The 576,716-nt window shown below is 42.3% G+C and overlaps 1 protein-coding gene across 8 annotated transcripts; it reads left to right on the top strand.

Moving 5' to 3' along the window:
• Positions 1-106,797: 106,797 nt before the first annotated feature.
• On the top strand, positions 106,798-559,262 carry arhgap24 (Rho GTPase activating protein 24). Of its 8 annotated transcripts, none has more exons than XM_060826012.1 (10): positions 106,798-107,368; positions 211,936-212,135; positions 328,499-328,586; positions 467,685-467,807; positions 496,349-496,556; positions 529,385-529,517; positions 531,145-531,218; positions 534,010-534,131; positions 543,587-544,676; positions 558,453-559,262. In XM_060826012.1, the coding sequence occupies exons 2-10, from the start codon at positions 211,956-211,958 to the stop codon at positions 558,694-558,696; spliced, it is 2,262 nt and encodes a 753-aa protein (XP_060681995.1). In that variant the 5' UTR covers positions 106,798-107,368; positions 211,936-211,955; the 3' UTR covers positions 558,697-559,262. The 8 variants fall into 8 exon arrangements, with proteins under 8 accessions (XP_060681995.1, XP_060682014.1, XP_060682004.1 ...); XM_060826031.1 differs by lacking the exon at positions 106,798-107,368 and adding an exon at positions 146,837-146,855; XM_060826021.1 differs by lacking the exon at positions 106,798-107,368 and adding an exon at positions 158,427-158,445.
• Positions 559,263-576,716: the final 17,454 nt, after the last annotated feature.

The raw sequence follows: 576,716 nt of genomic DNA, 5'->3' as shown, positions 1-576,716 counted from the left end.
GAGGTGTTCTACATGAAGGAATATGGATTCACCAGCTAAGGAAGAACAGCAGGTACAGGTGGTCTTCTTGCTCATGGTTGACTATGCCAAGAGACCTCATGCACTCCACAGTCAATGTTCTAGATTCCCAGGGCCACTCCCTGCTGCCTGTGTGCCACTGTGTTGCCACTTTTGTTCTGTTGTCCTGTCTTATGGGACAGGCCATAGCCAGGAATGTTGGTGGATCATTGTCTGGAAGGTATGATTCTGTAAAAATGACTGGACCAGGTCCTCTCTTGTCTAGTCTGTTTGGAACTTAGCCCCAACAGAGAGCACTTCCAAACCAATAATCGTGACAAACCAGGAAGAGATGAACCAAAAAAACAGGAATTGCTAGAAAGAGTGAGCAGGTCTGCCAGCATTTGTGGAGAGATTCCTGGTGACTAGGTTGGTGACTGATCATCTGCACTGCTTTTAGTTTTATTCCATTTTATTTGTGCACCTTTGTAGAAAGGAGTGGCTTTCTTGTTCACTTTGGATTGCAGTTAAGAGCGACATATCTGTAAATCTGAAATCAGATATAGAGTGGAAAAGATTAATGATGCGAATCTCCTTGCTTAAATAACACTAGGGATTCAAGTAGGTTTTTATGACAATTTGAGCATGGTCAAGATATTTTAATTCCAGATTTATTTCAATTGCTGATTTTTAATTTCCCCACCTGTTGTGGTAGAGGCTTGATCTCATCTCTGCATTATTGGTTCAATCGCTAAATTATTCGTTCAGGAACAATAAGCACCAGGCTGTTGTGCCAAATTATATTTCCTGCACACTAAACAATATCATTTCATTCCAGCATGTATTTCGCAGAACCCATTAAAATTCCAGCATGAAACCAACAGGGAAGAATCATACTAAAGACAGTGTTTGCCCCAAGTTCCCAGTTCAGGAATATAGTCATTAACAATGGTTAATTATTGTGTAATTGTGCACATTATGTCATGCACTGAAGGACAACAATCCCCTTCCTAAATAACACAATACAGCAGTTAGGAATTGTTTACAAGGCTTCTTCCACTGGTGTGGACCATCAAACCTCTCCCACTGATTAGATTTGTCACAAGAAATATCATTTATTCACTTTTGATGTCTGCTGTTTCATTCCATCTGTTACTTGAACTGAATTGTTACATGCCTTTCGTGAAATCCATTAAACTTCATTTCTTCCTGAACAAAACAAAAATCAAGGAACTGAGGAGACCTGAAATCAGAACCAAAAACTGAAATTGGTGGAAGGAGTCAGCAGGTCTGGCAGCATCTGTGGAGAGAAAGCACCAGCTTTTAGGTCCAGTGACCCTTGAACTTCAGTCTCGTTTTGAAGAAGGGTCACTGGATCCAAAATGTTAAGGAGAAAGTGAGGACTGCAGATGCTGGAGATCAGAGCTGAAAATGTGTTGCTGGAAAAGCGCAGCAGGTCAGGCAGCATCCAAGAAGCAGAAGAATCGACGGAATGACGAGAGTGTGCCAAGCAGGCTAAGATAAAAGGTAGGGAGGAGGGACTTGGGGGAGGGGCGATAGGTGGAAGGAGGTCAAGGTGAGGGTGATAGACCAGAGTGGGGGGTGGGGGCGGAGAGGTCAGGAAGAAGATTGCAGGTTAGGAAGGCGGTGCTGAGTTCGAGGGATTTGACTGAGACAAGGTGGGGGGAGGGGAAATGAGGAAACTGGAGAAATCTAAGTTCATCCCTTGTGATTGGAGGGTTCCTAGGCGGAAGATGAGGCACTCTTCCTCCAGCCGTCGTGTTGCTATGGTCTGGCGATGGAGGACGCCAAAATGTTAACCCTGCTTTCTCTCCACAGATGCTGCCAAACCTGCTCACTCTTTCCAACAATTTCTGTTTTTGGTTCAACTCTTCCTGGTTTGTCAATATTAGAGAGTGAACAGAATCAAGAAGGTGAAGACAGATTATTGGTTTGGTGGTGTTCTCTATTGGGGTTAAGTTCCAAACTTCACTCTGCGGCATTCCCAGTCTCAGCTGTCTCCTCACAGAGCCTGGAAAGGAGGGATAGTGCTAAATTGGTATATTTGTTGAGACAACATCTCCTTGCAGCAAGAAGGTACGTCACTGCCTGCAGATGGCTTGTTTGACCGTGGGGATATTTTAACCATAGAACTGGATTTCCCTGACATCTGACAGGGTGCTTACCAGGAGGGTGGGGGTTTGGGGGTGAGGAGGAGTAGTGATGGGCAGAGAGGCTGCAGCAGCTTCCAAAGACCTTCCACAACGATGATAGCAACACTTTAATTAGAATTCGCTCCTTTTTAAGGCAGAAGCTTTTGGGATTCATGCCCCACATCAGGAACACAGGATTAGTTTGGAGAAAAGCGTTTGTACATAGTGTTCGAGCTGACTTGCAGTAGTCAGGTGACCGCTACCTCTGCTGTAAGTGATTTGACTTCAGTTTGAGGTTGCCAATTAAGCACATTAGAAGGAATGCAAAGGCAGAAAGCTGAAACTGGAATTGATTGAATTTTCAGAGCTCAGAGGCAGCAACTATAAAAAAAAATCAAAAAATAAAACTGCACATTAGTACAGATCTCACCCGTGACTATGCCAGTCTTTCCATTATAGTATAAGGGTGCAAAGTTAAAAAAAATTCAGAGTGTTTTGAAAATGATCTTATATCATAAATCCCTTTTGACTTGCTGTTTTTTGTTAAGGCAGAGCTACTGTAAAATGGCCGATAGCTTCGGAATGATGTACTGTCCAGCTTTTTTCCCAATGAATTCACTGTAGCATCATGTTTGATGGAGTAAAATGTGGCAGGGCAGTTCCCATATTAACTTAATGTTGACAGCTGGAGATTGTTTAACAGAAACCAGATCCCTACTGGCGCCAGTGGTGAACCTGACCCATAGAGATCAGGCATTACCTTGACTGATTGACACAGAGTGAAGGAGTGACAAAACCTGTGTGTGTTTAGCTGTGCACTTATATACCTATCGGTACTTAATCTGGACTGTTGAGTGCAGGAAGATTCCATCCTGGATGAAGAATGGTGCTATTATGTTTGGCTAAACCACATAATGTTTCAAGTATACAGGGGGCATTCTCCCGATAAGGAGTTGCAGCTTCTAGTTCGATGAGAGTGGTGAACAGTTTTAAGACATTTTCCAAGCAAGTTTATGTTTCTCGGAGGGGTTATGGCCACAAGGCCTGGTGAGTCCTCTCGCTGTATCTTATCAAACCTGCTTCAATGACTACCTACCGCACCCCTATTTGCAGAATTATATTTGAAAATACGTTCTCTTTTGCTCAAAAAAAATACATAATCTGCAGGCAGTCAATGCAGGCAGTCAATCCATGTAACATTTTGTAAATTCCACTTTGGAAATAGAACCAGTCTGACTCAAGATTGAGATGCAGACAGACTCTGACCTCACACTTACAATGCATTGTCTGAGCTGAGATGTCACTTTTTTTGTAAAACCTTAAGTTATCTCGAGATGGTGACGTAGAGTCATAGAGTCATAGAACTTGGAAACAGACCCTTCAGTCCAACCCATCCATGCTGACCAGAAAGCCCAACCCAATCTAGTCCCACCTGCCAGCACCCGGCCCATATCCGTCCAAACCCTTCCTATTCATATACCCGTCCAAATGCCTCTTAAATGTTGCAATTGTACCAGCCTCCACCACTTCGTCTGGCAGCTCATTCCATACACATACAACCCTCTGTGTGAAAAAGTTGCCCCTTAAGTCTCTTTTATATCTTTCCCCTCTCACTTTAAACCTATGCCCTCTAGTTATGGACTCCCCGCCCCCAGGGAAAAGACTTTGTCTATTTACCCTATCCATGACCCTCATAATTTTTAAACTCCATAAGGTCACCCCTCAACCTCCGACACTCCAGGGAAAACAGCCCCAGCCTGTTCAGCCTCTCCATATAGCTCAAATCCTCCAACCCTGGCAACATCCTTGTAAATCCTTTCTGAACCCTTTCAATTTTCACAACATCCTTCCAATAGGAAGGAGACCAGAATTGCATTCAATATTTCAACAGTGGCCTAACCAATGTCCTGTACAGTCACAACATGACCTCCCAACTCCTGTATTCAATACTTTGACCAATAAAGGAAAGCATACCAAATGCCTTCTTCACTATCCTATCTACCTGCGACTCCACTTTCAAGGAGCTATGAACCTGCACTCCAAGGTCTCTATGTTCAGCAACACTCCCTAGGACCTCACCATTAAGTATATAAGTCCTGCTAAGATTTGCTTTCCCAAACTGCAGCACCTTGCATTTATCTGAATTAAACTCCTTCTGCCACTTCTCAGCCCACTGGTCCATCTGGTCAAGATCTAGTGGAAGTCTGAGGTAACCTTCTTCATTGTCCACTACACCTCCAATTTTGGTGTCATCTGCAAACTTACTAACTGTACCTCTTATGTTCGCATCCAAATCATTTATGTAAATGACAAAAAGTAGAGGAACCAGCACAGATCCTTGTGGCACTCCACTGGTCACAGGCCTCCAGTCTGAAAAACAACCCTCCACCATCACCCTCTGTCTTCTACCTTTGAGCCAGTTCTGTATCCAAATGTCTAGTTCTCCCTGTATTCCATGAGATCTAACCTTGCTAACCATGGGAACCTTGTCGAACGTCTTACTGAAGTCCATATAGATCACATCTACTGCTCTGCCCTCATCAATCCTCTTTGTTATTTCAAAAAACTTAATCAAGTTTGTGAGATATGATTTCCCACACACAAAGCCATGTTGACTATCCCGAATCAGTCCTTGCCTTTCCAAATACATGTATATCCTGTCCCTCAGGATTCACTCCACCAACTTGCCCACCACCAACGTCAGGCTCACCAGTCTATAGTTCCCTGGCTTATCCTTGCCACCCATCTTAAACAGTGGCACCATGTTAGCCAATCTCCAGTCTTCCAACACCTCACCTGTGACTATCGATGATACAAATATCTCAGCAAGAGGCCCAGCAATCACTTCTTGAGCCTCCCATAGGGTTCCAGGGTACACCTGATCAGGTCCTGGGCACTTATCCAGCTTTATGTGTTTCGAGACATCCAGCATTTCCTCCTCTGTAATATGGACATTTTCCAATGTGTCACCATCTATTTCTCTACATTCTATATCTTCCATATTCCTTTCCACAGTAAATACTCCCCCATTTTCTGTGACTCCACACAAAGGCCATCTTGCTGATCTTGGACGGGCCCTATTCTCTCCCTACTTATCCTTTTAAAGAAGAAAGAACAAGGAAAATTTACAACCCAGAAACAGGCCCTTTGGCCCTCTAAGCCTGAGCCGATCCAAATGTACTTTTTAAACCTGTCGAGGTCAATTCCTAAGCATCTGTATCCCTCTACTCCCCACCTACTCATGCATTTATTCATACGCATCTTAAATTAATCTACTGTGCCTGCCTCTACCACCTCTGCTAGCAACGCGCTCCAAACGCCCACCACCCTCTGTGTGAAGTACTTGCCACGTGTATCCCCCTTAAACTTTCCACCTCTCACCTTGAAAGTGTGACCTCTCATTACTGAATCCTTCACCCTGGGAAAAAGCTTGTCTCTATCCATCCTGTCTATACCCTTCATGATTTTATAAACCTCAATCAGGTCCCCCCTCAAACTCCTTTTTCCTACTCAACCTCCCTTCAGAGCTAGCACCTTCCATACCAGGCAACATTCTCGTAAACCTTCTCTGCACCCTCTCCAGGGCATCCACATCCTTTTGGTAATGTGGCAACCAGAACTGTACACAGTATTCTAAATGCGGCTGAACCAATGTCTTGTACAATGTTAACGTGACTTGCCAGCTCTTATACTCAATACCTCGTCCAATGAAGGCAAGCATACCATATGCCTTCTTGACCACTTTATCCACTTGTGCAGCAACCTTCAGGGTAAAATGGACCTGCACTCCCAGATCTCTCTGCCCATCAACTTTTCCCAAGGCTCTTCCATTCATTGTATAATTCACTCCAGAATTAGTCTTGCCTAAATGTATCACTTCACATCTTTCTGGATTGAACTCCATCTGCCACTCCTCCGCCCAACTCTCCAGTCTATCTATATCCTCCTGTATTCTCTGACAGTCCCTTATGCTTTCTGCTACTCCACCAATCCTCGTGACATTTGCAAACTTACTGATCAGACTAACAATGCCCTTTTCCAGATCATTTATATACATCACAAACAACAGTGGCCCCAGCACTGATCCCGGTGGAACACCACTGGTCACCTTTCTCCACTTCTAGAAACTCCCTTCAACTACTACTCTCTGTCTCCTGTTGCTCAACCAGTTCTTTATCCACCTAGCTAGAACACCCTGAACACCATATGCTTTACTTTCTCCCTTAGTCTACCATGGGGAACTGTACCAAATGCCTTCCTAAAGTCCATGTATATGACATCAACAACCCTTCCTTCATCTATCAACTTGATCACTTCCTTGAAGAACTCTATTAAGTTGATAAGGCATGATCTCCCCCGCGCAAAGCCATGTTGCCTCTCCCTGCTAAGCCCATTCTTTTCTATATATAAATAGATCCTATCCCTCAGTACCTTCTCCAGAAACTTTCCCACCACTGACGTCAGGCTCACTGGACTGTAGTTACCCGGAATATCCCTACTACCCTTCTTGTACAGGGGGACAACATGAGCAACCTTCCAGTCCTCCGGCACCTTACCTGTAGTTAAGGATGAGACAAAGATATCTGTCAGGGCCCCAGCTATTTCCTCTCTCACTTCCCTCAGCAACCTGGAGTAGATCCCATCCAGTCCTGGGAATTTGTCCACCTTAATAACCTCTAGCATACCCAACACATCTTCCCTACTTATGCCACAGTGATCCAGACTAATCAAACTTCTATCTCTAATCTCAACATTCATCATGTTCCTCTCCTCAGTGAACACAGATGCAAAGTAATCATTCAAAATCTCACCCATTCTCTCAGGTTCGACACACAGCCTTCCTTCGTTATCCTTTAGTGGACCAATCCTTTCTCTAGTTACCCACTTGCTTCTTATATAAAAATAAAATGCTTTGGGATTTTCCTTAATTCTGTTTGCTAAAGCTATTTCATGACCCCTTTTTAACCCGCTTGATCCCTCATTTAGCACTTGTCCCACTCTTCCGATATTTCTCCAGGGCCCATTCTGTTCTTGGCTGCCTAGACATTATGTATGCTTTCCTTTTCCTCTTGGTTAGTCGTTCAATTTCTCCTGTCATCCATGGTTCACAAATCTTGCCATTCCTATCCTTTTCCTTCAACAGGACATGCTTATCCTGCGCAATCTTTAACCTATCTTTGAAAGCCTCCCAAATATCAAATGTGGACTTCCCTTCAAATAGCTGCGTCCAATCCACATTTTCAAGCTCTTTCCTAATTTTGATATAATTGGCCTTGGTCCAGTTTAGTACTCTTCCCTTAGGACCACTCTCTTCTTTATCTATGAGTATTCTAAAACTTACAGAATTGTGGTCACTGTTCCCAAAGAAATCCCCCACTGCAACTCTACCACCGTCCTGGCTCATTCTCCAGTACCAAGTCCAATGGGGTCCTTTCCCTCGTTGGACTACTGTCATATTGCTCTAGAAAACTCTCCTGGATGCTTCTTACAAATTCTACCCCATCCAGACATCTGATGTTAAGCATATCCCAGTCAATGTTGGGAAAATTAAAATCTCCCATCACCACTACCCTATTGCTTCTACATCTTCCCATAATCTGTTTACCTATTTGTTCTTCTATCTCACACTCACTGTTGGGAGGCCTGTAATACAGCCCCAACAATGTAACTGCACCCTTCTTATTCCTCTGCTCCATCCATAATACCTTACTACTCAAGCCCTCCATAATGTCCTCCTTTAGCACAGCCGTGATATCATCCCTGACCAGCAATGCAACTCCTACCCCCCTTTTACTTCCCTCCCTGCCCTGTCTGAAGAACATTTAGTTGCCAATCACCATGCCCTTCCTTCAACCAAATCTCTGTGATTGCAATAACATCATATTCCCAGGCACCAATCCAAGCCCTAAGTTCATCTGCCTTACACACTATACTCCTTGCATTAAAGTAGATGCATTTCATACCACCATTTTTTTTTGCGCTCATCTGCTCTCTGCTTACTCTTCCCTTTACTTATACTATCTTCATAATTCTTACAGTCTCCAGTCTCCACCTCACTGCCTACTTGTTTTCTCATCTGGTTCCCAGCCCCCTGCCACATTAGTGTAAAACCTCTCCAACAATAGTAGCAAAAACTGCCCCAAGGACATTGGTTCTGGTCTAGTTCAGATGTTGACTGTCCATTTTGTAATAGTCCCACCTTCCCCAGAACTGCTCCCAATACCCAACAAATCTGAACCCCTCCCTCCTACACTATCTCTCAAGCCATATGTTCATCCTGCCTATTCTTTCATTTCTACGCTGGCTAGCACGTGACACTGGTAGTAATCCTGAGATCACTACCTTTGAGGTCCTTCTCTTTATCTTCTCGCCTAGCTCCCTGAATTCTTCTTTCAGGACCTCATCTCATTTCCTATTTATATCATTGGTGCCTATAAGCGCCAAGACAACTGGCTGTTCACCCTCCCACTGGCTGATCACCCTCCCCTTTTACAATGCTGTGCAGCTGATCGGTGACATCCCTGACCCGAGCATCTGGGAGGCAACATACCATCTGGGAGTACCATTTTCGGCCACAGAACCGCCTATCTACTCCCCTCACAATAGAATCCCCTCTAACTATGGCCCTATGAATCTTTTTCCCGCGGTGTCATGATCCTGGCAACTGCTGCCCTCCCCTGGTGAGCCATCTCCCCCAACAGTACCTAAAACAGTATACCCGTTTTGGAGGGAGATGACCACAGGGGACACCTGCGCTGCCTTCCTACTCTTTTTCTGTCTTTTGGTCACCCATTCACTGTCTCCCTCAGCAACTCTAACCTGTGGTGTGACCAATTCATTAAACGAGCTATCCACGACCTCCTCAGCATCATGGATGCTCCACAGTGAGTCCATCCGTAGCTCCAGAGCCGTCATGCGGTCAAACAAGAGCTGCAGCTGGACACACTTCTTGCAAGTGTAAGAGTCAGGACATCAGCCACGTCCCTGAGCTCCCACATCAAGCAAGGAGCACATGCCAGGGGTCTGAGGTCCCCTGCCATTGTAAGCTTAGCTTTATATGAACTAACTAAACCCAAACAATGCACTTAAATATATAAAAAAGAAAGATAAAGAAAAAATAAAAGCCTTACCTTACTGAGGTAAGGTAACCTTACCTTTCTTCCAGTTAGAGGAGGGGGGCGCGAGGGAGTTACTACATGTGTAGTGTCTCGGGTTTAGCCAACTGCCCAAGTATAAATTAAGCCCTGGCAGCCCTCGTATCACTCCACCTTCTCTCCTCGCCACTCTGTCAAAATGGAGGCCAGACTCCTGAGCTAAGTCCCTTTTCTAAGTGGGAAAACCGTATCCTTCCCAGCAGCCTTCACTTCACTCCACCTTCTCTCCTCGTCACTCTGTCAAAATGTCCTTAATGTATTTGTAAAAACCCTTTGGATTCTCTTTAATTCTATTTGCCAAAAGCTATCTCATGTCCTCTTTTTGCCCTCCTGATTTCCCTTTTAAGTATACTCCTACTTCCTTTATAATCTTCTAAGGATTCACTCGATCTATCCTGTCTATACCTTACATATGCTTACTTCTTTTTTTTAACCAAACCCTCAATTTCTTTAGTTATCCAGCATCCCCTATACCTACCAGCCTTTCCTTTCACCCTGACAGGAATATACTTTCTCTGGATTCTTGTTATCTCATTTCTGAAGGCTTTCCATTTTCCAGCCGTCCCTTTGCCTGCGAACATCTGCCCCCAGTCAGCTTTTGAAAGTTCTTGTCTAATACGGTCAAAATTGGCCTTTCTCTAATTTAGAACTTCAACTTTTAGATCTGGTCTATCCTTTCCCATCACTATTTTAAATCTAATGGAATTATGGTCGCTAGCCCCAAAGTGCTCCCCAACTGACACCTCAGTCACCTGCCCTGCCTTATTTCCCAAGAGAATGTTAAGTTTTGCACCTTCTCTAGTAGGTACATCCACATACTGAATCAGAAAATTTTCTAGTACACACTTAACAAATTCCTCTCCATCTAATCCCTTAAAACTATGGCAGTTCCAATAATCCCAATAAGGTGATCATCTCTTTCTTAGTTCTCAGTTCCATGCAAATAACTTCCCTGGATGTATTTCCGGGAATATCCTCCCTCAGCACAGCTGTCATGCTGTCCCTTATCAAAAATGCCACTCCCCCTCCTCTCTTGCCTCCCCTTCTAACATTCCTGTAGCATTTGTATCCTGGACCATGAAGCTGCCAGTCCTGCCCATCTCTGAGCCATGTTCCTGTAATTGCTGATATCCCAGTCCCATGTTCCTAACCATTCCCTGAGTTCATCTGCCTTCCCTGTTAGGCCCCTTGCATTGAAGTAAATGCAGTTTTATTTATTAGTCCTACCTTGTCCCTGCCTGCCCTGACTGTTTGACTCACTTCTGTTCTCAGCTATACCCGTCTCAGATTGATCTCTTTCCTCACTATCTCCCTGGGTCCCACCCCCCACCTTACTGGTTTAAATCCTCCTGAGCAGTTCTCGCAAATCTCCCTGCCAGTATATTAGTCCCCTTCCAATTTAGGTGCAATCCGTCCTTCTTGTACAGGTCACTTCTACCCCAAAAGAGATTCCAGTGATCCAAAAATGTGAATCTTTCTCCCATACACTAGCTCCTCAGCCATGCATTCATCTGCTCTATCCTCCTATTCCTGCCCTCACTAGCTCATAGCACTGGGAGTAATCCAGATATTACTATTCTCAAGGACCTCCTTTTTAAATTCCTGCCTAACTCTCTGTAATCTCCCTTCAGAATCTCAAACTTTTCACTTCCTATGTCTTTGGTTCCAATGTGGACAATGACCTCTTGCTGGCACCTCTCCCCCGTGAGAACATTCTGCACCCTCTCTGAGACATCCTTGATCCTGGCATCAGAGAAGCAACACACCATTCTGCTTTTTCTCTGCTGGCCACAGAAACGTCTGTCTGTACCTCGGACTAGAGAATCCCTGAACACAATTGATCTCTTGGAACCTGACATACCCCTTGTTGCATTAGAACCAGTCTCAATACCAGAAACTTGGCTGTTCGTGCTACGTTCCCCTGAGAATCCATCACCCCTTACATTTTCCAAAAAAGCATACTTGTTTTAAATGCGTATAATCACAGAACACACTTGCACAAGGTGCCTCCCTCTCTTACCTTTCCTGGAGTTAACTCATCTATGTGACTGTATCTGAGACTTTCCCCCCTTCCAATAACTGCCATCCATCACATGCTGTTGCAAATTCCTCATCGCTTCTAACTGTCTCTCCAACTGATCCATTCGATCTGATAGGATTCGCATCCAACAGCGTTTATGGCAGATATAATCCACAGTAACCCTTAAACTCTCTTTAAACTCCCACATATGTCAAGAAACACATATCACTGTACTAAATGCCATTTTTGCTCCTTCACAATCTACAGACCTAGAAAATAACACCATTGTATTCCTCTACAAGACACTGCCCCAGGTTAGATTAATAGTTATGGCTTATATTTACAGTTTAATCAAGACACATATCTTAAAAAACATATAATCAAGAAAGAACCCACTCTACTCACTACTGCAAGTTCTGGGATTTACATATTAATGAACTGAAATCTGCAACCCATTCTGAAAAATGAAAGAGTTAACAACAATCCAGGTGTGTTCCAGAAATCATTTCAGTTGTATGACACTGTAATCTTTTGCTTTAAATTTTGTGTCTTATGGTCTTATTCTTCACAACCACCTGATGAAGGAGCAGTGCTCCGAAAGCTAGTCCTTCCAAATAAACCTGTTGGCCTATAAGCTGGTGTTGTGTGAATTCTAACTTTGTTTGCTCCAGTCCAATACCGGATCCTCCACATCACCCCAATGGTGACTCTCCTGCCTGATCCTCGCCCCACCATTGAAAGTTTGCTATGGACCCAGTGGGAACCAGCTGCCTTGATCAGTGACAGATGGATGATGTCGGAGAAAGGGGAAACGGTACCACAGTTGCCCCATCCGGTTTCTGGTGGTCTCGGTGGATGGTGTTGTGCAGATGAAGGGTTCCAATAGAGGAGACCATGACACCAGTTCCTGACAGCCTGCTTTGAGGTCACCTCCTAGGTTGGTGTGGTCTCCATAGCTCAAAGAAAGAGCCAATCAGATCACTTGAAGTCAATGACCACTCCAACCAGGTGAGTGTTACACTTCCGTCTGCTACCTCACACCCTCAATCTCTCACCTTCCACTGTCATTATTGCCTTCAACATCTTCCCTCATTCATTCTTGTTTCACCCCAAACTTACACACTGCTAACCCCGCATGGCCTCAGTGCTGTCTACCCACTTCCCCAGGGCACCTCAAATCTGTTCAACTGCCTGCACCAGCACTAACAGCCACACCACCCACCTTCATTTCATTCAATCCCTCCAGGAACAGAAAGCCCTCAATGGGGTAGAAAGCTCCCCAACAGTTGGAGGCAAAAACAGAAGTTGCTGGAAACAGGTCTGGAAGCATTTGTGAAGAGAAATCAGAGTTAGCATTTTGGGTGCAGTAACCCTTCCACAGAACTGATGGTAGCAAGGAAAACGTCAGTTTATATGTAGAAGGATAGGGTGGGGGGAGGGGTAAGGAGTAAACAATAGGTGGGGATGGAGTCCAAAGATAGAGAAGAACAGACAAAGGAGTCAATAACAATCTGGCTGGGAAGGTAAAAAGCTGTTCATGGAGGCTTCTTAGTGACTAACAATGTGTAGTGTGTAATAGCAGACAGTGATAACAAGGCCTGGTGTGTGGGGCAGGGAGCTAAGACATGGGGGAGTTCAGGCCCAAAAATTATTGATTACGATATTGAGTCCCAGTCTATGCTTCATTTCCCCCATGTAGAGGAGACCACTTTGTGAGCAGTGAATGCTGTAGACTCGACTGTGAGAAGTGCAGGTAAAATGCTGCTTCACCAAGAAGATATGTTTGGGCCCTTGGATACTGAGGAGGAAGGAGGTAAATGGGCGGGTGCTATACCTTTGGTGGTTACAGGGAAAGGTGCCATGAGGTTGTGAATGGGTGTTGGGAGTGAAGAAAGAGTGGACCAGTGTGCCCCAGAGGGAATGGTCCCTGCGGATAAGGGAGGGGAAGAGAATATGCCTGATGGTGGCATCTTGCTGGAAATGGTGAAAATGCTGGCTGATGATCTTCTGGATGTAGATGCTGGTAGGATGGTAGGTAAGGACAAGGGTAACTCTACTGCTGTTGAAGGAGGGAAGTGAGGGTGTGAGGGCAGAAGTGCAGGAGATGGGTTGGACCTTATTGATGATGGGGAAATCCTCAGTTGGGGAAGAAAGCGATATTTCAGAGATTCCCTTGTCAAAGTTGGCCTCACCGGAGCAAATGCAACAGAGACAGAGGAACTGGGAGAATGGAATAGAGTTTTTATAGGAAGCAGGGTGCTAGGATGTATAGTGAGGTAGTCGTGGGAGTCAGTAGGTTTATAGTGAATATTAGTGGCCAGTCTATCCCCAGAAATGGAAACAGAGATGTCGAGGAAGTGGAGGGAGGAATCAGAGAAAGACCAGGTGAAAGTGAAGGCAGGTTGGAAATTGGAAGCAAAATCAATTAACTTTTCCAATTCTGGATGAGAGAGGGAAGCAGCACTGATGATATCATTGATATATTGGAGAAAGAGTTGTGGGTGGAGGCTGGAATAGGACTGGAACAAGAAAGTTGTTCATGCGGGTACTCATGGCCGCCTCTCTGACCTGAAGAAAGTGAGAGGAGTTAAAAGCTGAGTTGTTTAGGGTGAGGATGAAGTCAAACAGGCTGAGGAGGGTGGTGGTGGGTGGGGATTGTTTACACCTTTGTGCTAGAAAGAAGTAGAAAGCTCTGAGACCATCTTGATGAGGGATGGACGTGTGAAGGGATTGCATGCCCACAGTGAAGAGGAGGCAGCTGGAGTCTGCAGACTGGACATTCGGAAACTGCCGTAAAGCCTCAGAGTGTAAGTGGGCAGGGACAGAACCAGGGGAGAGAAGACTGAGTCAAGGCAGGAACATGCAGAAACGGGTGTGCCTGGAGGAGTTTTGGATGGAGGTGGAACTGACCTGTGTGAGGTTGAGATACTATCAGCTTGGAGACAGTGGTGGGGGAAGATTGCCAGATGAAATGAGGTTAGTGATGGTAGTTGAAACAATGGCTTGATGTTCCATGGTGGAGTCATGGTCCGGGGTGATAGGAGGAGGTACCTGAGAGCTGGCACTGCCTCCGCAAGTAGAGGTCAGTCCACCAGACTCCATCAGCACCACCCCTATTGGCAGGCTTAGCAACAACGTCAGAGTTGGATGTAAGCAGACGGAGTGCTGTCAGTTCGGAGGGACTGGGATTGGGATGGATTGGGTGAGAGAGGTTGGTGCAGAGAAATTGAGGTGACCAGTGTCATGTTCTCAATGAACAGGTTGAGTGCAGGTAAAGGCCAGAGGGAGAGGTCCAGGTGGAGGGTAAGTGTTGAAGCCGGACAAAGGGGTCTGTGGGAGAGGGAGAGGACTCTTGTCCAAAGAAACAGGTACAGAGGCAAAGACAACAAAACAAGAGTTTGATATTAGGTCATGCCTGAAATTCATCAAGGTGGGGACGCAGAGGTATAAAGCTGAAACCTTTGCTGAGTATAGAACATGTAGCATCAGGAAAGCAGAAGGTTGGCAGGGATGGTGAATACCCGACAAGAGGTGGGGTTAGGGGAGGGGATGGAATCAGAGGGAAGAGGTGGGGGAGGAAGTTTCCAGAGGCCATGGGAATCTCTGAGTTGTTGCATCTTGTGGCTCTTGAAAAGAAAAGGTTTCTTGTCAGCTAACAGCTGGAGGGGTGCCTGATATTAGGCTCCTCATCCTTTATAATGAGAAATCCTGTCCCTTGCAGGAGAAGTGGGAGGTACGGTGGCACAGTGGTTAGCACTGCTGCCTCACAGCGCCAGACACCCGGGTTCAATTCCCGACTCAGGCGACTGACTGTGTGGAGTTTGCCCATTCTCCTCGTGTCTGCGTGGGTTTCCTCCGGGTGCTCCGGTTTCCTCCCACAGTCCCAAAATGTGCAGATTAGATGAATTGGCCATACTAAATTGCCCTGCATATGAACACACAAGTGTTGTCTGCGTATCACAGATTGATGACAGAAGTTGGGATGGTCTTAACTCTGCACTGGAAGTGACACAAGTTCCAAATCATCTTGTACAGTAACTCCATTGTGGCAGGGAGATTCATGGAGATGAACAGAGTAAAGCAGCAAAGAAAGTTGATGTGATGCCGCAGTTTTAGATTAGATTAGATTCTGTAGAGTGTGGAAACAGGCCCTTTGGTCCAACTAGTCCACACCGACCCTCCAAACAGTACCCACCCAGACTCATTTCCCTCCACTAATGCACCTAACACAATGGGCAATTTAGCATGGCCAACTCACCTAACCTGCACATCTTTGGGCTATGGGAGGGAACCCACGCAGACACGGGAAGAATGTGCAAACTCCATATAGTCGCCCAAGGCTGGAATCAAATCCAGGTGCATGGCACTGTGAGGCAGCAGTGCTGACCCACTAAGCAACCGTGCCGTCCAAGTTTTGCTTGACCCCAATTTATTTTTGTATTGGGTCTGTGTTGGATCAGATGACGAGAATCATGGTTGACATGTGATTATGCAGGTAAAAACAATGACTGCAGATGCTGGAAACCAGATTCTGGATTAGAGGTGCTGGAAAAGCACAGCAGTTCAGGCAGCTCCCTGATGAAGGGCTTTTGCCCGAAACATCGATTTTACTGCTCCTCGAATGCTGTCTGAACTGCTGCCCTTTTCCAGCACCTCTAATTCAGAGTATAATTATGCAGGAAATGCAAGATTATGAAAAATTTCTACTGGCAGCCATATTTGACAAGGCTCTCACTAATCCTTTCCAGTTGACAAAGTGAGCGAACGCAAAAAGAGGTTGCTGCAGTTTTCTTGAACTTATCTTGCTGTGAAGGACATGTTCACTGTGCTTCCTGATGGACAGAAGCTGCATATTAACTCGAGCAGGAGATCTTCAAAAAGTGGAAGGAATTGATTAAGGAGAACCTTATCTCGTAGACAGGACAGAGACCCCTCCGTTGTTATAGCCATCAATCTTGTCTCTGTTTTTGAAGATAGTTACAATTACAGCACCTCAGAGATCCCCTGGTATGCTTTCCTCCTCAGGCAAGTGAAGCCATGTATTCATTCCAAGACAAATTCTCCAGTATTTTGGCATGGATTGTGTCTGTGTTGGCAGCATTGTTAGATCTCAGCTATCAGGTGGCCTCTGATATCTGCTTAGAGAAAGTTCCCAGGTGACCAAGAGCAATCATGGACAGACATGATTGTGTCATCCATTTTTCTGGATCCTTTCAGCGCCCTGACAACTCCAATTGTGCCTGTAGTGGCGTTGGAACAGAGCAGAGAAGGTTCACTGGGCTAACAGCGCCAATGGAGGGACTGTCTTACAAGGAGAGGTTGAGTAGGTTGGGCATGTACTATTTGGTATTTAGAAGTATGAGTGATGACTTTATTGATATATACACGATTCTTCAGGGGAGTCGATGGCCTATGGTTTATTGCTAGACAATTAATCCAGAAACTCAGCAAATGTTTTAGTGGCACAGGTTCAAATCTCACCACTGCGGATGGTGGCATTTGAATTAAATAAAATATCTGGAATGAAGAGTCGATTGATGACCATGAAACCAACTGTTGGAAAAACACATTGGGTTCACTAATGCCCTTCAGGGAAGGAAATCTCACCTAGTTGTGACTCCAGACCAACAGCAATGTGGCTGTCTCTCTATTGCTCTCTGGATTGGCCTAGCAGGCCTTTCAGTTGTAACAATCACCACAAAGTCTTAAATGAAGCCAGAGACACTGCCTGGCAGCAGCATAGGCCCTGGAAATGACTCCGGCAGAAACAGCCCTGTTGACTGTGCAATATGTTCCTGAGTAACATCTGGAGGCTAGTGCAAAAATTGGGAAAGCTGTTTCATATCTTGCAGCCAATCTTTGATTGAGACCATAACTCATAATTTAAATTAAATCCCCTACAGTATGGAAACAGGCCCTTCAGCCCAACAAGTCCACACCGTGCCTTGAGTAACCCACCCACTATATTTACCACTGCTAATGCACCTAACACTTTGGGCAATTTAGCATGGCCAATTCACCTGATCTGCACATCTTTGGACTGTGGGAGGAAACCGGAGCACCCGGAGGAAACCCACACAGACACAGGGAAAATGTGCAAACTCCACACAGCCAGTCGCCTGAGGCTGGAATCAAACCCAGGTCCCTGGCGCTGTGAGGCAGCAGTGCTAACCACTGAGCCACCATGCTGCCCACAAGCTTCTGACTCAGAGATTGAAGGCTACCTCTGAGTCAAACTGCCAATTCTGTACCTGCATTTTAACACTTTGATCTTGGCCCTCCTCAATCATTTCCTTTCAAACAAAAAATGTTAAGTTCAGATTCTTTCCTCATAAGTTAAATTCTAAATCCAAGGTTTACTCTCGTCACTTAGCATTGAATGTTCTCCAGACATTGCCATTTATCCAATGATCAAAACAGCACGTGATGTTCCAAACATGATACAAGCAACCATCCACATTATTCAAACAATAATTGACAAAAAGTTTTTGTTTATATTCAAATCATTTAAATGCCTTTATTTGTGAATTGCTCTAATACAAAGTCTAACAGTACCCTCAGATCAAGTAGCTATGTGGTTGATATTTTAATGAAAAGTTTCGATTGAGTAACTCATTCTTTTCTCACTGATGGAGTCTTGGAAATTCTTCAAAACTTCATCCATAACGATTTACCTAGATATCAAATTCATATGTATTTTTAAACAATTTACATCAATTTACCATGCCTCATTTAAGGCTATGACAACTTGCAAGGACCATCTCAAATTCAGGATTTAGATTCTGCCAACACATTAAAATGGCAGATACTCCCTCTCAGTGCCTCCAGTAAAATAACTTCAACGTAGGAAAATCTTCTCCTTGTGAATAATTCTTTGAATTTCACGGTTTTGCTGGAGGAGTCCAAACATGAAGGAAAACAAGAAACAAAAGCAAATCAGTTAGCATTGATTTACCTAATGTGCTTCAGAATCTGTGACCTCGGTTACATTAGAGAATAAAGGTGATTGGAAGACCACTATCTGTAAAGCCCCATCCTAGCCACTTACCAACCTGTCTTGGTATGAATGACTGTTCTGACACTGGGATTCGGTCAAAACATGACACATATAGGACTTATAGGCACGTATAGGCACATGTAGGCACATATAGGACTTGGTCTGCAGTGACTCACCAAGGTGACTCAACACCACCTTCTCAAGGGCAAGTAGTATAGGCAACACATGCTGGCAAGCACAGCTCCTCTGAAAGAATCAGAAAGAGCGATTTAGCTAATGCTTAGCTTTACAGGCCAGCTGAAAGGCCTTTATCCAGTTTCAGTTAAATTGCTGTTTCATTTTCTTTTGACTTCATTGAAGAGAAAGATGCTTCATTTTTTATACCTGCAGTACAGGAATGACAAGGGGTTTTCTCAGCCATGACCTGTATAGGGCACACCTTCATCCACACAGGATTGAAACTGGCTTTTAAACTTGCTCTTATGTAATTTTTCAATGAGACAAGGACAAACACATCTGCGTGGTACGGTGGCTCAGTGGTTAGCACTGCTATCTCACAGTGCCAGAGACCCAGGTTCGATCCTAATCTAGAGCGACTGTTTGTGTGGAGTTTGCACCTTCACCTCGTACCTGCGTGGTTTCCTCCGGGTGCTCCGGTTTGCATCCACAATCCAAAGATGTGCAGGTCAGGTGAGTTGGCCATGCTAAATTGCCCATAGTGTTAGATGCATTAGTCAGGGATAAACATAGAGTAGAGGAATAGGTCTGGGTGGGTTACTCTTTGGAGAGTCAGTATGCACTTGTTGGGCCGAAGGGCCTGTTTCCAAACTGTAGGGAATCTAATCTAATATATCTCTCATCCAACTACTCACTTTGCTTCCATCATGTTCACAGTCTGAGCTAAGTCACAGGGGATGTCAGTTCAGTTTCCATCAAATTCCTCCCCTTTGTAACCATTCTCTCCGAAGCACCTTTGACACCCATGAGGTATAACATTCTGGAATGTTTCCCAAGGCTGAGAATGATCCATACGTGCCTTCCAGATAGTCAACTAATCACACTGCTCAGCACTTAAATTCTCCGTCATATTATTTGTATGTCCTTCATCATCAGTATAAAAAAGACTGTAATTAAAATTTCAATTTCTCCACAGGAAATTTGATATGACCATCCATGGTCATAACAATGGTGACCCCAAGATATTGATGATGTAAAGTTGCCATAGTCTTATTAGACCACAGGGCTACTTCCACAATAGAGAGAAATGATTGCGGTGTTTTAACTTGAGGGCCACCAAGCCTCAGATGAGGGAAGAGGTTGAGAATAACAGACCTTCAAGGTAATGGAGGACTCATTGTGGTAATGCTATTGAATACCAAAGAGAGGTAATTGCATTTTCCCTTCTTGGAGGTGGTCATAGTCTGTTTATTATATGGAGCAATTTTTTCCTGCCATTTATCAGCCCAGTGTTGTCCAAGTCTTACTGCACATTGTTAGGGACTACTTCACTATCTTTGGAGTCATGAAATGTGTGGTCATTAGCAAAACTCCTGACTTCTGACCTTATGGTTATAGAGAGATCATTGATGAAGTACCTGAGGATGTTTGGGTCGAGTACATGACCCTGACGACGTCCTGAGGCTGTGATCCTTGGCCTCCAAGAGGCATGTGTTAGGCACTGCTCTAAACAGTGAAAAGTCTTTCCACAATTGACCCCAGTTTTGCTTAGGGCTCCTTGATGCTACACTCAAATCAAATACAACTTTAGTACCAATTGCAATCACTCTCATCTCATCCTTTAAATTCAATGATTTTTTTTCCGAGTGTTGGGACCAAGGCTGTAATGAGATTAGGTGCTGGGTGTCCCTGCAAGAACCTGAGCTGTACATCAATGGCTTTGTCGCTTGTATTAATGCAATTCCTTATCTCAGTCCCTTTTTTGTCTAATTATGATTGAATGAAGTTCTTTGTGATGTTTTACTTTATTGAAGGAGCTACATAAAAGCAAGTTGATGTTTGTTTTGCTTGGCAAGACATTTAATATAAGAGAAACGTATTGAATTATGTGTGTTATTGTATTTGGTAAGGTCTCTCAATGTAAGATTCTGACAGAAGTGATGCAATTAGAACTTCTACCTGCTTTGAGATTATCATGTTTACCTTGCAGTGAATTGCAAATTTGAAGAAATTAAATAAGCAGAACCACAGACACCTTACCATGTCAGCAAAATATTTATCAGCATGAATTTCTCAATGGCTTGGCTTGTTGATCTTTAAAAATAGGAGTCAATTTCTTCATGGGCTATGCACCCTCATGCCATAAAAGAATTAAGACTCACATTTTTAAAAATCCAATCTACTGTTTCATCTGAGTAATGTGGGCCTGTTATGGGCCAGAATAATCCTCCAGTATTTACAAAGGATCCAGCGATCCATTTGTAATGATTTTTTGAGCAATCACAATTTCTATTTGATGAGACTTTATTTTTGATTTCACCCCAGCACAGATCATGGCTTTCACTGAGTGAGGTTGAGGTTGTCATCTGGATCAGTGAATGTAATGGGCATAGGTGCAGAGCACAAAGCTGGGCCCAACCCTGTTTTGATTCACATCCACAAAGTCATAGCATTTTGCTGTGGCTGATGAGGTGAAGGATCCTGGTAAGTTCTGTCCTTCCTCAGTGGGGCTCTGGGATCAACTGTACTGTGCTGGGGTCAAGTACTGTAGCCTATGAACATTTTAGTGGCAAAGGGGAAATTAATAAATCATGTTAACACACTAAGAGTACTGGGGTCAATGTTAACATCTTGTGAACAATACGGCTGACCACAAATCTATCACAGAGCAGAAATTACCGCTTGCTGATCTGCCTGGCTCAGACTCCCCAGGTAGTCTCTTTATCAGGGAGGCGGAGATAGTGCTGGAAAAGCATAACAGGTCAGGCAGCAACCAAGGAACAGGGAAATCAACGTTTCGGGCAATTCATCAGGAATTTATCAACCAAAGCTGTAAGGTAGCATTGGAATAATAATCCAGAAAATAGCGATAAACACTCCACAGAAGAATAAGAATACCTGGGGTTAAAACTGATTTGTTCATTGAGAAGCTATGGCAGACATTTATTTTCCATTGATCATGCCATCTGAAGAGTAAATAAACAGGACTGGTTTTGTTGAAGGTGGTGAAATGTGCAAATAGAAAGAACCCCTATGTAGGCGGCCAGCTGCAGCAGTCTCACTGAATGGTTTGTGGCTAAACGCATTAGTTCTGTGTGTGATGTTAGCCTAGCGACTCTCTTGAGAGAACTCCTTAACTACAGGAGCAGAACATTAGTGACACCAGCATTTAGGAATGGCCTGGTACTTTCTCACCCCTTGTGGGGGATATGGAGCAGTGAGTTGTTTTGAAAAATGACAGTCCAATACTGAGATGTTACTTGGAAAAAGACATTGATTTTTGATGTACGTTGCTGTTCAAGTTGAGTTTGGGGGCTGAATCTGGACAGCAAAAATGATTTATTTTTGTTCTCAGCAAGGCAGGGAAAAATGTTTGTTCACACGCAATCAGCCTGGCTCCTTATGCACTGGTTTAACAACAACAACAACATTGAACAACTGCTGCATGGGATAAGAAATATTGTTTTTATTTTAATCGCTGCTTCACTAGGCTACTGACCCAGAGCTGATTTAAATAGAAAATCACAGCGATGTATTTGTGGTCTGAGCCTAATGCTGCAGTTCCAATTTTAACTCATTGTGTTGGCACATTGTAGCAAGTCATCATGATGTGAGGACTGAAGACCTGAGAGGTTTTAACTCTCCAAACAAGTGCCTGTCCAAAACTGGATGATTGGAATTGGGTAGTGGGGTAAGGTGGGATAGAGTTGTGACAGTGGACGTTGGGAGAGTCAGAAGGCTACTTCCGGGATCAAAGGAAGATTTCCAGCTACTCACTTAGTCTTTTTGGGAGGGCGATGAGTCTGCCTCATAGTGGTTGGACCCAGTGAAGATATTTAAAGCTCATTGGTACATTAACCATCGGGCCATGTCTGTTCTTCCTGTATGAAACTAATTGACAAAGAGCAGGGAGCCAAATTTATGTCTGAATATAATAGCACATTTTCTTTGATAAAATCCAATTTTCCTCCACATTCCTGATCCTGCGTCATGTTCTTCTGTTTTTTTTTGTTGGGAAATATATAGTGTGCAAAACGTACATTCATCCCTGCTGAGGTCGCATTCTCCATTTTAAAAAAGAGCAAAATTCCTTCAGTGTGCCATTTTGATATGGTGGAGCAGGGCTTTAGAAGTCCATTAAAAGAATATCAGGTTTGAGAGTTTACGAATCAATGGAAAACCTGCTGATGACCCGGGAGCATTCTGAAAAGTAGATGTAAAATATTTTGACACCTTCAAATATCACTGCTATGTTTTAATGTACATGCAGGGATTATCATTTTAACAAAACATGATTTAGCCAGTATGGTATGTGTTCAGAAAGTACTAAAATCTATTAAAAATGTAAAACAAGTGTCTGCTGCTGTCATTTTTGATTTTGTGCTCTGCTTTTATTGGACAGGCAGATTTGGATGTCTTTTAAAAAAAGGTTCTGTAACTGATTCTCCCTTCATTGGCTTTAGATATTCCTGCTTCGAAATGAATATGTTTCAGTGGATCCCAAAGCTTTTGTTATGACAATTGCTCCATTATGAATGTTTGGCTGGATTTTAAACACTTCAGCTCAGCAGGTGCCTTATTGACCCAATATGTACTTAAACTTTGATGAGCCTGTAACAACAGATGATGTATTTTAAGCTATCTCTCTATCTCCAAACCAAACACAAACATAAAGGATGATAAATCTTTCTTTCCTAGAGCTTTTCCTTTGGTCCAGTATCAATGGTAGTGCGTTTAAATTCAGTGTTTACTCAGATTGTTGGAAATTTAATGATTTTACAGGAGTTCTTGAGGCTTTCCTCAACATTTATGTCCAAAATCTGGACCCATGTCTGGGGTAAAGTATGGAGGTGGGAAGCATTTGCAAGGGTAAGTAAAAAATGCTTTTGAAAGCTTAAATGGCTTAAACCCTTGACGTTAAAATCTGAACAGCACACAACAGCTAATTGGGTCAACCAGTAGTAAGAACCTTGCTAGGTCTGGGGCTCAACACGTTCTGGGTATTAGAGAGTGGGCAAGACCATTTGTACAGTACCAGAGCATGCAGAGGGCAACAGGTGGAAATGGGTGCTGTGCCCTTCGAAATCAAGGCCGTTGTTCAGCTTGCACAGTAAAGGCAGGTTGTAGGGCATCAAGATGCTAGATGAGAGGAATGAGGGATGAAGAGTGACATAGTTGAAAAATTAGAGCCATACATTTCAGGAGCAAAGTTAAGAAATGCTTATGCATTCAAGAGATGGTAGCTCTCTTCCATAAAAGCCAATTGTTGCGAGTTAATTTTGTTAACAACGAATCTAAGATTAATGATTTTCCGTTATCCTCAATGTAGTTAAAAACACGGTTACTGAACTAAGTTCTGTATCAACCATAATATCATGGTGTGGCAGGGGCAGAACAGCTCAAGGGGCTGAATGGCATACACCTATTTTGATGTGACTATGTTAAAAGTTTCATATTCCAGGGTTGAGGGCAAGGTTGGCAGTGGATTGCTGAGGTACCTGAGATATGCCTCTTGTGGCATGGTGCCTGCTGGCTCCATGTGAATGAAATGTCATTCTGCCAGCCCCTTGTACTCCAATGGGATCAGTGCTGTGTTGTTCATGATGTCCACCCCAATGTAAATGATGGATTCATGGCCAGTGGATTTTCACCCTCACACCATTTACAGACTCCTATCAGTGTGGAGCAAAATAATACGTGGCAATAGTTTCAAGCAAATTACATATGGCAGGCTTGTAACCAAGGATTAGTTTGTTATTATGGGAGGCGGAAGGCCTTATTTCAATTATATCTTATACAAGTAGTGCACAAACAAAATTGAATGATACTGCACATTCTCATAAGTGTAGTCAAAGTCACTTGATGGTTATATTGGTATTCTAGTCTGTGCTCAATTAAACTTTACTAACTGCAATGTGGAAACTTAAAACTTGCAATTATGACAAAACAATTACTATGAAAATGACTATACTGCTGTACCTAATAGGCTCTAGCACTGCAATTCCCAAGATGGAATGGTTTTGAAGAGTAACATTTAATACAAGGAATATTATGTGATCTATTAAATCAAAACTGAAAAGTGTATAGAAGTTACAAAGTTTACTCTTACTACAAAATTCAGGTTTGACCTTTCAAAGCTAAAATAGAGTTGCTTTGCTATGATTAGAAATTAGCGGGGCTTGTTTTTCCTTCTTCTTATTCTATACTCAAATTGCAATATTCCTTTTCCAATTACCCACTTGTCAGTTTTGATAACATTTCATTAATTCAAACTCCACCAGGCTATCATTTTATGTACTCAGGGTTAATTTAGAAGGTATTTCTTTCAAGAAAAACACAAATCCTCATGTGGTCACATTGCTAACTGCCGATACCAAGAACCTACTTTGTGCTTCAGTTATTTCCAAAACTGCTGATTTCACAACATGTATTTACATCTACAGTGCTAATTTTCCACAGAGATGACATTTAGACCAGTTGCGTTATGAAAATATAGTTTTTGGAGAATTAGCGGGAGACTAAGTGAAGAAGGAAATTAGTTCTACCTCCTGCACCAGAATAAATTATACACATGAGAAGGGATATTGAGGTACTAAAGTTGAAGCAATTGACTATACTCCCACGTGCATATTGCTACTCTGAAGCATGGGCAACATTCCAGGTGTTTTAACTTAAATGCCGTTGAATTCTTGAAAGTATGCATTGAAGCACAATAGGATTTAGCTTTGAGCAAGCTAAGGATTAATGCAGAAGTGTTGGGAGAAATAATCTGCAGAATACAAGAATATGAGAAAATGTAAAGCAAGAAAAGAGTACTTGGGCCCAACAGATTTGCCCCTTCCACATACTGCACCAAGTAGAACCTGCTCTACAATGGATAGGGGAGTAGGTTTAAAAGGCCAAATAATCTAATCATGCTCCTATTTCTTATGCCCTTTTGTTCTTGTTGCCCGTAACCCATTTAGATTAAACTGCTGGGAGACATGATCTAAGTAATGTCAGAAAGCTAAATTTCTCATCTAGCTCCTAAAATAATCTAAAGGCATCCAAGTTATGAATTTAATCATATGAACCATGTCTTTCAATTCTGGCAGGTATTATTCCACAAATAGCATTTCCCTGTCCCCAGGAGTACAAGGTTCGAAATATTCTTTAAAGTATTTGATTATATATGTACCAATGTGGATTTTTGTAATCTTCAACCACATTCTTGACAATATATCAATCTAACATTATTTTTAAAGAGGTTTATCGACACTGTTTTAGCTCCTTTTAGTTGGAATCTGTGAAGTGCCTGTCTTCTAACTGAATATCTTGTTTGCACTGTAATTCTTTAATCCTGTGAGCACAGGATTAAAGTGAGCACAGCCCAAGTTAATTAACCTGTTTACACAGTAGCATAATTTATGCCTCCCAAAATTTAAAAATCCCACATCGTTCTCAACATTTTTCTCCAGCAAGTTTGAGTCTCTCCATATTTTAAGAGTTTAAAGTTTCAAAATCATCTTTTGTCACTTTTATTGACCCTCTCTGATTCCTTAATATTTTTTGAATGTACAGTATCGAAGCTGGTCAAAACAATTATCAACATGTTCTTGCCAATCTGATCCAAGTGTTATGAAGACTTGTTTCTGTGCGGACTTCTGAGGGATCCTGGCACTGACCTGTGACTTGGACTGGTTAAGGTAATCCAGTAGTATTATTCATTTGGGGAAACAAGCAGAATGTTATCTTGGAAGAAATTAGGACTGAACAGTGAAGAATTGGGGTGGAGGTTCTGCTCAATAATTGTTATGTCTGTAGTTGGGTGTGTGTTGCAGAGAGTGGGTTAGCTGACTGAGAGATGGAAACTACAGGGGCAGTCTGAGGTGGACTATGGAACTGAGAGGACAGACAATTAAGTATTCTCCATCCAGTTCACCCTCTGTCTACCTCCTACTCGATCTCTGGTTCTATTGAACCACAAATACAATAGCTGATGACAAGATTGGGATTCAGGCCACAATGTGTGTGCGAACGCTGTTTTTTTTGTTGGAAGAAAGGATGTCACCCGGACATTGAAAAGGCGTGGCATCATGGAGGTAATGTCGAGGAAAGAGATCGTGAGGGGACTCAGGCTGCGATTGATACCAGGGAAGAATAGTACGCAGTGGGGAGCAGGCTAACAGTTGAAGAGGAGAGTGCTGTCCTGGGGTTTACTGAATTCATCTCTGACAGCGGTTGCGAAGGGACTCAGACTGTGGGCAATGCCAGGGTAGAGCAGTACATCAGCACAGTCAGTGAAGGAGCGACCAACACAGGGAGCATTGACCCAGGGTACTTGGTCTGTGAGTGGCTACTCGAGTCGAGTGATGGGAAAATTCCTGCCGGCAGGAAAACAAAATGGTGGGCAATTTGAGGTGATAGGACCATTTGATGAAGAGACATGATGTTGGATGCTCTACACTGAGCACTTTGATGTGTATTTAAAGGCAAATGAAATGGCTGAAGACATAATTGCACTGGTTTACTTGTGTACCATTAGAAGCAATGATTTGGAGATGCCGGTGTTGGACTGGGGTGGACAAAGTTAAAAATCACACAACACCAGGTTATAGTCCAACAGGTTTAATTGGAAGCACACTAGCTTTCGGAGCAATGCTCCTTCATCAGGTGATTGTGGAGGGCTCGATCGTAACACAGAATTTAGAGCAAACATTAGCAGTGTGATGTAACTGAAATTATACATTGAAAAATTGACTGTCTGTTGAGCCTTTCATCTGTTAGAATACAGTGATAGTTTCATTCTATCATGTGTAAATCACAAAATCTTTTTTTAAAACTTGCATTCTCGGGTTAGGTGTTAACAATGGTGATAGCTAGACAATATGTTAAAGGTGTTAGCCCCCTGTGTTCTCTGTCTATGACCTGATGTTTAGATTGATTCTAAAGAGTTACATTGCACTTTGCTGAAAAACTGCATACATTCATGTAGAACTCTGAGCTTAACAACTGCAGGAATTTATGTAAAACTCTGTTATCTCACTTTTTAGATTAGAATCAATCTAAACATCAGGAAATAGACAGAGAACACAGGGGGCTAACACCTTCAACATATTGTCTAGCTATCACCATTGTTAACAGCTAACCCGAGATTGCAACTTTTAAAAAAAGGGTTTACACATGAAAGAAGTGAAACTATCACTGTATTCTAACAGATGAAAGGCTTAACAGACAATCAATTTTTCAATGTACAATTTCAGTTACATCACACTGCAATTTTTTGACATAAATTCTGTGTGTTAGGATTGGCCCTCCACCTGATGAAAGAGTGACGCTCCGAAAGCTAGTGTGTTTCCAATTAAACCTGTTGGACTATAACGTGGTGTTGTGTGATTTTTAATTTTGTACACCCCAGTCCAGCACCGGCATCTCCAAATCATGACGTCATGATTCTAAGGAGCCTGGTGCAGCCAGAGAAGCCATGGAACAGACATGTCATTCCTCCACACCATGAACATGACACTGACCGGGATGGCGCCTTGGCACCAGGCTGGCAGGATCAGGTTGTGGTGTCCTCTGGCAGTCCAGGGGGGAAGAGGACAACCCTCCTCTCTAAAACCTCACCCAACGTGACCTCCAGGGTTCTGTCTGAAAATGGGGGAGCTACATTACCTCCTTCGACCCTTCCTCGAACTCTGAGAGCAGCTCCTCACTTGCAATGTTTAAACTGGCCTGCCACTGGGCCTTAAATATAACAGCTGTAGTGTCAGTCCTGGAAGGTTCCTGTACCCCACTGTTGCTGACTGTAAGGTAGCATGAGACCAGCACTGTGGAGGCAAGGCATGCTGCATGCTTCATAAGCTGAGGGCTGCAAAACTATGTGAGGAAAATCATCCACGCTCACAGAGAAACCCTCCATGAAAACCCCTGAAATCACTAGTGGGCCACATTCTGGGTAAGTCAGTCCTACAAGGGTTGCTATCCCTGAGCTCAGCTGATTCGCTATGACGTGATCCTGTCTTCTATTACCCCACCGTGATTGTGTGTTCACATCAAGACCTAATGTTCAGCCCTATTTGGCAGCTCCATCCCCCCCTTGTCTCCTTGCAGGCATCAGCAGCATTGGCACAGGCTTGTAGACAGCAGCTCCTCCTTTACTTAGACTCAGAGTCATAGAGATGTACAGCACGGAAACAGACCCTTCGGTCCAACCCGTCCATGCCTACCAGATACCCCAACCCAATCTGGTCCCACCTGGCCAATATCCCTCCAAACACTTCCTATTCATATACCCATCCAACTGCCTTTTAAATGTTGCAATTGTACCAGCCTCCACCACTTCCTCTGGCAGCTCAGTCCATACACTCACCACCCTCTGTGTGAAAAAGTTGCCCCTTAGGTCTCTTTTATATCTTTCCCCTCTCACTCTAACTTCTGAGGGAGGAGCCTCCTGCACCCTCTGAGGCTCAGAGACAAACACCTTGGTGGGGACATCAGCCAGAGTAAGGTCAGGAGTTTAGCTTGCTGGGTAGATTACTGACACATGCTGGCCGGAGTACAAATACTCCAGTTTCAGGCACTCAGTGAGGTGGGGGGAGGGGTTGCTGGTGACCAGGCACTTGCTCAGCCACCAGGCAGGGGAGGACCCAGCGGTGACAATCAGTCAAACCTTCATTCACATGCACAGGCAGACATAGGCCAGCTGCTAGACAGTCAGTGTCTGCTAGATATACACACAGGCATGCACTCCATTGCTCCAGTCAGTGGCACTCAGTACAAACGACAAGGTGAGGGGGGAATGAGGGACCTTCTCCTTACTCCCGGTCTTGGAGAAAGCCCCAGTGGAGGAACAATGTACTTGCCTTCGGATATCTTCCACCAGCACACCTTAGCGGTGCTAGTTCCCTTCACTTCCACCCAGCTTGTATCCCCAACCGTCTGGGGAGGAGGGTAAACAGGGCACTCTCAGCACAAATAAAATCCGAAAGAACTCCAGATGCTGGAAATCAGGAACAAAAACAGAAATTGCTGGAAAGGCTCAGCGGATCTGGCAGCATCTGTGAAGAAAAATCAGAGTTAATGCTTCGAGTTGGGTGATCCTTCCTCAGAACAAGTGTTTGGGCACTTTGGCACAAATGCCCATGGAGTTGCCTTCCCAAATCCCCAAGGATCACTATCAATCAGACTCCATCCACTCCGGCTGCTGGACTGTATGACTATATCTAAAGGAAAAAAAACAACTTCTAAGGACTCTTAGGTGGCACAAGTGACGCTTCACTGAAAACTACATTCTCCTATTTGTAAATATATCTTCACTTCCCATTATTGGCTGCGTGAGCACGTGTTGTTTTAACTCCAGCTACAGGAATGATGGTAGAGAAGTTGCTCATCTTTAACAACATATGATGTTCTAACCCTTTCTGAACAATAGCTATCCTTCTCAATTAGTCCATACTGGTATGGAACTATGAGAGAGTACAGAATTCATGAGGGTTTTCAATAGTTTGTAACTAAAAGTTATATTAATGAAATGCATAAAATGATCAAAGTAGTGACTACAGTTTCAGTGACATTACACATACAATGTTGGTCCTTACAGCATCAAACATTTACACTCAGCACAGACATTTCCCAGCTCCTGAGTGATGTTGGCAACAATGAGTCAGCCAGTAAAGTATGACCAGAATGGATTTTTGACATTAAGAGAAAATATTCTGTTTTCCACCCAAGGCTTTTTGGCAGTGCCAGAATCTTCCTGAGTGGCAAGGGGTATTTGTCTGCATTATGTCCCATGATTTCCTAATCTTGCCCCATTTGTATTCAGTTTACTATTTTCCCAGACGATGGAGTGAAAGTAGTTGGTGACAATTTTCAACATGAAGTCTGAGTGGCTGCAGCTTACTGGCTTCTTCTCTGGCTATCCTTCTTGGTCAGCATTCCTAACATCTCAAGGTTATGCTCCATGTGGAATCCCCATCTACCCACCAAAGTTAGCATTGGCAAAGCACCTGCCTCGACACATCATCAGGGCATATTTTGGACTCACTTTTAATGCTGAACTGTACCTCAATACTGTACTTTGAAACTCATCGAAACTCTAAATTGCAATGGTGCTGCTTTGCAAACAAAGACAGTTAGATATCTGACGTATCAAAAGAATGCATCTAAGGGCATTAAGCTTACTTTGTGAGCACTCGCTTACTTTAGATACTTCCAGAATCTCTGTCTTTCCTTGCATTGCCTTTTAGGCACAGACAGATAACTTGGCAGTTTGTTATCTTTGTCAGTGATGAGCATTCTAGAGGGTCTGGGATGTCCTGAGTCAGTTGGTAGGAAGTGCATTGGGCAGGAAGAGTTGGTAGTTTGGAAGGTTAAGGTGTGTGAGACTCTCTGAAGCACGCAATTGCTGAGTACAATAATGTAGACCATGCGCCTTGGTGGATGGTGGGTGCAATGGCTGAGTTAGTACGTGGGAAGTAGTAACCAGAAAATAATGAAACTTAACTTTCTGGACTGCAGAGGATTCTTAACTCTCTAGCAGCCACGCTGCGTGTTTCTCTGAACCATAGACACAGCACTGACCTGGGTGGATGCTTCAGGCCAGGCTTACAGCATTTTGACGTGGGTGCAGCTGGGGTTTAAATATGGGACCAACGGCATGAACACCAGAAGGTTTCTGCACTGATCAGCATTTTGTCAGTTCTTCCAGCCTCTGGTTGATGGTGGGTCTTCGAGTCTCTATGGTCATTATTCTACTCCAGGGGTCCTGATTCCAAGAAAGTCTGGCTGGTGGCCTCGCCACTGCCTGCTTGGGTTGTGATGTGGTGGGCTTCCCTGAAAGGTTGCAGCACGTGTCTCTCACCAGTGCCAGTCAAGTCCTGTGATGTCACAAGATCCCACCCACTGTTTATAAAAGACTCTTTTCTTTTTCTTTCTGCAGATCTCGCAGTGGGCATATACCACCCACTAACAACATCAAGTGTTCTGTTTGTATGGATGTGGTGAACTGGGTTTTCCACTGAGTCATGCCAATGATCGATTGTAATCTCTCACACTTCCCACTAGAGTTTGGTACTGACTCCGAGGATTTGCTTCAGAGTTAGTTAATGTTCACATTAAGTGTCAGATTCCTATTCAGCACATATTAACCAGAGAATGAGGACATAAAATATGAACTATTCATCTTTGGCGGGATCAAAATATTGGTGTAACTTAGGCACAGGAATCACTCAAATCATGCAACTCAGCTAAATTTCATGAAACCAACTTTGAATTAAACAAAAAGAAAATCAGAGTGGAATTTAACATTTTCCCAAAGGATTAAATCAGTCAATCAGACCCCATGGGAGTTGTGTAAAAGTCATCAATTCCTATGTAATGTATATCACAACAAGAAATATTCAGAAGCTGGAGATGAAATATTGACTGGAGCCAATCATCTCTTCAGACACAGAATGACAACTAACTTGCATTTCAACGTTTTGGTAGACTAGGAGGAGATGGAAGTAAGAAAGCAGAACTGAACACAGACTCAGAAAGCTCTATCTCACACACACACTTTGTCACAAAGCTAGTCCCTTTTTTTTTTATTCCTTGGCTCAAGGATACTCTATCCTTGATTTTTTTCAGAGGGGTAATAAACCATACTGGGCTCCGATCAGTCTGAATTGGTACAGAGATGAAAAGGGTTTTGAGAGGCCTTTTGCTATATATGTAAACAGATGAGACTTCAGGCCAAAGTGGTCATGTTTTAGAAATGGCCTGTATAATGAAAGGGGAGTGATCAGCTCTCTAGCTAAGCAGTTTAGTTCAGTCCTGAACTGGTCAGGAGTCCAACAGTGAGCTGTGTGGAAACTCTTTCTCTCTTTCTGCCCTTTAACTTCAACCTGTAAGCATGCGTTCCATTTATACTGGGTTTTAAAGGGGGCTTGCTTATTGGGGCTGTTGTGTATATTCGGAACAGCATAATTAAGTCTAGTTTGGATAGACTGAGTTCTGTAGAGGTTCTTTATTCTGTTCTTTGTGTTTCATTGTGTAATCGTGTGAATAAATCTTTGTCTGTTTTTAAAACCTAGTAGTCAACCGAGTTAACTAGCTCTGGATAATTTTCACGGAACATTACTGAAACAAATTGCAAAGTTATGGTCTGGGCTGTCTGCTCGAGACTGCTTTGAGTGGTCTGGCCTAGTCCACAACACACTTCAAGAAGTGAAATAACTATTTTGACAGCACTGACTGGAAGGATGAATCAAGTCCCAAGGTGACTGCATGAAGGCTGTATACTGGATGTCGAGGCTTTATTTTTGATGGGAGTAAAATTGCTCTTTCTTTCACTCAAACATGCCATGTAATTGGCTTCTTATTGATTAATGTAAAAAAGGTTAATGATATTTTAATTGGAAAAAAGTATAAGGCTGTGGTTAAAAGAAGCTTGAACCTCTGTAATGATTAACTGAAGGGGTCAGAAAGAGGGGAGTGGGTTTATGCTTCTTCAGCTGGCTGCAACAACTGTGAAGGATATTGTGTCCAGTCATTGCTATCAATTCTCAATCCACTTAGTATGTGTTGACTTTGAATTATGAAACATACAGAATATAACAACAAGTTGGGAGGCATTGTCGGAGAGGGTTTAAAAACATATTTAAAAAGGGACCGAGAGTATATTATTTTGCAATAAGGTAATAACTCTCCTCCTTTCCCATAGTAGTGCTGTGGCTTTGAGTTGTCTTAATATCTAAAATTCTGTAATCTTTGTTGTAAATATGCTTAACTACTGAGCATTCTCAACTTTATGGGGTAGTACACTGCAAAGATTCACAAACCGATGAGTGAAGAGTTTTCTCCTTATACCAATCTGAAATAGCTTACCCCATCTTCTAAATCAATACCCCTTACTCTGGATTCTCAAGCTACAGAAAATCTTTTCTTGTTAGCTACCCTGTCAAGCCCCTGAATAATTTTATGTGTTTCAATTAGATTATCCACTATTGATCCATACTTCAGGGAAAGTACAATTATTAATGATCGAAGAACAAATAAAGGTTATAGTTTAAGTCACCTTTCTTAAACTATGTTCTTAGTTATTTGTCCCTAAATGATTCAATGCATTAATATAACTTTTGGATTTGGTTCCAATAAGATTGGCATTTATTAAAACAGGAGTGAAAGGGAAATGCAAACAAAATCAATTAGTTTGCTTTGCCTTACAGAAAATGAATTGCAATTTCTGTCATAGATTTGAACTTGAATTCTATCCAGACAGGTAAAATAAGCATTTGATGATTAATTATGTGTTTTTTTGAGAAGGGAATTAAAAATTTCATTGATTAAAGCATGGGTCAATTATTTATCACATGTATTGAATAATTAGGAATGTTAATGATTGATTGATCTAATGGTGCGAAGAAATGTAATCTTGGCAGATGATAAATTACTGTGTAGCCCATTATGTTGTATATTGTGAGTTAATTGTGTGTTTACTGATTTTTGTTATTCTTTGGATTGAGTTTATTTAACTAAATTACAGCTGAACTCCCAATGCACAGTTGAATTGAATTGAATTGAATTTATTGTCACAAGTACCGAGGCACAGTGAAAAGTTTTGTCTTGCGAGCAATACAGGCAGATCACAGAGTTAAGTAACAAAGATAGTAAATATAGGTAAACAGCAGCAAAAATAAAACACAGGTACAGGTGAATATTAAGAGTTTGTGAGTCCATTCAGTATTCTAACAACAGTACAGTAGAAACTGTTTCAAATCCAGCTGGGACATGTGTTCAGGTTTCTGTACCTTCTCCCCGATGGTAGAGGTTGTAGAAAAACATTGCCAGGGTGGGATGGATCTTTGAGAATGCTGGCAGCCATTCCTTGATACCGGTAGATGGATTCTATAGATGGGAGGTTGGCCTTTGTAATTGTCTGGGTTGAGTTCACCACTCTCTGTAACCATCTCCGATCTTGAATGGTACAGTTGCCATACCAGGTAGTGATACATCCAGACAGAATGCTTTCGATGGCGCACCTATAAAAGTTGGCAAGGGTATTCACCATCATGCCAAATTTCCTCAGCTGCCTGAGGAAGAAGAAACGTTGTTGGGCCTTTGTAACCAATGCGTCCACATGAAGAGTCCAAGAAAGCTTGTTGTGGATGACCACACCCAGGAGCTTGATACTCTCCACTTATTCCACCTCTGTGCTGTTAATGTGTCGGGGGCATAAGGCACATCCCGCTGAAAGTCAGTAATGAGTTCCATGGTTTTGCCAGCATTGAGAGCTAGGTTGTTCTCAGTGCACCTTTTTTCCAGGTCTTCCACTTCCCGTCTGTAGTCAGTTTTGTTGCCATCTGAGATTTGACTGACTATAGTGGTGTCATCAGTGAACCTGTAAATGCATTAGTCTAGTATTTGGCGACGCCATCATGGCTATACAATTAGTACAGTAGGGGACTGAGTGCACACCCTGGGGGGTTCCAGTGTTGAGTGTTAGTGAGGATGAAATATTGCCCCCAATCTTCACTGATTGTGGCCTGTGGGTCAGGAAACTAAGGATTCAGCTGCAGAGAGTGGGGCATAGTCCAAGATCACTAAGTTTAGTAATCAGTCTCACAGTGATAATAGTTCCATTCATTTAAGAATCAACTTGATTAAAAATAGTATTTGAAAGACTGACTAGAAGAGCTGAAGTCACTTATGTCCAGTCAAGTAACTTAATCATGAATTTTAATGGAACTGTCTTCACCTTGACAAGCATTTGTAAACAAATAACATAGCCTGCTGCTTGTTCCTCAAGGAATATTCTCTTCTGCCATCTAAGAGTTGGGTCAGCTATATGATCATTCAATTTTTAATCACAAAGGTATGACAAACAAGCACAGAAGGAGCCGTTGTTTCCATCATGCCCGCAGGATATTTTACAATGTACTGATGTAATTATATCATTTGACTTAAAATATATTGTAATTGGCAAATGTCTATAACAGACCTCATTAATTCAATGCTACATTCTCACAACAATGATACTAAAGTTTTAACTAACTTAAACGAACTGTTAGGGTTTATTTGCTCCTATGTTTGAAGTTTTTTGGGTTAAGTAAAATCCTGATCCATGATAAGTTCCAATGCTGACATGGAGTTTGATTTTTTTGGAATTCAGTCAGAAAATTGGCATTAAAGTATTCTTGATTCACTCCACTTTGAAATCTTTAGTGCCAAAACTTATAAAAGCTTTGGGAGCCTTTTTAGGTGAGAGGCCCAGTGGTTCATGCAATTTATAGAGTCAGAGCTTATAGCACAGAAACAGATCCTTCGGTCCAACTTGTCCAGGCCAGGTTTCCCAAACTAAATTCGTCCCATTTGCATCCTTTTGGCCCATATTCCTCTAGACCTTTCCTAGTCAGGTATCTGTCCAAATGTCACTTAAATGTTGCAACTGTACCTGCATCTACCACTTCCCCTGATAGTTCATTCCATATACGAACCACCCTCTGTGTGAAAATGTTGCCCCTCGGATCCCTTTTAAATCTTTCTTCTCTCACCTTAAAATTATGCCTCCTGGTTTTGAACTCCCCTACCCGAGGGAAAAGACCTTTGCTATTCACTTTATCTATGCCTGTCATGATTTTAAAATCTATATAAAGTCATCCCTCAACCTTGTATATTCCATTTAAAAAAGGCCCAGCCTATCCAACCTCCAACTCTTCAGTGCCAGTAACATCCTTGTAAATCTTTTCTGCACATTATCAAGGTAATTATCAACAATTTATGATAAAAAATCAACAATTGCAGCTTTTGGAGATCCGCAATCCTTTGGATTTACCTGCCCATTTGAAACAGGTGCATTGTGGGTTGGTTGCTCTGAACTTAGAGATTTGGCTTCTTAATGCTCGATGTTTAGTAGCTTCTTTTACTTTGCTTCTTTAATTTATTTTTATAGTGTTTATTTTTCAGCACATGTTTCCTGCTACTGATTTGGAATAATTTGAGATAATATTTTGAAGGATTGAAAATTACTTAAAATCTGTAAACAGATAATCTAGCCAGTGAGAATACCAGACAGTTGTCAAGCTCATGCTCGTTCCTACCAAATAAGGAGGGAGCACACATACATTTAATCTGCAATTTTCCTTCACACAACAATCCTACCCTTAGCTGTTTTAATTTTGAGAAAGAAAAGAACTCAGCATGTAAAATTTGCCAGCAATTTAATTGCTTGATTATGACAGTGTAGTGGAATTCACGAGGAGGCAAGAAACGCAGGTACTGATACATCTGAAGGACTTTCAGTACATCTTCTCTATCCTCAGGATTCAAGTCTGGACAGAATGACTTGGCACAGGTCAGAGGGCAGTAATTCTATCTCTTTCTTGGGAAATAGTATTTTTATGTTTTGCTGTGTTCATTTCCAAAAACTGTTGAGCTACCTTTTAATATAATGCTACCTTCTAATATATATTACAGATCATATTGCAGTCTGTAAATCATCTGTTGAACGCAAAAAAAGTCTGATGGACCAAGTTCCTTTCCAGCAGGGATACTTAACTGATCAGTGCAAAGTAGCATTTAAGAAAGTCATGGATATTGATTTATAGAGAACAAATGGCGGAATTTAACTAAGGGAAAGCGGTGATCAAACTTGATACAGCTTTGGACAAAACATGCCACAAACTCTCGAAGAACCATGAGTCTGAGCCCTATTCTCAGCATCTGCGTTATGAAGTAAAGGCAAGTGAAACTACGATTTTTAAAAGTATTTAAAAGGTAATACGGAATATTAGTTTTAAATGCATATGGGCATAGAACCAGAGCTCCAGCAGGATTATACAAGTTGGTATTAGTTGCCAGAAATGGTCTTGCTGCACGAGGAAGGAATGATCGAATCATTTTTCAAAAACTCATCCTAACTCATGATTCACAAAATTTTTCAGTAGGTCGCTAAACAGCTGCTGTGATTTCCCTGTCCCTTGGAATTTGAACTTTCCAAGACTTTCTCCTGGGTGGGTTTTAACCAAAGTTAAAGAATCTCAAGAATCCAAGCCAATCCTCAAGTTTACTCACAATAATCAGTTCTACCACGCTATTGGAGTAAGACCATTGGGGCTACAGTTCGCTGTGTTGAACTTGCTACCATTTTTGAATGTTATCAACAGGATAATCTGTTTTCAATCAATTGATACCTATTGATCATAGTGTCAACAAGTCACTGCCCTATAGTGCTTCTCAGCATAAGATAGTTCCATCTATCAAAGAGAATTAGAACATAGACCAATACTGCACAAAATTAGCCCTTTGGCCCTCGATGTTGCCCTGACATATGAAGTATTCGAAGCTCACCCCCCCCTACACTATCCCATCATCATCCATGTTTATCCAAGGATTGTTTAAATCTCCCAAATGTGTCTGAGTTAACTACATTGGCAGGGAGAGCATTCCACGCCCTTACCACTCTCTGCGTAAAGAACTTGCCTCTGATATCTGTCTTAAATTTATCACCCTCAATTTGTAGTTATGCCCCCTCGTACAAGCTGATGTCATCATCCTAGGAGAAAGACTTTCACTGACTACGCTATCTAATCCTCTGATCGTCTTCGCTGTCTCTATCAAATCCCTTATTAGCCTTCTTCTTTCCAATGAGAACAGGTCCAAGTCTCTCAGCCTTTCCTCATAAGAGATTCCCTCCAGACCAGGCAACATCCTGGTAAATCTCCTCTGCACCTACTCCAATGCTTCCACATCCTTCCTATAATTGGGTGACCAGAACTGTACACAATATTCCAAGTGCGGTCATACTAGCGTTTTGTATAGTTGCAGCATGACATCACGACTCCAGAACTCAATCCCTCTACAAATGAAATCTAACACACTGTATGCCTTCTTAACAGCATTATCAACCTGGCTGGCAACTTTCAAGGATCTATGTACATGGGCTCCAAGATCCCTCTGCAAATCCACGCTACCAAGAATCTTTCCATTGACCCAGTACTCTACCCAAAGTGAATCACCTCACATTTAGCTGCATTGAACTCCATTTGCCACCTCTCAGCCCAATCCTGCAATTTATCCAAGTCCCCCGCAACCTGTAACATTCTTCCACACTGTCCACTACTCCATCGACTTTTGTGTCAGCTGCAAACTTGTAACCCATCCACCTCTAACTGCGTCTAAGTAAGTTATAAAAATGACAAACAGCAGTGGTCCCAAAACAGATCCTTTTAGCACACCACTAGTAACCAGACTCCAGGCTGAATATTTTCCATCAACTACCACTCGATGCCTTCTTTCAGAAAGCCAGTTTCTAATCCAAACTGCTAAATCACCCTCAATCCCAAGATTCTGCATTTTCTCCAACAGCCTATCTTATCAAAGACTTTACTGAAGTCCATGTATACCATGTCAACTGCCTGACCCTCATTTACATGCTTGATCATTTTCTCAAAAATCTCAATGACGTTTGTGAGCCATGTCCTGCCCTTGATGAAACCAATTGAATTGTTTCTTTCTAGATGATTATAAATCCTGTCTCTTATAATCCTTTCCAAAACCTTTCCTCCAACAGGTGTAAGGCTCACCAGTCTATAATTACTTGGGACATCTCTACTACCGTTCTTGAACAAGGGCAAAACATTTTCAATCCTCCAGTCCTCTGGTACTAAACCTGTAGACAATGACAATTCAAATATCAAAGCCAAAAGGCTCTGCTATCTCCTCCCTAGCTTCCTAGAGAATGCTCGGATAAATCCCATCCAGCCCAGGGGACTTGTCTACTTTCACTCCTTCTAGAATTGATTACACCTCTTCGTAACTAACCTTGATCCTTTCTAGTCTGATAGCCTGTATCTCGGTCTTCTCCTCCAGAATAGTCTCCTTTTCCTGACTGAAAATCAGAGAAATATTCGTTTAGCACCTCTCCGATCTCCACAGGATCCACACACAACTTCCCACTTTTGTCTTTGACTGGCCATATTCCTACCCTAGTCATCCTTTTATTCTTCACATACCTAAAGAAAGCTTTAGGGTTCTCCTTCATTCTACCTGCTAAAGATTGCTCGTGTCCTCCCTTTGCTCTTCTTAACTCTCTCTTTAAATCCTTCCTTGCTAATCTGTGACTGTCCATGGCCTCATCTGAACCATCTTGTTTCATCAACACATTAGCCTCCTTCTTCCGCTAACAAGAGACACAAATTCTGTAATAAACCACGGTTCCCTTACCTTATCACTTCCTCCCTGCCTGATAGGGGCATACCTCTCAAGGACATGCAATATCTGTTTCTTAAACCAGCTCCACATTTCCATTGTCCCCATCCCCTGCATTTTGCTACCCATTCTATGCATCCTAAGTCGTACCTAATCACATTAAAATTGCCCTTGTCCCATCAATAACTCTTGACCTGTGGCATGTACCTATCCCTTTCCATCGCTAAACTAAACGCAACTGAATTATGATCACTCTCTCCAAAGTGCTCACCTACAACTAAATCAAACACCTGGCCTGGTTCATTACCAAGCATCAGATCCAGTGTGGCCTCCCCTCTTGTGGATCCTTCGATATACTGTGTCAGGAAACCCTTCTGTTACACATTGGACAAAAACTGATCATCTGTGGTACTAGAGTTATAGCATTTCCAGTCAATGTTGGGGAAATTAAAGTCCCCCATAGTGAGCACCCTGTTCCTTTCACTTCCACCCAGAATAATTTTGCTAACCCTCACCCATACCTCCCTGGAACTCTGCGGAGGCTTATAAAAAAACTCCAAGCTGTGTGATCTCTCCTCTCCTGTTTTTAACTTCAGCCCACACTACCTCAGTAGACAAGTCCTCATCAAAAGTTCTTTCAGCCACCATTATACTATCTTTGACTAACAAGGCCACACTTCCCCCTCTTTTACCACCTTGCCTCTTCTTAATGATAGATCTAAACCCTGGGACCGGCAACATCCATTCCTCAACCAGCTCTGTCCATGTCTCCGAAATGGCCACAACATCGAAATCCCAGGTAACTGCCCTGCTACAAGCTCACCCACCTTATTTTGGATATTCTAGCCTCGAAGTAGACACACTTTAAACCAGATTGCTGTCTGCCAGCACACTCCTGTGACCTGGAAGTCCTCCCTACTCTCATCCTCCTGTGCACTGCCATTACACCTCAGGTTCCCATCCCCCTGCTGAGCTAATTTAAAATGCCTAGGACCTCCATCTTATTTATGACAAAATTATTCATTTCACTGGGGTATCTTTGTCCAGGGTGGACATTTTACTCATCAGTTTCCTTGTGAATATGAGGAGGGATCATTCAGCCAGAAAGGTTCCTATCTTGTGATCCTCTGCACTTGTGTTTTATTGCATTTGCTGGCCACACTTGTTATTTTACAATTCAGTGTTGTTCATTTAAGAAAGAAAATATTGGAGATATTCTTCAACTAAAACTATATTTTCTGTTTCCACAGATTTAAACAAAGATTATAATACTATACCTGTACTTAATTTACAATATTGACGGGGACAAGTTATATTCATTGAAATGAGGGTATTACCTTAGTTGGAAGCTGAACTGGGTTTATCCTGTCATTGCCTGTGTGCAGTTGCTGATGCTGGGCAAGGAGTATAAGGGCATGAATCTGGTAAATCATTGTAAATTAATCACCTGCTGACTTAATACATTGCTCAAAATCTAATACCTGAACTATTGAGATAATACATACATTATAATGTTCTACATTAAGGGGGATCTGCAGATAACAATGTGTTTAGAGAAAAATAAGGGATATTCACGACTATCTTTTCTTAATAAGTGCTACTTATGTATATGTTGCTAAAACTGGCTCACTTAACTTATTAACAAAACTGTAAACATACATTTTCATAGTCTATAACTCTGCCTTGAAGAGAAGAGAATCTTTTCATCACAATCTATTGGGATAGATGCAGCATCATTATGCCATGTTTGAAAGGGTAAAACACAATATATCTAACACAACAACTGCCTGTGCCTAGTTCATTTACCCCCAGTTCATTTTCCAACAATAATGGCTACACTTCATTGACTATCAATTGCTTTGGGAGGTATAGTGTTAATGTAACATTCCATACAAATACTTTCTTTTCTTTCATTTGAATATTCAAACTGTCACTTTACTTATCAAGGCCTTTTTGAGACGATTATGTCATCACCTTGAAATTAGGTGACCAAAGGGATGATCAGAGGTCTTTAAAGAAACTAGCAACTGCCAATTTCTTTAAGGTGCAGGAATAGAGTTGCTCTGAGCTAGTTGGCCCATAAGATCACAAGGCAGTGAACATCGGTACAGGTGTCTCCGTTCGGCTACTCGAGCCTGCTCTGTCATTCGACCGGATCCTGCCCTTTCCCAGTAACCCTCGATTTCCACGACTGATCAAGAATCTATCAATGTCAGCCTTAAATGCACAAGGACTATTGCCTCACAGCTCTTTGTGTTGCTGGTTAAAGCACAGCAGGTTAGGCAGCATCCAAGGAACAGGAAATTCGACGTTTCGGGCCAGAGCCCTTCATCAGGAATGAGGAGAGGGTGCCAGGCAGGCTAAGATAAAAGGTAGGGAGGAGGGACTTGGGGGAGGGGAGATGGAGATGTGATAGGTGGAAGGAGGTCAAGGTGAGGGTGATAGGCCGGAGTGGGGTGGGGGCGGAGAGGTCAGGAAGAGGATTGCAGGTTAGGAGGGCGGTGCTGAGTTCAAGGGAATCGACTGAGACAAGGTGGGGGGAGGGGAAATGAGGAAACTGGAGAAATCCGAGTTCATCCCTTGTGGCTGGAGGGTTCCCAGGCGGAAGATGAGGTGCTCTTCCTCCAACCGTCGTGTTGTTATGGTCTGGCGATGGAGGAGTCCAAGGACCTGCATGTCTTTGGTGGAGTGGGAGGGAGAGTTAAAGTGTTGAGCCACGGGGTGGTTGGGTTGGTTGGTTCGGGCATCCCAGAGGTGTTCCCTGAAGCGTTCTGCAAGTAGGCGGCCTGTCTCCCCAATATAGAGGAGGCCACATCGGGTGCAGCGGATGCAATAGATGATGTGAGTGGAGGTGCAGGTGAATTTGTGGCGGATATGGAAGGATCCCTTGGGCCTTGGAGAGAAGTAAGGGAGGAGGTGTGGGCGCAAGTTTTGCATTTCCTGCAGTTGCAGGGGATGGTGCCGGGAGTGGAGGTTGGGTTGGGGGGGGTGTGGACCTGACGAGGGAGTCACGAAGGGAGTGGTCTTTGCGGAACGCTGATAGGGGAGGGGTGGGAAATATATCCCTGGTGGTGCGGTCCGTTTGGAGTTGGTGGAAATGACGGCGGATGATGCGCTGTATATGGAGGTTGGTGGGGTGGTAGGTGAGAACCAGTGGGGTTCTGTCTTGGTGGCGGTTGGAGGGGCGGGGCTCAAGGGCGGAGGAGCGGGAAGTGGAGGAGATGCGGTGGAGGGCATCATCGATCATGTCTGGGGGGAATCTGCGGTCCTTGAAGAAGGAGGCCATCTGGGCTGTACCCCCACACCCCCCACCAACCCAACCTCCACTCCCGGCACCTTCCCCTGCAACCTCAGGAAATGCAAAACTTGCGCCCACACCTCCTCCCTTACTTCTCTCCAAGGCCCCAAGGGATCCTTCCATATCTGCCACAAATTCACCTGCACCTCCACACACATCATCTATTGCATCTGTTGCACCCGATGTGGCCTCCTCTATATTGGAGAGACAGCCGCCTACTTGCAGAACGTTTCAGGGAACACCTCTGGGACGCCCGAACCAACCAACCCAACCACCCCGTGGCTCAACACTTTAACTCTCCCTCCCACTCCACCGAGGACATGCAGGTCCTTGGACTCCTCCATCGCCAGAACATAACAACACGACGGTTGGAGGAAGAGCACCTCATCTTCCGCCTGGGAACCCTCCAGCCACAAGGGATGAACTCGGATTGCTCCAGTTTCCTCATTTCCCCTCCCCCCACCTTGTCTCAGTCGATTCCCTTGAACTCAGCACCGCCCTCCTAACCTGCAATCCTCTTCCTGACCTCTCCAGCCCCACCCCACTCCGGCCTATCACCCTCACCTTGACCTCCTTCCACCTATCACATCTCCATCGGTCCTCCCCCAAGTCCCTCCTCCCTACCTTTTATCTTAGCCTGCCTGGCACCCTCTCCTCATTCCTGATGAAGGGCTCTGGCCCGAAACGTCGAATTTCCTGTTCCTTGGATGCTGCCTGACCTGCTGTGCTTTACCAGCAACACATTTTCAGCTCTGATCTCCAGCATCTGCAGACCTCACTTTTTACTCACAGCTCTTTGTGGCAAGGAGCTCCAAAGACTCATTCCCTCCAAAGGAAGAAATTCCTACTCATCTCAATCTTCTACGGCTATCATCTGAGACAACTAAAGGTTGAAGGACTGGGAATTGTCACCTGTAAAATGTGGAATTATTTCATTCAGGACTGACCTTGAGCTTCTGTTTTGCAGCAACCTAATCTCTCAAAATAGGGCGCATTGTATTTAGAACCCAGTGAAATTTGGCATGTAAATGTCAGAACATGAAAGTTACATTATCAATGATCCAAAACACAAATGAATAGATTTCCTACTTGCTGGCTGGACATAAAGTTGATGTTCCAGATTGTCCATTTCATACAGAAGGCAGCTAATTTTCATTGAAATCAATGGAGATTAATTCTGATGGCTGTTATAATGGAGTTCAATCCCCGAGAAAATCTCATTTCTGAACAGCCAGTTGAAAACTTATCACCAGATATAAAAAAACCAATAAAATTGATAAGCACACACACAGCATATGTTCTTTGGTGTGAAAATGATAAACAGCAATAAGATTGCAAATATTGGCCACAATAACCTTCGCAAACAGGCTTGAGAATTGTTTACTATATTTAATCTTCATCAATTGATTCCGATGCAACCATCTTGCAAACTTCATGCTGCATTCTCATTTAAATGATTGTAGTTTGTAGCTGGTGCTGATATATTAGTGGAAGTGGGACATACTTGAGCAACGGGCGTCAATCATAAGGGATCAGCCTGCATTAATTTACCAGCATTAATTTCTTAAAGTCAATGTACAGCTGTTAAAGGTAAGGGTTGCTCTGGCTGAAGCTGTTAGTAGAAATCAGTCTAAAAATGATTCTAACCAGGTAAGACACCCTCAAAATATTTTAAGAAGGTAGCCTAGGCCCTAACTTTCTGTTATTTTAAAGGTAGATGTGAAGTGGGTGTTCCAGATGTGATGCAACTGGTCAAACCACTTGACGTTAAGCAAAACACAATGGATAAAATATAAACAAAACAAGGAATTTAGAATTAATTAACAATTGAAACACTTAGCCAAATAATAGATACAGTACAAATTACTAATTAACTGTTCCAATATAGTAACTTCATGTAAGCATACCCCTTGGCAAAAAGGTAAATTCAGACCCAGCTTTTTCCATGCAGTTCTCCAGTTCAAGAGGAAGCAACATTAAGAGAGATTTCAGAGATAGTCAGAGTTAGGAATCATTTACTGAAGTCCCAACTCTTCTGGAATCCAGTTTCTGACTGCTCTAGCTAAAACAAATACCATAAAGCCTGATCTGGGAGGACGGTTACTCTCCTTCCAACATTCCATCTGTTTTTACAAAATAAAACTTAAAGGCGTCTTAAAATTATTGACTTCGGCTGGCTCCAGTAGACACTTTGGCTTTTATATCCTCTCTTCAAAAAACCCAAGACAAAATAAAGTGACAGCATCATCACCAGGGCGGTACTCAGTAAAGCTATAACATGGCAGAGAACAAATTCCAGAGTGATCTGGTGCTTCATATGAAACCTTGGTATACAAAGTAGAGACATTTAGGCATATCATCTATCCTCAAGGAGCTGCAAGGCCCTAGTGACAATCCTTAAGAAGATAGTGGGACTAGATACCCATGAAGTCAAGATTAGAGTGGTGCTGGAAAAGCACAGCAGGTCAGGCAGCATCCGAGGAGCAGAAAAATCGAGGCCTCATTCCTGATGAAGGGATTTTGCCCGAATCGTCGATTTTCCTGCTTCTCGGATGCTGCCTGACCTGCTGTGCTTTTCCAGCACCACTCTAATCTTGACTCTGATCTCCAGCATCTGCAGTCCTCACTTTTGCCTAGATACCCATGAAGCTGAATGCCAGGAATCTAGTCCTGAGGACCTGGATGCAATACCACAAGAGTTTAATAACTTTATAACATTGATCAAGGTCAGTAAATGCATTCTGAAATACCATATCCTTCCAACTGTACCATGAGCCTCACATACTGTTCAAAACACAAAACATAGTCATTTACTGACAACTATCATTATCAATCATGACTTAAACCTAAAGTTCATGATCTAATCTCATCCTTCTTGTTTATTTGGTCATGTGGTTGGCACTAGCTAGGCCAGCATTTATTGCCTGTGCCACATTATCCAGGAGAAGGTAGTGTTGAGCTGTCTTCTTGAGACTTTGCAGTTCATGGCACTTAAATAAACCACTGAACTGTTAAGAAAAGAGTTCCACCATTTTGACCCAATGGCATTGAAGGAATGGCGATATAGTGTAAAGTCAGGCTGGTGCGTGATCTGGAGGAGATATTGCAGGTGGCGGTCTTCCCACGCATTTTCTCTCTTTATCTTTCTGGGTGGCAGAAGTCATGGTTTGGGAAAGGGCTTTCAGAGGAGACTTGATGAGTTTCTGCAGTAGATCTTGCTGCATTATTGGTGAAGGGAGTGAATGCTGAAGGTAGTGGATCGGTGCCAATGAAATGGGCCTACTTGTCTTGGATGGTACAAATCTGCTTGGTGTAGGAGCTTCATTCATCCAGACAAGTGGGGAGTATTCCACCTCACTCCTGACTTACACCTTGTTGATGAGGGACAGGCTTTGGGGAGTCAGGAAGTAAGTAAATCACTGCAGAATTTGGACCCTCTGACCTAGTTTTGGGTATTCACAGAATTTATATGACTCTGTGCAGTTATTGGATGTTAACTCTTGGATAATGAAGCCAGGTGATTCAGCAATGTCAAAGCCATTGAATATCAAGAGGTGATAGCTGGTTGTCACTTGTTGGAGATAGTCTTTTGACCAGCAGTTGTCTGGCACAAAGTGTGACACCAGATCTCAGGTCAGGTTCCCAATCATTATGGTTACAGACATGATCTACCAAGTTGTGAAGTTCTTGCATGTTGTTGGATGAACTGACTTATCTTTTTTAATCACTAAGCCCCTCAGTTGGTTGCAAAAATGTTAATATACAAATGACTTCTCCTTTATGAATAGGTTTTCCTAAATAAAATGAATTTTATTTTCAAAGGAGATTTTTTTGGTAACAAGGAAGTGAAATTTTTTAGTTTCTTAGCAAGCAAAGACATATTTATGCAATACATATACACAGCGATTAGAAATTAGAAAAGTCTGAAAAGGAACAACAGATAAAAGATATATGATTCAATCTCAAGTATAATTTGTAAAGTGTAGCTAACAGTCATTGTAGCCATTACATAGTATTGGCAATAGTAGCTGATTTTGAGATTTTTTGCCTTTACAAGTTGTTCTTCTCAGCAGTTGTTTCCTGGCAGTTTCAGAGTGAGAAAGTCTTTCCCCTTTCTTGACCATCAATGAAAGAGTGTTGAGTGCTTTCAGTTTCTGCTATTGGTAATTTATATGTCAGGCTGATGGATACTTTTGCAGGACTATAATAAAAACTGTCATTTTTCAAAATACTATGAATGAATTATTATTTCTTTTTTTTTCACATATGACTGGGTTACATATGATTCATTAGTTCTGTAGTTTTTTTTTTCATTTATGGAATCTAGGCATCAATAGCACTTGTCACTGATCCTGATTGCCTGTGATCTGAAGAATGCTGGGTGAATGGACATGTCCATGCCTTAGATTGGAATGCACCATTGCATATGAAGGCAGACACATTTGCCATGGGGCCATAAAGGGCCAAGGAGATGGTTGAAATGGCATGAGGATTTTTTCAAACTTACCTTTCAGAAGATTTTCTTGTCTGCACTATGGTTCATGTCAGCTCTGAAGGGCTGTAAATATGGTTGCACGAGGAGCTGGTTCAACAGCACAAAAATTGCAAAGGGCTAGGACAAGCCACTCCCCACAATGGAGCTAGACAGATTCAATTGTGCAAAGTGACTGCATAGCTCTGGGAACCTTGGAATTGGGTCCTGGAGTCATCCTGATTGAATAGAAATTCAGTTTCATGTTTCAGGCTGTTTGTCCTTTTCTAGAACTCAAAAGAGAAGCCGATAGCAATGAAAAATTCCAATTACCCTGTGTCACACAGAAATGCCTTCATCAAGTTAATTTTCTCTGCTTTCCACTGTCATCATAATATTAAATAACCTTTATCAAGGTTTCCAAATATAGTTTTCCAACACATGCCAAAATTCAATTTTCATGTTATGAATGTAAATTAGAAGGGCTGAGATTGGAAACAACTAACACATATGTTATTCAGAATCTGTATTGCAGCAATTATAAAATGGCAGCAAGAATCAGGTTATGAATGGAGGATGTTCATTGCTTTTAAAGAACATTCCTTCATGTGAAAGTGCTTGATGAGTCTCCTTATTTGTAAATGAAGAAAATCAAAAGAGCCATCATATTCATTACACTGATAATCAAATTCCTTTTTGCTGCTATAATGTGGCTATTTCCAGAACTCAATGTGCAAGAAATGAGCTTACTCCATGTTGTAAATTTAACACTTTAAACCCCTCCGCATTTCATCTCAGCTCACCATATCTAGACCAACCAGTCATAACGCTGCATTCAACTTCTGATTCACTCATTTGTTGGTGCAATTGTTGGATTGTTTATCTGATCATAATCTGTACCAGACAATATTTAGAAAGACATTGAATTTCTGCACTTTTGGTATATGAAATGAACATTATTTTGACTTACAGAACTTGTGATTTATCAGACAAGTGGTGAAATAGACCTGGTCTGGAGTTTGGCTAACTGAAAATAATTGTTCAACTGCTTAACCATTATTCATCTCATATTCTATTCCAAGAAATAGATTTGATGTATTCTGAAACAATATTGTTGACAATGTCAGTATTTATGATTGTCTAATGTGGTTACAAATAACTGTATTGAAAGGTTATAATCAGGATTCCCTATTTGTACTAAAGATTTTTGTATTGGTGTATTGTCTAGCACTAAACAGTCCAAATTTGGATCACACCAATCAATTTTATGAATTCATAATTTACCTCAAAAATAGTCAGGCTGCAAGACAGACCCAGAGCTATAACTTGCTTGGCATTTTATGGTGTGAATTTTATTTTCTACTTACCATTCCAATCCTGACTGTTATTCAGGTTTATCTGGGGGAGACAGGCTTGGGCCCAGGAAGCTACACAAGATACAATAGCAATTCAGCTCATTCAGTAAATTGTTCAAGATAAGTTACAAGTTCAATTGAGAGTTTCCAACTGGCCTTCTGATTCCCAATGAAATTAGGTTTGGCAATTCCCAGTGATAGGAAGTAGATCAATTGGCATCAGGCAAGAATTTAGTGGCATTCCAGGAAAAAGGGCAGGCCTTTTCTAGCTGCCTGGAAGTGGCATGGGCATGATCGAAGACAATCTGTAGAGCAGCTTCCCCACACTGACTGCCAACCCAGCTGCTTTTTCAAATTCACTGTTAAAGATTTTAAAATGTTATTTGAGACTGTATCTTCTTGTTGAAGCACCGACTCAGTTCCAGACTCTGGACTGCAGTTGGGTGCTTCGCAGAAGCTGCAAGGAATTTCATTGGCTCTCCTGTTTTGAGAGCCCATCCATCACCTTAATTGGCCAAGAAACCTGCTTTCATGCCAGTTCATCACTTAGCCATTTTAAAATATTAGTTTTAGTCAGCTTCCTCTGGAGGTATGTTTCTGATGCAATATAAACCTATAAGGTTGGTGTGGCATTCTTGAGACATGAGAACGGCGACAATCAGACCAGAATTTAATGATGTATGAGAAAAAACATTATGTATCCTTTATTAATATATTTTCTCCATATTTTCTGTTTCTTTGCATAGCACTGCTGTTCTCTAAAGTAGTTTTAAAAGAAAACTACATAAAGCTTGGCAATTTTAATAACAGTATACCATAACAATACCCAGGCCCTGTTTCTAGTATTCATGATGCAAGTTCAGTTCTGTATATCTGCATGTTACTTTGTGAGTGCAGAATCGTCCTTCCAATGTCATCTTATGAATAAAGAACATGGGGTAGCATTGTTAGTAAAGGAATGAAATCAATTCACAAGCAGCTCAAAATGCCATGTTATTGAATCTGTTTGGGTGGTGATCAGAAATAACAAGGGGCAAAAAAATTTGGTGGGGACTGTCTATTGGCTCCCAAACAGTAGTGGAGATGTATGGGAAGCTTTTAAATAGGAAATCTGAAATACATGCAATAAGGGTACAACTATAATCATGAGTGACTTCAGTTTACATATAGATTGGGCAAACCAAAGTAACAATAGTATTGTGGAATGGATTTCCTGAAATGTGTACACATGTTTTATTAGACCAACACAGGGAACAGACTTTTCTGGACTGGGTACGTGTATGAACAATCTTATTGTGCAGGGTTCCTTGGGGAAGAGTGACCATGATATGATAGACTTCATTAAAGTGGAGAGTTCAGTAGTGGAATCCAAAACTAGCATCCTGAATTTAGATTAAAGAAAGTGCAAGAGTACCAGGCACAAATTGGCAAAGATGGATTGGGGAACCTTACTAAAATGATTGATGGGGAATAGGTGATGGTTCATAGTTAAAGAATGTGTTCATGGTTTACAACAATTATCATGCCCTTCATTGCAAGGGTACTTGAGTTCAGAAGTATGACTGACATATTGCAATTTTAGAGGCTTGGTGAGACGAGACCTCGAGTATTACCTGCAACTTTGGTCTCTTTACCTGAGAAAAGAAATAGTTGGCATAAAGTGGTTGCTGCAGAGACTGACACAGGTAATGGCAGGACTGTTCTATGAGGATAGATTGGCTTAATGGGAGCTGTATTCACTAGCATTTAACAGAATGAGAAGGGATCTGATTGAAACATATACACTTTTAACAAACTTGGACAAACTAAATACAAGGAGGATGTTTTCCCTGGTTGGGACATGTAGAACCAGGGAACGCAGTCTCAGGATACTAACAGACCAGTTAGGACTGAGATGAGGAAATATTTCCTCATTCATATTGTAATGAACCTGTGGAATTCTCACCACAGAAGGTCGTGGAGGCCAGGTCACTGAATGTATTCTAGAAAGAAATAGGTAGATTTTTAGATGTTAAAGACATCAAGGGGTAGGGGGAAAGAAGGAAAATGGCATTGAGATAGAGGATCACATCACCATGATTATATTGAATGGCAGAACAGGTCGAAAGGCTGCTCCTAGTTTCTATGTGTCCATCATGTTTAGGATGGCTGCTACAATAGTAGGATCTGTCCCTGTGATCTGGCCAATATCCTTACGCAAGACTGACAAAAATAAGACATTAACTCATCACTTACTCTTTGAGATCTCATTGTGTCTGTGAAGCAATGTGCTTATTTTCAAAGACATTCAAGCAATAATTCATTACACAAGAATCTTTTGTAGATGTTTATCTGAGGATCAGCGAGATGCTATACAGCTGCATTTTATCTCAAGGGGATGTTGTAGAATAGCAGTCCTATAACAAAGCTGCACAGAGGATAGGATGTTGCTAGTATTCTGAAATGTCCAGACAAGGATTGCACATCAAGAAAAACATTATCAATTTCTCCTTGTGGCTAAGACAAATGAGTTTTATATTCTCCTATCATCATTGAGGGGGAGAAGTTCAGAGATTGTTCCACTTCTTTGCCATTGTACTTTGTAGATAAATGAGAACAGTTAGAGAATGAAATTTATTCTCAACATTACCTAGAATTGTAAAAGATCTCTTTGCAGCAGGTGCGTTGCCTTCAATTTTTTGACATACAAATGCCACTGGCAAAACGAAGGCTTAAACAGTTCCTGGTTAAAAGGGTAAAAAGGTTGGAAGATTACCATTGCAATTGATTTTAGCTAAAAATCAACTCTACAATGAAATTGAGATGCAATCAATTTCCTTACCTACTTTCATTACGTGACACCTCTGTGTAGTGCGATCAGGTGTAATTCAGTTTATTAGTTGCTGTTTGCTTTAGTTCAAATCGTGTCAATGTTGCAGAAGACCTTAACACTATGCATCCATTCTCGGGTAAGGGATTGAAGATCCACCTTAGTAAAGTAACTCACTTTATGATCACACAAGTATCCTGATGTTACTAAAACACTCAGCAGGCTCCCACCATCTCTACCCCCAAAGTGGGTTTGCTTGTGGTGTTGAACATTCTGCTAACCCATTATACTTACAATATAAGTTTTGCTCATTAAATCCAGCAGCATAACCTCTTACAACATGCAGAAAGAGTCCTGTTTTTTATTGGATTAGCCGCATACTCATGGTGGCTGGAAATTGGGCAGAGTCAGAAAAAAAATGAATTGAACTCCATTTTTCAAATAAATGGCTCTAGCTTTGTCTTCCAACTTTGCGTCAACTTAACTCTTTCAAAATTATTGCAGCTTTTAATATGCTTTATCTACAATAAATTTAAATGTTTTGTAAATGTATCAAAAATAATATTATTTTGAACATAGAGTTCTGAACCATATCCTCAAGACATTGGTTTCACTGAATGGATATTTTGATAATGCTATTTCCCTTTTTGACATGAGAGACTTAGACCACTGTATTGTCTTATACTTGAATATTAATTTTATCTATAGTCCTAAAAGTAGCTCTTAGCTCTATGTCAGTTCAAAGAAAACCTTACAATGATGTACTTTATCTCTTTACCCACAAATGTCAATGCTTTTATACTCTCAATGCAATATCCCTACTCTTTTACCATAGCGCTAGATCTCTCTTTTTTATATATATATCCAATTCCATTCTGAAACTCACTAATGAATCTGTTTCATTCATGTCTCTCATTCCAGAGTAAAATTATTTCTCCTCATTTCTGGCCAAATGGCCAATTATCTACATTTCCCATATCAATTCACCTGCCAGTGGAAACATCCCTTCTGCATCCACTCTCCAAACTTCCTATTGGCTGGATGGGCAATTTGTGCATGTGAAGGCATAGATACCCGAAGAATTGGGTTAATACTAGCATTATTTTGATTTAATTTTAAGAATGCAATGAGTTTACTTTCTCGTGTGCTAAAAGCTGAAGACTTTTTAACTAAAACAGTAAATAATGTCTTTTATGTCAACCCATTTTATAGCATTTAGTATCTTTAAAACATGATGGATGGACTTAAATTTTAAAATGGATGGCAGTGAGCAGGCACGTGACTTTGTAAACTGTCTGTTTTCATCGGAATCAATCTGGAACAAAGAAAACGCTTGCAAGCAAACTTCTAGATCACCCTGAAGTTCTAAATACTGGTAAGCAATCTTCTGTTTAACTGAGATCATAGCAAGTATCACTCTAATTCTATTATAGGGGGCACCTAGGGATGCAGTTGGATAATTATTCTTCCAAATCCTCCCCAGCTCAATCACAGAGAAACTGTAGACAACTACATCATATCCTCCATCAAAGCCTTCCATCAAGCATAAACAACAATTTGAATTTATATAATATTCCAATGTACTTGGTACTATGACAAGGTACTTTACAAGAGCGCTAACAATGCCATCTTGGCACGTAGACACCAATGGCTTGTTCAATAGGGCAGCTTTTAAGGCACATCTTAACAGTTAGATATGTGGACAGGAGAGTTTGAGAGAGAATTCTTCCCAATGGTGGACCAAAAAAAGAATGTGCACAAGCAAAGTATTTGAGGAGCATGAAGATTTCGGAGGTTCAGGGCTAGAGACAGTTAAAAGAGTAATCCAAGTCATGGTGGGAATTTAAAACAAGAATGAAAATGTTTAAATCAAGGAGTTCCTGGACTGGAAGCATTCGTAGGTGAGTGAATAGGTTGCTGAATAGAACTTGGTGTGGCAGAGTTTTTGATGCATTTGACTTTATGAAGCAAAGTTATGGGAACAAAAGCAGCTGGCCTCAGCGATGAAGGGGATGTCGAGTGAAAAACTCAGCTGAGGGTCAAATAGGGCCTCAGATAAGTTCAGCCTCAGACAATCTATATTTTGTCATTCCAAGATTGACACGTTGATGATATTTCACCACAACTTCAAGTCTAAATTAAAAATGATCACACATGAACTTACAATGATAACCAATTTAGAAGAGAAGTAGTTTGTACGTTTGTGGGAGTTTGAACTACTGCTAAATAAATTTCATGCTGTGGCAACTCCTTGAGTTGTACCAAGCCTCTGTTGCAAGCTGAAATTAATACGGCTCCTATAGATGATCTACGCTGAAGTACCTGATTAGCATTCTACACCCCATCTGATGGGAACCTGTGAATAAGTTTAGCTCGGTTCTCAGGCCTCTATTCTGTCAGGAACTTGCCGGGTACAGAGTGCTAACAAATTTATATCTCTTTAACTTTGATAAGTATTTGCTAGATGAAAGCCAATAGTTTGCAAAGTAGAAATGTGACCGACTAGCTGGCACCTCTGACAAAGAGAAATTCAATGCAAACTGATCATATGAGAACTGTGGCCATGTGAGGAAGATCTTTTCTCGTTACAACAGCGCTCAGAGATGGATCGAGAGCCAAGAGAGTCTTTCAGAGACTTTGTAGGGCAAATTTGAATGGAATTCAAGCAGTGTTTAAGGTGCTGATTTGTTTGAATTTGATTTTACTCCTGAAAAGGTTACTGAGTTGTCAGTGGATGAAAACAGAGGTTCTATATAAATTGCATGCATGAATGTTAATGTGGAAATAGTCCTGGCTAGGAGGCAGGTAAGATCTTGCCTTGAAGCTGTGACCAGACAGTACTAAAAGACTGAGTTATGCAAGACTCTACCATAAGGTTTAGTAGTTTGGGAGTATGGGATTGTTGCTAATGATGAGACCACAGATGAGATATCTGTACGTCACGAAGTCAGCACCTGGAAATTCTTGAATAAAGCTAAAATGTTGCAGATGGTGGAAATCTGAAATAAAAACAAAAAAAAAATGTCTTGGAAATATTCAGCAAGTTCAGGCTGCCTTTGTGGAGAGCAAAACAAAGTTAACATTTCAGGTCAATGACTTTTCTGATTAAAACAAGGTCTGAAATGTTCACTGCGCTGCACTTGTTAGAGAAGGTGTTTGGTGTTGAGTTGTTTCAGTTTTAAATTCTGGATAATCGTGGCCACTTAGAGTCATAGAGCCAGCACTTGGCCCATATCCCTCTAAACCCTTGCTATTCATATACCCATCCAGATGCCTTTTCAATGTTGCAATTATACCACTTCTTCTGGCAGCTCATTCCATACATGCACCACCCTCTGCATGAAAAGTTGCCTCTTAGGTCTCTTTTAAATCTTTTCCCTCTCACCCTAAACCTATGCCCTCTAGTTCTGGACTCCCCTACCCTGGGAAAGAGATCTTGGCCATTCACCCTATCCAGGCCCCTCTATAAGATCACTTCTCAGCCTCCGATGCTCCAGGGAAAACAGCCCCAGCCTCTCCCTATGGCTCGAACCCTTCAATCCCAGCAACATCCTGATAGATCTTTTCTGCACCCTTTCAAGTTTAACAGCATCTTTCCTGGAGCTGGGGGATCGGAATCGAGCACAGTATTCCAAAGTTAGCCTAACCAATGTCCTGTACAGCTGCATCATGACCTCCCAACTCCTACACTCAGTGCATGGACCAATATAGGCAAGCATACCAACCACCTTCTTCACCACCTGGTCTCCTTAAGGAACTATGAACCTCCACCACTTATTTCAGATCTAATTTCAAATTTACACATGTTGCTGGAAAAAATTATGAGAGACATCCAGAACAATGCAGTGAAGAATTGTAGGCATGGACAGAGGCCATTCAGTCCAGCATGTTTATGCCAGCTCAACGCTGGAGAATTTCAAACCCATTCCCCATTGTCCCATGCAGCTTACTACCACCATCTCAAGGGCAGCTGGGGTTAGGTGGTAAATGCCGATGCAGACAGCAAAGCCCACATACATCGAATTAATAAAACAAACTCCCCCATAACCATACATCAACGTGTTGGTGTTTCAACACACTCAATGTTTATCAGACTGACAGCTGTACCTGGAGGATTGTGTCTACACTGATCCTTCACCTGGTAGGAATACCAAAGCCATGGCAGGGTTCAGAGAAGGTCTACCAGAATCTTACCCAGTCTTAGGGCTTTCAGTCATTATGCCTAATTCAGGAACTGGAGAGTTATAGATTTGGACTAATATAATTGAGTTCTTTAAAATATTAAAAGAAATGGATACTCTTGGGAGACTAGACTATCTCATTTGAATAGAGAGGAACAGGCAAAGGAGCAATCACCCACAAATGCTCAAACCGGGGGTTCAATCCTCCCATCCCTCGAGGTGCTGAATAGGGCAAATTATTGGACGGGCTGACCCTGGAAAGGTTTATCATCCTTTCATCCCATCTCAGCCATTAAGCAGTGGGTGAGAAGCTGAAGTATGTGAATAGATTTGGGTGCCTTATTTAAGGAAAGTTGCAATGGCATTGGAGGCAGTTCCTCCTGTTTTATGAGGAGAGGTTGGGTAGGTTGGGCCTGTACTCATTGGTGTTCAGAAGAATGAGATGTAACCTGTTGAAACAGACAAGATTCTTAGGGGCTCCTCAGCGTAAATGCAGTAAGGTTGTTTCCTCTTGTGGGAGAATATGGACCAGGAGCAAAATCCGAGACTTTGGGAATATTAGGCCACATGTTTAAGACCGAGATGAGGAGGATTTTCTTCTCTCAGAGGATAGTGACTCTGAGGAATTCTTTCCAGCAGAGGGCTGGGTCATTAAGCATAGTCATAGTTAACGTAGAGGAATTTTTAATCAGTAAGGAAATCAAACGTTATTGTGAAAAATCAGGAAAGTGGAGCTGAGGGTTATCAAATCATCCATAATCTCATTGAATGGTGGAGCAGACTCGATGGACTGAATGGCCTACTTCTGCTCCTATGTCTTCTGGACTTAAAGTGCACTGAGGACATTCTTGTTCCTCTGCCTTCGCCTCCATGCCTACTTCTTCAACTAGGATTCTCGCTCACCCTCTGACGACTGCTTCTCCCGCCTCCAACACACCCCATCCACCTGGACACCCTGTGCTGGCCTCTTACCCGCCCTCGATCTCTTCATAGCCAACTGCCGCCACGACATCAACCGCCTCAACCTCTCCACCCCTCTCACCCACTCCAACCTCTCACCCTCGGAACGTGCAGCCCTCCACTCCCTCTGTTCCAACCCCAACCTCACTATCAAACCAGCAGACAAGGGAGGCGCAGTAGTAGTTTGGCACACCGACCTTTACACCGCTGAGGCTAAACGCCAGCTCGCGGACACCTCCTCCTACAGCCGCCTTGACCATGAACCCACCTCCCACCACCAAACCATCATCTCCCAGACCATCCATAAACTCATCACCTCAGGAATCTCCCATCCACCGCCTCCAACCTCATAGTCCCACAACCCCACACCGCCCGTTTCTACCTCCTGCCCAAACTCCACAAACCTGACTGCCCCGACCGACCCATTCTCTCAGCCTGCTCCTGCCCCACCGAACTCATCTCCGCATACCTCGACATGGTCCTGTCCCCCTTAGTCCAAGAACTCCCCACCTACATTCAGGACACCATCCACGCCCTCCACCTCCTCCATGATTTTTGCTTCCCTGGTCCCCAACGTCTTATCTTTACGATGGACATCCAGTCCCTGTACATCTCCATCCCCCATCATGAAGGACTCAAAGCCCTCCGCTTCTTCCTTTCCCGCTGTACCAACCAGTACCCTTCCACTGACACCCTCCTTCGACTGACTGAACTGGTCCTCACCCTGAAAAACTTCTTTTTCCAATCCTCCCATTTCCTCCAAACCAAAGGAGTTGCCATGGGCACCGCATGGGCCCCAGGTATGCCTGCCTCTTCATAGGATATGTGGAACAGTCCATCTTCCGCAGCTACACTGGCACCACCCCCCACCTTTTCCTCCGCTACATCGATGACTGTATCGGTGCTGCCTCGTGCTCCCACAAGGAGGTTGAACAGTTCATCCACTTTACCAACACCTTCCACCCCGACTTCAAATTTACCTGGACCATCTCAGGCTCCTCCCTCCCCTTCCTAGACCTTTCCATTTCCATCTCGGGCGACCGAATCAACACTGACATTTACTACAAACCGACCGACTCCCACAGCTACCTAGACTACACCTCCTCCCACCCTGCCCCCTGTGAAAACGCCATCCCATATTCCCAATTCCTTCGGCTCCACCGCATCTGCTCCCAGGAGGACCAGTTCCAATACCGTACAACCCAAATGGCCTCCTTCTTCAAAGACCGCAATTTCCCCCCAGACATGATCGACGATGCCCTCCACCGCATCTCCTCCACTTCCCGCTCCTCTGCCCTTGAGCCCCGCCCCTCCAATCGCCACCAGGACAGAACCCCACTGGTCCTCACCTACCACCCCACCAACCTCCACATACATCGTATCATCCGTCGTCATTTCCGCCACCTCAAACGGACCCCACCACCAGAGATATATTTCCCTCCCCTCCCCTATCAGTGTTCCGAAAAGACCACTCCCTCCGTGACTCCCTTGTCAGGTCCACACCCCCCACCAACCCAACCTCCACTCCCGGCACCTTCCCCTGCAACCGCAAAAAATGCAAAACTTGCGCCCACACCTCCTCCCTTACTTCCCTCCAAGGACCCAAGGGATCCTTCCATATCTTCCGCAAATTCATCTACACCTCCACACACATCATTTACTGCATCCGCTGCACCTGATGTGGCCTCCTCTATATTGGGGAGACAGGCTGCCTACTTGCGGAACATTTCAGGGAACACCTCTGGGACACCCGGACCAGCCAACCCAACCACCCCGTGGCTCAACACTTTAACTCCCCCTCCCACTCTGCCACGGACATGCAGGTCCTTGGACTCCTCCATCACCAGACCATAGCAACATGATGGCTGGAGGAAGAGCGCCTCATCTTCCGTCTAGGAACCCTCCAACCACAAGGGATGAACTCAGATTTCTCCAGTTTCCTCATTTCCCCTCCCCCCACCTTGTCTCAGTCAAATCCCTCGAACTCAGCACAGCCTTCCTAACCTGCAATCTTCTTCCTGACCTCTCCGCCCCCATCCCCACTCTGGCCTATCACCCTCACCTTGACCTCCTTCCACCTATCGCATTTCCAACGCCCATTCCCCAAGTCCCTCTTCCCTACCTTTTATGTTAGCCTGCTGGACACACTTTCCTCATTCCTGAAGAAGGGTTCATGTCCGAAACGTCGATTCTCCTGTTCTTTGGATGCTGCCTGACCTGCTGCGCTTTTCCAGCAACACATTTTCAGCAAGCTACAATCATAGTCCATTAGGTGCACCATTAACAGCCACATAACAGCCTTAGCTTGCCACTGGAACAATTCCCTGCCTTGCCAGCAAATATGAAAAGTGATTGGTCTTCCAACTGGGCTGTGGAGGCGGTGCCTACTGAGGGCAGATATTGGGGAAAGGGGTGAAAGCCACACTCCTGCCCTTGTTTCCAGCCCAATTGAACCCTCCTTTCCCCATGCCCCCGAGAGAAGAAAATCCTCCTCATCTCGGTCTTAAACGTGTGGCCTAATATTCCCAAAGTCTGGGATTTTACTCCTGGTCCATATTCTCCCACAAGAGGAAACAATCTTTCTGCATTTACTCTGAGGAGCCCCTAAGAATCTTGTCTGTTTCAACAGGTCACATCTCATTCTTCCGAACACCAATGAGTACAGGCCCAACCTACCCAACGTCTCCTCATAAAACAGTCCCTCCAATCTATTGAAATCTTGGATTTACATGTTAAAGAACCTGAACCACCATATCCGATTCTAAAAGATGAAAGACTTAATCTAAATTTGTTTAAGAACTATGACCTGGAGTGGTGTGATTTTTAACTTTACCTAGGGAGTGGTTCTTGTGTGAGATGAACTTCCAGAGGAAGTGGTGGATGTGGGGACAGTTACAACATTTAAAAGATATTTGGATAAGTACATGAATAAGAAATGTTTGAAAGGATATGGGCCAAGCGCAGGCTGGTGGGACTAGTTTAGCTTGGGGGTCTGGTCAGCATGGACTGGTTGGACCAAAGGGTCTGTTTCCATGCGGGATCACGCTGTGACTCTGTAATTGTTTTCCCTTTTCCCTCGCCTGTTCCCAGGAGGTGGTATGGCTGAAAGGGAAAGTGCGATTGATTGTGGTTCTAAACTGCACCACATTTGGATGTGATGGGCCAGATTGACCAGTTGGCCTTTTATTTTTTCACCTGCTTACATGTGCTGTGGCACCGCCAGAGCATTTCATCTGCGTTTTCTTACATTTGAAGTACAAACCAGCAAATGAGGTTTGCGGGCCGAACGAAACATGTTTGGGAGCAGCAGCTGTCGTTGCAATGAGGGCATGTTTGACATTTTGTTGTCTGGAATGTAGCTTGTTGCAAGTGTACAACTATTTCCGAACTATGGCGAACAGCTGTTCGGGGAATAAGAGTTTATCCCAGTGCTTGCCACAAAACAGAGGCAGTAATGTCCAATACTGCTAAAGCTCAATTTTAATCTTGCACATATTTACTTTGTTAATTTGAAGCTGATTTAGTGTAGTCTCCAAAGAGATTTGCATCATTGTTATGTATCTTACTGACAACAATGAAAACTTGAACTGTTTCTCTTTAAGAGGCTCTCGATGACAGCATTCTAATGTTTGTGCGTGTGCAACGATCACATGTTACATTTGTGACTCAGGGGCCGGGGCTATATTACAATGGCCAGCCGAGTCTAACAGCTGCAGAATGTGAAGTACAGCCAGCAGCACCTGAATTAAACTGCACTCTGACCAACATAGCAAGGCAAGAGGCTTTCACAAGAATACTTGCAACCTCAAAACATTACAGATTTTGTGTGAAGTTTACACATTGCATGGGAATTCTGACTATCAGACCCAGCTCGCCTCAATTAATGTGCATTCCAAGCTCGAGCTGTTCAGATAACCTTTCTCAAGCCATCCCCATGGCACTCAGCATTGAATACATGCTGAAGTCAGGTTGGAGTGTGCTCCTTCTTCTTATCTGCCATATATATCAAAATGATGAATGGTAGATAACTGTGGCTTGTGGCTGTGATGTACATTTGAAATCTATAAGCAATTCACATAGGGCTCAACTTCTTACCTTCCCTCACAATGATAGGATTCTAGAATGGGAGAGTAAAAACCCAATTGTAAGTTCTAATAAGGCTTTGCGATTCATTTCACTTCATATAGGGAGTGTTTCAGTCACCACAGCTAGTGCTGAAATGCTAAAAGCCAGGTTTGCTGGTTGAAAATTGACGAATTTCTAATTTCACTCACTCCAATGCTCCAACGCGACTTACAGATCTATAAAGATATCCATTCGGACAAAACGATGTATTGGTTATCCAATAGAACCTAGTTTTTTCACAATCCACACACTTCCTTTGAAAAAAGGATTCTGTGAATATTTGTTTAATCCGTTCTCAGGATGTGGTTAGCAAGGCGACATTATCTCCCAGTTACAGCTAAGAACGCCACTTTGTATAGGTTTACAGTTACATGTTGATTAGGCCCGATAGTAGATTTCCGTTCCTGTGGAACATGTTTATGGCCATATTATTCCTGAATGTATTCATTTTACTTTTATAACGTGCCATGATAGATTTGAATTTCCTAGCTCTGAGTTCCTATTCGAGTATCATTATTGACACGTTACCACTGTATATTTAAGGTTGTTGAACCTGTGTTTTGTCCATACTGATCCTGTATGCTGCACACATTACTACTCTCTTGACAACCAAATGACACAAGTGATTTGTGTTCAGAAGAAAGGTCACTGGACCCAAAACGTTATCTCTGATTTCTCTGCACAGATGCTGCCAGACCTGCTGAGCTTTTCCAGCAATTTTTGTTTTTGTTTCTGATGTATCTGTAGATTCTTTATCAAATTTGGCCCAGATGCAGGGGATGAATATCATATCCAAGAGATTTATTAACTTGATTCCCTGGACTGAATTTTCAGGACCTGCCCCGGGCGGTGGTAGACAGTGCCTGAAAATCACAACGCCTGTCAGCTTCCCAGATTTTTTGAAAACTGCAATGGGTGTCTTGGTGGAGGAGAAAGAGAGAAGAGACATAAGCTATGTACAGGACCAAGGAGGCTTTTCAGACAAACGTTGTGGAGGCAGTGGGTTTGGATAGGTGTGGTGGTCAGTGTTGTCAAGCCCTCAGGTGCAGTGTCACAAAAATATTATGAGCTCACAAGATTGCTATATTGCACCAAGTGTAGTACCAGCTACACACTCTGCTCACTGCACCACACTCTGGTCTATCACCCACTCATCTCCACCAATTACAACTCACGTCTCTTTATCTTAGCTACACCTCATGCTGAAAAGCTAAGCATTACTGCAAACCCCACCACCACATCTCCCAGCTTGAATATACTGCCAGCTGTTCTACCGTAACACCCAAACACATTGCACAAAGTGATTGCCACAGTTGTTTCATTCTTGCAGGACAAAATGCCGCATTACAGGAATCAGCAACAGCGACCTGGCAGGAAACAAACGAAGGGAGGAGACAATGCTTGTTATCATTGGAAGCAGCCACTGCTCTGGCCATGATTTAGACGGGGCTGAAAGCAATGAAGATGGTGGTATGTTCGTCCAGAATCCGACTTTTCACATCGTTTTGCCTCATCCAACAGTCTCTCTTGCATCAGAAGATGAAGGCATACACCTGGGTCTTTCCTTAGGGCAATCTTTCCCACAATCCTAGTTGAAATCCTTATATGAATTTCAACTTGGCCAGGCACTGGAAGACAGCATGAAAAGGAATGCTGATATTAGATTTATCCTCGAGCTCAGATATTGACAATGCACATTCTTCAGAAGATTGTTTAGAGCTGGGATCTGCATTTGGTGAGGTACAGCACACAAATGGGTTCCAAACAGGTTCGTGGCCAAGTGTAGTATAGGTATCAGCTTGCTGGAGTGCAGTGTCATACAGGATCCTGTTGTAAAGAGTTCAGACAAAAGCTTTGATGAGGCAGCCTCGAGAAGAAGGCTGATGGGAATGCATACAACTGTCTGGTGCTTTGACAGGTCCACCACAAAGCAAGATTCAATGTCAAGGATCATGGGACAGGATTCTGCACAATGGCTGGATCCCATATGTATTCTTTTTTATTACAAGAGTTCTTCTGTACTTTCTATGCTCAGCAGGGCTTTCTGCTCAACTGTGCACCTTACAATGTCTTAAGCTTTCTTTTTCTACTTAATCATCTTGGTATCATTTGGGATATTGAACTTTGCAGGCCATTCTGTTATTCCCCATGTGAACATGCACATTTTGTACTTGGATCATCTCAGTATTCCCCAGATCTCCCATTCTCCATGCTCCCCCTTCACACATACACACACATGCGCACGAACACACACACAGACAGACACACATACACACACATGCACACGAACACACACACGCACACACACAAACACATAAACACACTCACACACACACACACACAAATATGTAATGGATGTTGGTACCATGTAATGTTAGTGGAGTGTCAAAATACTAATGCTCTGGAAATTTGGGTCAAAACCAATCTGGCAGTTTTTCTTCTTAATACATTTATGCACTGTATATTTTGCTTGTTGGGCCAATGTTGATTGTCCATCCCAAATTGCCCTTGAAGAGGCAGTGATGAGTTGCCTTCTTTATACATTGTGCAGATCCACCAACAATGCCACGAGCATGTTCTAGGATTTCAATCCAATGGAAAAATGGTGATATCATTCCAAGTCAGGATGGTGTGTGTCTTGAAGGGAAATTACAGTTTATGGTGCTCAAAAGTATCTGTTACTCTTGTCCTTTTGGGGTAGAGATGTGGGGTTGGAAAGTGTCGATAGGTTTCTTCAGCTCATCATCCTGATGGTACTCATTGCTGCATTATGTGTCAGTAATAGAGGGAGTGAATAATGATTTCAGTGGGTACCCGATGCTGGTAAGGAGGACTTTGCAAGATCTATAGGAGCGTGTGCGTCATTTGGGTGGCACAGTGGTTAGCACTGCTGCCTCACAGCACCAGCCACCTAGGTTTGATTCCAACCTTGGGTGACTATGTGGAATTTGCATGTTCTCCTTGTGTCTGTCTGAGTTTCCTCCAGGTGTTCTGGTTTCCTGTCACAGTCCAAAGATGTACAGGTTAGGTGAATTGGCCATGCTAAATTGCCTATAGTGTGCAAGCTAGATGGGGATTAGTGATGGGAAATGCAGGGTTATGGGGATGGAGTGGGTCTAGGTTGGATGTTATTTGGTGGGTCAGAGCAGATGCAATGGGCCAAAAGGACTTTGCACTTAGGTATCCTATGATTGCTGTTCCTGCTGCTTTAGTCAATGTAGCTGCTTTCATTTTACTATCAGACTTCAGTAACTGTTAGAGTGACAACTGAGTGACTGGCTTGGCCATTTCAGAGGACAGTATGGGGTCAGCTATTTTGCTGTGGCTTTGAACCAACATCCAGACTGGACCAGGTGAAGACGGGAGATTTTCCTTCCGAATGAGTATCAGGGAACCAGATGGGTTTTTGTGATAATTGAAAATGATTTTACGGTCGCTGTTGGACTAACTTTAATTCCAGTCTTATTAATAATATCCACTGCTGAGGTGAGATCTCAAACCCATGTCCTCAGAGCATTAGCCTGGGCCTCTGGATTACTACAATAACCACCTCCCCTTAAGACTAGGGAAACATAAACTCAGTTAATCCTGATATCAGTTGATATCAGTTATGGTAACCATGCTGCTTGTAAAAACCCATGTGCTATGTGAATGCCCCTTAAGGAAGGAGATCTGCCATCTGAAACTGGTGTGGTCTACATGAGAACTCAGCTGAAACTGTGTTGCTGGTCAAAGCACAGCAGGCCAGGCAGCATCTCAGGAATAGAGAATTCGATGTTTCGAGCATAAGCCCTTCATCAGGAAGACTTCAGTCCCACAGCAATGTTGATGACATTTACCTGCTGTCTGGAATAGCTGAGGAAGCCATCAAGATGCACCAGATCATTCCAAAAAGTCAAATTAGACAGAGTGCAGTTGTTCAAGAAGGTGGCCCATCTCCCCCCTTCTCAAGAAATGCCCATGAGAAAATAAAACAAAACTCCGCTGACTTCACTTTGTTCTTGCACTGTCTGTCCATTCCAACCCTGCCAGCTCGTTACCCAATTCTCCCAAACTCTCTGTAGCTGCAGCTCCTGCACTTCCTGCAGTGTGCAATCCTGCAGATTCTCTGCCTACTGTGCACCGGGTAGTGATCAAGTTGCAAGTTTGCTCGCTGGGCCGGTAGATTAGGTGAGATAGTCTCACCTCCCGGTACATCGACATACAGACCAACAAGGAAATTGCAATGCAAACTGAAACACCTAGTAGAAGATTCAAGCCACTCCATCCACTTCTCCCAGAAATTCCTGAACATTATCAAAGACATAAAAGGTAGAGGATGATGAGGTCATCGTTTCCTTCAACGTGACGACCCTATTCACATCAATAAACATCAGCCTGACCAAAGAAACACTGGCCTCACCTCTAGATGAACCAAGGACACAACACCAGACAGCACCAACTCCATCAGCAAAGGCAGCATCCTCAAGCTTGTAGACCTGTGCCTCACAATCCACTTCACCTTCAAAGACAAGTCCTATAAACAAACCAATGGGATGCCTATGGGATCACTAATATCAGCAGTTATGCAGAGGTTAGAATGAATGGCCCTTCTCATGAACCAGCCCAATCTTCGGGTCTGCAATGTGGACGACACCTTTGTTATCACAAAATGCGACAAATTAGAAGGAACCACAAACATGTAAACAACATTCTTACCGGTATAAAGTTCACCAAACAGGAAGAGAACAACAGACTCCCCTTCCTAGATATCACAGTAGAACACAAAGCCAATGGAGAGCTGCAGACCAGCATCTACAGGAAAGTAACATACACAGACTCGATACTCAACTGCAGGAGCAATCTCCACACCCACAAATGGAGCTGCATCAGGACATTATTTAAATGAGCCACAACACACTGCAGCATCCAGGAACTAGGAGAAGCCAAGGAAAAACACCTATGCAATGTATTCAGGAACAACGGGCATCCGATAAGCGCAGTCTGCCAATTCCTACACAGCAGATCTAAACAAGAAGACACAACCAGCCCAGAAAGTCTAGCCATCCTGCCATACATCAAAGACATCTCAGAGATGACGAGCAGACTACTCCAGCCCCTCAGCATCATGGTACCCCACAAACCTGCCACCACATTGAAACAGCTCCTAATCAATTAAAGGACCAACAAAGGACCGTATCGACAGCCAGCAGAATGAATGTCATATACAAAATACCTTGCAAGGACTGCAACAAACATTACATTGGACAGACGGACAGGAAATTAGCCACCAGGATACATGAGCACCAGCTGGCCACCCAAAAGCCATGACCAACTATTACTATTATCCATACACACAGACGAAGAGGGACAGATGTTCAACTGGGGACATTACATCCTGGGACAGACCAAACAAGGACAGGCACAGGAATTCCTAAAGGCCTGGCATTAAACCAGAACTCCATTAACAAACATATCGATTTGGACCGAGACTGTGGTGCTGGAAAAACACAGCAAGTCAGGCAGCACCCGGGGAGCAAGAGAATTGATGTTTTGGGCATAAGCCCTTCATCAGGAATGGGGCTTGTGGGTTGGGGCTAAGAGATAAATGGGGGAGGTGGGGGGGAGGTCAAGGGGAAAGTAGCTCAGAAAGCGATAGGTGGATGAAAATGAGGAAGAAGGTGATAGGTCAGAGGGAAGAGTGATGGACAGGTCCAGAGGGCAGTGCTGAATTGGAGGCTTGGGACTGGGATAATGTGGGGAAATCCGCATTTATCCTGTGTGGTTGCAGGGCCCCAAGGTGAAATATGAGGCGTTCCTCCTCCAGGTGTCGGGTGGTAACGGTTTGGTGGTGGAGGAGGCCCAGGACCTGCATGTCCTTGATGGAGTGGGAGGGGGGGGGGGCGGTGGGGTTGGTGGGTGCGTGTGTCCCAGAGATGTTCTCTGAAATGATCCACAAAAGGGTGTCCTGTCTCCCCAATGTAGAGGAGACCACACCCGGGTGCAACGGATGCAGTAGATGACATTGGTAGAGGTACAGGTGAATTTCTGACAGATGTGGAAGGATCTCTTGGGGCCTTGGATGGAGGTGAGGGGAGTGGTGTGGGCGCAGGTTTTGCATTTCCTGCGGAGTGTGGCCTGGTGAATTGATAGCGGGGAGATTGTAGACCTGCCGAGGGAGTAGCAGAGGGATGGTGTTTTTGGAATGCTGATAGGATTGGGAAGGAAAATATGTCTGTGGTGGTGGGGTCCATGTGGAGGTGGCCGAAGTGGCAGAGGATGATGCGTTGTATGCGGAGGTTTGTCTGAGAACAAATCTACCAGCTCAGCGAGCAAATTTACAATGTGATTCACAACCTGAGCTACAAATCTACTCCAAAACTGCAAACCAGGTAGTGACTCCAGCACATTCTGAAGCTCAGAAACCCAGAGCTACATTTCAAGCTGCTGAGGCATTTCCCACACATGGGTTTATTCTGGACATGTGAAGAGTTCAGCAGTGTCCACATGATACAAGGACTTGAAACATTGAATTTCAACTCACCCGTCACTTTGCTTAAATTTCTCTTGAATTATATATTTTTAGTTTAATATTCTTTCACTCATAGTTATGATGAAATTATTTACAAATACCAGATTTTATTTACTGCAATTTAATCATTTTACCATTGGCACCCTCTACTTAGTTAAATTTATGTTTAAATAATGTCTTTCATAACTACTGGATGTTTCAAAGCATTTTATAATCAATGCAGTAATTTGAAATAGCCTGGCTGTTGTGTAGGAAAGCCAGCAGCCAATTTGGATACATGCAGCTGCCATAAATAGTAAGGTAAAGTCACCGCGCTGTCCTGTCCTACTGTACTATAGGGCTGTTCTCTCATTACAGAGAGACAACTGGTGGTGGTTTAACCTGAGGGCACCATACCTTAGGTAAGGGGAAAGATTGAGACGGGGAATCTCTCATAGTAATCTCAGCTGGTGTAGAAATTGAACCCACACGGTTGACATCACTCTGCAACACAAACCAGCTGTCCAATTAACTGAGAGAACTAACCGTGGGGGGGCACGGTGGCTCAGTGGTTAACACTGCTGCCTCATGAGTCACTCCAGCCTTGGGTGACTGCCTATGTGGAGTTTTCATATTCTCCCTGTGTGTGGGTTTCCTCCCATAATCCAAAGAGGTGAATTGACCATGCTAAATTGCCCATTAGTCAGGGCTCAATATAGGGTAGGGGAATGGGTCTGGGGGGATTACTGCTTGGAGGGTCAGTGTGGACTTGTTGGACTAAATAACCTGTCCCCATACTGTGGGGAATCTAAACTATCAACTCCCGTCCCTCAATAAACCATACCTGTTAATGACCAGATAATCTCTTTCTGAAATATTGATGACGGAATTTATACCAGACAGGACACCAGGGAAAACTTGCCCATTCTTCTTCAACATTGTGCGGTGGGATCTTGTACATCCTCCTGAGAGGACAGATGGAGCCTTGGTTTAACATGTCGTCTGAAAGACAGGATAGCACTTCCTGGAGTGTCAGCATTGCTTTTCGTTTGCTTAAGTCCTGCAACGTGACTTAAACCCACAGTCTTCTGGTTCAGAAGTGCAATTGCTCCCAACCGAGACTTAGCTGACACGAGCACCTCGGACCTAATTAATTACTCCCATTATTTTTATGCATTGTCACAAGGCTGGACGCTTGTTTCTAAAAGCTGTTCCTTTTCACAAGGATCAGGTGTTGCTGATTTTTTTTTAAAAGGGGTCATAAAACTCTCCCGGTTCCAGTTAGACTGGTTTGGTACAGAGATTAAAGGATATTGAAAGGCCTTTTTGTTTATATGTAAACTGATGAAACATCAGGCCAAAGTGGTCATATTTTAGAAGTGACCTGTATAATAAAAGGGGAGTTGTAAGCTCTCTAGCTGAGCAGTTCAGTCCAGAACCAGTTAGAAGTTCAGCTGTGGCCTGTGTGAATAGGCTTTCTCTCCTTCTGCCAGAACAGCATAATTAAGTCTAGTTTGGATTGAGTTCTGTAGGTGTTCTATATTCTGTTCTTTGTGTTTCATTGTGTAACTTTGTGAATAAATTTCTGTCTGTTTTTAAGACTTAGTAGTCAACCTAGCTAATTTACTCCGGGTAATTTTCACTGTATACTTACCGAAACAAATTGCAAAACTATGGTCTGGGCTGCCTGCTTAAGAATGTTTTGAGTGGTCTGGCCTAGTCCATAACAGATTGGAGGCTTTTTGCGGGATTTCAAACAGTGAGTGGTAGGTGCTAGTGTCTCTGTGTCAGATGTTGGGTTGGTTGTGTAGACAAAGCTTGGGATAGTAAGGGCTCTTTCAGTCACCAAAAGGTTTCAGGAAGTGGACGCGGTGATTCTGGAAGTTTTGAAAAAGGTGAACAAAACCAAGCTGCAGGAATGAGAAATAATTACAGCAGGAGCTCAGTGTTTAAACTTGCAGAGAAACCATCAGAATCTATAGAGATGGCAATAATCCAATTGTAAATGAAGTGGCTTGAGTTAGAGATGTGAGATAAGGCAAGGACAGCAGAAATGAAACAGTCGGAGTTAAGATTAAACGCAGAAGAGAGGGAAAAAGAGAGAGCGTTTGAACTTCAAAAACTGACACTTAAAAAGGACAGTCAGCTTTAAAGGCTGGAGATAAAGGCTGAAGGTAGACTTATTGAGGAAGAGAGTGCGGATGACCAAGCCTTTGGTAGTCAGAAGCCTAATGAGAATCACATGCGGAGATATGAGTTAACAAACTGGGAAGTACTAACCTAATTGTACATGATGTGGAGATAGGAGATGCTGTTCTGATTCAGCAACATCCTTATAGGCATAACCCTTTAAAGTTGGCAAGGATTCAGAAGGAGATAGAGCGCATGCTCCAAGATGGCATAATCAAAGTGAGTTACAGTGACTGGAGCTCACCCATAATCATGGTGCCAAAGCCAGATGGTACCCAACAGTTATGAGTGGACTATGGCAAAGTCAATGCTGTTACAAAGACTGATGCATATCGAATTCCATGGCTGAGGACTGCATCAAGAAAGTGAGACAAGAAACTTACATTTCTAAGTTGGACTGGCTCAGAGGCTACTGGCAAGTACCTCTCTCAGAGAGAGCAAAGGCAATTTCAGCTTTCGTAACACCAAATGGACTATATCGGTTCAAAGTCGTGCCATTTGGTATGAAAAACTCTCCAGCCACATTTCAGAGACTGACTAATAAGGTCATTGCCGGGTTACCCAACTGTGTGGTGTATACTGGTGACCTGGTCATTTTTAGTCTCTCATGGAAGGAACATTTACAACATTTATCAGATTTGTTCGATCAACTTTGGGACACAGGCTTGCTGGTAAACCGAGCTAAACGTGAATTTGCCGAAGTCCAAGTGACCTTCCTGGACCATGTTATTGGATGTGGACAAATGGCCCCATGAGATGCGAAAACAAAAATAATTGTGGAATCACCCACTCCGTCGACAAAAAAAGCAGTACTATGGTTCCTGGGATTTGAGTTGATTTTACCGAAAGTTTGTGCTGAACTTTAGCTGTGTGGCTGCTCCACTCACTGAATTGTTAAAAAAAGGGCATGAAGTTTCAGTGGACAGCAGACTGTCAAAAGGCATTTGACAGCCTAAACACTGTGTTAATCACTGCCCCAGTATTAGCCACACTGGATTACATGAAGCCTTTCAAGGTGGCTATTGATGCTGGTGAAGTGGGTGTCAGTGCGGTGTTCCTGCAGGAGGATGACAAGGGAATACAAAGATCCATCAGGTATTTTTCCAGGAGGTTGAACATTCATCAACAGAAGTATTCAATGGTGGAGAAATAGACTTTGAGCTTGATGTTGGCATGACAACATTTCCGTGTTTATACAAACAACAATGCACCTGAGACAATTGTATACACTGATCACAACCCATTGACATTTGTGGAAAAAAATTAAGGACAAAAATGTCAGACTGTTTAGATGGAGCTTGTTGTTGCAGCCATTTAGTTTGACAATTGTGCATGTGGCAGGTCGCGAAAATGGGATTGCAGATGCATTATTGAGACTCGAATGAGATACGGGGGGTGTTCGGTAGCGGGTGTGCCATGGACTGAATTTGCATGTGGTTGTGCATGTTTGCATGTGTATAGTTAGTATAGTGTATTTGTGTGTTTTAGACTACTCACCAGTTTGTTTTTGAAAGGTTTTAAAAATGAAGCCATCTGTTGATGATTCATTTCTTTAAAGGGGAGAGGTGTCACAAAGCTGGTCCCTTTTTTTCTAAAAGCTGTTCCTTTTTTCAAGGATACTGTGTCTTTAATTTTTTTCAGAGGGGTCATAAACATCTCCCAGTTCCAATTAGACTGGTTTGGTACAGAGATTAAAGGGTATTGAGAGGCCTTTTTGTTTACATGTAAACAGATGAAACTTCAGGCCAAAGTGGTCATGTTTTAGAAGTGTCCTGTATAATGAAGGGGAAGTGGTCAGCTTTCTAGCGGAGCAGTTCAGTCCAGAGCCAGTTAGAAGTTCAGCAGTGGACTGTGTGAACAGCTTTCTCTCCTGCCCTGCTAACTTCAGCCTGTAAGCATTTTTACTGTTCTTTAAAGGGGTTTGCTTTTTGGGACAGCTGTGTGTATTTGGAACAGCATAATTAAGTCTAGTTTGGATAGACTGAGTTCTGTAGGTGTTCTTTATTCTGTTCTTTGTGTTTTGTTGTGTAAATTTGTAAATAACTTTCTGTCTGTTTTTAAACCTAGTAATCAACCTAGCTAACTTACTCCAGGTAATTGTCAACTGTACACTTAACCAAAACAAATTTCAAAGCTACGGTCTGGGTTGCTGCTCAAGACTGTTTCGAGTGATCTGGCCTAGTCCACAACAGCACATTTATTCAGTGTTCCTTCTTAATTTGAAGTACTTAACAACTCTTCCTCCTCTGCCCTAAATTTCCATTGCAAGCTGACTTAACCATTCTCTAACTCTGTGCAATGCCTTCTGAATTTCCATTCAATGTGGGAGTCTGTATATATCCAAGAGTACTGAATCACCAGGAATAAGAGATGAATGATTATTAGATATCTTGGTTGAGAATTCCCTGAGTATTACCCGTAAGTTCAAAAATAGTGGTGTGCAAAATATTTGAAAAGATTATGGGCATCAAGGACCTTGTTTGTTTCATTGATATTTACAGCAGAGAAAGTTGCCAAATTTATGATGCAATAAATAACAGTGCATTGAATAGTGTGGTTGTATGTAACCCAATTTTACTGAATAGAATCCAAAGTATTTAACTATTTCATTGCATGAATATTTCAAATGTTCTAACTAATTCAGTCACCCAATAAAAATAGATTCTCTTTTTGTATGTATGTATACATGGTGATCGATACATCCTAATGTGCTTTTTTTTAATATAGGAAAAGCTAATCCACAATAAATAAACATATTGAATCTCCTTGAGTAGCTACAGGTACATGGTACTTTTCACACCAAGTGGGGAGGAGAAAGATAAAGCACTTGCTAAAATCTGGAGATGGTAAACTCCAGCTCTTCTTGTTGTCCAGCGTTGGAATCTCTTCTTCCAGGTCTCTGTTCTCTGCTATCAGGGTTTCTGGCAGCACAACATCCCATGTCAAGCAAACAGGCCCCATAATTATCTTTTAATTTATGGGCAAGTCCATTCCATTAGCCATATTAGGCTTTTCTGAGATGCAGAACACTCAACAGAAATCATGTCTAATACAGTTGGCACCCCACAGAATGTTAGATGGGTCAGGGAAAGGACACAGTAATATAATGATAAGTCTATCTTAGTCATTTCTCAACAGTTCCAATGCGCCTTTGTGTCGGCTATTCTAAATTATTCATTGTTCGGTCTTCATCTGCTTTTTGGCACCAGTATGTTCGCAAATGTTAATCCTCATATCCAAGATGCTTGGAAGAAGAGGAGGGAGGGAGGCGCCTCCTCTGTCGGCATGTGAGATACTTGGCGGAATGTAAAGTGCGCCTCCCAATGGTGAGACCAGAAATAGACATCCCTTCCACTCACGATGAGACCTGCAACATACATAATCATGATGCAAATGGGAAGGGGCAGACGGTAAAAAAGCTGCCTCTGCAATCATTCAGTGTCTGTAGGCAGGGGAAAACAGACAACATGTTTGCAGGAAAGCCCTCCAGTTGCGGTGCCATTAAACAGGTTTTTTTTGTGACTCAACCCCCATCCTCCTTGGAAGTAAAACCCACCTCCTCCCCTTGCATCTGTTGAAACATGTTCTTGGATTCCCATCATTGCACCTTCCCCCCACCGTGTCCCCCCACCCGAGCCAACTCCCTCCTGTCCAAATACACCCATGTCTGCTACATACAAAGTACAGTCCCATGGTTTAGGGATGCCATCCTGTGCTCCAGACTGTCTGTGGGGTGGGGTGGCCCTGTTGGTAAGGGATGATATTCAGTCCCTTGCACGGGGGGACCTAGAATCAGGGGATGTAGAGTCAGTGTGGATAGAGCTGAGAAATTCTAAGGGTAGAAAGACCCTCTTGGGAGTTATCTACAGGCCCCCAAACAGTAGTCTGGATGTAGGATGTAAGTTCAATCAGGAGCTGAAATTGGCCTGTCGCAAAGATGTTACTACAGTTGTTATGGGGGATTTCAACATGCAGGTAGACTGGGAGAATCAGGATGGTATTGGACCTCAAGACAGAGACTTTGTGGAGTGCCTTCAAGATGGATTCTTAGAATAGCTGGTGCTGGAGCCTACCAGGGAGAAGGCAATTCTGGGTCTGGTATTGTGCAACGAACCAGAATTGATCAGGGACCTCGAAGTGAAGGAGCCATTGGGAAGTAGTGACCATAATATAATTAGCTTCAATCTGCAATTTGAAAGGGAGAGGGTACAATCAGTAGTGACAATATTTCAGTTGAATAAAGGGAACTACGGAGCTATGAGGGAGGAGCTGGCCAAAGTTCAATGGTGCAATACCTTAGCAGGGATGACAGTGGAGGAATAATGGTGGATATTTCTGGGTATAATGCAAAAGATGCAGGATCAGTCCATTCCAAAAAGGAAGAAAGATCCTATGAGGAGGCAGGGGTGGCTATGGCTGACGAGGGAAGTTAAGAAGCATATAAAGTCAAAACAGAAAAAGCATAACATAGCAAAGATAAGTGGGAAAATGGAGGACTGGGAAGCTTTTAAAGAACAACAGAGGATTACTAAGAAGGAAATACACAGAGAAAAAATGAGGTACGAAGGTAAACTAGCCAGAAATATGAAGGAGGATAGTGAAAGCTTTTTTAGGTACGTGAAAGGCAAAAAAATGGTTAAGACTAAAATTGGGCCCTTGAAGACAGAAAAAAGGGAATATATTACAGGGAACAAAGAAATGCAAAAAAGTTGAATTGGTACTTCAGATCTGTGTTCACTGGGGAAGACACAAGCATCTCCCAGAGGTAACAGTGGCTGAAGGACCTGAACTGAAGGGAATTTATATTTGCCAGGAATTGGTGTTGGAGAGACTGTTAGGTCTGAAGGCTGATAAGTCCCTGGGGCCTGATGGTCTACATCCCAGGGTACTGAAGGAGGTGGCTTGAGAAATCGTGGATGCATTGGTGATTATTTTCCAGAGTTCGATAGATTCGGGGTCAGTTCCTGAGGATTGGAGGGTGGCTAATGTTGTACCATTTTGTAAGAAAGGAGCGAGAGAGAAAGCAGGAAATTATAGACCAGTTAGTCTGACCTCAGTGGTGGGAAAGATGCTGGAGTCTATTATAAAGGATGAAATTACGACACATCTGGACAGCAGTAACAGGATAGGTCAGAGTCAGCATGGATTTATGAAGGGGAAATCATGCTTGACTAATCTTCAGGAATTTCTTTGAGGATGTATCTCTGAAGATGGACAAGAGAGATCTGGTGGATGTAGTGTACCTTTACTTTCAGAAAGCCTTTGATAAAGTCCCACATAGGAAGTTAGTGAGCAAAATTAGGGCGCATGGTATTGAGGGCAAAGTACTGACTTGGATTGAAAGCTGGTTGGCTGATAGGAAACAAAGAGTAGTGATAAACGGCTCCATTTCGGAATGGCAGACGGTGACCAGTGGGGTACCACAGGGATCAGTGCTGGGACCGCAGCTTTTTACAATATATATGAATGATATAGAAGATGGTATTAATAGTAACATTAGCAAATTTGCTGATGATACAAAGCTGGGTGGCTGGGTGAAATGTGAGGAGGATGTTAGGAGATTACAGGGTGACCTGGACAGGTTAGGTGAGTGGACAACGCATGGCAGATGCAGTTTAATGTGAATAAATGTATGGTTATCTACTTTGGTGACAAGAACAGGAAGGCAGATTCCTACCTGAATGGAGTCAAGTTAGATAAAGGGGCAGTACAATGAGATCTGGGTGTTCTTGTACACCAGTCAATGAAGGCAAGCATGCAGGTACAGCAGGTAGTGAAGAAAGCTAACAGCATGCTGGCCTTCATAACAAGAGGGATTGAGTATAGAAGCAAAGAGGTTCTTCTGCAGCTGTACAGGGCCCTGGTGAGTCCGCACCTGGAATATTGTGTACAGTTCTGGTCTCCAAATTTGAGGAACGACGTTCTGGCTATTGAAGGAGTGCAGCGTAGGTTCACGAGGTCAATTCCTGGAATGGCGGGTCTATCTTATGTTGAAAGATTGGAGCGACTGGGCTTGTACACCCTTGAGTTTAGAAGACTGAGAGGGGATCTGATTGATACATATAAGATTATTAAAGGATTGGACACTCTGGAGGCAGGAAACATGTTTCCACTGATGGGCGAGTCCCGAACCAGAGGACACATTTTAAAAATAAGGGGTAGGCCATTTAGGACAGAGATGAGGAGAAACTTCTTCACCCAGAGAGTGGCAGGTGTGTGGAATGCTCTGCCCCAGAAGGCAGTGGAGGCCCAGTCTCTGGATTCATTTAAGAAAGGGTTGGATAAAGCTCTCAAGGATAGTGGAATCAAGGGTTAGGGAGATATGGCAGGAACTGGATACTGATTGAGGATGATCAGCCATGATCATAATGAATGGTGGTGCAGGCTCGAAGGGCAGAATGGCCTACTCCTGCACCTATTATCTATTGTCTGTGAACAGTGGGTTGCTCTTCTGCAGCGAGAGTAGGTCACCGAGGAGATGTGCAGCTGTGTGGTTGAGATATCAATACAGGAAAGGTGTTCCTGATGGCAGAGAGTCTAGAACCAGAGGGCCACAGTTTAAGGATATGGGGTAAGCCTTTTAGCACATTGATACGGTGAAATTTGTTCACCCAGAGAGTGGTGAGGCTGTGGAATTCTTGCTACAGAATGTGGTTGAGGCCAAAACATGGAATAGTTTTAAGAAGCAGTTGGATGTTGTCTTCATGACTAATGGGATCAAAGGGTTTGAGGAGAAAGCAGAATAAGGGGACTGGACTGAATGATCACACATGATCAGATTGAACAGCAGAGCAGCCTGAATGGGTTGAATGGCTTGCTTGGGATTCTATTTTCTCTGTTTCCAACTCATTGGCATAAGAGAAAGCTTGAGAAAGCACAATGGCAGCATGGGTATTAGGACAACTGTAAACATACAGACATGTACATGCAAATACATTTCTCATTATATTTTGTTCACTTGATTATTGTGTTCTTCGGGACTCCCTGCTGTCAGGAACATTTTTCCTGCATTTATCCTGTTCGAATTTTCTACGTTTCTATGAGATCTCCCTTTATTCTTCAAAACTCCAGTAAAGGCAGTCCTGACTAATCCAATTTCCTTTCATATGTCAGTCCTACCATCCTGGGAGTGAGTCCTTGGTGTACCCTCTGGCATGAGCAGATGATGTGGAGGAATTAATACTTTGTACATGATGTATATTTTTTGAGATTTTCCCATCCAGAGGGCATATTACATCGGCATGCTTCATGATCAGTTGTCGCCGCTGAATAGGGGGCACTGAGGGATCTCTCCCAAATTTAAACAGCAATGTGCTGATGTCCTGGTAGTCAGTCTTTATTGGATGGTCATTTGTGTGACATAATGTGAATCCTCGGTGGCTGGGCATGTACCATCTGCTGGCCTTCCCATGAATGATCTGTGAACAAGATTGGCCAAGGTTTAAATGAGGTAAAAAGTGACGTGCTGCTTGCGTACTCATGTCCTGTTGATGCAGGCAGGGAGCAGAAAGATGTCTCATAAAACCATAGAAAAGATACAGCATAACAAGAAGCAATTGTTGTTACTGGTGTACAGAGTGGATGTAATGCCAAGGAACGTTATCCTGTATGGTGTCAAGCTTCTTGAGAGTTGCTGGAGTGGCATTCATCCAGGCATATGTACATTGTAGCTGCTTGACAGGCTTTGGGGAGTCAGGAGGTGAGTTACTTGCTGCAGTATTCCTAGCCTCTGATCTGCTCTTGGAGCCAGTGTATCTATATGCTGAATTCTGTTGAGTTTCTGGTCAATGGTAATGCCCAGGATATTGGTGGAGTAGGATTCAGAGATAGTAATGCCATTGAATGCCAAGGGACAGTGGTTAGATTGTCTGTTGTTGGAGATGGTCATTGTCTGACGTGAATGTTATTTGCCACTTCTCAGCCCAAAACCTGGATATTGAATAGGTCTTGCTGCATTTGAGCATGAACTGCTTCAGTTATCTGAGGAGTCTCAAATGGTGCTGAACATTAGTGCATTCATCAGCAAATGTCCCTACTTCCAACCCTGTGATGGAAGGAAGGGCATTGATAAAACAGCTGAAGATAGTTGGGCCAAGAGCAGGAAAGTGCTTCATTCCCAGTCAAAACAATTGAAGATCAGATTGCCTCTGAGAGTCCTGGTACTTCTCAGCAGGGTTCTCGCACCTTTGGGAGATGCAACAAAACTTTTATTTCTTTAAAAGCAAATTACTGCGGATTCCTCACTGTCACCATCATCTGAAAGTTCATCCACAGCGTTGCATGGTAATCCCTCTCCCCTTTACATTGTAACTTTGTGTAATGCACAGCAGACAATGACAAACCTGGAGACACACTATGGGGAGTGTTGCATTGCTCTGCTGGTCAAGTCAAGACACTGCAAGCACATTTTCAATAAGTCAATGGTCTATGCTCTGGTTAGCTTGGTCAATCCATAAGCTGCATTGTAATAGCCCTCTGCTGCACTGTGTGGGTGTTGTGAAACACAGCCTCAGGGAATAGCCATTGTCACCCAGGATCCCACCCTGCACTTGGACAGAGACCTCCACCAACTGTGGTAACTGGCAACTGCATCAAATATATAGTCTAGGAGAGCTCCCTGGGAAATATAACCCTATAGAATTCTTTTCCAGAGGCACAGGCTGGGTTAACATTGAGGAAGTGAAAATTCTTTCAACTGACAAATGTAGATGGCTTTTTCCAGGGAGCTGAATGAGTCCACTATAGCCTGCGCCTGTGGGAACAATGTGATGGCCCTGAGACCAACTACTGTTGCCGCCTAGCTCTCAGCACCTGTTGTGAATCGGATAAACTTGATAGCCCTTTTGAACAAGCCATTAGTTACTTCCCTAACTATCTATGTATTGAGGAAATGCCATGTGTGCCCCCTGGGGAGCCCTGGAATGAGGGTGTACAAATTCACAGCCACTGCTGCCTGGATGGTGACTAGCATCAGCTCCCTTCCCATGCCACAGCACTGCAGATCATGATGAATTAACACACACAGGCCAGTCACTGCCCCCTGGCAAAGTTTCAGCCATCTCTAACCTGGCCTCAGAACGTCTCAAGGCAGTTGGTGCCAGTTCTGAACGTGCACTGATGTGCCAATGGTCTTCCATTACAATGACTGACCTCACCCTGTCAGCTGGAGCCATTGAAGCCTTCTTCCCCACCTGCCCTCATATAATCCAGTGCCGTGCTGTATTGACATCTGAGTACCCATTTGCACCATCAGCAGATCCAAACGCTGCTACCTTCTCTCCTCCTTGCTGCTACTGGACGGTCCAGTTCCTCCTTTTCACTCTCTGCTGTTGACAAATAATCACCCCAGATCCAAAGGAGCTTTAATCTGCTAGGGAGGAAGAGGCACTAGTTTCTCAAATGTCACAGACTTAATCTTGAAGGCAGGATTTAATTTGGTGCAGTTGCCATTTGATGGTATTCAGTATATTCAAGTGGATGGTAAACAGGTCTGCACAGTGAGATGCCCACTCCTCCAATGGTGTGCTGCTACATTCAGATTTCAAACTCAACATGTCATTAAGAAACCAAGAAGACGGGCAGAAACAGAACTTTGATGAAGGACCACTGGACTTGAAATGTTAATTCTGCTTCTTTCGCTATAGGTGCTGCCAGACCTGTTAAATTTCTCCAGCATTTTCTGTCTGTGTTTCAGATTTCCAGCATTCAAAGTTCTTTGTTTTTAGTTTAGGAAACTATGATTCAACTCCCATCTAATTAAGTTGCCGACCTCATTTCCCACTCCTGACCGCCTCATTTTAAATTCTGCCCACCCTCTGGACAGTTGCTTGTGGTTGGGACCCATAGCTGCAAACAGATGTGCATGTAGCACTTTGACAGATGTTGCATGTAAGCTCTTAGTCCTGAAGAAAACTTGGATGAGCGCACTGAATGGCCCTACAAGGATATTATTCAAAACAAGACATATTCCTGCACTGATCCCAAAGGCAGATTAACAGTGATTAAATCAATGCTTTTTTGTGGGATCTTGCTTTTCAAACCGGTGGCTGTAGTTGCCTACAAATTCCAGCAGCCACCTTCTGGTTCTAGCGTCTCTGCCATTGGGAACCTCGTTCCTTGACCATATGTCTGCACATCTGCCTCTCTAGTCTTAGCAAATGCCACTGCTGGATGGAGATATGTTTTGAAGCACTCTCGTCTGTAAAATCTGATCATCATCATCATTATCACTGGCTATCCCTCAGTTTGATGCTGATTCCTATCAGGGGGATGAGTCTTTTCTGTGGGTCTTCATATGACTAAATGGACTGATTTTCAGCTGGTAGACCTTTGCAAACATGCTAAGGGGCCATTCTATGAGGTATTGGTGACCAAGCACTTCCATGCACTTGCCTTTGTGCGTAGCTCTTGACTAGAGACTCCTAAGTTCACAACCTAGTCTCTGTTTACAAGTCACCATTACTGCAACATTTATCAATTGGAGCCTTCTTTAAAATTCTCTTGTACAGAGTTTTCTGCTTCCCTTGCTATTTTGAACGCTTCATCTACCCAAAGCTGCACCCAATATTATGCTGATAGGATAATTGGTGAAAAAAAAATTCTATTTGAAATGCTTAAAACCTGCCGATCAACAATTTGATGTAAACTGTGCCAAAGCTAGAACATTTATGCTATCACCTCTAATAAAAAGAATGGTAATGCAAATCAGTAAAATTGTATCAGATCTCTGCATCCATAGTCCGTGCCATTGTCCATAGATTAGGTGAATTTGATCATCTGTTTATATATATGATCAAATCTATATACATTCAAACATACACATTGTGACAGTCCAGTTCAGAATGCTTCATTCTAAGAAGTATAGTTCAAATTTTGTATTTAGAAGTATTTTCCTCAATTTGAACAATCATTCCTGTTTTTCAGTAGAAGGACAGGTATTGCCTGTGTCAGTCATTATACTTCCCCAGCGTTCAATTTCTCAGCACATACACACACACAGGCACATTAACTTGGCAACTTGTCTCTTGTTATTTTGTTATATTAATAATGTTTTCCTTGGTCCCTTGATTTATCTTCAAATGAAAGATGCAGTGGAGATCACAAGTCACTTGTCATTGGTAATTCATTCTAAGGAAGAGGCTCAGTATTTTAGTTTTTACAGTGATTTAATTAATTAATTTTTCAGCGTTATCTTGTATCTACTCCAATGAGTTGGCACAATATTAAATTCCAGCGAGATTTCTCCTTTTCCAGGCTTTGTCTCCAGTCAGCTTTAAGGGGAGATTAGCTTGATTAGGTGAATCTTAAGACTTGTACTTCTCAGAATAATGATTAGATTTTGAGTGATACTTTGAGGATTAATTCTTTAACTATTGAATGAATGCAGTGCCATTGAACTAAAGCATGCCTTAAAAATTTACAGATGTGACTTTCTTTTATGAAGTCTGAACTTGCTATAATTAATATAGAGTATTACAGGAACCTCTTGAGATAAGAAAGTTGTAATTCCCAAGGTAAATCATTGTTATAATTTTTGAATATGCCAGGTGGATCAGGAGTTACAGGTATTGAAGTCCATCACTAGCGGTTGTATTATTACATAGATTTCAGAAAAGCACTATATATTTAAGCCAGCTAGGTAACATCATGACATGTAATACTTTTATATAAAACGTTTCTATCAGTTAGTCAGTTGGTAGTTAGTCTGTTAACATACAAGGTTAGTCCATCTGTCTATATGTATGATCAATAGTAATATAAGGAAGCAGTGCAGTGTTAGTGACCTATTTTGAGATCTGTGTTCAAGTCACACCTGCTCCAAAGGTGTGTTATATCATAACTGAACTGAATGATTAAAATATATTTTTATAGCCTGTACTGTGTAAGTCTAAGATGTGATATTAGCAAACACAGTTAGTTGCTGATAAGCTTCCAGAACTCTGATTCAATGCAAATTTGACTCTCTGTGATATACGTCACATGAGCTAACATGTAGTGAAACATACCAAGCTGGCAGCAAGGATGACATCACTGAGAAGAAACACACCTTACCCCAGTTCCAGCCTTCCAGCTCAGCACCGTCCCCATGACCTGTCCTACCTGCCAATCTCCCTTCCCACCTATCCACTCCACCCTCCCCTCTGACCTATCACCTTCATCCCCACCCCCATTCACCTATTGTACTCTTTGCTACCTTCCCCCACCCTCTTCTCTGACCTATCACGTCCATCCCCACCCACAACCATCTATTGTACTCTTTGATACCTTCTCCCCAGCCCCACCCCCCCCCTCCCATTTATCTCTCCATCCTGGAGGCTCTCTGCCTTCAGTCCTGATGAAGGGCTTTTGCCTGAAACGACTCCTCGGATGCTGCCTGACCTGCTGTACTTTTCCAGCACCACTCTAGTCTAGGCACCATCATCATACTCTAGACAAGACAGGCTGCTTTCTACTCTTTAATTGAGCAGCAACATTAATAAGATTGCACCTAAGTAATACAAAGCAAGTGGCTTGTAATTTAGAGCTTTATACAATTTAACATGAAGTTACCATCTTAAATTTATGAAGACAATAACTAACAAGTTGTGCTAGGACCAATCCATTATGAGACCTGTGCTTGCATGTCTGTTTTATTTGTTTTTGTTCTAATCCATTGCAACAACTACAGCATTTATTTTGCTTTCGTTTTATTTGTCTCAAGCTCTGTTCTTTTTAATGATCCTGCTTTATCTTAAGAGTCCTGCCACCTATATGATTCCAACAGAGTCTCTGCTCCGATATTCCAACACTGCAGGAGCTGTCAGTGTCACTTTGCACAGTTTGAACTGCAATGGTTGAGAATCAATATTATTAAATTGCATTGCCTTCACTCTGGTAAAATTTCAAGCCTCCCTCATCAGCGTCATCCTTTGAGAATTGACAGCTGAAAAGAATTTTAATGCCCCCTTGTGTTTTCCTCTCCATTTTAAGTGACTTTAGAAGTATAATTGTTTAAGTACTTATGACGTTTAATAGAGAAACAGATTTGGAGATGCAACAGTGTGAGGGAGAGAAATCAAATCATTTGAATCATTATCCATAGCTTTGATTTTTCACTTGCCTGTCATTCATACAAATGATTTAGATGAGAATATAGAAGGTATGGTTAGTAACTGTGCAGATTACACCAAACTTGGTGGTACAGTGGAGAGTGAAGATTATCCAAGATTACAAAGAGAGCTTAATGCGTTGGGTCAATGGGCTGAGGAGTGGCAAATAGAGATTAATTTGGATAAATGTGAGGTTTTGCATTTTGGTCAAACAAGCAAGGGCAAGATTTATAGAAGTAATGGTAGGGCCCGGAATGGTGTTGTAGAAAAGGGAGACTGCAGGGTTCAGGTACATAATCTGCCACACAGGTAGACAGGGTGGTTAAGATTTCGGCCTACTTGCCTTCATATTCAGATTTCGCTGCTCGTTGGATGCTGCCTGAACTGCTGTGCTCTTCCAGCCCCACTGATCCAGAATTTGGTTTCCAGCATCTGCAGTCATTGTTTTTACCTAGTTGATTTCATACTCAGACCTTTGAGTATAGAGGTGGGACGACATGTTGATGATTGTTGGTGAAGCCATTTCTGGAATATTGCGTATAGTTCTCGCTGCCCTGTCATTAAACTGAAGAGATTACTGAAAAGATTTACTGGAATGTTGCCAAATGTCAACCTAACCAGACCCAGAGTTCAAAATGCCAGGCCAAGTGGTCTCCCCACCAGGTTGGGAGGTCAACATACCAGGCTGGGAGGTCGACACGCCAGGCCGGGTGGTCGCCACGCCAGGCTGGGGGTCACCACACCAGGCTGGGAGGTCAACACACCAGGCCCAGAGGTCACCCCACCAGGCTGGGGGTCACCACACAAGGCCAGGAGGTCACCCCACTCGGCTGGGAGGTCACCACGCCAGGTCTGTGCAGAGTTTGAGGTTGGGAGTCTGTGGCCAACAGAAAAAAGAAGCAAGAAGGGAAAAGAAAACAACAAGTCGAAGAAAAATGTAAAAAAAAAGGAAATGGACAGAGTGGACGAGCTGAGTCTGAAGCATCCTACTCCACCGCCATCTTGGATTAATCAGGGATGTTGACAGATTGACAGTGAAGGAATGATAATGTACAGTCATCGCACATCAGGATTGTTTGTGACTTGGAGAAGAACTGCAAGTGGATGTCCCTGCTGTCTGTTCCTTCTACGTGGTAGCTATTATGAGTTTGGGTGTGCTGTTGAAGAGGCCTTGACAAGTCGCTGCTGTGTGTCTTGTAGATGGTACTGCCACCATTGCTGGTTGAAGGAATGAACATTCATACAGAGTAGGGTGCTGATCGACTGCTTATCTTGTCCCAAATGGTGTCAGACTTCTAGAGTGTTGTTCAAACTGCACAGATCCAAGCGAGTGGAAAATATTTCATTCCGCTCCTAATCTATGTGGACTGTGGAAAACCTTTGAGGACTTAGGAGGTATGCCATTCAACAGAGGATGACTTGTTCTTATAGCCGTAGAGTTTATGTGATTAAGTTGCTGGCCAGTGGTGACCTCCAGAAATCAGATGGTGAGAATTTGATGACAATACCGTTAAATGTTAAGGAAAGACAGACCTTTTGTTTGGAACTGATTATTTTCTCACACTTGGCATGATTATTATTTGAATGTTGCCCACGTCTTATTGCGTATGGGCATGGACAGCTTCAGTGTCTGAATAACTGTAGCTGGAACTAAGCACTGTGCAATCAGCAATGAGCCTTCTTACTTCTAACCATTAGATAAAGGGAAAATCATTGATGAAATGCTGAAGATGCTTCAGCCTAGGACATTTTCCTGGGTCTGAGATAAGTGGCCTCCAATGGCTGGTTTCCCTTGTGCTAAGTAACTTATAAATAGGTAAGCAGAATAATTAATTACATTTCAGGAGACAGAACTAAATTGAATTAAGTCGGGGATACTATTAAAGGGATTTGAAATGCATGGGTTAAAATTGTAGTACATATAAATAACAAAAGAAAGTAAGAGAATATCAGGCAAAGACAATAATATGCATAAAAAGACTAATTAAAAACACATAGAATCCCTACAGTGTGGAAATAGGCCATTCGGTCCATCGAATCCACTTGATGGTAGCACCCTGCCCACTTCCCTACCTTATCTCTGTAATCCTGCATTCTCATGGCTAATCCACTCAGCCTGCACATCCCTGGACAATCTAGCATGGCTAATCCACCTAACATGCGCATCTTTGGACTATGGGAAGAAACCAGAGCATCCAACAGAAACCCACATAAACACAGGGAGAATGTGCAAACTCCACATAGTAAACTCCACTCCTAGCCCAAGGCTAGGTTTAAATCTGGGTTCCTGGTACTGTGAGAGAGCAGTGCTAACCACTGAGCCATCGTGCTGCCCTGCAATAGGACTTGAAATTAATGCAAATATATTGATTAAATATCATTCTGATCTCAAATAATTATTTTCAGAGTCGGAGTATGACTTCATTTATTCATTCATTCATTCATTCATTCCTTGCTCCCGTCCTCATGCTCTGCCTGAAGGCAGGTTCCTTGCTCATCATTGATAGCTTTATCTTGAGCTGTGTTTCTTGGCAGTTTTTGTCAGTGGTAGTTTGCCATTGCTTCCACTTTCAGAGGCAAGATGAAGGGGCAAAGTGTAAGGTAATTGGGGGGATAGGGTAGGGTGGCAGGCAACTGAATGAAGTGTTAGCTTCTCAGGTGGGTAAGGGGGTATGGTGCCAGGCAGGTTGGGAGTAGAGACCAGGTGAATCAAGGGGTATGGACCAGATGGTTGAAACAGTAGTGATTTATGTAGGTAAAGGCCCAGTTCGGACTTTTTTATGGTTCCTCAGCATTTTTCCAACAGAGGGGCGACCACTGTTTATTATTACTCAGAGCTCAGACAGGTACTACATCTTTAAGACAATTGGATGACACCATGACACCTGATACTCTGGTGTACTCCCTGTATATTCAGTTATTAGCTAACCTACTAGTCAGTTAGTCAGCTATTTGACAATTACATAATATAATGGTAATCTGAGTAAGTATATAACCCTCATAGGGTATGTAAGTTTGAGATGTCATATTAGTTTACATTGCAAGTCATTCATAAACTTCTAGATACCTGACTCCATGAGAACCTGAAGCTCTGGGGTGTATATTGTGTGAATTAACATATAGAAAACCAGACAGCACATCAACTCTAGCCCGGCTGCATGGGATTGCTTAGAGCTAAGTGAAATGGCCTCCTTTGCCACAGGCCATTGGACCATATGCCATGTCAGAAATAAGGAGCAACAGGCAAAGAATTCCTCAGCAGAAGCCATAAGATTGCTGCAGAGGGATTTGCCCTCACACTCTCGGCCCATTGAGATTATTCTCAATTTTCTTTGAGGAACCACCTCTCCCAAGGACATTGCTAATAGCCCAGGGCTGCTGGTCCTGTGAATGGGTCAGTATCATTAAGACCTTGTGAGCCAAGTTTTAATTGTAGAGTGGGCCAAAACGTACCTAATAGGAGGCTACCTGTAATAGCATCACTGAGTAGGTCTTATTGCTAGCAAGTGCAGTCCAAGACCCTCAGTTGGACTATAACCTGGTGTTGTGTGACTTTTAACTTTGTACCACCCAGTCCAACACCGGCATCTCCAAATCATTGAAAATCTTAGATGACTTGAGGCAAGTGGTAAAGTATATCAATTACCGACCAGTGATTGGTCAATTCCAACCTACCAATGGTCTTCCACCAGCATTGAAAGAGGCCAAGGGCACATGGAAGATGACAAGTAAAGGTGGCAGTTTCCCAGTGGAGATGGGAGAGCGAATGGTCCCAAATTTATTGCTGCTCCATGGCCCAGGGGGTGGGGAGGGTGGGGCGGTGGTGGTGGCCATGGTCATTCCTGCAATTTCACTCTTGGGAAGTTTAACCAACTGTACACCAGAGTCTGCCTTCCTAGCTCTGACATGTTAATGGAAAAACCTACCAGGATGTCAAGGGTGCCTCAGGATGGAGCCCCCAGTCACTTTTTTCCTGCAGCCTCAACACCGGTATCACAGTGGTTGCTGAGCTAAGCAGCCTCTGATTGGGTCAACAGCCCTGGGAAGTGGGCCATCATCCTCAATCAGAAAGTTGTCCTGATGGTGGTTACTCCTAGTCATTTACTGCCCTGGCTCCTGAGACGCCTTAGTCCTCCTTTTCACTTCCTGCAGCCACACTTCTTCTCGAAAAGTTCAAGCCAAATTGAATTTCTTGAGTAGAATTCGAGACAGTTTTCTGGAATGGTCTACTCTGATAAGAACAGTAGCATTAGTAAGGACTTCGTAATGAGCCAGACTTAGTAAATAAATTAGCGCAAAGCAACAATTATTTACGTGATATCCTAATATCAAGTTATATGTTAAGCTTGAAGAGATCAACTGTAACACAGTTACTCAGATTGCAGATTTTGGTGGGCTAACATTAACAGAGTGAGTAAAACTAAAAATGACAGCAAACCTGTTAAAACTGTTACGGATGATTAATGGGATGTTCAAGGAACAATATAGGACCAGTTGTAACTCTAAGGGAAAACAGCTCTATCCATCAGGTAAAATACCCAAAGTTATTAAAAGAGCTGGCAGGTATGATAGAAGATGAAAATTCAAAGATAGTGGAAACCACAAATTATGGGAATTGGCAAGGTTTGCTTGGAGAGCAACAGGATAAATAGGTTCATAGACTCCATTTAGAATTTTTTTGAAACAAGAACAATCAATTCTTGGAAATCTCTAATGACACAAAGTTCAGTCATGATCTCACAGTGAAAGATTATCTAGAGGAGAGTGATCTTCACATGGTATGATGTCACAATCAATTTGTGTGAGAGACTTGAGTTCGACACTCGTGTTAAACTTAACTTATAACAATAACAAAAGCATAAAGATTGAGATCCCTGAAGTGCTTTGGGAAAATAGTTTAACAGGAATGATAGTAGATGAGCAGTGACAGACATTAAATATTTTATAACCCTTAACAAAGGCATATTCTATTGACAAAGACCAGTCTACAAGACAGGAGAGCATGGCTGGCTAAGGCATGGCTAGTAAGGCATCGAATTGAGAGAAATGCTGTGAAGGTTAGTGCTTGAGACAAAGAATGGAGAGGTTTTAGAAATCAGCAAAAGAGCATTTTACTTTGACCCAGTTAAGAGCTCTTAAGAGGACACTGTGTCCTCCATTAGCTAGTGAAGTAATTTTGTTTATCTTGACAGATTTAGGAGCTTTATGAAGACTTTGATGCATTATTTAGGGCTGATTTGGAGGTTATTTAGGGCTCTACGTCTTCCTTGCAACAGTCTCAATTCCAGACTAACCTGAGCACTGCTAAATGAAAGAGCATTGCTAGGTAGGAAATGGGATCATGATGTTGGGTATCTCCAGACTCTTGGTCCCCATCTCAGAAATAAAAAAGTTGGCTCATAGAGTCTTCTAAGGGATTTAGATAGGTCAAATTCGTAGGAAACCAATGGAGTATGATGTGGGCAAACTACAGACTGGAGAGAGACTGCAGAATTCTGCAAGACACGAGGAATTGTGGTCCTACAACATGAATCACAGAAAGGTAGCAAGGAGGTACTGTGGTAATTAGGAAGACAAGTGGAATGTTGACCTTCATTGCAAGGGGGCTGGGGAATAAAAGTAGGGAGGTCTGGCCACAGCTGCACTCAAACCATGTCTGGCAAACTGTGTGGGGGTTTCTCCATATTTACGGAGGAATTTATTTACATTGGAGTCATTCATCTGGTTCATTTCTGAGATGGAGGAGTTGACTTATGGGGAAAGTTTGGCTGATTTGCTAAAACAATAATTAGAGTCAGAAAGAGCAACAAATGATCTCATTGAAAGATTGACAGTTCTGAGGGGGCTTGAAAGGACTGTTGTTTGTTGGAATTCACTGACACACAGATTAGTTCATTGAATATATTTGAGGCTGATTTAGACACATGCTTGACCTATAAGGAAGTAAGGATGGGGACAGGACAGGACAGTCAAGGCCATAATCAGATCAGCTATGATCTTTTGTATGTCAAAAAAAATGTGAAAGCTTGACTGTCCTACATTTGCCCTGTTTCTCACATACTTATCTCTTTATGGATGGGAATGCATGTAAAGAACAGCAATGGAAGACAAAAATACTCCAAATTGCAAAAAGGAGTGTAAAAATAATGTTTTGAGCCATATCATGGCCAATTCATTTTTAACATTTAAATTGGAAGAACAAGGGGAATTTCTTTTGAAATAAATGCCAATGGTATTGCAAATGAGAATAAGGAAATGACAGATGTGTTGAATAATTACTTTGTGACAGTTCTTACATTAGAAGAAGAGAATAAAATAACTGACCTTCCAGGAAAATGAATAATGATTTAAGGATTGGAATTCAGGCAAAGGTACCACAGCAAGAAAGCAATATCTGAGAAATGATTGAGGACTACAGACTGACAATCTCTTCAGCCAGGCCTGATGGTTTCCCTGAAGAGATGAGAAAAGAAATCTTGAAGCGCATCCATGAAAACCATCAAGGAATTGAATCTAGAATGAGCAAGGTAAGAGAAGTGCTCTACTAGCCAAACGTGAACAACGAAGTTAAGGATCATGTCATTGCAGTAACAAATACCAAGCTAACCGAGTTAAAGAACCACTCATGACACATGGCTCTCCCAGACCAATCATAGATGAATTAGATTTCCTCCTCTCACAAGAACTGACCATCATGTCACCATCAACTATTGTTTGATTTCTGGGTGTTAGACAGTTTTAAATGGACTGAGGCCGGTAACAGGGGTGAAAACATGGAAAGGATCAAGAAAGGGGAGAATTAAAGGAGAGAAAAATAAATTCACTACAAGAAATAAACAAACAATACACATTAAAAAAAAACCAAGACGTGCAAAGAGAAATGAAAGGCAAACATTTAACTTTATGAATTGGGCAGTTACATCTTTACTCAACTCTAAGTTATGAAATAATGTTTGCACTTGTATTTTAAAGAACAAGTGATAGATGATGCTGAGAAAAACACTCTGAAAATGCTCTTGCTATCAACAATGGGGATATGTTTGCAGCATTAATACGAGTTGCCTTCTCATCAACAATCAGTACAATTCAGAAAAGATGTGGAATGTTCTCAAAGACCAGCTCAAGGTAAGAATAATTTTCAGGATTAACAGACTCCAACTACTGGGGGGGGGAAAGGAGAGCAACCAGATGTCGTGGTACTTATTGGTACCAATAAAATAGGTAGGGAAAGGGAGGAGGACCTGAGAAGAGATTATAGGGAGTTAGGTTGGAAGCTAGAAGGCAGGACAAGCAGGGTAGCAATCTCAGGATTGCCACTGGTATCATGGACTAATGAGGCTAGGAATACAGAGCAAGTGCAGATGAACACATGGTTGCAGGGTTTGTGTAGGAGGGAGGGCTTCAGATATCTAGATCATTGGGATACCTTCTGGGGAAGGTGGGACCTGTAAAGAAGGATGGGTTGCACCTGAATTGAAGGGGCACCAATAGCCGGGGCAGGACATTTGCTAGAGCTCTTCGGGAGAGTTTAAATTAGATTGGCAGGGGGTTGGAAACTTGAGCTACAGATTAGATGATGGAGTAGTTTGTGAACAGACAGATACAGCAGGCAGAGTCTGTGAGAAGGTATAGGCACTTGATAGGGCAAAGATGTAGCCAATGTGATGGGTTGAAGTGTACCTATTTTAATGCAAGAAGTATCAGGAGTAAGGGTGACTAATTTAGAGCATGGAGAAGTATGTGCAACTATGATGTTGTAGCCATTATGGAGACTATGATATCACAGGGACAGGAATGGTTGCTGGATGTTCCAGGGTTTCAATGTTTCAAAAGGAGTAGGGGGGGAGGTAACAGAGGTGGAAGAGTGGCATTGCTGATCAGGGATACTATCACAGCTGTAGAAAGGGAGATTGTCGAGGGAGCTTTGTCTACAGAGTCAGTATGGGTGGAAGTCAGAAACAGGAAAGGAACAGTCACTTTATTGGGAGCTTTCTATAGGCCTCCCCCCTCCCCATAGCAACAGCGACACTGAAGAACAGATTGGGAGGCAGATTTTGGAAATGTGTAGAAGTAATTGGGTTGTTGTCATGGGTGACTTTATCGTCCCTAATATTGATTGGAACGTCCTTAGTTCAAATAGTTTGGATGGAGCAGTTTTTGTCAGATGTGTCCAGGAAGGATTCCCGACTCAATATGTAGATAGGCTGACTAGAGGGGAGGCTATGTTGGATTGGTGCTTGGCAATGAACCAGGCCCAGCATCAGATCTCTCGGTGAGAGAGCATTTCTATGATAGTGATCACAACTCTATGACCTTTACTATACTCATGGAGTGGGATATGAACAGATGATATTGGAAAGTACTTAATTGAGGGAGGGGGAATTACAATCCTATTAGGCAGAAACTGGGGAGCCTAGTTTGGGAACAGATGTTCTCAGGAAAATGCACAAACAAAATCTGGAGGTTGTTTAGGAAGCATCTGCTGATAGTGCTGGACAGGTTTGTCCCACTGAGGCAAGGAAGGGATGGTAGGTTGAAAGAACCATGGGTGATGAGGGATGCAGAACATTTAATCAAGAGGAAGAAGGAAGCTTACTTGAGGTTGAGAAAGCAAGTATCAGACAGGGCTGTAGAGGGTTACAAGGTAGCCAGGAAGAAACTAAAGAATGGACTTAGAAGAGCTAGGGCATGAAAAAGTTTTAGCGAGTAAGATTAAGGAAAACGCTAAGGCATTCTACACTTATGTGAGATACAAGAGGATGGCCAGAGTGCAGGTAGGGTCAATCAGGGATTGTGGAGGGAACTTGCACCTGGAGTCGGAGGAGGTAGGGGAGGTCCTTAATGAATACTTTGCTTCAGTATTCACTAGTGAGAGGGACATTGACCTTCTGAGGACAGAGTGGAAAGACTGATATGCTAAAACAGGTTGATGTTGGGAAGCATCTGCTGGAAATTTTGAAAAACATAAGGATAGATAATTCCCCTGCGCCTGACAAGATATATCCTTGGTTTCTGCAGAAAGCGAAAGAGATTGCTGCACCTTTGGTGATGATCTTTGTGTCCTAACTGTCCAATGGAGTAGTACCAAATGATTGGAGGTTGGCAAATATTATTCCCTTGTTCAAGATAGGGAATAGGGATAATCCTGGGAATTACAGAGAAGTCAGTTTTATGTCTGTGGTGTGCAAAGAATTGGAGAAGATTCTGAGAGACAGGATTTATGATTATTTGGAAAACTGTAGTTTGATTTGAGACAGTCAGCATAGCTTTGTGAGGGTTAGGTCATGCCTCACAAACCTTACTGAATTTTTTTGAGAATTTGATAAAAAACATTGACGAAGGTGGAGCAGTGGATATGGGGTAAATGGGTTTTAGCAAGGCGTTTGATAAGGTTCCCCATGATGGGCTCATTCAGAAAGTAAGGAGGCATGGGATACAGGGAAACCTGTCTGTCTGGATACAGATTTAGCTGGCCCAGAGGGTGGTAGTAGATGGAAAGTATTCAGCCTGATGCTCAGTGACCAGTGGTGTTCGTCAGGGATTGGTTCTGGGGCCTCTGCTCTTTGTGACTTTTATATATGACTTAGGATGAGGAAGTGGAATGGTAAGTTTGCCGATGACACGAAGGTTGGTGGAGTTGTGCATAGTGTAGGTTGTTGTAGGTTGCAATGAGACATTGACAGGATGCAGAACTGGGTTGATAAGTGACAGATGGAGTTCAACCTGAAAAAGTGTGAAGTTATGCACTTTGGAATGTCGAATTTGAATGCAGAATACAGGAATACAGGCAGGATTCTTGGTAGTATGGAGGAACAGAGGGATCTTGGGGTCCATGTCCATAGATCCTTCAAAGTTGCCACCCAGGTTGATAGGGTTGTTGAGAAGGGATATGGTGTATTGGCTTTCATTAGCAGGGGGATTAAGTTTAAGAGCTGCAAGGTTATGCTGCAGCTCTTTTGAGTCCTGGTTAGACTACATTTGGAATATTGCGTTCAGTTCTGTCACCTCATTATAGGAAAGATGTGGAGGGTGCAGAGGAGATTTACCAGGATGCTGCCTAGCTGGAGGGCATATCTTATGAAGAAGATTTGAAGAGCTTGGGCTTTTCTTATTGGTGCAAAGAAAGATGAGAGGTGACTTGATAGAGGTGTTGAGAGGCATAGATAGAGTGGATAGCCAGAGACTCTTTCCCAGGATAGAAATGTCTACCACAAGGAGGCATAATTTTAAGGTGATTGGAGGAAGGTTGAGGGGAGATGTCAGAAGTAGGTTCTTTATTCAGAGAGTAGTGGGTGCTTAGAATGCACTGCCAGTGGTGGTAGTAGAGTGAGATACATTTGGGACATTTAAACAATTCTTGGATACGCACATGAAGTTAGTACAATGAAGGGTATGTAGGTTAGTCTGAATTTAGAGTAGGATAGAAGGCTAGCACAATTTCGAGGGCTGAAGGGCCTGTACTTTATTGTACTGTTCTATGTTCTAGGTTAATTTATGTCATACAGAGAGCAACCCTCAGAACCTATTGACACGTTTTTTGGAAGATGTTGCAGCAAATGATCTTTCTGAAGAGGAACTATCAGAGACTCTTCGAGTTAGTCATCACCTCCCCACCTTTGGGAAGGACTTTTTGAGTAAAGAAAATGCCATACCATTGACGCTTTATTCAAGGATGGAAGCAACTATGAAACTAATGTAGCAGACAACAACAAGTATATTATTTAAGAGCAGCTAACACACTTGCTACTGTCACCAAAGTGCAACAAACCAACAAAATCTATAACAGAAGCAATTTGTCACAGTTATCCAAATGCTGTTCAGCTTTTCTGGCTATCTATAAAACATACGGCACCATGAACCATAGAGTACATGTATTGAGGAAATTTGGTATCTGTTATGGACCAGACCAAATCCCTTAACTTTTTATCTGATGTAAAGGCAAACATAGGCTGCTGTGTTGCAGATGTGCTTCAATTGGTCCACTACTCGGCTTTAAGCAAAACACACTTGATTCTTACAACAGAGTTAAAACACAAACAAAAAGAATGGGCATAACTTTAATTCTATTGCAATACTTACTAAAATAATATGTTCTGTAACTGCTAATCACCAACTGTTCCATATAACAGCATCCTATAAACACACCTTTGGCAATGGCAAATTCAGCACAACAGTTTTTCCTCACATTTTATCTCCCTTCCAGTCCAGGAGAAAAGAACACTGAAAGAAACAATCTTGCAGCAGAGAGAGAACTCAAGTTACTTGCTGTAGCAGAGAGTGACAGAGGGAGAATCTCAACAGCCAGCTCCAAACTCCAAGTGAAAGGAAAACTAAAATCCTGGGGCTGTGTGAGCCAGACTCCATCCACTCATAGTTCCTTTGTCTACCGGTAATTAAGAAAAAAACACTCAGGAGCTGTTTTACCGATTGCTTCTGAAGCAGACATCCCAGTGCCACTGTGGCAACACCTCTCTGCAAGAGAAACAGCACAGAACAAATTTCTTAAAGGCACAGTACCATCATAAAGTCAGAACAAAATGCAGATGGCCAACAAGATGGTACAACACCACAATTCAGGAAGCAAGTGCACAAACACATGAGTGAGGTTCAGAGTCATCCAAGTAAATGTCAAATTTCAGAAGATGGTCAAGCTTTCCTTATTGTTAACCTCACATGCGTATGTCACTGATATAAGATTATCAGATGTTTTACAACCATTAACATCATCTATCTTGAAAAGGCAGGGCAACACACACTAAAACCTAAAACTGATACAGGGACTAGTGCCAACCTTTTATCATACAGCATCCTGAAGGACTTTAGCACATAGCACTTTATCGTGCAACATTCGAGAGACCATCTCACAGTAGATAACCAATCATGCATATTGGGATCACACTGTATCAGTGCTAATTCATAAACTCATTTTGGCTTTCTATACACTTTTACCTCATAGATACCAACAGTGGCAGGAATATCAGTGAAGGCAAATATCAGGATAGTCACAATTCATGGATTCAGTCTGCACCCACTGTGGTAGAACAGACCAATCATGTTGCAATCGAACTAGTCTGTTCCTTTATTCAGATGCATTCAATGCAATGAACAATTTTCAAGGTGATGCCAAAGTGCACAACCCATTTTTTCGATTCTCCAAGCAAGTGCAGTATTTACATTCAGAAGAAGCTTCCAGTGAAACTGAACAAGATGGAGAAAAATATATAATTTGAAAGATTGGTATATCACCTGTGTTTTATATAATGATGGCAGCATAAGATATGCCTAGCTCCAATGTGCCACAACCTTTCACTTAAAATGACTTGATCTAGAAAAATCATGTTGGGTGAAGTCAATCCTGAATTTTGCAGAGTGATACTCCTTTCCAAGCTAAATGCGATGTAGGAATACTGGTCTGCCTATTTATCAGAAGAATCTCAGGAGCTCACAACATTTAGGAACACTGTTTGGATAGTGCCAATTTGGACAGTTACCATTTCAGTTATTCAAGACCTATTCTAGCAGCACACAGATAGGATCATTGAGAATTGACCTGGTTCTACTTACATAGCTGATCATCTAATGGTACTGGGGATAATAAAAGCAAACCATGGTCATAAACATCATCTGCTGGTGACAACAGCACCATGACAAGGATTAATATTTAATAGTCTGAAGTGTCAGATTGATGACAGACAAATCAACATCTTTTGGTTCCATTTAATCCAGTGATCCAAGTAAGGTTGAGGATGTTTTTAAAAAGTGCTGACCTCACCAAATTAACAGGATCTGTGATATTGACTCAACTTCTGTAATATTTTCAACTTCCCAGACACAGTCTCCCCACTCAGCTGGGAAATTCTCAATGTGTGGTAAGACAACTATTAATACATCTTCTATTCTCTCAAGCAGGTTCTAGAGGCAAAATTTTGTCCATTGCAATTCTACAACTGCAGAAAAGAAACAATTCTCAAAGAAAATGCATCATAAACAGGCTTATGTAATTAAAATCTGAAAGAACTGTGGATGCTCAAAATTAGAAATGAAAAGAGAAATTGCTGGAAAAGCTCCGCAGGTCTGGCAGAATCCGTGAAGAGAATGTTTCGGGTCCAGTGACCCCCTCCTCAGAACTCAGGAACAGAACTCACAACAAAAATGGTCAACTCCCACATGCCACGAGTTTGAAACCTAAACTCTCAAAATGTGAAATTAGCTTTAGACATTAGATATTATCATGCACTTTCAGCACAATGCATTTATGCACTCCACGATGTTGACGATGTTCTCAACAGTTATCGGCTACACTTTAAGAGACAATGTGAACAATTGCATTTAGCAACTGCTGAAATTGAGCAACTGCAGGAGCTGCAAAAGGTAATCGTCTAGGCATGGCCTTACAGCATGGAAGAAGTATCTAAGAAACTCTGGCCATTTTTCCTATGCAGCAACAAACTTAGTAAATCATGATAAGTCATTTTACGGGGCAAACAAGTCTTCAGACAAAAAGCATTTCACAAAGACACCATGTCTACGTTAACAGGGGACACACAGTTATTGAATGCACAAATTCCTAATGCATGAATCTGTGTATTGGCCAGGGATGAATCAGAATATTTACTGTCACGTATATGTATGTGAGGCACGTCAAACATATCAACCCCAGCAATAGAGAGAGACTCAACATCCACAAGACTATGTTTATCTACTTTGGGTAAGTTATTATATTTGGGAAATGGAGGTGTTGTGTTATGTTCAACTAGGAAAAAGTGAGGACTGCAGATGCTGGAGATCAGAGCTAAAAAATGTGTTGTTGGGAAAGCGCAGCAGGTCAGGCAGCTTCAAAGAAGCAGGAGAATTGACGTCTCCTTGGCCTCCTCCATCGTCAGACCATGGCAACATGACGCTTGGAGGAAGAGTCTCATCTTCCGCTTAGGAACCCTCCAACCACCTTTCTCCACCTTCCTCATTTCCCCTCCCCCCACTTTTTCTAATCCCGTCCCTCGGACTGAGTGCCACCTTCTTGACCTGCAATCTTCTTCCCGACCTCTCCGCCCTCAACCCCTCTTCAGCCTATCACCCTCACCTTAACCTCCTTCCATCTATCGCATTCCCAATGCCCCTCCCCCAAGTCCCTCCTCCCTACCTTTTGTCTTAGCCTGCTTGGCACACCCTCCTCATTCCTGAAGAAGGGCTTATGCCCGAAACGTCAATTCTCCTGCTCCTTTGATGCTGCATGACCTGCTGCGCTTTTCCAGCAACACATTTTTCAGTGTTGTGTTATGTGTCATGATCAGCATGTCAATATCATAGCATTTGACCTGAGTGTATTAAGAGCACAATCTCCATCTTAACTCACATTACCTGAAGCATGATGCATTACTAGAAGCATACACGCTTTGTAACCTTATACATAAGTATCAGACCAAGCAGTCAGATATCTAAGAAATGTACTGTTTGTTCATAATAGCTAACTGTAGGAAGGATATTATCAAGCTGGAGAGGGTTCAGAAGGGAATTAACAGGATGTTGCCAGGTAGGGAAGGTCTGAGATATAAAGAAAGGCTGGATAGACTGGTACTTTTTTCACTGGAGAATAATAGGTTGGGAGGAGACCTTATAGAAGTTCATAAGATAATGTGAGATATAGATAGAGTTGATGGTGGTTGCCTTTTCCTAAGATGGGGAATGTCAATACTAGGGGCCACATTTTTAAGGAAAGAGATTTTAAAAAGACATAAAAAGCAAATTTCTTACACAGAGGGTGGTCCAAGTGTAGAATGAACTTCCTGAGGAAGTGGTGGATGCGAGTACAATTACAATGTTTGGATGGATATGGGCCAGGAGCAGGCATGTGGAACTAGTTTAGTTTGGGATTATGGTTGGCATGGACTGGTTGGGTCGAAGGATCTGTTTCTGTGCTGTATGGCTGTACGGCCTTATGATTCTGCAATAAATTTCTGGTGGATGTTTCAATATCTATTCCTAGTTTCTTGTTATGAGGCAAAACAAGAAGGCAGCTAAGAAGATATGTGGACATTGCCTTTATAAGTCACGGTATAGATTATTATAAGAGCAGGAAGATTATGTTGGAGCTGTCCAGAACTTTAGTTCATACTGTATGCAGTTCTGGTCACTGCACTATAGGAAGGATGTGATTGCACTGAAAGGGGTGCAGAGGCGATTCACTGGGATGTTGCCTGCAGTGAAGAGAGGTGGGATAAGCTCAGGTTGTTTTCTCTGCAACAGATAAGGCTGAAGGGGCCAGACAGAGCTGCATAAGATTACAAGGGGCATGGGTGGGGTGAATAGAAAGCAGCTGTTCCGTTTAGTTAAAAAGTCAATAATAAGGGAGTGTAATTTTAAGGTGAAAGGCAGGAGAATTAGAGCAGATTTAAGGAAATGTTTTCACCCAGAGAGTGGTGGGAATCTGGAATGCACTATCTGGGAGGGTAGTTGAGGTGGGAAAGCACATTACCTTTAAAAGATACATGGATGAGCGCTAGCAGTTTCATAATATTCAAGGCTATGGACCTAATATGAGAAAGTGTCACTAGTGCAGATTTAGTGTATTTTTGGCAGAACCAACTCGATGGGCTCTCTTCTCTACTGTATGTTTCTGTGACTTGAGAACATGGTCATTGCCACATCTTGCTGGGGGCAAAACCCACCTCGACAAACATCTGCAATATTTTGCACATGAGTGTAAAAAACAAGTGGACAATGAAACAGAAGAGGATACATTAGAAAATGGGAAAGAACCTGATATTTACAAGATTTACACATCTTTACATTTTTTGCCAGAGTAATACAATGTGAGATTAAAGAGTTTACAGTGCAATTATTTTGATTAGGTTGTATGGAAGTGGCTGTTATTTCGATGCAGAGTGTCTGAAGGCTACACTGATGATCAAGCAATTTTCAGATCAAGCTGCTGACAGTGAAAATGTCAAGCAGAGAAACCCAAATGGTCAAAGATGAATAATGTATGTTATCAGCTTAAATAGAGATTCTAGGCCTTGGTTTCCTTGCCTCTGGGAAATAGAGAGTAACTTTATTGTTTCTTCCCTCAAAAAATGAAATGAATTGGCCAAAATCATGATGAGACAAATGACACTTTACTTATGGATGAATCAGAATAGATTGAGTAAATTCATTGCTTTCCAGTTGACTTATAGACTTGAGAAAATAACATATAAAGGACAGATTGAACTTGGACAACACTTGCTTTCAAAATTGCTGTGATGTAATTTTTAAACAAGGTAGTTTAAAAAGACAATTGCAAATTGTGCCGCAGCAGCACCACATATTGCCAAGGCTACCTCATAAGATGGAGTTATGGCAATGAGATTTTCCAGGGAGGCTATTGCATCCTGATCTGAGCTGATTTGAAATCTCTGCCTGGTGATGCCACAGAGGAGTTGATTTTCTCATGACTCTATTTAGATGAGCTTTGGGTGAGGCATGCAATTCTCAGTGCACGTAATGTGGAGGTTCCAGTAAGTTATTACCTTTCAGATTCAAGACCCTCATCACAATGTGATCAGTGAGCCAACATCGTGAAGCATGCTCTAGTGTAAGCAGTTCATTCATCGAAAGGATGTGAAGTGGACTTGGAAAAAGTGAAATGCCAACGATGCATTTTAGGGGAGAGAAGGTAGAATATTAATGTGAAAAGCAACATCAATTGAACATTAGAAGTTACATTTCATATTGAAACTTCTATATCAACCTCAAGCAGTTAAGGCTTAAAGCACACAAGTGACTCCCACAAAAAATGAATCCCAAAACTTCCTTAGTTTTCTTCAAAGTTGTTTCGGGATTCACACTACCCAGAGCTGAATCCTGACTTGCACAGCCTCCCCTTTGTTGGACCGGTGCAGGAACAGACAGCAACAATGCTGGCAGAGACAAAACTACACTTGATGAGCATGAACTCTGCTATTTTAGCTGTCAGACATTTCTCTAAATCAAGAGCTCCCAAACAATCAGAAAGGTTATAGCACTTTCATTTCATGTGATGACTTTGCTTTTACCTGTTTTCTAGGGAAGGTCTAGTGATACAGAACTTTACCCTTCGGGGTAGTTGAAAGGACGTTCCCACTCTACCATGTCAAAGCAGAACATTTTGGAGACACTCAGCAGGTCTGGCAGTGTCTGTAGAGACAGAAACAAAGTTAATAGTTTGAATGTGAAAAGAATCTTCTTTATAACCAAATTCAGAATACAACGATTTCATACGTACCTGTTTGGTAAACATTTACAGAACAAGCTTAATTATCTGAACAAGATGGGCGGGGAGTATTTTGTTCAGGTAACTGATTGTTTTGATAACTGATCTGATTACAAACAAAGGAAGCCATACTGGGACCTTGAGATCTTGTTCGGATAATCCGAAATTCAGATAATTGATGTTGGAATAACCGAGATTGTTCTGTAATTGTTTATAAACCTTTGGAAATGACCTGGCAAGTGCAACTCCATGACTATAACATCTACTTGCAAAGATCCAAGAGTATGACTTTGACACAGGGTCCAAAAAAGGCTCACTGTTGACTATTCTTAATATTCTTAGTTGACTTCCAAATCTTGCTGGAAACAAATCTATTCCTCCAGAGCTACAAATGAATATTATTGAATCTGACTGGGAAGTTTGACTCCACATCAAACTCATTTATTTTAGTTGCAGCCAAGGTGAGCAACTTCAGCAAAGCTATGCTTGGTAATGTCCAGTGGCAACAGCTTCATCACTGGGTGGCTCAGATTTATTCAACACATCTCTGAGCTAGCTGCTTCTTCAGAGTGAATTAGATCTCTTTAGGTATGTAATGTTCAAAGATAAACAAGTGATTATTGCACAAGCTCTACATTGGGATGTACTTGCCTATATGCACCTGTGTTATTATCTAGTAGGGTTTGTCAGAGATATATGAGGTCAAATGGAATTAGGAAATGGGTGATGGTTACATGTCAGTCGAAGGTAATTTGGTGAGTATTTGATTGGGTGTATATATGTTGGAAACAAGATAGAACTCTGACCAGAATATATATGGACATTGTCCAACCAACCTTTGGTCTTTGGGGTCAAAATTAGAGTGTGCTGGAAAAGCCAACATCCAAGGAGCAGGAAAATTGATGTCCCGGGCAAAAGCCCTTCATCAGGAATGAGGCTAGAAGCCTCAGGGGTGGAGAGATAAATGGGAGGGGGATGGGGCTGGGAAGAAGGTAGCTGAGAGTGCAATAGGTGGATGGAGGTGGGGGTAAAGGTGATAGGTCAGACAGGAGGTTGGAGTGGATAGGTGGAAAGGAAGATTGACAGGTGGGACCAGTCGTGAGGATGGTGCTGAGCTGGGAAGTTGGAACTGGGGTAAGGTGGGGGAGGGGAAATGAGGAAATTGGTGAAGTCCACATTGATGCCATGAGGTTGATGGGTCCCAAGGTGGAAGATGAGGCATCGGGTGGTGAGGGAGTGGCGGCGGAGGAGGCCCAGGACCTGCATGTCCTTAGTGGAGTGGGAGGGGGAGTTGAAATGTTCGGCCACAGGGTGGTGGGGTTGATTGGTGCGGGTGTCCCAGAGATGTTCTCTGAAGCGCTCTGTGAGAAGGCGTCAGATCTCCCCAGTGTAGAGGAGACCACATCGGGAGCAACAGGTACAATAAATGATGTGTGGAAGTGCAGATGAAACTGTGGGGGATGTGGAAGGCTCCTTTGGGGCCTTGGATGGAGGTGAGGGGGGAGGTGTGGGTGCAGGCTTTACAATTCCTGTCTTTGGTGTCTGTTAGTAATAATAAAGGATGGTCAGCTGTTTGTAACTCAAAGAATGAAAATGTAAGCATTATTTTAAACAAACAGTAATTTAGAGAAAACTTCAGAGAAAATGGCCGAATATAGTATCAGGATATGATTACATACTATTGTTTTTGAATGTGAACCTTGTAGCCAATGGAAGGATGAATTAACCATGTGGACCCATATTACTTATTTACCAAAGGAAAAACAAGGCAGAAGCCTGCTGTTTCACTATCATACAAGAACAGGATAGAAAGTAAGTCATTTTCAGGACAGATGATTTGGATATGGGTGAAGGTTTGGTCAAATTATTCACTTTGATGAACAAACTTTGTCCAAAAGATAATTTACTGACTGCTTATGTGATGTGGTCAGATTTAGACAAATTAGAAAAAAAGAATGGTGATTGTCTCAAAGAAAACTAAATAACGGAATTCAGTAGATTACATAAAAGATTGCAAAAAATCCATCTAGAAATTCCCTAAGCTGTGCTGGCATTTAAGTTATTAGATTGTGCCATAGGGATCTGGTATTTTTGTATATCGGTCAATAGAAGTAGACAGGCCATTACAGCAAGCAATTAGGAAGGCAAGCACATGTATATTAGTCTTCATTGCATGAGGATTTGAGTTCAGAAATAAGAATGTCTTACTGCAGCCTGGGTGAGACCATCTCTGGATTATTACGTCCAGTCTCTCTAAATGAGAAAGGTTATACTTGTCATGGAGGAAGTGCACTTGTGGGTTTCATAGAATACTGGGCATGGCAGGAGAGGAGAGATTGATTCAGCTCGGCCTATACATACTAGAGTTTGGAAGGATGAGAGAGGATCTGATTGAAATGTGTACAATTCTAATAGGACTGGACTGGTTAGACGCAGAGAGAATTTTTCCCTGAATAAAGAGTCTAGAACCAGTGAAAATAGACTCAGGATATGGGGTACACCATTTAGAACCGAGATGAGGAAATGTTTTTTCACTCAAAAGATAACAAACTCGTGAAATGCTTTACCACCAAACACTGTCACTGCATATATTCAAGAAAGAGAGAGATCATTTTTAAATGTTAAAGGCAATGTGAGTTATGAGGAGTAAGTGAAAGAATGGCATTAAGATGGAAAATCAGCCATGATCATATTGAATTGTATAACAGGGTTAAAAGGCCAAATGGTCTATTCCTGCTCCCAGTTTCTGAGTTACCAAATTTAGACATGCTGCTAGTTTTGACAAGCGTTAAACACACAGCCAAGCACACACTACTAGAAACATTAAAATAATTCATAGGAAAGCGTTTCTTGTGATCCAAACAAGGCAATTAGTCTTAAGACAGAAAATGGAGGATAGAATGTTAACAGACTGCTGTGACCACCGAGAAACAGGATGCAGATGATATTAGTTAATGCTTTGACAAATTTGTGATTTGCAATAAAAGAATAAACCCCAGAAATTCCCAGGCTATAATTAATTGACATTTAGGATGTGGTTTAAAATACCATTATGTCATAAACTCTCCATAAAGTTATAATAGAGTATTCAAAAACAAAGATGAAACTGAAAATACATAAGAAGATGTAGTTATAGATCAAACAGAAGGCATTGTATTGATCACAAGGAGTTTCAACCTAGTGATGAATGTGTTGGTGGTAGAATCTTTCAATTGTGTCGAATAAGACAGCGGATGAACAGCAATACATTTGGGAGGTAGTTCACAAATTGAATCTGAACTGTATGAATTTTCATGGTATCAGCTTAAATATGCTATTGGGAATCTGTTGATTACCACCCAGTGTATCTCACCCCCAGCCAGCTGATGAATTGGTACTCCTCTAATTGAAACTCAATGTGATGAAGAAAATAGTGAGTACAGAATGGGTGGGGGTGGTGGTGGTGGTGTTGGTGGGGGCCCTCAATGTCTGTCACTAAGACTGGCTCAATAGCATCACCACTGACCATGCTGACCGAGTCAAAAACATACCTGATTGCTGGACTTCATCTACAGCAGACATTGAGGGAACCAATAAGACAGAAGAACCTATTTGATATTGTCCTCACCAATCTACTTGGTAACGATGCATCAGCCCATGAAAATGTACCTATGAGTGACAATCATACACTTCTTGTAAAGTTGCCCTTTCATACTGAGGATGAGCTCCTTTTTTTTCGCCACACTACTGTGCTAAATTGCATAAATTCAAAACAGATCCAGCAACTCAGAATTGAGCATTCATGAAGCGCTATGGGCCATCAGCAGCTACAGAGTTGGATTGAGCCGCAAGCTGGAACCTCATGGCCTGGCACATCCACCACTATGACATTACCATCAAGAGATCACTCCTTGTTCAATGAAGAACGCCAGAGATCATCTCAGGACAGCACCAGGCATACCTAAAAATCAGGTGTCAATCCAGTCAGGCTCAAACACAGAGCTCGTTGCCTGACAAATAGCAGAATCCACAAAAGCTAAAATATTCATAACCAAAGGTTCAGGTCTAAGCTCTGCAATAGGGTTAGGGTTAGGCCCTGCAATATTGAATTGTGAATGGGGGTGTACAATTAAACAAATATCCCAAAGGAGAAGGCTGCACAAATATCTCCATCCTGAATATAAACCCAGTACATCATTACAAAAGACAAGTCTGCAGCATTTCTGCAATCTTTAACCAGGAGTGCTGAGTGGATGATCGATCTCCCCAGGATCACAGATGCCAGACTTCAGTGAATGCAAATCACACCATGTGATACCAAGAAACAGCTGAAAGCACTGTAAGCAACAAAGGCTATGGATCTTGACAATGGCCCAACAATGTTATTGAAGAATTCTGTTCCCCTTACCAAGATGTTCTAGTGCAACTACAACACTGACTTTCCCCCCAATAATGGGAGGAAATATCCAGATATGCCTTGTACACAAACACCGGTTATATCTGACTAATTATTGCCCATCAAACATGAGCAAAGTGATGGAAAGGGATTGTCAGTGAGCTATCAGGAGACATATACATTCCAATAACTTGCTTAATGATGCTCATTTTGGATTTTGCCAATGTTACTCAGCTCCTGACCTCTTTACAGCCTTGATTCAAAACATGGGATTCAAAAAGGAAAATGTGAATAATTGTCATTGCAATAAGGCAACATTTGACTATTGGATTTAAGAGCCCTAGCAAAATTTAAGTCAATAAGAATCAGGGAGAAAATCTCCATCACGTGGAGCCACGTCTAGAACAAATGAAGATGGTTGTAGTTATTGAAGGTAAGAGGTCCTCAGGGGTAGGAGTTCCTCAGGATAGTGTCCTAGGCCCAACCATCAGCTGCTTCATTAGTAATCTTCTCTACCTGACAAGATCAGAAACAAGGATGTATGCTGATTATTGCACAACCTTCAGCAGCATTTGCTGAAGCAGTCCCTATGCAAATGCAGAAAGACCTGAATAACATTCATGATTGTTTTACATAAAAGATGTAGGGAATAACCTGAGAAGAATCCTTCACCAGCATTTTTCAAATCCATTACCATCAACTTCCAGCAGATGTAAAGGAATGCCACTAATTTGCTATCAAACCATGCACTGTCCTTAATTGGAACCATATCATTATTGATGAATCAGAAACCTGGACCATCCCATCTAACAGCATTGAGTACAGGAGTTGGGAGGTCATGTTGCGGCTGTACAGGACATTCGTTAGGCCACTGTTGGAATATCGCGTGCAATTCTGGTCTCCTTTTATTGGAAAGATGTTGTAAAACTTGAAAGGGTTCAGAAAAGATTTACAAGGATGTTGCCAGGGTTGGAGGATCTGAGCAACAGGAAGAGGCTGAACAGGCTGGGGCTGTTTTCCCTGGAGTATTGAAAGCTGAAGGGTGACCTTATAGAGGTTTACAAAGTTATGAAGGGCATGGATAGGATAAATAAACAAAGTCTTTTCCCTGGGGTCGGGGAGTCCAGAACTAGAGGGCGTAGGTTTAGGGTGAGAGGGGAAAGATATAAAAGAGACCTAAGGGGCAACCTTTTCATGCAGAGGGTGGTACGTGTATGCAATGAGCTGCCAGAGGAAGTGGTGGAGGCTGGTACAATTGTAACATTTAAGAGGCATTTAGATGGGTATATGAACAGGAAGGGTTTGGTGAGATATGGGCCGGGTTCTGGCAGGTGGGACTAGTTTGCGTTGGGATATTTGGTCGGCATGGACGGGTTCCATGCTGTACATCTCTATGACTCTATGACACTGTTGGTGCACTGACACCCCATGGATTGCAATGGTTCAATAAGGTAGCAGGCCAATACTTTCTCAAGAGCATTTATAGATAGATGATAAGTCTGGCCCAGTGAGTTGTACAGTCAAAACAAAATGAAAGGGGACTTTGATGTACTGAAAGCAGCATTTTAAAAAAAGTATAATTTGATCCAAAGTCAAATCATTTGTGTCAGGTCAGACTGGGATGTTTGTGATCAAGGAGTATTGATTGGCTCTTTTGCCCATTGATGTGTTTCCCTGTTTCTTGACAAACTGGTTAACGATGTATGCTTTAAGGAAGGACAGTTCCTTCGATTTCTGCGGGTTGATGGAAATAATGTTGCTGGGTGATGTCCATGCAGTTCTGGTTACAGTATTATTCCAATTGATTATCCATGGACCAGGTGCCACTACCTTGTGATCAGTGTCTCAATACCACACAACAAAGATCTGAATCCGAACTGAAGGAATTTAGGACAACTAAAATTATCGTAATTTTAAAAATAAATGTATATAGTTTTATTTGCAAAGTGCGAAAAAAACGTTTGACATTGAGTTCCAGGCCCATACTGTCCTGGTCTGGAAATGAAGATATAGATGTGAACAGAAAGTATGATTGTTTTCGGAGTCTAATGTTTAAGGAAGATGTAACAATGCTTATTCCCTTTACAATTCCCTTTCTAAAGAAAAAGTACAAAATGCTACGGGTCGATGTTGGAACGTCTGAAATTAGCTTGAAAATGCTGGAGGTATACATCAAACTGAGGAAGTACAGACAAGATTGTGTCCAAGCTACAATTACATACCAAACCAGAGAGAAAAACTTCAGAGCAAATAGCTGTCATAACTAAATATTTTTGCCTGGTTTGCCCATTAAAAATAAACTGTTTTAAAACAGCAAGAGCATTCTTAACCACTCTCAACATTTATTTTGCAAAAGTTTTAAACCTGATGTCAAAGCTGTGACGGCAGCACCTAGCCTGTGCTGGAGAGCAGCATTTCTGCGGAAGCACAGTGTGCTTGTTAGAATAGCCATTCCTTCATGCAACAACTCCAATCCCCTGGACAGCTGGAAACGCCTGAGCTGTTTTCTCAGGAAGAGCTCACTACAGCTGACGCCAGCCTCTGGGGTCGTGAAACAGTTAAACAGCACTGGAAAGTGGCTGCAAGGACCAGCGCGGGGGATCTTGAGAATGTCTGAGCAGTGAGTTAGTCTAACAGAAGCGGTTTCCCCATAGCACCGGCTGGATTGGTGCTGCCTGTGAAATCTGAAACCTGGAGCAGAGCTTGAAGGCTGTCAGTACAGGACTATTGAGGTCTCGTCTAGCACACACACACACACACACACACAGATCATCTAAGAGACAAACACACTTCATCTGTCTCTCTCTCTCTCCAGTTAAACAGCAAAACGCTGTTACTTTCCAATTGGATGCCACTGAACTCTAGAACTGTAAATAAGGTAGCGGCTCCCCAACCCCCTTCACCCCCCCCCGGGACATTGTCGATACAGATGGTCTGAACAGTCAAAAGAGAAGAAGAGGGGGGAAAAACTTTTCTGTGAAGTGACAGCTTATTTTAAATCTACTTCCTCCCTGGGCTGGTGGTTGTGCTGCAGGGTTTATGGCTCTGAATTGTTCGGGTGTGTGAGCAGTTCCTCTCCGCTTGTGCCTCCACTCCTCAGCCAGGTTCCACACTCTTCGACCGTCCCACGGTAGGTGTCTTTTTAAAATGCCAATTGTTCGTGGTAGGCTGTAGAAGTCGAATCGGGTCAGATGAAAGGCTTTGCTGCAAACCAGGAAGCAGCTGGTGCGTGGCGATGCTGATGTGTTGTGTTCGATGCCAATGTGGTCGTTCCTGTACTTTAGTAATTGATCAGGTCAGATTGGTTCAGTAGTTTCTGGCATGACTGAGCTGTCCGCCCAATGGTTACTCCTGGCATCAAGCATTCATTACCCGGTCTTCTGTTCTGTGGGAATAAAAATCTTCCTGGCTCTCTGTAAATTGTCCTTGATTTGATATCCTTTCATCTGTGTGCCTGCAAATGGGTGTTGGCATCTACTAATCAGACATTCACTGTAGTCTTGATGGCAAGAATCCAGCTCAGAGTACAGTGTCTAACTTCTTTCGTGCAACGTAGGTGTCACCAATGTGGCCTGGTGTCACTGGCACCTATGGGAAGCAGTCCCTGCTGTCTCCTTTGCTGTCAGAACATGATATGTGAAACTTCAGGTTCCACAACATGTTAAGAGTCTCCATCTAGGGTCAATGGAACTGTTAAGGAATGTGGCTGATGGGATATAATTAACAATAATCGCTGGAGCACACAAGTTGACTACCCCCCCTGAGAAATATTAAAGCAATATTATTTAAAGTCAGCTTGAGCAATGTTTGTCCCAAAATGTTACTGTTTCTGGAATGTCTCATCAATTGAGTTTTTATTTTAAATCTGTGATTTGAACTCTGTGATGTAAGTAAGCAGATGGATTGCAGTCTGGTTACAATATTTATTATGGTCTCAACTGCTGGCAGATTCATTGATATTTTGACATCCATGATACATTGGAAAATAAATAGTTGAAAAAATGAGTTGTGGTGCAGTATAAGTGGCTTTATTACGAACAAGATCTAATCAGAGTGTAAGTAATAAGATCTTTCTATCTATTGGAGGCACTCTACATCTGCATGATGGAAATTTTGTGAAAACGTTTTGAAATAATGACAATGAAGATATAAAGCCTAAAATAAGTTTAATGTGACTTCCTTTGTTGACGGTTTCACATCATTAGTAACTTTATTTTTTAAAAGCTGATTTATCCATTATATATTGCAGTGATTGGCAATATTGTGCTTAGTGACCATTGCACAGTAAAATAAGACTTTTTCCCCTTCCTTTTCCAAAAGTGGCCTAGTTTTATGTATGGACATAGGTGCATATCACTTTTCCTTAATCTGATGACCCAGTGACATGGGTTCCCACCTCCTCCCTCAGCGTATTTCTCAGGCAGAGGTCTGTCAGTGTTGGTACTCGGAGGAATGGAATGTTCACTGTCTCCTGAAACGCAAGCTGGAGCTGCTGTTTCAACATCCTGCAATGATGGCTTCCTTTAAAAGGAACACTGTCCTGTTCCCTACAACAGTCCCTCAAAAAGACATCACCACTGGGCCAAGTCCTGTTCTCACCTGGCATCCACACTTTTGCATTTGCCAGCAGGGATCATTAAATCCTAGTCTCGAGCAGAAAGTCTTGGTTTTACCCTGAAGCACAGAAATGTTGAAGAATGCTGCCACTGCCACAGATGGACCAGATTCACTGGTAACTCTCCAAAGGGAATCAAATGTGTGTGTGTGTGTGTGTGTGTGTGTGTGTGTGTGTGTGTGTGTGTGATGAAATGACAGTATTGCAAGGCTATGGGGAAGTACTAGTGGAATGGAACTTTTTTCACAACTTGCAATGATGGACAAGGTGGCCTCCTTCTGTGCTGCAAAGGTTTTATGTAGTCAGCTGAGTTAATATAGATCAGAGTGTAAACCTGGACCCTTTCTGGTGTTTTTGACTCAACAACCATAACATAGGCACCTGGAAATTCTAATTAATTTTGCCTGTGACTGGAGGAGATCCCATCCCCCACTCTCCTCTCCTCCCGGCACCAGGTTAATAGCATCAGTGGTTAAAAAGTGCATTTTTCTGACTGTTCTCCTATTAAGAGGATAGTAGGATAGTGGGTCAACAGTTTGGAATGCCAGTGTTATGGTCTGTTTGCTCAATAGGTCATCAGAAAAGAATTACGGAGTGCCATGTCTTAATTGATAGGGGAATGCTACACAATCAACGCCTTGCTAACTGCAGATATATTACTTTTAGTCCAATTCAAGTACCAACCCTGTTGCTCCACCTGGAATACCATTTAAATTGTGGGATGGGATATGAGGGAGGGAGGTGGGGAACTTGCAAGATTCAGTCTCTGTATTCCCTTCATTTCATGTTTTCAACTGCAGTCTGCCACTGAGTCTGATATGGAAGCAGGCAAGACCAACTCAATTAAAAGGGTAAAAATGAAGAAAGTATATATTTATTTAAAAAGATACAGGCCTATGTTTTGTTGAATCGCAGGTTGAACAATTATTGAAAGGCAAATTAGGTGAATAAAACCAATCTATATTTCAACGATTTTGCAGCCAATTAATCTCATTTAGAATGTTGCTATTTGAAACTTAAATAGGTTAGCTGCTTTGTGTTAAGAGTGAAGTTTGTGATAAAAATGAACCACTCTGTTGCTTGCACAATTAGAAGGGAAAATTGTCTTATTGGGGACCATTAGTTCAATTGGAAACAGAGATAGACACAGTACTGTGAAACTAATCCTGAATTTACTGAAAGCAGAGTTCTTAAGAAAGTTAGAGAATTTTGAAAATGAAAGGACCAAATTAGAAGTCTAAGGGGCAGTCTATTACCTAGTAAAAAATGAGGTCTGCAGATGCTGGAGATCACAGCTGAAAATGTGTTGCTGGTCAAAGCACAGCAGGCCAGGCAGCATCTCAGGAATAGGGAATTCGACGTTTCGAGCATAAGTCCTTCATCAGGAATGAGAGAGAGTAGCCAAGCAGGCTAAGATAAAAGGTAGGGAGGAGGGACTTGGGGGACGGGCGATGGAGGTGGGATAGGTGGAAGGAGGTCAAGGTGAGGGTGATAGGCCGGAGTGGGGTGGGGGCGGAGAGGTCAGGAAGGAGATTGCAGGTTAGGAGGGCGGTGCTGAGTTGAGGGAACCCACTGAGACAAGGTGGGGGGAGGGGAAATGATGAAACTGGAGAAATCTGAATTCATACCTTGTGGTTGGAGGGTTCCCAGGTGGAAGATGAGGCGCTCCTCCTCCAGCCGTCGTGTTGTTATGTTCTGCCGGTGGAGGAGTCCAAGGACCTGCATGTCCTCGGTGGAGTGGGAGGGAGAGTTAAAGTGTTGAGCCACGGGGTGGTTGGGTTGGTTGGTCCGGGCGGCCCAGAGGTGTTCTCTGAAGCGTTCCGCAAGTAAGCGGCCTGTCTCCCCAATACAGAGGAGGCCACATCGGGTGCAGCGGATGCAATAGATGATGTGTGTGGAGGTACAGGTGAACTTGTGGTGGATATGGAAGGATCCCTTGGGGCCTTGGAGGGAAGTGAGTGTGGAGGTGTGGGCGCAAGTTTTACATTTCCTGCGGTTGCAGGGGAAGGTGCCGGGGGTGGAGGTTGGGTTGGTGGGGGGTGTGGATCTGACGAGGGAGTCACGAAGGGAGTGGTCCTTGCGGAACGCTGATAGGGGAGGGGAGGGAAATATATCCTTGGTGGTGGGGTCCGTTTGGAGGTGGCGGAAATGACGGCGGATGATACGTTGTATGCGGAGGTTGGTGGGGTGGTAGGTGAGAACCAGTGGGGTTCTGTCTTGGTGGCGGTTGGAGGGGTGGGGCTCAAGGGCGGAGGAGCGGGAAGTGGAGGAGATGCGGTGGAGGGCATCGTCGATCACGTCTGGGGGTAATCTGCGATCCTTGAAGAAGGAGGCCATCTGGGCTGTGGGGTGTTGGAACTGGTCCTCCTTGGAGCAGATGCGGCGGAGACGAAGGAATTGGGAATATGGGGTGGAGTTTTTGCAGGGGGCAGGGTGGGAGGAGGTGTAGTCCAGGTAGCTGTGGGAGTCAGTCGGTTTATAGTAGATGTCTGTGTTACCTACCCACACATTATTCTAAATTTACCCAAGATGCTACAAGGGAGAAAGAATTACCATGCATTTTACAACGAAAACAAATTGCAGTAAACTGCAAAAAATAAGAGAAAACAACTAATAACTGCCCACATACTAAGAAAATGCCTATACAAGCATGCACTGTTTTGAACTCTACCTAATCTCATTTGGTCTGACCTGTAAATCTCTACATTGGACTTGTTGTCGATTGTTCAATCAATATTTTCCACAATTTCTTCTTCAATTCTCTTCTCTGGGCCCCTCAAACCCAACTGCATTATATACTGACACCAACTGGAATCTGATAGGGGCCTGAATGGTGTGGGCTATAGTGAGACTTGTAGCAGAATTGGGCAAGAACTCTGGCAAGGTTTAGCTCAATGTCGCTGTAACTGTTATGCATGTATCGAGAGCTTCTTGCTAGATTGCAGCCAGTTACCCAACAAAGAGGATTACAGCTTGATAAATGCCTTATTAAAGGCACATCTAATCTTATCAATATTCAGTTTCCTAACTTAATAAGTGTGCCAAGAAGGTAGACATTGAGAATTCTTAACATGGGAGATAGAGTAAGTGCCAGTGACTCAACGTTTGCTCCAAAAAAACCCAGCATCTCAGATGGCACTATGAATCTCATGTTCATGGACATTGGTATCAACATGTGCCAGCCTCTAAGAATGCTCACAGCACATCTCTGGCCCATGTAGTGTATGCTTCTGTGCTTTCAGGTGCCATTGGGCTACAGTGCATTGTAATGTTGCAGCATGGACACTGCACTCAGACACAAACCCAGCTCATAGCCTGGGCAAGGTTACATCTCTGGTCTATCCACTTGCTGTTATAGCATTCAGTCACACTGAGTCAATCTGGATGAACACAACATCCCAGCCTTACATTTCCTTTTTTTGACTCTTTTGTGTGATGTGGGTATCACTGGCTGGGCCAGCATTTATTGCTTATCCTAGTTACCCTCGAAGGTGGTGGTGAGCTGTCTTCTTGAACTCCTGTAGTCCACATGCTTTCTTCACTTGGCTTTTCATACTTTGTCCCCTCAGCCAGAGATATCAGGCTTATATAAACCTCTGTCTGGCCTTACTGTTTAACACAGGCACAATGCTTGTCACGGTTCGGAGCAGTCCACAATCAAATCGAGAGTAAGAGTCAAGAGATCCCAGCACAGTAAGTATAGAGCAGCCTCCTATACCAGTCCAGCGGCTTGAACATCAGGCAGCTGCTCGGGATAGTCAGAGTCAGAACGTTCTTTACAAAAACGTGGTATTGACTTTGTGTCCAATTCTGGACTGTTTCCCTCCTGGAATGAAACAGGCAGCTAGGTATTGAGGGAAATGAAAGTGGGTGGCACAGTTGTTACCTCTGATGCAAGCAGGGAGATGTCCCAAGCGAGTGAGCATGCAGTGCTGAGGGCATACAAGGTGGGTGCTGTCAGGGATGGGCTGGGTAAGAGCATGCGAGGGAAGACGTGACAGGCAATAGTTAGACTGGTAAAGTATGAGCCTTTTTACACACAAAGAGTTGTGGTCAAGGTTCAGAACTCTGTTCTGAAAATGGCAGTGGATGCAGAACCAGTTGTTAATTTTAAATCTGAGATGGATTACTTTTTAAGCAAAGGTGTTATAGGATAGGAGTCAAAGGCAGGTATGTGGAGTTAGACACAGATCAGCCATGCTCTTCTTGAATGATGAAACAGGCTCGAGGGGCTGAATGGCCTACTCCTGTTATGGGTTGTGGGAGAAGGTTACAGTACCTGAGACAGAGTGAGAGAAGCTGGTGACATTTACACTGGAGAACGTGATTGGCCTTTCTCCTACATTGATGGTGCAGTAGAACACTGCGAGGTCTGAATGGAATGGACATAGAGAAGATGTTTGCACTGATAGGAGAGACTAGGAGCTGACGGCGTGGCCTCAGACTGAATAGGCGACCCTTTGGAACTGACACGAGGAGGAATTTCTTCCGCCGAAGGTGGTGAATCTTTGGAACTTGTTGCCATAGAGGGTTGTGGAGGTCAAATCTTTGAGGCTCTTTAAGACAGAGAGGTTTTTGAGGAGCAAGGGGAGAGAAGGCCTCCTCTGCTGATGCCAGGAGGGGGACGTGCACCATCCTGTCCAGCAGGACCTCCAGGTCCCTGCCTGCAAGGTGAGGCACCAAATTTCCCTGGTTTGCCATATCAGGCAGAAGTGTCAGAAATCATGCAGGGCAGCTCTGAACTGACAGTGCTTGCCTGGTCTCTCCAAGGAGCTTTTAAAGATGACATGAGTGCAAGAGATGCAGCTCAATTCCAGAATACTCTAGCAGTGACGAGTCGTTCCGGGAATGATGCACAGTAATTGGATGTGGAGGGTGCTGTAGGGGTGAGGCAAGTAGCTAATCCCACAAATCTGGCAAGATATGGTGAGAAATCTGGCTGGGTGTAATTAGGAAATCTAGCCATAAAATAAACCGAAAACTCAGCCCAAGCTGTCCCTCCTTCAGGCATTTATAATTACCGGCATGGACGCTGTCACCTGGAGAAGTCAAAATATGACTCAGAGTTAGAGTTTGACATCCTTCTGTGTGTGCAAAAAGTGCAGGCTTTGCATTTCTTTTTTGGACTCATTTTGAGTTAACAACCTGGGTTAAAATAGTACATTTGGGAATTTTATAAAAGCATGTAAAGCTAATTCACAGCTCAATTTCAACCCCCAGATTTCAGTTAAATTCATCTGATCGATAGCTTTGGTGAGACAGGAGTCTCACTGCTTGGGAAATTGAAGATACAGGAAGCCATCCCACTGCTGTAGTACAGTGCAGTGACATGACAAGACACTACATAGGGTGCCTGTGTTTAGAAGCATTGTTGAAACCAAAACATGGTGTGTCTGGACTGATGTTACACACAACCTTTCAAATACAATATACAGAAGATCCATTTCACAGGGGATTCAATGTAAATGGGGTTACTAGAAAACTTTCAACCTTTTTTTGTGTCCAGAAAAAAATCAATTTGGAGTTTCCCCCTTTTTTTGGCTCCTGTGCATCTACCATTGCTCTTGATGAACATTCTTAATGAATAAGGGCATCCAAGTTATTGTCACTATCTTATTGAAGGACAGTGCAGACTTTAGGGTCAGAATGGCCTCTATGTCCAAATGTGCACACGTGCTCATTATAAGCACATTAGCGTCAAATTAACATTTCACGTCCAACCTGAAATCTTCAACTTGTTAGATATTACTATTTGTGCTGAAGAAGAATGGCTTGCCCCTTTAAGTGTTGGAAAGGGGAAAATGAGAAATCTTTAATTTTGCTTCATTTCTTTTCCCTAGACCATTAACGGAATATCCACATGTACCGGAGACAAACAAAGGTATTGTAAACCCCATGACAATGCCCCTGAAGCAAACGCCTCACCTTCCGGATCTAAAACACCTGGTTCGAAATGACAGCATTTTATTCTAAAACTAAACTGCACGTTCCAGAAAGTTCTACTCTGCAATGACTTCAGTCAGAGCTAGTTAGAGTAAGAAGCGGGTAATAAATCAGACAGAATTGTCCATTCAGATCACTGCCTAACAACCACTGCAGAAAAGTACATATTTACAGATAGGAGATAGAACATTCCAGTGCAGTACAGGCTCTGCAGCCCTCAGATGTCACCTTAAGAGAGAACATGATAGAAATACAAAATTAGTGCAGATGTTGGAAACTTGAAAAATAAATCAGAAAATGCTAGATATACATAGCAGGTCAGGCAGTGACACTGGGGAGAGAAACAGTTAACACTTCAGTTTGATAGCTTTCCGTCATGTGCTGTCAAAGGGTCATTAACACAAAATATGGCAACTTTTATAAAGTCAGATATTTTCTCTTTGTGCCCTCCTTTTAGTTTTGCATTCAGTTTTCTTCCTTTATTATTTGACCGTTAGTTCAGCCAGATAGTTGTTCTTTTATCGTTGAAACTAAGGTTTTTCTCTGTGGCAGATGAGACTTTTTGTTGCCTGACTGACCTTGTCCTGCCCTCAGTGATCTCGGTCTAATTCAGATAGGAAGTATTCGAGGTGTTGTCAATATTTCCAACAGAAGTCTAGGAAAGTGCAAGAGTTTCATTTGCTGCAGGAGTGAAGTATTTATGGCATCTTAAAGGATAAGGCATCAGCTCTCCGCATCTTGCTTTGTTGATGAGGTGTGAAAATCTTTAGGGAATGGTACAGTGGTCAGCTGGAGGTTACAAAGGCTCTGTGCTACTGGAGGCTCTCACTAAGTATGTTCTTAGCACAAGTAAAGCTGAAGTTCTGGAGAAGGGTCATTGGACCCGAAACATTAACTCTGATTTCTCTCCTCAGGGGCTGCCAGACCTGCTGATTTTGCAGCAGTTTCTGTTTGTTTTTAAAGCTGAGGGCTGATGTTTGCCAGGTTCAGAGAGAGAGAAAGGCCACCTAAAGGTGATGCTAATGGATTAGCGAGAACAGAGCCACTTTTCATGAGCATTCTCTCAGCGTTGCAAGGGGTTTAATGATTAGATCGAGCAAATCTAAGAGGAGTTATTTACAATATTCCAAAATAGACTGTATTAATCACATTGGCCACCTTTCCTTCACTGTGTTAAAGTGTTCCAAGAGCATTGCATTAATATCAAGAAAGCTTTTAAGCCCTCAGCCTTCACCTGGGAATAGTCTGTCACTCAATACCTGACCTACAGGAGGGGAAGCTTGCCTGGGCGAATGGCCAGACATATTGCATTGCCTGAGCATAGCAAATATTGGAACAACATGTGGTTCAAAAGGTACATCTGCAAAAGAGTCTACCTGGTTTCTCTTGACCTTCTATACACTTGCCACAGAACTAATTTTTAAAAAAAGTATCTATTATTCGCATGTTCTGGTAGCATTTACGCTTTAATATATTTCATGACAGCAAAACGTCATTCTCGTATATTCCATGATGTTCCAAGGAAGTCAATGGCATAAACATTGGCCAAAGTTGGAGGATCTCTGTCTCTTATGTCCCATAAGGAGGAACCATTGGAACATATCAGGGCAGGGAAATCAATGGGTCAATGCCAGCTGCAGGTTCATTGTAATTCTTTGTTTCTGATCTTATGTGTGTTGAGGGACCGTGTAAAATACAAGTAAACTAGCTTCCAAAACCTGTGTACCACTCCATCCAAACTCTGATCTTCAGCTACTCCCATCTCCTTCTCTAAAGAGCAATATAGAAAGCGTGATTAAAAGGTCTACATTGGGATATTGAACTAGGTTAATAGGTAATACAAAAGGAAATAATAAGGACTTTTATAGGTGTAGTAAGAGTTACATGATGATTACAAAATGATTACATGAAAATAAAGGGAGATCGAATTAATGGAGGATGAAAATAAACAGACATTATATCAATGTTTTGCATACTTTTTACAAAGGATGGTGTGAATGAGAATGTCTGTATACATAAAACACATCAACTGGGGAGTACTTCTAGATTGTGAAATAAGGCACTGCAGCATCAAACACAACAGCTGTGGAATGCAGAAACTGCAGAAATGTTTGCCTTTTATCATGTGTCCATGTTGCAGTTAGAAAGAATGTGGTTTATATGGGTTTTCACAATATCTTTAATAATGTATCATGTCAAATGTTTGTTAAAAATGCAGGCTTGTGATAAGAAGCAATGTAACATGGGAAGAAAGTTGGTTAACAAAAAAGAAACAAGGGCAAAATAGATATTGCTTGGGTTGGAAAATAGTTAGAAATGGTGCTGGGTCTGCTTTTGTCCTCAATGCAGGTAGATGATTAGATTTGGGTGTAACAAGCACAATATTAAACTCAGCTAATGCTGTTAAAGTAGACAGTTTGCTCAGTTTTGAAGGGGAATGTAGAGAATATCGGGAGGATATAGCAAGGTCAGCTGAATGGGTGGATAGATAACACACTGTTTACTGGGGGGTCTGTGAGATAATATAGAAAAGAAAAACAAGAAATGACTAAGTCAATGAAAAGATCTATGGAGTTCAAATTCATAATTCTGTGCAAATGTATGATTGCATTCAAGTTGTTGTATACAGTCCATGAACTTGGCAAAATTAAAGAGAATTTGTAGTGAAATGATTGATAGCTGCCGTAAGTTAGGTAGTCATAGAGATATGCAGCACAGAAGCACATCCTGTGGCCCAATCGTCCATGCCAACCAGATATCCCAACCCAATCTATGCCCATTTGCCAGCACTTGGCACAAACATTTCCTATTCATATACCCATCCAGATGCCTTTTAAATGTTGCAATTATACCAGTCTCCACCACATCCTCTGGCAGCTCATTCCATACACGTACCACCCTCTGCGTGAAAAGGTTGCCCCTTAGGTCTCTTATATCTTTCCCCTCTCACCCTAAACCTATGCCCTCTAGTTCTGGACTCCCCGCCCCCAGGAAAAGACTTTGTCTATTTATCCTATCCATACCCCTCATAATTTTATAAACCTCTATAAGGTCACCCCTCAGCCTCCGACGCTCCAAGGAAAACAGCCCCAGCCTGTTTAGCCTCTCCCTATAGCTCAAATCCTCCAACCCTGGCAATATCCTTATAAATCTTTTCTGAACCCTTTCAAGTTTCACAACATCTTTCCGATAGGAAGGAGACCAGAATTGCATTCAATATTCCAACAGTGGCCTAACGAATGTCCTGTACAGCTGCAACATGACCTCCCAACTTCTGTACTCAATACTCTGACCAATAAAGGAAAGCATACCAAAGGTCTTCTTCACTATCCTATCTATCTGCGACTCTACTTTCAAGGAGCTTTGAACCTGCACTCCAAGGTCTCTTTGTTCAGCAACACTCCCTAGGACCTTACCATTAGGTGTATAAGTCCTGCTAATATTTGCTTTCCCAATATGCAGTACGTTGCATTTATCTGAATTAAACTCCATCTGCCACTTCTCGGCCCATTGGCCCATCTGGTCCAGATCCTGTTATCATCTGATGTAACCCTCTTCGCTGTCCACTACATCTCCAATTTTGGTGTCATCTGCAAACTTACTGACTGTACCATTTATGCTCGCATCCAAATCATTTATGTAAATGAAAAAAAAGTAGAGGGCCCAGCACCGATCCTTGTGGCACTCCACTGGTCCAGTCTGGAAAACAACCCTCCGCCATCACCCTCTGTCTTCTACCTAACTGCCTCCAATCAGCTTTTGAAAGTTCTTGCCTAATACCGTCAAAATTGGCCTTTCTCCAATTTAGAACTTCAACTTTTAGATCTGGCCTATCCTTTTCCATCACGATTTTAAAATGAATAGAATTATGGTCGCTGGCCCCAAAGTGCTCCCCCACTGACACCTCAGTCACCTGCCCTGCCTTATTTCCCAAGAGTAGGTCAAGTTTTGCACCTTCTGTAGTAGGTACATCCACATACTGAATCAGAAAATTGTCTTGTACATACTTAAGAAATTCCTCTCCATCTCAACCTTTAACACTATGGTAGTCCAGTCGATGTTTGGAAAGTTAAAAATCCCCTACCATAACTACCCTATTATTCTTACAGATGGCTGAGATTTTCTGACAAGTTTGTTTCTCAATTTCCCTCTGATGATTGGGGGTCTATAATACAATCCCAATAAGGTGATCATCCCTTTCTTATTTCTCAATTCTCAATTCCCAAATAACTTCTCTGGATGTATTTCCATGAATATCCTCCCTCAGCACAGCTGTAATGCTATCCCTTATCAACAATGCCACTCCCCCTCCTCTCTTGCCTCCCTTTCTATCCTTTCTTAGATGACAACTGGTCAATAATTGCACTTTTTCCACCATTATCCAACATTTAACCCTCAGACTGTGTTAGATCTGTGTTGCTATATAGTTCAAAGAATTCTCAAATGAATCACAACCTCTAATGGCTTCAATGAAGTATTTTTATTGTGCTGTAAATGTCATTGCTAAGCCACTTATTAACACAATAAAGTGAAAAGCATGGAAGCTCAGCTAGATTGTAAATAATTTCAGATGATAAACTGCTATTTCCAGTGAATCCAAATATTATTCATAATAGGTTATGCATAAGTGAGACAGGTTTCTGTATTTTCTGCCAACGTCATGGTAATTAGATCCAAAATGAAGTGTGCTCTGCCTTTTGTCAAATCACAGCTGATTTATATGCGAAGTGAGCATGCAGGGACAATAAACAATTAGGAAAGCAAATGACTTTGGTGAAGGCTACTTGAACGTAATGCTGGCGTCCACCTCTCCTTGCACTGGAATGGTGCAGTGTCCTGGGATGAGAAGGTTGACCCATGATGAGAGTCTGATTAAATTAGGATTTTGAGAATGAAAGATGATCTCTTTGAAACATTCAAGATTCTGAGATTGTTTCACTTAGCCAAAGAATCTAGAACACAGAGCAGAGTTTCAGGATAAGGGAACAACCATGGGTGACAGAAATGAAGTGAAATTTCTTTCCTTAAGTGATTAGGAATCTTTGCAATACTCTAATTCAGGGATTTGTGGATGTGTCATTATTGAATATGTTTAAGACTGATATTTTTGGCCTCTTGAAGAATCAGCAATAGAGGGAGTGGGTAGGAAAATGGAGCTGAAAGTTAAGATTATCCATGATCAAATTGAATAGCAGAGCAGGCTCAATAGACTGAATTGTTTACTGTTGCATCTTTTTCCTATGTCTTTAAATTACATGATGAACATCACTATGTTTAACCCAAGTAATAGAAGAGGAACAGAGCTGGAAGTCCAGCTTTGGGAGGTCCTCACTGTCAGGTGGCAAGAGGGGAACTGAGTGAAAGCCTACTGGGGACTGCAGTAATGCAACTTGCAGTAAAACTAGAGCTGATGTAAAAATTGTAATTCATTTCTCATCTTGATTCCTTCCTCCTACGTTTGAAGATTAATAGAGATATCATACAGAATGCTCATGATCAAATAGAGGGTAACCAGTTACTTTTGTTGTTATATTCCTATTATACTCCAGTTTCCCAGATGGCACTTCACACCTAGCAGTCAATATTTTCCTCCAAGGAAGTATTGGAAAGACAGAAGCCATTGTTTTCAATTCCTGCTCTAAATTCTGTTCATGAGCTATAAATTCCACCTCTTTCCCTAGCTGAGAGTAAACTGAGATCAAGTCAGTCTGTTCACAACCTTGGGTTCACATATGACTCTGATATAAGCTTCCAAACTGATATTCATTGCCCGTCACCAACACAGCCCACCTCCACCTCCAAACTCTGCTGCCTTTGTCTTAACTTACTTGATTTTAAAGATCACATCTTAGTAAACCTCTTTTTGCTCTTTGACCAACTCTGTATCCCTTCTATCCTCACAGTCCCCCCAAGATATCTGTGCTCCTTTATTTCTTGCCATGTCTGCATTTCTGATTTTAATCATTCTGCCATTATTGGCCGTGTCTTCAGGTGGCCAGGTCCCACGTTCTGGAATTTCTCTCTCCCACCCCTGTCCAGCTCCCCAAAGCATTGCTTAAAATGCAAATTATTGGGCAAGCTTTTCGTCATTTGTGCTAATAATTGCTTATGTAGTCAGGCATCATACTTGCCTTTCTGGTGCTGCTACCAAGTGCCTTGGAACGTTATGTTAAAGGTTCTATGTAAATGTAAATTGTTGTTTTAAAAAATGAACAAAAACAGCTGATTCAGAAAGGGTGGGCAGACAGACTGTTCCTCAAATTATCAACTACGTAAATTCAGTCCTTTGCAAACAAGCTCTAAGAGGCAGGATTGTAAAAGCTAGCCCAGGATGAGGATGGTCCATAACTGACTTTGCTCTGTGAAATATTAAGGTCAGCTCTGAGTGTTCGCAGCCTGACACCAGGTTTAAGTGTAATATTTTGTGTGAACATAGGAAATGCAGCTGTTGAACTCACGAATTGGGACACAACATATAACATTGAAAGCCACAGCCATTTGTGATCCACTTTAGCAGGTCTGTCTAGTGCTAAATCATAAATCGTTTGGTTAATGTGAAGCTTAGAGTCCATGCAATGTTATTGTGACAGTAGACATTCTGGGAGTTCAGGCAGTTTAAATTCATGCAGAAACCAAAAAGTGACCATTTTGGCAGAGCACAAAAATGTCACAGGAAGGTTCTCACCTGGATCCATCAAAGCTTTACTAACTTCCTAATATTACTTGTATTCAGAAACAATTTTTAAGTGTCAGTTCACAAACTTACATTCATAATCAGGGAAGCAGTGATGTTCCTTTCACATGCTGCTGAGTTTTCGAGAGATGTACATCATTAATGCAGAGGGTGAACTTGTTTGAATGTCTGCAAACACCAGCTCCTTCTGCATTTATGACAGCCCCAGGTCCCACGCATGCCAGGGCATTTTAATATAATTACTCATGCGTTGTGGGAGTTGCTGGCATGACCAGCATTAATACCTTATCCTTAGCTGATTGAATATGCTGATTATAGGCCTTCTTCTTGAATGGTTACATTTTGAGCATGCTTCCACATTGTTGCCAGGTAGGAAGTTAAGGACCATCAGAAACAATGATTTATACATATTGAAGTTAGCAAGGTGTTCGACTCGGCGGGAATCTTGGAGGTGATGGTAGGCTCATGCCCTCTTCCTTCTAGGTAATAGAGCCTATCCATTATTCACTATCCAAGGCTCCTTTGATGGCTTCTTCCAAATCCATAATTTCTATCACCTCTGCCAGCAGACATACAGGAACCTACAACCCTACAGTTTCTCCAGGTTATACACCATCTTGACTTGGGTCGATATTGCTACTCTTTCACTAATGCTAGGTCACCTGGAACTTTTCCCTGTAATAACCTGGATAACCTACAACAAACGGAGCGCAGAGGTTCAAGAAGGTGGTAACTCACCTGCTCAAGGTTAAATAGGGATGGCCAATTGTGGCAAGGAAGCTATAGTGATTGTAATATCAGCCAGGTGGACAAGATGGCGGCAGAGTAGGAGGCTCCAGCGGGAGCTCATTGGCTCCATCCATTCTTTTTCTTTCTCTTCTCTTTTTATGTTCTCTTTTTTTCTTCTTCCTCTCTTTCTGATGATTCCCAGCCTCAGCACAGACACGACAAAAGCGTGGCGACCTCCTGGCCTGCGGTAGTGGAGTTTCAGCAGTATGCAATGGTTTCTGGGCCTGGCATGGTCTCCTGGTTTTGAGGTGGTTCCAGAGGGAACTTTGAGGTGAAGCCCAGCGCGATCTGGAGCCAAGGCCCACTGGAGGCTAGGTGCTAGTGATAACTGGGTTGGAAGACAACAGTTCTCAACTTTTATTTATGCAATGTTGGACTTTTTATTTCTTCATTTTCTAAGATCTTGTAACTGAAGAAGCTTTGCCTAGGTACCTTTGTACCTAAGATGGTACTTTAAGTGGTGACTTCTAAACTTTTCACTGTACTCATTTGAGTATCTGTGACAATAAAACTAATTCTAATTCTTATAGAATGAGTTCCCTGACTGGGGCTGTTAATCTGGTCCAATCAGGGAGCCCTTGTTGACATATGAACAGGAGTGTCAGAGGTTCTAGTCATTCTCAGAGCTCTCTGTGGGAGCTGGATCACTGTGAAGGGCTCTGCACATGGAAATAAAGGGTGACTTGGTGGTCGGATACCGGCCTGTGGAATTATTTCAAAGCAATAGTAATTAAGGTATCTTAAAATGGGAGTGGGTACCATTTGTTAAAAAAAATTGTGTGTAACTGATTTAAACTGAACTAAAATGTGGTGTTATAAAAGTTAAGAGGAATAGCACATTGCCAGGAAGAATGCCAAGAGATAACATGCTAAGCTGCAGCTTGATCCTGTAATTATGTGGTAACAATAGGAGCAACAATAGCAAATCAAAATAAAACTAGTGATGCTATCACTGCATTAGTGGAGTGAATATTGGAATGAAATTTTGTTGAGGTATCTGTGGACTTGCCTGCTGACTGGAGAGCCAATGAGAGCACAATGCTGGCTGGTTTTGAAAGGATCTGCTGAAGCATAAGCCAATCAGGTACTTCCTTCCCATAATGCTTCCTGATGGCAAATCCTTCAATCTGCAAGTGACAAACTGGACGCACAGCTAGTGGATGGACAAGCTAAAAATCAAACAATTTAAAGATCAGATATGATGAGTTGGGATTACAATATAATTACAAAAGACTAACACTGACTCTAATTCTGTGCGTAAACTACACAGTCTGCATCGAGAATGATGGGGTCACTTTTGAACTTCTAACTGTAGTGTCTGGTTACACTGTCATCTCACACCTGGACATCATGCAGATGGAGTACACACAATGTGCTTCCCACCTTAATAACCTGCACACATCAGTCGTTCTGCATTCTGTTTACTATGCTATCTCTGACATGTCCAAGTTCAAGTTTAGATTAGATTAGATTAGATTACTTACATTGTGGAAACAGGCCCTTCGGCCCAACAAGTCCACACCGACCCGCCGAAGCGAAACCCACCCATATCCCTACCCTTACATTTGCCCCTTACCTAACACTATGGGCAATTTAGCATGGCCAATTCACCTGACCTGCACATCTTTGGACTGGGGGAGGAAACCGGAGCACCCGGAGGAAACCCACGCAGACACGGGGAGAACATGCAAACTCCACACAGTCAGTCGCCTGAGGCGGGAATTGAACCCCGGTCACTGGCGATGTGAGGCAGCAGTGCTAACCACTGTGCCACCGTGCCGCCCACTGGGAAGGAAAATGATATGTGACCAAACAAGAATATGAGATTAACTTGGGACCAAAAATGGACACATTCAGTGAGAGGTCTCAACTTATTGTCCCTTTTGTCCAATGAATGGTCTCTGCTCTTGTGCTTCTCTTTCTGTTGTGTAAAGTTAGCTATACACGCAACTTCTGATCTTTCTGGAAAAATGTCAATAAGAGAAAAAGGCAATAATATTTTTAAAAGAAAGCTGTGTTGGTGGAGAAGTGAAGCTACAAAGTGTATTTTTTTCAAAGACTAGGTTTCAGTGGAGAGGCAGAAATTATATTTTTGTAAGTGAGGCGGTTTGAGTGGAGAGGTTGCATTATCACAGTGAATCTTGCACAATGAAGCAGTTGATGTGAAGCTTTGTTTGGTGGGAGTGTGGACCAGAGAGAGTTAAGTATAGGGGTCAACTTGCCCAAGGTGATTATAATGAATTGGCTAAATCAGGAGCCCTGTGGATTGCTGGCTTGCCCTCTGGCCTTAATTCAGTGTTTCACTGTTAGACATTGCTGCAAAAGTAGGAGCACAGCTTGACAGAATTCAACTTCTAGTTTTGAAAAAAAATTAATGTCTTACAGGTTAATGTCCCAGAGCCAATTTGTGAGGAAGATTTGGTCCTAGTCAGATTAGATTTCTTGTTTATTTGCAATGGTTTCACACCTAGATCAAAGGTAGCACACAGTGAAATGCTGCATTGCTGCTCTACCAGAAAACAAATCATTAAAATGCCACATGGTATAGCAACCCCTGTGACTGAAGCAAACTGGGGACTGTTGTGGTGCAGTGGTAATGTCCCTATCTCTGGGCCAGACAACCTGGGTCCAAGTTCCGCTGGCAATAACATCGCTTTGAAAATTGATGTATTTTCAGAAAAAAAAATTAGTCAAATGTTCGCATCATAAATTTGGTGGGCTTAAGACATTCCCTCTTGAAATAGTTTTTGGATCTTTTTCATAAAACATTATTCATTCTGGTTAGTTTCAGATACTTTTGTTTTAGCAGTTTATAATTCATTTCTTTTTTAGATTAAAGTATAATTTGGATTTTTGGCAGGATTTCATTCCCCCTCATGTATTATTTCAATAGTCACAAAGCCACATTTGACTGCCCTCATGCAAAAACACACTCTGCTGTTGCAGAGACATTGTCACTGACCCCCCAACACCCTACCCTTTCAGAGACATTCCATTCTCCCAATTCATACTTTCCTGTCCTCAATTTAACTTGGCTTTCTTCATCGCCTTCCAATTACCAATGCAGACCAATCCCCTCTCTCCATTGTCTCTCTCTCTGCTACCTAACTATGCACTGAACTATGCTCTGTTACTTCAGAGCCGTTTCTAGCATTCATTCCGGAGACTGTGGCAGGCATCATTACTTTTCAATGAAACCTAAAAATACTCATTGGACATGCTTTCACATCATATGTTCTAATCTGCACATTTCTTCCACTAGATGTGCACTCTTCATCTTTCTCCTAGTTTATGCTTGGAGTTGTACTCATCATTTCCTCTTGGTCATTTGTACAACTCTCACCATTTAGGATTTCTGGCAGTGATTACATCTATTCTTTGCAGTTTCAACCCATGACTTGTCCCCGGCTCTAGTTATTAGTTGTCCAACACATCCACCTGTCAGATGCACTGCCCTCCTGCGTTAATGGGAAGTAAAAGGATACATCACCAATTGAATGATGCTCAGCTGTTAGTCAAACTGCCTCCCATTCTGCTTTCAATTCTATGTCTGATAAGAGAAATGTTCAGAGAAAATGACAGGAAAACAAAATCTGTTTAATATTCCCACAGTTTCTACAGAGGGTTGGACACAACAGTGTCCTGCAGATGGATATTCAATTGTGGGAGAACCCAGGCCATTCTATGAGGGGTAACCCCAGAGTCATGTTCATCTTCCATTTACTGTCACAGCCCCAACCCCAGCTGAGCATAAATCCCAGATCAGAAGTCCTTCTCTACCCTTTCATTCTCCCCTTCATGCTCCTCTTCATGTCATCCATTTGTCTCCAGTTGTTACCAATTGGTCATTGTTTCCTTTTCAGTCATGCTCTTTATCTGACTTTATCCACCAATACACTGGGCTGCATTATTTCATCCTTAAAGGGAATATGAGAAAGAGTTTTGAGAACAGTAAGTGACCTGGGGGAGTGGAGACAGTGAATTATATTAAAAGGGAATCAGTTGGGAATAAAAATCTGCAGGACTGGGGAAATAGAGCTGTGGTGTGAGATTGGTTGTTGTACAGAGAGCTAACAAGCTCCGAATGGGCTGAACTGCCTCTTTCTCGTCTGTAAGGGCATGAGGGCCTGGCAACAAGGATGAACGTAGAGATGGTAGGTGACATTGAGTGGATGCCCTCTCTGATGCCTGCCCTGACCTGTTTGAAATTAGCTTTGTGTGGTTTGCCCACTCTAGGGTCTATGGAGGCCCAGGCGAAGCTAATTAATGGAGTCATTCCAACCCCATTGTCAGAGAGGCCCACAAGTATGCCGAGTGCCTGGAAGATGTAGCATTGCGTGTTGGTGGTGGACATGGTGGAGCGACCTCCTTTGCAGGACCCTTGGTACTGGTCGAGGCAACACACATGAAGTTTTTCAGACCTTTAACACCTCTCAAAGCACTTTGAACCTCACCTCCCAACCCTCTTGCTGAAACCGCAAATTGGCCATTTTTCTTTAATGTGCTCATGGAATATAGGTGAGACTGGCAATGCCCCTCTTATTGCCTGTCGCTAACTGGAGAAGGTATTTGTGAGCTAACTTCTCACTAACCACTGCTATTGTTGGGTATTAGGACAGTATTGTCAGGAAGGGATTGCCAGTATTTTAACCCAGTGAAACAGAAGGATTAGCAATATAAGTTCCAAACAGGATGGTGTGTGGCTTGGACAGGAACCTGCAGGATGGGGGTGTCACTGTGTACCTGCTGCCCTTGTTTTTTGAGGTGGCAGATTTGGAAGGAGACATGGGGGATCTCTGCATTTGTAGATAGTACCATGAGTGCCTGTGGTGGAAGGCCTCAATCTTTGTGAATGTGGTACCAATCAAGTCAGCTGCTATCTTCTGGATGATGTCAAGCTTCATGAGTGTTGTTCAGCTACACTCATCCAGGCAAGTGGGGAAGTATTCTATCACACTCCTGATTTCAGACTTGTAGATGGTAGACAGACAGGGAGTTAAGAAGTGAGTTACTCGCTGCAGTATGAAAAAACTTTAGCAAATAGTATTAAGAAAAAAATCAAAGGCATTCTACACTTATGAGGATCAAGAGGATGGCCAGAGTGCAGGTAGGGCCGATCAGGGAAAGCGCAGGGAACTTGTGCCTGGAGTTGGAGGAGGTAGGGGAGGCCCTTAATGAATACTTTATTTCAGTATTCACCACTGAGAGGAACCTTGTTGTTTTAGAGGACAGAGTGAAACAACCTGAAATGCTCGAACAGGTTGATGTTGAGAAGGAGGATGTGCTGAAAATTTTGAAAAACATAAGGATAGCTAAGTCCCCTGAGCTAGAAAGGATATACCCAAGTGTACTACAGGATGTCAGGAAAGAGGTTGCACTGCGTGTGCCCTCACTGTCCACTGGAGCAGTGCCAGTTGATTGGAGGGTGGCGAATATTATTCCCTTGTTCAAGAACGGGAATAGGGATAATCCTGGAAATTACAGACCAATCGGTCTTACATCTGAGATGGGCAAATTATTGGAGAGGATTCTGATAGACAGGATTTATGATTACTTGGAAAACTACATTTTGATTAGAGACAATCAGCAAGGCTTTGTGAGGGGAAGGTCATGCCTCACAAGCATTAGTGAATTCTTTGAGGATGTGACAAAATACACTGATAATGTAGGGCAGTGGATGTGCTGTACATGGGTTGTAGCAAGGCTTTTGACTAGACTCCCTACAGTGTGGAAACAGGCCCTTCAGCCCAACTAGTCCACACCAACCCTCCAAAAAGTAACCCATCCCCCTCTGACTAATGCACCTAACACTGTGGGCAATTCACCAACAGTGAGGGCAGAGATCTTGTGAAGCTTCCTTCAACTATTCGTTATTTAATTAGCCACCATCGTTTACAACTGGATGTGGAAAGGACTACAGAAATTAGAGCTGACCCATTAGTTATGGGATTGCTTGTGCCTGTTGCATGCTGCTGCCACAGTTAGATACAAATAGACCTGTGTTGTACCTTCACAAGGTTGGCACCTCATTTGCGCAATGATACTCCTGACATACTCTCCTCACTCTTCATTGAACCAAGGCTTGGTGGTAATGCTAGGGTGGGGATTGTGCCAGGCCATGATTTGTGTCATTAGAATAATAGAATCAGGAAATAGGCCATTTGGCCCAATAAGTCCACACTGATTCTGTGAAGAGTAACCCACCCAGACCCATTCCCCTACTCTACATTCTACCTCCCTCCACATCCCTGAACACTATGGGCAACTTAACCTTAACCTGTTAGTTCACCTAACCTGCACATCTTTGGATTGTGAGAAGAAACTAGAGCACGCAGAGGAAACCCACGCAGACACAGGGGAATGTCCATACTCCATGCAGACAGTCACCCAAGGCTGGAATTGAACTCAGGTCCCTGGTGCTGTGAGGCAGCAGTGCTAACCACTGAGCCACCATGCTGCCCAGTAAGGTTATAAATTGTGGTTAAATACAGATCTACAGCTGCAGATGCCTCACATCAGCTGAAGGATGTCCAGGTTTGAATTGTTAGATCTGTACTCTGATCTGTCTAGCTCTGAGGCTGTGTCCTTCCAATGGGACAGAACATATTCAGTGATGGTGGTATCTGGGACATTGTGAGGTACAACTCTGTCTGACAATGTCAGTCTGTTGTGTGAGGTGTCGGTGAGACCAGTCTTTCTCAAGGGCAGTTAGGGATAGGCAACAAATGCTGGTCACCCAGAGACACACACAATCCCACAAGGAAATATTTAAAAATAAAGCTCTTCCAATTGGGCACAAGATTCCAGATGTTAGTATGTTGGTTCTTAGCTAGGCCCCTCTGCTGCCTGTAGCCCTGAAACTGTTGAGCTGTTAGACTTCTGAACAACTGACAGCCTTCCAAGGTGGAACTTCACCTGGAGAGAGGACCAGGGGTCACACAGTGTTAAATTTCTGTGGTACATTACTGAGGGTCAAGGGCAAATCTCTCCCTGACTTTTTCATTGGAAAACTGAGGACTGTGATGCCTGGCAAAATCCAGTCTTATTAGTCTATGGGTGGAACCCTGGTTTTTGCCACCTACATTAGGAGGTGGTGCATGGAAAAGTCGGAATGCCTCACCAGACTGGATAGGGGCTTGATAGTCTGAATTTGTCCGGCCATCATGTATTGTTCAGTTCATTACAGATGTATGCTGGGTAAAACGGTGAGACACATGATTGGTCAGGTGGGACATAACTGGCTCCCCCACGCACTCACCGGGTTAAAGTTTCCAGGGCCTCCCAAGGACAATGCCAGGTGTGTCCCTGACAGTGCATGATCCTCCCAAGCTTCAGAACACCAGAGGATGCCCACCAGGTAATCTCAAACTAACTGGGCATCGCAATGTGCAGGCCACCTCCACCTTAATCTTATGTCAGGGCTGCACCAAGGCAGAGTAACAAAGTGTAGAGAGTTTTGAAAGTGTGCCATAAATGTACATTCAATGTCAATATGTGAAGTATTTCATCGGGCATTGACCAAACTTTAATGTTGTGTTCCTGTGTTTGGTTGGGCTGTAATTTGGTGCCAGTATAACATTTATTAAAAGGTACTACACACCCTGAATGGTCACACCTGCTTCGTGTTCACTTGACTTCACTGTGTGACTCATTGTGTGACATTATTTGGATGCCTTCTCAGATGGATTTCCTCTGTGCAAGCTCAGCCTTGGGCAACAGTTGTGAATTTGAGGTCTCAGCAAGCATCTGATCAGGCCCTGCTTTCTGACTAAATGCTGCAGTATCTCCAGATGTTGATGCAGAGACATTATAAATATAACCATTCAACTGACGACTGCTATTCAGGCAAGCCACAGCCAGTAGAACTGCTGGGTTCATTTCCTGCAACATGCAGCACTGTGGTGTCTATGTGCAAACTTCTCAATGATTAAGCAGCAAGGATCTTTCTCAAAATTGCCCCTTGGGCCCACAGCATTTGCTGACCTTGATGAGGGCTGTCCCTCACTATGGTCAAAGCTGCGATTGCCCACACTATGCAGTGGTCAGAGCCATCGTGGGGGTCAGAGATTAGTTCTGAACTTCATTCTGCAGACAAATGCTTGGCAATGGGAACCTTGAGCCATACAGTGGATACCAAGGCCCTCGCTCAGTTTCAATGTGACCGCCTTCATCCCTGAACCATCAGCCTTGGAGACTTTCCTTCAGATCACACAGGATCCATCCAACCTATTAGCAGTCAGGACACTCACCAGGGACAGCAGAGGAGCCAGGGCAGCTCTCTGCGCACAGCACCCCCTGTTGGTGGGAGCTGTCTGTGAGCACATATTTAAATACAGCACCCAATCTTGGTGGGATTATGGCATTTTGAGAGCCAGGAAAGTTGGGGGGAGAAAGGGGTTGGGGACTGATGTTCTTGAGGATTTTACACAGAGAGCAATGCACACAAGAGCAGCATTTTCAACTCATTGCCATTGAGGGTTTCACTTATTCTGACTTTGACTACATCCTGCCAGAAGTGACCATCCTCCCCTTGTGTCTTTTCAGTCACGGTGAGGGACTGTGTTGTGAGATTGAACCTGGGTCCCTGGCGCTGTGAGGCAACAGTGCTAACCTCTGAGCCACCGTGCCGCCCATGTTTGGACATTTTATGGAAATGATCGTAGGTGCCCTCCTGTCTCCAATGTCCCATCTAATCAAACATGTGCATGTGATTGATGCTCCACTATTTCCTCCCACCATCTCCCCCGTCCATCACCAACAGGCTTTCCTCTGTTACCCTCCACAATCCAAGTGTCACTCACCCCCTCCATCACTTTTAAGCCTGCTGTCCTTACCTTGGATCCAATGAAAATACCCACCTACATGCCTGGCCTCCCCCAGCAGCCCATGTGCACTGACATTCCCCACCCCCAACCCTGATTCCTGAATCTTGTGTTATCCTGAGGCTAATAGCTCCTCCTCCACCCTCTCCGATCCTTCTCATGCCACCATTAATCTCAGTTCTGTGACTCTGGAAGTCCCATCCTTCCTTCATTGTTAGGAAACCTTACAGTATGCACAGTCTGATACCGGGGTATCCTCCATTAACATCACTGATACATATTGACAGATTCAAGCTCACTGAGCCTTGAGCTTTGCCTCCTACTCCATAATTCCAGCCCCTCCCTCAGCCTAAATCACTTTTAAATGATGTCCTTAGTGCCTTGGTGTGTATCACCCTCTCCGTGACCATTACCAACTATAAGATTCCCTGCAGTGTGGATACAGGCACTTTGGCCCAACAAGTCCACACCGATCCTCTGAAGAGCAAACCACCCAGACCTATTCACCTCTGACTAATGCACCTAACACTACGGGCAATTTAGCATGGCCAATTCACCTAACCTGCACATCTTTGGACTGTGGGAGGAAACCGGAACACCCGGAGGTAACCCACGCAGACACGGGGAGAATGTGCAAACTCCACACAGACAGTTGCCCAAGGCAGCGATTGAACCTGGGTCCCTGGCGCTGTGAGGCAACAGTGCTAACCTCTGAGCCACCGTGCCGCCCATGTTTGGACATTTTATGGAAATGATCGTAGGTGCCCTCCTGTCTCCAATGTCCCATCTAATCAAACACCTTTTTTTTTAACTATCTCTATTATAAACACAAGCATTTAAGGGATGGGTTGAAAAGACACCTTTCTGCTAAGCAGCCCTCTGTTTTTGTTTTTTGTTTTGTTTGTGACCTTACTTTGCTCAGTTCTCCTTATTGCCTGCAGATGCCAGGTCATTTCCTGGGGAATGGTGAACTCTACACTTCCCTCATGCCTTTTTCTGCTCACTCTGCACTGCACCACAGATAAACTAAGCCCCTGGGCCAGACTCCTTGCTGGGAAATGTACCATGTCCCTTCCCCAGCGAGTCTGACAATGGTCTGATGTGCCGTGCTCCACAAAAAGGTAAAAGTATCAAACAACCAGGTAGATGATGACTTCAAATAAAAACAGACGGTTGCAGAAACTCAGCAGGTCTGGTAGCATCTGTGCAGAGAAAGCAGAGCAGGCATTTTGAGTCCGGTGATGCTTCTTCAAATCCCTCATCCTGCTGAATGAGATCACTAAAGTCAAAGAAAATTTCCAGATTGAAAAGCACAGATGTTCTAAAACCCCACCAAGACCTTGCCCCCTCTAACTCTGTAGGGTCTCCAGTCCCTCAAATCCCCAGTCCAGGCCTCCTGCACATCTCTGATTTATCATTCCACCATGAGCAGCCATTTCAAATCCAAAGAAATGGAATTCCCTTCTTAACTTTCTACCCTTGTCCGTCTCTCTTAACTTCTTTAAGATATTCCTCAAAATCTCCCTCATTGGTCGATGTTTTGATAATCTGCTATTGTCAATGCATATGTGGCTCAGTGTTAGATCTCACTTGATAAGACTCCAGTGAATATGTTACTAAGTTAAAGGTAATTGCATGTTGTTTTTATTGTTGTTGGGGTTAAAATATGTCCTGCCATTCATTTAAATGAAGCAACAATGAGTAATCGATACTTTTTCACTCCACCACTGCCACAGACATTGTAAGCGCTTCAGATTGGTTATCTCTGCTGCATTTGCACGACATGACAGAGATCAGACAAAATAAGGAGAGAGAATTGGCAGCCAGCCTATTGTTAACAATCTAATTGACAGACTGTGCTACAAACTCCCCAGCAGTTAACAACTTAATAAATAGCAAACATTAGAACTTTAAATAACTTTTAGTCAAACATAATACTAAAAAGATGCAATATCCCAACACATCTGATGTTACTTGCTGTTTGTAAAAAAAAATCTATTAATTTCCAAGGTCTCAAGTGATTTTATTCTGGTGGGGGGTGCAACAAGCAGCCAGCAATCAAGGAGCTGATCATCCCTGGGCCACATGAGCCATTCTGCTCCCCTTTCACTTTGAAGGCTTTCCAAAAGTGCCCAGGAGCTGGCTGAGGAAAGATAGTCAAACCTCGGGAGGTCAGTGGCCGCCTGAATGCAGCCTCGAAATTCTCATTGGAACATATGATTCCTCTTTTTTTACCCTTCTGCTTTTCCAGTCACCTTGATTCAAACCATCTGCAGCTCCAGAGAAAGTGACCGGATTGTATCTGCGAGACATCGGTTGGAAAATGCAAAATGCTGTCCTCAACAGAGGAATAAGGGTATTGCTGAGTTGCATGTGAATTATTTTTGAGGTCTAATTTGGGTTTTCTAACATTCCGAAGTAAATTGATCCATTCATAGACTCCCAGTTTGTGCTCCTCATTGATTAAATCCTTCCGGTCCCACAGCAGGAGGAATGAAGGAGAAACTGGGAGCAAAACCGAGCATTAGTTTGTTGAGTGGTAGCACAGTGCTTTCCCATCTTTGGTCGATCAAGTCAGAGGCTTTTGAACAAATGAAACAGCTCTTGCCTAGCAGCACCAGGTCATCACTCAGGCTGCCTGAGTGACAAATGTGGGTGATGGGGTAATAATATTAGAGTGGACTCTTGCTGAGCTGGCGAGATCACCCAATAGGTGATCCTGAATAGTGAAGGTGCATCTCCTTTGGAAGCCCACACCGTCCATTGATGCACCACCTCCATTGGTCGTTCTGTCCCAACCCAACCCTCTCACCTGGCTTCTTGAAGCTGGCCCCACATCCTCCCCAACTTACTCCGTTACTGGTTCTCCATTCCTGGATTTAGCTGTCTGCTGGGCTTCTCTGCTTTGACACTGCTTTAGTCCGAGAAATGGTCACTGCTCCAGTGGCATTGCTGAGGATACAGAGCTGCTAGCCAGTCCAAAAGGCCTGCAGCTCTCTGGAGTGGGACTTTCTCCTGAAAGGGGAAACACACACACACATCTACACACACCAACTAACACAGACATGCACATCTACCCATGCCCACTGACACAGATATACACCCACTGACATAAACACATACATACACGCACAGACACACACAAGCGCACAGAGACATAGACACAAGCACATACACACTGACACAAACACTCAGAGACACAAAAACACACACGTTAACACACACAGGCACACACATGTACACACACACACGTATACACACATACACACACTAGCAAACACTTATACACAGTAACACATAAACACATGCATGGACACAACACAGACACCAACAAACACGCAAGCACACAGATACACAGACTCTGACACACACCCAGACACAAACATACACACAAATACATTCACACCAACACAGGCACACTCATAGACACAAAAACATGCATAGTAACACACAAACACACAGACATGCACACACACACAGACACCAACACACACAAACACACTCAAACATACAGACACACACACACAAACACCCCCACACACAGACACAAACACCCACCCACACAAATGCGCACACATGCTAAAGTCCAGCCCCCCACTGTATTTGAAATTCCACTGTTACTTAAAGAATATTCCAACAGCATTATGCTGAAGTTTTCCAATGTTAAGTTAATGAATTGTGCCTGTGTTTAATACTCATTCATGATTTTGGAGCTAGTGGGTTGGACCTTTATTTACCACAGCTCCAGTGACAAAGCAGTAGCACACATCCTTCGGGTCCCTTGCGAGTGAAATCCTTCACAGAAAACGTCGGCTTCCCAGAAGTAAGTTTCCGGTGAACAGTTCTTTTCAATCTAGAACTGATGGAAGCACATTAATCAGCACAGTGGCTTACCAAAGAGCATCCACTCCATAGCATCTGCATAGTTTACTCATGACTCTGCTACCTGTGGGTTATACAATTGAGCGAGTCACTCTGTTCATTATCTGCAGTAGTGAATGACAGTGCCATTCTGGGGTAAATCCAGAGACTGCATTTCCTTGGGTTGGATTACATTGGCAGGTTCCTGCTTCTGTGTTTCTGTCCATTCTGCCAGGTAAGATTTGAGATTTACTTTGTTGATGCCTCAGATAATGCTTTCCAGCGAAGCCAGTTAATGCTGTGCTTTACGGTTCTAAAAAAAGAACATGATTTAGTTACAGAATTGTGGGCTATACAAGAATAATCATGAATGGAATGCACTGGCTGAAAGGGGAGTGGAAACAGTTTCAATCGTAACATTTAAAAGAGAACAGGATATTAATTTGAAAGGAAAAAATGACCGAAGAGAAAGAGCTGAGAGAAGGACTATTTGGATCGTGTTTTTTTTCACTGGGCCAAAGGGACACTTACTGCACTGTAGAGATTTTCTGGCCCTAACTAGGGAGGAGTCGGGGGATCTGTGATTTAACGTTAATCTCACTCGAAAAATAATAGGTTCAAATTCCACTACAGCAGCTGGCAGAAGTTGAATTCAGTTAAAAACAAAAACATCTGCAATGTAAAGCTAGGCTCAGTTGTAGTTACCATGGAAGTATCACCAATGTTATAAAAGCCTACTCGGTTTACCAGTGTGATTTTGGAAAGGAAGGACATTCGCTTTCCTTTCCCAGTCTGGCCTGTTCAGCCACAGCAAGGTGATTGGTGCTTATCGACGCTCTGAAATGGCCTGGAAAGCCATTCGGTTCAAGGGCAGTCGGGGTTCAGCAAAACATGTTGGCTTTGCCAGCAATGGCCACATCCCCTAAGAGAATAAACAGATGATCGAATGTTGGGTCGACATGGAAGCACACAATTGCCTTGAAAAGGAGGATAATCGGCCAAAGTTAAATAATGTAAGGTAGAGATTTCCTCGGAGTTTGTTGTGATTTTTTTAAGGAAACTTTGATTTCATGTCATCTTGAGTGCAGGAAAAGCACAGAGAATCATTTTGGTGTGAATGCAGAACTTTATTCTTCAACTAAGAACATACGGTTCCTGGGACTTGATGAAACCTATTGCTGACATGGGAAGCATGTTCTGTTTGAGAGAAATGGGCCAAAAATGATACAGAACAGCTTTTCCGCTCCAATCCCAACATCACTGTGACTGCCATGGCAGTCCTCTAAATTTTCTATTAAGAAAAGAAACAAGCATTTCTCTTTCATACACGTTCACTCAATATTACTTAGGAGGCCAATTGAAGAGGAGTTGACCGGAAAGTTTGTGTTTAAGTTTGAGGCCAGGAGAGGCAGGAATATTCCACAAACCTGCACCACTCCAGGTCTTATGAGCTCACTGTCCACAGATGTACTGGGCAGAATCTTGGGCATTGCTGAGAAAGTTGAGAACATTTGGTGAGGAAAGCGTTCAGTGAGTTTGGCCAAGAGTACAAGATTACATTTTCTAACCAAGTGCTCAACAGTGAGATGAGATTCTCACTAATGAAAGTTGAGGGGCTTACTTGCATGCATTAGCATCGTCTTTAGTACATTACCTCACCTCATTGGCTTGTTTTTTTCCCTTCTCTCACCTGCTGGATAGAAATACCTGACAGGAAAGTCGGAGAGGTTACCTGGTTACTCCAGCTCACCACTTGCTCTCCTGGACCTCCATCTTGGAATCTCAGGGGACACTCCGTGGCCAGTGACCATCCAAAAGCCGTGTCTACCAGGCCTTCAAGACACCATCTGCAAAACAGGATGCCAATTTCCCTCTGTCCAACATGTCTGGCGCAATTGGTAGAAATGTATAGGAGAGCAGTGGACTGCTCGTTCTTAGCCGGGTGCACAACTGGGACCTGAAGATGCATTCATTTCAGGAATCCCAGGTGGCCTGGCAGCAGCCAATGCCTGTCCCTGTAGTTAGAGAGAGAATACAATGAGTTGAGAGAGATAGGGCCTGTTAAATAGGTAATGAGCCAAGCTTGAGAAGAGAGCGTGTGAAACCTCACTCGACCTGGTGGATAGAAACCCCTCCATGAAACTCAGCAGAATTGGTTCAATTTCTGGTAAAATTGAACAAATATGTTTTCTTCTTACTATTCAACTACAGAATGTGTGTGTCACGGGCTGGGCCAGCATTTATTGCCCATCCCTAATTGCCCTGAGGGCAGTTAACAGTCAACCACATTGCTGTAGGTCTAGAGTGCCATGCAGTCCAGTTCGGGTAAGGATTGCAGATTTCCTTTCCTAAAGGACATAAGTGAACCAGATGGGTTTTTCCAATAATCAACAATAGATTCACGATCATCATTAGACTCTTATTTCCAGTTTATTATTGAATTCAAATTCCACTGGGGAATTCCAAAAGTCTCCGAGAACATTGCCTGTTTCTCTGGGTAACAGTCCAGCAATAACACCACTATGCCATCGCCTCCATGAAACTCACCAGGTGGCACGGTGGTTCATTGGTTAGCATTGCTGCCTCACAGCTCTAGGGTCCCAGGTTCAATTCCTGCCTCGGGTTACTGTCTGTGTGGTGTTTGCATATTCTCCCCCTGTCTGCGTGGGTTTCCTCCCACAGTCCAAAGATGTGCAGGTTAGGCCGATTGCCTGTGCTAAATAGTGTGCAGGCTCGGTGCGGTTGGCCATGGGGAATACAGGGGTAGAGGGTAGGTCGAGGTAGGATAATGTTAGGAGGGTCAGTGTGGACTTGATGGGCTGAATGGTAACACTGTAAGAATTCTCAACAGAACTAGCCAATTTCTGATCAAATAGAACCAACATCTTCCTGTTGGGAAGTTGGCTGCCTGCACCAACCACTTTGCTTTCACTTCCAGCTCACTAGCTAGATGCTAAGTTCATAAGATATAGGAGCAGAAATATAGAGCTATTTGGCCCATTGAGTCTGCTCCACTATTCAATCATGACTGTGCTCCTCACCTCCATTCTCCTGCCTTCTCCCCATAACCTTTCAACCCATTTCCAATTAAAAATCTGTCTGACTCATTATCCCAGCATCCACCACACTTTGTGGTGACCCTGGTCCCTCAAGCCTGGTCCTCCCATTGGGATTTCAGGCAGTGCTGCATTGCGGTCCAATGACCAACCCTTTTAAGTTTGTCCAGGGTGGAAAAGAAAATCAACCTGATTTAATTTGGCCCAGATCAGGTTACATGGACATACCATCAGTACAGGGCTCTAAAATAACTGTTTTTTTCCAGATTATTGGGCCTTTCTGGCACATGAATTAGGTTCTGGTGACCTAAAGGATTCTGATTACCATTTTAGGGTGGAACTGGTCAGTCAGTGCAATCTCTGACAGCTTTTAATGATGCTAAGAGGCAAACATACCTGGGAAACGTACTTCTAAATTACTTTTGTGGCGGAGGCAGAAGTAGCTGCTTCTGCAGGCTCAGCTCATGTCATTTGAGTCAATGGTATCTAGCTCCTCCATGATATGACGCCTTCAGGCATACCTTGCTGCCATCTTGCATAGTACTGGCATGAATCCAGCAACCCTACTACTAGCTGCTTAACTGAGGCCTCCGACTGGAAATGGCCCTGATCTTGTTTTGATGGGTTGGTCACCGAAATATCGAAATTTGCCCGTTTACACATAAAAGGGACTGCGACACATAGGGATGATTTGAATTCCACGGGGGCAGGAAGGCAATTAAAGTGAGTCAGGTCGGAGTCCTATCCACTGATGTGCCTAACTGCTGCAAAGGTCTTGAATTTTGACCTGCTCTGCCAAGCAGATAACAAAGACACTGTCTGGGGAATCATAGTATTCTTCATGTATGCGGTCTACTGATATCACATCAGCCTGACCGCCATTTTAACTGATCACCTGAGCGGAGAATCCGTCAGAAGTTGGCTGCTGCTGTGGGACATATTAACATTCGCCAGAGTGAGACGAAAGAGAGTTTTGCCTCCCCACCCCGTCTCTGGACTCTCCTCCCATCTTCTCAATTGTGAGATGCTTTTGGACACCTCTCTAGCCTCCTGCTGGCCAAGGTTCTGTCCCAGGGAATTGCTAGCAGTGCTAAAGGGAAGAATGGTTTTCAATCTTTCAGCTGGTAGTCACATGCTAAAACATGAATGTCGCCTGTAGAAATAAGCACCAGATTTCTGCTGCAACTGATTCCAGCCCAAAATATGATGAAAATTGCATTTAATTTAAAAGTGTTTTCTTTTTCCTCCACTTAAACCTATTTGCTGGTTGATTATTGCCAAATCTGTCATAATTCATCACAATTAGGAGCTTATTCCTGTAAAATTATCTCGAAAGGTATTTAAGAGTGTTAACTTAGTAAAATTTGATTCTATTCAGCTGAAGTTGGAATCTACCTCACACACACATGAAAAATTGTCAATTCAGCCTGATTAATAATCCAATTGTAAATGATTGAAAGTGACTTGTTAAAACTGTTAAGATTGGAGTGGAGTAGTGAGTTCTTTAGTACAGGTAAAAGAAAAATCATCTAAACCATTTCAAAATGTATTTGGCACATATATGCATGTGCCCAAAAATATCAACAAAATTTTCCAAAGCTTCCTCAATGGCCTGGAAATGAATACATTTAACTAAAATTCCCAACAGTGATTCCCTCATTCAGGAGATGAACCCAATTTTAAGGACCACGTCAATGCTTAAGAGATTTTTTTTTTCTAAATCAACACAAAGGATCACAAAACTCACGTTGGGCTGAAAAAAAATTTGCTCTTTAACATTCTTCTGCACGGTTATGCTGATGTTGGATGGAGCACACAGCGTAATCAAAAGAGAATTCCAAGCTCAGACTTTGTTCCTATGTCATGGTGCTGATCCCATTGTGCCTGTCTCTAAGTGGAACTTATTTACCTGAATTACATTCCTTGAACATGGCATCTCAAATAAATGTCATGAAAGAATGAGATTGTCGCATAAAAATTTTAGGTAACATGAGGTAAACAAAATTCAATCTTAGACCGAGAATTGCTAGTGAAGAACAAAAGAGGGAAATGTCGACAGAAAAATTGTGCACTGGTCCAGAATTAATGCAGCATTGTGTGTTATACATGGTCTGTGGCTGAAATCCCAAGCTGAGCTCAAAATGAGGTTAGGTTTATTCGAGATATAAAAGGCAATTTGAAAGTAACAATACTTGAACTTTTTCAAACCTAGCTTCATTTCCTATGCACCTTAAGGAGCCAAGGAGGAACAATTACAGAAAATAGGATCGCCTTGAATCATATCCCCGGTAGAACACAGTGAATGAGCAGTCTCTACTGTATATGTGGCCACATCAGATGATACCACAAAGATTTGTGAGAGGCTATTTATCTACAGAATGTTTTCCAACAAGATATTTCTGACCCATTTCAATGCATTCTTGCTACCTTTTTGTTAAGGTTGTATACAGAGACAAGGTCACATAAATGGCAGAGTAGATGCTAGGCTTAAAATTGTTTCATAAACTCTGAACCAAGAGAAAAGAGCAAATATAGGCAGTTTAAATAAAGAAAAATAGGTTACTACATGCTCTGCATGCCCATTAGCTCCTGTCAATGGCCATGAACTGAAAAGTAGATCGACTAATTAGCAGGCACTTCAGTGGAAAAGAGAATGGGCTGTAAAATATTCCTTGTGTTGTGCACACTATATCGGTGCCCACAGAGGGGCCCAATCCACCTCCCTCATCCCCAGTGTCCCACCCCAGAATGCAACTGCATCGAGAATTTCTGTTTTTGCACAGATGTTACTGTTTGCTTCACCCATAGTGTTGCTTTGGTGCTACATTTAAAAATAGGGGGGGATGAAAGGAAGGAGAAATGAAGAAATTGCAGAGCATGCAAAGCTGCCAGATGAAGAAAGAGGAGATTAATGAATTAGAGTGAAAAGGAAGCCAAAGTGACTTCAAGGAGCATGTGTATGTCAACATTACTGAGGAGCTATCTATTAAATGCTGTCAAGTTGCCGAGGAAGTTATCACTGATATATGTCATGGCAGTACTGCCGATAGATATCAAGATCATTGCCTCCCTCAACTTGTATACTTAGACTTCTTCCAGCCTCAAATAATTGGCATTGGCAGCATCTTGAGATTGTAGACTTTTGTTTCAGAGGTAAGAATGCCTCCATGCACCAGGGGAAACAGTTGTATCACCTTCCCTATTGACAATATAAAACAGAACAAAACACACCAATGTTGCACCCATCTTGAAGAGTGCTACGATGCAAGCTGTCATTAATGACCTGCATACTACTATGGATGCTCCTGATCACCAGTCAGGTATCTAATCAATTCCCTGTACACACTGTGATCACCAGCACCACATCATCTAGCTCTGTGCCTGCAATCCCAGCAGCAACCATGAGTCTCTCAGATCAAATCTCTATGCTGTCTTTGTTCCAACCAAGCCACCAAGTTAAAGTTGGCCTTTGGATGACAGGGAGCAACCACCTTTGAAATGCTAATATTTCTAGTCAGGAACTATTGCAGCCATAGATGCTGTACCCCTTGTGTCATGCTGCACAAGGAACATCATTGTACAAAGAATTAGCTTGTTCAAGCATTGCTACCTGGACCTGAGTTTGCAAGCACAAGCTAGTTAAGTACATGTATAACTCTGCCTGTTGTAAACAACTGAAAGGATGTGCTTTCCAATCCAATTCACTAGTTAGTGTGACATGCAGTCTAAATCTCTGGCATCTCACCAGCATTGAAATTCATACACCATGTGATTGATTTTTGTGGTGGGCAGGAAGTGTTCTGGCTAGATGACAATATCCTGTTAGTCACTTGCATTGTGACTGCATATTAACAGCACAAAGTGGCTAGCCTCATCTGTTGCTCATATTTTTGGGACAACATCTTTACTCTTCCAATGTAATGGGAGGAAGACTGAGTTTCTTTCAGCACCAAAAGTGACATTCTGAAGTCCATTCGTGGGTTGGAACAATTCACAGGAAGCAGTGCTCTGATTGGGCAACTAGTATGTCACAGATTAGCTTTTTTGCACTCTAACATAGTTCATATTGTAGAACAGGAAGTGCTGGAGGTCTTAGAAAACATAAAGGTGGCTAAATCTCTGGGACCTGATCAAGTATATCCTAGGATGTTGTGGGAAGCTAAGGAAGAAATTGCAGGTCCTTAGCAGAAATATTTGTATCATCTATAACCATGGGTCATGTGCCAGAGAACTGGAGGCCAGCTGATGTTGTGCCTTTATTTAGTAAAAGCTGTAAGGAGAAGCCTGGGAATTATAGACCGGAGAGCCTGACATCAGTGGTAGGTATGTTGTTGAAGGTAATTCTCTAAGATAGGATGCACATGCATTTGGAGAGGCAATGAATGATTTGGGATAGTCAGCATGGCATTGTGCGAGGGAAATAGTGTCTCTCAAACCTGATTGAGTTTTTTGAGGAAATAACCAAAAAGATTGATGAGGGCGGAGCAGTAGACGTTGTCAACGTGGACCTTAGTAAAGCTTTTGGCAAGGTTCTGCATGGTAAACTAATTAGTAAAGTTAGATCACGTGGGATTCAGGGTGATCTTGCCAATTAGATACCGAATTGGTTTGACAGTAGGAGACAGTGTGAGGTGGAGGGTTGTTTTTCGGACTGGAGGCCTTTGACTAGATGTTCCACTGGCATTGGTACAGGGTCCACTTTTCTCTGTCAGTTAAATAAATGATTTGGATGAGAATATAGGAATCATGATTCATAAGTTTGCGGATGACACCGAAATTGGTAGTATAGTGGACAGTGAAGAAGGTTGCCTAAGATTACAAAGAGATCTTAACCAATTGGGTCAATGGGCTGAGGAGTGCAGATGGAGTTCAATTTGGATAAATGTGAGGTATTGCACTCTGGTACAACAAACAAGAGCAGGACTTACACAATTAATGGTGCGGCCATGGGTATTATGTAGAACAGAGAGACCCAGGCCTTCAGGGACATAATTATTTGAAAGTTGCATTGCAGGTAGGCAGGGTCGTTAAGAAGGCATTTAGGGTGCTTGCCTTCATTGCTCACACCTTTGAGTACAGCAGCTGGGACATCATGTTGAGAGTGTACAGAATGTTGGTGAGGCCTGTTCTGGAGTACTGTGTGCAGTTCTGGTCACCCTACTATAGGAGGGATATTATTAAACTGGAGAGTGTTCAGAAAATATTTACCAAGATGTTGCTGGGAATGGAAGGTTTGCATTCTAAAACATAAGCTGGATAGGCTGGGACTTTTTCCCTGGAGTGTAAGTGACCATTATAGAGGCTTATAAAATCATGAGAGGCATGGGTAAGAATAATAATAAAGATCTTTTCCCTGAGATGGGTGAGTTCAAAACTAGGGGCGAACGGGTTAAGATGAGAGCGGAAAGTTTTAAAAAGGTCATGAGGGGCAATTTTTGCTGAACAGAGTAGTTTGTGTGTGGAGTGGACTGCCAGAGGAAGTGTTGGATGTAGCTACAGTTGCAACATTTAAAAAGACAGTTGGATAAGCTCAAGAATAGGAAAAGTTTGGAAGGATCTGGGCCATATAACAGGCAGATAGGACTGGTTTAGCTTGGGAACATGGTCACTGTGGATGGTTGGACCGAATGTCTGTTTCCATGCTGTATGACTCTATGACAATTGAGCTTGTAGAGTGCAGGACTGATTTATGACTGATTTACAAGGCTGCTGATTAGTTCAATCCTAATGTATATAATAGCTATGCTTGCAAAACTCAGAACATAGATGTCTAACATTCAATGTGATTCCATGATTGGAGAGCACTTACTGGACAATCCGGAGTTGACCAATCATCATACTAATAGCCAATTTCAGTTCTCAACTGCGTTCACAATGACGCTCACTTAGACTTACTACAAACTAGATATATTCCTACATAAGGCATTATTTCCTGGAGGCAAAAAGAATTAGGCCAGGCCTGTGCCTCTTTGATTAAACAAAAGCCTGCGGAACCGTTGTTCTCTGGTGCATTCCCATGGACAATGTTTTGACCAAACAAGGTCAATTTACTTCTTTAAAAATTTTAAAATAGAGCTTTAGAGAACTGTTCCCTCATTCATTTTTGAAAACAATGCTTTGACTAGTCACAGTCTGCTATTAACCAATCAGCAGCCTGTTTCTTCGACAATATAAATTGTTGTTCCCTTGGAGATTTGGCATTCTGGCATCTGTCTTGATGAGTTAAAAATGAAAAGTTTCAGCAACATGTCTCTTTTTTCAGCAATACTCAAATTCAGCGTTACTAACCAATGACAAAGACAAACACCAACACATTATCAGGTCAAAGAGCAAAATTATCAAGGAAACCACGTTAGGGTTGACAAATAAAAATGGCGAACCAAGCTTTGCAGTGCAGTCATTCTGGGGACCCCAGGGTTATCTCAGTTAGTTAAACAGCAGTGTGTAGTTGCCGAGTTTGTCTTGAGAGCAGTTGCAGTTTGTTGGCTTGCTCTGTAACTTATACGTCTGATTTAATCTCAGGACAGTCCAGTGATGATTCTGGTTCTAAATCCACAGCAGGACAATAATTTGAAACTTCTCACACACTGAGCTGCATTTTATGTCTTACTACTGGGTATGAGTTTGCCAGTGGACCATGAAAGGTTCATTGAGTTTCCAGCCTTCCACTTCACCACGCACTCCTAATCTGACCCAAGGGCGCACCAGTGGGGGTCACTAAAACTGGCTGCTCACTTGCCAGATTTGTCAATAATCAAAGGTCAATTAGGCTGGTTCCTACGAAGCTTATTAGACTGAATAATATGTTGTCCACACCATGATAGGGTTGGCATGGACAGTGGTTAGGGGATTGGACAAGTCACCTTGTGGGCGGCACGGTGGCACAGTGGTTAGCACTGCTGCCTCACAGCGCCAGCGACCTGGGTTCAATTCCAGCCTCAGGCGACTGACTGTTTGGAGTTTGACTGTGTGGAGTCTGCGTGGGTTTCCTCCGGGTGCTCCGGTTTCCTCCCACAGTCCAAAGATGTGCAGGTCAGGTGAATTGGCCATGGGAAATTGCCCATAGTGTTAGGTAAGGGGTAAATGTAGGGGAATGGGTCTGGGTGGGTTGCGCTTTGGAAGTTCGGTGTGGACTTGTTGGGCCGAAGGGCCTGTTTCCACACTGTAAGTAATCTAATCTAAAGGCCTACATGATTAAATGCGGGAAACAAGGGGACGTCCAATGCATGTTGGGGCACGTTGGGGCTTATCATCCCCAAAATACCAACTTTCTCTTTCTGCACCACCAACCCAACAGAACTGAGCCCCATCCCAACCCTTCCCTCCCCAGAATCCCTCACTTAAAATCTCAGAATACAGCTAATTGGGGAAAACCATGATCTTCCTCAGGTCTTCCTTTAGTACCGACAGTGCTCACCACTGGTAAGGATGGGCTGCTGATGGTGATTAACCAGCAGACCCTGAGGTTGGGCCTTCCTCCTGAATGAAGAGGGGCAAGTTGCAATATTAGTTTATGCAACCGACCTGCAGTGTGGCGATTACTGCAGGACAAGGCTAGTAGAGAGGGAGTCAGTGACACAACCCATCCCAATCCAGCCCATAGTGTCAGCCAGAACTGAAGTGTTTCTCTTTAGAGGCTTCTCCATTTAATTTGCTCTCTAGCTCCACCCACAAGCTTAAGCAATTGAGCACGGTTCCATCCATGAGGAAAATAAATAATATAATCATGGCTACATCGATTGAATCAATGACCACTACGGGTACACTTCAGAGGGTTTTTGAGCAGCTTGGGCCTAGTGGAGCAGCTTGCTGCCTGCTGTATGATGGGATGTAGCTGGAGAAGTCTGGTCACTTGTCTGAGTGGCACCAGCAATGGCCGAGGCTGACAGAGAAGCAGGAAATGTTCACTCATTCTGAGAGAGGTCAATGTTTTCCTCTGGAGCCAGGACCCACTTTCCTAGGGTAATATTGTGGTAATGTAAGGAATCTGCTGGAGAACAGTTTCCTGGAATGATGAGACATACTGGATATTTACTGATGTGTTGTCATGATTGCAGGACGGTAGTGGAGAAGAGCAGTGAATGCTGTCGTTAATAAAGCTGTATTGAGGAAGTATTGTATCAGGCAGTTTACCTTCACAGCTCGAGCTGTAGCATTGGATTTCTCTGAGCACTGATAACCATGTACTCCTGCCATTACTCTAGCTACTGACATCCTCTGCATCTCCTGCCACTGCCTTATTTTAGAAAGCTTCCAGCCACCTAAGGAAATGAATCCCTGCTCTATGCTGCCAGCACCGTAGCTTCCAGTATAGTCACAAAACCTTGGTGTCTCCCCGTCACTTCTTTAGCCATTTCCTCCTGAACATTGAGCACAGGTTGTGCAGCTGGAATGCGATTCCCTTTTGAGAATTGCCCACTACTTTTCAGTCGCATCCTTGGACTCCTGATACTGTTCCTGCCTCTGATAGGCGTGCAGGCAATGTAAAGTGTGGGTAAGACTGTCTGTTTTCATATATTATTGTAACAAGCAGGTGTCACTGAATTTGCATGCACCCTGCGTTGATGCTAACTGCTTTAGAAGGATATTTCACAAAATGTGTTGCTGTGATTGCAGAAAAATCCTGCTTAATGGGGGAGGGCAATTTTGAGAATGTTATTGTGAATGTCATAATTAATGAGTCTGTGAGTGCTGCCGGTACAATGAGGAAGTATTTTAGCTGTCTTTTGAAGCAGTGTTCACCTGTCTCCAGTGCAATCTGGTTTCTAGGTTTAGAGATCCATTGTTGTCTTGTTACATCTCGGTGAAGCACCTTGGGACACTTGCCTGCTTTCAAGGTGCCATAGAAATGCAAGTTATTGTCAATCTTCTAATGATATTAATTAAGTCAGAGTGAATTGTATTTCACTTTTCAGCTTGGGTGAGAAAATGTACTTTATTACTGTAAGAACTAAAAGAACAATTTACCCTGTTGTTTCATAGTCAATGCTAGAAACAATTTAAATGCTTCTTGGATATCAATATATGTTGTTGTTATTTATTAAGATGTATGTTTACATCAGTTGTCAAAGTAATGTGTTCCATGTATCAAGACCAATAGCCAGAACAACCTCTGCAAATTAACATTTAGATTAGGATAGAAAATTAAACTCTATTCTGGAATGTGATGCTTTTCATTGTTTGTAGAAAGGAAGAGAGCCTGTTTGTTTAGTCCATCTACTTACCTTCAGTTTTTCAACACAGGATTATTTTAGATTATTAAAACACAGTACAATACCTGATAACACAGTTGGTCATTCTCATCCAAGTTGGTGATCTGTCTAGTTTTGAAGTGCAGCCTGTCAATAAGATCTATCTTGTTCAATTACTGGACAGACTATGGGGAGTGATTTTTTTTATTTCCCCAGATACAATAGGTACTAAAATGTCTATGAAGTTGCCAAGGTGGAGTTTTAAGCTGAAACACTGGTTTAACCTAAGATTAATGCAGATCTCCTGCTTAGTAAAGGAACAGCTGTTTGGGGGATTGTAAAGGGCTAATTGCCACTTAAGTTGCCTATTACCAATCTGAGGCTGAAGACATTGCAGTGACTATCACTTGAACTAATGCCATCTTCTAGCAGTGACTGATTGGGAGTAAGATATTGCTCAGGATTTTAAGTGCTACTTAAAAGTATATCACCTTTTACTGTTCAATTGCTGCTGGATGTTTGAGAAAGACTTTTGAACCACAATAGGAGACACACAAGGGCACTACGCAAGACTTTCTCAAATATTCGATCAGCATTTATTGTAGAAATCATCTGAGGGCCTTGCTTGTTGGAAGGAAATGCACGTGCCATTTCATATCTACAGGAACCTCTCGAATATCATCATCAGTGCCTTGCCAAAGACCAGCGTCTAGCCTAATCCAGTGTGGTCTGCAGGGAGATGCCTATGGTTCACATTCAGTGACTTAGTACCCTCTGCATTCTGGAACACACAGTTATCCTATGATGTCATAGAGAATAACAACAAATCAGTTTTGGATGAAATCTGCCAAACCATTCATAAATGCGTGGAGGCAAGCGGATTCCTTAGACTCCCTCGTATTTGTTTTCAAAGACACACATACAGAATACAATTCCATTTCAGTGAGGCCTGTTACTATATCCAACCTGTCGATTCTAATCTGTTATTTATAGGATTACAAAATTTACTGAGGAATTATCCTTTAGAAATGTGTTTTAAGAGAGAAAACAATACTAAGATATAAACCATTAAAGAACAATTTCTTAAAATGTAAACATTTGAATACGCAGTTACAATGAGGTTAAATCATTGCTCATGTCAATATTTTTCATCTTGTACTCATGAAGGCATTATGTAAGAATACTAATTGTACTAGTGTTCTTGTGAGATGTCCTGAGGAGTGCAAGATGAAAAGCTTTGACAAAATATGCGTTTAATCAGTAGTACTCAAGTTCTGCGTTATCAAAAGGTTAAAATAGATCACTGTAAGATTGGAACAATAGTAAGTCAGGAACCAATAAAGGCCCGAACCCCAGTACCTTCTGCACTGTGGTATGATCTTAAGTGGTTAATTAATAGGTTACCTACAACTTCTTCAACCTATTTGAACAGGATGTGATTTTCTAAAGGCGGAACTTCAGTCGGATGATCCAAGATTCTAATTCTCGCGTAGGTGGATGTTAGAGATGCTGTTTAGAAGTCTGTAAGGGCACCTCAAAGTGGAGATGCTGTATGCAGATTGTGAACATTGAGGGGCCTCTGTCCATAGGATGGCTTTCTGCTCATGCTTGCAACCTACATTGTCTGTGAATACCAGACCAAAGGGAGCACTGCTCCACTTTCCATTACTCATTTTTAGCTTTAGATATTCTCAGAATCAACCTGTTTGGAAATTTTATAACCACTGGAGCAGTTGGGACATGATCCTGGGCCTCCTAGCCCAGAGGTGTGAACATTGCCACTGTGCCTCAAGAGCCCGCCCTCCACAACAGAGTGGACTGGACTGATGTAGGAGAGACATCAATGGCTGGACTTGGCCTGACCCTGGGAGCCACCTCCATTTAGCTGCTGGACTCCAACCACATGGTCAGCTGGGGAGGGTATGAAACGTGGTAGGCTTGTCCACATTTGGGAAGATCTCAAAAGCACCATAAACCCCTGTCCCCAGTCGGCCCTAATTGTCTTCCCACTGCCACATTGATTCCGCTTCAGCAGAATTACAGTGGGATAGGAAATACATTTAAAATACAATTTAAAACTCTTGTGCTTTTAACTAACTGTGTAGCTGTCTCTGCCTTTGTCGGCATGATTTAATATTTGAGTCCAGCATATTGTAATTTGTTTTACTTTGTAAAAGTGAGGGAGCAATTCGGCTGTTTTGCTTTCATAATCAGGAATCCAGACTTCCAATCTTGGAAAGCCAGTGGGCATGAGGGAGTTAAAATCTAAACGTTGTTCATAGTGCCTTCTGAATGTTCCACCTGCCTGTAGAATTCAAAGACACTAGAATCGAATTAAAACACTACACTGAGACGACAGTGTCTTTTTCTACTCAATTTACCCTAAAGCTCGACTACGGACATGTCCGAATATTATAAATAATACATATGGTTTTTTCAGTAGAATGCCTGATCTTTTATTCATCAGTCCAGTAGAGAAGGCTGACAGTATACCTTTTATAATGCTCTTTGGTTCCTTGCTTAGAATGTTAGAGCAAGCATCGAGCTTTAGTGTTTGAGAAACAAAGATGCTGTTAAGTCCACGGTTGAGGATCACCAGACAAGGTAAGATGTGTGCTGTGTCGGTGCAGCTGTTGCTTGCTTGTTAAGTGATGTTATATCAGATGAACTCCTTGCCTGCTGCAATAGATAAAAGGGAAGTTGAAGGGTATAGTGGAGATTGTATGGTAGATTCTGCAGTGTTATTGATTGCTGATTTTTTTAACGGTGAATTTACATCAAGAATGTTGCTTGCTCCACGCAATTCAAAGATAGAAATCTTTGGAATTCTGGCTTGCTTTGCAAATAATTGCCGAGCAAGATAAAATTACAAGATGTCTTTGAACTGCCAGAAGCAGCATAGGTAGCATAGTTCTATGTCTGATAGGTGTGCATTGCAGATCACACTCATATTTATCTGTTAATTCATAGTGAGAGCAACTTGTGCACTATATAATGATTCACTTGAAAATGGACTACTATAATTTGCACCGATTATCCTTAGCAATGAAAACTTGGAAGTCTGATTTTGGATTAAATCTGATGATTAAATTGAGTTTTGATTTTGTTTTTGATTCTAAAACAGAAGTTCACAGCCTCATGAACCCAATGGTCTTTGAATTTTTGGGCTTTTGAGATTGATTCCAAATTTTAAAAGTGCACCATTAAATTTCAGTCACACTTCGTTCTCAGTTTTTTGTTGATAACTGGAAAGATTTTCATGTATCACTTTTGACTCGAAAGTATGTCCTTGTGCCTTATATAAAGGCTTAATAGTTCCTGAAAGGCTACTGAAATGTCAGCTAAGTCTATTTATCAGAGATACAATTAATGTATAACTTATACGTATTTACAATTTAAACTTGTGTGACATTCTTTGGTGGTGCAGTTTTTGACATAAGAAGCAGCTTCAGAAAATTCTAGAAGATCAGGTTTGTAGGTTGATGGAAGATAAGAAATGTACATTTTTAACGCTGAAAATTACCACACTCTTAAGGCTAATGTTGCCTTACTGGAATGCCGTAATCAGTCTGGCTGAAATATCTCTTCAGCTTTCAGTTAAGGATCATTTGCTTAAACTTGCTGTGTTGTTGATGAGTGACTAGTATAATGCCTGGCCAATAAACACTTCAGTCAGCTCTTCAGCAGGGTACAACTGTTTGGTAGTTTCATGTTATCAGCTCCTGAAAGACACAGCTGAGGTCCATCTTCCTTCATACACAGTCTGTAAGTCACAGATTTTACATGTTTAGCTGGAAATATACTTTTTTCTTTCTCATGGCTCAACCTATTAGCGTTTTGTGACATTCTTGTGTAATGGCGAGTAAGATAAGATGACAATAAGTCGTCTAAAGCTTACTACTCTTGTCCATATCTGTTGTTCTTCATTAATCTTCTTCCCTTCTGCTTTTTTTGGCTGATAAGAAAGTATTTATTTAAACATAATTTCAATTTTAAAATCAGTATACGCAGACGGCCAATGCACATTGTGAAATTAAAACCCTGCTTTGGAAACACTCGCACAACATTACAAGTGATCAAGATGTGATTAAGATTAGGTTATGATCCCCTGAGATGAAGTCTTCTTGTGTAAGGAAACAGTGAACAGGTTATGGTTAATCATCATTAATAGATAATCTCTGGTTTGCAGAAACTGCTGCATTTACCTGTGCGAGCCCGTGAATACAAAGCTCTTGTTGCTACTTTTCATTGACATCATAACACAGGTAGGCCGTTAAAAGTAAGGGAATTTCCTCAGTTTGCAGACGTACCTGGATTTAAAAGGCATGACCACATGCAATTTATATTCTGGAAAGGCAGGGCAGGAGCAAGCTGACATTGGAAGCAGATTTGAGGCTCTGAAAGACGTAGGTGACTGCTGAGGCAGAGTACCCAGAACCTCTTTAATGGTTGTCTGTAACTGTCCTGGTTTTAACGTGTGTTAGGCCCTTTAGCCCTCACTCCTCACATCCTCTCACGCACTCCCATGCCTCTGTGCCATTTCCATGCCACCTCACACTACTATGCCACTTCACTTCATATGTCCATGCCACCTCCTCGTCACTTCATTCTCCCAACTTCCCTTCAGGTCATCTGATTCCTCCCCATGCCACCTTCATATCTTCATGGGCAGTCTTCAGGCGATTTATGGGGATGGAAAAAACATTCTAATGCTCTAAAAATATTCTCACTCATACATTCACAACAGAAAAGAAAACCTGTTATGTGTGACTTTCTTCTTAAATCCCCTCAAGTCATTAATCTGTTATAGAAGCACATAAACGTGTGTTTGACAGCTATGTTAAAGACAATTTATTCTTAAGTATCTGCACAAAACTGCCAATCAAAATATGAACTCAGGATCCTCGCTGAGATCAGTGTGTTTTGACTTTTTGAACATCCAGCAAGTATTTATAATTGGTTCAGCTATAATAACAGTCCTTGTGAAATGTCAAGAAAGAAATCCTTTGAATTGGCAGAACAGATGGTAGTGTTTGTTTACTGAGATACACAAAGTGCCCTGTCAATCAATGCAGTGTAGTCCTTTCCCTTTAACTCTGACAGCTGCAGGGTTTCTGTATTAGACTTAAACAGACTTATCCATCTCCAAGCATGTTTACATTTCCTCTCTAAATTTGTGACTTATATGCTGGAGTGTTTAGAACATCAAAAATAGGATCTGTTTAAACTCAGCACACTATTGAAATGGCTTTGATGAATTTGGGTTTCCTTCCGATGATTCACTCTGCTCATTTCTGTTGGAATAGGGGTGGGACTTCAGCATGTGGGCGCTGGCCGCCATTTTCAGTTGTTTTTGAATATACCCTGGCTCTGTGTAAATCTGGCCTATATTCTTAGCATGGGTCTCTCATTTGATTTCTACCCAATCGGTTGCCTGTGACTGCACAGATCTCCATCTCTGTGATAGATTTGCTCTGCTGATTGTGGATCTCTCACCAAAATATGCATATGTCTGCATGGAGGCCTGTTTTTAATTCAGTCTGAGTTGCTCTGTTTTTTACAGCTGTTACTCAGCTCCTTCCTTGCCTTTTATCATTGGAAGGCATCCAGGCTACAAATTTCATTAACACCTGAAGTCTGGTGAGAATTTTAAATTTGTCCTCTAGCTTCCTAGATGATAAAATGGGCCATATCTCAGCTGTTGGGCTCTTATCGATTTTGCCCCTCTTTGAGGCCACTGGCAAGTTCGTGGTATGTGAGATTAGGTTTGGGGTGACAGAAATAATCAGGACAGTCAAGATGGCATTCTTGCAATCACCCATTGTTGTGGGTCCAAGAGGAAGTCCCCAGATATTTACATCTGCACAATAAAAGTAGCAATTTCAAAGTTTTAGGGCTTTTGTTGTGTGGCATCTAGTTGTTCGCTGGTTAGGATACTCTCAATCTGCAAATAGTCATTGGATTGACCTTCTACAAACTCCAAATTTAGTGGTCCTCATCTGAAATGGGTGTCAGAATCTCTTTTCAGTACTGAAATGAAGACTTAACTCACACTAGGTGACCACACAAGGACACAGCCTAATAAAGAAAAGTCTGGAACTCTTAAGCAGTGGCTTTCTATGCAGAAAGTTAGGCCTCAGCCTGACTAAATTGGTTTGTTATTAGGTTCCTTTCAGGTGTACACAACAGTCACATCCATAGTCTTTCATGATGCCTGTCTTTCTACCTTCAAAAGGCCTCAACCAACAATGGCTGCATAGTGACACTGAAATTAATGATTACGATCCATTTTGGTAAAAGAATGAGCATCACATTTTGACTTTGAGGCTTTCAAATTTCTACTAAATGTCTAAATGGCCAAAAATAGCAGCTAAACATTTTAGCACAGAAATAGGAACATGAGCACCATCTGTGACTGAATAAATTTTATTTAGACACATATTTGAAAATGATGTCCTTTGAATCTCTGACCACCCCCCCACCCCCCCCCACTGCCCCGCCACCGCCGTCTCAAACACGCCCAAAGCAATTGTGAAACACTTGCTAACATTGTTGTTGTGAGCACTTGATTTAAAGGATGAAATCAGCATACAAGGAAACTTAGGCCGCACAGCAATTATATAAAAATAGTGCAGGGAGTTTGATTTTAACATGACCACTTAAATTTCCATGTGACATAAAAGACTGAAATAATAGTGTCTCAGTTTTCTCAATGATAACTGAAGGACTTGGCAGATAATACATTCATCAAACTGCGAGATTTATTGTTGTTAAGTTCTCTTTAGTGGCACCTGACCTGTGTATAAGAAAGCCTGCAAAAAGCAAAGATCGTTGTTATTTTTCTGAATGTCCTTGATTATGTTTATTTTATGCAACTGTGAGTGATAACAATGGATACGAGAGAAAAGAAAACATATACCAAAATTAGCAGGACCAGACCAAACTGGCATTTGCCCAACAAATATTAACCGGATTTCCCAGGACACATCTCATCCAGTCACTTACTGCTCTCAGTCCACTCCCAAGTATTAGCACGGTGTTGCAAGAAGTTGAGTGTGTTGCTTTAAGAGGCACATATGACCAATACACCCATTACTAGCATAGTCCACGCATGGGCAAAAGAGCTGATTTCCAAAGGGGCGATGAAAAAGATTAACTATTGCAGCATGTCAGCATTTCAGAGAGTTTGACATGAGGAAACATTCTCTGAAAATTGAAGAAAATGGGAATCTGGACAAATTGTCCATTGGCTAGCACAAAGGGAGTTGTTTTTGGATTACAGGGGCCAGTCATTTCAGCCCTAGGACATTACTGTATATTTGTAATCAACTTGTTTAGATGTGATGACACACCGCTGGAGCAGGTAGAACTCGCACCTGGGCCTTTTGGCTCAGAGGGAGGAACCCTGCCATTGTATCACAAAAACCCACCCTCCTAACCTCCCCCAGCCTTTCCCTGGAGAGCGAGGGAGTAAATGAGTGAGCTAAACCAACACCCATACTACAATTTCCCTTCTCCCTAAAATCAATCTGCAAAGAGAGGAGGAAACTCAAGCTCAACCACTACTTGCTCTGACTCCACTTTCCTCGAAATTTCATTGAGGCCAGTTTGGATGTGCACCGCCAGAGGTGAGTGTATAGTCAGTGTGAGTTAAATCCAATTCCCTAGCTAAGCCTTGGTCCCCATCCCCTTCCCTGGTGGTCAGGACCTGGGTGTAATCTGCCTCTCTCTAACTCTGCTTTAGCTCTGCTGTTTGGAACATTTTGGCCAATTTAATAACTAGCATAATTTTGAATCATTAATTTATTGTTTTGGACTTGTTTTTCTTTGAATTGAATTGAATTTATTGTCACGTGTACCGAGGCACAGTGAAAAGCTTTGTCTTGCGAGCAATACGGAGTTAAGTAGCATAGATAAGTAAATAGCAGCAAAAATAAAAACACAGGTACAGGTGAATGTCAAGAGTTTGTGAGTCCATTCAGTATTTAAACAACAGTAGGGTAGAAACTGTTTTGAAACCAGCTGGTGCTTGTGTTCAGGCTTCTGTACCTTCTCCCCGATGGTAGAGGTTGTAGAAAAGCATTGCCAGGGTGGGATGGATCTTTGAGAATGCTGGCGGCCTTTCCTTTATAACGGGCCTGGTAGATGGATTCTATAGATGGGAGGTTGGCCTTTGTGATTGTCCGGGCCAAGTTCACCACTCTCTGCAACCGTCTCCGATCTTGAATGGTACAGTTGCCATACCAGGTAGTGATACATCCAGACAGGGTGCTTTCGATGGCGCACTTATAAACGTTGGCAAGGGCATTTGCTGTCATGCCAAAGTTCCTCAGCTGCCTGAGGAAGGAGAGAAGTTGTTGGGCCTTTGTAACCAGTGCATCCACATGAAGAGTCCAAGAAAACTTGTGGATGACCACTCCCAGGAGCTTGACATTCTCCCCTCATTCCACTTCTGTGCTCTTAATGTGTAGGAGGGGCATGAGTAACATCCTGCCAAAAGTCAAGAATGAGTTCCATGGTTTTGTGTTGCACCAGATCATAACATTTTGAAAGTTGCTCTGTACTCTCCAAGTAAGAGAGAAATTGAAATGTCCGGCCTTTTCCTTTGGGATGAGTGGGTGGTGTTGGGATGGATTATTCCCCACTTGCCTGAATGAGTGTAGCTCCAATAACGCCCAAAGTTTGACAGCATCCAGGTGAAAGCACACCATCCGTCACTTTAAATCCTTATCCCCCCATCAATGTTGTAAAGTGGCCACCTGCAAGGAACTAAACAAGGCTTTTTCCTTTGTACCTCCTAAAGCCTAGTGACTACCAGCTGAAAGGATAAGGGCAGTAAGTACAAGGGAACTCTGCAAGTACCAAAGTCACACACCATCCAGATTTAGAAATATTCCTCCATTGTCACTGAGGTAAAATCCAGGAACTCCTTCTCAGCAGCATTGGGGGTGGAACCTGCACCATTCGGACAGCAACAAAACAGGAAATTTCAGGGGCATTTCTGAATGCTGGCCTTTCAAGTGATTCCTTCAAAGTTCAAGTGAAATAAAGGGCAAAAATAACTTCTACAAATCCAGCCAGTAAAAAGGGGCAGGTGTACATTGGGATGAATGTGTGATCACCCAAGGACAGGTTTAAAAACCAGTAAAAGGCCTATTAATGCATATCAGAAGCTACAGGAATTAAATAAGATATGTAAAACAGGTGGAAATTGCACATGAAAAGAAGAATGGTTGATCTTCCATCACGACAAGTGTATTTGTACCTGTTTAGAAATGCTTATGTTAGCTCATGTAACACGCAAACAAGATGTGAACAATATATTACTGAGGGTTCAACTGGTCCCAGTAAGGGTGGAATCTGAGACAATTATACCTTAAAGCGATGTGCGATGATATTGTGAGCATGGCTCTTAAAGGTATATTGCACTAAGACCGAGACACAATACAACAATGGTAGCCACAGAGTCAGAGTCATACAGCATGGAAACAGACCCTTTGGTCTAACTTGTCCATGGCGATCAAGTTTCCCAAACTAAACTAGTCCCACTTGCCTGAATTTGGCTCATATCCCTCTAAATCTTTCCTATTCATGTCTCTATCCAAATGTCTTCTAAATGTTGTAACTGTACCTACATCTACTGCTTCCTCTGGAAGTTCATTCCAGATACAAACCATCCTCCGTGAAAAACATCTATCCCTCAAGTTGCTTTTAAATCTTTCTCCTCTCACCTTAAAAAACAAGCTCCCTAGTTTTGGTCTAGCACACCCTAGGAAAGAAGACTTTATCTATTCACCTTATCTCTGTCTCTCATGATTTTATAAAGCTCTGTAAGGTCACCTCTCATCTTCCTACACACCAGTGAAAAAATTCCCAGCCTATCCTTCGATCTTCAGCCCTCCCGTCTCTGCAACGTTCAGGTAAATGGTTTCTGAATCTTCTCCATAGCACCTTAATAATATCTTTCCTATATCATGTCTGAATTTTGACTCTGGGTCTGAAGGTTATGGATTCAAACTCTAGAGACTTAAGTACAACAGTTTGAGGTCACACTGAAGTGCAGTACTAACTCAGCGGGCTCCACTGTTGGAGATGTTGACTTTTCAATGAGAGGTTGAACCTATGCTCTGTCTGTCCTTTCACGTGGATAGGAAGAAATTTAATGGCACTATTTTGAAGGATGAACATGAGAACATGAGAAGCAGTAAAAATGGATGAACTGGCCTTTGTTAATCACTGCTTTTGCAGCAGCTCCCACACATCATGAAAAAAACTTTTTTATTCATTCATGGGATTCAGGCATCACTGGCTGGGCAAGCATTTATTGCCTGTCCCTAATGCTCAGAGGGCAGTTAAGAATCAACCACACTTTGGTGGGTCTGGAGTCACATGTCAGCCAGACCAGGTAAGGATGGTAGCTTCCTTCCCTAAAGGATATCAATGAACCAGATGGACTTTTCTGGTGGTTGATTCATGGTCGTCATTAGACTCTCTTAAATTCAGATTTTTATTGGATTCAAATTCCACCACCAGTCATAATGAGATTCGAACTGGGGTTTTCAGCACATTACCAGCATCTCTGGATTAGCAATCCATTGTTAATACCATGAGGCAATCCCCTCCCCACTCTGAAATCAGTGGTTAGCACTGCTGTCTCACAGCGCCTGAGACCCGGGTTCAATTCCTGACTCAGGCGACTGACTGTGTGGAGTTTGCACGTTCTCCCCGTGTCTGCGTGGGTTTCCTCCAGGTGCTCCGGTTTCCTCCCACATTCCAAAGATGCGTGGGTCAGGTGAATTGGTCATGCTAAATTGCCCGTAGTGCTAGGTAAGAGGTAAATGTAAGGTATGGGTGGGTTGCGCTTCGGCGGGTCGGTGTGGACTTGTTGGGCCGAAGGGCCTGTTTCCACACTGTAAGTAATCTAATCTAATCTAAACATATTGTATATTTATGTGAAATAAAAGAAAGAGGAGCAGTCAGCCAAAGAGGTAGGGAGACTGTTTGTTCCGGACAATGACTTTAAATTAAACATTGGCTGCAGGACAGAGGGTCACAGGTAAGAGCTCTGGACTGATATTTGCAGGTTCTTTCTCAACCAGAGCTGAAGAAACCCTGGAAATGGACTCCCTGAAGAAAGGTGGATGCAATTCCCACAAAGTAATTGAAGAAAAATTCAGATGTAGCAACGAAAGCAGGCTGGAATGTTTCTGGATTGGCCAAACCACCTGACTTATCTGTGAGTAGGATGGGGCTGGGCTACATTCCCCCTGCTGGCAGGTATGGGGGGGAAATTCATAAAATCCAGCAGGTAGTCTGCTCCCCTCCACAGCCATCTAGCTGCCTGCCCCTCACCTGTCTGAAACATTACTGGAAGTGGGAGAGAGATAGAGAGAGAGAGATAGACGACTGTCCTTGGAGTATTGAGGCTTCATTTCCCCAACACCACTAGTTTACCAGCTTTGGGGAGATGCCCATTTGACCTCTAGGCCTTCAGGAGATAATTACCTCCATCTGAAAACCCCAGTCTCTTGAGCCCAGACCCTTCACCCCTCTTGCCAAGATCCCACTGACCCCCACCACACAAACCCAGGCATACTTCAGTGTGATGACCTGATATGCTGTCTCGGCAGTAGGTATAACCACCACCCCCAACCCCCACCCCCCCCACCACCACCACCCCAACCTGTCACTGCTAGGCCTACAGAGTTTGTCAGAAGATTAGATTACTTACAGTGTGGAAACAGGCCCTTCGGCCCAACAAGTCCACACCGACCCGCCGAAGCGCAACCCACCCATACCCCTGCATTTACCCCTTACCTAACACTACGGGCAATTTAGCATGGCCAATTTACCTGACCCGCACATCTTTGGATTGTGGGAGGAAACCAGAGCACCCGGAGGAAACCCACACAGACACGGGGAGAATGTGCAAACTCCACACAGTCAGTCGCCTGAGTCAGGAATTGAACCCGGGTCTCAGACGCTGTGAGGCAGCAGTGCTAACCACTGTGCCACCGTGCTGCCCACACGATTAACCATCTGCTTGGCCAGGTGTTGTTCTCAGGGGAGACTTCTTCCAGATATAAGTCAAGACCTGCTCCCATAATGCCATTAATGTTAGCCTCAACATCGTAACCGTAACAGGGCAGCCATTCAGATTGAGGGCAGGACCTCTCCACACAGGACCTCTCGCTGGCATCATTGAAAACATGTCACCCTCTAAAATCCAGCCCACACCCTGTGACATAATTGTGAAATGTGTGTGAAACTAATGAAAATGTTTTAAGTTCCCTAGTCCACATCTTCATTGAGTTATTACCAGATGGTACTATCTGTACTAAATGGAAACCATGTGTTTCATTTGAACACATTGGTCCAGATTTCCATCCTCAAGACGGGAAGTGAGAGTCAGGCATATTCTCCACCTCAGACATATCCCTCAGGAGAGACTCAGTCTGAGGCATCCTTTGCATTTGCAGGAATTGAGGCAGGGAGTGGCTTGCTCTTGGTCCAGCTAACACGGGAAACAGGCCAAAGGCAGCCACAGAGAATTGTTTAAAAGGCCTGTCTCAGTGACATGGGACTTTATCCCAGTAATAATGGATCCAGTAAGGCCTTCTGGCACACCCCTCACATCCCCTCCCTCCTAGATACTCTCCCTCCCCCATTATGCAGCTTCACCCTCTATTTACCCACTAAGGGAGTCAGTTACTTTGGGCAGTTGGTTTGTGATGCAGAGTGATGCCAACTGGTTCAATGCCCGCACCAGTTGAGGTCACTAGCTTGCCAACTTCTCAACATCACCCCTTGCCTGAGGCATGATATCCTTCAGGTTAAACTCACCAACAGTCGACTGTCTGTAATGCAAGAGCAGTCTGTGGTCCTCTGGGAGTATTGTGACTTTACCTTTTATCGAAGCAGTGAACTCTATCTGCTGGTAATGAAATGTGTGGTAAAAGCAAGTGATTTGTTGATAATTTTCAACTTCCTGTATGATGACTTCCTTTTACTACAGGTTGGTAAACAGGTTAGTCATCCAAATCCTTTAAATATTAAAAGCAAAAACTGCAATCAATTGAAATTTTTCTAGCTTGTCTAAATAAGCTTTGTGTAGTTGCCAAAGAAATCAGAGGACTTCTGCCCAAAACATTGGCTCTCCTATTCCTTTGATGCTGCCTGACCTGCTGTACTTCTCCAGCAACACTCTTGACTCTGATCTCCAGACCTCACTTCCACCAAGAAGAAATCAGATTAGATTAGATTCACTACAGTATGTAGGGAGGTCCTTCAGTCCAACAAGTCCACACTGACCCTCCAAGGAAAAACCCTTTCCCCATACTTACCCCTGATTAATGCACCTAACACTATGGGCAATTTAGCACAGCCAGTTCGCCACATCTTTTGACTGTGGGAGGAAACTGGAACACCTGGAGGAAATCCATGCCGACACGGGGAGAATGTGCAAACTCCACACAGACTGTTGCCCATTGTGGGAATTGAACCCGGATCCCAGGCTCTGTGAGGCTAACCACTGAGCCACCATGCTGCCCCATGTTTTCTCTGGGGCTAAAACTCTCAATAGACTAATGAATTTGAAGGTGTCATGCAGGCTGTGTCGCTGCCACCACTGAGTTGCTGTGACCGAGATACTTTGAAAAGCTATTGCCTGCACTGTGACAATTGTGAAGGAGTAAGACATAGCCATCCCTCAATAGAGCGAGCCAGCTCAGGAGAACAGGGGGCAGGCTCATGACCTGAACCGACCCACACCCTTGAAGATCCTGGTGAAAATCGGAAACCCTAGGAATGGGGTTGGGAATCTGAGCATCCGGTCTAGGATTCAGGGCTACCCTCCAAAAAAAAACTTAAAGGGTTCCCAAGTCTGACTTGTCTAAAACCCAAGTCACTTTCCTGTAGAATATAGGAATCCTTGTAAATATGGAAACAACCTGACCTAGAATCGGATTTTAACTTTGCAATATTGATTTTTGCTCAACGTTTTTTGCAGTGAACAGAATTAAATCAGTTCTCAGTGTAATTGACATCTGATTGAAAAGGCTTAAAAATACAGGAACAAACTATAAAAAGCGCTGACAGTTTGACTGGGTTATAATAATTGCCTGATATGTATGATATTACTAAACTGGCGAACAGATGGGTGAAAATAAAAATGATCTTGACCTTTGTTCTTGACCTTCAATCTTTCAACTAGTCCTCGGTTTGCCAATAGTAAGCACACATGTCAGCATCCAGCATTACTTAATTCATGTCAGGAAACATTGAATCTGTAATTATGCTTCACAGATCTCTCTGCCTGCAGTGTATTTGATATAGTGAGGGCCCTAGGTCAGTTATGAACTATTTTGGAGCAAATCATTCCTGAGCACATTTTTAAAAAAATATAATTCATTCCAAACTGGTGATAGTTTTAAAGACGTTGAAGGCACAGTGCTGAATTTATTGTTAAAAAGCAGTTAGTAGATATTGTGGTTTATTTGGTAGCTTTCAGCAAAGCGTCCATTGCTTCTATCAATTGATGCATTTTAAAAATGGCTTAAAAGTGCAAATGAACATATTGCAGTCTATTGCTTTAAAAGTTAATTATGATTTATTACAATTATTTTTCTTTTCCTTTTGTGAACCATAATTAATCCAAAGCTGGTTGGTGTGGTTAATCGCAGAGGAAATGTTTATGTGATGGTGAAGGCGAAAATATGCAGCATCAGAGAATTGAAGAGTCACTTGTGATTTTAGCTTCTAAGTAAATTAACCTCTTAGTCTTATGGGTCAGCTGCAGTCCTGGTCATATATTCTTCTCAGAAAACTTGAAACACCACGTACAGCTATTGTAATGATGTCCCAATCCCTGATGTTGGTTTGAGATATGGCTGAAAGCCTTGAGGACAATTCATTATTTCAGTCTCATTGACTGGTGCAGATTAATTTTCAGATTTATATAGAGTTGATATTACAAAAAGAGCACTACGTGTCAAGAATGACTATTAGACACACAGGGATTTCTAGAGCCATAGAATCCATCATGTGGAAACAGGCTATTTGGCTAATGAGTGCGCACCGACCTCAGAGCATCCCACCCAGACTTGTCCCCCTCTCCTATCCCTATAATTCTGCATTTAACATGGCTAACACACCTAACCCCCATATGCCTGAACAATTAGGGTAATTTAGCATGGCCAAACCACCTAACTCTGGATTGTGGGAGGAAACCAGAGCACCCAGGAGAAATCCATGCAGACACAGGGAGAACATGCAAACTCCACTCAGACAGTAGCCCAAGGGTGAAATCAAACCTGGGTCCCTGGTGCTATGAGGCAGCAGTGCTAACCACTGAGCCTCCGTGCTGCCTTAGAAGAATTCTTCAACAATAACCTCCGGGGAAGCTTTTCAATCTCCATGCCTTGTCGGTGGGATACCTTTTAGAGGAGTACAGCCAATGAAACAGTGAATTGTTGTTGCTGTGAACTGCACCAGGAGTTGTTGAGTTTAGGATCACCATATACTTCCCAACATTGCGTATCAGGTGCACTGTTTTTTGGCTGTGCACGATGGAAGTGAGTTACTCGTTCAGTGGAAAGGCGGGATATTTAAAGGTGAATTAATCCTATCAGCTCTGGAGTGCTTGTGACAACCAGTTGTACATTGGGAAATTCCAGGTCTCTGGAATACTGCCTTTCCTCTTGTGAAGCACAAGAAGAGGAAAAAGTAACAAAATACCTGAACTTATTCTCGTCTCCATGAGTACTGACTTCCTCTGATTTTCTAGAATCTTTTTAACGTGTTCAGTGCTGCAAATCAGGAGGTATGGCACGGTGGCACAGTGGTTAGCACTGCTGCCTCACAGCGCCTGAGACCCGCATTCAATTCCCGACTCAGGCGACTGTGTGGAGTTTGCACGTTCTCCCCGTGTCTGCGTGGGTTTCCTCCGAGTGCTCCGGTTTCCTCCCACAGTCCAAAGATGTGCGGGTGAGGTGAATTGGTCAGGCTAAATTGCCCGTAGTGTTAGGTAAGGGGTAAATGTAGGGGTATGGGTGGGTTGCGCTTCGGCGGGTCGGTGTGGACTTGTTGGGCCGAAGGGCCTGTTTCCACACTGTAAGTAATCTAATCTAATCTACTGGTTTACAGATCAATGCACTGGGGTGGGGTACACAGTCCTACATGCTGGGAGGGTAACTGGTCCTGGGTGACAGATTAATTCACGGGTGATCACCGCACAGGTCTCTGTGCTGGTCAGACTGTCTGGTTGAGGTTTGTGGGCGGCACGGTGGCACAGTGGTTAGCACTGCTGCCTCACAGCGCCTGAGACCTGGGTTCAATTCCCGACTCAGGCGAATGACTGTGTGGAGTTTGCACGTTCTCCCTGTGTCTGCGTGGGTTTCCTCCGGGTGCTCCGGTTTCCTCCCACAGTCCAAAGATGTGCGGGTCAGGTGAATTGGCCATACTAAATTGCCCGTAGTGTTAGGTAAGGGGTAAATGTAGGGGTATGGGTGGGTTGCGCTTCGGCGGGTCGGTGTGGACTTGTTGGGCCGAAGGGCCTGTTTCCACATTGTAAGTAATCTAATCTAATTGATTGCTAGAGGAATTGAGTATAAGGATGGTGAAAGTATTGCGACAGCTGGATAAAGCTTTATTGAGTGGAAGAAAGTTGAGTGGAAGAGATGCTGAGGCGAAAGTGAGGACTGCAGATGCTGGAGATCAGAGTCGAGAGTGGGGTGCTGGAAAAGCACAGCAGGTCAGGCAGCATCAGAGGAGCAGGAAAATCGACATTTCGGGCCCAAGCCCTTCATCAGGAATCCCCTTCCTGACCTGCTGTGGTTTTCCAGTACCACACAAATCTTGATGCAGGAACAAATGCTTAACTACTTCTGACTATCTGGGGAGATTCAGGTATCAAAATAGGAGCAATCAGCAGGCTTCAGTCAGAAGTCAGAGGTGTTGGGCCTTATTTTATTACCTCTGTATGCACTCGTGCTGAAGGACTTTTCTGTTTTATATAGGCATTTAACCTATCCCCACTACCCCTGCAGATAGAACCATATTTTAAATGTTACCCGGCTTATATCATACTGCAGCACTTTAAAATGCTAAGACCAGGGGGAAATGGTGAATGATGCAGCAAACTTTGAATTGCCATTTTGTTTCTCATTTACCTGAAACAGTGGTTACAGATTCCTCTCAGAATTTTGCTGCATCGATTGCTTGTTGCACAATTTGAAGAATTTACATTAAAAGATGAGAAAAAAATTTTAGCCAGATTAATTGTAAAATAAGATTGTACTGTCATTAGAATATGCGCACATGTGCTCTGCCCACATGTGGTTCCCTAACATCAGGAAGCATTTTTCTGGCCAGATTTTCTCACTGTTTGTGCAGCTGCCGTGCAATGAAATGTGGGGCTGCATTTTAAACACCATATTAACGATGCACGTTTACAGATCTTTTAAACTTAAGAAATGTGTTTGTAGAGATGGTCACAATTTCTTCTTTGATTTGCGAAATGCAAATGAGAGAAGCTCTTGAATCATTCGCTGTTTAAACAGCGCCAGGTTTTGAATGTCACTTTGGGCAGAAGTTAAGCCAGGCCATGGCATCATGCCCTCTGGCTGGAGAGTCAGTAAATGCTGCCTCTTTTAAGAAGGCTTCTTCCTGGCCACTTAAATGCCTGAGAGGCAATTAATGTCGCTGTCCTATGACAGGACCAAGGATTCCAGGCAGGAAGTGAGGTGAATGCCGGTCAGAGGTCAGTAGCTCTCCATTGCAGGCAATCCCACCAGGTATGCTTCCAGCAGTGCATGTTCCAGAGGCTCAGAATAAGCGAGGGACTCAGAACACAGTTGAGTGAGGCCAGAGTTATGAGCAGGGGTCACTGGTCATACAAGATGTAATGGAAATGGGAATGTTGGACAAAAGACAATGAGATGGCTGTCAGGACCAATGAATGAGTACCTGCCCTGTGCTATCCGGCCCCCACTCCTGCCGCCCGCCCCACTTTGTGATGTCTCACTTGACTGTCACTGGTTGAATATCAGTGATGGTAGGATGAGGCCCTTAACTGCGTTTTACCTCCCCACATATCACTTCATATGTCACAAGAGCTCTACCTGAAGCTGGGTTCTAGATTTCCTGTTGGCTGATGCTTAGCCAGTTATTTTTTTCTCTCTGCCGTTGTTTGCAATAGCTTCTACTCTCAGGATCAGAGCAAGGAGGCAGGGCCCAAATCTACTTCTGCTGCAATGGGAACTGATGCCACACTTCAACCTTATTCTGAATCACATTCTAACCCACCTCGCTAACTGAGCAAACTGGCCACAGCTGCCCGTGAAAGAGCCTCAACCAGTGTTTGGGGCTAGAGCAGCAATTTGTAATACCTCCCACTGAGCACTTAATCAGAACAAAAGGTGGGAAGGAGGTGGAGTCCATATCTCACACCATGTAGACTGACTAATGCCCTTCACCTCCAGACTTCTTCAGGTGACAGCCTTAAAACCCACTCTTTGATTGTATTGTGTTGTGTCATGGTCACAGGTCATAGTCTCAGATCACCAATGAATATATTGAGCTTTAAGTCCAACATTTGGATACTTTAAAGAAGACAAATACAGCCAAAATGACCGTGCACGTAATCCCAGTGGCTATCTGGAGAGAGGAGAATTGTGGAATGTCACACCTGTTGAGATTTTGAGGAAAGTAAAAAAAACTCAAAAAGGAGAAATGCTCTATAAACTGAACAGTAATCTCCTGAGATTTATCTTTGGCTATGAACAGGATGTGAGAAAAGAAAGCATATCTGGGCGAGAGGCATGTCATATGACTTAACCTTCCGAGAATACACAAGGACTGGGGTTAGAAGCTCGCTCAGCGCTGGTCTGTGCGTGCTCATGAATGAAGTTATGCTCATGAGCTGAAGTACTTGTGTGTACTAGCTTGGGTTCAGTTCAGAGTTGAGAAGAAATACCTAGAGAACACTTCTACACTGCAGGCAAAAGACTCTCCGACTTTTGAGTGCGAGAAACCAGGTAGTCAGCAAGTCAGTCAAAACAAAACCACACAAGAGCATCTCAATTTATCTGCAAGGCCAAGAGCCTGAAATTGATTGTTCAACTATTAGCACTCCACTATCTACTCTTCACAAACAACCCAAAGAGAGTCTCTATATCTGTACATCTTTGAACTTTTTTTTAATGGAACCACTTGCCATTTCTAATCCTTGGGCGCATGTATTGCATTATTACTTCTTCCAGTAATTAGTAATTAATAAGTTCAATCTCAAGAACACCTGGTTAAATTGCCTCCTTTTAAAAGCAAAATCCATTTGATATGGGAGAAAGATATTCATAAGGGAGGAGTTCCTTTCTAAGTAAACCTCATTGCGACCAACCGAGGCAGTGGTGATCAAGAAAGGGGAGCTGGTTCACCCCTTTTCACCCAGTGCTTGACAATTTGGGGTATGCCATCTCAAACCATGATAACCTGGAGAACCTCATGCACCATCTAGCCACAACAGTTTGTTATGGGCACATCTGAAAGGGAAGCTTGCTTGATTTTTATTTTAGCTATCTGATTTGCAAAACAAAAACATCATTGATGGAGTAGGATAGACTGCTCTATTTTTCACAAGTTGACAATTTCATTACAAGGGAGGGCACTAGACCTTGTTATAAATCTTTACATTAATTTTAAAAAAGGAATAAAAGCAAAAAAACTTAGTTAAACAATACATCACTTCACTTATCAAATTCAAGTTCTGATTAATTATGTAATATTTATTTTTTGTACTGCTTTACTTGTCTAATAAGATATGCCCCAATGAACTAAGTAAAGTAAGGCATTACATTTCATACAAATATTTTCAAGTTGTAGTAAATAGACATCTTTGAGTCAACCTGCCTGCTGTTAAAATGGATGCTTCAAAAAATACATAGCAGATATAGAATCTCCTAGTTTCTCTATAAAGATCTTTTTTTTTCAGGAGAATAGCTCATGATTTTAATATTCATGCATTGATAAATCTGAACCAAGACTGACAAGAATAAGTGACATGGTCTGAGTTGGTGAGAATGCCTCATTGGGAGGGACAAGAATCTATTAATTATAATGTTAACAGTGCAACAGAAGAGTGACTATCTGTTGTGTTTTGGAGGTGGCAATCTGCCCAATGTATGGTGAGTTGATCTAATGAATTGAGCTTTAACACTTGTGCAGTTACAAATATCTAATTTTATGATTCATATATCTGAGGAGGTGTATAACTTTTAGATTTGGAAACTGAAGTTTTAAGAGCAGGATAAATTAAGAAAAGAACCCTGGGTTTCTGAGCCTGGTAAACTCCTTCAACATAATTGCAATTCAGAGGATGTTCCAAATTACCTTACAGGAATTAAAATAAGAAGTATTGATCACCCTCTCTCAGCTTGGTTAAGTTTTCTTTGACCCCAGTAGAGATAAGAATTATTCCTGTGGGGACCAGAATCAAAGAAACGTTTTGTGGGTAAAGTTTTTATGAGCTTGAATCTCTATCTGAGACGTACTAGTGTTGCTATATCACCATGGAGATAGATTGCAGTGAGGTGATTTCATTTGTGATGGGTTTTGTAAATGTGATTTCTCACAGAAAAGTAAAGAGGCTTTGAGAGGATGTTGCATGGCCTTTCTGAAGTCGGTCTGCCATACCTATACTCAATGCTGTTCGAAAGGAAGATCCAGAATTTTGACGATGTAACAATGAAGGAATGTGATTCAGATTGCAAATTAGGCTGTTGTGTGCCTTGAGGGCAGTTTGCAGGTGAAGGTGTTTGCTGCTGTTTGGCTTCTAAACTGTAGAGTGTGTGGATTTGCAAGGCACTGTGGAAGGAGCCTTGACACGTTGCTACAATGGATCTTGCAAATGGTACATCTTGCAACTGTTGTACATCAGTAATGTCAGTTAAAGTTGTTGATCAACTGGTCTGCTTAGTTCTGGAGTTTATCCATTTCCCTATGTTGTTAGAGTTAGATTCATCCAGGCAAGTGGGGAGTATTCCATCACATTACTGATTTGTATTTTGTAATTTTCAGGATTTGGGGAGTGAAGTGATGAGTTTCTCACTGTAGTATACCTAGCCTCTGACCTGGTCCATAGCCACAATCTTTATCTGGCATGTCTAGTTCAATTACTATTCTTTGTAATCCCTAAGATATCGATAGTGGGGAATTGAGCGATGGTAATGCTATGGAGCACAAAGGAGAGACGGTTCATTACAATGTTTTATTGCAGATGTTACACACCACATTCAGCTTTCATCAACATCCCAATGTGAGCCAATTTCTACCCACTCCACAACTTTTAAATCTGTAATTGTAATTGTTGAGAGTTGCAATATTTTATCCACATGAATTGAGTTCACTGAGGCTGAAGCAATAAAAACTTAAAACTAAGAGATCGTGGTAACGTCTCACTGCATAATGCCATTAAGGGGAATTAATGCTACAAGCATGAAGTTCAGGCGAGGTGACATTGACTGTCACAATTTCATATTTAAGTCTTTTTCTTACTCAATGATGTATTGAATAGCAGATAAGGCTCAGGGGGCCATTTGGTCTATTGCTGTTTCTGCATCATATGTTCTTATAAATGCTAAAAGCAATGATTTAAGCTAAACACATGCTATTTTTTCAGTGAAACATTTAAACTAAATTACAAACATATCTTATGGAATAGCATATCTTATTTAGAAGTACATTCCAGAATCTTTGCTAATCATAATCTAATTGAAGAATTGCTAATAAATTAAAGTGAACATCTGAATAAGAGTAGAACATTTTAGAAATTGGACAACCACTTATGGAACGCGAGATAATTGCGTGGAATCAAGGGGGAGGCGATGACATAGTGATATTGTCATCGGACTAGTAATCTAGAGACTTAGAGAACATGTTTAACCCTTTGACCCCTTAAAGACTAAATGAGACTTCAGTTTCTTTGTCTCAGCATTTATGCCTGCATACATGGGAGGTATAGCCAGCAAAGATGATGCACAACTCTCCAACTTGTTACAATAATGGTCTTAAACTATTTATACAGATAACAACAGATTTACAATAAAATGGTTAAACATTAATACACTCTCTTATCTCTATCCAACTATGTTCATTCTACCTTAGATTCTAAATTAGTACATGATCATGTTCAAATTGTCACACATGCTTCTAACATTCAATCAAGTCATCACATGTTTATGGGCATATATTATGCAGTCAAATAATTACGTGTTCACAGCTACTAATGGTTAACTGTGCACTCTGAGAGTATTAAAACACTTCACTGTCCTGAGCTCATTACATCTTTGGTTCAAACCTGAGCAAAAGAGCTGATTCCAGAGGTGAAGTGAGATTGATTGCTGTTGATATCAAGGTTGCATTTGACTGGGTGTGGTATCAAGGAGCTCTGGCAAAACTGGAATCAATGGGAAAGAGGGGGAGATTTCTCCTTCGGGTGAGGTCATACTTTGCACAAAAGGAGATGATTGATTATATTTGTTGAAGATCAGTCACTTTCAGCACCGTGAAATTGCTTGAAGAATGGTGTCCAATGCCCAACCATTTTCAGCTGCTTCATCAATGACCTTGCCCCCATCACAAGGTAGGAAAGGGAGGAAGGTTCACTGGTGATTGTACAATGTTTAGCACATTTGCAACCCCTTAGACCCATGTCCAATACAGCAAGACCAGAACAATATTTGTAAGTTGGCTGACAAGTGGCAATTAGCACTCACACCCTTTAAGTTACATTACCATCACTGAAGCCCCACTAATAACATGCTGGGAATTACCACTGATCAGAAACTGAACATATACATATATTAGCTGCAAGAGTAGGCCAGAGATGAGGATTACTGTAATGAGTAACTTGCCTCCTGACTCCTCAAAGCCTGACCATCATCTACAAGGTGGAAGTCCGGATAATGATGAAATATTCTTCACTTGCCTGGATGATGGCTTCCTGCAGCTCCAACAGCCCTCCAAAAACTTGACACCAAGGATGAAGCAGCTTGCTTGATTGGCACCATGAGCATCCAGTCCCTCCCCCACTAATGTTTGGTAGCAGCAGTTTGTACTAACTACAAGGAGCACCACAGCACTTCACCAAAGCTCCTTCAGCAACACCTTCCAAATCCACAGCCACTACCATCTAGAAGGACAAGACAACAGCTACATGGGAGCACCAGCATCTGCAAGGTCATTTCCAAGCCACTCACCCATCTTGAGTTGGAAATATATCACTGTTCTGACAGTGTCTCTGGATCAGATTTCTGGATTGTCTTCCCCTCTGTGGGTCTTCTGACAGCAAATTGACTGACTGCAATGGTTCAAGAAGGCAGCTGAACCCTACCTTCTCAAAGGCAATTAGGAAGAGCTGTAAATATTGTCCCAGCCAGTGATACCTGTGTGGGATGGAGGCAGATGGAACTGGGTTTACTGCACTTGGGCTCAGCTTTCCTTTTTTCTAAGCTGTAATGTAGAGAGCCATAGTTTTATATGGTCAGTCACCAAAATCAGATTCATGTTTAATCACTTCTGATGAGATGTTAATTGCTTATGCTTACATGGTAGACTTCCTGTTGTCATAGCATAACAGACTACAGAATTACTCCATCAACCCAAGCAGTCAATGCTCCACTCAATCCTCATCCTACTGTTCATTATCCAATGCTCCCCTTATAACCTTCTGTTCTCTTACCCCTGAGGTGCTTATCCAGATTCTCCTTAAATGCATCGATCTTGTTCATGGCCACCACTTCAAGGTTCCATATTCTCACCATTCTTGGGATGAAGAAACTTTTTCTGAATGCTCTAAATGATGTCTTGGTAGTTGTTTTACATTGATTTCTAATCTTATTATTTCCCATAGTGGAAAGATATTATCTATTGAAACTCTTTATAGTTTAAAAAAAATCTCCAAAAAGTCATACTCAGCATTCTGGTTTCAGAGGAAAAGGAGACCCTGTCGCTTCATCCTTTCCTGACCAGTATAACCTTGGAGTGTAGCTGTCTTGTTTTCAGTGCCTCTATGTAACAGTACGGTGGATACTATATACAGTATGATCTAACTAGAGTTTTATCCAAATTGAACATTAAACTTGCCTAATTTCTAAATCTGACCTTATTGATCTGTGTCACCATCTTTTGTGTATTTCTACCCGTTGGATGGCAGTGTTAAGATCACTGGGCTAGTAATCCAGACTCCCAGGTTAAATCTCGAGGGACATTGGTTCGAATTCTGCCATGGCAGATGATGAGATTTGGATCCAATAAAAATCTGCAATTACATCGAAACTAATGGTGACCATGTAAACATTGTTGATTATCTTTAAAAAGTAACCATCTGGGTTCACTAATATCCTTTAGTGGAGCTAGTCTTCTCAACAGCAGCTATGAAACCATTGTCAATTGTGAAAATCCATCTGGGTTCACCAATTTCTTTTTGGGAAGGAAATCTGCCATCCTTTTCTGGCCTGGCTTACATGTGACTCCAGACACACAGAAATGGTTTTGATGCTTAATTGTCATCTGGAATGGCCCTAGTAATCTCTCAGTTCAAGAGAATGGGCTTCGAATCCTGGCCTTGTCAAGGATGCACTCATCCTATTGAAACAGTAAAGAAAAATCCTTCCTGTTTAAACCATCCATTTTGGCTCTTTTATTATAGCTTTAGTTTCTGGATGTTTTACTATTTTCTCTTTTAATGGGGATTCCATTATTTTTCCTATCACTGATGTAAAGCTGCCTGATCTATAATTTCCTAGACATGCTCTCTCTCCCTACTTAATTATAGATATATGTTAGCTATCTGCCAGTCCTCCAGCACTACACTATTTTTCTAATGGATTATTAAACAAGGTGAAAAGCTAACGAGACTGATTCATAGGGTAAATAGATAAGCCACGGCACGCTAACTTGAAATTGATGTGTTTTGATTTATTTATAGTAACTCCATACTCCAAAAGCCTAAAGGCTGTATTTCGCAGGCTCTCACAATAATACTGCTCAGTCTGCTAGCAAAGGGGCTTGAACGTTTGCATTTTATATCCATATGCAATTGTACTTCATTAATACATACTGAATTTATTTCAGATTTTGCTCACAGATTTCAGAATGATTTAGCTGATCGGAAATGGACATTTAGCCACACACTGACCCTCCCCTTTTCTCAGAAACCGGAGCACAGATCAACTGGAGCAGGTGAACTCTCTGCTCTCTTCTGACCTTTGCAATTTTAAAATTGCAAATCTTTTCAGGCATATAGTTTGCCATTCTGATTCAGAGGGAAATCCCGTGCATTAATACATATTGGAGTCTTAGTATGTTAGTGGGAACACTGTTGCTCTCTCAATCAGGATGTTCAGTGGTGAACGTGCAACACCCAGCCAAAACCTAGGCAGACTATTCACTTGGGATGTAGACTTCTCCTTGGAGAGGCCATCAGAGCAGGAATGTTCCCCACAAATATACCTCAGCCGCTTGGACTCCATTCACTAACTACTGGACCATTCCCGAAGTGAGCTTGGGTCCGGTCTGACATTCTGTCAGCCCTCACTCAGCCAACAGCATGTTTATGTGGCTCATCTGTTTAAAAGAGACTGCACGTTCCATCCAGGCTGACCTATCACTGGATACCTTTCCTACTGGCAACTTTAAACTCCTGCCATTGTTTCACTTGATTACTGCATTAGCTTTCCTGCAAATGTTAAAACCAAAGCTTAAAAAGTTCCCAGGCAATCCAATGCTTTAAGTTTTTAATTTTTGTCCAGGGTTTGTGGAAGAATTATACTTTAGTAATATGAAAACCTCAATTTTTGCTCGTCTAACACCATGTTGTTACTGTAGGCTGTTCAGAAGAAGATACTGGCACCTAGTCCAATGTAGACCAGAATAAGAGACCATTAAGTTGCAGCGTAATGACTTTCCAATAAGCTACAACAAAGTTCAAGACAATATTGCTTTCATTAGGAGGAGACTCCCAATAGGTTAGAAATGGTCTACCACAGTTTTAGTAAATCTGGAGGTGTTGCCTTCTGCATTTTCCATTAAAATGCTCAGACTTGCCGGGTGGCTTTTTGAGCTCTCATTTGGATGCAAGAATAAGATTAATTGGCAGAAGGTCTGTGTTCTGTAAAACAGTAATAAAATCACCCTTCTAGTAGTCCCCCAACAAACAGTAATACTAGATGTTTGGACTGCTGGATAGCCCCACTGTCCTGAGGGTTATCACATTGAGCAATTGTTAAGCATCTTGCTTTATATTTATTTCTACTCAATCAAAAAATGAGTTAAAAAAATAGGGATTCACCTCTGTGAATCCATCCATTTTGCCTTGCAGCCTAACATCGATTTCTCTCTCAAATCATTTTAAAGTAATTCACCTCAAATTGTAACTTATTATTCTTTTCAAAAGGCCTGAAGATTGCTTTCAGCAGTACCCATGCTTTCGTTATGACTCATCAACAATATGGCTCAGCGTCAGAAGTTCATTTCATTCCGACAGTCAATGGAATAAAACAAAAGTGCAAAGGCTGGTAATCTGAAATTAAAAGAGAAATTGCTGGAGAAACTCAGCAGGTCTGCCACTGGAGAGAAAGCAGAGCTAATGTTTCAAGTCTCATAATCTCTCTTTAGAGCTAAGCATAGCTAGGAGACGGTGCGATATATGCTGAAGATAGGGGCTTATGGGGTGGGTGATGGGTGATAGTTGGAGATGGAGCCCAGAGAGAGAGAGAGAGAAAGGTAGTGAGCCAGACAAAGGGAATGGATAATGGAATGGTAAGCCAGGGACATTGAGCAGCTGCTAATGGAGACCATAACTAAGAGAGAACGGGTTGGCTGTGCTGGAAGCAGCCCATATGATGACAGGGCCTGGTGTGTGGGGGTAGGTAAAGGACATGGAAGAAGATGTTTAGACACTAAAATAATTGAACTCAATGAAGGCTGCAGGTCTCCAAGCAGAAACTAAGATACTGGTCTTCACCTTGTGCTAAGTTTCACTGGAGCGTTGCAACGGGCCTGAATATTTCCTAGTCTCCATGTTACCCCCTCAGGCCCTGTCATCTTATGGGCTGTTTTTAGCACAGGCAATCCATTCTCACCTGGTTATGGTCCCCATTAACAGCTTTTCTTTCTCTCATTTTTACCATTATCCATCCCCTTCCCTGCATCGCTGTCTTTCTGTCCCTCTGGGCTCTGTCTCCATCTAATTTACTCCTTGAATACCCATCCTGCACCCCAACTTCCTGGCCCCAGCATGTATCACCGTTTCCCGGCTACCGTCAGTTCAGAAGGGCCACCAGAGACAAAACATTAACTCTGGTTTCTCTCCACAGGTACTGCCAGGTTTCTGGAGTTTTTCCAACAATATTTATTTTCTCTCAGCCAGCAGGGTTGACTGAATTTGGTCATCCCACAATGATAAAGATTTTTGCCTTCATACCACTATCACTTGGAACTGTGCAAACAACCCAACTCAACCTGTTAAGGTGTAGAGCCAAGGATTCTTGGTGAGCACCACTGCATGCTAAGATGGAGTGAAATGCCTAGCTATACATAGATGCCACAATACACCATCAGGTCTTTCTGCCCAAACAGTCGATGTTACACATACTCCATGCAAGAAATATAACTCATCAGATTTACCCATGTATCCATATCCCTTCCATACCCTCTCCTTCCATCACCCATGTAGCCAATCCAATCTTCAGTATGGACATTCTTCCTGCCTCAGTCACAAACTTGGGGAGTGAATCAGAATCCTGACAGTCATTTTTAGCCCAGTCTGCATTGTATTGATTGAAAAGAACTGAGAGTTTCTAAAAGGAAAACACAAATAGATTGTGAAGTAGATTGGAAATCACCCTTTGGCCCATTTCCTGCTTATATTGTTGAAGTTTAGATCAAATCGTCACTAACTGCATCATGTGCATTTTTGGCCAGTTGAGGAAGGTTGTGGTTTGAAAGTGCAGCGCCTTCACTGCTGTCAGTAACTGTTCACCTTGTCAGCCGCACTGGACTAACAGCTATTTTTGTGAATTGAGACACGTTCATTTTTCCAGTTGAGAATGCAGTTTATTCACGAGCAATAAAGTTGAATGCAGCTGACTCTGATGCATTGAATATGGTTAATAAAGACATATGCTTGAGAGTTAAGTCTTTGATGTGGTTTCTGAAACAAATGGTCTCTCCATCATTTCTCCCACACAAACTCCTCAATGGTTTCTTTTGTTCATGCATTAAATTCTTCTTTCAGTAAGGCTCCTTGAATTGTCCCAGTCGGCCACAGCAGGTTTAGTTGTAAAGGGAAATGGCAGAGTGAGATTAAATTGAAAAGAATTTCCTGTTTCGCTCTATTCAGTTGGTTTACATGGACAGTAGATAACTTAAACCAGACAACTGGGGTTTATATTAACATGTACCAAGTTCCATTGATTACATAATAAGCCAGTGAGTGAGTGTAACAGTACACCAATTGCCCTCTTAAATATTGCTAACAAAACATTTTTCAGTAAACACAGTCACTGTAAAACAAATGTATGTTAATATGTACAATTGAAACAAAAATTGATCAAAGTCTAAAGTACACTGTTCAAGTTTCTCCAGCATTCAAGGTACATATTTAAAATTGGGTAACACATTTAAAGAAAAAATAAATGGACGGGTTGGGGGTATACTGTTTAGCGTGAGGCAGCTCACAGTGACTAGAGAGTGAAAACTATAAGTCGAATATTAATCCCTAGTCATATACAACTAAAGAATTTGTATTGATTCCAGTTTTAATGTATAATATTTCAAATTGCCCTCTCCTGCCCTCTGTACCTGACTCCTATATTGTGCACTGTCATTGCTTATACTTCTAAAAAACCTTATTTATAAATTAATACCACATGTTTAAAATTAAAATATATTATTTCAGTACTGTTTTGATTAGAATTACCCTTAACTGGAATTACTCTGCTGCAGGGGCAGCAGGAAAACTCATATTCATTTCAAGCAGACAGTCTCCCACAGGAGTCACTCACTAACTCTGACCCCTGTCCCCACCAAAGTGTCTTTAGTTTAACACAAAACTAGTTGTGCATTTGTGGATATATTGTAAGTAGTGAAAGCCTTTACTTGTATTCATAATTTTAGCAAATAAATGAAAACATCACCTTAAGGAAGGAATTTATTTTCTGTGCTACGGTCGAATAATTCAAATGTACAGATTCCAGAACAGATAAGGCAAAATAGTGTTACAGAAACATAGAAACAGAGCATACAGGGGAAGAATTTGGCTCATAGAGCCTGTTCCAACATTCAGAATGATTGTTGCTTATCATCCAACTTAGTATCCCATTTCTACTTTCTCCCCATTCCCTTTAATCCCTTTAGCCCTAAAAGATTATATGTAACGCTTGAAAACATTCAATGTTTTGGTCTCAACTGCTTTCTGTGGCAGAGAATTCCACAGGCTCACCACTCCCTACGTGAAGAAATTTCTTCCCATCTAAACAGTGGTAACTGGACTCCCCAGTCATCGGGAACATTCTGCCTGCATTTGGCCTGTTGGAACATTGGCTTTGATGAGATTCCCTCCCCCATCCTTCTAAACTCTGGTGAATATAATCCTAACTGTTCTGGTCTCTCTTCATATGTCAGTCCTACCATTACAGGAATCAGTCAGGGAAACCTTCATTGCATTCCCCGCATGGACAAAGCATCCTTCCTCAGATAAAGAGACCAATACTGTTGGGGGATGTACTCTTACCAAGGCCCTGTACAATTTGCAGCAAGACATCCCAACTCCTCTACTCAAATCATCTTACTATAAAGGCCAACATACCATTTACCTTCTTCACCACCTGCTGCATCTATATGTTTACTTTGTGACTGGTGTACAAGGCCACCCAGGTTTTGTAGCATCTCGCCCTAACCCAATACAGTATATCACTATTCAGATGATAATCTGCCTTCCTGTTTTTGCTACCAAAGTGGATAACCTCACATTTATCAGCATTAAACTTCATTGCCATTCATTTGCTTACTCATTAAATTTGTCTAATCGCAATGAAGCATCCTGCTCGCTGCATCCTGCTCACAATTCACCCGACCGCTCAGCTCCCCCACATCTGGCGATATCACATTTAAATTGTTAATATATATTGTGAAGGCTGGGACCAAGCAGTAATCCCTGTGGGAGCCCAGTAATCACTGCCTGCCACTCAGAAAAAAGAGGAGAAAGTGAGGTCTGCAGATGCTGGAGATCAGAGCTGAAAATGTATTGCTGGAAAAGCGCAGCAGGTCAGGCAGCATCCAAGGAACAGGAGATTCGACGTTTCGGGCATAAGCCCTTCTTCAGGAATGAAGAAGAAGGATTCCTGAAGAAGGGTTTATGCCCGAAACGTCGAATCTCCTGTTCCTTGGATGCTGCCTGACCTACTGCGCTTTTCCAGCAACACATTTTCAACTCAGAAAAAAGACCCATTTATTCCCACTCTCTGCAGTTTGCCAACCAATTCTCTAACCATGTCAGTGCACTTCTGCCAATCCCATGCGCTTTAATTTTGCATGCTAATAACTGATTAGGGACCAATTTAAAGCCTGCTGAAAGTCCATGTAAACTATATCTACTGCTCCCCTCCACCTCGCATCCCTCGTATCAATTCCACAGGGTTACATCTTGAAAAGTTTCAGTGGAATTGGACATCCATGCTGACTATCAAGCATTTTCCCAAGTGTTCTGCTGTTAGATATTTTACAATGGGCTCTAGCATTCTCCCCACTACTTATATCAGGCTAACCAGTCTATAATTCTGTGTTTTCTCTCCATTTTAAATAGTGGAATTACCATTAAGCTACCCTCCAATTCATAGGAACTGTTCCAGAGTCTATAGAATCTTGCAGAGAATAATCACCAAGGGGTCCATTATTTCTGGGACCACTACCTGGAGTACACTGAGGTATAGATTATTGAGTGTTGGGGATTTGTTGGCATTTTATCCCATCAGTTTCTCCAACACCATTTCGATACTAATGCTGATTTCTTCCGATGCCTTCCTCTCACTAGACCCTGTGTTCTCCAATATTATTGGAGCATTATTTGTGCCCTCCTGTGTGAAGAATGAACCAAAATATGGATTAAATTGGTCTACCATCTCTTTGTTCTCTGATGTAACTTCACTGTTTCTCACCATATGGAACTTACATTTGTCTTCACTAATTTTCTTCTCTTCAAATACCTATAAAAGCTTTTACAGTCAGCTAGTGTGCTCCCTGCATGTTTATCCTCGTTAATCAAATCCTTTGTCCTCCTTTGCTGAATTCTAAACAGGTCCCAATCTTCAGGTCTGCTGCTACTGCCGACCCACCATCATCCTTATAAGTCACATTCCCCAATTTATCATAGCCAGCTCACACCTCATACCATTCTGGTTTTCTTTATTTATGTTCAGGACCCTAGTCTCAAAATCAACTAACTCTATCTTAATGAGGAATTCTATTATGGCTCTTACCCAAAAGGACCTCAAACTGCCTGATTGCTGATTATTCCTTTCTCATTGTACAATATCCAATCTAGGATGGTCTGTTATGTAGTTTGTTCCTCAACATAACAATGCAGAAAACCATCCCTCACACACTGTAGGAATTTCTCCTCTATGTCATTGTTACTGATTTGATTTTCCCAGTCTAAATGCAAATATATGTCACCCATATTTAATTCAGTGTCTTTATTGCTTGCACCTCTAATTTTTCATTTGATGCCTTTGCCAGTATTTCCACTAGTTTGAGAATCTATAAACAACTCCCATTATTGTTTTTGACCCTTGAAGGGATAACAAGGGAAAGGAATGGCTTAGGGACAGCTATTATGAATGTGGTTCCCAGAAGTTTAAATAATCCTATTTTTCAATTTAAATATCGGAGCTGTATTGAATGTAGTTCTTTTTACACCATGTGCTGCAGGGTGATATATTATTATTTTCAGATTAGTCGGTCATGCCATGGTGAGGATGTGTAACAATACCCTAGCTATCTATGTACACATGAGCATACAATTCCTTAAACATATTGGATTAATATACTAGCATTTCAAACCTCTTTCTTTAGCAATGTATAATGTATGCATTAATGTGACTGTGCACCAGTCATTAACCAATGTATTCTGATGTCTGAATTAAATAAGATTATTAATTAACTTTTATAAGCAAATTGTATAATTTAAGTGTCTTTTGTAGCTTATTTTCTTTTAAAAATATTTTTCATCAACCTGTGCAGATATGTTAAGACACATCTTTGGTGCAGACATGATTTGAAATAGGCATGTTGGTCTATTCTCACTGTGCCACAAGAGCTGTTGAGTTTCCTTAACATGCTGTAGTCATCTTTTGACCTTGTAGTACCTCACCCTAAGTTCTGTATTACAATTCTACATTGTACGTTTCTCTTCTAGCCACACCCTGTGCCTGTCTTCTTTAGTTTTCAGCTTCCTAATGTGCCCACTGGGCTCAACTTTTGGCATTTTGTATTTCCTCTAATAAATGCTTCAGCATTTCTTGCAGTTATTATTCTCCTGCAAATTATTTTTTCACTGCAATACAGTGGCAGGCTGCCACTATAGTTCACTAATTTGCAACATGAACTCAGCACTCTCATTCTGTTTTCTGTCAAGTCTTTCCATTTGAAGCATGTACTGTTGAAGGTTTGACCTCAGGTTCAAGATCACTCAGGATTTCATTTCTACAGACTACAGTTTGCAGTTTTTCTTCCATTTGCTCCTTTCCAGCTTGGCACATGCTGTCCTCAGCCGTCAGTCCATAACAACAAAAGATATAGGAGCAGAATTAGGCCATTTAACTGTTAGAGCCTACTCCGCCATTCAATCACAACTGATATGCTTCTCAACCCCATTTTCCTGCCTTCTCCCTGTAACCTTTGACCCCCTTAAAAACAAGAACCTTTATATCTCTGTCTCATGTCTCAGTGACTTGGCCTCCACAGCGTTCTACAACATTGAGTTTACCAGATTCACCCTAATCTGGCAGAAGAAATGCCTCCTCATCTGAGTTCTAAAGGGTCATCCTTCACTCTGAGGCTATGCCCTTCAGTCCTAGTCTCTCCTACTCATGGAAACATCTTCTCTATGTACATTCTATCCAGGCCTCTCAGAATTCTGGAAGTTTCAATCAGATCCACCCTCATTGTTCTAAACTCTATCAAGTACAGACCCAGAGTCTCCAACCACTCCATATATGATCAGCCCTTCATCCCCAAGATCATACTTGTGAATCGCCTTCCAGTGACACAAAACTGGTCACAATATTCCAAATATGGTCTGACCAGAGCTTTATACAGCCTCGGCAGGGCATCTCTGTTTTCATTTTCTAGTCCGTTTGAAATGAATGCTAACATTGCATTTTCCGCCCTAACTACCAACTGAACCTACATGTTAACCTGAACAGAGTCTTGAATTAGGACTCCTAAGTCTGTTTGTGCTTCAGATTTCTGAAGCCTTTCTCCACTTAGAAAATAGTCACCTCCATTCTTCCTGCCAAAGTGCATAAAGTCCCACTTTCCCAGATTGTATTCCATCTGCTACTCTTTGTGCACCCTGCTAGCCTGGCTAAGTCCTTCCACAGCCTCTCTGCTTTTTCAATACCACCTGAGCCTCCATGTACCTTTGTGTCATCTGCAAACCGAGCAACAATACCTTTCATCCAGATTGTTGACGTACAGCATGAATAGTTGTGGTCCCAACACAAAAACCTGTGGAACTCCACCAGTCACCAGCTACCATCCGAAAAAGACCCCTTTATCCCCAGTGTCTGCCTTCTGCCAGTCAACCAATCCTTTATCGAAGTCAATACCTTGCCCCTAATACTATGGGCTTATCTTATTTAGCAGCCTCCTGTGTGACACCTTGTTAAAGACCTTCTGGAAATCCAAATAGATCATGCCCACTGGCTCTCCTATGACTAAATTGCTTCTTACCTCCTCAAAGATTTCTAACAGATTTGTCAGGCATGACCAGCCCTTAAAGCAGCCTTGCCGACTCAGCCCTATTTTACCATCTTTCCAGGTCAACAACTTTATGCTCAAGATCTAGCTTTTCCTCTTAGAGTGCTGAAAGCTTCTGGAAATCTTTAGCTGCCTTGACTTTTCAATTAGTTCACTTTCCTTCTCTGTCAGGAACTCTTTGTGGCCTTTGATATTGGCCTTGAGAATTTCAGTATCTGACAGCAGTCTGTTGATTATTGTTTGCATATTATCCCTCCGAATTTACCCAGTCCGTAAGCTTTGTGACATTGATAATCAATTTGTTGTGTCAGAGGATACTTTTCAGTGAGTATACTATCTTTACCTTTCATTGGCACTTCCATCATCTCATGGTTTAGTGGGATCAGCTGCACCTCCTCACAACTGCTCGACTCCTCAAGAGCAGGACCATTTGTTTCAATGATGTCGAACAAGCTGTTCATACCTTTCCCTTGTCCCTCTGATATGGGTTGTTCCTAGCCATTGAATCTCAGCACCACCATTAGTCATCAGTGAGATGTTGCTTGGTTTCACAGCAACTGTTTTACGTCCCATTTTCGTTCATGTTTTCAGAACAGATCTTCTGGCCTAGTTTGCGGGAGATGATGTCATGCTGCACTTCCATTACAAGGTTCAGTTTCAGAGTTATGTATGTGGACTTCTTTCTGATCACCTTCTTGATCTAAATAGATACGTGAATTTCATTTTCTCTGCAATCTGTGGCATTCAGTCACTTCATGCAGTTGTGTGGTTCCTACCTCTGTCGTGTCCTCAAACTCATTGCCACCCGAATGTGTTTTAGTTTTGTTTCTTTCTCATTCTCCCTGTCACTCTAGCTCAGCTTGTTTATTATTGCCTTCATTTACTGTTCATATCTTTTCCTGATGATTGGCCTTTCCATCAGGTCTGCAGTCTGATTGTGATAGAGGCGTATTGCCTTCTGTCTATGGACTTAGGATCATCCACAGCTTTTGTTCAACTTTTTTTCTCCGCAGAGTCTATTCTTTCATTTTTGAGACTGTGTGCTGTGGACTGATATATTTATAATTTGACACAGAGTACAGAGACATATTGAGGATATATGCATAAATATGCACAAGCATACTATCCTACGTTGTACTGGAATAATATAACAATAAAACTCCATTTGGAGAGCAGATTTAACTTTTCTTTAAAATTCATTGATGCCACTGGCTGGACAAGCATTTATTTCCATCTTTAATTGTTCTTGAGAAAGTGGTGGCGAGCAATCTTATTGACCCACTGCAGTCCATTTAGAATCCCTACAGTATGGAAGCAGGCTATTTGACCCATTGAGTCCACACCGATCCTCTGAACAGCATCCCACCCAGACCCACCTCCCATCCTACCTCATGGCTAACCCACATAGTCTGCATATTCCTGGACATTCGGGGTAATTTAGCATGGCCAATCCGCCTAACCTGCACATCTTTAGACTGTTGGAGGAATATGGAGCACCTGGAGGAAACTGGAGCATCCGGAAGAAACCCGCACAGGCACGGGGAGAATGTGAAACTCCACACAGACGGGAGCCCAAAGTGAAATCAAACCCATGGTCCCTCGTGCTGTGAAGCAGCAATGCTAACCACTGAGCCTCCTTGTCGACCTACGTTGTGTAGGTATACCCAACTGTGATGTCAGGGAGGAAGCTTCTGGATTTTGACTTGGTTCCACTGAAGGAACAGCGATTTATTTCCTTGTCAAGATGGTGAGTGGCTTGGAGGGGAATTTTCAAATAGCAGTTTTCTTATTTATCTGCTGCCCTTGTCCTTCCTAATGTTAATGGTTGTGTGTCAATTCCTGATACAACTGACAGGCAGAACATAAAGAAAAGATAATTGGAAAATCACCACTTGAGGGAAAGAAAAAGCCCAAGAAGTGTCACTGGTGGGAATGATTTATGAGCTCTTTGACAATAACTACTGTCTGTACTCATTGTAATACAAATCAAGATTTACTGGATGGGTGAAAGGGTTTATATGAAAGGTAAAGTAATAATTGCAGAAAATTTTAATCTTCAGGTGGATTATATGAATCAATTTAGCAAAAGTAGCCCGTAGGACAAGTTCAGGGTATATTTGAGACATTTCCTTAAATCAAATGGTTCAGGAACCAACTCAGGAACAGATCACGTAGTCCTCATGTGCAGTAAAATGAGATTGATTAATGACCTCATAGCAAAGGATAGGTAAGTGTGATCACAACATGACAGCATTTCACATTCTGTTTTGAGGATAAGAAGTTTGTCATTGAAACGAGTGTCTTCACCTTAAATAAAGGGAATTGTAAGGATATGAAAACAGAGTTGACTAAAGTGGAATGGGGAAATAATTCAAAGAGTATGACAGTCGAGAAGCATTGGTAATTATTTTCATAACTCTGAACAAAGACATTCCATGAGAAAGTCATTGCTACAAGAAGGAAGGAACAGCCAGAACTAACTGAGGTAGTTAAGGATGGTATCAAATTGAAACAAAAGATGTATGATGCTCCAAAGTAAGTGGACGTCCAGAAGATTGGGAAATTATTACAAATCAGCAATAAAGAATGAATAAATAACAAAGAGGAAGAAATGAGAGTATGAGAAAGCTTGTAAAACAAATCAAAACAAAGAGCAAAAACAATGTAAGATGCTTAAAAAGGAAGAGAGGAGCAAACATTGATTACATTAGATTATCTACAGTATGGAAACAGGCCCTTCAGCCCAACAAGTCCACACTCACCCTCTGAAGAGTAATCCACCCAGACCCATTCCCGTACATTTAGCCCTGACTAATGCACCTAGCAGTATGGGCAATTTAGCATGGCCAATTCACCTAACCTGCACATCTTTGGTGTATGGGAGGAAGCCCACACAGACACGGGGAGAATGTGCAAACTTCACACAAACAGTCGCCCAAGGTTGGAATCAAACCCACGCCCAAAAAGTCCACACGAACCCTCCAAAGAGTAACCCACCCAGACCCATTCCCCTACCCTACATTTACCCCTGACCTACATATCCCTGAACACTATGGGCAATTTAGCATAGCCAATTCGCAATGTACGCATTAACACTAGTCCCAACGATTGAGACTCAGGATTAATCATGGGAAACCAGGAAATGGCAGATACTTTGAATAAACATTCTGTACCTGACTCTGCATAGCAGAAGACAGTACAAAACACTGAAAATATTCCAAGAATCATCGAAAATTAAAGGCAAAAGGGAGGGAGGAACTCAAAGTAAGCAGGATCAGTAGAGAAAAAGAACTGAACTGAATGGCTTGCATCCTAAAGCAATTTTCTGAAAAGACTATGGGTGCATTGCTTGTAAGTTTCTAAAATTTATTTGATTCTGGGATGCTCCCTGTAGATTGGAACAGAAGCACTATTCAAGATAGGAAGGAGGCAGAAAGTAGGAAACCAATGATCAGTTAGTCTCATGTCTAGCTTTGGAAAATGCTCGAATCCATTATTAAGGATGAAGTAGCAGGATTTTTAGAAAATCAGGCAGAATCAGTGTGCTCCTGTGAAAGAGAAAACATGTTTTGCAAATTAGAATTTTGAGGAAGTAACAAGAAAATTGGACAATGGGGAACCAGTAAATGTAGTATATTTGATTTTCAAAAGATAATTGGTAAAGTGTCACATAGAAGTTTACTGCATAAGTAGGAGCTCATGGTATTGAGGTGATCAATTAGGATGGATGGAAAACTGAGAGCAGAAAACACTGAGTAGAGGTGTGGGTCACTTTCAGGTTGGAAAAATTCAACAAATGGACTGTCAAAAGAATTAGTGCTTGGAATCAACATTTTCTGATCCATATTAAGGGTTTTGATGAAAAGGCCAGCTGTTATAACTAAATTTGCTGTTGAGACAAAAAGAGACAGAAAGCAATTTGTCAGGAAGATACAAGAGATATATAATTGACTTTGGTGAAAATTTGGATCGGCAGAGTATAACACGGAAAAAAGATGAGGTTTTCCACTTTGATAAAAAACAGAAAATATGCAATCTTAACTAAATGGAGGGAGATGCAGAAATCTATGGCTACAGAGAGTTCTGGATGTCTAGTTCATGAATCAAACACATTAGCATGTGGATGCAGCAAGTAATTAGGGAATAAATTGAATGTTAGTTTTATTTTGGAAAGGGGCTAGAGAATAAAAGTACAGAAGTTTTCCTATATCTGTACAGGCATTGTTGAGAACTGGGTAGTTTTGGTCTCCTGACTTAAAGAGGGATATACTTGTATCGGAAGCAATTCAGAGAAGGTTCATGAGGCTGGTTCTTGGGATAAAATGGTTACCATTTGTGGTGCAGTGGTTGTCTCCCTACCCCTAGAATAGGAGGCCTGGGTTCAGTTCCCACCTATATTAGAAGTATGTAAAAACATCCTCTGAACAGGTTGAATAGAAAAAAGGTTAAATTTTTAAAAAATGTCTCAAGGGTAGAGGTTTGATGAAGAAGATAGGTACAGTTATGAACATGAATGAAGGAGATACCTCACTGATGGAGATGATTGTTTAAGCTGCTTAACATGAGCAAAGAGGGAATACGTCTTAGTCCTCACATCTGATAAGCCGAGACATGTGGAAATATAATCTATATTTCCTAATTGTGGAATCCGGACCACACACGAGCGGGCACACATGCCATAAAATTAATTCCAAAAAGAAAGATCGCAGTGTCAAATCAGAGCATAGCTATGTCTGTATAGCCATTTGTTATTGGTAACAAAGTAAATCCAAAATCTCATTTGGAGAGTAGACTGTCTTTGTTTGTTTGTTTATCTGTTCCACACTTTAGCTCAGTGGTGTAAAGGCCAAGTAGTTCATGTGGGTTTTCATTTACAAGGCATGAGCAAAGTGTGTTGTTTTGGGTGTGGTTGAGAAGGATTTGTATGAAGGTTTCAGTAAATGGAAGAACCTTTCCTGTTTTCTGGCTAGCTACTGCTGTAAAACTAAGACAGAAACAGTTCTCAGAATACCAAGAATATGTCATAATTTAATGAGAATAATTTGTTTAGGTAGAAAGGTTGCCTACTTTTTTTTGAGAAGATTTTGGTCATCCAATGTGACCGAATGGGATTCTGTCAAGCTCTCATGCTGATCAGCATCCCAGACCTGTAATTCAGAACCTAGCCAAACATTTGTGTTCCTTAGGGTTATTTAAGCTAGATAATCCACATGAGTTTACAGTTATCGGAGAGGTCACTTGTCAGATCTGGTTCCCCTTGAGCTGGACTAGTTGTGACAATCAATTTCATATCCGGCACAAACAACCTGACTGGGAAACGTTCCCTAAAGCTTTAGGGGGAAAGGTGGTCAGTGATGGGGCTGTGATGGTGACAATGGGCTCAGCATTCATTCACCACACCAACATGAGGAAGGGGGCTAGGGGGCTTGTTGTATTCAATGGGTGCTGTATCCCCAGTCTGCTGCATATGTGACATCGCTGATATTGCTCCATTGGATGTGAGGTGTGCCATTTGGAGTGGGAATGTATTTCATTAATGCTTTTCTAGTTGGGATCCACACATTTCCGAGTCTGATTTAATGTAATTGCAGCCAGCAGGGTGTCTTGGTACAGCAAACCCAGCTGGCTTCAAGAGGAAAGTGCTGTTCACAAAATACTTTGTGGGGCAGCTCTGGTTCCCAGGCCTGGCAAAGAGATGTTTTCCCTCTGCCTCTCACCATCCACTGGGACTGGCAACCTCACCATCCTGATGGTGAACCCTGAACTTCAGTCCCTATGAACTGACGGCCAGGGAGTTCCTTCTGCCTTCTCTTTTTTTTATACCAAACTGTCAATTTGACCCGCTGCTGGCTGGTGTGACTGAGCTTCCCCGAATCGTCCATGCCTTGCCATATAATATCAGACCGTGCAGCATGCATTTTGTGGGTACACAAAGCCAACTGTAAAACTTCCGCTCCGTAAGGTAATCCAATACTCTTTTCAACAAGTAACAGAAGTAGCATTGTCAACAGAGAGATACCACATGAAGGGATGTCTCCTCACACAAAACAGGAGTGCTGGCTGCTGCTGAGGCAGCCCCAATGTTAAGAACTGCCTCAACTTGAAGGCACCCTCAAAGGAAAAATGCGAAAGCAAAACTAAACCAGAGGAGCCAAGGAAGTAGAACCCTCCAAACGGCTTGTGTCTCAGGACTGGCCTTCCCCATCAATGTTCCTGTCACTGGGCATCAAGCCTTCGCTGTCAAGATTAAGATGGTGCTGGAAAAGCACAGTAGGCCAGGCAGCATCCGAGGAGCAGGATGACCGACCTAGGTTCTATCACACTGCTGCAAAGCTCCCCCAGCAGTCTGACTGTGTTGGGATCCAGCCTGACATAAGCCCCCACCGCGCTATTTTCCCAATCTAACAACACCCACTACATTCTTCACCCTGCCACTCTGGGCTAAGAAAATCCTGCTCCATTTTTCAATAGTTATTGATCAATTGAACTTCATGGAAACTGTTCCACACCAATGATTTGGAGATGCCGGTGTTGGACTGGGGTGTACAAAGTTAAAAATCACACAACACCAGGTTATAGTTCAACACACAACATCACACTGCAAATTTTTGCTATAAATTCTATGTTACGATCGAGCCCTCCACAATCATCTGATGAAGGAGCGTCGCTCCGAAAGATGGTGTGCTTCCAATTAAACCTGTTGGACTATAACCTGGTGTTGTGTGATTTTTAATGTTCCACACCAAGCAAGACAAGATTTTGCAAAAGCAGATTGTCTCACTCCCAGGAAAGCTGTGCTTAGTATATTCCACACTTCATCACTTCCTGAGGTAAATATGAAATATTAGATTCCAGTCTGCAATCCATTGCATCATGATGCTGTCTCAAACAAGAAGTTTTCCTACACCATAGAATTCTGTCTCATGATTATTGTCTCAGTTTCAATCTAATCTCTGATGTATGGTTACTGTCCTTGAATCTTGCTGTGTTTGTATTTCAGTTTTGTGCTGTGTTATCAGTTCTGAATATGTAGTACCCCTTCATCCATGTTGTGATGAGGGTGCCTGTATATAGTTTGGATTTTATTCCAAACTAATTTCAGTGATATAATAATTAAAGCAAATTCAAAGATGAAGCTATTAAGACAGTTTTAGTTTGACAGCTGATTATAATATATCAGGGCACTTATTTCCACAGTGACGTTGAATTAGTTTGTTACATGGAATTACATTACTCTTGGAGAACGATAACAAACACATTTGTTGTAGTCAGGCTATTAACAAGATGAACAGAGCCATAGTGGGATATGTTTAAATATATGATGATCCGTCACACCGTGATTTCCTGGCCACAGCTGACTGATTGAGGGAGACACTCAGTAGAAGCCTGTTTTTTTTAAATCCTGGCAATTCTGCACTATTCCACACATCAATGTGCCATCTAAAGCAAACAGTCTCCTCTTTGCCAACTATTGCAGAGCATAAAGTCTAGGATCTGAGTGATGAAACCCTGCACCTCCATACTTTAAACATGATACCTATACATTATTGAAGCATTTGCTGCATTGCTCAATTGTGTTTTGTTCCTGAACAAATGTAACCATGACCACAGCTCATTCAGATCAATGTATTTATGTTTTAGTAATCTGAGAACTGCCTCAACATGCTTTGCAGAGCGCAACATATTGCCTGGCTCTTTCTGAAAGCAAAGATCCTTTCTGCAGCACTGTAACTTGCACCGTGAGCATTTTGAAATGTGCAACATTAAAGGCATCTGTGTGCACTCTGTTTGTGTCAGCCAATATTGTGAATAGACAGGAGAACAAATAGGTGACATTTACAGAATCAAACAAACATACAAGTCTACTGCTCAGTGTGGCCCAGAAGTTGGCATCCATTGTGTCTCTAAGGTATAATCCAAGTGTGACAGAATGACAGCACCCTGTGTGTCTCTGTCATTGAAGTGAAGCAGTTTTTCCAAGGGCAAGTGTAGAACACAAAAACAAAAAGCTTGCATTGCATTCAAACATTCAAAAATGCATTGCTTCCAACTGACCTGTGACATTATAGTTTATGATCTGTAACTGGAAGGTGCAGGAGAGCTGATATCACAAGGTCTAATATTGACCAGTTACTCCCCACTGGTGTCTATTATCTTGCTTCAAGAATGTCCCTAATTATAACTTTAAATTTGGCATTATTAAAAAATTGTAAATTTCATTATTTTCTCAATAATTGTTTCTCAAACATTGTAATACTGTGCTTTAAGTTTGAAGAAATCCAGCCAGTGTTAGTGGGTGGCTAAGAACAGTCATGTTTCATATAGGGGACAGCTAATATATTTAAATCACTCTTGCAAATCCTCTATAGCTGTTCTTTTTCGGATTCTGACTAATTGAGGTTTATTATTAAACTCTATTAAACTTCACCCAGGTTTTCTGATCCAGTAACACTGTCTGCCACTTCTCTCCCTGGCTAGGTTTTTTTTAGATTAGATTAGATTACTTACAGTGTGGAAACAGGCCCTTCGGCCCAACAAGTCCACACTGACCCGCCGAAGCGCAACCCACCCATACCCCTACATATACCCCTTACCTAACACTACGGGCAATTTAGCATGGCCAATTCACCTGGCCCGCACATCTTTGGACTGTGGGAGGAAACCGGAGCACCTGGAGGAAACCCACGCAGACACAGGGAGAACGTGCAAACTCCACACAGTCAGTCGCCTGAGGCGGGAATTGAACCCGGGTCTCTGGCGCTGTGAGGCAGCAGTGCTAACCACTGTGCCACCGTGCCGCCCTGATGAGGTATGACCTCTTTGATTGTCAAGGTCACATGTTGACTTACAACATTGACCGTTGCACCCAGTGTTTGTGTCACCAACGTTCATGAACATGTAGCATACTTTGTTACAGAAACAATTGTGCCTAACACCACTGCCAGTCTGCTGATTATTTTTGTAGCTATTGATCCATCCAGCCTGGTGTTCATTTGTTGCCTCAATTGCAATATATACCAACACCTTGGCTGAGGGAATCAAATGTGGTATTTCCAAGTTTGCTGATGATACAAAACTAGATGGAATTGTGAGTTGTAAAGAAGAAATAAAGAGACTTCAAGGTAATCTTGACAAGTTAAGTGAGTGGGCAAAAGCATGGCTGATGTAGTAAATGTAGATAAGTGTGAAGTTATCCACTTCAGTAGGAAGACAATATAGCAGAGTATTAGTCAAATGGTGGTAGATTGGGAAGTGTTCATATATGAATGGACCTGGGAGTCCTTGTACATCAGTCACTAAAAATAAGCATACAGGTTCAGCAAGCAGTCAGGAAGGCAAACGGTATGTTAGAGAAAGTGAGGACTACAGATGCTGGAGATCAGAGTTGAGAGTGTGGTGCTGGAAAAGCACAGCAGGTCAGGCAGCATCAGAGGAGCAGGAGAATCAATGTTTCGAGCATACGCCCTTCATCAGGCTGGAATGTTGACCTTCATTACAAATGAGTTTGAGTACAGAGCCAAGGAATTCTTGCTGCAGTTAATGAGACCACACCTGGAATTTTACATGCTGTTTTGGTTTATGGAATAAAATATACACTAGCATCTTATTCTATATGTGTATTGATAGACCACACCTAGAACAAAGTTCAGTTTTGGTCTTGGATTAGAGGGAAATACAAATGGTTGCGTTCCCTTCTTATCAGCCGATTGAAGCATTTTTTGATTCTCTGGGTTGATGAAAGGAGGGAGAGGCTTTCCCAACCACTGCCAACAAAATCTTTGGTTTGAAATAATCAAAAAGCCTTAACATTGTTTCACAAAAATTTCCTAAAGAGGTTTTCCTTCAGATTCACTGGAGTTTAGAAGAGTGTGGGGTGTCTTGGTTAAAGTGTAAAAGACCCTTGAAAGATGTTGCAAAGGAATGGATGTACTCTCATGTGAGTGAGTCTGAAACTTAAAATTCATGGCCACCCTTTCCAGACAGAGATGAGGAGAAATATTTTGTCTAAGAGGGTAGTGGGACTTTGGAACTCAGAGCTGAAAATGTGTTGCTGGGTTCGAGGGTTGGGACTGATACAAGGTGGGGGAGGGGAAATGAGGAAACTGGAGAAATCTGAGTTCATCCCTTGTGGTTGGAGGGTTCCTAGGCGGAAGATGAGGCGCTCTTCCTCCAGCCGTCATGTTGCTATGGACTGGCGATGGAGGAGTCCAAGGACCTGCACGTCCTTGGTGGAGTGAGAGGGGGAGTTGAAGTGTTGAGCCACGGGGTGGTTGGGTTGGTTGGTTCAGGTGTCCCAGAGGTGTTCTCTGAAACGTTCCGCAAGTAGGCGGCCGGTCTCCCCAATAGAGGAGGCCACATCGGGTGCAGCGGACGCAGTAAATGATGTGTGTGGAGGTGCAGGTGAATTTGTGGCGGATATGGAAGGATCCCTTGGGGCTTTGGAGGGATGTGAGGGGGGAGGTGTGGGCACAAGTTTTCCATTTCTTGCGGTTGCAGGGGAAGGTGCCTGCAGTGGAGTTTGGGTTGGTGGGGGGTGTGCACCTGACAAGGGAGTCATGGAGGGAGTGGTCTTTTTGGAATGCTGATAGGGAGGGGAGGTGGTGGTGGGATCCGTTTGGAGGTGGCGGAAATGACGACGGATGATATGATGTATATGGAGGTTGGTGGGGTGGTAGGTGAGGACCAGTGGGGTTCTGTCCTGGTGGCAATTGGAGGGGCGGGGCTCAAGGGCAGAGGAGCGGGAAGTGGAGGAGATGTGGTGGAGAGCATCGTCGATCACGTCTGGGGGGAAATTGCAGACTTTGAAGAAGGAAGCCATCTCCTCCACTTCCTGTTCCTCCGCACTTTAACTCCCCCTCCCACTCCACCAAGGACATGCAGGTCCTTGGACTCCTCCATCGCCAGACCATAGCAACACGACGGCTGGAGGAAGAGAGCCTCATCTTCCTCCTAGGAACCCTCCAAACACAAGGGATGAACTCAGATTTCTCCAGTTTCCTCATTTCCCCTCCCCCCCCACCTTCTCTCAATCCCAACCCTCAAACTCAGCACTACCTTCCTAACCTGCAATCTTCTTCCTGACCTCTCCGCCCCCACTCCCACTCCGGCCTATCACCCTCACCTTAACCTCCTTCCACCTATCGCAATTTCCAATGCCCCTCCCCCAAGTCCCTCCTCCCTACCTTTTATCTTAGCCTGCTTGGCACACTCTCCTCATTCCTGAGGAAGGGCTCATGCCCGAAACGTCGATTCTCCTGCCCCTTGGATGCTGCCTGATCTGCTGCGCTTTTCCAGCAACACATTTTCAGCTCTGATCTCCAGTATCTGCAGTCCTCACTTTCTCCTTTGGAACTCGGCCTCAGAAGACAGTGAAAGTATGGTGATTGGATATGTTTAAATCAGAGATGGAGAGATTCTGATAGACAGGAGATCCACACTTACTAGGGTTAGATGCGAATGTGGAGTTTGAAATTATGATCTTTATTGAGTAGCAGAGCACATTTGAGGGGACGAATAGCCTACTTCAGCTCCCATCTTGTACCTTCTTTTGTTCACCCAGCCTACAAACCCGCTCTTTTCTTCAAGTCTCAGGATTTCTCCCTTTCCTTTAGTAATAGTAAATAGTTTAATAACCAATAATCAAACAATGGGTTAGTAATTCCATCACTTCATGACCTCAGATAATTATTGTTCTATTACTATTCATACCTAACCGAATGTCCTACTTTCAGTGCACTCTGGGACCAGTTGAATTGCGTTTATCCTGTGGTGCTGTACATGATCCCTTTCAGAATGAAGCTACGATTTGGTAAAAGCGAGCTGTTTTGAATGTTAAATATGTAGCCCTTCAAAACAAAAAGGATGTGTCACAAAGATGACTTATTCAGATTCTCTCTGTCTGGACGTTACAATCCCAGAGGCTCAGATAACCCCAGATGACTGGCAACACTGAGTAGTATGTCCTTTACAATTGAAAGAACTGATGCATCCGAATTTATCTAAGGATGCCTGCAGACCTCTATTTGTGTAACATTTGTGAGAAATAATTGTAATTTAACTTGCTTTGAGAAGAATTACTCAAGGCTATGACATTTCCTTTTTGCAAACCTTGTTTTCTGGACTTTATTTTATTTGAAGCCACCATTCAAGTGAATTAGTGACTGGTAAGTATGGTGTGAAGACAATTTTTCTTTCTGGAGGAGATTATACACGGTGTGTGGTCAAAATTCCTCATAGTACTATTTTATTACAATTTGAATCTACGTGACTTGAGCCTATCGTTGTGATAATCACACTGTTTCTGATAAAAACCATAGTTATAAAAATACCAGAGAAAGGAAAACAGTAAATGTGTCAAGATTTTTGTTGTTTATGCAGTAATTCAAAGCTCCAAGTGAAAGAGTAAAAGTTAATTAATGGAGATCCAACGGAGATTCATTCATGAAAGGGAGGGATTTAAAGCAATCAATATTTGCTGCTCTTCTGACATACTGAACTTGGATATGGTTTATTTAGTTTTAATATTTGTTATTTCTAATACTCCTCCAAAGTGTTAGTGCAGGTAAATTGATAATTCTCTAGCTTTAGCCATCAATTGTCAGCATCAAGCACTCTAAGTACAGGGATTAGATATAAACAAAGCTTTTTTACAGTCAGCAGCAACCATGTTTCACAACTCCAACCTCAAGTTATTCCAGGAGCTATCACAACATGATCCTTCACTACACTGATCCCCCTCCCCCCACCCTTAGGACTCATTGAATGTCCAATCTGCCCATCCATCACAAATATACCCATTCCCTGTGCCAACTAGAAAGTGAGAAGAATATATAGGCTGAATTATGTGGTTGCCACTGCCACATCACCCAATCTGAGAGGTCACAGGGGAAGGCAACCTGGAGGGTGTTACGCCTTGATAGCCGTAATGCCAACAGGGTATAATTTTTCAGGATGCACCCCTGGCCACCATGAGCATGCACAGGAAACCTGGCAGCTGGTTAACTTCTCCCACCACCTTGTTAAATGCCAGTGTTGGTGGGATAAGGGCCTGAAGTGGAGAATAATTGCCCACTTAAGGGCCTGAATTGGCCAACTGGCAGGAGGGCCACCCTACATCGCCTCGGTTGCTGCTTTGGTGCATTCATAATATTTGTCCCTACATTGGACAAACAGGCAGAAAACTAGCCACCAGGATACATGAACACCAACTAGCCACAAAATGACATGACTCTCTCTCACTAGTATCCTTACGTACAGATAAGGAAAGACACCACTTCGACTGGGACAGCACATCCATCTTAGGATAAACCAAACAGAGACACGCACGATAATTCCTAGAAGTATGGCATTCCAATCGGAACTCTATCAACAAAACAAATCGAGTTAGACCCCATCTACCACCTCCTGAGCAAAACACATCAAGTTAGACCCCATCTACAGGAAATGACATCACTACAGAAAATAACATCACCAACACAAAGAAACCCAAACATATAAATAGAAAGCAGAAATCATGTACACTGTTTCGCCTGAGGCCCACTGAAGACGTTACCTAGTAGGATGATGAAACGTATGGAAATGAACCTCCCAGCTCAGTGAGCAAACGTACATCCAGAACCTCAACCTGTGCTACAAATCTTCTCAAAATGTGCCCCTGCATCAAGCCTAAAAGTAGTGAGAGGTCCATTTTCATAAATTACTTTTGGCAAAATAAATAGATGGTTCCACATATCTTTGCATTAGAAGTGAATTCCTATTTTTGCTGCTCTGCAACTGTGTCCTACTTCATACCTTCTGGAAATGGACAAAAATTTTACAGATACAACATTCTTTATGAATAGAAACATAAAAACTAGGCACAAAGCCCTTGAGCCCGCTGCACCATACAGTATGATTACGTCTGATCTCCTATCGCAATGGCCATATTCCTTCTCTTTCTCCATACCTCTGATGCCTTTAAAATCTAAAATAAAACTTTCTCTTTCTTGGGCTGCACAGCCTTCTGTAGTATAGAATTCCACTGCTTCATTATTCTTTCAGTGAAGACACTTCTTTCCTTACCTCAGTCCTAAATGGCTTATCTTGTACTTTGAGACTCTGTCCCTGGGTCTAGACTCCCAACCAGAGAAAACATATTTTCTACATCTAGTTTGTCCAGCCCTGTTAGGAGTTTATATGCTTCAATCTGAACCTCTCTCATTCTTCTAAACTCCAGCAGAAAATGGGCCTAGTTGAACTCATCTCTCTCATGGGACACTTGTCAAACCAGTATCAGCCTCATCCATCTCAGCTGTATTCCATCTTGGCAAAGAAATCCTTTCTTACATAAGGAGTCCAATACCTCAGGTGTGATCTCATCAAATTGTAATGGTCCTCAGACTAATGCAATTATCAGAAGTGTACAGAATTAACAGAACTGAAGTAAGACATCCCTACTTTTGATTTGTTAGTCTTTAATCCGATAGATTTCTTTCTCACTAATATTGATTTTCCTCCATTCTTTTTCCTCACTACACCCTTAGTTGTCTGACAGAGGTTATTTCTGCTCTCTTTGCAAAGGCTGAGCTGAAGAATTTTTTTTGTCATTTTGTTTGCTCCTGGTTTTACATTTTCTCTGGTTTCTGACTGTAAGGGGCCTAAATTTGTCCTTACCAATCTCTTTCTGTTTGCATTTTTATGCAAGCATTTAATAGTTGTGCACTGCTAATGCCTAAGAGTCTTTCTTGTTCCACAGCATTGACTCCAACTCTTTGTGTCTGCTGTGCCACTTCTTCTGTGTTGGCTTATCATTCATATTTTTAAGGTTTTCATATCTTGGAAACTGAATAACTTCTGATGCTCCTCTGTGATAATACTGTGCTACTTCTCCCAGGATTTCTCTGTGATTGTTCCGGCTTTCTGCTGACAGAATAGCTTTGAACTATAGTAAAGCTGACAAACACACATCAGTAATTCCAACAACAATTCTGTATAAATCCTGATTTCAAATAGTCATAGCTTTCCAATAATCTGTCGTGAACATTAATTTAATGTAGCTATAGATTCCTTGATGGTAATTCATCTGTTAAATCTTGTTCTTTTAAGTATTATATTTGTTCTTAGATTAATGTCATAGTCATAGAGACGTACAGCATGGAAACAGACCCTTCGGTCCAACCCGTCCATGCCAACCAGATATCCCAATCCAATCTAGTCCCATCTGCCAGCACCTGGCCCATATCCCTCCAAACCCTTCCTATTCAGATACCCATCGAGATGCCTTTTACATGTTGCAATTGTACCAGCCTCCACCACTTCCTGTGGCAGCTCATCCCATACACGCACCACCCTCTGAGTGAAAGAATTGCCCATTAGGGCTCTTCTATATCTTTTCCCCCTAATCCTGAGCCTATGCCCTTTAGTTCTGGACTCCCCTCCCCATGGACAAGACTTTTTCTATTTATCCTATCCATGCCCCTCATGATTTTGTAAACCTCTATAAGGTCACCCCTCAGCCTCCGACGCTCCAGGGAAAACAGTCCTATCTATTCAACCTCTCCCTATAGCTCAAATCCTTCAACCCTGGCAACATCCTTGTAAATCTTTTCTGAAACCTTTCAAGTTTCACAACATCTTTCTGAGATTGTCAAACGTACAAAGGACATATTTAAAAATATTTGTGCCTTCTTTTATATTTTGATGAAATATAGCATTGTTAGCTCTAGATCCAGTTGAATATACCAGTGTACCTGCTTGTCATCTTATGATTTACTGACCAGAATTGGAAGCAATTCTGTACCTTAAGAGCTATTTTCTTGAAGATGTCCAATTCTGCATTCTGCTTGGTCCATCTTTGAAACTATATCAACCAGGTAGTATTATTTCTCCTGTCATTTCTCTTTAATATGATTACTTGTTCTTCTTACTTTTTGTCAAATTCTGCAACAAATAAATATTTTTTTCATCTCTTTACTCAATAAATTCTTACAACCTCAATGTAGCAATGTTGTTTTTTTGTTGTTGTTTTAAGGGCTTTAGCAATGCTGTATCCCTATTCTACATATTGAGATTTCCCTGCATTTTCCAATCAAAATGGAGGTTTCCAAACAAAATGTAGTCAAAGTGTTTCCCCATGGAGCGGTCAGTATCCCATCCTTCATCAATAACAACTGTCTAAGTCCATATTTCTCCCAAATAAAACATGGTGCCAATGGCCTTAATAACGTTTTCCTGTGTGAACCATAGTTTAACATATGGATGTCCTGCTCTTACTGGAACATCAATAGTCATCTTACCATTTGCAGTTAGTCTCTGTCTGTTTAGGATTTTTCACTGCCTTTTTGCCTTAATTCTGGTTTCCCAATGTTACTGATATTGTATTCTCAGTTTAAACTTTTTTTATGGCCCTTAATTTCTCAATTGTATCTGCACCTCATGCTATGGCAGCAATGCTCGGTTTGAACGGTGAGACCTTTTTAACTTCTAGACTTCTAGACTTCTCACTCTGTTCTGTGCCATTTGATTTACACAAGAGGGATTTTTAATGTTACTCTTGGAGCTGTGGTATCTATTCACTCTCTAACTGAGCCTGTAAATGGGATTGGTCTAACAGATGTTTGATTCCCAATAAAATCTGTAACCACCAAGTCTGGTCAGCTTCTGAGTTTCCCTTACCAGGTCTGAAGTGAAAGTTTTTGCCATCCATTGCTACTTGTCTCTTGTTAATCTTATCAGCTGCTTGACTGTCCAGTTGCTATTTGCGTATTTGAGTAGCTCTTAAAGTTCTCAAATCTTTAAAACCCAAATGCTCAATATGTCTCTTGGATCCACTGGAATTGCCAATGTTGTTACCTTGAGCTAGCCAGCAATGTTGCCACCATTCCTGCCATGCTGTGTATACCACAATGACAACTAGTTCCAGCCTGTGGTGGGTAAGTTTGCTGCCACCGTCCTTCTCCCTGAACTGAGTGACAGAGGTAAACCACTAGTGATGCACAACCAGAGGAGGCTTGTTTTATATACAGAATACAGTTTGCCACATGATAGCAATCAGGAACAAATTCTATGAGAAAGTTAGACATTGTCATAAAACTATTAGAAGATTTTGTTGATATACTTCACCCTGCAGGATCCAAAGGTGTCCTGCCATATCACACCCAGGTGCCTGCAACACCATTGGGTGGAATATAATCCAGTGTCCTACATTAACCCTTTCAAACCATTAATGTATTTAACACATATCAGTATTACATCTGTAAGTTTAACAGCCTTGTATTTTCGGTCTTCTAATTTTGAATTTGAACTTCCCCTGTGGTAAAGATTAAAGTTGAGACTTTCCAAATTGATTACTGCAGAAAAAGTAACTTGTATACTGGTGGTGTAGACTATTAGTGGGCGGCACGGTGGCACAGTGGTTAGCACTGCTGCCTCACAGCGCCTGAAGATCCGGGTTCAATTCCTGACTCAGGCGACTGACTGTGTGGAGTTTGCACGTTCTCCCCGTGTCTGCGTGGGTTTCCTCCGGGTGCTCCGGTTTCCTCCCACAGTCCAAAGATGTGCGGGTCAGGTGAATTGGCCAAGCTAAATTGCCCGTAGTGTTAGGTAAGGGGTAAATGTAGGGGTATGGGTGGGTTTCGCTTCGGCGGGTCGGTGTGGACTTGTTGGGCCGAAGGGCCTGTTTCCACACTGTAAGTCTAAAAAAAAGTCTAATCTATCTTCAAACCCAATTCACTTGAGTGAACGCATAATGATCTGAAAGCCACAAAGACAGCTATTACTTTCCAGGTTCTTTTGACAAGAATCAAAACTTGATAAACCTTTGAAAAGATAGCTCCCATCTTAATTGGGATCTGTACATCCCAATTACCTGCTTTTGCCTGTTGGGACAGTTATCACATGGAGTACTTGGGCAGTGGTGACTAAAAACTAAAGCACATTCCCAATTTACCAGCCAACACTACAGCTGTATTCAAACAAATACTGTGAGAAGAAAACAAAGATTGGTCACTATTATGTTTGAAGGAACCACTTAAGAGTCTGATCAATGACATGTGCAAAGGAGCCTTTAGTTGACATTTTTTAAAAGGGCATCACTGGCTAGGCCAGCATTTATTGCCCATCTCTAAGTGCCCAGATGGCAGTTAAGAGTCAATCACATTGCTGTTGATTTGGAGTCACAATGTAGGCCAGACCAAGTAAGGTTGGCAGTTTCCTTCTTGAAAGACATTAGCCAACCAATTGGGTCTTTCTAACAGTTGATTCATGGTCATCAGTAGACTCTTAATTGTAGGTATTAATTGAATCTAGTTTCAACGTTTGCCGTGGCAGGCTTCAAACCCAGGTCCCAGAACATTACCTGGGTTTCTGGGTTAACAGTCCAACAATAATACCACCAGACCATTGCCTCTCCTAACATTAAACATGCAAGGATTTTTGCTGATAAGTGCTTTGGATGCGTTTTAACTTCATTATTAAGTTGTAAAACAGATTAATTTCACCATCAAGCCTCAGGCAAAATCAATGCCTCAGTGCATTTGTAATTTTATATTCAATTCTAGCATTAACTTTTGGTTTTCTCTTGATCTGCACAGTGAAGTGGAGTACTGAGATTTGGGAAACAAAACCAGGGACCTCAATGTTAACTTGGTCTAGTTATCCAAATTTAAATCTACTTTACGCTAGCCCCAGAAAGATTGAACTTGACCAGAACGTCCAGTTTCTATTCAGTTTGTGGAACGTTAATGTCTGTGGCCTTCTGCTTCCTGAAGGAACGATCTTGGTGTACAGGTCCACAGTTCCCCGGAAGTGGCAGCACAAGTGGATATAGTGGTCAAGAAGGCATACATTTGCCTTTGTCAGTTGGGGCTTAGAGTGTAAAAATTGGTAAGTCATGTTGCAGCTGTATAGAACTTCAGTTAGGCCACTTTTGGAGCAATGCATTTAATTCTGGTCACCACATTACCAGAAGGGTGGTTAGGCTTTGGAAAGGATATAGAAATGTTGCTTGGTTTGAAGGGTATTGGTTATGAAGAGAGATTAGTCAAACTTGGTTTATTTTCACTTGAATTTCAAAGGATGAAGGGTGACCAGATGAAAGTTTTCAAAATTATGAGAGGCATGGACAGATGGATAGTCAGTCTTTTTTTTCCCCCAGTCAATTACTGGGGGACATAGATTTAAGGTAAAAGGAGGTGGGTTTAAATGGTGTGAGAGGCATGCCTTTTACACAATGGGTGATAAGTGCCTGTAACCTGCTGCCAGAGGAAGTGGTGGAGGTGGATCATCGCAATGTTTAAGGAGCAGCTTGACTGATCTATGAATAGGCAGAGAATAGAGGGATACAGACTGTGTAGAGGCGAAAGGTTTTTAGTTTAGAAAGGTATCATGCGTCGATGCAGTCTTTGTGGGTTGAAGGGCTTATATTGTGCTGCATTGTTCTTCTTTGTTTGCTTTACTTTGCATTGTACTATAAACTCCTTGGGGGTTGGCTTAGCTCAGTTGGCTACATGGTCTGTTTGTTAATACAAAGTGACCCTAATAGCAATTCCCACACTGACTGAGGTTAACTTTTCAACTTCTCCCCTTGTTTGACCCTCAGGTTAAACCATCGCTCTGTAATGAGGGAGTAGCCTGATGTTCAGGTAGAATTGTGGCAACTTTACATTTACTGCACAAATTATAACCTGCTCAAAACTAGAAGTGAAGAAGTGCATGCATGGAGGCCTCATATTGGAAACTAAAGCTCAGAGTGATAAGCAGGGAAACTAGAGTCATCTGCTAGAGTTCTGAGGAAGGGTCTCTGAACCAGAACAATTAATTCTGCTTTCGCTTCACAGATTCTGCGAGACCTGTTGAGCTTTTTCAGCAACTTCTGTTCTTTTTTTCTGATTTACCTAATCTGCAGTTCATTCAATTTTTAAACTTGAGTCATCATGGTGGGTTGTTACATTCCCAGGGGCATTACTGGATTTGTATAATCCCTTAAAAAGCATTACCATTGTAACATGCACCCTTAAAGCTATTACTGTCACAGACAGGCTATCGAAGCAATTATTGCAGGAGCAAGTTTCTTTTGCAGTGGCTAGATTTTAAATTAGAGTACATGTCCCTACTGAATACTTGTTACTTCCTTGGCAAGGTTGGGCCAGTACTAATCCCCTGAGTGCAGAATTAACCATAAATAAGTCAAGACACAGTACACCTGTGCAGCACTTGACAAGTACCCTAATCCTGGACACTTCATATCAAAGAACAATGAGGCAAACACTTTCAGAAACGGCCTGACCAGTGTTCTCCAGTATTGTTCAAGGCCGACAGGAATGCTCATTATCTATAAGGGTGTAATAGTTGTTTGTACAGTGATAAGGGCATCTCAGGATCCTGATTGCCTCTTGCTGCTGAAATGCTCTAACCTCAGCTCGCTGCTCGGATCAGGCCACGGGTTATCTTGATCGTTGTCCAACTTGGTCCAGTTGGCTGCACTGCCAACTCTGAATCACATTATCATACCTTCAGACCTTGCTCCAGGGCTAGAACACACAAAACGCGGACTGACACTTCAGTGCAGTGCTGAGGGTGTACTGTACTATCAGAGTTGGGACCTGAGATGGATGTAAAACTTCCCATAGCATTACTTCAACAAGAGCAGGGGATTTATTCCCAGAGTCCCGGCCCAATACCTCAGTCAGGATCACAATGATAGATTAGCTGGTCATCGTTAAATGCAATCATAGAGTCATAGGGATGTACAGCACGGAAACAGACTCTTCAGTCCAACCCGTCCATGTCAACCAGATATCCCAACCCAATCTAGTCCCACCTGCCAGCACCAAGCCCATATCCCTCCAAACTCTGTCTATTCATATACCCATCCAAATGCCTCTTAAATGTTGCAATTGTACCAGCCTTCACCACTTCCTCTGACAGCTCATTCCATACACGTACCACCTTCTGTGTGAAAAAGTTGCCCCTTAGGTCTCTTTTATATCTTTCCTCTCTCACCCTAAACCTAAGCCCTCCAGTTCTGGACTCCCTCACCCAGGGAAAAGACTTTATCTATTTATCCTATCCATGTCCCTCATAATTTTGTAAACCTCCATAAGGTCACCTCTCAGCCTCTGACGCTCCAGGGAAAACAGCCCCAGCCTGTTCAGCCTCTTCCTATCGCTCAAATCCTCCAACCCTGGCAACATCTTGTAAATCTTTTCTGAACCCTTTCAAGTTTCACAACATCTTTCCGATAGGAAGGAGACCAGAATTGCATGCAATATTCCAACAGTGGCCTGACCAATGTCCTGTACAGCTGCAACATGACCTCCCAACTCTTGTATTTAGTACTCTGACCAATAAAGGAAAGCATAACAAATGCCTTCTTCATTCTCCTACCTGTCTGTGACTCCACTTTGAAGGAGCTATGAATCCGCACTCCAAGGTCTCTTTGATTAGCAACCTTAGGACCTTGCCATTAAGTGTATAAGTCCTGCTAAGATTTGCTTTCCCAAAATGCAGCACCTCACATTTATCTAAATTAAACTCCATCTGCCACTTCTCAGGCCATTGGCCCATCTGATCAAGATCCTGTTGTAATCTGAGGTAACCTTCTTTGCGGTCCACTACGTCTCCAATTTTAGTGTCATCTGCAAATTTACTAATTATACCTCTTATGCTCACATCCAAATCATTTATATAAATGATAAAAAGTAGTGGACCCAGCACCGATCCTTGTGGCACTCCACTGGTCACAGGCCTCCAGTCTGAAAAACAACCCTCCACCACTACGCTCTGTCTTCTACCTTTGAGCAATTCTGTATCCAAATGGCTAGTTCTCCCTGTATTCTGTGATATCGAACCTTGCTAACCAGCCTCCCATGGGAACCTTGTCGAATGCCTTACTGAAGTCCATATAGGTCACATCTACCGCTCTGCCCTCATCAATCTTCTTTGTTACTTCTTCAAAAAACTCAATCAAGTTTGTGAGACATGATTTCCCATGCACAAAGCCATGTTGACTATCCCTAATCAGTCCTTGCCTTTCCAAATACATGTACATCCTGTTTTTCAGGATTCATACTTTAAAAAAAAATGTTGGCTATTACAGATGTTAGTCTGTAATGCTGACACGATCAAAATAGTTGTGAGAGATTTGGGTACTCTCAGAACGGGTCCCAGTGCACACTTTTCAAAGGATATGCAGGGAAATCTGTCTTATTTAAAGTCCAGTCCAAAATCCCAGATCAGTCAATGGAAATGAAAATGTCAAGGGCTACATAATGGGCAACTGATCCAGTATTGCTGAATTATCAGGAAAGTACTGGAGAAGCTGCAAGCAGTGAAGGAGGGAATCGGGCTAACATGTCATGGTCTGTGTTTTTGGAGTGATGATAATAAAAAAGATGAACAACTAGTGAAAAAATGTTGAAAGATGTAGAGGTAGAGAGAGATATTTAGGTTCAGATGCACAGTCCATTGCAGGTGCAGATCGATAAAGACATGAAAAGGTACCAATACTTTGGGTTGTCTGAGAGGGGCATATGATGGAAAGGTAGATTGCACATCCACCAGAATGTTATCAGATGATGAAGCATTATTATGAGAAGCGACCCATCTCTCTTCTGGAAATAAATTTTCATCTTCAGTCCCTGGACAGTAATCTTATGGAGTACATCACCTATTGTACAACTGACCTGATCGTGCTTCCATTAATTTAGATGAAATAAATTGGATGGGCTATGGAAAAACTGAGTGATCCACTCTGCCAGATCAATATTGTGATGATGATCTCAGAGCATTACCACAAAATCCACATTTTATAGAGGAAAATGACTATTTTCTAGAGTGGTAACATTCATATGAGCAAGCAACGCTCTGCCACAAAGAGTAGCAAGGGAAGAACTGTGAGACTTTTAAGGGAAAACCAATAAAGATTTGAAATGGAGGAGATGAGGAAAGAGCAGAGCTTGCAAGGTTCATTTTAAATGTTTACACAAAAGAATCAGCACAGACACAATGGGCGAAATATCTTCTTTCAATCCTGTAAATGCCTGAGCTTCACTGGTTCCAAGAGCTAACAAAAAGAGGCATGTCACTTTTGATGTTGTGTGCGAATGGGAGAACAACGGGATGTGTTGATGTTATTTCTATTGTAATGTTTTAGATCCAATATAGAACATAGAACGTTACAACACAGCACAGGCCCTTTGGCCTCCATGTTGCGCTGACCTGCGAAAATAATCTGATGCCCATCTAACTTACACCATTCCATTATTGTCCATATGTATGTCCAATGCCCATTTAAATGCACTCAATGTCGGTGGGTCTCGTAGGCAGCCCGTTCCATACCCCTACTACTCTCTGAGTGAAGAAACTACCCCAAATATCTATCCTAAATATATCACCCCTCAACTTAAAGCTATGTCCCATCATGTTAGTCTTCACCATCCAAGGAAAAAGGCTCTCACTGTCCACCCTAACTAACCCTCTGGTTATCTTATACATCTCGATTAAGTCACCTCTCAACCTTCTTCTCACGAACGAAAACAGCTTCAGTTCCCTCAGCCTTTACTCGTAAGACCTTACTTCCAAAACCAGGCAACATCCTAGTAAACCTTCTCTGAACCCTTTCCAAAGGTGCCACATCCTTCCTATAATGCGGTGACCAGAACTGCACGCAGCACTCCAGTTACATCCTTCCCAGTGTCTTATACAGCTGCAGCATGGTGTCGCGGCTCCGAAACCTAATCCCTTACTAATAAATGTCAGCATATTAACAACTCCATCAACCTGGGTAGCAACTTTCAAAAATTTATGCACCGGGATACAGAGATCTCTCTGTTCATCCACACTGCCAAGAATTTTACCATTAGCCCAGTGCTCTGCATTCCTGTTAGTTCTTTCGAAGTGAACTACCTCAAACTTTTCTGCACTAAATTCCATTTGCCACTTCTGCACTTATGTATCTATCTCCCATCTATGCCCCTCTGTAACCCACAACATCCTTCAGCACTATCCACAGCTCTGCCTACCTTACTGTCATCCGTAAATTTACTAACCCATCCTTTTGTGCTGATATCCAGATCATTTATAAAAATGACAAACAGCAGTGCCCCTAAAACAGATCCTTGTGGCACACCATTGGTAACTGAGCTCCAAGATGAATATCTCCCATGAACCACTACCCTTATCTTCTGTAAGTGGAGGGACGTGCATTTTCCAAATGCTAGAATAAGGAGACTGAGTTTTTAAAAGGGTTATGATTCCTCAAAGTACTGCGGGCGAATTGGCCTATCCATTTAATGCTGACCCTTTAGCATCCATGGTCACTGGGGCAGTGAACTCTATTTGAATGGGACTGACAGACACCTATGGGGTAGGCAGGCATTTAACACCTGCATTGTCAGGGAGAATGGTGACTTCCCCCAATCTCTGTTTCTATATTGCAAAAACATTAATTTTACTTAAAATTCAGTATCGTTTATAATACAGACATAGTTTATAACACCAATTTGAATAAGATTGGATAACGTTTTTAATTATAGAATCCATCAGTGAGGTGAACATTTAGATTCTATTACAAAGGAACAGAATGAGATAATTGCAAGCTGAACATGATATAGTTTTAGAAAACAGAAGGTGGCATCTTTATTTATGTGAAGCTATTTAGGGCATTCCCCTGAGATGTGATAAGGTGCGATCCAAATGCAATTAATTTAAAAACTCTAGCTTTGCTGATTGTGCCGAAGTAAATTATGAGAACCAGCAGAAAAGGAAAGTAAGAGAATGTGACAGATGTGTCTTAGTGCAAAAATACGCTGACAAGGGAAAAAACCTGACTATTTTGATCATACATCTGTAGTTCTAGATAAATAAGACACAAGGCAAGTGTGGGTTGTGGGGTGGCAAGGTGGCTGAATGACTAGCACTGCTGCCTCACAATGCCAGGGACCTGGGTTCAATTCCAGCCTGAGACAGCTGTCTGTGTATAATTTGCATGTTCTCCCTGTGTCTGCATGGGTTTCCTCCCACTATCCAAAGATGTGCAGGTTGGGTGAATTGGCCATGTTAAATTACCCATAGTGTTCAGGGGTGTGTAGGGCAGGTGTGCCTGCCATGGAGAAGTGTAAAGTTACAGGGAGATGGGTCTGGGTGGTATGCTCTTTGGAGGGTCAGTGTGGACTTGTTGGGATTCTGCAATTTCAACTAGAAAATTGCAGAAGTGTTGGTAAGCCTCTCACATTAAGGTATAAATTAGTTGTAGTTCAAAGGGATATAAAATGAGTTAGTGTGCAAAACAGTGTGATTGTTTTCTGTGATTGGTGAAGATGAATACAGGCAGGAGGCTGGGAGAACACAGCAAGCCAGGCAGCATCAGCAGGAGGAGGAGAAGTCAACATTTTGGGTATAACCGTTGTTCAGGAATGATTCCTGTTCTAACTTGGATTCCAGCACCTGAAGTTTTTTTTTGCCTCTAACAAAGATAAATACATGCCACAAGCAATTAGCCTATGTATGATTTATTTTAGAAATGCCTTTGGTGTTGGTGTTTGTGATGTTTTAAAAGGAGGACTGGTCACACAGATTTTCTTCACGTATGTTTTATAAATTTTGACGTAAATTGGTGTAAAATATAGCCTGGGCTATTTTGAGTCAGGACTCGGGGTTACATAACCAACTTGATCCCAGGGATTTGACTGTCATGAGCTACGTGGAGGTTGGTTCAGCCTGCAGGAGTATTTCAACCAACTGCAAACATTGGTTGGGATATCTGGTCGGCATTGACAGGTTGGACCCGAAGGGTCTGTTTCCATGCTGCACATCTCTATGACTGGCACATTTGGCCTCTCTGGCTTTGAGCGTTTGGATAGAGGAAGTTGGAGCAGCTCTCTTGCTTTTCTGTCTTCATGGGGAAGACTTATTTGCACTGAAGAACCCTAACTGATGCAAGCACGACCTCTGCCCCTCAACACTGCTGCCGAGTTTTGAGAAGCGATCCTTCAACAGGCATGAAGCCCTCAGTAATGTTTTCAAGATCCCTAATTCCTAGTTGAGAGCACAGGCTGTCCAACTGTTTAATTTGAAATACTTTGTATCCATTTTACATCTCAAAAATGGGCAGAAAGCAATTTCTGCCTGTTATGTCAAAGATCATTCCGCATGTTATTATACTTGGAAATAATGCACCATTTTGTGCTCTTCCATGTTCTGCAAGTAAGAATTTGGAAGAGCACAAAATATTGACAATATTTCAAATTCACTGCTAATATTTCACCACACCCTTTGGCAGATGGGAAATGACAATTGGATTAAAGTGACATTCACGATGAATTGTCATTTTGGCCTTTAACAATGTCAGTCTTCATTTATTTGAGAAACTTTAACCGCCTTGAACGAACACCAGGCAAGAGTTTTCAATATTAATGTATTGTCCATCTCTTTAAAACTTGGTGCTGTTTGAGGGAGAGGGACACAGTATTTCTGTGTGGACTAAATTCAATGATAACATTAAACTTTGTATAAAGTAACATGATGGGTGAGTGTCAAGAAAATCAGAACAAAAACAACCGGTTTTACTTTATTTTGTTGTAGCACGTTAGAAAAAAGATTGTGGTCTCTCAGCTATTTGAATTATTTGTAATATTGTTTATACATTTGTTAAACAGAAATAGAGAAGGATAGGATCAGGAAGAAGTGTTAGAAAGTGCAGGATTGTTGTCTAGGAACCCAAGTGCTACCTCAAGGGTAGGATTTTTAATGTCAACCTTCAGTTGCTGAATTTTGATTATTTGTCTGAGGAGAAGCACACAAGAACAGTGTTATATTCCAGCTTTGGAGCCTAAATTTGAACCCAAAGAAAGTACATTCCTTTTGACCAATGTTGAGGAAGGAAGGTGCAGATTGACTGCCCCAATGTTTCAGCTGGAGGGACACAAATTGATTAGATTAGATTGCTTACAGTGTGGAAACAGGCCCTTCGGCCCAACAAGTCTATACCGACCCGTCAAAGTGCAACCCACCCAGACCCATTCCTCACCATTTACCCCTTCACCTAACACTACGAGCAATTTAACTTGGCCAATTCACCTGACCTGCACATCTTTGGATTGTGGGAGGAAACCGGAGCACCCGGAGGAAACCCACGCAGACACGGGGAGAATGTGCAAACTCCACACAGTCAGTCGCCTGAGGCAGGAATTGAACCTGGGTGTCTGACGCTGTGAGGCAGCAGTGCTAACCACTTGTGCTGCCCACTTGTGCCACTGTGCCGCCCACTTGTGCCACTGTGCTGCCCACTTGTGCCACTGTGCTGCCCACTTGTGCCACTTGTGCCGCCCACTTGTGCCACTGTGCTGCCCACTTGTGCCGCCCACTTGTGCCGCCGTGCCGCCCACTTGTGCCACTTGTGCCGCCCACTTGTGCCGCCGTGCCGCCCACTTGTGCCACTTGTGCCGCCCACTTGTGCCACCGTGCTGCCCACGGATGTGGATGAAGAGCAGTGAAGGTGGGCAGAAAGCATTTTGAGAGAAATCTGCAAGGCTTTGTTAGGTTAAAAAAAACCAACAAATTTTGGATGCTGGAAACAAAATCAGAAATTGCTGGCAAAACTCAGCAGGTCAGGCAGCATCTGTGGAGAGAAAACAGAGCTAACATTTTGGATCCTCCAGGAGGGTCACTAGACCAGAATCTGCATTCTCTCCACAAATGCTGCCTGACCTGCTGAGTGTTTGCAGCAATTTCTGATTTTGATTAAGCTTTTGCGCATACATATTTTGATTTTTAGAAGATTAATTAATGGAAACTGATGTGAAAAATGTCAAAGATTCCTCACTTGTACAGTAAGCTATGATAACCCTACTTCTAACATCCTGCATTGGAAAGTGATTAGCATTACATGTGGCATAAATCTCTGACATTGACAGCTCTGAGAGCAGCAGCCGAATGGTAATGTTAGTGGAATATTAATCCGGAACCTTAACATAACATCAGTTAACAATTTTAACATATGCAGATGGTCCCTTGAAATGAGGAACGTGAGAAAGAGAGAGACTGTAAGAGGGGAGGGTGAGGTCATTGTAAGTTAAAAGAGGTAGGAAAGGCAAGTTGAAAGGCTAAGGGAAAAACCACTTTTAAAAAGGGGAAAAGATTCACATTGACAATCTGGAGCTGATGAGTGGTTACACTTTACCATCCACTTTGCTTCAAAGTCAAAACTGCTCGTCTCAGTAATGATGATCATAAAACCAACAGCTTGTTATAAAAATTCATCTGCTTCACTAATGTCCTTCAATTTTTATTTTTATTATACAAATGAATATTCTTTTAAAAATTTTCGTATACCTCATTCTACCATTACCGTGTATGTGTGTGGCCAAATCCAATGTAGCCATTACCATTCCATCAAATTACTTTCAAACTTGAGCAATGGTGTCATTGACAGTGTCATGACATTATTTAGTAAACTTTGAAGCACAGTTTAGGTTCAGCCCCAATCTCTTGGCTCTGGATCTCACTATAGCTTCAGTCCAGGCCGTGTCAACAGAATCGATTTTAAGGTGGGATGAGAGTGACTGCTATTGACCTCAAGGAAGTATTTGACTGAGCGTAACATCAAGGAGCCCCAGTAAAATTGAATTCAGTGGAAGTCAGGGGTTGGCCTTCCCTGGTCAAAGGCATACACAGCACGAAGAAAGATTATTGGGGTTATTCAAGATGAATTATCTCAGCCCTAGAACTTTGCTGCAGGAGTTCCTGGTTTCATCGACCTTTAATTGCTTCATCCATGATTGCTTTCATCATAAGAGCAGGGGTTGTATTTTAGAGCACCGTATCCCTGCATTCCACACCCTCCTCCATCCCTCTAAACATAAAAAGCCAGTCAATATCCTACAGGTGTAAAAGCTAACCACCCTGTAGCCCTTGGTCACTAGGAGCAAATGTAATTATCCTAAGCATGCGATTTTTCAATCTTGTCTGAGGAACATAGCTTGCCTTAGAGAGCTCCTAACCAATTTGTTTTTTCAGTGTCTGCGTAATCATAGCAGTGCCAGGTTTGAGTGATGGCCTTTGCTGGGACCCCAGGCACTGCCTGAACATGAAAGCCATAGAGCTGGACTTCAACATAAGGATATTGGCTGGAGCTGTTGGCTGACTCCAGTGAAGGAGACAAGGGGAGAAGTGGGAATTCCATTTTTCAGAGGGGTAATGATAAGGAATAATCATGTTGTGAGGAATGGCTGCCTCCTGTGGACACAGGGGCTCCCCAGAAGAGGTCTCCTCTCCTCTTGTCCCATCCCCAGGCAGGGGTGCTAATCAAGTGGGCTACTTTGGCCTGGATGGTAATGAACCTTTTGAGTGTTGTTGGAACTGCACTTATCCAAGCAAGTGGGGAGTATTCTATCACACTCCTGATTTGCAAATTGCAGATGATGGACAGGCTTTGAGGAATCAGGAAGTGAGTGACTCATTGCAGCATTCCCAGTCTCTGGCCACATTATTTATTTGACTTCTGTCAGTAAAATGGAGACAGAGGCAGAATAGTGCATTCTAGTGGTCACTAATTGATCATTTTAGATCTCAACTGCACCTAGGGCAGATTGGCTGCCTGATGCCTTCCTACCGAGTGTAAAATGGGAGGTAGGATGGACGTCAAAGGCTATGCACTGCATTTTATAAGAGCCCTGTCTTCAAAATGCTGGCAGAGGGGCTCTCTATAAAATTCAGCTCCAGAAATGGGAATGTTCATTGATGGCTGCAGATTGTTTAGTGCTATTCATAAGTTCTCATACTAAAGCAGCCCATATCCATATGGAGCAAGACCTGGGTATCATCCAGGCTTTGGTTGATAACTGGCAATTGACATTATTGCCTCACAAGTGCCAGGCAATGACAATCTCCAACAAAGTAGGATCTAACCATTTCCCTCTGTTACCTAATGACTTTGCCTTTGCTGAATCACCACTTACACCATTCAGTGATTACCATTCACCATAAACTGAACTGGAGCAGTCAAATAAATAATGTGGCAGAGGCTGGGAATGCTGCCTTTGTGCTTTGCATTTGAATTGGGGAAGCACAGAAAGATCACTCTGGACAGTTCCACATTTACTTTCGATGAGAATCAAGTTGTTCATAACATAATCAGGGACAGAAAAGGTAAGTGTGATAAACAATGTATATGTTTGCAATGACTATGCACACATTTTTCTCCATGCAATCCTCAGTTGCAGTGCACACAGTAGCATTCCCTGTTGAGACGTTTTGTGGCTACAGAATATGTTCAGTTTTCTCGAGTCAGTTAGTGGATGTCACATACTTTAATGTTCATAGATATGAAAGTACTTTTTGAGATATTTGAAGTAAGTGACAGGAACATTGATGGAAGAACTGGTGAGTGAATGTTTTATGTTTGGGCGAATAAATGACATGGATGCAAAAGAGGGGAAAATAACTCTGTATTGATTTGGTGTTATTGACATCCATCATGTAGCATGGAATGGATTCTTCTCCTGCAACTCTTTGATCATTTGTTATCCTTGGCAGGAGCAACCTGTTTAAGCTTTCATGTGGACGTTAGCTCTGATCTCGGCAGTTTGTGAGGAGGGAGTTTAGTTTGCAGCAGGATTTATGGATATGGTCCTAAAATTTGAAATCTACTTTTATACTCCAAGATGCTAGATGTTTATATCTCTTCTCCTAATTGGCTGCTGTTTCTCTTTGCCAGGGAAATCTATTAGTCTTATAATGGATGAGCACAGTAGCTCCTTGGACAGCACCCAGGCAGGCCGAGCCAGACAGAACGTCATTAAGTGTGGATGGCTGAGAAAGCAAGGCGGCTTTGTCAAGACTTGGCACACACGGTGGTTTGTGCTGAAGGGGGACCAGCTCCATTATTATAAGGATGAAGAAGAAAACAGGCCACTGGTAAGTAGGCCATTTCCAAAGTAAATATCAGGTATCATGTCAATTTAGTGGAAAATGTAGCAGTGCCCTACTTGAAATGATTAAGATGTGGTTATTTGAGCTATTATCTCACACAGGATTACAAGATACTGCCACAGATAAATATTTTTATGTTAATTGTTTGTTGGTGTGCCCTGAAGTATTAGACTTGCTTCTCCTTTGCATTTTTGTTTAAAGTTTGCTGTGATTTTTGAAAGAGAGTTGTGTGGCCTCACTACGAATGATTTCGAGCTTTCAAAATAAAAGAGAAGATCTGTCCAAATAAAATATCAATTTGTTGTACTGCATGTCATAATTCCAGTTTGTCAGAGTGACATTTCTGAGGCTTTCAGGTTGCCAATTTTATTAGTAAACAAGTATGGTAACAACAGAAGGAAAACCAATGGGAAAACAATCGCACGTTGGCTAAAGTATTGATTATTTTTTACTCAAGTGTAGCATTATTGGTGAGACCCTCTTGCAGCTGAATACTTGCTATTTTGTTAGTGGATAGCACATGCATTCAGTGATTTTGCAAGCTCTATGCTTCCAGAGCTGGAAATCCATCAACAGGAATAAGAAATGAAATTTTAAAGCAACACCATTTAAAGATTAGGGAAGAATCCCTGGGAAATAGCAAGACAGGAAAAAGTGGTTGTCAGTAGATTACTAAATAAATACAGGAGCTACTATACCAAAAAGCTTTGACTTTGATTCGGTGATCGTTGGTGCTCTGAAATGATCAGTGCATCATTTGAAATCGATTGTTGTAATCTGGAACAAATCCTGATGACAAACTATGCACGGAATTAAAATCTTGATGGCATTGATCCATCATCTCATCATCCTTCCTGTCCTCTACCCCACTGGTCTCCAGTCGCTTGTCTCCTTGCAGAAGCCCGGGACTCAGCCACACTGGGACTGGATCACCCTTTAACTAACCACCCTCCTCCACCAACAATTCTCAGTCCTCTCACCTCCAATGGCTCTTCATGTCCCCCACTCTCCACCCCAAAGACTCCCTGAAATCATTTCCCTGATAACTCACCATGGCCAGAGGTTCCATGTTGGATCAGAGTAGAATGAGCCCCCAGCATATTCCGGCCTGGATAACCTGAGTGGTGGGGGTGTTGGAGGTGAGGGCCTGAGGCAAGCGTTGGATGTGAGAGTGGGGTGTGAAAGAGAGCAGAGGGAGGGGAGAGAGTGAACGGGGTGAAGAGGTGGAGATGACAGGAAGGTTAGAGGGGAGTGGAAGTGGGGGAAGGGGAGCTGATGGGATAAAGGGAGGTGGAGGACGTTAATAATAGATAATATTTCAATACTGTTTTACATTGCTAATTATAGTGTTTATGATAACCAATAGAACAAATAACAGTATAATGATCACTATAGTAGTTTGTCTATGCTAAACAATCATAGTCTTCACGGCATTGCAGCTGGGAATTTGAAACATCTCTCAGACATTCTAATCTCCAGTTTTAAAAAAGTTTCTTCCTTAATCTCTTCTAGACTGAGGAATGTGTTATAACCATAGAGTCATAGAGATGTACAGCAGGGAAACTTACCCTTCAGTCCAACTCTTCCATGCCGACCAGATATCCTCACCTAATCTAGTCCCATTTTCCAGCAGTTGGCCCATATCTCTCTAAACCCTTCCTATTCATTTAACCATCAGCTTTACCTAGCCTTTTAAATCCTGAATTGTACCAGTCCAACCACTTCCTCTGGCAGTTCATTCCATACACGCACCACACTCTATGTGAAAAAGTTGCCCCTTTGGTCCCTTTTGTATCTTTCCCCTCTCACCCTAAACAAATGCCTTCTATTTCTGGACACCCCCACCACAGGGAAAAATACCTTGTCTATTTACCCTCCGGGGAAAACAGCCCCTATATCTCAAATCCTCCAACCCTGGAATCATCCTTGCAAATCTTTTCTGAACCACTTCAAGTTTCACAACATCCTTCCAATAAGAAGGAGACCAGAAATGCACCAAAAGTGGCCTAACCAATGTCCTGTCCAGCCGCAACATGACCTCTCAACTCCTGTACTCAGTTCTCTGACCAATGAAGGTAAGCATACCAAACGTCTTCTTCACTATCCTATCTACCTGCGACTCCACTTTCAAGGAGCCATGAACCTGCACTCCAAGGTCTCTTTGTTCAGCAACACTCCCCAGGACCTGACCATTAAGTGTATAAGTCCTGCTCTGATTTGCCTTTCCAAAATGCAGCACATTTATCTAAATTAGTCTTTCATGCTATTGTTTCATTTTTTTTTCTTTGTCAGTTGGTGCCAATGATTTCAGCTGAGCACTGCTGACCACTTTAAAACTGAGTAAATGTTGGCAATCGTGTGGTTTGAGTGCTGCGTGATTTCATTTCACGGCCATTGATTTCAATAGACCGCGATGAGAAACCGTTTCTGCACCCTGTGTATTTTTTGACCAAAGCATACACCTTCCCTCATTATTCATCAGCAGCACATGAAATGCTAATCCATCCCACATTAATTCACCCAAAATCGCAAGCATTAGTTAACCTTGATTCAGAACCTGGGCACAGTAACATGAAGGCTCTTTCTCCTTGTGACTAAGTTGTTGAGATAAAACAGTTTAATTAAAAATCACCATTATTGAACCTTTCTTGAGGTGGTATTGGGATCAAGGCTGTATTTTAGCAATTCATTTTATTCTGCAGTAGGTAATTAGCTTTGCTCTTAACACACTGTGACAATTTAAGCATTTTGACGTCTTTTTGCAAAATCATAAAAGCTAATCTGAAAGAAAGAAGAAAAACAGATGATACTGGAAATACTAAGGAAGAGCAATTACAGATTTATTCCACTCAAATACCCCATCTTAGAATACCATTGACTATTAAGTTCTGCTTCATGTAGCTATCTTCCCAGTGGTAATATGTCTGCATTTGCTTCTTGGGCTATAGTTGGTGTACAAAGATTGCTATTCCTTCATTTTCACAGGTGAAAAATATGAAGTTCCCAAATATAAATCTTGATAGCAATACATATTGGTTCATCACAACACAAGAACAGAGCTTCTCCAGTACTGTCAGTGACTTGGCTAGACAAAAGCATTGTTTACTAATAAAAATCTGTGTTTTTCAGGATGTGGAAACATGGTATGGGGCCAAAATTCCTATCTTCTGTAATTAGAGTGAAAAGAGGGTGTGAACATGCAGTGATGCAGGGGAAATATTTCAAAGGACCACAGCAGGCCCAGACAGAGTTCAGCAGAGTTCACAGATCCACCTGTGGGTTAAAAGTAGAACAAGAATCCCTCCAAGAATGAAAAATAAGAAATGTTGATTGGACTTGTTCACAAAATTACCTTTGTTGTAGTTTGTCATTATAATAGAATATTGAGATACTGTCAGTTCTTCTGTAGCGTGATGGTTGCGTCCTTGCATAGCCCTGTGTTATAGAAAAATCAGGCTTTCGAAACTATGCTTGCAGTGTTAGCACACTGTAACCGTGTTGCAGCCAACTCACGTTTTGAAAGCTTGCGCTGTAGAAGCAGCATCCTCAATTCGTCAGTCGCTTTACAGCGAATTCGCATTGAGAAAATGTGCATGAAAACAGAAGAACCCCCCCCCCCCGTAGTTCTGAAAGGGTGATAAAGGTTGCGGATTTGTGTTCTAGATCAGGGTGATGATGAGGGCGAGGCGTTCTGCCACACACTCCTGTCCTTCATGGATGCCCCATCCTGAACGAGATTAACTTTTGAACATTTGATTCAGGACATTGGTGAAAACTATTTTTCAACAAATTAAAACAGAAAACACTGGAAGATTCATTTGTCAAGTTAGTGGAGGCTTGTGATTGAAATATCAAAGTTGGAGGCTTCAATTCTTGTGCAAATTGTGGCGATGGTTAAAGACAAAGACCTGAGGTTCATGTCACTTCATGTTTAATACAGTTTCTTTTTGTGAAAAAAAAATTCAGTGCAGATGATATATGTCCCTGACCTTCACCAGCTGATATGGGGGAATGCAACCACATTCCTAACACTAGTTACTTGGACATGCAAAAAGCCTACAGCAAACAACTTTGGGCAAAGCAAATGCTCTGTATACTTATTGTAGTAAATTCTAAATGTATTGAAAAGAATGCGTTTAGAATTTAACTAGGATTAATACTAAAGAGCTCCCCCATCCTGGAATCCTGCCTGACAACACTCCCACAGAAATTCCTTCAGTCACGGAAATCTTGACAATGGCCTGAATTTTGAATTCCAATCTTCCTATTATGCAGATGGGAGTTTGCTGCAGTTTGATTGAAGTCAACAACAAAAGGCTATCTGCTGAACAACTAAAATTGCAGAAGCTTGAGTTTTTTTACGAGTACAGTGTCTGGTATCAGAGTTTTCAAAAAAAAATATTTTTCCGCCAATTTGTTCCCCAAAAACATTTGCTTCAGAAGATTTGTGGCTTTCCTGCCGTGACTTTGAGAGGTGTGTGCTGAAACAACTGGAAATTTGACAGAGACCCAGATGTGCAGGATTCGAGTCATGCATTGAGTACTCCATGGCAGTGTCCTGGAGTTGGGGCCTCCATTTATCCTAAACAACCCACAAGAAGGACCAGGCTGATGTGACCAAGCCTATTCCAGATGTGCCCCTGTCCTTGCCCTCAATGGGACATGGTTTAGTGTAGGAAAAGATTTGCTAACCCACGATAGGCCCACAAAAGCAAATTGGCCAAATTGTACCAGGACGCCCAGCATTCTCCGAGTAGCTCACAAACTGGGTCAGACAGCACGCAGACAATGGACTATGCTTTAAGCTCCCATGGACATGACAGAGATCTCAAAGCCCTAAGGGCAGTTTCACAACCCAGCAACAAACACCAAAGCCACACAAAGAGCAGGACAGACAGAAAGGCACCACAGGACAATGGAAGCACCTCACCACTTCAGAAAAGACTTTAACACCTATCTGTGGAGATGAATGGAACCATGATACTGTCAGGATGTTGCATTGTTTGAAGGAACAGGACATTTATCCAATAAACTGTTTTCCAATTAGCATCCTTGCAACTAAATTACTTCATTTCCAGAAACATTGTAGTTTCCCATTTCTTAATCAGTGTCATTGACCAGCATTACTATAAAACTGGTCTCATCCTCAGCTCTAGGTGGAGAAATCTGATCTACCTGTAACAGACTGTCAGTTCTGTGTCAGCCGGGGTCAATTTCTCTTCCAGCAATATTGCTTGCAATCAACTGTTTGTCAATTTCACTTCGAGCTGTGTTTTGTGATCTCTAACCTATTGGGCAAGTTTTACTGACATTTAGTATTACTGTAGGCCTCCAGGACAGCCAATTTCACCTGCTATCTGATTTGGGACAGACCATCATGGTCAATCTTGGTGACTCCTGACAGGTTCGGAACTGTTGCTAGGATCACTGTTGCAAAGCTTTGTTTTTAAGTTGCTAAAACCGGAGGTTTAATTTTGTGTTCTTATTTTTGATGGAAGTCAAATAATACAACATGAAAAATCTGAAAATGCAGAAAACAATGCGATATTTTTAAAGTGGTGAATGTAGAACTGGCACTAACTTCAGACATCGCCTGCACTGCAAACCGGGAAGATCAGAAATACTGCTGCAGGCCTCCAAAGCCTAAAAAATAAATGCACATTTCTCTGTTGGCACTCAGCCATCCACACTTCAGCTTCACATTGTCACAGCTGGACAAAGGCCCTTCAACACTGACTAAGTAGCTTGTTAGGTAAAAACAATGACTGCAGATGCTGGAAACCAGATTCTGGATCAGTGACGCTGGAAGAGCACAGCAGTTCAGGCAGCATCCAACGAGCAGCGAAATCAATGTTTCGGGCAAAAGCCCTTCATCAGGAATAAAGGCAGTGAGCTTGTTAGCTGCTTGCGAACAATAAAGGGTGGGGGGGGGGGGTCATTAAAGCTGATCTTCTGACTAGCTACTACTTTTCATTATCGTTTAATGAGCTTAGGGTTTTCTCCATTGTTTGATCCTCCAATGTTTCTCAGTGACCAGGAACTAGAGGTGTGTTCTGTGCAGTTTGATTAAAGCTTTGCACTGTTTGCCTTGATGGAGCTTTTGCATTATTTTGTTGCTCAGGTGATCCCTGCTCAGGATTAGCTGAAATTTTTGACTGTTTATAGTGTCCAAAATCTCTTTCAGATACACTTTTTGAAGCCAACTGTGGAATATACTGGTATTGGGTTTGATTCTGAAAAGCATGTGTGACCGTTAAGAAAGTTTTAGTGTGGATTGATTAACATGCTGGTGACTCTGGGCAGTCACATAGTCAAAGAGATGTTCAGCACCAAAACAGACCCTTCGTTCCAACTTGTCCATGCTGACCAGATATCCCAACCCAATCTAGTCCCATTTGCCACCACTTGGCCCATATCCCTCTGAAACCTTCCTGTTCACATACCCATCCAGATGCCTTTTAAATGCTGGATTTGTTTCAGCCACCACATCTTCCTCTGGCAGCTCATTCCATGCACACACCACCCTCTGTGTGAAAACGTTGCTTTATATATCTATCTCCTCTCACATTCTCACCCTGAGCCAATGCCCTCCGGTTCTGGACTCCCTTACCCAAGGAAAACATCTTATCTATTTACCCTATTCATGCCCCTCATGATTTTATAAACCTCTATAAGGTCACCCCTCAGCCTCTGACACACCAGGGAAAACAGCCCCAGCCCATTCAGCCTCCCCCTATAGCTCAAATCCTCTAACCCTGGCAATATCCTTGTAAAGCTGAAAATGTGTTGCTGGAAAAGCGCAGCAGGTCAGGCAGCATCCAAGGAGCAGGAGAATCGACGTTTCTTCAGGAATCAGGAATATCCTTATGAATGCAAGTTAGTTAGCTCAGTTGGATGGATGGCTGGTTTGCAATGCTGAAAGAAGCCAACAGTATGGATTCAATTCTTACACTGGCTAAGGATCCCACGAAGGACTCTACTTTTCAACCTGTCCCCTGACTCTGCTTCTTAACCTGAGTCGTAGTGACCCTCAGTTTCAACCACCTCCAGTTGTCTCTCTCTAATAAGAGAACAGGTTGTTCTGCTATAACTCAAGTTTCATTAAGGCGAATTTGGGAAGCTGTTTCGGAAGTGCAAAGTTTGAACACAATTTGGCCCCATTAGTTTAAATAATGCTTCTGTTACATGATTTTCTTATAACACGGGATTCCATGAGAACAGATCTACTACGTTATAGCAGAACTGAATGTAGTCTGGTAAGACTTTGGTAACTTTATCTATGGTTAGCACCATCAGCTTTTCATAGGGACCTTTATCACATCGATACACTCTGAGAGCAGATTTTCTGCAAGCTTGGTTTTGGCTTGGTTGAAGGTGTGATGTTAATTACGCATCTGACAATGAAGAACTCCTGAACTTTTACATGTTTGATTCCTTCTCTTATATATGTAAAACTTAGCTGCATTGAGGCATGGGTGTTTACCTGAAGACAGTGAAGAGGGTAGGGTGCGAGATTAAGATGGGCAAATGATGAAGCCCTTCCCAATTTAAATGGTAAGAACTGATCAATATTGGTTTAATTGCTGTTTTCTGACTGCAGCTAGGGAGTTTGGGAGGCTGCATTGTGCGCACGGTCACAGCGGGGAGCAGCAAAGTGGATGAGGGAACTGAAGGTTATTGGAGAGGGTTGGGGAGGCAAATGGAGGCTATGTAGAGGGTATGCAGATGGAGAGCAGAGGTGTGTGGGTGGTGTAGGAGAGTAAATGCTTGAGGTATCTAAATAAGACTAGGGTGGGTGGATAGTGGTGAGATAACAAATGTAATGAGAGGATTCATGGTAAGAAAAAAATGCTTTGTTTGGCGAGGTGGTGGTCAGTGTAGTCAAGTGTATAATGCCATTTGGTTTTTACCACAGTCAACATAAATTTTTATATTCTCCAACGGGTTGAGGGGGGTCATCATTCAGAATCAAAGCTGTATAAGGTCATGTTGAACAATTGCTAGATTTCGCATCCTCAGAATGACATCTGGTAATAAATATCAGACCTCTGATAAGCTTGGAGGACCAGGGATGGACAGGGGAAATTTGGAGATGAAAGATCGTTAGAGGACTGGGGCCAGAAGGTATCAGCAGCTGCGAGAGGCCCATAAAAGCAACACTCCATCTTGTTGGCCCCTTGTCTGACCAAATGACCCTTGCCTGGCTGACACACTTGACTAAAACCTCACTCCACCAAGATTAAACTCCCAGGGGTAGGAGGGAGGAAGCTGTCAGTGATTTAAATGGTTCATGAATGGCCATGTCTCCCCTACTGCTTGTCTTGTGTCCAGTTTCCAATGATCAATTCTATAAATTAATGACCATTTAAAACATCGCTTCCCATGCCTTAGATTGTAACAAATCCCATTCACCCATCATGATTTTATAAACCTCGGCACCTGCAGATCAGTTCCCAGCTTTGCAATGGCTTAGTTTTAAAATTCTCATCCTTATTTTCATACCATGACCCCTCTCTGTCCAATCGCTATGACTTATTCCAGCCTTGCAGCACTCTAAGATTGCAGCATTCATTGTTCTCTCTGTATGCAGCCATTTACTGTATGCAGTTTACTGAGTCCCTGGGAGATTGCTGCAAAGCTGTGTATGTGCTAGAAGGGAGCACAACCTATTATTCGCTGCACGTGGCTGCGTAACCGTATACCAGAGGAAGCATTGTTTGCATTGCTCCCATCCTGGCCCTTAACCATCTTTAATGTTAATTACTCTGTCATTGAAGGCCATGCCTTTGGCTGTCAAGGCTGCCACCTCTATGAACCTCTCCGTTCCTCCACCTCATTTCTCTGCTTCAATTCTCCTTTGAGATGCCCCTTAAATCCTTCATTTAATCAGGTTTTTGGTCACTTGTGTTTTTGGTCACCATTGCTTGTGTGTGGCTTGGTCTCAACTTTTATTTGGTAATCTTCCTGCTGAAAGTTTTACGACGTTAGGGGTAGATGGATGAGGTTGGATGGCTGGATGATATTGCTGATACCTCCCCATGATCCATTGACTCCAAAGTGATCATTCGCAATGCCTTCCACACTTTCTTACTAGGCTCTGTTAATACTTTGAGAAAGTGAAGATTGCAGATGCTGGAGATCAGAGTCGGAAAGCGTGGTGCTGGAAAAACACGGCAGGTCAGGCAGCATCCGAGGAGCTGGAGAATCAACATTTCAGGCACAAGGCATTGTCTCTCAATACTTTGTGTTAAGTATCATCAAACCCAGAAATCAAGCTGTTTTAAGTTCTGTCACTCTGTAGGACTACCCTGTCGTTCATTTTGAATGTCTGAATTTTGCCTTTCTACTTTTACACAGGGACACATTGTTCCTCAGTTTTCTTCGGCTATATTGGGAGAATTTAGTATTGTGATCACACTTTTGGCTTCAAGCCATTTGTACCTTGTTATGGTCTTGCCTCTTTGCTTGCTATTATATCACTGAAAGCATAACTTACAGTTTTGTTTGCCTCTGCACCTGTCTGTTTTTTATAGATCTCTCTTTGCATCTCAGAATAACCTTTTTAGTCCTCAATCTTTACTCATCAATCTGAATAAACAGCCAAATTACCCGGTGACTTTTCAATTGGACATTCAGCCTCTAGAGGGGAAGATGCAGGCTTTTTTGAAAAAGAAAATCCATTAGTTTCCCTTATAATGGGAGAGAACTGGAATACCTTTCAGTATTGGGAGGTTGCAGATTTTAAAATAATGCTCCCATTTTGAAAGCAACATGATACAATCACAAAAATATCAGAACCGTGGCTATCGTTATTTGTAAGTAGTGTAACAGTCAATGGAATCTTAGAAGTTAGTGATGAAAGTCATTAAATAGGCACTAACATATCAGTCGACTCTCCTGCTCCTTGGATGCTGCCCTGACCTGCTGGGCTTTTCCAGCAACACACTCTCGACGATTAATATATCAGTGTCGGCTAAGATCCTGCGGCTGTTCGTCTACTTAAGCTTGTGCTTTCATAGTTTGCAGAGAAAGGGAGACAGGGAACTATTCATGTGGACGATTTACTGTCGAGCAGGAATTCGCTACAGATCAGTGTGGACTGAAATACTAGATGCACCAGACAGTCACATACAAAATATATGTAATTTATAACATTTTTGGGATGTGCTGATATTCATTTTTAGGCGCTGACTTGTCCTAAACCAAAATTTTCATTCTTTTATTTTCTCATTTGGATCTGAGATTTTTACTGTCTCAATGTGCTGTTTTCTTCATTGGTACGGCAAGGATTGGAACCGCTGCCCAACACAACAACTGTTATGTGTGTGTGTGTGTATCAGGAGAGGGGGTGGGCGATAATTCCATTTGTCAGGCTTAGAACAGAAACAACAGAAAGACTTAACCAAGGCATAGGACCGGCAGGTGGACCCTCACCCTCTTGAATGATAATCACTGTTGGGTAAAAACAATGACTGCAGATGCTGGAAACCAGATTCTGGATTAGTGGTGCTGGAAAAGCACAGCAGTTCAGGCAGCATCCGAGGAGCAGCAAAATCGATGTTTCGGGCAAAAGCCCTTCATCAGAAATGAAGACAGAGTGCCTGAAGGGTGGAGAGATAAATTAGAGTGGAGTGGGGATGGGAAGAAAGTAGCATAAAACTTTGATGGAAATTTTTACCTGCAAATCCACCAATATCATTTATTGTATCTGTTGCACCCGATGTGGTCTCCTTTACACTGGGGAGACTGGACACCTCCTAGCAGAGCGCTTTAGGGATCATCTCTGGGACACCCGCACCAATCAACCACACTGCCCTGTGGCCCAACATTTCAGCTCCCCCTCCCACGCTGCTGAGGACATGAAGGTTCTTTACCTCCTTCACCACTGCTCCCTCACCACCCGATGCCTGGAGGAAGAACGCCTCATCTTCCACCTCGGAACACTTCAACCCCCAGGCACCAATGTGGACTTCAACAATTTCCTCATTTCCCCTTCCCCCACCTCACCCCAGTTCCAAACTTCCAGCTCAGCACTGTCCCCATGACCTGTCCTACCTGCCTATCTTCTTTTCCACCTATCCACTCCACCCTCCTCTCTGACCTATCACCTTCATCCCCACCCCCATCCACTCATTGTACTCTTTCCTACCTTCCCCCACCCTCCTCCCTGACCTATCACCTTCATCCCCATCCCATTCTCCTATTGTACTCTATGCTACTTTCTCCCCACCCCCACCCTCCTCTCATTTATCTCTCCACCCTTCAGGCTCTTTGTTTGTATTCCTGATGAAGGGCTTTTGCCGAAACGTCGATTTTACTGCTCCTCGGATATCTGGAAGTCTTGCTATGTGGTGATGAATTGAATAAAAGTAAAAATGTTCCTCCTTTTGGGATTCTCTTTAAATAACTCATTCGTGATTGAAGTCTCATGAATTTGATAGCTCTAAAGAATGGAATTTGACAGATGCAAAATATCTAAAACTAATTACCTGATCCGCGTACACATCTCTCTGTTTCTAACAGAGTTAGCTTGGGGTGGGTCCCCAGTCAGCTTTCAGGTCAGTAAAACATTTGAAGGTGGATGCATGCTTCTATTTGACATGGGTTTTCATTTTAAACATGGGAGGCTGGGTGTCCCAATGATTAGGAATTCTGAGAGGTTAGAGGAGGCATAGACAGGTGGCACCAAGAGGTACATGCATTTGCAACACCGCCTGAGGCCCACAAGGAGTTCTCCAATGACCTAATCTCATTACACGTTCCATGATACGCTGATACCAATCCAACAATCTCCTAACAATCTCCAAATCCTGTTGTCTTACACCTCCCCCCCTCAAACTGCTCCTATTTCTGATCGCCAACCTCCCACATTTCCAATGGCCACAATCTCATCTTGGATCTCTCCATCGACCCCCTGTTCCCCAGTCTCCATGGTCTAAACCTCATCTCAGATTTCCCTTTTCCTGATCTGACTCCTAAACATAATTTCCCCGGTCCAGTATCCAATTTACTGTGAATCATCCCTCACCTTCTTTCCCATCCAAGAGGAAGTGATTTGATGCCTAATTTCCGACGTGTAACTGGATAACCTGTTCTGATGGGTTTCCTGTCTGGAAATCCTGCCATCATTTCTCATTTCATAGCCCCAGGTAGATAGTGAGGCTAGACGCCTTTTAAAAGTGACAGAAAAGCTTTTGTATCTGTTTGGAATTATGACTAATGAAATGAACAGCAAGATGACACTTCCCAATTAATTTCAATTATTGGGTTATATTGTTTTTGTGTATAAATGGTAGCAGCCTCACCAAAGATTGATTTGTGGATATGACACCCTTTGAATAATATATCTCAACTGTTTGCATTTTTTTTTGTGTCTGTAATTCTACTCTGCCCTCACACTTTGGACAAATATAGCGTTCAGCACCAGAGCCAGTATGTGTGCAAGGCAAATGAGTCCAATGTGTTTTGGTGGGCCCTTTCTCAACACAAAGTTGCATATTTTATTTCAGAGAAATGAGGAGGTATTTCTGCCCTAAGGGTTGTGAATCTATGGTATTCTTTAACACAGAGGGCTGTTGAGGCTGGGTCACTGACACTCAGGAGAAAGTGAGGACTGCAGATGCTGGAGATCAGAGCTGAAAATGTGTTGCTGGAAAAAGCGCAGCAGGTTAGGCAGCATCCAAGGAGCAGGAGAATCGACGTTTCGGGCATGAGCCCTTCTTCAGGAATGGTCCTCCTGAAGAAGGGCTCATGCCCGAAACGTCGATTCTCCTGCTCCTTGGATGCTAACTGACCTGCTGCGCTTTCACTGACACTCAGGCCCACCTCAGTAGAATATAAATAATGCCACAGTGTATAGGGATGAACTCTATAACCCATCTAATCAATATGAGCATGGCTAATGTGATAATCCTCAGTTCATCTTAACTACCTTTTCCCCATAATCCTCAATTCCCTTACTGATTAAAAATCTGTCTCAGCCTTGAATATACTTGGATCAGTGGTGCTGGAAGAGCACAGCAGTTCAGGCAGCATCCAACGAGCAGCGAAATCGACATTTTGGGCAAAAGCCCTTCATCAGGAATAACAGCAGTGAGCCTGAAGCATGGAGAGATAAGCTTGGGGAGGTTGGGGGTGGGGAGAGAGTAGTACAGAGTACAATGGGTGAGTGGGGGAGGGGATGAAGGTGATAGGAGACGGGAGGAAAGGATGGAGTGGATAGGTGGAAAAGGAGCCAGGCAGGTCGGACAAGTCCGGTCAAGTCATGGGGACAGTGCTGAGCTGGAAGTTTGAAACTAAGATGAGGTGGGGGAAGGGGAAATGAGGAAACTGTTGAAGTCCACATTGATGCCCTGGGGTTGAAATGTTCCGAGGCAGAAGATGAGGCGTTCTTCCTCCAGGTGTCTGGTGGTGAGGGAGCAGCGGTGAAGGAGGCCCAGGACCTCCATGTCCTCAGCAGAGTGGGAGGGGGAGTTGAAATGTTGGGCCACGGGGCGGTGTGGTTGATCGGTGCGGGTGTCTCAGAGATGTTCCCTAAAGTGCTCTGCTAGGAGGCGTCCAGTTTCCCCAATGTAGAGGAGACCGCATTGGGAGCAATGGATACAATAAATGATATTAGTGGATGTGCAGGTAAAACCTTGGATGTGGAAGGCTCCTTTAGGGCCTTGGATAGAGGTGAGGGAGGAGGTGTGGGCACAGGTTTTACAGTTCCTGTGGTGGCAGGGGAAAGTGCCAGGATGGGAGGATGGGTCGTAGGGGGGCGTGGACCTGACCAGGTAGTCACGGAGGAAACGGTCTTTGCGGAAGGTGGAAAGGGGTGGGGAGGGAAATATATCCCTGGTGGTGGGGTCTTTTTGGAGGTGGCGGAAATGTCGGCGGATGATTTGGTTTATGCAAAGGTTTGTAGGGTGGAAGGTGAGCACCAGGGGTGTTCTGTCCTTGTTACGGTTGGCGGGGTGGGGTCTGAGGGCGGAGGTGCGGGATGTGGAGGAGATGCATTGGAGGGCATCTTTAACCACGTGGGAAGGGAAATTGTGGTCTCTAAAGAAGGAGGCCATCTGGTGTGTTCTATGGTGGAACTGGTCCTCCTGGGAGCAGATACGGTGGAAGCGGAGGAATTGGGAATACGGGATGGCATTTTTGCAAGAGATAGGGTGGGAAGAGGTGTAATCCAGGCAGCTGTGGGGGTCGGTGGGTTTGTAAAAAATGTCAGTGTCAAGTCGGTCATCATTAATGGAGATGGAGAGGTTCAGGAAGGGGAGGGAGGTGTCAGAGATGGTCCACGTAAATTTAAGGTCAGGGTGGAATGTGTTGGTGAAGTTGATGAATTGCTCAACCTCCTCGCGGGAGCACGAGGTGGCGCCAATGCAGTCATCAATGTAGTGGAGGAAGAGGTGGGGTGTGGTGTTGGTGTAATTACGGAAGATCAACTGTTCTACGTAGCCAACAAAGAGACAGGCATAGCTGGGGCCCATATATGTGCCCATGGCTACCCCTTTGGTCTGGAGGAAGTGGGAGGATTCAAAGGAGAAATTGTTAAGGGTGAGGACCAGTTCAGCCAAATGAGAGTGTCGGTGGAAGGGTACTGTTGGTGACAACTGGAGAAGAATAAACAGAGGGCTTGTAGGCCCTGGTCATGGTGGATGGCGGTGTAGAGGGATTGGATATCCATGGTGAAGATGAGGCGATGGGAGACGGGTAAACAGAAGTCTTGGAGGAGGTGGAGGGCGTGGGTGGTGTCTCGAACGTTTCCAGCGTCTGCAGTCATTGTTTTTACCTTGAATATACTTGACCCAGACTCAACAGCCCTCTGTGATATTCAAGGCTGAGACAGATTTTTAATCAGTAAGAGAACTGAGGATTAGGGGGAAAAGGTAAGTAAGTGGATCAGAGGATTATCACATTAGCCATGCTCATGTTGAATAGAGGGGCTGAATTGCCTACTTCTTCCCCATATACTATGGTATTGTATACATTCTACTGAGATGGGTCTGAGTGTCAGTGAACCTGGAGATATCACACAAGGGCTGTCCCATTAATCTCCCAAAATAGTTCTATAAATTATTTTTGCTGCTGCTGCTCTGTACCCTCTCTGCTTCTTGCTGCAAAGGTGACCTCTACTGTCCTCATCCATCACCACTCACCTCCTCCTGACCAAGCTCATCGTCACTTTGAACAACTTTCTCCTTTGATTCCTCTCTCTTTCCTGAGATCAAAACTGTGTCCCGCATCGGTCCCAGTGATGCCTACGTATTTATGGGATATGTGGAACATTCCTTGTTCCAGTCCTGCAATGGACCCAATCCACAACACTTTTTGAGGTATGTTGATGACATCGTTGGTGCTGCTTTCCTCTCTTGATCAGAATTGGAAAGGTTTATCAATTTCATTTCCAATTTTCACCCTGCTATCTCTGACTCCTCCCTCCCTTTCCTCGACATCTCTGTTTCCATTTCTGGGGATAGGCTGGCCACTAATATCCACTACAAACCACCGACTCCCATGGTTACCTTGACTATACATTATCTCACTCTGCTTTCTGTCAAGACCTTATTCCATTCTCCCAGTTTTGTCATCTTTACTGCATCCGTTCTGACGGTGCCACCTTCCTTCGGAGGGAATTGTCCACCTTTTCCCTCGACCAAGGATTCCCCATGAATGTAGCTGACAGGGCCCTCAGCCGGGTCCAACACAATTCCTGCACTTCGGTCCTCAGCCCCTCTCTTCCCTCCCACAGCAGCGATAGGGTCTCCCTCGTCCTTGCCTCCTATCCCACCAGCATCCACATCCAGAGAATCATTTGCTGCCATTTCCACAACCTCCAGATATATTCCTGCCTCCTCTGTGTCAGCCTTCCGCAGGGACCATTCACTCTGGGATACCCTGGTAAACTCCTCCTCTACTCCCAACATCTCCCCATGGTATCCTCCCCTGCGTTGCGGAAGGCACAACACTTGCCCATGTACTTCCTCCCTCCTCACTGTCCAAGGCCCTACACACACCTTCCAGGTGAAGCAATAATTTACCTGCAGTTCATTCAATCTACACTACAGCATTTGCTGCTCACCATGTGGTCCTCCCTACATTAGGGAATCGAAGTGTAGACTGGGTGACTGCTTTATAGAACACCTACATTCTGACTGCAAAAATTTCTCTGAGCTTCCCATTGCCTGACACTTTCAAACACCATTGTGCTGCCTGGTTAATGTCTCTGTCTCAGGCTTGCTGCAGTGTTCCAGCAAGGCTCAGCGGAAATTGGAAGAGCAGCATCTCATTTTCCACTCGGGCACCCTGTAACCTTTGGGATTTAATACTGAGTTCAATAATTTTAGAATCTGAACATCTCCTTCCATGTCCTTTACCCACACCCCAGGCCCTGTCATGACATGACTGCTTTCAATACAGCCAACCTCATTGCCTTCATTATTGCTTTTCTTTATCCCTGACTCACTATTAACCAACTCTTTGTCTTCTTGCTCTCTCTCTCTTTGGGCTCGGTTCCCATTTATCCACTTACTCCATTTCCTCCCCTCCCACTAACTTCAGCAAAGATAACTCCTTGCCCTGGGTACTGTCTGTTCCGAAGAAGGATCACTGGACTCGAAATGTAAATTCTGCTTTTCTGCCCACAGATGCTGCCAGATCTGCTGAGTTTCTCCAGTAATTTCTGTTTCTGTCACAAAGGTGGAAGCAGGTAGCCTTTGTGCTGCTGAGGACATCTGGGCAGGAACCCAGCTCTCGGTCAAGTAGAATGCTTATGTCCTGGTTCAGCTTGAAGCAGTGGCTCTGAAAAGGAGTGAGGAAACAGAACCTGTGATTCATGCTGAAGATTTGACTTTCTCTGTGTTTAAACAGATGGAATTGCAGCTCAGTCAGGACTGACTCCCTGGCTGTGCAAGTACAGAAGCAGTGGAGTGATCTGACTGTATTGCCAGAAAGGTAGAACCAGGTGTTACCAGTGTCTGTGTAGAACCTAAAACCTTTTTTAGAGTATGGGAGACAGGCATTACAAGGAAACTACTTGCATAAGCGAATATTTGAGGCTTTGGTCTTTTTAAACGAGTCAAGAAGTAATGTGATCCCCGCTTGTCAAGCTGATGGATGTCCCTGCTTGGAAGAGGAACAAATGGATAGTTTGCTAATTTCACACTTCTGCCTGCAAGGAGCACATAATGGAAATTTGGGAATAGGTGGTGGATGAGTTTCTGACCATGACTTAAAACATTCAAGATGCATCCTCTATAGTGTAACCCTCTGCACTGCCAATCAGGACTGCTAGCACCCCTGATGGAAAGTGATGATTCCTCACTCCACTCAAAGCAGAATAAAAGTGAGTCACTAAATTTTATATTCACCTCCCAGTTCCAAAGTTGAGCACAAAAATCAAGGTTGATACTCTACTGCAGCACTGAGGGAATACTGCATGTTGGAGTGTCATATTCTGAATAAGATGTTAAAGCAAGGTCCAATTTCCACCCCATCCCCCTCAAACCCATGGCCAGAACAACAAATTCCATGCCACCATTTTGATGAGGGGGAGCACTTATCTCCAGTGTCCTAGCCAGTATTTACCCCTCAGTCAACATCACAAAATGGATTGTTCTGGTCAACAGTGTACTTCTGTGTTTGGGAGCTTGCTTTGTGCAATTTGGCACCAGTGAAGGTTCAATGCACTTGCCTCCATGACAATTGCTCTACAAAGAGAGATAGAGCAAACTGGGCCTGTATTGTCTACAGTTTTGAACAACGGGAGGTGATCTCATTGAAATCTACAAACTCCATAAAGAGTGTTGGGGGTCAGGAAGAGATCAGGGGATAGTGTGGGTAAAAGGCATTGAAGTGTTCAATCAGTCAGAGTTGCGTTAACCTGTGGAAAAACTTTGCTAGGCTGAATGGCCTACTCCTATTCCTATGTTTTGATGCTTTATTTCCTACATTTAATGGTGACTGTACCTTAAAGGTTCTTCATTGATAATAGAATCATAAAATCCCTACAGTGTGGAAACAGGCCATTTGGCCCAACAAGTGCATTTATTTCCTTGGAAGGGGCCTAACAGGGAAGGCAGATGAACTCGGGGCATGGTTAGGAACATGGGACTGGGATATCATAGCAATTACAGAAACATCACTCAGGGATGGTCAGGAATGGCAGCTTAATGTTCCAGGATACAAATGCTACAGGAAGGATAGAAAGGGAGGCAAGAGAGGAGGGGGAGTGGTGTTTTTGTAAGGGATAGCATTACAGCTGTGCTGAGGGAGGATAATCCAGGGAAGTTATTTGGGTGGAACTGAGAAATAACAAAGAGATGAGCAACTTATTGGGATTGTATTCTAGACCCCCTAATAGTCAGGGGGAAATTGAGAAACAAACTTGTTAGGAGAACTCGGCTATCTATGAGAATAATAGGGTGGTTATGGTAAGGGATTTTGACTTTCCAAACACAGACTGGGACTGCCATAGTGTGAAGGGTTTAGACGGAGAGGAATTTGTTAAGTGTGTACAAGAAAGTTTTCTGATTCAGTATGTGGATGTACCAACTAGAGAAGGTGCAAAATTTGACCTACTCTTGGGAAATAAGGCAGGGCAGGAGACTGAGGCGTCAGTGGGGGAGCATTTGGGAACAGCGACCATAATTCCATTAGATTTAAAATACTGATGGAAAAGGACAGACCAGATCTAAAAGGTAAAATTCTAAATTGGAGAAAGGCTAATTTTGACGGTATTAGGCAAGAACTTTCAAAAGCTGATCAGGGACAAATATTCGCAGGTAAAGGGACGGCTAGAAAATGGGAAGCCTTCAGAAATGAGATAACGAGAATCCAGAGAAAGTATATTCCTGTCAGGGTGAAAGGAAAGGCTGGTAGGTTTAGGAAATGCTGAATGACTAAAGAAATTGAGGGTTTGGTTAAGAAAAAGAAGGAAGCATATGTAAGGTATAGACAGGATAGATCGAGTGAATCCTTAGAAGAGTATAAAGGATGTAGGAGTATACTTAAGAGAGAAATCAGGAGGGCAAAAAGAAGACATGAGATAGCTTTGGCATATAGAATTAAGGAGAATCCAAAGGGTTTTTACAAATACATGAAGGATAAAAGTGTAACTGGGGAGAGAATAGGGTTCCTCAAAGTTCAGCAAAGCAGACTTTGTGTGGAGCCACAGAAAATGGGGGAGATACTAAATTATTATTTTGCATCAGTATTTACTGTGGAAAAAGATATGGAAGATACAGACTATAGTGAAATAGATGGTGACAACTTGCAAAATGTCCATATTACAGAGGAGGAAGTGCTGGATGTCTTGAAATGCATAAAGGTGGATAAATCCCCAGGACCTGATTAGGTGTACCCTAGAACTCTGTGGGAAGCTAGGGAAGTGATTGCTGGGCCTCTTGCTGAGATATTTGTATCATCGATAGTCACAGGTGAGGTGTCACAAGACTGAAGGTTGGCAAACGTGGTGTCACTGTTTAAGAAGAGTGGTAAGGACAAGCCAAGGAACTATAGACCAGTGGGCCTGATGTCGGTGGTGGGCAAGTTGTTGGAGGGAATCCTGAGGGACAGGATGTAGACGTATTTGGAAAGGCAAGGACTGATTAGGGATAGTCGACATGGCTTTGTGCATGGGAAATCATGTCTCACAAACTTGATTGAATTTTTTGAAGAAATACCAAAGAGGATTAATGAGGGCAGAGCAGAGGATGTGATCTATGTGGATTTCAGTAAGGCGTTCGACGAGGTGCCTCATGGGAGACTGATTAGCACAGAATACAGGGAGAACTAGCCATTTGGATACAGAATTGGATCAAAGGTAGAAGATAGAGGGTGGTGGTGATGGGTTGTTTTTCAGACTGGAGCCTGTGACCAGTGGAGTGCCACAAGGATCGGTGCTTTTTGTCATTTACATAAATAATTTGGATTGAGCATAAGAGGCACAGTTAGTAAGTTTGCAGATGACACCAACAATAGGAGGTGTGGTGGACAGTGAAGAAGGTTACCTCAGATTACAACAGGATCTTGACCAGATGGGCCAATGGGCTGAGAAGTGGCAGATGGAGTTTAATTCAGATAAATGCGGGGTGCTGCATTTTGGGAAAGCAAATCTTAGCAGGACTTATACACTTAATGGTAAGGTCCTAGGGAGTGTTGCTGAACAAAGAGACCTTGGAGTGCAGGTTCATAGCTCCTTGAAAGTGGAGTCTTGGGTAGATTAGATTAGATTACTTACAGTGTGGAAACAGGCCCTTTGGCCCAACAAGTCCACACTGACCCGCCGAAGCGCAACCCACCCATACCCCTACATTTACCCCTTACCTAACACTACGGGCAATTTAGTACGGCCAATTCACCTGACCCGCACATCTTTGGATTGTGGGAGGAAACCGGAGCACCCGGAGGAAACCCACGCAGACACGGGGAGAACGTGCAAACTCCACACAGTCAGTCGCCTGAGTCGGGAATTGAACCCGGGTCTCTGGCGCTGTGAGGCAGCAGTGCTAACCACTGTGCCACCGTGCCGCCCATAATAGGATAGTGAAGAAGGCGTTTGGTATGCTTTCCTTTATTGGTCAGAGTATTGAGTACAGGAATTGGGAGGTCATGTTGTGGCTGTACAGGACATTGGTTAGGCCATTGTTGGAATATTGCATGCAATTCTGATCTCCTTCCTATCGGAAAGATGTTGTGAAACTTGAAACGATTCAGAAAAGATCTACAAGGATGTTGCCTGGGTTGGAGGATTTGAGCTATAGGGAAAGACTGAACTGGCTGGCTTTGTTTTCCCTGATGTGTCGAAGGCTGAAGGGTAACCTTATAGAGGTTTACAAAATTATGAGGGGCATGGATAGGGTAAATAGGCAAAGTCTTTTCCCTGGGGTCAGGGAGTTCAGAACCAGAGGACATTGGTTTAGGGTGAGAGGGGAAAGATATAAAAGAGACCCAAAGGGCAATTTTTTCATGCAGAGGGTGGTACGTGTATGGAATGAGCTGCCAGAGGAAGTGGTGGTGGCTGGTACAATTGCTACATTTAAGAGGCATTGGGATGGGTATATGAATACGTAGGGTTTGGAGGGATATGGGCTGGGTGCTGGCAGGTGGGACCAGATTGAGTTAGGATATCTGGTCGACATGGGCGGGTTGGACTGAAGGGTCTGTTTCCATGTTGTGCATCTCTATGACTCTATGACTCTAAGTCCATACTGAACCTCCAAAGAGTATCCAACCCAGACCAATTCTCCAACCCTACTACATTACTCTAGCTGGTTGTTTTTTTATTCAGCGTCAGACTTTTTGATTACTCTACATTTCCCCTGACTAAAGCACCTACCCAACACATCCCTAAACACCTGGCACGACCAGTTCACCTAACCTGCACATCTTTGGGACTGTCGGAAGAAACCAGAGTGAGCACCCAGACAAAACCCACACAGACACGGGAAGAATGAGGTATTTGGGACATCTGGTGTTCACAAAAGGGTCTTTATACTTGTGAGTCTCTCTTCAGCAGTACTTAAAATCTCAATTATCTGACATTTGTCTAAGTGAGCATTGAATTGGGGCTGATTTTATGTAGTGGGCCCATTTCCACTGGGAATGGCATTTAAAATATTCACATAGACCTTTACAGGTAACAGAAAAAAACAGAAATACACTGATGACCCGAATAATCTATTTTGTGATGTTGACTGAGGGATAAATATTGACTAGGACACAGGAGACAAGTGCTCCCTCTCATCAAAATGGTGACATGGGATTTGTTTATCTGCCCACAGGGAGGGGTGATGGAGCCTTGCTTTAACATCTTATTCAGAAGCTGACCCTCCAACTTACAGTACTCCCTCAATGCTCCAGTAATGTCAACCTCAACTTTTGTACTCAACCTCGGAACTGGGGCTTGAACCTACGAATTTATGTGTGGCTGGGACCCAGGGATAAAAACCTGGTTTCTGAATCAATGCATATCCCATTTTTCATTGCTGAGGGCTGCGAAAGAGTGTCCTTTCTTGACAAATAGCTTAGTTGATTGGCAGACAAAACCATAATGAGCAATAAACTATTATATTCATATTGCTCATATCAGTAACATCTGTCTATATTTTATAATTGGTCAGCTCTGGAATTCCTTTGAAATGATTACTATTAAAAATTTTTGATCATTTGTTAATGTTTCAGTTGCAATTTTAACTGAACCTGGCTCCTAAATCCTTCCAAGTTCGAATAACAGAAACATGATTAAATTGTGCTACTTAATTAAACGTTAAATTCTTCAGATTAATGTCTGCTACAACTTGGCAGTTCAGCCTTTCCACGTATTAAATTGAGAGATCAGCTAAAGTGACAGCTCTCTTTGTCATCCTTCAATCTCATCGGAGAGGCAACAACTATTATAATTTAATTAAATTCAACCAAGGTTACGAGATTGATAGCTGCAATTTCCTATACCACTCTCAGGATCATTACATATATTTGGTCCTTGTGGCCGAAAAACACTAAACTTGTTTATGGACAGTGGTATTCTGAGTTCCAAGGGAAATCAGAGCTCCACTTTACATGGTCTGTGTCTGCTGGCTGAAGAATAGTCATGTTGGTTTCAAAATGGTAATTGTTTTTCTTTAAACAGATGCTAGGAGGAAGTGAGGACTGTAGCTGCTGGAGATTAGAGTCGAGAGTGTGATGCTGGAAAAGCACAGCCGGTCAGGCAGCGTCTGAGGAGCAGGAAAATCGACGTTTCTGGCATAAGCCCTGATGAAGGGCTTATGCCCGTAACGTGATTCTCCTGCTCCTCGGATGCTACCTGACCTGCTGTGCTTTTCCAGCACCACACTCTCGCCTTTAAACAGATGCTATCAAACCTGCCGAGATTCACTAGCACTTTTAGCTTCAAAAATTATTTTGTTTGCATGTATTATTATCCCAAGCCTATTCAACATAATGTATTCCAACTGGCATGTATCTGTCTTTATTTTTCAGCAGGGCATAACTACATTGTTGCTTTTCTTTGGAAGCTGTTGAGGGTGGAATTTTATGTTTGTGTGCTTGCATTCCATATTTGTAGTTCGTTAATTCCTGGTTTGCTTGTGCAGGCCATGCCCCAGAGAAGTATATCTGAAGTTTCTTTGGTTAATTAGGCAGTCAACAGGCATTGAAACCCATCACCATTTCCAAATCAGGGTGTTGGTTCTTTTAGATGACATTCACTCCTTCACCAACACAAAACACACGAGCTGCTCATTCACTGTTTGCAAGGCCTTGTCACTTCAGCAAAGACAGTGATCAATTTGGATGCATTAGGCTGGATTTGATCCGCCCTCTCGTGGTGGTTTGAGAGTTTGGGGGCAGGGTGCAGGGCCCATGCAATGGTGAGGAAGGGTGGCCCAATAGGTGGAGTAACCGTCATCTTATCAGCAGCAGGGAAGGTTGATAATGGGCCACCCACCGAGAAGATGAAGGGTTTTTGCCCGAAACGTCGATTTCCCTGCTCCTCGGATGCTGCCTGAACTGCTGTGCTTTCCCAGCACCGCTCTAATCTAGAATCTGGTTTCCAGCACCCACCTAGAAGGCCAGTTGAATCACTCAACAGGCCAAGAGGAACCTCTTCCTATCAGCAGTGAAATTTCACTACCACTTGGAGAGACCACTTGCTAAAACCTATAAGTGGCCCATGTGGAGCCTCTGCAATTCCCTATCCTAACTATGATGATTGCCAGATCTTTGATGATTCCTGATGAAGGGCTTATGCCCGAAACGTCAAATTTCCTGTTCCTTGGATGCTGCCTGACCTGCTGCACTTTTCCAGCAACACATTTTCAGCGCTGATTACCAGATCTTGTCAGACTCCACATCCCTTGTGAGGAGAGTGCCTTGCTCCTATAGAAACGCACAGAGAGCATAGGAGCAAGAGTAGGCTCTTTGGCCCCTTGAGCCTGCTCCATCACTCAATATGATCATGGCTGATCATCGAGCTCAATCCCCTAAGCCTACCTTTCCCCCCATACCACCTGATTCCTTTAGCCATGAGGTAGATCTACCACTTTCTCAAAAACACATAATGTTTTGGCCTCGATCACTTTTCTGTGGTATTGAGTTCCACAGACCCATCACTCTCCAGGTGAAGAAATTTCTCCTCATCTCAGTCCTATAAGGTTTATAGGTTCCTTATCATTAAACAATGATTTCTGGTCTGGACTCCCCAACATTGGGAACGCCCTCCCTGCGGTTCTATCCTCATCCTGTTAGAATTTTATAGGCTTCGATGAGATTCCCTCCCTCATTCTTCTATACTCTAATGAATACAATCCTAACTGAATCAGTCTCTCCTCAAAAATCAGTTCTGCCATCCCAGAATGCCGATGGCATCATCTCTGCTATGTGCAGATCCAGCAGTGACCACTGCTTCTGTTGGTGATGCTGAACTGTTGGCCCGACAATTGGTCAGGTGCCCTTGCTTTTTAATTTGTTTTGAGGCTATGGTCTTCACTGGATGTATCTGCATTGAGTACCTGTTATGTAATTGTCCTCACGAAAGTGATGGTGAGCCGTGTTGTATATACACTACAGTGCTGTTTTGGAGGGTGTTCCAGGATTTAAACGCAATGACAGTGAAGGAATGGCATATATTTCGAAGTCCAGATGGTGTGTAGGTTAAGAGGGGAGCTTGCATACTGTGGTGTTCCCACTTATTTGCTGTTCTTGTCCCTGTAGGTGGTATTGGTTGTGGTTTTGGAGTTCCTGTCTAAGTGCTTTGTTAATGTTTACTGAGCATCTTGTCTGCTGCTTTTGAGCGTCGGTGGTGGAGGGAGCGGATGTTTGGTGATGTGGTGGGTTGCTTTGTCCTGAATGATGTCAAGCTTCCCAAGTATTAGAGCTGTGCCCATGCAGGCCACTGGGGAGTATCCCCGTAACACTTGGAGCAGGATCTTGTCCTCCAGCTAGATGGGATTCCCAGTGGCTAATAATCAGTTGTGGATTGTTGAACAAATGTGGCCAGTGGTCCCACAGAGAGTTGAAGTGGGCCTGTGGTTTCTGAGGCAGTGAATTTCACAGGCTCTCCAGGATCTGTCCTCAGGACCCCTGTCACCCTGACTAAACTCTGACCAGTAATTGTTTCAGTTCATAGAATTGTACAGCAAAATGCTTTGCAATGGCCTGAGGATATGAAGTCCTCTTTATGAATGCAAATACTAGTTAATCTGTTTTTGTGCTATTGGCCGTGAGATAATGGGAAACTCCCTTGCTTTTCTTCAAAAAACACAATAAGATCTTTTAAGTCCATCTGAGCAGCCAACTGGAGCCTCGGTTTCAAGCTTCATTGAAATGGCAAAATGCCTCTAAAAAACAGCCCGCACAATATCCCACTGAAATGTGAGAGCATTACCACCAACCTGAAATGCATGACTGATAATTAAAATAAAACTTCTCTCAGTTTCTTTCAGCTGATACAAGTATGTGAACAGACGAGAGGCTGGACCAGCCGCTATCTCTGGACAAGCTGACCAAGGCCCTCGAGTCCTTCGAAAAGAATAAAACTCCCGGATGCGATGGCTTACCGGTCGAGCTCTATTCCACTCTGTGGGACTTGATTGGCCAGGACCTGCTGGAAGTGTATGTCAGTATGCTTCGGGCAGGTACCATGAGTGAATCCATGAGGAAAAGCATCATCACCCTTATCTACAAGCGGAAAGGGGAGAGGGAGGAATTCAAAAATTGGAGACCAATCACACTGTTGAATGCGGATTACAAAATCCTGTCAAAGGTAATCGCCAACCGGGTCAGGTCTGCTCTGGGGTCGGTGATTCACCCCGACCAAACCTGTGCTGTGCCGGGCAGGAAGATCACTGAGAGTCTCGCACTCCTCAGGGATACGATCGCCTACGTGCAGGACAGAGGGCTGGACACCTGCCTGATCAGCCTGGACCAGGAGAAAGCCTTTGACAGGATATCACACAGGTATATGAGAGATGTTCTCTCCAAAATGGGCTTTTGGGAGGGAATCTGCAATTGGATCAGACTGCTCTACACCAACATTTTCAGTGCAACCTCAATCAATGGGTGGGAATCAGATAGCTTCCCAGTCAGATCTGGAGTCAGGCAGGGCTGCCCTCTCTCTCCTGCCTTATTTGTGTGCTGCATAAAGCTATTTGCTGAGTCCATCAGGAAGGATGCGAACCTGAGAGGGGTGACTATTCCTGGCAGCGGAAGCCTGCAGGTTAAGGCCTCCCTGTACATGGATGACGTCGCCGTTCTCTGCTCGGATCCGCTGTCAGTGCGCAGACTCATGTGCAATTGTGACCAGTTTGAGCAGGCCTCGGGGGCCAAGGTAAACCGAGGCAAGAGCGAGGCCATGCTCTTTGGGAACTGGGCCGACCAATCCTTGATCCCTTTCACTGTCAGGACCGACCACCTGAAGGTGCTGGGTATTTGGTTCGGGGGGGGCTGGGGCATGCGCCAAGTCTTGGGAGGAGTGTATCAGCAAAGTGAGGCAGAAACTGGGCAGATGGAAGCTACGGTCGCTCTCCATCGTGGGAAAAAACCTGGTCATCAGGTGTGAGGCACTGTTATTGCTGTTGTACGTGGCACGGGTCTGGCCTATTCCCAGACCTGTGCCGCTGCAGTCACCCGGGCCATCTTCCAGTTTATATGGAGTTCAAAGATGGACAGGGTACAAAGGGACTCGCTGTACAAAGATCTGGGCAACGGGGGAAAAAATACACCCAATGCCACCCTCACCCTGATGGCCACCTTTGTGTGTGGCTGCATCAAGCTGTGCGTGGATCCCCGGTACGCAAACACCAAGTGTCACTACGTACTGAGGTTCTACCTGTCCCCGGTGTTGTGAAGGATGGGCCTGGCCTCACTGCCGCGGAACGCTCCAAGTAGTTGGACCATTCTGTGTCACCTATCCTTCGTGGAGAAGTTTATGAAGAAAAACAGCTTTGACCACAAGTCCATCAGGAAGTGGTCAGCACGTAGTGTCCTCGAGACTCTTCGGGAAAAGGAGAGGGCGGATCCTATCGAGCGGTTCCCTGAGCAGACTGTCAAAGCCATTTGGCAGAATGCCTCATCGCCAGAACTTTCCAACAAGCACCAAGACATGGCTTGGCTGGTGGTGAGAAGGGCTCTGCCTGTGAGATCTTTTATGCACGCCCGGCCTCTCAGCCGCACCGCATGCTGCCCTCGAAGGGTGAGACTGTCACACACCTCCTTCTGGAATGTGCCTATGCAGAGGAAGTCTGGAGAGGAATGCAGTGGTGTTTGTCGAGGTTCGTCCCGAGCAGCGCCGTGACGCGGGACTCCGTGCTGTACGGCCTGTTCCCCGGGACGCACACCGAGACGAACATCAATTGTGCCTGGAGGATCATCGACGCGATGAAGGACGCTCTCTGGGCGGTCCGAAACCTATTGATCTTCCAGCAGAAGGAGTTGACCCCGACTGAGTGTTGCAGACTGGCACATTCCAAGGTCGAGGCCTACGTGTTGAGGGACGCGCTGAAGTTGGGACAACTGCCACCAATGCGCGGTGGGGAAAGACCACTGTGTAACATCTGCCTGCCTAAAGAAGAACAGGGGGCCCATGCAGTCGTTTGGGCTCTGCTGGCACCTCAGCTCAAAATGTAATCGTACCGACCTGTAAATAGGAGTGATTACTCTGTTTCAGTATGCAAAGAAAGGGAATGTTTACTTATGCACGGCATGTCCAGTTGTATAGATCAAAGTATTTATGAATAAAGTATATTTTTGAAATAAAAAGCAGTTTTCAGGTTGACATCAAGTTTCCAATGTATTCACCATTATAACCTTGTTATATGAGCTGGAGCAGACCTGGAGTCTTGCATGTGTGGAAAGGTGCATATGTTTGACTTTAGTAGGTACCACACATTGCATACAATACAAAACAAGAAAGCCTTATTTCCTGAGTTTCCTTGATGCATCTATAAGCCATTCCAAATACTCTCTGACTCCTATTCTGTTGTACATGAACATTATGTCGACGGTAATGGATATTTAGGAGTGGTTATGAGACAGTAATCTAATTATGGATTCAGATCATATCATAAACCACGAGAGCAAAGCTTTGAGCCATTTATAACTGTCATCTGAATCGAAATGAGATTATCTCTCTGAATATATACACTCAATGGATATATTATGTGGAGTAGAATTTACTGTGGATTGTACAGGCTGATTTTATTTAGGTTTAGGTTCATTTTAATCCTCTCAACCAGAGCCAACTCTGGCACCTGGATTTAGATAATATGTATGTAATCTCTGTGTGGTCTGCATAGTCTGTCTGCAGTTTGTACATTTCGCCTCATCATTGTGTGATGAAATTTACTCTGAAGGATTAAATGTTGCATTGGTACAGCTGCAATGTTACAGAGGAACAATCTTTTACAGATGCCTTGGCCAGTATATACAATGCACAGCAGCTAAATATCATTGTGCACCCAATATCGCCTCCCTCTCATTCATGGTGATAACCATAATGGTGGCTTCTAGATTAGAGTGATGCTGGAAAAGCAAAGCAGTTCAGGCAGCATCCGAGGAGCAGGAAAATCGAGGTTTTGGGCACCTACTCCTCGGATGCTGCCTGAACTGCTGTGCTTTTCCAACACCACTCTAATCTAGAACCTGGTTTCCAGCATCTGCAGTCCTTGTTTTTACCTAGTTGATTTTAACCATAATGGTGGCACCTATTGGCAAGAAGAGAAATCAAAATTGCAGTGGCAAAAAAAAAATTGAGTGGTGAGGCAACAGCAGTAAATGTAGAAAAAAGCAAAGGCAGCATTATACAATATAAGGAAGAGAAAGTTTTAAGAAGCCTAACATAACCCGAGGAGTTCAACTGAATAATTAAACTGAGTTTTTCTTCTAGCTTTGATTTCAATAGAATGCTCAGTTTTGTAATAGTTTTGGACACATTTCAAGCTGTCTTTGTACAGTTGACATAATTATGAAGACACTGATAAATTACCAGTCTTGGCTAGTTGCTATTGTATTTGCTGCATGGTTTTACCATTGTAAGTCTCTCACCACACATGAGAGGTTCAGCTGGGAAAACCCTTGAGTGAAATAATGAACTGGCTGCACATGTACATTCTTGAATTCATCAAGTACTGGACCAGTTACAAATTCCTCTTGGATCTACCTTATCTTTACTCAGCTCTGGTAATTCTGAGAGTAACAATCTGGCGAGACTTCAACATTACGAGGTATGAGAATAGAACTGCTAGTCTCGTTGCAAGTTGCAGTGGGACTGTGGATGTTAACTGCGATCCTCAGCCCACCCAGCTGTGGAAATCTGTGTTTGCTGCCAACACTGAAGGTTGAGAATCTAAAGTGGGCGGCAGGAAGAATAAAACAAAAAAAGAAATGGTGTGGTTCAGTCATGTTGCTGTTGTTCTGATGGGCGTTCAAGAATAAATCCCTTCTTTCATTCTTTTCCTTACCATCCATTCCAGCTTACTCAGCAGAATGTTCAGAGGGTGAAGTAACAGAATCATAGTTTAGGATGTGTGCCACAGGGACATGTAGGAAGATTTATATAAGGAGCCGCTGATGGCTCTGACAGGTGAGGAATCATTGTCTCTCGTACAGATGGCATTGAGAGATGAGAGACTCTACATGGAAGTGAAAGATCATTTCTGTGGCAAATGTGCATTTGCAGAGAAGCAACGTTCTGATTTCAGGCTTCAAGAGTTCCAGTCTAATAGTTATTTTACCACCTGACATTGTTGACAATGCCTTTCTGAACCAAGCGGTAGCATCCATTTTAAAAATCCCCACCTTTTCTACCATTTCTTTGCCACTTGCTGAGATTCCAGACTGATGATATGAGGAAATCCCTGGGCGAAAGTAATCTTTCAACTATTCGTAATGGTGCTTCACCTTTGACGAGGGTAAGTTGGGTACAGGATAAATTGGGCTACGTCCCTTAATCTCTTTGCTAATGTGTCAACAGCTAGACCCCATCACCAACATCATCCTTAAACACTTCCGCCAACTCCAACTAGACCCCACCATTCCCTTCACCAGTCCTTGTGCAAGGCAGAGAGGGGTGGGGAGTGGAAGATGTTCTTGGTGGTGGGGTCTAGTTGGAGTCTCTACCCACCAACCCTCCTGAACACCCAATACCTTCCCCTGCAGCCGGAAAAGATGCAAAACCTGCCATACACCATCCCCTCGCCTCCATCCAGGGCCCCAAACAGCCCTTCCAGATGAGACAGAGGTTCACCTGCCTCTCTTCCAATCTAATTTACTGCAGCAGGTGCTCCCAATGTGGTCTTCTCTACATTGGGGAGACCAAATGTAAACTTAGGGACTGGTTTGCCAAGCATCTCGGCTGGGCCCACAGGGGTTGACCAGACCTCCAAGTCACCGCCCATTTCAATTCCCCTTCCTACTCCCTTTCCAACATGACCATCTTGGCCTCCTCCATTGCCACAATGAAGCACACCACAAATTAGAGGAACAATACCACATCTTCCGCCTGGGCAGCCTACAGCCCGGAGGACTCAAAATGGAGTTTTCCAATTTCCAATAACCTCCCTTCCCATCTCCTGACTCCCTTCCCAGCCCCTCCCCCTCCCTTTCGCTCCTCCCTGCCGCCAACTGGACTCATTCCTCCCATTGACCAACCAGATCGTACCCTCTACCTGTGTTCACCTATCCCCACTTCACCATGCTGCCCTCACCACCCCCTTTATCTGCAGCTCCCCTTACACCTACCCCCAGTCCTGAAGAAGGGTTACACCCAAAATGTTGTCTTCTCTACCTCCTGATGCTGCCTGGCTTGCTGTGTTCCTCCAGCCTCCTGCCTGTCTACCTTGGATTCCAGCATTTGGCCCAGTTGAAGAACTGATGATTGTTATATCATTCAAGCAGCTTTATGTCATGTCTTCATGTATTAATAGTTGATTATCCTGAGTTATTCATCCAATCCGTGTAAGTTTTATTTGTAAATGATAACTCTATTTATTTTGTTTTATTTACTGTGCACTATATTGAATCAGAGTCAAAGTGTGGCACTGGAAAAGCACAGCAGATCAGGCAGCATCCGAGGAGCAGGAAAGTTAACATTTCGGGCATAAGCCCTTCTTCAGGAATGTAGGGCAGGGGGAAGAGGCTCAGAGATAAATAGGTGGCTGGGGGTGGGGGGAAGGTAACTGGGAATGTGATAGGTAGATGGAGGTGGGGGGTGATGGTGATAGGTCAGAGGGGAGAGTGGAGTGGATAGGTGGGAAGAAAGTTAGATGGGTAGGACAATTCAAGAGGGTGGTGCCAAGTTGGAAGATTGGATCTGGGATTAGGTTGGGAGGGGAGATGAGGAAACTGGTGAACTTGATGTTGATGCGGTGTGTTTGGAGGATCCCAAGATGGAAGCGGAGGTATTCTTCCTCCAGGCGTCCGGTGGCTTGGATTTAGCAGTGGAGGAGGCCCAAGACTTGCATGTCTTTGGAGGAGTGGGAGGGGGAGTTAAGTAGTTGGCCACAAGGTGGTGGGGTTATTTGGTGCGTGTGTCCAAGCGATGTTCCCTGAATGGTGCCGTGAGTTATATTGAAGCAGTTTAGAAGTGGGTGTCTTTTGTATTCTTTTGGAAAATAAAATACACACTATTCTCAGTGTTCTCAATAAAGGATGGAGGAGTGGGATGTACCAACAAGCAGTGAGGAAGGAGAAGCAGCAGAAGTAGTCTTGTGAAGAAAAGAGAATTGTGAATGTCCCTAACTAGTCCTTTCTTAAAGAAACCTTATCAAACATATGCCTCACAGAGAAATATTATTAGACTTGTTGCTTCCCCTATTAACAAGTTTCAGTGGCGATGACTTCTGTTGAGAATTTTTAAAGAATATAATTTAAATATTGAATTAAAAAATAGTCTAGACAGTTACCATTACATTCTTATCTGTGTTACCATCAGTTTCTGCTTTCTGAGCTGATGTATTTAACCTCATAGAAAAATGTGTTAATTTATATTTCATTTAATTTGAAGAAAATTTCAACCCATAAGGTTCCAGTCCATGCATAAATAAAATTCTCTCTAAAGCAAGTCGATCTAGGGACATTTTCATTCTTTTGCTGTTGGATACAAAAGTTTGTCCCAACTACGTATATAGAGGAGCTCCTGGTGGAGAGGATTACGTGCCTGTGATGATGCTTACCTGGTATTTTCTTCCATCAGTTTAAATCTAGTGGATGCTGTTATTACCCCATGATTGTCCTCAGCCAGTTTCTGTCTCGGTATCATCTGTTTGCAGTTAGGCCTCTTTAAACAGCTGTTCATTCAACCTTGACATTTACATTTGGTGAGGAGTATCATCATGTTTGATTCAACAGAAAAGGCTTTGCATGGTTTGAACAACACCATAAATAAGAAACATTTCCAGCAAGGATTTAGTCACTTGGATACTGTTATTTAACCCCAGAGAAGGAATTAAGTATTCTTCACAGAATGCAGAAACAGCAGGAATGGTAACAGCAACCTGCACCTCTGGGATCCACGAAGCAAGTTTCTAATAATGAGCACGTTTTTAAAAATGGATTTTTCTCATTTAGCTGTGACTTTGGAACTCTATTCTGAGAAACTTTGTTGCTTTAAATTCTATTTATGGGAAAATGGAACCAATATAAATGGCATGTTCTGTGTGCTCATGAGTGGCATCCTTATTCTTCAGTGTTTGTTTGAAAATACCTGACGCTGGGACCAGAAGATGCATTGGGATGTATCGAAGATATGGTGAGCTAAATGTTTGCAGAATGAGCAGTGCATTTCCAGTCCACACTCAAAGATAGCTCCATTTGGAACCTTGACAAGAATGTTTCTCTTTCCTGTTTGACAGAATCAGGTTAACATGTTTCCATATTTAACACAAATAAGTAAATTCTAACCAAAGGTAAACAGACATATGGACTATTAGCATACAACTCTAATAGGGAAACACTACCTGCTTTTGAACTCCTGCACATGCAGGCAAACAGAAAAAATAGTTTAATAGGCAGGGGAAATTAAACTGGGGAATCACAGTTCAATAGCACCAGTCCACAGGATTTAGCTGCTCCCCGAGAATTTCTGTTCGTCAATCTCCTTTCTTCAGGTTCTTTCACTTCTTCACAGGAGGCCCAGATCAGTTAGTACACTAATCATAAAATCTCTTCATTACTGATTAAAAGCAAGAGCTTAAAGCAACTAGTGGAAGAAAATAATTAGCTTGCTTCAGGCACTTTTACTGCAGGTAGATATAGACACAGAGCCTGCTGGAAGCTTCTCACCTTTATTATAAAAACCCAAACTATTCACCTGCCAAGGAGCCTATCAGAAAGCTGTCTTCAGACTGCTGACTTCCAGCATCCATGATTGGTCACATTTGCACAAATCAATCAGCAATCTGTTGCCAGCTAAACCCTAATCTGCCCACAAACCAGGTGACCTGGCCCCATCCCAAACAACTTAAATAAAGCTGCAGTGTCAATACCACTCACAATGAGGTCTAGTGACTTCTTTGTAAAAGTGCAGCAATGCATTCCGCAATGTTTGGTTTTTAAACAGTAGTTTTCACAATCTATTTCATAATCAAAAATAATGAAAAATGAAAAGATTTATCTTAATAGCCAAAGTTTCCTCCTGGCCCATAGTGGCTAGAATTTGGGATGAAGTGTTGTTTTTCTATAGCTCTACATTTTATGCAAAAAAGTTTTAAAGTACTTTATTAATTAGCTCTGCATTTGGCGTATTTTAATCGCCACATTTAGTAATGGCTCCTTTTTATCAGGTTTTCTTGCTGAAGAAGAATGCAAGACTCAAAAGTATGATTGCATCTTCAAGGGCTGGCAAAAATGCTTAATTTCGCTTGAAGAGAAAAAGGAAGTGTGGGAAATGCTCAGTACATTTGGTGGCATCTGACAGAGATCTAGAACTTAACAACATGATGGAGAGGATGGGAGCTGTGAGGTGATAAGTGTTTAATATTTGCAGCTTACCACTTTGCAGCATTGCCTATTGCCCACTAATCCATGACTTCCTTTGATTTTCATGATCCCGAATGTTTACTTCAATACTGACCATTGTTGTCACTTTTCTCCATAAGAATAAATGGAGGAATTTAGAGTATCAATTTGATTGATGGAATTGGGTACCACAATGCCTCAACCAGCTCATGGTTAGGCAGCTGATATAGATAATATTCATGTTAAATTCTCAAAGCTACACCAAACAGGCAGGGAGAGGGGAAGGCAGAAGATCATGTTGAGAATCAATTATTCATCATGGAGTCGTCCTTCTGAGGCTGATGAATAGGATTCTACTTGAGGCATTTATCCCTTCTGCGTTCTTGAGCAATATCAAGCTTTCCATCAACAAGAGAATGGGTTTGTGAGAGAATTCTACTGCCATCAATGGTTCTTCAGGTAATCTTTTGAATTGTCTTATAATTTTCATAAAACTGGCTGGATTCTGCTCTGAGGCAGAAAGTGAAAGTGTATTTTCAGGACTCAGAGGAAATTTTCAAGAAACTTCAATCCTGTGTTTTATGCAGCACTCAAGAAGCAAGTTGGAAACTATGGGAGTACACAGCCAACTCATAGATTTATCTGAGGTGTGTAGTCTAATTGCTTGAAGGACAAAGTTAGAAATCACGTGACACCAGGTTATAGGCGAACAGGTTTATTTGAAATCATAAGCTTTCGGAGCACTGCCCCTTAATCACTTCACCTGATGAAGGAGCAGCACTTTGAAAGCTTGTGATTTCAAATAAACCTGTTAACCTATAACCTGGTGTCACGTGGCTTCTGACTTTGCCCACCCCAGTCCAACACTGGCACCTCCACATCATGGCTACTGGAAGGAAAACTTAACGCTGATGATACTAATAAAATACAGAGCGAGGTTTTGGAGGTTGGAGCTGGTGGATGGATGATGCACTATGACCAGTCATATTGGTTCCCAAGACCAGGGCAGTCTCTGTGTCAGAGGTATGACAAAAACTAACCTTGAGGTGATGTGAAAGTATATACTAACAGATCATGGGTTGGAAGGAAGCGATGGATTACAGGACTTCATAGAAGAAAAGAAGTTTAGCAATTGAATGATGAGGAGTGTTGAAGGTGGAAGTGGTTCAAAAGATTTTTACACATCTCTTCACACAAGTGCTGTAAGGTTGTTGCCCTACAACTATGTAGTATCAATCAGCTTCATAAGGCCATAAGAAGTGGGAAAAGAAGTAGGCCATATGACCACTTTAATCCTGTCCTCCTTTTCGATAAGACAAGGCTGAAATCCTGCATTAACTTACCTCCCTATCTCAATATCCATTTGGTTTTCTTTGCTTCAAGTGATGTATTCTTAATGGCTGCTACCAAAACTAAAAATAAAAGACAGGTATAGCAGAAGTAGAAGTCATATGACTATGGCAAGCAGGCCAACAGAGAAACCTTGATTATTCAGCATTCGAATACCTGAGTTTCGGATTATCTGGCAAGATCTCAAGGTTCTGATGCTTTGCTAAAATTTGTTATCAGGCTTCAATTATCCGGAATTCGATTAATCGAATGAATAACCCATGTCTTTCAGATAATCGAGGTTTCTCTGAATGCTACATGCAATTGTATTTCTCTAAAGGTGCTCTGAAGTAATTGATTTGAGTCTTGATTTTGCTTATCAATTAAATATTCATCGCCCAACAAACCAGAACATTGCCAAGACTGACAACGCAAGTGAAAATATGTTTCCTAGTCTCATTCCTAAATGGTCACCCCTTTTCCTGAGACTCTGAGCACTAGTTCTCAACCCTCTTACTAGAAGAAACTAATCTTCAGAATCTACTCTACCAAATCCCTTAAGAATTTTATATATTTGAATAAGAGTATTGCTCATTTTCCTGAACTCTAGAGACGATCGGTCCGTTCTACTCAATCTCACCTCCTAGGACAGCTCTGTCATCCTAGGAATTAATTTATTAAGGCTCTTAAGTTGCAATCCCTCTGAAGCAAACATTTCCTCCCTGAGTTATGACTCAAAAATAGTACACAGTACACCAGGTGTGATGTTGTTAAAGCCCTAAAACACTAAATTATAAATTACAATGGATTTCCTTATTCTTAAAAAAACCTCCAAATTCTAGTTTTACCTTCCTGCAAAGTGCTTGATTTACCTGATCATTAGATATCTAAGTGTGTAAGGACCTTCATCTTGAAAATCAAAATTTACGAGTCTTTCACCCTTTAAAATATATTCTGCTTTTCAATTCTTTCCACCAAGGTGGACAATTTCACATGGTTTATTTGAGTCATCAAGTTATGATGTCTCTGTCATTTATCAGTGTAAATTGTAAGCTAGTGAGAAATCTTAACCTTAAATAAAGTCCTCGATGCTCTCCAGCTAACACATAAAGTGACTGCTGGTTTAAAGATTCAGTAGCAGTTTAAGTATTACAAATGCTTGGCCAGTCTACACATAAAACTCGTCAACTTCATAATGAAACCTTTGACATTATGTATGTATTCCAGAAAGTCTTTGAGTTATATAGGGCCTACAAAATGTAGTATTGGATGCTTCAATAAAATATTCATTCATTTGAATCATTAATGAAAGGCAATGATATTTTGTACAATATGTTGATACTTCTTCAAAAATGCAAGCATGCTTTTTTGAAACATAAATCACAGCTTTAGTTTAAAAGGATTGGGCAACTAAATTAACAATGACTGTGCCTAATGCACAGATACTAGATTTAATGGGATTTTACTAACAATGTGCAAGGAAGCCGACTGCTCAAAGAAATTGAGGGCTTTTGTAAATAAGCAGAGGGAAATTGTTGACTGTATTGGGCCGAATAGCTTTTTCTGGTGTTTTTAAGGAGAAGACAGAAGGATAGAAGTGGGATGATAATATGACAGAGTGAGGATGGCAGGGTGACAGCAGACAGGTACAGATAAGAGACGAAAATAGGGTTGTTGTTTAACACAGGCAGCGTCGTGGCTGAGGAACACTCCTGTCAGTGTAAGAAATTGTCTTTAAGACTCAAATCTTAGTTAACATTCATTCATACATTCGAGAAGGGGAGTGACCCCCCAACATTACATAAAAACATTCTAATTTTTATCTCTAAAATATGGACGGTCAATAAAATTTCTGCAAAACAAATCATTTTTTGTATCTGAAATTCACTTGCGTTGAATGATAAATATTTTCTTATCTTGGATTGAAACTAACTGCATTTGTGGATGCTCAGCTGTTAGGAGAAGTCACATTGGATGGAGAATTGTCTTTTGGCTACATCTTAAATCTTTGACCACTTGAAGACAATCCTTGATGTTGCCTTCTTCTTGACTGGTCACGCTGTGGCATGGGACCACACAATAAAAAAATGGCTGCATTTTCTGAAGGATTGGAACATTCCCAGAAGCTCTTGAAGTCCACAATTCCTTTTCGATCTGCTGACCGTTGACTGTTTAAAACACCAGCTGTTCAGTTTGACTGAACACTGAATGACAGGACATATGAAGACAATGCCCCTCCAATCCTTCAGAAAATATTGCCAGCCATGCTGCTGCCCTTCACTGCCTCACCTACATAAACATTGCATTCCAGAAGTTCCACTGCATGTAACAGATAGGTGCGGTTGCTAATTATGTAAGTGGTTAAACACAGTTTTACATGTCTACTTAATAACTCACCACCATCAATTGAGTTTTATATCTGAGACCCTATAATCCTGCTGGGAGAGCAGGGCTGCTTTGTAGCTCAGGCAACAGGTCATAAAAAAGATGTTTTTTTTCAGCTTAATGGCCCTACCACTCTGACTAAGGAATACAGGTATATGACGTTTGCTCGTTGGAGTATGCACACTTTCTCTTGAACTATGGTTTTTGAGATGAGCATAACTGTGATGTGGAAATTCCACTAAGGAGTTGGAATTTCTGACTGCTGCTTGGCTACACCACAGCACACATTTTCATCATTTATCTCTTTACCAGTGTGAGCCTAGCACTATTGTCCAATAAAATCACACTGAAAAGTACTTTTACTTCTTGAGAATGCAGTGTTCTGTTCTTTCCCAGTGTGAGGGATGTACTTCATTCCATGTTATCTTGACAGGCCAGAAGAACCATAGTACAAGTACAATTATCTATAAGACCATAAGACATAGGAGTGAAAGTAAGGCCATTCAGCCCATCGAGTCCACTCCACCATTTAATCATGGCTGATGGGCATTTCAACACCACGTTTATCAATCTCTGCCTTGAAGACATTTAATGTCCTGTCCTCCACTGCGCTCTGTGGCGATGAGTTCCCCGATCCATCAGTTTTGCATGCTCAGTGACTCCCCACTGACACTGAACAGGCTACACTTGATGTATAGTGGGGGAAGTAGTATGGTTGTTGCAGATTGGTGTTGTTTTTTCTGCACTTCACTTTTGCCAGCCGGGTAAGCCAAATCAAAACCTTAATTATTATTTTAATGGTTACTTGGTAGCATTTGAGTGTTGCTGAACAAAGAGACAACAGCCAAGATATTTGATATGCTGAGCTTTTCCTTCCTGCCATTTGAAGAGTTGGCAGAAGACAGATTGCCACTTGATGCTTCATGGAGAATTAATTGCAATTCATTCCTCTTGAATCCTATCTCAGGCTGCTGCCAATCTGATTGAGAACTCGCCAGCCTCCACAGCACCAGAAGATGTAGTGGACAGGATTGGGACTGCAAGCAGTCCCCAGATCTAAGTCCTGGGAGTCTGAGATTAAGCAATTGTGGTGGTCTCAAAGCAGTGAGGGCAGGTGAGGATGGGTTATGGGTTGTTGGCAGTGGGCAGGACAAGGCAGCGAGGAAGTGCTGGTGGAGAGGCTTGGGTTGGTAAGGGAGGGAACATCCTCAGGGGTTAAATGTTGTGGGGGAATACCCAATGTTATAGGGAAACCCCAGCTCTAAATGTGTTACTTTCAATTTGCACTGAAGGCAGTTATTATATTACAGTATTTTGCCACTGAGAACTTCAGCTAAGATCGATTCTTTGTCTTTCCAGTTGATGATAACAAACAAAACAGTCACATCTATTGATTAAATGTTATTCTCTTGTTCACCAGTGAATTATCAATGGGCTAAGGATTTGCTGGTGAATGACAAATCACTCTGTGTGCTGCAGTTATTAATTTTTCCCTCATTCTTCAGATAATTTCTTTCTCTACCCTGCAAGGGGGTGACAGTGATATTGTGATAATGTCACTGGGCTAGTAATGCAGAGGACCAGTCTCTTTCTCTGAAGGTAAATGCCTCTCTGGCAGCTGGTGGAATTTGAGATATAAGGCTAGCTGCAATAATAAGTGCCACTTTGGCCCCTCTAGCATCGCGTACATTTTTGTGACAATATGTCTATAATTTTAGTATTGCAACAATGTTGCACATTGCTTCTCTCTTTGTGGGAACAAAGTGAGTTGCCCCTGACAGTTGTTTCACTAGCATTGTAACTCTTTAAGCTTATATAGTGAAAAGTAAAAAGGAATGATATTTGAACCATCATGCAGCAAAGTGGAACTGCACCAATACACAAATGAAGCTGGAAGAAATTTCAATCAATGTAATATGGCTGGAGATGTTACATATTTTGTGATTAACTTATGTCCAATAAATTATTCATTGCCTATTTGTTGTGCACCGCAATGTCCAATTAACTAACTATTGCTGGGGAAGAGATGAAAATTTCAAAACTTCTCTCGGTTAATCCATTCCTTGATCTATATACTGGCCTTCCAAGTTATATGCGGGCTAATGTTGCTGGATTGGAAGATCAAATATTCAAAAATGCAGGTTGTTCATAATCTTCAAGCAGTCAAATGATTTTGTTTTGATGTTCACTTGAAGACATTTTTGATCCATTTGAGTTTGTACATTTACCTGTCTAGCTGCTTGGATGGAGACTTATGAAGCCTCTTACCAGGTTTCAAAAACTGAGGCCTTATCCAAATAAAAGTGATCAGAGTGTGTGACTTTGACAGGAAATGATCAGAAATGAATTCCTCAGTAAGATAATAATATTCGACTCTCAGAGCACAGCGGCAAAAAGATTAATGAACCTCTGCATGTTTTGATGCTTTGGAAAAGCAATGCCTTTGCAAATAACAGAATCACAATCCATCTTCTTTTTTCCTCCAATCTAAGGTCTAAAGAAAAAGTATTTGTAACCATATGAAAAACTTAAATAAATTACGCGGTATCACTTCATGAAGGCAAACACAGCTGTGCAATGTGAACAGCTGCTGTTTGATTTGTTCACAGTGAGAATTATTGAGTTAGTCCCCATCCATTGACTTGTTTGTTCCTTTTTTGCTGAACCATTAGATGCAGTGACTGTTCTTTGCCGGTCTTATGCAATGATTCTGAAGTGGTTGTGTATTGTTTCCACTTTGTCTTCCTTGTGAACTTGAACTTGTCAATGGGTCTTGGAAGTGGCTTCTGTTTGTTTTTGCTTGAACTGTGTGTGTGATGCCAAGGTTCATTGCCAGCCTCGGTCTTGGAAGATAAATCGAATCAAATCTCTGAGGAGAATATTTCTCAAGGACATAGTTCTTTCACCCTAGCGTCTTGTTAAGGAGCAGCTTTATCATCCAGTTCATACCCAAAAGTGAACAGAGTCTCTAATTTGGCTCAGAGAATTATCTTGCATTAATTTGTTGTGAGAAAGTTAGGACTGGCAGCTCAGTTTTACAGGGTTTAGATGTTTCAGGCATGATGGGGATGTAAATAGGGTAGAGGGGTTGCATTATCCATTAAGGAAAATGTCACAGCTGCACTGGGAGAGGACATCTTGGAGGGCTCATCCAGCGAAGCCATATGGGTAGAACTCAGGAATAAAAAAGATGCAATCATTTTATGGAGTTTTACTATGGGCCTCCCAATAGCCGGTGGGGGGGGTGGGGTGGGGGGGGGTGAAAGAGGAACAGAAATGTAGGCAGGCCATGGAAAGATGTAAAAGCAAAATGGTTGTTGTAGTGGACAATTTTAGTTTCCCCAATATTCACTGGAACTCCCTAAGGTCCAGGATAGAATTTGTTGGTGCTTCCGGAAGGGATTTTGAAACAATATGTAGATAGTCCAACGAGGGGAAGGGGCTGTATTAGATCTTGTGCTGGGTTATGAGCCTGGCCAGGTGATCGTAGGTTTAGTCAGGAAGCATTTTGGGGACAGTGATCGTAATTCCATAAGTTTTGGGATAGTTATGGAAAAGGTTAGGACTTATCCTCAGATGTAAGTGCTAAATTGAGGGAAGGCGAATCACAACAGTTTCAGGCAGAAACGGGAAAAATTGGATTGGGGTTAGCTGTTTGAATAAATTGCACATCTGGCGTGTGGGAGACTTTTAAAAGCTAGTTGACCAGAGTTTGGGACTAGCATGTTTCTGTGAGGATGAACAATAAGGCTGGCAAGATTCGGGAACCTTTGATGACACAAACTGTTGTAAGTTTAGTTAAAAAGAGAAAAGGAAACATATGTAAGGGTTCGGAAATAGAATCAAATGAGGCACTTGAAGGGAGCAGAAAATAATTTTTAAAATAAATTAGGAGGGCTAGAAGAGGCCACGAAATGTCCTTGGCAAGTAGGATTCAGGAAAATCCCAAGGCAATTTATACGTATATTAGGAGCAAGAGGGTAACTAGGGAAAGGTTAGGTTTACTCAAGGACAAAGGGAATTTATGCTTGGAGCCAGAGGAAGTGGGTGAGGACCTTACTGAGTACTTCACAATGGTATTCACCAAGGAGTAAGGCATAGAACATAGAACATAAAACGTTACTCTGCACTACAGGCCCTTCAGTCCTCGATGTTGCACCGATTGTGAAATTAATCCAATGCCCATCTAACCTACATTGTTCCATTATTATCCATTTAAATGCTCTTAATGTCGGCAGTCTACTACTGTTGCAGACAGGCCCCTACTACTCTCTGAGTGAAGAAACTACACTTAATATCAATCCTAAATCTATCACCCCTCAATTTAAAGCTAGGTCCCCTCATGTTAGCCTTCATCATCTGAGGAAAAAGGCTCTCGCTGTCCACCCTATTAAACCTTCTGATTATCTTATACATCTCAATTAAGTCACCTCTCAACCTTCTTGTCTCCAACAAAAACAGCCTTTCCTCGTAAGACCTTCTTTCCATACCAGGTAACATCCTAGTAAACCTCCTGTGAACCCTATCCAAAGCTTCTTCCTACTATGTGGTGACCAGAACTACACGCAATACTCCAGGTGTGGCCTTATCAGTGTCTTGTACAGCTGAAGCATGACCTCGTGGCTCCAAAACTCAGTCCCCCTACCAATAAACACCAACACACTTTATCTTTCTTAACAATCCTATTAACTTGGGTGGCAGCTTTCTGGAATTTATGCACCTGGATACCAAGATATCTCTGTTCATCTACACTGCCAAGGATTTTAACATTAGCATAAAGTAACACTTTTCTGCATTAAACTCCACTTGCCACTTCTCAGCCCAGCTCTACATCTATCTCCCATCTATGTCCCTCTGTAACCCACAACATCCTTCGGCACTATCCACACCTCTGCCTACCTTAGTGTCATCCGCAAATTTACTAAGCTATTCTTCTACGCTGATATCCAGATCATTTATAAAAATGGCAAATATCAGTGGCCCCAAAACAGATCCTTGCGGCACGCCACTGGTAACTGAGCTCCAGGATGAACATTTCCCACCAAACACCATCCTCTGTCTTCTTTCAGCTAGCTAATTTCTGATCCAAACCGCTAAATCACCTTCAGTCCCAAAACTCTGTATTTTGTGCAATAGCCTACCATGTGAAACCTTATCAAAATGCCTTACTAAAATCCATACATACCACATCAATCCACCTGCTTGGTTACCATCTTAAAGAACTTAATTAGGTTTGTGAGCATGACCTACCCTTCATAAAACCATGTTGACTATCCCTAATCAACTTATTCATTTCCAGATGATTATAAATCTTATCTCTTATAACCTTTTCTAAAACCTTACTCATAACCGAAGTAAGGCTCACTGGCTCATAATTACCAGGATTGTCCTGACTCCCCTTCTTCAACAAGGGAGCAACATTTGCTATCCTCCAGTATTCTGGCACTACTCCTGTCGACAAGGATGACAACGATTGAAGCTAAAGGCTCTGCAATCTCCTCTCTGGCTTCCCACAGAATCTGAGGATAAATTCCATCTGGCCCCGGGGGTCTTATCTATTTTCAGATCTTCCAAAATTGCTAAACTCTTATCTTTGTCAACCTCAATTCCATCTAATGTAATAGCCTTTACCTCCATATTCTCACTAAGATTACCCTTTTCCAGTGTGAATACTGACAATAAGTATTCATTAAGTGCTTCCCCATGTCCTCAAATTCCACATACAACTTTCCACTACTATATTTGATTGGCTCTAACCTTACTGTAGTCATTCTTTTATTCCTGACATACTTAGGGTTTTCGTTGATCCTATCCACCAACAACTTCTCATGTCCCTTGCTGGCTCTTCTTAGCCCTCTCTTTAGATCTTTTCTGGCTAACCTATAACTCTCAAGCCCCCAACTGAGCTTTCACACCTCATCCTCACATAAGCATTCTTCTTTCTCTTGACAGGAGCTTCAACTTCTTTAGTAAACCATGGCTCCCTCTCTCAATAACGACCTCCCTACCTGATGGGTATATACTTATCAAGGACCTGCAGTAGCTCTTCCTCGAAAAAGCTCCATATTTCAAGTGTGCATCACCTGTCATTTCCTTCCCCATCCTATGCATCCTAAATTTTGCCTAATCACATCATATTTGCCTCTTCCCCTGCGGTATATACCTATCCCTGCCCATTGCTGTTGTGAACATAACTGAATTGTGGTCACTATTGCCAAAGTGCTCACCTACCTCCAAATCCAGGTTCATTCCCCAGTACCAAATCCAATATGGCCTCACCCTTTGTTGGCCTGTCTGCATACTGTGTCAGAAAACCCTCCTGCACACATTGGACAAAAACTGACCCATCTAAAGTACTTAAACTTTAGTACTCCCAGTCAATATTGGGGAAGTTAAAGTCCCCATAACAATTACCCTCCATTATTCTCGCATTGACAATGGTAACTTTACAGAGAGATATATTGATACTCTGGGGCATTTTAATATTAAGAGAAAGGAGGGGTTGAGTGTCTTGAAAAGTACTAAAATAGATAAGTCCTCAGGGCCTGATGGGGTCTATGCAGGATTCTAAAGGATGCAAGTGAAGAGATTGCTGGGCCCTTGATAAAGATCTTCGTATCCTCTTCAGCCACAGATGGGGTCCCAAAAGACTGGAGAATAGGCAGTCATGTTCCTTTGTTCAAGAATGGTAACAGAGATAATTCAGGAAGTTATAGGCTGGTAAGCCTTGTATTAGTGGTAGGGGAATTATTCTTAGGGACAGGATTTACTCTCACTTGCTAAAGAATGAACCTATTAAGGATAGTCCACATGACTTTCTGTGGAGGAGGTCTTGTCTCACAAATTTGATTGAGTTTTTGAGGATGTGACAAAGATGATTAATTAAGAGTAAGGCAGAAGATGATATCTACCTGAACTTTACTAAAACATTTGACACAGTCCCTAGTCTTGAACATCAAATCGTGTGGAATCCATGATGAGTTGGCAAATTGGATATAAAACTGGCTAAGCCATAGAAGATAGAGGATAGTTGTGGAGGGATTTATTTTGACAGAACATCTCAGACCAGTGGTGTTCGAATCATAGAATCCCTACAATGTGGAGGCAGGCTATTCGGCCCATTGAATCCACATTGACCCACTGAAGAATATCCCACCCACACCCACTCCCCTACCCTATCTCTGTAATCCTGCATTTCCCATAGCTCACCCACCTAGCCTGCACTTGGGCAATTTAACATGAGCAATCCATCTAACGTGCACATCTTTGGATTGTGGGACGAAACCCACGCCAACCCAGGGAGAATGTGTGAACTCCACACACAGACAATCGCCTGAGGGTGGAATTGACCCGGGTCCCTGGCACTGTGAGGCAATAATACTGGGACCACAGTTGTTAGCAATATGTATGAATGAAAATGATCAGTGGTTTGAATAGTAAGTTTGCAAATGACATGAAAACTAGTGGAGTTGTGCACTGTGAGGAAGGATTTCAAAGGATGCAGATATAGATCAGCTGGAATGTTAGGTGTAGAGGTGGCAGATGGAGTTTAATCCAGACTAGCATGAGGTGATGCATTTCGGGAGCCTAAGAGGAGAGTATACTGTAAATAGCCGAACTCTAGGAGTACTGATACATAGAAGGACTTGAGTCCAAGTCCATAGCTCCCTGACAATGGCAACACAAGTGAATAAGTTGGTAAAGAAGGCACACAGCATACAAGTCATTGTAATTGTATAGGACGTTAGTCAGGCCCCATTTGGAATACTGTGTGTAGTTCAGGTCACCGCAGTATCAGAAGGATGTGGAGGGCTTGGAGAGGGCGAAGAAGAGGTTTACCAGGATGTTGCCTGGACTGGAGTGTATTAGCTACAAGAAGAGATTGCACAAACTTGTATTCTTTTTGCAAGAGCATCAGATGCTGACAGGCAACCTGACAGAAGCATATGAAATTGTGAGAGACTGGGTGAGTATTTGATCTTTGTTCCCAGGGTAGAAGTGCCAAATACTAGAGGGCATAGGTTTAAGGTGAAAGCAGAAAGTTTAAGGAAGACGTGTGAGGCATGTATTTTACATTGGGGCTACTCAGGACGCAATGCCAGAGGAGGTGATAAAAGCAGATACAATAGCAATGGTTAAGAGGTATTTAGGCAGATATGTGAACAGGCAGAGAATAGAGAGATATGAACCATGTGCAGACACATGGATTATTTTAGAATAGCATCATGGTTGGCATAGGCTTGGTGGGCCATAGGGCCTGTTCCCCTGTGTTGTTCTGGTTTCTGCTCTATGTTTTAATTAGTTTGAATTTTGTTAGCTTTGACTGTGGGGTGGTCAGTTAGCTCAGTTGGACAGCTGGCTTGTGATGCAGAGTGATGCCAATATTGTGAGATTGATTCCCACACCATCTGAAGTTGCCAAGAAGAATGTCCCTTCCCAACCTCTTCCCTCACCCGAGGTATACTGACCCTCAGGTTAAACCATCACCAGTCTTCCTTTCTGTCTCTCTGTAAGGAGAGAAATGACCATGGTGACATTCTCTTTATCTTTTACTGCACCAACCTCCTCTTGACATCTGCACAAGTTACTGAGTTAGCTCTTTCTTACCATTGAGCAAAAAACTCAGAAAACAAAGGCAGGGACTCACAATTATTTGTATACCTTTAAAATCATACAGAACAACACTAACTTAAACAATGAACAGCAATTAATTAGAAAAATAAGTAACAGGTAACAAACGTAGATCACTTATTTCACAGTAATTTACCTTTAACTGCTTAATGATGAATTTACAATTGATCAGACTGTGGTTTAAGTTTAGATGTGTTAGTTGGCAATTTAACAATAGTAAGCAGTATATTGAATAAGATTAATTTCTGTACATTTGTAATGCTGAAGTTTTTAGGATTTATGCTACCAATGTCCCAATTTCCTTGCAGTCTGTCGTGATTGAACTGTACCTGGACTTCCCGAGGGAAGATTGTGTTAACTTCGAAGTTGTCAGAGTGATGAACTGTATAGGTGCTATCTCCTGGATTCTCTGCTCCCAGGCAAATTCTCCTTCTGCTCTATAACTGTATCATATCTCACTGGCTTAAATTTCCTATCCTTTGATGTCAGTCCAGCTATGTTACAACAACAACATATTTCTATAGCACTTTTCACTGTAACAAAATATGCCATAGCACTACAAAGCAGCATTATAGCACCCTTCACTGTAATAAAATATCCCACAGCACTTCATTGGAGCATTAGAAAACAAATGAGCCACTTAGCCACAATGTTGGTCAGATGCTCAAAGCTATAAAGGTTTTCAAAGGAGGAAAGTGAGGTCAAGAGCCAAAGGGGTGTATAGAGGAAATTGTAGGACTTAGGGTCTAGGATGCTAGCAAATAAAATCAGCCAGTATTAGATAAAATCATAAGAGGTAGGAGCAGAAACAAGCCATTGACCCCATCGGATCTGCTTTGATATTTAATCAGATCATGGTCAATCTTATAATACTGAACTCCATTTTCCTGCCATTTCTCCAGAATCCTTGATTCTCTTACAGATTAAAAATCTGTCTGTCTCAGCCATGAGTACACTTGACAATCTAGTCTGTACAGCTCTCGGTGATAAAGAATGCCACAGATTCATTCTCCCTCAAGAGAAATTTCTCCACATCTTTGCCAAATATACTTTGGCCCGTTATTCTCAAATCATTCCCTCTGGCCTGAGACTCTTCCACCAGGGGAAACGGTCTCTCTGCATCTACACCATCGAGCCACTTACAAATTTTACATGTTTCATTCTTCCAAATCCCAAATAGGACTGGCAAGTAGTCTGACCATTGTCCTATATAACCTCAACATGATGTTCCAACTTCTATACTCAAAGGTCTGAGCAAGTGTGCTAAATGCCTTCTTAATCACCTTATCTAACTGTGATGCAATTTTCAAAGAACTATGAACCTGAACCTCTAGGTGTCTCTGCTCGAAAACACTATCCAGGGCCCTACCATTAAGCGTATAAGTCCTGTCTTTGTTTGTTTTACCAAAATGCAATACCCCATATTTATCCAAATTAAACTCCATCTGCCACACCTCAGCCCGTTGACCCAACTGATCAAGATCCATTTGTCATCTTCACTAAAGTTCTTCACTATCCATAATGCCACCAATTTTGGTGACATTTGCAAACTAACTAACTATGCATCCTAAATTTTTATCAAAATCATTTATATAAATGACAAACAGAAGCGGGCCCAGTACCGATTCCTGTGGAACACCGCTGGTCACAGGTCTCTAGTCCAAAAAACAGCCTTCCACCACCATCCTCTATCAGATCTCCCTGAATTCCATATGATCTAACTTTACTCATCAGTCTACCATGCGGAACCTTGTCAAAGGCTTTACTAAAGTCCATGTAGACAATGTCTACTGCTCTGCCCTCATCATTTGAGGTTACATCCTCCAAAAACTCTGTCAAGTTTATGAGTCATGACGTCCCAAGCACAAAGCCATGCTAACTATCATTAATCAGGTCTCCTCTCCAAATGCATGTAAATCTAATCTTTCAGAATCACCTACAACAACCTACTAATTTTAGACTCACAGGTCTATAGTTCCCAGGCTTCTCCTTACAGCCTTATTTAAATAAAGGTGGAACATTAGCCACCCCCCTAGTCCTGCGGCACCTCAGATGATATAAATATCTCTGTTAGGAGCCCCGCAATTTCTTCCTGAATTTCCCACAAAATCCCAGAGATTTATCCATCTTTATGTTTTTGAAGACCTCCAGCACTTCTTCTTCTGTAAAGTGGACAGTTTTCAACACATCAACATTTGTTTTCCCAAGTTCCTTAGCCTCTATTTCTTTCTCCACTGTAAAGATTGATACAAAATATTCGTATAGTACCTCTCCTATATCCTGTGGTTGATAACCTCGTTGATCCCTGAACACTATGAGCAATTTAGAATGGCCAATTCACCTAACCTGGACATCTTTGGATTGTGGGAGGAAACTGGAGCACCCGGAGGAAACCCACACAGACATGGTGAGAATGTGCAAACTCCACACAGACAGTCGCCTGAGGCTGGAATCGAACACGGGTCCATTGCGCTGTGAGGCAGCAGTGCTAACCACTGAACCACCATGAAAAAAACCTTAAAAAAAAGTGCTCTCTTGCTCTTAATGTATTTGTAGAATCCCTTTGGCCTATTCCTACCACTCTATCAAGGCTATCTCATATCCTCTTCTAGCCCTCTTGATTTCCCTGTTGAGAATGGCCCTACACCCCTTATACTCTTCAGGAGAATTGCTTGATCCCAGCTGTCTCTACCTAACATATGCCTCCTTGTTATTCTTGACCAGAGCCTCTGTATCTTTATTCATCCATTGTCTGACTCTTACCAGCCTCACTCTTCACTTTAAGAGGAACATAATACATCTGAAATCTCGTCATCCCACTTTTGAAAGCCTCCCACATTCCAGTTGGCCCTTTATCTGCAGTCTACTCCATAATTATTTATGGAAAATAATAAATGGAAATAAAATTATGATCATTGGTCCCAAACTGTTCCCCCACTAACATTTCAGTCACTTGCCAACATTTCAGTCACATATCACCCAAGAGAAAGTAAAGTTTTCTTGAACATATTTAACAAATTTCTCATCATCCAAGCCTTTCACACTATGGCAGTCCCAGTCAATATTTGGAAAGTTAAAATCCTCTACTATGACAACCCTATTTTTCTTTCATATATCTGAGACTTCTCGACATATTTGCTCCTCAATTTCTCTCTGACTATTGGTGGGGGGTGGGGGGGGGGGGGGGGGGGGGGGGGGGGGCGGGGTTGGGAGGAGCTGTAGTTCGATCCCATCAAGGTGATCATCCCATTCTTAGTTCTGAATTCCACCCATATAGCTTCACTGGATGATCCCTCAGAAATATTGTCTGTACGTACAGCAGTCATGTTTTCCTTAATCAAACCCCACTCCCCCTCCTCTCTTGCCTCCCTTTCTATCCTTCCTATAGCATCTAAACCCTGAAACATTGCGTTGCTACTCTTGTTCCTCTCTCAGCCATATTTCTGTGGTAGCTATGATGTCTCAGTCCCATGTTCTCCTACATGCCCTGAGCTCATATCTGTGGGTATATGAATAGGAAAGGTTTAGAGGGATATGGACCAAACACAGGCAAGTGGGATTCCTTTAGTTTGGGCACCTTGGTCAGCATGGACTAGTTGGACCGAAGACTCTGTTTCTGTGCTGTATCACTCTATGATTCCACTCATAAGAAAATCCCTCCAAACCTGGAATCAACCTAATGAAGCTTCTCTTGACTGTTTCCAAGGCTGGTATATCTTTTCCCCGATTAAGGGAATCAAACTGTTCACACTCTTCTAGGTATGACATAAAAAGAACCTTATATAGCTTTAGAAAGTCTTTGTTCTTTATACTCCATTACCTTTGTATTTAAGGCCAATTTGCCTTCCATGTTACTTACCCAACATGGATGCTTTCATGATTCATGCACAAGGACCCCCAAATTTCTCTTTGCTACAGGTTTCTGCAGTCTTTTTCAATTTATCCACCTCTCTACTGTTCCTTCCAAGGTACATATCCTCAGATTTCCCCACATTAGGTTCAATCTGCCAAGTTTTGGCATACTCACCTTACCAGACTATATCTCTTTGTGCACATTTAGTGTAATTTCTATCACCTATTTTTGTGTCAACTACTACTTTGTCAATAGCACATTTACTTTCCTCATCTATGTCACTAATATATTATTGCAGTTAATTGTGGATCTGACATTAATCTTTATGGCACTCCACTAGTTACAGATTACAATCCAGAAAATGACCCCCTTATCCTAACAGCTGCAAATGTGTTGCTGGTCAAAGCACAGCAGGCCAGGCAGCATCTCAGGAATAGAGAATTCGACGTTTCGAGCATAAGCCCTTCATCAGGAACTCTCTTATTCCTGATGAAGGGCTTATGCTCGAAACGTCGAATTCTCTATTCCTGAGATGCTGCCTGGCCTGCTGTGCTTTGACCAGCAACACATTTGCAGCTGTGATCTCCAGCATCTGCAGACCTCATTTTTTACCCCCTTATCCTAACACTTTGTTTTCTATTAGTTAGGTAATCCTTTATTCATACTAATACAGTACTCCCAAAAACCATAGGCTCTTATCTTATTCAGTAGTTTTATGTTCACAATTATAATTTGGAAATTCAGAGAACATAAAACTACTGAATAAGATAACATAAAGCAATGGGTTCAAGTCCAATTTCCGAGACTTGAACAAATAAACTTCATAAAGGAAAAGTCATGCCTGACACATTTATTAGAATTCTTTAAGGAGGCATTCCCCATTATCTTTCCCTCTTGTTACCTCCTTAAAGAATTCTAATAAATGTGTCAGGCATGACTTTTCCTTTATGAAGTTTATTTGTTCAAGTCTCGGAAATTGGACTTGAACCCATTGCTTTATGACTAAAAACACAAATACTATTGCTGAGCTAAGACTATCTCTTAACATGTAAACTGAGGACTATCATTAACCCACATTCTCCAATTTCACATGTAATCAATGTCAATGTTTGGAGATGAAAAGTATAAAATACCTGGATCATCAGAAGACTATATATTGTTGTAATATTCTATTTTCTCTCTGCTTGATCAGCACTGACCTTGATGGGCTCAAAATAAGTTGGCTTCCAAAGCAGCATAGAATAAGAGTAATGAAAGGCAATGTGATCTTGTCTTGAATCACTTCATTTTCATTTGAGTATTACAGTATATGATATTAATTCATATTGGATTAAAGTAATGGATAAGGGCATTTCATAGTATATTAAATATTTATCAATATCACATGAGGTGATTGCAAGGTCACTCTCTCAGATTGTGTTGCCTCAATCTGTCTGCAACAAGAAGGCTGGTGCACCATTTCATCCACTCTTCTGTTTGATTCTCAAACACAACAGCAACTCCATTTTTTCTTTAAAAGTGGCCATCACTGAGGTACTGAAACTTCTGCTCTGGCTTCGAAGTGTTACTTTAACAGTGACATTTGGAAAGATTGAGCTATTTTTGGACCTTGAAACTTCCCCAGATGACAGTGAGATTTCATATCCTGACCTGATATCTATTTGAGACTGATTGATGCCATTTTAAGATTGTTGAGACTGATTGAGTTGTGAGATAACAAAAATAGAATTTATTTTTCTGTCAATTATTTAGGACAAACTTAATTACTTAAATATGTTGACTTAATGGAGCTGAAATTAAGTTAACTTCTTTAAAGAACATACAGTCTTAGGGACTAATGGAGTTTAACTATAATTATTGGTTGAGGTAAAAACAATGACTGCAGATGCTGGAAACCAGATTCTGAGTTAGTGATGCTGGAAATGCACAGCAGTTCAGGCAGCATCCAAAGTGCAGCGAAATTGACGTTTCGGGCAAAAGCCCTTCATCAGGAATAAAGGCAGTGAGCCTGAAGCGTGGAGAGATAAGCTAGAGGAGGGTGGGGAGAAAGTAGCATAGAGTACAATGGGTGAGTGGGGGAGGGGATGAAGGTGATAGGTCAGGGAGGAGAGGGTGGAGTGGATATATGGAAAAGGAGATAGGCAATTGGTTGCAAGGACTTCCTTCGAGCAGAACGAGAATAAGTACTGGAGCCTCCAAATATGGAATATCATTCCCAGAATAATTTTACCGCTATTTGAATTTTGATGTCACTGATATTATATTGTTGATATATAACCAAATATATTACTGTGACCAGGAGTTTTGATTTGTATTTGATAATGAAGTTACAAACAAATAACATCCTGGGATTCTAGTACCAGTGCTGCATTGTTCACATAAGACAGGTGGGAGTTTATTTTCTTTATATTCATGGTCATTGATTTGCCATTAATTTGCTATTTAGTAGAAAGTGTTCTTGTGTTGGACTTGCCAATGATTGAATCTTACTGGCAGAAAGTCATTTTACCATTTCAAAATGCAGTTAAATAAAAATGAAATATACTGGCCACATTATTCCCTCATAACCAGTCAGATGCATTAGCAACCTACGTAAGCCCTGTTTTAAAATAAAGAAAAATTGTTTCTAGACCGAAATTAACTCTGCAGTTACATAAAACAGTTATTTTCTGCAGTAATTGCATGGTTGTGACTCCACCCTGGCGTCCAACAAAATTCTGAGCAAATTGAGCTTCCCTCTTGCAGCTTGTGTGGTATTCTTTGGACTCTTTGATCAGATTGTTTTCTTTGTCATTACATTTTCTGTTATCCCTCAGTGTTATGATAAGGTGAAGTTTTAATGTTATTACATTTCCAGATGGAATACCCCAAATTGTCAAGCTTTCACATGGGAGGGGAGTGGGAATGAATGGACTCCATTTCTTCAATAAGCTATGCCCTCAGTCGGTCACAGCAAGGTTAATTTGCCAAGGATACCCTCCATTGTGGTTATTTTTCTCCCAGGCCAAATGCATTTTGTTTTAAAAGGAACCAGATAAGTTGGTTTTGTTGAGTTTAAAAAAAGAATGTTTATTAGCTGTGAAACACAAGGAGAAACAATAATGTAACATGTATACACACAGGAATAAACGGTGAGCCCAAAACAAGGAAGGGTTAAAGATAGATATACAGGTCAGTCCGAGTCATCTATGAAAAGCAGATGGAAGAATGTCACAGTCATCCCAGTAGTTATTAAACCCTTATTTAAGGAAAGATATCATTGTATTGGAGACAGTTCAAAGAAGGTTCACAAGGATAATCCCTAGTATGGGGGTGGGGGTAGGGGGGCAAACTGTCTTACACTTGAAAAGGGAAGACCCAAAAACTCAAACCATCTTTCGCATCCAGACTACAATTGTTTATCTCGTCATGTTCACTGTCTAAGATTACTTCCAGAAGATTACAGTTCAGTTTATGATTTCTTGCTTTCAGATCATTCCTTTGAAGATTTCTTGATGCTTCAAAAGGTGCAACATTCCAGGATCTCTCTCTCTCTCTCTCTCTCTCTCTCTCTCTTGCTCTCTCTCTCTCTCCAGACAGCCAGAGAATTGGCTGTCTCATTCCTGTTTTAAAAACATATGGTGGAATTGAGGATTCAATAGGTGATCTGGGGTTATGATCTGTGATCATGGCAATAAGAAGGTATTTTTAATAATGATGAATCCTCCCATAATATGATAAAAATATTGCAATCTCCTCTGATAAACCCATGTGTAGCATATTTCTAATATTGCTGTCTGCTTACTGGCCATATAAAGTGACAATAACAATACTTCCTTATGAAATTGTATCTTTAGGTGATTAAATGTTTCATAACAATATAATTCTTCCCCAGTGAATACAATAGCAGTTTTGTAATGTATTTAACTATTCCATTCATTTGGAAGCAATAGGCAGGTAGCATCTCCATTTGTCAGGAATGATGAAAATAATGGTTACTTGTAGCTTGTGTTATGAGTTTTGTGAAATATGTCACTCTGTGGGGTATTCACTGTGCAGAACGAAGCTAATAGAGGAAATGATATTAGTCTTCCAGGGAACCATCTTAAAACAAAATCATGTGAACCGTCTTTCTTTATTCTGTATCTCCCTTTATGTTTCAAAATAACTCTTTGCTTAAATTGTTAGTGCTGATAGTGTATTGGGAAACCTGGGTTATTGGTAATATGTAATTTTATGCAACCTCTCCAGCTAATCTGTTATCTGTTAAGAATCTGTCAGGAAATCACTGCTCCAAATTTTATCTGCATTATCAGTGTCTCTTAGCCTCTTGTTTACATATTCATGTCAAGACACAATGATATTCCTGGGACCCAAGTGCAATTGTAACTGATGGCCTGATCACGGAAGTCATGCCTTGCCTTGCAATGAAGGATATACGACAGGGAAGCCAGGACGAGATGAGGCCCAAAGATTTTTTTACATTATGGGCCAAGAGGACTATCAGTTGCCTGTAATGAAAACCCAGATCTCCTCTACAACCAGCTGTACACGTTCCAAAAAGATGTTACCATACTGCGTTACCAAGAAGATAATCAGAACATAGCACCCGAATCTCGGTGAGGGTCCTCCCAATGTAACTCAAGAGATCTGAAATTACTGCTGCAGAGTAATTGTATCTTTTACTGTCAGTTGAAATGTGCATGTTGTTATCTTTGAGAAGTCAAAAGCAAATACTTTGACTTAATAAATTTCGCAACTGCATCCACTGCCTGTTGGATGCGTTTCCCTTTGGTAGATTTTATCATTTCCTCCAGGTGAAGTTGTCATGATTTGAAGATGTCGAACTGCATCACAAATATTGGCCCAGGTCTTCAATACTTTGGAATGCATTAACGAGGCCTACGGCCCTGCCTCAGCAATTCTGACCCTGATCCACTTCACCCACCCTACTCATTCACCCATTTGCCCATTCAGTAATAGTCACACCAATCTTTAAACTTACCATAGCGCAGACTACTGCTATAAAAAAATGGTGTGACATTGACTATTCCCATGTAGTACAGTGTTGCATTAGATGGCCTATGCTCCACATTCCTGTCGAAGGGCTTTTACCCGGAACGTCGATTTTACTGCTCTTCGGATGCTGTCTGAACTGTTGTGCTCTTCCAGCACCACTAATCCAGACTCCACATTTCTAGTTGAGCCTTCTGAGAGCTTACTTCATTCCATTCCTGTATGACAAAAGTCTCAGAGGACTGTACATGGACAGGCCGCTGAACCTGCTTGAACTAAGAGACAAACTCCCAGATGCAATGGTTTATAGCCAAGGGTGAATGGGCTTGGCCAGGCCATCCTGAATGTGTATGAGAGTATGCTTCAGGCCAACAGCCTGTCCAAATTCACGAGGAAAGGTATCGTTCTCCCTCATTTACAAGCAAAAGGGGAGAAGGAGGAAGTTAGGAATTGACAACCCATCTGAATGGGGATGAGAAAATTCTGCCCAAGTCAAGTCAGGTCTGGTCTGGAGTTGGTGACTCATCCTGCTTGTCCCTGATAGTTAGATCTCAGGGTGCCTTGTGCTACTCAGGGATGTGACTGACTGACAATGTGTGGAATGGGGTTGGGGAATGGGATTTGGAGGTTGGAGGGTGGGGTTGAGAGTGGGGGTGTTGGTGTAGATACCTGCCTCAGCAACCTGTACTGGGGAGGTCCTTTTGGCAGAATATCGCACACCTACCCTTATGGTTGTACTCCCCGAAAGAGAGATTTTTAGGAAGGCATTCTGCAGTGGATGCAATTGTTCTACGCAAATTTCAGTTTCAATCAATGTTTGCTGAACACACAGCTGTCTGCTCAAATCTGGAGTCAGACAGGGTTACCTTCTGTCTACTTTCTGGCTGTGTGTTGTGCAGATCCTTTTACTGAGTCCACCAGGTTGGATGAATGGCAATGGCATCATTCTGATCAAAGTACCCCTGTCCATGGATGATGCCACAGTTTTCTGCATGGATTTACTGGCAGTGAACAGACTGGTCTGCATCTGCAATCCGTATCAACTGTCCTCAGGAGGCATGTTCAAACTCAAGTTCACGGTCATGCTCTTTGGGAAGTGGGGCGATTGATCCTTTGTCATATCAGGTCATCTGAAAGTGCTGGGGTTATGGGTCACAGCAGCTAGGACCTGTGCTAGAGACTGGAAGGAGCATGTAGCCATGATCAAACAACAGTGGGAGTGGCATCTCCTTCTGGTTACTGATAAAACCTGGTTATTAGGTTTGAGCTGCTCTTGGTATTGCTGTGTGTGGTGCAGATTTTGGCTCATTCCTCACTCTTATACTATGGCACACTCCTGACCTGCCTTCCATTTTTCATGGAAGAGAAAATGCCTGCACTCACAGGGGCATGACATACCTAACCCTTATTTATAAGCCTCTATATAAAGGAATAGAAGATCAACATAAAGTAAATTGCCATGTGATCATCTGGTAAAGAATCTGTTAAAGAATCCTATAAATGCAGACTCTCTCTTTAATGATTGTTTATTTAAAAGATTTGAGAGAATCTTGGGCTAAACTCATAATCTAGTATCTGTGATATGAAATTTGTAATTAAGATATCTCCAAATTAGTGGGATTATATAGGAAGATCACATATCATAATTGGTACAATTTTAAAGGGAGTGGATGAACTGGGGGTGTATATACACATGTCTTCGAAGGCGATGGGAGAAGTTGAGAAAGTTGTTTAAAAACCATTTAGTTCCCTTAGTTTTATTGGCAGTTGCATTGGAAATAAAAATAAGGAGCTTATGTCTGACTTTGGTTAGGCCTTAGAAGAGTATTGTGCTAATTTTTCTGAACCCTATTTGAGGAAGAATGGCAAAGTCTTCAGTGTTAGCTGGAGCAGTCGAGCTGTAGTCCATGTCAATATGAAAGACCCTGTTCACAATCTAATGACAATATTCTACGTATTATCATAGCAAACACTACATTTTAAAAAAGTGACCAATTCATGATTTCCTGATTAATCATCATCACAATTTCTAATTTCTGTAGATTTTTGATGCCCGGCAATCTCATTTTGTTACAGCAGTTAGTGCAGTGGCAAGGTGGAACTAGTGAGGATTCTGTTCTGCTCACTTGTGTCAATGGTTCCTTCATGGGTGACTGTTAAAGGAGAAAAAAATAGAAATCAACCCTCTTATTAGTACACCTTTGAAAAAGGTTAGTGTGTCTCCTAGTTATAACAAGGGTAAGAATTGCATAGCAGGCTGGGGGCGCGGTGTGGTGGGAGGAGGTAATGATGGAGGTTGGGGATGATGTCAAAACAAACCTGGCATTATAATTACAATCCTAACTCTCGTACTGAATCTGTATTCTTAATAGTTTTGAATCAATACAAAGCATTTTGGCCTTGACATCGTTATTATACATGGGTGCTGTAAATACACAATTAAAACCTGACCTACCTTACTGCACAAGCACGTGGAGTAAGATTTGTACTTTTTAAATGTCATACTAACTTTGAGAACGCTTCAGGGAACACCTCTGGGACGCCCGGACCAACCAACCCAACCACCCCATGGTTCAACACTTTAACTCTCCCTCCCACTCCACCGAGGACATGCAGGTCCTTGGACTCCTCCATCGGCAGAACATAACAACACGATGGTTGGAGGAAGAGCGCCTCATCTTCCGCCTGGGAACCCTCCAACCACAAGGAATGAACTCAGATTTCTCCAGTTTCCTCATTTCCCCTCCCCCCCACCTTGTCTCAGTCGGTTCCCTCAACTCAGCACCGCCCTCCTAACCTGCAATCTTCTTCCTGACCTCTCCACCCCCACCCCACTCCGGCCTATCACCCTCACCTTGACCTCCTTCCACCTATCACATCTCCATCGCCCCTCCCCCAAGTCCCTCCTCCCTACCTTTTATCTTAGCCTGCCTGGTACACTCTCCTCATTCCTGATGAAGGGCTCTGGCCTGAAACGTCGAATTTCCTGTTCCTTGGATGCTGCCTAACCTGCTGTGCTTTAACCAGCAACACATTTTCAGCTCTGATCTCCAGCATCTGCAGACCTCACTTTTTACTCGTAGAGTTTGGTTAGCCCAGTTGCCTTGATGGCAGGTTTTCAATGCTTAGGTACTATGTGCCCAATTTATAGAGTCATAGAGATGTACAGCATGGAAACAAACCCTTTGGCCCAACCCATCCATACCAACCAGGTATCCCAACCCAATCTAGTCCCACCTACCAGCACTCAGCCCACATCCCTCCAAACCCTTCCTATTCATATACCCATCCAAATGTCTCTTAAATGTTGCAATTGTACCAGCCTTCACCATTTCCTCTGGCAAGCTCATTCCATACACATACCACCCTCTGCGTGAAAACGTTGCCCCTTAGGTCTCTTTTATATCTTTCCCCTCTCATCCCAAACCTATGCCCTCTAGTTCTGGACTCCCTGACCCCAGGGAAAAGACTTTGCCTATTTACCCTATCCATGCCCCTCATAATTTTGTAAATCTCTATAAGGTCACCCCTCGGCCTCCGACACCCCAGTGAAAACAGGCACAGCCTGTTCAGCCTCTTCCTATAGCTCAAATCTTCCAACCCTGGTAACATCCTTGTGAATCTTTTCTGAACTCTTTCAAGTTTCACAACATCTTTCCAATAGGAAGGAGACCAGAATTGCACGCAAAGGAACCATTGACACAAATGAGCAGAGCTGAATCCTCACTAGTTCCAATGGGCTTATGTGAGCTGCATCTTATTGTCAAACACTTGCTTTCGAAAGAGATCTCTGTCAGTCTATATATTGTTTAATGAGTGCATTCAAGACTTAAATACCAAGCACTATCTAGAAGAGTCAATAATGATTGGTACATTAATTCCTTAGTTTGCAATATCACAGGATGACTGCAAGTAATTATTGATCAGAGACAAACAATTTGATAATCAGTTGACTTGATCTGCAATCCCCAATGCCCAATATCTCTACCAGCACCACCACCAGGAACATAGATTAAAAATTCATGTCCAAATGTTTCAGGGAAAGTTAAGAGGAGAGCAGACCAATATATTGAATATGGACTCCAGATTGAAAAACTGCAAGGAGGACAAAGACTCAGGAGATTGTCCCTCAAGCTTCAACTCAACTCCGAATTAAACTTTGAATAAGTCCTTTTTTTAAATCTTTGTTGGTTATGAGAAACTTGACAGTTTTTTTTATTTTCTACTATTAAGGACAGGCTATGCTGGGAACAGATCATTCCTTTTACGTTGAAGTTTTCAGTTCATGAAACTCATGACCCAAAATTTGAATATTGAGTTTCAGTAACTTATTTTGACACAGCCAAGTGTTGCTGCTGAACAAAGAGAGAAATGTACCTTTCACTTGTCAGTTCCATTTCTCAAAAATAAACTGCCAGGAATTGTCTTAGGACTTCAACAGAAGATTGTCAATGGCCTCCACAAACTTCAAAGGGAGTTACTGCCCTTTGTCCAACAAGGTTCTGCTGGCTCAGGAGCTGATTAACTGAGCAAATTCACTGCCTTAGGAACAGACCTGTTCCTTTTGGTAACGGAGTCTCGTCTCTATTAGTTTGAAAAGTCCGTGCTCTTTGCCTTGTGGAAGCTGTTGCTTTGGTGTAGAACTGTATCATCATAAATCTCTTGTGCATTAATCCTTCCTGCATACTGGTTGTCATTTGGTCATTGGTATTGGGATTTATTCAAATGGAAGCTACTGTACAGCAATATATCAACAGGTTTCCCACCACATTAACCAAATAGAAATGTCAGAGGGCAGTTTCTGACTATGGATATGTTTTGAGTGCTTTCATTACCCGTCAAGTACGTGGCTGGATAACAGATTCAATACGATTACTTTAAATGCAATACCTTCACTACCCCTTATTTTCCCTTGGATGGGTGACAAGTTTAGAAGCTGATTTCAGACTGACATTAGTGTACCGGCACAGCTTGGGTTGACTCATACTGGGACAGTATGGAGTGTTTTTAGGAACAGCAAGATAGTATAAGACTCTGCTTAAAACTCACTTCTTTGATTGGGCTGTTACTCCCATGTCTAACTATTTCCATACGCGACCCAGTGTCTGATAGTGCTCTTGTGCTGTTAATTAGATCATTTATCTCTGCTAATATTGCTATATAAATACAGGTCATTGTTGTTAGTTGCAGTAGTCTTTCTATTTTGATTTCTTTCCGTTGATTTCAAGGTCTTTATATTAAGCCCTTCCTGATGAAGGGCTTATGCCCGAAACATCGAATTTCCTGTTCCTTGGATGCTGCCTGACCTGCTGCGCTTTTCCAGCAACACATTTTCAGCTCTGATCTCCAACATCTGCAGACCTCACTTTCACCTCCTTTATATTAAGCATTCAAGATTGCAAGTAGAGGATGGGGAGAGTGAAAAAAATGGAATGAACATTGCAAACACATTCCAACTCATCACATAGATTCCCTTTGGCATTTTCATTGTGGCATGTTTCATGGTGAGCAAGTGTCTCACTGTTAAAAATTGAATTGGGGATGGTACAGTGGCTCAGTAGGAAGCACTATTGCCTCACCAGGGACCCAGGTTCGATTCAACCCTCAGGCGACTGTCTGTGTGGAGTTTGTTCATTCTTCCTGTGTCTGCATGAGTTCCCTCCAGGTGCTCCGGTTTCATCCCATAGTGCAAGGATGTGCAGGTTAGGTAGATTGGCCAGGCTAAATTGCCCATAGTGACCAGGGAAATTCAGGCTTACAGCAATAGGATTGGCACGGTGGGTCTGGATGTGATGCTGTTTGGAAAGATTAGTGTGGATTTAATGGACCAGTTGGCCTGCTTACATACAATAGGGTCCTGTGAAAGACTTTATCAGGTCAGCTTTTTTAGGCTCATCTTGAAACTTTACCCAGGCGCTACCATTTGAGTTTCTGAGGCTGCTTTCTTTGGATTTTTGAGGTTTCCTTTACATTTTCATTTATCCATTTATTAGGTGATGTTGTCATCTAATAAGAAAATCTTCTGTTTGTATGTTGGCACAGGGGCTATTTGGGCTCTCACACAAGGAAAATTGAAAGACTTCATCAATATCCTCAATCAGCAACCCCCAAATGATTTAAAGCAACAATACACAAGGGAAATATTAATTTCTGAAGCACCACAGCTTTAAAATTGACACAAGACAATATATATAAGTTAGCAATTTTCTTTTACAAAGATAATCGGCACACAGATCTGTATTTTAAAAAAAGCCCTCACTGTGAACAAATTTGTGACGCAGCATGGTGGCTCAGTGGTTAGCACTGCTGCCTCATCGCACCAGAGACCTGGGTTTAATTCCATCCTTGGGCAACTAATTGTGTGGAGTTTGCACACTCTCCTCGCTTCTGTGTGGGTTTCCTCCGGGTGCTCCGGTTTCCTCCCACAGTCCAAAGATATGCAGGTCAGGTAAATTAGCCATGATAAATTGCCCATAGGGTCTAGGGATGTGCAGGCTATGTGGATTAGCCATGAGGAACGCAGGATTATAGGGATGGGGGTGGGTCTGGGTGGGATGCCTTTCAGAGGAATGATGTAGATTCAATGGGCTGAATGGCCTGCTTCCATGCTGTAGGGATTCTATCATAAAGGTTGCAGCTGGTGCTTTTCAATTGCATATGCATAAAGCTAGAACGTTTTAACTAGGTAGTTATAACCGTCTCTTCCTCATCTCAGATCTTGATCCCGGCTTTAGAATTAACAATTGACAATGCATTGATGACAATAGTATCCAATACATTTTTCCCCATATATGAACTCCTCATCTTAAACGAGAGATGTAGATTTTATCCTGTGATAGGAATGGTCTGTGATCACATGGGTGGACTCCTCCTCACCCGCAAATAGTGCTGTAAAAATTCCTTATCTCACTGAGTGCACACCCCCATCTCTGTTACCATCTGCTTTCTTGAGACCAGAATACCATGCTGGTAACTGAACTTAAGCCAAAATTGCACTGTTGTTTCTTAATTTAAATGTGTCAATTAAACAGCTTTTGTAATATGTGGGGGTAGCAGGCAAATTCACTCCTGAAATCCTCAAAATGCACAGGCCCCCCACAAGGGGAAGGTATGCTCATTTCCATGGTTATCTTTGAACATGTATTCGAAATGCAAGATTCCATCCCATAGCCACAAACCACATTAACAGACCATCCCCACCCCATTATAACCACAGACATCCCTACCTTGACTTAGACACCCTGTCAGTAATCACAACTAACTCCTTAGTCTCCAGGGTGGCACAATGGCTCAGTGGTTAGCTGCCTCACAGCGCCAGGGACCCAGGTTTGATTCCACCCTCAGGCGACTGTCTGTGTGCTGTTTGCACATTCTCCCTGTGTCTGTGTGGGTTTCCTCTGGGTGCTCCGGTTTCCTCCCATGGTCCAAAGATGTGCAGATTAGGTGGATTGGCCAGACTAAATTGCCCATAGCATTAGGTGCATTAGACAGAGGGAAATGGGTCTGGGTGGGTTACTCTTCGGAGGGTCAGTGTGGACTTGTTGGGCCGAAGGGTCTGTTTCCACACTGTAGGGAATCGAATCTAATCTCATCATGCATATACTCTCAGAATTCCTTGCCACAGAGAGGCTGAGTCCCTGTGCATGTTTAAGGCTGAGATAGATTCTTAATCACTGGGAATGTAGGCTGAGAGAAAAAGGCCAGGAAACTAGGCAGAGGTGTGTTGGATCAGCCATGATCCTATTGAGTAGTGGAGCAGGCGCGAAAGGCCTACTCCTGTTCCTATTTCCTACAGTCTTATGATCAATGTTTCACTCTCCAACTCCCTGTGGTGGCCTTTTCTGTTCCACCATTCCCGTCCCTCTCCAAACACTGACCTCTTACTTCCTCCCCCTCCCAATTGTTGTCAATTGGCCTCAAGTGTCCCTAGTTGCAGCTGTAGCCATTGGTTTTCTGTCGTGGTACATGACCAGCCTATCTACCTTGCAGCTGAAGCTGCAGAAACAGATTGCAATAAGATAATGTTGGCATGTCCTCCTCAACTAATTTGCCAGTTTTTCACTGGCATACCATGCGCTGTCTCACCTCCTTATAAATATTAGGTGCTTATGTATGTTTGTTGCTTCCTCACAGTACCATATATATCAGCAACATTTAAATGTTGTCAATAAGACATGTAGAATCTGTGAAGCCTCGAAATGCAGATGTAAAAAATGTCCTAAGATTGCTAAATATAATTTCTCTTGTAGTGATTCAAGATGAAAGAAGCTATATAAGAACAATGAGGCATACATGAGGTTAGCCAGGATAATTGTTGTTCAGGTATTTAATCATACTATTCCAGTCTAGAATCGCATTTGTCTAAGCCGCCTATTGAATTCCCAGAATAATTATTTACACATTTCATAATGGATTTCAGATCTTGCCACAGAATTTTGGCGTTAATAACGTTCAGTTAAATATGCCCCTATTGTGAATTACTGCTTCAACTCATTGTTAATCGAGTTTAAACTGCAGTTGCATCTTACAGCATCTTTATGCCTACCATCTGGATGTCTTCCTTCTCTGATTGAATGGCCCCATTTCCATGTTGTGTCTTAATTGATTTGTATTGAAGTCAGCACCAGTACTGATACCTGGAACCGTGAGAGTAGGCAAGGAGCTCTCCACTGCAAATACAAAACATGACATGGTTCCAGGGTTAATTGAATTCAAGTTATTTCATTTTTCTGAAAAGAACTTGGCCTTGTAATTGTGTAAATTTTTTGCCAATATTGCTTCATTTAAAGGATTGTAAAACCTCATTTACACTTATGGACAAAGTTTTCGAAGCAGATAAGGTGTTGGAGCAGAAGCAGCTTAAGCAATTGATGGCTCAGTATTTTAGCATTCTTCCTTAACCTGCTTTTTCATGAAAAACCTGTAAATAATGGAATTATAAAATAAGTGAAGAAAAATGTTTGATGCGTTTTCTCTGACCCTCCTTACTCCCCCCAAACCCATTGGATGCCCATGAGACTCATAAATCTTTTGATTTATTGAATCGAAAGAAAGAGATCAAACGTTCCGATAGTATTAATAATGGACCAAATGTCAGATCTTTTTTACACTATTTTATCAGTCACTAATCAGTTTTAAGTAGTTTCTAACCTATAGTGTGGGGTTTTTTTTGGAGAGAGGTTGTAAAGGCAGAGGTGATGAACTGGAGATGGCCTACGTAAACAACGTAGGAGGTTGTTAAATTTTTTTATTAAAAAAAGGGAATAATGGAAGCACCTTGAATGGGAGTGGCCAGTTGTCACAGACCAGGCTTTCCAGATATTGTTAGCTTTAGCAGCCAGAAGCTGTTGGAGGTCCGAGGAGAGTTGGAAGCTTCAGTGAACGATTCCTAGCTGCTACTTTCTCTGAAATCTCTCTTGATGTTGTTTCCTCCTGGACTGGAAGAACTGCATGTAAGAATCTGTGTCTGAATTTATCTTTTTTGCCAAGGGGTGTATTTATGGGAACAGTTAATTAGTAAAACAAACTGTACTTGCTATTTGGTTAAGTTTTCCAATGTTAACTTATTCTAAATTCCTCTTTCTTTTGTTTGTATTTTTACTAGAGCGTTTAAATAAATTGTGTTTTGCTTAGCATCGTGTAGTTTGACCGATCGCATCCCGTCTGGAACATGCACTTTACATCTACCTTTAAAATAACAAAACGTGAGGGTCTAGGCCACCTTCTTAAAATATTTCGAGGTGCTCTGGTCTGGTCCATAACAATAGTTATCAATGGCCAATATTTAATTAGTATTATCTCAATGGCAGCACTCATGCCTTGAACTTAGAAGATCACCTGACAGTAGAAATTGAATGTAGTTGTGGCTGTTTTATCCTACCAGAAGACGATTGTTTGTCCCAGTATGTTCTCTATCTACTTCTCCATTCCAGGACAGGCTATACTTCATTCCAGCCCCTCAAGCTCATTCCTTAGCCTAGCATACATTGCAGTTCCAACGCGGTGCCATTTTCTTTGATAAGCTGTTAAACTGAGACGCCATCTGCCTTTTCAAGTTGTTGGTATTTGAGGACGAGTAGGACAGTTCGCTCAGTCACCTAGCAACCATTTAATCCATGACCAACTTCATTTCAAACCAAGCTATCTGATCAGTTAACTCCTCATTGTTTATTAGCCTTGTTAGCCCACAGTAACTGCACTTCAAAAATACTTCAATGACTGACAAGTGCTTTGGGTTATCCTCAAAATGTGAAAAGCCTCTAAAATAGGCAAATGCCTCTTCATTTCATTCAATTTTACTGAATACTACATGATTACAAAGTCGAATTACAGATGTCACCTCTGTGTGTCAGGTGATTTGCTGTAGGAAAATGTGCATCACAACAAATAAGAATTTTTTTTCTCCCTTTAAACAGATTATCTAGCCCATGTATTATAAAGTTTAATTTACCTACTTGTGTTTCATGATGCATCTTTGCGTCTGCATTTTAATTTACCAGTAAATGATTCTAGCCAGGTAGTTTTACATTATTTGCATTAGTACGCCTGTTCATCTCCACAAAGTTAAAAGTTACACAACACCAGGTTATAGTCCAACAGATTCATTTGGAAGTACTAGCTTTCGGAGCGCTGCTCCTTCATCAGGTGGCTGTGAAGTATATGATCATAAAGCACAGAATCTATAGCAAAAGTTCACAGTGTGATGTAACTGAAATTATAAATTGAAAAAGACCTGGATTGTATGTTACATCTCTCATCTTTTAGAATGGGCATGTTGGTTTCACTTCATTCATATCTAAATCCCAAAACATTTTTTAAAAAGTTACAATCTCAAGTGAACTTTATGAATAGGTACCATGTCGGCCCAGATAATGCATTGAAGGTGTGAGGTGCCCTGTGTTAGGCTGTCTGTGCCCCAATGGTCAGACTGATTCTAATCTAAAAAAGGAATTTACGGAAATCTTACATGGATTCATGCAGTTTTTGAACAAAATAAAATGTAGTTCTGCAAGTAGAAATTCACCCCGTAAGCTTATGTGTCTACATGTGTTTTGTGTGGGGGAGTGTATGAGTGTCTGTGAGAGAGTGTGTATTTGTGTGAGTGTGTTTGTAAAGGGCTTTATGTGTATTTGTGTGAGTGTGAGTGTAAAGGGCTATAGATCTGTGAGAGAGTGTGTGTGTGCATGGGTGTGTATGTGTGAGTCTATGAAGGAGAACCTGTCTATGAGAGAGGGTCTGCTTGAGAGTGTGTGTGTGTGTGTGTGTGTGTGTGTGTGTGTGTGTGTGTGTGTGTGTGTGTGTGTGTGTGTGTGTGTGTGTGTGTGTGTGTGTGTGTGTGTGGTGCAGTGTGGTCACCCTGCAGTGTGGGTTCACATGAGTACCTGTCACGTACATGGTGGGAGGTGTCTCCACGTGTAATGTTGGTATTCATGTCGATACTCTGACACATCTTGAAGCATCTACTATAGCAAGGTTGTATGGTGTTGTCCTGAAAGCCGGACATTTTGCTGCGAACAATGATCTGTTTGAGGTTTGGTGGTTGTTTAAAGATGAGAAGTGGGGGTGAAGACGAGATGCTTAATCTTCTTGATAATGTGTTGCAGACTGGAAAGGATATGGCGTAAATATTTGGCTTCTGGAAATTACTGGAGATAAGACTTTTGATTAAACTTAAAATATAAGCCATAACTATTAATTTAACCTGGGACAGTGTTTTATAGAGGAATAAGACGGTGTTATTTTCTGGGCCTGTAGATTGTGAAGGAGCAAAAATGGCCTTTGCAGTGATATGTACTTCTTGTCAGATGTGGGAGCTTAAAGAGAGTTTAAGGGTTACTGCGGATTACATCTGTCATAAATGCTGTTGGAAGCGAATCTTATAAAATCAAATGGATCAGTTGGAGAGACAGTTAGAAGCAATGAGGAATTTGCAATAGCAACAGTATGTGATGGATGGCAGTTATAGGAAGGGGGGAAAGTCTCAGATACAGTCACATAGATGGGTTAACTCCAGCAAGGGGAAGAGGGGTAGGCACCTCGGGCAGGAGTCTTTTATGGATATACCCATTTCAAACAGGTATGCTTTGGAAAATGTAGGGGTGATGGATTCTCAGGGGAATGTAGCAAGAACAGCCAAGTTTCTGGTATTGAGACTGGCTCTAATGTAACGAGGGGTACGTCGGGTTCCAAGAGATCAGTTGTGTTAGGGGATTCTGTGTCCGAGATACAGACAGATGTTTCTGTGGCCAGCAGAGAAAAAGTAGAATGGTATGTTGTTTCCCTGGTGCTAGGATCAAGGATGTCTCAGAGAGGGTGCAGAATGTTCTCACGGGGGAGAGGGGCCAGCAAGAGGTCATTGTCCACATTGGAACCAATGACATAGGAAGGGAAAAGGTTGAGATTCTGAAGGGAGATTACAGAGAGTTAGGCAGAAATTTAAAAGGAGGTCCTCAAGGGTAGTAATATCTGGATTACTCCCAGTGCTACGAGCTAGTGAGGGCAGGAATAGGAGAATAGAACAGATGAATGCATGGTTAAGGAGCTGGTGTATGGGAGAAGGATTCATATTTTTGGATCATTGGAATCATTTTTGGGGTAGAAGTGACCTGTACAAGAAGGACAGATTGCACCTAAATTGGAAGGGGACTAATATACTGGCAGGGAGATTTGCGAGAACTGCTCAGGAGGATTTAAACTAGTAAGGTGAGGGGGGTGGGACCCAGGGAGATAGTGAGGAAAGAGATCAATCTGAGACTGTACAGTTGAGAACAGAAGTGAGTCAAACAGTCAGGGCAGGCAGGGACAAGGTAGGACTAATAAATTAAACTGCATTTATTTCAATGCAAGGGGCCTAACAGGGAAGGCAGATAAACTCAGGGCATGGTTAGGAACATGGGACTGGGATATCATAGCAACTACAGAAACATGACTCAGGGATGGGCAGGACTGGCAGCTTACTGTTCCAGGATACAAATGCTACAGGAAGGATAGAAAGGGAGGCTAGATAGGAGGGGGAGTGGCATTTTTGACAAGGGATAGCATTACAGCTGTGCTGAGGGAGGATATTCCCGGAAATACATCCCGGGAAGTTATTTGGGTGGATCTGAGAAATAAGAAAGGGATGATCACGTTATTGGGATTATATTCTTGACGCCCTAATAGTCAGAGGGAAATTGAGAAACAAACTTGTAAGGAGCTCTTCGCTATCTGTAAGAATAATAGGGTATTTATGGTAATGGATTTTAACTTTCCAAACATCGACTGGGACTGCCATATTGTGAAGGGTTTAGATGGAGAGGAATTTGTTAAAGTGTGTACAAAAAAGTTTTCTGATTCAGTATATGGATGTACCGACTAGAGAAGGTGCAAAGCTTGACCTACTCTTGGGAAATAAGGCAGGGCAGGTGACTGAGGTGTCAGTTGGGGGATGCACTTTGGGGCCAGCGACCATAATTCTATTTGTATTAAAATAGTGATGGAAAAGGATAGACCAGATCTAAAAGTTGAAGTTCTAAATTAGAGAAAGGCCAATTTTGACGGTATTAGGCAAAAACTTTCGAAAGCTGATTGGAGGCAGATGTTCGCAGGTAAAGGGACGGCTGGAAAATGGGAAGCCTTCAGAAATGAGATAATAAGGATCCAGAGAAAGTATATTCCTGGCAGGGTGAAAGGGAAGGCTGGTAGGTATAGGGAATGCCGGATGACTAAAGAAATTGACGGTTTGGTTAAGAAAAAGAAGGAAGCATATGTAAGGTATAGACAGGATAGATCGAGTGAATCCTTAGAAGAGTATAAAGGCAGTAGGAGTATACTTAAGAGGGAAATCAGGAGGGCAAAACGGGGACATAGATAGTTTTGGCAAATAAAATTAAGGAGAATCCAAAGAGTTTTTGAAAATATATTAAGGACAAAAGTGTAACTGGGGAGAGAATAGGGCCCCTCAAAGATCAGCAAGGCAGCCTTTGTGTGGAGCTGCAGAAAATGGGGGAGATACTGAATGAATATTTTGCATCAGTATTTACTGTGGAAAAAGATATGGAAGATATAGGCTGTAGGGAAATAGATGGTGACAACTTGCAAAATGTCCAGATTACAGAGGAGGAAGTGCTGGATGTCTTGAAATGGGTAAAGGTGTGTAAATCCTCAGGACCTGAACAGGTGTACCCGAGAACTTTGTGGGAAGCTAGAGAAGTGATTGCTGGGCCTCTTGCTGAGATATTTGTATCATCGATAATCACAGGCGAGGTGCCGGAAGACTGGAGGTTGGCTAACGTGGTGCCACTGGTCAAGACAAGCCAGGGAACTATAGACCAGTGAGCCTGATCTCAGTGGTGGGCAAGTTGTTGGAGGGAATCCTAAGGGACAGGATGTACATGTATTTGGAAAGGGAAGGATTGATTAGGGATAGTCAACATGGCTTTGTGCGTGGGAAATCATGTCTCACAAACTTGATTGAGTTTTTTGAAGAGGTAACAAAGAGGATTGATGAGGGCAGAGCAGCAGATGTTATCTATATGGACTTCAGTAAGGCGTTCAACAAGATTCCCCATGGGAGACTGATTAGCAAGGTTAGATCTCATGGAATACAGGAAGAACTAGCCATTTGGACACAGCATTGGCTCAAAGGTAGAAGACAGAGGGTGATGGTGGAGGGTTATTTTTCAGACTGGTAGCCTGTGACCAGTGGAGTGCCACAAGGATCGGTGCTGGTTCCTCTACTTTTTGTCATTTACATAAATGATTTGGATGTGAGCATAAGAGATACAGTTAGTAAGTTTGCAGATGACACCAAAATTGGAGGTGTCATGGACAGTGAAGAGGGTTACCTCACATTACAACAGGATCTTGACCAGATGGGCCAATGGGCTGAGAAGTGGCAGATGGAGCTTGATTCAGATAAATGTGAGATGCTGCATTTTGGGAAAGCAAATATTAGCAGGACTTATACACTTAATGGTAAGGTCCTAGGGAGTGTTGCTGAACAAAGAGACCTTGGAGTGCAGGTTCATAGCTCCTTGCAAATGAAGTCATAGGTAGATAGGATAGTGAAGGCGGCATTTGGTATGCTTTCCTTTATTGCTCAGAGTATTGAGTACAGGAGTTGGGAAGTCATGTTGCGGCTGTACAGGACATTGGTTAGGCCACTGTTGGAATATTGCGTGCATTTCTGGTCTCCTTCCTATTGGAAAGATGTTGTGAAACTTGAAAGGGTTCAGAAAAGATTTACAAGGATGTTGCCAGGGTTGGAGGATTTGAGCTACAGGCTGGGGCTGCTTTCTCTGGACCGCTGGAGGCTAAGGGGTGACCTTATAGAGATTTACAAAATTATGAGGACCATGGATAGAGTAAATAGGCAAAGACTTTTCCCTGTGGTCAGGGAGTCCAGAACTAGAAGGCATGGGCTTGGGGTGAGAGGGGAAAGATATTAAAGAGACCTAAGGGGCAACCTTTTCATGCAGAGGGTGGTACATGTATGGAATGAGCTGCCAGAGGATGTGGTGGAGGCTGGTACAATTGCAACATTTAAGAGGCATTTGGATTGGTATATGAAAAGGAAGGGTTTGGAGGGATATGGGCCGAGTGCTGGCAGTTGGGACTAGATTGGATTGGGATATCTGGTCGGCACGGACGGGTTGGACCGAAGGGTCTGTTTCCATGCTGTACATCTCTATGACTCTATGACATACTTGAGAATGTAACTTTAAAAAAAGATTTATTTATGAAAGAACTGAAACCAACTTGCCCATTCTAAAAGATGAGAGATTTAACAGACAATCCAGGTCTTTTCCAAATGTAATTTCAGTTGCATCACAATGTAAACTTATGCTATTAACTCTGTGTCCTACGTTCTTATACTCCACAACCACCTGATAAAGGAGCAGCGCTCCGAAATCTAGTGCTTCCAAATAAACCTGTTGGACTATGACCTGGTATTGTGTGATTTTTAACTTTGAACACCCAGTCCGACAGCAGCATCTCCGAATCACCTCCCCATAATTCTGCAAACCAATTCCTTTAGAATGACAAAGCTCATTAGCACTGTATGAAGCTCACTAAAACTCAGCGATGCCGTGACATTTACTTGGGGATCTATGGCTCATGATAGTGTGCAATATTGCTTTCTGGACTTTGGCAGAGGTTTGCACTGCAAATCAAGCAAATTAATTCCTGACTTTAGATTTTTTAAAGTACAGTGATACATTTGGATATCAAACGTAAAAAATATTCTTTGTAGGACACAATTGAGCATCGGGCAAAATACTTCAGTTAGAACGATGTGAAACGTTGACCACAGTGGATACCCCTGTAACATTCTCTTGGCAATGAATGTGATCCTGGAAAGCCTTGGTCCTGACATTTGAGACCTGCAACTGAAAAGAAATCTCACTGTAAGCAAACAATCTGTCTGCTAGGGTTTGGAGATGCCAGTGGGGTGTACAAAGTTAAAAATCATGCAACACGACGTTATAGTCCAACAGGTTTACACTGCAAATTTTTGCTATAAATTCTGTGTGACGATCGAGCCCTCCACAATCACCTGATGAAGGAGCGTCGCTCTGAAAGCTAGTGTGCTTCCAATTAAACCTGTTGGACTATAACCTGGTGCTGTGTGATTTTTAACTGTCTGCTAGAGAGCTGTGCTACTTGACTTTGTTATCTTCTGCTTTGATACTGAAGTAGCTAAGCTGCCAATCTTCTATTTTAGCTGCTCTTTGAGAGAAAATCTTCTGACAATTCTACTCTGACATTTCCTGCATTACAATAACAATTACAGTTTTAAAAAGTGCTTTGTGGATTATGAAATGCTTTGGTCAGTTTGTGTTTGGATTTGTAAGATGTTTCATAAATGCAAGATATTTCTTAATCTGAGCAAACTCAGATAAATCTCTTATGATCTTCAGTCCTCCAATTTTACTGCAAGGCGAATCATGGAGAGTGCGCTTACAGTTTCTTGATATGTGCTTGTGCTAATTGAGTTTTTACTCAATCATAAAACCAACTCTCTGGAGTCCAAAATGAGGAATAAATTTTCAAACACTTGGATTAGGTATCAGCTAATCAGGAATAATCAGCTTTTTTTTTGGAAAAGGAAGGTCATGCTTTACTGAATTGATTTCTGTATCAGTGGTTATGTTAACAAAAAGTCTTCCTTGAATATTATATACATGAATTCTCAGTAACATTTAATAATGTGCCATAAAAGATTTACTTTAAAAAGAAAGGCAGGCTGTATTACAGGGATGGATAGAACATAGTCATTTGGTAAAAAGAGAAAGGGTTTACAAGATATACTCCAAGAATGTCTGATGGGAATTCATTCATTTTCTATTTTTAGAAATAACAGTCTACTGCCAAGATTTTAAGCTCTGAAATATGAACCCACCACTTCTTCTACACTTCCACCTATCTTTCTCTCCTCCTTTAAGACATACTTTAAAACCTACCTCCTTGGACAAGCTTTTGCTCATTTCACCCAATACTTCCTTCTGTAGCTTGTCAATGTCAAATAATATCTGATAAATCACCTGAGAAACACCTTGAGATATTTGCTAAATTATAGACACTGTGTAAATATATGCTAATGTTATTGTAATGGTTCCAATAAGGACATGAGAAGACATGTATTTACTCAGAAATGAATGAGAATGTGGAAGCTGAACATCATCTAATTTAGGTTTTCATGTGGAAATCAGAAAAGCACTTGAGAGAAAAGAAAATATAAAGCTATGTGGGAAGGTGGATATAAGGTGGATAGAATGGAACTTGGATGATGAGTAAACACCAGCACAGGTTGTTTGGGCTAAATAGCGTATTACTGTGCTATTGTATATTCAATGTAATGCTTTGTAACTGTATAATGCTATGCATATTGTTTTCATGCACTTTATTTTGAACATCCATCCATCCATCTATTATTTCTTAAAATACATGCCAAAGCCTCCACAAAACATTGATGCTACAGAATTTGTACAAAGTCAGTTGCAAAACTATGGTTCAATGTTGCAATTATCTACAAATGTGAGCTCGAAGATAACATGCTCAAGAACTGAATTCCTTTTCTTGTATTTCCATAACTAAATGAATCAGCCACATCTGGATTATCAGTTAGCTCCATGTGGTTAATATATTGAATAACACTAGGTGACAACATTACTGAAGTGCAAGTACCTGAAAATGAAGAATGTGAAAAGAGGTCATGCATAAAGAGGAGATCAGTGTTATTAGCACTATTTGGTAAAAGTGATAAGTGTTGTGAATATGTAATTTACTACATTGCATGTAGTTTCAGGTATGATAGCTTAACCATAGAAAATGAGACGGATGCAATTAAAGCACATGTAAGTCTAATACACTTTAAGGTGTTAATAGATTAAGAGGAAAGTCCAGAAGCAATAGATTTGCTGTGTTGTCTACACTTCCTGTGGTAATGCCAGTCTGGAGAGAGTTTGGTTTTTGAGTTAAAGCTTTGTTAAAAGCATTCAGTGAACTCTGAAAGTCTGTAAAAAATCCATTTACTTAACCAGATCAAAGAAGACATCATTGATCAGGACTATTTAACCTCAAAGTCAGCTTAAACATACCTCCGAGCAGGCTATGTCATTATGGAGATGGTTGGCACTCAAGAAGATTTCCTGGCTTCATTTCACCAACATTTGCATAAGAAGTCAGAGCGAGACTGGGAGACAGAGTCCCTCAAATCTGCCTCACCATCCTACACGATCATGGCTCCGTTACTCCAGGCTTTAATTCTTTATTTATCCCTACTCAACATAGTTGTCAATTCTTTTATATTTCAAAAATCTATCAACCTTCAGTTTAAATATTTTCAGTGATTTAGCCAAGACAACTCTGTGGGTTGGGGTAATTTATTAGCTTGGATAAAGAATTGACTAACCAGCAGAAAGCAGAGAATTAGGATAAATGGGCCTTTTTCTGGATGGTATGATGTAATTATTGAGGTGCCACAGAGTTCAGTCCTTGGGCCCCAACTATCCAGCACGGTGGCTCAGTGGTTAGCACTGCTGTCTCAGAGCGTCAGGGACCCAAGTTTGATTCCAACCTCTGGCAACTGTCTGTGTTCAGTTTGCACATTCTCCCGATGTCAGCATGGATTTCCTTGGGGTGCTCTGATTTCCTCCCATAGTCCAAAGATGTGCAGATTAGATGGATGCTAAATTGCCCATAGTGTCCAGGGATGTACAGGTGAGTTAGCCATGGGAAACACAGGGTTACAAGGATGGGGTGGAGCTGGGTGAGGGACTCTTTGGAGGGTTGATGTGGACTCAATAGGCTGAATGGCCTGCTTCCACAATGTAGGGATTCTATGATCCTCTCATGTGTAATCCTTATTTATGACTTGGATGTGGGGATAGAAAGTACCATAGCTAAACTTGCAAATCCCCTTAAAATAAATGAAAAAGTAAGTTTTAAGAAATTTACAAATGGATATTGTTGGGTGAGGTGAATCACCAAAATTTGGCAGATGAAGTTTATAAGTGTGATTATCCATTTTGGTCAGAGGAATAGAAAGGTAACTTATGATCTACATGGAGAGAAACTACAGAGTGCTTCAGTGCAGAATGATCTGGGTATCTTTGTACATGAGTTGCGGAAAACTAGCATGCAGGTACAGCAGGTAATAAAGAAGGCTAATGGAATTTTGACATTTATTGCTTCAAGGATTGGAATATAAAAGTAGTGAAGTGTTGCTCCAACTATATAAAGCATTAGTGAGACTACATCTGGAATACTGCGTGTAGGTTTGGTCTGCTGATTTGAGGAGGGATGTATTTTTATTGAACAGTGCAAAGGAGTTGCACTAGATTTATTTCTGAATGGAAGGCTTTATCTTATGAAGTAAGATTGAGCAATTCAGGTCGATATTTGCTGGAGTTTAAAAGATTGAGACATAGAAAGTAAACATTGAAAGGTGGTTCCTCGTGGGGAAATCTAGAATGAGAGAGGTCATAGTTTTAGGATAAGAGGTAGCAGATTTTAAAACAGATGAAGAAAAATTACTTCTGTCAAAGGGTCATGACTTTGTGGAATTGACTACCCCAGAATGCAGTGGATGCTGGGCCATTGAGTAAATTTAAGGAGCAGTTACTCATTTACAAATCTGTCAAACGGTTCAAAGAGTTATGGAGAGGAGGCAAAAAAGTGAGTTGAGGCTGAGATGACATGAGCCATAATTGTGTTGAATAACAGAGTAGGCTCAAGGGGCTGAATGGCCACCTCCTGCTCCTAGTACTTATGTTGCAGACATTCACTATCCACTGGGAAAAGACCTTCCTTCACATCTTCAGTTTAAATGAGTGATTCTCTCTTCTGTAACTGTATTGCCGAATTTGAGATTTCCCTATTAGTGGAAATGTTTTCAACATTTACCCTGTCAAACCCTCTCAGATTCTTGCATGTTTCAATAAGGTCACCTTTCATTTTCTGAAACTATTGAATAAAGGCCTAACCTGTCCAGCTTTAATTAGACTAGAAGAATCAGGCTAATTAGTGGGTGAATCTTCTTTTGAACAGTGGCGAATGCCAGGATAGTCATTGTTAAATATGGGATTGTAACTGTGCACAGGAACAGCCTCATCAACATCCTATACAGTTATAATAAGACTTTCTAGTTTTTAAACTCCACCTGACCGAGAAATAAAGGCCAAAATTCCAATTATTGGTGAAATTTTGTTGCAGTTTGGAGTGAAAAAGCAGAAGGAGCGGTAAAGCAGCATTAAGTCCTGCTTTCAGTAAACCTCAGACAGTGAGGGCTTAAAAGTCCTAGAGAGAGGTGGTTCACTTACACTGAAGGAATGGTGATCTAATTCCAAGTCAGGCTACTGGGGAGATAGCAGGTGTTGTTTTCCCATGGATCTGCTTCCCTTGTCCTTCTAGAAGGGAATGGTTGTGGGTTTGGAAGGTGCTGTGTGAAGAACTATGGTAAATTTCTGCAGTGCATCTTGTAGATAGCACACACTGCTGCCTCTGAACCTCAGTGGTGGTGGCAGTGCATGCTTGTGGATGTAGTGCCAATCAAGCCGGCTGCTTTATCCTAGACGGTAAAAAATGAGGTCTGCAGATGCTGGAGATCACAGCTGAAAATGTGTTGCTGGTCAAAGCACAGCAGGCCAGGCAGCATCTCAGGAATAGAGAATTCGACGTTTCGAGCATAAGCCCTTCATCAGGAATGCTGAGCAATTTGAAGAACATAGCGCTCCTCAGCGTCATACCACAAGGCTGAGAGGCCCCAGTGAGATTCCTGATGAAGGGCTTATGCTCGAAACGTCGAATTCTCTATTCCTGAGATGCTGCCTGGCCTGCTGTGCTTTGACCAGCAACACATTTTCAGCTTACCCTAGACGGTGTCAAGTTTCTTGAGTGTTGTTGGAGCTGCACCCATCCAGGCCAGTGGGGACTATTCTATCAGACTCCTCAACTTGTGCCCTGTAACTAATGGAGAGGCTTTGTAGGGGTGGGCGGGGGTGTTCAGGAGATGATTCATTCACTGCAGGATTCCTAGCCTCTGATCTTTTCCAGTTGTACTATTTAAATGGAGAAAGTGAGGATTGCTGGTGCAGGAGATCAGAGAGTGGGATGCTGGAAAAGCACAGCAGGTCAAGCAGCATCCAAGGAGCAGGAGAATTGATGTTCCAGGCATAAGTCCTTCATCAGGAAAAGACTTTTGATGAAGGACTCCTGTTGAAGGGCTCTTGCCCAAAACGTCAATTCTCCTGCTCCTCGGAAGCTGCCTGACCTGCTGTGCTTTTCCAGCACCCCACTCTTGACTGCAATATTTATACGGCTAGTCCAGTTCAGTTTCTGATGGATGGTACCCCTCAGGATATTGATAGTGGCGGGATTTAGTAATGGTACCATGAGCGAACATCAAGAGGTGACGATTCTTTCTCTCTTGTTAGAGGTTGGCACTGAGTATGCAATTGTTACTTGTCAATTATCAGCCCATAACTGGATATTGTCCAGGTCTTTCTGCATTGAGACAAATGCTTCAGTATTTGTGCTTGATAGCACTGTTGATGACACCTACCGTTACTTTACTAAGGTTTGCGAGTAGACTGATGGGGGAATAATTGGCTAAACTTGTTCCTCATCTGCCTTCAAATTGATACAAAATGAGCATTCTCCCAAAAAGATAAGCTATGTGTGTGAGAGACTTTGTTATTACAAGAAAATAGTTACAGCAGCCTCTGAGTAGAACTTGTCACAATGATCTACTTCTTCTGCTATGAAAGGGACATATATCAGGTATTCATGACATGCTGCTTGTGGTGGGAGATGGGTCATATGTTTCTGATTATTGCTGATACAGTAACATTGTGTTAATGTAAATATAAGGTCACAGATAGCTGGCATTGAGTTACAAAGGGACTAATTCAATCGAGAGGTTCATATAAGCCATAAAGCATGAGAGCAGCTTGTGAGCCTCAGCAGAATTCAACATTAAATTTATTACTTCAAATTCGCTGCCAGAAAGTCATTAACCTTTTTTAAAATAAATTACATTTGTATTTCAATAAAATAGCAGCCGTCATTTCTGAATTTATTTTGTCTCCATAGGTCAAACTTACTGTCTGACATGGGTAAAAGGCTAATACAGCTGTCAGTGACTTAACCCCTGGAGGTATTGTGCAGGAGCTTTTTTCTTTTAATTCAAGTTCAAAATGTAAGAAAGAAGACAAACTAAATGAAGAAATCATCTTCTTCTTGGTGGTCCCTTGGTATAAGAAGAACATGCAGAGTAAGGATAGCAGAAGAGAGAGACGGTTCGAAAGTGAGAGAGCCTGTCTGAGGTCAGACTGAGGTCAGTGAAAGGTATAGCTGGTGAGGAGGAAAAAGTAAATGGCTATGGTAGTAAGAGCAATAGAAATAAAATGAAGGATTAGTAGCCAGCTAGTGTGTGTGTTGAAATGTGTAATTCTAAGAAGGGAAACCAGAATGGAATGATTTTGAAGTATTCAAATTCACCTTCTGAGATGTTTCAAGTGCATGCAATAAAGTATTTAAAAAATTACGAATTATTTGACAATTTGCTGACAATTTTATATTAGCAATCTCAAAAATCTGTCACAGTATATTTGAATACTGATAACACAACTAAACTATGATTTCTTCTATCCAACTGAACCACATTGACTTTAATAGTTAGTGATGCCATCACTTTACCAGCATCTGAAACTGGAATAGCTAATTATGAGCAAATCTAAATACCCGTATTAGTCTATCTTTTAAGATTTCTTTCTGTTTACAGTTAACTTCATGACTTTAGGTTAATGTTCTTGCATTTCACCAGGAATCCATCATTCTAGCCATCTTTTAATTTCATAGGGCATTGCCGGGCAGGGTGTTACCACAAAAGAGACTAATAGTGACTCATAACATCAGTTTAAGAAATTGCCATTGTTTCTGAATGCCAAATGTAACCATGTTTTCTGGTTCCGCCCCTATGACAGTATTAGTTATGAATAGTTCTTGTTGAGACATTAGATTTGGATGGCATTTTTTAAAAATGGGAGAATGAACAACTCCCCATTCCTAATTAAATTAAACTGCACAGCAAGCTGCTAAAAGACATTCCATTTGCAATAACACTGCTCATTGTGGAACACATAGCACCTCCCTCCCCAGGCCCTCCCCCACGAACAAATGATTCAAGTCAATTGAAGGGAACATTTTCATTATCTGCTTGAGGGTATGGAGACAAATGGAATGACACCTACCTAACATATTTGGGGTTGAAACTCATTGGGGGTTGCATTAAGTCTTGGTTGTTGTGAGAGTATCCAGTTTGCCTTAAAGGCAAATTATTTCAAGGGAGTGGATTTGGATGCAGAGACTCCCACTCACTTGGCTCAGGCAGAACCAGGGAAGCCCTGGCTAATTCTCTCGGAGTGGATAACTAGATGTGAGTTGTACTAGACCCACTTACCATTGGAGGGACAGAGGGAGGAGTGTGCGCTTACGTGCGCATGTGTGTTGCATCCTCCGGCTTCACCCTGACCCATATGCCCACCCTTGACCCTGGACAGAGGGCGGACCTGGACAATGGGACAGACACCTGAGGGCTCTGTGGTGGTTCAAGCTGCTTCTTTGTCCTTGGCCTTACTGGTTGGGCCCCCAACCACCCAGGTAAATGCCTCATCTCAGAGTATTCTGGCCTCCTATATGTAAAACCTTGTTCTAACTGATACAGGAATTGGACCTTCACCTTAAAGAGTCACTGTCCTGGCTCTGCCACCTTTACAACATAGCTTTCCAAAGGGGGGGAATAGAGGGTTCTCTCCCCTTATTAGGTGTATCAGATGCGCTGGGAAATGGACGGTATGAAACACAGCATGGACTCTGATGTTTGAAGGATCAAGAGTTCCAGTGCTTTCCCACTGGATTTAAAGCCAGTGACTGGTATAATGGCTCAGGAGGTCCAGCAGATTAAGGGAATCTGTGTCCTGTTTATTGATTGTTGCAATGCACCTGAGAGGATTCTAAATGTCTCACTGGTATATGGTCAATGACAATTTGTGAAGTAGCTAAGGATAAGTTTGAGGTTGGCAAAACCTAAGAACTCCGAGCAGGAGTAGGCTATTCAGCTCTTTGAGGAGAAAGTGAGGACTGCAGATGCTAGAGATCAGAGCTGAAAATGTGTTGCTGGAAAAGCGCAGCAGGTCAGGCAGCATCCAAGGAGCAGGAGAATCGACGTTTCGGGCATAAGGCCTTCTTTCCTGAAGAAGGGCCTATGCCCGAAATGTCGATTCTCCTGCTCCTTGGATGCTGCCTGACCTGCTGCGCTTTACCAGCAACACATTTTTCAGCTACCTTTATCCTAAAACTATGACTTTTCATTCTAGAACACCCCACAAAAAGCAACATCCTGCCTACGTCCAGGCCAAGGGCACATAGTTCTTCATAGTTAACTGGTCAGCTGTGATTGAAACTTTGTCATAAATATCCCAATCTTGCTTCGTTACATTTGATACTAATCTGCCTGCTTCATTCAGATTTATTTCTTAAGATGGGAATACAATTTGAGAAGGATCAGAACTAATAAAATGCCTATGTTCATCATTCTTGTAGATACGCTGTACCTTCATATTTATGACCAACTGAAGTTGACAAGTCTATCAATGTCATTGGCACTTTAGCTTTATTTGTGGGTGAAACCGTTTGCAGAAGGCAATTGGTTTTTTTCCCAAAACGTTACAGGATAGTCTTTGGGTTTGGTGAACCTCAACTGCCCTGTGAATACCCCTGCCTCTCATCTCCCATCTCTCGAAAAGAACCAAACTCAGGATGAACGCTCCTTTCAAATTAACCCATTTTTTTGCTCCACCCTATCATACTAACATGTCTAAGGATTAATCAGGTGAAGGGTAAAAGGAGAGGGCTTGTGGGATAGGTCTTAGCTAGTCTTTTAAAACAATGACTGTTCCATTTTAGCCAGTTGCTATGCAGAATATAGTCCAGTAAATCTTTTCATTTCGGAATGAAAGCTGCATTTTCAACTGAACAAAAGTTTTAAGAGAAAGATGTACCTTGTTGCTATGGTAATTTTTATTATCCTTGTAGCTTTGTAAAATAAGATTAAACAAAGTCAAGGTGTGGTTTTAAATCTTTCCAGCTGTCTCTCATGTGGTTTAAAATGGCAACTTTTTTTCTTTTCTTAGCTTTCCAGAAAGGCCAATTACAGCATTATGTTCTGTTTTTACAAAAGTTGGTTGTAATGAGACTGAGTTCTATTTCTTGCTGCTTGTCTGGAATTCTTCTGGCATAATTTATTGAATTTCAACATAAAGATTCATTAAAGGTTGGCTAATGCTTCCATGCTAATTATGCTTGTTGTTATAGTTGGATCCCAGTAAGACAATTTTCATTGAACACCACCTTACATTATGCAAATCTCCCTTCTTATAGTGTAGCCATCTCGTTCAAATCTACAGAGGAATTCAAAGGCATACTAATTAATTAAGGCTATGCAAAAACTAAAGACCATTTTCATGAAATATCAATAGAAAACTGAAAAGCGAGAATTATAAAACATTACAAACCATTTATCTTTCTAATGTTTAATGATTGGAAACACTAAATTATCATTTCTCCTATTACTACTGTAGTACCTTTCCCACCAAACAACTCTCGCCCTGTGCCTTAAAATACTTTAGTCTACTCCCAAGATCATTTCTTCATGAGAATAAGTATTCTAAGGCAATGACCACTGCATCATCTTCTTATGCATTCTATCTTATTCTTTGCAACGTTATTGGAGGAGTGGAAATAAAGCAGTTAGTTAGTATTTGCTTGGCATTACATGTAAAGAACATTGCACTGATAAAATATTAAATACTGATATTCTTGATTAATAGATTGTGATCTATTTTGTCACTGAGATTTTTCAAGTCATGATGATATTAGTTGAAAAAATTTAGAAAATTGAATAGCATTGAACAGCATTCAAAACATTGCAGAGTTTTGAAAGAGTATGATTTTTATTTTTGAAACAAACACACTTGCAATTATTACCAAAAAGTGAGTTTATCCAATTACAGAATCCGATTGAACCTGTTCATTCTAAAGATAAATAATACAAGGAGTTGGTCTCAGTGGTCAAGTAATATCTCAGCCTGAAGTCACCACTTATTAAACAATGATTGAGAAATCAATGCAGTCAACAAAATTACAAACATTTCCTCAGTGTGTGACAGAATCAAGAAACATATGACTCAGTTTCTCGACAATACAATAACGGGTCATTTGGTCTCTGTTTTTTTTCTTAATATGCTGAAGATAGAAGCCAAAGTTTGGGAAACCTCTTGAGACAGTGCCCTGAATGGGGACCGCATATCAACTTATGGCCAGTAAAATTGTTGAATGATTTTGGTGATAATGGTTAACGTAATCAATGTCCATCTCAAGGCTTGTGTAGGAAAATTAAATGTCATAGCTGCTTGAAATCAGGCTATTTTGCCAGTAGGTGCTGCTTGATATAGGTAAAGTTAAATGGAAGAAAACTACAAGACATGGATCAGTGCTATGAGGAATCAATGGAAGTAAAGACAAAAATTCAGTGTCAGTTATGCCAATCTGAGGTAAGAAACAAGGGAAGATGTGAAAAGGAAAGCTGCCCAGAGAAAACAAAATGTCAGGAGTACTTTATAAGTTAAAAAAAATCACACAACACCAGGTTATAGTCCTCCTGATGAAAGAGCAGTGCCTGAAAGCTACTGCTTCCAAATAAACCTGTTGGACTATAGCCTGGTGTTGTGTGATTTCTAACTTTGTCCACCCCAGTCCAACAACGGCACCTCCAAGTCATATTTTATAAGTGTAGGAATTGGTCTGGGTGTCCATATGTTTCAGTTCTGGGACAGTTTCTGTTCCCTGTGTACAGCAATTGTTTGGATATTGATCCAGAGTGAGTGGTATTCACATTTGTACCCACATAGGAGGCATAGGTATTTCTTCAGAAGACCAATAAGGTATTGACAAAATGGGGCAATTGGTTAAACATTGACACCTAGCATTCTGTAAAACATCTGAGGTGCTGTATTGCTGTGAAAACAATAATAGTAGGTATTTTATTCTGGATGGAAGTATTCATGGTTTTGGGCAATTTTGGGATAAGGTAGCAAAGATATTTAAGGTAGTGCCTTGAGCTGCTAAGGTCATTTATATTTGTTTAAAAAAATAATAATTCTAAGACCTAACCTGGGAATGAAAACAAAGACAAGAGATAATGTTCCTATATAAAGTGTCAGGAAACACAAATACAAATAAAGCTTTTTTTAAAATTAGGACACTCCTGATGATAGGATGACTTGGTAGACATTTGTAAAATTCTGTAAGAATGTGACAGAGTCAGTACAAATAGACCGACTCCAGTTTATGGAGGGCCATAGATACCAACTGTCAAAGGAGGTTGAGAGGTGACCTTGTAGAGGTTTATACAATCATGAGGGGTGTCGATCAGGTGACTGGCTGGTGTCTTTTCCTCAAGGTGGAGGATTTCAAGACTAGGGGGCAAGGTGTGAGGAGCAAGATTTAACAAAGACATGAGGGGCATTTTTTTTTACACAGAGTGGTTCATGTATGGAATGAACTTCCAGAGGACATGATGGATGTGGGTACAGTTATATTGTTTGAAAGACATTTGGATAAGTACATGAAAAAAAAATGTTTGGAAGAATATGGGCCAAGCGCAGGCAAGTAGGACTAGTTTAGTTGGAAATTATCGTCGGCATGGACTGGATCTACCTGTTTCTGTGGTGAATGATAGATCAGATTTCCAACTGTGTGGAAACAGGCCCAACAAGTCCACACCGACCGTCTGAAGAGTAATCCACCCTGACCCATTCTCCTACATTTACCCCTGACTAACATACCTAACACTATGGGCAATTTAGCATGGCCAATTCACCTAATCGGCACATCTTTTGGACTGTGAGAAGAAACCAGAGCACCTGGAGAAAACCCACACAGACACGAGGAGAATGTGCAAACTCCACACAGACAGTCACCCGGAGCAGGAATCGAACCCTTGTCCCTGGCACTGTGAGGTAGTAATACTAACCACTGAGCCCCTGTGCTGTCCCTAAAAAAAAAGTTGCTCTCTTGCTCTTAATTCATTTGTAGAATTTCTTTGGCCTATTCCTACCACTCTATCAAGGCTATCTCATATCCCCTTCTAGCCCTCCTGATTTCCCTCTTAAGAATGCCCCTACATCCCTTATATGACTTTATGACACTTTGGGTGGCAGGTGATTAAAAAAGAATCTCTGGTTGTTAAACTGGGGAATTTACTGAGGCAAGAACAATGATTGATTGCTTGTAATTGGATTAAAATTTGATTGGGTTAACTTAATTAAACTTAACTTGATCCACTCCCTTGGTTCTCCGAAAAGGTTGAGGCAGTTTCACTGGAGCAGTTATTCTTTTCCAACTTCGTTAGAGACAAAAACAAAACTACAGAAGCTAGAATCTAAAGTAGACAAACAGGAGGCTGAAAGAACACAACAAGCCAGACAGCATCAGAAGGTGGAGTGGTCAACGTTTCAGGTATAACCCTTCTTCTGAAGAAGGGTTATACCCGAAACGTTGACACCTCCACCTCCTGATGCTGCCTGGCTTGCTGTGTTCATCCAGCATCCAGCTTGCCTACTCTTTTCCTACTTGACCAGACTTGACTGGTTGGTGGAATGGAGACCCCATCCTCAGGTCTGTGTTTCTGTGCACAAGTTGTCTAACAATGTTTCTTCAGAGTATGTGCTTCCGTCTAAGGACTCCTCAGCTTCCTCCCTCTCTAGCTTCTCTGTGATGTTTGAAATTCATAAGACAGGCTGAGAAGTGGAAAGGGTTCAAAGTTATCATTGATGTTCACATGGTCACATGTCATCTGTGGGGTAGTAAAAACACAGAACCATTGACTGTTCTGGGATATATGTCATTTAGAATTCTGAAATTGAGTATGTGGGAGACTCTGCCCCCTTGATCTCCATTTTGTTACCATGGTCTACTTTTCCACTCCAAGCAGGTAGTTCTCACTGTGTTTTTGTCTCTTCTGCACTTTTCTCTTCCACATGGAGATAAAGCGGAGTTATGAGTGCAAGAAATTGAATGTTTAACACAAAATAACAATATTTCTGATCGGTAACCATGAAGGAGGAGTCTGAGATGGTGACAAGATGACAGCATGAGTGTTAGCTGTCCGGCTGGTGATGTGAGTTACCACAAGGAAAAAGCCATGAGCAGAGGAGCGTTGTGCAGGAAAATGCTGGAAACTCAGAGTGCAAGGATTGGTACATGAGAGGGTTACACAGTCACTGTCCCTACTCATGACACACAATTAATTCTCTTGCACTGAATCCAGCTTCGGGCTGCTTTGGCCATCTCCAGCCAGTTTGCATTGTGAGGCTGCTGTCTGCCTCCTGTCTGCGGGGACCAACAATTATCTCTGTCCCCTCACCATCACTAGAGAAAATACAGCTAACGTGGGCAGCCATGCCATGTTATGCCTAATACTTTTGCGTTCTGAAGGCTCTGGAACAAACCTTTGTTGGTGCTTCTTTAAATAGAAGCTTTCGCGTGGACAGAATTACCACACACAAACTCATCATCAGTCAGGAAAGCCAGAAGCAAGATAATAATGTTATGGCTGAGTTAAATAGTCACAACAAAGCCTGTGGTTTATAGTGATCGGGATCCCCAATACACTGTCTCCCCCGTACCCCCAATCCCTGCTGGAAAGTGGCCGATTTGCTTTGAGTCTTTGAATTCTATCTAACCTGAATCAAAAGCTTCACTTACATTTGTTGTGCATCTAAATGATAGGGCTGTTAAACATGTGCTATATTCTTTAGTCAGTGACTTGGGTTCAACTTTGTCAGAAAAATATTTTGATGACATAACTGAACTGATGAGATCATGCTGCATTTATATAAAAAGATTCGAAAAGAAATGACCAACAGATTGATCTAATCAGAAGTGAAAAAGCTCAGGGTTTTTGATAATGACTGACTCAGTTTACTTTCCCCTGAAATATATGGTACTTTCCTTTTGATCACAGGGATAGAATGTTACACTAAATTAAGAGCAAGGACTTGGTTAAAATGGTATTAGCTAGAATAGTGTTGACCAATCACTGCACCTCAGGGACAATATGTTGCCCTGCTAAAGATGCACCAGAATAGCACGGGCCTAGAGTGGTTAAATTGAGAACAGGTTGCATAGATTTGGATTGAATTCCTTTAAGTTCCAGCCAAGTTCTAGCTGCTGTAGCTAATACTGTCTGAACTGGTCAAGGTGGGAAATGAAGATTCCTGTAGCCCTTACTGGGGGAAGGGGACAGTGCCTGAGGAGATGTCTGATACAACAGTTGTAGGAAAAAAGCTGACTGTGGCAATTGCAACAAATATTGAGAGATCTCCCGACTGAGCATCATGTGAGAAGTATTTTTTGAGCTGGAGTGAAGGGGCTGTTTCCATGCTGCTTGACCCTACAACTCTCTTCCTGCAAATCTTAGCTGGATGCAACACAGAGTGCTGGAGAAACTCAGCAGGTCTGTCAGCATTTCTGAAGAGTGAAACAGAATTAACAATGCAAGTCTGATATGGTTACAAAGCATACACTTTGATTGACTCTGGACAGAAGATCTGCTGAGTTTCACCAGTACTTTCAGTCTTTATTTTAGATCCCCAGCATTTGCAGCATCCATCCCGAATCCCAATGTGGTTTCAGAATTGAAAACTTTGCAAGTAACATGATCTGACAGCTGCAAGAAAAATGCCATAAACAGAGGACAGCGTTATAAATTATCTTCACTGATCTCATCAGAGTATTTGACCATGTAAGCAGAGGCAGTCGCGTTAAACCACTGGAGAAAAGTGGCTGCCTACCAAAGTTGGTCAATGTGGTTGTACCCATGATAGCCTGAATAGGTAAGCTCAGGAGTGACAGTGGAACAGCAGAACTCTCTGAGATCCACAGCATGGTCAAACAACTGCAGGTTTTCCATGTCTGTATCCTCGTTGCAATGGTGACATCTAAGCAACATATACTGGGCAGAAGAAAAGGCTGAACTGTTCTGTGTTTGCCACCTTAGACATATGCTTGGCAGGACTTGGTCACCAACCTGGAGATACTGAAGCATTTGCAATCAAGCAGCATACGTTTATTGCTAAGCCATGCTGTTCTTTCCTGGCCTAGCCATGTTCTTCACTTGGATGCTATCCTGTACTGTTAGACTTTGCTTCTGCTAAACTGGTCAGTAGGTCATGACTTCCTGAGGATCTGTTACCCCACTGTAAGGAATCCAGCAAACGAGATATGAAGCTAGCAGATATTGACACTTGACAAGTGGGAGTCAGACTGACCCTGGAGGCTGACTATGTGGAAGAGCTTCAGAAGAGTTGAGTAGAAATTCATGCTCAGCAGGTTGAGGAAAGGATCCACAACAAATAGAGGCCAGCGAATCATATCCACTGTCTTCCTGTGCAGCACATGTAGCAGAGATTGCCTAGGCAGTGTGAGACTCCCACAGAAAAAAATTATCATCTTATGAGGTCGAAAACAGTCGCTGAATGGTAGTAGACATTGAAGGAAATATACGCATGTGAAATACAATACACTGTAAAACTAAAATTACCTGTGTGACTTAAGCAGTGTCTTCATGGCAATACCTGAGAACAGTGAATACTCCCCCTGAGCAACATTAATATAATATGTTATTAATTGTCATTTGCTCTGACCTTCTTTGGGATATCAGTCTATGTTATATATTGTATAAAATCTGCAGGATACAAACAGAACATTTGACCTAAGTTGCCTGTGCAGGGTTCATATACACCACTCAACTCTCCACATGCTCTCATTATTCATTCCCATTTTGCTCAACATCATTTTATTTCTCTCATTCTCATGTTTGTTTCAAGCCTCCTCTTAATGTATCAATGACATTTGCTTCAACTGTTCCATGTGCCAGTGTGTTCCATCTTCTCACCACTTTGTTCAAAAATTTCGATTGACTTCTTCATGTGATCTGTTATTGGCTGTCATGTTTTTTACCTTCTGGGCTCACCTACAATTTAGAACATAGAACATAGAACATAGAAGGATACAGCGCAGTACAGGCCCTTCGGCCCTCGATGTTGCGCCGACCGAGTCCTACCTAACCTATACTAGCCCAATAACTTCCAAATGCCTATCCAATGCCCGCTTAAATGAACATAAAGAAGGAGAGTTCACCACTGATACGGGCAGGGCATTCCATGAACTCACAACCCGCTGTGTAAAGAATCTACCCCTAACATCTGTCCTTTACCTACCACCCCTTAATTTAAAGCTATGTCCCCTAGTAACACCTGACTCCATTAGCGGTAAAAGGTTCTTAGTATCTACCCTATCTAAACCCCTAATCATCTTATACACTTCTATCAGATCTCCCCTAAACCTTCTCTTCTCCAATGAGAACAGCCCCAAGTGCCTCAGCCTTTCCTCATACGATCTTCCTACCATTCCAGGCAACATCCTGGTAAACCTCCTCTGCACTCGTTCTAAAGCTTCCACATCCTTCCTATAGTATGGCGACCAAAACTGCACACAATACTCCAGATGAGGCCTCACCAGAGTCTTATACAACTGCAACATGACCTCAGGACTCCGGAACTCAATTCCTCTGCCAATAAAGCCCAGTACACCATATGCCTTCCTCACAGCACTATTTACCTGGGTGGCAACTTTCAGAGATCTGTGTACATAGACACCAAGATCCCTCTGCTCATCCACACTATCAAGTAGCCTACCATTAGCCCAGTAATCCATCATCTTGTTATTCCTACCAAAGTGAACGACTTCGCACTTAGCTACATTGAATTCCATTTGCCACATTTCCGCCCAGCTCTGCAACTTATCTATATCCCGCTGTAACCTACCACTTCCTTCCTCACTATCCACAACTCCACCGACTTTCGTGTCATCCGCAAACTTGCTTACCCAGCTTTCAAGTCCTTCCTCTAGATCATTTATAAAGATAACAAAAAGCAATGGTCCCAAAACAGATCCTTGTGGTACACCGCTAGTAACTGCGCTCCAAGATGAACATAATCCATCAACTACTACCCTCTGTCTCCTTCCAGCCAGCCAATTCCTAATCCAAACCTCTAATGTATCCTCAATGCCATACCTCTGAAGTTTTAGCATTAGCCTACCATGGGGAACCTTATCGAACGCCTTACTAAAATCCATATACACAACATCTACTGCTTTACCCTCATCCACTTCCTTAGTCACCTTCTCAAAGAACTCAATAAGGTTTGTGAGGCACGACCTGCCCTTCACAAAACCATGCTGGCTATCCCTGATCACGTTATTCCTACCCAGATGTTCATAAATCTTATCCCTTACCATTCTCTCTAAATTTAAAACTGTTTTCTCCCAAATCTGCCCTACCACCCGCTTCATTAACAATCTTCTTATCCTTTCCAATTTTACAGAGAAAAGTGGTCCAGCCTTCTCAATCCATGTCAATAGTTGCATCTTCTCAATTTTGATAACATTGTCGGATGTTTTTCTGATTTTCTCCCTTTCATAATGCAGGCAGTATTTCAAGCATTGTTTGACTATGGCAGCATATAAATTTAACATTACTTTATTACTTTAATATTACCTAATTATGCTTTTCTATTCTGTTGTTCTAAAAATTAATCCCAGGATCCTGGTAATCTTTATGACGTCATTCATTTGCGTTGTTACACTTAATGTTCTACATATCTCTTTTGTCGTCTGCTTTTGCTTCTTTGTCCAACTAAATTTCTTAACTTCCTATGAACTCCCTTATGCTTTGCTGTTGTTATTTTATTCTCCCACTGTGCAATATTTGTTGTGTAATTTGAAGCAGTCTTCCATGACATTACTTCTACAGCACAATTTTGTATCATCTGACAATTTCAACACTCTCCCTCCCAATTCCTGAGGCTAACTTTGTGCAATTTGAACACCTACAATGGTACAGCAAAAGTAATAAAACATTCTGTACTGCTGTTAGTGAATTTTAAAATGAAGTGACTGTCGGTTCTATATCATTAGAGAAAGTTCAGAAAATTGTATTTAACGTGGCATTATAACATTACCTATTCATAAAGCACTTCTCTGAGGGGAAATATCCATTTGCCAGTGGGCAATGAGCTGGTACTCAGATCGGAGCTGTTTAATGATTCAACATGATATTGAAACTAGGTTTAATTTGAAGAAATAGTGCTTTTCTAACTGAGCTCTGAGATTCCAATTGTATGCTACCTTTAGGAGAATATCTGCACATGTTTATTTGTGGTCAGATGTGTGTACCCTGTGTCTAGAAGCTGAGGTGCAAGGAGCTCCTGAAATTGAGCCTTGGTCCTCATTTTACTGGATGCAAGTGAGGATTGCAGATGCTGGAGATCAGGGTTAAAAAGTGTGGCACCCTGGAAAAGCATAGCAGCTCAGGCAGCATTCAGCTCTAGCACCAGGGACAATGGTCCAGGTGAACCCCACCATCCCATGGCTGAACACTTCAACGTCCCTCCACTCCGCCAAGGACATGCAAGTCCAGGGCCTCCTCCACCGCCAAATCAAAGCCACCCGATGCCTGGAAGAAGAACGCCTCATCTTCCACCTTGAGACTCTCTAACCATATGGCATCATCAACGTTGAATTCACCAGTTTCCACATCTCCCTCACCCCACCTCATCCAAGATCCAACCCTCCAATTCGGTGTCGCCCTCTTGAAGTGCCCTACCCGTCCATCTTCCTTCCCATCTGTCTGCTCCACCCTCTCTCACAATTACCACCCACCCCCCCCACCTGCATCTACCTATCACCTTCCCAGCTAACTTCTCCCCCAACCCCACCTCCATCCTCCTACTTATCTCTCAGCAGTCGCCTGCCCGCCCACACATTCCCGATGTAGGCCTTATGCCGGAAACGTTGATTCTTCTGCTCCTCCCGACCTGCTGTGCTTTTCCAGTGCCACATTTTTCAACCCTTATTTGACTGGAGTCAACAAAGCTCAGGAACCTGTCAGCAAAAAGGATGGGCACGAACAGGCTGCTGTTGGAGACCAAGGCTGGAATCCAGGCTGGAGACCAGACTGGAGTTTGATCCAGAATTGTAGGCACCCGGGAGCATAGAGATTGGAAATTTGGGAGGGTTGGTCAAGGTGTTGAGAGATGAGGCTGGGGATGGGGATCAAAGGAGGGAAGTTTTCAATTTAAACATTTTATGTGATCACAGATTTAATCTGTGTTGTTTGATTGGAAAGATGTAGCAGCTGAGGGGGGCAAGGACATGCTTAGCAGGAAAATGCGGCGGTGCTTGTGGGCTAGGAGGAGAGAGTATACTTCTCTTCACCTCTGCCAAGCTTACCTTCTTACCACAATCAATCCTGCTTCCTGATTTTCCCATGTGAAACGCTGCCTACCCTACTCCCACCGATGCAACCCATCCTCACCATTAGCTGGCATCCAGGTCACCTATTGGCCAACTAAGGTACGACATTAATGGATCAGTGATGTGTCTTTTTGAATGTCTGGATGCTCTTATTGTCATTTGCTTCTCTGCTACCTGCTCACCAATGTCTGGATTGATGGTAGCATATGACCCTCGTGTGATAAATTCATAACTCCATGAGATGGATGAGAATAAAATGAAAGTGAACTGGTTAAGTCTCAGATGAGTCCTATGGATGATCAGCTTCACCAGATCCATGCAGTGATAAGAAAGAATTCTCTCCGCAATGCCTGAGGCCCTAGTCGAGTTCATTAACATTGCACTGCCGGTTCATAATCATTTGGAATAGTGATGGATCAGTTTTAAAGAAATGTGTAGTGTTTTCTGCACTAAATGTTGTTCTAATTGAAATGTTGGTGATGACAGAAAGGGAGCAGACCATGTTGATGCACCAATGAGCTGTTCCATGGAAGGAATGTGACTGGACTCTCATGTTGAGTTAAATCATGGTCTGAAGTACCCTTTGGTAGGTATCCTGTGGAAGGAAAAGGAAACATTACATTACAAATTACTCCAGTAACTCTTAACTATTCACTAATATATGCAGAACAGTTTTGGCAAAAGCCTGGAAGTAAGTTATGTGCCTTTTCCAGTTAGATGGATGAGGAGCACAATACTGAAAATAAATAGAAAGGAGATGCTGAACGTGGACAGACCATGGCCAAATCACATACAGGCAGTCCCCAGGTTGCGAATGAGTTCTGTTCCTGAATCCATTTGCAAGTCATAACACAAGGCAGGACAGCATAAAGCAGCCATTCATCAGCACAGGAAATGTTCATGTATCAGTTATTTAAAACTAAATTCCTTTAGGATCATGTTCATGAATTTGAGTGTTCATATATCAAGCCTTTGTAAATGGGGGATCCCCTGTATTCCAATTCTTTCAGAGAGGACTAGTAACATTTATCAAGACATCAAAAGACACCAGAGGCAATGAGTTGATTCCCTGGCGCAATCCTGCCTGAGCTAAGCTGAGTTAATGGTAGAAAATGAGACACAACCTAACAACGGGACCTCCGGTCTGACCAAATTCCCTCGCCCCCTGCTCTGACAACATGGCTAAATTGCTAATCTTCCAACTGCCAGAAGATGGGAAGGGAACTTGGCCTGGCAGTTTGATCCATTTGCCTACCATTTATTTGCAGTAATTTCCCAAAATGCTCATACCAAAGTGGAGTTCCAAAAAAATCGCAGCAATCAAAGGCCCGGGAGGTCAAAGGTCATTGTTACCCAGAATAGGACAGAATTATTTCACCCAAACCTGCCTGCATATGCTTCTTCCATGACTTTATGCCTCTTAATGGTAATAATTTATGTTTATTTAATCTATTTTTTCATCACTTTGAACACTTCAGTTAAATGTCTTCGACCCCTTCCCCAATCTTCCGAGCTAAGATGACTGGTTTCTCCTGTCTTTCCTGATAAGTAGGCCTTGGCATTAAGCTGATTAATCAGTATTGCAGTTTCTTCAGCACTGTTGTATCCCCTCAAATGTACGGCAGAAAATTACACACAATTTTCCAGAGGTGACTTAGCTATTTCCACCATGAAGGGAGGAAACAGGAATCAGGCTTCTCTTGGTTCGGAAACAAGTTTCTGGTAAAAGGCAAGTTGGAGTTAAGACTTTCTGATGAGGAAACTCTTTAGTGATGTTGGGAAGAGTCTACAATCCAAAGAAACATAGAAACTAGGAGCAGGAGTAGGCCACTTGGGCCTTCAGGTTTGCTTCACCCTTCTATATGATCTGATCCTCTATCTCAGTGCTATATTCCTACTTTGTCGTTGTACCCCTCAAGGCCTTTAATATTTAAAAGGCTGCCATTCCCATTGACGAGTATCCATGAGGCAAAAGATCTTGGCAAGTCTCGCTCCGATGAACACGTAAGAAAATGACCATATACACTTGAGTAATAGTCAAATGTTTTTAACTACTTGTTAAGATTAAATTTATGGGATTTACTATAATATGGACTTTTGAGGGGCTGAAATTCATGCCTGTCAAAATTCATAGCAGAAGCCCCAATTGATCTCTAAACAAATAAAAATTAAACAAACCAACAAATTATGGTAATTATGCAACCCAGGAGCAGAACTCAATAGCCAGTGTTGAGACAGATATCCTGGCTCTCTGTGCTGGGAGCAGATATCCCTGCTCTCTGTGCTGGGAACAGATATCCCGACTCTGCACTGGGAACAGATATCCCAGCTCTCTGTGCTGGGAACAGATATCCCAGTTGCTGGTGTTGGGAGCAGATATCCCGGTGCACTCTAACCAACTCATTCCACACGGACTCCGGACCACCTTTAAACCAGCAGAGATTGGACCCGAACAGGACAAACAGTACAGACTACAGATTCAAAAACACCAGCAACAGTTCTCCATCAGGATCCTCCACTCCACACTCGCAGCAATGCGTCAGCACCTAACCTCTCTACAGTCAGCCCTGCCTCAGCTGAGGGCCACACTCTCTCAGAATTGCAAAGGACCCACTCTGTCCCTCACCACCAGACGCCTGGAGGAAGAACGCCTCATCTTCCACCTCGGAACACTTCAACCCCAGGTCATCAATGTGGACTTCAACAGTTTTCTCATTTCCCCTTCCCCCACCTCATCCTAGTTCCAAACTTCCAGCTCAGCACTGTCCCCATGACTTGTCTGGACTTGTCCTACCTGCCTATCTCCTTTTCTACCTATCCACTCCACCCTCCTCCCTGACCTATCACCTTCATCCCCTCACACACTCACCTATTGTTCTCTATGCTACTTTCTCCCAACCCCCACCCTCCTCTAGCTTATCTCTCCACGCTTCAGGCTCTCTGCCTTTATTCCTGATGAAGAGCTTTTGCCCGAAATGTCGATTTTACTGCTCCTGGGATGCTGCCTGAACTGCTGTACTCTTCCAGCACCACTAATCCAAAAACAGATATCCCGGCTGCTGGTGCTAGGAACAGATATCCCGGCTCTCTGTGCTGGGAACAGATATCCCCGCTGCTGATGCTGGGAGCAGATATTCCAGCTGTCTGTGCTAGTAGCAGATATCCTGGCTCACTGCGATGGGAACAAATATCCTGGCTCACTGTGCTGGGAACAGATATCCCAGCTCCTGTGCTGAGAACAGATATCACCGCTGATGGTGCTGGGAACAGATTTTCCGGTTCTCTCGCTGGGAACACATATCCCGGCTCCCTGTGCTGGTAACACATATCCCGGCTCTCTGAGCTGGGAACAGATATCCTGGCTGCTGGTGCTGGGAACAGATATCCCCACTCTCTGTGTTAGGAACAGATATCCCGGTCTCTGTGCTGGGAACAGGTATCCCAGCCGCTGGTTCAGGGAACACATATCCCGGCTCTCTCTGCTGGGAACAGATATCCCCGTTCTCTGTGCTGGGAACAGATATCACGACTCTGTGCTGGGAGCAGATATCCCGACCCTCTGTGCTGGGAACGGATATCCCGGCTCTCTGGCATAGGAACATATATCCCAGCTGTCTGTGCTGGAATCAGATATCCTGGCTCTCTGTGCTGGGAAGAGATATCCTGGCTGCTGGTGCTGGGAACAGATATCCCAGCTCCTGGTGCTGGGAACAGATATCCTGGCGGCTGGATCTGGGAACACATATCCCAGCTCTCTGTGCTGGAAACAGATATCCCAGCTCTCTGTGCTAGGAGCGGATATCCCGGCTCTCTATGCTGGGAGCGGATATCCCGGTTCTCTGTGCTGAGAACAGACATCCCGACTCTCTGGCATAGGAACATATATCCCGGCTCTCTGTGCTGGGAACAGATATCCTGGCTGCTGGTGCTGGGAACAGATATCCCCACTCTCTGTGTTGGGAACAGATATCCCGACTCTGTGCGCTGGGAACACATATCCCGGCCCTCTGTGCTGTGAACAGATATCCCGGCCGCTGGTTCTGGGAACACATATCCCGGCTCTCTGTGCTGGGAACAGATATCCCGGCCGCTGGTTCTGGGAACACATATCCCGGCTCTCTGTGCTGGGAACAGATATCCTGGCTCTCTGTGCTGGGAGCAGATATCCGAACTCTCTGTGCTGGGAACGGATACCCCGGCTCTCTGTGCTGGAAACAGATATCCCAACTCTCTGGCATGGGAACATATATCCCAGCTGTCTGTGCTGGGAACAGATATCCCAGCTCTTTGTGCTGGGAGCAAATATCCTGGCTGTCTGTACTGGGAACAGATATCTCGGCTCTCTGTGCTCGGAACAGATATCCCGCCTCTCTGTGCTGGGAACAGATATCCCGGCTGCTGGGGCTGGGAACAGATATCCCGGCTCTCTGTGCTGGTAACAGATATCCTGGCTGTCTGTGCTCGGAACAGATATCCCGCCTCTCTGGCATGGGAAGAGATATCCCGGATATCTGTGCTGAGAACTGATATCCCGGCTTTCTGCGCTGGGAACAGATATCCCCGCTGCTGCTGCTGGGAACAGATATCCCCGCTGCTGCTGCTGGGATCAGATATTCCGGCTCTCTGTGCTGGGAACAGATATCCCAGCTCTCTGCGTTGGGAACAAATATCACCGCTGCAGCTGCTGGGAACAGATATCCCAACTCTCTGTGCTGGGAATAGATATCCCGGCTTTCTGTGCTGGCAACAGATATCCCGGCTCTCTGTGCTGGGAACAGATATTCCTGCTGCTGGTGCTGGGAACAGATATCCCGACACTCTGTGCTGCGAACAGATATCCCAGCTGCTGGGTTCAATTCCTGCCTCAGGCGACTGACTGTGTGGTGTTTGCACATTCTCCCTGTGTCTGCGTGGGTTTCTCCGGGTGCTCCGGTTTCCTCGCACAATCCAAAAATGTGTAAGTTAGGTGAATTGGCCATGCTCAATTGCCCGTAGTGTTAGGTGACGGGGTAAGTGTAGTGGAATAGGTCTGGGTGGGTTGCGCTTCGGCAGGTCGGTGTGGACTTGTTGGGCCGAACTGTAAGTAATCTAATCTAATCTAATCTAATCTAATATCCCGGCTCTCTGTACTGGGAACAGATATCCTGACTCTCTGTGCTGGGAGCAGATATCCCGACTCTCTATGCTGGGAACAGATATCCCGACCCTATGTGCTGGGAACAGATATCCCGGCTTTCTGTGCTGGGAGCAGATATCCTGACTCTCTGTGCTGGGAACAGATATCCCAACTCTCTGTGCTGGGAACAGATATCCTGGCTCTCTGCGCTGGGAACAGATATCCTGACTCTCTGTGCTGGGAACAGCTATCCCGGCTTTCTGTGCTGGGAGCAGATATCCCGACTTTCTGTGCTGGGAGCAGATATCCCGACTCTCTGTGCTGGGAACAGATATCCCGGCTTTCTGTGCTGGGAGCAAATATCCTGACTCTGTGCTGGGAGCAGATATCCTGACTCTCTGTGCTGGGAACAGATATCCTGACTCTCTGTGCTGGGAGCAGATGTCCCGACTCCGTGTGCTGGGAGCAGATATCCCGACTGTGTGCTGGGAACAGATATCCCAGCTGCTGGTGCTGGTGGTTTCAAGGCTCTCCACCTCCACTCCAGCTTTGAAGGGTCCTAAATATTCAGATGATAATTATTCATTCATGATTTCTAATCTCTCCACTCTATCTAAGAGTACATTTGTTTATCTCTCGTTATGTTCCTAGTATCTTTTCTTCTAAGTATTGGATGGCTGATTAAACACGTTGTGAATAAAAGTGTCCTCTGACAGCCCTATGACATAATTCCTGGTATATACATCTAGAATGTGCTGTTGGGCTAAATCCAGTATGGAGTGTGTATGTAAAAAGAGAAAGGTCTTACTCCCTGCGTTAAGAAAAGCAGATCCTGCAGATACTACCAGTAGATCCACATCTCCATGATAGTGCTTTGATCCACCTCAGTTAATATGGAGGTTTAATGTTCAGAACACAGAAAGAAAGATCTCACACAGTGAGAACTATGGGAAAGAAGCCATGTAGCATTAATGGGAGAAAAGTGATCAATGGATGCAGTTATTGTGGTTGTTTGTAGTAAGGCATGGAATGTTGGCATCTACGGTGTACAGATTCTCCCATTCAGAAGAATTGTTTTGCATAAATGAACAGTCATTAGTAAGGTTTCTAAAAAGCAAAATGCAATAGTACAGCATGAACACTTTCAAACTGTTTTTGAATATACTATTCAAAATAGGTGATATTAATAAATATCAACATACTCATTAATGCAACATTGCAATCAAGCTCTGCTGTGTTTTCAATGGTGTTGTACAGGGCATTTATTGTGAAAGTTAGTGGCACACTCAAGCTTTGGGAGAGCTTTAAATGTCAAAAGGTTACTAAAACCAAAAAGAAAAACAATAGAAAACATAAGCACTGATACCAACAGTGTCTGTAAGTATATAAAAAACAAGGGTATAGTGAAAGTAAATGTTGGCTCTTTCGAGGATGAAAATGACGAGGTGATAATGAGAAACTCTGAATGGCATAAGTGCTTACCCAATATTTTGTCTCTGTTTTTACAGAGAAAGATAATAATTTCTTTCCAAAAGCAACAGTTACTACAGAGGGATTTGGTGAAATCGCTACGACAATGGAGAAGGTATAAAGTAAACTGATGGGATTAATGGTAGATATGTCCCCAGGGTCTGAAGGCCTGTATCCTAGGGTATTAAAGGAGGTGACAGCAGACAAAGTGGAAGCATTTGTTATGATTTTCCTAAATTCCCTGGATTCTAGCAACATGCTAATGTGATATGCTTATTCAAAAAAAGGAGATAGGCAGGAAATAGGAAAATATGGATCAGTTAATTTGACCTCTGTAGTGGGGAGGTTGCTGGAGTCAATCGTAAAGGAGGAGCTAACTGAACACTTGGAAAAACAAAGCTGATTTCATCAGTGTCAGTATGTACTCATGAAGAGTAAGTTATGCTTAACAAACTTGCTAGAGTTCTTTGAGGATGTAACTAGCAAAGTGACTAATGGGGATCCAGTAGATGTGGTATATCTAGACTTTCAGAAGGCATTTGACAAGGTGCTGCATAAAAGACTGATCCAGATGATTATACCCCAGTGGGTTAGGGGTAGAGTATTGGCTTGGATAGAGGATCAGCTGACTGGCAGAAAGCTGTGGGTCAGTATAAATGGATCCTTCCCTAGATGGTGAACTATAACTATTAGGGTGTCACAGGGTTCAGTTCTCGGACTGAAACTATTCACAATCTATGCCAATGATCTGCAAAAAGGGGCAGAGTGTAACATAGCAAAGTTTACCAGTGATACTAAAATAGATGGCAAAACAGGCAGTGATGAGGAGATAAAGAGTTTACAGATGGATATTGATAGGTGAGGAGAATGGACCAGATTCTGGCAGATGGAATTTAATGTGGATAAGTGCATGTTGTCCAATTTATCTGAAAAAATAAAATGGCACATTATTATTAAAATGGGAGGCAGATTCAAAGTGCATCAGTGCAGAGGGATCTGGGCATCTTTGTACATGAATCACAGAGAGTGGGTATGCAGGTGCAGCGTGTAATACAAAAGGCAAATAGAATCCTGGTATTTACTACAAAGAGACCGGATTATAAAAGTAACAAAATGTTGTTACAATAATATAAGGTGTTGGTGAGACCACATCCGAAATACTGTGTCCAGCTTTGGTCTCCTTACTTGAGGAAGGATGTGGTGGCACTGGCGGCAGTTCAGAGGGGGTCCCCCGGGTTGATCCCAGGAATGAAAGGGCTACTGTACAAGAAGCAGATGAATAGCTTGGGCTTGTACTCACTAGAGTTCTGAAAAATAAGGGGGTGATCTGATTGAGGTATATACAACTCTAAAGGGGATTGAGAAAATGGGCATTGAACAGATTTTCCCCTTATGAAACAGTCTCAAACATAAGGTCATGGAGTGGAGTGAGAGGAGTTGAGTTCAAAACTGAGATGAAGTGAAAGGACTTCTCCCAGAGGATTGTCAATCTGTGGAGCTCACTGCCCAGAGTGCAGTGAAGGCACAAACCATCAACCAATTCAAGAAAGAAATCGATATGTTTCTGATAAAAAGGGCTAAGGGGAGCAGGCAAGAAAGTGGAGTTAAGACCAGAATGAGGTCAGCGGTGATCATGTGAAATGGCAGAATTGGCTCAAAGAGCTGAATTGCCTACTCCCACTCCTAATCCTTACGTTTCTATGATATAACTCTCCTTTAACTGCAAACAAAATGACAAGCAATAGGGTTCTAGGGAATCATCACCAGTAAAGACCCATTGTGGTACATTCAGTGGTCTGACCCTCTTCATGGCCTGATCTTATGACTATGTTCCAAGGTCATGTCTCCAGAGGCGTCCTAATTACTTTATTAGAACACAGCAACATTGGAAAATCATTGTAGAAGGCACGGTCACTGATGATAGACTAGGACTACGTTTCTTTCCGGTTTTGCTTATTAATAGGGACACTGAAAGTCAGGAGGGTTTACAAACTGCTTCAATTGCTGCAGAGAGCAGGGTACAGCCATGTAATATTACTGTTGTTATTTAAATACATGTACATGAGCAGGTACCCTACTGCATCATTTGCAATAGTAGCTTCTCGTTTTGTTTGTCTGAGAGCAGGAATACTATTGTATATTAACAGTTTTAAGTTCACTTGACACTTTGCTTTTGCATTGTGGAAATGAAAGGAAATATTTTGATCATAGTTTTGTTAAACCTTATTTAAAGAACCATACTAGCAATTCATTGTTTTAGACATTAACCGTGATAATTTTGTTTTTCTTATTTCATCACATGAATCATTAGAATTAGAGAATGATGCTTGAAAACTTGAGATGTGTTAAAACAATATATTACAGCCAACTTGAGAATGATTTGTTATTCCTACTCTGTGTTTGTCAGTTAACTGATTTTAATTACATGGCAGTCTATTACTCTAATGTTTATATTTAGAATGTGCTCTAATGTTTTTACTAATATCTTGAGAGGGACCTTATCACAAGCCTTCTGAAAATCTGAGCACATGACATCTGTTGATCCCTCCTTGCCTATTCTGCTAGTCATATCTTCAGAAATCTCCCACCATCTTCAGAAATTTGCCTTCCATAAATGTGCGTTGACTCCTCCCAATTCTACCATTATTTTGTATATCCAGTTATCATATTCTTTACAATAGATCCCTACTTCTAACATCAGATTGAGGGTCTGTTGTTTCCTGTAAAAAGTGAGGTCTGCAGATGCTGGAGATCAGAGCTGAAAATGTGTTGCTGGTTAAAGCGCAGCAGGTCAGGCAGCATCCAAGGAACAGGAAATTCGACGTTTCGGGCATAAGCCCTTCATCTGTTGTTTCCTGTGTTCTCTTTCCCTTCTTAAATAGTAGTTTTGTATTTGCTACCATTCAATCTGCAGGAACCATTCCAGAATTTAGAACATTTTGGAAGATGATCATCAATATATCAACAATATCTAGAACCTCATCTTTTAATGTTCTAGATATAGATCATCAGGTCCACTCAATTTACCAATTTACTTTCTCTAATATAGCTATCTTATATTGCTGGGAAAATCTAAGATAGATGTTAATAGCTCATCCAGTATATGATTAGATTCCCTACAGTGTGGAAACAGGCCTTTCGGTCCAACCAGTCCACACCGACCCTCTGAAGAGCAACCCATCCAGATCCATTTTCCTTTAACTAATGCACCTATCACTATGGACAATTTAGCATGGCCAAATCACCTAACCTGCACACCGTTGGACTGTGGGAGGAAACCCACACAGATACGGGAAAAATGTGCAAACTCCACACCAACTGGAATCGAGCTTGGGACCCTGGTACTGTGAGGCAGCAGTGCTAACCATACCACCCCTTATGTTTATGATCCTCCTAATATTGTCTAGATTTAATCTAGTTGTGTGCATTTAATGAACAAATGAATGCCTCGTATAGCAAAGGTTGCTGAAATATGTGCAAGGAACCATTTTACTTTAGGTTAGGTAGTTGACTGTTTAAACAAGAGTTATCTCATCCGGCAAACATTATATTTGTAATAGCCCTGCTTTATGGCACTTAACGTAATTACAGCAGAACCTCCATTATCCTCATTTTAATTTATCTGCTATTACATTTATCCAGCACCGTTTTCACATAACTAATCCTTACATGCAAAAATTGTCTCATTTCTAATGTTTATTGCTCATTCAGCATCACTAAAATTGATTTTCTGGTGATTAATTTATTACCATTTTGGAAGCTTGCTGTGAGTAGATTGGCTGCTGCATTTCCTTCATTATAACTGTGAAAAAAAGACATACTTTATTGACTGTGTGGTACTTTGGGATGTTCTAAAGTCATAAAAAGATTGAGTAATTTAGAATGAAAGGGGATCATTCAGTCCATCATGCCCATAGGCCCTTTGAAGGAACCACGTGATTAATCTGATTTCCTTGCTCTTTCCTCATAACTTCACAACATTTTCCCCTTCAAATATTTACTCAGTTTTTTTTAAAGCTGTCGTGATACAAATTTGCAAGATACAATAAATTTGCAAATTTTTCATTTTGACTGAATATGGAAAATGTATATTTTGTTAATTGTGTTGTAATTATCATGTTGCCTGTCGGGGATCTTGCTATGAGATATAGGCCAAATTTTGTGTATTTGTATTTGCATGCTGTTTCATTTCAGTTGGACTGTCCTCCAATATGATGAATAGTGAAGATGGTACAAATGCCTTGACATTGCTCAAAACATAGTTACGCATTTATAGTTACGCTTTCATTTGAGATTCCAAACAATGCTTTAATTGTTTAGGATTACAACAGCAAAGAATTTTGTTTAACTGTTATTTATTATTTCTTTAGCATCATTTTTGGTTCCTTCTATCCAATATTAGTTGGTAAAATCTTCGCCCAATTAGGACAACAGGGGTTGCACAATAGCTGCTGTAGACTGGTCTGATTGGTGTATGCTACTTATTCTAAGCAATTAGCATAAAGAGGAAATTGTACACATTGGTCAGTCTTTCAGTAATCAGCACTGACCTATTTCCCTATATGTTTCTAGTGATCACTAGAGTGCAGTGATTATAGGTCATCAATTAGTGACACTGAAACCAAAAAAAATAGACTGAAATGAATTTAAGTCAATACTGTCATCTGATCTCAGGATCTCAGGCTATGCTTTTGTGGTTTACAACGTGCCCTGAATACTTAGTTGTCTTGTCATTGTTTATTTTCTGTATTTAGAAAGTGTACTCTTTACAAGGTTGAAATAAAAAGGCAGTGCATGATATAAAACTAAATCATAGACGATTTGGAACATCTTCAATTATTTGATCTGATGAAAACACTGTACCTTTAGGCCAAATGTTAAAAAAATTGCAAAAGAAAAGGCAGCAGTTTGACTGCTTGTCTATATTAAGTCAATAGTCAGTGACACATATTAAAATGCCTGGGCCTGTTGGGATCAGAATGTAAATGTAAAGTATTATGAGATACGAGCAGCAGAAAGAGCAGGGAAATATCATTCTATTCAACTAATTCATTGAATGAATTCAAGGTGAAAGACTAGCTTTCTATAGCACTTCTCATTATTAACAGGTCACCTGACAGTATTTCACACCCTCAATGTAGGAAAGCTGACAGCAAACTTTTACATAACAATTTTTCTCTAACAACAAATGGGTAATGATCAGGTAGTCTGTGCTTTTAATGATGTTGATTGAGGGATACATATTGACCAGGACACTGAGGATAATTCCCCAGCTTTTCTTCAAAATAGTGTCATAAAATGGTTTACATCTGACCGAGAAGGCCGATGGGATGTTGGCTTAATGTCGCTTTCAAAAGACAGCAATTGCAACAGTGTAGGACTCCTTCAGTACTATATTGGAGTGACAGTCATCATTTTTGCACTCAGAACCTGGAGAGAGGCTTGATTCTGCAGACCCAAAGGTGAGAGTGCCACCACAACTAAGCCACAGCTGACACTAACTCTATTAATATTAACTGCTCAGAAATTAATTGGCTCATTAACAGCTGCTTTCAATGACTGCTTTGAGAGGTACTTTGTAAAACATGTGCCAATGACGGTTTCACTCAGGGTCATAAACATTAAGGTTCACTTACAAGTTAATGTGCAAGCAAATGATTGATTATAAAATCGTACAGTTAGCAACAGGTTCTTGGATAGCAGTGAAGCCCAATAAATGAAAGCTACTCTGATGAACTAGCCTGAAAGGTTTGAGCAGATTACTTTGATTAATGCTTTTATATCCGGCTCCACTAACCAGTAGCTCTTTAAAAATGCTTTCAATAAAAGAAGCCTGGTTAATTAGTACAATACTGTTCCACACATTTGTGGTTTTGGAAAATTAATTCCAATGATTTCTATTTTTGTAGAGTAGAATGTGGGAATTCATCTACAAGGGGAGAAGACAGAATAATTTTGTGATTGAAATTGTACAGCAATTTATTGTTCTTTCATCTCTGAGATCTGGTTTAATTCCAGACCAGATAAATATCTTTTCTTTAGCTGTCTTTTGTCTGAGCTTCCAATGCTGTGATTGTACTTAGAATTGTATTTAAAATGGTGATTTCATTCTGGCTTCACTCAATTTTCTTCTATGCTTTTCTCAAATGAAGGAATTATGACACCATGTACTATTTAAACAGTCATTTTTCATTAGACCATAAAATGTAGGAACAGATGTAGTTATTCAGCTCATCTAATTTGTTCCATCGTTCAATGAGATCATTGCTGCTCTAATGATCCTCAACTCCATTTTTCTGCTTTTACCCCAGAACACTTTTTTTTGTCTTACTGATTAAAAATCTGACAATCTAGGCCATGAATATACTGGATAGCCCAGCTTCTACAGCTCTCTGTGATAAATTGCGTAGATTCACGACTGAGAGAAAAAAAAATCATTTGCATCTTGTCCTAACTGGGCAATGCCTTACTCTGAGGTTATGCGTGCTGCTCCTCGTCTCTTCCACAAGGAGAAACAACTTCTCAGCATTTACTCTGTTAACCTTCCTAAGCATCGTATGTTTAAAAAACAATCATCTTTCATTTTTACAAACCCCAATAAGCACACCCAACCTGCTCAACCTCTTCTAATGCGAAAATCCTTCCATACCTGCAATCAACATGGTGAGCCTGTTCTGGACTGCCTCCAATGTCAGTGTATCCATCCTTAGATAAAGTAAACACAACTGCTCAGAGTATTCCAGTGTGGTCTGTCTGGTGCCTTGTGTAGTTTTAGCAAGACCTCCTGGATTTTATATTCCATTTACTTGGAAATAAAGGCCAACATTTTATTTGTCTCCCCTGTTATCTGCTGGCCAAATGTAATTCACAGAGGAGGATCCCCAATCACTCTGCTCTAAAGATTTCTTCAGTCTTTCATCATTTAGGGAGTGTTCAGCTCTTCTATTCTTCCTGTCAAAGTACATGACCTCATATTTTCCTTCATTATATTCCGTCAACCAAGTTACTGCCAACTTACTTAACCAGTCTGTATCCTTTTTGTTCTCCTCGCTATTTGCCTTCCTACCTCTTTTTGTATCATCTACAAACTTGGCGAGGGTACTTTTACTGCTGTCTGATCTTACTGAAATATGTTGTTCAGGAAGTTTCAGAGGGTTAATGATTAGATGACCCTGGGGATCAGGAACTAGGGGACATAGTTTCAAAGTGATGGGTGTCCCATTTAAGAGGTAGAGGAATAAGGTTTCTTGTCCCAGAGAGCTCTTTGTCTCTGGAATTCTCTTCCCCAGAGGGGAGTCGAGGTGGGATCATTGAATATACTTAAGATGGATTGAGACAGAATTTTGATTAACAGGGGCATCATGGGGAATAGGGCCCAGGCAGTAACATGGAGCTAAGGAGACAGTCAGTTCAGTCATGAACATACTGAATGGTACAGGCTCAAAGGCCCAAATGATCTACTCTATTCTTATTCAATATTTCCATATCTTATAACTTATATATGACCGCAGAAGCTTCCCTGGTGTTTTGCCTCAATTTTTGCCTCAATTTGACCAAAATTTAAAGCTTTGTCTGATTCCTGTCCATTATGGATTTGTGCCATGGAAATTAACTGACCTCCCAAAATTCCAAATCCAAATTCAGATCCCAAATTTGAAATATATTCATTTGTTCAAATTCTAACTTTTGAACGATTCATTTAAATATGATTGTCCCTCTTGTCATACATCGTCAATATAATGTGTTCTGTTGAAATATAGATTATAATAGATCCCCATTTAGTAGTTGAGCTTTCAGCCACCTTTAATAATAAGGCACTGAAACACATAGAGAAGAAAACAATGGAATTGGAAGATACCATCAGGCAGGCACAATGCTAGGCTGCACATTAGATTGTGAGCCATGAAGTTCCAATACTTCGAATCTATTTTAGAAGAGAATTAGATCTCCTGTCTTAGAAATAATGCGGTTTTGCTAGTTTGCTTCCACTCTACAGTTGTGTTCAAGAAATTATGCCATTCAATAGTATGTTTAAAGGTGTTTCTTTGTCTTGGAATTCTCATGATTCTGACTTTCTAGGTAGCCTACCATTGTGGAAAAAGCTGTGTGTGTTATTATGATCCATGCCTGTTGAATTACCAAAGGGAAGAGTCATAGCTCTGCACTGGAACTTTAGTATTGAAAAGCTGGGAGGCAGGAAGTTTCCTAAAGTCTGTATTTGATGGATGCAGCAAAGGTTTCTGCCTAGAGATGGAAAGCCAGTAAGAACTCTGCCTCATATCTTATGAAAAGTCTGCCATAATAAGTTGCGATCAGGCACTCAAGTGTGCAGCGGTAAATGGTCATTGAGGCCGCCAATGTTGTAAGTCCCTCCCATTGCAAGCTGCCAGCCAATCAGAAGCTTGTAGCTCTGCTGACAGTAATGCCATGTGAATGGGGTTTGTAGATGATGTTACAGGGATGGAGTCATGAGTGAGGACAAGCAGTGTCTCAGTGGCTTTCCCAATCCTGATCTCAAGCTTCTCGATAAAATACTGAATACCAAAGGACAAGGGAGCCCCCAGAAGATACAAGAAAATCCATACAGATTTGATTGTCATTTTCCCTGCGTACTGAGCCTTTATATCCTGCTGCTGCATTAATACTGGCGGCAGAGGGATGAGGCTGTGTAGTGGACATTAATTGTCCACTGAAGGTCCTCAATTAGAAATGAACTGGATGGTCTTCTGCTGGTTTTCCCACCATGCTCTGAGTCAGAGCAGATATAAAGAAAGATGGCAGGGTCACTATCAGCACCTCATCCTGCTGAACTAAATGTCTCCCCCTGCACAAAACAAAACGTTGTGGAGTTATTAAAATCTGCCGAGTGTGTGTTTGGAAGCAGAGCGGTTATTAATTCAGGATGTGATTGAGGATTAATTATGACTGTTGAAGAATAAGGAAGAAAAGGTGTAAAATAGGGATGATATGAGTACAAGACTGAAGAGGAAGAAGGGAAAGTAAAGGGAGAAACAGCATTCACAGAGGAAAAGAAGTTAGTCAGCCCATTGTCATCGAGGGTTGCACGGTTTCTTGAGCTGATGCTTGTTCATATATCTTGGTCACCTTCATCTGCCTTATTTCAAAGCCAGCGACACCTCGGTGAAGCTGAGCTCTCTCTCACAGGTAATCTAGCGCACTCTCTTCCAGCTGTTGAGTGTGAAGACAGTCATGACATTTTTTTTGGTGGATTTCCTGGGCATTTTTAAACACTTCTTGCTTATCCTATGATATTTGGTTGATCACAAGTTTGGAAGCATTCAGCACACTTCAGAAGGTGTGTTTGACACTCAGCGTGTCCACTGGAGTTGTTGTGACAGAATCCTTGTCTCTGTGTTCACAGCACCTACTTCCTGAAGGATGTTCATGTTCAGGTTGTGATCCATCCATTTGACATGTGTAGGCAGTGCTGTTGGAAAGATGACTAATCTTTTCATAATGTCAACCTAGCACATCGTGTTGATGATATAAGGCCATCAAAAACTTTTACAAGCATTAGCATTGTATGTCCCCAGAGGACAGGATACCACATCCTGAAAGCCAAATTGACACAGGAGGGCCCTAAACAACATGTTCCCCTGACAAGTTCCCCATGGCATAACCTACAAGAGACCATCTTGCAGCATATCGTGGATCATCAATTCTGTGCAGTGCCAACAGGCAAGTTCATCTTGGATTTTGAAATCTTCTCCCTGGTAGATATCAATGGTGCGCCAGTAGTAAGCCTGCCAGTATTCACAGGTCTGGAGATTCAAACCACACTCACTATGGAGAATCAGACCAGCCATGATGAAATCGAATCAGTCAATGATCTGGAATAGCTGCACAAAGCCTGCCATGCCACAATCAACAATTTTAAGGGTTGAGAATCATTGCATCGCCAGGTTGATGCTACCCTGTTTATTGTTCCTCCCAGAAACTGCAATGTGCACGTTCAGGAATTCATCCCAATCCAAGTATGATCATAGATGGTAAATAAATGTTGACTCCGGATCCAGAGATTACCTTGAATTTTTGTATTTCCTCTCACAATACATTTTCCATAAGTAGGGGATATATTTCTAGAGAGATTAGATCATCCCCTAAATGTGGCAAAATAACCACTAATGACCATTTGGTCACCTCAGCACACATGAGATGGAAGTGGAAGAAAGTCATCCTCAATCCTGAGAGGTTGCCGAAGGAGAAGCTCTATAATTTTTCTTTAAGCCCCATTTCCTCCATAAGCCTTTCCTTGGCAAAGGGTTTAGTCACTCCTCCTTTGGTTGATTGTTGATTTTTTTTGTCTCATTATATTTCTGCTTTGAGTGCTGTACAAATACAAGTTGTTGTTCAATTTAGGACAGCTTTATGCTAAATGAGCATAAGCAGGATTTATACTGAGGGCTTCATTTGAAAGAAAAAATGATAAACTCCTCAGTCAAGTCTGGATGAGAGGTCAGTTAAGCTTTGAAAAAAATCTAATTCTGGTTGAGGTTTGATTTAACATTTAAGATGAAGATCATGTAGGATGTGCATTCTTACTTGTTGAGTTAGTGATGATTTAATTTCTCTTAGCACATTGGAAACCAAACTCTGATCCAGTTTGAACAATTGTTCACCTCAAAGAAAATATTGGATCAAGAATATAAATTCTCTGGAAAGGTGCCCGAGTCTATTGTTAAGCTGCTTTCCCCTTTATTAATGGCAAACATCAGTCTGATGAACATCAGCTTTTAATTCATTTAATTAAAGAATGGGAAGATGTGAAGTGTGTCAATATAATTATTGCTTTTAAAAGTTTCTGTGAATCTGTTTGGTAATTACAATTTTGGTTTTTCATAAACTTAGATTAATAGCGAGTATTAAATGCTAAACTTCCCCACAAATAATAAAGCATTAAAACCGAGAGGACAACAGTTGAGCTAAACAATGGTGGCGTGGGAGGCAATGGCCTAGTGGTTTTATCACTAGCTTATTAGTCTAGAGTTCCTGGTATTGCTCTGGGAGCCTGAGCTCAAGTCGTGCCTTGGGTAGAGATTGAAGTTTTACAACATTGGAATTAATTGTCTCATGATGACGATGAAACAGTTGCCAATTGTTGGGTAAAAAAGTCAATGAATATCCTTGAGGGAAGGAAGCTGTTGTCCCCATCTGGCCTACATGTGACTCTGCATCCACAGCAATGTGGTGACTTTAAAGTGCCCTCTGGGAAATTAAGAATGGCCAAGAAATTCTGACCAATTCAGAGATATGCACATAAATGAATTAATACAATTTAATCATTTTAAAAATAATAAATGCATTTTTATAAAAGAGTAAGTTTACAATGGCCTAATCTTCAAAGTTGTCCTGAAGAGGAAGCCTTATAAAACGATGCAAAGATCTTGCCAGCCCTCTGTGATATCTTGTTCAAGTAGTTTCTTGGCAAACATTGAGAATAAAGGAACTACAGCTCTATTCTCTCCTCACTCAACATCCACACACACCTTCCATACATTCCAGCAGAGGTCGCTGACATTTATTTTTCCGCATGAGTGATGGAAGTCGAAGTCCACCATGCTATTTCCAACATTAAATTCACCTGAAATCAGCTACTCAAGCTCAGATTCTGGGATCTGTTTCTATATGACATAATACTTTCAGAGACTGAGACATTGAGGAAGTCTAAATCCGTTTCTTGATAACTTTATCATGCAGTTAGCAATTTTTAGAATTTGGTTTTAAAAATAATGGCATATGGTATTGGTTATTTTTCTGAACGCTTTTAAAACAAAGTAAATAAATCAGTCCTTCTCAACATTGACCTCATCCAATATGTGTCAGAGAGTAGGGACCCCCCTGAGGGTTAATGAAATATATTAGTACTGTGCAGGGTTTCTGACCAACAGTGTAAATGTAAAAGGCCATTAACTTGTTTTTGGTTTAGAGTAATCAAGGATTGATTTTAGCTTGAGGAAACTCAGAGATTGGAAGCTTTTCAACAGTTCAGAGGAGACCTGACTGGTTGAAATAATTTCCCTACCAGATAAGAGAATAGGAGAGTTCAGGGTATAAGCTACTCCAGTAGAAACTTTGTTTGTATAACTTCTAGACCAGGAGTATTTGGTAAAAAATGTGCAGATTATTACAAGACTGAGAAGGTATAAGCTTTAAATCTTGAGTATTCAAAGAAGAATTCACTGTTCACAGGAAAGAACTGGGCAGAATTAGTTGAGTCAAACTTAATGGTTTGACGTGGGTATTTTTGCTGGATGTGAAATTGTGAAATGATGGTTTTGGAGAATAGTGATAATTGTGTTCACTGTGTATTATTGGATTTTTCTAAACCCTCCTATATTTAAACACCCTTTTTTTTGGGTTGTTTTCCTGTTTATATGATGAACTTTTTTTTAATATTATGGAAGAGAATCTGCAGCCATGTGTGCTTGTGTTTCAGTAAGTGACCATCACATTTTCTATCAAGCCAAATTTCATTCTGGGATCTGACTTGCCCAGTTGTAACATCAGCATCACTCATATTTCAGCACAATATCAGCAGCTCAATAATGCTGCAATGTTCACCATCCCTTCAGACAGCAGAGAGTTTACCACTGAGAATTTGATCAACATTTCTGGCTTCAATACGGATTAAATTTCAACCGTAACAGGAAATTTATAGGAGATTATTGAACAGAAACACAAATATGTGACTTGGAATTTTACAATATATTGGGATATTGTGCAGATTTATGGTCACATTTTTGAAATATCCTTAAACTACGAATTGTGGGATATTAAGAATAAGAGATTAGAGCTGAAGAAGAATTGTGTGAAAAATTAGGCTCTTTTCAGTTGATGACGATGATAAAAGGATCGGATATTCATTGTTAGGAAAGGTCTGGGAAAGTTTCTTCATTCATCCATTTATGGGATCTTGGCATAATCTCCCTAAATGTTCATGAAAATTTGGTGGTGACATTAAAAGAATGGCAATATATCCAAGTCAGGATAGTGAATAACTTGCAGGGAAACTGACAGATGTTGGTCTTCCCATGTATCTACTGCTCTTGTCCATCTAGATGGTGGAGGTTGCACATTTAGAAGGTGCTGTTGAAGGAGCCTTACTGAGTCAGAGCATTGCATCTTGTCCATGGTCCAAGCTGACACTGTGTGTTTGTAGTAAAGGGACTCAATGTTGAAGATTGTTAACTGAGTGCTAATCAAATGGGCTGCTTTCTCCTGGATGGTGTCAATCTTCGTGAGAGTTGTTGGAATGGCATTCATCCAGGCGAGTATTCCATCACATTCCAGAGCTGTGCCGCGTGGACCATAGAAAGTCAGTGGAGACACAAGAGAGGAGTTGCTTATTGTTGAACAAGGAGCAGATTCTTTAAAGGTCCCTACTCTGGGTGAATGCTCCTTCAACCCCATGCTCTTCATGAAGACCACAAAACCTGATTTCTGCACTCCTCTGGACCACACTTTCCCTCTCCTTATGAGGGCCCCTGCACCCACGCAGACCTAAACTCTGGAATTTAGAGTCTGCTTGTAGTCCCTGTCTTGGCTGTTCATGTCACTGTGCTACAGGAATTATAGAGCTGCCGATCAAAGAGAATGGCTGCAAGCTCTAAGATGGGATATTCACCTGAATAAGGAGTAATTGTCCTATCACCAGTCAATTAATGCATTACTTAGAGCATTACGTGACCACGGGCTGCCGCAATCAGTGGGGATGTGTTTGCCGCCAAATTTGGGTGGAGAGATGGAAAACACCATCTGAAACCTTCTTCCATATGTTGTACAGAATTGAGTATGGAGTCATAGAATCAGGCAGCCTGGAAACAGATTCTTTGGGCCAACTCATTTGCACTGACCAGAAATCTCAATCTGATCTAGTCCCTTTGCCAGCAATTGGTCCATAAGTTGTCCATATAGTGTTCAGTAAGGTTTAGGTTGGTGCGTTAGTCAGAGGTAAATGTAGAATAATAGGGTTGGGGAATGGGTCTGGGTGGGTTACTCTTCAGAGGGTCGGTATGGACTTGTTGGGCCAAATGCCCTGTTTCCACACTGTAGGGATTCTATGACAAAAAAATCCTTCCTATTCATGTATCTATCAAGGTGCCATTTATTTTGAGAAAAATAGCAGAAAAGTCACACTCTGCCATTGCAAACTAATGATGACTTTTTGCTTCACTCATTGGTGGAGGAAACCTCTCTGGTGGTGATTGAATGCTGTACAGTCCTTGGTCTTCCCTATGGTACTGGTTGCAGGGTTGAAGGCTGATATTGAAAAAGACGTGGTCAGATGATCTTTTCATGGTTAATCACTGCTACCAGTGGGCATTGGTGGTGGATAGGGAACCAATCAAATGGTTTCTTCACCCTAGACAGTGTCTAACCTGTTCAGTGTTGGACTAGCGCACATCGAGGGAAGTCGAGAGCATGGGCATAATGTTCCCAGCTCGTGCCTTGGTGGTGCTGGAGAGACTTCGGAAAATCAAATTTGCTATTTGTCACAGATCCAAGATATTGGTGATGATTACATTAGTGATGGCAATGCTGTTGAGTGTCAAGGGGAGATGTTTAGATTCTGTTGTTAGAAGTGACAATTGTCTGGCATGTAGATTACTTATCACTTACAAGCCCAAGGCAAGATTCTGTCCAGTTCTTCAGACTTTTACACTGAGAAGCTAGAAATGTACTGTACAATCATCAGTGAAGATCACACTTCTAAAATGATCCTGGGAGGGACGGTCAGTGATGAAACGGTTTCTTTGGAAAATAAAATGTCTTTTTATGGTTGAAGACCTTTTCACAACTGACATTATTGAAAATCTAATAGGAATATGGCACACTCTATATCAGATTGATTTGCACTTGCTGAGTGTTACATCACAAAGTGACCTTAAAGCAACATTTTTTAAAAAAACTCTCATTTTCTTACTATTGTTTCAAACCATTAAATCAGCAATGTGACAATCACATTGCAGTTGCAGTCACTTGCTCAGTTCCTTATTGTTATGATGAACCCTGTGTTCAAGATGCTGGTCATGAGCAATGTGACATGAGGAAATAAATTCCCGAAGCTCTGACACTATTGTTCTGTGCATTTGTGTTCGAGCTGTGGGAGGATCCTCTGTAAAGACCTGTGGTGTTCCAAGCATTGCTTCTGGTGTGGCCTCTGGTTTGATGACAGGATGGAGAATATCAACATGTTGAGTGTGTGCACCTGATCGGTCAGTGATTCAGACAAGTGGTCAGCAATGTGGCAATTCAAACTGGCTGACCACATCTCCACTTCTTCAGCTTGAAGCTCTGCATTAGAAAGTAGCTGCTCACTAGTCTTATTGTGAAACGTGCTTTAACTTTGTCTGTTTTATGAAATGTTGCTTCAATAAATTTGCTATAATGGAGATGGATGAATCACCATTACGTTTCGATCTCTCAGTGACTGTATCCATGATCAACACTACAAATGTTTTAATAGTAAAGATTATAACTAACATTTAGGAATATAGGAATAAACAGCAGGAGTGAACAATTCAGATCTTCAAGCCTGGTCTGCCATTTTACATGATGCTGGCTGATCTTCTCCTGGTCTCAACTCTACTTTCCTACCTGCTCCCCATAGCCCTTTATCGTATTTTTTATCAGAAATATATGTATCTCTTTCTTGAATCTGTTGATTGGTTCTGCCTGCAGTCCACTCTGGGGCAGTGAGTTCCACAGATTGACAACCCTCTGGGAGAAATAGTTTCTCCTCATCTCAGTTTTGAACCCAATTCTTCTCACTTGGTTTCTATGACCTCACATTTGAGATGTTCTGACAGGGGGAATCATCTGCTCAACATCTACCTTGTCAAACACGTTTGGCATTTTATATATTTCAATTAGATCCTCCCTCATTCTTCTGAACTCTAGTGAGTACAGAAGTGGGGCATGATCATAGAACACAGTATTTAAACTCCCACAAGGGGGGGATATCTGTTCAATGCCCATCTTCTCAATCCCCTTTAGAGTTTTATATACTTCAATCAGATCACCCCCTTATTTTTCTGAACTCTAGTGAGTACAAGCCCAAGCTATTCATCCCCTCCTTGTACAGTAGCCCTTTCATTCCTGGGATTAACCTGGTGAATCTCCTCTGAACTGCCGCCGGTGCCACCGCATGCTTTCTCAAGCAGGGAGACCAAATGGACATAATAGTCCAGATGTGGTCTCCCCAGTGCCCTATATAATTTTAACACTTCGTTACTTTTAATAATAAATAAATTTGGAATAAATACCAGGATGCTATTTGCCTTTCATATTTCATGCAGCACCTGCATGAAATTCATGTGATTCATGTACAAAGATGCCCAGATCCCTCTGCACTGATGCACTTTGAATCTGCCTCCCATTTAAATAATTATTTGCCATTTTATTTTTTCAGATAAAATGGACAACATGCACCTATCCACATTAAATTCCATCTGCCAGAATCTGGCCCATTCTCCTCACCTATCAATACCCTTCTGTAAACTCTTTATCTCCTCATCACTGCCTGTTTTCCAATCTATTTAGTATCACTGGCAAACTTTGCTATGTTACACTTTGACCCTTTTTGCAGATCATTGACATAGATTGTAAATAGTTTAAGTCCGAGAACTGAATCCTGTGGTGCCCGCTAGTTATTGTTCACCATCTAGAGAAGGACTCATTTACCATAGAACATGGAAGATAGAAAAGTACAGCACAGAACAGGCCCTTTGGCCCATGATGTGCCAAGGTTTAATCCTAATGTAAAATATAATAACTTAGCCAAGTACCCCTCAACTCACTGCTATCTCTATGCATGTCCAGCAGTCACTTAAATGTCCCTAATGACTCTGCGTCCACCACGGCAGCTGGTAACACATTCCATGTAGTCACAACTCTCTGCGTAAAGACCCTCAGCTTTCTGCCAGTCAGCTTATCCTCTATTCAAGCCAATACTCTACCCCTAACCCCTGGATCGAACTATCTGGATCAGTCTTTTATGCAGCATCTTGTCAAATGCCTTCTGTAAGTCTAGATATGCCACATCTACTGGATCCCCATTATCCACTCTGCTGATTACATCCTCAAAGAACTCCAGCAAGTTTGTCAAGCATGATGTACTCTTCATGAGACTGTACTGATATTGGTGAACTGAGCTTTGTTTTTCCAAGTATTCAGTTAGCTTTTCCTTTATGATTAACTCCAGCAACTCCCCCACTACAGAGGTCAAAGTGCCTGAACCATGTTTTCCTATTTCCTTCCAATCACCTTTTTTGAATAAGGGTGTCATATTAACATGTTTCTAGAATCCACTGGTACCTTTACAAGGAATTTGGGAAAATCATAACTAATGCATCCCACTATCTCTACTGTAGTTCCATTTAATACCCTAAGCTGCAGGCCATCAGGCCCTGGGTGCTTATCTGCTTTTAATCCAATCAGTTTTCTTGATTGGTGGTGTCTTTGCTGGCCAGTATCTCAGAGTAAGCTCAGAGTAAGCTGGAAGAATGACATTTCAATTTCTACTTGGGGATTTACAGCCTCTGGATTCAATATAGAGTTCAAAAACTTTAGGGTTTACTATGTCGTAGCCCGCACCCCACGCACCAGGTCTTTTGATCACACAGTCTGCTCTTACACACAACACATTGTTAGTGGCTAACAATCTCTATTAACAGCTGTTCACCCTCCCAGCCAGATCATTATCGACTTTGTCTGTCCTAACTGTTCTTGCCTCTCTTTGTGCTCTATCCTCAATCACCGATCATTTACTCCTTACTCCCTCCCCCACTTCACCCTCTGCAATAAAAACTGACATTTTCCTAACTGCCATCAATTCTGAGGAAGGGTCACTGGACCTGAAATGTTAACTCTGATTTCTCTTCACAGCTGCTACCAGACCTGCTGAGTTTTTCCAGCAACCTCTGTGTTTACGTCATGAACCATATCTAGATGAGGGAATATTTAAAAGGTCAGGTCACAAGCTATGCCCTTGCACTCACCAATTTGTGGCCTCTCACACCCTTCATGGCTACTGCTTTATTCTCCCCACTTCCTAGCCCGTCCCCTCCAAGCTACACTGTCCATATCCTTTTATCCAATATGCAGAGCCAATAAACCTGAGAGTCACGGTAGCTAAAAAGCAAATCATTCACTCATACCTTTTGACTTCATTTAAAATAAAGCTGTTTTAGTACAACCCAATAAAAGTATCTATCATCCATATGTTTCAAGTCTCAACAATAGAAGCTATGTACACCAAGCCACTTTATTTTGTGTGCAGAAGCATTCTGCAATTGACAAAATAGGTCATAGCTATCAATCGAGCTATGCATTTTCTTGGGTGCAGTTATTCCAGAACATCAATCGATCCAGTCAAGCCTCATTACACATTTCCTAAATGACAGCACTGAATATATCTCAACAATATTTCATTGGCTGTAAGTATTTTGGGAAATCCCAACATTGTATACAGTGCTTCAATTTTTATTTCTCAATTAATATTGATAGCCATAACATTATCCAATAAAATTCCTGCTTATTAATAATTTGAAACAGCAATGTGAATTACTGAAAAGTGCTCAACTTTTTTTATAGCTTGTTCATAATTACATAACCTACATTACTCTCATTTGCAGCTTGTTATCCCATGCAGGACCTCTTTTTAACAATATCATTTGATCTGTTTTACAGGGGACCATTTTCTTGCCTGGAAATAATGTCACTGAGCACTCATGCAATGGAGATGAGTCCAGGAAGTTCCTTTTTGAAATTGTGCCTGGTAAGAGACATTATGTTTTTTTCATCTGGCAATCATGTTGTATGATTACCCAATGGCACATAGAGATGTCAAAGATGATCATACATCACCTATCAAAACACTGCTGTCCTTTCTGAAATATATTGAATTGAAAAAGTGAAGCTACTATTTTTCCAGCTAGGGGATATAGAGCTGGTTCAAAAAGATGCATAACATTCGAATTATGACCAAGAGAAAGGTAACTATTTCACAGCATTTAGAATGAATGGTATCCAAACTGAAAAAAAAACAGTTTTAAAGTACTGAAAGTTATAGCAGTCTATTTTCTAGTCTTTTGCATGGTCAAATCACTTAATAATCTCACAACAAGCTGTGGTAAATTTTTCATGACCATATATTTATTTCAACAACCTGTGGTGAAAATTATTGCAATCAGCCAGCACACTACAGCAATATGTAACAATGTGGGTGCTTGTATTTTTTTTTATTGTGAATCAGTTAAACACATCTTGTTAGAATGAAATCCAGAGACGCTGCCTTTATCATGTGCAAGGATTTCATTATAAACAAGTTGATGGCAATAAATACTCCCATGACTTATTTTCAAAGTCCCATAGTCTTAAATTCTTCTGCTCTGTTCCAAATCTATTCTGCCAGTTACGCACTATGTTTTCCTTGGGAGTTGTTACCAGGAGCTGTAAGGTAAGCATGAGCAAATTTCTGCTTTTCCTTTTCGCACTAAAGAAGCTCCCCTCCCCACTTCCTCATAGAAAGTGTTTACTGCACAGGCCTTCATCCTTGGACCAAGTCTAGAAGCATGGAAAAAGTGCATACACATGTCTTTTATCACAAATACATACAATAAGTGGCTTTCTACAGAACAGACTATTTACAGAGACAGGGTGAAGATATCAGCGGATAAAAGATATCAGGCTTCACTGGAGTCAAGATGCACTTACATCTTTTTAATTTTATTGACATTTTTCAGGCAATCTGTGAGGCCCTGTCTGAGGAGGACAGGAATTTTGCTGATATTTAAAAGGTGGCTTAAGTACAACAATTGGACCTCCACTTTATTTGAAACAGCTGCATTATCTATTTCTGGATGTAGGAATAAAACCTGATCTAGAGGAGTAACCTCCCTATCCTGAGCTTCTTCAGGTTGCCCTTTCACCTTGTTTAACCTGGAGCCTGCTGGTCACTTTCATAGGCCCCCAACTTGCTGCTCATTTCATGTCGAAACCTGAACCACAGTCTTTTAAAGTTATTTTTCAGAGGTAGGTGGACAAATGTACTCTTAGGTACACAAACTCAGCATGTCAAGTGAAAATTTGAATTCAGCTGAAGTAACTCCGCAGAGGCAGGTGTCTTGTCAACAAGTCACCCTTTGTTTAGACGTGGAGAGTCCTTCACACTGATCCCACTCCCTCTGAGCTAGCTTGCAGAGTGAACACACCTCTGATGCTAGTTTATGTCTGCCAGCCAGGTTAATGGTCCCAATCAGGGAACTCATATAAGGTCTCTAAGATCTATCTGGCTGATCTCGTTACAATCACTGCATCCCTCCCCCTCTGAGTCACAGGACATTAGCTAGTGTTTGTTTTTGTAGTTCCTCATGTGGCGTTTTAGCACCGTGTCATGTTCCTCTGATATGGGCAACGTGCAAGACACAGTAGCTCACCTCTTGCACCCAGAGCATTTGGAAGAAACTCATTCTCTTCTTCAGGCAAGAAAGGCACCAATATCTGCCGTATCCATCTCAGATTCAAAGGTCTCTTCAACGCTTGATCGACAGAGAGGGCCCTTGGATTCTGAAACATTCGGAAAGGCAAATTTTACTCCCACACCGTTAGCAGGTTTACAGCTTTCATACAGTCCACATGCTTGTTCAGGATCGTCACACCCTACCTGAACTTCAAACGTCACTGGACCTGACCTCACATGGACCATGCCTCGAACCCATGCAGGGCCATTCTAGTGGTTCCTACACCAAATTTTGAACCCTGAAATAAACTGTCTCTCTCACTTAGATGAAAGTGAGGACTGCAGATGCTGGAGATTAGAGTCGAGAGTATGGCACTGGAAAGGTGCAGCAGGTCAGGCAGCATCTGAGGAGCAGGAGAGTCGATGTTTTGGACAAAAGCCCTTCAACAGGCCTCTCTCACTTAGCAGAGTCTGTGTCCAGCAATGACGTTCCTGATACCATTTTACCCTCCCTCTCTCAGGTCCAGGAAGATCAGGTTTAACCTGGTGCAGAGTCTTCTCCCCATTAGCAACTCTGCAGGAACCATCCCTGCAGTTGCATGAGGGGTGGTCCTATAATCAAATATGAAACGGGACAGTTTGGTATCTCGTGAAGCTGTAGATTGTTTCTTTCAGTCTAGTCTTCAAAGTTTGGACTGCTCTTTTTGCTAGAACATTGGATGATGGATGGTATGGAGTTTTCCTTATATCACAAATACTGTTCGACTTTAGGAAATACTCAGATTCCCTGCTGGTAAACAATGGCCTATTAACTGTGACCAACATTTCAGGGAGTTCATTAATTGCAAAAGCTACTCACAGTTTTTCTATCATTGTCCCTGTGTTCGATGAATGAACTCTATGCACATCCAGCCACTCTGAGTGAGTGTCTACAATGACTAACAGCAGTAAGCCCATGAAAGGATGTGCATAATCAATGTGTAACCAAGTCCAGAATTTACTCAGCTATTCTTACAAATGTGTTGGAGCTGCTGGTGGTAATTTTTGTCTTGTTGGCACTCTGGGCACTGCCCCCCCAATGGAGCTATGTCAGCATTCAATCCTGGCTACCAACTATAACTTCTTGCCAACATTCCTCACCTCGGAAACCCCTGGATGACCCTGGCGGAGTTTAACCAGTATCTAGTGGCAAACTTTGCTCCCCATAACAATAGGCCATCCTCTACTGAGACCTGGTCTCTCCAGATCCAAAATGCTTTCAATTCTGGCTGTGTTGGCTCCTATGTCTCCCCCATCACCACCAGCTGTTTCAGTTTTGCCAGGACCAGATCTTTCTGCGTCTGAGGTCTGATATTGTCAGTTGTGACTGGAGGTGTATCCAGAAAATTTAAAGCTGTTACAGACTCTTCCAGTGGAGGTACCACTGGTGCTGTATCTGCCAGCAGGAGGCAGCTCAAGGCATCCACATTCACTACTTGGCCTCCCAGACAGTGTTCAACTTATAATTTTATGCACTTAGAATTAAAGCCCCCCACTGAATTTGGCTGAAGCTATGGGCGGCATTGCCTTGTTCTCTTTATGTAGACCTAGCAGGAGTTTGTGGTCCATTATTATTACAAATCTACATCCGGAGGGGTATTGTGGAGCTTCCTGACTCCAAATACCACCAACAAAACTCCTTTTTCTGACTGGGCATATATACATTCTGCAATAGCTGAACTGCTGGATGCATATGCTGTTGGGAATTCCTGCCCCATTGGGCCACCGATGAGCTCATACTACCCTGATGCTGCATGGGGAGGCATCACCCTTTCTCTCTTGGGATCAGAGTGTGCTAACACCTTAGAATATGATAGCAGTTTCTTTACTTCATTAAAAGCAATGGCATGGCTTCATGACTATTTCCAAGGCTGACCCTTTTTTAAGAGTTGATTGACAGGTGCCAGGATGGAGGCCAGGTTATGTATGAACTTTCCATAATAGATCACCAGCCCACGGAAAGGTCTAAGCTCTGATGCAGAAGTGGGAGGTGGGGCATCTTTGACCATCCTCACTTCATCTTCCAATCTGTGTACCCTATTCTTGTCGACTTTGTAGCCCAAGTAGGTCACTCTGGGTGCCTAGAACATACATTTTTCTCTTCTGAGCCATACACCTGTCTGGGAGAAAGGTCTAAGGATATGTCCAAGTTTTCTAAGTGCTCCTTATTGCTACTCTCTGTTACTAGCATGCTATGGTAAATGATGACCTGGGTAGACCTTGTAAAATGTTTTCCATTGTCCACTAAAAAATGGCAGCCTGATGTAACCCTAAATGGCAGTCTCATATATTGGTACAAACCCTTATGGATATTAACTGTGCCATACTTCTGTGAATCCTCATCTAACCATATGGATCATGCCCAGCTTCGTGAAGGACAGTCCCTTACCAGCTTTGTGTATAACTCCTCTATGTGAGGGATTGGGATTTATTCAGCTGTGAAAAACACATCACTGTTTGATTAAAATCCCCCCAAATGTGACCTGACCCGATAGGCTTCACAATCGGTACAACCAATGCTGCCTATTCCACAAACTGGGCTGGTTTGATGTTTCCTTCTCTTTCTAGCCTCCTAATTTCTGCCTCTACTTTTACCCATAAGGCAAATGACACTGAACAGGCCTTGCAGAATAGTGGGTTTGCTTCCTGATCATCATACAAGGTGCCCTTGGCTACTTTGATAGTCTCTAAACCTTTCGGAAAAGCTTCTGGATATTTAATTAGCACTTCATTTAGGCAGCCATTTTCTAATCGAAAAACGTTAAGCCAATCAAGGTGAATATTTCTCAACCAATTTCGCCCATCATGCTTGGGCCCATGTCTTTTTCTACAATCAGTGGTAACTGAACTAGCTGCTTCTCATAAAGACCGGAACCAAAGTCTTTAATCTGTAAAGGTTCTGTGGTTTAGGTTTTCAGTCCAACTGAGGTCTTGTGCAACTTTGTGGGTTGGAGACCGGAACAAATTTTGTTTAAGATTGATTCTGCAATCACTGAAACAGCCGTGTCGGTATCGACCTCCATTAGAACCGGGTGATCATTAACCAGATGTTTATTTTGATCGGTTCTGGTTTGGCTAAGTAAGTTAACAGTTCCAAACTAGATGTAGGTAGACTTTCCAGGGTGTGCACTCTCCTGTTTACTGGCCTAGGAATTCTCTTCCTCAATTTAGGTCTCTTTAGCTGTCTCAAGTCCACATGCTGACAGTAATTACAATGGCTTGCCAACCCGGATCCTGAAGAAAATTTTGACCATTGGCTGAGACTTGGCTTAGTTTTGGGGTTTTGCTGTGGGCTGACCTAGATTCTGTCTGTTCAGGATATGTCCTGAGTGAGGCTATGCAATTTCCTTCATTCAAGGGCTGTTCCCCAAGTTCATTTGGAATGGTGAGGGTGTCTACTTCCATCGGAATACCCTGCAACTCATATACCCCACTTGCTGTTTTTCCAGTGATAAAACCAATTGCACTGCCTGTTTGAAATCCACTTGGGCATCAGCTAATTTGCACCTTTTCATGGTTGTAGCATTCATCCCATATACCAAACAGGATCTCAGCATCTCATTAAGATTTAAATCTGTCACATGTCTCTGCCAATCATCACAACCTAGTCAAAATCTCAATACGATTCCCTTGGTTGTCAAATTGCTGTGTAAAACCAATTGCACCCAGAATTAGAGGAGGTTTGGGATCGTAATATTTCTTAACTAAATCCATCAACTCTTGAGAGTTTTAGTATCTGGTCCCTCAGGGAAAGTTAGGCTCTTAATAATTGAAAAAGCTGTGGGTCCACAAGCTACCAGATAATAGTCATAGCTTTTCATCTGCCCCAATGTCATTTACCTGAAAAAATAACACACTCTTTCCACATGCATGCCCACTCTTCAATGGCAGGATCAAATGGGTCAAACATCCCAAATAATGACATAATGCCAGAAATGCTTACCCCAACTCAAATACAACTGTTGCAAGTGAATTTCGTCAGGAGTGTACTTTTCTTTCACTGCCACTGAAATAACTGCATAGAGGCCGGTATCCTGTCTCCACGGCAACCTTTACTTACACATGGAGAGTCTTTGACACAATCCAGCCCACTCAGAGCCAGCTCTCAGAATGAACAGAACTTCTGACTCTGGTTTATTTATTTTTTATTATTAGATTCCCTACAGTGTGGAAACAGGCCCTTCGGTCCAACAAGTCCACACTGCCCCTCCGAAGAGTAACCCACTTCCCTCTGACTAATGCACCTAACGCGATGGGTAATTTAGCATGGCCAATCCACCTGACCTGCGCATCTTTGGACTGTGGGAGGAAACCCACGCAGACACGGGGAGAATGTGCAAACTCCACACAGACAGTTGCCCGAGGCTGGAATCAAACCCGGGTCCCTGGCGCTGTGAGACTGCAGTGCTAACCACTGAGCCACCTGACTCTGGTTTATATCTGTCAGCTAGGGCTCCCTGATTGGACCCAGGTTAACAACCCCAATCACGGAACTCATATTGCATGAGGTCCACCTGGCTGACCTTGTTACAATCACTGCACCAACACCTTCTAAATTTTGAACCTCTTTTGTTTCAGGGCATACACACAAGTTGTGAGTTCCTCATAGTTTGCTATCACACAATAGTGAATGAATAAAACATTTAGCAGAAATTCTATGTATTTGTGCCTTGTTTAGTGAATGGTTCACAGTGTAAATGAATAGAAATTTCTCTATTTATGCTTGAAGAAATATTGAAATTTTGGAAGTGCTCGCAAGACTTTGAACATACAAGAGATTTTTCAGTATATTTAATTACAGTTCTCCTGCACTGGCACTGCTGTCTTTGCATATCTCTTGAAGCTATTCAATACATTCAAGTGTGATAAGCATTAACAACAAACACTACCAAACAAATGTTACTTGTACCTTTCACAGTGACATTTGTTTTCGATTATACAGATCTTCTCCAAAAAATAATGTCATATGTTTCCTTTGTTGTTTAATTTGTGGTAACGGTATGTTTGCGACTTCACTGACGGTGAATCCCCTATAATCACAAAACATCCCTCAATGGAATACAAACAGAAATTGTTGGAGAAATTCAACATCATTGGTGGAGAGAAAGCAGAATTAATGTTTCAGGTCCATTCTTCAGAACTGGAATTCCCTCAATGGATTATCGATGCAAGTTCTTAATACATTTGCAAACAAATCATTTTCCAATAGTTGCTGTCCAGTCTCAAATTTTCTACTGGATGAACACACCGGTGGTAATAGATTTCTGCTGGTGTCGATTTATGAATCTGTAATCAGGTAATAATTAAAGGGGTTCAAAACATTTCTTTTTTAAAAAAAGGTTTGAGGACCTGGAGACCTCGAGAACACTCTGTCTCCACCACTGATACTCATTCGGAACAGTGTCTACTATTTACACAATGTATTTCAAAATTGCCCAAGGCCTGTTAAATAGTAATTTCCAATCTCTCAACTACTTCCAACCGGGAGGACAAGGGCAACGCATCAATAAGAGCAACATCATCTGCAAATTCCTGTGCAAGGACTCAATCTGACTTGGAAATAGATTGCTGTTCCTTCAAAGATAGATTGCCAGAGTTTCTCTATAAATATCTGAAAAGAAAAGAGCAAGTAAAGTAAATGCTGATCTTCTAGGGATTGAGAATGGGGAGTTAATGGTAGCTAATAAAGAAATGTCAGAAATAAGGAATGACAATTTAGCTTCTGGTTTCACTATAGAGGACTTAGAAAAATCTTTGTAATATCCTGTAATTTAGGAGATTTGAAAAAGTGAAGAATACATTACAATCACTAGAGAAGTCATACTGAGCAAACTGATTGATACATCTCTGGGTCCTGACGGATATCATTCATGAGCCTTAAAAGAGGTGCCTAGTAAAGTAGTAGGTATATTGGTGTTAATTTTCCAAAATTCATTAGATTTGCAAAGGTTCCATCAAACTGTAAAGTAGCATTTACATAGCAACATAGAAACTAGGAGTAGGCCATTTGACTCTTTGAAGCTGCTGTGCCATTCAGTATGATCATGGCCATTGCTCGTTCTCAATGTAATTTTCTCCCCATACTCCTTGGCCCCTTTATAGCCCCCCTTTACTCAAAGGGAGGGAGGTAGAAAACAATAAGTTATAGACCAATTAGCTTGACATCTATCACAAGAAAGATATTAGAATCAGATCTTATCGAGTTTATAACTGGCACTTAGAAGAACTTGAGGTAGTCAGGAATAGTCAACGTGATTTTGTAAAAGGGGCATTATGTTTAACCAATTCTATGAGGGAGTAACATGTACTGTGGATGACAGGAAGTCGATTCATGTACTTAAATTTCCAGAGGCTTTTGACAAAATTTCAGATAAAAGGGAGTGTGCAATGTAGGAGCTTGTAGTGTAGGGAGTAACATAGCATGGATAATAGATTGACTGACTGACTGATTAGCTGGCAGGAAACAGAGTACGCATGAAAGGATCTTTTTCAGATTGGCAGAACATGATAAATGGCATTCTGCCTGGGTCTCCACTGGTAGCTCAACTTTTTTACAATTTCTATCAATGACTTATTAAAGATACATTGGAGGCATGGTGGCTAAATGTGCAGATGACACAAAGGCAGGTAGGAACATCTGTCATGAAGATGAAATCACAACGATGCAGGTAGATATAGAGAGGTTGAGTGAATGGGCAAACATCTGACAGGTAGATGTAATGTAGGAAAATGTGAAGTTGTTCATTTTGACAGGGAGAACAAAAAGCAGTATATTATTTCAACGGAGGATGCAGAATTTTGAGGTGCAGATAAATCTAGGCATTCTAGGCCATAAGTCAAAAAAAGTTAATATCCAGGTACTGCATGTGTTTGAGAAGGCTAATGGAATACTGTTCTTTATTATAATGGAAGGATTTGAACATTAAAAAGTGAAGATGGTATGCTTCAGTTATACAGGACAACGGTCATCCACATCAGAGATTTTGTGAACAGTTTTGGATTTCATATATAAAGAAGGATATAAATGCTTCAGAAAAGGTTCAAAAAAAGTTTGCTAGTTTGATATCTGGAATGTGTGAATTGTCTTATTGGATAAGTTGGGCTTGTTTTATTGGAATGCAGAGGATCAAAGAGCAATTTGATTCAAGACTATAAGGACAAGGCACACATGGAAAGGATGTTTTCTCTTGTGAAGAATCCAACATTTTAAAATTAGTGGTTGCCTTTTTAGGGCAGCAATGAAGGGAAATTATTTCTCTCAGATGGTTGTATCATTTTGGAACTCTGCTTCAGTGGCAATCGAGTTGAGGTCATTGAATATTATTTAATGTGGAGGTGGGTAGATTCTTGATATTTAAGGGAATCAATTGGAGTTATACGGGAATGTGAAATTCAGATCACAAATAGGTCATGATCTTATTGAAGGGCAAGGAAGGCTTAAAGGACTGAGTGCCTCCTTCTAATCCTAATTCATATTTGAAAAGCACAAAAGATCTGGTGACATCGTCAATAAGTCACTCACTTGCGGGTGCAGCAAGAATTTCTCATGAGGATTTGCTTCAGTTTTGTAAAACTTTAATGGGAGTTCATTTGGTGTGTTCTAATCCCCTTGCTGAAGGAAGGGAATGCAACAAAGGTTCACTAGAGTTGTTCACTGGAGAGTGGGACCTTCCTTTAAAGGTAGATTGATGAAATCTCCACAGTTTCAAGGAATGAAGTCTACAATATACTGGAAGGGTTAAAGGTATGGTTGGGCACCTAGAAGGGGATGCTGGGGAAACACAATTTCAAAATAGGGAAGGCATTAAGAACCAAGATGAGAAGATTTTTTTCTCATAGATGGTTATGAATCTTTGCAATTCTCTCCCAAGAGAGCTGTGGAAGATCAGCCATTGAGATAGTTTAAAGTAGGCGATGACATAACAGGATAAGGGAAAAATGTGTGAAAAAAACGGCATTGTAGTGGCCGATCAGCCATGATTATATTGAATAGGAAAGCAGGCTTGGTAATACTCCTTCTCAGATCTCCTGTGTTTTATGGATCTTGTTAAGACTGTTACAGTGTTTTCAGTTAGTGACAAAAAACAATGGACCAATGCACCAACTACACCATCATTCATTTGGGTGGAGACTTCTGCAAAAAGAAACAAGTTGATAATGTCAGGATTACAAATTAAAGGAGTCTAATGCTGTAATTAACATGCAGCCAGTGGAACCTGCAATGTTGTGATTTTACAACCAATGAGCTACCAATTAAAGTGCTTAATAAAAGGTAAATATATAGCACATGGCTCCTTTGAAGGATAAGTAATAGGCCACATTTATTTGCTGGTTGGAGGTACTGGCAGTACACTAGTAATTTGATGGTATTATAGTTTAACCAAGAAATCTGCTCAGCAGGCGGTCTTGCTGCTGTCATCATTCTTCAGCGATCATTTCAGTGAGTTTGGGAGATAACTCATCAGCACAATAGGTTTGGACATTTGATCTCATTTTTCTTTCCTTCTTGAAGCCACTCCTTAAAACTTACATCTTTGACTAAACCTTTGGTTAACTGCTCTAATATCGCTTCTTCTGGTGAGTCAGTATCAAATTGCTTTATAATACCCTTTGGACACACCTTTAGTACGAAGGCACTGTCTATGTATGAGCTGTTGTATGTCTGTTTTGGCTTTATAGTTTGCTGAAAATGTGTTGCTGGAAAAGCGGAGCAGGTCAGGCAGCATCCAAGGAACAGGAGATACGACGTTTCAGGCATAAACCCTTCTTCAGGAATTCCTGAAGAAAGGCTTATGCCCGAAACGTCGAATCTCCTGCTCCTTGGATGCTGCCTGACCTGCTGCACTTTTCCAGCAACACATTTTCAGCTCTGATCTCCAGCATCTGCAGACCTCTTATATAGCTTGCTGCCAGTCACTGAGCCCAGATCAGACTGGTGTAGTTATTCAGAAATCAGTTCAATCCCAAGTGGAACAAAATGCTCTCACTATTTCCCCTGGGGAAAAACACCATGGAGTTGGCGGTTCCAGCAAAATCATAAACTTGTTCAAAATAATACATTCATGATTTCGATTAGGAGGCCATGAGTAGCATTGTAGAACAGAGAGACTGAGATGTTCAGGAACATAATTCTTTGACATTTCATCACAGGTACATAGGCTAGTTGAAAAGGCATCTACCATACTTGTGTGGTACTAGCGGTGTACCACAAGGATCTGTTTTGGGACCATTGCTTTTTGTTATCTTTATAAATGATCTAGAGGAAGGGCTTGAAAGCTGGGTAAGCAAGTTTGCGGATGACACAAAAGTCGGTGGAGTTGTGGATAGTGAGGAAGGAAGTGGTAGGTTACAGCGGGATATAGATAAGTTGCAGAGCTGGGCAGAAATGTGGCAAATGGAATTCAATGTAGCTAAGTGTGAAGTCATTCACTTTGGTAGGAGTAACAAGAAGATGGATTACTGGGCTAATGGTAGGCTACTTGGTAGTGTGGATGAGCAGAGGGATCTTGGTGTCCATGTACACAGATCTCTGAAAGTTGCCACCCAGGTAAATAGTGCTGTGAGGAAGGCATATGGTGTACTGGGCTTTATTGGTAGAGGAATTGAGTTCCGGAGTCCTGAGGTCATGTTGCAACTGTATAAGACTCTGGTGCGGCCTCATCTGGAGTATTGTGTGCAGTTTTGGTCGCCATACTATAGGAAGGATGTGGAGGCATTGGAACGAGTGCAGAGGAGGTTTACCAGGATGTTGCCTGGAATGGTAGGAAAATCTTATGAGGAAAGGCTGAGGCACTTGGGGCTGTTCTCATTGGAGAAGAGAAGGTTTAGGGGAGATTTGATAGAGGTGTATAAGATGATTAGGGGTTTAGATAGGGTCGACACTGAGAACCTTTTACCGCTAATGGAGTCAGGTGTTACTAGGGGACACAGCTTTAAATTAAGGGGTGGTAGGTAAAGGACAGATGTTAGGGGTAGATTCTTTACACAGCGGGTTGTGAGTTCATGGAATGCCCTGCCAGTAGCAGTGGTGAACTCTCCTTCTTTATGGTCATTTAAGCGGGCATTGGATAGGCATTTGGAAGTTATTGGGCTAGTGTAGGTTAGGTAGGATTCGGTCGGCGCAACATCGAGGGCCGAAGGGCCTGTACTGCGCTGTATCTTTCTATGTTCTATGTTCTATGTTCTATACTTGCCTTCATTACTCAGACCCTTGACCACAGGAGTTGAGAAGTCATGTTGAGGTTGCACAAGACGTTGGGGAGGCCTCTTCAGGAGGACTGTGTCCAGTTTTGGTTGTCTTGCTATAGGGACAATGTTATTAAGTTGGAAAGGGTTCAGAAGAGATTTACCAGTATGTTGCTTTTTATTTTACTTTGATTTTATATGCTTTTGCTCGCTTGTGGTTGAATGTTCAAGGGTTCACACAACATGTGACATATTATCAAACTGATTTTTGAATAGTTTCCTTGCCTTGTGCTTTGAGATTACGGTTTCTTACGAAGCTGTACTGAATGTAGACGTTGCATTTTCACAGCAAAGACGTTGATTGGAGGTTGAAACAAGCCCGCTCTAGGGAAAGGAAAGGGTGAGAGGAGTGGGGCAGCATAAAAAAAAAGAAGAGATTATAGCATAGGAAACAAAAGTAGCAGCACTTGTGAGAATGGAAATAAGTATAGTAAGAAAATGCAGTACATTTAGTGGAAAAAGATTTATTGTGTACATGAAACATTAAGTGCAGTTATGCTTGTATTTGTCACAGATCAGAATATGAAAATATTCCTTTGTTATGTGGATCACTGAATAGCTTTTCTATCTTTAAGATGCAGAACAGCTACATTGTGATGCCACAGAACAAATAGAAAGCTCAGACCCAGGCCACTCACAAGCCATCTACTTTAAGATATCTGACATGTAAACACACATAAAGCAGGCCCTTAACCAAATCGACCTCATGGTGCAAAACAGAGCACATTGGCCACAACTCTCAAATATATTTCAGCAAACCCCAGTTCAGAAAAGGGAAAGAAATTAACCTGGCAAACACAAAACCAGTCAGTCTCGCAAAACATTTAGAGCAGAATTTTCCATGCTAGGATTTAGTCATTGGTGTGGAGATGGAGGTGAGGGATTAACTCCACTTCTTTAATTATCCAATCAATTTATAGATTTAGCGCAGGATTCTGGTTGTACCAACATGAACTTTCCAAACTGTTTGGAACTTCCCAAAATAGAATGCAGGAGGGATTCAGCGTCCAATGTGGGAAAGACTTGTGCATGCAGAACGTCATCTGAGGGAATGATTTCACTGGCTTGTGTGTGATTTCCAATTTTTTGGGAATCATTTCACATTTCTTGGAATTGATCGTTATTGATCTGATCTGTCAGTCTGCACTGCAGAGAGGCACTGGTGGGTACAGCTCTACCTTGGACCTCTGTCTGCTTGCCTTGGTTTTTTTAAAAATCAGACCAGCAGCAGCAGAAGCATTAACAGCAGCCACATGCCCCTCTGTGGGTGAACACACCAATCCAGTGCGAAGGAGGAGAGAGCTGCAGCAAAGTGTATGCAGCCTGAGGATCACCTGGGCATGATGGAACAAGAGGGGCTCAGGAGGGTCAGACCTTTGTGCCAACTTGTTGCTGACGTTTACAGCCTCCTCGATGGAGCAGGTGGCCAGCAGACAGAGTGAGCAGGGCAGCTCCTTCAACACACGGGCGACTGAGTGAGGAGCCAGCTAATGACTCCTGTCAGAAACTCTACCACTGATGCTAATGAAAATGTACAGGAACCAAACAATCACTGAGTAAACCGTTAGGTTCCTCTGGTAAGCTTATCGAAAGAGATTTCAGATCACCTGAGTAAGTAGAACTGTGTAGCCAATGTTTGCTAAATCTTCTGCACCATCCCCCACCCATTTCCTAACACAAATCTTCCTACAGCCCTGAATTCTCCCTGTCTACAATCAAACTCTTCCTTTATTCCCCAACCTAGTCATGCCAATTTTCTCTTTGTTGATGTCCAGCAGGAATTCAGGATACAGCAATGGAGATAACAGGACAACTGCACAAAAAAAGGTTTAATTTTTATTAAAGTCTCCATTGAAATAAGGGCATTAACATGGTTAATATGTGGTTGAATCCCCCTATTCAACTAAGAACTCATTCTCCCGCTGTAACTCCCGCTGGAGACATCACTGTAGCTTCAGCTGAGCGCAAGGCAGGCTGCTCACTGTCTGCTCCTACAGCTCACAGATTCTTGGCCTATTCTCCTCGGGGTTTTGGATCTCATGAAGGCCCCATCAAAAACTAGGCATAGACAAACTTCAGGCAAGAGACAGCAGCTGTGGTTCTGGCTGATGGGGAGTGACCAAGGATGAGAAGTGGGAGCACTTTGAGAAGAGTCTGCACTTCAGTGAGGTGCTGGATGACCTCCAAGGCAAGGTGTTCATCCATCTTGTTGAAAGCTGTAGTCTGAGGTCAGAATTTTCCCAGCCCCTTGAAGGCAGGATGGGGAGGAGTGTTAGAAAGGAGGGTGGTGCCCATGGATGCTGTCATTCTAAGCAAAATTAAATGGCACTTGGAAAAATAAAGGTTAATAAAGAGTCAGCATCAGTTTGGCTAATTTCATTAAGTTATTTGAAAGATAGGAAGGGTTTATGAGTGTGCTGCAGTTATGTTTTGTACATAAACTTGCAAAAGACATTTTGATAAAGCACTATACAACAGACGATAGAAAAATTGAAGGTGATGGTGCGGTGCAGCGAGAATATGTCATTTCACGCTGTGCACAACCTAATTTTTTTTGCGCTATGCAACTCATTCCCAATGGCAGTGTCTCAGCAAGGCTGAGAGTGAATGTAGGTGATGACAGGTTGCTTTTCAGTAAGGAGGGAAACATCCAGCGCTGTTCTTCAGAAACCAATGTTTACACTATTGCTTTTGTTATGAACCATGTTAATGATTCAGACTGAATGTACAGGGACACTTTTACAGATTGCAGATAACACAAACCTCAGAGATGCAATAAAAGCAGATTGTAACAGACTTCAGGACCCAGGCAGACTGGTGAAGTGGGCAGTATAATCCAAATGAAATCCAATGCAACAAAGTGAATAGGATTCTTAAGGACCTTGACAGAGTAAATATGAAGGGAATGTTTTCCCTCATGGTAGAGTCTAGGACCAGAGACATAGTCTTGGATTTAAAGAGGCTCTTATTTAAGACTGAGATGAGGAGGAACCTCTTTCCTTGGAGGGTTGGGAGTCTTTGGGAACTGCTTGCCCCATAGAGCTTTGGGGCGGACTCCTTGGGTATATTTAAGGCTGAGATAGATTCTTGATCATTAGTGGAATCAAGGGTTATGGAAAAACACAGAAAAATGGATATGAGGAATATTGGATTAGGCATGATCTGAACCATGAGGAACTGAGTAGCCTACTCCTGTTCCTATTTCTTGTGGTCTTCTAGTCTGAATCATTCATTTTGATGGGAAGAATAAGAAGAGGCAATACATTCTACTGTACAATCTTTGCAATTCTTTGAAGGTAATAGGACAGGTTGAGCAGGGTGTTAAAGCATGTGAGCATAATTGAACCTTTATAAAACATTGATCAGGCCTCAAATGGAGCATTGTCACCAAGTCTGGACAGTACACTTTAGGAAGGATGGCAATACTTTAGAGAGGATGCAAAAACATTCACTAGAATGATACTAGAAATGAATGGTTTTAGTTTAACTTGGCAAGACTAAAGAAATGGATGGTGTTATCTTTGGTGCAGAGATGGTTCAGGAGTGATTTGTTTGACCTTGTTAAGACTGTTCAAGAAGGACTTAGTCCTTGTCAAGTAGGAAAAACTCTTTCCAGTGGTAGAAGGCACAGATTTTAGATGTTTGGTAAAAGAACCAGACATAACGTGGGCGGCACGGTGGCACAGTGGTTAGCACTGCTGCCTCACAGCGCCTGTAGACCCGGGTTCAATTCCCGACTCAGGCGACTGACTGTGTGGAGTTTGCACGTTCTCCCCGTGTCTGCGTGGGTTTCCTCCGGGTGCTCCGGTTTCCTCCCACAGTCACAAAAGATGTGCGGGTCAGGTGAATTGGCCATGCTAAATTGCCCATAGTGTTAGGTAAGAGGTAAATGTAGGGGTATGGGTGGGTTGTGCTTCGGCGGGTCGGTGTGGACTTGTTGGGCCGAAGGGCCTGTTTCCACACTGTAAGTCTAATCTAATCTAAAAAAAAACATTTCTTTTATGTCGTGATTTGTTACGGCCTGATGAGTGGTGAAATTGGATTCAATATTAACTTTCAAAAGGAAATTAGATATGTTTTGTAAATGAGAAATTTGCAGGACTATGGGAAAGAACAGGGAAGTTTGACTCAAGTCCCATTCAGCATCATAATGGACTGAATGACTGCCTTCGGTGACAGTCTGTTTCAAGGAAAGCAATCTAGCTTTCCCCACTCCAGTAATTCTTTCCCCTTCTCCACTAATAGTGGCAACTCACTGTTGAGTGATATTTAGCCTCCAGGATCTCCTTCAAGTTGCTCCTAATCATGTGCTAACTCTGAAAGCAAGGTTATTCATCAGTTGAGGATTTCTGGGCCAGGTTTGAACCTGAGTGTACATCATCTCCATGGCACTTTGCAATTGGGTCCATTGGAAACCCATCACTGTAGGAATACAGAATGTAATCTCATGGACCATCTCAGTGTGAGAGTTTGAGATGGAGACTTTACCTGCCAACCTCATGACATACAAGCAGTCAAAGCTTCTATCAAAATGCTGGCTTAGGAAGAACAAGAAATAAAACCTCATATGCGTACAGTAAAGATACCATCACCTTTCTGCCTGATGAGGTGTTATAAAAAGTCTGAATAGCTCAGTGGATGACAGTGTCTCATTTTATATCAAGCAAAGATTCAAGAACATAATGAAACCATTTATCAAGCACATGCGCCTCGATACAACCTTCTCAAGAAATAACATTTCAGAAATTGTGTTTTTTTTCGATAGGGATTGGTAATGACCTTTTGAGACACTTATTCAGGTTTATCTGCGCAAACATAGATGTCAGAACTTCCTCGAGCTTTGTAGTGGTTGATGGTGTTTGACACACATTTACGTACAAAACACAAAGGATTTTGCAATTTATTCTTAAGACCTGACCGATTCTAGACACAGTGACAAAATCGAGTTTTAGATTAATAAACCAAGATGTTTGTACTGTGACTGGGCTGTCATCTATCGCTTTGGAGCCAACTTTGTCTGCCATGTTAGGGTGGTTGTTCTAAACTTTCATTTTAGTTTGACAGGTTTTATCTGTGGCTTTTACTTAGAGCATGATATTCCAGCAATTGTAATTAATTTGGAACAACTAAAGCTGCAACTCGTGTCAAAAATTGGAATCGTCAAGTGACTTGTAAATTGTGCTTTCATTTTCCTGACAATTCCAGGATTGTTCATCTGTTTGAAACATAATTTCGCATCAGATATTTTATCTTCCTATTGTCTACATTCAGGCACCATTTCCATTCTTTCCTGCAATCTAGTGATTGCAATACATATCTAGCATTCCTGATTCTTACCAGTAATGCCAGCACGTTCAGTACAGCAAATCTATACTTAGGCTCTGCATATTTGAATGGGGTTTCAGCCTGTTTCATTTTGCCAATCAGTAAATCTCATTCTCAGTAGTAGATTGATCCTGACAGATGTCTGAATATTGACCAAATTTATGCATATATAATTCTTGTTACAGCTGGAAAGCTGGTTGCAAATGCTCCTATTAGCCTTTGTTTTTATATAAATTCAGCCTGTTACAGCTCTTTTACAATTGGACTAATGAATCTCTATAGCAATAAGATTATTCAAAGCAGAGTTCAAGTGAAACTATTCATTATAAATTTTGTATGGCCAACAATGTGTCTCCTCTCTCATGTAGCTCAATAGTAAGCATCATGAATTCTGAATCAGAAGGTTAGCCATTTCAAGCTTCAGTATAGAGATGTGTGCAAACTAACTGGACTGGTATTCCCTGCAGTAATGAGAGAGTGCCATCTGTTGGAGAAGATTCTAAACTGAGAACTCCCTCTACCCCCTCAAGTGAACATAAACATCCTTTGGCAAACTTTTGAAGAAGAGCAAGGGAGTGTCACTTCTCAAGCTATTGAACAACATTCATGGTCATAGGTTTAACTGAACCCAGATTTTCTGGCTTAAAGACAGGGATGCCTCATGGCATTAACCTCATGTTACAACACATCAGTCAACCAAAATGAGACACTGTCATCCACTGAGCTAGGCAGACATTTTATAACACCACGTCAGGCAGAAAGGTGATGGTATCTTCACTGTATGCATATGGGGTTTTGTTTCTTTTTCTTTCTCAGCCAACCACCCTAACATAGCAGACAGAGTTGGCTCCAAAGCAATAGATGACAGCCCAGTCACAGTACAAACGTCTTTGTTTATTCAGCTAAAACTCGATTTTGTCATTGTGTCTAGAATCGGTCAGGTCTTAAGAATAAAATGCAAAATCCACTGAGCTAGGCAGACTTTTTATAACACCCCATCAGGCAGAAAGGTGATGGTATCTTTACTGTACGCATATGAGGCTTTATTTCTTGTTCTTCCTAAGCCAGCATTTTGATAGAAGCTTTGACTGCTTGTATGTCATGAGGTTGGCAGGTAAAGTCTCCATCTCAAACTCTCACACTGAGATGGTCCATGAGATTACATTCTGTATTCCTACAGTGATGGGTTTCCAATGGACCCAATTGCAAAGTGCCATGGAGATGATGTACACTCAGGTTCAAACCTGGCCCAGAAATCCTCAACTGATGAATAACCTTGCTTTCAGAGTTAGCACATGATTAGGAGCAACTTGAAGGAGATCCTGGAGGCTAAATATCACTCAGAAATGACAATCAGTTGCCATTATCAGGGGAGAAGGGAAAGCAACTAATGGAATGGAGAAAAATCCCTTTATACATATTCTATGTGTACGTAAAATTTGTAGATAATCCTGTGAAAATAACCAGCTTAACATCTGTAAATCCTCAGCATGGTTTGTGGGTGTTTTTTTCAGAATTCATTCATAGGATAAGTATCAGTTGCAAATCTAGCATTTATTGACCATTCTTAATTCCCCTTATCTGAGTGGCTTGCTAAGCCAGTTTGGAGACTGATTAAGGGTTTCTGTGGATCAGGGGTTGGATGCAGGCCAGTCTGGGTAAGGACAGCAGATCTTTCAACCTAATAGGCATTAGTGAGTCAGATCATTTTTCACAATACTCTGAATTCATCACTGCTGTTGCTGATACTAGCTTCTTGTTCCATAATTATTTACTGAATGTATAATCACCAACTGCCGTGGTAGATTTGAATGAATAATTTTCAGATATGTAATCGACACTCCAGCAACATGACCATTATCCAACTGATCCCTAAAATTAGAGGAAATGCAAACTAGAAAAAGGAACAGGGGAAATCAAGTTGAAGAGGTGACAGAGCTTCTGACAATATGTATGTTCTGGTTGTTAAGTTCACCTACTCATTCAAAATTAATTGCACAGCGGTGTGTGCATTCACTCTCTGGCCTTTGTGTAGAATGTTCTGAAAGTGATAGCCAACATAACAGGAGATGGACTAATGTGTAAAGCATCACTTATTTTGTTTGCGCCCTATATTCTTGAATCATCAGGAACATGGTATGAATAGGAGGATATTACAAGGGATGTGACTGTAGTTTGCAGAAGAAAAGGGTACAAAGGTATATGGTGTCTAAACAGTGCTGCTGACAGTTCCTATGTTAGTTTTGACTGCATTACATTGTGAAGTTAATAACTCAAGTACAGTTGAATCTGCGTCAGTCTCTTGTCTGAGAAAACAAAAAAAAGGTCAGTAGATGCATGGGAATACCACCACTCATGTCCTATCAAACCATGCATCATCCTGAATATTATCACAACTAATTGTTAGGAGTATTTTCTGTCTACCCTCCACTTAGTCTATTAATTAGCTATCTCATGAGAGTTCTGTCTGGGCACTTTCATTTATAACACTTGCTGTTAAACTAATTATTAATCTTGAATATCAATGACACTTGGAGAACCACTGCAATGTTTAGAAGCAGAACACTTCATACATTCATTCTTTAATTTAAAAGTAATCACTTTAGTTTGACAGTGCCTAATACAACAAAATAATTAAACTTCACAGGAGCAAACTGTGGCAATTTTTTATCCTTCATGGATACTTGCGCATTTATTGTGGAATGTGGGAGTTGCTGGAAAGGCAAGTATTTGTTGACCATTTCTAGCTGCAGTTTACAAGCTGTTTGTGAATGTCTGCCTTGAAGCGCTGCAAGCCATCTGTTATAAGTACATTTACAGCACTGTTAAGAAGTGAGTTCCAATTCAAGATGGTGCGTGGTTTGATAAGACATGAGTGGTGGTATTCCCATGTGTCTACTGACCTTGCTTTTCTAGATCTAGAGGCCATAGGTTTGGAAAGTGGCTGTAAAAGGAGGCTGCAATTCATTTGCTGCCAGTGTGCAGTGCTGCTGCAAAGAGTGACTACGGGAGTGAATGTAGCTCTGATCAAATAAGATGCTCTGTCCTGAAAGGTGGCAAACCTTTTAAGTGTTATTGGAGATGCATCCAGGAATGGGATGCGTGTGCCTTCATACTCCTATCATGTCTGTCCACTATGTATTATATACACTGGGGAGACATGAGGTGAATTAGTTGAAAGAGAATTCTTAACTTGTACCTATTCTTGTAACTTATATATTGTTGTTCCAGTTAAGTTTCTCATTAATAGTTACAGGCTGTTGATGGTAAGACAATCAGTGATAGTAATGCCATTAAATGCCAAGAAGCAATGGTTAGATTCCCTCTTGTTAGAGGTGGTTATTACCTGACATTTGTAGCAATGTGGTAAAAACAATGACTGCAGATGCTGGAAACCAGATTCTGGATTAGTGGTGCTGGAAGAGCACAGCAGTTCAGGCAGCATCCAACGAGCAGCGAAATCGTCATTTCGAGCAAAAGCCCTTCATCAGGAATAAAGGCAGAGAGACTGAAGCGTGGAGAGATAAGCTAGAGGAGGGTGGGGGTGGGGAGAAAGTAGCATGGAGCACAATAGGTGAGTGGGGGAGGGATGAAGGTGATAGGTCAGGGAGGAGAGGGTGGAGAGGATAGCTGGAAAAGGAGACAGGCAGGTCGGACAAGTCCAGACAAGGCATGGGGACAGTGCTGAGCTGGAAGTTTGGAACTAGGGTGAGGTGGGGGAAGGGGAAATGAGGAAACTGTTGAAGTCCACATTGATGCCCTGGGGTTGAAGTGTTCCGAGGCGGAAGATGGGGCGTCCTTCCTCCAGGCGTCTGGTGGTTAGGGAGCAACGGTGAAGGAGGCCCAAGACCTCCATGTCCTCGGCAGAGTGCGAGGGTGAGTTGAAATGTTGGGCCACGGGGTGATGTGGTTGATTGGTGCGGGTGTCCCAGAGATGTTCCCTAAAGTGCTCTGCTAGGAGGCTTCCAGTCTCCCCGCATCGGGAGCAATGGATACAGTAAATGATATTAGTGGATGTGCAGGTAAAACTTTGATGGATGTGGAAGGCTCCTTTAGGGCCTTGGATAGAGCTGAGGGAGGAGGTGTGGGCGTAGGTTTTACAGTTCCTCTGGTGGCACAGGAAGGTGCCAGGATGGGAGGGTGGGTTGTAGGGGGGCGTGGACCTGACCAGGTAGTCACGGGGGGAACGGTCTTTGCGGAAGGCAGAAAGGGGTGGGGAGGGAAATATATCCCTGATGGTGGGGTCTTTTTGGAGGTGGCGGAAATGTCGGCGGATGATTTGGTTTATGCGAAGGTTGGTAGGGTGGAAGGTGACCACCGGGGGATTTTGTCCTTGTTACGGTTGGAGGGATGGGGTCTGAGGGCGGAGGTACGGGATGTGGACGAGATGCGTTGGAGGGCATCTTTAACCACGTGGGAAGGGAAATTGCGGTCTCTAAAGAAGGAGGCCATCTGGTGTGTTCTGTGGTGGAACTGGTCCTCCTGGGAGCAGATACGGCAGAGGCGGAGGAATTGGGAATACAGGACGGCCTTTGACTTAACAGCCCAAGCCTGAATATTATTCTAATCCTTCTGCATATGAATACTGGATAGCATCAGTATTTGAGGAGGTGCCAACAATACTGAACACTATGCAATCTTTAGTGAACTTCACTACGGCTGACTTTATGTTTAAGGGGAAGTCACTGATGAAGCAACTGAAGGTACTTGAACGTAGGGCACTTCCCTGAGGAACTCCTACAGCGATACCCTGGGGTTGGGATGATGGCTCTGCTACAGTCATAACCAACTTCCTTCGTGCTCAGCATGACATAAACCAATTAAGCATCCCCCCTGCAATTCACATTGACTCCATTTTTGTCAGAACTCCTGAATTCTACGTTCGGTCAAATGTCGCTTTGATGTCAAGAGCAGTCACTCTCGCCTCGTAACTGAGATGACGTGTAAATTTTCATTACAATGAACATGTCAGTTTTTTCTGTTAATTTTTAAATGTAAGTTCATCAAATAAATGAGTAATGACAAATGTGACCAATTTAAGGCGCCTCAGCACTAACTGGGATAATCTCAGGTTGTAAAAAGCTTTTCTTTCTTTAATTTTTCATGGGATATGGGCGTCTCTGGCAAAGATCGCCAATCCCTGATTTCCCTGGACCTGAATGGCTTGCTACACAATCTCGCTACGTAAGAGTTAATGACAGTGGTGTGGGTGTGAAGGCACAGGTAAGGAGGTCAGATTACCTTCCCTAAAGAACATTAGTGAACTAAAATGAGTTATAGCTGTCATGGTGGTCACTATTACTGATACTAACTTTCTCTTCCTGACTTAATGATTGAATAGAAATTCTATGAGCTACCATGATGGGATTTGAACTCACATCCCCTAGCGCATTAGCCTGGGCTTCTAGTTTACTAGGCCAGTGACTACCATTACACCACTATCGCTCCCTATGAATGTACGTTCTTTCCTTCTTTAAAAAAAATCATTACAACATGAACTTAGCAGCCTAGAACTGAAGGGTTCATTTTTCATACATTTATTGATTTTGTTTTCAATGAATGTAAAGGTTACTGCAAGGCTGTACTAACTATATAAATGTTGATTCCAAAATTGATGTCTTGGCAAATGATCAGATCGATAAAATAGATTTTAATTTTAATGACTGTCATGAATGTAATTAAAGGTGCATATTATTTTGGTGTGGTATGAAGATCAAGCTGATGATATTTTAATGGAGATCTGAATGTTCTCATTTAATTCTGGCCTGACCACATCAAAACATCTCAAAGTGCTTTCACTTTTAACATAAACAGCCTTCTGGGAATAGTGGGTGGCAGGTTAACAGGGAGAAAGGGATATGGAAGGGAGTAGATGGCAAGATGTTCAAAGTTTGTGAAAAGATTTGTAGCTCGGGTGCTCGTTGTTGTGGTTTTGTTCACCGAGCTGGGAATTTGTGTTGCAGACGTTTCGTCCCCTGTCTAGGTGACATCCTCAGTGCTTGGGAGCCTCCTGTGAAGCGCTTCTGTGATCTTTCCTCCGGCATTTATAGTGATTTGAATCTGCCGCTTCTGGTTGTCAGTTCCAGCTGTCCGCTGCAGTGGTCGCTATATTGGGTCCAGGTCGATGTGCTTATTGATCGAATCTGTGGATGAGTGCCATGCCTCTAGGAATTCCCTGGCTGTTCTCTGTTTGGTTTGTCTTATAATAGTAGTGTTGGCCCAGTCGAACTCATGTTGCTTGTCATATTTCGACTGAGACAACACTACCATTATAGGACAAGCCAAACAGAGAACAGCTAGGGAATTCCTAGAGGCATGGCACTCATCCACTGATTCAATCAATAAGCACATCGACCTGGACCCAATATATCGACCACTGCACCGGACAGCTGGAACTGACAACCGGAAGCGGCAGAGACAAACCATTACAAATGCCGGAGGAAAGATCACAGAAGCACTTCACAGGAGGCTCCCAAGCACTGAGGATGTCACCTAGACAGGGGATGAAACGTCTGCAACACAAATTCCCAGCTCGTCGAACAGAACCACAACAACAGATGGCAAGATGAGATGGAGTTTGGAGTGGAATATGAAGGGCCCAGCAATGACCCCAAAACCTTGCTCCTTCTGGTCCCTGGAAAATAATTGAATGTTAACCAAAATTGTATGCCTTCCCCAGCAGCCTGCTGCTGTCCCTTTCAATAGCTGATGATTTGATTGTTTCATGTCCAACATAACCAGAAATGGCATCCACACCATGTGCTCCATTCATTTAAACTTGTTCAAATCCGACAACTAGCACCAGACTCGATTGGCATTCTGAAACTATCTTCCATCCAGGCGTACTTTCAGGCAACGAACCTAGTACTGAATTTAACCCGAAAACCAGCAGAGTATCTTTTTCAGGGAGTTTCATGGTGGGCTTCTCTTTGTGAGTTAGAACCTGTCAACTCGTGGAAATCTCTGCAACCTGGCTCATTTTGTCTACACAGCAATTCTATGGCACTATTTTATGTCCGCCTGTGGTGGGGCACCCAATGTAGTTATCATATTAAAGCTCAGTTATGTACAGGATCAATCCTTGCCAGTCATAAATAGCCCTTCACAGTACAGGTACTGGGGGGGACATTAAACAAAAACTGCTTCTGAGAGCATAGAGGAGGCATGGGTGACAATTTACTGGAAATAGAATCTTATATCCATAAAGCTTTTGCTATCCTGTATCATCAACTATATCTGATCATCCCCATCCTTCCACCTCTTGACATTCATTGCACAGGCTCCAGGATAGCTGTGACCATACCCTCCCACCCCCAATCCCACCCCCACCCCAGACTGGCTTGAATGGCACTCTCGATCAATGCCCGACTGTACCCTGAACGAACTTCATGCAGATCCCCGATTGAAGATCTGGGGACCCTCTGAAGGCCTGCTGAGGTCCACTGCCCATGGAGTGAGATGAAGGCTCTGTCCCTGGTTGCTTCAAGTGGTCAGCTGACTGTTCACAAGGCCATGGAATGACAGAGTTTGCCGCCATTGACTGACTGTACCCAGTGCCCCTCCTCCCCTTTGACTGTGAGACAGAGCCATTTGGTTGATGCATGTGTTTGCTGTGTGGGTTGCTGGCACATAGAGCAGTGCTTGTGAGGGTGATGTCTCATTCAGTGACATGTTCAACTGGCGTTTGACAAATGAGGTACCACAAAGGCATGGTATATAGCTAATGGGGCGAGTCTGGGGGCAATCACACAAGAAAACTGTTTAGGCCTCCGAGAGAAACCTTCCATGAAACCCACTTGTTACTCTCTCAGCAAAGCTCAACAAGTCCTCAGGGTCATAAACTGCTCACTTCTGCTTTCGTCCACTCAATCTTGCTTTGGGTGGAGGAGAGAGAGTGACCATCATGTGCCAGGAATGCACTGACAATGTAGATACAAACAGATTCTATGTATCAGGGCTGAACAGCATTTCTTGCATTCCAATATATTGTTTACTAAATAAGCATTGAATTCTTTTGGTTGTTATTTCACCAGTAAACTAGCACCATGTAGCGTTGAGCAACAGTGAGGGTATTTTCTATTTATTCTCAACGCTGTTTGGGAGAGTGGGCGATTTTGAACTTGGGTCAGAATGGGCATGTCATTGGCATCGTGCCTGCAGCACACGCCCAAGAGCAAAGTCAGAGGATCCAAAGAGTTTTCAGGCTGGGGACTGATTTGAATCTTGCAGGCGAGCATGCTGTACACTGCTGTAGCTTGCAGGTCTCAGCCAGTGGAAACGTGTCCAGTTTCTGCAGTCAGCCAGCCAACAGGTAAAATATATTGGGAAAGGAGCAGGGTAGGGTTTGCAGATCCATGGGGTTGGTGGGGCTGCTGGTATGGGAGAGCTCAGAAGGGGCTGGCAGTGGCGAGTTGACTTTTTATGCGCAGCTCAAAGCAACAGTTGTGCTCTTCCTGCTGACCACACAGAAGTCTTAACAAAAGATGCAGGTACCTCTGTTCCTGACCAGTCAACTGGCAGTGGACAAAAATTCCTCCCCACCCTTAAAACATACGACCTGCCTGGGGGTTATCTCCTCATCACTATTTTGCTGCACTTTAGCTTCACATTATTAAGACGACACATGATCGTTCAGTTACCTTTCTCCAGATTCTACTGTCGTTTCTTTCATCCAGCAACAGAGGTATGTGCCTTGCATTTTGTGAAAAATAATACCAAACATTTGTTTCATTGAGTGAAACTAAATTGTTATTCATGTGCGATCCAGTTATACTTCAGCCTGAGAAAACTCCATTTGAACCATTCACCACGCCTTCATGTTCACTGTGTGGGTTCCACTTCATTAAAGAATTGGACTTATGATCAATTATTTCTCCCCCGCTTAATGATAAATGGGCTGTTTTGACAGAATACCTTGTGGTGCGAAGCAATAGAATGTCTAAGGCTTGGAAATCACACATTATAGATTCTGATTGTCTGTCTGCTGCAGACTGGAATAGACCCATAAATGCCTGATGCTGCATGAAGTGATGCAGCATTAGACTCCTTGCAAGATAAAATATAAGTTAAAAATTATTATATGCGATAGGAATCATTTGAAATAACCTGCAAGTGGCAGATTTAACAATCCTCCTCCATATAGGGAGTCTTGCATAAAAGATTACAGACTCTTTTCCTCCCACATCTGAATTACAACCTCCCATATTTCTGGTCTGTGTGAGTACATCAAGCTTCTCCCCTGCATTCATTGGTGACACTGAGCTGTGCCTTGTGGCCATTGTGAAAGTAGCTCCAGTAAGGTAGGCAGAACGCTCCAGACCGGCTGCTTCCTTCCTTACCATTTTCATCTTTCTTTCTTTTATTCTTGCTTCTTTTCTTCATCTTCTTCCTGTCGGAGAAGGCAACATCTCAGAGAAGGGCAGCTAGAGTGGGATTCTTGGTGAGGCAGCGGCCTGGCCTGGCAGTGGAGCCGGGGACTCCTAGTCACAGTCAGCCCCAGGGCATGAACTCTGGTGAGACTGCAGCAGCATGGTATGTCTAGAGCAGGGATTCCTGACATCAATGAGGAGGCAGTAGGAACCGGGGGCTCCTGGTTGAGATCACAGTTGGCCCAGAGCTGGGGACTCCTGGTTGAGATTGGGGTAGGCCCAGAGCTGGAGACTCCTGATGGAGATCACGGTTAGCCCTGAGCTGGAGACTCCTGGTGGAGATCATGGTAGGCCCAGAACTAGGGACTCCCGGTGGAGATCGCGGTCGGCCTGAAGCTGGGGACTCCTGGTGGAGATCGTGGTAGGCCTGGAGCTGGGGACTCCTGGTTGAGATTGGGATATGCCCAGAGCTGGGGACCCCTGATGGAGATCACGGTAGGCCTGGAGACGGGGACCCCTGCTGGAGATCGCAGTAGGCCTGGAGCTGGGACTCCTGGTTACCGGTGAGACAGGTGGTGAGTGTTCAACACGGGACCTGGCAAAGGCAGCAAGGAAGCCCCAGCAGCCAAGAGGTGGTGCCTGAAGAGTGGCAGCTTCTATGTTGGTGGGTCTGACACAGGCAACAGCGAGCTGTTGGAAGAGGGATGGCACCACAGGTGTCGTGTTGCTGGTGAGCCTGCTCAGGACTCATGGTGTAGGCGGCAGAACAAAGATAATCTCTCTTTCAGTTATTCTCAAGCTATTCAAAATGTTGCCAGATTATGGCGACAGTTGGAGCATTTTAATGTATTTTACTAGATTATTCACTGTAAAATACATGTGACAACAAATTGTTCCATTCAATTTTAATCACCTTTAACCAAGTTAGTGTTACTGAAGCTATATATTATATATGAGCCACTTAAACTGAAAATATCTCACTTCCTGCCCATGCAATGTTGATCTTCCAGCTAACTCCTGTACAGGACGGCTTTTAACCAACCCTTGTGAATTCGTCATAGATCTTTGACATGAATGGAAGGCCTTCTGAAGAAAGGCTAGGCAGGCGATCCTCTGGAGGTTAGAAGAGTCAGAGGTGACCTATGTTTCTAATAAGATCTTGAGAGGACTTGAACGGGTGGATTTCAAAGGAAGTTTCCTCTCATGAGAGGACATAGAATTAGGCGTTGTTGTTTAAAAATAAGCGGTCATCCATTTAAAGAGATGAGGAAACTGTTTTCTTTCTGTCTGAGGTTTGAGAGTCTTTGGAATTCAAAAGGCGGTGCATGCAGATTTGTTGAATAATTTAATGCAGTAGTAGATAGATTCTTGATTACCAAGAGGATAAAAGATTGTCAGGGATATGAAGGAATGCAAAGTTGAAGTTAAAATCAAATAAAGCATGATCTTACTGTAAAGCAGAGAAAGCTCAAAAGGCCAAATGGCCTATTCTTGTTCAAAATATGCCTATTTATTTATTCTTTCATGGGATGTGTGCATTTATTGCCCTTGAAAAGTGATATTGCAGCCTTGAATTGCTGAAGTCTGTGTGATGTAAATACAATGTACACTAATACTTCAAATTGAACTTCTCAATTTAACTTTCATTTTGCAGCGATTTGATTTGCACCCCAGTAAATTCCAGTCGTTTGCTTATTGAAAAGTGAAAGGTTAACCACTAGGTCTGAGTGCGGTTTCATGGACTCTCTCAAGGCTTAAATTTCCTGGGCCTTTCACTTACTTGCATGGAAGTGTCCCTTCATGTTTCCTCCAATAGTCACTCAATCGCAGACTTCCAGTTCAGCACCAGGATTGTTAATGTCTTAAGCTTAGCTACCATTACAGAAGTTTCCTGGTTCTGACACACTCTAACTCTGTCTCTCCTCAGTTTGGAAATCCCTAGAACTCTTCCTCACTCTTAGAAGTCCTTCAATTAACAAGAGATGTAAAGTCACTTAGCCAGCACACAGAATTTCAATTTAATTCTGTTTCAAAGAAATGGTTCCACCGCTTGGCTTGCTCCAACTCTAACAACTAAAACCCAGAGACCAGAACCACACCGAGTGCCCTACATACCTTTATAATTAAGTTTTGTTTGCTCTTTTCTCCTCAATGCTATCTCCCAGGCAGTTTGGTTGCATAATCATTTATTGGCAACCAGCTGCTCTGCTAAAAATTATCAACTTGAGAAACCTAATTCTTAAAGGCATCAGCACCACTATATAAATTCAGTTGTTCTTTTCCTCCAAAGGGAACATGGGCCATTGCAATAAAGAAAAACTTCTCTCTGGGGAATTAATCAATAACCAGAAAGACATAGATTTTTCATCATTGGCAAAAGATCAAGTGAGATGAAGACAAAGATGTTTTCACTTGAAGACTTTTTTAGCATGTGGAATGCTCTACTTGAAAAGCTAGTAGGAACTGATTTGAAGAAATAAGTTTCAGAGTTGTCAGGTGCTTGAGACTGAAGAACTTAGAGGATTACAGACTGGGAATTGGGAGTGCAGGACTGATTATGAATGTTTTCCATTGAGAACACAGCCATCATATGTTGTGATACGCTATGAATGCATTACCAACCACATTAGTGGTACCAACTTAGTTAGTGAACTTCATAGAATGTTACAGTAGAGAGACCCTTTGGCCCATTGCACCTCTGACAGCTCTTTGCAAATCCTATTCAATTAGTCTCTTTTCTGCTTTTCTCCCCCATGTCCCTGAAAGTGTTTCTTTCCTCTATCGTGCTGAAGTATACAAGGTAAAAGTGCGAGCTGCCTTATCTAAGATCAGCCAACTCAGCACAGGCTAAGGCCTAGGTTTTCTACATTTGCAGCAGCAAAGTGCTGATGTAAGACCAGCTCCTGTTATCCTCCCATGTCCCTGAGGGAGGCCGACAAGCTCTGAACAGCATTCCCTTGCTGCTGAGAGGCAGCTTGTTGCTGTCACTGAAGCGCACAGTGCAACCATTGCTGAGGTGACCCTGCCAGTGTGGCACCTACACGGACAGTGTGAAAGGGCTGCCAGTGGTCTAAAGGAAGAAACATGTTTTATTAGCTCCGCATTGAAAATGCTAGTCAGCAGTGCCAGCACTGTGACATGCCATGATGGGGTGGCATCATGCCATCTCACTGTGCTGTGACTGATTTTGTTAGCAACTTAGCTTTGAATCCGTTGTTGTCCGCAAGCTAGTAATTTAACTGGGTAATTGGAGTCTGGCGCAGGGTGGAGCCAGCTGCTCGCATACAGGGTGGCACAGAATAGTGCCTCTTGAGGAAAGACATTAAAACAAGGGTAGGAAATAGAAAACAAATTCCATGACAGAAAGCCCTCATGATTAATAGTGCCAAGAAATTGAACAGCTCTTTGTTTCTGTGGCCAAGATGGAAAGTGTGACGCCTGCTTCCTTTATGCCTTGCAATGGCAGGAAAAGCATGCATGTGAAAAAGATATTCAATCCAGACATGGCTGACCATTCAGCCAACCAACTGGATAGCAATTAGTGCTGGCTCTGTGGAGGAAAGACCATCTGCTACCATTTGGCATGTCTTAGCCAGTGGTGCATAGAGTGTGTTATTGTCTCCTCACTCAGCAAGTGCACTTGGCAGTTGTCCATGAGGTCTTGATGTCTGCACAAAAGGAAAATAAAGGACACGGGTTGATTTAATTTTGAAGCATTTGTGCAGATTGCTAAAACTGATCTTTCATCACTTTGAGGGTTCTGCAGTCTGCAGTATTAATAGCTTCCCGATGCAGTTTCAACAAAGTAAATGAAAAGTAGTTGCAGTATTGGTGAGCATAACAAGGAAAACTGATATTAGGATAAAGAATATTAAGTGGATAAATTCGTTTCCTAAGTAAATAGATTTCTCAGTGTGCTTCGGCAGGATGCAGTCAGATGTGGTTTGTGCCTGCTGTGAGTTGCTGTTTAGCAACGTTCATCATCTCTGCTGTACATAGTAGACAGCAATTGGGCAGCTGCCTGACTGAATATTGAACAGCATGATGCAGTAAAGAATTACCAGTTAACATTGGAGCAAGATCTTAACTTTCCACAATTTTGCCACCAAGTTCAGAACATGTCCTCCATCTTCAATAATACCAAAGATAGTAGCAGGTCAGAAAATCAGCCTCTTAGATCAGACTAGTGAACTGTGCACTCTATATATCGCCCTGTCTGTCTGCCTCTGGAGACCTACTGACTTTTAAATATGATTTTTCATATCTGTCTTCTACTCTGTAAAAGTCCTTTTCCTTTCAACTTATTATTTTTAACATTTTTTTCCAAGATTTTTCTTCACTATCCATTCTCTGTAAGATGTCTCCATAACCTAGCCCTCAGGGTATGTAATCAGTGTTGACTCCGTCAGCAAGGCCAGGCTGGATAGACTTGGTCAAAAATACTATTTCACTTACTACCTGATTCGTGCTCCAACTCTTTTCACCTGCCAACTAGGACTTTTTTCTAAAAAGATGCTTTAGGTAAAATTTGTAGAAGGACATTTTAAGATCATTCAAGTTGGTGTTAAATAAATGCAGAGCAAGTCCAGAATGTGGTACTTCAGGTTCACCAAATTTACTAATACAGCTTACGTAGACAATGTTCATGTAATGCCAAATATAAACCCGAGAGGTTTTACACTGTTTCCAACCCCTTTGTGTGCGGTGGTTGAAGGGACATAGTCAGTGACCTTTCTCCATTGTGCCTTTTGTAGCAGCTGATTCAAGCTTGAACGATCATAAGCTATCAGAGCACAATTAGGCCATTTGGTCCATTGAGTCTGTTCTACCATTTGATCATGGTTGATGTGTTTCTCAACCCCATTTCTCCTGCCTTTTCCCCATAACCTTGATCCCCTTACTAATCACGACCCTGTCTAGCTCTGTCTTAAATACACTCAGTGACTTGGCCTCCATAACCTTCTGCAGCAGTGAGTTCCACAGATTCACCACCCCCGGCTGAAAAAAATCCCCTGTCATTTCTGTTCCAAGTAGTCATCACTTCACTCTGAGACTGTGCTCTCAGATCCTAGTCTCTCCTAGAAGTGGAAACATCTTCTCCACATCCACTCTATCCAGGCCTCTCAGTATTCTGTAATTTCAGTCAGATCCATCTCATCCATCTAAATTCCAGTGAGTGTAGACCCAGAGTCATCAATCACTCCTCATATTACAAGCCCTTCAAACCCAGGATCATTCTTGTAAACCTCCTCCAGACCCTCTCCAATGCCAGCAGAGACTTTCTTAAATCAGGACCCAAAACTGCGTATAATATTCTAATGCAGTCAGACCAGAGCCTTACACAGCCTCAGCAGTACATCCCTGCTCTTATTTTCTAGCTGCCTTGGAATGAAAGCTAACATCACATTTGCCTTCCTAACTGCCAACTGAACTTACATGTTAACTTTAAGAGGATCCTGAACCAGGATTCCTAAGTCCCTTTGTGCTTCACATTTCCCCATTTAGAAAAAGTCTACTCCTCTATTCTTCCTACCAAAGCGCATAACCTCACATTTTCTCACATTGTATTTCATCTGCCACTTCTTTGCCCACTCTCCTAGCCTGACCAAATCCTTCTGCAGCCCCCTTGCTCCCTCTACACTAACTGTCGCTCCATCTAGTATTATGTCATTTGCATCCAGATTATTAATGCATAATGTGAATAGTTGTGGTCCCAACACAGACCTTTGAAGAACTCCACTGGTCACTGACTGACATCCTGAAAAGAAACCCTTTATCCCCACTCTTTGCCTTTTGCTAGTCAGCTAATCCTTTATCTATGCTAGTGCCTTGACCCTAACACTATGGGCTCTTCTCTTATTTAGCAGCCTCCTGTGTGGCACTTTGTCAGTGGCTTTCTGGGAATCCAAATAGATCACATCCACTGGCTCTCCTTTTTCTAACTTGTGTGTTACCTCATCAAAGAGTTCTAACAAATTTATCAGGCAAGGGACCTCCCCTTGACGAAGCCATGCTGAGTCAGCCCTATTTTACCATACACTTCCAAGTACACTGTAATCTCATCCTTAACAACGGACTCTAAGGTCTTTACTATTGACTAAGGCCTATAATTTCCAATCTTCTGCATCTTTCCCTTCTTAACGAAGGTGTTACATTCATCGTATTCCAGTCATCTGGGGTCCTCCCTGACTTCCGTGATTCCTGAAAGATCACCATCAATGCTTCTACAATCTTCTCAGGTGTCTCTTTCAGAACTCTGAGGTGTAGTCCATCCAGTCCAGGTGATTTATCCACCTTCAGATCTTTCAGCTTCCCGAACACCTTCTCCTTTGTGATGGTCACTGTATTCACCTTTGCCCCCTGATTCTCTGAAAGTTCTGGTATGCTGCTGTTGTCTTCCACTGTGAAAACTGATGCAAAATGCCTATTCAGTTTCTCTGTTATTTCTTTGTTCCCCTTTGCTACTTCTCCAGCTTCATTTTCCTGCAGTCCAATGTCTACTCTTGCCTCTCACTTTTTAGATGTCTAAATAAACTCTTGCAATCTTCTTTTACATTACTAGCGAGCTTGCCCTCAAAATTCATCTTCTCCCCCTTTTATTGCTTTTTCAGTTGTCCTCTGCTGATTTTTAAAGGCTTCCCAATCCTTTGGCTTCCTACTAATCTTCACTGCATTGTGTACTTTTTCACTTTTTTTGTTGTCCCTGACTTCCCTTGTCAGCCACGGTTACCTCATCCCTCGTGTGTTGTTACCTCCTTGCATTGAAGTTCTGTTGGACCTCCCGAATTCCTCCCAGAGACTCTTGCCATTTGCTGCTCCACTGTCTTCCCAGCTTGGCTCCACTTCCAATACTCTCTGGCCTGTTCCTCCCTCATGTCTTTGCAGTTAGCTTTACTCGGCTATAATACCATTACATCTGAATCTAGCTTCATCCTCTTAAACCACAGAGTGAATTCTATTATATCATAGTCACTGCCCCTTAGGGGGACCTTCACCTTAAGCTCCCTGATCAGGTCTCTCTCAGTGCACATGAGCAAATCCAGAACTGCTTGTTGCCTAGTGGGCTCTACCACATGCTGCTCCAAAAAAAATCTTGTCAACATTTCACAATTTCCTTCTCTTGGGATCTGCTACCAACCTGATCTTCCCAGTCCCTCTGCATACTGAAATCCCACGTGATTATTGCAATAGTGCCTTGCTTACATGCCTTTTGTGTCTCTTGATTTATTGTCTACCTCACATCCTGACTGTTGCTGTATGCAACTCCCACTGGGCTATTTTCTCCCCTGTGATTCCTCAGATGTATAGATCCTATGCCCACTGCCTCAGCATGCAGTCTTGGACCTTGAAATACACCAATCTGCAGCTTTCTTTATCAGTAGCTGTCTGCTCTGGCAGAACAAGAAATGCCATTCACTGAGTTGATGCTCCTCCACTAGAAGCTGATATTTATTTTGCTCTGCAGCACTGGAGGCAGCCTGGAGTGTGTTGTTCCTGTACTATAGAGTTGGGAGAACCTTGATAGAAACATTCTGCACCAGGTCTGTTTTGCAAGCGCGTGGTGACAAAGGTTTCTTCCCCACTGCAGCCACCACAAGTAAAATGTGTGGAGGGGATACGAGTCCTTGAGCGTGGGAAGGATCTAGAAGGAAAGGCCTTTCTCAGCACTGCTTTGCCTTTGTTGCTTGTTGGGGCGTTCTGCTGAATGGATTTTAACAGGAGACCATCAGACAAGATCTCCCATCTTCTTTTCCCACAGCGCCTCATTGAACTTAAGTACAAAGCACTGTCTGGTGGAATTTTGAACAGCGCGTTTGCCTGACAAACATTTCTGTGAGCGACAGTGATGTCATACAGACCAAAACATGCATTCCCCCACAGCAACATGGCTGAACCCATCCTACATAAGACCAGGGATAAGGCCTTCCTCTCCACAAGGTCCAGTGGCAAAGGATAAACCAGGAAACTATCTCATTGCATATTTTTATGTGCCTTTATTTACAGCAATGCATTTTACAGATATTAACTTCCTAAACTCAAACCCCAATTCCAGTCTATTCCTTTCTTTTGGAGCCCAAGTGAAAACTTAGTTAGTGCTTCCAATTGACCACCATTACAGCCCAACTAATTTTGAGGACCTGTGACTCAGAAGATTACCCACTGAGTTGAGAGTCATAGAGTCATAGAGACGTACAGCATGGAAACAGACCCTTTGGTCCAACCCGTCCATGCAGACCACCTGCCAGCACCTGGCCCATATCACTCCAAACCCTTCCTATTCATATACCCATCCAAATGCCTCTTAAATGTTGCAGTTGTACCATCTTCCACCACTTCCTCTGGCAGCTCATTCTATACACGTACCACCCTCTGCGTGAAAAAGTTGCCCCTGAGGTCTCTTTTATATCTTTCCCCTCTCACCCTAAACCTAAGCCCTCTAGTTCTGGACTTCCACAGCCCCAGAAAAGACTTTGCCTATTTACCCTATTCATGCCCCTCATAATTTTATAAACCACTATAAGGTCACCCCTCAGCCTCTGACTCTCCAGGGAAAACAGCCCCAGCCTGTCCAGCCTCTCCTTGTAGCTCACATCCTCCAACTCTGGCAACATCCTTGTAAATCTTTTCTGAACCTTTTCAAGTTTCACAACATCCTTCCGATAGGAAGGAGACCAGAATTGCACGCAATATTCCAACAGTGGCCTAACCAATGTCCTGAATAGCCACAACATGACCTCCCAGCTCCTGTACTCAATACTCTGAGCAATAAAGGAAAGCATACAAAATGCCTTCTTCACTATCCTATCTATCTGCAACTCCACTTTTAAGGAGCTATGAACTTGCACTCCAAGGTCTCTTTGCTCAGCAACACTCCCTAGGACCTTACCATTAAGTGTATAAGTCCTGCTAATATTTGCTTTCCCAAAATGCAGCACCTCACATTTATCTGAATTAAACTCCGTCTGCCACTTCTCAGCCCATTGGCCCATCTGGTCAAGATCCTGTTGTAATCTGAGGTAACCATCTTCGCTGTCCACTACATCTCCAATTTTGGTGTCATCTGCAAACTTACTAACTGTACCTCTTACTCTCGCATCCAACTCATTTATGTAAATGACAAAAAGTAGTGGACACAGCACCGATCCTTATGGCACTCCACTGGTCACAGGCCTCCAGTCCGAAAAACAACCCTCCACCACCACCCTCTGTCTTCTACCTTTGCACTAGTTCTGTATCCAAATGGCTAGTTCTTCCTGTATTCCATGAGATCTAAACTTGTTAATCAGTCTCCCATGGGGAATCTTGTCGAATGCCTTACTGAAGTCCATATAGATCTCATCTACTGCTCTGCCCTCATCAGTCCTCTTTGTTACTTCTTCAAAAAACTCAATCAAGTTTGTGAGACATGATTTCCCATGCACAAAGCCATGTTGACTATCCCTAATCAATCCTTCCCTTTCCAAATACGTATACATCCTGTCCCTCAGGAGTCTCTCTAACAACTTGCCCACCACCAAGGTCAGCCTCACTGGTCTATAGTTCCCTGGCTTGTCTTTACTGCCCTTCTTAAACAGTGGCACCACGTTTGCCAACCTCCCATCTTCTGGCATCTCACCTGTGACTATCGATGAAACAAGTATCTCAGCAAGAGGCCCAGCAATCACTTCTCTAGCTTCCCACAGAGTTCTTGGGTACACCTGATTATGTCCTGGGGATTTATCTACCTTTACCCGTTTCAAGACATCCAGCACTTCCTCCTCTGTAATCTGGACATTTTGCAAAATGTTACCATCTATTTTCCTACAGTCTGTATCTTCCATGTCCTTTTCCACAGTAAATACTGATGCAAAATACTCATTTAGTATCTCCCCCATTTTCTGCGGCTCCACACAAAGGCCGCTTTGCTGATCTTTGAGGGGTCCCATTCTCTCCCTAGTTACCCTTTTGTCCTTAAATATATTTGTAAAAACTCTTTGCATTCTCCTTAATTCTATTTGCCAAAGCTATCTCATGTCCCCTTTTTGCCCTTCTGATTTCCCTCTTAAGTATACTCCTACTTCCTTTATACTCTTCTAAGGATTCACTCTATCTATACCTTACATATGCTTCCTTCTTTTTCTTAACCAAACCCTCAATTTCTTTACTCATCCAGCATTCCCTGTACCTACCAGCCTTCCCTTTCACCCTAACAGGAATATACTTCCTCTGGATTCTCATTATCTCATTTCTGAAGGCTTCCCATTTTCCAGCCGTCCCTTTACCTGCGAACATCTGCCCTCAATCAGCTTTCGAAAGTTCTTGCCTAATATCGTCAAAATTGGCCTTTCTCCAATTTAGAACTTCAACTTTTAGATCTGGTCTATCCTTTTCCATCACCATTTTAAATCTAATAGAATTATGGTCGCTGGTCCCAAAGTGCTCCCCCACTGACACCTCAGTCATCTGCCCTGCCTTATTTCCCAAGAGTAGGCCAGGTTTTGCACCTTCTTTAGTAGGTACATCCACATACTGAATCAGAAAATTGTCTTGTACACACTTAACAAATTCCTCTCCGTCTAAGCCCTTCACAATATGGCAGTCCCAGTCGATGTTTGGAAAGTTAAAGTCCCCTACCATAACTACCCTGTTATTCTTACAGATAGCTGAGATCTCCTTACAAGTTTGTTTCTCAATTTCCCTCTGACTATTGAGGGGCCTATAATACAATCCCAATAAGGTGATCATCCCTTTCTTATTTCTCAGTTCCACCTGAATAACTTCCCTGGATGTATTTCCGGGAATATCCTCCCTCAGCACAGCTGCAATGCTATCCCTTATCAAAAATGCCACTCCCCCTCCTCTCTTGCCTCCCTTTCTATCCTCCCTGTAGCATTTGTATCCTGGAACATTAAGCTGCCCGCCCTTCCCATCCCTGAGCCATGTTTCTGTAATTGCTAGGATATCCCAATCCCATGTTCCTAACCATGCCCTGAGTTCATCTGCCTCCCCTGTTAGGCCCCTTGCATTGAAATAAATGCAGTTTAATTTATTAATCCTACCTTGTCCCTGCCTGCCCTGACTGCTTGACTCACTTCTGTTCTCAACTGTACCAGTCTCAGATTGATCTCTTTCCTCACTATATCCCTGGGCTCCACACCACACCATCCACCTCACCGCCTCCCCCCCCACCTCCAAAGTCACCTTACTAGTTAAATCCTTCCGAACAGCTCTAGCAAATTTCTCTGCCTGTATATTAATCCCCTTCCAATTTAGGTCCAATTTGGAGCTTCAAAAATAATACCAATCAGGGAGCTAAGCATTTGTCAGTACAAGGTGGTGCTCAAGATAGTTTGCCTAGAGTTCAGTAACATTCACTGTGCTCCTTAAAGGAAATTCCTGGAAAACAAACTCAATGCCCCAGGAAATTTCAAAGGAACAGTTGTACACTTCCTAGCTTCGCGTTTGCAATCTGCTATCACATCTCGTCATCTCCCTCTCCTATCCAGTACTATTCGTTCAATGTTTCTGGCTATCTGTGCAAAATGTGTTGCAGTAAGCTAACAAGGGACTATGGTGAGATTCCTCATTTTATCTCAATTGGAATACTGTTCTTCCCACTTACGTACAAAAGTGCTGATGTTTGTCTTTGTGTTTATTACATTCTGTACCTTCCCACCTCCCCAGCATTCCCACAAAAGCCTGGTCTGCATCCCCACAGGGGTTAGGCATTGGGTGTCCTGCTGAGTCTTGGCAATTAAAACCTGCCAATTTGCCACTGAGGGGGTTACTCCTGCTTTCACTGTAGAGGATGGAGGTGTGGAGGAGGAGTAGGACACGCAGGTCCAGGCTAGATGGGGTGGAGAGGGAGACCTTCCTGTTCAGAACAACAGGTAGCCAATGGATACTCCCACCCCTATCTTATATTCCTGACTCCTGTCCTTTCAGCTGATCAAGGGCAGGAATCCCTCATTAAGACTGCCACACTGACTCCTGTGAAAACCTCCATTTAGACATCCAGCTCCAGTGAAGATAGTTGTTGCAGATTAGATGCAATACTTACAAAGACCACCATTTCTGGTGGCGCTGCTGGGAGTAGAGTGCATCTGGTCATCTGATTGGCTCACAGCTCTCTGAGGAGAAAGTGAGGACTGCAGGTGCTGGAGATCAGAGCTGAAAAAGCGCAGCAGGTCAGGCAGCATCCAAGGAGCATTCCTGAAGAAGGGCTCATGCCCGAAACGTCGATTCTCCTGCTCCTTGGATGCTGCCTGACCTGCTGCGCTTTTCCAGCAACACATTTTCAGCTCACAGCTCTCTGAAGCAGAAATCCTCCCAGATGGAGCCAGAAGACTCATCCTGAGTCAATTAATGGCCAAAGGGCTGTAACATTTGTTTTGGGATTATTCCTGACTTCAGGGCACCACCTTCATGTTCGGATTTTGCCTGGGAGTGGACCACGTTTTCCACCTTTGGTGACTGAACGGGTTACCTTTGTGTCTGTCTGTGAACACACAAAGTTTAACTCTAACACTGCTGCATTCTTTCTTTGAATACACACTTTAGAGTCATATGGAAAACACGCTGAAACAAACTAACACAGTCCCCTGCTGGAAATTCAAACTCATTACAACTTCATAGGAATAATTTTTGTCACTACTCTTTGACACTGTTTTGACAGACGTTTTAAATAGCATATTAACCATTACAATAGATGTAGATTATTATATTGTCAATAAGGCATTGATTTGCAGCTTTTACAGGGAAGTGACCAAGTAAGGAACAGCAAATTAATCCCCTAAAGGCTGTCAAAAATCCTGAAATTCAGTGCAATATAAGTAACAACTTACCTATTTCCTGTGAAATAGTGCTCCTCATAAAATTACTGTTCCTATTTTAGAATTGTCAGCATTATTTCAGGCTGTTAATACTGCCTAAAGTTAGACTATTTTCGATAATCAGTTGAGAAAGATATTTCAGTTTTACATTAGTACTTCTGTGAGAAACTTTGATTTAAAATTTGTAAAATATTACCCTTTGAATATTGCTATTTAAAGTTGCTTCCCTGCTTCCCTGGTATGATTATTAAACACATTACATGATATTAACATAATTGGCAGTATATAACATAACATTTTTGGGAAAATATTGGTGCAAGTAACGAGTTATTCTCATAGAGGAAAACTGTCCTTTTTTTATATAATCAAAGTTGTTTCTTCCTCAGTGACTTTTAAAGTCATCATATGAATTGTGGACAATATACCCACCTAGCAAGTTGTGTACAATGGTGCTACAACAACCTGAGAAAAATACACTATCTTCCACAAACTAGCCCTTTATCATTGCTCACAAATATATGCAGTATGTAGCTGATGTACCATAAAATAGATCATATGGCAGATTATATCTATGACTGTTATTCATCGAGAAATATATGTTTGCATCTTTTCAATATTCTCCCCTCAAAGGGTGCAATACAGATTCAATACCCTTCAATTCAGAGTTGTTTTTGAATGTAAAATGCAATATTTCCATTAAAGTGCCAGTAAGCTAACTATGGGGGTAATTATCCTGGTTCTAACTCTTGAATTCGAGTTTTCCCCATTTCATTTTTTATTTGCAATATTAGGTAGTTGCAAACTTCCTCAGTGCACATCGGATATGAAATGTTGGGCAACTATCTGCTGCCTAGGCATTTGGATGACATGTGAGTGTGGTGGCTGTTACAACTCAAAGAGATTAATTGTCTGTGAATCACCATCCTGTCGATTTCAATTAGACTGCACATTTCGATCATTTTGATACGCATGACTGAGAGTACATACATACTCCAAGGCTGTAGTTCCAACTCTGGGCTTGTTCTGTGAAACAATTTGCCCTCCAAATTAATTCATCATCTGCAGAATTTGTTTAGCTTCTGAACAGTGGTTGTGTATAACAGATTCTAGGAAACCTGGTGCCAGAGACTATTACCTGATGATTGAGCCAATTAAAAAGTAAACTTGGGAGTTGTCAAAAGTGGAACATCTCACTCCTCACAGCTCGACTTGAGAGCAGAAATTTTTTGAATTTAAGAGTCACTTCAAGGTTGAGGGTAAAATGAAGTTATAATTTGTAATGCTGCATAATATGGACTGTCTACAGCTAGAAATTAAATTCTTGATTACATATTGATTTTTAAACCTTTCTGCATGTGTGGAATTTTTTGCTGCTACTAGTGCTGTGAAATGTAACATTTATGTGGAACATGAGTGGAACAGATATAACTGAATTTGAAACATCATGATAGTGTAAATTAACAAGACTGTTCTCTCTTCAAAGGCTGTAAAAGTCCCATGTAAAATAACTGGTTTTCAATTCAATTTCTAGTGGCCACGAAAATCTATTAGACAATATTTATTGTTGAGAACCAGTTGGCAGTAAAGTGACAGTAAAATCAGTAAGCCAACAAAGATGGCTGATCAGGGAAATGGAAATGTCACACCGTGGAATCGAACCTGCTCTCTCATGTTTCACAATAATCACAGGATCATACAGCATGACTCAACCCAAAGTGTCTATGGCAGCACCTCAAAAGAACTATCCAATCAGACACACCCCCTTGCTCTTTTCCATCAGCCTGCAGTTTTATTTTCCTTATCAGCATTTATCCAATTTCTCTTGTGGAATTTATAATTAAATCTGCTTTCACCACCCTTTTGGGTAGTACATTCCAAAGCGTGCTGACATGTGTGGAAACTCTTCGCGACTGCCAGAATTTTTACCATCGGAGATAGCCACTCCATTCTGGCAAAAATTGGGGATGAGCTGGTCATTGCAAGTCCCTCCCCGTCCCGAACACTACTTCCCATTTTTACAGTTGGGGAGCAGATGGGTGGTGAATGGGACAGTTTGTTTTACATACATGGACATGTTGCAATGGGAGTTGCCTCTGCTCAAGCTAGATAGGGGTACGCAGTGGTATTATTGCTAGACTATTAATACAGAAACTCAGCAAATGCTCTGGGAACCCAGGTTCAAATCCTACCATGACAAATAGTGGAATTTGAATTCAATAAATGCCAGGAATTAAGAGTCTAATAATCATCATGAATCCATTGTCAATTGTTGGAAAAACCCATCTGGTACACTAATGTCCTTTAGGGAAGAAGATCTGCCATCCTTACCTGGTCTGGCCTACACGTGACTCCAGACCCATAGGAATGTGGTTGACTCTCAACTGTCCTCTGGGTGATTAGGGATGGGCAATGCATGATGGCCTAGCCACAGCCACACAGGTCCTGTGAGGAATTTTTTTAAAGAAGTCGCTATTTCATTCTATCTGTTGACCTATCTGTCTGGAGTTTCCATGATTACAATAAAATCCCTTCCATGTCACAGTTAGCTTGCCAGCTCCAAATAATTATTGACTGTTTGAAGTGTGAGTAGGAGTTACAATGCTTGTCATAAGGGAGAATGCACTTCAAAAACAAGTGCCGTTATGCATAATTATATAGTTGGAAAAATGTAAATGTAACCAACAGATCAGATCTAAGCTCGGCTGTCCTGCCTTCTCCAGCTGTGAATGGTGGTGGGCAACTCACAGGAAGAGGAGGAGTTTCCACAAATAAGCCTATAGGGGATGATGGGAGTACTCAGCACATCAATGCAAATATCAAAACGGAAGCATCTGTATCCGTCTACAGCCAGATGTGTCAAGTGGAGAATCCATCTTCCCCTCCTGCAGATGTCCCCAGAAACACGTGTTAAACTAATTTTATTCACTCTACGTGATATAAAGAAACAATTGGAGGTACTGGATACTGTAGAGGGTTCTGAATATCTGGCAATAGGATTGAAAATTTGTGCTCCAGAAATAGCCGTACCCCAGCTAAACTGTTCCAGTAGAGCTACAACTCTGGTATTTACCAGACTTGTAGAACACTGTCCAGCAAGGTCCTGTTTTCCTGTTTATCATGAGGGGGCATAATTTTAAATGATTTGAGGAAGGTTTAGGAGGTGATGTCAGAGGTTGGTTCTTTACACAGAGAGTGGTAGGTACGTGGAATGCATGCCAGCGGTGGTAGTAGAGTCAGATACATTAGGGACATTTAAGGGACTCTTGGATAGACACATGGATGATAGTAAAATTAAGAGTATGTAAGTTAATTTGATCTTAGAGTGGGACAAAAAGTTGGCACAACATTGAGGGCTGAAGGGCCTGTACTGTGCTGTATTGTTCTATGTTCTATGTTCTTAAATCTAACTGACCAATTACCACCACATCAGTCTACTCTCCATCATTAGCAAAGTGATGGAAGAAATAGATTACAGTCATTCAAAGTGGTAAAAATGAGTAGCCTGCTCATTAATGCTATATTTGGGTTCTACCAGGGCCACTCAGCTCTTGATATAATACAGCCCTTCACCAAACATGGACAAAAGAGCTGAATTCTAGAGATGAGGTGAGAATGACTATCTTTGACATCTCTGTAACATTTGACCACCACCTTTCAAGTTGACTACCTTGAACACCCATGCACAATAGCAACAGTGTGTATAATCTACAAGACCCACTGCAGTAACTCGGACTCCTCTGCCAACCCTTTTCAAACCCTGATCCTTGACCACCAGCAAGCACATTGGAACACCACCATCTGTAAGTTCTCCTGCAAGACACACAGCACTGTGACCTGGGACAATATCGCTGTTCCTTCATTGATACTGGGGCAAACTTCTGGAATCCCTTCCTGTAAGCCCTGAGGCTGTCCCTCCACCTGAAGAATTGTACTGGTTCAAGAAAGCAACTTCCTCCAGGGCCAGTAGAGATGGGCAATAAATGCTGTTGCAGCCATTGACACTCACTTCCCATGAGCATACTATTGAAATGTAATAATGGGATTTGATGGAGGAGGTCTTTTTTCATCTTCTGAGTTCTGCAATAGGTACTGACAGCCTTCTTTTCTTTCATCTCTGCATGGTTCTGTGCTATACCCATGTTGGATATTGTGTGAGTTGGCATGGTAGGTATAAGGGTGATGGTGCAGATATGGGTTGGCATGAGTTGACACAAGGATTATAAAAAGCCATGAGGGTTGGTACGTATGGAGGATATAAGGGGCTATGGAGAATGGGTACGAGGAAAGAGGTGGCACGGACAGGTCCAGGGAGTTTGTGGAAGAGTTGAGGGGATATGAGGACTCTAGGGCTGCTTTATTCTTTTGTTTTGAATTGTGGACACAATATCAGAGCCAGAAATCCACCATCCCAGCCTTCCTCCTGCTGTTTCAACTTTTAACACAACACAGCCCACCCCCTGCCATGTAATAAAACTCTGACACTTGGGCAGCTGTTTTTGAAAGTTGGATTTCCTGAATCAGGAATTCCCCAACTCTAAAACAGGAATCCAGATCTTTTTGTGCTTAAGAGGCTTCAGACTGAGTGACTGAAAAATCCACGCAACGGTGTGCCAAAGGTAAATGGTCCAGGACTGGCATCCAGGGCCACTGATCCCAGTGTTCCATCACCAACCTTGTCATCAGAACCTGCAAATTAAGAGCAAGTGCAGGCCATTCTATAAGATCAGGGCTGATCAGACTGTGCTCTGACCTTCACATTTTCACCAATCCCCCATCCCCTATTGCTCCTTTGTTCCTCTAGAGCTGCTGAAAGGATTGCAGCCTTCAGGAGTCATGAGCTCCTCCTGTATCTGCTAACGAGCCAGTTTGAGCGGCCGAGCATTAATAATGTTTAAAAAATCGTCCTGGTTCTTGTAACAAAGTAGGGCCCAGTAGGAGATCTGGCAACATCAGCATCGGTTGCATTGTTGAGGTGGGTCCGAAGCAAACTTATGGCAGCACTGGAGTTGAGTGTGGGCAGTCCGGTTCCCGGCAGCACTGGTGGCATCTGCCTTAGCGAAGTCCAATGAGGGCTCAAAGTGGCGAGACCGTTGGTGGAGGTGAGATGGTGCCAAAGAGTGGTGAAGGGGACTTGTGCCTGGCCAACAGGTTCAGGATCCATGGTGGAACACTTCACAAGAAAAACTGTAAAGATGGACACTATTTCTTTATTTCTTCATTTTACTGCCTGTACATTCCACACTCTGGTTTATTTTTCTGAGTTGTAAGTTGGTGCCGGAGAATGGCAACATGTTATGACACTTCTTACTGTATTTATATAACAAGATACATGTGACAATATATAAATCAAGTAAATCAAAACATGAAGCCCCACAATACAAGGTTCAGCTGATCCCAGTGTTCCATCACCAAGTTTGTCATAAAAACATTTAAATTAAGAGCAAGTGTCGGCCATTCGGCCCCTCATTCCATAAGATCAGGACTGATCAGACTGTGCTCTGGCCTACACATTTTCACCTATTCCCCTATCCCCTATAGCTCCTTTGTTATCCACCTCGGAGCCAAATTCACCTCCAGACACTCCAGATAGTTACTTGATTATCATGGTTTAATTTGACTGGTATTGATTTCCCCCGTCATAAGCATAAACAGCACAGTACAGAGTAGAATATCCAAAATGCTGTTATCCTTACTCTGACCTGAGAAAGGACATGACTGTGCTAAATGAACGTGGCTTCCATCAGTTAGAGGAGAGTACTGTTTCCAGCAGCAACTGCTGAGTCCCCCTGGACCTGAATCTGCCAGGCAACAAATGCCACATCTATTGTTCTCTCCAATCTCAAGATGACGCTGCTCAGCAACAGGTTCCCCTTAACGGCCACGGAATTACAGTTTGTAAAAAACAAACCCATCAGGTCGAGGGATTCTGGAAATCAGAAACGCAAACAGAAATTGCTGAAGAATCTCAGCAGGTCTGGCAGCATCTGTGGAGAGAAATCATGATTCAAGTCCGGTCACCCTTCTTCAGAACTGAAGGAGATCTTCAGCATTACAGTTGGTCTTGGGTGCTGCAGGAGCCAGTCGTGAGTCAGGATTTGGCAATGGTGAAGGGTCTGCTCTTGTCCAACTTCCCGCATTAGAGTCTTTTTTTAATGAATTCAAAGAGTGAGGGTGGCACTAGCTAGAACAGCATTAACTGCTCATCTCTAAGTGCCGAGAGGGCAGTTAAGCATCAATCACATTGCTGCGGGTCTGCAGTCACATACAGGCCAGACCAGATAACGGTGGCAGTTTCCTTCCCTAAAGAAACACCAGTGAATCAGATGGGCTTTTCTGACAATCGTTAGACTTGTAATTCCAGATTTTTATTGAATTCAAATTGCACCATGTGCAGTGGTGGGATTTGAATCCAGGTTCCCAGAACATTGTCTAGGTCTCTAGATTAACAGTTCGGCAGGAACACCAGTGGGTCATCACCTCCCTGATTGACATTACTGCAGGCTCAAATTCTCCCAAATGTTTGCATGTTGAGACCTTGAAGACAGCACCAGATGATTATTCGGATAAAAAATGGTGTGCAGGGATATGGGAATGCGCGATGGATTAGAACAAGGTAATACAATGGTTACTGGCATGATGGGCTGAATGGCCTCCTTCCACACTGTCCAATCTCTGTGATTCTGTGTAGTATTTATCCTTTGCACATGGTGAGTGTTTCCTCCATGCATTGTCCCTGATTGTGTAATGCTGCACAGTGTAATAGGGTTGCACAGTGGTTAGCACTGCTGCCTGACAGCGCTAGGGACCTGGGTTCATTTCCAGCCTCAGGTGACTATCTGTGTTGAGTTTGCATATTCTCACTGTGTCGGCATGAGTCCCCTCTGGGTGTTCCAGTTTTCTCCCACAAAACAAAGATGTGCAGGTTAGGGTGAACTGGCCATGATAAATTGCCCACAGTGTTCGGGGACGTGCAGGCTAGGTGGGTTAGTCATGGGAAATGCAGGGTTATGGGGTGGGGGTTGGATCTGGGTGAGATGCTTTTCGGTGGGTCAGTGTGGACTTGATGAGCCAAATGATCTGCTTCTCCACAGTAAGGATTCTATGAATACCTGATGGCCTTCATCTTGTTGACAAGCAAGTCATTTGTGCAGCAAATCCTGTTGATAACAGGAAACTGAAGGATTGCAATGGGAGAAAAGGTCTGACTGTTCTCTGAGAGCAGGATTGGGACAGGACAGATCTGGCTGGTGCATTAATTCCTACTCGACTACACATGAAAGCACATTTGCCTCCTTTCTTCATCTGGTGCTTGGGGTATAATACTTTATGCAACCAGAGAATATTTCAGTGAAAAAAAAACACAGCATTTTGATCATGTGGAGTTCCAGCTGCATGTGTGAGTGTCGTGTAGGGACTAGCAATGGAATCTGTAATCTCAATAGACAGTGAGCAGGTTTTTGACAGAAAAGAGAATGCTTGGGGCTGAGGAAAGTCTTATCTTAAAATCAGACTGGAAATAAAAACAAAGGCCTTTCAGCAATGAAGCTATGGATCTCAGAACAATAAAATCGATAGGATACGTCTTTGGAGAGTTGGCTTGCTTATACTTTGTACCTTTGACAGTGTTTTGCAGGCCTAGTATTCCTTTACTGTCTGGCTAATGCTTTGTTTGGTTGACCTTTTCTTTTTTTTTGTCAGTCTGACTTCCATTTGGTGTCAGGAGCAATTGCTTTTCACTACATGCTGTTATTTACCCTGTGATCCAGTCAATTTTTATAGCAGAACTGATTTGGAGCTATTGTGAGTGACGCATCATATTCTGCGAGTTGAAATGGGATTTAAAGTATCTATTTGGCTGCTATGAATCTCCTGAAGAGTCTCAAGTATTAAAGGGCTCGATGTTTTTGTCCTTGTTCTCAGTGTGAGCATGTGAGTTGGTGCCAACATGCCACCAATACTAGTGAGATGGGGTCACCTGCCAATCAGTGCATTATGGGTAAACACACTGGCATTGCACCCAAAGACAGGCCTCTGCTGTGAGGGCGGTGGTTTTCAGAGGCAATCACATTGATCTCCCCTCAACACCAACGCCTACCACCCCCATTCCTCCATTTAGCCCCAGGCCAGGGCAGTTGGAGGTCAGCCCTAACTCGACTGGCTGATCACCATGGTTCCCAATCAGGCAAGTAGCCACCTTGCTCATCCACCAGGTATGTAGGTAACTGAGGAAGTAATAGGTTTAAACAGCCATTAATTGATGATTTAAGAACTTTAATTGGCAATAAGTTCAGTTGGAGGACCTGTGTGCCTAGTACCCATTAATGAAGAAGGCACGTTTCTACACAGGGTAAACCTGTCCAATTATTACCCCTTCTTGCCACCTCTCTCACCATCTCCAGGGAGGGGAGAATTGGGCCCTAAGATTCTAAACAGTTTATTTTTCAAGCAAAAACATGGAATTAACACCTGTTTATTTTCTGTTCTGAAAACAGAGTTAATTGCAAGACAGGAAACCTATAACCACTCAGCCATGTGGCTGCTGTTCTTACGTTAGCCAATCCAGAGAATACCAATGAGTTATTCAGCATTTTAAACATTCTGATTAAACCCCCTGTTTTTTGATATCAAATGGGCTTTTGTCATTCCTAATGTTGTAACTGGAATTGTACGTCACTTCCACGTTCTCTAGTCTTGCTGTTTCCCCATATAATTATAATTGAAATGCTAAGTGGCACCAGGGAAACTTTTTATTGGTGCAACCAGTGGTCAGGTGATCCTATTTTTAGGGATGTATATCGAGAAGTTGGATTGTTTGAAGTGATGGTCAAATCTTGCACAAACACGCTGCTCTATTGAAAGAGCCCATTCAGAGTTTTAACCAGCCAAGTCAATCTATGTATTATCTATATTAATGCTCATGTTGCTTTTTATTATGGAAGTCCCAATTTTGAGGTGGCCATTATCTGTCATGCATGCTATTGCCTAGCCTTTTTCCCCCTGAGTCTTGTGTCTTTTTTTGTTGTTTACCAGAAGGTGGTCAGCTGACAATGCAGGAGATTGGGGTGGGTTATAAAATACCCTACTGGACAAACAGAGGGCGCTTCACAGTGGCACAGCATTCCTCCCCAGTTCATTGTCGTTTACATAAAGCTTGAGAAAAATGGGTTATCTTCAAAATTAAATCGCATTCGTAAAATTTACACTTGTTTTTATTTTTGTTCATATGCGTATTGTTGTCATTTGCTTTGAAGAGCTCACCAAGAACTAAGTGGATTGGCACAACTCACAGTTGGTACATGGGAGTTAGGGGCATGGCCCTTGTTGAGAAAGAAGCAACATTGCATTTCTTTTTGCCTGGTGTTGTAGTCGACACGTTGTGGGACATGGCCGAAACTGCAGACTCAGCACAACCTCCCGACTCAGGCGACTGACTGTGTGGAGTTTGCACGTTCTCCCCGTGTCTGCGTGGGTTTCCTCCGGGTGCTCCGGTTTCCTCCCACAGTCCAAAGATGTGCGGGTCAGGTGAATTGGCCAAGCTAAATTGCCCGTAGTGTTAGGTGGGGGGTAAATGTAGGGGTATGGGTGGGTTGCGCTTCGGCGGGTCGGTGTGGACTTCTTGGGCCGAAGGGCCTGTTTCCACACTGTAAGTCTAATCTAAACCTTCTTTCTGTGTGTTGGATGGGGCTGTGTCTGTGACCGCTGTCAGTGTTGGATAGGGCTGTGTCTGTGATCACTGTCAGTGTTGGATAGGGCTTTGTCTGTGACCACTGTCAGTGTTGGATAGGGCTGTGTCTGTGATCACTGTCAGTGTTGGATAGGGCATGGTCTATGATCACTGTCAGTGTTGGATAGGGCTGTGTCTGTGATCACTGTCAGTGTTGGATAGGGCTTGGTTTGTGATCACTGTCAGTGTTGGATAGGGGCTTTATCTGTGACCACTGTCGGTGTTGGATAGGGCTGTGTCTGTGATCACTGTCAGTGTTGGGTAGGGCTTGGTCTGTGATCACTGTCAGTGTTGGATAGGGCTGTGTCTGTGACCACTGTTAGTGTTGGAGAGGGCTGTGTCTGTGATTACTGTCAGTGTTGGATAGGGCTGCGTCTGTGACCACCGTCAATGTTGGATAGGGCTGTGTCTGTGACCACTGTTAGTGTTGGATAGGGCTGTGTCTGTGATTACTGTCAGTGTTGGATAGGGCTGCGTCTGTGATCACTGTCAGTGTTGGATATGGTTTTGTCTGTGATCACTGTCAGTGTTGGATAGGGCTGTGTCTGTGACCACTGTTAGTGTTGGATAGGGCTGTGTCTGTGATTACTGTCGGTGTTGGATAGGGCTGTGTCTGTGATCACTGTCAGTGTTGGATAGGGCTTTGTCTGTAACCACTGTCGGTGTTGGATAGGGCTGTGTCTGTGATCACTGACAGTGTTGGAAAGGGGCTTTATCTGTGACCACTGTCGGTGTTGGATAGGGCTGTGTCTGTGATCACTGTCAGTGTTGGGTAGGGCTTGGTCTGTGATCACTGTCAGTGTTGGATAGGGCTGTGTCTGTGACCACTGTTAGTGTTGGAGAGGGCTGTGTCTGTGATCACTGTCAGTGTTGGATAGGGCTGCGTCTGTGACCACCGTCAATGTTGGATAGGGCTGCGTCTGTGATCACTGTCAGTGTTGGATATGGTTTTGTCTGTGATCACTGTCAGTGTTGGATAGGGCTGTGTCTGTGACCACTGTTAGTGTTGGATAGGGCTGTGTCTGTGATTACTGTCGGTGTTGGATAGGGTTGTGTCTGTGATCACTGTCAGTGTTGGATAGGGCTTTGTCTGTAACCACTGTCGGTGTTGGATAGGGCTGTGTCTGTGATCACTGACAGTGTTGGAAAGGCTTTGTCTGTGACCACTGTCGGTGTTAAATAGGGCTGTGTCTATGATCACTGTCAGTGTTGGATAGGGCTGTGTCTGTGACCACTGTTAGTGTTGGATAGGGCTGTGTCTGTGATTACTGTCGGTGTTGGTTAGGGCTGTGTCTGTGACCACTGTCGGTGTTGGATAGGGCTGTGTCTGTGACCACTGTCGGTGTTGGATAGGGCTGTGTCTGTGATTACTGTTGGTGTTGGTTAGGGCTGTGTCTGTGATCACTGTCAGTGTTGGATAGGGCTGTGTCTGTGATCACTGTCGGTGTTGGATAGGGCTGTGTCTGTAACCACTGTCGGTGTTGGATAGAGCTGTGTCTGTGGTCACTGTCAGTGTTGGATAGGGCTGTGTCTGTGATCACTGTCAGTGTTGGATAGGGCTTTGTCTGTGACCACTGTCAATGTTGGATAGGGCTGTGTCTGTGACCACTGTCAGTGTTGGATAGGGCTTTGTCTGTGATCACTGTCGGTGTTGGATAGGACTTTATCAGTGATCCCTGTCAGTGTGTTGGGTTTTGTCTGTGACCACTGTCAGTGTTGGATAGAGCTGTGTCTGTGGTCACTGTCAGTGTTGGATAGGGCTGTGTCTGTGATCACTGTCAGTGTTGGATAGCGCTGTGACTGTGATCACTGTCAGTGTTGGATAGGGCTGTGTCTGTGATTACTGTCAGTGTTGGATAGGGCTGTGTCTGTGATCACTGTCAGTGTTGGATAGGGCTGTGTCTATGATCATTGTCAGTGTTGGAAAGTGCTTTGTCTGTGACCACTGTTAGTGTTGGAAAGTGCTTTGTCTGTGACCACTGTCAGTGTTAGATAGGGCTGTGTCTGTGACCACTCTCCGTGTTGGATAGGGCTGTGTCTGTGATCACTGTCGGTGTTGGATAGGGCTGTGTCTGTAACCACTGTCGGTGTTGGATAGGGCTGTGTCTGTAACCACTGTCAGTGTTGGATAGGGCTGTGTCTATAACCACAGTCGGTGTTGGATAGGCCTGTGTCTATAACCACAGTCGGTGTTGGATAGGGCTGTGTCTATGATCACTGTCAGTGTTGGAAAGTGCTTTGTCTGTGACCACTGTCGATGTTGGATAGGGCTGTGTCTGTGATCACTGTCAGTGTTAGATAGGGCTGTGTCTGTAACCACTGTCAGTGTTGGATAGGGCTGTGTCTGTGTTCACTGTCAGTGTTGGATAGGGCTGTGTCTGTGATCACTGTCAGTGTTGGATAGGGCTGTGTCTGTGATCACTGCCAGTGATGGACAGGGCTTTGTCTGTGACCACTGTTAGTTCAAGGTTTGTGCGAAGAAAGGAAAGGAAAGGATAGCCAACTCCCATTCCTAGACGTGATAGTACAGAGAACACTGAACGGAGAATTCACCACAAGGGTACACAGGAATACAACACACACAGACCAAGTCCTAAGCTATGAAAGTAACCACCCCAACACACACAAACGAAGCTGCATCAGGACACTATTCAAAAGAGCTACAACACACTGCAGTACACCAGAACTGCGAAAAGAGGAAGAGGAACACCTATACAAGGTATTCGCCAAAAACGGATACCCGCGCAACTTTATCAACAGGTGCCTAAGAGATAGACCACGGAACGAGGACATGCCACAACCAAAAGGACTAGCCACACTACCATACATCAGGAGCGTTTCAGAACTGACAGCCAGACTACTGCGACCCTTAGGACTCATAACGGCACACAAACCAACAGCCACGCTCAGACAACAACTTACTAGAACAAAGGAGCCAATACCCAACATGAGCAAAACTAATGTAGTTTATAAAATACCATGCAAGGACTGCACAAAACACTATATAGGACAAACAGGAAGACAGCTAACAATCCGCATACATGAACACCAACTAGCCACGAAACGACACGACCAGCTATCCCTAGTAGCCACACACTCAGACAACAAGCAACATGAATTCGACTGGGAAAACACTACTATCATAGGGCAAGCCAGACAGAGAACAGCCAGGGAATTCCTAGAGGCATGGCATTCATCCACACACTCCATCAACAAACACATCGACCTGGACCCAATATACCAACCACTACAGCGGACAGCTGAAACTGACACCCGGAAGCAGCAAGGACAGACCACTATAAATACCGGAAGAAACATCAAAGAAGCGCTTCGCAGGAGGCTCCAGAGCACTGATGATGTCTCCTAGCCAGAGGACGAAACGTTTGCAACAAAAACTTCCAGCTCGGCGAACAGAACCACTATACCACTGTTAGTGTTGGATAAGGCTGTGTCTGTGACCACTGTCAGTGTTGGATAGGGCTGTGTCTGTGATTACTGTCAGTGTTGGATAGGGCTGTGTCTGTTACCACTGTCGGTGTTGGATAGGGCTGTGTCTGTGATCACTGTCAGTGTTGGATAGGGCTTTGTCTGTGACCACTGTCAGTGTTGGACAGGGCTGTGTCTGTGACCACTGTCAGTGTTGGAAAGTGCTTTGTCTGTGACCACTGTCAGTGGTGGACAGGGCTGTGTATGTGATCACTGTCAGTGTTGGATAAGGCTGTGTCTGTGACCACTGTCAGTGTTGGATAGGGCTGTGTCTGTGACCACTGTCAGTGTTGGATAGGGCTATGTCTGTGACCACTCTCAGTGTTGGATAGGGCTGTGTCTGTGATCAGTGTCGATGTTGGATAGGGCTTTGTCTGTGACCACTGTTGGTGTTGGAAAGTGCTTTGTCTGTGACCACTGTCAGTGTTAGATAGGGCTGTGTCTGTGACCACTCTCAGTGTTGGATAGGGCTGTGTCTATGATCACTGTCAGTGTTGGAAAGTGCTTTGTCTGTGACCACTGTCAGTGTTGTATAGGGCTGTGTCTGTGACCACTGTCAGTGTTGGATAGGGCTGTGTCTGTGACCACTCTCAGTGTTGTATAGGGCTGTGTCTGTGACCACTCTCAGTGTTGGATAGGGCTGTGTCTGTGATCAGTGTCGGTGTTGGATAGGGCTTTGTCTGTGACCACTGTTGGTGTTGGAAAGTGCTTTGTCTGTGACCACTGTCAGTGTTAGATAGGGCTGTGTCTGTGATCACTGTCGGTGTTGGATAGGGCTGTGTCTGTGATCACTGTCGGTGTTGGATAGGGCTGTGTCTGTAACCACTGTCGGTGTTGGATAGGGCTGTGTCTATGATCACTGTCAGTGTTGGAAAGTGCTTTGTCTGTGACCACTGTCGGTGTTGGATAGGGCTTTGTCTGTGATCACTGTCGGTGTTGGATAGGGCTGTGTCTATGATCACTGTCAGTGTTGGAAAGTGCTTTGTCTGTGACCACTGTCAGTGTTGGATAGGGCTGTGTCTGTGACCACTGTCAGTGTTGGATAGGGCTGTGTCTGTGACCACTCTCAGTGTTGGATAGGGCTGTGTCTGTGATCAGTGTCGGTGTTGGATAGGGCTTTGTCTGTGACCACTGTTGGTGTTGGAAAGTGCTTTGTCTGTGACCACTGTCAGTGTTAGATAGGGCTGTGTCTGTGACCACTCTCAGTGTTGGATAGGGCTTTGTCTGTGACCACTGTTGGTGTTGGAAAGTGCTTTGTCTGTGACCACTGTCAGTGTTAGATAGGGCTGTGTCTGTGACCACTCTCAGTGTTGGATAGGGCTGTGTCTGTGATCAGTGTCGGTGTTGGATAAGGCTGTGTCTGTAACCACTGTCGGTGTTGGATAGGGCTGTGTCTATGATCACTGTCAGTGTTGGAAAGTGCTTTGTCTGTGACCACTGTCGGTGTTGGATAGGGCTTTGTCTGTGATCACTGTCGGTGTTGGATAGGGCTGTGTCTATGATCACTGTCAGTGTTGGATAGGGCTTTGTCTGTAACCACTGTCGGTGTTGGATAGGGCCGTGTCTGTGATCACTGTCAGTGTTGGATAGGGCTGTGTCTGTAACCACTGTCGGTGTTGGATAGGGCCGTGTCTGTGATCACTGTCAGTGTTGGATAGGACTGTGTCTGTGATCACTGGCGGTGTTGGGGTGATTTGAAATCTGCAGACAAAATCAAAGCCTTGACAAGATTCTGCCAGTCTGTGCCAAAGATTGATGCCCACATGGACTGTACTGACACTTACCCTTTGGCCTCTGATTTCCATCCTTGACTGGCTGTGCCCAGGAAGCCAGACTTTTTCCACTTCTGCTCTGAACCCCATTCTCTGTCCTCCCCACATTCCTCATCAACTCCTCCATCCTCTGATCCCACTGAAACATTTTATGTGTGCTTTACCTGTGTTATTTTACAGGCTGTTTTACCTTATCAGCAATGCTTCAAGTTATTCCTTTCAACATACTGAGGAATGGTAATGTAATATTGAAGAAATCAATATTTGTTACAGCTCACTGTAATATATCAACATGACATTCAAATCCATATAAAGTTTCTTGTCTATTATTAGTTTATTTGGTTACAAAGAGCAGTGTGCTTTCCTCAGCATATCATGCGTCCGGTGATCCCAGAGTAAGGTGGAGCTTGAGTCCTTCAGGTATACAGTGATGATATCATGAGTATGTCTCTCTAAGATATACTGACATGATTACACAATTCCCTTCACACACTAACTCCCGCTTGCCAGTTCTGAGCCTTCATGTAAGAGACCATTATCTTGCTATCCTTGCTGAGATTCCTGTTCATGTGCCTCCTTTGCCAAGGCAGCTATGTCTTGGAGAACCAGTAACATCGTCAGTGCACCTGATTCATGACTTTTGAGACACCCAAATTAATGGCCAAAAAGGTCAGGCATGCCACAAATCAGGCTGACTGAACCCCCCAGCCCCAACCCATTTTTCCAAACCATACTGCAATCCACTCATTCACCATCATGGGAACCAGCTCTCCCAGTATTTAGCTTCAGAGGGTCATACTGGGGGCTGGCACCAACACAACTGGGACTACTGCGCACCCACTGAGGGAATCAGTGAAACTACTGCAAACTGTTAACAGTTCTGAGACCATTAAATAACTTGTTTGGTGCAAACACGGGTAAAGGTAAAAATACTTTGCAAGTCTGACAGCATCTGTACCGAGAAAGGGAAATGATACGTACAAGAGGTAGCCAATCAGCTATCACCCCATTTTGCCATTATTGGCAAAAATGAATGTGTCTTGATGGAATAACTATTTTTGTGAAGACCAGACCAAAATATTTGTTTCATAATAATCCGCATGGCTAATCCTGCTTTTCAACAGTTTACCACCTCCTTACCTTTTCTCATTTTCTTGATCTACTCCTGAAAATACTTCTTACAAATATCCTGAGTCCACAAAGGATATCTGGCCCCGGATGGCCAATAACGTGAATATATATTTTAAAAACTCTGTACCATTGGACTTGGCAGCAAGCTATCTATTTAACGAGTTGCGACAGTGCAACAGACTGACTGGGAAATTCTTCCGACATTTTTAAGGCAGCAGGAGAAAGGAAGGATGATTCCTTCCAGTTCCAAATCCTGGAGGTGGCCTTATTCATATGTACAAGGGATGTAGAGGTAGTTTTCAGGAGGCAGTTAACCCATCTGAGAGTTACATTTTGTGATTTTCTGCCGATGGCCATAAGGAAGCCCAGAATGGAAGTTATTTATTTTTAGCAGCACAAAGACATGCTGGATTTTTCAAGCATTCATGAGATTGAATTTTCAGGACGGTTGAGAAATCTACAAAAGATCCTTCTACTCCAACAAAGTATGCAAGTTTGAAAGAATAAAGTAGGAAATAAGCTTGCAAACTTGGTGTATGTGGTGGGCAGTGCAACTTGCCCGGGAGTGTATATCTGAAACCTGGCTGCACACTGATCATGACTTTTTAATTGTTTAAAATAGTCACAAATTTCCACTGCAGCAATTCAGCTGAAAATGTGTTGCTGGTTAAAGCACAGCAGGTTAGGCAGCATCCAAGGAACAGGAAATTCGACGTTTCGGGCATAAGCCCTTCATCAGTAAGGGCTTATGTCCGAAACGTCGAATCTCCTGTTCCTTGGATGCTGCCTAACCTGCTGTGCTTTAACCAGCAACACATTTTCAGCTGTGATCTCCAGCATCTGCAGACCTCAATTTCCACTGCAGCAATTCAGCAAAGTTCCTACAACCGAGCATTCTGACTCAATCTCGACAGTTTACCTTTCAACTTCAACCACCTCCAAGGATAGGGGAAGCATATGCATTGAGGCAATACAATCACCTGCCAGTTTCTCTCCAAGCCACACCCTAGCTTGGCACTATCTTCCTGTCCCTTCATTGTCACTGGATTAAAATCTTGAAACACTGTTTCATAGATCAATTCGGAGTAACTACACTGCTCTTTTTTTTATTCATTCACTTGCCCATCCCAAATAGCCCACGAGAAGGTGGTGGTGAGCTGCCTTCTTGAACCACAGAGGTCCCTATGCTGGAGGTAGACTCTCAACTCCTTCAGATAGGGAACTCCAGCAACATTGAAGCAATGGCGATATATCTCCACGCCAGGATGGTGAGTGGCTTGGAGGAGAACTTGCAGCTGGTGGTGTTCCCATTTATCTGCTACCCTTGTCCTTCTAAATGGATGTGGTCAGGGGTTTCAAAAATATTGTCTGATAATCCTTGCGAATTTCTGCAATGTAAGTTATAGATAGTACACACTGCTGCTACTGAACGTCGGTGGATGTCATGCTAATCAAGTGTGCTGCTTTGTTTTGGATGGTATCAGTCTTCCTGAGTGTTTTCAGAACTGCCCGTGTCCAGGGTCAAATGGGGAATATTTCATCACATTCCTGACTTATGACTCGTAGATGGTGGACTGTCTTTGAGGAGTCAGGAGTTGCTCACTGCAGGATTCCTAGCCTCTGACTTGCTCTTCCAATCTTTGAAATTAAAAGCTTGGTAAAATTTAGTCAAATTCAGTTTCTGATCAATAATAACTCCCAGGATGTCAATTCGGTGATGGTGACACCATTAAATACCAAGGGATGGTGGTTAGATTACCTCTTATTGGCCTTGCATTTGTGTGGAGTGAATGTTACTTGCCATTTGTTGGTCCAAGCCTGGATATTGTCCAGATCTTGTTTCATTTGAACAGGGACTGCTTCAGTTTCTGAGGAGTCAAGAATGGTGCTTTTATTTAATATTTTGAAATCTTTTTGTGCAATCATTGGCAAACATGCCCCATTTCTGACCTTCTGATGGAGGGATGTCCAATGGAACTGCAGTAGTTCAACAAGGTAACTCACCTGCACCTTCTCAAGGGCACTTACAGATGAGCAATAAATGTTGGTATTGCCAGTGACATTCACATCCCAAGTATGAAAAAACTCTCAGGCATTTATCGGAATGTACCTGATCTGTGTTTCTGTCAGGTGAGGTTCCTTATCAGATGTGACAAGGTGAAATGGGAGGAAAAAGCAAAATGGGACTAGGAGCTTGAATCAGGAGTGGAAAGCAATATTTGTGCTTCCACAGGCAAAAAGGGTGACCTTAAATTACGTGGGCATTGCAGGACTGTCGACCGGGAAATTATTTTACTGTGAGGTGATTTGGGGTTGAGGAGAGCGAAGGATTTGTTTGCTGGTTTAGCATTATCCATGCGTGTTATTTCCACTGTAAATCCTCTGACAATGAATTGCTCATAGAAGGAAAAGGTTCCAATGTGATCATGAAGTGTGCAGCCAGCATTTGCATTTTTCTGAGCTCAAGCCAAGTTTGGAGGCTTGTTTGTAGATTGTGGGAACAATTCACCGTTAATTTGGTGCCGGAAATGGTTGCATTGCACCGTTTTCCTGTATTAGCAAATTCAAACAAATAATCCTCATGAATCATCCTTATCTGCTGTCCTCAAACACTATCCACAACAAGCCAACACATGAGAATGCATTATATGAATGTGATTATCTATTTCAGTGACAGGAGCTCTTTGTTCTAGATTGGAAACAAGATTCAGTTCATTTTTCCTGTAAATATTGATAGAAATTGAGATATCAGACATGTCTTTGCCTGAATTTGAATTATCCTTTGGATGTAGAAGGTTATTACCCTACTACATCATTTCACTCCGTTGTTAAAACTCCCCTCGATTGTCATGGACCACCGTTTTGCTAGGACTCATTGATGCCAAATTTAAATGCAGCTTTGTTATCAAAGGAAGTCTCACATCATCTTTGGATTCTGATCAGCCACTTTCTCAGGAAGTAAACCCTTATCGTCACCATCCCACAACTAAAATGCAGCTTTCTATTGCTTCTGTTTGTATTGTTGACCTGTTTTTGATCCAGATGTTAATGCAAAGAATTACAACACTCTCAACCTCCAAAGGAGGATCAATGGACAGAATCCTGTCGGACTCTGAGTGATGTGGGCTGTGGCAAGGTTTGTGACTAGGCCCACCTCAGGAGACTCTCACTGTACCATTTAGGTATTTTTAATCAACTTTTTCAGCCAGGTTATATCATAGGTCTTGGGTAGGTTGGACTTGAACCCAAATCTTCTCTTCCAGAGACAGGGATATGGCTACTGTGCCACAAGAACTAGTCATTTGGATACAGAACTGACTCAAAGGTAGAAGACACAGGGTGGTGGTGGAGGGTTGTTTTTCAGACTGGAGGCCTGTGACCAATGGAGTGCCACAAGGATCGGTGCTGGGTCCACTACTTTTCATCATGTATACAAATAATTTGGATATGAACATAGGAGGAATATTTAGTAAGTTTGCAGATGACACCAAAATTGGAGATATAGTGGACAGCAAAGAATGTTACCTCAGATTACAATGGGATCTTGATCAGATGAGCCAATGGGCTGAGGAGTGGCAGATGGAGATTAATTTAGATAAGTGCGAAGTGCTGTAATTTGGGAAAGCAAATCTTAGCAGGACTTATACACTTAATGGTAAGGTCCTAGGGAGTGTTGCTGAGCAAAGAGACCTTGGAGTACAGGTTCATAGCTCCTTGAAAGTGGAGTTGCAAGTAGATGGGATAGTGAAGAAGCCTCTTGGTATGCTTTCCTTTATTGGCCAGAGCATGGAGTATAGGATTTGGGACGTCATTTTCCAGCTGTACAGGATGTTGGAATATTGTGTGCAATTCTGGTCTCCTTCCTATTGGAAGGATGTTGTGAAACTTAAAAGGGCTCAGAAAAGATTTACAAGGATGTTGCCACAATTGGAGGATTTGAGATATCGCGAGAGGATGAATTGGCTGGGGCTGTTTTCCCTGGAGTATCGGAGGTTAAGGGGTGACCTCATAGAGGTTTATAAAATCATGAGGGGCATTGATGGGATAAATAGACAAAATCTTTTCCCTGGAGTGGAGGAGTCCAGTACTAGAGGACATAGATTTAGGATGAGAGGGGAAAGATATAAAAAGCACATAAGGGGAATATTTTTCACACAGAGGGGGGTGCATGTATGGAATGAGCTGCCAGAGGAAGTGTGGAAGCTGGTACAATTACAACATTTAAAAGGCATCTGGATGGGTAGGTGAATAGGAAACGTTTAGAGGGATATGGGCCAAGTGCTGGCAAATGACTAGATTAGGTTGGGATATCTGGTCGGTATAGACTAGTTGGACCAAAGGGTCTGTTTTCGTGCTGTACATCTCTATGACTCTTAAGAGCTGTTTAAAAAGAACCAGTGCACCCATTCACTAATACCTCAGCTTTAACAATGTTTCTGTTTAGCTTCAAAGTAGGCACTTCTTATGCGTGAGGTAAATGTGATTGAGACTACGCTCCAGAAAGATGGTTATGCCGCATTGAATGGTTTTAATAAGCTGCGTGTTGGCTTTCTCACTCAGAAGCAGCATGTTGCCAACTAAGTGGGGCGGGGGGGGGGGGGGGGGGGGGGGGGGGATGGCGGTGGTGGTGTGGGGAGGGAGGATTTTGTTTGTTAAATGCGTTGTTGGGCAACTGAATTTGCCTCATTGATGTTCAGGCTACTACCTTAGCAAGCTCGGATAAAAAAAACTAGACATGGAGACCAGAGTGGGTACCTGTCGAAATCAGCTCATTGCTTACTTCGAACAAGCCCCGCGTCTTCCTTGGTCAAATAGCAGCATAAAGTATGATCCCCAGCCACCAGATGGCTGCTGGCATGTCAGTCACTGTGGAAAACAGATCATATCAGAGCAGACAGAAATTGCAACAGCAGCAAGAGATCTCTGTGAAGGACACAGAGCACCCAGCTCACTGAGAGGTCACCTTCGCACCAGCTCTAATAATGCATGGTGGCTCAAAAAGCCCAGAGCTTTCCAGCTCTGGCTCCATTTCCTTGGGATGAAAAAGGCACTGTGTCAATGCAGGCTCTGTATGGCCTGGATCACTATGACGGAATAATGCTGGAGCAGGACCTGAGGTTGCAGGAAAGTGGTGGGGTGGGGGTGGATGGTGGATGGGAACAGGCACTGTTCCAGTGGCTTGGAAGGTAACAGTTACTTAGAATTGTTCTGTGGCTCGCTGCTTCCAGGGAGCAACAAGTACCTGTGTGGGGTCTCTCTCAGTCAGGCACTTGCACCCACAATCACTTCAGGATAGTGAGCCAGTGTAAGATCGTACAGGTTCATTTTATTCCCCCAGGCAAAGTCAGTGTTGTGGGCTGGACTGGAGGATCCACTAATATCAGTTACTGTATCCGTTGCTCCCGATGTGGTCTCCTCTACATTGGGGAGACTGGGCACCTCCCAGCAGAGCGCTTTAGGGAACATCTCCGGGACACCCACACCAATCAACCACACCGCCCCGTGGCCCAACATTTCAACTCCCTCTCCCACTCTGCCGAGAACATGGAGGTCCTTGGCCTCCTTCACCGCCGCTCCCTCACCACCAGACGCCTGGAGGAAGAACGCCTCATCTTCCACCTCGGAACACTTCAACCCCAGGGCATCAATGTAGATTTCAACAGTTTCCTCATTTCCCCTTCCCCCACCTCATCCTAGTTCCAAACTTTCAGCTCAGCACTGAATGTCCGGATGACTTGTCCGGACTTGTCCTACCTGCCTATCTCCTTTTCCACCTATCCACTCCACCCTCACTTCGCTGACCTATCACCTTCATCCCCTCCCCCACTCACCTATTGTACTCTATGCTACTTTCTCCCCACCCCCACTCTTCTCTGGCTTCTATCTCCACCCTTCAAGCCGTCTGCCTTCATTCCTGATGAAGGGCTTTTGCCCGAGACGTCGATTTCGCTGCTCCTTGGATGCTGCCTGAACTGCTGTGCTCTTCCAGCACCACTAATCCAGATTCAAGAATGCAGCTGGCTTCTCCCAGGTACACAATGATGCTGGAACATTCTTGCGTATCCACTATACTTGTGAGGGTGGAGGCCTAATAGGTTGGCAAAGTGGGGGAGGGGTGTTCAAGGAAGGCATGGTGAGGTGGCATGGTGGGTCAGTGGTCAGCACTGCTGCCTCACAGCGCCAGGGACTTGGGTTCAGTTGCACCCTCAGGTGATTGACTGTGTCGAGTTTACACGTTCTCCCTGTGTCTGTGTGGGTTTTTCTACTGGGTGCTCCAGTTTCCTCCCACAGTTCAAAGATGTACAAGTTAGTTGGATTGGCCACTCTAAGTTGCCTGTGGTATGCCGGTTAGTTGGATTAGCCATGGGAAATGCAGCGATAGGGTAGAGGGGTGAGTCTGAGTGGGGTGCTCTTCAGAGATTCGATGTGGACATGTTTCTACACTGTAGGGATTCTATGATTCTATGACTACTCACTCTGCCCTTGCTAATGATGCGATTGTGAGTCCCCCTGTCTAATGTGGGGCATAGTGGTCAAGGGCGAGTCGAACCAGGCAATAAAAGCTGGCCAGCCAGTCCCATGATGAATTTAAAACAAAAATACAGTGCTATCCAGGCCTTGACCAGGCCAGTGGTGGAACAGACAATGGGGTTGCTGAAGCTACAGTTCTGCTCTTCGGACTAGTCTTAGGGCGATGTCTAGTGTATTCCTGGCAGAGTGTGTCACATCATTCTGTGTTCCACACAGTTGGAGTAGGCAATGAGATAATATGCTGGATGCTGAGGAATTGGGGGAACAGGAGCAGTATTCTGAGGAGGAGGATGAAGACATTGAGGAGGACGAAGTTGTTGTATCCATGAAATAGCTGAGCTGTGTTAGGTGCTAATAGAGTTCGTTGATATCCAGTTCTAATAGAAAAGAACTTTGTGCAGCAGACAGCTGAGGACTGTAGTATCAGCATTGCTCAAGCTGCTGAAATTTGGTTTGTATTGTGAGGTGAAAATGTGTTGCTGGAAAAGCGCAGCAGGTCAGGCAGCATCTAAGGAACAGGAGATTCGATGTTTCGGGCATAAGCCCTTCTTTAGGATTCCTGAAGAAGGGCTTATGCCCGAAATGTCGAATCTCCTGTTCTTTGGATGCTGCCTGACCTGCTGCGCTTTTCCAGGAACACATTTTCAGCTCTGATCTCCAGCATCTGCAGACCTCACTTTCTCCTTGTATTGTGAGGGCAAACTTCAGCCTCTGTTGGTTTTGGCTGTGCTTACTTTTGCTTTAAGCAAATAAAAGCTCATGTTTGGGTTTGCACAATTATCTCCATGTACATGATGTCTCTCTGGACAATGACAAGCTGTGAGTCTGATGTGGGCCTTTAGGAACAGGGTAGGACAGCCTTGCAGAAGTTATTCAGGGATGTAGCTACAAAAGGGGAAAATGTGGGTTGTGGTAGTTAACCTGCCAGTGGGGTGAGAGAATGCGATTGTATGTGCAAGCGAGTGTCAGCTATGCCAACTGTATGCAATCGGCGCATGGGTTTGTGACTGCTGTGTCATGCCTTTAGCAGTGAAGAGCAACATTGGATTGCAAATGCTCATCCTTCTAAAGGTGGCGTGGCACAAGGTGTGCCAGTCATTAGGCAGATATCTGCTCAGTGGCAAGTTCTTCTGGGAATGGCACATTGCATGATGGGGCTGGAATTGGACCTGATGGTTGCCATAGGGATAGAATAGGTAGTTTACTGAAATACAACAAGGAGACTTTCTAGGTCTCTCGGCAAAAAAACCTTCCAGTAAAGCAACTCTTTTTTTTGGCTAAATAAGATTCAGCCATCTGAATCCAGATACTTCCTAACTAATTCAGTCAATGATGTTATGAGCAGGTGAGACTTGAACCTTGGCTTCTTGAGCTCAGGGGCAGGGATACTTCCAATGCACCACCAGATTGGTGCCTCTATCATAAATGACAAACATCTCTAATAAACTGTTGCAATGTGTCAACATCCAATTTGAACACTCCCCCTATTAAACCTGTGCTTCCTATAGGTGGCCTTCCCAGTCTCCTTTTAATGGATAATCTTTGACATTTGTAGTGCAACTGAACATTTCTCTACCCCTGATGTGCCTTAAAGAAGCTTTGTGTCTGCTGTAGACTTTGTCAGTTCATGATTGATGTTTATTGATAGCTGCAAATTGAATGTTCTCTCTGGTACTGAGAAGCTGCAGTAGCAGACTTTAACACTCATTTTGATTTCCTGCAGGCTTTGATTAGCTGATCAGCATGCAAGCTACAAAATGCATATAAAAAGGGCAAGTGTATTCAAGGTGACTTAATTGGCAGTCAGTTCATAACTGAGAAAGAGCTGAACAATTGGGTTTTAGAATGCTGAAATCTGATGTAATAATATGCATGAAAAATGAACAACTTGCACACACTGCTTACAGCAAATTTTTCTTTCTTTTTAACTTCAGGGAGATTCTTGCAGGTGGATATCTTTAAACGCATGATGCTGCAAAGGTCAGCCAAATTACAATAGATTAATCAGGCCTGTCTCACTGGTCCAAAACTGGAAAGTAATTTGCACTGACCTACATGGTGAAGGGACAGAAGTTTGTATTTGGTGAGATAGCAGCACAGACTGGAGGCTGGAGTTTGCTATGGAGGTGTGTCTAAATCTTGATGGTAGTATCCGAACATGCAATGGAGGAGGACTAGGGAGGAGGCCAGTGTGTTAAAGCTTAGTCTTTCTGGCAGACAGAGGCTGTCTCTGGGGATTTTCTTCTGGTCAAGGAGCTATTGGTGGTGGAGCAGACAACAGAGAATGTCACAAGTAACATGGTGCCATGGGACTTAGTTGCTTTAAACCTATTCAGATTGATCCTCAAAAGTGTCAAGGTAAAAACAGTTTAACTGACAAGAATAACACTTAAATGGTGTAAAAGTGCATTTATTACTTCAGAAAAATTTAATTCACATACGGCTGCAATTGATTAGAGCATCAACACAGTATGGATGTGAATATTAAACAGTACTAGTCTAAGACTTTAAACTTGTGCATATCATTGGACTTTTAATGAATGCATTTCATGCAAATTTGAAAATAAATAGTATATAACTGAATTTCACTTTTTAAACTGGCATCATTACTTGTGAAAAAATTGGATATGTTCTTGTATTAAGAAAAATAAAATGTCACAAGATGATTTGTAAAGCATTCCACTGTTCATTTTCTTTTATAAAAAGGGCTGTAAATATATTAATGATTTATATATTGTTTTGCTACTGCAACATTCTATTTTGTAATCATTGTGGCATTATTTAATAGGATGCTGTTGCTTGTTGCTGTAATGTGGGAATAATAATTTTTCAGCTAAATCATGATCGTATTGAAAATTATGGTACTAATGGCTGGCATCATCAGAATGAAGACATTATTTGTACATAGCTCCAGCTGTTCTCTTTCGTAAACCCAAAAATATTTGCTTTTTTTTCTGAAACTGTTTTCAATAGAGGCAGCTTTCCATCTGATAAGATGATAGCTTGCGCCATGGTGATTACACCGTACTATATATTGGCTGATGTGGCTCAGCACTTACATGCTGGCAAGGCTGTCTCTGCTAGTTGTCTGCATCAATCTCCACAATCTTCATATCTGGTTTGCATGTGTCTCAGTAGTGGAGGTGTGGCTGCCAGAGGGTCATGACCCAGTGTGTCGTTCACTTACAGAAGACCTTTTGGGACATAATCATCATTCATTTGGGGAAAATGGTTGAGCTATTGGTGACTTAGCAATGAATGTATGTTGATGGAATTAACTCAATCCCAAGCTGGTGACCCTTGTCCTGTGAAGACATGCTGAGGATATGTCTGAGGCGACAAAGGTAGAATCTATTCAGCTTTCTCTACTGCTTAGCATATGTTGTCTCATCACTATGTAGTGGAGTGCATTGAGGACACAGGCATGGGAAACTATCAGTTTGTTGTTCTCAAACAGTTTTGTTACCTCCCTCTCCTTCGCTCTCTCTCTCTTTTTAGCTTTCACACAGCTGTTGACACTTCTGCATTGTGACACATTTCTGGTGATAGTGAAACTTGGATAGTTGAAGCTGTCAGCAAGTTCCAGTGTCACATTATCATTACTGTTGGAGCAGTATTGCAGTGTCCTGCACCATACCGATTGTCTTCCTTTTGTATACAATCAGACCAACCTCTCTGTATGCATGAGGGAGTCTCTCCATTTCCCACAAAACATGTTCATAAGTATGGAATGTCAGTGCAGCAGCATCAGTCTAGAGTTACTCTTTAAAGAAGACTTGGTTCGCTTTTGCCTTGGATCGCCAGGGAGGGAAGTTGGATAGCTTTCTGTCAGTTCTGGTATATAAGTAGACATTGTCTATAGATGACACTAAGGTATGTGAAGTCAACAAGGAGAAGATTGTGTCAAAGTGTGCCGCTGCCAGATCACAGCCACGTTTAACCCAATTGTGGATCTCCAAATGGTTCTGGAATTGCACTGCCATTGATGATATTATCATATTATCATGGAAATGGAATATCACGTTAGCTTTGGCAGATAGCCAGTTTGTTCCTTTAACTTAATTAGACTGTGCGTGGCTCATACAGTTGAATGCCTTGGTGAGTTGAGGGAAGGCAGAATATAATGGTCTCTTGTGTATGGCATTTCTCTTGTAGCTGTCAGACTGAAAAGGTCATGTCAACTGTAGATTTTAAGAGTCTGAAAATGCATTCAGCCAAAATTTGTGGTGACAAGGGCAACATTGGCAAATATCTTATCACAATGTTCAATAGACCAATGTCTCAATAGTTGTTGCAATCACAGTTTTTGTATAAGTTCACAACCTTTTCAACATTTTTACCCCGGGGCCTTGCCTCCAGTAGAGAGAGACATTGATGTTGATGCTGCATGAGTGTTTGTTTCCTGTGCTTGATGAGTCCATGCAGATATAGCATGAAGACCTGAAGCTTTGTCCAAGGCAGATGAGGCCATACTTTCACTAAACCACTCCACTGTAGGCTCAATATCCAACTCTGTCATGACAGGCAGGTGTTCTGTGGTGTCTAAAGCATCCTCCATCACAATGTTTTCCTGTCTCTCTTTGTTTTTAATGGAGCATTAACTTTGGTGGTAGACTTGTTCGCTATTTCAGAATTTCACACATGCCCCCTGGCATTCCGTGTTTAAGGACATCTTAATGTTCTGAAAAATGTGTTGCTGGAAAAGCACAGCAGGTCAGGCAGCACCCAAGGGGCAGGAGAATCAACGTTTCGGGCATAAGCCCTTCTTCATTCCTGAAGAAAGGTTTATGCCCGAAATGTCGATTCTCCTGCTCCTTGGATGCTGCCTGACCTTGGATGCTGCGCTTTTCCAGCAACACATTTTTCAGCTCTAATCTCCAGCATCTGCAGTCCTCACTTTCTCCATCTTAATGTTCTGGTAAAGATAGAAATAGTAGTCGTTAGTATGCCACCTAGCAGAATGTTGGACAATACATCAAGTAGTTCTTGCGGCAGTCAGTCTCTTTGCTCAGAGTTCTCTCTTGTACATAATGAGAACAAACTGTTAGCTTCAGTTCCATCATATTTGTATTAACCTCGAACCAAACTGCATATTCATCACTTGCTTTCCATTTTTTCAGAGTGCTATGTTGTAAAATGTCGCCTTGAAGTATGTTCCATTTTACTTTCATTTCCTGTTTAGAGTTTCCATCGTGAGGTAATGAGGTAACTCTAAAAGTGTTAGTGTCCATTTTAGAATAATGGGCCCAAAGTTTTCCTTAGACCAGAGCTGAGTTGAAGCAGATGGCTCATCTCCAAATCTTTTTGTATCAGCTTTAGATGGCTTGTCCATCTGATGCAGACGGCTTCAGAAACTTGTAGAAATATGATCATGTGATCAGCCACAGCCACACTGTGTTCCCTGCAAGGTTGGTTATCATTGCTGTGGTCACTGATAGTGAAGCAGTTGATTTGGAGATTCCTGGCTGTTCAGAAAGTTTACAGGCTTTCTCCCCATTTCCCTTCACTGGTCAGTTCACTGTCTTGCCTGGCTTCCTGCAGCTTGGGGGAGTGGGTGGATAACAACTGTGAGACTTTCACTGTACCGTCATCCACACCAAACCTCAGCTATCCAATGGGGCTTGCATTTGATTTTTGAGCCACATCTTTTGTATATTCCTGGAAGAACAAAACACAAACATATCTGCAGTTTGGAATATAATCCACAGGAGATTGGGTTTTTGTTAAGAGAATTACTCACCTCCTCGTTACCTCTGTAGCTACAGAAGATCATGATCCACTTTGTATTGTCAATAATACTGTATTTCTTTGTCACCCAATTGAGTTTTAATGCGGAAGGATACCCAGTAGTTTCATTTCTTATAAACCAATTCCTTTTGTGAATTTCATACTACATGTCTTGCTTAATATTTGGTTTTACTAGCTTCCAATTCCTACATATTTTTCTTTCCTTCCTCATCTCCCCCCTTCATGTTGTGCAATAAGTTATTGAATCATAGAAGTCTACAGCATGGAAACAGGCCCTCCGGCCCAGTTGCCCATGCCATCCAGTTTTTATAATTAAACTAGCCCATTTGCCCGTGTTTGGTCCATTATCCCTGCATATGTATCTTCTCCAGGTATCTGTCGAAATGTTTTTTTTAAATGTTTCTTAAATCTTAATTAAATCCCCTTAGTTTCTTTAGCAATGCAGATAAAGAAATACAAAGACAGTTTGTGCATTTTCAAGACAGCAGAATATCTTGTTTTTCAAAGAGCAAAAGAAATTGGAGCTGGAGTGGGCCATTCATCCAGGTTAGCATGCTCCATCATTTAATAATACCGCAACTGATCTTCTGCCTAAGATACACCTGCTGTATACTAATCTCCTATCGCTTGATTCGTTGGCTACCAAAAATGTATGGACCTCTCCCACATGTCTTTGGTTTGGAGAATTCCAAACAGTGAAAACCAGTTGAATGTCCTAAAAGATCAACCTTTACTTTCAGCTTCGGATCCCTTGTTCTAGTTCTGCCAACTGGGAATGGGGATTGGGATTTTTCCCAGTATTTTTTCCCATTGTCATGTCGTTGAAAATTTTCTTTGTGACATAAATCATTTAGAGATTCTGAAGGTACATCTATCATGGAAAACTTGAATTATAGATCACAATTTAAACTGGCTATAGGGCACCACATAACCTCGACCTTTTCCACATCTTCAGATTATGCAGTGCTAAAGATATTTGCTTCTTTGGCAATTGTGTTTTATTTTACGTCAAATAAAACAGCATTAGATGGTCTGGCAAATTTTAAAGTTCAATCCCTTTCCATTTTTGACTATTAGAGTGTTTTCGATGGTGTTAACATACTTTCCATGTCCTTTTTTATATGGATCAGTATCATTTTAGTTGTTGCATGGACTTAATCAAACAAAGTTTGGAAAAAGAAATAGAAAAGGAAATATGTAATGACACAAGTACAGATCATGACAACTGCAACCATAATGGCCCAGACACTTTAAGCCTTTGGTATAGGAGAGAAAATGGAATACAAAACATTATAATGTATGTGTTCTGTTTGTTTAGATTGTATAGTAATGGAATTGAGTATTTTACTGCATTCCAAACTGTCGTAGCAATATGACTGATTTCCAACTTATCAAATGAGATTTCAAAAAGAAGGATATGTTTTTTGTTTGACTGTGCTACTTTCAAGCTTTACAGCAACAATCCACAAATTTTTCAGATACCTTTTGTTTCTGTTCATTCGTATCTATTACCAGAATTTGATATGCTATACACATTCCAAGTGCATCAATTAGTTACGTAGGTTTAATGTTATTTCAGTGTTTTGGAAATTTTGTTTGAGCTCTTTTGGTTACATTGAGAAGAAATACTGTTCCTTGGGGGCATTTTATTATTTTCAAAGGCTTCTTGGGTATCATACCTGTAATAAAAGCTTGTCAATGTGCACATCTTCACAAGATATGTTGTTATGATGAATGTCCAAGGACTGTAATTTCAGAAGGAAACAAAAACGTGCTTTGAAGCAGCATAAAAAGATCACAGCCAGCTAGAATAATGATTATCATGAAGTCTTTTAGTAGTTTAACTTTAAATACCTTGGTACTTGCAGATGTGAAAAATGAGTTGCTGGAAACCAGCAATACATTTTTCAGCTCTGATCTCCAGCATCTGCAGTCCTCACTTCCTCCTACTTGCAGATGTGGAAGGGTTGGGAAATAGGTCAAAATATTTCCACAGCCTCCTTTGGACAGAGCCTCCATCAGTTCAAAAGAGTTTGTCTGCATCATCATGGGTTATGCCTGAAGTTGTGGGGAGAGGAAGATGGGAGGACCCTGGGATCTGCTGGTCTGTTGGGTGAGAGGCTGGTAGCCAACAGCATCAAACAAGCCTCCCAGACCAGTCGTGGGATATGGCCTGTAACTTTTAGGCTTTTGGAAGGAATGATGTTTTCCTTTCTCCCACAGACACTCCACCCTCTACTATTAGAAATATAAGAGTAGGCCATTCAGCTGCTCAATCCTGCTCCACCATTCTAACTCATGACTCATCATCTATCTCAATGCCATTTTTCATGCCCATATCCCTTGATGTCATTTAGTCTTTAGGGATTGATTATCTTCTATTTTGAACTCAGAAGAACACAACTTTCACAGCCATCAGTAGTAATAAATTCTAAGGATTCACTACAGTGCAGAAATTCCTCCTTGAATTGGAAGCTCCTTTGCCTTATTCTGAGCTGGTGGAGCTGACAGGCAACAGGTACTGGTCAGTACCAGATTTCCATCCCTTCTGCCTCCCTTCCTACAGTGCAACAATGATGGCATGAACATAGCCATCGTTAGCTCTAATGAGCAATCTTTGTTGAGATCCTCATTGAAGACCTTCCAGGATTTAAGCTGTGATATCAGACCCATGGGTTTGTGATCCTCCTTGCACTGCTTAAGCTAAGTAATTTGTTTCTGAATTAACATTGTTGCAAGTTCCTTCCTGAGTTAACATGTTAGAAGTAGGAGACCCGTCCCATGCCTCTGTCATTCAACAAGACTCCACCCATCTCTTCATTTGCACCAATTGCGATTCATACATAAAACAAAACAAAGAAATTTGCATGCTGAAGATCTGACACAAACAAACACACAAGATCTGACACAAAAAGGTGTTGGAGAAACTCAGGTCTGGCATTATCTATGAAGAGAAAAATAGAGTTAATGTTTCAGGTCCAGTGATCTCAAAGACAGTTCTGAAGAAGGGTCACTGGATTCAAAGCGTTAACTCTCCTTTTGTCTCCACAGATGTTGCTAGACCTGCTGAGTTTCTCCAGCACTTTTGGTGTTTGTTTTTCCCATTCATCCATTGCTATTTGTGGTGCTAACCTACATTGACTCCTGGTCAAGTAGTGCCTCCATTTTTAAAATAAGAATTCTCAGTTTCAAATCTCTCCACATTCTCTTGTCTTTATATAGCACTTAAAACCTTCTCCAGACTCACAGACCCACAGCCCTCAAAGTTACCTGCACTCATCAAATTCTGGCTTCTTGAACGTTCCCAATTTTAGTTGTTGCACCATATGGTGTTGTCAATGCCATGAGCTCTGCACTTCCATCTCTATCTCTTCACCCCTCGACCACAATTTCCTTCTTTAAAACACTCCTTAAAACAAATATCTTTATCCAGGCTTTTCAGTATCTGGCCTGTGATTGTGTTCTGTAACTTGGTGTCAAATGTAGATTTATAATATTCCTATGAAGCATTTGAATACTTTAAAGGCATAAATAGAAGTCATCACTGTTGTTCGTGCGTTGTCTTTTGGGTGACACGGTGGCTCAGTGGTTAGCACTGCTGCCTCATAGCACCAGGGTCCCAGGTTTGATTCCAGCCTTGGGTGACTGTATGGAGTTTGCACATTCTACCTGTGTCTGTGTAGGTTTGCTCTGGTTTCCTCCCACAGTTCAAAGACATGCAGGTCAGGTGAATTGGCCATGCTAAATTGCCTGTAGTGTTAGGTGCATTAGTAAGAGGGAAATGGGTCTTGGTGGGTTACTCTTCAGAGGGATGTTTTGGACTGTTGGGCCAAAGGGCCTGTTTCTAATCTAATCTAAAAGTTTAGGTAACAATCCAAAAGGCACAACTGTCTTCATGATGTGTGCTGTATTCTTGTAATCTTCAGCATTTATATCTGATAACACCTCTAATACTTGATTTATTGTTGTCGCAAGTACCTAAGTACAGTGAAAAGTTTTTTGTTTTGCAAGCAGTACTGGCAGATCATAGCAAACAAGCTGGTTTCAAGTTTTCAGTGTTAAAAAGTTTACTATCTATTGCTGTATTATTATTTTAGGAGATGCTAATGAGCTGAGGACCAGGATGAAACCTGTTGTCAAGTACACTCTAGCAGAATGAGCAATCTGGAAATCCGATTATAGTTTAAGCTGTTAATTAAATCTGCATGAGTTTTTCAAGTAAAATGAATTCAAGATATTTCATCTGTGTTACTCACCAAAACAGAGGGGATCCAAAATGGTGGCAGCAGTGGGATTCCAACCCACATGTAGAGCTGACACTCAGCGTGTATTCCGTTACATTTCCCATGATGCATTGTTTTGGAGATGAAACTGCTTTCACATGATGCCATATGGTAGTCATTTGAAAGGCTTCCCTATTGTGAGGACATAGATTTTAACAATAACAAAAACAAAAATCTTAGTAAATAAAACTAGATGGTATTCATGAAAAATACAACATGCATTGCTTTTGTTTGAAGCACATTTAAAGCACAGGGGAGTGATGCTATGGTTCCCAGAGTAGTAAACCAGAACACCACCCAATGTGGGGTGGGCTTTTGCCCAAAACATTGATATTTTTCCTGCTCCTCGGATGCTGCCTGACCTGCTGTGCTTTTCCAGCACCACTCTAATCTAGACTCTGGTTTCCAGCATCTGTAGTCCTCACTTTTGCCTCGTAAATCAGAACCTCAGGGCTGAGTTTGAATTAAATTTTGAGAAAATTTTGAATGAAAAGCAAATCGAATGGTGAGTGCAGAACCGCTGTCAATTGTCAAGGGGAGAAAAGAACATCTGGTTCACTAGTATCCTTCAGGGAAGGAAACCTGCCATCCTAAGCTGGTCTGGCCTACAAGTGTCTCCAGACCCACAGCAATGTGTTTAACTTTTACACTCTGTAAAACAGGATGAGCAATAAACGCTAGCCCAACCAACCATACCCATTATCGCATGAGCAACTGATCTATTTAATAACATTTAGGTTTTGGCAGTTTGAGAAAAGTAGCTGGAGAGTCAGGACAAGATGCATGTAGATGGTGCACAAATGGGGCATTTTGTTTCAATTAGAACAGCCTTTGAGCAATGTGCTGCTATCTGTTTTTTTTTAATGTGAGTAGATAGGGAACTCTTACGCCTGGCTGTTACTAATGAAGTTGAAATATTGTTTCTACATTAAAGAGATGAACGATAACTTATTTTCCACATTTAATCATGTAGATTCATGTATGTACTTGTTTCGGATATGATTACTTCAAGACTTGCTTCCACTGAAACTCAATTTGAACCCATATAGTAAACACAGAGCTGCTGGTAAAAGTGAGACGTGACTCACATTGTGAACCACTTTTGATTCCCCCAAGGATATATAGCACACAGCTGCATCATTCACTTGCTCCTGTACATGTTGCATTGCCCTGTCTGAATATTAAAGGCTCATGACCAATGTGATGTCAGGATTTCAAATTTGGCTAACACCAATCTTTGTAATACCTGCAATGTGTAATTTTGGGGGGATAAAATGAGACACGAGCAAAGCAAATGGTGCCTTGTTTAAAGGTCAGCTGCCACGACTGCAGCAAACTCCTTTCTTTGAAAAAAATATGCCATTGGATTGTGTTTTGAAGCACTCCAGTGATTTTTGGAGGAACAATGATACTTTTGCCAGAAAGTATTGCCACATACTCATGGTGCTCGTAGAGGAACAAGTAACTTAATGCACACGCAGATTCTGCAGTAGGTGGGGAAACAGGCCTCTGGGCCTGTAGCAGGATAGGGAGGTGGAGGTTATAAGTTTTGTGCGATACCCTCTGAGGTGCTGGAATGCTCCATTGTCCTTGGTAATGACGGGAGACTGGAGGGCAGGCCTGCCAATGCACCCAGAATGTCAGTGCATATGTACATTCCACACTGTCCTGTATTCCACCCTATTGATGTCCTCCTCTGACACTTGTTCAACCAAAGACATCTGTCAGACTGTCTTTTGGTGAACTGTGGCATTATTTCCAGATGTTAGCAATATCTAGCATGTTATAACCTGTCTGAAACTTGGTAAAGAGATTATATGGAGGATGGTAATAGACTCGGGGGCTCCCTTCCCAGTAAGGAGTGATAAGTCGGCCTATCAGACTAGGATTTGTCTACTTCAACATGAAGTTGAGGTGAATTATCTGAAAGGAATGCATGATCTGAAATTATTCCAAAATATGCAAGATTATAATTGATCACAGTGTTCGGACCCAGACCCCAAGAGTTGACCTTGTAAATATATATATGGCTTACTTGTAGAAAAGATTGTAGACGGCGAGTGGGCATGTCCTCGGCATTCGGAGGTCACGTGGTCCTCTGATGCGTGTGCAGAGGATGATCATGTGATGCTCCGAGACGCGGGCGCAGTCATGTGGTCTCCCTGTTTCTTGCTCTGGAAGAGTGCCGGGAGGTCACGTGATCGGCCGTTTCGCGCCCGAAAGGAGGCCGCGTGGTGCTCCTTTTCAGAGACAAAGGAGGGTCACACGGGATCAGACATCCGGGAATGCGAGGAGGCGGGGAATGGAGTCAGATCAACAGCCAATTAGAAGACAATCTCACTTGAGTGATGGTATGATGTTTTGTATGGTATAAAAGACTGGGTCAGGGGCAGGAATACGTATTTGTTCTTTGTGAACTGACTTACTTAGTAGTTTGTCAGGGACAGAACGGTTTGGACCCAGAGCTCTGTATACTTTATCTACTTATTGTTAGAATAAATCTAAAAGTGTAAGATTGAATATCTTCTCCTATTGCTTTATTTAAAGAGCACGCAGGACTGGGCTCACATATAGAAGAAAGGAAGTTGGTATATTGAGCCGAAGTCCAACAACCTCCTTGACCATGCACATTCATTTTCTTCTGAGCTGGCCTTTTAGAGTTTCCTGGCCTTCCCACAAAGCCAGGGTTTTTATACACCTGCCTACCTGAACCATTAAAGCTTCCATCGCCACATGTCTCTCTCGTGTTCAATTTGCCAGAATCTCTATTCCAGCAATCTCTTTTGAAGAGCTTCCTTTTTAGAGAGGCAACCAGTCTCTGCATAGAGTTTGCCCGTAATGTTGAGAAGTGGAGGGCAATGCTGGTTACAGACCTGTGTCAGAGTCATTCACCACAATGTGAACAGGCCGAGTCCTTCAAATTGCAGCCCCAAAACCCCAACGATTGAGGCCCATGAATTTCTTGACTTATCTTTCTTGTGAGCTTTCAATCATTATTTAAAATTGCATGCTTCCTTTTCTTAGTAAAAGACACAAATTACACACCAGAAATGAAGCATTACCAAGCAAATAATAAAAGTGACAAGCTTCAAGTGATTAATATTACCAGAGAAAATGTGTTAGAGAAACTTAGAAACTATTAAAAAATATATTTATTGGATGTAGGGCACTGTTGGCCACAACAGCATTTATTGACCATCCCTAGTTGCCCCAGGTGTCAGTGAAAGGTCAGACCACATTCCTGTGGGTCTCGAGTCTTTTGTAGGCCAGACCAGGTAAGGACGGCTACTTTCCCTTTCCTGAATAACTTTAGCGGACTAGGTAAGTTTTTGCAACAATCAATTGTGATTACATGGGCACCATTGCACTAGCTTTTAAATTCCAGGCTTCTACTGAATTCAAATTTTGTCATCTGCTATGTTAGATTGGAAGCCATGTCCCAAAACATTGGTTTGGGACTCTTGATTACTGATCCGGCTTCATGACCAAATTCCACCACTAGAGTAAAGTGTGTTGATGATAAAACATAAAGGATAAGAGGCTACTAAGATACAGACAGGCGAAGTGAGTGGACAGCAAAATGACGAATGGTGTGTAAATGAGGGAATTGAGTTTATTCACTTTGGGCATAAGAATTAAATAAAATATTATTGAAAAGTGTGAAACTTGCATATGTTAATGTTTTGAGACTTGGGTGGACTTTTTTTAAAGGAATACAGACAGCTAGCGTGTTAAGTAAGCATGTTGGCCTATATTGCAAGGGAATATGAGGACAGGAAGCATGAAATGTGCATGATTCTATAGAAACTTGATAGAATAGACATTGGTTGCTCCCATAGTCTGGGGAATCTATATCATGGGAGCACAGCCCATAATAAGGGACGCATAACTTAGCATGGAGAGAAGGAAAGTATCCTCACTTGAAGTGTTATAAATTTTTGTATTTCCCTTGACCCTGTGGAGTTGAGAATACATTTAGGAATGCATTATATTTTGGTAACTAAGAAAATCAAGGAATATGAGAAATGGGTGGCAAAATGGTTTTAAGACAGAAGATCATTGTATTTAGTGGTGAAGTGGGCTCAAGGGTCCCCACTGGTTTACTTATTATGATCCTAATCTTTACTTTCTCACATAAACTTCGAAGGACAAGGACAGCAGAAGCTGAGAGCACCACCACCTGCAAATTCCTCTTGAAGCCATGCACTTTCCTGGCTTGGAAATATATTGCCATGACGTCACTGTCACTTTGTCAAGTTCTTGTAACTGCCTCCCCAACAGCACTGTAGAAGTCTGTCCATATCAAAACAATTTAGCAATTTAAGAGGGCAGCTAACCACTACTTCAATTTGAAGAATTAATGAGGACCAATAATTCCTGGCCATACCACTGCCCACATCACCTGAATAAAGAACTACTTAGAAATCTTATTTTCTCGGTTGTTTATGTGAACATAGCACAATGATTGTGAATTGTTGAAATAGATTAAATAAGGAATTGTACTTAAATGGGGGTGAAAGATATTTCGCAATTAACACGTTCAGCATTATGCTTCTTCATAGCAAAGCAATGTAAACAATAGGATTTTAAGTGTGATCTTTAAGATTGAGTGTATAATGTTGCCTAAGCTAATATGATCCTAGAGTAACCTTGCAATTTTGTCAAAAAACTCCACATCACTGGCATTAATACGCAGTGGGGGCATAGTTCGGACAATCTGGAAAATGCACTGTAAGAAGCATATCGGAATGTATGACTCTCTGAAAGAGACCCAGAGAGCACATGAATACAAACACTTCATGAAGATAGATTTGTGACTGCCTAGTGTAACTAAAAGGCAGAGTTTGCAAGATTATCACATGTAATAGTATTTTGACTGCAGGCATAATAGTCATGATTTGGAGATGCTGGTGTTGGACTGGGTTGTACAAAGTTAAAACTCCCACACCACCAGGTTATAGTCCAAAAGGTTTAATTGGAAGCACACTAGCTTTCGGAGCGACCCTCCTTCATCAGGTGGTTGTGGAGGGCTGTGTGTTAGGATTGAGCCCTCCACTACCACCTGATGAAGGAGGGTCGCTCTGAAAGCGAGTGTGCTTCCAATTAAACCTGTTGGACTATAACCTGGTGTTGTGTGATTTTTACCATAATAAATAGTGTTACTTTGAAATATAAGCCTGAAGACTACCCTTGTCTTTTCTCCTTCTTCATTGGTCTGTGTCAAACCCAACACTTATTATGTGGCCCCGAAACACAAAATGAAATTCACAGGTACTGCTAAGCCAAGCAATCCAATGTAAAATAGTGCCACATTAAATTGAAAGCAAATAAAAACATCTCTGCTAAGTTTGGCTGCATCCTATTGTGCTAAATAAGATAATAGCAGACCATTAATTTCCGACTTAGCAGAGCTGAAATTAAAAGCTCTGTGTATGTGTGTGCAGTGAGACATGAACACCCCGCGATCAGACCACTTCTATACTCATTTGCTTCCTGGTTTTGAGTAAACAAGCTGCCTGCCCGTGGAGGTTTAGATAAAGAAATCCAATGCAGGAGATGCAAATTCACTTTTGGAATTCATTCAAGTTGTTATTGAAAACAATGAATGAGAATAAAACTGGTTGTGGTAGGGGGAGGGGAGAAGCAACATTATGTCAAAAATTGATTTGGCATACGATGAACACAACGCTAACCATACAACTGTTTCTGTTGCAAAAGCTTTAGTGAGGCTTATGGGATTTTACATTCACCCAGTGTCTGCATTGAGGATTGATTTTTGTTTGACATCTTTTCTGATTTGATTCAACGGTTTTTATGTAATGTTACATGGAAGCACTTACTATTGAAGCACAATTTCAAAAAAATATTGAATGTGGAAATTTTGTTTTCCTTCATTCCATTCTACATTGTTACTTTATAGTGAGGATGAGAAGCACTATTTAGCTGTTTATTTAAAACTCCTGCATGTTTTGGTTATGAGTTCCACATGAGGGCAAAGGCAAGTAGGGACTGATAATAAATGCTGACCCAGTCAGCAGGACCCACACTTCATGAGTAAAGATACAAACCAAAAGAATTGCAGATGCTGTAAATCAGAAATGAAAACAGAAATTGCTGGTCAAGCTCAGCAAGTCTGGCAGCATCTGTGGAGAGACATCAGTGAAATCAAATTTTGGACACTTAAGAGGTTTCGGGAATTTTACTATAAGTGAGGATGCCTGTTTTGGCTAGCTGCCATTTATGTCTGTGTCTCCAAATCGCCAATGAATAAAAGTTTGCAGTCCAAGTAGAAATAGGCTGATTATTGGAATCCTTCAAACAACTTTGTTTTATTCAGACAGAGCAAGCTGCTGGTTACTATCAAACTCAACCAGTCTCCTGCAGTCCTCTTCCTGAAACCTAATGGAAAAAATATGTGAAAGATTCTGAATCTTCATTTCTCATATTCCTTTTATCTTATGATATTGAAGTGCTATTACACTTTGGTATCAACTGACACCATACAAATGCCTTATATTTCAAATGTACACCCCCCTCAGGTTATGCACCTCATTCAACTGCTATGTACTGAGTGTATTATTTAATGGATCAAAGGCAGATAATGCGAGTGGGATGGATAAAGTGCAAAGTCAAATGCTGCGCACAAAGAGAAATATAACTAGCAATCTTGTCAGTCTACCAAAGTGATGTCTTTAATGAAGAAGTACCAAAATTGGTATCTCAGGAATTCATATTTATTGTAAAGGGCTGTTCATTTGATTTAGAACAGTCACAAAACAGCTCATAAATTTATGCTGCCTCTGTAGATTAGCCTGGTTATTCATTTCCGAGTTTCACTTGCAGGTGGACACCTGCTTTATTTAATACTTTTGTATTGAGTTTTAAAGTAATGCTAGTGTATCTCTCACAGTACTGGAGAAAAGAGGCACTCATTCCTCTAAGCTTGACAGACCTGACATGTACATGTTCTAAGGAGCATGCATTCAAATTGGTCAGGGGAAAGCCTGCTTGCAGTTGGGCTTCTGAAAGTTGACCAGCCCACAGCAAATGTCCAGATTTGAGGAAAACCTGTTTGGCAGCAGCTGCTTTCTGGGCTAAGTCTTTGCCTGCTTCACTCCAAGCAGCCCACTTTCCCTGAGGAAGCCTGAACTAAGTGTTTGGCCCCTCCATTACCATATTAATGGCATCTAAAGTGGATCCTTAACAGCCAAGAGCTTCCAGGGAACATAAGTGACTGTAAAAAGCAGAGAAGTATACTGAGATTGGGCAAACAGCAACTGGAATGGGAATGGGTTAGGCTGGTGACTAATGGGGAAGGTGATAGCGACTTCTGATTTTTTTCACTAAGTCAAGCAATTTAGGAAAGCAGGAGTAAATAACAAATACAAAACAATTAATTTTTAAATGGAAAATACAAATAAAATGACATTTAAAGCATTAACTTTCTGCCTTCTATGTATTTTCCTAGACGCTTCCCAAAAAGAATTCAGCTGGCAGATCTTCATGGGGCATTGCACAACCCAGTGCAGTCACTTTTATTATATATGTAGATGTTGATATAATTAATGGAAAACTTCACCCAATAAGAGGGACAGAGGGGTAACAGCAACGAGTCAACTAATGCATGCAGGTCATATCCATACTCCTTAGATATTTATGATGTAGTTCTGTCTGTCTGTTTTCTTAAACTTGGTCAGGTTTTCCAGTCTTTCTGTAGGAAAGAAGCTTTTATCCTTCATTTCATGATTCTCTTTAAGTGAAATGGCATGTTGCCATTTCACACCCTGCCCCATGACACGATGGTGTGAGAGTTCAACTGAGTAGTCCAAAAAGGTTTATTTTCCATGCACAAGTAATTATCTGCGCATTTAACTTAATTTGCTGACTCCTCATTCTTTGAAGAGTGTGTTTCTGTTTCATCTGAAGTCACACCAGTCACAATCTCACATTGCAACCACCCGCAGAGGGATTGTATATTGGCTTTATATTTTCCTGGGTTAGAAACATTGATCACAAAACCAGAAATTGGTGGAAATGTTCCATAGGTCAGGTTGCATCTTTGTGAGAGAACAGAGCCATTTAAGGTATTTTACCTGACATGGTAAGTTAACTGTTCACTGTATTTTCAGCATTTTCTGTTTGGTTCCAATTTCCAGCAACTGGAGTATTTTGTTTTTTCTTGAACACTGATTGCAGTCTGCACTGGAACTTGTGGTAATGAAGGAATTTAATCACTATTATTAGACAGTCTGAGGAACATCTGTAACTGACATTGCAGGTCTCTTTGACAGATGTAGTTTTACAAAACTTTTGTGTACAGAGTTGAGCCTATAATGATGAAATTTGGTTGCTTGCAGTTCAAATATTTCCAACGAAGTTAAAGCTTTTAAGTTCTCTTATCGAAATCTGAGAAGGAATTAATGATAACCATCTTTGATTGAGGCACTGTTTACGTAAAGCATCATATACCTGATTTTCTGTGAAACTACATACATATGAAAGCCCTGAATTGTTGAACCTTATCTCAAATTAAAAAGGTTGTTTCTCCTTTAAGTGCTATGGCTCAAATCATTGAAGTGATTGCTATTCAGAGCTAAGCATGTATGTAATTGTATTGAAAAGGGTAGAGAGGAATGTTGGATAGTGGCCTAGAAATGATATGAAGTTCCCTTCTGGATTGTTATATTTATGAACACCAAAAGAGGTGGATTGTTTCTGTTGTATTTGTATGTGGGTGAAGTGGGCAGGGGAATGTAGTTGTTGTTGAAAACAGTGAACATTAGACAGCAGCACTGATTTCAGTTCTTCGATCAGAATGTTTGAAGTGTTGAAACCTCACCACAGCTCGTCATGTTTGAGTAGTGTGGTAGATTTGCTGCCGCTTACCCAGATGGGTGCAGCTTTAACAACATTCTCAAACGTGGCACCACCCAAGACAAAGCGACTCCCTCCCTCCACCACCGATACTGAGTAGCAACAGTGTGTATTACCTACAAGATGCACTGCAGAAACTCACCACGGCTCATGGGACATTAATTTCCAAACACATAACCCCTGTCATCTAGAAAGACAAGGGAGGTGCAGGTATAATGGGAATAATACAACTTGCAAGTTCCCCTCCAAGCCACTCACCATCCTTACTTGGAAATATACTGTCACTCAGCCTAAATCCCGGAATGCCCTTCCTTATTATACTGTCGTTCCACCTACAGTGATTGGACTGCAGCTGGTTGGGAAGGCAGCTCACTACCACCTTCTCAAGGAATGGGTAATAAGGGTTGGCCAAGCCAAAAATACCCACATCCTATGAATAAATGTTTAAATGAAGATCTTTGAGGCATTGTGAAAAATTGCATCGGTACATTTTTCCCACAAAATTAAAAGACAAATCCAATCTGAGTAATTATCTCACAATTTTTCTACTCTCAATCATTAGCACATTGATGGGAAATATCCCTGATAGTGGCAACAAACAGTTACAAGATGTGGATAACATTTCAGATTTGAGCTGATATGTGGCAAGTAACACAAATACTTGGTAATGATCATCTCCAGCAAGCGAGAATCCAATCATCGCTCCCATTGCTGAATCCCTCACTATCACTACGTTGGGAGTTTCCATTGATCAGCAACTGAACTGGGCTAGCCATTTCAATACTGTTACTGAAAGAATAGATCAGAGGCTAAGAATGCTGTGGTGAGTAACTTAATTTCTGACTTGCCATGACCACCAACATTGGATTGCAGCAATGTGTCCCATCTACAAGAGACACTTCTACAACCCAACAAGCTTTCTGAGACTGCACCTTCCAAAGCTTTGACTTCTACTCTCTAGAAAGTCAAAGACAGCAGACACGTGGGGACACCTGCAAGTTCCCCTCCAAGCCAAAGCCATCCTGACTTGGAGCTTTTTTGCTGTTCCTTCACTGTACCTGGCTCACATTCTTAAAGCTCCCCCCATAACTGCTCTCTCTACATTAAATAGACTGCAGTGTTTCAAGAAGGCAGCTCTCCATCACTTTCTGAAGAGAAACTAGGGATGGACAATAAATGATTAGCAAAGCCTACAGCCTGTGAATGAATGAAAAACGGTTGATTTATCCTCATGTCACTCAAGTGTGGCACTTGATGTAAGGTTTCAGTTTTGGAATCTTTAATAAATGAAATTCTATAACATCAAAGCATTTTATTATGTAATTTTGATGAAACAAATATTGAAGAATCTGATGTCAATAAAGGAACAAAAGAATTATAACCTACTGAATGACAGAAATGAAAATAGAATATCTATTAGACCTTTGGGGCTAATGGTGGCTATATGGTTAATACTGTTATCTCACAAAGCTAGGGATCCAGTGCTAATGCCAGGTTAGATTCCAGCCTTTTGTAAATATCTGCATGGAATTCGCATGTTTTTCCATGTCTGCATGAACTGAGTGCTCAGGTTTCCTGTCACACTGCAAAGATGTGGAGGTTAGGTGGATTGGCCATGCTAAATTGTCACATATTGTCCACAGATCTGCAGGGGTTACAGGAGTGGTGGTGTTCTTTGGAGGCTTGGTGCAGACTCAGTGGGCTGAATGACCTCTATCTGCACTGTAGGGACTCTATAATCTTCAGTTGGAACCTTCAGCTGTAAGGTTTTCAGCTGGAGGCCTTTGAAATTTGTTGGAGGTTGCTGCTGGTCCTGGGCTTGCTGACACATTAGCTCCTCCTCAGTTTCTCCGCAGTTTCATTGCACTGCAACAACATTTAACTTTTAATGTATAAGAACTGAAGGAAAGTGGTAGTGTGATGGGTTTTGTCCCATTGAAAAGGAAGAAAGAAAATGGGGCATCTGGGCTAGATGAGATGTTGTTCCAGTGACATTTGTTATTCCAAAGGAAAAAGGAGTGCTAATGGTTGCAGTATAGAAACACAATTTGTTCAGAGAAAGTATGGATAGCAGAATAGTGAAGAGCTTATGCTCAAAACATTGACTCTGCTGATCCTTGGATGCTGCCTGACCTGCTGTGCTTTTCCAGCACCACACGTTTTGACTCTGATCTCAGCATCTGCAGTCCTCGCTTTCCCCTATTGACTAACTATGTCTGACAGCAACAAGATGAAAGACAATATTCTGACCAGCACATAGACAATAAAACAATCGACCCAGGGTGACAGAGTTCAATGCTAAATGAAAAACAAATTGAAGAACTGTAGATGCTGGAAATTTGAGACAAAAAACAAACTTCTAGAGAAACTTAGCAGGTCTGGCAGCATCTGTGGAGTGAAAGTGGAGTTACTGTTTCGGGTCCGGTGAACAGTTCTGAAGAAGGGTTTTCTCAGAAGTTGAGTTTCTCCAACAGTTTCTGTTTTTGTGAGTGACACTTTAAGGCCTGAAATTGTTGGACTTCATGTTGAGACCAGAAAGCTACAAAATGCCTGATCCGAAGATGAAGGGTTGCTCTTTCAGCTCGTGTTGAGCTTCAGTGGAGCAGTGCAGCAGGCAGAGGACAGAAATGTGAGCATGAGAGCAAGTTTGTGAAGGAAAATGGCAAGCACTTAAAGCTTGGCATTCTGCTTGCGGACTAAATGAACTGCCAATTGACCACCCACCCGGTCTGCGTTTGCCCCTGATAGAGAGGACCTCATTGTGAGCTGTGAAACCAGCAAACACATTGAGAAAGCAAATGTACAAACAAATCACTACTTCTGCTGCAGGAGTAGTAATAGTTGAGCAGAAATTTAATGTAAATAAAATGGAAAGGACGAGTTTCATTAACACGCAGTATCTGAATAGAGGAATAGAATTTTGGAAAGCTTGTAGAAAAGCCCATAATATGTCTCAGCCCATTAGTAGTTGTTACCATGGCTGAAGGGAGAGGGATAAAGAAACGACAGGACATGAAGGGGAGCTCCAAGCATAAGTCTGCAGGCAAAGGACGCAGTGACCCAGCACTTGACCGCTGTTTAAGAGCGACACAAGTGGTACGGGTGCTGTATCAGCTGGTTGCTAAGAGACTTGACACACTGCCACTGCATGCATGGTTTTACATATTAGAGTTAAGTTTTAGACTGCAGCGAACGATTACGTGTTACTGGTTGTGCCAGCTCTAAGCTGACCCAGGGCCAGTGCAAATTATTCTACACATCATTTCCCAAGTAGCTGTGTGTGAGCAGCTACAATTATGCTTTGGCATCTTTAATGGATGTGATGAATCAAGGTCATGATATTGATCACTCCTGCATGTCTTGTTTCATGCTGTGACATACGATTCCTAGAGTGGTCCTAAGGAACACTTTCTGCAGGGTTTTGTGGATTTTCCATTGAGTTATGGTGAACAATATTGACTTACCCCCTGGATATTATTTCGTGTAACTCAAGCCTGTTTATTTCTCACTATTTATTGTACATACATCTCCTGCTTCTTGACCAGTAGCTTTACTAATCCTGCTCTCCCTCTCTAACCTAAAATGTGGGCTATCCACAATTCTCTGCCATGTGATTTTAAAACCTCCTACACTGAGCCATACACCTTGTCCACAATGAGGAAGCTATCTCTTTGATTTAGCTTTCCTTGGTTACAGGACTTCCCAAGAATATGAATTCTTCCTCCTGGGTCATACTTACAGCAAAACACTGGCTTTTGCAATAACACCTTCTGAACCAGTCCAGTATGTCTACTCTTTAAGTCACTTAAAATAAACGGATTAACATTCAGGTGTAAATAATGAGAAATAAATGTTTGCAAGAATAAACAAACTTTTCTTCATTAGTATCATTCCTTGTGCCATGGAATCATGTTTGTTTTGAGCAGACGAGGCCATCAATCCCGTTGTGTCTGAGCTGTCCCTCTGCTGCAGTGAGCAAAAACAAACTCCATTCTTCTTTTCTTTCACTTGCATTGTCCAATGGTTGAAATATTGATGTACCCTTTTCTATCTCGTCTATTCTCTGTGGCAAAGCATTCACGCTCCACTAGACGACAGCATTCTTTACTTCAACTCTCCTGGCACATTCTCTTGGTGGTTATTTTGAAACTGATTTTTATGAGAGAAAGGAATGGTGGTGACAGATTCATTTTCTTCCGGCTTGTGTCAATTCCCACGTCTGGCTGCAACTCTGGGAGCTGCCATCCCTGGTGAAGGTACAGATATCTTTTTATTGTCATGCAAACGATTCGTTCCACCTTAGGCTACCTCGTTATGTTGTGCAAAACTGTGTACTGCAGTCAAATTCGCAGATGGCACAAGAATAGTTTGCAAGAGGAATACAAACAGTTCATAGGGATGTTGATCGGTTAAGTCAGTGGGCAAAAAGCTGGCCAACTGAGTATGACATGGGAAAATGTCAGGTGTGCATTTTGGAAAGCACCGTGTAATATCTAAATGAAGATATACTGCAGAAAGCTGGAATGCAAAGCAAAGGATTGTACTATGAGCTTAAGGCAAATCATGTAAACATGCTAGGACTCTACACATTGGAGTTTAGAAGAATGGGAGATTATCTCATTGAAACATACAGGATTGCTAAGGAACTTGACAGAGTAAATTCTGAGGGAGTATTTCCCCCGTCTGGGGGAGTCCAGGATCAGAGGGCATGGTCTCATAATTAAGGGGTGCTAATTTAAGACTGAGATGAGAAGGAATTTCTTCTATCAGAGGGGTAAGAGCCTTGCTACTGAGAACAGTGAGGCATATTTAAGTCTGAGAGAGATTCTTGATCAGTCGGGAGGAGAAATGGTGGAATCCAAGGTTATGAGGAAATGCAGGAAAGTCGATGTAAAGATTGTTAGATCAGCCATGATCCTATTGAATGGTGGAGCATACTCATGGACCTGGATGATATGTTATCAAAGGTCAAGACACTTAATAAGATAAAAGCTCATAACTTTGAAGATAGAATATTTCCATGGATGGTAGATTGACTGACAGAAGACAGAGAGGCCTATTCCTGTCCTATTTCTCATGGTATTTATGGTCTGGGGTACTTTAGTATATGGCTAACAAGGAGATAGAGTTACTTTCCTTTTGACAGTGTGGTCAATAGACAATAGACAATAGATGCAGGAGTAGGCCATTCTGCCCTTTGAGCACTTTGTGCTCAGCTGTTACCTTGCAAAATGCTGCCTTCTCCCTTCTGTAGATGCCATCATGGTTGATGCCTGCCTTTACCACTCATTCTATACAGACAGCTCCAGTCTTATGGATGCACTGAGCGCCAACTAATCCAGCATCGAGCTTGGTCTCCTATCTATTTGGGACATCTGCGTTGAGACTTTAGGACTCAGAGATTACCTAGACATCAGGAACATTACGGCCTGTAACTGAGTCTCCTGCTTTGTCATTTCACTGCCTGAATATCTGTTTTGTGTCAATGACCACGGTGGTACGTAGTTTTATGTGATCTAATGAGGATATTTTCTAATTTCATCATTTCAATCTCTAACATTTATTCCACTCCCCTGACTATATATAGTTTAGCTTCCTACTGAATTTGTGATTGATCTCTGAAAATCTATTTGTTTGACCAAGCCCTTCAGCCATTCTCCATTTAGTACTTGTTCTGGTAATCGCTGCTGCTCATCTATCACCCTGTGAAGTGCCTGAGCAGGGCTTATAAAAGTGCCACTTGTTTTGGTTGTGTCTTTTGTAGGTGAATGATCGTTCTTTCATTTTGGTGAAAACCAGAAAGCATTCAAACTATGATAGTTGTTGGAAGGGTTAGACCGTAATTTTCAATCAGCAGTGTAATTGCATTGTTAATTACTCCAATTTTAATGATCTTGTTTTCCGATCTGGATCTTTGTGCAATAAATTGTAGAAAATTGAGGTAAATGATATTGCTGCTCATAGGCTAGACAGTCAGCCCTCAGGGAATTAATTAACTGCAAATAATAGATTCCCTTACTGCAAAGTCCCACAGCTGCCCTTTTTGTGCAGTCCAGTGGATGTTGTCATATCTACCATCAGAAGCTTTTTACATGAAAATATAATAGGATCACATCTTTTGTCTCAGGGAGTATATTGCTTTGAGTGACATCATTGATGTCAGCTTTAAAGACCCTTTTTGTTTTTAATCTTTGGTGATTCAATCAAGATTAGGTACTCAGCAGCCTTCTGGATTCAACACTGAGTTGAATTGTTTCATATCATTCTATCTCCTGGTTTGATTTTTGTCATATGCCTATCTGCGTTTTGTTTTCTGTGCTTTTGCTCATGGTCAGAGCTGTTCATGATTCTGTCATTCACACTTACTCTGCACATACTTTGTTTCTTTAATGATCGTATCATAGAAACCCTGCAGCATGGAAGCAGGCCATTCGGCCCATTGAATCCACACTGACCCTCAGAAGAGCATTCCACCCAGAGCCAGCCCCACCACTGCCAACCTATCCCATTAGCCCTGCATTTCCCGTGGCTCGTCCACCTCATCTTCACACCCCCACACGTTATGGGCAACTTAGCATGGCCAATCCACCTAACCTTCACATCTTTGGACTGTTGGAGGAAACCAGATCATGTGGAGAAAACCCACACAGACATGGGGAGAATGTACAAATTCCGCATGGACAGTCACCCAACCCCACAATCCTACAATATCCTACAATCATACTCCTTCTTTTGTATTTTATTCCAAGGTATCTTTATCATTTAATTTCTCATGCCATCCATACTATGTCAGATCTTTGCTTTTTCTTCTTCCCCTCCAGAAAATCCCACCATTACCTTCCACTTTAATATCATTAAACCCATCACCATTCTTCAGTTCAAGAGTACAGCTGTATTTGACACAAAACATTGACTCAGTTTCTTGCTCCACAGATGCTGCCAAACCTGTTGGGTATTTCCAGCAGTGCTTTTGTTTTTATTTCAGATTCCCAGCATCCTCAGTGAATTTGCTTTTATTTTTAAAGAATAAGCTCCTTTTGGCCCGAGTAATGTAGTCTAATATTTAGGGCAACGTAGCTTGGTTAAGTCAGGGGGAAACTAATGTGAAGTCTCCATAGCTTGCAGAATCTCTTAATTGCAAACTATGTTTTTACCATTGTTAGTATAATCCCACATGTTAGGGTAAGGCATTTCAAAGTTGGTGAGACACTTGTTGGAGAAGGTTGAGTTTTAGAGTTGGAACCTGCCACAGAAAACCAGCAGACCTCCAAGCCAATGTCATACTTTGTACACCAGCAGCATCATGCTTAGAAACTTCCTGCTCGCTTTCAACCATGTAATCTCTTGCCTGTTTAATTGCCTGTTCTAAACTCTTGGATCATAAAGCAATGCATATTGTAATGCTGCTGTCAGTACAAAACCAATGTAGCCTTTGACTTACTGTAAAACCATCACATCAGAGAATACTGAATAAACTGTCTGTAGAATAGAGTTCCAAACATCTACCGCCCTTTGTGTGTAGAAATCATCTCTCCTGAATAGTCTGGCCCTCATTCTCAGATTATGCTTCCTAGTTCCAGAATCTCCATTGCTTGGTTTGTCATCTAAAGCATGATCCAAAAGGGACCCAACTGTCCTCCCCAAAGTAACACACAGGCCTATTGATCCTTAAACTGGTATTTCAGGCAGATGTTTCTCCCCTTGGAGTGAAGTGGTGGAGTGATTTGCAGATTGTTGAGCCAGTGGTTCTGGTGGGGACCTGAACTCGGAGACTGTGGTCCAGAGGTTGAGATGCTATCACAGAACATAACCTCCATAATCTAGCCTAATGGTGACTCTTTGTTAATTTCCATAATAACCCACCTGGTTCATGAATCACCTTTTTCAGAAAGATACCTTCCATCCTTCCCTGGTCAGGTCTACATATGACTCCAGACCCACAGCAATGTGGTCAATTCTTAACTGCCCTTCAAGCAATTAGCAATTATTGCTTGCCTGGCCGGCATCATCCATATCCCATGAGTGAAAAAAAAATTCATGTACAATTGCACAAAGATTTGCCTGTTTTACCACATTAAAGATAACTTTTGAGATTTCTACTTAGTGTTGTGTTAGGTTCAATTGTTACTTTTTAACCTCTGGCCAACAGGGTTAATAATGTTCACAATACACAATGACCTGCGATGTGGAATTCAAAGGCATTGTTTCAAAGACAGCAGCAATTGATTATTTTTCTTTCTCGAATCTGTCACAAAACTGGCAGTTGGTTAACTCTGATTTGTTTCAAAGCAATGAGACAACTTCTTTAAATAAGAAAAAAAATTCCTATTCTCCCTTTAGGCTGCCTCTTATAATCCACACTGGTGACAACCAGAACGGACTTTCATCACAAAACAAAATACATCTCTCAAGAGATTAATCCTATTGAATGAACTTCTCCGTTAAGTATGTAATGTGTCTTGCGCCACTTGGCCCCAGAGACTTGGCGGGGCATTAAGTTGGCTGTTTGCCTGTTGTCAGTTATCAGATTTACAATCCTGCAACTTTTCCCATTCCACATCGCCTCAGCTGCTGCTTTGTACAGCTGCCTCCCTGTTCACAGCTGCTGCCCCCCCTTCCCCACCCACTCACTCACACACACACACACACTCACTCAGTGCAGTCTTTGGCCAGTTGCGAGCTGGTATGCAGATCACCTTGTGGTGACCTTGTGGCCCCGGCAAGCACTGGGTACCTGTTTTCCCCACACAGCAGAGGGCAGGTGATTTCCCATTCCTATCTGATGGATTCTAGGGAGAAGAGGCAATGAGCAAGTAGTCTTCAACAGATGCAGAACTCTGTACAATAAATCCAAAGCAGCAGCTGCTGTGTATCATGGTGGATTCTCTCCTACTCGAATGAATTACATTTGTGTTCAAGGTGAGCAGAGGCTGTTACTTTTCTTTCTGAAAGATGCATTGCCTGCGATAACTGCTCCATTTGATATGGTACTTCACTGTAAAAATACAACAGTGCTATTTCAATTCAGAGTTGTCTGAAATCAAAACTGTTAAGGGCTTAATCAGCGGTGTATATCCGAGAGTTTCAGTTTTATTTTAGCACATTATTTTCCAGGACATTACCTGTTTCATTGCTAGATCACAGCAACTTTTCTTGAGTGACCTTTCTTGGGAACTAATAGTTGGCAATTGAATCATTCACAAACAAAGGGCATGTTCTCCCTCATCTCTGTCTACCTTCTGTGTAACAGTGTTGGATTTTACGTCAGCCTGTTGCTGATATTCTCAGTAAAACTACCTTAAATTGACACTTTGTTTCATGTTCAGTTTTATTTCGCCCCAAAAAATGAAACATTAGAAGCAAAGGCACGGGAAGCATTTAAGATTGTGGGTAAAATGTGATTCGCAGATGTTGAAAAGAAGGAAGGGCATAAAACAGTTATTAAAATCTTTGTGTTATACTAGGCTAAATAAGAAATGTCGCTCAATCAGTATAATGTTTGTAAAACATGTGTTTTTCTAATTAGTGCCCAACATAACAGAGAATCAGAAACACTTTAGTTTTAGTAGCTTGTTCCTTCAAATCAGTTAATTCTATTATTCACAAATATACATGCATACCATATTTGTTTGTAGTATCTTTGATTCCCTTCCTTCACTAGATTATGTATTCTTTTTCTCACTGTGCCTATACCCTAGGGTTTTCACAAAAAGGGCATTGCATTAGAGCAATATTGAACAATACACAGTGCATTCGTAATAAGATTAAGGAGGAATTAATTACAATGAAATCGAAAAATTGACCTGTGCTTCCAACATAGATTGCTGACATGACAACTCGACATTGAACACAGCTGATGCCTTGTGATCCTGTTGTGTGGGTCATTGTGTCGATCCGAAACATAGTTATGCTAATAGAGTATCAGAAAGCAGATCAAATGAAATCTGGTAAAATGAACAAGGATCAAAAGGAAGCCTGAAGCTCATAAATACAGTGAATTGTCAACTTGTTCTGGCCACCTTACCCTGTCTATCTGTTGAGTAACTGACAATACCACATAGGAAATACTGGGCTGAAAGTTAGGATTTTTTTTCACTGAGCGTCAGTTGTCAAGTTTCTTTTGGAGGGTGTTCCCACCACGAGGCCTAGCAAGATTACTCACTATGTCTTCCTATAGTCACCTCGGTAATGACCCTGTGGGTGTAGAGTCCCTCCAGTCTGATTCCAGCCCCGCTAGTCCCAGAATGATTCATTATACACCAGATATTGTCAAAAGACTAGTGTCCCTAGTGCCTGCACCATCTTTTAAAAGGGCCATTGTGTGCCCGGGCAAATGTTGGCAATCCAGCATTGCCTCTCACCCAGAACATAATGGCACAACAGGATCAAAGCCATCCTGCTCACCACACAAAACCATACTGCTCACTTGGCTGACACTGCCTCACAGATGCAAGCACATTCTTTCACTCTAGTTTGCTGTTTAACCAACAGGCCACACCTTTTACATGTTCCTAGCTATAGCTGCCATTCTGTCCCTAGTGCCCACAGGAGACCTGCAGTTTGGTATTGTCCAGTTGGGGGATCATGACATGCAGAAAATTGATTGCACAATTCCAAACAGCCAGTACATTTATTTATAGCTAGCACAATCAGCCAGAAACAAAGCACATAGAGGCTGCAGCTCCCCCAACAATGCAAGCTCAATGCTGGCCTGGTGATGAATGAATATTTAACACTCCATGATGGTTAGTTGCTCCTAGCGCTCATCTACTAGAACACTGAATCAATCAGGTCCTGGCTGGCTTGTAGTGCTCAATGTAGCTGAGCTCTTCACAGACAAGGTGAACTTTGTTCTCCCCGGTGTCCTCATCCCCCTCTTCCAGAAGACTGCCCCCATTCCCTCAGCTCCTCAGCATCGAACACGTTGCCTTATTGCTTCAGTTGTGCAGAGCATAGCACAGGTCCTGCAGAGGCTGAGATCAGCAAAGGCTTGAAGGAAGCAAGGATTACGGGGAAAGGATAAGAAGTATCAGGTCAGCCTTGTCCTATTGAATGGAAAAGCTGGCTCAAAGGGGCCAAATGGCCTACTTCTGTTCCTATATCTTTCGGTCTGCTCCATCACAACCCTGGTCGCAGTAACTTAGAACAACTTGGTGAAGGTGTCAGAAAGGGAGGGCCTTCCATTAATGACATTGTCCAACTTTATCCTTCACAAGGGTTTAAAGTTTCCTCTGGGTGAACTGTGGATAGCAAAGCAATGAAGTAAATTGAGCAGCTCTGTGATACTCTCACCGGGCGAAGCAATCCATTTTCTGGACACAGTACCTGCTGCTTTGCTGAAAACTGATCAGGTTCTTCCTATGGCCAAACCTTGTCTGTATCCCAAGTCTCATGCCGTCTAATGGAGAAACATTACCCCTGTTTATCTTTAGCTGTTCGAGGTGAATATATCTTTGAATGCAGAAGTTAGTAAGCAAAGATTAGAGACTTTTAAAAGCCTTAAAGCTTCTTCTACCAGAATGAGTGATGGGAGAGCAGCTGTCCCTGTTTTAGTAGGCCTAACGTTTTCAGATTGCAATAGTAATACAAGAACAAGACATTCCCAACCCAAGAGATGCCAGGTGAATGGTGCTTATCTGCAAATGTTAGAAAATAACAGGGTAATGTCTGCATGATAATGAAGACTGTGAGGAAGCATGGAGACAGGGCCAACCATTTACAGGCACCATCACATTTTATCCTGAATCAATCAGATTCTCCTCCCAGCTGAAAGAGTCTTCGTTTTGTTTAGCACGGTTCTGTATTTATTGCTAGACAGGAAACATAATTGTGACATTTGCAAGACTTTTTTCTGACCTCCATTGTAATGGTTTCTCTCAAGTTCAGTCAAGTAATACTGAGAGCCCTGTGTCGTCATAAAGTGCTGACCAAGTATGTGCCATTTTGTTATGCCTCACTGGAGGAGTGTGCTGGAAACCAAACATCACAACTGATCTTAAGTTGCATGCAGAATTCTTCCATTTACCTGTCTTTCTGACCCAGACTGACCAAATGCATGGACCAGGTTTCTGTACTTAACAAAGATGACCATTGATGATAAATAAATAGATTCTAACTATGGATAAATGATTATATACCATCAAAATATAACCATACCAGTAAAAACTCTAACCCCTCCCTCTTATAAACTCTCCCTCTGTGTGCACACATAGAGTGACACACATAGATAGAAAAATAAAATGGGTGTTTATGGTTGGAGAAAAAGACTGGAAGTCAATTCAGTAATCCCTGTCCATAAGGTTTGCTGAGATGATGCAGATATTTTCACTTGTTTGCAGAAGGCACAAGTTGGCTGGTTCACAAGATCTTTGGCTTATCAATTAAAAGTTACTGCTTATAACAACCAGAAAGGGTTAATAAACTGGCTCTCTTCAGGCTTTTGATGGTTATTACTGCAGAGTGAAAGCACCAACAAGTCCAGAGGTTGGATGGTTTCCCCTCCAGCTCACTCATCACTCCCCCTCCCCTGACACGATTTTTCAATGACCTGGGAGCCAATCATATTGTTGTTGATAGGCAGAAGCCTTTCTGATTTGGTAGCAGGTCACTCATCCACAGGTAACAACATATTACATCTTAACATGGCTCCAGATGTCTGCTTGTAGTGGATATTGACTGAGTTGACACGGAGAAAGTAAGGGCCATGGGGAAGTGTGGGGCATGGATTGGCATTAAATTGGCATGGGAGTGTGAAAATGATTTAGAGACTAGGTGGGAAGACAACAGGATGTGAGGACTAAATAACCATATTTAACAAAATGGAAGCCTCCGAACTGTAGTGACCCTATAAACAGTCCACACTGGCACTCATTAGCCCCCCATGTCTAATGCAGTGGGACACATCAACCACATTGCATACCTAGGACCAGAGTAAAGATCCCACCATCAGGGGAGTTTCTCCCAAGGCAGATGAGGGAAACTATGCAACATCCTGGAGAGAAAATACCTTCACATTCTCCTCAACTCTGAATTTTCCCTGAAATATTGTAGGTCATGTGGCCCACTGCAGTTCAAACAGAACTAACAAAATTATTGAAATGCTGTCAGACAGTAAGACACATTGGTTGTGATAATATACAATGATACTGATGCTTCATGTTTTCTGGAGAAGTTTTTCCATTGCTTAACTCATTTGTGTCAAAGTTTAATGTACACTTAATAATTGTTAAACTCACAAATTTATATTTAATTTTGAAAAATAGTAAATAACATTATTGAAACAGGAATTTGATTTGAATGTTCATCTTTTTTCAGAAATAGCATGGAGAAATTTTATCCGCTAAATAGTAACCCAATAAACGCATTGACATTAATGTATCAATACATAGTGACAAGTACTAATTCAATGACAGTTATACGATGATCCAAATCCAAACATTCTATCTGCTTACTTAACTGGTTTATAATTGATTCCTCTAGTTAAAGGCGAAAGTAGCTCTGGGATAGGTTACATGATTATTCAGCATTTATCCCAGTGTTCCATTGCCTGAGTGAAACAAAGCAGTGTATGTACTCACTATTGTTCACCAGCAGGATTATCTTGGATTGTGGCCATGTCCCAGAATTGGTGCCTCCTGATGTAGCTTGTTTGGAGGCCAATTTTTATTAATTGAGTAAGTACGCCTCTTAAGTGCTCCATTCAGATGTCTAAAAAGATGTCAAGGCACTTTCAATACCTCACATATCAGCTGGTTACAAACTTTTGTGTTTCTGTTGATTTCAATGTTAACGTAAAGCACTTTGCCAAATCTCTTGATGAAAATTAGTTCAATGTATGTCATGTCATGTAATTTTCATCTGGCCACTGAACAATGTGTAGGTATTCAGCTGTCTTGGTGGGTGGCATGATGGCTCAGTGGTTAGCACTGCTGCCTCACAGCACCAGAGAACTGGATTTGATTCTAGCCTTGGGCGACTATGTGTGTGGAGTTTGCACATTCTGCCTGTGTCTGAGTGGGTTTCCTCCAGGTGCTCCGGTTTCCTCCCACAGTTCAAAGATGTGTAGGTTAAGTGAATTGGTTGTGTTAAATTGCCCATAGTGTTCAGGGCTATGTAGGTAGGTGCATGAGTCAGGGGAAATGGAGAGTGATAAAGTAGGGGAATGGGTCTGGATGAGATACTCTTTAGAAGGTCAGTATGGATGTCTTGGGCCAAATAGCCTGTTTCTACACTGCAGGGATTCTATAAATTCAGAAGAATTGATGCACAGGAGAATACTGCCCTCCAGAATCTGGGAAATCAGTAGCTTTTGTTTAACAAGTTGAATTTATTCAGTTGCACCTGAAAGCATCAGTTCGTCATCCTCCCAAAATACCATCTTAAGCCAGCCCAGTTGTCAGGATGACAATCAGCAAGATTTATTAGATTGTAAACTGAATTGTTATCAGGAACTGCTTTTGGTGAGTTCAACACTGATTTTGCAATTAACAAGTATTAATATATCATGTCAATTCATCTTGTGAGGGCCATATGCTGCTGTAAGTCTCATGATCCTGTGTTTTTCCATAGCTCCACCAGATGCAATAAGTCTACAGTAACATCAATTTTAAAGTAGTCAATCACATGCCATACTTAATTGTTAAAATATATGAATTTACTTATGAGCTCAGTTGCGGTAGAACATCTAGTCACTGTAAAAGGATTTAATTAACATTTGCAGTCATTAACCCTGCAGGCTCTTGTCTCCTTTAGCACGAAGTGATGAAATGTCCTTGCTGTTTTTCTTGTCCTATCCATGCAGGGATATCGCCAAATTGCTTTTAGTGCGAAATTTCAAATTTTCACCCAATTTTGATTCATGAAAGGATTACCACAGTAAACGAGCTTTTTTTTTCTGGAAAATCATGTACAGAATATAATTACCAACTCCTTTTATGGGCAAAGGAGCCGGTTTGTTCAAGCTACTGCCCATCCTACCAACAGTAACACACCACCATCCTTTACAGTTCCATAAATGTGCTAATAACCACCATCATCTGATATGAGCACCATATCCTTGTGAGATTCTGACCTCTTGGTTTTAAAAAAAGAGATATGGACAAAGCTTCTCACCTGGCAGCTATCAGTATAAATGCAAGAATTCCAAACTTAATACAGCCACAGCATTTTATAATTCTAGGAGAAAAAGGTGCATGTTGGTGATAAGTTGACTTTACTTGGCTGCCATTGAAATCCAAGGCAGGCCCATAAACACCTTCATGTTCCATACATTCTAGTGGTTAGCTGATTGAATTAAAGGACGTGTTCATTCACTTGTTGATAACAGACAGTTCTCATCAAGTGTGTGCTTGTCAGACCCAAAACAATGGTCTTGGCTTGAGTTGCCCAGGCACAAGGCTTGGGCATCTTTATTTTGTTTGCAAAGTTTTAAAACAAACACAACAGCTTATAAAACAGTAATGACTGCTCCAAGAACTCTAGGAAACCTGCTCCAACACTAAAAAAATCTCAAAAGAAGCAGCTGTTAGAGCACAATTTTCTCCTGTCCTCCATCTTGGTAGGTAGAGAACAGGCTCCTGCACCTGAACGTAAGTTGCGTCTAGCAATCTTAAATGAGCCACATTACGAGCTCAGCTGATGATCGAACAATGTTTGCTAATGTCGCTGTTCGTACATTTGGGATTATTTGGCAGGTTCTGTCCAATTGAGTAATCACATCGAACAGGAGACCATTGTTTTGGGTCTGACAAGCACACAGTTGATGAGGACTGCTTATTATCAACAAGTGAATGAATGTGCCCTTTAATTCAGTCAGCTAATCACTAGAATGTCTGGCCTACATACTTGGCATTACATTGGCACTGACATTCAAAGGCGAAGTTGTTCAGTTGTATGTAATCAAAATTTGAATGCGAGGTCAAGGAAACTATTTCAAGCTGCTACCATGAAATGGCTACACATGTGTCCACTAACAGGATGCTGCCATCAGTGTAAAAAGATGTTCTGCTTATCGCATTGTTGAACAATGTAAGAATTTCAGTGCTAGTGTGAAGGAGGGAAGAATTGGGAGAGGTATCCCATATTCTGATTATCCAGCAGACTAAGTTGTGGTGAAGATCTAAACACAGCCTCCATGTCTCAAAGTGTAGAAAGTTATTTAAAAAAAGTGGACACTAAATTAAAAATAACATTTGTCTAAAAAATGATTGTGCTACAAAGCAATTGTTTTAATTTTGAAGAGTTGAGGAGAGTTTTGTTCAGGATTGCGTGTTTAGTTTGTCATTAGAATGACTGACTTGTTTCAGCTGCTTGGTTATTTTGAGAAAAACAAAGCAATAATATTGTCTGCGGATGTGAAATCATTACAGAAATAACAGTGGTTGGTTTTTGGCATTGTTATCAGTCTTTCTATGTGTACTTTTAAGCCACAAATCTGCTGGGATTGCAGTACATTTACGCGCAACTGCACAGTAAGGATTAGAACATTAGCCATATTTAGATGTTCAGTTTGATATGAACTGTCCTGAATCCATTAAATTCACAGCTATTTCCATGCCATTAAAGCAAGTAGCACTGGCAAAAATGTAGCTTAGTTCTTATACATTAATGTATAGTGAACTTATGCTCATCATCAATAATCATATTGCAGAAGAAAAACATTTTTGTCACCAGGACTACAAATACACAGACATTTGATGTTACAGTCTCACATGAAATGAAGGATTCCTTTTGGAATGATACTCTCCATCCTTTCAATGCAAGATCTCCTTATTTCTGATCAAATGAATGGATTTCTTCTCAGTTACCAGAAAATGTGGTTAGTTACTTTCAGAACTCTGAATGGCTATTAGCTGGCTTCAACTTATTGCCAAGAGAACAATTCTAGAGTTTTGTCTCATTCTATCTGACTGAATCACAAAACAAAGAAAGGATTTGCAGTGATGTAGCACCTGAGATATAAGGATGATGCCAGAGGACTGGAGAATTGCAAATTTTATGCCCTTGCACAGAAAAGATTGCAGGGAAGGGAGTGTTTTCAGAAGGGATTATTTAGTCCAAAATTAACAGTTGCTTGGCCAAACTTGGACGAATTAAAGGATTTGGAGGACTTATTAAAAAAAATTGACAAAATTTGATTTGTTTTCCCACGAGAAAACAGTGGATTTTGTTTTGCTTTCTACTTTTGAAGGATGTGAGTGTTTTTGACAATACCAGGAGTTGTTGTCCTTTTCTAATTTTCACTGAATTGAATTGAGTTGCTTAACTTCAGAGAGCAGTTATGCAGTTTAGAGTCAGCCATATTCCTGAGGGCTCTTGTGTCACATGTAGGATAAACTCTCGAAGGATGGTGGATTTTATTCCCTAATGGGCATGAAGTTTTTATAACAAGCCAATAAAGGTTGTCATGGTCACCATCTGAGATTAGCTTTATATTGCAGGTTTATTAATTGATTTTAAACTTGGTTAGCTGCATGTCCCCAAAGCATTTGTCTTTTGGATTGCTAGGTCAGTGACATTGGTCAAAAGTCACATGACACCAGCTTACAGTCCAACAGGTTTATTTAAAATTACAAGCTTCAGAATCGCTGATGTTGGTGTGGATGCTGAAATAGGGTCATTTTCTGGCTTGGCTTGTCCACCTTGGAAGGGGATGGGCTGGGGAGGTATTGCAGGCTGGCCATGGAATACTGATGCAGTGTCTAAAAGGCCTGTCTCTGTGTGGACTCTGTACCAGTTATGATGAAGAATGTAAGGCCATCTAGCCCTCACACTCCCTCTCTCACCCTTATTACACACTGCTGTGTCACTGCCCTTTCACCCACACCCATGATGCCTCATGCCCCCAAATCAAACTATGTGCACACCACCTCAGCCCCATGCTGCCCTGGATCTTCCATTTGCATTCACCCATTATGAACTATATGGAATATTATCTTTCATAATAGACTCTATCACTATCCCCTCCAGTTAATGTTGGGCTAATTGGCCTGTACATCTTTGCTCATTCTCTCCATCCTTTGTTTTTAAATAGTGGAGTTATACTCAATTTGTACAAATTGCTACAGAAGCTGTAGTGTTTTGGAAGACAACCACTAATGCATCTAATTTCTGACCGGCAATTCAATTGAGGGTTCCTTCAGAAATGTGGAGCCGTACTTACACTCTGACTAACAGGGCCCTTGTCATGCAGAATGCAAACCACACTGCCTTCTCACAGCATTGAGTTGTTCTCTCCTGTGATTTAAAGGTCCAACATCACAGTTAGCCAATGGGACAGCTCCTATGGAACAGTAAGTACATAGGTTAAGTATGAGTTAGGGTGCCAGGCAGGTAAGGTGCAGTGTGGGTCAGGATAAGGTAACAGGACATGTTGGCAAGGGTGCTAGATAGGTGATGGAGTGCTCCCAGTAGATCAGGGTAGGCAGGAAGTATCTGGTCCATTTGGGAGTCTGATTCCAGAGTGGGGAAAGAGGGGGCGGGTTTGGTGCCTGCAATGACAGAGGTCAGGCCAAGCAGCAGGTGAAGGGGCTTCAGGTCTCTGGGCAAGGGAAGGAGCTTCCAGTCCAGTGTCATGTTGGCCAGCAAACATGGTGGTGACAGGCAACTGGAAGTTCAGGGTCTTTTTTGCGGGCTGAACATAGATATTCTGTGAAGCGATCACCCGGTCTACGCTTCATTTCCCCCATGTAGAGGAGACAACATTGTGAGCAGTGAATGCAGTAGACTCGACTGTGAGAAGTGCAGGTAAAGTGCTGCTTCACCTGGAAGGTGTGTTTGGGCCCTTGGATACTGAGGAGGTAAATGGGCAGGTGTTACACCTTCGGAGGTCACAGGGGAATGTGTTGTTGGGGTTGGAGTGAAGGAAGATTGGACCGGGTTGTCCCAGAGGAACGGGTCCCTGAAGAAGGCAGATGAGGGAGGGGAGTTATGTGTCTGGTGATGGCATCTTGCTGGAAATGGTGGGAATGACAGCTGATGATCTTCTGGAATCCAGAACCTTCTGAATTCTGTAGGATGAGTGCTAATAGCTGAGCAAATTTGGCCAGCCTTTTAATTCCAAATTACTGGTTTAAATGTTTATGCAATCGCCCGACTGCATCAAGGCAGAATCTGCAGCAGCTTCAGCAGGTACTACCTGCCAGCTTTAAAAATAATGCAAGCTCTTTCACAAAATCACTGATACTGAGTAGATAATATTCCTTCCTGATTACAGTTGAAACCAGTTTTCCAGAGGACATGCAGCAGCTTGCTACTTGCTCGGTTATCTAATGCCTGCGTGCTAATCAGGGATAGAATGTCAGTGTCCCTTACTAGGTCAAACTTGTTTACACTGTAACCCGACAGAATTTCAGATTTGATGAATGATGTGATAAGCCTGCAAAACATAGAGCCCAGCATAGGGTATGTCCAAGAACTGGGTCATAGTGGGAACTGAGGGAGTTAGCAAAGGAAAGCAGTCAGTGCTGTAGTGTCGCAGTCCCATTGGCATACGTATTAGAGTACTTAGTATCACAGATTTGTGTACTTAGTGCAAGGTGTTTTATAAGTTGGTTGCACATGCAAAGGACACACATAGCAGAGCAGCGGTTTTATTTTACTCATGTGGTTCATGTTATTTTGCTGTTTGGGGAAATATAGGGAGACTCCCATATGCATGGGCAGTTGATCAGCAGCAAATGTTAGTGGACCTTTCTTGTTGGATTCATGCTTTGCTGCAGCAAGTGCCGAGGTCTTGACTCCAGTCTTGGGGAAATGAGAAAGTTGGTTCGGAAGATAACGACGGCAGGGAAATAGTGTAAAATATTCCCAGGAGGATTGGCAGAAGCACAGTTAATCTGAAAACAGATGCTCAAAACCGAGGGAGGAAGCCAACCGTATTGAAATTAAAAGTCACTCATAAGTCTGCTGGGTTTACGCTGTATAATTAGTTTTTATCAAAATTTATCCAGTGTCATTAATTATGAAACCATACCTTACTGCTAGTGCATTACACCACATTACTGCAGTATAATGTAAATGGCAGTGATGTGTGAGCACCTTACAATCCACTTAGGATGCTAAGAGCTCCGCCTGCTGGTAGTAGATGTCCAGGCACCACAGCCAATTCAGGGAATGTTATGCTGGTGAAGTCAATGGCAATGTTATTATTCTACACGGCTAAATGTGACTGGAATTCAATGGGTTTCCAGCTTCATTAGAAAGTAATCGAGAGCTGTTCTTGTTTGAGAGGAGGGCAGCTAAATGCTATTTGACAGTGTATGTTGTGCCAGTGTAACACTGGCTTTTTAAAAAAATCATCATGGGATATGGCCATCACCGGGCCAGTATGTGATGCCCACCCCTTGAACTGAGTGGCTTGCTCAGCCACTTCAGAGAGTTGTAGGCCTGGAGAGACATATAAGCCAAATCAAAGAGTGTGGTGCTGAAAAAGCACAGCAGGTCAGGCAGAATCCGAGGGGAAGGTGAATCGACGTTTCAGGCATAAGCACTGCAGCAGGAATGATGAAGGGTTTATGCCCAAAATATCAATTCTCCGGCTCCTCAGATGCTGCCTGACCGGCTGTGTTTTTCCAGCACCACACTCTTCGACTCTGATCTCCAGTATCTGCAGTCCTCACTCTCTCCTTACGTACAAGCCAGATCAGGTAAGAATGGTACATTTTCTTTCCCGTGAAGATGCCAAAGCATGGCAGCATTCCCAAGACCAGTCATTTTTTAAAAATCCAGGTTTATTAACCTATTCAATGTCTTTACATTCAACGTATTACAGAAGAATGTAGAGACTATGCCACATTTTTTACAAAATAAAAATGTTGGTGTTTCTTTCACAAAACTATCTTTATCAAAATTTGAAAACAAATCGATGTATTTAGTTGGTGATATCAAAAAACATCTGGCATCATTTTTTACTGTGACATTATAGACATCAAATTTTAACTTAACTTGTTTTCAAGGCAAGGTGAAATGATCGTTATGATGAGTGAATATTCTGCAGCGAGCTGTATCTAGAAGGAGAAGGACAGTCTGTACAGGGGAAGACCATTGCCTCCATGTTTTCTCTGACTTACGAATCATCCTCAACCATACACACATTACTTTTCTTCCAGTGCCACTGTGTCAGAATTCATAAACCTCTTAAATATTCAGCCCAAGGACATCAAAGGTTAGGATGAGAAACTGCCACCATCTGAAGACAACATGAAGTGGCGACAGATCCTCCCAGGGAGATCTTGCGTTGCAGTAGTCAGTTTCTCTGTCTCTAAGCCAGAAGTAAAAAGTGAGGTCTGCAGATGCTGGAGATCAGAGCTGAAAATGTGTTGCTGGTTAAAGCGCAGCAGGTCAGGCAGCATCCAAGGAACAGGAAATTCGACGTTTCGGGCAAAAGATTCCTGATGAAGGGCTCTGGCCCGAAACGTCGAATTTCCTGTTCCTTGGATGCTGCCTGACCTGCTGCGCTTTAACCAGCAACACATTTTCAGCTCTAAGCCAGAAGTGTCCAGTTGAGGACTTAAGTATCTAGGAAAGTGTACAGTCGGTTCTGCTATAATGCAGTAGTTCCATTCTCGTGCAAGCATATGTTATAAGAAAATTGTGTGCTGGTAGCACCATTTAAACTAATGGGGCCAGAATCACATTACAACAATAAATACTTTAAAAATTCATGCTTTGGAAACCATGTCCCCAATTTGTCAATTGTGTTGTAGTGAATTTGCATTAACAAAACATGCATTATAGCAGAACAACGTATTCCTAATGTAACCAAACAGGCCGAGTGTCAATCTGCAAAAACTGTCAATGGCAGATGGTAGGAACTGGAGAGATTTCTGGTCAGACACATGATTCGAAAGAATGTTCATAGCTCTAGACTATAATGTGCACGTTTAAACAAAAAAGTGCACATTGCCTCAGCAACTCAAACGGCCTGAGTGAACTATATCACAACATCACCACAGACCCTCCCTTTCAGTTTTGTCAGATGGGGCTTCTCCAAGTCACCACAGCGCGAATCACAATGCATCAGCGGTGAAGATTACCAGTGGCCCTTTAAATCCTGTACATTCAGTTGTGATGATTCCGAATCATTATTCCACTGCCAGTCCTAATTATTCAGTAATCCCAGAGGTCTAATTGGATAGTGTTTGGCAAGTCTAACCAGAAGGCCTGCTATTCAGGTGTTTGAGTACCCCACCTAGAATTCATTCTGCTATTTAAACAGAACATTCAGGTTTCACCCATTTTGTTTGTCTCTTCAAAGTTACTGCAAAAGAACTTCATCATCACCAGCTGGGGGGAATTCAGTGTGGCGGTCAGCAATCTTACCTTCTCATATATTGTCCCAATAAACATACTGAAATCAGTTAAAATAAAAAAAACTCAAGAAACACATAGATTCATCTGTAAATTCAAAATCATGTGCTGTTCTGTCTTGAATACATTTTGGGCATTACATGTATGTGAATGTGTTGCCAGATGTCACTGTCTGTATAAACAGATGGTGGAAGCTGTCCCATCCTCTCCACCTGTTTTTCAGAGGGAATGGTCATTAAGTACGAAGACGGATAAGAGAATCCCTTCTACACTTTGTTGTGCATCTGAACCTCCTGTGCACTCTCAAGCTCATACAAGTCTCAATAGGGAAGTGATTGGACCTCAGTATGATGAAGGGTCCCTTTCAGTACTGGTGAGGTCACACAGGCTGCGTGTGCAATTCCAGGCTAAAATTGACAGTCTCATTTTTCAAGTACATTGGAACTGAATGCATGAGAGCTTGACATATGGCTGAACTCTGCAAGGGTTTCATATTTACATGGATGATTTGAAATACCACAGTTTCCTATTGGCTATCACTGACTTTATTTCAACACTATCAAATGTTACAGTCAGCTGTTTAATCCTTCAACGACTGCTACAGGCTGTCACCAAGATCCACTGGGCTGTGTTTACTGTTAACATGAAGCTTCAAAACAAATTTCGATGAACACTGTTTACCCCTTAGCATCGTCATTTCAAGAATATGACGTGCCCATTCTCAAATTATTTCATTAGTGGCTGTTCTTTCTGCTTGAGTGTTGTCCGATTACATGAGTTATGTGGAATCGTGCAAAGCCCAGGATTTTCCACCACTAGAATGAACTACTGGAGCATCAAGAGGCTGAATGGCGACCTTATAGAGGTTTATTAAATCATGAGGGGCATGGATAAGGTAAACAAACAGGGTCTTTTTTTCCCATGGTGAGTGGAGTCCAGAGCTAGAGATTTGGGTGAGAGGGGAAAGATATAAAAGAGACCTAAGGGGCAACGTTTTCACGCAGAGAGTGGTACATGTATGGAATGAGCTGCCGGAGGAAGTGGTGGAGGCTGGTACAATTGCAACATTTAAAAGGCATTTAGATGGGTATATGAATAGGAAGGGTTTGGAGGGAAATGGGCCGGGTGCTGGCAGGTGGGACTAAATTGGGTTGGGATATCTGGTCGACATGGACGAGTTGGACGGAAGGGTCTGTTTCCATGCTATACATCTCTATGACTCTAATTGGCAATCAGGAGAATGAGGCTTTCATTCTCACCAATGTTTTCCCAATCATTACTCTCTTGGGAAATCTAACATTCCATGGAAATAGCATAATCTCTGATGCCATTCACAATGTTAGAGTGGGTGGGCCGTGGGAGCTCCTGCCAGTATTGCTAATGTAGAAACTGCAGCTCATAGACATGGTAGCTGAGCTTTAATTGAATCATTAACCAAAATGTCCCTTTGATAGATATAGGGACCTGGAACTCCCTTTTGAGTTTGTCACCAGAGAGACACAAGGAAAGCCAGTGGCTCAGTGGTTAGCACAGCTGCCTCAGAGCACTGGGGACCCACATTTGATTCCACACTTGGGTGACTGTCTGTGTGGAGATTGCACATTTCCCCTGTGGCTGCATGGGTTTTCTCTGGGTGTTCCAGTTTCCTCCCACAGTCCAAAGCTGTGCAGGTTAGGTGGATTGGCCATGTTAAATTGCCTGTAGTGTCTAGGGATGTGGCGGCTAGGTGAATTAGCCATGGGAAATGCAGGGTTACAGGGATAGGGTAGAGGAATGGGTCTGGTTGAGATGCCCTTCAGAGGGTTAGTGTCAACATGATGGGCTGAATGGGCTGCTGCCATGCTGGAGGGATTCTATAATTCTTCAATGATGTAGACTTAAAGAAACAGCATGGCTTAAAAGATAGGGTGAAATTTTGGACCCAAGTTTAACGCACAAGTAACTATAAGCTTCTTAATCCTATCCATCCATCAAAGCTTTTGCTTGAACTACTTACAGCCACAAAACTGGCCATTCCACCAGCTCACTTATGCTGAAGCTTTCTTAATATTACAACATTTTTCAGATTACCAGGAAACTAAACCATGGATCATTAGAGCTGCACAGAGTGGAGATGCACATTGTGGAATCACAGGTGCAGTGATCTCGGTGAGAATTGCTTGAGAAATGGAAGGTTCTGATGGGCAATGACCCCTGTTCCTGGAACCCTCCAAAAGAATCCACTAAAGGCAAATAATTCAGGTGGATTCACTACACTTTAGCCCAAAGATACCCAGGAAAGTTTAGACAATTTAAAGTCCACTCTAACTCCTGGATAACTGTCTAGCTGATCCTTCAACCCACCAGCAATCCCACCCCCCAGCCCCCACCGTACAAATGCACACCCTGATCGCTGTTACATCTTCTGACCAGACACAGTAAACTCAACATAACACACACACACACTACTCCCCTTGCAGACTGAAAGCTCAGAGACCCAAAACCATCACCATTTCTCCAACATCTGCCCCATGACTTACCCTAAGCACTTGGTCATTTACCTGGCACCCTACCCATCTGGCACGCTGCCTACCAGGCACCATGACTCCTAAACCAACTATCACCCTAACTCCAGACTTACTTCACATAGCTACCCTTTCACAGGAACTGTCAAAGTATTTGGCTGTGCTGCTGGATATTTAGATCTTACAACCAGCAACTGACTAAGGAGGCAGTGATTTGGCATCCCCTCAGATTATCTTGCATTACGAGGGATATTTTTGATCTCGGGTTTTTTGCTCCACATTTCTGGAAGACCTGGGATTGAAATTTCCAGCAGGTGAAACTAAGCTCAGTCCGAACAGGAAAGTAGCGGGAGCAGAGCTGCATTTTGAGGAGATTGACGCTCCTCAGGATATCTGGCCCCATATGTCTGCGCTTTCTTGCAGTTTTTTCAAGCATATGCTCAAATGATCTTTGTGACTTGCACAGTATTTCTGTTTCTTTGTAAAATGTATTTTCATGGAATGTAGCATATGTCACTTTAAAAATTTGAAAGGTTTATCCTGATAACTGATTACAAAAGACTGTTGTGATTTATCTGAATAATAATTAAATTAATTAGACCTTAAACTTTAAAGAGCTCAAAAAAATGTGAAGTAGGCAAGTAATGCCCATTTTAAAATTACCTGTATCCTCACGAGATCAAGAGGATACTTTTTCATGTGTTAGACAAAGGGTGTTTAACACAAACTCAGCACATTTTGACATGAAGCATCTTGGATGTGCTCAAGAAGTTGTTCCAGGTCTTTGATTTGTTTGGATGGCTCGGTAAAATCTTGAGATGAGATATATTTGTTGACGCTGTTTATAGTATTGCTGCTTTAAAACAAAACGCTGGCAGAGAGACATTGTTTGGGAAGCCAGGACAGACCCTGTGGCAACTCAAAATTATGAAAGCCCATCTTCTTTGAAAGAGACACTTTTTACTTCACAATTCGAGCTGACATAATGTGCTAGAGAGATGCAAAAAAAATGGATGTTTACTGCTGTGAATGTCTATGGAGATACTGTAAGGCTGTCAGTGAGAGTTGATAGAGTATTGCTAAGTCTGCGGCCATGAGCGAAAAGGTACAGTTGGGAGATTGTTGACTGATAGAGTGCAGAGGCTGAAAGTCCTCAACCTTTCCAGTAAGAGGGCAGACAACTGACATCAGAGATTATGCAGGGCTGGGTGAGGGATGGAACCTCTGCTTGACTCTTGCAAGCCAATGGTGTCAGAGGGAGTTTAGTTTACAAACGAACGACAGCTATTCAGCCCTTTAATACTGCTCCAGTGTTCTATAAGATTATGGCAGTTCTGATTTTAACATCAACTCTACATTCCTGCATATCCCTGATAATCTTTCAGCCCATTGTTAATCAAGAATCTGTCTGCCTGTGCCTTAAAAGTATTTAAAGATTCTGCATTCACTACCTTTTGAGGAAGAGAATTCCAAAGAGACTCAACCGTCTGAGAGAAAATATTTTCTTTATCTCTGTCTAAAATGGCCAATCCCTTATTGTTGAACTATAACCTCTAGTTCTAGATTTTCCCACAAGAGGAAAAATCGTTCACTTGGTCAAGTCCCTTCAGGATCATTTATTTTTCAATTACGTTGCTGCTGACTCTTCTAAACTCCAGAGGGTATAGGCCTAGTCAGTCTAGCCTTTCCTCTTGAGGGGATCTGCTCGTTGTAAGTATTAATCTGGTAAATCTTCTCTGAACTGCTTCCAATGCACCAACATCCATCCTTAAGTATAGTGACAAATACTCCAGACATGGTCATAGAATACAATCATAGAATCCCTACATTTGGAGGGCTTTGGTCTCACCAGTGCACTGTATAACTGAAGTATAAACTCTCAACTCTTACATTCAGTTCCCCTCACAATTAAACACAATATTCTGTTAGCTTTCCTGATCCCTTGCTGTCCCTGCAGACTAACCTCCTGTGATTCATGCGTGAGGCCACCCACATTGCTCTGCAGCTTGGAGCTCTGCAACATCTCACCATACAGATAACATGCTGCCTTTTTTCGGTCTTCACAGCTATTTTTACCAGGTATATGCTTGATCACTTAACCTATTTATATCCCTTTGTAGGCTCCTCATGCCCTCTTCACAACTCCTTTTATATCCACCTTTGTGTTATCAGCAAGTTTAACTACCATATCTCCTTCACCCCAAGCATTTATCTCGATTGTGAAGAATTGAGGTCCCAGCATGGATCCTCTAGCACACCACACATCCCATCCTGACAGCTTCCTACGACTGACTGTTAAGATTGGTACATCTAAGGTTCCTGGGTTTTGAAGGTTGATCTGCCCAGTTAGAAGAGGCATATGAGCCCAGCAGAAGGTGCATAGATTCAACCTTGGGGTCCATGTTAATACCTTAGTCTGGTCTTTGAAGATGGGCTCAAACCATTTTAGAGTCATTTGTGGAAAGGCCCTTTAGTTCATTGTGTCTGAGCAGGTCATCATGCACAAATCAGAATCTAATCTCATTTTCCAGCCTTTTTTTTGTCTTAAAAGCCGGACCGTTTCATAAGATGCTCCTTGAACCATTTTAAACTTCTTTCTGAGGATGGGAAAGGAAAGTGCTGATAATCCATTCATTTCCAATACAGGCATAGAGAACATTCCCTAGAGGCATGAGTGTGATTTTGACAGCCTTCCCAATTTCAGGAGATTTGCTGGTGATAAAGGTTTCTGTGGTGTAACGTTTTGAAACTGAAAAGCTGCGTGCGCGTTTACTGGCATTATCGTCCCGTGGATTTTCAGCGTCATGTCCCTGTGATTCAGTATATCAAGTCTCCCTCTTTGACCAAGTTCCTAACTCTTTCCCCAGTTACGTGGCAGGAGCTGTGACTTTATGTGACGCAGGGGAATTAAATGGAAGCATCGGGTCTTTTATTTTCATTTAAACAGTTTGAACCCTGAGATAAGCAAGAGGAGAGTTATTTGTTTCTGTGTGACTGTCACCAGTCAGCTGGAGGTGGGATGGAATTGGTGCTGCCAGGTGGGAAGGATGGATGGTAGAGCCAAAAGCAATGGTAGTGGGCGGCACGGTGGCACAGTGGTTAGCACTGCTGCCTCACAGCGCCTGAGACCCGGGTTCAATTCCCGACTCAGGCGACTGACTGTGTGGAGTTTGCACATTCTCCCCATGTCTGCGTGGGTTTCTTCCCGGTGCTCCGGTTTCCTCCCACAGTCCAAAGATGTGTGGGTCAGGTGAATTGGCCATGCTAAATTGCCCGTAGTGTTAGGTAAGGGGTAAATATAGGGGTATGGGTGGGTTGCGCTTCGGCAGGTCGGTGTGGACTTGTTGGGCGAAGGGCCTGTTTCCACACTGTAAGTCTAATCTAATCTAATCAAAGGAAACCTCTCTGAAAAAGTTATGTCCTATATTGATCCTGCCTGTTGAAGAGGAATAGTGTGGTTGAGGGAGTTAAGGTGGTGATCTGCTGCCACCCTGTAGCTGCTTAATCTGCCCGTGAATGCACTTTTCAGAAAGCCTTGTCAATGGCCAGGGATTTATGTGAGAGGGATTTGAGGTTAAATGAGTACCAATCAGGTCAAAGTCATGCTTCAACACCAAGAGTTTTTCAAAAACTCCACGTCAGGCAGCTTGTGTGTATCTAGCAAGTTTACCAAGGTTACTATTCACACTTGTTGGACCTGCCTTTTGGCACAGCTTACACCATCCCCTGCTTTTTCATTTCCTTTAAACATATACTGCAATTGAGATAAATGGCCTCCTCGGTAGCATAATTTTATATAATTCTATGAATCAGGTGAAATGGTTTGTACCTGGGTGCTTAACAAAAAAAAATGGACTTGTGCTTCAAATCATATCCAATTCTTGCTGGGCCCCACTGACTGACATTTAAAGGGCATTCTCAGCTGTGTTTAAAATCAGGTCCCAAACACTACACTGCTGTGGTGTTTCTCCCCCTCCCTCCTCCTCAAATCAACGAGAGAGAGAGAAAGAGAGGAGGGCTATTTGAAGCTTTGGTGAGCATGGGGTTTCACAGAGGAGGGTGAGCTGTGTTAAGGTACAGCAAGGTACGGTCTGTCCTTTATCGTTTGATCCAATGGCTAAGAGAGTGGGGGCGTAATGACAGTTAGTGGAATGGTATGTTTCTCCTGTGAGCTATGGGAGGTCAGGGAGAGTTGATTGTCCCTGAGAACTCTGTCTGCAGGAAGGGTCTCCTGTCAGGCTGCATGGATCAGTTGGAGCAGCAGGAACAAGCAGGAGGCAGAAAGTTGTGGAGATTGGAATTTCCGGGATGTGGTCATGCCAAAGGTTCAGCCAGGTAGATGGGTGACTGCATGGAGGAGCAGGCAAACAGGCAACACAGGAGTCCCTTATGGCAGAATGTGGAGAGGATGCAATTGGGTTTACCTCATCTTCTGCCTAGAAACCCTCCAACCACACGAGATGAATGTAGATTTCTCCAGCTTCTTCATTTCCCTTCCCCCCCCCCCCACCACCTTATCTCAGTCCCATCCCCGGATTCAGCACCGCCCTCTTGACCTGCAATCTTCTTCCTGACCTCTCTGCCCCCACCCCCTCCCCCTCCCCCTCTCTGGCCTATCACCCTCATCCCCTTCCACCTATCGTATTCCCAGTGCCCCTCCCCCAAATTTTCCACACCCCCCCCCATCACACCTTTTATCTCAGCCCGCTTGGCACACCAGCCTCATTCCTGAAGAACGTCGATTCTCCTGCTCCTCGGATGCTGCCTGGCTTGCTGCGCTTTTCCAGCACCACACTTTTCTGGTCTCCAGCATCTGCAGTCCTCACTTCCTCCTAGTTGATCTTTACCAGGATATTGCCTGCATTAACTATAAGGAGAGCTCGGACCAGCTTGGATTGTTTTTACTGGAGCATGTCCAAAGATGTGCGGGTCAGGTGAATTGGCCATGCTAAATTGCCCGTAGTGTTAGGTAAGGGGTATATGTAGGAGTATGGGTGGGTTGCGCTTCGGCGGGTCGGTGTGGACTTGTTGGGCCGAAGGGCCTGTTTCCACACTGTAAGTAATCTAATGGGTGGCACGGTGGCACCGTGGTTAGCACTGCTGCCTCACAGCACCAGGGACCCGGGTTCGATTCCCGACTCAGGTGACTGACTGTGTGGAGTTTGCACATTCTCCCCGTGTCTGCGTGGGTTTCCTCCGGGTGCTCCGGTTTCCTCCCACAATCCAAAGATGTGCGGGTCAGGTGAATTGACCATGCTAAATTGCCCATAGTGTAAGGGAAGGGGTAAATGTAGGGATATGGGTGGGTTGCGCTTCGGCGGGTCGGTGTGGACTTGTTGGGCCGAAGGGCCTGTTTCCACATTGTAAGTAATCTAATCTAATTGGAGGCTGAGGGCAATCTGGTAGAAGTATACAAAAGTAGGAAAGGTGTGGGTAGAGTGGATAGTCAGAGTCTTTATAATGGGTAGAATGTCAAATATTTGGGGATACAGATTTAAGGTGAGAGGAGGACAATTCAAAAAAGATGTGCAAGGCAAGTATTTTATATAGAGGGTAGTAGGTGCCTGGAACACACTGTCAGGGGAGGTGATAGAAGCAGATATGATAGTAATGTTTAAGAGGTGTTTAGACAGGCACATGACTGGCAGGGAGTAGAGGGAAATGGGCCATGTGTGGGTAAATGGGATTTATTTAGAATGGTTGGCATAGACATGATGGGCTGAAGGACCTGTTCCTGTGCTATCCCGTTTTATGTTCTATGTTCTAATTCTTTGATATGTTCTAAGTTTTTCCATTCCTTGATATCGACTTAATATGCCCCATAATGGCACAGAAGTGTGATACAGAATATTTGAATGTCAGCACTGTGATGTACATATCTCAGGGACAAAGGCATTTAAAATAGGAAACAAATAAGATTGAATCAAAATGCAAAGCAGCAACAACAATGCTCTGACATGTAGTAACCTTCTCCAAAGCTTCCACTTCCAGCTAATGAAGTCGGTGCAGGTGATTCCTCCATAGAATAACACTTTGCGATTATCAGTCGTGTTAGATTTGTTACAATAATGTGCTCCTGCCAAAGCAATTCAGTAAACCATGGCATGGACGCAATTCTGCCAATTTCCAGTGATTACTTTGGCATAAAATCTAGAAATGGGATTTTGTAAATTAAGTGTCTCTGGAACTGAGCAGGCTTTTCATTTAATGAATAACATCTGCCAGACAACCAACTCAAATAGTTGAAGAATTGGAATCAGTGATTGATTCTTCTCAGTGCTTGACAGCATATAGAAATTACTGTTGTTTTGCCTCATGCATAGAATTGCCAGAAGGGCAAAAATAGTTTGATCATTATGTTGATTTCCATCATTTTGAAACTGCAGATTTTTAAAAAGAGGTAATGATTTTAATGCAATGAGTTAGAAGCAACTATAGCAGAGACTTCATTTCCCAATGTTGATGACGACAGTTGTCCAGTGAATATTATTGTGTAAATTGTGGTTGATGCAGGTTTGCAGTTTTTGGAGTTGGCTTTTTCGATCTCTCTACTGTGAGCAGGAAGTACTGTTGCTGCTGACCTAGGAGTACAATCACTCACCCTGCAGCAGCTACTGATTTCTTAGTACAGCTTTTGTTTGGTTTGGCAGCAGTCTAACATGTTGACTTTGTCCTGAGATGCCTGTAGGACTACCTGGCACATGATTACTACAACTGTTGAGTCTTTCTATTGCCTTGTGAGATACTGGATATTGCCAACTTTCATTACTACAATCAGCACAGGTTACAAATCTCTCAGGCACATGGCTGCAGATCATGAGGGATTTTAAAGGCTTAGATGAAAATAAAACTTACAAAATATAATATAATATTAAAGCTCTTGTCAATTTAACTTCTATCATTTTACATTTCTTTCTTAGGTAGACATGAAAATGACTGACAGGATATATCTGTTAGCCCATCTAATCTGCTCTGCAGTGTCATGAAACCTTCTCCATCACATTATAGACACGTCCTACCCAGTTAAAGAGAAGCACAAGCCCAGATAAAAACCTAGGTCCATTACTGGGGGGAAGAAGCATCGAGAATACCTCTCTCTGTAATCCATAAAGAAAAAAACAATGTCTACAGTGTAGATTACCTAAAACATTTCTTGCTCTATATATGTTGCAATTATTACTATTTAACAAATGACTCAGGGTAGCACAGTTGCTAAGTGGTTAGTGCTGCTGCCTCACAGCGCCAGGGACCGATTCCACCCTTGGGTGATTGTCTGTCTGTGTAGTTTGCACATTCTCCTCGTGTCTTAGTGGGTTACCTTTAGATGCACTAGTTTCCTCTCACTGTCCAAAGATGTGTAGTTTAGGTGGATTAGCCATGGGAAATGCAGGGTTACAGAGATGAGGTGGGTAGATCTAGGTGGGATGCTGTTTGGAGGGCTGGTGTTGATGGGCTGAATGGTCTGCTTCTATACTGTAGGGATTCAATGATTCATTGTATATGTTGACAAAATCCTGCAAGATTGATGACACTGTTGCATATTTATTTATCTCTGAGAATGCTTAACTTGATTTTGTTGAGTTCTGATTTAGTTTTAATTCACTAACGGTCCCTTTTGAGGCTAATGTCCATCCTTTGATTATCATTGTGAAAGTGGTAGCATCTTGAATTGTGATTAGCTTTCTAATGTGGGTGCATGCACAATGTTGTTCAGGAGGGAGTTCCAGGGTTGTGAAGGCTCGAACATTTTGTTCTACAATGGTACATATTCTGAGGCCACCACTGAGACCGAGGTTGTGGAATTAAATTCCATACTAAGCATTCTGTTACTTTTGGAAGAGGAAGAAACAATGCAAGAATTAAGGTTTTCTCTTTTGGGCACTGATGCATCACAAACCTTCCTTCTATGAGAATGTGAGGTCTGTGCTTTGCATCAACATTCAGGGTAGTTTTATCTCTGACCACAGTGTCTTTAATGAACAAATCCATATATGTGCTCAGTAGTACAACTTGGCATTGAATTACAAACCACATATCACTCAATGATGATTTGCATTTATTCATTGAAATGCTTTATTCCACTTAATGCTTTATCTCCCAAAACCAAGGAAGTTACATTTCTGAGAATGTTGATGTTTTGTCCATTTGCTTAAATGTTTTAACAAGAACAAGTTAATTAAAGTTTATATAGGTATTGCATTCATTCCTCTGTCCTTGCTAGCTTTGTATTTTCCATAGATCCCATACCATCTGCTTGGTCATATAGACATTGGTGAATAAAATCTTTCTCTGCTTCCAGGAGAAGGAATAATTTGTGTTGTCAAATGGAAATCAATATGGTTTCAACGAATGTTGACTGTCTCCTTGTAGATAAAATGTTAATGTCTGTAACACCTGTTGTCCCTGCACTCGCTCAGCGTCTCTGCCACCCAGTCTAATTGCACCTTCGCTTGGAAATTCTCAATTCTTCTTCATTCTCAAACCCCTCCTCATCCTCACGGCTCCCAATTTCTACAACCTTCTGCTCCAGTTTCATAATGCTCCAAGTTATCTATACCCTTCCAGTCTGACCTCTTCAGCATCCTCCTCCACTTCACCATTGGGTGGCTATGCTTTCAACAGGCAAAGCCTTATTTTTGGATTTCCCTACCTAAACATCATCTCGCTCTCTCGCTCTCACTTGCCCGCTTTCTCTCTGCCTATATCATACAATAGTTGATGTATAAACAGAAATAGCATTTTAACTCACAAGTCGAATATTTGCCATAAGCAAATTATACCCAAAATATTGGAATAGACCAAAGATCTGACTTTCAATTAGCTCCAAACAATACAAAAGTTATTAGTCAGGTCAGAGCTAAACTGATGATCCAGATCGTTTGATTGGACGCCAATCATTGTAGTCATGAATCCTGGAAAAAAATGCTATGGACACTTTGCAGGCACCTTTGCACTTCAGGAAGGACCTGGGAAATTTAAATTTCCAATGGATAATTATCCAATGCTTTCACTGCTCCAGAAATGTCTCTAAATCCTGAGTTAGAGTTGCAGATTTCAGAGGACTGTGACTTGGAAGAGGTGAAGGTGCCGGTGTTGGACTGGGGTGAACAAAGTTTAAAAACCACACAACACCAGGTTATAGTCCCTTATGTTTATGTGAAAGAACAAGCTTTTGGAGTGCTGCTTTTTCATCAGGTAGATAGTGGGGTAGCAATTTACTGTAAATTGTGTCCTATGATCCTGTCCCACTAGCTACCTGATGAAGGAGCAGCGCTCCAAAAGTTTGTTCTTCCAAATAAACCTGTTGGACTATAACCTGGTGTTGTGTGATTTTTAACTTCATTGATCACAATATTACCTGGAAAAAGTCACAGGCATTAAAACATACTCAAATTATCTGTTAACTACAAAATGGGACTATGTACTCTGATTCCGCACACTCCTCATCCGACTCCAGCCCTGGTCTACCTGCCATCTTAGTCCCTTTACCACTCATCTGTTACCCTATTCCTTTGCCACCTGGCACCCTAGCTCCTTATCCAGTTACACACTTCACTTCCCTTCATAATGTGCCTGTGACACCTTAAACCCTGGATTAGAGGCCATGGCTTGGCCTCCAAAGCTAATCAGATCCTGCACTAGAAGAATGATTAACTGAATGAAATACTCCCCACCTATGTCCTTTGGATAATTGAGGTTCCTAGATAAATATTTGGAAGAGAAAATTTGCAAGTGCACAAACCCTCTCCTGTGACATTGTATGGTGGGAGTTTAATAATAGTGTGTATACTTAGGGAGTGTGTGTATAATAGGCTTAGAGAGTAGAGGAAAACTGAGTTTTGGCACAGGTGTATACATTAAAAATATGTATTATAAAACTACACACTCTATCTTTATTTTTATATTCCATTTATAAATTTCCATGGCCATATTTATGTGAAACAATCTATGAAAACTTGTCAAACTGTAGTTATACTCTTATCCCAGTGCTCCCCATCCAACTCCATTAAAATTCAATGGTTTCTAATTAGTTTTCTTTGTGCTGGCAGGGCTAAACATGCATCTCATGCAGTCAATGCAACTAATTAGCAGATTATGTTAAAACTTGACTTGCATTCTGAGATAAACCCCAATTAATTTACCCAATTCCTTTATATAAAGAAAACACGTAAATGCCTCATAATCACTTACTTCGGCTAAAATTACTAGCTCCAATTCACCAGTTTAGTCTCACCAGAATACAAGCCCAGAGTTAGTGCTCCAGTGGCACAGTGGTTATGCCCCTAACTCTGAGCTAGACGTCTCACCAGAGGTGCACCATAGTGCTGAGAATAACTGTAAGTTCAGATTACCGCATTTCCAGAATTTAATGATGCTATAAATTCTACTTCTTCTGAAATGGCATTGATTTGTAAATGCCTAGGCTCATTACATCAACCAGATAAAACACATATACCAGCTCATGCCATATTGGACAAAGTGAATTTGCCCTAGGATTACACATGATAAATGCAGATTCCCCCTTCCCCTCTTAGGCACTCTTCTGGGATCAAGAATGACTTGCTGGCTCTCAGATTCGATTCTCAGATAGCTGATAAGGCCAATACGTGATCTGAACACTCTGTCCCATGTGGGACAGTTGGTGCTTGGAGAGTCAAGGAGATGAGTCTTTGAGAGGTTTGTACACACTCTCTGACACCTCAGTTTCACCTCTGTACATTCCCATGCTGTCTCTCTGTGTGCTCTGGGCATTCCGAAATGAACCTTCTCCATTTTGGTCGGTTACCTCCCATGAGTTGGCAGGGATGTTTGACCTCATCCTGGATGTTTAGAGAAAATCTCTAAATTATTTCTGTTGTCTTCCTGGGAATCTTCTGCTCTGGCTGAGTTCCAAGTAGAATAGTTGCATTTGGTGACAGACAACCAAACAACATGCCCCACCCAGTGGAGCTGGTTCTGTTACAGTTAATTACTGTTTTAATGCTGAGTCTGTTGGTTGGGTTGAGGATGTCAGTACTGCACTGCCTTTTTTGCCTTTGGGTTTTGAAGGATCTTGAGAAGACACAGCTGATGGTACTTGTTTGGACTGTTCATATGCTTGCTGGTTAAAGATGATTGTATATTTAAATCAAGGGTTGTTTGAAAATCAGTTTCAAGGGTTATTCATGACAATAGAAGGGTTGGAGTGGAAGGATAGTGAACATGTTTCGGGCATACATTGTTTCGGTTCAGCTACAGCCTTGTTGAGAGAGCTTTTGTTGATATGTAACCCTGTGATCAAGCTCAATATCCATCGCACTTAGAAATGACACTTTGCAAATCTGTTGGTATGAATAAGTTAATCAAGCAGGTTGCGGCAACTTTTAAAATCAAAGAACATTATCAGTTGCATGAGCATCTCATTACCTGAAAAAAGGGCCCCAGAGGTTTCAGAAACTTGTGCGTGAGACAACTCAAAGCAAAATTAATCCAACTAAGGTTAATAGCATTGTGCTGCATATTTATGGCGAATGTATCAAATTGGAGAATGTAATGTAATTTGGAGGAATGGTGAGTGATTAATTTTCTTTTATAAGAATAGGAAAGCACAGCTTTATTTTTAACTTGTAAATACCAATGTTTACCACGTCTTAGGTATGCTTTCTGAGCTGCTGAATACTGAAAACTTCTATTTTTTTTCCACCCAAGGACAACAGAGCAGATTGGAGTAGTATTAAGTAATATTTCAATCCGCTGTTAAAACAAACCCTACAGGAAGCTGTTTCATTCATTTTAATTTTTGAGTCATTTTCTACATGAGCAGAACTCTCGTGTTACTGCTCATAAACACTCTGGGACATGGGATCACAAATTCTGATTTTACTGTAGCTACAGCTGAAATGTGACAGCTATATTTTGTGAATTGTTGTAAAATTGAAACAGTGACCTGAACAACAGATCACATGGTTAATTCAAGGAGAAACCTGACTAATACTCAAAAGATGCACAGCTCACAGATAAATCATTTGTTGAACTGTTCACTGATCAACAGTCCTCAGTATCTGTTCCCTTCACTGGCTTTTTCTAACTGGCTAGAATACTGCCTGAGGTAAGGATATTGACGATCTTTTATCATTACAGAACTCTAGGGCTCTCAAAGAGAGCTGCAGAGAGAGGAGATGCACTGATAGAGTTTCCAAAATGTCTCTGAACAGTCCCAGCAGATTGAAAATTAGCAAATGTGACATGCAATTTAAGAGAGAATGGAGAGACCAAGCAAGGAAGTACAAACCAGTTAATCTGACATCAATCAGTGCTACAATCTGTTATTAAGGAAGTTATAACAATACACTTTGCAAATCTCAATATGCTCATGTTAACATGATTTTATGAACGGGAAATCAAGAATGATAAATTTTACAAGTTTTTTTCTAAATCTGACAAATAAAATAGATAAAGGGGACTAGTACATTTAGTATACCTGGATTTCCACATATCACGCAATATTTCACCAAGCAAAAAATGAATAAACAAAGTAAGTGCTCATGGAGTTGGGAGTGATAGAATGAATGGAGGATTGGTTAACAGACAGGAAGTGGAGAATAGGTTAGTTTGGCAGATAGTAACTAGTTGAGCATTGTGGAAATAAGTGCTGGGATTTCAGTCTGTAAGAATGACTTTGACAAAGAGATCATCTAACATTGCTGCTGATACAAAGGTAGCTGGAAATGCAGCTGTGAAGAGAACATAAAGATATATGGACAGGTTTTGTGAGTGTGCAAAAATCTTACAAATAGAATACTATTTGAAGGAATCATGAGGTGATTAATTTTGCTTTGTAAGAATAGGAAAACAGAACATCTTTTATAATTGTAAATACTGATGTTTACCAAGTCTTGGGTGTGCTCATACAAGTAGAAAGTTTACTGGACTTCATTGCAAACTGATTGGAATTTAAGAGTAATGAAGTTTGCTGCAGGTCTTTGGTGAGTCCACACTTAGAGCACAGAACACAGGGTGTACCTTTGACTTCCATATTGAGGCAAGATAGATATTTTTAATCAACTATATCTACTTTTTCGGCTCTTTAGAACCCACCTCTTTGCCCTTTTCCAATAACTCACCTGGCTTTGTGCTTTGGGTTTTGTTAAAGTAGCTACAAACGCATTGAAACATTAACTGCATTCAAACCACAATTATAAAAGCAAGCTGTTGTGATAATTATGGCTATACTGTTAAGATTCTGTGAAGAATTTAGGACGGCAAAACCACAATCAGCTTTTGAAGAAAAGCTTTGCTGAATATATTTTCTTCATGTTTTGGATGAGAACAAGATGTATTTCAAGGACAATTTGATTAACAAACAGATTAAACACATTTAAAACGTAGTCTTGTCAATATATTGGCATAGCAAAGATATGGTGGAAAATAGGAAAAGAATTATAAGAGAAAATGTGATTTGTCTAGCAATATAATACCAATATAAGCATCAAAGTTACTGAATGCAAATTAAATGATATGTGTCTTGTTGATCTGTTTATTAAATTGTAGATTTTTGTCATGCCTTATTTACATCGTGGAAGCAAATCATCAGCAGTTCAAGTGGTTCAGCAATATGTGTAAACTTTGGTTTGCTGCAGTTCCTTCATTTAGATTTCAGAACGCTGCCAGCAATGCTAAGAAAATGGTGTGTGTTAAAAATGGACACTGTTTAGTTTACTATCTTGGATATTTAACTGTCACTACATTGCATGGGAACCTATGGGAACACGGGACAGTGCAGGGAACACATTACAGGTCTTTATGTTTGGTGATCAACTCATTGATGACTCGTAAAAAATGATGGCATGCAACATGGAGCTGTAGGTGGAACTAATGCCATTGAAACATACAATACAGAAGAGACCCTTCAACTCATTGAGTCTGTACTGCCAGAAATAAACTACCACCAATACAACCCTACTTTTCCTTTCAAGGCCCATAGCCTTTAATGTTATGACACTTCATGTATTCATCCACGTACTTTTTAAAGTTTCTTGCCTCAGCTACCCTCCTAGTCAGTGCATTTCACAACTTTTTAAAAAAAAGCTTTTCCTCAAATCCCCTCTAAACATTCTGCCATTCACTTCAAATGTGTGCCCTCCTGTTCTTGACCTTAGACTAAGGGGAGCAGGTACTTTCCAATCACTCTGCCCATGCCTCAAATAATCTTATACACTTCAGTCAGGTCTCCCCTCGACCTTTTTTGCTGTGAAGAAAACAACCTGAGATTATCCAGCTTCCTTTAGAGCTGAAATACTCCACCCAGGCAACATCCTAGTGAATTTCCTTTGCATCCCCTCCAGTACAATCCCATCCTTCCTATAGTGTGGTGGCCAGAATTGCACATAGTACTCCAGCTGTGGCTTAGCCAAAGTTTGTACAGCTCCAGCATAGCCTTCCTGCTCAAAGATAAAGGCAAGCCTCACATCCAACCACCTTCAAGGATCTGTGGGCAAGTATTTCACAATCCCTCTGCTCCTCTGGGCTCCCTAGGGTCCTACCATTCAGTAAGTACTCCCTGTATTGCCAGTTCTTTCAGAGTGCATCACCTCACATTTATCAAGGTTAACTTCCATCTGCCAATGACCTACCCATCTGACCAACCCCTCTTTATTGTCCTGTAACCTAACATCTTCCTCCTCACTGTCAACCACCTGGCCAATATTTGTGTTATCCACAAACTTGCCCCACACTCTTATCTACATCATTTATGAATATAATAAACACTAACAGACCCAGAACTGAGCACTGGGCTCCAGTCACACAATCTCCTATCCTCTGTCTCTGACCACTAAACCAATTTTGAATCAAACTTGTCAAGTTACCTTGGATCCCACGAGCTTTTAGATTAGATTACTTACAGTGTGGAAACAGGCCCTTCGGCCCAATAAGTCCACACCGATCCAGATCCATTCACCTAACACTACGGGCAATTTAGCATGGCCAATTAACCTAACCTGCACATTTTTTTGGGACTGTGGGAGGAAACCAGAGCACCTGGAGAAAATCCACGCAGATACGGGGAGAATGTGCAAACTCCACACAGACAGGTGCCTGAGGTGGGAATTGAACCCGGGTCTCTGGCGCTGTGAAGCAGCAGTGCTAACCACCGTGCCACTGTGCCACCCATTACTTTCATTATCAGTTTCTCACTCTGACACAGACTTTGCTGTGTCCTATAAATTATATCAACTGCTCTCTCCTCATCTATATGTCCGGTCACCTCCTTGACAAAGCCATACCAACTTTTGTTGATCAACTGGAGATTAATTTTTTTCTTCACTATTTTCTCCAACAGTTTCCCTGTCACTGATCTGCAACTCACTGATGTATAGTGAGCTCTACTTTTTCACTACTCTTTGGGTAAAGGGGCTCCTTCAGCATTTCCTCCTGGATTTCTTGGCAACTCACTTCTATCAATGCCCCTCTTATTTACTGTTTCCCTGCAAGGGAATATATTTTCTCTACGCCATGCAAAGAAAATTACTGTATGTGCACTGAACCCATCTGGGCTGTCATTTATACAATGCTCTAGCCTCCTTCTAACCTTCTCATCAAACGTTATAAGCATTACTCTCAATTCCTTTCTCCCTTGTTTCATAAAGCCTTCCGTTAAATCCACCTATGCAGTCAATAAAGCAGAGTTAGCCTTTTCTTCCATACAGGCTATATTTTGTTTCTAGTCATCAGCTAGCAGGACTTACAACTGCCATGATGTGACTCCCAATACTCATCACTATCATTCTTTGTTGTAAAATGACTCTAGGCACTTGAAGTTTTTTTTTCCCTTCTGATCTTGACTAACCTCAGTTGTGAATTCAGTATTAAATCGAACCTAGTTCCAAATATTAAATACAGAGATTTAATGGTAAAATGAGAAGAAAATTTGAAAGTAAGACTTGCAAATTAAAATTAAAAACATTGCAAAAGGCTTCATGACCTAATGTTGAGCAATTTATTTCTGGACAGTGTGTGTGACCATGCTCTACAGTCTGATAATTAAGAGCACAGAATGACTTGGCCTGATGGAGATGTTTAAAGAATAACTCACTATGATCCATACAGAATATCCCTTTTCTTTAAATGTCCCCTATTCACTCCTATTCAGTTTCCATTACTAACACAAGCTTGCAGACCACCTGTGTCCAGGCATGCAGAGGTCCAAATATCCGTATGTCTGGGTTTGCATGAGTACAGTTGAAAAGACTTGAGATGAATATTAAGATTAATTCATTAACACGTATTTTGTGAGATAGGTTTGTGAAGTTGCTCGGAACAGTATTTCTGGCTATAGAATGCAATGGTATTAATTTGAAACTCAGACCCATGTGGACATAAAGGTTTGAAGATTAGTGCAAATAGGCAGTGTTTATTCAGGTTTCCAGACTAAGCACACAGAACGTGACACTTCAAAGACAAATACCTACTTCTGGTCTTCTTACGGTTATTCTTTTACATGTAAAGAGTATAAAAATAACTTTAACCCAGTTAGCTGCTGGCAGGAGGCTCCTGAACAATTATTCAATGGGAGTTCAAATCTATAATTAACTGAGTGGTCAGTCAGGGCCCACTGGGTAGCTATTCACAGGAAGGATAGCAGAAGTGAACAGGAGTCTGATGTAGAAGGTATCTTGCCTTGACATTCTTGACCTCTGTGGCAGGATTCAGAAAAAGTGTCTGAAGTCAACAAATAATTGTGTTTTGAATCATAGTTGGGGAATTAGACAGACCAGATTGTGAATGTCTGCACACACAGGTCACTTGTGCTCATTCTTTGTTTGAGAAGATTTTGAGTTTTTTTCTGGATTCGTCGGTTTATTATTTGTTTTTGTTTTGACAGGAGTGTCGTGTAGGAGAGCACTGCGCATTTTGGTTCATTTAATATATGGCAGTTGTATGATGGATATGAGATTCACGTACTGACCAGAGTAAGAGATCACAAATGAAAAAACATCAATTAAACCTATAGTTGCATCATCTAAAGCTTCCAGCAAATTACTGCCATGTTTTTGCTTGATCGTCCTGTTTACAGTTGCAAACCACCAAGAAAGATTGCAACTTGCTCTGAGAAATCTAATTGCAATTCAGACTGGATATTATATGATGATAAAGGAAATTGTTAATAGCTAGAGGAAATCTTCAGCTTCCCACTGTGTTCTTTCCTTTTCAGGCACGGTACGTGGACATTCTGAGCATTTAATTAAGTACGTTGGTGTTGTGTCTGAATGAGCTAGCTTCCCACCTCTGCCAGAAGTAGTTTTTGGGCAGGAAGGCCCATGGTTAGTCTACCTGCCCTGCTGCCTATTGAGGTCCTAACGTTGCCAATTAATGACCAGTTCAGGGCCTCAGGCTGCTGCTGATTGGCAGTAACTCAGCAGCAGGCAGGCTGAATGCCATGTGGCATTCACATTAACTGGGCGACCCTGCAGACAGCAGGCCACTTGTGGGTGAGAGAGGAGGAAATGATAGTAGGAATGGGCATTGCCTTGATTGGAGGCAATCATTTCAAGATATCAGGCAGAGACCAATCCAGTCAGCAGGCGAGATCCTGGAAGCCTCAGGAGCACAGTATCAACATTTGTAAACAGCATACAATTACAGGTAATTCTCCTATAATGCCATAGTTGCATTCCAGCGAAACCTCGCTTTATAGAAAATTGCTTAATAGAAATAACGGGGCTTGTGGGAAAAGTGGGGTTGTGTCAGATCACTCTCAATCACTCAAATATCACCCAAATGTCTAACACAAAGTATATCACAGACAGAATGAAAGTTGAAATCATATTTATTAATGAAACAAAAGTAAATACAGCACAGTACATTTACAAAATGTAAGAAAGCTCCTCTCTGTACAGTACCACTCACAGAAAGTTGCTCTGTCTGCAGCTGACATCAGCACAGGCGCAGAACAAAGCACACATACTGATCCCCACTGGAATCATGCTACTGCCAATGGAGGTAAGCATTCTCCAAAATACCATTCCCTAATTCTTCAGTGACATTACAGCCAAATCGCAGTGCCGAAAAGCGCGTTATCCCAGAACTATCTGCATAGCGCATGGAGCACGGAGGCAGGTGGATTCAGGTTAAACCTAAATTTGAGAAATAGGGAGTGATGCATTTTGGGAGGAGGATAAAGAAGTAGAAATATGCCTTCTATATCTAAGCAAAATGAGGGGACAGAGAAAACTAAGGGTTTAGCTTTTTAAAATTTAATCTTGGGATGTGGGCCCAATTGGCAAAGCTGTTATTTGTTCCCAGCCCTTTGGTCCTTGGAGAAAGAGATGGTGAATTGCCTTGTTACAACATTTCAACTTTTGGTGATGGTACTCCCTCTGTGCTGGGCAAGGGATCACCCAAGTGATGATCCTTCCACATACCTGCTGGCCTTGTCCTTCTGGCTACAGGAGTTTCCACCTTTGGGAGATGGAACGTATCAGTGGTAGAAGAGATGAATGTTTGATTAAGTTGGTGGACCGGGTGTTGATTGAGCAAGCTTCCTTACCCTGGATAGTGTGGAACTTCTTGAGTGTTGTTGAGGCTGCACACATCCAGGCAAATAGGGAGTCTTTTTTTTTCCCTTGATGAAGAGGTTTATCACACACCTGATTTGTACTGTGTAGATTGTGGAAAGAGTTTGGCACATCATGAGGTCAGTCACTGATTGCAAAACCTCTTATCCACACACTTGCAAAATTTCCACTTTTCTTTGGACAGGTGTGTGTGTGTGTGTGTGTTGTAGATGGCCAGAAACACGAGCAATCCTTGAACACAGTTCACCAGCACTATTACCAGATGTTCTTAATACCCTTCGCTGGGTCCAGTGCATTCAGCTGTTTCCTGTCCACCAAGTGGAGGAGTCAAATTGTAATGCTGGTGACCTGAGGAAGATGGTAAGATTGAGCCTAGCTAAAGGGAGTTACAGATGCTGCATTTATCTCTCGCATTCACACCTTGGATTCTTGATGATGGATTTATCATTGAGCCAGGAGAAAGTGAGGACTGCAGATGCTGGAGATCAGAGTCGAGAATGTGGCGCTGGAAAAGCACTGCAGGTCAGGCAAAATCCGAGGAGCAGGAGAATCAATGTTTTGGGAAAAAGCCCTTCATCAGGAATATCTTCCTGTTAGTTATGTAAACGTACACTGCCATTCATCACTGGATATAGCAGGACTGTAGATTTGATCCATTAGTTAGGGAATTGTCTAGTTCCGACTGTTGTATGCAGCATCTGCTGTTTTGCATAGATTGTATCTTCATAGGATTGGCATCTCATTTTCAGGAAGTAGTGGAGCAAACCTTGGTGTATACTTCTCATTTGAAACAGACTTAATCCCCTGGCTATCTGGTAATTGTAGACTGAGGGATATACCTGGCATAAGGTTGCAAATTCTCTTCATGTATCCCCAGTTTTGAACCAACTGTTATTTTTATTTATTCCTGGGTTATGGACATCAGTGGCCTAGTGAGCATTTGCTGACCAACCCTAACTGGCCAGTGGGCATTTTGCATTCTACTACAGTCTGCAATCATATGTAGACCACACCAGGTAAGGATGGCAGATTTCCTTTTCTAAAGGGTATTCCAGAACCAGGTGGATGTTTACAACAATCCACCCTCCCAAGATGGGATTTGAACCCCTGTCTTGAACTTTGGCCTGGAGTTCTGGAATGCTCTACCATTATAGCTCCACCTCCCGAGTAAATATCAAGTAATTTGATGTTCACAACCAGTAATTGAGTTAAATTTAATGGCCTCCCCCTTGGTGGGTTTGGTGATGGGGAATTTAATTGGTGGGAAGATCCCAGTTAAAGACCACACTCACTATTCTGTCTCACCCAGATTAAGTCCTGGTCTGGAAGGCTCATGGATGGGTAAAGGTCATGTGAAGGTCACATCCCCTGGTTGAACCAGCAAGGGGCAGCACATGTGAGCCCAAAAAGTAAACCTTTCAGGATTTGCTTCTGCGTTTCAGGGAAAAGGGTCTGGGGAGGTCCCTCATTGTCAGGCACTCAGTGCTGAGAGTGACCCTGTCTTTGCTTTTGATAGCTCCCTCCACCCCATCCTCCGCTGTCCAGAGAAACCCCCACCCTGCCTACAGTCTAACCGGGGTTTCTCGCTCATCTGGAGTCTCTGGTAGATGGATTACCGGTGTCTGACAATGGTGCCGAAGGCAGTGAAGAGCTGTCAGCTTCAAATGACCAGTATCTTGGTATCAGACTCTGGCAATCGATGATGGTGGACCTTCCCTAAAGGGGGATGGTACAGAAATCTCCCCTTCAGCTAGTGGGATGAGATCCAGTCACCTGGGATAAATTCCATCCATTTTTCCTGCTGTCTTCAGGTTGGCGTCAATATTAGAATGGATACGTTATGTCCATGAGCTTAACAAATGATGGACCTTCCGCTTTAATCTCATGGGGCTAAAGGATATGTCTCTGATTTCCTGAGCACAGCCATTCTTCTGTGTCGATTTCAATCCATTAAACCAGGGTTGATCGCTTCTCTTTCAACTTCTCATTTATAATTTATAGAAATGTTTTTCAAATAGTATTTTTGACTGTGTTTTGAATGTATTGATTTGTGAGAAGACACTGTTGTAATCAATCAATTAGGATCCCACGTGGAAAACAGATGACAGTGAAAAACTATAAAAGCAAGGATGATGATATAAGTTACTTCGGGATCTTTAACAATAAATCAAATTTCACTTCATTTGAGCCTCACTCACATTTCACATGCGGTGAACCTTGACCCATTTATATTCAACCCAGCGTTGCCAGTGTCAGAATTATGAACACGCGGGTTTTCAACAAAATGCATTGAAAGGTAATTATTCTTCATGAACATTTTTTTTTCATTCTGTTACATGTGCAAGGTTAGGAGGAGCACTTGAAAGAAAAACTCCACTCTCTGAAGGGGCAGCAGAATTATCATGACAAAATCCCAACAATGCTTGATCAGCTCAGCAATAATAACGTTTCTGGGACCTCCCAGCTGTCAATCACATGCCAATACTGTTGAGCTGACCTTGCACAGAAGATAGAAATAATGTCTGTCTAGGAAATTAATTTGATACTTCAGGGCAGGAACAGAGAAAGCAGAATCTATCTCACCTTTTCATTTCAGTCTTGAATTCATTATGAAGCACAACGGGTTTGGTCAGATAACAGACTGAGATATCAGCTGTAGCATGAGCAATGTATCATTTTCAACATGTTGTAATGCACCTTATGGGACACCAGATAATGGATTACTGATAGTACCATAGTCAATAAAATAAATCTTGATAACATCAATTAATCAGGGTATAGTAAAATACGCTGATGGGAAGCAAGGACAGGTTGCAATTTCAAGTTGAATCCTTCAGTAGTGCTGAAAACACAACAAAATCCTTGATTTACAAGCCTTCTTGTTTCCAACACTGTGTCCCACACCCCACCCATCTTCACACGCCAACACCCATGTGTTAGGCAACATAACAAGGATGGAGAGAGAGACAGTTAGGGCAAATGCATAAATCCAGTGGTCACCTGAAGAGAGGTACAATTTGGAGATATCAGGGCCAAGTTCCCAACTTTCTGCAGGCAGCAGGCAACCTCGCTCTCTCTGTGAATGAACAGCAGCAGTAGCAGCTTACCTGTACTTTCCCACTGTGTGCAATTATTGAGGGACAACTTCCAGTAGTAGCAAGGATGTAAATTGCTTGCCCTATTGTATCAAGGCACCATATGCAAAGCTTCTCTATATCAAGGCATACTTTAATAAATGGCGATCAGCAAGCGATCGATTGTGACATAATTTAGATTAGACTGTTTGTCTCCTGCTTCATTTGTCGTTGCCAATTTCTACCTCTTCCCTCTTGCCATTGATGGCTTGCTAGGATATAGTTCCATAGGTACTAGGCAACCTCAAGTCCAAATGTGTAATCATCACCTGTTTGTGTATGGACGGCCTCGGAAAGTAGACCTAATGCTTATGTGGCATCCACAATTTGACATGGGTTACTGCAGACTGACCATGAGTGGGGAAAATGACCAATTTTTCCCACCTCACTCAGGGCTCAAAGGGGATCAGATCAATCAACCTGTGTCCTGCAATGGGCTGGATTCTTCCCTTTGCAGCAGAAGAATGGTAGAGGGGGAATGGGTATAGGACTTCCACCATCTGCTAATCTCAGCACAGCTCTGAGACACTTTGCAGGGTCAGAGCTGGCAGGGCTCCTGATGCCAAATGGGATCATGCTGCTGCAAAGAAGAACAATAAGGCGATGCTGCAGTGACTCTATAGTTTTACTATAGGTGAGTTCACATCACAAAGATCAAATAGTTGAGTACTTCTTTATTCAGATATCTGAACCTTATTTTAGACTCTAACTAATTACAAGGCTACAATATCACAGATGCACAGATCTGAGTTCAGTGTTTACTGAGGTTACTGCACTTTACAAACACATTCAACTGACCATACCAACTGCATCACACTGTGTCAGAGTGACTGAATGCAGACAATTAATGGAACATCACATGTCATCATGTTGTGTAACTATCTTAAAGGTGCAGTGTGTGTTTGGCCTGGATCCTATGCATTAATACCCCAAGGACCACCTTCCAAAGAGCTGGCAAGGGACAGAAGAAGCTGATGGGAAAGCTACTTAAGCTATGTTTGTCAACTTTACTGAGTCACACGTTTGGAGATTTGTCAATGATGCAGTCCCTCACAGGATTAACTACACTGGAATTGCATTAGGAAAGTACCATTCATTCCATAACCAAGCTGACAGAGCTTCATAACAGAGCTGGCGAGACACGTTGTATTGGAGATAGTGTATAGATGTCATTTCTCAACAAACTTAAATCAGTATTGTACTTTGACACATCAGATGAGACCGAGACTCAAGGTGACAGAAGATGGTGATTTAAAAAAAAGCTTCTCTCTCCTTCCATAATAACTGCAGCTTGATGCTACTGGAAGGTTCTGACGCACAAAGCCAGCTGTCTATTACTTCTTCCAGACCTTACTTGTTTGATTTGGCAGTGATTCTCTGAGCAGTAATTGGTGAATTTACGATGTATCTCCCACTGGCTGTGCCGTGTGTCGGCTCGGGTAGAGGAATGCAGGAATGAAGTGTCAATATAGACGACAGATTTTGCAGGCTGCTGACAGCAGTGCCAGCAGGCTTCTGACAATCTGTGGCATACGTTGTGATTTAGGTCAACAACTTAAGTGTATAGGAGCCAAACTAAAGGGTGTCTCTGCTTGGCTTCCTTCCTCCAGGTAAAGGTAGCTCCGACTTCCGTTTCTGGGAATCACTCATGTCAACGAAATGACCGTAAGAGTTCATGTGAAAGCCTGGGTTAGGTTTGTTCAGACACTTTCTCTCCCTGAATAAAGGTGTACGAGTTCAAATAATGTACATGCTGTACCTGTGCAACATGGTGCATTCCTAGCTGAAGTAATTGGCAAAATAAAACAAAGTTACTGAATATAACACATCCTGTATAACTGTGCATTTATTTTAAAAGACTTATCCTTGTTCAGGCTCACTGGCTGGATGTTTCTCGCTCAATGTTTAAAGTCTTTGATGGCTTTTGTATCTCACCCACTGTACTCCCAAAACCCAGCTCTGTTTTACTCCTCTCTGTTAGAGAAGAATTGCTGTTGATCCAATTACAGGCTTAGGCTGCATTGGTATGCAATCTGACATCACTATTGCAGTTGTTACTAACAAAGCCATTCAGATGTGGTATGACACAGCTATCAGGCGGGATTTGAACCCAGATCCCCTGGCCCGGAGGTAGCGACATAGCCACTGTGCCACAAGAGCCGCCACTTTTGTTTGTGTATAGCTGCTTTACCCCTTACTCAGCAGCTAATCTTAGATTAAAGCTTTAATTAATCATTTTTCTACATATCCACTCACCCACTGTTCTTTTTCTGTACCTTATTAACATTTAACCACAAACATTTAATTCCTTACTCCCCCACCCATTAGATAGTCACTTACATTTGAGGCATTAGCATTCTTCTTGAATGTCTGGGATATATCTGCTGCCTTGCTGTTGTCTGGGAGGGTATATCTGCTGCCTTGCTTTTGTTTGGGAGGGGATATCTGCTGTGTGGGAGGGTATATCTGCTGTCTTACTGTTGTCTAGGAGGGTATATCTGCTGCCTTGCTTTTGTTTGGGAGGGGATATCTGCTGTGTGGGAGGGTATATCTGCTGCCTTGCTGTTGTTTGGGAGGGGATATCTGCTGTCTGGGGGGGCGGTATATCTGCTGCCTTACTATTGTCTAGGAGGGTATATCTGCTGTCTGGGGGGGTATATCTGCTGCCTTGCTGTTGTTTGGGAGGGGATATCTGCTGTGTGGGGGGGTATATCTGCTGCCTTGCTGTTGTTTGGGAGGGGATATCTACTGTGTGGGGGGGTATATCTGCTGCCTTGCTGTTGTTTGGGAGGGGATATCTGCTGTGTGGGAGGGTATATCTGCTGTCTTACTGTTGTCTAGGAGGGTATATCTGCTGCCTTGCTTTTGTTTGGGAGGGGATATCTGCTGTGTGGGAGGGTATATCTGCTGCCTTGCTGTTGTTTGGGAGGGGATATCTGCTGTCTGGGGGGGCGGTATATCTGCTGCCTTACTATTGTCTAGGAGGGGATATCTACTGTGTGGGGGGGTATATCTGCTGCCTTGCTGTTGTTTGGGAGGGGATATCTGCTGTGTGGGGGGGTATATCTGCTGTCTTACTGTTGTCTGGGAGGGTATATCTGCTGTCTGGGAAGGTATATCTGCTGTCTGGGGGGGTATTCTGCTGTCTGGGGGTATATCTACTGTCTTACAGTTGTCTGGGAGGGTATAGCTGCTGTCTGGGAGGATGAGTTCAGTGGGGTGGGATAGCAGCTTCTCTGCAGACAAGGATATGCCTAGAATTCCATCAGAAAGCAGGACATTTTGGATGTTCCTTTATAGCAATGGTCTGCAGCCTGGATGGCCATTTGCTGTATTGGCCTTAATGCTTTTTCTTGAAAAAAAATCTTGTACTGCAGGTGATTTCCATTCTTAACATGGACTTATTTCTCCATAATAGTCTTCTGCAGAAGCTGTAACCAAAGAAGAATCGAAACTAGACTCGAAACATTAACTCTGTTTCTCACTCCGTGGATGCTGCCAGACTTGCTGAGCACCTCCAGCACTTTCTGTTTTTATATCTTTGATTGAAGATTTGTCTGGACCTAAATTTCTGGCGTGTTCATATAGGATTTATTGGCCAGAATATATGTGCTAGGATACATTGCTAATCTATCTAACCTGCCAATAATAATGTTTCTGAATGTGTGTGAGGATAGGTGGCAGTATAATTTTAATGTCACTGCATGAGTAGTCCAGTAGTTGAGACTAATGACTGAGGGGATGTGCATTCAAATCCCACCATGGCAGTGATTCATTAATGTTCCTTACATGAAGGAAATTAGTCACCCTTACCTGGTCTGGCTTACAAGTGACTCTTGATCCACAGCAATTGGCATTAACTCTTAACTGCTCTCAATTATCTAAAAAAACCACTTGGTTCAAGAGTAATTAGGGATGAGCAACAAATGCAGGTGAAACCACATCTCATGGGTAATGTTCGACTGGCATCCAGCCTGTCACACCCTATAAAAGTTTGGTAAGTTTTCATTGAGATAATTCCCCGTTCTTCAAAATTCTAGGGAATGCAGATGCAGTTTCCTCAATTTCTCCTTGTAAGGTGAGCCGACCAGCCCAGGGATTACACTGGTAAATCAATGAGGCAAAAGTGAGGACTGCAGATGCTGGACATCAGAGACTAGATTAGAGTGGTGCTGCAAAAGCACAGCAGGTCAGGCAACATCTGAGGAGCAGGGAAATCGACGTTTCGGGCAAAATCCTGATGAAGGGCTTTTGCCAGAAACATCAATTTTCCTGCTCCTTGGATGCTGCCTGATCTGCTGTGCTTTTCCAGCACCACTCTAGTCTAGACACTGGTAAATCAATGAGCTCTAGCCCTAGAGCAAGAGCATCAATGTAGACAGGAAGTAGCTGAAGTGGTCATGTAGAAGGACCATCATAATTGTTTGCTCATTCCTGCTAGTGAAATCTCCCTGCATGGGAGACAGCTGATTTAACCATCAACTTCACCAACACATTCCACCCCAACCTTAAGTTCACCTGGACCATCTCAAAATCTGCCTCCCCTTCCTGGACCTCTCCCTCTCCGTCAAGGTAAATGACTCAACACTGACATCTTCTACAAACCCACTGACTCTCACAGCTACCTGGACTACTCCCATCCTGCTTCCTGTAAAAACACTCTCTCTTATTTTCAATTCATCCGCCTCAACTTTATCTGCTCCCAGGAGGACCAGTTCCATCACAGAGCACACCAGATGGTCTCCTCCTTTAAAGAATGCAATGTCTCTTCCCATGTGGTTCATGATGTCCTCCAGTGCATCTCATCCACTTCCTGCACCTCTGTCTTCGAACCCCACCCTCCCAACTGCCACAAAGACAGAACGCCACCCCCCCCAGTCCTCACCAACTTCCACAAACATCGCATCATCCTCTGCCATTTCCGCCACCTACAAACCCACCATCAGGGATGTATTTCCCTCCCCAAACCTTTCCGCTTTCGGTAAAGACCATTCCCTCTGCGACACCCATGTCAGGTGCACGCCCACCACCAGCCCACCTTCCCCTGCCATCACAGGAATTGCAAAATCTGCGCCCACACCTCTCCCCCTCACTTCCATCCAAGGCCCCATAGGAGCCTTCTACATCCATCAGAGTTTTACCTGCACTTCCACACGTGTCATTTACTGTATCCATTGCTCCCAATGCAGTCTCCTCTACATGGGGAGACAGGACGCCTACTTGCAGAATGCTTTGGAGAACATCTTTGGGACATATCTCTGGCACCAAACAACCTCACCACCGTGTGGCTGAACACTTCAACTCCCCCTCCCACTCTACCAAGGACATCCAGGTCCTGGGCCACCTCCATCACCACTCCCTCACCACCCGACACCTGGAGGAACTACGCCTCAGCTTCTGCCTCAATACCCTCCAATCCCTTGGCATCAATGTGGATTTTACCAGTTTCTTCATTCCCCCTCCCCCCACCTTTATCCCAGTTCCAACCTTGCAACTCGGTGTCCCCCACATGACCTGTCCCACCTGTCCATCTTCCTTCCCACCCTCCCTTTCGACATATCACCATTACCCCCACCTCCACCGACCTATCACACTCTCAGCTACCTCACCCTCAGTCCCACCCCCTTCCTATTTAACTCACCACACCCTCGGCTCATAGCCTCATTCCTGATGAAGGGTTTTTGCCTGAAACATCAACTCCCCTGCTCCTCGGGTGCTGCCTGACCTGTCGTGCTTTTCCAGCACCAAACTTTCAACTCTAATCTCCAGCATCTACAGTCCTCACTCTCGCCTAGCTGATTTAACCATGTAATTCTTCAGTGGACAGTGCATTTTAGAGGCATTTGGATCTACATCCTGAGATCTCCACACCTCTCCATTTGAATACTTTAAATCCAATTCAATAAATTCAAATTAGATCCTTCAAGTTAAAGTGGAAAGTGTCTTTGCTGATTTGTTCATGTATTTCAATGTTATCAGCTTCAGTTATCTAATAGCAATGCTTCAAACTTAATTTTAATAACTGATGTTATTTGGATGAATTTTAAAACAACAGATGTGTGATTATGTAAACAGTAAAATCATTTAAGAAGATATTCTTTGCAATAGAACAAACATATGACAGTAACAAACGCCAATAACATTCATTAATAATGCTGCTGGTCAGAAAGGAAGCTATGATGTGAGAGAAATGTGAATAGATCTTCCCTTGTGAATAATTCTGCTGAAGACGTCGGGAGAGAGTCACGAGACTGTCATAGTTTTCCAAAAATAGCATTGCATGCGATTAAATCAATACATAGGAAAACAAGAGGGAGCTATGTTTATTCATCTTAGCAAGCTCAGAACTTGCACAGAGTAGGAATCATTTTCCTCCCCTTAAAACAATAATATTTGAAAAGTACTTCCAGGTCAGTCAATATCTGTAAAGAGATCATTCGGTAGGACCAGTTCTTTGTAAATTTAGATTTTTACCTGTGCAAATCAATCCTCCCAGGTTCCATGTTCATTTGTCATTTGAAAATTCCAATGGAATTTCCTTCCTTTCAGTGTTTACCAGACAGATCACTATATAATACATTATGCAGCAAAAGCCTTTCAGAGATTTACAAGGTTGTATTATAAATCCAATATTTAACCCAAACATCATTTCCGGCCTTTCTCTGCTGAGGAAGGTGCCAGTTTTGTTTGTACCACCAATGAATCAAATTACATATTCTGTCCACAAGGGGCAGAGTTATAGTAACGGAATGGGTTAAATGCAGGAGACAATTTAGCACGTTGTGTCTGCACAAGCTTTTCAAATGAACATCATTATCTATTGTAAATTTCCTACTTTTATTCCATACCAACAAACAAAAGCAGAAGCTAAAGCTACATCAGGGGAAATAGTGCACCCCAGTCCTTGTTGAGGCTACTGCTGGGTACTGTGTGCTTCCTCTGCAAGGACAGTGCATTGAGTCCAGGAGTTGGGAGGTCATGTTGCAGCTGTACATGACATTGGTGAGACCACTGTTGGAATACTACATTCTATTCTGCTCTCCCTGCTATAGCAAAGATGTTGTGAAACTTGAAAGGATGCAGACAAGATTTACAAGGAAGTTGCAGAGGTCAGAGTGTTTGAGTTTCATGGAGAGGCTGGATAGGCTGGAGCTGTTTTCCCTGGAGTGTCAGAGGTTGAGGGGTAACCTTATGGGGTTTATAAAATCATGAGGGGCATGGATAGGGTAAATAGACAAGGTATTTTTCCCAGGGTAGGGGAGTTCAGAATTAGAGGACATAGGTTTAAGCTGAGAGGGGAAAGATATGAAAGGGACCTAAGAGGCAAGTTTTTCACGCACAGGGCACATGTGTGGAACGAGCTGCTAGAGGAACTGATGGAGGCTGGTACAAATACAAATTTAAACAATTGAATGGGTATATGAGTAGGAAGGGTTTAGAGGGAAATGGGTCAAATGCTGGCAATTGGAACTGGATTGATTTAGGATATCTGGTCAGCATGGAAAGTCTGACTGAAGGGTCTCTTTCCGTGGCTCTATGACACCCGAGCATGAATATAGCTGAGGACGTGAGCCAACCCTCTCCATAGCTACCTTAGATCTGTTGATTATTTACTCCAGGCCCAGAGGATCCTTTTGATCTGCTCATCCCACTCTGCACTGGGTTCCCAAGATCAGGAGCATGGGGCTGAAGTGCAACCAAAATGACAACAAAATAGTAAATAGTACAACTGCCCACATCCAAGATGGTCGACAGACTCCACAGCATCACAAAAAAAACCAATATAACCCAGCTCTTTCTATAAATTTAGAAACTCATTCCAAACAATTATTCAATTATGAACGAACAGACAAGAACCACTGCCTGCCAGAGACAGTGTTACAATAACGCAAATCAAAATGTGGCAGGACTTGATGGAAGGAAGGGACCTTTCGATGGAAACTTTAGCCAGGAACAGGATTATTTGAGGGTCCGCCTAGAAATGAAACTGCTTAAGGCAGTGTGTCCCTGGGGGATGCTATTGGTACCAGAAGTTCATTTAAGTGATTGGAATGAAACCTGAAGCCTAGTTTCAGACCAGTTTAGGCCTAACAGCAATCCCGCCATACCATTGATTATGATCCTGAATAAGCTCTGTCTTGGTGCTTGATGTCTGTGCTTAATGTATTGTTTACATGATGTTAGCAATGCCCTTCAGCCTTCTAAAGATCTGAAGCGTAATTGCTGCTCCCTTTGTTTTAAACACAGGTTTAATTATGTAAGTGTCTTCTCATGACTTAGTGTCCTTTGTTTCACAATGAACATTATCAACCTAATTAGTCAATATGCATTTTAATGGCCTTGATCCTTGCTGCTGTAGCAATTCTATTATTGACAAAACTACAAATAGACTACAATTCTATTTATTTATCTTTTTCACAATAGATGTAAAAGTGTAAACACTCTATACAAGGTCAGGTCATTCAAGGCAGTCACTGTTTTCAGGGAAAAATCCAAGGTAGGTTTCAATTAAATGGAAGTGAATGAAGATTACCCAATTTGTGCTTCGACAACTTTTACAGTAAGACACAATGCTGTTGTTTCATTTTCCAGGATGTATGCTAAAATACGTCTAGCACTAGATTTTTAGCCTTAAGCTTCCAGTAACTGTGCACAGTCACTAATTATTTTGGACCTATTACAAATTTCTCAAGCAAACCTGCCTGAGTTTACAATCCAAAAGGAGGCACAGAAACTGGTTTCTGTCACTTCCAGAATGACTACCAATATCCCATTTATTCAAGAGATTTCTCGGAGCAGTCTACTGGACAGTGAATAGCAACTGGCACTGGATCTAATGAGGAAATGGGCTCACAGGCAAAGAGAAGAATGTTCTTAAGGTTTTGAGGCAGAGAAAGAAGGGGATAAGAGGGCATACAAAGCAAAGGAGATTCAGGGTGGGATTAGTTGTGGACATTGGCATAGCTGCCAGTGGTGGTATGGATAAAATAGGCAACAAAGAATATTGTGATCACAAAGAAAAACATAAATTGCTGGAAAAGCTCAGCAGGTAGGACAACATCAGTATAGAGAAATCAGAGTTAATGTTTGGGTTCAGTGAACCTTCCTCAGAATTGGTGGTAGCTAGGAAAAAGTTATTTTATGCAGAAAATAGGGCGGGGGTAAGAGTAAGTGATAGGTGAAGATAAAGCCCAGAGAGAAGAACAGTTGGACAGACAAAGGAGTAGATAACAATCAATGTAAGAGAATGAATAGCTATTAATGGGGAATATCAGTGGCTACCAATGGGCTGTATGTGTGAGAGTTGAGATAATTGCACGTGAGAGCTCAAGCCCTAAATTCATTGAACTCGATATTGAGTCCAGAAGGCTGTTGTTCTTCCAGCTCGCACTGAGCTGTGCTGGATCACTGCAGCAAGCCTGAGACCAAGATGTTGGCCACGGAACAGGGTGGTGTGTGAAACTGGCAAGCAACTGGAGGTTCAGTCTTTTTGCGGAATATTGTGGTGTTGGAGGAGAAGATGGGGCAAAGAGAAAGGGGTGAAGGGGATTGTGGAATTTGTGAGAGATGAAGTCACATTTGAAATTTGAGATGATGCCAAAAATCTGAAAATTGCTTTTGTGTAAGGATGATTGAACCTGGGAAGGAGAGGTTTAAGGGTATGTAGATAGGACCAGCATGCAGACAGCAGATCTCCAATTTGTAGTTTATTTATATTTATTTAACTAACCTACTTTTCTAATCAACCTGTTCAGATATTTTATTAGATACCTATAGGGCAGGGGAGACTTGGACATCCCAGGCAAGGGATCAATGTGCCACAGTTTATTGTGGGTTGAAGAAACTGAACAGGAAAGCTGACAGAGTGGAAACGGCCAGTGTTCTGCACCATCATGCATAGTTTTCTGCAAAAACAAACTCAGACAGTTGGATCTCACCTTATGCACTTTCCTCACCCCTGGTAATTGGGAGGGATGCAAATGGTGCAAAGACCACATTGTTTTATTTCATTTATGTTTGGACTGTAGACTAAAAAAAAGGAAGATACTGCTTTAAAAAAAGAGACTGTTCAAAGAGATTGCTAAAGTTTTAAAAATAATGTTTCCCGGATCAATTATTTCAACTCACAATGTTGCCTTTTCCCAGAACCATGCGAGTGAAAATAGATAGTATGGAGCTGATGAGCTCTGAACCAAGGGGCATGATAACCAAGTATTGATTGGCTCCTGAACAGGTGACCGTGGCTTGTATTAAGCCATTACAGCAGAAACATCTAGCCTGCAAAGAGGAAGCTCTGTCTGTCTGTCTCTCTCTTATTCCCAGAAAGTCTTCAGTAACAGCTGGCTGGCTTCCATTCAGCTTTCGCTGCAAATCCTCTGTAGACAGACAATTAAAACACCTTCACATATTGAAAAGATGAATGCTGAAAAAGGATATGAATGACTGAACATTTCTGTGCAAACAATCTTGTGATAAGAGCAAGTAACTGTTAGAAGTTCGAAGCAATGGAAAGAACACAATTAATTAACTCCTTTGGTCCAATCTGTTGCTATCAGTGTTTCCTTAATTTTGTTTTATTTTCCCAGTCTTGACGTACATGTCTTATCTGTCTTTTTGTGCCTGTCTGTTTGAGAAAGGTGAAAACTAACAGGGGTAGAGTTTAAACTACAGACTTGTAAATTAGCCATTCACATCTCTGTTATTTCTGTAAAATAATCTATAAATAGCTGTTTTCTTGTTAAGTACAAAAAATTGGTGAGCATTTCTTTAGTCAGTCAGGCAAACTGGGGACTTTGGATAGTTTGACCCAGTTTTGTCACAGGTACAGTGGGGTCTGATTCTCAGCACACTACCCCTAGTAATGTTCTGTTACTAGTGAATGTTAGAAAAACAGGCAATTGTGTCCAGTTGCTTGGCATAAACCCTGCAGCAAAGGGCAATCCAGCAGGAAGAGGATTGAACTGAACTCATGCTTCCTCTTACTGTCAAATGTTTAATTGGTTAACAATGAAAACAAGGGCTGGGGGCTCCTGTAGTGCAGTGGCAGTGTCCATACCTCTGAGCCAGGAGATCCAGGCTAATGAAAATAATCTGAAAGCCAGGGCTGAGATGAGGGCGAAGATCTAAAAAACATTGAGAACAACTGGTTGAAGGCCTTTGGCACCAACTGCTCTCTGACTAACATGCTCCATCACCATGACAACCTGTCAAGTAATCTCCTATCTAGGCTTATCACCAAAGACTCATCATTTGGTAAGCGTATGGCTTTGGGTACCATGCCCCAGCAAACAGGAAAAGAGAGCAGGAAGGGAAATACTGGCCAAAATAGACACTCCTTAGGTTTAGCTTGGCTATGGGCATATTAATATGATTCATTGTTGTTGACAGGGTGTCACGGTGGTAAAAAGCATTTTAGGGACACTCTCTTCACTGGGTATCTTTGATCACTATTGCATTTATAGCCTTGACTTCTCTGGAAAACCAGTGAATGGGCTGCTGGCCCACAGCAGGGTTCTGGTTAAAGGCTTGCTCACCCTAAATGATTTCCATTTATCACTGCTGTGTTGTGCCTTCCAGGTGGAGATCGTGATCGGATGACAGCCAATCATGAAACCTATCTCCTCATGGCCAGTGCACAAAATGATATGGAAGACTGGGTGAAGACTATTCGCAGAGTGATTTGGGCTCCTTTCGGTGGAGGTAATCTTGGCATTTTCAACTGCTCGGCTGTAACTACTTTCGGGGAAATTCTTTTGGCCTTGTATTCCCACATTTATTAGCAGCTAAATGGAAAGTGAAAATATTATTCAGAGTCACCAGACCCAGGGGGCTCCATTAATGTCAACTTCACAGAGCTCTATGAAACACGGTAGGACATAGAGTTATATTGATGTCATGATGCTCATAAATGCTGCGGTATAGCATCCCTGCTGGGTTCTGCAAATTATGTGTAACTCAATAGAAAGTGGAGCTTAGTCAAAGACATAGAATCTAAGCAGTGCCTTAAGCAACCTAAACGAAGCCATTAATGGTGCAACAGTTAAAATCGAGGATGCGATAGAATCAGAGGAAAAGATTTCTCAAAGGATCATGGGGGTATGGGGAGATTAGAGATATGGAGGGATGGATATGGAACCCAGAATGAACATTTTAAAATCAAGGTATTGCTTAACCCCAAGCCAATGTGGTTCAGTGAGTCCAGCAGTGATAGGGGAATGGGACTTGCTAAAAGTTAACATGGGCAACAGATATTAGGACAGCCTCAAATAATGTGGGGTGCAATGTGAGTTCTTACAAGTCTGTGCCTCTTGCCCTAAAGGATGGGTGATTAAGTGCTGTACTAGGGTACAGGTCAGGGTGGTGAAAGTATATAATGGTTTATTTAAAATCAGGGCATTAAAGTTGGAGTGAATGGTGTGGTTGACCAAATATGTAATTGTTTAATGAATCACTGACACTGGTACATCATGTAGAAGGAAAGCAAATGGAATTTTGACATTTATTACTAAAGAAATAGAATATAAAAGTAGGGAAGTGTTGCTGCAACTGGACAAAACATTAGTGAGGCTGCATCTGGGGTCTTGTGTAAAGTTTTGTTTCCCTTACTTGAGGAAGGATGTAGTTGTATTGGGGGTAGTTCAGAGAAGATTCACTAGATTGACCCCAGAGATGAGAGGTTTGTCTTATCAAAAGATATTCAGCAGTTTAGGCTGATTCTCTCTGAAGTTTAAAAGAATGCGAGGTGATCTAATTGAGGTATATAAGATGTTAGAGGGAATTGACAAAGAAGACACTGAGTGGATGTTTCCTCTTGTGGGGCAATCTCAAATGGGAGATCATAATTTTAGGATGAGTTGTAGCAGACTTAAAATAGAGATGAGGAGAAATAACTTCTTTCAAGGGGTCATGAATCTGTGAAATTCACTACCCCAGAGTGCGGTAGATGTGGGAACACTGAGTAAATTTAAGGAGGAGATAGACAAATTTATAAATAGTAACAAGTTGAAGAGTTATGGAGAGTGACCAGGATTTGAGGCGAAAGTGAGATGAACCATAACGGCATGGTGGAACAGGCTTGAAGTGTTGAATTGGCTACTCCTGCTCCTCATTCTTATGTCCTTATTCTAATATTCTGGCAAATTAAGGGTCAAAGGTTAGATAGTTGAGATTTTGAAAGTGTAGTTGTAAGTGTCATTGATGCCCTCCAGAAGTCTGCTGCCCACATATTAACATGAGTCTGATTTCATTCCCCCATCACTCCCTCGATTACTATGATCCTTTGGGTTGTCTGCCATACTCTAGTTCTGGACTTTTGTGCTTCCAGCAGCCTAGGCACCAAGATCTAGAATGTTTTCCTGAAACCTCTCCATTTTATGGAGCCTCTCTCTTGTCCTGCAGTGGTTCCCTAAAATAAACCTCTTTTGGCCAAGTTTTTGATCTCTGTTCTAATATCACTAATTATAGCTCAATACTAAAGGTTATCCAGATCTTAAAAGCATTTTTGGCCATTTTTACTCCATTACAAATGATATTTATATGCAAATCAATATCGTTAAGGTGAGTCACAACAGTAGAGGTAGTGGGGATGCTGTTCAACTTCAGTGGGAGTGCATGATGGGCAACAGTGTATTAGTTTGTCCATAATATGAAGGGACCGATTTGGACTGGCCTGGACTAAGTTGGAAGTCACACGACACCAGGTTATAGTCCAACAGGTTTAATTAAAATCCCAAGCCTTCAAACCACCACTCCATCGTCAGGTTTTAAATAAACCTGTTGGACTATAACCTGGTGTCGTACGCCTTCTAACTTTATCAGTTTATCAATAGAGTAGTCAGTGGTCTGGTTTGCATTACATCCAGAAATGGAGGCAACTATCAGATATCTCACTAATTCTGTCTGCAGTGACCCATGTACTACATAAAGGAGCTGTAGGTTTTCTGATGGTTTATTTTACAGCAGCTTTGGAGCCAAACTGTTCTTCCTGGTTCCTAGCACAAATGGGCTCCAAGCAAAAATATACTAATTGTCTGCCTCTAACAATTCAGCTTTTGTTACAATAACAAAGCAGACCCTGCTTTCCTCTAGCATCTGATTCCGATGTGTAAATATTCTACAACGGACGGTTATTTGACCAATAGCTTGCTTTGTTTCTGAAACAGACTGTCAGACTGAACAGGGTTTGACAGTTTGAGGACATAATCAAAGTTGAGACTCCAGTGCTGCAGTGTCGGGATCCACTCCATCATGGGGAGATTAAAATGGCCGGCACAGATGACTATTAGAGACACTGAAGACTGAACCAAAATGATTCTGAAAGAATTGCAACCAATATTCATCTTTCAATTGCCTCCAGCAAAAATAAGATTTGCAATCTCAACACCTTGCAGCCAACTAATTACTTTTGAAATGTAGTCGCTGAGTTACTATTAGCAATATTTGCATACAAACACCAAGGATAGAATGATCAAGTGGTCTGTTTTTAATGAAAGCATAATACTGTAAGTGCTAGAAATCTGAAATAAAAACACACTGTGCTGGAGAAACTCAGCAGGTCTGCAGAGAGAGAAAAGTTGTCCTTTTGAGTCTGACTCTTCTTCATCCGGGAGACAAACATTAACTCAGCCAAACATTAACTCAGACGTCCTGTTTCTCTGTGAATAATGCTGCAACGTATTCCCTATCTAACAAGATAGGTGGGACCTTAGTTTAACATTTCACCTGAAACAAAGTGACACTGATTGTGTACTGTTCCCTGCAGTACTGTATGGAAATGACAGTCTGGGTTATGAAATAAAAGTTAAATAGAATTTGCTGAATATAAAATACATCATTTTGGTTTTGGTGAACTTTGGAATAGGCTTTTGAGTTGGGGATGCATTCCACTGAGTACAGCTTCCCCACACCCCTGTAGAAAGACCAGTGCAGCCACATCATGCTTGCAGTGTGAATGCAGGGCAAATATAATCTGGCCCAGTATTGATCATCAATAAAGTGATGGAAAGGATTATCAGTAGAGCTACAAAATAGGTGTGTGCCCATCAAAAAAATTAATCGGTGATGCTCAGTTTGGGTTCTTGCCTCCAAGCCACTCATCATCCTGACTTGGAAATATATCACCATTCTTCCACTGTTGCTGGGTGAAAATTACTGGAAATCCGCCCCTCCCGCCAAGGGCATTGTGGGTCCTCCCAAAGCTGGTGGACTGCAGCAGTTCAAGAAGGCAGCTCACTATCACCTTCTCAAAGGCAACTAGAGATAGGCAATAAATTCTGGCCAGCCAGCAATGCCCACTCCCATTAGTGAATTTAAAAAAAAATTCTTATACACTTCACATGCCCTGTCCATGTCCATGGTACCTCATACCCTTTATGCCAGCCATTGCCAATCTACGCATCCCCGCACTCTGTCATATCCCTTTGCCACCCTGTGCCCATAGCACTTTAAAGACCTTAGGCTAACCCATGCCAAGCTAACCATCTCATAGCTCTTTATAGCCCCTTCTGCAACTCAAAATCCCTATCCACCACTCTTTTCCCTTTTCTATCCATGATCACTTGCCCAATGTATCGATCATGGGAAAAACCCTGGAGGTATGCCTATAGTGAATATTGATCATTTAACGAGTGAAAATAAATAACTCTCGTTGATAACTAAAATAGAGTCAATACATTGAAATTCTTTCAATTAATTCCTTATGAATACTTACATTTTACTTCAGTGCTTAACTTATTTCAACAAACATTCCCTTCAGTAAGCAGTTATCCATCAATAGGCAATCCATTAATAAATTATATTTTGGGAAATCAGTCATGTAGCACAAATTCTACAATGGTTTTATGTGAATAAGTACTCTGAAATGCCCCCCTTTCTTGACTCCACATTTTTATTCGGATTGTTCATTTACATCTTTGCCCATCCCAATGCTTTTGTGCATTCTTTTTGCGTAAACACAAGTCTTATCATGATCCCAAAGGGTGCCTTACCCCCACTAAAGGTGTCTTGGAACCAGAACTGAAAGGTTATCTTGCCTTTTCAAAAAGGGCATAAAGATAAATATCCATCCACCCCTCATACCTTCTCCTTACTCCCACACACACCCCATGTCAATGCATGACACCCAATGCTGTCTACCCATTCTCTTGGCACATTATAGCCCATATAAACTTATTGGAGAAAGTGAGGACTGCAGATGCTGGAGATCAGAGCTGAAAATGTGTTGCTGGAAAAGCACAGCAGGTCAGGCAGCATCCAAGGAGCAGGAGAATCGATGTTTCGGGCATGAGCCCTTCTTCAGGAATGAGGAAAGTGTGTCCAGCAAGCTAAGATAAAAGGTAGGGCGGAGGGACTTGGGGGAGGGGAGTTGGAAATGCGATAGGTGGAAGGAAGTCAAGGTGAGGGTGATAGGCCGGAGTGGGGTGGGAGCGGAGAGATCAGGAAGAAGATTGCAGGTTAGGAAGGCAGTGCTGAGTTCGAGGGATTTGACTGAGACAAGGTGGGGGGAGGGGGGGAAAAGAGGAAACTGAGTTCATCCTTTGTGGTTGGAGGGTTCCTAGGCGGAAGATGAGGCGCTCTTCCTCCAGCTGTCGTGTTGCTATGGTCTGGCGATGGAGGAGTTACTACAAACTTATTGTCTTCTTCCATCATCCCTTCTCCCTTCACCTACATTACCAATTCATTTAGTTTTCCTCAGGGGAAACATTACAGTTCCATTATTTAGATTTATGTATTGCAGACTACAATTTATGAAGAAAAAAACACTCCGATTCATAAATACACATTTCTACATGTTTTGGCAGACCACGATTTGCTGACCATTCTGGATATTTTTTGAGTGGACTTGATATTTGACAATTGATTGCACTTCTTGACAAGTTGATATTACTAGGAACTTCTTCAAAAGTCTTAACAAGGTGGAAAGTTCCACCTCTCTTTGCCTCCAAAAGTCCCAAAGGGCCCCTGACCTCACCCCAATAGATACCTAACACCCCACCCCCAAAGGAATTTTGACTCTGCCCCCAGTCCCAAGTATTGTGACCATATAGAACATAGAACATAGAAAAATACAGCGCAGTACAGGCCCTTCGGCCCTCGATGTTGCACCGACCAAAGCCTACCTAACCTGCACTAGCCCAATAACCTCCATATGCTTATCCAATGCCCGCTTAAATGACCATAAAGAGGGAGAGTCCACCACTGCTACTGGCAGGGCATTCCATGAACTCACAACCCGCTGAGTAAAGAATCTACCCCTAACATCTGTCCTATACCTACCACCCCTTAATTTAAAGCTGTGTCCCCTAGTAACAGCTGACTCCATTAGCGGAAAAAGGTTCTCACTGTCAACCCTATCTAAACCCCTAATCATCTTGTACACCTCTATCAAATCTCCCCTAAACCTTCTTTTCTCCAATGAGAACAGCCCCAAGTGCCTCAGCCTTTCCTCATACGATCTTCCTACCATGCCAGGCAACATCCTGGTAAACCTCCTCTGCACTCGTTTCAATGCCTCCACGTCCTTCCTATAGTATGGCGACCAAAACTGCACACAATACTCCGGATGAGGCCGCACCAGAGTCTTATACAACTGCAACATGACCTCGGGACTCCGGAACTCAATTCTTCTACCAATAAAGCCCAGTACACCATGTGCCTTCTTCACAGCACTATTTACCTGGGTGGCAACTTTCAGAGATCTGTGTACATGGACACCAAGATCCCTCTGCTCATCCACACTACCAAGCATCCGACCATTAGCCCAGTAATCTATCTTCTTGTTACTCCCACCAAAGTGAATGACTTCACACTTAGCTACATTGAACTCCATTTGCCACCCTTCTGCCCAGCTCTGCAACTTATCTATATCCCGCTGTAACCTGCCACATCCTTCTTCGCTGTCCACAACTCCACCGACTTTCGTGTCATTCACAAATTTGCTCACCCAGCTTTCAAGCCCCTCCTCTAGGTCATTTATAAAAATGACAAACAGCAATGGTCCCAAAACAGATCCTTGTGGAACACCGCTAGTAACTGCACTCCAAGATGAACCTATACCATCAACTACTACCCTCTGTCTCCTTCCAGCCAGCCAATTCCTAATCCAAACCTCTAATGCACCCTCAATGCCATACCTCCGTAGTTTTTGCATTAGCCTACCATGGGGTACCTTATCGAACGCCTTGCTAAAATCCATATACACCACATCTACTGCTTTACCCTCGTCCACTTCCTTGGTCACCTTCTCAAAGAACTCAATAAGGTTTGTGAGGTACGACCTGCCCTTCACAAAACCATGCTGACTATCCTTGATCACATTATTCCTATCCAGATGTTCATAAATCCTATCCCTTAGAATTCTCTCCAAGACTTTGCCCACAACAGAAGTGAGACTCACTGGCCTATAGTTACTCGGGCTATCCCTACTCCCCTTCTTGAACAAGGGGACCACATTCGCTACCCTCCAGTCTTCTGGCACTATTCCCGTAGACAATGACGACATAAAAATCAAGGCCAATGGCTCCGCTATCTCCTCCCTAGCTTCCCAGAGGATCCTAGGATAAATGCCATCAGGCCCAGGGGACTTATCTATTTTCATCCTTTCCAGTATTCCCCAGACCTCTTCCCTACATATCTCAAGGTCATCCATTCTAATCACTTGTGACTCAATATTCACATCAGCAACAGTGTCCTGTTCCTGAGTGAATACTGACGAAAAGTATTGATTTAGTGTCTCTCCAATCTCCTCCGCCTCCACGCACAACTTCCCACTACTATCCTTGACTGGACCGATACCTACCCTAGTCATCCTTTTATTCCTGACATACCTATAGAAAGCCTTTGGGTTTTCCCTAATCCTACCAACTAAGGACTTTTCATGTCCCCTTTTCGCTGCTCTTAGCTCTCTCTTTAGATCCTTCCTGGTTACCTTATAACACTCAATCGCCCCAACTGAACTTTCACACCTCATCTTTACATAGGCCGCCCTCTTCCTTTTCACAAGGGATTCCAATTCCTTATTAAACCACGGCTCCCTCACAAGACCCTTTACTCCCTGCCTGACTGGTACATACCTATCAAGGACACCCAATAGCTGTTCCTTGAACAATCTCCACATATCATTTGTGTTCTTCCCTTGAAGCCTATTTTTCCAATCCACGCATCCTAAGTCATGCCTCACCGCATCATAATTTCCCTGCCCCCAGCTATAACTCTTGTCCTGCAGTGCACACTTATCCCTCTCCATCACTAGAGTAAAAGTCACCGAGTTGTGGTCACTGTCCCCGAAGTGCTCACCTACCTCCAAGTCTAACACCTGGCCTGGTTCATTACCTAGAACCAAATCCAGTATAGCCTCACCTCTTGTTGGCCTGTCTACATATTGAGTCAGGAAACCCTCCTGCACACATTGGACAAACACCGACCCATCTAACGAACTCGAGCTATAGCTTTCCCAGTCAATATCTGGGAAGTTAAAGTCCCCCATAACAACCACCCTGCTACTTTCACTCTTCTACTGAATCATCCTCACAATACTTTCCTCTACTTCTCTCGGACTATTAGGAGGCCTGTAGAAAATTCCTAACAGGGTGACCTCACCTTTCCTATTTCTAATCTCAGCCCAAACTACCTCAGATGGCAAGTCTTCCTCCATCGTCCTTTCCACCGCTGTAATACTATCCTTGACAAGCAATGCCACACCTCCCCCTCTTTTACCCCCATCTCTGACCCTGCTGAAACATTTAAACCCTGGAACCTGCAACAGCCATTCCTGTCCCTGTTCTACCCACGTCTCTGAAATGGCCACAACATCGAAGTCCCAGGTACCAACCCACGCTGCAAGTTCACCTACCTTATTTCTTATACTTCTGGCATTGAAGTATACACACTTCAAGCCACCTTCCTGTTTACAGGCACCCTCCTTCGAGATTGATGCCTTGTTCCTAACCTCCCTACACTCAAGGTCCTGTACCCTAAAGCTACAGTCCAGGTTCCCATGCCCCTGCAGAGTTTGTTTAAACCCTCCCAAAGAGCACTAGCAAACCTCCCCCCAAGGACTGGTGCCCCTCAGGTTCAGGTGTAGACCATCCTGTTTATAGAGGTCCCACCATCCCCAGAAAGAACCCCAGTTGTCCAGAAACCGGAATCCCTCCCTCCTGCACCATCCCTGTAGCCACGCATTTAACTGTTCTCTCTCCCTATTCCTCGACTCTCTATCACGTGGCATGGGTAACAAACCAGAGACAACAACTCTGTTCATTCTAGCTCTGAGCTTCCAACCTAGCTCCCTGAAAGCCTGCCTAACCTCCTCACCCCTCTTCCTACCTATGTCGTTGGTTCCAACAGGGTATATCTACAGGGTATCCCAGGTTTCCAATGGGGCATATTGAATATCTGAAGCAAAGCATTGACAACATGGGAGGTAATGGCCTAGTGGAATTGTCACTGGACTGTTATTCCTGAGAACCAGGTAACAATCTGGGAACCCTGGTTCAAATCCAGCCACGCCAGATGGTGGAATTGGAATTTGATAAATAAGAATGGAAGAATGACCACAGGTCAATTGTCAGGAAAAACGCATTTGGTTTCACTAATGTCCTTTAGGGAAGGAAACTGTCATCCTTACCTGGTCTGGCCTACATGTGAGTCCAGACCCACAGCACTGTGGTTGACACTTAAATGGTCAACTGACTCTGGGAGCCGTGAATACATGAACTCCAGACTGCCTCCAGTCATACCCTGGAGGCAGTAAGTGAGAAAGTTTAGGCTTTTCAGGGTCAGAACGTAGGTTTCCCAATTTGCAATGGCATGTTTGCAACAGTGGCGATGGACTCTATTGCAGTGAGAACAATGGCCAAATTTTTAGCATTTTTTGATCTAGATTTATTAGTTTTCATGAATGGATTTTTTTTTCATTTTTGTGCATTTTTTAAAGTGCCTGATGCATATTTAAGATGTTAAATTGTCCTTTAGGATGGGGCCTGTTATGTAATGTTAAATCAATTACTGCGACAACGCCTTTGATGATAATGGCCTCAGAATATTGCAACATCGTAGAGATTTGAATATATAATGAATACAAGTATTTAGTATAATATTTAGAAGAAAGTTTTAGTGGAGAAATCCTTTGATTCCTCATTATATATTCTAGAAATAAGTGTGTCAGTTTTTATTTTTGTCCTGTGTGTTTTTGGAGTTGGTGGGGGGGCACATGTAGAGACTATGTTCAATGTTTTTAATCAGTGTCATTTCTTTCAAGTTGCTAAGAGTAAAAAAATCTTCACCTTTTTGATTTAGGAGTTCACCACCAATAAAGCTACAGCACACAAAGCAGCTCTTTTCAGGCCTCCAGCTCCCAATTCAAACAGGATAAAGTAACAACTAGGAAATATAGTTTAGGACCACCGACTTAACAAGCTGCCTGCCTGGCTCATGTCACATCATCAACTCCTGGGAGAGCCAGGCATTTGCCTCTGTTTTTACCTGGAAAGCTGAGCAAGCAAACTATATTGGCAAGAACAAATGTAGATCAGTTCCGAGTGAGACTCCATCATGTCCTGAGCAAACAAGTGTTGTTCCCTTGGGGAATATATTACTGTGGGACAAGAAAATAACCAAGCATGAAAACAGAAGTTCAAGTTATTTTTGTGCATCATTCCCGGGAGCTTCCCTTTCAAGTTTCATGGGTTCTATAGTTCACTTTCGTCTATTTTAACTCATAACTAGTCACTTCTGATTTCTGCTCCTGTTATTAACATCACAAGTAAGTTGAAATACAGTCAAAGCAAAGATTAGGACCACAAAAGTACAGATTGCATTGAAGATCATGAATAGACTTGGGCACATTCATAACTCAAAAATGTAGCACATCAGGGAGTATGTGTTGATTTTTGAAACTTCAAACAAGTTTTCTAAAACAAGAGATTGACTTATTCACCAAATATAACTCATGAATCTCCAGTGTTGATACCAGAAAACTCAGTTCTGTTCATCAGTCGCTATGGTCAGTGTTTCAAATTCCCACATAACTTCTTGGAACCTGTGTTGCTACTTTGGTTCCACACACTGACATATAAAGGTGAGTATGATCTTAAATAGATGCCTCTGAGCTGTAAAAATGAAGTCAACTTCTCGTGCGAGTATACCCCTGAGCAAGTATACCCCTGAGTATTACCAGAAAAATGAGGAGTTGGCTTATACACTGCTTATGGGCCCACACATGAGTTTTGGAGCAAAACAGTAGGTTAACTGATTGTGTTGCGAACTAGAATATAATATCTACTTACCCACACCATCGGTTTTGAATCTTTCACTTCTCTTCCACAACAACAGTTGATATTAGACACTTTCAATTTAAAGATTAATAGACTTTTGTTGATTGAGGTCTTGAGCTAAGAAAATGAGACAAAAATGGTTGAAAGATGTTAAGTTGGAAATCAGCCAAGATTTCATTGAATGATTGTGAAAGGTTTGTCAGCTTCATACGAAAGATATAAATATCTAACTACCCAACATTGCAGCATTAACAAGTGAGTTTTTATTTTGCAGGCACCATAGTATCTGACCTTTGAGATATAACATCTAACATTTAAATTCAAAATTTTCATGTTAGACTGTCGTAGAGCAGTTATAAAAGTAAATTGAGAGCTGAGCAAATTGAGAAAATACTGAGACGGCGACTGACCTTCAGTATTCTTGCCACAGTCCCTGGTAGCACAAAAGCTTGTATGCCACTCAACTACAAATTCCAGACTGCTCCACCCATTTGACCACAACTCCTTGCAGCACCTTCCTCCCCACTGTGCTGCACGCAAAACAGACAGGAAGCTTGCATTATATCCTGCTGCAGGCAACCCAGAAATATGCATTGCCTGACATGACAGTTCTCATGGTCACTGACAGGAATTGGATCCAACCTGGAGCTCATTGAAACATTGTAGATCTCCTCTCCCCTAACTTTTCAAAAAAAGACATTTAGGGGTTGTGGGTGTTGCTGGCAAGGCCAACATTTGTTGCCCTTGAGATGAACCACTGCAGTGAAAGGACTCCACCAAATGGTTCCAGGATTTAAACCCACTGACAATAATTAATGATGACGTATTTCAAAGTTAGAACACTGTGAATTAAAAGTGATGGGAGAGTAAGTGATATTCAAGAAATGAGATTACAGATTGTGATGGTATACAACACTGCTGCTGATGCACCCAGCATCTCATGATGTTCAGTTTTGAGCTAATAAGGTTTTTCCTGTATTATCTAATATTGTAGTAGTGCTACACTGCACAATGGAGGCTGGCTTCAATGTGAAGCTGATACTTTGCATCCTTAAGGACTATGTGCTTGTCTACCTGGGTGTAGGTAGACTGGAGAGGCCCATTGATTCAGCTTAGTCTCTACTTTTTTAGTGCTCAAGCGTGTGTGTGTGTGTGTGTGTGTGTGTGTATATAAATCCACCTTCTGTCTAGCTAGAAGATGTTTTATTTATTAAACAGTGTTTTTTTTTCATAACGGCAATAATTCAGAGACAGTGTGAAGGTAGCCTACATTACAACATTACAACTATGTTGAAAACACGGTAGCCTCAGGTCTGTCCACCTTCTTTATCTGATGAAGTCCACATGATGTCATTAGAGGAGAGTTCTCGTTTCACCCTATCAAGCATATTAACATTTTTAGACCATTGTACACCTTTCCTTGAATCCTTTTGCCTCAATCATTGTGTTTCCATGCATTTGTTTTTATATTTACATTTATCACTAACCGAACTCCCTGAATGTGTTTACTTCAGACTTAGAACAATGGCAGTTAATGTATAAAAGTTGATTAACTTAGACTGTCTTCCTGACAAACTGAGCTCTAAGTCTCTCTTGAACTGGAGGGCCTTTAAAGTCTTGTATTTATTTCATGAATGGCTTTTGTTGATGTACGTCTATTGTTTACAACTACCAGTGTGATCTCTGCTATTGCAGGTGATTTTTGTTTAACATTATTTTGGATTTTTGCACACAGTTTTTCTCCTCTTATTGGTGCCTTTGTAGAATTGTCAGAAGTCCAGAAAAAAAGATCAGCTTTAATCTTTTGTTGCTTAACCCTTTCCACCTTCTGCATGAGGTTGCAATCAATGTACATCGCACTGTTTAGGATTGAACACTCCTGGTTATAAAGTACATCAGTGTTTCGGTATTTGGTGTCACCTGTATTATAGATGTGTGCTACAAGCAATTCTAATGATAAGTGCACTATCTCTGGGCTATGTAGTTGAACTATTGTATTCTCTGTTGTTGCTCCTGTGTCTTGAAATTCATGATCTGCCCATTATCATATACATCTGCATGCTAGAATGTTTGGTCTCGGTCACTGATTTCCATTGGGACAACTTGGATTTATCACCTATTGGATAAAGTTCTACCTCATTTACCTCTTTGTATGGGTAGCTCTTTGGTCTTTTCCTTTTCTATGGTTGTTTCCTATTGTAACAATTTTTCTTCAAGACCTATTTTGTAAGAATAAAAGTATTTGGTCTAAAAGCTGGGAGCTGTTTGTTTCTTTGAGATTGCTTTGCTCACTGCACTGGTTTATTGGTGTGTCTATCATGGTTAGATGCACCTGAAATAATGAATATATTCTATAAATCCCCTTTGTCAAGTTTTATCTTTTCTTAGGATTGTCTATTTTCTTGCTGTTTCACCCATCATCTGAGTAACTTAGGTCATCTTTGGACAATAATAAATCTGACAAAGATTCATCAGTAGTGTCTGTATATGTGTGGTATCTTATGACCTCTGGCTTAAAGTCAACATAGTCACATCTCTTCACAACCTTGCAGAGATTGTTAGGAATACCATTTGTGGATTCAGTTGCACACTGCATGTGTTTGTTCAATCTTGGCCTTTCAAGGATTTTCTTAGTTTGGACATAATTGTCAAAGACTTTCAGTATCTTTTCAAATTTGTCTAATGCTTCGTTAACATATTTTTTGTACTCCCAATTATGTACAGAAGTGTATTTACTTGTTCAGCTTCTTTCTTATGACCCAGTTTAAAAAATGTCACTGGGGATGTCCAATTTTATATCATGTTTGGTGCATCTCTGAAAGAAAATATTTCTGGTAGTCCTATTTTTGATGCTGCAGCTTCCTAATGTGATTATCTTTGAATTATCTGTTAAGATTTTTCTTCTCCAGTATTTGCTAATCCCCCAATGGTTTTTCTACTATACTGAAAGATTTTCACACTTTCTCACCTGTAATGGAGGCTTTCTGTTCCTAGTTGTATTGGAGGATTTCTCCCATGCTTTCCAGCTGTAATGGAGGTTTTTTTGGGGGCAGGTTAAGGTTTGCACTTGTAAAAGTGCAGCTGCCTTCAAATGGATGCAGCTATCTTTAGGGGGAGGGGGTGCTCAGGTCACAAGTCATCGACTTTAAACCTTTGAGCAATGTTTCAAGGACCTTTCAGGTGCCATCTGTTAGGATTAGTCACATATTTTGGTTTTAAAATACTCACTGTTTGAAATGGACATGATAGGATTAAGATATGTGTTTTACAATGGACTTTATTCCTTTGTACTGTGTTAAGCTGGCATTAAACAATGTGAAGCAACTGTGTGAAGCTGTAACCATTTAAATCTCCTTGAAAGATTCCACCAGCTTGGTAAGTTATCACCTTTGCCTGGACTTGCCTCTATATTCCAGCAAAACCTCGGGAAAGAAATGAGTAGGCTTCTGTTAGTGGCATTCAAGGTGTGGATGGTAGTTAGGAATTACATTATACTTCTTTTGTGATGGCCTGTAATATTGAGAAATCTGCCGACACTCCATGTACAGTTTGTATGTGCACAATGGCTCCTGATGTCAGTCTTGCTTGGTGGTAGCACTTTCATCTTCGAGTCATAATGCCATGGGTTCAAGTTCCACTTTAGGGACCTGAGCTCATATTTTGCCTGATAGTCTAGTCCAAGACTGAGAAAATGCTGAATTGTTGGGAATACCATCTTTCAAATGAAAAATTAAATTGAGACTTCCTCACATCCCTCTCTGGTGACACAAAAGATTCAATAGGACTATTTGAAAAAGAAAAATGAAATTACTCTCCTGTCCCGCCCAATAGTTATTCTCAACATCACCAAAAATGATCTGTACTATTTTGCATAATTATTTTCTGAAGAAGAAGAAGGAAATTTCTATTTTACAAATAATGACATTAAGTTATTTGTTAGGTCCATTTTTCTTTAGCAGTCTCTCCATCAGTAAGAATATAATCATAGCACATCATTCTATTGTGACACCATGTTTCTGTCATATAAAGATGGCTCTCCTTGTTCTATAGCTTTCTCAACTGAAAGACTAGTGAAAGTAGTTTAAGTACAGGCATTGCTGTAGTGAATCCACTGGACAGAGTTGGTAGTGTCATCCAGCTAATTGCTGCTTAACCACCAATGATATTATTGTAATATAAGACATGGGCTACAGGAACCGTGCAAATGCTAATAAAAATGAACAGATTTTCAATTTAATTGAATCAGAAAAACAGATCCTTTTTTTAAAAAAAGTCACATATGGTATGTATTTTATTTTCATCATTCACTCCAGAACATTGAGAATGGAACGTTAAAGGGCCATTCAGAGGGGAACAATGATCTGCTGAAGATCTCGAGATAAACAATAGTTTGAGTTGTTCTATCACCACTCCTGTTATTGCACAGTAACATGCTTTGATATAATGGAGTGGCATTGATGGAATAAGCCAAAGTATTCATTTCTTGCAGCCTTTAGGCACAATCTGTGCAGACTGGTTTGGTTCCGGTTACCGCAGTCTTTCTGACCTTCTAATCTGTGCTGAACAAATCCCTTCTGGGTAATTATGTCAGCAGTCACTGAATATTAATTTCCGCTGTATATTACGTTTTATGCTGATTGTACAGTTGTGGCCTGTAAATGAATAGTAATAGAATTCTAATGCCAACAGAGTGGAAGGCATCAAGGTATTTGATAGCTCAGACCTGACCAGTGCACATTTTTCTTATTAGGAATGTTTCCATTTTTGGCAATGTTCCCAAGCGGAATTGAACTTCCATTAAAGGAACATTATCTTCATGACTTTTATTTTTACTTAGTTATAGACATATAGGAGCTAACCCCTTTGATCCTGATGTAAATGATATGCACCCAAGTAACCTTTGGTGCTAACACGACATAAAATTGCAAGGCCAAAGGGAACTCACCTTATTGCAATGAGGTGAGTTTTCATGGTCTGAAAGTCCTAGTCAGAGATAGCAGCGCTCTCTCAGCTCTCTCCTCCCACTCATTCAGAATGAAAGGCCACATGGCCCCCACTTCAAAAGGCAGCTAACATTCCCTAACGGTAACTATTCAGTTGTCAGGATTGGAACAAGATTCAGTCATGGACCAATGTTCCATTCACCATCTGTGGTTTGTATGCGGCTGGCCTGTTGCACTGCATGGTCCTTTTGTGATTGGTAGATGGCTGTGTATGCATTCCCCTTAAAGGGAACACTGCTGTGTGCGAAAACATTGAAGACGTGGTTTCACTGCTCGGGCTTATCCCATTGATTGGGGGTTGTGGGGGGGGGGGGGGGGGGAGGGGTGGGGGAGGTGTTGGGTTGCCATGAGAGTCTGAACAGAGTGTGCTACATCATCCTGCTGTGCTGTGTTCTGTACAATTGGAGCAGGCAGCAAAGTGATATGCTGGGCATGGAGGAACTGGGGGATTGGGAGCAGTGCTCAGTGAAGGCGGATCAGGATACTTGAGGGGGGTAAGGAAGCTGCAGTTGTTCATGTAGGAAGTGGGCTGTACCCAGGGACGGTTAAGATCATGGTGGAACAGGAGCTGATTGATACTTGGTTTCAGCCAATGGGAGCTGAGTGTGATAGACCATCATAGACTGCAAAAAAACACTATTGGTCATCATTGTCAGTTCTGAAGAAGGATCACTGGATTTGAAATATCAACTCTGCTTTCTTTCCACAGAGGCTGCCAGTCCTGCTGGGTTTTGGCTGCACTTTCTGTTCTTGTTTCTGATGCCAGCATTTGATTTGCATTGTGGGTAAACTGTAGCCTGTATTCATTTTGTTTGTGCCTGCTTTTGCTGGCCGTAAGTAAAAATTCATCTTTGGAATGATCTGTTTGCATTTGGGGTTCCCCTACTGGACGGCAACACGATATGAGTCCACTGCAGGTATTGAGGATAAAATTGCAGTGACTTAGAGGGGGTGCCTAGACAGAGTGTCTCTAGGGACAGGTAGACTGTGTTGCCTGGTGGTTAAGCAGTGACCAGTGTGAGAAAGCTAGAGTGCGAGTATCAGTAATGCCAGCTGTGTGCAGTGGGCACTGTAGCTTTGTGGCAGCTGTGCCAACATGTCACCAGTAAGGAGTGACAATTATCAAGGTAGACAATAGCCGTTTAAAAGACAGAGTGGATGCCAGTCTTTCAACGTAGATCTGATGATTAGCGGCTGTTCCACGAATGGTAAATGGTAGGAGGAGGATAGAATTGCGTGAGAGGGCTGCCATAGGGCAGGAGAGATAGTTAATGAGGCATGTTTGGTAAGATATGGTGTGAGATCTCACTCGGCCTCGTGGAGAGAAACTCCCTGTGAAACTCAACAAAACTAACACAGCTAAAAAGAGAAATAAGATTCAGCCTGTGGTGTTGGGGCTGCGTTCAGCCAGGCTGTGCCTTGGTGATGGCAGACATGCTTTGGGGAATTAGGCAAGGAGCATTAGATTAGACTTACAGTGTGGAAACAGGCCCTTCGGCCCAACAAGTCCACACCGACCCGCCGAAGCGCAACCCATCCATACCCCTACATTTACCCCTTACCTAACACTACGGGCAATTTAGCTTGGCCAATTCACCTGACCCGCACATCTTTGGACTGTGGGAGGAAACCGGAGCACCCGGAGGAAACCCACGCTGACACGGGGAGAAAGTGCAACTCCACACAGTCAGTCGCCTGAGTCAGGAATTGAACCCGGGTCTACAGGCGCTGTGAGGCAGCAGTGCTAACCACTGTGCCACCGTGCCGCCCATTCTTCTCTTAACTTCAAACACTTCCTTTCGAATAAGAAATGAATGAATTATACCAGCTTAGCATTGGTTACAGTGCTGATTAATATCTGCTTTGATCAAACTCACACACAGGCAGACCGATTTAATACACTGGCAGTGTTTGTTGTAATGCCTAGGCTTTTCTGTTAGATTCAGCACGACTGACTGATCTGGAGCAAGGGTTGCAATTGTATATTTCCTTCCTTTTGGCGACGAGAACTGGCTGTGTTGTCTGCGTTCCCTCTCAGTGACTTACCAAAAGGCCCATTAATAAAAGCAGCGGGCTCCACTTTAGAAAAAATGAGTTTTCAGAAGTCTTTCAGGGCTGGAAGCAAAGAATAAAGTCATTTGAAGGATGACGCATGCATTGACAGGAGAATGTTTGAGATGAGAGAACAAACAAATAATTAGAAACCTGAGTGATTTATAGAACCAATATGAGGTGTTAGCATCATATGACCCCACAGCTTGAAAGAAGATCATTCCCCCCCCACCATTCCTGCACGGGCTCTTTAAAACCAGTTTAGACCCATAACCCTGCAATTAGTTCTCGTTGAATATGTGTCCAATTATATTTTGAACGTTCCTTTGGAATCAAATTCCAGAACACTTCCAAGAAACATGTTGCACATCATAAAACCATGCTATATAACAGAATGGCCCAAATCTTTCACTCAATCAGATGACTTACAAATGGGATCAAGTCACAATTCTAGAGTTCCTGACCCCCCATTCCTAAAGTTTATCATTTTCATCAGGGCCTTCTAAGGACGCAGAATGGTTTGGGTCAAGAATCTGCTCCCTGAGCTGGCTGGGTCCAGGGATGGCCATGCCCTGGTCCTTCCTGATATTCATTATATCGGGCAGTTTTTCAAAGAGTCACTGTTCACAGCCCATCAAAGGTCAAGAACTATTGTCCAACAAGGGAGCATTTTAAAAGATAATTTCAAAAATGTGTCTTCAAACCTCTGTGCAAGACAATGCCCTTCACTGTCTCCTCATGACTCCATTGTCAAGCTATGTCTTTCCACCAACCTCCATGCCCCCTCATGTTGCCATGCTTGGCTATGACACTTTCATGGTCATTAATCCACTCTCCAGAAGCCACAGTCCTTATACTACAAAAGCATGTGGAATGTAAACATGAATAAAGTCATTTCATAATTACTTTGTATTTACTCCAAGCCCATTAATGTGAAAAAGATGTCAACTATTCAGTGTCAGAGGCTAAAGGATGACGAAGTAGTTTATAAAATCATGAGGGGCATGGATAGGGTGAACAGCTAGGGTGGGAGACTCCAAAACTAGAAGGCATAGGTTTAAGATGAGAGGGGAAAAATTTTAAAAGACCTGAGGGATAACTTTTTCACACAAAGGATGGTGCATGTATGCACCTAAGAAGTGATGCCAGAGGAAGTGGTATAATTACAACATTTAAAAGGCACCTGGATGGGTGTATAAATAGGAAAGGTTTAGAGGGGTATGGGCCAAATACTGGCACATGGGACTAGATCAGGATACCTGGTTGACATGGATAAGTTGGACTGAAGGGTCTACGTCTGTGCTGTAAGACTCTATGATGACTGTTAATTTTCTCCCTACTTATGGATTGACTGGCCTGTAGTGGCCAGATACAGTCTAACCTTCATTTTTTTTCTTTTAAATGAGATATTACATTTGCAATCCTCCAGTCTTCTAGTATTGCTTTAATAGCCAGGCATGATTGAAAAACTGATCAGAAATCATCCGAACTACACCATGGATTCTCTCTGTAATTTTGATTAAAATCTGTCTGGACTAGATGACTTGGTAATTCTGAGTGCCACCAACTCCTTTTATTTTTGTCCTGCGCTATCTGTATCTCCGGCTTAGCATCTTAATTTGTGAAACAGATATAGAATGCATGTTTAATATCTCACCATGCACGATAATATTTACAATTTGTTCCTATTCAGTCCCGCCATTTCCTTTTAACTATTCTTTTACAATTTGTGTTTTTATTTAAAAATGGTTTCCATTTTATATCGGATACTTGTGATAAAGAGATAGCAAAAATAATGGGTCAGTCTAACCTTGATATTACCTGGCAAGTTCAGATTGGTAGTGGTAGCCTGGAGGAAGAATTCATAGAATGCTTTTGAGAGAGTTGTTTGGAACAACACATTCTGGAACTGACTGGAGAGAGGGCTGTACTAAATTTAGTGTTGTATAAAGTGAGCAGATTAATTAATGACCTTGGGGTAAAAGCAACACAAGATAACAGTGAATCCAGTATGATTAAGTTTGACTTTCAGTTTGAAAGGGAGAAGAGTGGGTCTAAGATTAGTGTTTTAAATTTAAATAAAGGAAAGTATGTGGGGCTGAAAACTGGGCTAGATGAATTGAACTGGTATACTAGACAATCAGATCAATCGGGAATATTTCAGAATAATCAGGATAACTATATTCCTACTAAAAGGGAAGGTGCTGAGGGAAGTTAAACAACACATCAACTTAAGGAAGAATTGTGTAATTGTACAAAGATAAGTAGCAGGTCAAATGATTGTTTAGAATATCAAACATGGCAGAGAGTGATGAAAAGATTAATCAGGAGAATGAAATTCGAGAGTGAGATGAAGCTAACCAAAAATGTAAAAGTAAATATAAAGGGTTTCTACAGGTATTTATAAAGGAAAAGAGTAAATAAAGTGAATGATGGTTCTCTAGATCCTGTCTTTGGTGAAGTAGCAGTAGATAATGAGGAGATGGCAGATTAAATGAATAACTCTTGATCCTACCTTGTGCTATAAATTATTCATGCTATAAATATAGCTATAAATTCTGTGATTTATGATCCTGCCTCACAATCACCTGATGAAGGAGCAGCACTCCAAAAGCTAGTGATTCCAAATAAGCTGGTTGGACTGTAACCGAGTGTGGTGTGATTTTTAACTTTTCTCCACCCCAGTCCAACACCGGCTCCTCCAAATCATGACTTTAATTATAAAGGATCCAAAAAACATTCCAGTCAGATAGAAAATCGGAATGTGGAAGGGAGGGGAGATTTTGATGAAATTGCAACCACTGTAGAAGTGGTACCAAGCAAACCAATGCAGTTGCTGCCTGATATGTGCTCACCTTGATGGACTGCAACCCAGGGTCTTAAAAGATCATTAAAAAGGTTATAGCTGGGCGCTTAGTCAAACCCAAGGGATTTAGGAGAAGTCAGAATGTTTCTGTAGAAAGGAAGTTATGTTTATATTGGATTTCTTTGAAGGAATAATACATGCTGTAGATAAAGAGAAACCAATAGCTGTACTATATTCTGTACTGCTATTTCCAGAAGGTTTTTCACAAAATGCCATATAAAAGGTTATTGCACAAAATAGGAGTTCATGATTAAGGTGTAATATATTACCAAGGATAGTGAATTGGCCGGCTTTTTCATTCACTCGTGTGATGTGGACATCACTGATTAGCCAGCATTTATTGCCTGTCCCTAGTTGCCTTGAGGAAGTGGTGGTGAGCTGCCTTCTTGAACTGCTACAGTCAACCTGCTGTGGGTTTACCCTTAATGCTCTTAGGAAGGAAATTTCAGGATATTGACCCAGCAACAGTGAAGGAAGAGTGTTTTATTTCCAAGTCAGAATGGGGAGTGGTTTGGAGTAGAATTTGCAGATTGTGATATTTCCATACATCTGTGACCTTGGCCTTCCAGATGGAAGTGGTTATGCGTTTGGAAGGTGCTGTTGAAGGATCTTTGGTGAATTTCTGGAGTGCATCTTGTATGTAGCACACACTGCTGCTACTGATGGTCAGCAAACAGAGTATTTATTAATGGGCCTTTTTCTGATTGACAGGATATGAGAGGTGGAGTCCACAGGGGTCTGCACTCGGGTCTCGCTATTTTAAAATTCCTGTCAATGATCTAGATGAAAGGAATGAAAACATGAAAGTCAAATTTGCAAATGACACAAAATTTGGGAGAAATGTACATTGTGACGAGAAAGTAACGACAATGCAGGTCAATATAGTGAGATTGAACGAGTGAGCAAAATCTACTAGCATAATTTAGGAGCATATAAAGTTGTTTATTTTATCGGAAAGAAAAAGTAGAGTATTACACAGAGAACAAGGTGCAGAGGGATCTTGATGTTCCAGTGCATGAGTCACAAAATGTTAACATGCAGGTACAGCAAGTTAATAAAAAGGCTAATAGGATATTGCCCTTTACTATGAGAAGAATTAAAAATAAAAGTATAGATGTTATGTACAGGGCATTGGTGAGACCATATCCTACATACCAGGTGCAGTTTTGATCTCCATATTTAAGGGAGGATGTTAAAGCATTGGAATTGATCCAGAGTTTTACTGGATTGATACCAAGAAAGATGGTGTTATCATATGAGAAAAGATTGGACAGATTGAGGTTGTTTTTACTAGATTTAGAAGATTGAGAGTTGACTTAATTGAAATCTATAAGATCTTAAACGGTCTTGACAGATGAAGCAGGATGTGGATAAATATGAAGTTATCCACTCTGATAGCAAACAGGCAATGCTATCTGAATGGCGATAGATTGAGAAAGGGGGGAGATGCATCAAGGCATGCATGCCCTTGTACACCATTCCCATGTGGCTGTAGCAGGCAGTGAAAAAGACAAATAGAAAGCTGTTAGAAAGCTGAAACGAAAACAGAATTGGCTTGAGAAGCTCATCGAGTCTGGCAGCACTTGTGGAGAGAAAGCAGAGTTACTGTCTTGAGTCCAGTGACCCTTCAGAACTTTAAGTGGTATATTTGCCTTCATAGCGAAAGGATTTGAGTACAGGGACAGGGATGTGTTGTACAGGACCCTGGTGGGACCACACCTGGAGTATTGGTTGGTCTCCTTAACTGAGGAAGGCCACTTTGGCTGTGGAAGGAGTGCAACAAAGGTTTACCACACCGATTCCTGGGATGCCAGGACTGTTGTACAGATAGAATCTGTGTCGGTTAGAATTATATTCACTAACGTTTAGAAGAATGAGAAGGGATATCTTAGAAACCTATAAAATTCTAACCGGACTAGACCAGGTGAATGTAAGAAACATATTCCCAATGATCAGGAAATCCAGAACCAGGAGTCACAGTCTAAGGATATGGAGCAGACATTTGAGAATGGATTAGGGAGAGGATAGTAGATTTGCTGAATTCTCTGCTACGAAAGGTGGTTGAAACCAAAACATTCGATGTTTCCAAGAAGATGTTAGATGCAGTTCTTCAAGCTTCAGGGTCAAACGGAATGGGCAGAAAGCAGGACCAAGGTGCTGATTGGGTGGTCAGCCATGATCATATTGAATGGTGAGGAGGTTCGAATGGCCGAGTGGCCGGCTTCTGCTGTTAGTTTTCTCGGTATTTGATAAGGTAGATGGGGAAAGGATGTTTCCTCTTGTGGATGAATCCAGAACAAAGAGGCAATGTTTCATAACTCGGGGCCGTTCTTTTAGGACGGCGATGAGTAGAAATATTCTCTCGGAGGGTAGTCTGACTGTGGAATCCTGACTCAGAAGGAGTTGAAAGTAGGCTTATTGGACCTGTTTTACGGCAAAGATAGATGTTAGTTGGGCAAGGAAGTAGAAGGCTATCGGAAGTAGATGGAAATTCTAAACACCAACATGATTTTACTGATTGGTGGAGTAAGCTCTCACCCTTTCTTAGTCTGTCTTATATCCTTTTAAAACATTTGCCATCATAGAAGAACTTGCACGTTGGGTCTTTTGAAGAGGGAGGCTTGTTGCACAGCAGGCCAATATTGTCTTAAAGACGCACTCTCTGGTTTCAGTAACCAGGCAAGTCTATAACATTGAGGATATGGCCCACTGCAATCTTTTGCCCGCCTTCCCAGCGGCCACCATTGAAAGATTGTGTCGAAGGTATTGAATGGCAGCTCTTTTGCACCTTGTTACTGGGTGATTTAAAATGGATTTGAACAGGATTCTGAATGATGTAGAGGATCCAGCCTGTACCTCATCTCACCCCAAGCACTCTGATGCTGCAGCCTATGATTCATTAGCAGAATTGTTATATATTTCGCATGGACCTGTGCTAATTCAAGATGTATTGCAAGTAAGATTGATGAATGGTAGGTGTTAACTGCCTTGTAGGATGATGAAATAATGACTATAATAGCATTCTGACTTTAAATATAGCCAGTAATAGAAATTAAACATTCTAGACTGTAGCATATTCAGAAAGGGATGGGAGAGATCTATCCAAGGAAGGGTCTATAGTTAAAGATTCTGCTTCTTTCCTTCATTTCACCTTCACCTAACTTTTATTCTTTCTCTTCATTCTTGTCCTGTTGCTATTTGTCCTTTTGCTGTTTGTCCCTCCTTGCTTTCTCTGCAGCCCATCTCTGCTCTTGGCATCTAGATCTGCTGGCTCATTCCTTCCAAATTAACGTCATCACTGCCCTGCCTTAATTGTCCTGAGACCTATTCATGAGCAACCCAATGAAATGAGCAAAATGTCAGAGACCTCAAACATAAACTCATTTTTGTCTCTACACATACACTGCCAAATCTGCTGAGTTTTTCCAGCATTTTGCTTTTGATTTAGATTGCTAACATCTATTTTATTTTGCTTTTGTATTAGTGATGAGCTTTTCCAGGCCAAAAAGAGGGGTAATATGCTGTTTGGGGCAAATATCAGTCGGAGAAACAATTGTCTTTCCCTCTGGCCGTTTAACAAAGGTGGTCTAGTGGCATTATGGATGGGCTGTTAATCCAGAGACCCAGGTTGTGTTCTGAGGACCTGGGTTCAAATCCTGCCATGGCAGATGGTGGAATGTGAACTTGATAAAGAATCTGGAATTAAGACTCTAATGATGACCAGGAATCCATTGCTGAGGAAAAACCCATGTGGTACACTAATGTTCTTCAGGGAAGGAAACTGTCATCTTTAGCTGGTCTGGCTTACATGTTATTCCAGCCCACAGCAATGTGGTTGACTCTGAACAATCATAGATGGACAATCAATACTGGCCTGACTGGTGATGCCCACATCCCATGGATGAAATTGTTTAGAAACGAAACATATTGTTACACTTTCATGTACTCCCGTGTGCAGCAAAAGTTTGTGTCGTATGGATTTGTTTCCGACCTCTGACTGCTGCTCCTGTGCCACCAAGATGTTATTACGCTCACTGATATTCAACTCTGAGTAGCAATTTGTGAGTGTCACACATGTAGGGATTCTGGCCTGTTTGACTGGACCTCCTTGACACCCTCATGAATGCCTACTCTGTCAAACTCTCTGTAGCTGCAGCATGAGTTGAGAGTGTGGTGCTGGAAAAGCAGCATTCAAGGAGGAGAAAAATCGACGTTCCGGGCATAAGCACTTCATCAGGCTACTTAACTACTTAGCTAACATTCCTGATGAAGGACTTATGCCTGAAACATGGATTCCCCTGCTCCTCAGATGCTGCCTGACCTGCTGTGCTTTTCCAGCACCACATTCTCGACTCTAATCTCCAGTATCTGCAGTCCTCACTTTCTGTAGCTGCAGCAAGACCATCTCCTGAAACATGTGTGTCAGGAAATGCTCCTGTCTGCACTTTAGTGTTGCCAGCTGTCCATGAAACTCAAAGACCCTCAGCTTGAGCAATCAGCTGCTGTTCCTGTAAAATGTGTGAGCCGCTGCTATTATGTTTATTAATAGTTATTTCACTGTTTGTTTAGCTTTTAGGCTATTTAACTACTTAGCTAACCTAACCATAAAAAGCACACTCTAAGCACTAAGCAAATAATTCAATGAAAACTCTAACCAATATACTAAATTATTGACTTTAACAGTGCCACCTGAATACTTACCCTAAATATTATCTTAATTGCTCAAAATCCCTTGTTTAGCTGGTGACTACAACACGTAACTTTATGAACACTGGTATATTTCAAGTTACAATAGCTGATCTCTGCCCTGTAAACCAGATTGCCTGTGGGCATCTGTTCACGAGGCCACACTTTACAGGAAAGTTGGAGAATTTGTCAATTTTGGCATCACGGTAAGGCAGCACGAGAAAGGATCAGACAATGTATGAAGAATCTCCTTTGGGATACATGCAAAATGGTGACACCTTAGGATTCATCCTGCAGAATAAGGATTATTTCTGTTGTCAACTGGCTTTGTGGCAATCACTGCTCCAATGGGTAAACCAATGAGTTGACTTGTAAACATTCTGTGCAAATTCTTCTCCAGACAGTTGCACCTATGGGTAGAGTCATGACACAAATCAGCACAAGGGCATTCACTTGCCTCTTTCTTTTACAAAGCTGTCGTTATCCCAGCCCCTTTGAGATTCCTGCTGCCTTTAAGACCCAGAATGTGCACAGTCTTCCTGCACTGTTTAGCGCTTCCAATGTGTGTAACTTATGCCCATCCACTGAATGCAAATTGGAACCCACTGGAAGATTGTGGACTCAGGTAATATTCTCTCCTGGTGCATTTTGTCAAATTTGTCATCAAAATGAATTGAACCAAGAAAATCTAAGCTTATTAAGCAAGTTCTGTGCAGCATCTCTTGTTTCCTGAACATTGTTATATTATACACTGCTGATGTTGTCATTTGCTTGGTATGAAATGAATGTAATACTTACTATGATAATGTAACTTTAATGTAGGGGTTAAATATTTTCATGGCTAACTTCTGCAGGGTCTAGATTCCTGCTTTTCTTCCACTGAATTAACAGTGGGAGTTTGGGGAGTCTCCTCAAAAATCCTATTTTTAAAGCTTGCTGAAGGTCCTCATTAGCACAAACTCGTAGGAAATGAAAGGAATATAATGCAGTTGGGGCTAGACTGGTCTCTGAGCTGATAAGGCACTCAGAGAGGCATTTTCCAGATTGCTTTCTCATATTGGCCTGAATCTCTTAGCTGTTTCTTGGGTGCATCTCCCAACTGGATGATGGCTTTCTGGCGGCCTATCTATATATTGTGATATACAAGGCATTGCAGTAATATCTGTTGAATTAATCAGTGGGTTCTCTCTAATGTTTATTCATGGAAAGAGAAAAGTGTTAACTCTTCAATTCATTACTGGATATAAGCATCTCTGAACTAAATTTGTTTTCTATTTTGTTTCTGTAACTGGTACTGACTACTGTGAGCAGAGAGTGATTTAAAGTATTATGCATAAACTCAAAATGGCACGATAAGCTGGTGCCTGATGTAAGTAAGTGGTGTCTGGAAGAATTAAATTACATATTGATGCACTGTTTAGCATCAATCTACCTACTTCTACTTCTAACCAGTGAGTATAATGTCCCTTACCTTAACAGAGAAGCTAAATATTACTCTAAAAATTACCACCAACACTGCTCCACTTAACATACACAAAATGCCAGCTCCAGTTACAGGCTATGCCTCTCTATTAATCATTTACCTCAACATGATTACATTATTGTTTGCTGGCTGGGAGCTCAAGGAGTGGGGGAGGCCTTACACTGGCCACTTAATGTCAGTCCAAAGAAATAAGGTAAAGGGGGAGAAAGAAGCAATTGTTTTCATGCATGTTTGCTTACAAGATTTCCTGATTAGATTCTAATGAGATAAAAGGTCTGTGCTTTGACTAATAACAGCAGGTCAGGAAGACTGCAGGACTAACATAAAAGAAAAGGAGGCAGTCGGGAGATATAAAGTGAGTGCACTCTCTCGCTCTCTCAAGGGTTAGTGGATTGGCACTACCTACGCATGCCAAAGAGATCATTAATTGCTTGCTGGAAAGCTACCGCATGTGACTGCAGCTGCAAGTCAAGTGAAAGTCAGTTCTCCTTTTGACCGAATATTTTCTGCCTCAGTTTCACTGCTGGAGGCAGCGAGTAACACAGATAGACTGCAGAGCTGGAGCTGTGTATCACAGAGGGCTTTTAAGTCGTTCTCACGAAGATGTCCGTCACCACAGTGAGCACACTAGGATTTTTGAGCTTTTCTTTGATGGCTAATTGCTTGTGAAATATCACTTCTGAAAAATATTTCTTTGTGTCTTTGGAACTTAATAATAATCCCAGTGACTGGTCCACTCTGAAGAATAGCCCATGTGGACACTGTATGCAGCGCTGACTAATTTCAATACTTTGGAATGCCTGAAAATAAGAATATCATATTCTGCACATCGAGTGCTTTGACTTATCCAACTTTCCTCCCCAAAACTACCTACAGGAAAATTAAGAGATGTTTTAGCTTCAGAAAAGGTGAGTTTGGTGGAATATGTATCACGTTTTGGATGATCATGATGTGGAGGTACTGGGGTGGACAAAGCTAAAAATCACACAACAGCAGCTTGGACGATAACGTGGTGTTGTTGTGGTTTTTAATTTTGGATGACATCAGCAGCTATTTTAAAAAGCTGTGAGAGCTGCCAGTGTATGTTTTTACATATCTCATCAGCTGGAATTGAAAGCTTTTACTCATCTAAACATTTTCACAGTGCATGAAAAGTATTTTGTGAGTCATTAAGTGTTACCTCTGTCTTGTAGTAAACATACAAAGAGATTCACAAGATCAAAAGAAGCCGTTATTTATTGAAGTGTTTGTTGTGATCAGCAACAAACATTCCATCACAGATTGTCAGTAGTTCCCTCTCTATCAGGATTTGAAAACACCGGTGTTGGACTGGGGTGGACAAAGATAAAAATCACACAACACCAGGTTATAGTCCAACAGGTCTATTTGGAATCATTGTAGGTTAAAATCTTCGAGGAGAAAGTGAGGTCGGCAGATGCTGGAGATCAGAGCTGAAAATGTGTTGCTGGAAAAGCGCAGCAGGTCAGGCAGCATCCAAGGAACAGGAAATTCGACGTTTCGGGCTTTCGGAGTGCTGCTTCTTCACAACCATCTGTTAAAGCAGTGTTTCAAAAGCTAGTGCTTCCAAATAAACCTGTTGGACTATAACCTAGTGTTGTGTGATTTTTACCTCTATATCTGAGTCAGGTAGTGTTTATTTGCCACAGTCCACACACACATTAGATGACAACACATGTACAGATCAGAAATGTGAAGTAGGGGGTTGGTTTTGATGGTCCAGCGCTTGATCATTAAATTGACGACTTAACTCTTATGAGTTTTCTATCAAGAGAATTTTTCTCTTTCTATGTAGGCATAAGTTTCACCTGGAAAGGTTTGCTCTCAGGTAAGCTGTTGTCCTTGTGTTTGCGATTGGGCAGGTATATTTGGCCAACGACTTGAAGACACTGTACGGTATGAACGCAGGTTCGGGACACACATGGCACCGACACTTGTGGAGCAGTGCGCAGACTTCATTCGTCAGAGAGGGCTGAAAGAAGAGGGTCTTTTTCGGCTACCTGGTCAGGCGAATCTAGTAAAAGAGTTACAAGAGGCTTTCGACTGTGGTGAGAAGCCACTGTTTGACAGGTAAGGCTTATGACATTCCTTTTGTATACACAATATTTAGTGTTTCTTTTGGACTGTTCTTCAGAAAGAGATATGTGGATTCGTCAATATCTGGTTGAATAATTATAAACTGTCTTATATTTCAGATGCATATGTTTGGATCAGTTTTCCAACATGAAGGAAAACAAAACTTGCATTTAAATATATCTTTCATGACTAACAGATGTATTAAAACAATTTACAGCCAAGTAGTGTGGCCATCATTGTAATTTAGGAAACAGGCCATTACATTTGCTCACTGCAAGCTCTCATTAAGACAATAATGACCAATGTTCTGTTTCTGTGATACTGTGTGAGGCCAGTGATTTCAGCAGGGCTCCAGTGATAATGCCTGTGTTTTTATTTGAATAGTATCATGGAGTCCTTTACATCCACCTGAAAGGGCTTTAATGTCACATCTGAAAAGCTACCTCAGTGCAGGAATTCCTCAGCTTTGCACTAGATTTTTAGCCTTAATTTTTATGTTGAAGTCCTATTTTTTTTCCCACTTAGATCCAGAATTTTCCAAATCAAAAGCTGGAGTACTCTCAATTGAACCATAGCTAGCCCATCGGCTGTCTATACATTGTCATCAAAAACTCTGAGTTTAACTGGAACTAAATTACACAGTTAAGGGCAAATTCTTGAATCTCAATTTGCATTGTTACTTATCAGTCCATGGGCCCATTATCGACTTTGAATCAAACATTTGACTTTTCATTGCATTTCTTTGAATATTGTACAAGTGATACATTTTATAAGTTAGTATTTGTCAGTATAAATTGAGAATAACAGACTCTTTACAAGCTTACAAACTGGATAATTTGTAAGCAAAGTGATTGTGAGTTATATCAAATACGGTATACTTTCAAATTTGGACCAATATATTGCTGTGTTCTTTTCCAGTTCTGTACATTACTGTCTTGCTAAATAGTTTTTTTCATTAAAACAGCCCGAATGACGAACAAATGTAAGTACTTGAAAAGCATTTCGAAACCCATACTGTTGTGATGAAGCAGACCTCTCTTGCCATAACTATTGAGGAGATTGTAAACGAGAAGATGATGTTGATTTTCCATTCGGTTTGACATGAATCCTGTCTGAGCTATTAAAAATTTTAATCATTCTGCCAGACATTGGATTGTTTTCCATTTAAGTATTGCGTCAATTTCTATCCTCATTAAAACATCTAATGTAGTGAATAATGGTTTCAGGCTGATTTGATGAGCAGGCAGGATATGACGAAATCCATTCAAATATATAGATTCAACTCTGACTCATCTACTTATCTTAGGGCTGATCATTCACAAACCATCTTGTTCAAGAGCAAATTACTTTTTAATGTGTGTTTAAATACTGCAAAAAATTAGCCCACACATTTACGAAAAAAAAGCTATAGTACTTCAGTTGCCAGATGCAGAGACAACATTATTATCTCTGGTACTGTCTTAGCATAATTGATATAAAGTGAGGAAATGGTCCAAGTTGGAACAATAGCTTTGAGGCTCAGAAGCAGCTAGAGAACATATGAGGCAGTTTAATCAAATGTGGAAGGCAATTAAGAGAAAGGAAATGAAGGAGGAATTTTCGAGGCAATCCATGCAAATCCATGTGAGATTTTGGCAGGAGATGAGAAAATTGCTGGAGGTCAGGACAAGACGATTGACAAAAGCAGATATACAATTCAATGAAGATGAAAATAAATCACACAATAGAAAATGGCAATTTAATAAGTCCGTTAATAATATACTCAACTGGAAGAAATTACAGGAGGGAATGTCTTGAATGTGATTAATTGTACGTAACTTATCTTGTGATGAAATAGAAACCACCCAAGAATGGAGATATTAATTTACAAAGAAAACTTCCAGTCGACTTAATATTTTTCCAAAACACAGATGCATCAAGGTTGGTTGTTTACTAAGCGCCATACAATGTGAATAGTATTCATCAATCAACACTTAGTCAGTTTTCAAGGCAAGATAGTCAATTATAGTTTCAAAATAACATGAACCAGTATTCTGGATGTTTTTGGACCAGCTTGAGTTTATCATGTTTATTATTAAGACCATAAGAAGACAATAAGAAATAGGAGTGGAAGTAAGGCCATTCAGCCCATCAAGTCCACTCAGCCATTTAATCATGGCTGATGGGCATTTCAATGCCACTTACCTGCACTCTCCCCGTATCCCTTAATTCCTTGCGAGATTAAGAATTTATCAATCTCTGCCTTGAAAACATATAACGTCCTGTGGCAATGAATTCCATAGACCCAACACTCTCAGCCTGAAGAAATGTCTCCTAATTTCTGTTCTAAATTGACCCCCTCTAATTCTAACACTGTGCCCACAAGTCCTAGTATAGCAGCCTGACGGAAACAATTTCCCAGCATCCACCCTTTCTAAGCCATGCATTATCTTGTAAATTTCTATTAGATCTCCCCTCAACCTTCTAAACTCTAATGAATACAATCCCAGGATCCTCAGCCGTTCTTCGTATGTTAGGCCTACCATTCCAGGGATCTTCCATGTGAATCTCTGCTGGACATGCACCAGTGCCAGTATGTCCTTCCTAAGGTGTGGGGCCCTAACTTGACACAGTATTCTAAATGGCGCCTAATCAGAGCTTTATAATGTATCAGTAGCACATCACTGCTTTTACATTCCAACCCTCTTGAGATAAATGACAACATTACATTTGCTTTCTTAAGCACTTCAAGTCAACCTTTACAGAATCCTATACTAGCACTCCCAGATCCCTTTGTACTTTGGCTTTAGGAATTTTCTCACCGTTTATAAAATAGTCCGTGCCTGTGTTATATTTTCCAAAATGCAAGACCTCGCATTTGCTCTCGTTGGATTTCATCAGCTATTTCTTGGACCATTCTCCTAAACTGTCTAAATCTTTCTGCATCCTCCCCATCTCCTCAGTACTACCTGCCAGTTCACCTAACTTTGTATCATTGCCGAACTTCGCCAGAATGCCCCCAGTCTCTTCATCCAGATCATGTGTATATATAAAGTGAACAGCTGCGGCCCCAACACTGAACCCTGCGGGATCCCACTTGTCACCAGCTGCCATTCAGAAAAAGAACATTTTATCCTCACCCTCTGCTTTCTGGCAAGCAGCCAATCCTCAATCCATGCCAGTAGCTCACCTCGAACACCATGGGCCCTCACCTTACTCAGCAGCCTCCCGTGAGGCACCGTACCAAAGGCCTTTTGGAAGTCTAGGTAGATAACATCCACTGGGTTTTCCTGGTCTAACCTTCAAAGAATTCTAACAGTTTTGTGAGGCTCAACCTCCCTTTACTAACTCCATGCTGACTTGTTCAAATTCAACCCTGCACTTCCAAAAATTTAGAAATCTCATCCTTAACGATGGATTCTAGACTTTTACCTATAACCGAGGTTAGGCTAATCGGCCTATAATTTTCCATCTTTTATCTTGATCCTTTCTTGAACAAGGGGGTTACAACAGCAATTTTCCAATCATCTGGGACTTTTCCTGACTCCAGTGATTTTTGAACGATTACAATCAACCACTCTACTATTTCATCAGCCACCTCCCTCAGAACTCTAGAATGTGGCCCATCCAGGCCAAGAGATTTATCAATTTTTAGATCTTTTAGCTTATCAAGTACTTTCTCCTTCGTAATGGCCACATACTCAACTCTGCCCCTTGACTCTCCTTAATTGTTGGGATATTACTCCTGTCTTCCACTGTGAAGGTTGACACAAAGTATTTATTAAGTTCTTTAGCTATCTCCTTATCTCCCATCACTAGCGTTCTTGCATCAATTTGGAACGGCCTACTTTTGCCTCTCATTTCTTTCCTTATGTATTGAAAGAAAATTTTACTATCCTCTCCAAAATTACTGGCGAGCTTACCTTCATATTTGATCCTCCCCTTCCTTATTTCTTTCTTTATTATCCTCTGTTTATTTTTGTAGTCTTCCCAATCTTTTGATTTCTCAGTGCTCTTGGCCATTTTATAGGCTCTCTCTTTTTCTATGATACATTTCCTGAGTTCCTTCATCAGCCATGGTTATGTAATTCCACCTTCCCCCGGCCCAGTAATCTTTGTTTTCTTTGGGATGAACCTCTGTGCTGTGCCCTCAATTACACCCAGAAACTCCTGCTATTGTTGCTCTATTGTCTTCCCCACTAGGCTGGTGCTTCTGGTCAATTTCCATCAGTTCCTCTCTCATGCCCCTTTATTTAACTGGAACACCATTCCTTCTGAATTGGGTTTCTCTCTTACGAACTGCAGACTGAACTCTCCCATAATTTGATCGCTGCCTCCTAAGTGTTCCCTGACTTTTAAGATCTTTTATAAAGTCTGGCTCATTTCATAGCACTAAGTCCAGAATCGCCTGCTCCCTTGTGGACTCCATCACAGCTGTTTCAAAAAGCCATCCTATAAGCATTCCATGAATTCCCTTTCTTTGGATCAACCGGCAACATTTTTCACCCAGTCTATTTGCATATTGAAGTCCCCCATGATCACTGTGACTTTACCTTTCTGACATGCCCTGTCTATTTCCTGGTACATCTTGCGCCCCTGGTCCTGGCCACTGCTGGGAGGTCTGAATGTAACTCCCATTATGGTTTATTTGCCTTTGTGGTTCCTCCATTCCACCCACACAAACTCCACATCATCTGACCCTATGTCATTCAGTGCCATAGATTTAATTTCATGAACTAACAGGGCAAACCCGCCCCCTCTGCCCACATCCCTGTCTTTTTGATAAGTTATACATCCTTGGATGTTTAACTGCCAGTCCTGAACCCTCTGCAACCACATCTCTTTGGTGCCTACATCATAATCATTTACGATGATTTGTGCTGTTAATTCATCTACTTTGTTACGAATGCTTCGAGCATTCAGGTAAAGCACCTTGATGCTAATTTTCTTATCCTCATGATTTCCAGCACCTCTACCTAAGTTATCCTTCCTTTTTGCTTCATTCCTAGTCTGCCTCGCAGTTAAACCCCACACACATGCTAACCTGCTGCTTATCTTTCTACTTGACTCCATACTCCCTGTTGCTTTCCCTTTCCCTTCCCCCCCCGACTCACAAGTTATTATTGAAAGGGGTCACAATAAACCACATCACTTTACCTCCATAAATATATTACCTTCAATGTAAATGTGTTACTAAAAGTGGCAAGTGGATTTATGCTAGTTGTTCAAACAGTGAGAGATACCGGTTTGTGAGGCAGAACAGAGAGAGCCAAACTAAATGTGTTTTAACTTGTTGTTACTATAATTCCCTGGGGCTGAATCAGTTAGGTGCATTATGCAACTTGCCACACTGACCCCAAAGAGCACATTTACAGGGGCGAAACAAACAAAATTACCAACTTTTCTATCCTTTTTTTTAAGTAATGTCAGTTCTGATATAATGCGACAGTTCTGTTCTCGTGCGATCTTGCTTTATGAGAAAATCACACACTAGCCATGCCATTTAAACTAATGGGGCTGGAATTGTGTTATAGCCAATACAGGTAAGGAAAGTTCATGTCCCAGTAATAATGGTCTCAATTCTTCAATCGCATTAAAGCCAGTTCGTGTTGAAGAAACACATACTATAGCAGAACCAACCATACTATTGGTTGGTCATCTTCAATACCAGAAGTACTAATCAGATTGATGTAACTGTCCAAATAGATTTAACAGTCCAGTCTGAGAGGCGTGCAGGATTTTCATTTCAATGATAAAATGTAGCTTCTGCTTATTTCAAACAGACACCAGATGGGCCTTCAATTAAACGTCATCTAAGTTAGCAGTAATCCAAATGTCCAAACTGATTGAGTGCATGCGCCTGCCTTGATATGTAGACCATTGTGCCTCTATTGTGATCTTAAAACCAATGCAGCAATCATTTAGTTTAGGTGTCAATGGCAGTTCAATGCTTGCATGTCTGACAAAAGGACATAAGCACAAATGTACTGTCATCTTAATTTGTAAAGAATGAATATTGGATTTTGGAACTGGAGGGGGAGGATCCAGTTGTTGTGGTCCACGTTGATAACAACATCGGCAAGGCTAGGATGGAGGACCTGCTTGGGGACTAGGAATGAAAGCTGAAAATGTGTTGCTGGAAAAGCGCAGCAGGTCAGGCAGCATCCAAGGAACAGGAATTTCAGTGTTTCGGGCATAAGGCCTTCTTCAGGAAGCCCTTCTTCGGGCTTATGCCCGAAACGTCGAATTTCCTGTTCCTTGGATGCTGCCTGACCTGCTGCGCTTTTCCAGCAACACATTTTCAGCTCTGATCTCCAACATCTGCAGACCTCACTTTCTCCTCTGACTAGAAATGAAATTAAGGAACAGATCCTTGAGGGTCATAATTTCCGGATTACTGCTCAATCCACGTGCAGATTGGTTTAGGGATAAGAAAATTAAGGAAGTTAAACACTTGGCTAAGGGAGTGGTGATGGGATAAAGGGATTCCATTTCATGGGGCATTGGTATCAGTTTTGGAACTGGAGCGATCTGTACCGATGGGACGGTCTCCACCTGAACCGATATGGAACCAGTGTTCTGGTGAAAAGGATAAATAGGATGGTCACTAGGACTTTAAATTAGTAAGTCGGGGCAAGGAAAAAGGAAAATGACAGGAAGTATGATGGTAAAGAAAAAGGTAATCAGCAGGTTAGCATGTGTGCAGGAGGGTTTAAGTTCAGGGCAGACTATGAAAGATGTAAAAAGGAAAGATAACTCAGAAGATATGTTAATAAATGTGAAGTCATCCATTTTAGTAGGAATAACAGGAAAAATGATTATTACTTAAATGGTAAAAGTTGCAGCATGCTGCTATGAAGAGCACTCTGTGTGTCCTTGTGCATGAATCACAGAGAGTGTGTGTAGGTATAACAAGTAATTAGGAAGGCAAATGGAATTTTGTCTTTCATTGCTAAACAGATTTAGTTTAAAAGTAGGGAGGTTATGTTACAGCTGTATAGGGTGCTGGTGAGGCCACACTTGGAGTGCTGTGTGCAGTTTTGGTCTCCTTACTTGAGAAAGGGTACACTGGCACTGGAGGGGGTGCAGAGGAGGCTCACTAGGTTGATTCCAGAATTGAGGGGATTGGCTTATGAGGAGAGACTGAGTAGGCTGGGATTATATTCCTTGGAATTCAGAAAAATGACAGGGGATCTTATAGAAACATATAAAATTATGAAGGGAATAGATAAGAGAGAAGTAGAGAGGATGTTTCCACTGGGAGGTGAAACCGGGACAAGAGGGCATAGCCTCAAAATTAGAGGGAGCAGATTTAGAATGGAATTGAGAAGGAACTTCTTCACCCAGAGGGTTGTGAATCTAAGAAATTCCCTGCCAAGAGAAGTAGTCGACATTATTTCAGTAGATGTTTTAAAGCCAAGATAGACTTTTTTTTGAACAATAAAGGCATTAAGGGATATGGTGAGAGCGTGGATAAGTGGCGATGAGTCCATGAAAAGATTAGCCATGATCTTATTAAATGGCGGAGCAGGCTCAAAGGGCCAGGCGGCCTACTCCTGCTCCTAGTTCTTATGAAACTGTTGGTGCAATTGTCTGTCAAACCTGTGCTAGAAATTCCTTCTTGGACTTTAGCTCACTCTCTTAAATGAAGCACACATTTTAAAAATTAATTAGATCCAATTTCAAGGCAAATTGGTTCCAAAATGGTTGTTGGCAGATGCAAGAGAGACATTTGCTAGATCATTAATCCAATCAAAGGAATAAAGTTGGCTATCATGTGCCTCACTGCACAGAGACTGGAGTTGAAAATAAATGAACCGTGGCTTTTAATGTTTGCAATGCTTTCTCTCCTAATTCAGATTTCTGTTTCTTGTAACACTCCATTGTCACCGCTGTTAAAATATAGTTATAACCAACTTATAGTTTGAACAACTTATAGCCAAGCCTGTAGTGTCACCTGGCATATTTGTGTAACCGCATGAGATCAAAGAGAGATGGGCAGAGAAATTCTCACATTTTTTGACGTTTTCAGTATGCTACTTGTCTAACTGATACCTTTTGGCTCAGTGACAGTAGTAATGTGGTATCCTTGCTTCTACGTAAATAAGCCATGTGCCCAATGTGCAATCCAAAGACCGGAGATTAAGACCTGAAGGTTTGCTCCTGGAAGCGCAGGGTCAGGAAGCACCCTGACTCAGTAAACTCATCTCATAAGAAGCTACCCCGGATGGTCTCAGTTTAGTTCCAGAGATGGGGATATTCTAAACCTCTAGTAATGTGGAGGTAGCCTCAGGGGCTGCCGTTTGCAGACGCAGACAGTATGAAATGCCCAGAGCAACACTCCATTACTTGTAATAAAAAGAATAAGACAAAACACATCCCTACAACCATTTCCCCTCAGCCCCCACATATTCCTCATGCTTTAGCCGTAGCAGCACATGCCAACCTATACCCATGTAACAACTCTTCCACCTGCAAACTCTTGATGCCAATATATTCCTCTTTGCAGCCGCTATGACAACTTTGCACAACTCGTGGCAACCCATAACCAACAAGTTCTGCCCTTATAGCCTCCAAGCCAGCTCATTTCGTATCTACCATGGGCAGACCTCAGCAACCATGTCAAGATGGAAAAAAGTTTTTTTCTGCAGTGTCTATTACTACTTTGAAATAAAACGTACTTTTAGAGTAATAGAGTCATAGATATACAGCATGGAAAAAGACCCTTCGGTCCAACCCATCCATGCCGACCAGATATCCCAACCCAATCTAGTCCCACCTGCCAGCACCTAGCCCATATCCCTCCAAACCCTTCCTATACATATACCCATCCAAATGCCTCTTAAATGTTGCAATTGTACCACCCTCCATCACTTCCTCTGGCAGCTCATTCCATATCTGTACCACCCTCTGTGTGAAAATGTTGCCCCATAGTCTCTTTTATATCTTTCGCCTCTCATCCTAAACCTATGCCCTCTAGTTCTGGACTCCCCAACCCCAGGGAAAAGACTTTGCCTATTTACCCTATCCATGCCCCTCATAATTTTGTAAACCTCTATAAGGTCACCACTCAGCCTCCGACGCTCCAGAGAAAACAGTCCCAGCCTGCTCAGCCTCTCCCTATAGCTCCCAATCCTCCAACCTTGGCAACATCCTTGTAAATCTTTTCTGAACCCTTTCATGTTTCACAACATCCTTCTGATAGGAAGAAGACCAGAATTGCAGACAATATTCCAACAGTGGCCTAACCAATGTCCTGTACAACGACAACATGACCTCCAAACTCCTGTACTCAATACTCTGACCAGTAAAGGAAAGCATACCAAACACCTTCTTCACTATCCTATCTACCTGTGACTCCACTTTCAAGGAGCTATGAACCTGCACTCCAAGGTCTCTTTGTTCAACAACATGCCCTAGGACCTTACCATTAAGTATACAAGTCCTGCTAAGATTTGTTTTCCTAAAATGCAGCACCTCACATTTATCTGAATAAAACTCCATCTGCCACTTCTCAGCCCATTAGCCCATCTGGTCAAGATCCTGTTGTAATCTGAGGTAACCCTCTTCACTGTCCCCTACACCTCCAATTTTGGTGTCATCTGTAGATTTACTAACTGTACCTCTTATGCTCGCGTCCAAATCATTTATGTAAGTGACAAAAGGTAGAGGACCCAACACTGTTCCTTGTGGCACTCTACTGGTCACAGGCCTCCAGTCTGAAAAACAACCCACCACCACCACCCTCTGTCTTCTACCTTTGCACCAGTTCTGTATCCAAATGGCTAGTTCTTACTGAAGTCCATATAAATCACATCTACCGCTCTGCCTTCATCAATCCTCTTTGTTACTTCTTCAAAAAACTTAATCAAGTTTGTGAGACATGATTTCCCATGCACAAAGCCATGATGACGATCCCGAATCAGTCCTTGCCTTTCCAAATACATGTACATCCTGTCTCTCAGGATTCCCTCCAACAAATTGCCCATAACCGAGGTCAGGCTCACTGGCCTATAGTTCCCTGGCTTGTTTTTACTGCCTTTCTTAAACAGTGGCACCACGTTTGCCAACCTCCAGTCTTCCCGCACCTCACCTGCGACTATCGATGATACAAATATTTCAGCAAGAGGCCCAGCAATCACTTCTCTAGGTTCCCACAGAGTTCTCGGGTACACCTGATCAGGTCCTGGGGATTTATCCACTTTTACCCATTTCAAGACATCCAGCACTTCCTCCTCTGTAATCTGGACTTATTGATAAAATTACTTAATACCTGATAAAAACAATTATTTATATTACTAGATTCACATCAAAGACTTTATAACCACATTTAACTCTTTATTAAGCTGGGAGCTATTAGGTTGTACAATATGGTAATGATAGGTTGTGAAATCGGTCACGCAGTACAGTCCCTTTAATGAAAGTTCTCAGGTTTAAGTCAATAGACAGAATGAAATAGCAAGCATTTGTTTTTAAACTGCAGACCTTTTTAAATTTAAAAGCCAAGAGATTTAAATACCTGACAATCTGGCCATTCTAAGCAATTTAAATGCTTTGACAACTTGATCCTTTCAATGAATTGATCCATTGTTAACACACATTTATGTCTATGTTTAAGAATTGCAAAGCAGATTTGGCATTTTGCCTCACCTTACCATTCCCAAGGGCACATTGCAACTCCAAAAGTGTCTTTGGACTTGTGCAAACTATCACCACATTTCTTCAAAAAGATATCCACTTCTCAAATGAACTCTGATAAGTTTAGACTTATCCACATTAGATTTAGGTCACAGATGCTACCAGACATGCTGAACTTTCCCAGCAATTTCTGTTTTTGTTTCTGATAAATTTTGACTTCCTCCTAAAATGTTTTGGCCATCCCACAAATGAAAATTGGATCAGTTTAATGAGAGCTGTACTTTTATGCATGTAGCTACTGTGGCAATTCTACACCTAGCCCCATTTCTGTTCTGGTGAAAATGCTGGGGTTTCTGGATTTGTGTGAGGGACTTAAGGAATCAGGACACTAGCAGCATTTAACTAACCCAGATAACCTCTCTGTTAGCATCAATCTCAGGCTACGGGGAGACTCTGAGAGACTACTACACTGTCAGAGGTGTTGTCTTTCAGTTAGGAGGTTAAACTGAGACCTCAACTGCCTTCTTAGATAAAAGTAAAGGATACTGTGGCATTTTTGGAAGAAGAGCAGGAGAATTCTGTCTTCTAACCAATGTTCATGTTTCTACCATCACCACTCTCATAGCTTTACAGATTATGTAATTGTGTAACATTGCCACGTGTAAATTGGCTGTTGTTTTCAGATTGTGATGAAAGAACTCATTAGCTGTTTGTATGTTCCTTTGGAATATCCTGAGACATGAATGTTGCTGTAATAGAAGATCTTTTTTATTGATACAGTGCTGGAGATGTTCATAGTGTAAAATATTAGCATGTATGTATTTTCTGAAGAAGATGACAAAGTCACTTAGTCAGAGGGAAACCAGAACATTAGTTCCAATTATCCTTTTACTGAAGGACTCTTGCTTTAACTCCCAAATTGAATTGAATGGAGTTGAGCTTTCATTCTGCAAGTGGCATTCCACTGGCCAATGGCCACCCAGCATTATATCAAATGGCAACTAGTGAACGTGATTCATTCAGTTCAGAATGGACAGAGAATTTGCAGTTAACTTTTCACCTTTACATTTCTCATTACATTCCTATATGCATTTTCAACAATATTTTTTTTTCTCTGTAAACATTTTAGATGTATGAGCCCTCAAAGTGTTTATTAAATATGCCACATTGAACAGTTTTACTCTGAGAAGTGATAACCTTATTGTGTGAGGAGGATACAAGGAGACTCCAAGGAGATTTGGATAGATTTCGTGAAAGGGCACACACTTTGCAGATGGAAGGTATTGTGAACTATATGTTAACTTTGCAGAAAAAGAACTGAAAGACAAAATATAAAACTGAAATGGTGAGATGTTGGGAAGTGTGGGGGATCCAGAGAGATCTGGGTGTCCTTGTTCATAAGTCACTAGCAGCTGTCAGGCAAAAGAGGCATACAAATAGGAAGGCAAATGCTATGTTGGAGCCTAATTTCATGGGGTTTTGAGTACAGGAGTAAGGATGTCTTGCTGCAATTTTATAGAACCTTTGGGCACATCTTAACTGGAGGATTAGGCTCATTTTTGCTCCCCTTAGCAAAGGAAAGGTACATATGTCAAATGGGGTCTGCAAAGTACATTCATCGGATTAGTCACTGGCTGATGGAATTGTATTATGACCAGAGACTGAGGAGACTGGTTCTCTACTCCCTAGAGTTTTAAAGAATGAGATGAGACCTTATTGAAACTTATAAATATTTGCCGGGTGTGACAGAGTCGATGTTGGGAAGATGTTTGTACAAAACCAGCGGGAATAATCTCAGGATAAGGGACCAAGGTGAGGTGGAATGTCTTTGCTCAGAGGGTACTGAACCATTGGAATCCTCCATCTCAGAAGAAGCCCAATCATCAAGCAAGTTCATGATATATATCCACAGATTTCTGAAGATTGATGACATCGAGGAATATGGAGTTAGCATAGAATAGTAATATTGAGACAAGTGATCAGCCATGATCTAGTTGAATGGTACAGCAGAGTTGATGGACTGAATAACCCTCCTCTTGTTCCTAATACAACTATTTGCCATTCCAAAAATGGTAGCCCAGTCTCAGCCTTATTATTCATTTATTTATTTGTTTGACAGCCCCTGGTGAGTTCTCAGCTCAGCAACTTCAGAGTTATGATTTTTTGTATCAGTCAGAACAGCCCAGTCATGTCTAGAAAGGGTAATAGCATGCCTGCATTCTGCAACTAGGTGCTGATAGTTTCCAAACTGCCTTGCTAGCCACATAGTGCTCAGCCTTGAAATCTCAGATTAGTGTGTCAGTCATTTCAGTGGAATGCTCTTCCTCAACTAATGACAGAAATCTATTGCCTAAATTGTTGGTCTTAATTGAAATCCAACCAGACCTTTGAGAAGTAAAATTCCACCCTCTTTGTAAAATTAGTACTCCATCAGTTTCTCATTGAGTGAAGAGGGTTTGAGTTGGAATTATTTTTCTCTTTGAGATTTGGTTTCAGGCCCACTAAGGTTGGAAAAGGAAGTGGATGGAGCCTGAAAATGCCAGTGCCATGTGGTGTGTGTCTTTTCCAGCATTCTTGCTGACGTCAACCATTTTGTGGGAGTGGGTTCAGCTCACGGCCAGGCTGCCCACCCCATGAGATGAGCAGAAAATGAGGTGTGTTACAATCCTTGGTAACTGCGAGTTAAGAAGGTCACTGGGGTTTTCCATTTGGCTTCTAGTTTTCCGATGGAACAGCAGGAGTTCAGTTGTTCAGAGGTAAGCAGCTAGTGGAGGTATGAGGTGTTAATGCTTTACAGGACTGCAGACACCAAAGAACCTTGCTGAGGGATTCTCAACTTCCTTGATAGTAGTGATTTGGCTGTTTTCTCTACTTTTATTTTAATTGTTTTTTTAAGTGTCAGTGAGAGGTCACATTCATGCTGTGACCTACCACTTACTGAAACCAACTGTGAAACTAAATGTCAAACTAAATAACAATAATATGGGAATATTAGGTTAACAAGTTACTTTTTGATAAAACTCACAGAGAATCCGGAGTCAAAAGTAGCTTGCAAACCCAGTGGGGTTGACTCCCTTCATAACAATATTAATTTCCTGATAAGAAAGTACACTCACCAAAATGATATATTCTTTGGTTCTGTTTCTTATATAAACACTTAACCATGCAATGCAACACCTAATCATTCAAACCACTAACTTGACAGAAGTGTATTAAGCTCTGAGTCTTGTTATCTCACTTGAAGTTGAACTTTGATTAGGCTAAAACATGCCAACATGATTGTTGCCTGAGAGGGCAGCTTCCAAGAACACATCTAATTAACATTTCATAGAAATGAACCGATTGTTTCCTTGTAATTGGTGATCCTTTCACCAAATGTGGGAATTCAGATAAAGATGGCATCTTTTAGACTTGTTAAGATGAATGGCCTACTTCTGTTCCTGTTCTCTTTAACTTTTAATAACACTCCTCCAGGTAAAATTAATTATTTAACCACTGCCATTTACCATTCCTATCTGAACCTAAACTGAACAGATTTAATTTATTCTGAGCCTCACATACTTCGGCTTAATGTTAAATTAATATTTGATGGCTATTATTTCATTTTTTAAATAACATCTTTATAAAAGTTTAAATCTCAGAATTTCTATTTGAAATAGAAACTAGCCATCACTCCTTTTTCTGGATTTTTGTAATGTAGTGATTTATGTTTTCTGGGAACATCGAATTCCATATTTGCTTATTTTGTTTGACTTTTTTATTTTATAATTTAAATTGTATCACTTCTTTTTCTGTATAAATAACTCTGATAACCCAATTCCTGTTCCATTTAGGTGAGGGAATAATTAATGGATGAGTTTCTCTCATCCCATTATCATATCTAGGAAAAGTTTATGAGAGAGGGCTATCTGAAAGAAGGTAATAATCATGACTTGCTCTTTCCCTTCAAGGTGAGACTGATGAGACTCTGCTAACCCTCTTCTATACCATTGAGTTCTGGCTCTCTCAACCAGAAATAGAAAGGAGTTTATTAGGAGATACACTGAATTCAGAGTGTCCCTAAAAAGAGGAGCTTGGATAGTTGTACACCATAGACTGTTGCGCCGAAGCTGCCTGGCATCTGATTATTTTTGAGATCCTATCTGTTGGCCCTCAATTGGACCGGAAATCTCTCTCTCTCTGCCACTTAACAGTGTGCCCCAGTCCAAATCCCATGTCAGTGTCTGTTCCCACCACACCCATCCCCTGCACTCCCATCACACCCATTGCGACACTCCTGTACACCGCCACCTACACTCCATTACACACCCTCACCCCCGAGGTTGGGTTTGGAATCTGGAAACAGTCTCAGTTCCCCTTCACTTCCTTCCTTCGTTTATCTCTTTGAGTTTGATTGTTGGCCAACAAAATAAGCTAGTCATATTTTTGCTAATACTAATCTCCTCAGCGAGAGTACATCCAGATCATAAAAGTGAAAGCAATATATATACTTTATTTCATGTTCTGACTAAAGCTGGAGAAGTGCAGCAGCATGGAAGATTTTTGACTGTTCAATGCTAAACCAAAATTATAAGCACGTGTCCAAACGTCCTTCGAAATGTGCTGAGTTGAAAGCTGTCAGTTTGTAAGTGACTTCCGGAAAGTACCTCGAAAATGAGAATGAGTGCTCTAACATTTTTTTTTAGAGGAACTCCCTCAAAGTTCATCAACTGTGTGGAATGCAAATTATGTGCCATGGGTCTCCAGCAGTACACAAAATCTGAGGGAACATTTTGAAGCTTTGTTTGTTTGGGGTCACAGCCTCTGCAGAGATATTGTTGGCTGGGAAAGTGTCAGGTTTGTCTCTAATCACTCCCTGGACTTAGCTTAAGGCAGACTCGAGAGTAGATGTACCTTGATGACTCCCAAACCACTTCTTTATTACCTCTTCCACCACCTTCAGCACTTCCCTTGCTGAGAGACAGCTTCTCTGAAAGCCAACTATGAACGAGGCATTATTCCATTCAGTAAACATTTCCTCTGGGTGGACACTGGGAAAATGGAAAACATTGCCTTTGGTTCACATTGCAAACTCTCTTGCCTGCCCAATGCCCCCTGTTGAAGAAGGGGTAGGGGAATGAGGTAATTAGTTGTCCTTGGGGTGTGTCAGTTGAGGTAGAAGGACAGAATGCACCTAAATTGGAAGGGGTCTAATATACTGGCAGGGAAATTTGCTACAACTGCTTGGGAGGATTTAAACTAGTAAGGTGGGGGGGGGGACCCAGGAAGATAGTGAGAAAAGAGATCGATCTGAGACGGGTATAGCTGAGGACAGAAGTGAGTCAAACAGTTAGGGCAGGCAGGGACAGGGTAGGACTAATAAATTAAACTATTTATTTCAATGCAAGGGGCCTAACAGGGAAGGCAGATGAACTCAGGGCATGATTAGGAACACGGGACTGGGATATCATAGCAATTATGGAAACATGGCTCAGGGATGGGCAGGACTGGCAGCTTAATGTTCCAGGATACAAATGCTACAGGAAGGATAGAAAGGGAGGCAAGAGAGAAGGGGGAATGACATTGTTGATAAGGGATAGCATTACAGCTGTGCTGAGGGAGAATATTCCCAGAAATACATCCAGGGAAGTTATTTAGGTGGAACTGAAGAATAAGAAAGGGATGATCACCTTATTGGGATTGTATTATAGACTCCCCAATAGTCAGAGGGAAATTGACAAACAAACTTGTAAGGAGCTCTCCCCTATCTGTAAGAATAATAGGGTAGTTATGGTAGGGGATTTTAACTTTCCAAACGTAGACTAGGACTGCCATGGTGCTAAAGGTTTAGATAGAGAGGAATTTCTTAAGTGTGTACAAGGCAATTTTCTGATTCAGTATGTGGATGTACCTACTAGAGAAGGTGCAAAACTTGACCCACTCTTGGGAAATAAGATAGGGCAGGTGACTGAGGTGTCAGTGGGGAATTACTTTGGGGCCAGAGACCATAATTCTATTTTGGGAAGGCACGGTGGCACAGTGGTTAGCACTGCTGCCTCACAGCGCCAGAGACCCGGGTTCAATTCCTGACTCAGGCGACAGACTGTGTGGAGTTTGCACATTCTCCCCGTGTCTGCGTGGGTTTCCTCCAGGTACTCCGGTTTCCTCCCACAGTCCAAAGATGTGCGGGTCAGGTGAATTGGCCATGCTAAATTGCCCGTCGTGTTAGGTAAGGGGTAAATGTAGGGGTATGGGTGGGTTGCGCTTCGGCGGGTCGGTGTGGACTTGTTGGGCCGAAGGGCCTGTTTCCGCATTGTAAGTAATCTAATCTAATCTAGATTTAAAATAGTGATGGAAAAGGATAGACCCGATCTAAAAGTTGAAGTTCTGAATTGGAGAAAGGCCAATTTTGATGGTATTAGGCAAGAACTTTTCAAAGCTGATTGGAGGCAGATGTTCACAGGTAAAGGGACGGCTGGAAAATGGAAAGCCTTCAGAAATGAGATAATGAGAGTCCAGAGAAAGTATATTCTTGTTAGGGTGAAAGGAAAGACTGGTAGGTATAGGGAATGCTGGATGACTAAAGAAATTGAGTGTTTGGTTAAGAAAAAGAAGGAAGCATAAGTCAGTTATAGACAGGACAGATCGAGTGAATCCTTAGAAGAGTATAAAGAAAGTAGGCGTATACCTAAGAGGGAAAACAGGAGGGCAAAATGGGGACATGAGATAGCTTTGGCAAATAGAATTAAGGAGAATCCAAAGGGTTTTTACAAATACATTAAGGACAAAAGTGTAACTGGGGAGAGAATACGGCCCTTCAAAGATCAGCAAGGCAGCCTTTGTGTGGAGGCGCAGAAAATGGGGGAGATACTGAATGAATATTTTGCATCAGTATTTACTGTGGAAAAGGATATGGAAGATATAGACTGTAGGGAAATAGATGGTGACATTTTGCAAAATGTCCAGATTACAGAGGAGGAAGCGCTGAATGTCTTGAAACGGTTAAAAGTAGATAAATCCCCAGGACCTGATCAGGTGTAGCCGAGAACTCTGTGGGAAGCTAGAGAAGTGATTGCTGGGCCTCTTGCTGAGATATTTGTTTCATCGATAGTCACAGGTGAGTTGCCAAAAGACTGGAGGTTGGCAAACGTGGTGCCACTGTTTAAGAAGAGCAGTAAAGACAAGCCAGGGAACTATAGACTGGTGAGCCTGACCTCGGTTGTGGGCAAGTTGTTGGAGGGCATCCTGAGGCACAGGATGTATACGTCTTTGGAAAGGTAAGAACTGATTCGGGATAGTCAACATGGCTTTGTGCGTGGGAAATCATGTCTCACAAACTTGTTTGAGTTTTTTCAAGAAGTAACGAAGAGGATTGATGAGGGCAGAGCACTAGATGTGATCTATATGGACTTCAGTAAGGCGTTTGACAAGGTTCCCCATGGGAGACTGAATAGCAAGGTTAGATCTCATGGAATGCAGGGAGAACTAGCCATTTGGATACAGAACTGGCTCAAAGCTAGAAGACAGAGGGTGGTGGTGGAGGGTTGTTTTTCAGACTGAAGGCCTGTGACCAGTGGAGTGTCACAAGGATTGGTGCTGGGCCCTCTATTTTTTTGTCATTTACATAAATGATTTGGATGCAAGCATAAGAGGTACAATTAGTAAGTTTGCAGATGACACCAAAATTGGAGATGTAGTGGACAGCGAAGAGGGTTACCTCAGATTACAACAGGATCATGACCAGATGGGCCAATGGGCTGAGAAGTGGCAGATGGACTTTAGTTCAGATAAATGTGAGGTGCTGCATTTTGTGATAGCAAATCTTAGCAGGACTTATACATTTAATGGTAAGCTCCTAGGGAGTGTTGCTGAACAAAGAGACCTCAGAGTGCAAGTTCATAGCTCCTTGAAAGTGGAGTCGCAGGTAGATAGGTTAGTGAAGAAGGTGTTTGAAATGCTTTCCTTTATTGGTCAGAGTATTGAGTACAGGAGTTGGGAGGTCATGTTGTGGTTGTACAGGAGATTGGTTAGGCCATCATTGGAATACTGCATGCAATTCTGGTCTCCTTCCTATCAGAAAGATGTTGTGAAACTTGAAAGAGTTTAGAGAGGATTTACAAGGATGTTGCCAGAGTTGGAGGATCTGAGCTACAGGGAGGGGCTGAACAGGCTGGGGCTGTTTTCCCTGGTGTGTCAGAGGCTGAGTGGTGACCTTATAGAGGTTTGCAAAATTATGAGGGGCATGGATAGGATAAATAGACAAAGTCTTTTCCCTGGGGTTGGGGAGTCCAGAACTAGAGGACATAGATTTAGGGTGAGAGGGGAAAGATATAAAAGAGACCTAAGGGGCAACTTTTTCACGCAGAGGGTGGAACGCGTATGGAATGAGCTGTCAGAGAATGTGGTGGAGGCTGGTACAATTGCAACATTTAAGAGGCATTTGTATGGGTATATGAATAAGAAGGGTTTGGAGGATATGGGCCGGGTGCTGGCAGGTGGGACAAGATTGGGTTGGGATATCTGGTAGGCATGGACAGGTTGGACCGAAGGGTCTGTTTCCATGCTGTACATCTCTATGACTCTATGATTCAGAGTGATTGGGACTTAGTTTTGTACTTAACTAGGAGTTAAAGCTGGTTTTAAGTCTTCAGTCGGAATCATCCAACATCTCCAGCTGTAACTCAGAATTGGCGATGTCTTCAGAGGTTTCCAGCTGCCAGGCAATTATCGATTAGTGGTGCATCCTTCCCGGATAATTCCTGCAAAGTTAGTACTCCAAAATTTGCAGGTCATAGTGGTCTCTAACAATCCAGAGACTGCGCGACACCAGGTTATAGTCCAACAGGTTTATTGAAAACACTAGCTTTCGAAGTGCTGCTCCTTCATCAGGTGGTTGTAGAGACTACGATAATAAGACATGAATTTATAGCCAAATGAGTACGGTGTCATGGAGATGTGATGATAAAATAAATAATTTTAGAATCCAAACAGGAACCTAACATTTGTACAACATCAGATTAGCAAGTGGTCTCTGGTCGAGCAGTTACTATGGAGAATATACCGGTTGGTGGTGCTTAGCAGTTAACGGCCAGGATTTGTACAATTTTAACACAGACAGTTTAACTTTAGTTGGTCAGGATGTTGACCTGAGAATTAGTTTTATTCACTCACTTGTGAATATGGGCATCACTGGCTGGCCAACATTTATTGCTTGTCCCTAGATGCCCTTGTGAAGGTGGAGGTGAGCTCCTTCTGGAACCACTGCAGTCCACCAGCAGTCAGTAGATCCACAATGCTGTTAGGAAGGGAATTCCAAGATTTTGACCCAGTAACATGAAGGAGCAGCGATATACTTCCAAGTCAGGATGATGAGTGTCTTGGAGGGGAACGTGCGGGTAGTGGTGCTGCCTTCATCCTTCGAGATGAAAGTAATTGTGGTTCTGGAAGATACTGTTTAATGATCTTGAGTGAATTTCCCCAGTGCACCTTGCAAATAGTACATGCTGCGTCTACTAAGCGTCAGTGCTAGAGGGAGTGGATGCTTGTGGATGTGGTGCCAATCAAGCAGGCTGCTTTGTCCTGGATGGTGTCAAGCTTCTTGAGTGTTATTGGAACTGCATGCATCCAGGCAAGTGGGGAGTATTCTGTCATATTCCTGACTAATTTCTTGTAGAAGGAAAGGCTAAGGGAATCGGTATTTGAGTTATGTATTGCCGTATTCATTGTTCCTGATTTGCTCTTGCAGTAACTGTAATTATGTGGTGAATCCAGTTGCATTTCTAGTCAAATGGTAACTCCCAGGATGTTAATAGTGGGGAATTTAGTGATGGTAATCTCCATTATTGGCCGTTAAGATGGTCATAGCCTGGCATTTATGCCTGGATATTGTCCAAATCTTGTTGTATTTGAACATGGACTGCTTCCATTTTTGAGGAGCTGCGAAAGGTGCTGAACATTGTGCAATCATCGCCGAACTTCTTTACTTCTGACCTTATGATGGAAGGAAGGTCACTAATGAAGCAGCTAAAGATGGTTGGGCCAAGGACACTACCCTGAGGAACTCCTATAGAGATGTCCTGGAGCTGAGATGACTGACCTTCAACAACCATAATCATATTTCTATGTGACAGATATCAATGGAGAGTTTGCCACTGATTCAAAAAGTGTGGCGCAGGAAAAGCACAGCAGGTCAGGCAGGAGAGTCGACATTTTGGGTATAAGCCCATAATAAGCCATCAGGAATGTTGATGAAAGGCTTGTGCCTGAAACGTTGACCTCCCTGTTCCTCGGATGCTGCCTGGCCTGTTGTTTTGAATCTGATCTCCAGCATCTGCAGTCCTCACTTTCCTCCATTTTGCCATTGATTCCAGTTTTGGTTCTTTGATGCCATACTCAGTCAGATACAACTAGTTTAGTTGGCTGGACAGCTGGTTTGTGATGCAAAGTAATACCAACAGTGTGGTCAGCATGAAGGACTCTTTCTCAACCTTTCCCCTCGCCTGAGGCATGGTGTGCCTCAGGCTAACCCACCACCAGTTGTCTCTCCCTAATGAGAGAGCAGCTCCACGGTCTGGTAAGACTATGGCAACTAAGAGCATTCTAGGCTCTGGTTGAGAGACATATTCCATATTATGAATTCAAACATTCATCTGTTATCAAATTCACTTCCCTGGCAGCTTTTTAGCCATATCTTCTGTGGTGGCATAATTATAAGTATTATACAGTTCCAGAGCACTTCATGGTGCAGTCAATCAAGGAAAGAGTTTGTGCAGTGCAACTTTTCAGCAATACCAAATACCACAAATGATAAAAGTGAGTATGAGAAGAGCCTTCACAATTGCTTTAATGTGTGTTCTAAGTCAATATTGCACATTGAGATGCTGGTCTAATGGGTCACTGGGCTTTGGTGAGACTTCCCGGAGATTGTTTGCTTCTTAACTCGAGGTAAGGTTCTTATAATCCTGAGGTCCTGTGACACTCCTTTACACTCCAACGTATTGTTTAAAACCTTTCTCCATACATGTTCATTCTAACTCTGTGCCTTCTCTCTACCTGATGTCAGCCATCAGTTATATTGTTTGTCTTTTGCATCAATCTCATTCCAATACATCTCCCTCCAGGTCTCTCTGTTCTTGGCCTACATTGTTCCAGGAGTTTATGCTCACTGACTTCGTCTTTGTAAACAGTAACACGACTATTACCATCATCACTATTATCACCATCTCCTCCTCCCTGCTTCAAAGTCTGAATCTCAAAGGTCGAGACAAGTTGGAACCCTGTCTGGATGTCTTGATCTGGATCTCTGGAGTGATGCTGATGTACTATCTGTGGAATTATTGTGCCACTCTCTGGACACTATCTGATATAATAAGCATTTGTCTGCCTCACATCATGTGTTAATGATACACAGTCTCACTTCTTGGCTCTTGAATGTCTCTTCAGGGTTTCTGGTAATATAAAATCTCGATTGATCTGTTTCTCTGATGACCTTGACTCTTAACATCCTGTCTTTTAACAAGGTTTTTTGCACTGGTTTTAATGGTGATCGAGTATTTGCTCTGTATCTAGAGTTGTACCCTCCTTGTTGGTTTTTATCTGGCTTTTCTTCATTTATTTTGCCACCTTGTTGTCTTGAAAAGCTGTATTGGCCTGAGGTCATATTCTAAAACATAACTTCCTCCCATTAATAATTTACTGGTGAGTGCTTGTGAGCCAATGGTGTTGCTGTATAACTGGGTAGAGCTCATTCTTAGCCTGGAATGTGATGCAGCAGTGACGTCAGTGTTTTGACTGCCCTTTCTGCCTCTCAGTTTGAGTGCAGAGGGAGCAGAGAACCTGTTGCTTAATAGAGGCCTACCTCCACAGTGAACCTCATGAAATCCTCATTCATGAATTGAAGTTCATTACCTGACAGTAATTATTCATGGGTCTGAGGATCATGGACCCCGATGATCCTTTTCAGGTTGAATGAGGTTTTGCCATTTAATGCCATCTTGAATAGCAGTTGACTCCTTCACTCTAAAATTGAATAACTTAATTGCTGGTGCTTCTCAAGGTCTTTCAGTAAATCTTGATGACAACCAGTGGTTCGGTAGGCACTTGGCTGTGTATGTCATTAATCTGATATGATAAAATCTTGTATGTCTTCCAAAGTGCCTGCACCCCATACTGGTTGTTGTGTTGCTGCTTTGCACTACATGATACAGAAATTCCATGGTGAAAATCTAAGTTGGATTCAACTTTACGTCGACTATGATATCACCATTCTGTGATGCAGCAACAAAATGTCTGCCAGTATTTCAAGTTTTGCTTCCAATCATGGCCTGCTGGACTACATTTTCCCTTGCTGACAGTCTGACCCACCTGGCCTTTTGAGCTGCATAACGTTGTCTGAATCTTCCATCTGTTGCAGATAACGTGTTGGTTACTGCCAACATTTCTCTCCACCTCCACAAGGTTAAGATCCCCTTTTCCTACTCAATCAACTGCTGCTTTCAGGAGTGAATCTGCCATAATCTATATGTTGCACTATGGCATATTAATCTCTCACTAGCCTATATCTGTACCTTTGTATGCATGGAGGAATATTTGAGATTTCTTTTAATCCTAGTAATAATAATAATCCCAAGGCTTGTGGTCCATCACATTTTGGAATTTTAAGTCCTGTAACATAGTTGGCCAAGCTTTCTCATCCCCATGTATCGTAATGCTTCTTTTTCTCGATGTAAAACATATCAGTTTTCCTGCTTCATCAGTTTGCATTTGGATAAGGACTGCTCCTGGTCTGTTGGATGATGCACCTGCAGATACTACAGTGAGAAATCCAGATTGTATTGTGCTATTACATCAATGGAAAGCAGCTTCGCGTTACTGTTTTGAGAGGCTGTGGTCTGCTTGACTCCAATGACACTGTTGACCTTTGTTTAAAACCTCTCTCTCTCTGGGTTGAGTAACACAGATTTAGGGGAAGATTTCCTACTGGATTTACCATGCCTAAGATGTGCTATGCATCATGCATGAACTTCAGTTCTGGAAATTTGCTGCCTACCTTGGATCAATCATGGTGCTTTATTCTTGGATAATGTGTTCTAGCAATGTAATAGTCATTCTTGAGAATAAACATTTGCATTTAGTGTAAGCCCTGTATTCTGTACTGACTTTAGCATATTCCTGAGCCTCTGACCATGTTCCCACTTTGTTTGACAGTGAAATAGGACATCATTCATGTCACAAATATTTCCCTTCTCTTCCAAGATTCTAAAATTCTCAGGTGCAGGAGAGATCCCACAGAGTAGCTGATAGAAGTAATATTGCTTGGATGGTACAATAAATATAGTCAATAATCTTGAATCATGGCCAAAGAATATCTGTCAAAATCTACTGTTTGCATCCAGGTTTGCAAAAAAGCTGAATAGTTTGGCAAAATTGGCAACTTGTGTCAACAGACCAAATAAGATGGATTTCTCTTCAGAATCCTTTGTTTAACTGATTGAGATCCATGCACAATCCTAGTTGCCATTTGTCTTGGGAACAGTTTATGGTCCTGAGCACCATTGTGTAGGCTGTATCACTGGTGATATGATCCCACCACCCTCACCTTGTACTTCCTTTTCAGTTATGCTTACCAACAGAGAATATAACTTTCCCATCAAAAGATGAAGATTTTTTCTGGGAGTGTCCAAGCAGATGGGTTTAGCATCTTCTTGCAGAATAATGTGATACTCCTGCTTCAGTTTTTCATTCACGTTTAAACAGTTTAATTCTTGCTTAAATTGTCTCCCATTCTGAAGTATCGTACTAATCTCTCTAAAAGGATCCAGGTAAATACATGCATTTCTGCTCAATACTGAAGTATTATGATTCTTCAGCTTGTAGTTTCTCACTGACAGTTTTTCTTCTGTGACTATATTTTATGACAATTATGTCTGACTCTGACAGACTTCAAACCTAGCCCAATCATGGACTATAAGATGATCAGAGGAATAGATAGAGTAGACAGTCAGAAACTTTTTCCCCGGGTACAACAGAGTGTTACAAGGGGACATAAATTTAAGGTGAAGGGTGGAAAGTATAGGGGAGATGTCAGGGGTGGGTTCTTTACCCAGAGAGTGGTGGGGGCATGGAATGCGCTGCCCGTGGGAGTGATAGAGTCAGAATCATTGGCGACCTTTAAGCGGCAATTGGATAGGAACATGGATGGGTGCTTAATCTAGGATAGATGTTCGGCACAACATCGTGGGCCGAAGGGCCTGTTCTGTGCTGTATTGTTCTATGTTCTATGTTCTATGACAAATAATTTAAGAGGAAAGTGAGGATGCTTGTCTTTGACATCAAAGCTGCATTCAGTCAAGTGTGGTATCGAGATAACCCAAACAAAACTGTATTAACTGTGAATAAGAGGCACAACTCTCGCTGGCTGGCACATAGGAAGATGGTTGTTGAGGTCAGTCCTCTCAGCACCAGGACATCGCTGCAAGAATTCCTCAGGGTAGTGCCCTAGGCCCAACTATCTTCAGTTGCTTCATCAATGACCTTCTCCATATCATCAGGTCAGAAGTGGGGATGTTCACTGATGATTTCATGATGTTGAAGACGTTAGTATTTGAAACATCTGAGCAAGTTTGGAGCTCAGGTCAAACCCAGGGACAGATCTCACTTTCGGAAGCAATCTATAAGAAGTTGCAGTTGTATGTGGGAAAATACAGTGGAATGTGTAACAGACTATACCAGAAAAGGATGCAGTTGTATGTGTGAATATACCGTGGAATGTGTAACAGGCTATACCAGAACAGGATGAAGTTGTATGTGTGAATATACAGTGGAATGTGTAACAGACTATACAGAACAGGACGGAGTTGTATGTGATAATGTACGGTGGAATGTATAACAGATTATACCAGAACAGCATGCAGTTGTATGTGTGAATACACAGTGGAATGTGTAACAGACAACTGCATCCTGACATTTAATGAACCACTATCATCAATGTCCGAGAGGGAGTTTCCAAGAAATCTGTGGGATCTGTCTTGTTCATTTTTGCTATTTATTTTGGCGTGTTCAATTGCAGTTTGAGTAACCTATTTTTAAGTAATTTTAAATCTTTGTGTTAGAAATAAGTTGTCCCTATGTTGTAGATTATATTACATTCTAAACTATATATTAATGTCTTGCTATTTAATTAAAACAATGGAATTTTGTGCTTTTGTTTGCCTAGTCAGTCCCCTCATCTCCCAGTACCTAAAGGGTACTGGGAGATGTTCTTAGCCAGATCCTAACATAAAATTTGTGATCATATCCAAGATTATAACATCATTTAATTGTCTTTTCTGGGATTCTAATAGTAGTTACAATTGACAAAAAGTTTACACTGAAGTCAAGCTGACTGGGAAAAGACAGGAAAGACTGGCTGGAGCTGAAGGACAAAATACAAGTCAATTGGAGACCACTGTTATTTGTTCATTTTATCTTAATACACTAAGATAATTTGTAATTGTTGAATTAAGTGAAGTTGATCATAATTGTTGAGTTCTATGTTCAGTTACTGTGAAATAAACAGGTTCATCTCAATTTTTAATTAGATGTTCAGATTGGTGCCACTAAAGTCAAGAAGGATTCCATTGCAGGTTGTGTAAATAATACCCCAATCCCTATAAGTCATCAAACATGAAGTCTCATACTCTGGCATGACTCGCCATTCTCTGGAAATTCAAGTAACTCCACAGAAATTAGTAATATGCCACCAAGTCACTCTTTATTTACACACGGAGAGTCCTTGACTCTGATCCAGCTCCCTCAGAACCAGCCCTAGAGTCAAGCTGACTGACGGTCCTTTTCTTTCTGTCAGCCAGGGGTCTGTGATTAGACCAGATTAACAGCCCTAATCAGGGAATTCCTATTCTTGGAGAAAGGTGGAGAGTACATTGATAAAGCAAGTCTGCTGAGTACTAGTGTTTCTGACAGAATTACACTAACTAATCATGATTGCAATTCTAAAACTAATATTGATGAATGTAATAAATTAATTATATCAAATAATGTTGCTGTTACAATAACAAGTAAGATAGGTGAAACAAAAGGTTTCTACTGTACCTTGGGGTTCAGTGCAGGGAGGTATGAAATGATACATTTTGTTAGGAGCAATGAAGAAAGGCTACAGAAAAGGATAGAACAGTTTTATAAAGTGCAAGAAGAGGGTTCTGGACTGTTTGTCTGCAAACGTTACACGAGATATCAGGTTGGGTGACAAACAGCTTAATAAGACATAGCAGGTCCTTAGTTTTATAAATAGAGGCAGAGAACAAGAGTGCAAAGCAGGATTTTTGTCTCAAGTGGAGTATTATGTCCAATTCTGGGCATGACAATTTCAGAAGAAGTTGCAGAAAATATTAATGAGATTTGATTCCAGGATGAAAATGTGTTGCTGGTTAAAGCACAGCAGGTTAGGCAGCATCTCAGGAATAGGGAATTCGACGTTTCGAGCATAAGCCCTTCATCAGGAATGAGAGAGAGTAGCCAAGCAGGCTAAGATAAAAGGTAGGGAGGAGGGACTTGGGGGAGGGGCGATGGAGGTGGGATAGGTGGAAGGAGGTCAAAGTGAGGGTGATAGGCCGGAGTGGGGTGGGGGCGAAGAGGTCAGTAAGGAGATTGCAGGTTAGGAGGGCGGTGCTGAGTTGAGGGAACCGACTGAGACAAGGTGGGGGGAGGGGAAATGAGGAAACTGGAGAAATCTGCATTCATACCTTGTGGTTGGAGGGTTCCCAGGCGGAAGATGAGGCGCTCCTCCTCCAGCCGTCGTGTTGTTATGTTCTGCCGGTGGAGGAGTCCAAGGACCTGCATGTCCTCGGTGGAGTGGGAGGGAGAGTTAAAGTGTTGAGCCACGGGGTGGTTGGGTTGGTTGGTCCGGGCGGCCCAGAGGTGTTCTCTGAAGCGTTCCGCAAGTAAGCGGCCTGTCTCCCCAATATAGAGGAGGCCACATCGGGTGCAGCGGATGCAATAGATGATGTGTGTGGAGGTACAGGTGAACTTGTGGCGGATATGGAAGGATCCCTTGGGGCCTTGGAGGGAAGTGAGTGTGGAGGTGTGGGCACAAGTTTTACATTTCCTGCGGTTGCAGGGGAAGGTGCTGGGGGTGGAGGTTGGGTTGGTGGGGGTTGTGGATCTGACGAGGGAGTCACGAAGGGAGTGGTCCTTGCGGAACGCTGATAGGGGAGGGGAGGGAAATATATCCTTGGTGGTGGGGTCCGTTTGGAGGTGGCGGAAATGACGGCGGATGATACGTTGTATGCGGAGGTTGGTGGGGTGGTAGGTGAGAACCAGTGGGGTTCTGTCTTGGTGGCGGTTGGAGGAGCGGGGCTCAAGGGCGGAGGAGCGGGAAGTGGAGGAGATGCGGTGGAGGGCATCGTCGATCACATCTGGGGGGAATCTGCGGTCCTTGAAGAAGGAGGCCATCTGGGCTGTGCGGTGTTGGAACTGGTCCTCCTGGGAGCAGATGCGGCGGAGACGAAGGAATTGGGAATATGGGATGGAGTTTTTGCAGGGGGCAGGGTGGGAGGAGGTGTAGTCCAGGTAGCTGTGGGAGTCAGTCGGTTTATAGTAGATGTCTGTGTTGAGTCGGTCGCCCGAGATAGAGATGGAAAGGTCTAGGAAGGGGAGGGAGGAGTCTGAGACAGTCCAGGTGAATTTCTGGTCGGGATGGAAGGTGTTAGTAAAGTTGATGAACTGTTCAACCTCCTCGTGGGAGCACGAGGCAGCGCCGATACAGTCATCGATGTAGCGGAGGAAAAGGTGGGAGGTGGTGCCAGTGTAGTTGCGGAAGATGGACTGTTCCACATATCCTACGAAGAGGCAGGCATAGCTGGGGCCCATGCGGGTGCCCATGGCAACTCCTTTAGTTTGGAGGAAGTGGGAGGATTGAAAAGAAAAGTTATTCAGGGTGAGGACCAGTTCAGTCAGTCGAAGGAGGGTGTCAGTGGAAGGGTACTGGTTGGTGCGGCGGGAAAGGAAGAAGCGGAGGGCTTTGAGTCCTTCATGATGGGGGATGGAGGTGTACAGGGACTGGATGTCCATAGTGAAAATAAGGCGTTGGGGACCGGGGAAGCGAAAATCCTGGAGGAGGTGGAGGGCGTGGGTGGTGTCCCGAACGTAGGTGGGGAGTTCTTGGACTAAAGGGGACAGGACCGTGTCGAGGTATTGGGAGATGAGTTCGGTGGGGCAGGAGCAGGCTGAGACAATGGGTCGGCCGGGGCATTCAGGTTTGTGGATTTTGGGCAGGAGGTAGAAACGGGCGGTGCGGGGTTGTGGGACTATGAGGTTGGAGGCGGTGGATGGGAGATCCCCTGAGGTGATGAGGTCATGGATAGTCTGGGAGATGATGGTTTGGTGGTGGGAGGTGGGGTCGTGTTCAAGGGGACGATAAGAGGAGGTGTCCGCGAGCTAGCGTTTGGCCTCAGCGGTATAAAGATCAGTGCGCCAAACTATCACCGCGCCTCCCTTGTCTGCGGGTTTGATGGTGAGGTTGGGATTGGAGCGGAGGGAGTGGAAGGCTGCACGTTCTGAGGGTGAGAGGTTGGAGTGGGTGAGAGGGGTGGACAGGTTGAGTCGGTTAATGTCACAGCGGCAGTTGGCTATAAAGAGGTCGAGGGCAGGTAGGAGGCCAGCACGGGGTGTCCAGGTGGATGGGGTGTGTTGGAGGTGGGAGAAGGGGTCGTCAGAGGGTGGGCGGGAGTCTTGGTTGTGAAAGTAGGCACGGAGGCGAAGGCGGCGGAAGAATTGTTCAATATATCGGCGCGTGTTGAACTCATTAATCCGAGGGCGTAGGGGAATGAAGGTGAGGCCCCTGCTGAGGACTGATCTTTCATCCTCAGAGAGGGGGAGATCTGGAGGGATGGTGAAAATCCGGCATGGTTGGAAGCTAGGACCTGGTGTGGGACTGGAGCTGGGGCTGGGGGTGGGGTTAGGGGCGGGGACAGAGATCGAAGTAGGGGCGGAGTTAGATGTGGTGACGTTGCTCGATGTGGGGGCGGAGTCAAGCGTGGGGGTGGGGTCATGCGTCGTGACGGAAATAAGCGTGGGGGCGGGGTTACGTGTGGTGGCAAAAGTCGGTGTGGGGGCGGGGTTATGCGTGGTGACAAAGGTTTGCGTGGGGGCGGGGTTACGTGAAGTGACGAAAGATGGCGTGGGGGCGGGGTTATGCGTGGTGACGAAGGTTTGCGTGGGGGCGGGGTTATGTGTAGTGACGAAAGACTGCGTGGGGGCGGGGTTATGCGTGGTGACGAAGGTTTGCGTGGGGGCGGGATTATGTGTAGTGACGAAAGACGGCGTGGGGGCGGGGAAACCTGAGGATTTGTGCTCCTGCAGGTTAGTGATGTCAGTGGGGGCGGAAGTGGCTACGCCGACGGCAACCAGAGGGGCGGAAATGGTTGCGACGATGGAGGAATGGTGGTCATTCCCGGTAGCCGCGTGGGTCGCGGGTCCGTCGGCGATCGTGGAAGCGGTTGTCTGTGCGGTGGTCACCGGGGCAGTTGTTGGGGCGGCGATCGCGGGGGCTCCGAGGTCGGTGGGGGCGGAAGTGACGTCACGGTCGGCAGCGGCCTTTGGTGCCGCGGGCGCTGTAGCGGCCACATGTGTAATGGCGTCCGACAGGCCTATAGAAGATTCTGGAATAGTTGAGGAGCCACAAGTGTGGGGGTAAGTACATGAAAGTTTTTGGTACTTACTGTCTTTAATCTCTGATATGGCTAGGAAGAACTGTTTGTTGAGTGATTCCAGGATGAAAGATTTCAGGTGTGAGAATAAAAGGGTGAAGCTAGGAGTGTTCTCCCTTGGAGATGAGTACATCGAGAAGAGATTTGACAGCGATGTTTTAAGTTGATGAAGTGGGAGATGGAGGTACTTGGGAGCACCAGGCAGAGTAGATAGAGAGAAACTATTCACAAAGAAGGAATGATTGGAAACTAAAAGACACCTGTTTAAGGTGATTGCCCTTTTATTTTTTTACAATTAGGATTTTTTTGTTCAATGCTGCAAGTGGTTATGGTCTGGAATAAATTTCCTGAGAGTCTGGTGGAGGCTGATTCAACCAGAGATTTCAAAAGGGATCTGGATAAGCACTGGAAGAAAAGAGGTCAAGGATGTATCTGGCATCATAGCTCTTGCTGAGGACCATCACAGACTTGGCAGACTGCATGGCCTCTATCTTTACTGTAATCATTCCATAATTCTAAGTTTCTCAGATTTTGTAAAGCAAAGAAAATTAAACTGAAGCACTATTGGCTAACAGAGTTCAGATAGTGCTTGACTTTGCACTATTTGAAACACCAGTTTTTCCAGTAGAACTTTGTGTGAAGGACTTGGACTGGATTTTCAGAAACAGCTGGAGGTGTGAATTGCAAAGGGCATTTCAGACATAATAAAAATACAGACATCCAGACAAAGTCATACGTTGGTCAGGTGTGTATTTTCAAAGGTAGAAAAGCGAGCAGGTCATGGTTTCCACGTTCACAGGGAAACCTGGTCCTTTGTCAGATAATCTAACAGATTGATCAGCAGGTACAAACTCGGAACTGCAATAATACTTGGAATCTGCACAAGAGTTTAGTCTATTTGTCTGTGAGATAAATTTTGACTCAGCAAATTCAGCATTGAATTAGTTGCATTAATCCCCCAAGGGGAAGGAATCTAACTCCATCCTTTTTAATTATACTTCTGAGATGGATCTTTGCTACTTTGAGATCGGGTTACTGCTATTTCATAGCTAATCTAACAATTGCTTGCTTTTTCATCATACTTGAACTTGTGGCAAAGCCGAGCAAAATAGGTTGTTCAGTCAGTGCTGCTGTTTCTGTGAATTATTACGTAGCTTCATAGATTTTTTTCAGGGGACAATATAACTTGCTGATCCAATGGCAGGGTGTAGATTAAAAGCAATTTAATTAACTGCATGGGGCAATCTGTATAAAACAAAAGGCCAAATCATCCAGTTATTTTGTAAAATTGACAAATCTATGAACTAATTACTGAATTAATGGATACATTGCTAATCTAGACAATTATTATCCAATCTTCAGATTCACATGTACATGAGATGTTTGTAGTGTAACGTCAGTTCTATTTTTTATAAGGTCAGACCACTAGTCAAACAAATCTCAGCTGTGTTCAAATTGGTTCAACTATTTTGTTGCTATTTGTTCAAAAGATTTAATCTCCCCAATGCAAGAAGTCACAAATGATGCTATGTAAATAGAAACACAGGACCTGGTCAGAGGACTTAGTTAAAAATGGAAACAACATCCAGAGGAATTAAGTTTCTGTGTATCTGAGAAGGTGGAGGGTGCCTCTCCTGACAGCATACATGGGTCAATTATAGATGATGCACTCACATTATTAAGCAAAACAACTATGTGTGTCAAGTGTACTCAGTTTTTAGTACCCTTGCCTCTATGACTCAATGTACACTTTCCATTTTAGACCCTGACTACAGGAGGCTGACACTCCAGTACCAGAGGGAGAACTACAGTTTCATTCTGATGACATATTAAACCGAAGCTACACCTTCAGTTCAGTGTGTTCCGTTAGATACACACAGTCCCAGAGTATCATTTTGAAGAAGAGGTGCAGAGTTGTCCTTAGTGCCCCAGCCAATAGTTCATCCTACATCACCAAAAGAGATTTTCTCATCATTATCACAATGTTGTTTGTGGATGTTCGCGGACTGCAAATTGGCTGCTGCATCTCCTACATTACAACAGTCACTGCGCTTAAAATATACTTCATTGGCAGTGCAGGCCTTGAGTCTGCACTAAAAAATGATATGCAAATGCAAGTTTTTTCTTGTGTGCTGGCATAGATCCCTATCAGTGACCCAGGCTTGCATTTACCTAGTTTACCCAAAGCGTGCATTGTGTGAAAATAACTTAATTGAATTTTGATTTTGTGTTCAGGGTTATATTTATTTTAAAATGAACTGCTTTTACAGGTGGCACAGAATTGGGATTATCAATTGCTTAGTAATGTTGCCATGCTAAATTGCCCATAGTGTTTAGAATTGTGTTGAATAGGTGCATTATTCAGGAGTAAATGTAGAGTAATAGGGTAAGGGGATGGGTCTCTGTGGGTTACTCTTCAGAGGGTTGGTGCAGACTTGTTAGTCCAAATGGCCTGTTTCCACACTGTAGGGATTCTCTGATGATATATGATGATGACCAGTTGTGCATTTGCTTTGCTTTCAGCAATACGGACGTACACACAGTGGCTTCATTACTCAAGCTTTATCTCCGAGAGCTGCCAGAGCCCGTCATCCCCTATGCTAAGTATGAGGAGTTCCTCTCATGTGCCAAACTCTTCACCAAAGAGCAAGAAAGTGTAAGAATTTTACTTCTAGTTTGGCTGAAGTTCAATAAATTTGAGATTGCGGATGCATTATGAATTTAAACAGCTGCTTAGGTATTGACATCTTCTCTCTCAATCTGTATCTTCTTTAACTCAACATTTTCTATAATGTGTTGTCCAACGAATAAGTTACTGGCAACATGATGCAAACTGGAATCCACTCAATCTATATGTCTATCATTTTTTATTTACAAATTAAAAAAGATGATTGCACAGATTCCAATTTGTGGCATGATCTCAATTCAGATGGTGTGTGAATCTATAATTTAACGCTTTCATCTGTTTGTTGGTAAAATGAGAAAACAAAATGTGTCTGTTTTGTTCATTGCAGTGAGTGTTTGACTCCTTTGCTTATAGCTGCTAAAATAACAGAGTCATAACTGCTGGGCTTTAGCACCATGAAAACATCTCTAATCATTCTGTTGAGAGGGAAGCTGACATGGTGGTCAATTTAACCAATCAGAACAACCACTCAAGCCTATTAGAAGAAAACAATCAATATTGAGCAGCTCTCACAGGGCATGCTAAAAGAACCAGCAAGTAACATCTACTTGCATTGTGTGAGTCAACAGTTTCAGAAGTACTGGAAGGAAAGTTATTGCTGGACAGAAATCTGGAAATTACAGTTATGTTGAAGATATGCTGCATCTCATAAATACCTGGCAGAATTCCAGATTTTTATGAAAGTAGGAAACTGCAAAGTTTTGAGCTCAATTGTAGTAGGTAAATAAATCTATACATGTGAGGTACGTGTACCTACATCATGTCTAATATAGTGGCACATCCAGTGCCAAGTCTGGCTGATCATTAATCTTTATTAACAACACTGATCTACAGATAGATAAATAATGCAAATGTTATACATGTTAAATATTACTAAGAATGTGCAGGTGAGTCATCTGAAAGGTAAAAATGCAAATCTTCAGGTAAAACCAATCCTTGACAAATGGCTTTGATGAATAGTGTTGATTGTTGTAACTGTAAACATCAACAATTTTTATTTTGTTGGCTATTATTTCATTACTTCCAGATGTATGAGCATATATTAATTTGTAGATAGATTAATCCATGTAGTCATTTGTAAATAGCATCCATTGCATTATTTACAGCACCACAATGTCCTTAGCAGTGCTATTGAGAAATGGTGCTGCACAGATATTGCCAGGTTGTAGGCCTGCTTCATGAAAGGTAGCCAGTAATGGTTTCTGGCATGCCTTACAGAAACTGTTTATTGTTTAAAAGGCCCTATACTTACAGAAATACTTAAAATTTTAGCATCCACCCAATATCACACAATGCTGGCCTCACCTGTAATGCCCACATGCAATGAAAGTATTTTTAAGTAAGATCTCATATTTATTTCACTTACATTCTGATATAAAAATGGTTTTCCACCGGACTGCAGAAAGTGTTGATGAAACTGAAACAATAAGTTTCATCTCCCTCTGAATATAGCTTAATACTTACAACTGTAAAGTGGATCTCTAATAGGTGCTCTCATCTGGTTTCTAAGAGCATACGCTTAATGCCATGTATCAGTTCCCAAGTTCAGAGAGCACTTCAAGTCGTTTTCTTAACAGCCTCTCATCGTGTCTTTCAGGGCATGAAGGAGCTAATTAAACATGTGAAGACCCTCCCTCCAGTCAACTTCAACTTATTAAAGTACATCTGCAGGTAAACTCGTCAGGGTTGATGTGGAGGGATTGCAGTCTTGCTCAGTGCTCATCTTTCTGCTGCACACTGTGGCACCACTGAAACCAAATTAGTACACACACAGTTTAGTCATCTGCTGCTGCAACAAAGAGATGCTGCAATCAGCAGCAATCCACACCGTGTGCTAGAAATGGATACACCCCACGGGTAAGCTGCTTTATCTCTTCAACACACGAGTCCATGCCGACCTGAGTCAGCAAACTTACATGACTAAGTCGGTTTAGAAAGCCTGTCTGAATCTGCCAGTCTGAGCAAAAGGGTGCACCAAGTCACTCGGATAGTGTTTAAAGATTTCCCTGAATTTTAGAACATTGCAGCACATGCAAGGTTGTAGTGTTGTAGAGTTTTAACAGCACAGAAAGAGACCCTTCAGCCCATCATGTCTGCCCCACTATTCAAATATCCATCTATCCTCATGCCGTTTTTCAGCACTTAGCCTGTTATATTGTATGATGTGGCATTTCAAATGCTCATCTGAATAGTTCTTAAATATGTTGAGGGCTCCTGCCTCTACAAATCTTTCACCCAAAAACCCATAACTCTTCAGTCCCCTCTGAATCATCTGCACTACTTTAAAACTCCGCCCTTATTATTGCCTGCTGTACTAAGGGGAATTGTTTCTCCCTCGCTACCCTGTCTATGCCCCTCAGAACTTCATGCATCTCAATCAGAACCCCTGCTGGTCTTCTTTGCTCTGAGGCAAACAACCCTCAATTGTATCGAGTTTGTTTCATAGCTTAATTGTTCCAGCTCAGGTAACATCCTGGTGAATCTCTTCTGCACTGACTCTGGTGTAGTCACATCCTTCTTCTAGTGTGGTGACCAGAACTGCACACAGTACTCCAGCTGTGGCCTTACTAGCATTATATATATATACAGCTCCATCATAGTCTTCTTGCTCTTGTCTTCAGTGTCTTGACTGACGAAGGCAAGTGTTGATATGCCTTCTTAACCACCTTGTGTACCTGTGATGAGTTAAATTACCTGTCCAGCTGTCTTCAAGGATTTGTAGGCATGTACGCCACCGTCCCTCTGATTCTTCTGTACTTCCCAAGTTCCTCCCATTCACTTTATGCTCCCCTGCCTTGTCTGATCTCCCAAAACATACTTTTCAATTCCATTTGCCACTGTTCAGACCAATTGACCAGCTCACCTATATTGTCCTGCAGTTTAAGGCTTTCTGCCTTGCTGTTTATCACAGCACCAATTTTTGTGCCATTTTCGAACTTGCTGGTCATACCACCTATGTTCATGTCTATTTTGTTAATGTACATAACAAATAAAAAGGAAGCCAGTATCAGTCGTATGCAATTGGGCACAGGCTTCCAGTCACAAAAACACCATCACCCATCACCCTCTGGTTCCTACCACTAAGTCATCCTGGATTCCAAGGGCTCTTAGCTTCTTAACAAATCTGCCATGCAAGACCTTGTGAAGAGCCTTGTTGAAGTCTATATAGACTATATTAACTGCATTACCCTGACCTAAGTGCCAAGTCACTCATTAAAAAATTCAATCAAATTTGTTAGACATTAACTCACCCTTACAAAACCATACGAATTATCCTTGATTAGTCCTTGTTTCTCCAGGTGGAGACTAATTCTGTTCCTCAATGTTTTTCCAATCGTTTCTCTCCACGGATGTTAGATTTACTGGCCTGGGCTTTCTCTGCCATTGTTCTTGAATAATAGTACCACATTAGCTGTCTTCTGGCACCCGTCCTGTTGCCAGACTGGATCGAAAATGAATGTCAGACGTCCTCTCCTCCCTTGCCTCCCACAGCACCTAGATCTAACCGTGCAGGAGCATTGCCTTAATATCATCAGAATTTAGACAATGCTGTTGAACCTTAATTTACTTGAGACGTTGCTGATGATCATCCGTTATGTGTGAATTGCTACGCAGCTTTATCATTATAACTGAAAAATGTATTGATACACTTCAGAGGGTGAAGAGCTGACCACAGTGATATAACACCAAAGTCACCTGTAAGCCAGGCTGGATAAGAGAAACCAGTTCCCTTTTCTGAAGGCCATTCACAAACTATTTGAGTTTTTGTGACAGTCTGGCAAATGCTATCAACAATTTGTCATGATGTCAACTTCCAAATGATTGGATTTATAAAATTCAGTTCCATAACTTTTAATAATAGCATTTATATTCTTCTTCACTGTTTGTTTGTTTGTTCTTTATCAGAAGCGATAAGCGTTTGTACCGACTAAGTGATTTTATTTAAGTGCCTTATCCACTCTAATGCGTGAAGCTACATTAATTCAATGTTAGAAATTCACGGTTGTTTATGTCAATGCTGTTCAATAAAACTCCATTCTAGAAAAATAACAAGGATTGGATTGTTGATGGGCGTTTCCCCCATTTTGTCAAAAGACCTATGAAAACTCCTTGGAAGATCAGTTTCTTTTAGGACGTTTTTCTGGGGTTTCTGCTAAAGTTATAGCGACAACAAGGAAGCTATCACAGGAAAGTCAACTACAAAGTGATACTTAGTCGTATACGGTTAGGATAACTGGCAGTTACGTTAAAGACAATGTTTTGGCTTAAGGTTGAAACAGCTCCTGTGTATCTGACAGTGTAGATGGTGCACATTATGTAAATAGAGAATACAACATAGTGCTACATCATTTGAGCATATAGCCTTTTTCATATGTCAGAAAAACAATGCATGTCACAAGCAATAGGAAGTAATTAACACTGACTGTAGGAAAACCCTGATTGATTATTTAATCTTTCACAGGTTCCTGGATGAGGTCCAGTCTCATTCAGACGTAAACAAAATGAGTGTTCAGAACTTGGGAACGGTTTTCGGTCCAAACATTCTGCGTCCAAAGGTTGAAAATCCAGTTACTATTATGGAAGGTAACTTTTGAAACTTACATTTCAGATTTCTTTGGGGGGGAGTTTGCTTTACCTCATCTACATATGGTATTCTTCAGCTTGTCTTGTGAAGGACAAGTGCCTCAGCGACCAATAGATCAGCTCACATCTCTACAGTCCTGCCACTTCCAGTCATGAATTGGGGTGGACATTAATTACTAACCCAAGGAGGGGGCTCCGTAAGTATCTCCATTGTCAGTGATGGGGAAGCCCATCAAATAACAAGGACAAGTGCAAAAAGTAACAAGGACAAGTGACAAGTGCAAAAAAAAGTGCATAAAACATTTGTAACAATCATTGGTTCTCCAGAGTCAGTCTTCAGTCAATTTGATTCATTTTGTGTGATATCAGGAAATGGCTGAGCACACTGGGTTCTGCAAAGGTTATGGTCCCTGGCAAGATTAAGTAGGGTTACTGAAGATTGAGCCCAGAACTAGCTTCACCCCTAGCCAAGTTGTTCCAGTACTGCTACAATACTGACATCTATCTAGCAATTTGGAAAATTGCCCACTTATGCTCTATCCATAAAAAGCAGGAAAAAAATCCAGTTTATTAACCGCCCCCCCCCCCCCCCCCCACCAACCCTTGATTGTTAGTAAAGTGACAGACTGTGCCATTGACCATGCTGTCAAGTGAGACTTACACAGCAATAGCCTGCTCACCAATGCTCAGTTTGCGCAGTGTCAGGGTCACTCGCATTGGTTCAAATATGGACAAAAGAGTTGAATTCTAGAGAGGAGGTGACAATTGCTACCCATGATTTCATGGTAGTATTTCACCAAGTGTGGCATCAATTGCACAAGCTCATTTGTATTTGCACCATTTGCAGCAGTTCCAATACTAAAGCAGCCTATGTCCATTTGAATCAAGCATGAATAACATTCTGACCTGGGCTTAGTAAATGACAAGTAACATTAACACCATGCAAGTAGCAGGCATTGACTATCTCCAATAAATGACAACTTGACCCTCTCCCTTTGGCATTACCATTGTTGAAGTTTCCAGTATCAACATGTGAAGGGTTATCATTGATCAGAAATTTAACTGGGTCAACCATAGAAATTATGGTTGAGAAACCAGGTCAGAGGCTAGGAATTCAGCAGCGAATATCTCACTTGACTCCATAAAGTCTGTCCACCATCTACAAGATACAATTCAGGAATGTAATAGAATACTCACTCTCTGTTTGCCTGGATGGGTGCAACTGTAACCACTGTGGAGACGTTTGACTCCATCTAGAGGACAAAGCAGCTTGCTCACTTGCTGCCATCCACTACCATAACCATTCAGACCCCTCCCCGCTGGTGGACAGTGGCAGAAGTGTATACTATATATGAGAGGCAGTGTTTCAACTCGTCAAACTTCCTTTGGCACACCTTCCAAACTTGTGATCCCTACTACTTGGAAGAACAGCAGCTGCAGATCCATGAGAACTCCATCACCGACAGGTTCCCCTCCAGGTTACAAACCACCCTAACCTGGAACTGAAATTCCCTTCTCAAAAGTGCTTCTAGTTATAATTACACCAGATGAGCTTTGACATTTAAAGATTATGGTCATTCTCACTTGCTGAAAGGCAGTTAAGGATAGGCAATAAATGCTGGTCTTGCTAGTGATACATTTGTCCCATAATTAAAATAAAAACAATTCTTGTATAGGCCTATTGCTGTACCTTCTAATTTGTACAATCCACAAAAGTTATTGCAGTAAGTATAATGATTTTTTTTTGTAGGCTGCATAACTTTCGTGAGTAACAGGAATAACGTGGAATCATTGTTAAATAACAATCATATGTTATCTTGTATTAATGTTCCTCCCTCAAATCTAGATGATCTTAGGATATGGCAGCCATTGAGATGTGTCACAAAATGTCCAAAAAGGTTGATAGAAAAGTTTGTTTTTGAATAAGAGCCTTCAACATGATAAATGGAAGGACTTGATACAGGATGTTGAGAGGCTGAGAGGGCCACAATACCACCCTGAAGACAGAACGTTTTGGTAACTGATCATTGAAGGGCACTTCACCCGAAACATCCCAGATCCCTGTATTAATGGTCAGCCCCAATATTCCTCCCACATCCTATAACCTGAATAAGATGCATCTGTTCAAAGGCCAACATTACCAGCCATGCATCCTGCACAATGGTTTCACAAATAGATATCATTTCCATTTACTAGACAAATGCCAGCTCATTAATTATCTCCCAGTTCCTGTCCTGAGAGTTATTGAACCTACTACAATGTTCTACAAGATGCTTCTCCAGTGGCTAAAGGCTTCTGCAGCTTAGCTGAGGGATCTGGAGATGCCTGTGATCTCTGGAAGTTTGAGCTACAGAAGGCCTCTCTGTGGACTGCTGTAAATCGTTAGCTGCTGGAGCAGTAAATTGAGCTGTTTTTCTGATACTAGATTGATTTGAGAGGGTCACAAGGCTCCTAAGACTCTGTCATCCTGAGAGAGAGTAATTCCGATTGAACAACTATCCCTGGTATTGGGCCCACTGCTATTTCTGAAGAGTTTTCAGGGTGTTGGAGGCAGCTAAGTTTCTCATGCATGATGAAAGAAGCAAATATCAAATGTCACTAGGAATAGGAAATAGTTACAGAGGCAGGATTTGAGGATATAGATTAAAAACAGAAGTAGCTGCAGAGACATGTCTTGTTCTGATCGGGCACAAGTTACATAGAAAGAGTGAAGGAGTTGGGAATGTTGTCCTTGAAGAAAAGAAGATAAAGGAAATTTGACAAAGGTATTCAAAATCATGAAGGATCTGGATAAAGAAGGTGGAGAGAAAATGTTCCTATTGGTAGGAGAATCAAGAACAAGAAAATCCAAATTCAAGGGAATTGGTAGAAGAAGATTTGGTAATAAAAAAATGTTTCACACAGTAAGGGGTTAGGATTTGGAATGCACTGTCTGAGGTTGTGGTAGAGGCAGAATCAATTGAGACCTATGAAAGGGAATTGGGTCATTATCCCTAAAGACAAAGGATGAGATGTGCATGGACACAGACAATGGGCCAAATGGCTTGCAGCTTTTACTCGCACTGCTATCTTCCTGTTGCTCCTCAAAGATTTATCTAGACTTACAAAGGATAGCCAAGTGAAAATTCTTCCCATTTCCTGATGATACAATGTCTCAGGGGCACAGACCCCCAAGACTTTGAGAAAGAAAGGCAGGCAAATGTGAGGAAGAACTTTATCACAGTGAGTGGAAATGATGTCGGACTTACTGCTCATGAAAGTGTGTGGAACTGACTGGATTGGTCCATGGAGAAACAGCATGAACTCAATGGGGTGAATGGCCTCCTAATGCACTATAAATGACACTGTTACCTGCATCTAAGGGCAAAGCTGAAGGCCTCTTTTCTGCTCTGTGGGAACATCCACTGCAGCCTTGGAGTAATGGGGAGCTCCAGCTGAAATCATGGAGCCTAATCTTTCTGTGGGCTGTTATCTGTAACTGAGAAATGCTTCCCCCGATAAGGAACTGGAGGTTGTCTTTAAGGAGTGCAGTGAAACAACGAATAGCATTTATATTAGGCCTAGCCGTGAAAATGACAGGGGATCCCTTCCCATTCAGTCAGTTGGGCAGAACAGGTTCACTACCTGCCACTCAGCAAATTAAGACTATGTGCAAAAATCGACCTTTGCATGTAGGCACCAAAAAAGTGGTACATGAAAATAACATGAATTCATGGCAGGTGGGAGTCATTGGCTAGGCCAGCATTTATTGTCCATCTGTCACCCCTCTGGGACTGAATGATTAGTTAGCTAAGTCATTTCACAGGGCAGTTTTATTTCTCAACTTCCTAATTTATTCCTATGATCTTCAATGCTGGACTTTTTATTTCTTTATTTTTCTAATTTTTTTTACCTAAGAACTTGTACTGAAGGTCTGTACTGAGGTACCATCTACCTAAGCAGGCCATGTAAGTGGCAACTTGTAAACTTTTCATTTGAGTGCATGTGACAATAAAACTAATACAATTGAATTTAATTCACATTGCTGTGGGCCTGGGGTCCCATGTGGGCGAGAGCAGAGGGGACAGTAGATTTTCATCCCTTAAGAACATTAGAAAAACAGTTTTTACAACAACTGACTGTGATTATATGGTTACTATTAGGCTGGCTGCTTTCAGTAGAGATTTAAATTTCACCATCTGCCAAGGTGGGGTTTGGATTCATGTACCAAGAACATTAGAGCCTGAGTCACTATTTTTGTGACATTATCACTACACTGCAACCTCTCAGCTTCAGAATGTGGAAATAAATCAATTGTTTAGAATGCATGACAAACCATTGAAATAGAAAATGGCTTGCTAAAATCTTCCAAAAAAATAGAACAAGAAGGCAGTGTGATGTTCTATCAGGCACTTACCTAATCAGGTGCTACTTGTGCTAGTGTATATTGATTATGTATCTAGATAATGAGAAGAATACCCCATTTCCGGATCTGATTTCAACGTAGGCGACTGATGAGGTGTATGGAAATATGGTGAAAATCAAAGGTGGGAGGCATATTGTCCAGGTCTCGTTAATGGGCCCTGGGACTATGTGCTGCCTCAAAGAGGTGCAGTAGAGATCGACAAAAACTTGTGGAAAAGTAGGCAACATTTTAGCCTCAGGTACTGTGGAGATACAGGGTTTGAGCTGGGGATCCTTAATCCTACAATTCAGGTTCCTACTTTTGCTGACTCCACAACTGAAGGGAATAACTGGTTAGTTATCTTCCTTACCCCCCCTTGAACCCAGTGTGTAGGCCTCAGTGGTTTCACTGATCAGGTCTTGTTCAATGCTACAAGTCAACATGAAATCTCAATCTACATATTTAGAGAGAAGCAGTCAACTTTGAAGTTTAGCTACATATCTAGAAAACTTGTGGAAAAATTGCAGTCAAGAGGATACAGGTGAATTAACAGCTGCAAAGAAACCTGAGCAATTGTTACTACTCACCCAAACATTTCTGCTGAGTGGATTGGGTTTAAATCATCTCTATGGAATTACAATTTGTTGCAATTTGATATTTGTGATTATGTAGTACTTCCTTCTGTGCAGAAGTTTCAATGACACGTCAATTTAATATTAAAATCTATTTTATTCATGTATAAAATAAACAGAGAGTAAGACCGCAGATGGAACTGGTTATATAATAGATGGGGCCAACTCCAGCACTCTTGGGTTACATTATTCCCTTAACAGATGAGGTTCATAAAATAAATCTCATAGAGTATAAAAGTTTACAACCTGGCAATAGCATTGTGAGGTAACCCCGTGTGTTGAAAAACCACTGCTGATCATTGAAATTAAATTAACTTTAATTTTAAGTAGATTTATGGGCATGTAGGTTACCTGGGGAGCTACAAGAAATCCCATACTTGGGAATATTTTATTGTTGTTAGCATCTGGATATGAGTTTGAAAAGAATAGCTTTTACATCAAACTGCAGCTATCCATCTCAATATTGAAGTCAGAGACACTGTCAGCACATGGAATTTGTTTTTTTAAGGGTCAGATGTTCAAAGGATTAATTCTCTAACTACAGGGTATCCATGAATGAGTCATTATTTTCTGGATTGGTTGGCAAATCCTGTGGATTGACTGCTGAATTTCTGACATCATAACATAGGGAATAGGACAAAACTTGGTCATTTGTCTCCTTCAGTCTAATCTGCAATTCATCAATATTTTGGTTATTCTGATCATTTTCCTGTCTCCCTCCATAATCTTTGACTCCCTTGTAAAATAAAAAATATGTTTCACTCAATTTTAAATATATTCACTGTATTCAGGGTACAGAATTCCAAAGATTAATGATCCTCTGAGGCAAGAAATTTCTCCTTTGTGTGTTAAATAGGAATTTGTTTTACATTTGGTTCTGCTATAACGTACATTTCTTCCACGTGAATTGGCTTTAACATGATTGAAGAATTTAGGCCATTATTTGTAGAATGTGAACTTTTCTTATCTGTATTGGCTACAATGTGATTCTGGTCCCATTGGTTTAAATGGTGCTGCTATTACATGATTTTCTTATAACAAGGGATCACACTGGAATGGGATTATCACATTATATCAGAACAGACTGTACTCTGAAATTGTGTCCCCTAGTTCTAGGTTCCCCCCATGAGGGACAATGCCTTCTCAGTAAAGTCAAGTCCCTTCAAATCTTATAGGTTTCGACCTTTCAGTCTGTTAAACTCCGAAGTGTTTATCAACCTTTCCTGATATAATGAATCTTTCATTCCCAGTAATCAACCTAGTAAGCTTTTTCTGAACAGCATCCAATGTAAGTATATACCTTAAACATGGAGACCAGAACTATACACACTACTGTTGATATGCCCCACACAGTTGTAACAAACCTTTCCTTATTTTAAAATTATCTTCATCTTGCAATAAAGACGACAATTCAACTTGCATTTCTGATTACTTGCTCTACCAACATTCTCACCATTTGTGATTCAAGAAAGTGGACAACCAGTTCCCTCTGTACCACTACATTCTGCAATTTCTCTCCATTTAAATGGCTCTAGCACTGATCCCTGTGGCACACTGCTAGTTCTAGTTTGCCAACCTGAAAATGACCCATTTTTTCTAGCTTTCTGTTTCTTGTTCATCAAACAATCTTTTATCCATCATAACATGTCAATCCTAAGACCATGAGTTCTTCTATAATCATCTTTCATGCTGCACCTTATTAAATGTTTTTTGGAAATACAAATATATGACATCTACTGATTCCCTTCCATCTATCCTCCTTGTTACAGCCCCAAAAAGCTCTAATAAATGCATGATCATAAAATCATGTTTACTCTTTGTTTAAATGATGATTTCTCATTGTGGAGTCTATAAAATCAGAACACAGTAGAGGTTAACATTTTAGGAGAAATGGTCAACATTTAGGTCAACATTTTAATCAACTAAATGGAAACCATAGCAATAGGGCTATCAAACCTTTGATCGTTATAAGCTCTTCAACTGCATTAATCTATTTTAATCACACTTCCTGTCCATTTAAATATATACCTATTATTCCTCTTTCAAATGTTTATGTTACTCCTTTTAAAAAATTTTTATGGGCCAGTTTTTATTCTCATAAAGGAGAATTGCACAATAGAATTTTGCATTTTAATTGGTCCTGCCCAATTTTCTGTCTGTTAGTTTAATTGGCTGGCAAATCAAGTGAGCTCTCTTAGCTCTCTACATTGAATCTGACAAAGGCTCCACATAATTTTAAGCACAGACATCAAGCTAAAAAACCGAAAGAACTGTGGATGCTGGAAACCAGAAACAAAAACAGACGTTTCCGGTCCAGTGACCTTCCTTCAGAACTGTTGATAGCATGGAACAGGTTGATATTATACAGATGATGGGGTGAGGCAAGGGAGGAGGGTAAACAACAGGTGGAGATAGAGCACAAACAGAGAGCAAAACAATTGGATGGACAAAGGAGTGGATAAAGATCAGTCTGGGAGAATGCTACCACACTCAATGCATTGTCAGCCATTAATAAACCCCATTAGCAACTCTTCTTTTCCCCAGGCTGACTTTAACCACTCCTTTGCCTGTTCGACTGTGTTTTCTCTCTCTTTGGGCTCTATCTCCATCAATCATTTATTACCCCAACCCAACCCTCCCCCCACCCCCACCTCATCTTCCAGATAAAAACCATCCTTTTCCATGCTACCACCAGGTCTGAGGAAGGATCAATGGACCTGACACGTTATTTCTGTTTTTGTTTCAGTTATAGATATCAAACTGTTGTTTCCAGTACTGTCACTGGACTTCAAGGCTGAGATAAACATATTTTAAATCATTAAAATATTCGTGGAAAATATGAGTAAAATGCCGGAAGTATAGTTGGTTATCAGATCTGTGATGATATTGAAAGGCAGAACAGATTTGATGGGTGATTGGTTGGCTTTTGCGAGTATGTTTTATTGTCTATCACCCCTTGACATTTGATGGCGTTTACCATCACCGAATCCTCCACTGTCAATGTCCTGTGTTTACCATTGACCAAAAAGTGATGTAACTGAGCCGTTTAAATACAGTGACTACAAGAGCCAGTCAGCGACTAGGAATACTGTGGCGAGTAACTCACCCGCTGACTCGTCATCACCATCCACTATCTACAAGGCACAAGTCGGGAGTCTGATGGGATACTCCCCACTTGAATGGATGAGTGCAGCTCCAACAACACTCAAGAAGCTTGACATAGTGCAAGACAAAGCTGCCCACTTGACTGGCACCACATCCACAAACAGTCACTCCCTCCACCATCAATGTTTAGCTACTACAGTGTGTACCATTTATAAGATGCACTGCAGAAATCCATCAAAGTTCTTTGGACTGCATCTTACAAACCACAGGTACTACCATTGAGAAGGACAAAGGCAGAAAACACATGGGAACACTTCCGTCCGCAAGTATTTTGGGTCTGCCTCTGCTAAATGAACTGCAATGCTCCAAGAAGGCACCTCACCACACCACCACAAGTAAACGTTTGCGTGATCAACAAATTCCACATCCGTTGAATTAATAAAACAAGGATTCCTCTGTGGGACTAGGCAGCAACACTGAATTGACCATCCTTTGACAGGACTCCCAGCATCTTCAGTGCCAGTGTCACCAATAAGCCAATCACTGAGGGGATCAGGGAGGAGTGGATATTATGTTCATATATGAGTAGTTATGACAGCGGCTCCAATGTTCTTCCCAGAACAAGGCTGAGCAGAAATCTGCTCTGCTCTTATCCTTGGCATAGGTTGGAAGGATTCACAGGTTGATCCATGGCCTTAAAGGCTACATTATGAATGCTCCTTTTGTGGTTACCTCCTGGTGTGGAGCTCAAACTCGGAGCTTCTAGCTCAAAAGCAGGGTCATTGTCCCATGTATGTCAAAACCTTCCCCCTTCAAAGGCAAACTGAGATTAAACCAGGAAAGCCATTATATTTAGTGGTTTCCTTGCACAAATAGATGATGCATTGGGCAATACCATCAATTAGGCAAAAGTGAGGATTTCAGATGCTGGAAACCAGAGTCTAGATTAGAGTGGTGCTGGAAAAGCACAGCAGGTCAGGCAGCATCCGAGGAGCAGGAAAATCGACATTTCGGGCAAAACCTCATCATCAGGAATGAGGCCTCATTCCTAATGAAGGGCTTTTGCCCAAAACGTCAATATTCCTACTCCTCATGTGCTGCCTGACCTGCTGCACTTTTCCAGCACCACTCTAATCTAGACCCCAATACTGTCAACTTCTCACCTTTGAACCTGCCTAATAAACTTGGGGGGGCAACATTAAAGATCCGTTACTGCCTAAACTGCTTGTTGCAAATGTTGTGATGTTTACACTGTTTCATTCTACAAAGAAGACATTGTGCAATATTTGTCATTATTATTTTTTCATTGATTTTCTCCTTTCCTCACTCTGCAGGGACAGTCCTGGTTCAGCAATTAATGACTGTACTTATAAGTGAACACAGCAACTTATTTCCCAAAGAAGGAGAAGAGATTCAGGGCAGACAGGACGGGTGTAATAACAACAATGAGATACCAAAGAAATCCTTTGTGCCATTTTCTCCGCCCCCCAACAAAGAGAACAAGAAGCCAGCTGTCGAACCTGTCCGTCAGTGCTCCTGGGATAACTCTGAGTCTCCAAAAAGGGGAAGCAATGAGAAGGGGGGTTCTCCTACAGCACTGAACGGGGGTAACAAATCCAGCGGCAGCCCCAAGACCAGCCTCTGCAGAGTGGATGTCAATAGAAGCCCACCCATCACAGTGAAGAAGAATCCAGCCTATTCTAAAGGCAGTGGGATAGTGACAAATGGGTCCTTCAGCAGTCCTGCAGAAAACCAGGATAAAATGCAGACGTTGCCAAATGGCAGTTTGCAAGCAAGGAGAAACTCCTCACTGAAAGGAACAGGGACCAAGATGGGCACTGGTACCATGCAGAACGGAGGGGTGAGAATGGGTATCTCCAGCACAGATATGATGAGTTCCTCCTTAAACAACCGAATTGTAGGGTGGATGCCCAACGGATATGTCACGATGAGAGACAATAAGCCCAAGGACACAGTGAACAGTGAATCCACACAGCACAACAGACTATCCACCTACGATAATGTGCAGCAGCAGTTTTCGCTTTCAAACTCTGATGACAAGCAGAGTGTGGACAGTGCCACCTGGTCGACGTCGTCCTGTGAGATCTCTCTGATGGAACATTCAAATTCCTGCCGCTCCTCCACAACGACCTGCCCAGACCAGGACATTTATGCAGCAAATTATGAAGATCCAATTTCCGAGGGACCAGTGCATGAGAGATCTATTCGGACTGACTCTGAGAATAAGTACGAGCGGAGCAGTGGGGGTGGTTGCAGCAGTCAAGCTACAAACAGCAGTGATAACAGCGACACATTTGTCTCCAACACTTCCACTGGCAATCACAGTGCTTTGCACAGTCTCGTGACAAGCTTGAAGCAAGAAGTAACAAAACAGAAGATTGAGTATGAAGCAAGAATAAAAAGGTACGTGGCTGTTAAGACTGCACAAAACAGATACACTGTTTTATATACTGCACTCTACAGTTTCAAAATTCATATAACACTGACCATTAGCAGAATTTCCCATAATGTTCCCAATTAATTATCTTCCCATTTTGTTGTGAAATAGATGTTATTTTCAAGTATCCATAGATCATTTTAGGCTGGAAGCATTCATATAGCTTCAGGGTTGGATTGAACTCAACTCTGATATCATGGAATATTGTCAAGTCTTACACATAAAGAATAATCTCTTAATAAAGTTGCCAAAAGGTTGCTTGCTCAGTGGGAGACCTTTCTGCTACCTCCAGTTCTGTAAATGAAAGGACTCCATTGCCATCTCATGCAGGTATCTGGCTGTTTAAGTATGTGAATCAAAGTTGTACTTTTCTGGTAAGATCCCAAGTACAAAATTTAAATAAAAGTGTGCATTTTGTATGTTCTAAGAAGCAGCAGCTCTTAAAGGGACCACCTAACAGCCAATGAGGCATTTGAGGTTTTAGCTTGTGTACCTAGGACAAGCAAGAGTGCGTTTCTACAAAGAAGTCCTATGCATTAAAAAATCCACCTATAATGCCCATGTGAAAGTTGTCTGTCCTCATGAGATTTAATATGCAGGCCATCTCAGCATAGTAGTTTGCCAATTTCTAGTGTCCAGCACCCAAGTAGTGTCATGGACAGAAATTCTGTATTCACTTCCTGCATGTGATAAGGATGTTTAGATTAGATTAGATTACTTACAGTGTGGAAACAGGCCCTTCGGCCCAACAAGTCCACACCGACCCGCCGAAGCGCAACCCACCCATACCCCTACATTTACCCCTTACCTAACACTACGGGCAATTTAGCATGGCCAATTCACCTGACCCGCACATCTTTGGGCTGTGGGAGGAAACCGGAGCACCCGGAGGAAACCCACGCAGACACGGGGAGAATGTGCAAACTCCACACAGTCAGTCGCCTGAGTCGGGAATTGAACCAGGTCTCTGGCGCTGTGAGGCAGCAGTGCTAACCACTGTGCCACCGTGCCGCCATGTTTGAGATGAAAGAAAATACAACCATGGAGTAACAATCATGGAGGGCCTGCTCCACCAATGAATAACATCACGGTGGATCTGAACACAGCTTCAAATCCACAAACCCTTCGAAGCCCGATAAACTTCCAACACCTTGCTTAACAAGAATCCACCCACCTCGATCTTAGAACTGTTCAAAGACTCTGTTTCTATTTCAAGAAGAAAGTTTCCAAGACTCACAACACTCTGTGATTGTTTTTACCTAATATCTATCATAAACAGATGACAATTTATTTTTAAATGGTAATGTCTCAGTTGATAGCCACTCACAAGAGGAGATATCCTTTCAACATCAATCCTGTTGCGACCTTTCAGCAGCTTGCAAGTTGCCTCTGGATTTCCTAAACCCGAGCAGATACAATCCTTACTGTCCAACCTTTCCTCATAAGACAACTGTCCATTCCAAGTATTACTCTGGGAGACCTTCTTTGTACTGCTTCCAACTCATTTACATCCTTTCTTGTAAAATGGCCAATATTGTGCACAGTACTACACCAAACCTGTATAACTGAAACATCATCTCCCTTCTTTTATACTCAGAAACATTATAAACTGTGAGAAGGACAAAGTTGAACTTCAGAGGACTTAGGCAGTTTGGTGGAGTGAACACATCGGTAGCAGATGAATTTCTATACCAGGAAGTGACATAATGCATTTTGCACAGATATTTTATATATATATATATATATAATATGTACACTTCTAAAGAAAGACTTACTTTACGAGGATAGATTGGAGAGGTTGAAACTGTTCTTGAAGAAAGGAAAGTAAGAAGAGATCAAATAAAAATTTCCAAATCCTGAGGGGGCTGGATAGAGTAGATAAAAGGAATTGGTTCTTGCTCATAGAATGGTCCAGAGGCAGAAAACATAGATTAAACTGATTTGCACAAAAACAAATGCAAGGTGAGAAGAATCTTGTCCATCCAACCGGTTGGGATCGGTTCACCAGGGGTTGGACTAAAGGCAGGAAAATGGCACAAAATAATGATGCTTATTTGGAGAGCTGGTATAGACACGATGGGCTAAAAGAACTTATTTCTGTATCATAACACCCCTGCGATTCTGTATTCAATTCCACTTGCAAGAAACAATAACATTCTATCAGCATTCCTAATTACTTTCTGTACCTGAATCCTACCCTTTTCAGATTCATGCACTCTATTTCAAAATTCTTCAATCACTCACCATTTTGAGAATTTGCTTCTTTTTCTTCTTCCTGCCAAAATGAACAATTCATATTTTCCCACGTTATACACATTTTTCCAGGTCTTTGCCTACACTTAACCTCATAATGTTGTATCCACTTAATGTCTTCTTCAGAACTTATTTCCTACTTATCTTTGTGGCATCTGCAAACTTGGCAATGATACCTTCTGTTCCTTCATTCAAATCATTTTTAAAAAATTGCAAAGAGTTGAGGTACCAACACTGATCCAGCTAACACCACGTTACAAATTGACAACAAGGAAATAACTGTTTCTATCTACTCTATTGTTCTGTGGCCAGCCAATCTTCTATCCATGAAGTATGTGTTTTCTTATCTTCCTCATTGTTGTGATCTACAATGTTCAAACCATTATTGTTAATTATGCTCTTTGCTTGATGGCCATCAATTTTTTTTATCTGGCTTTTTGACCACAGAATTGTTGGTTCTATGTTTTTCTGGTATAACTGAATGCTAAGAGCTGACCAAGATAACATGGTTACTCCATTGGACAACTCATATAAGTTCAATGACCCTTTCCAAATAAGGAGTGGTGTTCACTTTGATTCCAACGTCCTGTGTTGTGGGTTGAATTTAAGGCAGTCTTCAGAATACGATGGGGCATTGATACGACTATTCACTTCCATCTATTACCATCTGCAGGTAGGATGTTAAATTAGTTAAATTAATGAGGGAGGTGGATTCAATCAAAAGGACATTTAACACATAAAGAAATAAGGGAGTATAAATGCAAGTTGTAGAGAGGCAAACAATATTGAATGTACGAAAGATAAAGATAGAAAATAAATGCAGCAGGGTCAACAGAACTTAGAATCGGAGAGTAATAATGGTGAAAATGTCAAAGCTGAAGGCTCTTTATCTGAACGAATACAGCATTTGTAATAAGATAAATGAGTTGACAGCACAAATAGAAATAAATGGATATGACTTGATTGCTATCATGGAGACATGTTTACAGTGCGACAAATCATCAGGATCTCATGGTCTGCGCTCGGGGTTTAAAGGAACTGGTTGTGGAGGTCATGGAGGCATTGGTCAAATTATTCCGGAGCACACTGATTCTGGAGGGTTCAGGAGGATTGAAAAGCTGCTCATGTTCAAAGAAGGGAGACAGAAAGCTGGAGAAATAGGTCAGTTGCCCTGACATTGGTCATTGGGAAAGTTGTACAGTCTATTATTAAGGAAGAAGTAGCTCAGTATTTAGAAAAGTTTAACACCATCAAACAGAGTCAACATGGTTTTGTGAAAAGGACAAAGTCACAAGTCACATGACATCAGGTTATAGTCCAACAGCTTTACTTAAAATTGCAAGCTTTCAGCGTGCTATTCCTTTGTCAGGTTTTAAATAAACCTGTTGGACTGTAACCTGGCACCATGTGACTTCTGACTTTGTCTACCCCAGTCCAGCACTAGCACTGCTAAATCATGGCCACCTTGTGAAAAGGAAATCATGTTTGATGAATATGCTGCAATTCTTTGAGAATACAACACGTAGAGTTGATGAAGGGGAACCCAGTTAATATAATTTTTTGAATTTTCATAATGTATTCGAGGAGGTGACAAAAGGTTATTGTACAAGATAGGAACTTATGGTATTGCACAAAGTATTAACGTGGATTGAGAATTGGTGAACACATAAGACTTTTGGGATGAATGGATCTTTTATAGGTTGGAATGATGTAACTGGTCACAAGGATCAGTCCTAGGACTCCAATTATTTGCTATCTATGGATCTAAGTTTGCTGATAATACAAAAATAGGTGGGAGGGCATATTGTGGGCGGCACGGTGGCACAGTGGCTAGCACTGCTGCCTCACAGTGCCAGAGACCCGGGTTCAATTCCCAGCTCAGGCGACTGACTGTGTGGAGTTTGCACATTCTCCCCGTGTCTGCGTGGGTTTCCTCCGGGTACTCCGGTTTCCTCCCACAGTCCAAAGATGTGCAGGTCAGGTGAATTGGCCATGCTAAATTGCCGTAATGTTAGATAAGGGGTAAATGTAGGGGTATGGGTGGGTTGCGCTTCGGCGGGTCAGTGTGGACTTGTTGGGCCGAAGGGCCTGTTTCCACACTGTAAGTAATCTAATCTAGTTGTGATGAAGACATAAGTAATGGGCCTAGATAGGTTGGGTGAATGGGCAAAAGTAACTTTGTTGGATTGTTTCTTGACTTGGAATTCTCAAATGTTTTCTAAAATCATTACATCTGCCATTTGAACTAAGGGGCTCTGTATTAATTTATTACTTTCTTTATTAGTTTTCTAACTATTTCCACATGCCTAGAAATTTCCCTATGCGAGTTAAACAACCAGGTACTACAATACTAGAGATCTTAAAACCAAAACTTTTCAGTAAATAGCCTTCATAGATGCCTCAGATCCCTTTTACACATGATGCACTCATTTTGATGCTGATTTCAATTGTAGCAGACAAATGATGAACTGAAATCTTTGGTCTTGTAGCAAACCTTCTCTGTACCATTTTCCAGCTGTACTGGTGCCAGAGGGTAGCTGCTGGGAAAAGTAAGAAATCCAGATGTTCCTCACTTAAAATTATCATCCGTTCCAGCAATCATCATGGGGAATTCAATAGTTGTAGCATTGCTGTTTACAGAGGAATGTGAATTTACATTTTACACAAGCAGCAAGTCATATGCTCTTGAGACTGTTAACTTGCATCATGCAGCATCTGAAATAGCTCTGAGTAGCTCTCCAGTGTTATGTTCTTTTTTTGTGAAGATAAATTAACAACTATGATTTCTAAGGATGGTAGTAGGTGAACATAACCAACAAAACCTTTTGTAGTTTACTTGTTTCGTGCATATAGTGACTTCTGATGTACAGCTTCAATGCAGCAGCTGGAAACTGCTGTAGCTCCTGTAAATACATGATTGTATTTCGAATGTGGCATGAAGTACATATTCAATGATGGGCAGTTCCGTATGAAATCACATTTCCTCCTTCACAAAAGATTATTATTTTCTGCTTCGTTATCAATGACCTTCAATAGGACATAAGATCCCATTAGGGTTCTGCCCCTCTATTACTCTAACTTGGCTTAGCAAACCTTTAGGAGGACAATGTTAACCATGCTATTAACTTTGCTTTGCTTTAGCAGTTAACAAGGATAATGTAGCAGTTTGCTTCCTGGGAGACAGGGAAGGGAGAATGTGCAATCATGTGGCCATCAGAGGAAGTTCTGTCTCCTGGACCCACAGCCTCCACCTCCAACCACCACCATCCCCAAAAAGCCTCCACCCCATCCCTGAGTCAAAGACAAGAAGCTGGAATCTCTCGATTAATGACCCAGTCCAGACACAATTTCTGGCTTACTCAAGGCCAGAATCTGATCCCAAAACAAATTGTAAAAGGGAGAAAAGACAGTGTTTGTGAAATTCAGAGGTGGCACTGTATAAGGTAAAGACTCTAACTCGGATGCACTGTACATCTCACTTCCAGAGTGACCCATGTGGTACTCTGTGGTGAGAGGAGTCCTCCCATTAGAGTTCAGTCTGCGCTAGAAGCCATGGAATGGTGTTGCTGTGGCAACCCTGCCCTCCCAGCTGATTTAACACTCTATTTGTAAATTTACATCCATTCACCAGATCTGCTTGTCACTCACCAAAAAGAACGTGTTCAGTTTCAAGCAGGGTCCTGTGCGAATATCAATTAAAGTGCCCAACACCAAACGTACAGGGAAACTAACTTATAGTAACTTCTGACATTGTAGGCTGTGCCAGTGAGCATGGAATGTTATTGCAGTAGTTTGTGTTGTGTGCTGAGACTGGACAGAGAGTGTTGCTGCTTCCTCGCATGAAGAGTGGGGGATTTGGTGACCTTCCCTATCAACGCTGCAAAAGCCAGGGATGGGGGGGTTAAGAATGAGTGACGATGTGTTTGGTCTGTGGTGCCACAGGGAGATGGAGTTGCTGCTGCAGAGAGTGTGCCAACTTTGGGCCATCCCTCCTGCCAAATTGGAGCTGGAGTCGCCATGCTGCTTGTCAGTATCTGAAGGCTGACAGGCTGGCCGGCAAAGTAAGCCAGCATCTCACCAACATGGCAAAGGCATCTAGCACCACATCCATGAATCTTGACAGTGCTCTCCCAGATTGCTGGCACTGCTCTCTTCCAACAAAAGTATTCAATGATGCCTTTTGCTGATTCATTGTAACATTTGAAGTAGGGCTGGCTGTAGCACATGCATAACATAACAGTTTGCAGATGTTGTCAGGGTTACAACATACAAGGCTATAGGTCAAGTGCTGGAAAATAGGATTAGAATAGTTATGTCATTGTTGTTTTTGATTGAACATAGAACATAGAACAATACAGCACAGAACAGGCCCTTCGGCCCACGATGTTGTGCCGAACATCTATCCTAGATTAGGCACCCATCCATGTACCTATCCAATTGCCGCTTAAAGGTCGCCAATGATTCTGACACTACCACTCCCACGGGCAGCACATTCCATGCCCCCACCACTCTCTGGGTAAAGAACCCACCCCTGACATCTCCCCCATACCTTCCACCCTTCACCTTAAATTTATGTCCCCTTGTAACACTCTGTTGTACCCGGGGAAAAAGTTTCTGACTGTCTACTCTATCTATTCCTCTGATCATCTTATAAACCTCTATCAAGTCACCCCTCGTCCTTCACCGTTCCAATGAGAAAAGGCCAAAAACTCTCAACCTATCCTCGTACGACCTATTCTCCATTCCAGGCAACATCCTGGTAAATCTTCTCTGCACCCTCTCCAAAGCTTCCACATCTTTCCTAAAGTGAGGCAACCAGAACTGCACACAGTACTCCAAATGTGGCCTAACCAAAGTCCTGTACAGCTGCAACATCACTTCACGACTCTTGAATTCAATCCCTCTGCTAATGAACGCTAATACACCATAGGCCTTCTTACAAGCTCTATCCACCTGAGTGGCAACTTTCAAAGATCTATGTACATAGACCCCAAGATCCCTCTGTTCCTCCACCTGACTAAGAACCCTACCGTTAACCTTGTATTCCGCATTCTTATTTGTTCTTCCAAAATGGACAACCTCACACTTGGCAGGGTTGAACTCCATCTGCCACTCCTCAGCCCAGCTCTGCATCATATCTAAGTCCCTTTGCAGCCGACAACAGCCCTCCTCACTGTCCACAACTCCACCAATCTTCGTATCATCTGCAAATTGACTGACCCACCCTTCGACTCCCTCATCCAAGTCATTAATAAAAATTACAAACAGCAGAGGACCCAGAACTGATCCCTGCGGAACTCCACTTGTAACTGGGCTCCAGGCTGAATATTTACCATCTACCACCACTCTCTGACTTCGACCGGTTAGCCAGTTTTCTATCCAATTGGCCAAATTTCCCTCTATCCCATGCCTCCTGACTTTCCGCATAAGCCTACCATGGGGATCCTTATCAAATGCCTTACTAAAATCCATGTACACTACATCCACTGCTCTACCCTCATCCACATGCTTGGTCACCTCCTCAAAGAATTCAATAAGACTTGTAAGGCAAGACCTACCCTTCACAAATCCGTGCTGGCTGTCCCTAATCAAGCAGTGTCTTTCCAGATATTCATAAATCCTATCCCTCAGTACCCTTTCTATTACTTTGCCTACCACAGAAGTAAGACTAACTGGCCTGTAATTCCCGGGGTTATCCCTATTCCCTTTTTTGAACAGGGGCACAACATTCGCTACTCTCCAGTCCCCTGGTACCATCCCCGTTGACAGTGAAGACGAAAAGGTCATTGCCAATGGTACTGCAATTTCCTCTCTTGCTTCCCACATAATCCTAGGATATATACCGTCAGGCCCGGGGGACTTGTCTATCCTCAAGTTGTTCAAAATGTTCAACACATCTTCCTTCCTAATAAGTATCTCTTCTAGCTTACCAATCTGTTTCACACTCTCCTCTTCAACAATACGGTCCCTCTCGTTCGTAAATACTGAAGAAAAGTACTCATTCAAGACCTCTCCTATCTCTTCCGACTCAATACACAATCTCCCACTACTGTCCTTGATCGGACCTACCCTCGTTCTCGTCATTCTCATGTTTCTCACATACGCATAAAATGCCTTGGGGTTATCCTTGATCCTATCCGCCAAGGATTTTTCATGCCCTCTCTTAGCTCTCCTAATCCCTTTCTTCAGGTCCCTTCTGGCTATCCTGTATCCCTCCACTGCTCTGTCTGAACCCTGTTTCCTCAACCTTATGTAAGCCTCCTTCTTCCTCTTTACTAGACATTCAACCTCCCTCGTCAACCAAGGCTCCCTCACACGACCATTTCTTTCCTGCCTGATAGGTACCTATCAAGGACACGTCGTATCTGCTCCTTGAAAAGTTCCACATTTCCACCACATCCTTCCCTGACAGCCTATGCTCCCAACTTATGCTCCTCAAATCCTGTCTTACCGCATCGTAATTTCCCTTCCCCCAATTGTAAAATCTACCCTGTTGTGTGCACCTATCTCTCTCCATAACCAAGGTGAAAGTCACAGAATTGTGGTCACCATCACCAAAATGTTCACCCACTAACAAGCCCATCACTTGTCCCGGTTCATTACCGAGTACCAAATCCAATATGGCCTCCCCTCTGGTTGGACAATCTACATACTGAGTTAGAAAAGCTTCCTGGACACACTGCACAAACACCGCCCCATCCAATCTACTTGATCTAAAGAGCTTCCAATCAATATTTGGGAAGTTGAAGTCGCCCAGGACTACGACCCTGTGGCTTCTGCACCTTTCCAAAATCTGTTTCCCAATCTGTTTCTCCACATTTCTGCTGCTGTTGGGGGGCCTATAGTAAACACCCAACAAGGTGACTGCACCTTTCCTATTTCTGACTTCAGCCCATACTACCTCCAAAGGCAGATCCCCCTCAAACTTCCTTTCTGCAGCCGTTATACCATTTCTAATTAGCAATGCCACCCCCCCTCCTTTTTTACCACCCTCCCTAATCTTACTGAAACATCTGTAACCAGGAACCTCCAATAACCATTCCTGTCCCTCATCTATCCACGTTTCCGTGATGGCCACAACATCATATTCCCAGGTACCGATCCACGCCTTAAGTTCACCCACCTTATTTCTGATACTCCTTGCGTTGAAGTATACGCACTTGAGCCCATCTCTGTGTCCGCAAGTATTCCCTGTCAGTGCTACCTTCTCCACAGCCTCCCTACGTTCTTGGACATCCTGACAAACAGCTAGCTTACTTGCTGGACTACAAGTCCGGATCCCATCCCCCTGCCAAATTAGTTTAAACCCCCCCCGAAGAGTGCTAGCAAACCTACCCCCCAGGATATTGGTGCCCTTCTGGTTCAGGTGCAACCCGTCCTGTTTGTACAGGTCCCACCTTCCCCAGAATGCAGTCCAATTGTCCAAATACCTGAAGCCCTCCCTCCTACACCATCCTTGCAGCCACGTGTTCAACTGCACTCTCTCCCTATTCCTTGCCTCACTGTCGCGTGGCACCGGCAACAACCCAGAGATGACGACTCTGTCTGTCCTAGCTTTTAGCTTCCAGCCTAACTCCCTGAGCTCTTGAATGACCTCCCCACCCCTCTTCCTACCTATGTCATTGGTGCCAATGTGTACCACGACTTCTGGCTGCACACCCTCCCCCTTAAGGATTCTGAAGATACGGTCCGAGACGTCTTGGACCCTGGCACCCGGGAGGCAACAAACCATCCGAGAGTCTCGCCCATGTCCACAGAACCGCCTGTCCGTCCCTCTAACTAGAGAGTCTCCTATAACTAGCGCTCTCCTCCTCTCCCCCTTTCCCTTCTGAGTCTCAGAGCCAGACCTCACGCCACAGACCCTGTCGCTGCAGCTTACACCTGCAAGGCTGTCCCCCCCAACAGTTTCCAAAGCTGTATACTTATTGTTTAGGGGAACGACCACAGAGGAACCCTGCACTGCCTGCTTCTCCCCCTTCCCACCTCTAACTGTTACCCAGCTACCTCTGTTCTCCGGCGTAACTATGTCCCTGTAGCTTCTATCAATCATCCTCTCAGCCTCTCGAATAATCCTCAGTTCTTCCAACTCCAGTTCCAGTTCCCTAACTCGTTCGGTGAGGAGCAGGATCTGACTGCATTTCCTGCAGACGAAGTCGGCAGGATTATCGGTGGTCACCCCTACCTCAAACATCCTGCAGGAGGAACATTCCACTGCCTGCGCTGCCATGACTGTACACTTTGTCTCCAAAACAAGAACACTGAGTCAATAACACTGAGTCGCTTACCTGTGGACTTTAAAGTTAGGTTAGAGGAGGAGGATGGGAGGGAGGCCCTACGAAGTAGGGCCTGGCGTCTAGAACACACCCACTCAAATACCAATCACTTAGCTTCCCGACCAGCTCTGCGCTCCAACCTCACTTCCGCCCAGCTCGCGCCCCTCTCTGCGGTGAAAAAGGAATTGGTGATTGGTACAAACTTTATGGGCCAAAGGGCTTTTTCTGTGCTGTAGACCAATGCTACTAATGCACTAATGTCCCTGCTAAATAGTCTGGTAGGCAGCAGCATAGGCCCTGCTTAACCCAGTGCTACCCTAAGGTAAATGAGGAGGCAGAGCCAAACACCATGACAATAGATTGTGACCAATACATAAGTCACAATCTCTTACACAAAAAATGGCAGCGAACAATTTCTATCCCAAAGTGATATTTCAATCCTTTATTCAATGGATCTTTAGAATATGTCACTGACAGTTGTTGCCGAGATGATGCAGAAATGATGTACCAGGGCGGGTCCAGGGATGAAAAGTTTTATTGTACAAGATTGTGCCAAGGACCCATGTTCAATTCCAGCCTCTGGCAACTGTCTGTGTAGGGTTTGCACATTCTCCCATGTCTGCAAGGGTTTTGTCCGATAGTCCAAAGATGTGCAGATTAGGTGATTGGACATGTTAAATAGCACATAGTGACCATGGATATGCAGGCTGGTGGGTTAGCCGTGGCAAGTGCAGGGTAAGGAGGGGTGAGTCTGGGTGGGATGCTCTTTGGAGGGTCGGTATGGACTCCATGCAAATGTGCAGCCCTCAACAATCCCCATGGCAATTTGTTGCCAACTTATGCCCTCATCCAGCACCCTACCCTTAAACTCTCCATGTCAATTCAAACATTGGAAGAACTCAGGAGATGCCATAGATAATGTTATTTAATGTTTATTGATGAATTCATTATTTTACAAAAATATTGAATTCATTACATTTAATTCTCTTTTACATTTACATTTAATTCTCTTTTATCCCATATTTCAGAGACTTTATTAGCCCGAGGAGCTATCAATCAACCTATGAACTGATACACATCCCACTGTAATAATGATAGATTGTGAAACAAGTCATGCAACACTAATCTTGTAATGACTTAAGTTATGAAGTCAAATAGCAAGCACTTACTTGTAGCATTGCAGTTTTCTTTTGAAGATTTAAATACTCTGACAGCTTGACAGTTCCAATGAGTTTATCCACTTTTAAATTCATATTAATGTTTATTATTAATAATCCCAAAGGACCATCTGACCTCTCCCAAAAGTTTTCTGGGACCATTCCTCTGCAACAAGTAACTGCACAAGATTTAGACTTCCCACTCTCTCTCTTTATGAAAGTTGGCCCAGTCTGGAGGGAAGCTGCAGTTGTATATGTGCAGCTGTCATAGTGAAATGTGCACATTTGAAGTGCAAACTCTCATCCCCATTCTCCATTCCCTCTCCTCCCCTTCTCCCCCATGACCAATATAATGGATGCCAAGTGGCAGTACTCCAAATTTGGATCTGTGACGCCATTTTAGTCAAACCACAAACTCCCACCCCCAATCTGCACAAAAGCTCTGGCCCATGTCTTCCCTTTCCAGTCATAGAATCCTATAGTGTGAAAGTAGACAATTTGGCCCATTGTCCACATTGACCCTCTGCAGAGCATCCCACTCTATCCCTCTAACCCTACATTTCCCATGGCTGATCCAACTAACCTGCACATCCTTGGGATATATGGGCAACCCACCTGATCAATTCTGAATGCTTACTCACAAGATGTATCTGGCAGTGACCCCAGCTTGTGTTTGAGCAAATCTGTAAACGATTACCTTCACCATCTTTGGACTGTGGGAGGAAACCATAGCACCCCAAGGAAACCTATGCAGAATGTGGACAATGTGCAAACTCCACACAGTCACCTGAGGCTGGAATTGAACCTGGTTCCCTGGCACTGTGAGGCAGCACTGCTAACCACTGAGCTACTGTCCCACCCAGTTAAGTATTTGCAATTGACCTTTTCCTTATCAGGTTAGACAGCATGGACTATGGGGTTACTGTTTCACTAAATCTCCATTTTGGGGATTGTCTCAATGCCTTGCTAAATCTTCATCTTGCATCTCACTGACATCACAGAATAAGAATCTTAAGACTTTTAAATCAGCAAGGACTGACACTTCAGAGAAGACCAGAGCAAATTCTGCATCATTATCCAAACCAGCTCTCACTGCCTTTTGGATATTATTATGAGCTTTAATATTCCTATCCAGCTGTGAAGCCTCAAATGAAATCACCATAACCCCATGCAAACATATTTGTTAAGAGCCAATAATCCTTCACACTGAATTTCAATGTAAAGCATAGAATGTCTCTCACAATTCTGGTGTCATTCTTAAAAGCAGTAAAAAGAAATGAACAGAAAGTAACTGGGAACAGAAATTTACAGAAAGTGGCAAATTCTGTAACCCAATGACAATTGAGTTATGATTAACATCAGGATCTACTCTGAATGCATACTCAGGATGTACCTGACAATGACTGCAGCTTGTGTTTGAGAAAGTCTGTATAGAATTATCTCCACCAACCTCTTTTTTTTCTCTCTCTCTCTCTCTCTCCATCTACCCATACATCTACCCATCCATCTATCTCTCACACTCTTGTCTCTCTCTCTCTCACACACACACGCTCCACCCCACAGTTCTTCTATGTATCAATACATTACAAAAACAATTAAATATTCATTTTTGTTGAACTAAATTCTGACAGAAAATAAGTTTGTTTACACAACAGATAGTCAATTGACAACATCAGGTTTACTTCCTAACAAATAAATTCAGATTTTTTTTTCTTTGTTAAGCAAAGATATTAAGGGATATGGAGTTATGCCACAGGCCAGCGATTGTCTCACTGAATGACAGAACAGGCTCAAGTGGCTGAATGGCCTACTCCTGTTTCTGTGATAGAAATATGACAATCCAACTCCCCATCTTAGCCCACTACCATTAACCAATCACCCTATTGAGGATGTCACTTTCGTCTCAACAGACGTTTCATGTTTAGGTAGCATTATAAACTTTGGTCTTTGCAAGGGGAGTGAGATCAACATGCAATCTGATTGTTATATCTTTCAGAACTAACACAAATCTTTGATAATTTCCCTGTCATTTTTACTCATTTCTTCTTCTTCTTTGCAGTTTGGAGCAAAGAAACATTGAGCTGGAGTCAGAAGTGATGACACTTCACGACGAGCTGGACCAGGAAAGGAAGAAGTACACCATGGTGGAAATAAAGATGAGGAACACAGAGCGTGCCCGGGAGGATGCTGAGAAACGCAATGAGATGTTGCAAAAGGAAATGGAGCAATTTTTCTCGACATTTGGTGACCTTACTGTGGAGACACGAAGACCGGATAGAAGTAACACCATTTGGATACAGTAAAGATTGAAAGATTAAGACAATGGATAGCAAGGGGGAATGTCAGGTGACTGGTCACCTGACTAGTGTTAGCACTCATGAAAATTCAAAACCTTGAAGGAAAGAAATATGTTTCAACTGTACTTGCCAGTATTTTAATTGTATACTTACCATGTTATTATAACCTATAAGCTCCATGTAATTATGCTACTGTTCAGTGTTAGAGCTGGTTGTGTATATAGCTTAAATAAAAACTAAATCTGTGGCACCTATCAAAAAAATGTATGTCAAACCAAGAAAGAAATCTTTTAACGATAGCCTTGTATTTAAACTGCTACAGTTAATATTATTATGTTGCAATCTAGCTTTTTATCAAAGCTTTTTAACTTGCACTTAACAGCTATTTTTTAGCATTGTGGTACAGTTGGCCTGTTTTGTAATTTTTTTTGTGACTCCCCTTTCTTGTTGGGGACAAAAGAAACTGGATGAATTTTAGAGGTTATGGAATGGACAATGGGATATATAGAGTTAAAATATTGACTAGTGTGGCGATGCTTCATGTGCCATTTTACTTGTTCATGACCAAAAAAGTGTACATATTTTATAAAAAGAAATAACAAATGAAACCTCTTTGTAAGCGTATTGCTTTAGAACATAGAACATTACAGCGCAATATAGGCCCTTCGGCCCTCACTGTTGCGCCGACCTGTAGAACCAATCTGAAGCCTATCTATCCTGCGCTATTCCATTTTCATCCTTATGCCTATCCAAAGACCATTGAAATGCCCTTAAAGTTGGCGAGTCTACTACTGTTGCAGACAGTGTGTTCCACACCTCTACTACTCCCTGAGTAAAGAAACTGCCTCTGACATCTGTCCTACATCTATCACCCCTCAACTTAAAGCTATGTCCCCTCATGCTAGCCATCGCCATCCGAGGAAAAAGGCTCTCACTGTTCATCCTATCTAACCCTCAGATTATCTTATATGCCTCAATTAAGTCACCTCTCAACCTTCTTCTCTGTAATGATAACAGTCTCAAGTTCCTCAGCCATTCCTCATAAGACCTTCCCTCCATCCCAGGTAATATTCTAGTAAATCTCCTCTGAACCCTTTCCATAGCTTCCACATCCTTTTGATAATGTAGTGACCAGAACTGTACGCAGTACACCAGGTGCGACTGCACTTATTGCTGTGTCACTGCCATTTGTTTTTAACACCGCATTCCAGCATCATGGATACACCAGTTCCATATATTGCTAACATTAGTACCTGGCAATGTAGTTAATGCAGCGATTCCTGAAGAGAAGTTATTTTCTCCAGCACTAGTTTTCCCAACTTTGCTTCGGAGTAGAATGATCTAACAAATGTATTTCTAGGTTCATTTCTGGCAGATGATCCTTTTTATGGGTACCTTCCTCCCTTGATACAATACAAGTCTTCATTCATAATGCCTGAGTGATATGTTCTTTACACCAAATCTAAGATGCATGGTCCAAGAGGCAGGGTTGCAAATTATAGCAGTGTAGGTAATCTACACATTTGGCTGATCAGTCACTGCAGGCTCTAAATTGGATCTTAATACCACAATCTTACTTCTCTTTTTTAATAGATTTTGTCTTGAAGGATTTATATGAATTCTTGTTGCTCGTCCTGAGGCAGTTTGCTGAAGACACCAGTGTTAATTGAGTGCTCCTGTATCACTGAAAGGGACCAGCTTTGGGAGAAGTAACTTGGAGGTGGCTGAACAGGAATTTAAAATGGACTTGGGAATGAATCTGGAATTGGGAGAACATCTCCAACGCCTCGTGGCTTCAGATTTGGACAGATATATTTTCCAGTTACCTGTTTGGGGGAGGCCTGTAGCGAATATTTTCAGGAGCTGCAGCTAGGCTGGAGATGGGACTCATTTTGATTGCAGCAGTTCAGGTGTTGGCCGAATTCAGAACAAGAGAATCCTGATGAATCCTGGGAAGGAGTCTAGTGACCAAACAGTTAGGTGTTTCACTGTTTCAGACATAGGCCCTGAAGGTGTAAACTTTCACCTTTATAAAGAATTTACAGTCAGTGCATGTCTGATGGGAATTGTGTCTACTTTAGTACTTGTCCTATGCCTTTAAGATTAGCCGGGCACCATTATTAATAAATCTGTGTTTCTACACTAATTGATTACCAGATAACCTAACAAATTGCTGAAACTAACACATTCTGTACCAGTGTTTGAGTGTGCCTTGACTTTGCTTAATTCCTGTGAAAAGCAGGTTCTGCATTTACAATCTGTGTTACTAAGCAATGTGAGCAATCCTTAACTGACAGGCGCATAGCCATGTGACTGACTCTCAGCTGCTTTCTGAAATGGCCTAGTCAACCGCAAACCACTGGAAAGGGACAAACAAAGGAATGAAAGCCCACCTGCCATCGATCTAGACGCAAGAAATGGCAATGGTAAAAACAGCCCTGTTGACCTTGCAAAGTCCTCCTTACTTACTATGGGGGCTCATGCTGAAATTACAAGAGCTGTCTCACAGACAAAGAGCAGCCTGATGTAATTGTACACACGGAATCACACCTTACAGACAATGTCCCATCTCACTATCCCTGGATAAGTCCTGTCCCTCCAGCAGACCCAGCAGAACACAGTGGTATATTATTAGGGGGGAGTTACCCTGGGAGTTCTCAACATTGACTCCAGGTCCCATGAAGTCATGGCATCAGGTCAAACATGGGTAAGGAAACCCGCTGCTGATTGCCATGTGACAGTCCCCTCCTCAGCTGATGAACAGTGCTCTTCCATGTTGAATGTCACTTGCATGAAGCACTGAGGGCAGTAAGGATGTAGAACATACTCTGGGGTGGGGGGGTGGAGGGTTAGGATTTCAATGTCCTCCATCATTGAGTGGCACCACAGCAGCACTGTTGATTGAGCTGGTTGGGTCCTAAAGGGCATAGCTGCTAGTCTGGGTCTGTGGCAGGGAGTGAGAGAACTCAAAGACTAGAGAAGAACCTACTTGACCAGATGCAGATGATTCTGTCCATGACAGTATCGGTAAGAGTGACCACCCTACAGTCCTTATGGAGATAAAGTCCCATTTTCACGATAAGAATATCTTTAATCATGTTATGTGGCACAATCACCATGCTGAATGGGACAAACTTGAAACAGATCTAGTAAAGCAAGGTAGGGTGTCCATGAGGTGCTGTGAGCCATCAACAGCAGCAGAATTATATTCCAGCACAATCTGTAACATCATGGTCTGGCATATCCCCCACTGAACCATTACCATCAAACCAGGGGATCAATCCTGGTTTAGTTGAGAGTGCGGGAGGACATGCCAGGAGCAGCAGCAGGCATACCTGATATATGGTGAAGCTATCATACAGGACTACTTGTATAGCAAGCAGAATAAGTAGCCAAGTGCTTATCTCCATCGTTAATGATGGAGGAGCCAAGCACATCATAGAACAGTACAGCACAGAACAGGCCCTTCTGCCCATGATGCTGTGCCAAACATGATGCCAAATTAAATAATTCCTTCTGCCTGCCTTTGGTCCATATCCCTCCATTCCTTGCTTATTCATGTGCTTATCTGAAAGTCTCTTAAATGCCCTTATCGTATCTACCTCCACCATTACCACTGGAAGCACATTCCACAATCCTACCCCTGTCTGTGTAAAAAAACTGCCCCTCACATCTCCTTTGAATTTTGCTCCTCTCATCCTAAATGCCCCTAGTATTCGGCATTTCAACTCCATCAATCCTATCTAAGCACCTCATAATGGTATAAACTTCTATGAGGTCTCCCTTCAGCTTCTGTTGTTCCAGGGAAAACAACCCAAGTTTTCCTAGCCTCTCCTTGTAGCTCATACCTGATAATCCAGGCAGCATCCTGGTAAACCTCTTCTGCATTCTCTCTAATGCCTCCACATCCTTCCTGGAATGTGGCGACCAGAACTGAAGGTAATACTGGGTCTAACAAAAATCTTATAAAGCTGTAAAAATAAGGCTGAAGTACTCACAACAATCTTCAGTCAAAAGTGCCAAGTGAGTGATCCATCTCAGCCTCTGACCCAGCATCGCAGAAAGCAGTCTTTAGCCAATTTGGTTCACTCCATGTGATATCGAGAAATGTTCGAGACACTTGATGCTGCACAGACTGTGGGCCTGGACAACATTCTGGTAATAGTACTGAAGACACATGCTCCTGAATGTGCTACTCCCCTAGCCAAATACTTTCAGTACAGCTGCACTTGACTTAGTAAATGGAAAATTGCCCAAGTATATCCTGTACACAAAAAACAGATCAAATCCAAACGGTCAATTATTGCCCCATCAGTCAACTCTCAATTATCAGTAAGTCGATGGAAGGTATCATCAACAGTGCTATCAGGCAGCACCGAGAGAATAATAACCTGCTGAGTGATCCCCAATTGGGTTCTGTCAGGGCCACTCAGCTCCTGGCCTCATTACAGCCTTGGTTCAAATATGCTCAGAAAATCTGAATTCCAGAAGTGGAGATAAGACAGCCTTTGACACATGTGATTAAGTAAAGCAGGGGAATCCACTGGATTTCCATTGATGAATCTCCCACTATCAATATCCTGGGGGTGCCATTGACCAGAAACTGAACTGGACTAGCCACCTCAATACAATGGCCAGAAAAACAAGTCAGAGCCTGGGAATCCTACAGTGAGTAATTCACCTCCTGACTCCCCAGAGCCTGTCCACCATCTACAAGGCACAAATCTGGAGTGTGATGGAATACCCCCACACTTGCCTGGATATGTGCAGTTCCAACACACTCAAGATGTTTGACACTGTCCACTATAAACAAACTTGCTTGATCAGCACTGCATGCACAAATACTCATTCCCTCCACCAATACTATTCAGTGGCAACAGTGTGCACTATCCACAAGATACACTGCTGAAATTCGCCAAAGTTCCTGAGAGATCACCTTCCAATCCCACAACCACACTCATCTAGAAGGACCAAGCAGATACATGGGAACACCAAGTTCCTCTCCAAGCCACTCACCATCCTGACTGGGCAATATAATAAGAGTTGACATCTTGAAACTCCCCCTTGGAATAGGCCCCAGCTAGTGATGCTCACATCCCATGAATGAATTTTTAAAAGGACAAAACATGAGTGGAAGAAGTTTGGGTTCTGAATGGTTAAGGGCCAGGATGGACATTGAAGTGTAAACTGCTTCCCATCTCATCAGCTTCTGTCATCACACATACTCAGTACTTGCATCATCCAAGTCTGCATCTTCCTCTGGCCTTGTGCAGATTTTCTGAGAGCATGAGCAGTGAAGGACAACTGAAAAATATAAGGAATCAGAGGGCAATCGAGCAGTGAGGGTTGCTCCTTAGCACTATTGGAAATCTCACCTTTTTGCCCTTATGCTTGTGGGAGAAAAGACCTCACTACACCACAGGAGGCTTGGAATGTCAGAGATCCATCTGTTGACACGGGTTGTGCGCAAACCTCAGAAATTAGCAGCATGCTCACTTCCTAGCTGGGCCTGAATTTGGATTAGTGAGTGTGGAGAGTGAGGAGCAGTTGGATTTATTGGCATTCCTGGTGACTGGGGCAGCCTATTGTTCCTGTGAAAAGTAGTGGAGCCCAGCACTCTAAGCTCATCAGTCATTTATAGGGGTGACTGCCGGAGACGCAGGACTAGGCCCCATGTGCTCCACCTGAGAGCTGCTTAGAAGGTGACCACTAAGGGGATGGAGTCACACACTTCCTGTATACCCAGCACTCAGTGCAGGTACTTACCCCTCAGTGGGATGTCCATTGTGGACCAGGCCAAGGTCATCATCTGCTAAGTGCCACATAATCAGGAAGATACAGGTGAGGGCTGAGGCCAGTGGACATTTGGATGATGGCTCCCCCCAGCCTTGTCCCGACTGGAACGGTCTCTGCCAAAGGACCCGCTCAATCTGTTGGAATCATAGAAGCAAACCAAGACAGGACTGGCAGAGCTGCCTGAGAGTTTGAGCAGGTGTGCACAGGGCTTCCACAGCTCGACCATGTCTCAGCTAGGAGGCTGTCAGATAGAGTAGGCACAACAGCTGCCATAGAGATACAGGGTAGACAGGCAGGAGGCTGGAAGAACACAGCAAGCCAGGCAGCAGCAGGAGGTAAACGTTCAACCCTTCTCCACCTCCTAATGTGGCCTATGTTCTTCCAGCCTCCGGCCTGTCTACTTTGGATTGCAGCATCTTCAGGTTTTTTTTTGTCTCCAGCCATGGAGAGGCAGGCTGAGGGGAACACATTGGTGTCAGTGTCACTCTGCAAACCATTGCTGGAGCTAAGATTTCATTGTTTGATGGCCCAATGAGAGGTTACTGAAACCCCTTGACACTTTCCTAGATTTGCTTCAGGGTATTTGGGCAGCATTATGTTGTACTGAAAGGTCAGGGGAGGTGTCAACTGACACACTCACAAGTTCCTCACAAGTCTTTCCAAGGATGTAAGGAGCTCCCCAACCCATTTACCAGTGATTGAAACTTCTCCAGTAGCTCTGAGCATAGGGGAACCTCTTGCACTGCGACTAGAAATCCTTTATCACCTCACCCATCCATTCCTAAGGCTGCCAGATTCCCTGGAGCACAGTGATTGAAGGCAGTGTTTCCACCAACTCTCTGAATGTTGAGGATACACCTCATGGAAGTTCTTCAAACTGCTTTGTTTCCCACAGTAAGAGTTTATTTGTTGCGTTGAGAAAGGAGTGTCAGCCTTCCCATCAGGTCACCAATTGAGTTTTGTTAAATGGCTGTTTTAGGCCATTTGATGGCTGCATCTTGCCATATGGGAAAGCCAAAACTGTCAAGGTTTCTTGTAGATATTAGGGAGGCAGGGGCAAAGGCAGTTATTGTCCGAATGTCATCGGGAAAGAGAAGGGCCCGCTGTGGTTCACCCAAACTCCCGATTGGTGACTTCTCTCAACATACAACACATGCTCGCAATTCTGAAACCTGCAGCCCACCAGCTGCTGTCCTTCCCTCATCTCCCCTCCACCCTGGGTCGATCAGTGCTCTAGGCTCTGTGGGAGTATGTAGCACCTGCATCCCAGTAGCAACCCTGAACAATGCACAAAGGTTGGCAGTTCTTGGTGAGCAGGAGTTACACTCCTAGGGTCTGTGATATTGGACCAGACCTGCCATTACTCAACTGAGTGTATGATTAGTGCTAACAATGACAATAGCATTTTTTAATACAATATGTCAATCCTCATAATATCAGGATTACAGGAGCTACCAATCCAGGGACAAGGGCCTGGAAATTTTCTTTTTACTCATTCACTTGACATAGGCCGAGCTGGCTAAGCCAGCATTTATTGCTTATCCAAGCAATAATTGCCCAGAGAACAGTTAAGAGAAAGTGCTGTGAGTGTGGAATCACATGTGGGCTAGACCATGTAAGGATAGCAGTGACCTTCTGTAAAGGACATTAGTGAAGCTGGTGGGTTTTCCAACAATTGGCAAGTGTTTCATGGTTATCAGTCAAATTCAGATTTAGAGTCATAGAGTCATAGAGATGTACAGCACAAAAATAGATCCTTCGGTCCAACTCATCCAGATATCCTAACTTAATCTAGTCACATTTGCCAGCACTTGGTCCACATCCCTCTAAACTCTTCTTATTCATATACCTAATCCAGATGCCTGTTAAATGTTGTAATTGTACCAGCCTCCACCACTTCCTCTGGCAGCTCATTCCATACATGTACCACTCTCTGTGAAAAAGTTGCCCCTTAGTTCCTTTTAAATTTTTCAACTCTCATCTTAAGTGTATACCTCTAGTTCTGGATTCCCCAACCCCAGGGAAAAGACCATGTCAATTTACGCTATTCATGCCCCTTTTGATTTTATAAACCTCTATAAGGTCACCCCTCAGTCTCTGGTGCTCCAGAGAAAACAGCCCCAGCCTATTCAGCCTCGCCCTATAGCTCAAACCTTCCAAACCTGGCAACATCCTTGTAAATCTTTTCTGAACCCTTTCAAGTTTCACAACGGTCCTTCTGATATGAGGGAGACTAGAATTGCATGCAATATTCCATTATCTCATTTTTGAAGGCTTCCAATTTTCTAGCAATTGCTCTACCTGTGAATATCTGCCCCCCAATCAGCTTTTGAAAGTTCTTGCCTAATATCGTCAAAATGAGCCTTCCACTAATTTAGAATTTCAACTTTTAGATCCAGCCTATCCTTTTCAATCACTATTTTAAAACTAACAGAATTATAGTCACTGGCCGCAAAGTGCTTGTCCACTGACACCTCAGTCACTTGCCCTGCCTTATTTCCTAAGAGTAGGTCAATTTTTGTACCTTTAAAAAGTATGGCGCTGGAAAAGCACAGCTGGTCAGGCAGCATCAGGGGAGCAGGTGAGTCGAAGTTTCGGGCATCAGCTCTTCATTATGAATGTGCTGATCCTCAGATGCTGCCTGACCTGCTGTGCTTTTCCAGCTTTTGTGACTCTGACCACCAGCATCTGCAGTTCTCACTTTCTCCAAGGTTTGCACTTTCTCTAGTAGGTACATCCACATACTGTAACAGAAAATTTTCTTGGACGCACTTGACAAAATCCTCTCCATATAAACCCTTAACACTATGGAGGTCCCAGTCTATGTTCCAAGAGTTAAAATCCTCTACCAGAGCCACCTTATTATCCTTACAGATAGCTGAGATCTCCTTAAAAATTTGTTTCTCAATTTCCCACTGACTATTGGGGGTCAATAATACAATCCCAATAAGGTGATCATCTCTTTCTTATTTCTCACTTCTGCCCAAATAGCTTCCTGGAATGTATTCCCAGGAATATCCTCCCTCAGTACAGCCGTAATGTTATCTCTTATCAAAAATGCCACTTCCCCACTTGTCTTGGCCCCTTTCTATCCTTCCTGTAGCATTTGTATTCTGGAACATTAAGCGACCAGTCCTGTTCATCCTTGAGCCATGTCTCTGTAGTTGCCAAGATATCACAGTCCCATGTTCCTAACCATGCCCTGAGTTCATCTGCCTTCGCCATTGGGTCTTTTGCATTGAAATGGTTTAATTTATCAGTCCTACCTTGTTCTCTGTTTGTTCCTGGCTGCCCTATTTGACTCAATCCTTTTTCCAACTGTACCAATCTCAGACTGATCTCTTTCCTCTATATCTCCCAGGGACCCACACCTGCATCTTACTAATTTAAATCCTCCTGAGCAGTTCTAGCAAATCTCCCTGCCAGTATATTTCCTTACTATTCAGGTGCAATCCGTCCTTCTTGTACAGGTTACTTCTACCCCAGAAGACATTCCAATGATCCAGAAATCCACCAAGGAGCAGGAGAATCAATGTTTCGGGTATGAGCACTCCTGAAGAAGGGCTCCTTGGATGCTGCCTGACTTGCTGCACTTTTCCAGCAACAGATTTTCAGCCCTTCTCACCTGCACTAGCTTCTCAGCCACACATTCACCTGTTCTATCCTCCTATTCCTACTCTCACTAGCTCATAGCACCAGGAGTAATCCAGATATTACTAGCATTGAGGACCTCCTTTTTAAATTCCTGACTAACTTTCTATATTCTCCCTTCAGAATCTCATCCTTTTCCCTCCCTAAGTTCCAATGTATACAATGACCTCCTGTTGGCCCCTCTCCCCTTTGAGAACATTCTGCACCCTTTCCAAGATGTCTTTGATTCTGGCACCAGGGAGGCAACACACCATTCTGATTTTTCGCTGCTGGTCCCAGAGATGTCTGTCTGTGCCTCTAACTAGAAAGTCCCTTATCACAACTGATCGCTTGGAACCTGACATACCCCTCATTACATTAGAACTAGTCTTGGTACCAGAAACATTCCCCAGAGAGTCCGTCACCCTCTACATTTTCCAAAACAGCATACTTATTTGAGATGGGAAAGCCAAAGAAGATTCCTGCACTACTTGCCTCCATCTCCTACCTTTTTTGGAATTAACCCATCTCTCTGACTGTATCTGCAGTTTTTCTCCCTTCTTATAACTGCCATCCATCACACCTCCTCGCTCCTGTAAATTTCTCATTGCCTGTAACTGCTGCTCCAACTGATCCATGTGATCTGATAGGATTCGTAACCAAAGACACTTCCTGCAGACATACTCATCAGTAACATGGAAACTCTCCCTAATCTCCCACATCTGACAAGAAAAGCACAACACTCTACTAAAGGCATCTTTGCTCCTTCACAGACCCAGAAAATAGCACCATCTTACTGCTTGAAAAAATGTTCCAGGCTAACTTAGTATCTATGTTTTATATTTTTAAAATTTAATCAAGAGACAGATCTCAATAAAATATAAAATCAAAAAAGAACCCACTCTACTCACTATTGTAGACTTATAGCAAGGTTAAATGCAAAAACCATGGACTCACCTGTTCCTGGGCTGTGAGCTCTCCCACATAGGTTCCTCCAAGGTCAGCTGTGAATTTCGCTGTTTGTTCATTTTTCCTAGCTGCACTCCGATGTCCAGAGATACATGAACTCAAACAGCAGAGGCAGTAACTGTGCAGATTCACTGCTGTGTCAGACAGCAGTGTAGGTTTCTTTCTCTGGCCATGTGATCACTGCCATTGTCTGTCTTCTTCCTTTTTAAAGTGCCGTTGTTTTCATCTTTTTTTTCCTCAAAGTTCCAACGTGCAACAGCTTATAAAACAGTAATTGCTGTTTCTGGAATTTGAGAAAATCATCTCCAACATCTAAAATACCTCAGAAAGGGGAGCAGCTCTTATAGCCTCACTTTTTTTTTAAACTTCCTCCATCATGGATTACCCAGAATCCTAATGTTCTCCATCTGTCATGGCAGGATATGAAGTTATGCTCCTTGAACATTACCTAGGTCTTTGGATTATTAGTCCAGTCACAATACCACTAGGCCATCACCTCCCCTGATTTATGCTACCCAGCCTCTTGATAATGGATGGATAATTAGTAAGCTTAGATTGCGGAGTCTCATATGGCAAGACTTTGTACGCTTTACAAAGAGAACTGGTGCACACTCTGAATATCTAGTCACACTAGGGTTCCCTCCAGCTTCCAGTCCTCAGTTTACAACCAGATGGAAGATGTATTTTGGAATATTACTGCTGGCAAACCACTTTTCCAGTATTCCAGATCAAGGTGGGGTGGGGGTTGCTGGTCCTACTAGTCAGTACACAACAAAGGAGCAGAAGATCTCATTTTAAAGGCGTATTTTATTTTTTTAATCACATACATATATTTTCTACATACACAGTAGCTTTAAAATCTTGAGTGCTTTTGTTTTCCCTTTCAGTTTTTCTTGATTTGAAAAGTAGAGTCCTATCCTGGAGCTGGACCGTGAGGACCTGTCTTTCTAAGCACTGTTGTTGAATTTGGACACATATCTCATTCTTACATCCTAACAAAATTGATCACAAACAGTACAAAAAAAAAGCAACCACCAGAGTTTGTTTAAAATCAAACTTGACACAAAGTCATCACATCAGATTCCACTAGTGATCGCAGCTGACCTCATCGTGATGGCGCGGTCTCAGAAAGCAATCTTATTGCACCGCCATTAAGTGAAAAATACCTGGATGTTATGAACACATTCTTTGTTTTAGACTGACAAATGGTATTGAGAAGTCTCATTAAAATATTGTTTTTAAACATTTTATAATATAAAATCCTCTTCCCCCAAACGAAAGATGTTTCTTTTTGAAAACCCCCGTGCAGAACTGCAAAGAAACACAAGCGTTCCAAACAGCTGTCCCATCCAGCTATGACTTTTCTCTTCCCCATGCTTCTACACACAGTGCAGTGTAGGAGACACTGCAACATCAGCAAGGATGTGGCAGTCATTGAAATATTTCTAATTTGTTCAATTAACTGGGCCACTGATTGATTTGTTTTCACCCATCAATGGTCAGTTAATTGAATACCGTCCTTGGAAAGGCAATGTCTGGTGTTCAAGGGACTTATACTTAAATTTCAATTCTTTTTGATAGTTTGCCCCTGTCCCCATCAGATTATGGACATCTCAGTTCAAAACGGGGGATGGTTTGTCCAGATAAAATAGCATTGCCATTCGCTCTCCAATCCCCCAAAACACGACTTCTCCATTTGAGATGAGACTCACTCACTGAAAGCAGTTTAATATTGCTGTTATAGGATTCAGCTGCTCAAAATGCAGGAGTCTCACCTCTCAGTTAATCACACACATATTCCGCTCTTCCCCCACCCCCCAGCTTTCTGAAAAAAGAGAAAATACAAATCCATGAGGGGAGGAGAAGGACATTCTGATTAAGATGATCATTATAAAAATGATTGATGATCGACTGACAGCTCCAGGAAACTTTATAACAGCCCCTCCAACGAGGAGCACAACCAGATGGTGCATTGTACATTTTCAGGAAAAGAAGCATTCTGTATAATATTAGATATACTCTCTGCCATCAGCTTCATAGGAGGCATCTTTGTTACAAGTCTGTTGGACAGAAGCCTCAGGGAGAACACATGCAGGGATGCTCTGTTTTTGTTATTTCTGCAATTTTAACATCATAACCATGAAGTCTGAGATTAACTTGTCAGAAATGGAATTGCTCCACCCAGTCTGGCAGCAACTTCCTGCCATGAACCATTGACAAACATCTCTGCAGGACATCAGAAAGGAATTGTTCATTTGTATCCTGTCATGTCATTGATTTTAGAAGATAAGCCATTAGCAAGAACATGCAGACTTAAGAGTGTATTTAGCATAGTGGTTAGCTATGTTCTGCTACAGAATCTAGCAGTAATGCTCTTCAGAGTAAGCCATCTATATTTTGTGCTTTGCAGGCATTTTTTTTAACTTAAACTCCTTTATTGCTGAAATTGCTTGAACCAAATTATTCACCTTAGAATAGAACTGAGGATTAACCATCCTTTCAACTATTAAAATAATCATTGATCTTCTTTTTGTCCATTAGCTTTGCAGATCTATACTGTCAGCCAAATTCAGATTGCTAAGGAAAACCTGAGGAATACTTCTCAAATAACCAAAAATGCATTTCTGTTACAGCATTCACTCTACAACAGATACTTCAAACAAACTGAACTGTGCTGAACTTGCCAAATTTGTGAAAATGAACTAGTGCTAATATAGAGGCTATCCTACAGTGGAAACAGGTCAAAGATGCTGCGTGGCTCTTGGTCTTTTTTGTCCAGACATTATCTTTACTGGATTGAAGGGGAAGCTACTCGCCGTTACACAGTCCAAGGCGGTGAGATTTAATTTACTGTTCTGATGTGTACTCACTGTCCCAGCAAGACAGTATAGATCTTGGAATGTTGTTGAGGTACTGCATCTGACATACTCTGTTGGTGTGGTATTGGTCTTCCCTGTATAGGAATTGACAATGCATCACATGTATGTATTGCAGATTGAAATATTAATTACTATTTTTCAACCAACCACTCAAACAGATGATCTGATCATTTATTTCACTCTTTTGTGAGATCTTATTGCACTCAAATTACCTACTTCAAAAATTCCAAAGTAGAATCCTGGTGGATTCCTTGATCAGAGGCCAGGCAATTGGATGGAACAATTTTTGTTGTGCCTGTTTCCTGTTTGTAGTGCAGCCATTTTTCTCCCCCAGTGTTGTTGGTGCCAAGGATATCCCCAGCCAAGGACGTCTCAGGTGACCAACAGGCCCATGGACAGAAATCACAGCCTCCATGATACTCTTGACCTAATCACTTTGGCCCTGACTCCAACCTGAGGACTATGGGCTGTTGAGAGCCCTGGCCCTAGTTATTGGATTCTGATGTATCCCCCACCATGTCATTAGAACATGGTGCCACCTCACCCTCTACCCTGTTGACTTCCTGCCCCATAGAGGATTGTCCATTAGTTTGATTGCTTGGCCCTAATCCCTTTTAAAAAAAACTCTAAGATGGGAGTGAACAAGAGCTCTGAAGGAGGACCATACTGGACTTGAAATGTTAACTCTGTTTCTCTCAGATGCTGCCAGACTTTTTACACTTCTCCAGCCTTCCCTGTGTATGTTGCTGCGAATTTAGGTTCTGCTCTTTGTTTATGTTTATTTTTCTGTTAACCACCAGGGAGAGAGTTACAATTCATCAGAATCACCTCCCTCCCCTGCCGTGGTGTTCGGGTCACCCTCATCCCTTCCCCCACTATAGTCATTGAACACCTATATGACCAGCATGTCCAACTCCGCCATCGACCAATCCTATGCTTAAAGTATTCCCTAATTGTATGTTGCATAAGAGTTGGTTGCTATCTTAGGCCATCCCTGGTGGAAAAGCCATTGACAATGCCTATCTGGTTCTGAATTTTTATACGGACTGGCTGAAGGGAATAGCTACACTTAGTTGGATTATATGGTGACTTGATAACACCACAACAATGAAAAGACCTCATAGGCTGGATTTGGTTGTTTCAGTATCTGTGACACATTCACTAATACTGATGTTTGAATGTCACTGCAAATTCCAGAGTTGCAGAGCGAGTGGGTAAATCCAGAAATTTCAGTGGCCCAACCAATGTGACTCAACTTCAAGCAGCAAGTATCAAACAAGCATGAATATAGATCAATTGTCTACTAACTATACTTTAAAATTTTAGGCCTGTAGTTCCAGGTGAAAGGGTTCTCCTCTCAATTTGCAAATAAGGTCTACTAAGGTTTACTTAGAAGGTCTACACCAGAAAGGATTTTGAAAAAAATAAAATTAATTGATATTTCAATGTGAAATATTTTTAAAATGTGATGAACCATGTTAACAATCAAAACCTGATACTTTTTAGCATGATTCATCAGTTTTTCTTTAAACAACACATTTTAAAATAATGTATCCATTGAAATTATTTAAGAACATGGTTAATATTTAGCTCTACAGTTCAAACTGCATCTCAAAATCTTGATCAATGTACGTTTGTGAGATAAGTTCAGGAAAGTTGATGAATATCACGTCATATGTTAGTAGAAGTTTAAACTTCTATCACGCTGACAAATCCTGGATCTAAGTCTATCTTTACTTTATAACTGGGGAAGGTGTAACTTATATTATATCCAGAAGCGAACAATTGATCTCAACCTGACCAGAACACTCTTTGACACATGCAATAGCATTTTAAGCTGAGAGGGAGCAGGCAAGAAAATTTATTTTCCAATGTTAAGGTGGAGATTATCAGCCCAGCAAAAGTGGCTGGATATCCTGAATAATAGAACATAGACAGTACAGCACAAGATCAGGTCCTTTGGCCAACTATATTTTGCCAACCTTGATGTCATTCTAATCCATCCCCATCTCTCTGCACATGTTCTGTTTCCTCCTGTTCCCTGTCTGTTCATGTATCTATCTAAATCCCTCTTAAGCGTTGTTAACATATCTGCTCCTACTACCTCCCTGGCAGCGTGTTCCAGGCACCAACCACTCTCTGTGTAAAACACTTCCCTCCCAATAAAGTTTCCTTCTCTCGCTTTAAAATTATGCACCCTGGTATTAAACATTTCCATCCTGGGAAAAAGATTGTGTCTCTCCACCCTAACCAGGCCTCTCATAATTTTAGGTACTGTACTTCTATCAGGTCAGCCTCCAATGCTCTTGCAAAAATAATCCAAGTTTGTCCAACCTCTCCTTTCAGCTAATACACTCTAATCCAGGCAGCATCCTGGTAACCTTCTTTTGCACTCTCTCCCAAGCTTGCCATAGTGTGGGGAGCAGCTTTGCAATAATATTGCAAATTTCAAAGTTTGTGAAGCAGATTTTGTTTATGCTTTACCTTAGCAATTGAAAGCATTTTTTAAATAGAGTCTGAATGGTCTTATAAGGCAATATTCAAAAAAGGTGGAAGGTGGTCTGGCTAAGGGCTTCTGAAACATATATTGTTTCGGGGTCAAATATCACCTGAACATTAATTGAATGTATTTCCTTTCTGCTATTGTATGAACTGCTGTAATAGCTCTGATGTGCACCTGAGAGGCTAACTATATTGATCATAACTCAGGGGAACTCCTCTCCCTGAATACTTTATATCCTCTCAATTCATATCTCCCTTCTACAGTAAACACAAATATTTGACAATCCAAATCCTTGATGCAACAGGTAATCCTTGGTGGATGTAACTTCTGGTCGGATGCAAGTTTTATTCAGTGACAAGCTTTGTTTTCTTGGGAAAAGCTGTTCTCACTCTGCATATTATCTTCAGGTTATTTGGATGGATCAATTCTGCCACAACTCCTCTTTAAAACAAACAATGTCCTAATGGGGTGGGGTGTGGATTACATTGTTTTCAATTCCAACTTTAGCTAATCTGGTTGGCATGGACGGGTTGGAATAAAAGGTCTGTTTCCATCTCTATGACTCTATGAGAAACCTTACCAGATACCTTCAGGAAGTACTGATAAATAATAACCATATGTAGTCCTCCATCCAACACTTTAATCACCTTTTCAAAAATTCTAATCAGGTACACTGGGCTGCAGCTACATTTTACAAAAACGTGCTAACTCTTTCTGATCAGCTCAAAATTTTCTAAAAACTGATCTATCCTAATTATAGATGCTGATAATTTGACAACAAATATTCAGCTAATTTGTCTATAAGTTATTTCTGTCTTTTTTTCTCTCTCTCTCTCATCTTTCATAAATAGTAGAATGATACAACAATATCCCAACCTTGAAAGATTATATGGAGACCATCAACATTGATCTCACCTAATCCCCTTAAACCTTGATTTTCACTCTTTTGTACCACTATCTTCTTTATTACTTTTATTTTGCTGATGTTAATTTAGTCAAAGCCCCATCCCTGATTCACTTCCACAAGATAGCTGCCATTCTAACTTCATCCTCTGCTGGAAACATTGATGCAAAATAAGTGATGCACATCCACCATTCCTTAATTTCATTGGCCATATCACTGTTATCAGTTTTTAAAGGGTCTTTATTGCTCGCAATCCCTCTTTTGTAAAGTAATAACAAAAAAAAATTGGTTTTGTCATCCCTTGCAATCTTGTTGTCATCTTTCATTTTTGTCACTTTTACTATCTGTTTTTCATTCATTTCTACTCTATGAGGCTTTTCTCATTCCCAGTATTTGTGAAAGGTTTTGAATGCATTTTTGTTTATTTTTTGTTTATCTCTGTAGTTCTCCATGGTTGACCATTTTGGCAAGTAGGGCTCTTGGCCTTTTCAGATATAAACTAGTTCTGTGTCACATTAATTTATTTTGACCCAATTGGCCACTTTACAGATTTGTTGAGTTGACCATGAAAAGTTTCTGACTTATCCCTTTGAAGGCAGCCTCACCTAACTTGAAACATTTGTAGTTGCTTCTTGCTTTTCCCTTCTGAGCATGACTGATTATGATCACATTTTATGCACTATTTGGCTATTGAACCAATGTGGTACAATACATGGTCTAATGCAGTCTGCCTACTTTCTTGGCATATTGCTGCAAGACCTACGCTTGGCACAGTCACCTAATTCACTGGCTTTCTGCCATATGCTAGTTTTCTTTTCCAACTCTATATCGTTAAAATCTCCCTTTAAATAACTCTGCATGTATACAATCTAACACGATATTGATGGTTACAATAACCGTAATTAGAAATCCTTCATTCTAACAATCTGTACTCTGTTCTTATCCTTTCTTCAAACAATTGCATCCTCTATCACTGAGGTTACTCCTCCTCTGATCCCATTTACATATTATTCCTACTGAACATACAACCTGCTTTACTGCAATCAAAGTCCCAACTATCTACTGAAACTAAGAAATGTAAACCAATAGAATGTTAAATTACTTCCTAGCCTGACAGCTTAATTAGAGATACTTAAATAACTGCAGTAATGTAGAATTGGGAGGAAATCAATAGCAAACTTTGTAAAATCATTTAAGGTGTGGAGCAAAATTTACCTGAAAATGCAGAAAAGAAACAAAAAGTCACAACTGACGATAGCGTGACATTACCCTTTCTTAGAGAAGTCCACTTCATCAGGGCAGGCCTGCAGATCTTTAATGTGCTTATTTTTATCAACAGTGACAT

This window comes from Hemiscyllium ocellatum, chromosome 1, assembly GCF_020745735.1.
Source record: "Hemiscyllium ocellatum isolate sHemOce1 chromosome 1, sHemOce1.pat.X.cur, whole genome shotgun sequence".
Taxonomy (NCBI): domain Eukaryota; kingdom Metazoa; phylum Chordata; class Chondrichthyes; order Orectolobiformes; family Hemiscylliidae; genus Hemiscyllium; species Hemiscyllium ocellatum.
This window is presented reverse-complemented; position numbering and strand designations above follow the sequence as displayed.

Excerpts from the sequence above, each read along its gene's own strand:
- arhgap24 (XM_060826012.1), top strand. The coding sequence starts at position 211,956 with ATGGATGAGCACAGTAGCTCCTTGGACAGCACCCAGGCAGGCCGAGCC. Across the intron at positions 467,808-496,348 it reads TTGGGCTCCTTTCGGTGGAG|GTATATTTGGCCAACGACTT; the intron begins GTAATCTTGGCA and ends GCGATTGGGCAG. Across the intron at positions 531,219-534,009 it reads TTATTAAAGTACATCTGCAG|GTTCCTGGATGAGGTCCAGT; the intron begins GTAAACTCGTCA and ends AATCTTTCACAG.